This window comes from Schistocerca serialis, chromosome 7 (genome assembly GCF_023864345.2).
Source record: "Schistocerca serialis cubense isolate TAMUIC-IGC-003099 chromosome 7, iqSchSeri2.2, whole genome shotgun sequence".
NCBI lineage: Eukaryota > Metazoa > Arthropoda > Insecta > Orthoptera > Acrididae > Schistocerca > Schistocerca serialis.
Genome location: NC_064644.1, coordinates 517611670 through 518188385, shown reverse-complemented (window position 1 = coordinate 518188385; position 576716 = coordinate 517611670). Strand labels below are relative to the sequence as shown.

The 576716-nt window shown below is 41.2% G+C and overlaps 2 protein-coding genes across 2 annotated transcripts; both read left to right on the top strand.

Moving 5' to 3' along the window:
- The first annotated feature begins 213619 nt into the window (after positions 1-213619).
- Positions 213620-455349, top strand: LOC126412465 (myogenesis-regulating glycosidase-like). The gene is made up of 4 exons (XM_050082077.1): positions 213620-213642; positions 443919-444032; positions 449365-450353; positions 455217-455349. Exons 2-3 carry the CDS (start codon positions 443951-443953, stop codon positions 450279-450281), a joined length of 999 nt encoding a protein of 332 aa, XP_049938034.1. The 5' UTR covers positions 213620-213642; positions 443919-443950; the 3' UTR covers positions 450282-450353; positions 455217-455349.
- Positions 455239-460355, top strand: LOC126412466 (myogenesis-regulating glycosidase-like). Its single transcript, XM_050082078.1, has 3 exons — positions 455239-455642; positions 457990-458146; positions 460023-460355. Exons 1-3 carry the CDS (start codon positions 455367-455369, stop codon positions 460220-460222), a joined length of 633 nt encoding a protein of 210 aa, XP_049938035.1. The 5' UTR covers positions 455239-455366; the 3' UTR covers positions 460223-460355.
- The last annotated feature ends 116361 nt before the right edge of the window (positions 460356-576716 follow it).

Here is a 576716-nt window from a genome sequence, read left to right as displayed (position 1 = left end):
CATACCTGTCTTCAGGCTATTCCGTTCCACAACGGGTATTTGTGTGCATGCTTTAGCACACTGTAATACACTGAACATATTGGCTCCATTCAATGCATAAACGTAATCGTGCAACAATAGCACGGGGTATCTGTTTGATATTGCTCTGGTACTAAGACCTCTGTAGTGGCCATACGGACGTCAAGTACCACATTTCTTTGGAACTAGCTGTACCGGCGAGGACTGGGGACTGTTGGTTCGGCGTATGGCTCCCTTACAGATCATACCCTCAAATTCTGACTTAGCGATCACCAGCCAGTGTGGAGTCAAAGTTCGAGGTCTGCAAGATGTGTGTGTGTGTGGGAAGGGGTGGGGGGAGAGGTGCATGTGCTATCTTCATATAATGATCAGTGTCGTGGATTACCTCCCGAGGCGCGTCAGATCGTTATGTCAGGGCTGTATATCCGCGCATCCAGTCGAAACCCACACGCTGTCAGGTCAGTTGTATTATCTGACAGGCGCATATCTGCTACCGCATCCTGTGATGTGTCAGTCTGTGATGCTATGATTGCTTTTACGGTCGGTCATAAACTACTACTCCTTATCGTGCACAGTAAGTTGTCCGGTACGGTTTCCACGTGCTCCAAGTACTTGAAGGCTTTTCGTCTCCAGTGTCTTCCTGGGTAAGAACCTGTCGGATTCCCTCTTCCTGCGATGCTGACACTCGATGGATCAATTCAGCTATAAGCCGGTCATAGGAATCTGAGATAATTACATCATGTATCTCCGCGGCGTACTGTTGATCTATTTGACCTACCACCGCAAACTTAGTAGCGTCCGCCGAAATTCCGGAACAGAAAAACTTTGCCTCCACCTGTGGAGAGCACAAAGCCCGATAGTACGGGCAGTCGCGATACGGCGAAATTACTTACAGCCTGTGCGTCAGTCGTTTGTCAGTCTCCTTCGTGAGCACTCATTAATTCCGTGATATTAAGCAGGTAATCGCTTCGGGGTCATAATTTTGTTGAAACACGTTTAGTAGGCAATCATTCGATGGTATAACGTGTTTATATCTCAATAAAGCGACAGGAAACTCGTGAAACCTGTTATAAACTTTACAGAATGCGCTCAAAGGGTGACGGCGAAGAAATATAACAGCTTCTGAGGCTGCAACATGCAACGTAACGTTAATCCGCCAGGAACCGTATATTCAAGTTATCCTGTAGTAAATCAAAGAATAAACAAAGCCATAACACATATATAAAACACAGCGGCTCCGCTGTCTGGCACAAAATGTTTGGCACTGGCGCTAGTAAAGCTGTGAGGAGGGGTCGTGAGTCGTGCTTAGGTACCTCTGTTTGTATAGAACTTGCCCGCGAAACGCAAAGATGTCGAGTCCGAATCTCGGTGCGGCACACAGTTTTAATCTGCCAGGAACTTTCATATCAGCGCACACTCCGCTGCAGAGTGAAAATTTCATTCTGGAAACATCCCCCAGGCTGTGGAAAAGCCAGGTCTCCGCAATATCCTTTCTTTCAGCAGTCCTAGTTTTGCAAGTTTCGCAGAAAAGCTTCTGTGAAGTTTAGAAGGTAGGAGACAAGGTACTGGCAGAAGTAAAGCTGTGAGGACGGGTCGTGAGTTGTGCTTGGTTAGCTCCGTTGGTAGAGCACTTGCCCTCGAAAGGCAAGGGTTCCAAGTTCGGGTCTCGGTTTAGCACACAGTTTTAAAGTGCCAGAAAGTTTTAGAAGTTTACATTCTTTACCATTTACAAAGCCCATCAAATAACAATCCGGTTCTGCTTTGGTGCCTACCGTACTCTGACTTGCCGGGAATGTTTCCTGACGGGACTAAACTCCTATTTGTATTTAACGTTTTCTGTTCATTATTTCCTTCACTTAGCTAGTTGTTCCAACACTCGTTTGCCTTATGAACAAAACGCCCACTTCCTTAACAATTTGTTTGACTGCACTGCGTCTTCAAATGCCCCTTCATCCCTCAATGCTAACAATTCCTTTCAGGAGCAAAAAGTCTCATATCAGCGCCTACCCCTGTGGCATTGTCAATCTTCGCCAGATGCGTGACAGTATGCAGTGCTGCAGCCAAATCCTCTGGATTTTCCATTCGAACTCTTCGTGAAAAGTCCGGAGCAATTCCTCGTTAAAACACACCGAGTGATCTGTTCTCTAACTCCCGGAATATGATGCGATCCGCCTACTTCATGTCAGCTCTCATGAGTGCGCATTTGTTTTACGGACTCCGTCTGAAAAAGTCTCTAAAGTCTCATTTGGCCTCTGCGTTAACCCACTCAATTTTTCCCTAAAAAGCGTGGCACTATTTTTCTTATGGCATCTCTGACGCAAACCTTCCATTAACTGCTGAACTGAACTTGACTTGTTCAGGCTATCATGATACATAACGTATGTCTTGGCTTTACCCGTAAGGCGTAAATTGGCGATTTGCCGAGTAATTTCGTGTGACCAATTACACATTCTGGCTGTAGCCATTACATCATTAGTGAATACCGACACGTCCTATGTTGTTTTGCCGGAGAAGGGGGTGTGATGAGGTTAGGTATTGAAGAGTCTCCTGAAAAGTGGGGCATTGCTACAGAGAACACAAATTCACTTGAACCCCGCTGTTAATTTCACGCGACTCGCAAAGTCTGTGCATCGAATTACTGATGGCATAACTTCTGCTGATCATTTCCCTCTAACAATTCTGACGCATCATCCGTGTAAGTGGCTACACTATCACTTGTAGTAAGTGACCTTGTTCCTAGTATATTTGCGCAGTTTACACAGTCTTAAATGTATACCAAAAATATCTGCATCAACATACAACGGACAGGAAAAATGCAACTTCCACTGTACGAAACGAGACTCAGTTACTGCTTTTGGCTGATCATCGTCCAGCAAAACTTAGTACAATCCTGTGCATCACTACCATAATGTCTACGAGTAGAAAAAGTTACCGGTACAAACTTTGTACGTGGCTCACTATGACCCGTTAAATTAAAAAAATAGCACGTCCTACGGGTAACAAATTCATTTCTTTATAATTGCCTCTGAAGTCCGATAAATCAACAGGCTCCGTCGGTTCGACAAAATACACTTTTGACGTAGCACGTCCATCAAGATGCCTAAATTCTGCCATACCACAAAGAAAGAAAAATGGCTTTTTGTTCTCACCGCGTTGCGATTACTGCTGCGAAGTATGAGTGCTGTAGAGGCAGACCCCTATGTCCGAATTCCAAGCGCTGGCGCCGAACACCCCCGATGCCAAATCCCGTGACGGCGTCGGAGTGCATATGTCTGACAGCAGTTCACAGGAAGGCCGAGCGGAGATTCCTCCGCGTGAAGTCAGAGTAGCAGTTGGGGTACCTGTGAAGCGTCTCTGACGCCGGTAAAACATTGTCAAAGTTCAGTTATTTATTGAACACGTTTACAGTCGTCCTATTCCAAACCAGCCTTGTAGCTGATGCCTCTTTTAGTTGCGTGTGGGATTCCCGCTGACGGCTGTCGAGTCATTTCTCGCAGACCTAGGCGTAGCATAGATGAGAGCAAATCGGTCAACTGCACGTTACAACGAGTGATCAAGAAGATTATCATATTGCGACAGAGGGAAACTTCACAGTTCTGTTTACGGAAGTGCAGAGGAAAGAAGAATGCAATCAGGAAGGATTGGATGGTGACAGATGATGTAGATGGACTGGAGACGTGCGAAGCCACAAGTCTAAGGAGAGACAACAAATTTCTCATATCAAGATGTTTAAGTAGTAAAGGGATTTGTAAGAAGACAGTACACAAAGTCTTTCGCCCGCTGGACGCAAGTGTGTATTTGCGAAGGAGAGACAGTCTGATCCACATAATGACGAGCTGTAAGATTGAATTTAGCACCTCCGTGCATGGGATAACTCTAACCGTCCTCCACTTGAGGAGACTGTGCAGGAGATGCCAAACGAAGAACCAGCGGAAAAATAACACACTGGATGAAACTACAAAAAAATGCAAATGGCTCTGAGCACTATGGGACTCAACTGCTGTGGTCATAAGTCCCCTAGAACTTAGAACTACTTAAACCTAATTAACCTAAGGACATGACACACATCCATACCCGAGGCAGGATTCGAATCTGCGACCGTGGCGGTCGTGCGGTTCCAGACTGTAGCGCCTTTAACCGCTCGGCCACTCCGGCCGGCGATGAAACTACACATAATTATTATGAGCATGATGCTCAAATTTTATTGATGATGATGTTTATTAGGCTAGTCGCTAAGTAGCGCTGAACACGATGTTTTGGAGAGCGGGCCTCTAATTTTTGTGATTATGCTGAGTCAGTTGTGAGGTTGCACTGAGCAAGTGGCGATTTTTATTATGAGCCAGTTATAGAGTCTAGGGTATTAGGTAGAGTACTAGTACGATACACAAATTTTTTCGTGAGGCTACATAACTCTTGTGAGAGTAGGATACACTAAGTTTTGTGTATTTTACTTCGCTGCTAACAGGCTGGATGTATTACCTACCGGAGGAAACTCATACCAAAAACTGAGGTCATCAGTCGCCTAGAACTTAGAACTAATTAAACCTAACTAACCTAAGGACATCACACACAACCATGCGCGAGGCAGGACTCGAACCTGCGACCGGAGCGGTCGCTCGGCTCCAGACTGTAGCGCCCAGAACCACACGGCCACTCCGGCCGGAAAAAAAATATTAAAATAAAAAAATTAAACTAACTTACGCTAAGACAAACACACACACCCATACCCGAGGGAGGACTCGAACCTCCAGCGGGAGAGCGGGAGAGGCTGCCCAGTCCGTGACATGGCTCCCCAAACCGCGCTGCCATTCCGCGCGGCTGTTACGAAAGATGATATTCTTATTTACAATTGGAAGAGAGAACTACGGTAATTAAAAAAAAATTAATACATGAACCATTAGAGAGATTAAACTCCACGATATGTAAGTAGTTGTTAGGTCAAAGCAAAGTAAGGAGGTAAGAATGATGCAATATAAAAAAAAAAATCTGTAAGATAAAGGAAGTAGGTTGTGAGATATTTTTACTGTTCAACGTAAACAATATGCGTGGGATGTTGCAGAAAAAATCTGTTGTTCTAAAGTGACAGAGCAGCGGTAAAAGTTAAATGGAATTATAGGAAGAGGAGTAGCACTTTGATAGCAAACAAATATTGAAATTGAGCAATGAAGCGATAGTGAACAAGAAGATCGACAGGTTGGTGCCGGCATTGTGAGTGGAGTAGCCACACCAGATGCACTGGCGCAGTAGGCGGCATCGACCTAGCAAGTAAAAGCGAGGTGTTTGTACCAGCACCACGGGACATATAAACCGTATTACTGTAGTGCAAGAGTGATAAAGCGTATGTAAACTAACACATTAGTCATCTAAACTCGACAAATATAATCAGCACGTCACAGTAATAAGAAATGATACGAGTTTAATGAATGAGGAATCAATATTAAATAAGAGATTTGCGCCAACTTCTTTGTGGCTGCTTTGCATTTAAATAAAGTAAAATGTATCTGTAGGAAAATATATATACTGCGATGTACTTTATTACCTGTTTCCAACGTGTTTCTGTAACACTGTTCAAGATTGAACTAGAGTTGAGAAGAGTCACGAGAATGAGAGACAGCTAGGACGAGGTAATCATTAAGGGGACTGAGGCAGACCAGAGATAGTGACTGCGGACGTAGCTGGAGTGAATTTGGCGTAATGCCAAAGTCACGTGTCGCACAACACTTTTTTTAACTCAAATGACCAAATATGACAGGCCGGGGACAAACATAATGTGAGCACTGTCTACATGGCCACACGACCATTTGTCGGTAGCAGAAAGCCGACTCTGCAGGGAGCCGTCTTGGAATCTTGCCATCGTTATGATACGAGCAGTTATTTAGCAGGTCCCCAACACTGACAACAACCGTGCTAGACCTGTTTAGGCAGATCTGATGTACGGGATGACAACATTTACCTGGGTCCTGCCCGTGTAACTTGATGAACTCATTTTCGCCTGTACCATCCTCTGAGTTACGACAACTGTAATCAACGAACCAAAGCACAATGGAGAAGAGCCCAATTTACACACGGCAAAGGAATACTTGAACTAGGGGTGAACACTATCTTATGTCGAAATAACGCTGTTTCCTAACTGGGAATGGACAACCTGTTGCATCTCACGATCATGCAATAAATAATATTGGAAGTCTTGAGCAAGTGGAAGGACAATATAAACTGCTTACGTTTTCATGAACATTGTGACATCACTGAAGGACTGAACAATCATTAGATAGCATAAACTTGTACATACCTACAACAAGCATGAACAGTAGTGACAAAATAACTCATATGAACCATACTAAAGACAGATAGGTTTCAGCCATAAACAATGTGAATACCTTGCTAAGAGAAGTACACTGACGTGTGACGAAAATAAGTAAGAGAAACTTTGTGCAGAGATGAATTTCCCAAGTTCGTCCGGTAATTACGTGCAATTCTGAATGGCCAGTGAACATTCCCAGTGAAAGTTAAATTCTATACTTAACTTCGTAGCGCACTAGTGGAAACTATCTCACGTACTGAACAGATAAAAAAAAGCTCGAATCTGTGGTAATTTCGTGAGTGAGTTTTTCGTACTGGAACTGACCAGTACATGATAAGATGCGTGTTTTATAATTTTGTTTAACAAGGACTGGTCTGTTGGCCTTAACAGTGAACAGTTTACTGCCAGACCGATTACACCTTAGCAGTAAACAGAGGAGTGAATACTTAATCACTGAATAGCAGTTGTAAAGTTTTTTATTGCTCGCTAACATTATGTAATTTTAAACTCCGTGTGAAGGATGTAAATCTTATTTGGTATTTTGTAATTTATTATTACATAGGTTTTATGTGCCGTCATTTACGTAAATGTTCGAGATTATTGCTACGCTCGATGAAAATGATTTTTGACTATGTGTACGTATATCGATTTATATTACTTGTGCTTTGATATACATGGTGAATTTTTTATCTTGAGGCAACAAAATACCACAAAAAATACCGTCGGATTAGAAAACAGATAATTACGTGTTCAGATTTTTTAAAATGCTATCTGGTGATAACAATGTTGGGCGCCCCTCCTCCACCATAAAATAACATAACTGATGTGCAGAACGGTATTTTCTTTAGAAAAATGTATGGGATTAAAGAAAGGAAAGGAAACCAGACTGTTCGGTAATTGTGAAAAAAGATAATTTCAGATGTGTTCTCTCATCTCTCATCAACATGGTGCTCTTTTGAGGTGTGATTTCTTACCACTCACCAACGGAGTGCTTTTTTGTAAGAACTATTATTACACAATAAGTGCTCAAGTATGCCGCCGCTAGCTTGAACGCATTTATTTTTCCGCGCATGAAATGATTTGACACAACTCAGAAGTGTTCCCGATGTAATCTGCTGATATGCACTGATAATATCGTAAATCGTGTTATCGTGCATTGTTGAAACTTCATTATAAACATCGCTAATGAAGTATCTTTACAAACAAAAGTCCGGTGATCTTGTAGGGCCAGCCGGTGTGGCCGAGCGGTTCTAGGCGCTTCAGTCTGGAACCGCGTGACAGCCACGGTCGCAGGTTCGAATCCTGCCTCATGTGTGATGTCCTTAGGTTATTTAGGTTTAAGTAGTTCTAAGTCTAGGGGACTGATGATCTCAGGTGTTAAGTCCCATAGTGCTCAGAGCCATTTGAACCATTTTGATCTTGCAGGGCTAGGCACTGCCCTACCTCCCGATCAATGCATATACGCGATCTAATACTTTCCATACTACTATGGAATGATGTGCTGGTCACTTTGTTTGTAGCTAGAACAACGGAGAGTGTGTAAGCAGTACTGCACGATCGTCCTCCAAGAATGTTCGATATTTACCACTATTTAAGCATCCATCGATAAAGAATGGAGTAATAAGTTTGTCACCAATTATTCCACACCAAATATTCACGTACGACGACCGCTGATGTTCAACATGGAGTAACTTACGTAAGTTTTCCACATTCCAACAATGTGTGTTGGGTTCGATTAATCATACTAAGGTAAATGAAGGTCAGCACCTCAGAGTACAGTACTCTAGCAAAGAGTTTGCGTCCTTTCTGCGTTTGCTGAAGTGACCAGTGGCAAAACGTTATTCGGTTCTGGAAATCATTCTCATGAAGTTCCCGAAGGAAGGAAATATGAAAAAGATGTTACTGTCAACGTTTCAAAAATGGGCAAACGGTATTCTGACTAAGTTCCGATGCACTACTTAATTGCCGAGTACTAGCTGATATCGCAGTTTCATTATTCTCTCCAGCAACTATTCTTCGACTTTTCCTTTTTCCTGGTTATACAACGTAGAAGTGTGGAATAACTCATCAAAGAGAAGCGCTTGATCGAACTTCGTTCCAAAAACGTTTAGCATAAAGGATTATGGCATTATCCACATTCCTGCCACACTCTCCATAAGTCTAGACCATTTAAATTCTCTCTTCTGTCGCAATACCCTACATTTTACCTAACAACACAGTCATGGTCCAAATGGCTCTGAGCGCTATGGGACTTAACATCTATAGTCATCAGTCCCCTAGAACTTAGAACTACTTAAACCTAAGTAACCTAGGGACATCACACAGATTCACGCCCGAGGCAGGATTCGAACCTGCGACCGTAGCGGTCCCGCGGTTCAAGACTGAAGCCGCTAGAACCGCACGGCCACACCGGCCGGCCAACGCAGTAATGTTATGAATAAAACGCAACTGAGAAATGAGAGACGATGTGCACGCAATGTGATGAAACCAAATCATGAAGGAAGCTTCAAATTAGCCACATGGAGAAAACAGCAAAACGCAGAGTCGTTTGTCACACACCGTCTCTTTTTATGTTGTTGGTTCAACGCTTTTTTATCGAGATAGTGCCGTTTGTAACTCAATGGTGCTACCTGTCGATTACATTGCCACCTATTACGCAACGGCAAAACTGTTAGACACAAAAGCTACGTATTTTTTCCCGCGCAATCCGATTCTACAAAAAAAAAAATGGATGTCCTTGCTTGTGAATTCAAAGTTTCCCGCTCGCTATACATCCGCGGAGTGGGCGCAAGGGATGTCAACACTGGTATCGGCGGAACGCATTTTTAAAAATACTGAACACGTATTTTTCCGTTGTTTAACGTTATACGCAGTTATTCAAATGTTTCGCTGTCTCAAATAAAAGAACTCTGTCTATATTAGTTGTATTTGGGCATGTATCAACATTATCGAAGAGTATGAATGATGGTAGTCAACAGCTTAAAGTGAAGGTGAATGTGACTCAATAACTATTGTTCAGTAGGCAGTGAGCAGTGTCGGCATGTATCCATTTCACTTCCGAGAGACTTCCTTCGCTTGGTTTCGCCTCTGGTGGTTTGGTGTCGCGGCCACCGCACAGTGGCCGGAGGGCCGAATTTTCGAGGCGTGCGAGTCTCGTTTGGACAGCTCTGGGTGAAAATTGGGGTTCTGAGGAAAAGCGGTCGGGACGACGGTTGGTCGACTGCGCGGGAAGCGACCGAAGGCTTTAATCCGCGAGAGGCTGGTGGCTTTTGGGTTTCCATCGAAATGGTGTTGCCGACGCCGCATATTGTGTTGTCATCCGTTGAAACAACCTCTTGGTTTATTTATTTATCTTTCGAGTCCAGGACCTAAAATAATTACAAAAACTAATAAGTATTGTTTCGCATAACAAATTCGCAAAATTAAATATGTACAGTAGTATTTATGACTCAGATCCAATAATATATACAAACAAGCAGCAGATAAACAAGCAGCAAGATGATTATATTTTTTGACGGGCCCAGTATTCGACGGTTAGCAGTTTCGCGGGCTGCAGGAAGACCACAGATAGTGCATGCAGCCGGTGGGTCCCTGCAGACTAGCAGACGTTGTTCGTCCTGTACGTCACCACACTGACAAGTCTCCTCCTCATTACTGAAGCCCCACTCCCTGAGGTTGGCTTTGCGCCTTGACATCACAACTCGCAGTCTGTTCAAAGCCTTCCCGGTAACGTGTGACAGGTGCGAACCTTCGGCTATTTCCTCCTTTACCGTTATGTGATTGTCTTCAGCTAGGGGGTCTCGCCAAAGCTCCTTTCTGTGAGCTTTCTGTAGGAAGCTTCTTGTTGACCTCAGTCTTGGCTATTGAGGGTCATGTCCGAACAAAGGATGTCTACGGTCGATTTCTTGTTTTTTCGTCTCCACTTCTGTTGCAGCTTGCCTTCGAACCTAATGGTAACATGCTGTCAGTTGGCGATTCACTTGCTACCGTTTCCCCTTGCCTGTGATTTCATCGGGATCGACCGTTGGTTGGTCAGTCGGTCGGTCGTCTCAGCTGATGTGTATTAGATATATTTCTTGGGGTTAAGTTATTTAAATATTGGCCAATTTTTTTTAAGAACAGCAGAAAAATTTTTCAGAAGATTCAAGTGGTAAATTATTCTTGTGTTTCATGTGGTTACTGTTTAAGTCGATCTATCACTAATATCAGGTCGTCAGTTTTGCAGGCTGGGCTGCTTAGCCACATTGCACGCTGATCCAGCTCCTGGTTGTCCGACCGGCCTAAAAAAATATTGTTGCGGTGTGCCTCACCAGCCGGCAGACTTAACGACGGGAGAGGAAGCGGACGTGGTTCTGTGTAGAGGCCGGTACTGGCACCTCAGTGAGACCGCCAGATCGTGCCGAGTTGCGGCTGCGGGTCGTCTGACAAGTTCTTATGCTTATTGCGACGCGCTGTCCTGGCGATCTTCTTAATATTCTGTTCCTCGTTAAATTTGCCTTTGCCTGTCTTCCCATCCCGGAATAAAGCCTAAAAATTGCGCAAATAGGATGGTTTCAAGCCTTCAGATAGTTCCTAAACTTCACAAAGTTAAAATCTATCGCAAGTTTAATTCATCACGCACATTTGCATTTATTGCCATTTTACCAAACGCTTAAGCCACTACAGTCCTGCTTGCTGTCACTGTTTTTACATTTATAATAAAATTATAAACATCCGACCAGTTGCAATGGATAAAGAAATTCTTTTTTTATGTTTTAGTAGAATCATCTTTAATTTTAAAATTGAAAAACAGCAAGGAATTGGCCAACAATATTCAAACTGTAAGATGTGCACCTGACACTAGACTGGTTCCTTTGACATCGTCAGTCTTTATACAAATGTCCCTGTCGATGTAACCACAGCCCTTGTAAAAAGGAATCTACTAATACATAGAAAACTAAGTGAAATTCAGATTAGTTTGCTTAAAGTCGTTTTGAAATACAATTACTGCACGTTCAATGGGAAAATGTATATACAACCAGATGGTTTAGCAATGGGTAGTTCCCTCGCTGGTATTTTGGCAGATGTTTTCATCAACGCTCAGGAAATAACGTTCTTCAATTCAAGTTCAGAATTACGCCACAAAATCCGTTATTGTGGACATTATGTTGACGACATTATCATTGCTTTTGACGGTACTGATCATGAGTTAGAGCTTCTCTTCAATACTTCCAATGGTTTACATGAAAAAATTTCCTTCACAAAAGACCTTCAGAATGAAAAAAGTGAACTTAACATTCTTGATTTAACAATTTCTATACAGAATAGTTCCTTCAATTTCAACATTTTCCCTAAGGAAACGTATGCAGATAATGGCATCCCTGCTGTCTCAACTCAGCCAAAAGCTCATAAACTGGCGTTTTTTCATTCTGCCATTCACCGTATGGTAACTACTCCTTTATCACCTGCCGATCATCAAAAAGAACTGAATGTCATCAAAGCGATAGCGGTTAATAATGGGTACAATCAGAATATGATTGATTACATGTTCAGTAAGAAAACTTCCCAAAACGGTTCGACTTTGAGCAACAACCTCCCCACTGATAGCAAAGAAGCTAAACAATTAATTTTTTTCCTTTCTTGGGCAATATATCATATAGGATAAAACGTCTTCTAATGAAAAAATATAACTGTAACGTCTCCTTCTCTACAGATAACAGTTTAAATAGAAATCTTGTAAATTCAGTAGAGATCGCCGGCGATTGGTTTTCCAATTCAGGGGTTTACAAACTAACCTGTAACAACTGCCCTTCATATTACATTGGCCAAACAGGCAGAGCTGTGAAAACAAGATACAAAGAAACCTATTAGGTAAAAAAGGAGCGAATATTCACAATTCTACTTTTGCTGAACACCTCCTGATAGCCAGTCATACGCCAAAACATTTAGAAGACATTGTTATCCTACACAGAAAAGACAAAGGGCGTAGATTAGATCTGTGGGAAGAGTTACAAATTTTCAATCATCTTGAGCTCAAGGACGGTAATATACTGAACGACCAGTTGAACCTTGCTTGTAGACAATTTTTCGAAGGCTGTTTACAATATAACTAACATTAATGCTGGTAACCTTAGTGGTTTATTTCCTCAGGAAGCCGGGTTCCCGGGTTCGATTCCCGGCGGGGTCAGGGATTTTCTCTGCCTCGTGATGGCTGGGTGTTGTGTGCTGTCCTTAGGTTAGTTAGGTTTAAGTAGTTCTAAGTTCTAGGGGACGACCACAGCAGTTGAGTCCCATAGTGCTCAGAGCCATTTGAACCATCCTCAGGAAGCTATGATGCACCTTCAGTGTTTTAAGCTCACTACCCCTTATGTAATGGTGGTTTTGTCACGATGTATGTTTGCTACTACATCGGCCCTTAGGTGATTTTGCTGTGGGCTTCGCTAATGTAGTAATGTAATTTTTTATGTATTGGCTGTATATGCCACTGGCGTAAGTTTCTCGGCGTAAGCGCCACCTGCCTTTTTAGATGTATAACTACATTATTTGTACCTATGCTCCCATACCGTTATAACGGGAGTGTCAATTTCCTTCCCTTTTTATTGTTACTCTACCTAAGGACGTTATTAGTACTGATAATTTACACGTTGCCTTTGTGCGCCAATTGGCACATGTTTCTCGGCACGAGCGCCCCCTGCCCTGTTTTCAGAGCCACTACGCTCGCCGATTACACTCAGTCGGTTGTGAGCTCTGCAAGATCCATGGGCTATTTTATATTAACGTGACAAACCCTAATTCTAGGGCTATATTTTATTTTTGACACATGGATCTATGCCGACAATTGTAAAAACGGCGATGGTACGTTAGTCCTTACGAATGTAAAATTTTAAGTACCAGTCGTCGTTATCATACTTCTGTAATGCAAGAGTTCTCTAATTTGTCTTAAAAAAATTATTCTTGGCTTGTAAGTTTCATACTTTTCTAATGTAAGCTATGATTTTCATTGTCCTTAGGTTACCTTCTGACGAAGACAAATTTATATTTGTCGAAACCTAGGTAAAGAATTTCTTTATCCATTGCAACTGGTCGGCTGTTTATAGTTTTATTACGTGAAACCGTTGGTGTTGTGCAGCTATGATTAAAATATTGTTTTTACATTTGTTGTATTCCGTGGCCTAGTTGTTTCGAAGCGGGGCGGTTTCTCTATTAAATTGTTTTGGAAGAATTGTAAAATATCTTGATCTATTTCTGTTTTTTAAATTTTTAAAGGGAATATTTCTAAGCCTTTTAGGGCTTTCTATTGATCTTGAACTTTTTGCAAGACTTAAAAATAGCTGTCTTTTGAAGTTTGAAAGGATTTTAAAGTCTCTAATATTCTGGGGAAGATTGTTCCAAACTAGAGAGTGGGTATTCCTGCTCTGTTACTCAGATAGTGTAGTAAGGGTTGTAGATGAATGGGAAGGACTGCTATGACAGATTTTGACAATACAGTAAATGTGGGACATGGTAATCGACAGACTTATCGGCAAGCAGCCATGATAATTAATCATGAGCATGAATAATATAATCAAAACAGCACAGATCACAGATGTGTTGCACTCAAGAATCCTCAGCAGTTAAAAAAAATGGTTCAAATGGCTCTGAGCACTATGGGACTTAACATCTATGGTCATCAGTCCCCTAGAACTTAGAACTACTTAAACCTAACTAACCTAAGGACATCACACAACACCCAGTCATCACGAGGCAGAGAAAATCCCTGATCCTGCCGGGAATCGAACCCGGGAACCCGGGCGCGGGAAGCGAGAACGCTACCGCACGACCACGAGCTGCGGACTCCCTCAGCAGTTCCGGTCGACGTGAGTTCTCATATGAAAGTCGTTGGAGAATTAGATCAGCATAGGCAAGGGTGGGATCCGTTCGTTACTCTACGAGTTTCTTTTTAAACTCGAGAGCAAATTCTTTTTTCATAGTTCTGTGCTGAATGAGGTGATGCTGGCTCCTTGTTTAGGATTAAGAAATTCTCTGAACTGAAGAGTAACAAGTCTTTTGTTAACTACTAAGATTGTTTTCGTTTTAGACCGGTTAATTTTCAAAGCTATTTTCTGCACCAAGTCTGACAAACCATTTAAGTGTTTACGTTCTGTATGGCTGTGCAAAGGTTTATTGATGTGAGGCATAGGCCCAACTGACGGGTCGTCAGCAGATAGATGATATCAGCAGTGTGAGACAATAGTCGACATACCATTAATACATACAGCAATGAGAAAAGTAATGGGACTAATACCGATCATTGGGAGACAAGTGATTCTACATTCTTCGGTTGTTATCTCTTTATTCTGATCATTACACACTTCCGGTTGTATGTAAGATATGAGGGGAACCATCGTAGCCGGCCGCTGGTGGCCGAGCGTTTCTGGCGCTACAGTCTGGAACCGCGCGACCGCTACGGTCGCAGGTTCGAATCCTGCCTCGGGCATGGATATGTGTGTTGACGTTAGGTTAGTTAGGTTTAAGTAGTTCTAAGTTCTAGGGGACTTCTGACCACAGCAGTTGAGTCCCATAGTGCTCAGAGCCATTTGAACCATTTTTGAACCATCGTACAGCACTTGAACAGTCTGTTCTATTCACCCAAATTGCTGGCAACAGTCAAGACGCTTGTGATAAACGAACGGGCTACAGGCGGCCGACTCGTGACATTCCATTCCCAGGTCCATGTTAGAGATGAACTTCCGGAATGTTCGGCCCGTTTTTTGAAGAAGTGCCAAAGCGTGTTTCTGACGCGAGGACTCGGTGGGTTATTGAACTGCCTCACGTCGTACATAATGGGAGACGCAATGATTGTTCGATATCTGAAATAGCAGACAGAGCGAAAGTTGGGGCGCCATCTTCCCAAGCGTGAGTTTGCTTGCATTGGTGTGAGCTGCATGTGACGAGAGTGAAAGCGAACATCTTGTTTAAAGTTGCAAAATTCAGAGATTGGCTAGCGAATAAATCAAGTTTTCAGAGGAAAGATGGCAAGGTTTCCTACACATTGTGAGCTCGTCTAACGATCTTGCGCACTGAAGAATAGGCTGCTCCTGGCGCCTTCTCCACATAGATCTCTGAGCAACGTCATTCTTGGTTATACCCTCGTTGTGATCGCTTTTCTGGAGAATCTTCGCGAGAGTTCCGGGGGCACTTCCACTGAGAGACCGTGACTGCTTCTACGACTTCAATTTTGTCCTATGCCACTACTGAGGTTGCAACTTAGCTCCTTGTGCCCCATCATCATTGTAGGTTAGTGCCGTCAGTGTGATTATCCTGTGCAAGCTTCTTCATCTCCCAGTACCTACTGCAACTTACATCCTTCTGAATCTGTTTAGTGTATTCCTCTCTTGGTCTCCCTCTTCGATTTTACCCTCCGCGCTGCCCTCCAATACAAAATTGGCGATCCCTTGATGCCTGAAAATATGTTACTTATGTGATCTACTCATCTAATCTTCAGCATTCTTCGGTAGCACCAGATGTCGAAAGCTTCTATTCTCTTTTTGTCTAAACTATTTGTCGTCCACGTTTCACTTCCATACATGGCTACACTTAATACAAATACATTCAGAAAAGACTACCTGACACTTAAATCTGTACTCGATGTTAACAAATTTCTCTTCTTCAGAAACGCTTTCCTTGCCATTGCCATTATACATTTTATAGCCTCTCTACTTCGACCATCATCAGTTATTTTGCTCCCCAAATAGCAAAACCCATTTACCCCTTTAAGCCTCTCATTTCCTAATCTAATACCCTCAGCAGCACCCGATTTAATTCGACTACATTCCATTATCCTCGTTTTGCTTTTGTTGATGTTCATCTTATATCCTCCTTTCAAGACACTGTCCATTCCGTTCACTGTCCATGTCATCGGCGAACCTCAAAGTTTTAATTTCTTCTCCATGGATTTTAATTCCTACTCCTACTTTTCCTTGCTCAATGTACAGATTGAATAACATCGGGGATAGGCTACAACCCTGTCTCACTCCCTTCCCAACCACTGCTCCCCTTTCATGCCCCTCGACTCTTACAACTGCCATCTGGTTTCTGTACAAATTGTAAATAGCCTTTCGCTCCCTGTATTTTACCCCTGCCACCTTCAGAATTTGAAAGAGAGTACTCCAGTCAACATTGTCAAAAGCTTTCTCTGAGTCTACAAATGCTAAAAACCTAGGTTTGCCTTTCCTTAATCTATTTTCTAAGATAAATCGTAAGGTCAGTATTGCCTCAGATGTTCCAACATTTCTACGGAATCCAAACGATCTTCCTCGAGGTTGGCTTCTACCAGTTTTTCCATTCGTCTGTAAAGAATTCGTGTCAGTATTTTGCAGCAATGGGTTATTAAACTGATAGTTCGGTAATTTTCACATCTGTCAACCCCTGGTTTCTTTGGGATTGGATTTATTATATTCTTCTTGAAGCGTGAGGGTATTTCGCCTGTCTCATACATCTTGCTCACAAGATGGTACAGTTTTGTCAGGGCTGGCTCTCCCAAGGTTATCAGTAGTTCTAATGGAATGTTGTCTAATTCCGGGGCCTTGCTTCGACTTAGGTCATTCAGTGGTCTACCAAACTCTTCGCGCAGTATCATATCTCCCATTTGACCTTCATCTACACCCTCTCCCGTTTCCATAATATTGTCTTCAAGACATCGTCCTTGTATAGACCCTCTATATACTCCTTCCACCTTTCTACTTTTCCTTGTTTGCTGAGAACTGGGTTTCCATCTGAGCTCTTGACATTCATACAAGTGGTTCACTTTTGTCCAAAGGTCTCTTTAATTTTCCTGTAGGCAGTATCTAACTTACCCCTAGTGATATACGCCTCTACATCCTTACATTTGTCCTCTAGCCATCCCTGCTTAGCCATTTTGCACTTCCTGTCGATCTCATTTTTGAGACGTTTGTATTCCTTTTTGCCTGCTTCAGTTACTTCATTTTTGTATTTTCTCCTTTCATCAATTAAATTCAGTATCTCTTCTGTTGCCCAAGGATTTCTAGTAGCCCTTGTCTTTTTACCTACTTGATCCTCTGCTGCCTTCACTATTTCATCCCTCAAAGCTACCCATTCTTCTTCTACTGTATTTCTTTCCGACATTCCTGTCAGTTGTTCCCTGATGCTCTCCCTGAAACTCTGTGCAGCCTCTGTTTCTTTCAGTTTATCCAGGTCCCAACTCCTTAAATTCCCACCTTTCTGCAGTTTCTTCAGCTTTAATCTACAGTTCATAACCAATAGATTGTGGTCAGAGTCCTCATCTGCCCCTGGAAATGTCTTGCAATTTAAAACCTGGTGCTTAAATCTCTGTCTTACCATTACATAATCTATCTGACACCTTCTAGTATCTCCAGGCTTCTTCCATGTATACAACCTTCTTTTATGATTCTTGAACCACGTGTTAGCTATGATTAAGTTATGCTCAGTGTAAAATTCTACCAGGCGGCTTCCTCTTTCATTTCTTACCCCCCCCCCCCCCCCCATCCATATTCACCTACTATGTTTTCTTCTCTCCCTTTTCCTACTACCGAATGCCAGTCACCCATGACTATTAAATATTCGTCCCCCTTCACTACCTGAATAATTTCTTTTATCTCATGATGCATTTCATCAATTTCTTCATCATCTGCAGAGGTAGTTGGCATATAAACTTGTACTACTGTAGTAGGCTTGGGCATCGCATCTATCTTGGCCACAATAATGCGTTCACTATCCTGTTTGTAGTAGCTTACTCGCATTCCAATTTTTTTATTCATTATTAAACCTACTCCTGCATTACCCCTATTTGATTTTGAATTATAACCCTGCATTCACCTGACCAGAAGTCTTGTTCCTCCTGCCACTGAACTTCACTAAATCCCACTACATCTAACTTTAACCTACCCATTTTCCTTTTTTAATTTTCTGACCTACCTGCCCGATTAAGGGATCTGACATTCCATGCTCCTCCTGAGTAGTCCCCGCCAGGAGATCCGACTGGGGGACTGTTTTATCTCCGGAATATTTTACCCAAGAGGACGCTGTCATCATTTAACTATACAGTAAAGCTGCATGCCCTCGGGAAAAATTACGGCTGTAGTTTCCCCTTACTTTCAGCCGTTCGCAGTACCAGCACAGCAAGGCCGTTTTGGTTACCGTTACAAGGCCAGATCAGTCAATCATCCAGGCTGTTGCCACAGCAACTACTGAAAAGGCTGATGCCCCACTTCAGGAACCACATGTTTGTCTCGCCTCTCAACAGGTACCCCTCCGTTGTGGTTGCACCTACGGTACTGCTATCTGTATCGTTGAGGCACGCAAGCCTCTCCACCAACGGCAAGGTCCATGGTTCATGGGGGCGACTTATTGCCTAATGACTTCTGTTTCTCAGCCTCCACGTGGGCCCCAGCTACCTCCCACATCCCCCTCCCCCAACCTACCTTATTGGCAGGAATTTCAAATTTTGGTGTGAATTTCGAATGTTGGTAGGTTTTCATTGTTCCAGGGCTGGGCTGACGTCCCAGACCACCTCTCCCCCCCCCCCCCCCCTACCCACGCCACGTCGGGAAATACATCACAACAGAATTGCATGGTTCACTGTCCATTATTATTATCGAATTCGGAGGAATATTTTGCAGCATAATATTATTATTTTCATTATTATTTTCATAGCCAAAGAATATGTTCTTGAACATCCACTTTTATCGGGAATCTTGTGTTTTCAGACGTACTGCCCTGTTATTATTAATACAGCGCCAACACGAAACACTCGTTCAGAATACATGACGACGATGTCAGAAAATTTCACTTTACAACGAGAGCGAATGAACGTAGATGCCTCTGATGCGCTACACCACGACGTACTGTTTACCCATGGTATGGCAACAGGGGGCGCTTTACCTAGCGAATTGCTGGCGGCGTGGTAGGGAAAGCTGGTTCGCCATTGGCGTTACCTGGGCAACGGCGTCATGTCCCCGCCACAGAGCCGAACGTTAAAAGTCGCAACTAGTTTTAAACGCACTATAGTTGCGAGAGCCCAGAATTATGAAAACTATTTCTTTTCTTGTCGGCCAACCAATTTGAACTCATCAACGTCCAGTTCTTGACAATTACATTAGCTTTTGTTATTTATTTTTTGCGTCCTCATAATATGGTACACGAATCCAAAAACTAAGCACAGATTACTACAATACAAATTATATTGTCTGGCCCCATATTGGGCGCCAGAATGATGCGTTACTATCTGTTATATAGATTTTTAAACTGAAATTTCTGAGATTTGACACAATTGCAATTGGCGCAGGAGTCACCAGAAGATGAATGCGCACGTATTGTTGTCCGCAGTATGTACGACTTCGCACTTCGTTACGACTTCATCGAGGAGCGGGATGTATACGGTATTAAAACCACCATCAAACTCAATTAATCGCTGGAGCATGTGTCCACCTGGTGTAGACTGTACGACAATATCACTGTTAAGAGGGCGAATGACCGAATGATGCATTCTATGGCTTGCAAGAAAAAAAAAAAAAGGAAACCAATATATAAGAACTGACAGGTAAAGGTACCGCAGAGACGTACTGTGTAATACGGAATGAAAAGTAACGAGCGAACACGATGAGTGTTCGGTCATTAACGTCAACTGATAATGTGCCGTCGACACATCTGTCCCAGCCGCGCCTCTTTGAGAACACATGTTATGCATTAAAAAAAAATTGAGAAATAAAGTCTTTTAAATATAATTGAAAGTCAGAACGATGTTCACATTGCACTGTATTAAGAAAACTTACATAAGATTTTCATAGGAATCTTTACAGGAGAGTAGCAGGAGGAGAGCGATATTTTACCAAGATAACACTGAAAGAAGATTGTCGCATGATTATTCGAAACATCAGAAGAAGCAAAATAGCAGACGAACGAAATTGGTTCAACTTTTACATTTATCTTGTAGGCATGAGGTTTTAACGATCGATACAGCAAAATAAGTGAGTAAAATCAGAGTACATGCACAGGTGCATCGTTTACATGGCTATTTTATGAACAATTCGTACGTGCAAATTGCGGTAGGCAAAATGTAGTAGTACGGGCCACACATCCCGAGCTCTCAAGCTTGCTGTCTGTTACCCCCGGCGTGGCATTCAGTCAAAGCCTACGTTTACTGTTGCCACCAAGATCGATAGTAGTCTGCATAGCTCAGCCACAACGGTCCTTCCCAAGATTCACTCCGTAGTTTGGCTGAGATTACAGTAGATGCGACATGACGTGAGCGATGTGATGAGGGAAAGACAAGAGATTTTACAGTGGGTACCAGTTACGCGAGAAATAGCGCCAGTTTAACAGCGGCATAATCTGACTGGCTGCTAACACAGGAACAGTGCACCAATTTTCTTAGATTCGTTTACTAAGATGTAATAAGATATAAATCAGATTGGATTGTCTATCATGCTGAATACACTTTCAGTAGCAAGCTTAATTTACTTATTGCAGATTTCATTTTTGTAACAGTTCCCATTAATATTAGAATAACACTGTTCAGATAAAGCGCTTCGTGCGTCTTCAGTTTCCGCCTAAAATGCGCTTAGGAACGACGCGATTCGGTATGTCTGGTCAGTCCGGAGTGAGGGGCTGAACAGTATGGTACACGTTACCGAAAGCGCAGCTAAGATCTCTGGTGCGCATCTCATAATAGCATTCGAATGTAACGACTCTCCGTGCAAAGCAAAGAAATCAGAGAAGCACTGTATATAATTTTTGTGAACATGTTTTTTACAAGACTTAATGTAGGCTGCTGAAAGTCATCAGAAAGAGAAAACGGAGCATGAGTGGACATTGTTTGAGGAGGGACTGTTTATTGAAGGAAGGAATAGAAGGAATGGTGGAGGGAAAAAGGGGGAGAGGAAAAACAAGATATCAAATGCTGGGCAATATCAAAGAAGGGAAATATTCAGAAATGATCAGACTGGCTATGGACAGAAAAAAGTGGAAGAGGCTTAACCAATGGCAAGACCTGCCGTAAGGTAGAATAGTATACTACTACTAATGTAGGAGGATTGTGATCGTCTCTAACACGAATTGTGAAATGTGTGATTTTGTAATGTAACATATGCAAAACATTTTACTAGCAGTTTACGGCTTAATTTTCTTCGTGTGTCGTAAATAAAAAGAAAAACTATTGACATTCCTTATTTGGAACTAACCATATCATTTAGTAGAATTGAGAGCCTCAGCTACCTCACCGTTTATGTTACAGGCCCATTTCAGGAACAATGAACCACTGATCCGAGTGCTACGATTGCTCTGGGACTGCATCTTTTATAGAAGATATCAAGTTTCTGAAGTGTAACGGATTATCCTGTATCCTACCTTGAAGCGGTAGAACATGACTTGGCTCCGCGGATGTTCTGTATATCCAATAAAAATGAAGACAGTTACCTGTCATTCGTGGCGATCCGGAAGAACCAGTGTGGGAAATGAGTGTGTATTTGGAAACAGACTAATACTCTCACATTCGATATTAAAGTCAGTTGTCATTTTATCCCCTTCCTTCCTTCACACCAATAAAACTATTGCAGGACAGATTACCAAAAAAGAGATGAAGAGGAGAATAGTGGATGGTCAGAAGGACCGAGGCATACGACGGAAACAGGGAGTAATATCAGGAAGTAATGGGTCATATTAAGAGATATTTCGATCTGTTTTAGTAGAATAGTTTCAATTGCGTAGTTTTCTTTTCTTTCAGCATGTGCCTTAAAAACGTAGGAGATTTAGCATAGACAGGAGAGGAGTGAAGCAGATACATAACTAATGTTTTTCTTATTAGACTAGGAATTGTAATAAAAATTCAAGTGTATAGCTGAAATTATGGAAGTTGATGAGAGGTGTGTCCTGAAACTTGGGAACTCTGTGTGATGAAACCTCTTATTAGGGTATATTTCTTATTACCGTTTATAGCCGTTACTGTTATCTTGTACACTTTAGCACTACCGTGAACTTTGGTTTTTATTTTTGTGTATTGCAATCAACGTGAAAATAAGTGTTCTATTTTCAGATTACAGTGTCACCTACGTACGAAAACATCTAAAAGTCATTCTGGAGCCTCAATCACCCCAGGTAGAATTTCAGATAAAATTCATTCTCTATTTAGCTCAGCCGCTTTCAAAACACCTCACTCGCCACACAGTCTCTCTCTCTCTCTCAAGAAACGAACTCACTCTTCCTCTCAACAAAACTAACTCTCTCTCACTCTTTCTCTCTCTCTCAACAAACTCTCTCTCTCTCTCTCTCTCTCTCTCGCTATCTCTTTCTCTCTCAACAAACTCTCTCTCTCTCTCTCTTTCTCTCTGTCGTCCTATACTTCTAACACAGCCGTTGGTACCCAAAAAATAACAGATCACTCATGTGTTCAGGCATGCAAGACGCTCATAATAGCAAAAGCTCCAAAAAAGTTTCAAGCAAAATTGCCGTTTATCATGACGTATAAGGCTTTCATACTGTTCTTCCAATAATAAATATTCCAGCACGTCCTTAATCTTCAAGGTCTTATGACCATAGGTGTTGCAAGGCTTTATTTTCAAATTTTATGTGTTATATAAATTGTTAAAGGTGATCGACCCAGATTTATTATTAATTATAGAAATCTTTCTTTAACTAATGTCTAATTCTAAACGGCATCAGCCCATACTGTTCTCATAAACATAAATGATTTATATCAAGTAAGAGTTATAATTACATGTACCCAGTTTCTGTTAAAATGTATTTGTATACAGCAAATAAAGTATTGAGCCGTTATGAATTATGTGCGGGGACTCACAAGTGATGAGCAATGCACCTATGACAGTCAGTAGAAAGGAGAATCTCGTGGAGATTTCCTGGTATGGTTCAGTGGACTGGTACAGACCTACGCCAGCAGCGATCGGCTCACAGTCTCACTCAAGGGGGTTGGGTCTGCGGTGATCTGAATGGAGCTGGGCTGAGCAGAATCACACCACGTAACTGTAGGCTTGCCACTACAGAAAGCGCTGAAGAACACTTCCCATTGATCACTGTCACCAGCTGCTGTGGACCACAGGGGGCAGCTGCCCAGAAGTCTTACACTTTCCAAGAGTTCAGGCGATGTCTGCGTCACGCCGCTTTTGATGTGAGTAAAGGAACGGGCTACTACTGATAAGTCCTAGCCAAGCGTGTGTCAGCCTACCGTGGGTTCTGACAGCAGACTCCACAGCTCAGCACGACATCCTGGTCAGCGGAAACATACGAGGTGCTATCCAAAGTTTTCGGGATTGTAGCTGCCATCTGTTAAAAACCTTACCTTTGGACTAATGATCACCATCACCCTCGAAGTAGTTCTCATCTGCATGTACACACCGGTCCCAGCACTTCTGCCACTGGTCAAACGTTTTCTGGAAGTCCTGGTCTTTGAGGGTGTTTATCACCACCAACGATGCTTCTTGAATCCTCTCTAGAGTGTCGAACCGACGACCTTTCAACTTGAGTTTCAGTTTTGGGAATAGCGCGAAGTAGCAAGGTGCCAAATCTGGTGAGTACGGTGCGTGGGGTACAACTGCTATGTTTTTTTTTTTTGCCAAAAAGGTCCCGGTGAGCAGGGACGTTTGACAGGGCGCGTTGTCGTGATGCAGCAGCCAGTTCCCTTGACGCCAAAACTCGTACCGTCGTCGCCGCTCGTTTTTATAGAGCCGTCGCAAAACGTCACAGTATCAGGCGGAATTCACTTTTTGGTTGGGTGGGACGAATTCTTTATGAACAATCCCCTTGGTATCAAAGAAAACGATGATCATGCTCTTCACTTTGCTCTTCACCTGTCTCGCTTTTGTGAGTCTTGGAAAGCCTGGGCTCTTCCACTGGAACGTTTGTTGCTTTGTCTCTGAGTCCCCCAAACACTTGTTGAATCATTGCAAGGGTCTCCGTAGCACTTTTCCCGAGATTCGCACAGAATTTGATACAAAGGCGCTGTTCTGTTCGCGGCACCATCATAAAATCGCCACACACCAAACACAGAGTGTTATGGAAATCACTGTGGACACGCAACACGTCCTCCCAGCTGAATACCACTCCGCACACTGACTCATCAAATATGCAGCTCTCACATCCTAGCGGCTCTACTTTCCAGATTGCAGCACCAGTCCCGAAAATTTTGGATTCCACCTCGCATTATCACGAACTGCCACTGTGAGCGAAGGATGATCAACGGTGCAATAGCGTGCCCCAGTTTGATGGACACTCTTTTGCCAACAACAGAGACTACTTTTATATGGCAAGTTTGGTCTGAAACCTTCTTCTTCTGTCTCATTCTACCAGACATAAGATGAACAACTACTGCATGTGAATCAGACACCATTTTATTTCATATTATCGCCTATGTCCAGCTTACTTCACATTACAGCGGCGGCTACCCCCATCGGAGGTTCGGGTCCTCCCTCGGGCATGGGTGTGTGTGGTGTGTGTTGTCCTTAGCATACGTTAGTTTAAGTTAGATTAAGTAGTGCGTAAGCCTAAGGACCGATGACCTCAGCAGTTTGGTCCCGTAGTCCTAACCATGAAAAAAAAAAACATTACAGCGGCCATATTGTCACTATTATCCTGTTTATCTTGAAGTATCTGCTTGTGCCCATTGCCGTGTGCAGTACAGAAGCCTTACTCATCTCTTTACACATAGAGATATTTCTGTCTGATCACTGTTAGTACAGTGACAGCATCTGTGCTCCTTTCTGACTGATGAACAATTATTAGCCTGAACTTTTGTTTCTTGTGCAACGACACCAAAGAAGAGACAAGGATAATTCTAGTCCCCATGAACTGAGCTTCACAATTCCGGTAATAGTGTGAGTGTACCTGTGAACTGTGGAATTCGCTCACACAGAATTTCGAGACACACATTTCTCGTCTGCACAACAAAATGACTGTTAATTGTGGTTGTAACTGATTTCGCTTAGAAGGACATGAGAGACGTTTAACGGAAACGATATTTACTGTAGTTGTGCATCCGGAAAGTGTTCGTCTTTTTCTTAATATTTTTGTCGGGTGTATTTTCTAACAAAAATTTTTGTGTTTGTTGTGTATTATATGAAGTATTTTCACTGGTGTTCAAAACTTGATAATGAAAGTATCTTTCACATGACGTGTCACTGTCAAGTAACATAGCTCGCTGAAACGTGGGCAGCACATAGAAGAACCTGCTAAGCGTAGTACAGAACGTAACTGAAAGAAATATGCAAGGACAAGAACTGAAATGACACTTGTATTCAAAGGTAATAATTACACTGAAGTTACTGCAATTTCTGATGTTGCCCCGGACATTATACAAGGCAGGAAAAGTTTCTCAATACGGTATGTGATCATCACGGAGGGCAGTCCATTCTTTGCAATGTGTTCCCCCCCGGTCACAAGGTTGGTAATGACTTCTTGAGGTAGGGAGTGCGCTTTCTCCGCCCAGCGCGGTTGACGACTGATGCATTGTCATTGGTGGACGTGGACGTGCTGCAGTATATACCCCCACCGCATTCCACATACGTCCTATGGCTCTATGGGATTTCAGTTTGGGGAATGCGCAGACCAGACCATTGGTCACATATCCTCTCGTTGCTAGAGCTCTTCCACCTGTGCAGTACGATAGGGTCGAAAAATTAAGTAAGGGTCAAATGGTAAGGGTCGAATGCACCTCTCTAAAAATGAACTTGGGGAAGAAGTACAGTGTCACAATAACGTTGATCGTTAAGAGTAGCGTGTTCATAGGTTTGGAGGTTAGTACGCCCATGCAACATTATGCCTCCCCACACCATAACACCTTGACGACGAAAACGATGATGTTCGACGATGTCTCTGGGTGCATTACACACCCTTATATGAAGAGAGGTAGGAATGTGAGGGAACACTTGAAAGTATCGATATTTTTCGTTTGTGGTCAGTGCTCTGGGTAGGTGTGAATGCACAATGTCATAGCCAAGTGAATCCGAGCCCGGGTGAATTGTTGGAGCTCTCGTGGTGGGTGCTTCTGTAACCAAGGTAGCCGAAGTGTTTGGGGTTTCAAGAGGCACCAAATGGAAGATTTATACCGAATACAGGGATAGCGGAAAAACGTCATTCACTGAGTCATAACGCAGACGGAAGTGCGTGTTGAGTGATGGTGACAGACGGCCATTGAAAGGGTTTTCACGAAAAATGAGGGGACGAGAGATGCTGAGCTGAATGTCGAACTCCCGAACACTGTCAGCACCAAAACAGCACGACGGGAGCTCCAGAACCGGAAAATTACAGGCGAGTGGGAATTCCAAATCCACTCGTCAGTGTTGGAAACGCCCGTTACAGGCCAACGAACTTCCGAAGCCATAAAACCAGGACTACGAAGTGGATTTATGTGGATGAGTCTTGTTTCACACTTTTTCCTAGCTCTGGCCTAGTTTACGTCCAATGAAACATGGCGGTTGGGCCGGCGATGATTTTTGCAGCCCTATCATGGGATTCCATGGGGCTGTGCAAGGTCACATTACTGCAATGGCATTATGACTGATGACATTTAACCAACAGTACAACGTTTGTTCCTCAGTGGTGGTGCTGTGTCTCTAGAGAACAGGGCCCTCGTTCACACAGCTCGCTTCGTCGAGGACTGGTTTTGTGAGCACGAGGATGACGTGACACATCCCCAGTAACCAGATCTCAATATTATTGATCCTATCCATCATTTTGACTTGCAGCGCCTTGTATTAGCCGTGTTTACAGTTAAAATTGTTGGATGTGAGGTCCGCCAGTTATGCCAAACACCGTTTTTCTCAGTACCCAAACATGTTTCGGCACCACTGTGCCGTCATCAGTGGGTTTTCGATTATATTTATTCTGTAATGTGAACATTTTTGTTAAATGGTTATAAAATTATGTGCATTTTTAGTTCAAAGAACAGATCGTTCCTTTTTGTAAATACCTTTACATTTGGTGTGCATGAATTTTCTGGATCACTTGTGTGTTAATTACTACAGGTAGCTCGTCATCTGCAACCAAACAATGCTGATGAGAAAGATTTTTGCTGGGAGTTAACCTGCCTTCTAAAATGTAATTCAGTTTTTCGCGATGTTTTCACGCCTATATTCGTTTTTACTTACGTTTTCGTGTGGCAAGCACTTCCATTCTCCGCATCATGCTGAGATGTTGTGATGCACACGTAACTGTAACATTCTAGAAGACAGGTTAACTCCCAAGCAGAAAACTTTCTCATCAACATCGTTACCCATAGTAATTAACCGAGCGAGGTGGCGCAGTGGTTAGACACTGGACTCGCATTCGGGAGGACGACGGTTCAATCCCGCGTCCGGCCATCCTGATTTATGTTTTCCGTGATTTTCCTAAATCACTCCAGGCAAATGCCGGGATGGTTCCTCTGAAAGGGCACGGCCGACTTCCTTCCCTAAACCGATGAGACCGATGACCACGCTGTCTGGTCTCCTTCCCCAAACAACCAACCAACCATAGTAATTAACACACAAGTGATCCAGAAAATTCATGCACACTAAATGTAAAGGTATTTACAAAAAGAAACCATCTGTTGTTTGAACTAAAAATGTACATAATTTTATAATCATTTAACAAAAATGTTCACATTGCAGAATAAATAAACCGAAAACACACTGATGATGGCACATTGGTGCCGAAACATGTTTGGGTACTGAGAAAACGGTGTTTTGCCTAACTGGCGGACCTCACATCCAACAATTATTGACCCTATGTGGTACACTTTATTGTGAAGGGTGCGTGATAGCAGTTCCCCTCCATCATCGTTAGCTATGGTTGCCAATAGTTTGCAGGAAGATATCTGTTGAAAATGATACAGGACCTGCATTTGTTCATTCCAAGACGACTGTAAGCTGATTTGAATTCCAACGGTTTTCCCACGCTGTTTTAGGCACGTTAATGTGTAATAGTTTGAGTGTTTCCAAGTTATTGTTCACCCCACTGTATCGCAGATATGTTTGGATTTTTGATGACCAATGAAAAAGATTTACCCTCGATCGTCCTACCTCTCCTCTAACAACGTATGTAGCAGATTTTGTCAGATATTGTCTAAGGTCGTATTTACATTTCGCTAATCATATTTTATTGGCATTATCTTCCTAATAAGCACGTAAGCAAAATTCTGGAAGTACTTTGCATATGTCACTGTAGGTATCAGAAACTGTTTGATGTAGAGCAGCTACTGAAATGCTAAACCACCACTAACGCAAATGTCTGCAGTTGCTAATATTCTGAATGTAAATGCTACCCTTTCTTTAGATTATGTTGGTCGTCGGTAATAAATCTTTTGCTTTTAAATTTACTCCTAAATACCGAACTTTTGAATCGCAAGCTTTAACAATATAGTATTGTATCTCTGGTGCCGATTGTTAGCGCCAAAAAACAATAACGCATCGTTCATAGGCTATGTTTGTCATCTCGTCTTCCGTCCCGTCTAGTGTAAACCCTTGTCTACAGATACAAAAGAACGGGAGTGAACACCGACTATTTGCCTGAGAAAGCGCTTTAGCATGTATTCGCTTTCATTCGATCCGGTGAAAAGGGGGTACAAATCTTAGCTGCGCTGTCCTGCCCTGCCCACCTCTGTCATACGCGCCAAGCAAGGATTAGTTTACTGCTACAGCACTAAAGTATTGTAACAGCTGAACAACAAAACGACAAATGCACTGTATGTGCGATTCGGAAAAACGACCAACAGCAGGCAAACAGCTTAACGTCGAATTGAAATTCGTACAATTTGTAACAACAGCGAATAGTATACCGCATTTATTTATTACAGGAGCTTGAATTCTAAAGAAATAACGCATAAACCTTCGACCGCACGGCACTTTTTCCAAACATATGACATTTTACTAACACAAGGTTCTCGTTTTCTCGGCTTAACAAGAGCGGACAGTTTATCTGTGTCTCCTGTTTCTTCTTTCCTTTTCCACACGTAATGCACCCGACTCAGAATATCCGACGTTATTTCTGCAGTTTGTGGTTTTCGTGCCTATGTTTCTCTCGGCTGCCGCAGACTTCCGATACAAGAAGTCAACCCGTTCTGCCAAAGGAGATGGAGGATCGGACAGAGGCTCAGAGCTTGGAGTGGGAGACTGGCCCAAAAAGGCGAAAGAAGCCACAATGATCAACTGCATGATTACGCGGGACCACTGCATCAAATTCACATAAGTGTATTCACAGGACACGTGGCCTGTAATTGACAAAACATTCCGGATTAGTGCCCCATTCGCATATCCGGGGCACGACTGCCAAAAGCGAGGTGACCAAGGGAACAAGACTGAACTGAAGAACCAACGAAAGGGTAACGTTCTGCGAGTTGGGGTGTGGAATGTCAGAAAATTGAACGTGGTAGGGAAGCTAGAAAATCTGAAAAGGAAAATGCTAAAGCTAAATCTACATATAGTGGGGCTCAGTGAAGTGAAATGGAAAGAACACAAGCGTAACTAGTCTGACGAATATTGGGTAATAATATCAACAGCAGCAGAAGATGGAATAACGGAAGTGGGGTTCGTTATGAATAGGAAGGTGAGGCAGAGAGTTAGGTACTGTGAATAGTGCAGTAATTGGGTTGTTCTTATCAGAATGGGCAACAAACCAACATCAGCAATAATTAAGGTATACACGCAGACGCCCCAAGCAGAAGATAAAGAGATAGAGAAATAACTATATATAAGGATTCTGAAAAGGTAATTATGTACGTAAAGGGAAATGAAAAGCTTATAGTCATGGGAGATAGGAACGGGGTTGTAGGCGAAGTAATAAAAGAGAGAATATGAGCCTTGATAGTAGAAATGAGAGAGAAGATTGACTAATTGAGTTCTACAATAAATTTCTCCTACTAGTACTGAATACTCTGTTCAAGAATCACAAGAGGCGGAGGTATATTTGGAAAAGACCGAGAGTCCATTTAGATTACATCACGGTTAGCCAGAGATACCGAAATCAGGCACTGGATTGAAAGGCATACCCAGGAGCAGATACAGACTCAGATCACAATTTAGTAATGATGAAGAGACTTTGCTTAAAGTCCTCGGTGGCAATAGATACTGCGCTCATTGGCAGTTCAGATGAAGAAGAACATGTCTAAATAGGGCAAACACATAAATTGGAAAGAAATCCGTAGGTACAACGAAGGTAAATGCAAAGAAACTATATGTAGCAGAAGAAATACTTCAGTTGATCGACGAAAGAAGGAAGATGAAAAACCTTCAGGCAAATTCAGGAATACAGAAATATAAGCCACTTAAGAATGACATATATACGCGAAAGTGCAGGGCTGAACGAAAAATGTGAAGAAACTGAAAAAGAAATGAACGTCGAAAAGACTGACTCAGCATATAGAAAACCTTCCGTGAACTTAAAAGTAAGAGTAGTGACATTGAGAAGTGATCGTATGGCATTGTTGACCGGGAGGCCCCATTCGGTGGAGTTCGGCCACCGTATTGCAAGTCCTTTTTAGGTGACGCCACGTCGGTGACTTGCAATTCAATGATAATGAAGGACACACAACACCCAGTCCCCAGCAGGGAAACGAACCCGGGCCTCCTGCGTGGTAGGCGGTAGCGCTACCGCTATGCTACGGAGGCGGACGTGATATTGAGAGAGCATTAGGAATTCCACAAATAGGTGGAAAGTGTACCTTGAAGACATCTACGAGGAGGAAGACTTGACGTAATAAAAGGAAAAAGAGGAGTCGATATAGAAGAAATGGGGATCTAGTACTAGAATAAGAATTTAAAAGGCCATTGGAGAACATAAAATGAAATAATGCAGAAGGAATGGATAACATACCATCTGAATTTCTAAAATCATTGAGGGACGTGGCAACCAAACAACTGTTCACGTTGGTTTGTAGAGTGTCTGAGACGGGCGATATACCATCAAACTTTCGGAAACAACATGAAACAATTCCGAACACAGGAACAGCCGGTAAGTGCGAGAATTATCGCACAATCAGCAACACATTTCATTCATCCACCTTGCTGAAAAGAATAATACACAGAAGAGTGGAAATGAAATTGAAGAACTCTTAGATCAGGATCAGTTTGGCTTTAGGAGAGGTATACGAGTAGGCACCAGAGAGGCAGTTCTCACGTTGCGGTGGATAATGGAAGTAAAATTGAAAAAAAATAAAGATGTGATGTCACCGCCAGATACCACACTTGTTAGGTGGTAGCCTTTAAATCGGCCGCGGTCCGTTAGTATACGTCGGACCCGCGTATCGCCACTATCAGTGATTGCAGACCGAGCGCCGCCACATGGCATGTCTAGTCTAGAGAGACTCCCTAGTGTTGTGGACTGGCAAGACAGCCAATCCACAATGACGGGTAGCCGAAAGGCACGCGTTTAAGCTCACGCAGGATGGTGTGAAGTCTGGAACAGGTCAGGGATATGAGACTAGCAAAAATAGTACGTATCTGTGGAATACTTAACTTTAATCCATAACTGGTGAACATCGGTCTGACGGTACATGCATCACAAGATAAATAGCAAATGATAATGGCGCCTTGCTAGGTCGTAGCAAATGACGTAGCTGAAGGCTATGCTAACTATCGTCTCGGCAAATGAGAGCGTAACTTGTCAGTGAACCATCGCTAGCAAAGTCGACTGTACAACTGGGCGAGTGCTAGGAAGTCTCTCTAGACCTGCCGTGTGGCGGCGCTCGGTCTGCAATCACTGACAGTGGCGACACGCGGGTCCGGCGTATACTAACGGACCGCGGCCGATTTAAAGGCTACCACCTAGCAAGTGTGGTGTCTGGCGGTGACACCACACCTAGCACTCGCCCCAGTTGTACAGCCGACTTTGCTAGCGATGGTTCACTGATTACATACGCTCTCATTTGCAGAGACGACCGTTTAGCATATACTTCAGCTATGTAATTTGCTACGACCTAGCAAAGCGCCATATTCAGTTACTATAATCTGAACAGATAATATTGTGAATCATGTACCGTCAAGAGCGACGTTCATCATAAATTCATTCATCCACCTTGCAGCTAAGAATAATACACAGAAGAGTGGAAATGAAATTGAAGAACTCTTAGATCAGGATCAGTTTGGCTTTAGGAGTGGTATACGAGTAGGCACCAGAGAGGCAGTTCTCACGTTGCGGTGGATAATGGAAGTAAAATTGAAGAAAAATAAAGATGTGGTATCAACTAGCTACGTCCGCTTTCTGAATTCTAATTCCTTGTCATGTTCCAGACTTCACGTCAGTATAGTCCTTCCCTCCTCACGCCAGCCTGCGTGAGCTGAAACGCGTGCATTTCGGCCTCCTCAAGTAATACGGTGTTGGCTCTTCAGCCAACACAACAGAAAACACTTTCAAAGGATATGTGAAACTGGAAAAAGCGTTCGATAGTGTAAAATGGTACAAGACGCTCGAAATTCTGAGGAAAATAGGGGTACGCTACAGGGATATACGGCTGAAATGCAATACGTTCAAGAATCAAAATGGACTAATAAGGCTGGATAACGAAGTGCTCGGATTAAGAAGAGTATGAGACAAGAATATAGCCTTTCGATCCTACAGTCCAATCTATAGATCAAACTAGCAATGACGGAAATAAATGAAAGATTCAAAAATCGGATTAAAAATCACGGTGCAAGAATATCAATAACAAGATTCGCTGATGACATTGCTGTCCTCGGTGAAAGGGAAGAACTTCAGGCTGTGCTGAATCGAGTGAACGGTCTAATGAGTACTGAATGTGGACGGAGAGTAAGTCGAAGAAATATGAAAGAATGAGACGTAACAGAAACGAGAACAGCAACAAACCTAACATCAGTATTTGGGATCACGAAGAGGACGGGATTGAGGAATTCTCCTACCTAGGCAGCAAAATAACCCATGATGGACGGACCAAAGAGAACATGAAAAGCAGACTAGCATTGGCAAAAAAGGGCATTTCTGGTCCAGGGACGCCTACTAGTATCACACATAAGCCTTAATTTGAGGAAGAAATTCCTGAGACTGTACGTTTGGAGCACAGTATTGTAGTAAAACATGGACTGCCGAGTAACCGGAAGAGGACAGAATCGAAGTACACTACTGGCCATTAAAATTGCTACACCAAGAAGAAATACAGATGATAAACGGGTATTCAGTGGACAAATATATTATACTAGAACTGACATGTGATTACATTTTCTCGCAATTTGGGTGCATAGATCCTGAGAAATCAGTACCCAGAACAACCACCTCTGGCCGTAATAACGACCTTGACACGCCTGGGCATTGAGTCAAACAGAGCTTGGATGGTGTGTACAGGTACAGCTGCCCTTGCAGCTTCAACACGATACCACAGTTCATCAAGAGTAGTGACTGGCATATTGTGACGAGCCAGTTGCACGGCGACCATTGACCAGATTTTTTCAGTTGGTGAGAGATCTTGAGAATGTGCTGTCCAGGGCAGCAGTCGAACATTTTCTGTGTCCAGATAGGCCCGTACAGGACCTGCAACATGCGGTCGTGCATTATCCTGCTGAAATGTAGGGTTTCGCAGGGATCGAATGATGGGTAGAGCCACGGGTCGTAACACATCTGAAATGTAACGTCCACTGTTCAAAGTGCCGTCAATGCGAACAAGAGGTGACCGAGACATGTGGCACCCCATATCATCACGCCGGGTGATACGCCAGTATGGGGATGATGAATACACGCTTCCAATTTGCGTTCACCGCGATGTCGCCAAACACGGATGTGACCATCATGATGCTGTAAAGAAAAGCTGGATTCATCCGAGAAAATGTTTTGCCATTCGTGCACCCAGGTTCGTCGTTGAGTACATCATCGCAGGCGCTCCTCTCGGTGATGCAGCGTCAAGGGTAACCGCAGTGATGGTCTCCGAGCTGATAGTCCATGCTGCTGCAAACGTCGTCGAACTGTTCGTGCAGATAGTTGTTGTCTTGCAGACGTCCCCATCTGTTGACTCAGGGATCTAGACGTGGCTGCACGATCCGTTACAGCCATGCGGAAAAGATGCCTTTCATCTAGACAGCTAGTGATACGAGGCCGTTGGGATCCAGCACGGCGTTCCGTATTACTCTCTTGAACACACCAATTCCATTTTCTGCCAACACTCATTGGATCTCGACCAACGCGAGAAGGAATGTCGCGATAGGCTACAATCCGACCTTTATCAAAGTAGGAAATGTGATGGTACGTATTTCTCCTCCTTACACGAGGCATCACAACAACATTTCACGAGGCAACGCCGGTCAAGTACTGTTTGTGTACGAGAAATCGGTTGGAAACTTTCCTCACGTCAGCACGTTGTAGGTGTCGCCACCGGCGCCAACCTTGTGTGAATGCTCTGAAAAGCTAATCATTTGCATATCACAACATCTTCTTCCTGTCGGTTAAATTTCGCGTCTGTAGCACGTCATCTTCGTGGTGTAGCAATTTTGATGGCCAGTAGTGTATTTGAGATGTGGTGTTACGGAAGAATATTGAAAATTAAGTGGACTGATAAGATAATGAATGAGGAGTATTTCTGGAGGATCGTAGAGTAAAAGAATATATCGAAAACCATGAGTGGGAGAAGGGACGGGATGATAGGACATCCGTTAAGACATCAGAGGATAACTTCGATGGTTCTAGAGGGAGCTGTAGAGGGTAAAAACTGTAAAGGAAGACAGAGATTGGAGTATAACCAGCAAATCATTCAGGACGTGGACTGCAAGCCCTACTCTGAGTTGAAGAGGTTGGCACAGGAGAGGAGGTCGCTGCCGGTCCGAGTCAAACCTCATCAAACCAATCAGAAGCAGAAGAATGATGACTCAAAAAAAAGAAAGTTTCTCTACAGAATACGTATCACTTCAGACACGTTCGTCATTCTACTGGCGCGAATACTCGAGCACGGCTGACGGGGCAGTTAAAGTTATTGTCCGATGAGATTTGAAACAGAAACTAAAAGAGTTAAAGATTTAACTTGGTGATTGGAAAAAATAATGAAGCCTTTCACTGGCTTAGCGCACCTCAATACTTCATTCAAGCTCGAATACTGACGAAGTCACTTACGCTGAGGTAGCGCGTCACAGCGTGTGGTGTAGCCAGAGCAGTTGCTTGCGCTCGCTGACCAGTCGCTGTTTTTTAGCGTTAACTTTAAGCGGCGCCTAGGAGGTCAGTTTTTCAGAATCTGTCGTAATATTGACCGTGTGTGGGTTAGGTTGAGAAGCTTCACAGTGATACAGAGCAGATCAAAAACTTTTCAGCAGCTCTACTCGTGAAGTATCGCGCCGCCTGTGAGTAGTATTGACAATGTCCTAATCAGGCGCTCGCGTCTCTGTCTTCTTTGTGTACGCAATTGTGTTCATGTACCAAACAAAATGAGTCGAAACAAGGAGAAACATCATATCACAACTGAATAATTAAGAATGACTTTTTGAGTTGCTGTTCACTAAAGACATACAGCGGCACATTGCAGCTAACAGAGAATATCTTTTACCAAAAATTTATATCATTAAGAACAAGATCCACCAAATTTTGGCGCTCATTATTTCATCCACGTTCTTTTTTTCTCCTCCTTCTTACGAAAAGTACAGCAATTCTCACGGCAGTAGCGTCTTAATCGTCCAAAATTTCGAACCAGACTAAATATTGCACAATATCATTTCATATTATTATTGATCGTTATGGGGAGGATATCATAGACGTTGCCCAATATCGCTGAATAGCTATATTGTCTGCAGCCGATTTGCGATGGACAAAGTATAATATGAGTGTTCTCCCCACACCTCGTGCCTCCACCTAAACTGTGTCCCAGTACTCATTCTGTATAAGTTCTTGTTACAAACCGTGTTGGAAATGTATCTGATTCTCTTACGCTTACAATTCCTGAGGTAAAGTACCGGCTTCCGTTGTATATTTCCGATTGGTGATATGCTTTGGGATCAGAGAATCACTAGATCAATTTAGTTAAAGTACACTCCCTATTACCCCACGCTGCAAATATTTATTAAAGTAGAGAGAAGCTGTAATTGCGCAATCAGGCCGTGGCTCACACAGAAGTAGCACATTTGATCTAAGTTTACTGTTTTCTAAACACCATTTTGGTATTAGTGGTGAACTTTAAATTATTTCTTTGACACATTGACACTGCTGAAGTACCGGGTGATCAAAAATTCAGTATAAATTTGAAAACTTAATAAAGCACGGAATAATTTAGAGAGATAAATATTGACACACATGCTTGGAATGACATGGGGTTTTATTAGAACCTAAATGCAGGATGGCGCTCCACCCCCATATTTCTAGACGCGTGAACGATCTCTTGCTCGCGTCGTTTGGTGATGATCGTGTGCTCAGCCGCCACTTTCGTCATACTTGGCCTCCCAGTTCCCCAGACCTCAGTCCGTGCGGTTATTGGCTTTGTGGTTACCTGAAGTCGCAAGCGTATCGCGATCGACCGACATCTAGGGATGCTGAAAGACAACATCCGACGCCAACGCCTCACCATAACTCCGGACATGCTTTACAGTGCTGTTCACAACATTAATCCTCGACTGCAGCTATTGTTGAGGAATGATGGTGGACATATTGAGCATTTCCTGTAAAGAATGTCATCTTTGCTTTGTCTTACTGTGTTAGGCTAATTGTTGCTATTCTGATCAGATGAATCGCCATCTGTCGGACATTCTTTGAACGTTTGTATTTTTTTGGTTCTAAGAAAACCCCATGTCATTACAAGCATGTGTGTCAATTTGTACCTCTATCTACATTATTCCGTGGTTTATTCAGTTTTCGAATTTATACTGACTTTCTGATCACCCGGTATAATTGTTGCGACCATATACCATACAATAACCTTTGCTGTCATATACTACAAAAATACGGAAATGTGTACCACAATAATTACACCTTAAGGTTTACACGTACCAGAATGGTGGAGTAGAGATGGCACTAACCAACCGTGGAATATGGAGCACAGAATTCTTATTGATCTATTGAGTAGATAACTGCTAGTTCTCTGGGAAATAATTAAGTTTTCAGTGCCACCTATAAAATTTAATTCTTATCGGATAACATTTCTCTACACGGACCAATATATTTATGTAAAAAATGACAGTTTTAGAGTATTGTACACGCTCTTATACTTGCACCTACAGTGTTAAGTTTGATATTAATTCTACTCGCGTTTCTTACAAGAAGTTTACAGTATAATAGAATGTCGTTCCTCCTTGTTGTAATTGATTTCATTTCAAACAAGTCACTGTTGCGTAAAATGTTTGATGACTGAAAAACTGATGATTGCGGCTTATACATAGAGTGGATGAAATGTCTTGCATTTACAGTACTGCCACCGACGAAAACAAAACATGATTGTACAGGCTACTGAAGTTGTTGTTGTGCTCGTCAGTCTGAAAAGTGATTTGACGCAGCCCTCCATGCTGGTTTATCTTCTGCTAGCTTCTTCGCCTCTGTATACTGTGATGTTTTCTTACTTTAAACTACGTACGATGAGAATTTAACATTAATTATTTTCATTGTGTAGGTAAGAACATTATAAGATGAATACTTTGTAGGAGGCCACATAAATGTTTGATTTATTTTAGATGAACGCCAGGCACCCTGCAAGTTTACAATTTCGCTAAATAAAGTCCAGGCCATAATTCACATATCTGCCCCAAATGGTATCGCTGAAAATATCTGACCTCTCGCAAATTTGAAGTAGTGAAATACTCAAACTCAAATAAGGATTTGAAATGATTTCATAGCCTCTGCTATGAATGAAAACTGCAAAATCAGATAATATTTAAATCTGCCGCGTAATGGCGGCCAATTGTTGCCAGTCAGCGATGACGGCTTTTGGGCGTCGTAGCAGCTGAAAAATACTAATTAATCTCTCTTCAAGTGAAACATTAAGACGAAGTGTTTGCATTATCTTGAAATAATAACATGAGCTATTTTTATACATGTATTTTAAGCAATAATTTTCATACACACCTTAACATCGTCTAGAAGAAAAAACAATAATAACATCTGCAAGCGTTAAGCGCTAAACGCAATCCCCATATAACAAAGGAAGCTGAATAAGAACGATTTGTTCTGTCCATCTTATATATAGTTACACAAAGATATAAATATTTTATTTCAATATACTTTTTACTGCGATATTAATTATCAGCGATATGGTCTTTTCTCATTACAGTATTTACGTTACAGTTTTTTGTAAATAATAATTGTATAGTTCTTAATAAATGCCTCTTAAGTCTTATTTGTTTTATTTTATTCACGTTTTTTGTATGCACTGCACACTCACAGTGCGTAAAAATCGCTAAGGGCCACTACAATACCTGTAACAACGTAGATCTGTTTGAACTTGTCTACTGTATTCAAGCCTTGTTCTCCCACTACACTTACCACTCCCCCACACCTCCTCCCATTCCCAAACGGAAAGGCCGTCATCACTCATTTTGCTTCACAAACAGCAAAACTACGTTGTAACTTATTTTTTACCCTACCCTAATCATTCAACATCCCTTAATTTAATTCGGCTCAAATGAATCACCCATGTTTCAAATTTTTTGATGGTCCTCTTATAAACTCTTTTATAGGTGCTACCCTTTCCTTGAAACTGTTTTCCAAAGCTTTTTACCGTCTCTGAGAGAATTATTATGTCATCGATAACCTTCATACTTTCTTTCGTTTTATTTTAACTTTATCGTTCTTTCCTAACTTCTCTTTGATTTCCTTCATTGTCTGCGCTATGCACATCGTGGACAGGGTACTCAACGAAGGAAAAAAATTATCAAACGAGTTCAGAAGTGCCGGTGTTGCAGCGCCGGATGGCGAGGCGACGAAGCTGCCGTTAGTAAGTCGCGGCGTGCGCTGTTTTTACGCAGATAGCGCATTAGCCGGCGACGCACGCACGAACACAACTGAACACGTACCGTTCCCAGCTGCCGAGACTTACACAGTAACGAGCAGCCACTGACACGAGAGCGACATGTCGCAATGCATGGGAAGGGAAGGGACCACCGACTGCGACTCCAGATAGCAGCCCTCACAGCACGAGTTGCAGTTGTTTTGAGCCAGGCGCATACCGAACAGCCACTGCACGCCATATCGGGACGTCTCGCTACGAATTCCTTCATAGCAAGTTGCTCGGTGGAAATGCTTGCCGAGTAATTGGACGTGTGTAGGCTTTTGGTTGACCGACCGAGCAATTCTTTTTGCTGGACGGTTGGCTGGGTATGACCGATAAATTGGTGCCCATGTAGGGCCCTTCATTTGTGCGTCCAGCTCTCATCTCAGTAACATACTATTAAACCGCTTCACGGGTTCGGATAAATCTTTTTCGGCATAAATTCAGAGTTTACAAAAGAAAAATTAGCAAACAACCGTATGTTTTCAGAATTCATTTTATTTAGACGATCACTTTCGGCATCTCATTAATACACTACTGGCCATTAAAATTGCTACACCACGAAGATGACGTGCTACAGACGTGAAATTGAACCGACAGGAAGAAGATGCTGTGATATGCAAATGATTAGCTTTTCAGAGCATTCACACAAGGATGGCGCACGTGGCGACACCTACAACGTGCTGACATGAGGAAAGTTTCCAGCCGTTTTCCCATACACAAACAATAGTTGACCGGCGTTGCGTGATGAAACATTGTTGCGATGCCTCGTGTAAGGAGGAGAAATCCGTACCATCACGTTTCCGACTTTGATAAAGGTCGGATTGCAGCCTATCGCGATTGCGGTTTATCGTATCGCGACGTTGCTGCTCGCGTTGGACGAGATCCTATGACTATTAGCCGAGTATGGAATCGGTGGGTTCAGGAGGGTAATACGGAACGCCGTGCTGGATCCCAACGGCCTCGTATCACTAGCAGTCGAGGTGACAGGCATCTTATCCGCATGGGTGTAACGGATCGTGCAGCCATGTTTCGATCCCTGAGTCAACAGATTGGGACGTTTGCAAGACAGCAACCACGGCTGATGTTACCCTTGACGCTGCATCACAGACGGGAGCGTCTGCGATGGTGTACTCAACGACGAACCTGGGTGCACGAATGGCATATCGTCATTTTTTCGGATGAATCCAGGTTCTGTTTACAACATCATGATGGTCGCATCCGTGCTTGGCGACATCGCGGTGAACGTACATTGGAAGCGTGTATTCGTCTTCGCCATACTGGCGTGTCACCCGGCATAATGGTATGGGGTGCCATTGGTTACACGTGGCACTTTGAACAGTGGACGTTACATTCCAGATGTGTTACGACCCGTGGCTCTACCCTTCATTCGATTCCAGCGAAACCCTACATTTCAGCAGAATAATGCACGACCACATGTTGCAGGTCCTGTACGGTCCTTTCTGGATACAGAAAATGTTCGAGTGCTGCCCTTGCCAACACATTCTTCAGATCTCTCACCAACTGAAAACGTCTGGTCAATGGTGGCCGAGCAACTGGCTCGTCACAATACGCGTCACTACTCTTGATGAACTGTGGTATCGTGTTGAAGCTGCATTGGCAGCTGTACCTGCACACGCCATCCAAGCTCTGTTTGACTCAATGCCCAGGTGTATCAAGGCCGTTATTACGGCCAGACGTGGTTGTTCTAGGTACTGATTTCTCAATATCTATACACCCAAATTGCGTGAAAATGTAATCACATGTCAGTTCTATTTTAATATATTTGTCCAATGAATACCCGTTTATCATCTGCATAATTTCTTGGTGTAGCAATTTTAATGTCCAGTAGTGTACCGTTTCCAGGTCCCCACGCACTTGGTGTATAGACAGTTAGATATATCGATACTTGCATAACTGGAATCATCAATATCTTGATTCCATGAATTCGTTTTTGGAATTCGCGGAATCCAGGTATTGATAGTTCCAGTTATGCAAGTCGCGATGTATCTGACTGTCTATTGTGAAGTGCATAGCGGCCTGGAGATGACAGTAATAAGATGCCGAAATTGGTCGTCTCAATGAAGTACCTTCTTAAAACATACGGCTGTTTGGTGATTCTTGTTTTGCAAATATCTGATCGACCGCTGTCCGTATCACGATGGATCAACAGGGATTAAATTCAGAGTTTTCTGTTGATCGTAATTCCTTCCCGCTACGGCTCTCTCGTCCTCGGATCAGTGTGGAATCCTCGCGTAGCTGCCCTTTCTTCTCCAGTTTCCTATCTACGTGTGGATATCGTGGCACGTGTCCTGCTATCATCCCTGTTCAGTCGTTCCCACTGGAATTGGGCGAATACTAAACAAATTTATTACATAGTTCAAATATGGACACTTCGTGTTTCATTTGTTGCTGACTTTACATTTATATGAAAATTGTAAGCCGGCCGGGGTGGCCGAGCGGTTCTAGGCGCTACAGTCTGGAACAGCGTGACCGCTACGGTCGCAGGTTCGAATCCTGCCTCGGGCATGGATGTGTGTGATGTCCTTAGGTTAGTCAGGTTGAAGTAGTTCTAAGTTCTAGGAGAATGATGACCTCAGATGTTAAGTCCCATAGTGCTCAGAGCCATTTGAAACATTTGAAAATTGTAATAACCGCGCAGCATTCACGTCGTGTAGCGTTATAGTCATGGAAACAGTTAATATTTATTTTGAGTAAGTGTGTTTAAAGGAAATGCATGGAAAGCAAAATTTAAAATTAGCTTTAGGCTTTAGTCGAGCTTTATGTGGGGTTTGCTGTCCCTGTTGTAGCAGATATGGGAGACGAGCTTCTATAAATTTTGTACTCTCGTGACCATAAAAAATCAAAAAAATATAAAGTAACTTAAGCGCGGGAACGGAGTGGGCAGCGTGTTGGACCCCCGCCTTCCCTTCCTCCGTGTCTACGGCCTTACTGCTGGGTTTCACAATTGGTAAGTTCTTTAATATCGACCTTCTTCCATTTTTCAGCGTCTTTTGGTTGGTCTGTTTCTCTATAACTATTTTTCTCCCCAACCAGGGTGTATTGACCGCCAAAGCTCAATTTTTGTATAGGGTTTCCTATATTATTATGATTTTTTTCTGATCTATTTTTCGGCCTATATAGCACCCTAAGCTACTGCCACACATGTTCACTCCGCATCGCACTGTGCAGTTCTCCCAACGGTGAGCTTATTTAATTGTATTCCTCATTTAAAAATTACCTTCATTTAATTCCACATTTTCAAACTTTTAATTTCAGCCCCTATCAGTTCTCTCGTCGTTTTTTATTGTCGGACGTCATGCTGTCTGGGGTTGGTCGACGCCCTCGTTTTGCCGATTTCATTACTAGACAACCGTTCCTTCGATGGACGTCTTATTTTGATTTGAGTGTGAATGTTGGGTAATGCATTTAACCTTGGTGTGAATTTTATATGGCGAGTCCTTTTTGAGCTGCGATATAGACAATATTGCCAATTCTTTTTCCCCATCTTTGTACTACGATTCATGCCCGAGGATACAGCTGTAAGCTGCGAAACCGGTCGTGTAATAAAGAATACTTAACAGCTGCTGTGGTTCATCATTTATCAAGATACATTCCCGCAGCTGTTTCAAAATCCTAATACTTTTTCAGGGCGGGCACAGCATTTGGCGGCCATGTTCGGAGCGGCGCGTTCTACAGAAAAGTTTTCAACGCAAGCTGGTGGCAGCTCTGGATAGAATAAAAAGTATGTTTCTTACCTTACAGATTCACATACATCCGAAAGAACAGTTTGACTAATGATAAAGAATGGACAAATCCGAGTGATCAAAGAGACTAGGATCAGGAAAGCAAGTAGCCTTTAAGCTCTATTTGGTTTCTCCCTCTCCCAGAATTATTAATTCTGCTTTGTTTCTCACCTCCCTACAGCTGTCTCAGTGTGAATAAATATGCTTTCAAGAGTCGTATGATGGAAACATCGATGTAGGATCTCCACGTGTGTCGATAATGGAAGCTTTGACATAAATGATTATGTCTGGGTGAAGATAAGACGATTCTTTCTCTGTTGTCATCAAGCCATCGATGTACTTCATCTGCCTACAATGCTCATCACACTCCATCTCGAAAAATTGCTGTTTAATATTATGTCTAACATTCGCGAATTATGTTACTACTTTACGGTCACTATCTGGTGTTATAGCAACATCTACACGTTTGCAATCAAACACTGTTAACATTTACAAGGTGGTAAACAGCAGAATTCTGAAATTAACTAACTATATGGTCTATTTTTTCTGTTTATGTACACTTGTAAAACCCCTCCAAAGTGTTGGGCTGTTGAGCATAATGTCGTATATCCGTGGACAGACGTTTAAGACCTTACTGCTGTAAGTCTGTTAGTTCAATTGGATGGAGCGCAGTTGTAATAGTTTAAACAGTATATGTGTAGAAAAAAAAAGCATACTTTAACAAATTTTCATATTATGGTACTCGAAGCGAGAACTAGGTGACTACAAAGCTTCGGATTCTTTAATGTACACAAGTATTTCACTTAAGTCAGGTAAAATTACATATGCTGGGGGTTCCAAATCGAATGGCTCGGAGCACTATGGGACTCAACTGCTGACGTCATTAGTCCCCTAGAACTTAGAACTAGTTAAACCTAATTAACCTAAGGACATCACAAACATCCATGCCCGAGGCAGGATTCGAACCTGCGACCGTAGCGGTCTTGCGGTTCCAGACTGCAGCGCCTTTAACCGCACGGCCACTTCGGCCGGCTGGGGGTTCCAAGCTAGGCTCTTTAATCTGCTATGCTTAGGACAATTGGATCTACTTTGGGATCTCACTTAAGTAGGTCTAAATGTAAGAAAATTACACATGCTGTCTGTCGAAACAGGAACCTAAAGACAACAAAGCTTCCGACAATTGGCTGTACTTTCACGAGACACTGGACTGTTAGCGTAGTTGGGTAATGTTGCGATACAATTTACCACTGGACTGTCTCTTGACAGCTCAGCTGTTTATGACCTAGGACAGTTAAAAAAATGGTTCAAATGGCTCTAAGCACTATTGAACTTAACATCTGAGGTGATCAGTCCCCTAGACTTAGAATTACGTAAACCCAACCAACCTAACGACATCTCACACATCCATGCCCAAGGCAGGATTCGAACCTGCGACCGCAGCAGCAGCGCGGTTCCAGACTGAAGCGCCTAGAGCCTCTCGGCCACAGCGGCCGACGACAATTGAAGAAGGCGAAAGTAGTTTAGGGTAATGATGATACTACAATGAATTGTGCTCGACCATACGCATTACTCCCACTTACACTGATCTATCCCGTTCTGGAGTATAGCTGTGCGGTATAGTACCCTTACCAGATAGGAATGGCGGAGGGCATCGAGAACGTTAAAAGTAGGGCAGCTCGTCTTTTTCATAATGAAAACGGTACATGTGGGGGTGCGAAAAGTTCAGTTACATTTACTAATATAAGCAGGTTTCGTGAACTGTACCCAAAACTTGGCCTGTCATAAGCTACTAATTCATCACTGAAGAGAGTAGCCCACTTAAAATTTGGTTTTGTGATATAATTGCTCGTTCCACGATGCCCATCCAAATAGTCGACTATGTGAATATACCTGTGTCTCATCCGTAGTTTTGTTGAGAACTGCATTATACATTAGTTTATAAACTTCTCAAAATCACCTCAGTTCTATGCCCATGATTTCAGCCATATCCGTCCCCAGACTGAGACATTGCTTGAGATTTGAAGAATGAAATAGATATCTCTTTTGACCCAGCAGCAGCATCAACACCTCGGGGAGGGAATAGTTTCTTGGAACTTGGTGCTCTGGATAAAGAGGCACATCGCTGTGCACGTCATACAAGCTACACTGAAGCGCCAAAGCAACTGGTATTGGCATGCATATTTAAATAAAGAGGTATGTAAGCAGGCAGAATACGGCGCTGCAGCTGGCAATAAGACAACAAGTGTCTGGCGCAGGTGTTACACCGGTTACTGCTGCTACACTGGCAGGGTATCAAGATTTAAGTGAGTTCGAACGTAGTGTTGTAGCCATCGCACGAGCGATGGGACGCATCATCTCCGAGATAGTGATGGAAGTGAGGATTTTCCCATACGACCATTTCATGAGCGCACCGTGAATATCAGAAATCCGGTACAACATCAAATCTCCAGCATCTCTGCGGCCGGGAAAAGATCCTGCAAGAACGGGACCAACGACGACGGAAGAGAATCGTTCAACGTGACAGAAGTGCAACCCTTCCGCAAATTGCTGCAGATTTCAATGCTGAGCCATCAAAAACTGTCAGCGACCGAACTATTTAACGAAACATCTTCGATATGGGTTTTCGGAGCGGAGGGCCCATCCGTGTAGCCTAGATGACTGCACAGCACAAAGCTTTACGCCTCGCCTGGGCCTGTCGACACCGACATTGGACTATCGATGACTGGAAACATGCTGCCTAGACAGACGAGTCTCATTTCAAGTTGTATCGAGCGGATGGACCTGTACGGAGACGACCTCATGAATCCATGGACCCTGTGTGTCAGCATGGGGACTGATCAAGCTGGTGGAGGCTCTGTAATAGTGTGGGGCCTTTGCAGTTGGAGTGATGTGGGACCCCTGATACATCTAGATACGATTCTGACACGAGACACGTACGTAAGCATCCTGTCTAATCACCTGCAACCATTCATGTCCACTGCGCATTCTGGCGGATTTAGGCAATTCCAGCAGGACAATGCGACACCTCACACGTCCATAATTGCTAAGAGTGGCTCCAGATACATTCTTCTGAATTTAAACACTTACACTGGCCACCCAACTCCCCGACATGAACATTATTGAGCACATCTGGGATGGCTTGCAACGTGCTGTTGATAAGAGATCTCCACTACCTCGTACTCTTACGGATTTATGGACATCCCTGCAGGATTCACGGTGTCAGTTCCCTCCACCACTACTTCAGACATTAGTAGGGTTCATGCCACGTCGTGTTGCGGCACTTCTGCGAGTTCGCAGGGGCCCTACGCCATATTAGGCAGGTGTACCAGTTTCTTTCTCGGTGCACAATGTAACTTGAATCCGCAGTGTTTTACTGTACATTTCGCACATTCGCAGACTGCTTGCCTCGGGATGCCTATGGGTACATTAGCAAGATCCTTTGCGAAATCCTTGGTCAGAAAACAACTGCACGCCCAAATAGATCTAAAGTTCGAGTCCGACATCTGCCAGCCCACACTAACCCAGGTGAGCTGTAGTAGAATGTGGAACCAGGTTTTGTATTGCTATGCTTACACACCAGAACTGTTCAGGCACACCTGCAAGGAGACGTACATACATCTCCATATACTGTCTTGCACATTCCTCTAAAATATAGTTATTTAACTACCTGCCTACAGACACTGCATACCTATTTTCTGAATTTCATATTTATTTTATTTTATTTACACGTCTAGTTCCGCAAGACCAAATTGAGGAGCAAATCTCCAAGATCATGGTACGTGTCAGTACATGAAATTACAACGTAAAAGTAATAACAGATAAAAATAAAATGTTTATGAACCCAAAAAAGTGGCGGCAGCTGTAGACACTTAGTTGTAGTTACCAGAGCATCCTGTAACTAGGAAAACTGACCTTCCATTGGTATCACCGATGCTTATGCAGTGACCTAACACTGAGTACCGAGCGAGGTGGCGCAGTGGTAAGACACTGGACTCGCATTCGGGAGGACGACGGTTCAATCCCGCGTCCGGCCATCCTGATTTAGGTTTTCCGTGATTTCCCTAAATCGCTCCAGGCAAATGTCGGGATGGTTCCTTTCAAAGGGCACGGCCGACTTCCTTCCCCGTCCTTCCCTAATTCGAATAGACCGATGACCTCGCTGTCTGGTCTCCTTCCCCAACCAACCAACCAACCAACCAACACTGAGTATGACTGAGCAGGAGGCTAGTACTTTATAGCAGACGACCAAGTGATTCTCCCCACCCGTATGGGTGACTAAGAGTGTCCGTGTTTTCCGAGCCTATCAGCGCTCTTGAATGGTCTAATATTTAACTTAAGAGGTTCAGAGAGTTTCTTCATGCAAAGTTTGCATCCTGAAAAGCGATCTGATGACATCCCATATGACGTTACCACATGTAGTCTCATTACAGAAGACCGTAGTGTCCGCTCCATACTTTTGTTAAGTGCTGAACTGAGTGCTCCCAAAGCCGCCTCTCGCCTCTCACACTCCATGAGGTGATATGCTCACTGTCCCGTTGTCCTTTGTCACTCCCGAGTGTTGATGTTGTTTATGCCATAGTTGTGTCGCCAGCGGACATGTTCCATTTAATGCCATCCCAGATGGTTCTAATTATGTTTTATTTCCACACTTAATTGCCATTATGCTGTGCAACAGTATCAACTGCACCACAGACTGTTTCAACTTGCGGCAAAACTGTATAAAGTTCCCTCCCATCCCCCATAGCTGGATCAGTTTGCCCCGAAAAACTGTATCGTCCTGCCCCAAAACTGTAAAATGTGCCCATAACTGTTTCAAATTGCCCTCCATGAATACGTCTGTATCTACATCTTTGATAGCCTCTTTATTGGCCCTAATTTCTCAAATATTCTTGTCGTGATCATTACATGGAATGTAAGTGGGCGGAAGTAATGAGTTATCTGATTCCCCTCAGAAAATTTTCTCACGAAATTTCAATAGTAAACCTCTTCACGATATACAACTCCTGTCTTGTAATATTTGCCAATGAAGTTTGTTGACCATCTCGGTAACATTATCAACAGCTAAACGATCCTTAATGAAACACGCCACTCTTTATTGGATCTTCTCTGTCTCTTCTATCAGTCGTCCCTGATAACGATTCTATACCGATGAACAATACCCATGACTCTTGTCTTATTAGCCACTTCATTAATTGATGAGTTACATATCATTACGATTATTCCCATTAATCTTACTCTAGCCTCTGCTTTTCCTGCTAAGCTTGATACTTTATGGTGGCTACTCTTTTCAGCAGTTTCTAACCAATAGTATAGCTGCACAGTAGTGCCTTTCCATTCCTATGTGTGCACAATGTTTTACATTCTTGGTCAACTACCAGAGCCTGCAGCATTCGTCAAGGTACTAGGTTGCCCCCAAATTGTATCAAATTCCCCCCTAAACTGTATCGAACTGCCCTTAAACTGTTCTATCAACTTTCCTCCTATTCTCTATCAACTTACCATTCTTAACTGTATAAGTTTGCCTAAAACCTAACAAATTTATACCCTAAACTGCAACAAACAGCTCTAAACTTGTAATAAATTGCCCAAAGATCGTAACAGTTTGCCTCAAAACTAGAACGAATCGCACCACAATTTTAACAAATCTCCCCAAGACTGTAACAATTTGCTCAACAGTAATATAACAGATTGCCCTCTGTACAGTAGCATCATTTAAATTTCATTTTCCTAAATATCTTTCCTATTTCTCTGCCTATCATTCAATTTCATCTCACACACTCCTCTAGTTGCTCCCACCCACTGAACTTTGGGCTCAACTTTTTGTACCATGTTCAGATAAACTACAAATAATTGTGCTTAGTCATTAGTAAAACATGGAACACACATATTTATCAGTATCAGTGCAGTTTCACTTTCTGGGAGATAGGTAGGTAGCTAGATAGATAGAAAGACAGACAGATAGATAGATAGAGAGAGAGAGGGAGAGAGAGGAAGAGAGAGAGAGAGATAAAAAGGGAGGGAAAGATAGGAAATTACCTCTCGATATCTCACTTGTCTCATAGGACAAATCCCAGTTGGATCAGCTAAGAGAGAGACAGTGCATGACAGGTAACCGGTCTTATCTTGTGTGAAGCACAAACAGAATGAATATGAATGGCAATGAAAAAATATACATTTTACAAAAAGTTATTATAACATGTATTTTTTATACATCTTTTTTACATACAATGTTTTCCCACTCAGCAATTTTCAATTTCCGAACAATTACACTGGATCACTAAACTGAAATCAAAAAGCATGCATCATAAAGGCAGCGTTCACCTTAAGTTACAATCTACGAGTTGCGTTTTTTAGACATTTAGATTATGAATTACTTTATTTACATTTGCTACAAGTATTTACATTTTTTAGAATAAAGTTAATTATAAAACTTCCTGGCAGATTAAAACTGTGTGCGGGACCGAGACTCGAACTCGGGACCTTTGCCTTTCGCGGGCAAGTGCTCTACCAACTTTTTTTTTTTTTTTAATAATTTTTTTAGTGCTCTACCAACATTTTTTTTTTTTTACAAATTATTAGAATAACATGAAATACAACAAATTAGAACATATCCTGTTTTCCTTTTTTTGTTTTTTTGTTTTTGTTTAAAAATTTGTATTGAACAAACTAAAAGTACATATATATTCACTATGCAAGAGTTCTTCAAGGTACCATTGAAAAATATACAAATGACTGTTAGTTAAACAAAAAAAATATTAAAAAAGAAAAACAGTAAATACAACAAAATATAACATATTCTGTCTACTTCCTTTTTTTTAAAAAAAAACAAATTGTGTTTGTTTTTGGTCGATGCATGAGAACGTGGATAAGGGTGTTGCATCATGTGACAGGTAGACATGGTACACCCCAACTTTGAGGGGGGTCAAGGAAGACGCTGCGGAGATAACCGGCAAAAGTTTGTCGGTATGATGGTTTTCGGGTGAGGGTGCTATGCGCGGTCACAACTTTGTACCAGAAGTCAAGGACTGTATGCGGACCACTCCGAAAGAGATATTCTAAAGCCTGTCCTCGAAACCAGATTAGGGTATGGTGCTTAGCAAGAGGGTAGTGAAATGTCTGGGGCAACAACAGGAAATCCGGGGTTACCGTCGTTGGCGGGGCACGGAGGTAAAAGCCCACGATTCGTTGGATGAGGAGCCATACGTTTTGTTTCAGGGGGCACGTAAGACGGTGCTCGTCGGTGTCTTCGAGCTGACAGTCAGGGCAGAGTGGGGAGGTGGCCAGTCCTATGCGATAAAGTCGACTATTAGTCGGGAATTTTCCATAGACTAAAACATACCAGAGTGCAGACACAGACGACGGTAAAAAGGGTGCATGCACACACCCCCAAACCGTGCGCCAGATAATGTCAGGATGCTGTAGCACCATGGGGTCTCAAGGGTTGGACAGCATAAACAAACGATAATAAACTTTTGTACGGGGAGGACGGGTGACTGGAAGATCGGCCCGAACGTAGCTGAGTTCTATGAAACAATTGGCGACGTAGTACAATAATGGAGAAATAGGTGCCACATTGATCGGTGGATCGAGAGAAGCTGGTCGGAGGATATCTAAGAGACTGCGTGTTAAAGACGGGACCGGCCCCTGCCAGTGCCGCAACAGAGTGTGGACAAAGAGTGCAGAAGAGCGTGCCCGCACGTTGATGAGTCCGAGGCCACCTTTTGCAGGAGGCAGTGTTAGAGTGTTGTAGCGGACTTTGAAAAGTGCCCCTGCTGACACGAAATATCCAAAGGCTGATTGGATGCGGCGGCCAAGGAGTAACGGCATTGGGAGGATCTGGGCGACGTGTACCAGTTTAGGGGCGACATAGATGTTTACATAGGACACACGTTGGAGTTGGTTTAAGTTACGGTGCACTTGACCGCGGACATGGTGCCGAATCGACTGCAAAAGCCGCCGGTAAGCCAGGGCCACTGTGCGGGTTGTGGAGCTCGTAAATTCGATACCCAAGTAACGAAGGGTGGTACTGATTGGGAGTGGAGTCGGCACCATAGCCGGGAGGCCGCGCCCAATGTGCATCATAGTCGATTTACGGACATTAAGAATGCTACCAGAAAGACGTCCATACTGGTGGATCCATTGGATGGCGTCATTGAGTTCCGTGGAGGAGCAGGTGAGAAAGAGGAGATCGTCCGCATAAGCCCTACAGTGAAAGGTGTGGTCACGCAAAGTGAGGCCCTGCAGTCTAGAGGTAAGTCCAGTGATGAGGGGCTCAAGTGCAATGGCATATAGTAAAGTAGACATAGGGCATCCTTGACGCACAGAGCGGCGTATAGGAATCGGTCCTTCAAGCCTCCCATTGACTTGTACCATCGAGACCGCGGGAAGGAGTAACCGGCGAATGGCATCGACAAAAAGCAATGGGAACCCCATACGTGTCGCCACCATGAGGAGGAATGGGTGTCGAACGCGATCAAAGGCACTCGTGAAATCGACGGATACCAGTGCTGCACGAAGGCGACAAACCGACGCCAGTGCAATGAGGTCACGGCATTCTCCTAGGGCTGTTTGTAAGGTGGCCCCACAACCACGTGCAGTCTGCTCAGGTGAAAGGACCGTAGGTAAGACGGTGCGTATGCGCGCTGCTAATAGGCGTGCATAGATTTTATAGTCTGCATTCAGTAGTGTAAGGGGGCGATATGCAGAGACATGAGACCCTCCCTTCGGTTTAGGCACAGGTAGAAGAATGCCAGTGACGAATTCAGGTGGAATTGGGAAGGACGGAGTAAAGAGTTCCTGAATCATTTCCGTCCAGCGAGGAAGCATTAACGTGGTGAACGCCCAGTAAAACTCCACTGGGAGACCATCTGGTCCGGGTGATTTGTTCTTGGCCCCTTTGTTGATCGCATCTACCACCTCTTCTGGGGTGATTGCAGACATCATGGACGTTGACTCCGCTACGGTGAGGGTCCGATCAGGGGAAGGACGGAGATCATCAGTAATGGGCGTCGCCATCGGTTCATCATCATAAAATTGGCGATAATGTTCAGCAAAGGCGGACACGACCGCCGCCTGTGTTGTGTGGTGAACACCATCGGAGGTCGTGATGTTGGGGACGAAAAGCCGACGTCGACGACTATGGTCGGATGCGGCATGGATTGTGGACGGGGTTTCGTCGTGGAGGAGGTCTTGTCGTCGGGAACGCACCACAACACCATGCAGTCGTGCACGTTGAAGAGAGAGGAGACGAGCTTTAGTACGTTGTCGTTCCCTGTGGGTGTCAGGTGATGGAGGGAGCGCATCGAGCTCACGGAGGACGGCGTATTGAAAATTTGTGGTGTCTCGATGCCATGCTGCTGCTTCCTTGCCACATTGTATGAAGGCCTTTCTGATCGCAGGTTTGGCACATTTGAGCCACCAATGGAACGTGGATGTGTACTGCGGAAGGCGTCTTTCGCAAGACGCCCATGTAGTGGCAATACATTGTCGGCAGTGTGGATCATTAAGGAGGGAGGTATTAAGCTTCCAGTAACCTCTGCTGCGCCACACTCACTGAGGTGGCAGAGCCAGGGAGCAAATGACGGCGCAATAGTCCGAAAATGCAAGGGGCCATCGTTCAGCTTGGGCGGCTTCATTGCCGAGGTGAGCAGAGACATAAAACCGGTCCAGTCTGCTCGCAGAATGTGCTGTATAATGGGTAAAACCGGGGGTATTGCCATGAATTTTCTCCCAAACGTCCACTAGATGAAAATCTTCGATTAAGGTGAGCAGCGCCGGGAATGGCGAATAACCAGGTACTTGGTCCTGCGGATGGAGGACACAGTTGAAATCGCCTCCCATGATAAGGCGATCATAGCGTCCAGAAAACAGGGGCGCCACGTCATGTCCGAAGAAAGTGGACCGCTGCCGACGGTTCGTGGAGCCAGACGGAGCGTAGATATTGATGACGCGCGTGTCGAAGATGGTAACAGCCATGCCTCTTCCACAGGGAAGGATTGTCGTGTCCGTGAGTGGGATTCCTTCGCGTATGTAGAAAGCCACTCCACGCCCTGATTGATCACATGTGGACGTGTATGAGTCGTAGCCGTAGACTGGTGGTAGTGTGGCAACGCGTACTTCCTGAAGAAGGGCGACGTCGACGTCAGAGGCCCGAAGCATGTCACATAGGAGTTGCAGCTTGGGTGCAGTGCCGATCATGTTGATGTTCAGTGTGGCAAACCGGTATGTTTGTTTCAGTGGTGGTGGACGTGCATCTACCATCACCAAGGGAAGTAAGAGGAGGGCACCGTCAGGAAGTCCCGTCCCATCAGCTGCAATGCCTCGCTTTTGATGTTAACAGGCAGCCTCGTCCGGCGGAGGTAACTCATCCGGAGGAGGGGGCGTACCTTCCTCAATGTCGTCGGCCCATGCTCCTGTGCCGTGGGTCTGTCCAGTGTCCATGGGAATTGGGTCGTGGTGAGAGAGATCTGGAGTTGTCGGCGGGGAGACAGGCGTCTCAACCGGCGCACCGATCGTTACATTGTGCGTGGCGACCTCCATAGTGGTCCCGTCCTGCGAAACGTCTTGTTCATCGTGAAAGTTGTCCGCCGACCTCTGCGTGGAAATGTCGGCTGCTTGGGTGTCGTCTTCGTCGTCGCGGGTGGCAACGCTCTGAGAGCCCGTGGGTGAACGGCGACGGCGTTTGCGCCTACGTGGCGAGCGTTGTTTGCGCACGTGTTCCTCAGTGTCGGACGACGCCAAGGAGGAGCGTCGACCTGGTTCGAAGGCGTCGGTGGGTACAATGAAATTGTCAAACAGGTGTTGTGAAGATGTACTGGTCTCCTCAGCGTCCGGTGCGGGAGCCTGTTCGGCGGCAAGGTTGTCAGGTGGGACGTCTGTACCGTCCGTTGGTGACTGGGACGGTGGGACGTGCCGATCGGAAGGACCGGGCGACGGACTGGACGAAACTGTAGACGTGGCAAGAGCCGCTGCGTAAGTGACCGGAAGGGCGGTCATCGTGGGTGTGACGGACGCTTCCGACAACGGGAGCTGCGCGACACGTCGTTGAATGCACTCAGACCGTAGGTGACCTTCTTTCCCGCAACCGGAACAGGTCCGAGGTTGGCCGTCGTACATTATAATGGCACGGCAGCCTCCGATACGTAGATAGGAAGGGACGTGTTTCTGCAACTCGATGCGGACCTGTCTAACACCGTTTAAAACTGGATAGGTCTGAAATTGGACCCATCGTTCGGCAACATGTTCCAGAACGTTGCCATAGGGACGGAGCGCCTCGATGACGACGTCTGCAGGTAGTTCGAACGGCAGTTCGAAGATCCTTATCGTCCGTGTGCCGAGACCTGCGTGATCGACGGTAACGGGTCCGACGTTGCCGTCGGAATGACAGAAGCGCAGTCCACGTTTTGCCTCTTGAAGCACCTTGTCGCACGCCGCATCGTTGATCATTTTGACGTAGACGGTACTGCTAACTATGGACAAGTGGATACTAATTAGATCCGTTGGTGGTATTTTAACTTCATCGCGTATAAATCGTTCTACCTCCAGGGCCTTGGGTCGGGCGAAGTCGGAACAAAAGTTGAAACGTAATGTCTTCTTCCGATAGTTGTGCGCCATGGTGGTCTAGAAGGAAAACGGCACTTACAGCGGCCGAAGTAAACACAAACACACCGTGCGCGCCTCGCCCGCAGCGCTCTGGCGCGTGACCGCCTCGCAGCACTGCCGGCGGCAGACTGCCCAGCTGAGCTACCCATGCACGAGTCACGCCCGGTCCTCACAGCTTTACTTCTGCCAGTACCTCGTCTCCTACCTTCCAAACTTAACAGAAGCTCTCCTGCGAACCTAGCAGAACTAGCACTCCCGAAAGAAAGGATATTGCGGAGACTTGGCTTAGCCACAGCCTGGGGGATGTTTCCAGAATGAGATTTTCACTCTGCAGTGTGCGCTGATATGAAACTTCATGGCAGATTAAAACTGTGTGCTGGACCGAGACTCGAACTCAGGACCTTTGCCTTTCGCAGGCAAGTGCTCTACCAACTGAGCTACCCAAGCACAACTCACGCCCCGTCCTTAATTATCATTTTTCATGTGGTAGTGAGCCCAAATTACTTTATTTATCTTACCCAGATGTATATGACGTTTGTCGTCCTGTGCGGATAAATTTAGTTTGTGTTTTTTAATTGCAGAAATGAACTGTTGCTTTGATTGATTTACTGATTGAATTACAAAGAGTACTGCATTTTTTACTTATGAAACCACGACACAGTGCCTATAATCATCTATAGTTAACCTACTACGAAAAGATTATTATCTATCTTTTTCTCTGTGCATTACGCGTTAAGCATCAGTCTCGGGAGCATACATTTTTGCTCGTAGAGCAACAAATTGTGTAACATGATCGCGATTAAATTCGTTTTTCAAAAACCAGACTTCTTTTTGTTCACCTGAGAAATACTATATCTGTTACTTGCTGCGAAGCCTGACATTTTGAATCCTGTGTGAACATCGCTCCTCATATCTCGTAGATATCTGGAGTTTTAATGTGATAGCTTAACCTATCGGTTTCCTTGTAGCTCAGTTTTAGATGTTTTGCCGGAAATTGGTTTAATATGTAGGTGTAGTGAAAGTCGACTAAAAGTGTTTTCAAAATTTTCAAAATGACCAAATGCAATGGGTTTATAGAAGACTGCATTGTCTGCCCAGTCAATGGAGACTAAGTTTTCTGTACAAATAACGCTTCTTTGTAAATTTGGTTTTGCAATTAATGCAGCTGGCCTAAATCCGTCTCCCCAGGATGTTGCTAGTCTTATGCCCTGCATCTTTTGCACAGTTTACATTGTTTCTCCAAACACAGAATTATTCATAGGTCTGAACAAATTCAAAAAATCGTTTCTTTCAGTTATTCGTGTTCGTGCGTTAATTTTAATGTACCTCGCCTAAATGATAAATAATTGTTGAATCTCTTTTTTTGAGAACAAATTTTTATTATAAACACTGTTCCAAATTTCTGTTGTGAATAATATTGTTTTTCTTATCTTATAACATCCAAAATAATTACTTCCTGCATACTGATGGTGGTGGCATTTTGTCTAGACAGAAGAGTAAATCCTATGTGAATCGTGAATACTCTCTACTTCTAAAACGTACCCATGTTAAAGCTGACTGGTATGTTTCGTCCCACAAAAATTTGGGCGCTCTCTGTGGGACATTATTCAAAATTGGACACCAAACGATTCCTTATCGTCCTTTTGTACAAGCCATTGACATCACGATACGAGTATATGATGGAAGAGACATACGTAATGTTTGTCATCATAATCGGTCATGATTTTGCCGTTGGGAACTGTATATCTGCAACAACAATGAGCGATTCCACCTCTAATACCTCTTTGAACAAATTGGAGCCGTTAGGAATTGGTTATAAGCTGCTATTTCGGTTTACTAAGTTTCGGAACAGAATCCCACGCCAAGCCAGGTGAAGTAATGTAATGTACAGGACCCCAATTATATGCCTTAAGGCAAAGCCCGTGAAAGTTTTCGAACTCATTGGCAATTACCAGCAAGTCAATTCCCTAACATATATCTGAATATTCTCTAGATGCTTTACGCTTTAATACATGGCCACACATTGCGACTCTCTGGTAGGCGGCCTGCTTTGTTACGACCATTAATAAACTTTTACACTTTTCGATGTTCAGAACCTGCGCATGCACATTCTTATTTCACATGCAATCCCAGGTTTTCCCACCAAGCACGTTGCGACAGGCGAGTCCTCCTCTTTTTCTTCCTCATTTCCAAGAAACGTGACCTCGATAGCATGAGTACACTCATGTTATCTCAGGGCAGCGAGCAGGAGGTGTGAGTCTGTTTTACATTTTAAGAATAATCACGGCGAACCGGATCAAACCAGTCTGAAGACATTAATATTTATTTGTATTGTAGACAACCACATGAAGTTCTGCACTCACGCATTCGAAGCATTCCAGAGTGCGAATCTCACTCACAGTCCAGATTATAAACCAATAATTCTTTTGACAGGCGAGCGCGAACTAATTGCATTTGGCTCAGATGCGCTTGCGTTCCGTTGGCTGTCGATTTTTAAGGAAATCTCACTTCCCTAGCATGACAGAAAGCTTTCGCCTGCAATCTGTTTACTTCTGCTTTTTTGTTCATGACATGAACTTTATGAGTGATGGAGAAATTGGAAAGTTTCTGATAGAAAATTTCTGGAGCACACAAAAGTTCCAACTGGAGATGTGAGAGACGAGATGCTTTTATCAGGCAGGAATAAGCACAAGTTTTGTATTCCTTTTTATTAAAAACTAACAGCACAGTCATTTTCCTTGAAAGCAGGCAAGCGCGAATACATATCTGTTACGTTGATCAAGAATACATGAAACACTTGACCACCGCTACGTTCATGCTAACTGTAACTAAGCGAGTGATGTATCACTAGAGATTTTCTAATGATAAATGAAAGTGGTCACGGTATCTTCCTCCTGACATGTAACGGATTTTATTAAGTACACCATGTGCCTGATCATATGTATATTTCAGAGCAAATTTTGTTGACACTATCTTCTTAAATTTAATATTTTTGAAATGCTAACTCAGAAAAGAGATATTGTAGCTACTGGAATGACGTAATGAATACGGTTGCTAACAGTTGCAGTGTAAATGCTAGCGTTCTGATTTTAAATTCTAATAAGAAATATCAACGAATACTAGGGGCAAGTAAGTAATGCAACGCATTACTTTTCTCGGCCAGTTTCGGCTGAAACAAATTCAGCATTTGTTGTGAGACATCGTAGAATATTACCGCTTCACCCCTTACAGTTCGATAAGTTCCGATAAGTGGCGGCGCTCTACATAAGCTTCAAAATGGCGTTTGTAAAGGAGGTACGTTCCTAGCGGAGAGCTGCCATTGAGTTTCTTTTGGCGGAAATCCAGAGCCAGATATTCATAGGCGCTTGTAGAATGTCTACGGAGGCCTGGCAGTGACCAAAAGCACGGTGAGTCAGTGAGCGGGCCTTCTATCATCTTCGAGGAAGATCGCACAAACCCGTCCGATCTCCCGCGTGTCCAGCCTGCCAAACACAACTGTGACTCCTGCCTACCGACTTGTGGTACCAGGCGCAGATACAACCTCTCACGGTATGTGGCGTGCGGCCGTTGTATTGAACGGAGATCATATTGAAAAATAGGGTTTTGAAGCCAGAAGAGTAGGGAATGATATGGTGTTTTGGAATCCTGAATAAAATCATCTTGCTTTCAGAAAAAGATCTATATGTACTGTATCTGTTCGTTTGCGCATTTTTGACATGGTTTTCACATTTTTGGAAATACCATTTTTGAATGGGTCCCGGCCCAAAACTAGTCATCGAGTGGCTAAAAACAATTAAATTAGCAACTTTGGACTGGCTTCTTCGATGTACTGATTAACAGACGTTTCTGACCCACAGTTATGCCAGAATGTTAGAAGTTCGTAAAAATTTAAGTGTTGTCATTTTACGTCCTCCTTCAAAGACAGTGCATAAAATAGTTCTTCAGAGTTTTTGTATCGTGGTACTAACTACACAGCGTGACGGTTATTTGCGTCAGAACGATAACAAATCATACATTATCTATTCCTGTACTCTCTTCTGTTACCCCTAGTGCACTCGCTTATACAAACAAATCGTGGCGAATTGTCTGTTCGTTGTACGCACAGTGCGCTCTGTAAGACTGTCGCAGCTGGAGAAGGGGCGGTATTATTCATTACTGAGTATGAGATTCCTAGCATCAATACTGCAGCGACAATGCTGGTTCATCTGAAGGACTGCTAGACGTACTTGCCGTGAAGATTCTTGAGCATCAGTGCTTATGAACTGAACTTTCTAAACAGCAGTGGCCTGTGCATGATATGCACTGAAGAGCCAAAGCAATATCGTGTAGGATCCCCGCGATCACGCAGAAATGCCTCAACATGACGTGGCATAAACTCGACTAATGACTGAAATAGTGCTGGAGGGAACTGATACCATGAATCCTGCAGGGCTATCCACAAATCCGTAAGAGTACGAAAGGCTTGAGATCTCTTCTGAACAGTACGTTGCAAGGCATCCCAGATGTGCTCCATAATGTTCATGTCTGGGGAGTCTGGTGGCCAGCGGAAGTGTTTAAACTCAGAAGAGTGCTCCTGGAGCCACTCTGTAGCCATTATGGATGTGTGGGGTGTCGCATTGTCCTACTGGAATTGCCCAAGTCCGTCGAAATGCACAATGGACATGAATGGATGCAGATAATCAGACAAGATGCTTAAATACGTGTCACCTGTCAGAGTCGTATCTAGATGTATAAGGAGTCCCATATCACTCCAAATGCACACGCCCCACACGATTACAGAGCCTCCACAAGCTTGAACAATCTCCGGCTGACATGCAGGGTCCATGGGCTCATGAGGTAATCTCCATACCCCTACAGGTCCATCCACTCGATACAATTTGAAACAAGACTCGTCCTACTAGGCAACATGTTTCCAGTCATCAGCAGTCCAATGTTGGTGTCGACGGGCCGAGGCGAGGCGTAAAGCTTTGTGTCGCGCAGTCATCAAGGGTACATGAGTGAGCCTTCGGCTCCGAAAGCCCATATTGATGATGATTCATTGAATGGTTCACACGCTGACACTTGTTGATGGCTCACCATTGAAATCCGCAGCAAATTGCGGAAGGGTTGCACTTCTGTCACGTTGAACGATTCTCTTATATCGTCGCTGGTCCGTTTTTGCAGGATCTTTTTCCGGCCGCAAAGATGTTGGAGATTTGATATTTACCGGATTCCTGATATTCTCGAACTCTTTTACATGAAATAACTGCCTACAGGTTCGGGTAATACATTGGTTAATGCTTTAAAATATGCAGATGGATGTACAATTTGTGTCAGTAGTTGATTTACCTATAGTTTCATGCTGACAAGGGTAGAAGCTGTTGGTGTGATGATATATCTGTAAATGAGGTCAATATCTTGTACACTAGGTGGCTGTCATGGTAACCTAACTAGATATTTTAAAGCATTAACCAATGTGTTACCCCAACCCTTAGGCAGTTATTACATGTAACAGATATAATTTAAGACCCCTGGCTTTGTAAAGTGTGCTCTCATATAATCACTTTTTGCATCCTCTCTCTCTCTCTCTCACTTTCATTAACATCTACATGATTACTCTGCAATTCACATTTAAGTGCTTGGCAGAGGGTTCATCGAACCACAATCATACTATCTCTCTACCATTCCACTCCCGAACAGCGCGCGGGAAAACGAACACCTAAACCTTCCTGTTCGAGCTCTGATTTCTCTTATTTTATTTTGATGATAATCCCTACCTATGAAAGTTGGGCTCCACAAAATATTTTCGCATTCGGAAGAGAAAGTTGGTGACTGAAATTTCGTAAATAGATCTCGCCTCGATGAAAAACGTCATTGCTTTAATGACTTCCATCCCAACTCGCGTATCATATCTGCCACAATCTCTCCTCTATTACGTGATAATACAAAACGAGCTGCCCTTTTTTGCACCCTTTCGACGTCCTCCGTCAATCCCACCTGGTAAGGATCCCAAACCGCGCAGCATTATTCTAACAGAGGACGAACTAGTGTAGTGCAAGCTGTCTCTTTAGTGGACTTGTTGCATCTTCTAAGTGTCCTGCCAATGAAACGCAACCTTTGACTCGCCTTCCCCACAATATTATCTATGTGGTCTTTCCAACTGAAATTGTTCGTAATTTTAACACCCAGGTACTTAGTTGAAATGACAGCCTTGAGAATTGTACTATTTATCGAGTAATCGAATTCCAACGGATTTCTTTTGGAACTCATGTGGATCACATCACACTTTTCGTTATTTAGCGTCAACTGCCACCTGCCACACCATACAGCAATCTTTTCTAAATCGCTTTGCAACTGATACTGGTCTTCGGATGACCTTACTAGACGGTAAATTACGGCATCATCTGCGAACAACCTAAGAGAACTGCTCAGATTGTCACCCAGGTCATTTATATAGATCAGGAATAGCAGAGGTCCCAGGACGCTTCCCTGGGGAACACCTGATATCACTTCAGTTTCTCTTCCTTATGAATTCCAACCAAAAATTGTTTTTTGTGTACAATTTTAGCACTGTAGCCAGTATGATTATTGTACTTAAAGTTTGTAACATTTCACCTGATTGTATAAACAAGTATGAAGTTTAAGCAATTTCAACATGTCAAAATCAGATTTATACACCACCTGAAGAATTTATCCCAACGCATGTATTCGACACATCAAAACAAGCACCGCCAAATTCTTTAAAATTTATTCTGTAATGATGTTGTTACGATGTATATTCTTTGTACTTTGTGATAATTTTTCTCTTCTGCTATACGATCCTTGCAAACAATAGTTGTCAGACGCCATATTTGCTCACAGAATATGACAGTAGACATGTAATGTGTTACGACAGTGAAAGGAACCTGTGACCACTGAAGGTACTCTATTTTGCTTAATCTGTGTTTACTGTCAGATGTACGTTTAATTTTTTTGTCAAAGAAACCCAAAACCTGAAATAGTGTTTTCTTTCTTCACTAGACAGTGCCACAAGTTTCTCCAACAAAAAAAAAAAAAATTTCCAGAACACACACACAAATCTCATACTAACAAATGTAAATCGACCTGATGATGGAGGTTTAAACCTTTGAAACGCGTCGTGCAGATAAATAAACAGTAAACTTGTTCTTTCATTTAAAATTTGCTGTCAATTTCTAAGTTTTTCGCCACCTTGAATTTTTATATTTGACACCATCTGCCATCCTGGTTTTGAATTTTCTGCCTACTTTTTCATTTCGCACCATTCTCCACCTTGTATTTTCGAATTTCCCATAACTTCAGCGCCCCGATTTGCAGTTCATTTCTAATTTTTAAATTTCTGAAGTGATCTTCCCTGCTGTACCCTGTAAGACTGTCGAGAAACCTCATTTTTCCAGCGTGGCCCTAGGCGCCGCAATCCAGGTTTCACGTAGATGTAGCATAGTTGGTTCTGCCAAGACGTTGTAAATCTTCTTCCGCATCTTTTTGGTGGCACTTTTTAGTGTGTTTGTAATTGTTCCACATGTTTTAGGAGTTTTTCATCAATTTCATTGTCGGTCGAACTTACGGCACAACAGGTAAAGAGAAGTTGGATTACCTTTTCCAGTATTACATTATTTATTATAAATTCAGATCTTACAGGCGAATTTCTCCAGATGCCATAAACTTTCTTTCTTTACTGGAAATATACATGTCGTATTTAGAATCAACCAAATTCATGTAAAATCCGGCTCCGTGAAAACTATGTTCATTTTCTTAAGCTATTATCGGATCGTCTGTGTATAGCATAGTATTGAAACTTTTTTCTACCTATATTTGTGCTATACGTGACATTTTGTTTCCAAGCTGTTATTAGATCGTCTATGTAGATGTTGACTGAAGTCTGCTGCAGGTCGCATCGTTGTCTAACTCTTGTGTTGCTAACTCTTGAGGCAAGTTACCTCCCGCTTTGATTATAATTTTTGTCTCTTTGTATAGAGCTTTTACAGAGTCAATTAGATACATTTGGAAGCCTATTTCATACTCCGCCACAATACATGTCTATTGGCTTTGTCAAAATATTTTTCACAATTTACAAACGTTACGCGCGTCTCTGAGTTAAATCTCCTTCTCCTGTCAACCAGTCGTTTGTACAAAAATACCAGCAATGCACGCTCGTCATCTTCTAAAACCAATCTCTTCTTCTACTAAAACTGTGTCACAGATATGTCGCAGTCTATTATTTAACATTACGCTATAAATTTTAAAGGCCTTGCTAACTAGGCTAATTCCTCTTTAGTTGTTTGGATCGCTTCTCGTGCCTTTCTGGAATATGGAAAAAATTTTAGCCGCATTCCATTCTTCTGGTACCTTGCCCGCTGTCCACGCTAGTTAATGAGATGTTGCATACGGTCCTTCAGTAGAAGATTTCAGTTTTTATGAAAGGCGGCATGTATTGCGTCTCTCCCTGTTGCTCTTTTGTTCTTAAATTTCTACGTTCCTACATCTAATTCATTTCGATTAAGTCTATGTTTCTGTTGCTTGGATAATTTTCATAGAATTCCTCCGCTGCTGAATCGTCAACCCAGAAAGTTTTGTAAAGCTAATCCAGTCATTAAGACGTCGTTATATTTATTTACACTGTACCTTTCGCGTTTTTTTGTCGTTAATTTGTGCTACTAATTGTCGTCCATGAATGCCATTTTCAATTTCATTTATGAAATGTTCCCATGACTATTGTTGCTTTTTTTCGAGTTATATTTGTAGGTATATTTCTTTTCCTGCCACATATTAGGGAATGTTACTGGGAGCGTGGTTTTAGGTGAACATTATATGCAGCTTTCTCTTTCGCTGCTTGGTCTACTCTTCATTGCGAAGTGTTAACCATTTCTTTCTACCGTATATTGCTTTTTTTTTTCTAAGAACCTCATCACCTGCTTTCAAAACTGCATTTCTAATGGTTTGCTATTCCTTTCCAATCGGATCTCTTGCTCTTACAGTACTCTTGTCTGATAGGGATGTGTAATTTTCCAATTGAACGACGTGTAACTTACATATTTTTACAGGTTTAGGACTACTTTTCTGCTTCTATTTTTTCCATCTCACCCAAATTAGAATTTTAAGGTCTATAGTGATCTGTAGCAAAATCTTGTCCTCTAAAAATATGTGTGCCAATCAGTTGCGGTTTTTCTAGGGTTACCAGATACATAATCACATAATCAATAAGAGATCTACTTGCTCTAATGCTCCATGCACATTTTTATGCCTTTCTTACGAAAGAAGATGTTCATTATCTTCAGAGTTTTAAATGTGGAGAAGTCTGAATTTCTGTACTTTTTGGTGATGTGTGTTTCTCCATATAGTCTCAGTATCCGTTGGACTGGTGTTTTTCCCACTCTAGGATTCACATTAAAATCTGCTCGCGTTTATTATGCTAATCGACGAGTTGCTGCAGTTGTCCACAGGAGATATTCTTTTTTCTTCTCTACGTACTTCGGGAGCATAATCAGCTATCACACACCAATGTTCCCTATCAATCGTAGAACGAACTACCATTCTCTGACGTATAGCCTATTTTATTCCTCCAGCCTATACCCTTGGTACCACTTGAGTTCTTTCTTGTTTCTGTTTCAACACTTATGGTGGCCTCTTCCTTTCAGAGTTCTTGGATGACGTCTGTGTCCTTAAATCCTAGTACACATCTTATGTTCCTTGTTATCATTTGAAGGGTGTCCTTTATTGCATTTCGATGTACTTTTTCCACCATCCTTTTGACGTCTTGACCTGCCCGCTTTTTGATTAATTGATTTGTTAGTAATTTAGGCGTCCCCTGATCGCAATATGAGCGACGCGCGGGGTAAAAGTGCGGACGGAGCTGCCCTCTCAGACTTTCCACTTCAGCTTCCATGCTTGCTAACTAACTTAAGAGCGAGGGCTGCTGCTTCTCCTCATTAAGCCAGGCAGGGCGTGGTCGTATATGCCTGAATGATCGTTGGAGTCTGCACTGTAACTATGGCAACGTGCCCTTACAAAGCACTGTACCATGGTCAAGTGAACCAAGCATTTTTAACGAGAAGTTATATCTCTCCCCTCCCGCCGGAGGTTCGAGTCCTCCCTCGGGCATGGGTGTGTGTGTTGTCCTTAGCTTTAAGTTAGTTTAAGTAGTGTGTAGCTTTAAGTTAGTTTAAGTAGTGTGTAAGTCTAGGGACCGATGACCTGAACAGTTTGGTCCCTTAGGAATTCAACACACATTTTAACATTCTATTATTTCTCTCCGACATCCTTTTGCTGTCGGCCTTGCGACTGTCAGTTGTGTTCAGATAGCCTAATGAGTATGGCGACTGCAATTGGAAAGCAGTAAATACAGGTTCGACTCCCGTTCTACAACAAATTATTAATTGGTACGACATATACATTACGTTACAGGTTCAGAATAATTTAAGCATTTGTCGTGTCACATCACATCATCGCATCGTTATCGATTTCATTCAAATCCATCTCCTCACTTCTCTTGCGTTTATTTAATTCCATTAAAGGGAGCTGCTTCGTCTCTGGGTTATAACTGCAATGTTTTTCCGTTACGCGGAACGAATGAGTTTTACAATAATCTTACACTTCCCCAGTAAAAAATAATCCAATGTGCTGGCCATTTATATAGTTTTCTGAAACTATTTTTATTTTATTTATTTGTTTACTTAGATGTACTTGTCAAGCAGATATGATTTCAGTTTGTGTTTCAGGTTATCTGCACTATTAAATCATCTTCATCACTAAGTGAATGGTCAAAGACTTTACCGTCGAATACCTCTGTCCTTTCTGTACAGCACCAAAGCTAAGTGAAAGATAGTGCGATTTCTTCATCTAGTATAATATTTCTGAATGTTACTGTTGCTTACGATTTCTGATTGATTCACAACAAACATTATAAGAATGGAAATGTATTGTGAAGCTGTGTTTCAGCAGGACTGAGAGTCCAGAAAGCCGAAGGAATATATGGAGACTGTTTCGAAACAGGCGTTATCGTAATCGGAAGCGATTTATTAATGGCCACCACGCCTCTCCTCCACGGATGTGGAAGGTCGTCTTTTTTTATCTGTGACACCTCTTATTTCTCTTAACATATCTTTACATCTTGTAGTACTAATAGAGCAATCCGACTGACGCTGTTCTGCCATATATCAGACGTATATTTGTAAGTCCTTCTGCGTGATGAACATTAGTAATTCTAGGTCTTCGAATCGTCTTATTAGTGTATTTTATACAGCCTTACATCAGCTTTCATCAGCTCTGCGATATATATATCTATGCACACGAAATGAACCTATTTACTTTACTCTTTTAGATCTTCGATAATTTTTCTCAGATATTTTACGTCTTCTTCAAGGCGTCCACGTGCCCCACCTTGTCTGACAAATCTTCTGGAAACTTTATTTGACCTCTCCATTGCTGTTATAAGTCACATACAAAGTCAGCGCTCACACCTGAGGCGTCTGCTCATTGTTTCGCGATTACGTATCTGTTTCCGTTCCTGCTGCATCTTGACCTTTGCTACCGCTCCGTGACTCGCCCAATTTCGTCGTGTCTTGTCGTATTTGCTTTCTTTCCTCTGTCTGTTTATCTACACTTTCTTACGAGCGGTATTCATGTAAAGAGTTAATTATCGCCTGGAAAAAATAAATTAACTTAATTAATTTTTTGTTTGTTTGTTAGTAGGCTTAGATGTCTGCTGTCTCCGCACACGCTGAAATCCTTGCATCACGGTACCGTCGCACACCATCAGAAGAACCAAATCAAAATGGCACAGCACAGCTCCACATTATCAGTGGGCTGCAACATTTTATTATAGCTTGCAGGGGGTTCGCCACCCTGCTGCAGCAAATGTAATCTGGATGTATTGCTCACTTGCTAGATCGACAATTCACAGGCGCTGCCTGAGACATAAAATATCTTTGCTCGTGTTAAAAGAGAGCTGTAATAGAGTCGCAGGTCAGAGCAGTCTCTGCGGCAGTTGCAGTCGCTCGCTGCTACTGAGTAGTTTTATTCTGTCGCTGGTACAGCGCTGTTTATAGTTAGTGGTTGTTAAGGTCACACTGCACTGCAAATTGTAAAATTTTATTATACGGAACTGAATAATAATTGTGGTCAGCCGCAGAGCTAAATGATACCATGGAATGAGATGATGATCAACAAATGAATAATACTTCAGGCTTTTCCGGCGATCTGATGACATCTTGGGTTGTCGGGTGTTCTGCCGGATATCAGCGTCGTACTTGCACGATATTTCGGTCACGTAGCTCGTAACCTTCATCAGGTGCGACCTGAGACTGCTCCTCGAGCTCGAGCTGCGTGGCTTCTTCGCGAAGAAACTTCAGTCTTCGAGTAAAGCGGAGTTCGCAACATATACATGTTTTGCCTCCTATTTATTCTGGCGGTGCGTCTTCTAGAAGTGATTGGCTTCTGGTTGTTTCCACTCTGTCTTCTTCTTCAGTTACAGCCTATGCCGTAAGGAGCTGGGGCCAGCGTGTGTTGGCATTGCGCCGTATCTTCTGCCCCAGAGAGCGTATGTACCGGTTCTCGGATTGCCGCGCCTGTTCGTAGAAGCGGCGGGCAACCATACGGACGTGGTCCTTGACTTTGCGGACCTCAGCGAGGTCGTGCAGTGGTCCAGATGGGAAGTCCCGCGGCAGGTGCAGCGCGAGGCGGAGAGCCCTGTTCTGCAGAGATTGTAGTTTCTTCAGGTGGTCGTCTGCCGCATTCCCCCAGACGACAGCCGCGTAATCGAAGACAGGGCGGATTAGCGCCCTGTACAACGTGACGCCCAGTCGCGGAGGAAGAGTCGACGTCGGGTTGAGCAGGGGGTAGAGCTGGAGAAGTCGACCCCTTGCTTTGTTTACGACGCCCTTCACGTGCGGGCCCCAAGTGAGGCGGCGATCTATGGTGACCCCAAGATACTGCGCTGTCGGTCGCCAGTTGACAGGACTGCCTCAAACGACGAGTGGGGGCAGAGCGGCTGGGATGACACGACGGGTTGCAATGAAAAATTGCGTCTTGGCGCCATTGAACTGCAGTTTCCACTTGACGGCCCAATCGGCTAGGGTGTCGACAGCGTGCTGCAACCTCTGGCGAAGTGTGTCCGCGCGCATACTTCGTGAGTAGAGCGCAGTGTCGTCGGCGTACAGTGCTAGATGCTCACGAGGGACCGTCGGCGTATCAGCCGTGTAGAGCGTGTACAGGATCGGCCCCAAGACCGACCCTTGTGGCACGCCTGCTCTGATGGGACGGACTGTCGACAGGCCAGTTTCTGCACGGACGTGAAAAGTCCGTCCATCGAGGAAGGACCGTAGCAGACGGATGTGGGATCCAGGGACCCCCATTTCGAGAAGTTTGAAGAGCAGCCCATCGTGCCAGACGCTGTCAAAAGCGCGCGAGACATCAAGGAAGACTGCTCCGAAGTATTCGCGCCTCTCCAGGGAATCGAAGGCTTCTTCCACGAGTCGGAGAAGTTGGTGCTCCGTAGAGTGGCCCTTACGGAAGCCGAACTGGGCATCTGGGAGTAGAGCTTCGGCGGTGACGTGTTGCTGTAGCCTCTTCAGGTAGATGCGCTCGAAAACTTTCTAGATCGCAGGCAGCAGACTAATCGGGCGATAGCTCTTCGGCTGCCGGAGATCTCTTCCCATCTTAGGAATAGCCACAATCTCAGCATGCTTCCACTGCAGGGGAAAGTGACCGGTGCGAAAGATCTTGTTGAAGATTGCAGCCAGGTGAGTAGAGGCGTCCTCAGGCAGTTGTTTCAGCATGGCAGTGGAGACGTCGTCAGGGCCTGCAGCTCTCTTTGGATTGAGGGCCTTCAGAGCCAGCGAGACTTCTTCAGGAGTTGTGGCCTCTATGTCATCATCGCCCTCCGTTTCCAGATAGCGAGGGAGCCGGTCAGCGACCATCTCTTCATGTGCTGCGTCCAGTGGATCCTCTACAGGCTTGAAGTTCTCTTCAAAAACATCGGCGAGGGCATCAGCCTTCGCGTTTGGTTCACAGACAGTTCCGGTTGCAGTTCGGAGAGGCGGCATACGCTGCGTTCGCCGTAGGAAGTGTTTCGCGGTCCTCCAGGCAGACCCGTCGTCAAGCTGAAGAGTCGCCACACGGCTGGCCCACTCCCGGTTGCGGTGATTGTCCACAGCCACCGTGATTTCGCGCCGCATACGGTTGAGTTGCCGTTTGGTGGCGGGGTTCCGTGTACGCTGCCATTCGCGGTATACTCTGTTCTTCTCGGCAATTTGTGCAAGGAGATCGGGGGGCAGCTGTCGAGAGTGGTCCTGGCGCTCGCGTCTGGGTGGAGCCGCTTCATTGGCTGCGGCGAGGGCGGCGTCCGTGAAGTGGAGGAGGGAATCTTCAGCTTCCGCGTCGTCGACAGGTGGCATCCCAGCTAGGGACTCGGTCAGGGTGTGGCGAAAGAGATCCCAGTTGACTCCAGAGAGTGACACCCCACGCCTGAGTAACTGCAGTGGGTCGAGGTCGACGTCAAAAACAACTGGCACACGATCAGAGGAGAGAACATTCCGTGTCGAGGCGAGGATGCGGTGCGGAATGCCTTTCACGACCGCGAAGTCGACGATGTCCGGTTGTCCATTAGCGGGGAAGATGGTGGGATCATAGGGACCCACTACCTCGGCGTCACTGCGATCCACGATTCGGAGGACGCGGCGTCCGTCTCTGTTGGTGAGTCGTGAACGCCAAGCGACGTGCTTGGAGTTATAGTCTCCAGCGATGAACAGCTTGCCTCCGATGGAGAGAAGAGATTCTAAGTCCGCATCTAACCATGGATGCGACGGTGGTTTGTAGATGGCAATGAAGGTTATGGCTCCCGCTGACGTGTGCGCGACAACTCCAATCGCCTCCAGAGTCACGAGCGGCGGCAGTTGAATCTGGTGGTGACGGATCCCATTCCGTATGTAGATGGCCATTCCTCCGCCGGCAGTTGGCCTGTCAGCACGGTAACAGGAGTAGTTCGGCGCTTTGACTGCGATGCCTGGTTTAAGGCGGGTTTCGCTGAGCAGACAGATGTCCACGGCTTCATCACGAAGAAATTGACGAAATTCGCCAGCTTGTGTGCGTAGACAGAGGGTGTTCCACGCGACGACCGTGAGTCCTCTAACACTTCCCATGATGAGTAGTGAAGGAGCGTCTGGTGGCTGCCGGAGTGGCAATCTTCTGTGCAGCGGTCAGGTGCTGCGTGAGGACATCAAGCAGTTTTGTTGTGCTTGCCACAAGGGCGGTGAGTTGAGTAATCGGACTGGCGATGTCCGTGGCGGAGGCGGCAGGAGCCGTATCTTCTCTGGCGCCGATGGAAGTGGCCACCTCTTCGCCATTGTATGTGGCTTCTTCTGGGGCGTTGGTTGTGCGACCCCACGTCTTGCGCCGGCCGCCGCGGCGTTGGGGGCGTGCACCAGACGTCACGGGTAGGGCAGCAGAGGAGGGGCCCGATTCCGGGTCCGACGAATTCTGCACAGGTGGAGTGGCGCAGTTTAGTAGTGGATGTCGTGCCCCTGCGTCTTCAAAAACATCGCGGGTGTGGGAGTCTTCATTGCGGCGACGTGCCTGTGGGCCTGCATGGTCGGCGTCATCGCTGTTGGGTCGGCGGGGCGCCAGTCCTCTGGCGACAACCGTGGCGTGGGAGACTGTAGGTTCAGCCTTGGTAGACGTCTTCTGTTTCGCGGCGACTGGCTGGCCTCGCTGACGAGCACTGGCGCGTCTCCAAGCTTCACAGCCGCGGTAGCTGGCAACGTGAGCGCCCCCACAGAGAGCGCACGTTGGCTGCTGCTTCCGAGGGATGGGGCAGTCCTTCGCTGGGTGTGCACCGGCGCACTGCACACATTTTTCAGGCATGGAGCAATGCTGGGCGACATGGTTGATGCCCTGGCACCGGTAGCACTGAACAGGGCCTCTCTTGGCGCGCAAGTCTTCTGTGGTCACCGAGACGTTGGCGAGTCGGGTGAGCTGGTAGAGCTTCCTGTTCTCGATTGTATCGGTTGCGATGACGAGAAACAGGGGCATGTAGTCACGTGATTTGGGCTGCTTCATCTTGACCACAGTTCTGACACTGAAGTCGAGCTCTTCGAGTTCTTCTTGAATGTGATCCGGCTCCATGTTGAAGGGCAGATGCCGGATGACAATCTTCAGGACGCGGTCCGGTGTGGTGGAGTGAGTGAAGAAAGGTATTGCCCTTTCAGACGCCTCCTGCGTCACGCGTCGGTAGTCGTCTGCTGAGCGCAGCGTAATCTTGTACATGTCTCGTCCGGCGACCTTCACATTGTAGACTGCCGTCGTCCAGCTATTGAGAAGCTGTTACAGCTGCTGGAAGGTCCTTTCGTATTTCAGAACGATCGGTGGAAGTGGCGCATCCCTCCTTGGCGCCGTGGAAGGGCGCGGTGGTTCCTCTGGGGCATCCTCAAGGGCAGCAAAAGTGTTGGTAGTGGATGCCGGCTCGTGGGTGGACAGCACCCGTCGTCGCGCTGTATGGCGTCGCTTCGGGCGAGTGAATCCGTCAGCATCGTCAGCAGGCGTTCGTTTCGATCGCTTCTCAGCCGGGGAGCTGCGCCCGCCGGTAGGGGCCGTATCGTCTTCTCTTCTGCTTTTGCCGGATTGCCGACGAGGTGGTGGTACGGCAGACGGCTCGTCTTCTTCCGACTCCGGAAGCGGAACTGTAAGCGCATCCATAGCGATATCCATCATGTCCTCATTCGTTGCGTGGTCCGTCATAAGTGGGGGGCCAGATGGTGCCGCCGACGTAGAAAGCTCCGCCGGACGGCGATCTGCCACACCCTTCGCAGTACGTAGCTCCGTTCGCTTCGACATCTCTCACGCGAATCTGCCTGTGCTTTGAGCCTTCCTGCTCCTCGAGTGGACCTGGTCCAGTATTTATGCCTATGGCCTTCCCCCTCCACCAACGGCTGCAGGCGCTTCCTCTGTGGTCCGCGCCCATTCCCTGCGACCTGCTGGAGCGTTGCTGCTCCGTTTTCCGTCCGCTGCGGTTCTAGGTGTTCCCTCTGCGGTCCGCGCCCACCAAACCCTCTCCTGGGGGTTTCATCTACGGTCTGACACAGCGGGGACTACATGTCCCACCGCCACACCTTCACCTGCCCATGTTAGGCAGAAGTTTTCTGACTGACACATGTAGCACTATCACCGTCAGAGGGTGGTACGGGACTACAAGTCCCACCGCCACACCTCCAAAGTGAATTGCAGTGACGCAGTCACTGCCCTGTGGAAATTTACTGCCTCACCAACACAGTTAGACCGGAATAGACCGGTGATGCTGTATTGTAACATATCACCCCGGACTACAAGTCCATAAAAAAAAAAAAAAAAAAAAAAAAAAAAAAAAAAATCTACGGTCTGGGGTACCAAGCGTTCCCCCTGCGGCCCGCGCCCGCTCACCACGACCTGTTGGAGCGTTGCCGCTCCGTGTTTCGTCCGCTGCGGCTCTGGATGTTCCCTCTGCGGTCCGCGCCCACCAGTCCCACTTCTGGGTGTTCCATCTTCGGTCTTGTGCGCCTGGCAGTCCGTCAGGGGCTCGTTTTCCATCTCCATGTCTCTGGTTCTTCTGTTTGTGTAGTGTTGCAGCTGGCCCCGTTGCTCCTTTAACAATTCCAGAGCCGGATCCCAGGCTTGTTGGATGGACAGAAAACACACTTGATATTGTGTTTACGGAGGATCCTACTGATTCTGGCAGAAATAGAGCCAGCATAGGGAAGATATGCCATCTTCTTTGCTTCATCTTGGTCTTCTCCAAGAACCTGTAGTATAGTGGCTGGTTGGAGTGCCCTCTCAATTTGTCTGTCCGTGTATCCATTCTTGGAGAAAACTGTTTTGAGATGTTCTATCTCTATAGGTAGATTCTCTTGGTCTGACAGGGCCCGTGCTCTGTGGACCAAAGTCTTCAGAACCCCATTCTTCTGTGCAGAGTGGTGACAGCTGCTGGCCTGCAGATATAAATCAGTGTGTGTTGGTTTTCGGTACACACTGTGGCCAATTGATCCATCTTCTTTCCTCTGGACTAGTACATCCAGAAATGGCAGCTGGCCATTCTTCTCCAGTTCCATGGTAAACTCGATATTAGGGTGGCATGAGTTAAGATGTTCAAGAAACTCATTGAGCCTGTCCATCCCATGTGGCCAGATCACGAAGGTGTCATCCACATACCTAAAGAAGCATGTGTGCTTAAATGTGGCTGTCTCCAATGCCCTCTCCTCAAAACTCTCCATAAACATGAAACTTCCTGGCAGATTAAAACTGTATGCCCAACCGAGACTCGAACTCGGAACCTTTGCCTTTCGCGGGCAAGTGCTCTATAATCTGAGCTACCGATGCACGACTCACGCCCAGTACTCACAGCTTTACTTCTGCCAGTACCTCGTCTCCTACCTTCCAAACTTTACAGAAGCTCTTCTGCGAACCTTGCAGAACTAGCACTCCTGAAAGAAAGGATATAGCGGAGACATGGCTTAGCCACAGCTTGGGGGATGTTTCCAGAATGAGATTTTCACTCTGCAGCGGAGTGTGCGCTGATATGAAACTTCCTGGCAGATTAAAACTGTGTGCCCGACCGAGACTCGAACTCGGGACCTTTGCCTTTCGCGGGCAAGTGCTCTATAATCTGGGCTACCGAAGCACGACTCATGCCCGGTACTCACAGCTTTACTTCTGCCAGTATCTCATCTCCTACCTTCCAAACTTTACAGAAGCCCTTCTGCGAACCTTGCGGAACTAGCACTCCTGAAAGAAAGGATGTAGCGGAGACATGGCTTAGCCACAGCCTGAGGGATGTTTCCAGAATGAGATTTTCACTCTGCAGCGGAGTGTGCGCTGATATGAAACTTCCTGGCAGAGTGAAAATCTCATTCTGTTGCAGTGTTGGAGTGTGACCTCACGGACAAGTTGGCCAATAAGACTAGTGCTCTCTTGAAGGAAACAGGGATGCCCCATAAGATCATCAGACAACTACGGGAAAAAGCGCCAGTGCCACCTAGACTGTATGGTCTGCCTAAAATACACGAAGAGGGCGTGCCCCTACGTCCAATTGTCAGTAGTATTGGGGCACCTACGTACACAACATCCAAGTACTTGAAAGGTCTCCTGTCTCCATATGTGGGGAAATGTATTCACCACACCCGCAACTCAGAAGATGTCCTGCAATGGCTCAAGCAACTGCACATCACAGATACGGGCATCATGGTTAGTTTTGATGTGGTATCACTGTTCACCAGGGTCCCACTGAAGGACTCACTAGAACTGACTGCAGAGATATTTGACGGTGCTCTGTTGGACCTGTTCAGTCATACACTGACATCCAGCCACATTTAAACACACATGCTTCTTTAGGTATGTGGATGACACCTTCGTGATCTGGCCACATGGGATGGACAGGCTCAATGAGTTTCTTGATCATCTTAACTCATGCCACCCTAATATCGAGTTCACCATGGAACTGGAGAAGAATGGCCAGCTGCCATTTCTGGAAGTACTAGTCCAGAGGAAAGCAGATGGATCAATTGGCCACAGTGTGTACCGAAAACCAACACACACTGATTTATATCTGCAGGCCAGCAGCTGTCACCACCCTGCACAGAAGAATGGGGTTCTGAAGACTTTGGTCCACAGAGCACGGATCCTGTCAGACCAAGAGAATCTACCTATAGAGATAGAACGTCTCAAAACAGTTTTCTCCAAGAATGGATACACGGACAGACAAATTGAGAGGGCACTCCAACCAGCCACTATACCACAGGTTCCTGAAGAAGACCAAGATGAAGTAAAGAAGGTGGCATATCTGCCCTATGCTGGCTCTATTTCTGCCAGAATCAGTAGGATCCTCCGTAAACACAATATCAAGCGTGTTTTCCGTCCATCCAACAAGATCGGGGGACTGCTGGGGAGTGTCAAAGACGACCTGGGGTTACGAAAGCCAGGGATTTATAATATACCTTGTCAATGTGCCATGTCCTACATTGGCCAGACGACAAGAACTGTGGAGATCAGGTGCAAAGAACATCAGAGGCACACTAGATTAAGACAGGTGACTAAGTCAGCCATTGCTGAACACTGTCTAGAACTAGATCATGCCATGAAGTATGAGGATACCAAGATTCTAGCACAAACACCCAGATTTTGGGACAGTGTTATAAGAGAATCGATAGAAATTAAAATGGCCGACGATCTTATGAACCGTGACACAGGGTACCAGCTAAGCAGAGCCTGGGATTCGGCTCTGGAATTGTTAAAGGAGCAATGGGGCCAGCTGCAACACTACACAAACAGAAGAACCAGAGACATAGAGATGGAAAACAAGCCCCTGACGGACTGCCAGGCGCACAAGACCGAAGATGGAACACCCAGAAGTGGGACTGGTGGGCGCGGACCGCAGAGGGAACATCCAGAGCCACAGCGGACGAAACACGGAGCGGCAACGCTCCAATAGGTCGTGGTGAGCGGGCGCGGACCGCAGGGGGAACGCTTGGTACCCCAGACCGTAGATGAAACCCCCAGGAGCGGGTTTGGTGGGCGCGGACCGCAGAGGGAACACCTAGAACCGCAGCGGACGGAAAACGGAGCAGCAACGCTCCAGCAGGTCGCAGGGAATGGGCGCGGACCACAGAGGAAGCGCCTGCAGCCGTTGGTGGAGGGGGAAGGCCATAGGCATAAATACTGGACCAGGTCCACTCGAGGAGCAGTCTCAGGTCGCACCTGATGAAGGTTACGAGCTACGTGACCGAAATATCGTGCAAGTACGACGCTGATATCCGGCAGAACACCCGACAACCCAAGATGTCAAATGAATAATAGTTAATATCATGAAAAATCAACAGTGTAATTAAGTCAAATATCTATTGTAAGGTAAATTTTATTATTATTTTTTTTGGCATGCGAGTAGTTAAGTTACTTGTTTGAGATGTTAATATGGATTTCTTTCAATCTTGTTTGAGATGTTAATATGAATTTCTTTCAATCTGTTCTTTTGTGATTCGTCAGCACTAGTGGACCCAGATTTGTAATCTATTCAATTTTCCTGTGTAATGGATTGTAGATCTTTATCAATAACGTAAAAAAGTTTCAGAATAAAATTGTTTTTACCAGTCAACTATAAAAGTATAAATTCCTCTTAAGTCATTACCAGTCCCGATCCAAAATCAATAATGAAAATATTCCAGAATTTTCGTCAGATCATAGTCATGTGCTCTTTAGTTACCAAACGACGAGATATGCAGCTTTGTCGCTAAGTAAAGTCAGTTTTTCTAGTAATTCAGATCGCAGACAAATGTTATCCAGTATTAATAGATAGGCCAGCATTGGACTAATCTGCTTCATTTACGAGCAGATATATAGACAGCGTTATCCGGCGACACCATCACGAGATAAGAATTTTTCAGTAATCGGACATATTACGATTGATTTCACAGGGCCATAGCGTAGCGCTGGTTACGTCAAAATTTATCAGTTTTTCATGAGTTAAGATTTATCAGATTTCATACGTCAGAATTTAATTATTAAAATTTAAAATTATAAACAGCCGACCAGTTGCAATGGATAAAGAAACCTTTTCCTAGGTTTCAACAAATTAAAATTTGTCTTCTTCAGAAGGTGGCAATTTTACATTAGTATGGACTGATGTATCTTCGCCGTTTTTACAAATGTCTGCATAGATCCATTTGTCCAAATTAAAATATAGCCCTAAAAATAGGGTTTGTCATGTAAATATAAATTAGTACGTGGATGTTGCAGAGCTCACCCTATTTTTAGGGCTATATTTTAATTTGGACAAATGGATCTATGCAGACATTTGTAAAAACGGCGATGATACATCAGTCCATACTAATGTAAAATTGCCACCTTCTGAAGAAGACAAATTTAAATTTGTTGAAACCTAGGTGAAGATTTCTTTATGCATTGCAACTGGTCGGCTGTTTATAATTTTATTACGTGGAACCGTTGCTGTTGTGCAGCTATGTTTAAAATATTAAAATTTAGTTATTTTTATTTTTATTTTCTGTTCAGGAAGGTTACACATGATTAATTTTTTCTATTTATACGAGAAGGTTACAAACTCTTCTAGTGGCGTCCTACGGTAGTATGGCACGCAGATTTCAATGATTTTAATGTGCACCAAGACTGCAGCACGTCCCTGCAAGTGAACAAAAAATTAATTAAATTAATTTTTTAGACGATAATTTAAAATTTATAGGACTCAAGTATAATGAGTTTCGTGTATTCCTTTTCATTTCCATTGCCTGCTATATGTGTGGCTGTTTCCTGTAACCTATACTGCCTCTGACCTATTATTCTCAACTCATCATAAGTCATCAAGGTTTCTGGACTTTCCGGTAGTTCGCCGCTCCCGTATATTTTTCTGAATCCGATGCAAGTTCCACAGTATATCCGTGATTTCTGTTTTGTCTAAAGCTGATATGGTGAGAACCGGGCTGTGTTTAAAAACAGGTTAATTCTTGCAAAAGAATTGAAGACAGCATCCAGCAACTCATTGTTACTAATCGTAACTAATCAAAATTAATTGCGCCGTTAGCGATATCAAACGGACAGGCCCATCCTCAGACGGTTGTTCACTATTAATAATTACAATTAGAATGTACATGTGAGCTTGGATATTTTTCACTGTGTGCCAAAGTTAATTTTTGTTGTAATGTCCCATAACAAACATAGATATAAGAAACAGGACTGCTTTTTTTGTAATTGAACCTAACAATGATCTACAAATAAGTAAATAACTTTCGAAGATAAGGGCTCAGTTCGCTTCGTGTTACTTACATCCACTATCCTGCATCAGTTTATAACACTGTACATCGCTTTTGAAGCAGCTCAGATTTCGCGGAATACTAACCAAGATTCAACCTTTTATTTAGCTTTTAAATTACTGACAGTGTAGAGCACGACACAGACACCTAAATATTTCAGGCATACTACTGTTTATACTGAAAGATAGTGATCTCCAAAGACCAAGTGCTGCGAAAGTATCTGTGTGTCTGAGAACTTTCAATGTGTACATGCAGTAGTTACACATGTGTATTTCATGATCTGTAGACAAAGGTTACGGGTTTAACTGTCAGTGCAATTTAGCGATCTGTGAAAAATAATTTTACTGTTGAAAGTCTCGTCTCGGTAGAAAACAATGGTGAACGGTGTTCCCACTGGACCCGCACCACAGCTATGCGTCATCGCGCCAGCGACCGTAAACACACATGTGCGAGCGGTCCAGAGGATGACTTGACGCTTATTTAGATAGACATGCGATGTCAGTATAACGCCTGAAGAGCTTTCACATGCCGTCGGCAGCGGAGTGAGAGCGATGGTTCGCGCTGGATTGCGTCCGCTGTCGATGAATTCTGCAAATAGGTCTTCACTCCCATCCGGTCACGTCAACAATGATCCCTAGGTGAACACGTATTTGGAGAGAAATTTCTCAGGTGCCAAGTATGAAGGGCTCCGCCCACTACTGACAGATGGCACCAGGCTGACTGAATGACCTAGACACACTTGGTCCCCCGTTGAGACCCACCCCCAGCGCATGTGCTGCTGCTGTCATGCCTCCGACTTGCACCAGTTGTGCCATGAGGCCCCCACAATACACTCTTTTCAGAGAATTCTGGCACCTTCACCATGTTGCTGCATTTCAAAGAAAGTGAAAGCGGCGCTTCTCAATAGCACGAGGCTTGTCAACACTATGGAATTGGATGAATGGAGCTTGCCTGCTTGTCTGTTTCTGGAAATCTATCAGCAGTAGCTGATGAAGAAGACAATAGTTCTTTGATGGGGATATTTTGGAGAGTCTTCTGTAGTCTCATTTACTGGACTCACTGAGTGTTATGGCACACTGGATGAAAAGCGAACCCCCTCTGATACAGTTAGTGGCAGTTGTCTCCAGCTTGTTGTTGTGGTCTTCAGTCCAGACACTGGTTTGATGCAGCTCTCCATGCTAGTCTATCCTGTGCAAGCCTCTTCATCACCGAATAGCTACTACAACCGACATCTTTCGGAATCTGCTTAGTGTCTCTCTCTATGATTTCTACCCTCCACGCATCCCTCCAGTACTAAATTGGTGCCGGCCGGGTGGCCGAGCGGTTATAGAAGCTAGAGTCTGGAACCGCGCGACCGCTACGGTCGCAGTTTCGAATCCTGCCTCGGGCATGGTTGTGTGTGATGTCTTTAGGTTAGTTCTAGGGGACTGATGCCCTCAGAAGTTAAGTCCCATAGTGCTCAGAGCTATTTGAACCATTTTTGAACTAAATTGTTGATCACTTGATGCATCAGAACGTGTCCTACCAACCGATGCCTTCTTCTAGTCAAATTGTGCCACAAATTCGTCTTCTCCCCAATTCTGATCAGTGCCTCGTCATTACGTGCGTGATCTACGCCAGTCTACATATTATATCCTCTCTCCTTCGTCAGTCATCTGTTATTTTGCTTCCCAAATAGCAAAACTCAGGTACAACTTTAAGTGTCTCATTTCCTAATCTCATTCTCTCAGCATCACCTGATTTAATTCGACTACATTCCAATATTCTCGTTTTGCTCTTGCTGATGTTCATTTTTTACATCCGTGTTTCAAGACACTGTCCATTCCTTTCAGTTGCTCTTCCAGGTACTTTGCTGTCTCTGACAGAATTACAATGTCATCGGCAAACCTCAAAGTATATATTTCTTCTCCGTGGATTTTAATACCTACTCCGAATTTTTCTCTTGTTTCCTTTACCGCTTGCTCAATATACAGATTCAATAACATATACCCTGTCTCACTCCCTTCTCAACCACTGCTTCTCTTTGTGCCCCTCGACTCTCATAACGGCCATCTGGTTTGTGTACAAACTAAAAATAGCCTTTCGCTCCGTGTATTTGAACTCTGCCACCTGCAGAATTTGAAACGAAGTATTCGAGTCAACATTGGGAAAAGCTTTCTCTAGTTCTACAAATGCTAGGAAAGTAGGTTTGACTTTCACTAAACTTACTTCTCAGATAAGCGGTAGGGTCAGTATTTGCTCGCATGTTCCAACTTACGACAGAATCCGAACTGATCTTCTCCGAGTTCAGCTTCTACCAGTTTTTCCATTCGTCTGTAAAGAAATCGTGTTAGTATTTCGTAACTGTGACTTATGAAACTGATAGTTTGGTAATTCTCACGTCTGTCAACACCTGCTTTCTTTGGGATTGGAATTATTTTATTCTTCTTGAAGTCTGAGGGTATTTCGCCTGTTTCATACATATTGCTCAGCAGATGGAAGAGTTTTGTCAGGGCTGGCTCATCCAAGGCTGTCGGTAGTTCTAATGGAACGTTGTCTATTCCTGGGGCCATGTTTCGACTTAAGTCTTTCAGTGCTCTGTGAAATTCTTCACCAAATATCATACCCCCCATTTGATCTTCGTCTATGTCCTCTTCCATTTCCATAATATTGTCCCCAAGTACATCTCCCTTGTATACATCCTCTATATACTCCTTCCACCTTTCTGCTTTCTCTTCTTTGCTTAGGACTGGTTTTCCATCTGAGCTGTGGATATTCATACTGGTGGTGCTCTTTTCTCCAAAGGTCTCTTTAATTTTGCTATAGACAGTACCTGTCTTACCCCTGGTGATATATGCTTCTGCATCCTTACATTTGTCCTCCAGACATCCCTGCTAAGCCGGCTTATACACCTAAAAATACAGTGACAAGAAAAATCACAAGAAGGAGTTGTGGAAGAAAAACGACAGTGGAGGCGTGTTTCTTCATCTGAAAGATGACGTCTATTTAAGTTTCGTGCCAGACGCTTAAGAGTGGCGCTAGTAGCGCCACTAAAAGGATGTAAACTGAGTTTGCTTTAAATACGCGCTACGGTTGTGAGTGTTAGTTACCTTTGAGACCAGATGCGGTGAGTTGATGTTAGTCAAGAATGCCATCGAGTGAGGAGGACACCATTATTATCAGCTCACTGAGTCTGAACATGGTCGTGTAATGGGGCTACCAGGTGCTCGATGTTCCTTTCCCGATATTGGAGAAAGATTGGCAGGAATTTAGCCTTTGTAAATGACTGCTAGCAGCGGTGGTTATTATGTTCTCTTCTCTGGACAGTTTAAGGTTTGTCACAGGAACACCAGAAATGTGAATTCTCCGAGTTTTCTACTTGCAACTGTATTGCCGTTACATTTAACCTAGGACTCATACGATGAACACTCATGATATGAACTGATGATCTTGACTATCAATGGCCGACATGGCCTGGAATGGAGGAGACTGTAGCAAACACAGTTAAGTGTAGGCCAAAACAGACTGTTCCTGATACTGTTACAGTGTGACCATGAACTTATGGACTTTCTCTTGTTTTTCTGGTTATACTGTTGTGATTCAACACAAGGACACTATGTAAGTGGTTGTGCACGAATTTTTGAGTTGTCGACAGGAATCAGTACAATCATTACGGAACAGGAACTATAGAAAATGAGAGGAGTCCGATAATAACTGAACTTCCTTTTTGGAACAGCACCCCTCGGTAGACTGTATGGAGTCATGAGCGCACTTGCACTTCTTGACGCTTTTGCCCATTGCTGAACACCATAGACACTTATCTCCGTGTTCCTTTTGAAGAGGATACAAGGTACAGACAAGTGTTATTCAGAGCATTTAGTTTCTCAGCCAGTTAAAAATTTGAATTCTTGTGGGACCAAGTTCTTTCAATGGAATAGGAAGCATCCATCTTAATATGTTTATATAAATTGCAGAAAACAAAAATTTCGATGGAGAGAAACTGAACCTCGTTATGACAGCTGAACGGTTCCTCCCAAATGTAAGGCCAGCTACGTATCAACTGCGCCTCCTTAGCTTGGTATGTGGGTCACACTCAGAATATAATTGTAACCTGTACTAAAATTCAGTTGACTGTGCTTTGTACTACAGATATCAATCCTATCTCGTATGTGCATCATTTGTTCACCTTAAATAGTGTGCTACAGATCAATGTTTCGTGATGTTCCTGATCTGCGTCAGATTCGTTTCGCCGGCCGGTGTGGCCGAGCGGTTCTAGGCGCTTCAGTCTGGAACCGCGCGACCGCTACGGTCGCAGGTTCGAATCCCGCCTCGGGCATGGATGTGTGTGATGTCCGTAGGTTAGTTAGGTTTAAGTAGTTCTAAATTCTAGGGGACTGATGACCTCAGATGTTAAGTCCCATAGTGCTCAGAGCCATTTGAACCATTCAGATTCGTTTCACGAATAACCCACTCAATTGATGTAGTTGCTCACAAAGTCAGGTGATGACATTAGACAATCGGTTCGTTATGAAACGTACATAGAAAAGCGGCTGCTACATAAGATTCAAGACTGGGAGGTCTTCTAACTGCCCAACTAGGTTCACATTTGAAGGACAGGGCATTTCACATCTTACTAGTTGTACTATATCTTTCTCAGTGGTCCAAAGCTCGAACACATTAGTGAATACGTCTTTGGTATTCCAAAAATCATACGTGTCTCATCCTCATTTATATCGCATTAAAATGGATGCACACAGTGACCCTAGAAATTACATATTATTTTGATTCTCTTAATAATACTGAACGACTAAAAATAGTAAATAAGTTCTGGTATTTAAACAGTAACATAACTGATGATTTCTGAAGTAGAAAGGATTTAAAATATAGAATGGCAATATCAAGAAAGGTCAAACTGAGAAAGGGAAATTTTTTGACGTGGAATATACACTCCTGGAAATTGAAATAAGAACACCGTGAATTCATTGTCCCAGGAAGGGGAAACTTTATTGACACATTCCTGGGGTCAGATACATCACATGATCACACTGACAGAACCACAGGCACATAGACACAGGCAACAGAGCATGCACAATGTCGGCACTAGTACAGTGTATATCCACCTTTCGCAGCAATGCAGGCTGCTATTCTGCCATGGAGACGATCGTAGAGATGCTGGATGTAGTCCTGTGGAACGGCTTGCCATGCCATTTCCACCTGGCGCCTCAGTTGGACCAGCGTTCGTGCTGGACGTGCAGACCGCGTGAGACGACGCTTCACCCAGTCCCAAACATGCTCAATGGGGGACAGATCCGGAGATCTTGCTGTCCAGGGTAGTTGACTTACACCTTCTAGAGCACGTTGGGTGGCACGGGATACATGCGGACGTGCATTGTCCTATTGGAACAGCAAGTTCCTTTGCCGGTCTAGGAATGGTAGAACGATGGGTTCGATGAAGGTTTGGATGTACCGTGCACTATTCAGTGTCCCCTCGACGATCACCAGTGGTGTACGGCCAGTGTAGGAGATCGCTCCCCACACCATGATGCCGGGTGTTGGCCCTGTGTGCCTCGGTCGTATGCAGTCCTGATTGTGGCGCTCACCTCCACGGCGCCAAACACGCATACGACCATCATTGGTGTGCGGAACCGTAGCCCAGCTTCATGGAGACGGTTGCGAATGGTCCTCGCCGATACCCCAGGAGCAACAGTGTCCCTAATTTGCTGGGAAGTGGCGGTGCGGTCCCCTACGGCACTGCGTAGGATCCTACGGTCTTGGCGTGCATCCGTGCGTCGCTGCGGTCCGGTCCCAGGTCGACGGGCACGTGCACCTTCCGCCGACCACTGGCGACAACATCGATGTACTGTGGAGACCTCACGCCCCACGTGTTGAGCAATTCGGCGGTACGTCCACCCGGCCTCCCGCATGCCCACTATACGCCCTCGCTCAAAGTCCGTCAACTGCACATACGGTCCACGTCCACGCTGTCGCGGCATGCTACCAGTGTTAAAGACTGCGATGGAGCTCCGTATGCCACAGCAAACTGGCTGACACTGACGGCGGCGGTGCACAAATGCTGCGCAGCTAGCGCCATTCGACGGCCAACACCGCGGTTCCTGGTGTGTCCGCTGTGCCGTGCGTGTGATCATTGCTTGTACAGCCCTCTCGCAGTGTCCGGAGCAAGTATGGTGGGTCTGACACACCGGTGTCAATGTGTTCTTTTTTCCATTTCCAGGAGTGTATATTTTAATACAAGAAAGTATTTTCTGAGAGTATTTGTACGAAGTGTAGCTTTGTATGGAAGTGAAACAGGGGGAGACAAGAAGACAACTGAAACTTTGAAAAGTTGGCGACGTAGGTTACTGAAGATTTGGTGGTTACATTGGTAACTAATGATGAGGTCCTGAATTGAACCGCTGGAACAATAAATTTGTGGCTCGACTAAAGTGGGAGGGGAGGGTGGTTGACAGGACACTTCTCGAGGGATGAAATCATAGACAGTTTGGTAATGGAGAAAATTGTAGAGAGTAAAAATTATAGTATACTAAAGTTTGCGTACAGTAAGCATGCTCAGAAGGATGTAGGTTGCAGTTGTTATACAGAGATGAAAATACTTACACGGAGTAGGTTATCTAGGGACTCGCGTCAAATCTAGCCAGTCTTCAGGTAGAAACCCACAAACTTAATACATGACAAAGAGAACCGTAGTGACAATTTTTTTCCACCGTCAAATTTGGTAGCTCGGCGGCGTGGCCTCTGGACAAAAGAATATCCTCCATCGTATAATCTGTCGGACACAGTGTGGACAAGAGCACAGGTGCTGTGAGCCACTCCTATCACACAGAGCGCTTTGGTCTTTAATCAGCCTCCATTTTGCCGCAGATTCTTCTCTTCATCCTATTGCGCTCTTTGATGAGTTTAGAGACTTCCAACTTCTGCCGAGACTTCCAGCATATGGTTGGGTTTCTCTATGTGAGATCCAGCTCTAGAAGTTGTGAGTCTAGTTAGAGAAAGATCTAATCAAGGTATTATACGCATGATTTCGTTGGACTGCCCAGAAATCTCTTTCTGACTTCAGTCTTTGTGTGCTGAAGGCAGTACATAATGTTGTATTCATCACATTCCACTTTACAACGTTCCCTATTTACTACACTTCATGGATTATTTTACATGGTATGGTAGGAACTAGGTAATTACCATTGTCAGTTGGTCTCGGCTTGATATTTTCCAGATGAATGCTGAATATAAAGGGCTGGTAACCTTATTCCACGTGTGCACCACATGTCGTAGCTGCAGCTTCTTTTTCATACTGCTTCTGGGAGATACTTTCTAGTTTTCAACCATACAGTCGTATTTACATCTAACCGTACTGTTCAAGATGACTCCATGAAGCAGCGTTCAAGCTCAGAGTCTTTCCGCTTGACTCGCAATTTCCTTTTAGTTACAATTTTGTCAGGTGAATTTCAAGTACTTATTTTCAGTATGGGTGAATTAGGTTTCAGTCCAGTACTCTTACACTGTACAGTGAAATCACCAAGCTCAGTTTCAGAAAGTTCCTCAGTTGTTTCAAAATCTTCGCCTGTGCAGTCAGTACAAAACAGTCTGAAAATATGGTGGGAGGTGTGACTGGCTTATCAGTACATATTTTGAGAAAAGTAGCTGACATACTCTCTTGCGGCAGACCATTCGCCAGCGGCTAGTTATCCGTTGTGAGTTCACAAAAAGGATATTATTCTGACCAAGGAAGCGTATAATATTTGTAAATTTGAAACGCAAGGTTAAGTTGTACAGTCTTTTGGAGCACGTTTTTATACTATAATGTATTCTGCAGGTAACTCTACAAACGCTATTGCCGTTACCAGACGTCTCTCAGAGCAGTCTTCAATGTGCTGGTCCAGACTGGTAATCTGGAACGCGTGGTTTCTGCTCTTCATTACTGAATTCTCTACACAGCAGATTGCTTTTGAGACACAGTGTTATTTTGCTTTACGTGCTCTCTGATTTTTCCACCTTCATTTTGCCACCAGCCTTATGAATCACAATTTTCTCTCCAGCACCAGTTTCAGCGTCTCAGAGTAGCACTTGTACCTAGCGCTCTCTACTATTGTGAAGATAATTTTTCAATATTTCTTGATAAAGAAAAATCTAATATCTTTGCAGATATCGATCTGCCAATCAAAGATAAGTAAGAGCACTGATAGACTCTGAGAGACAGTGATATAATTACGCTCTTAAATTATTGGCTTTTCTAGTGGTATTCTGTTCTGTTCTGTTCGTCATAAAGTATACATGTATATGTGACACCTGGTACTATATTTATGAAAGTTTATTTGAATAATCACCAGTTTAATTCAAAACGAAATCTCCGCGTTTATAATTACTTACGGAAGCCTAATAACACATTGTACAGTACCAATATTGTTATTATGTATACGAGACGGGTATAGATAGCAGCGACGATCTTCGCGATGGAGCAGTACAAAAGTGGAGGTAGGTGAACATGCCCTTTTTCTTCCTTGATGGCTCCCTTTTTAATTTTTTTTTAATTTGGTCATTGGTCATGATACTAATACCTGTAATCTTCATCATTTCTCTTTTTCTAACGAAATCCGATTCCTTTTGTTACAATTTTTACCTGATTCGTATTTTCACCATAACCGTTATTCTTTGGAACCAAGTCTAATAGAATACTTTCGTCTATCTCTCCCGTATATTCGACATATGCGAGTGGCTTTTACAATAATTACAATTTCTTACCATCATTCTCAAATGCAGTAGTTATTAGACAGCCCACGCACTCGCTAATGTATGCGCCTTTTCTCTTTGTTGTAGCCCGTCTGGTGTTAAATATTACTTACATTTTGTTAATAGTCTGTAGCATAGTTTCCACTTGCGTAGACTGCTATTGTCACAACGCTGCTTCACAGTGAGAATTATTATGCTACTTTATAATTAAACCCACTTTCCAAATTACCTCACCGGCTGGCAAAATAAACAGAAGGATTAAAAAAAACAACGGAGAAGGCGAACTACAGTGGCGACCGTGTGCCATGACCATTATTGAGCCAATAACCAGTCACATAATTATGTTTGAGATTTTTAAGTAATTTTCTGTCTTCCATTATTGTATTTACAAATATTGCTATGCCAGCTGCGTACTATACGAGAATACCAATACCATTACTAGCACCACTACCAGTATATGAAGTTGAAAATTATTTACCCTGAACATTTATTGGAAAAATTAAATTTTGGGAAAATTTTAAACCATCATCCAGATAACCAAGCTACACAAAACAACAAAGGTAATAGTGACAGCACTGTTACGCTTTGGTTGGCTTTGGTTGGTTGGTTGGTTGGTTGGTTGGTTTGGGGGAAGAGACCAAACAGCGAGGTCATCGGTCTGGCTTTGGTTGGTCGTAAATGGGATTAGTGTGTCATTTCTGCGATACCCATTACACAGCACGCTTTTTTTCAAAATTTTTCATTTCAATAGTTTTTGTAGATTTTTTTGTAGTATTGCACACAAAGATTTCACAACATGGCGGACGGACTTTAGTCGTTGCGCGCGAGTTGTCAGTCGCTTGTCTTTTGCTCAATCACATACGTATTTTACAGCTGTGATTTTTACAAGCAGCGCGACGTCGTCTGTAGTTTGTTTACGTGTAATGCGGAATTTTTGCAGTTGTGAAATTTGGTCGTACACCATACAACGAATATTTATAGACATGGTGAAGCTTCAGTTCACAAACTAATACTATGGAGGATAAATCCGATGATTGAACAATGCCTCAACCAGTAGTTAACCCCCAAGTAGGGAAAATTCATGACAGTGATACCATGGTCGTAGCAACAAGTGGTACTAAATCACAAGCGGTAGGTGATACTTCACCTATGCTTGAGACTATACCTGATTCGCTATTTGCACCAACACCAGCAGAACTTTAATTTTCTGCAACTATTAAAGACAATGCAAACAGATGTGATTATGCAAATAGGGAATGTTTCAACAAAAAATTGGTAGCTTAAACATTGAAATAAGGAATGTCACATCACAAACGAGCAGTTTGGAAAACAACACATATGCGCAAAAGAGATGTTTAAAAAATAACATGAATACTCAAATGGTGATTATGCAAATAGGGAATGTTTCAACAAAAAATTGGTAGCTTAAACATTGAAATAAGGAATGTCACATCACAAACGAGCAGTTTGGAAAACAACACATATGCGCAAAAGAGATGTTTAAAAAATAACATGAATACTCAAATGAGTAGTTCGAACACACAAATGACCTCTCAAAAAGCAATGTTTCAACGCAGCTAAATAGTCGCACAGACAGTGTAAATTCACGAATAGACAATGTTTCTACACAGATGGTTAAACTAGAAACTGATGTAAAAAGTGTCACAGAGATACAAAATAGTTTTGCAGCACAGATTACAAAACTCAAAACCGAAGTAGCTGATCAATTAATCGAAGTAGTAAGACAAGATCTTGACACTATGAATAAAGAGATTGAAAACATAAAATCTACTGTAAGGAAGGTACATGATCAGATTAGGAAACTCACTAAAGATTTCAGAAACATGTAGTTACAACTGACCACACTTACTACAGACATGTAACAGGCACCTACAGACACAGACGAGATGGAGATGGCGATTTCTTGCAAGAAAAAGATGTACACATAAGCCGGACTTGGGGAATCGAACTGGGAAAAGCCATAAGTGACTCCATCGAACAAGTTTATGCTAAGAAAAACATAATACACTCAAATACAAAATGACATGGAACAAATTCAAAACACATTATCACAGGATTTATCCGGTTGGAAAAATCAGGATCAGGAACATTTTACCAGACAATTTAATACTGTCAAAGAACAGCACCGAGACGTCGAGGAACAGGAAGAGGAATTTGATAACGCACTTCCAGGTACGGAGAACAGCGCGCGAAGCGATTATCCAGCTACCAGTGGTAATGTGTATTCGCCTAGATACGAAGTATATGGCAATCAACGATTACAAAATGCAAAAAGACACCAGCAAGCAGTAGAACCAACTCTGTTGACAGTTTTACTTGAGGAGATCTTAATAAAAAATCGACAATTTCAGTTGTTTATACCTGAACTTTAATCTGTTCACCCTGTCATTTTCATTAAGCCAGCCGGCCAGAGTGGCCGAGCGGTTCTAGGCGCTACAGTCTGGAACCGAGCGACCGCGACGGTCGCATACTCGAATCCTGCCTCGGGCATGGATGTGTGTGATGTCCTTAGGTTAGTTAGGTTTCAGTAGCTCTGAATTCTAGGGGACTGATGACCTTAGAAGTTAAGTTCCATAGTGCTCAGAGTCATTTTGAACCATTAAGCCATTTAGAAATGTTTTCTTAAAGCGTCGTGAGAACAACAGAAGATACAATATGTTACCGGTTATGTACAAGGAGATGGCGCGCTCTGGGAGATGGAAATGGCAGAAACTTGTGATACATTAGAATAGTTAGAATTCACGTTCCTGTCGAACTATTGATCGCGATGCATACAAGAATGTTTAAGAAAATCGGTCTTTAGTCCAGATCAATATAACCCAAAATTGGGTTCATTGATAAAGTATTTCGAGAAGTATCTCAATAAGACAGGTGTTTGCCACGAATCCTATCTCATACTGACGTGTTGCGAATTTTGAAAGCGAAATAACCCTTACACATAAGACAGAAGTTAGATCAGGTACCAGAAAGTAACCTAGAATACTTCTTATATATCCTAGACTCTATAGATCTAATTAACGAAGACGCAAGGCAGAACGGGAATAATCAAAACGGTTATCGGAACGGTGGAGGAAATCAGCTCCCACCGCGGCAGCTGCAGTACAGCGCCGCCGAGAGCGCGGCTGGCTCGCAGCCTTCTTTTGTCGATCCTGCAGCCCAGCAGCAGATGCAGAACCAGAATTTGCGGAACGATTTCATTCCAGCTATAATCAGAATTACAATCAAGGCTTTAAGAGAAAAAAAAGGTGATGGGAACTATACATGGCAACCGGAATATGAGCAGGCAAGAAAATAGAAACCATTGGGGTAACGGGAACAACCAGTTCCAAACTCGGTTTGGCAATACAGTATAGTCCCGCTAATCGGAACTAATTGGGACCGGGCCTTGTTCGGATTATCAATTTATTCGGATTAGCCGGAATTACAGTGACGACTTTCTAGAATGAAGTACACCAAGCAGTTAAGTAGGTACAAATGGGAACAAGTGTGGGAACAATGGCTCACTCTCACTCCCTGTCTTTGTTGTAGTGCTCTGTTGAGACATTTATACTGTCTGAGGCCAGTGCACCATCAGTTGGCTCGCAAAGCGCTTTTTTATGTTAGTTATCGATCGCTGGCACGCGTAACACTTGTATTGTATTCGTTCAGGTGGAGTGGTGTACGTATTTTCGTCATGAGTAAACGGTAACATACAACGTTAACTCTCAAAGAAAAACTGAATACTTTGAAGCGGATAGACAATAGTGAGAATGTGTCTCAAATGGCAACTGAACTGGGTTTGGTAAAGCAACCATTTATGATAGGAAGAAGAACCAAGTGAAGCTTGAACGGTCCTGTGCAACGTCTTCGGGAAGAGCACTAGAAATTCGGCAGACTTTGAAACAGACCCAGTACAATCAAGTGGATGAAGCTCTTTTCTGCAGGAAAGAGAAAGGGGAACTCCTTTGAGTGGAGCACTGGTTCCGGAGAAGGGTTTACCTGAACAAGTTAATGAATTGTGATGAGTCTTTTAGTGCGAGTACGGGTTGGTTGGACAGATTCAAGAAACATCATTGAATCCATCAGCTAACAATTAATGGAGAGAAGCTTTCTTCTGTCCGTGTTGCAGCGAAGGGATACTTGGGTGAGTTTGAAAAAATGATAAGAGAGGGAAAGTATTCTCCCCAAAAAATTTATAACGCTGACAAGACTGGTCTTAGTTTTAGGGCATTGCCAACAAAAAGCCTGGCATCAAAAGCAGAATACCATGCCCCTAGTTTTAAAATGTGCAGAGATCGTGTGGCTTGATTAGCGTGCAGTAACGCTGCTGGTAGCCATAATCCGCCTTTAATACTGATCGGCAAATCCGCTAGGCCCAGAGCTTTTAAAAACTGCAACATGAAGTCCCTGCCCGTATGTTATCGCAACCAGAAAAAAGCATGGATGGATGGTAAGTTGTTCAAAGAATGGTTTCACAGCCAGTTTGTTCCCTCTGCTCGACAGTTTTCTAAGGAGACACATTTGTCTCCCGTGCAATCCTTTTGATTGATAACGTGCCATCTCACCCCAGCACTGAGGAATAATATATTGCAGAAATTGTGGCGAATTTTTTGCCGCCGAATGTTACACCACTTCTACCGCCGATGGACCAGGACGTACTGCAAACATTAAAACTGATTTACAGAAAACAATCTTTAAGAATTCTAATCCAAGATAATAGGGACAGAATAAAAAAGGCCAAAGTGAAGGGTGTTGTTCATTGGGGCGCTGAGGCATGGCAGAATATTTCAGAAAATACTCTGAGAAAATCGTGGAGAACTGTGGACATCTCTTGAATTTCAGGACAACTTAGTTGAAAATGAAGAGGAAAATCTACTACAAATGATACAGACAATCCCTGAATGTGAAGGAGACGTAGACGAGTGGATGGTGGCGGATGGGGTATGTGTGGAGAACCTTACTGACGCTGATTTAGTTGCTGCTGTGACTCTAGACCAGGAAGAAGTGAGCTGCTTTGACGGAAGTGACGATGATCCTGAAAGCGACAAGGAGAACTGGTGCCACACAGTGCCGCAGCAGAAGCCCTTGACCTCGCGCTACGTTATTTGGAGCAAAAGAGCCCACTGCTACACCTGCTGATTTGATGTTTATGAGACGATGACGCAACTAGGCGTCATTTAACTGACTGTCTTCGTTGCGCCCAAAAACAATGACTAAATTTTTCTCATCTAAAAAGTATGGATAACATTTTCGCTGTATTTTAGCAAGTCTGACAGCTTTTCTTTCATTGTTATGCATTGTTTAAACGTAATGCTTTCTTGCCAATTTTTGTGATACGTGTTTACTGTACTGTGTAAATTTAAGTGGTGTGTATGTACAGCAGTTTACAGCACAGTTTTCCATACTTAGCATATACTAAGATGGTATCTGTTCTTTCGGACATGTCCGAAAGAACAGATACCATCTGAATATATATATAGTTTAGGCTCACCGGCCACTTGACCATCTTCTTCTCCTGTGCGAATGCACAAACAGTGCCCGAACTCTTACGGGAATCGGCAACGTGCCGCGAGTAATGATTATAATTGGCGGCGGCACTACGAATGTAGTGCGGGACAATGCGTTGAGAATGTGGGTTTCGCTGGAGGCGTGTCAGAGATAAATCCCTGCAATCGCACTGTCTTCTGTGTCCTCGGTGGCTCGGATGGATAGAGCGTCTGCCATGTAAGCAGGAGATCCCGGGTTCGAGCCAAGGTCGGGGCACACATTTTCATCTGTCCCCGTTGACGTATGTCAACGCCTGTAAGCAGCTGAGGGTGTTCATTTTATTGTAATTCCATACTTAGACTAACATTTTTCATGTTCCGATTAACCGAACGTTCGGATTACCGGGGTTCGGATTAGCGGTACACTGCTGTACTAACGTAATGTATCCTAGGAACGTGCAATGGCAATATCCAACAGCAAGTCAACCTTTCCAGTTCCAGGCACAGAACAATTTTACTCCTGTAAATTCTGTATCAAATAACGACCGTGATGCACAACGCAGGAGTAACGCACCAGCCGTAAATATTATTGAGGGAACAAAAGAGACACAAACCGACAATAACGTAGCGTTAAACTACAGGTGGCCACATTAAACTCTCCAGTGTTGGCCATGGAAAGTCATGGCGGCGATCCATGCCCTCAGGGCAGTAGTTTACAGCGATATCAAGATGGGAACGACATACGTGACGTGTTGCCAGAAGAAGATTCTCCCTGTTTGTACGAGGAAGAGGGTATCGTACAGGCAAGGGTGCAGGCAATGGTAGGAAGAGTTCCTACCAGCATCCTTCTCGCCACTGGCGCGAAAATCAGCGTTATATCGAGAGAATGCTTTAAGGAATTTGACCGTAACAAGTAGTGCTGAACTGCAGAATTCTAGGTGCAATTTGTGACAAGTCGAAGCTTATAATGATACAAACTGGGATTGAAGTGCTGATAGATGACATCATTTTCCAGTCCTTTTTCCTGGTGGCAAAAGGGTTAGCCCAAAGACGTATTTTGATATGGATTTTTGAGAGACTAATGTGCTAATATCGATTTAGAGTCAGGGAAATGTCAACTGTCTATTAATGGGCGATGCTGTGTTATGCAACCGATTAAGGTGAGAGGTAGGAATGGCAAACTTTGTCAGACGATACATATTCAGATAAGAAAAATTAATCAGTTTCATTGCCATAATTCAGCAGGGCAGTGGTGTCAATGTGTCGAATCTGAAGAAATTGAGGGCAAAATTGAGTAATGTACAGAGATATCTTCTCAGCAAACGGAAGAACTCAGAAATGTTTTCTTTAATCGCGCACGTGTATTCGACAAAAGACCTGGTGTTATTAAAACCTATCAACACCGCATGGATGTCCGACTCCACGACACCTTCTGCAACAATAAATACTCTATACCATGGTCCCGACGTGTAGCATCAGCCCAAAAAATAAAACGAATGTTATCCTGGAACATAATAGAAACTTCACTCTCACCGTACTATAGCCTGCCGCTACTCGCAGTGAAGAAAGCTGACAACAATGGGAGGCATGTTCTCGACGCCCGGGAGATTAATAAGATTATTGTTACTGTTATTATCTGGCCAGAAAATCTGGAAGAACAAATCCAATGATTCCATGGCGTTCAGTATTTGTCTGCCGTTGATCTCCGGATGAGGTTTGGTTTGTGGGGCGCGATTGTCAGCGCCCGTACAAATTCCCAACCTTTGCTCAGTCCATACTCACCACTTTCATGAATGATGATGAAATGATGAGGACAACACAAACACCCAACCATCTCGACGCAGGTGAAAATCCCTGATCCAGCCGCGAATCGAACCCGGTTGATCTCCAGAGCTCTCACTGACAAATAGCATTGACTTCTGAGAATAGAAAGTACACAGCTTTTATTTTTGCCAGTAGATCTCACCAGTACTGCGTCGTGCCTTTCGGGTTAATCGTCAGTGCTGGAGTTTTCATAACTGCGCTTGACACGGTTCTAGGCCCCCATCTATTAGACAAGCTCACCGTCTACATTGACGATATTATAATCACCACCGCTACCTCGGAGAAAAATTTAGACCTTCTGGAAAGAATGCTACAAAGATTTTCGGCAGCTGGAGTGACGACCAACCTCAAGAAGCCTATGTTTGTAAGGAAAAACATTAAATTCTTAGCCCGATAATCTCACCTGCGGGAATAAAATCAGACCCTGAAAAGTTGATGGCAAGTAATTCTTCTCGTTCCATGTACGAAACGGCAGCTTAAAGTGTTTATGGGGTTATGTTCTTTCTTTCGTTGTTTTGTCCCTAAGCAACTACTTAACAGTACTGCTTTGTTAGGATCGTTGGAAAGAGACAACCAATGCTAATATGATTTCAATGAAATAAAACACACTCTGATAAATTCTAACATCCTAGGCCTCCCTGATATCAGCCGTGACTTTTGCATCGCCACCGACGCATCATTTTCCGTTTTAGGTGACTGCCTCTTTCAGCTGAACCGATGACATCAAAGTAATCAGTTTTGCCAGCAGGAGACTTTCGAAATGCGAACGAAGTTATTCAATAACAGAATTAGAGGCTGTCTCAATCGTGTGGGCATTTAAAAAATTTCGGTAGGCCTACTATCTGTTTGGAAACATGTAAGAGTATACAGCGATCAATAGGCTTTGAGATTTTTGCTCATTTGTAAATTGGTGCATAATCCCGTAGCGCGATCGACACTGTTTTTGCAATCATATGTTTTCGAAATATACACATCAACGGCAAGGATAACATGACTGCGGATGTTTTATCCAGATTGCCCCAAGGTTTACCCGATTTTGAAGCCCCAAGGTTTAACCGATTTTGAAGAATTAGTTGAACAGGACACCGAATATCAAATCGTGCTTGTAAAGGAGTCTAAAGTATTTTTTGGATATGTGCAATAAATTGGCAAAGTTACAAGAAGAAGATCAGCGATGGAAAAAAGCAAGTTTTCATCCTAAAAATGGCCCACCTACCGCTGCCCGGCAGCATTACCAACTTTACCTTGACGTTTTGTTTTTCAGGGGGAACACTGACAGCGATGTGAGGTGTGGTTGCATCCGTAAGGCACGTATAGAGATTTTAATACAGCACACATATTTCACTTGGGGACATTATGGCGCCCGTTAAGTGTTGTGAGAAACTAAATATGTATTGTTGTTTCCCAAATACGCTTCAACACACTCAGCGGATTCTCAAAACTTGTAATATTTGCCAGAAGGCTATGCCTTCAACCAGAATAGTGAAACGGAATTGAATTCCATCATACCTAAGAACCCCTCCCCCCCCCCCCCCCCAGAGCTGGTCTGTAATGATGCTACTGGACCCCTGCCATCTGCTAGAGTGGGTGATAAATACGTTATTGGTGTATTAGATGTTTTCTCCAAGTATTTGAAACTATATGCAACCAAATCTACCGCAACCAAGGCTATAACTAAACGCAAGTTCAATTATTAATTTACGCCTGTTGGAAAACCTCAAGCCATATGATCCGACAATGCAACAAATTTTACTTGGCCCGCCTGGACACAATTCTTAAGGGAACAGCAGATCCGACAAATTTTAATTTCTAGCCCGCAATCTAATCCCATTAAAGAGTGTTTGGAGAATATAACAGATTCATGAGAACCTATATAGCAAGTAACCAAATAAAGTGGATCGAATAACTAAATGTTTTCGAACAGGTAGTAAACAATTTGCCTATTTATGGCACTACTGTTACACCGTACGATTTAATCCATAACAAAAAGGAGGAAAATGATTATACCTAGGGAACAATTAAGCATAGAGGACAAGGTAAGACAAGCGCCGACTCGGATCAACAACGCCAGACGCAGAAAAAAGCAGCTTGACAGCAAATAACGTAAGATTTCACAATTCATAATAGGAGATAAGATATTGCTTAAGTCCCATGTTAAATCGTCATTGTTGGCTAAAAGACATACGAAGTGGCAAAGTAAGTATGCTGGACAGTACACCATAGTACATATTCCTCATGCTGGATGCTACCTGATTGCGTACCCACACAATGGGAAAATCGAAGAATTGTATGCACATCGAGATCTGAAGGAATTTCACTATGTTTAAGAACCTTTTACATCTAAGTTTATGCACGTGAACACTATTTATACGCTAGGATTATGAAAGAGATATTTTATGGCTAAGGTAATGATGCAAATATTATACAGCATCGTGAACTGTTTACGTAACGCCAATCTTTTTCACATAGGAAGTGTTTGTGGATGCCATACACTATTTATCTGGGACACAATATAAAGAATTGGTGACCAGCATTTGAGCACAATGTGTATGAGCTAGACTTGCAGGAAAGACTTCTTAATGACAGTGGTACTTCTTTAGTTTTAAGTTTGCACGTACAGGCCGACCCAAAAAAAAGCACAGACCTAGTATCGAAGCCAGTTAGTTTGTAAATAATTTTTTTTTTACACGACTTATGTATCAAGTATGTAAGCAAGAGTAATGTACGCATAAGGCAGACTCTGTAAGGCAGGATATTGCATGAGTACATATTGTAGCTTTAAGGACGGTTTTATCGGTGTTACCACTGCACGGAACTGGTAAATATTCTGTTACAAGACAAGTTGCATTAATTATGGTAAGTGTTTTTTTGGTGATCAATAGAATTTTTTTTGTTGAAAAAGAAAGAAGCTTCTAACAACATTTACCCACAGATCTAGCCTTAGTTATATGCATCAAACACACTTACGTTCTTAGAATATGCATGTGTTTTTGTAGCGATACAGATAGTTGCACACGCTTATGGTGATAAACATGCGATACAGGTACCTCCTGAAAACAGCGATTTTATGTAAACAGGACACCGTCGTTTACATACATAATAAATTGCATGTAAGTAGCAAAAGCACATCCTGAGTAAAACACTAGCCATAATCGTTGGAAACACAAGTATTTACAGATGCAGCTCCGAGACATCACCTAACGTCTAAAAACCAGCGAAGCAACTTTTACGTCACTATTATTTAAGGAAAGGTTATAAAATATAGCACGAGCTCTGACAGTGCACGGCATACCATTCAGTTATGGATGTGGATATGAGGGTTTTATGTTCTAAAAGAATACCACATTGGCATGTTGTCAGACAGACGAATATCTTAATTTTTTTGTCTTATGTTTGTTGTGGATTGAAAATATTTTGTGGAAATCTGAGGGGTGACGCAGACCTGAGTGATCACGAAGAGATATACATGTTATAACAGCGAGGAAGGAGACACACTCCAAAAAATAAATTCATTACAAAGACATACACTGAGTAGCATTGAATACTCACCAACCAAGTTTCTTTATTACGATAGTATTTCGTACCACGTGTGAGTGTTTTAGTTCTGTTTCTTTCCTTTGTGTGTATGCAATTTTAGGTGTAGAACTTTGTTTTATATTCAGCTTAATTTATTTACCAATTTTTGTGCTTGTTCCATGCGCGTTTACGTAAGTGAGGGTGACATAGAGGAGAGACACCCCCACAATTACTCTCGGATAGTTGAAAGACATATTTTGTCTCACTTGGAAGCAATTTCTCTACGCACTGATTAGTACAGTCATTTATTTTTTTACTGTTCGAAGTAAAACTGAATCTGTAATATGTTTCTGAATTGATTAGGTGCTGCCGCCCTTGAAAACGTGTTTTCTTATGTTCTGTCAGGAGTAGAATCATACTGCGACAGTGGATTCCTGTAACAGAGGCACGCAATTTTCTAAGGCCGTATTCACATATCAATCTGTGTCACGATTTAATTAAAGCAGTATGTTTCCAGTCTGATTTGTAACAGGAGTTCCATAGAGTAAATTATTTATGTTGGCGTTAAGTACTATTACATTACAAGTGGTATCGTGAGCTATAATTCATCAACGGCTAAGGAACGACGAAATGTAATTAACAGTCACTATGGACTCATTTTGTGACAGTGATTTGTTTTATCTACATGTGAGCTGTTGTGCATGTGAGTGCAGTCTTGTATCCCGAATTTATTCTTACGAATCAGTGAAACTTCATGGATTGAGAAAGCTTGTTACGGTACGGGTCTTTCGGCACCAGGACAGAGTGCCGTAGGCATGCTAAAAATTCAATGTATGGTACTTTCCTTCGGCGCAGTGAAAGTAGGTGGTGCACTGTGGCCACCCTCGACAGCCAAGATGCACGACGAAGTGGAAGTCAGTGTAGTTAACCCGTAAATGCATCGGACACTGCACAAAGCACTTTGCCCACATGCACGATTTACACGCGCGACCCGTCTGCCTCAGCGCGTAATGGCGCGTAGCGTGCGCCCAGGCTTATTGTTGCGTCTGCTTAACCACAACCGACACATTATTGGCGCACCGAATGCTACTAGTGGACGATCTGAATCGCCAGCAAAACATGGCTTCTTGTGGACTCTTACCACAGCAACAAGATGTAAAGAGACAAATGCCATGACCCGTTCAGTAATAGAACACGCCACTGCCGCCCATTATACAAGCTCCGTGAACAAATAAAAAGCTACACCCATGTTCTCTGATCAAAAAACTGAACAGCACCTTGTTTATTTTATGTGTTAGACTAAATATTAATCCTTGTTAATTTTGTTTTGTTACATGCTTACCGTTTGTTCTTGATGAGACACGTAGGAAGCCAATGAAGGGAAATATACTGGGATATATGCGAACAAACCAAAGTAGTGAAAAGGAATACGTGGAAAACACAGCCACTATGACGGAAGAAGGTACTATTAATGACAAGCCTGGTGCCTTCCCAAGTTAAAGAGATAACTTGGAATTCCCAGACCAAAACTAGCGACGTCCTTGAACAATTACATTTTTATTTTACACTGTACACATATGTAACTGTAAAATGTAATGTTGTAAAGTGTAATTTTATGAATGAAAAATTTCTGTAAGAAATGTGTTTCTATATAACCACGAAAAGTGCACGAAAAAATAATGAAAGACTAACATGTAAAAGAGAAAGGAAAGAGAGAGAATGCCATGACCTAATAATATTTCTGTTGTAAGTAGTTTGTAAGGCAAAGTGTTACGATATGAAATGAAATGTACAGATTTCTTTTATATATTCAGACAGAATTATGTAAATAGGATGTATTATTAAGTGCCTGAATTGACAACAGTACTGTACTTTGTGATACATGAAACGGAAAGTGTAAAAGAGACACGCACAGTGTGAAAGCGAAGTGATAGAACTACCTCTTTGGACAAAGTGATTGACCTCATCGCCCGCAAATGAACTAATTTCACGGGCAGTTCCCTCAAGGGAACTACGTGGATATACTTTTTCAATATTTCTTGATATACCAAAATGTAAAATATTTGGGAGATATCGATCGACCAATCAGAGATAATTAAGAGCACTGATAAACTCTGTGAGGCAATGATATAATTATACTCTTCAGTTATTGGATTTGGTAGTAGTATTCTGTTCTGTCCTTGTTCGTCATGAAGTGAAGACGTATATGAGAAACCTGGTACTATATTTATGAAAGTTTATTTGAATTATCACCAGTCTAAATCAAAACGAAATCTCCGCGTTCATCATTATTTATGGAAGCGTAATAACACATTCTCCTGGACCAATACTGTTATTATGTATACGAGATTGATACAAATATTAGTGGCGATCTTATCGACGGGGTAGTACAAAAACTGGGGTATTTGAAGATGCACTTTTCCTCCTTTGTGGCCGCCATTTTCATTTTATTTTAATCTGGTCATTTGCCATTTTACTAATACCTGCAATCTTCATTATTTCTCTTTTCCTAACGAAGTCCGATTCCCTTTTTTATAATTTTTATCTGATTCTTATTTCCACCATAACCGATAATCTTTGTAACCAGGACACAAGGAAAGGTAAATCTAAGAAAATACGTGCGTCTACCTCTCCCACGTATTACTCAAATGTGTGACTTTTACAATAATTGTATTTTCTTACCATCATGCCCAAATGCAGCAGTTATTAGACAGCCCACTCCCTCACGAATGTTCGCGCCTTTTCTCGTTGTTGCAGCCTGTATGGTGTTAAATACTACTCACATATTCTTAATATTCTGTGGCATAGTTTCCACTTGTGTATATTGCTATTGTCGCAAAGCTGCTTCACGGCGAGAATTATTAGGCGACTTTATAATTAAACCCATTTTCCAAATTACTGTACCGGCTGGTGAAATAATCAGAAAGATTAAAAAAAAAACAAGGAAGAAGACCAATTGCACTATTCACCGTACAAATAACAATCCCCGTGTTCCCGTTCCATTCTTCCCTCCTACGGCTGCCGGTAGAAACTTGAAAGTCTCTCCATATCTCAGCACAAGATCTATCCTACAGTTTCTTCTTCTAGTCAGCGTGTTCCGTATAGTCTTTTTCTCACCTATTCCGCAGAGAACCTACTTATTTCATATCTTATCTATCCACATAATTTTCAGCGTCCTGTGACAACAAATCTCAAATGCTACGATATCCTAATTTTTGAGCTTTGATGCGGTGTATGATCCACCTACACAAACCAGTCAGGCCAGAAAGTTTCCAGCCTGCATTAATGAAAAATAGAGAAAAGTAAAGATACTCGTAGTGCTATTAAGGCGTCGGGGGTTTGATATAGTCTTGCCGCACATCAGTACAACGATTTGAAACTGTCAGAAAAGCCCTTCTTTTGGCTGTTGTTCCACTCGCGTATATTTTTCACACATTCTTCGATCTTCCTGTCCGTCTCTGTAACTGAGCGGCCAGCGTGCATACATGCGATGCCGGGTGCCCGGGGTCGATTCCTGGTACTGGCAAGGATTTCTCGTTGGTGGGACAAGAGGCCAACTGAGGTGTTTCTCGACCGATTAGCAATGGTTCCAAGGACAAGAAACTCGATGACGACCGGGATAGCGGTGTGCTGACCACACGCTCCTCTGTACCACATCCCATTACGACACTGGCAGAGGATGACACGGTGGTCTATTGGGCCAGAGCGGAAAAAAAATGGTTCAAATGGCTCTGAGCACTATGGGACTCAACTGCTGAGGTCATTAGTCCGCTAGAACTTAGAACTAGTTAAACCTAACTAACCTAAGGACATCACAAACATCCAAGCCCGAGGCAGGATTCGAACCTGCGACCGTAGAGGTCTTGCGGTTCCAGACTGCAGCGCCTTTAACCGCACGGCCACTTCGGCCGGCTGCCAGAGCGGAAACTTTACTTTTACTTTGATCTTGGCAAACCATCAGGGACTCATTCTGCACTCTGTGACAGGTTCGTAATGATATCATCCACTCTCGTCAATAGTGATGATTTTTCCAGGAAAAAACTGTCCGTATTTTTATATCAATAAAGTTGCGGCAAGCATCCCCGCATCGTTGTATTTTGCTCTTAAGTTAAGGCGTGTGGAACAACCTTTGCACACATTTTTCTCTTCATCTGGAGCAATTCTTGAACACTTGATTCGGAAATGTTCAGTTCGTAGCTCCATTGCGATTTGTGACACAACACTGAAACACTTCTTAAGCTTGCCTGCTCAGAACTGACTGCTCGTATGAAAATTTGTAGTTTACAGTTGTTAGTTCAAGCTGCCAAGGTAGTTACTGACCAGAAGTCGTTTATATGTCAGGAATATAGTCAGATGCGATACTTATAGGACGGGTGACGTTGATTGCTGTTCATCAAATTTGCATTCTAAAATTTTTCTTACCTAGTTAAAACCTATTTTTGGCACCAGTAGACATCTTTTGACGAAGACTGCCTTCTTTGCCTATACTATTCTATGACGTTTCTCCTAGGCAAGCAGAATTTGCTTACGAGGTATCAGAATTCCCTCATTTCGGGTCATAAGGGATTCTAAGCTGTTATGTTGTCGATATTCTTATTTCTGCTCTTAAGTACTTTCGTCTTTATTTGCTGCTCCGTCAAGCTATACACTGTATTCCAGAGGTTATTTTCTCCCTTCAGTACATCCAGTAATTATTCCGCACCTTCACAGACCTTAAAAATTTCATCAGTAAATCTGATTATCGATATCCTTTCGGCGCAAACTTTAATTCCATCCCTGAACCATTTTTTATCGTTTTAATTACTTGTGGATTATAGGTGGAGCGGTAACAGAGAAACGTTGCATCCCTGACTTGGGCCCTGGTACCAAACACATGTTTTAAATGTCTTTCTTCCTCCTCCATTCTTATTGTTCCCTCTTGGTCCATACTGTATACACAAAAGCCGTAGAACACCCCCTAATATCGTTTCCGACCTCCTTTTGCCCAGCATAGTGCAGCTGCTCGACGTGAAATGAACTCAACTATTCGTTGGAAGTCTCCCGTAAAAATATTGAGCCATGCTGTCTCTATAGTCGTCCATAATTGCTAGAATGTTGCCAGTGCACTATTTTGAGCACAGACCACTCTCGGTTGTGTCCCATAAATTTTCTATGGGATTCACGTTGGGCGATCTGGGTCGCCAGATCATTGTCTCGAATTGTCCAGAATGTTCTTCAAACCAGCTGATAACAGCTGTGGCCCGGTGATACGGAGCATTGTCATCCACAAAAGTGGCCGAAAATGGTCTGAAACGGTACAGTTGGACAAGAGAATCCAGCCCATTCCACGTAAACACAGCCCACATCAATACGGAGCCACCACCAGCCTCAATAGTGCCTTACTGAAAACTTACTTCCATAGCTTGGTGCAGTCTGCGCCACACTCGAAGCCTACAATCAGCTCTTATCAACTGAAATAAGTTTTCCAGTCGTCTAGGGTCCAACCGATATGGTCACGAGTCCAGGAGAGACACTGCAGGCCATTTAGGTCTCTTAGCAAAGGCACTCACGTCGGTTGTCTGGTGCCATAGCCTGCCAACAACAAATTTCGCCATACTGACCTAACGGATATGTTCGTCGTATATCCCACATTGATTTCTGCGTTTGTTGCTTGTCTGTTCGGACAGAAAACACTACGCAAATGCTGTTGCTCTCGTCGTTAAGCAAACGCCATCGGCCATTGTGTTGTCCATGGTGAGAGGTAATGCCTGAAATTGTGTTCTTGACACTGTGGTTCTCGGAATATTGAATTCCCTAACGATTTTCGAAATGTAATGTCCCATGCGTCTAGCTCCAACTACCATTTCGTGTTGAACGTCAATTAAGATCCGTCGTCGGATCATTGTCACGTCGGACACCTTTTCACATGAATGACCTGCGTCCAAACGACAGCTCCGCCAATGCACTGCCTTATATACTTTGTGTGCGCGACATTACAGCCATCTGCATATGTGCTTATCAGTATCCCATAATTTTTGTCATCTCAGTGCGTATCTCGTATTTCTTTACAGTGTACGCCAAATTTTTGAGGATTTCAGACATTTTGCACCTCTCTATGTTGTCAAATGCCTCATCTACGTCAGCAAAATCCTGTGCAAATGTCCTGATATTTCCGAAGTCTAGCATCCGTCACGAATTGTGCCGTTGGAACAGCCTCATAGGTGGCTTTTCCTATAACCCATCTTCAATTCCGTTTTTTCTTCCTCTGCGCAGAGTCAGTCTGGAGCCCACCGATATTTCGGAAGTTATTCAGGGATGATTTTTCGTTATTTTGTTATAAGGCAACCGAGGTCCGCAATGAACCATTTCAGAGTAAAAAAAATTCGTTTGACTTCTTAACCTCAGTTGTCTTCTCATCTCTAATGCACTAAAAATACTTGCACAACAGTGGAAATATGGACGGTGTGCGCTGTACATCTTGTTTAGAACAAACGGATTCCAGTCACTCGCGGTACTTGTTGTTCGAAACTGTCTGCATAATAGTATAACGTCGATGGTATGAGCTACGTGTCTTGTTTGGAACTAAAGGTATTCCGTTAACTCCAGGTACTTGTTGTTGAAAATATCTGCATAACAGTGAAAATGTCGACGTTATGTGCTATGCTTCTTGCCTGCAAGCAAACTTATTCCATGCATCTGGATTATTTGCTGCCAAAATTACATGAAAAACAGTGCAAATGTCAACACCATGCGCTGTACATCATGTTTGCTGAAGTAATTATACTGTTCACTCAAGATAATTAGTATGAAAAATATCTGCACCGCAACGGTATGTGCAGTAAATCTTGTTACGAAACAAACTTACTTAATTGACTCCTGATGATTTCCGCGAAAATTTCTACACAACAGTGCAGCTGTCTACATTACACGCCGTACGTCTTGTTGAAACAAATTTGTTCCATTCACTCGCGGTATTTCGTGCTAAGGTATGCAAAACAATGAAAATGTCAACGGTACGCTCTGTGCGTCTTGTTTGGAAACGAAGTTACTCCGCTCACTCGTTGTACGAGGCTAAGCCGTAAAGTAAGTTTGTAAGAATTTTTTGAAGTACAAAAAATGAATGTAGTTTAACAAAATTTACGTGCATTTCATTATAGCTCTTCCATTATTTTTCCACATAATTCAATACATTTCGTCATCCTTGGGACGGGTTTTTTGGTTCCTGTGTCACAGACGTCTCCCGCCGCCTTTTTCAGCGTTCTTCACTTCAATTTTCACCTCGTCGTCGTCGGAAAAGTGTTTTCCACGAAGGTGTTCAAAAATGGCTCTGAGCACTATGGGTCTTAACATCTGTGGTCATCAGTCCCCTAGAACTTAGAACTACTTAAACCTAACTAACCTAAGGACATCACACACATCCATGCCCGAGGCAGGATTGCAACCTGCGACCGTAGCAGTCGCGCGGTTCCGGACTGAGCGCCTAGAAACGCTAGACCACCGCGGCCGGCCACGAAGTTGTTCTTTCAGTTTAGTGAGCAGATGACAGTCGCTAGGTGGAGTTCGGGGCGGTGGAGGGGGTGGCTTAAAACATCCCAACCAAACGAAGTCAACAACTCTTGTGTTGCACGAGCGGTGTGCGGACGCTCATTGTCATGAAGGAGACAGACCGCTGTTAGCATGCCGCGACGTTTGTTTTGTATAACTGCGAAGTTTTTTCACGATCTCATAAGATCTTCCAGCATTTATTATTTCACCCCTTTCCAAAAACTCGACGAGCATAACCCCTTTTCGGTCCCAAAACAGTGCTGCGATGATTTTCCTCGCTGTTCTCTTAGTTTTGAATTTTTTTGCTGAAGTTGAATGAGTATGGTGCCACTGCACTGATTTTCGTCTGTTCTCTGGAGTATGCTGATAAGTGCAAGATTCATCTCCTGTCAATAAAGTGTTGAGAAAAGCCTCGCCTTCAGTCAAAAAATGGTTCAAATGGCTCTGAGCACTGTGGGACTTAACTGCTGAGGTCATCAGTCCCCTAGAACTGAGAACTACTTAAACCTAACTAACCTAAAGACATCACACACACCCATGCCCGAGGCAGGATTCGAACCTGCGACCGTAGCGGTCGCACGGTTCAAGACGCCTTCAGTCTCAACACGGTCAAGAAAATTCGCTAGCGGCACTAACTCTGTCCGTTTTGTATGCTTCGATAAGCATATTGGGCACCAGTCACACACACAACTTGCTATAATACAGTCTATGAGTTACGATTTCACGACCAACGTTCGTGAAATATGTGGACAAACTGCATGCAGATCGTCAGTTGTCGAACGGCGATCACAGGGAAGAAGTTTTTCAATTTCCTGCACCACATCATCAGTCATAACAGACGGCCTTTCGCTTCAATCTTCATCGTGAATTTCCGTCCTTCTAGAATTGAAATTCCATACCCGTTTCGTCACATGTTGCCTTGAAATTAATTCCTCTCCATAAACTGAAACAATTTCGCGATGGATCACAGCGGCGTTCATGCTCTTTAGCATTTACGTAGCGAGTTACAGCGCGCACTTCGCACTTGGCGGGAACCGGAATGAGAACGCTCATTTCTAACAGTCACCACAGCTCTAATAGACGAGTTACTGATTGTTGGGAACGCTCGTTCATTTCGCTGGCTCCCCGCTACGCGCCAGTGTTACTCACTTCCCCGACGGACATGCCTTGCAACCTTAGTTTCCTGATAACCCTCGTAGTCGCTGTCGAAAATATCTGCACAACGATGCAGTTGTCGACGGTACGTGCTATGCGCCCTGTTTGCAAACGAACCTATTCCTTTCGGTCAAGGTACGTGCTGTTGACAGAAGTAGTGCCTTCTTTACTCTTTGCCCTCAAGGCAGCATTCAGTTCTTCTGGGTTCTATATCCGATTTGTTATTCCGGCATTGTTAGTCGTACATTAATGGAGGTACACTAAGTATGGATAGAAGAATGGATTGAAGAATTCATCAATATTCACCTCGTGCACGGTTTGGCTGAATGCAGTGGAAGAGCGGCGCAGTAACAGTATGCTGAATTGCTCCCACAATGACCTCAAACACATCACAGTCTGAGTGTTGCAGCAGTATTCTGTGTTTTTATTACAGATTTCGGTGATTTCGTAGTAGAGGATTTCTCACTGTTATGAAGGAGTTTTCATAGAAACAACGCTAATTTAGAAAGCGACCAGAGAATATGCCGCCGTTATACCAAAATTCTCAGATGTCTCTGAATCCGAAATTTTGTCGGTGGAGTTCGGGTTGAGTCAGTGTATTACCCTGCGGAACAAATTACGCAAATGAGCTGTCAAGCTGATAGCGCGATGTTCCTGACCTTAATGATGCCACTTCCGCGGCAAATGGCGGTGGCCGGGGAAGGGAGTGCTCGGGCAATTTGCTGGCTATCCGGGACGCGCATCTGTTTCTGCGGCGACAGATCCATTAGAATCCGAACCGGACGCTATTTTGCTACGTGACAGCTTTAAATCTGGTGCTGTTACGGCCTTTCGGCTCTTGAGCAGAAGGTCAGAGGGGGTCAAGCTGTCTGTCCGCGATAAGAAGACTGGCAGGCGCTATATTTAAGCGCTGGACGAACGGGTTGTCGGTGGCCGCGCGTCTCGAGCGACAAGTTTGCAGACGATGCTCTCGCCGGGAAAGGTGGCCGCGCTGGCATGGTCCTACCGTATCTGCGTGGAGGCATCAGGTTCCCGAACGGGTTTTTTTTTAGAACGGAGACATATACTGTGAAAAGACGGAGGCCGGAGCCGCCTCATTCCCTCTTTTAGTAAGGAGCGTTCGTCGGTGGCCTCATTATTTTTCTCTTTGCGAGCATCGAACACACGAAAATGTTCCGATCACTCCAGCTAATGAGCAGCGTGATTTCGCCGATAAACATCATTCGCTCTGAGCAGAGAGTGAGGCGCGTTTAGGCTTCGTGAGAAATGTAAACTGTCTCAGACTGGCGCTCGAACTGGAATCCTTGTCGTCTGCCAGCCAGCACCGCTAGTATCTGAACACGGTACATTGTCCAACAAAACCTTTCATCTCGGGTTTAACGAGCTCATCAACCAAAATATATTAACCACCCCTTTAAAAGAGCACACGGGTGCCTGTAGATGCCGTGGAAATTGCACCAGACGGTCATGTGAGCTTCCACCACCGACGGAGGTCACGTCACTGAAGAGCGCCTGTGTGCCCCTGGGTTCTATGGCATCAGCGGGACAAGATGGACGACGTGCAGACGTGACAGAGTGGTAGAAAGACACGGTGTTCGTACGTACCCACACTCACACAATGAACGTATCTTCCTAACTTGTTGCTGTATCAACGCAGACTGTTGAACCTGTCTGCAAGGAATTTTCTAACACGGCACCCACACAACACGGCGTATGAATAGATTTTTTTTCGTCGGTCCTCTGACTGGTTTGATGCGGCCCGCCACGAAATCCACTCCTGCGCCAACCTCTTCATCTCAGAGTAGCACTAGCGCCCTACACCTTCTATTATTTGTTGAAGGTATTCAAATCTCAGTCTTCCCCTATAAATTTTACCCTCTGCAGTTCGCTCTTTTACCGTGTAGGTTATTCCCTGATGCCTTAACGCATGTCCTGTCATCTTGTCCCTTCTACTCATCAGTGTCTTCCATGACTTCCTTTCTTCACGGATTCTGCGGGAAACCTCATTCCCTACCTACCAGTCCATCTCATATTCAGCATTCTTGCTGCAGCATCATATCTCATACATTTCCATTCTCTTCTGCTCTCATATTTCCACCGTCCATAATCCACTACCATACAATGCCATGCCCTAAACGTACGTTCTTCCTAAATTAAGGCCAATGTTAGATTTTTCTTGGCCAGGAATGCCCTCGTTGCCTGTGAAGGTCTACTTTTTCATGTTCTCCTTTGGTTGTCCGCCAAGCGTGATTTTGTTTCCAAGATAGCAGCCTTGCTTAACTTCGTCTGATTCGTGATCCTCAGTTTTGATGTTAAGAGGAAACGGAACGACGAAAATCATAAAATTATCAATTTTTAGGCTTTTTCGTTATAAAATCATTTGGATTTTTCTGAATAAAACGATTCGAAATTCAACATTATAAAAGTAATTCTTTGTTTTTTATCGTTTCAGTTTTGATGTGACCCATAAGTGGCAGCGGCGAATTGGTGTGTCAATTTTGACGGCACCGCTCGCTGTCTTTAGACAAGGATTTTTTCACAGAATCTGGCAGTGTTTTCTTTTTCAAACATTGTGGGCCTTGATCTCTGCAACAATTGAACGGGCATATGCATGGACACAAACGGCATGCAGTATTTGCTGACTTGTGAAATCTTCTCTTTGTTCGTTGTTTACAGGTGCGATTTTGTGTAGTAGAAGAATTCAGTTAGTAACTGGTGTACGTATTTAGTTTATGGATATGAATATGTTCCATTCTAGCGATCGAGTTTATAAGAAAAGCTGCAACGAGTGGAAGAAGAAATCTTTCGTTGTTTCTAAGGGATATGTTGTTCAGTTTGTTTCACAAATCACTCCAAATCTACGTGTGAAATATTTTTCAGCAAGAAACTTGTTGATAGCAAAGAAAAATGAGAATGATCATGTGAATGAAATAATTAACATTCTTCGCTCTCTAATATTTTGAGAAATAATGTATTGTGCCAAGCTAGCAAAGATATATTGAAAATTATTTCACACATTCGTCTGACGCGTAAAATGATACTGAAGTGTGACAAATGTGATGCAGAAGTTTCATTTTCTAATTCTAATAATATTCTTTGTAGTGGTAATAGTGGAAAGAATGTGTATGTCATAAACGTTGGGCTAGTGTATTCCTCGCGTTGCAGTGCTGCAGGAACAATGTTATGTGGAATTATGAACCGGCAAAACGACAAACCAAGCTTGGATTTTATAATAAATTGGTGTGGTCTTCTGCTAAAAATGTTACATAGACAACATTGAAGAATGCAGTTGAGGAAGCTGTGACAGATGCTGGAAATTGTAGAGAATTAACTGTAGCATTTAATGGATCGGTGCAATGGAAATGTCATAAATGAATTATTGACAGCTGGCAGTAGTGATAACTGCAAAATTATTGATGTTGCTATTCTCTCAAGACATTGTCGACATGATGGCAACACAAAGGAAACACATCGTGAAACCTGTGAAGCAAATTTTCATGGCACTAGTGTAGCGATGGGGGTACGGAAAGTGACAAGAATTGTTTCCGTGTAAGAGGAGTGGTATAATGAACAATATACTAACTATGAAGCGGAAGGTGATTAGAAGGGATACAAAACTGCAGAGGAACTCAGAACTTGTGGCAGTGGAGTTTACATTTAAAAACAGGAATGCATAGGACATGTGCAGAAGCGCCTACGGCACGCTTGCACAAACTGAAGCAGACATTAGGATCCTAGAAGCTGGGTGATAGTAAGACCCTTAGAGGGAGAGAGAGGCTGACGGATGACACAGCTGATAGGGTGCACAGGTATTATGATTGCACAATCAGCCAACATACAGGAAGCGTTGAGCATGTGACGAGAGCAGTAGGGATATTATTTTTTCGTACTGTGTCAACAATTGAGCAGTCACGACACTCACTGAGCCTCACAGGTGATGATTCAGTGTGTAAAAACGAATCAGGAAACCAAAATAATCATAAAAACAGTTTGCCAACTCTTGTAATTTATGTAATTAAGCTACTATTCCGCGTTTATCATAGCCAGGTAAACTGCCTGCATAGGTAAACACAAAATACCCATGAAAGTTTAAACCATCTAGTTTGGATTAGAATTTCAAAGAGAATGTTTGTTTTGAGTGTATGATGCAGTGGCACCAAACTGTGGTGGAAACATTATCAAATGGCTCTGAGCACTATGGGACTCAACTGCTGTGGTCATAAGTCCCCTAGAACTTAAAACTACTTAAACCTAACTAACCTAAGGACATCACACACATCCTTGCCCGAGGCAGGATCGAACCTGCGACCGTAGCGGTCGTGCGGTTCCAGACTGTAGCGTCTTTAACCGCTCGGCCACTCCGGCCGGCGGAAACATTATCAATTGTGGTCTCCTGAAATGTTATATGTCCAGTCAAAACAGTCTATCAGTAGTTTGGATTTCACTAGGCATGGTCTGCACCTCAATAGGTATGGGGGGGGGGGGGGGAGGCTGGAAAAGCTTATAGGTGACAGTGTAGTGGGTGGTGGTGGGATCCCTCATGGAAAAATTCCTGTAGTAGTTGGTGTTAGAGTTACACGTTTTTCAGATTGAAGTCAGCTGTAAGGTATACCTGCTTAAAGGAAGTCCCTCTAACTGAGCGATCACCTTCAGTGGACGTCATTTTTCCAAGCAGAGAAGAAATTAGCATATTTCATCAAAATGTAAGAGATATTATAGACAAAGTTAGTGAACTGCTTATAGATGTTGACTCTGAAATTAATGGTATATCGGAGCACCACGTAAATAATTTGACAAATCACAATTATAATGTTATTAGGAAGGCAAATAGTATGTGGTAAGCAAATAGAAAAGCTAATTCACAGGATAACATTAAAACCATATGGTCAGTTGTGAAGGAAGTGTCTGGTTAGTAGCACAAGGTTGACGATTTCATTTCAGTTCGTAGTAAAATTATTCCTGTTACTGATAAATCAGATATATGCACAGTATTTAACAATCGTTTTCCGAGCAGTGCTGGTGAATTCAATAAAAATTTAGTCGCTGCAGGGAATCATATAACTCTCTTGGAAAGTGCCTTTCCAAGATTGATGTCTGAAATACTCCTCTGTGATACCGAGAAGGGGGAGATTGAGTCAATAATTGAATCACTGAGGGGCAAGGAACCTCATAGATATGGTGGAGTACCTAGCAGAATATTAAAGTACTGTGCTGCAAATGTTAGCCCTGTATTTACCCATATTTGTTATTTTTCCTTTAGGAATGGTCAGTTTCCTGAACGATCAAAGTACTCAGTAGTGAAGTTTCTTTATAAAAAGGGAGAAATGGATAAAGTAGACTACTTTAGACCTATTTGTATGCCATAAGTGTTTGCTAAAGTTATTGAAAAGGCTGTGTATGTAAGGATAATTTGTCATTTTACAACGCACAATTTACTATAAAATGTACAGTTTGGCTTTAGAAGCCGTTTAACAACTAAAAACGCTATATTCTCTTTTCTCTATGAGGTAATGGATGGGTTAAACGAATGGTTTCGAACGCTAGGTTATTTTTTGATTTAACTAAAGAGTTTCATTGTGTTGATCACAAAATGTTGCCCCAGAAGTTGGATCATTGCTGAATACAGGGAATAACTCACATTTTATTCACCTATTACTTTAACAAAAGACAGCAAAAGGTCATTATTCACAGTGTTGAGAATGGCTGTGATGTGGGGTCTGAGTGGGGTACAGACAAATGGAGGGAGCTGCAGGGATTAGTATAAGGGCCACTCCTGTTCCTTATTTTACAGATGATATGCCCGTTAGTATTGCGAGTAACCCTAAATTATTTCTGTTTGCTGCTGACACTAGCTTGGTAGTAAAAGATATTGTGTGCAATATTAGCTCCATTTCAAATAGTGCTGTTTATGACATAGGTTCATGGCTTATAGAAAATAAAATAACTCTAAATCATAGTAAGACTTAGTTTTTGCAGTTTCTGACACACAATTCAACAAAACCCGACGTTTTAATTTCACAAATAGGCATATGATTAGTGAAATTGAACAGATCAAATTTCTATGTGTTCAGATAGATAGTAAACTGTCGTGGAAATCCCATGTTCAGAATCTTGTTCAGAGTCTTAATGCAGCTATTTTTATTATTCGAACAGTGTCTGACGTAAGTGTACATTCGACACGAAAAATTGTCTACATTGCTTATTTTCATTTGCTTTATTTATATATATATATATATATATATATATATATATATATATATATATATAATGATGTGAACGAGATAATTAATAATTGACATTCTTCGCTCTGTAATATTTTGAAACATAATGTATTGTGCCAAGCTAGCAAAGAAATATGAGTTGAATTTAAAATTATTTCACACATTGGTCTGACGCATAAAATGATACTGAAGTGTGAAAAATATGATACAGAAGTTTCATTTTCTAATTCTAATAATATTCCATGTAGTGGTAATAGCGTCATTTCTTGTTAACAATATCAGCTTAATTCCGAGAATAAGCAGCTTTCACTCAGTTAATACCCGGCAGAAATCCAACCTGCATTTGAATCGGCCTTTCTTAACTCTTGTGCAGAAAGGTGTGCGGTGTATGGCTGCATCCATTTTCAATAAGCTACCACAAGAATTCAAATATCTTAGCCGTAATCAAGGCGCTTTCAATTCGAAATTGGAGAGTTTCCTCATGGGTCACTTCTGTTCTGTCGAGGAGTTCCGTGAAAAATTAAGCTGATTCTTGTTGTATTGTTGATTGCGTTTACTTATGGCTTGACTATTTTTGGGTTCTTAAACATTTGATTTTGATCTGTAATTGCTTCTACGTTGTTATTTCATGTACTGACAAGTTCCATGACCTTGGAGATTTTCTCCTCAATTTGGTCCTACAGAAATTTACATTTAAATAAAATAAATAAACAATTTTCGCAGTGCCCCTAATGGATGAAGATGTTGTAAGGGTGCGGCAAGAAGGGACTAAAGCTTACAATATCCTGCAAAAGGGAATAAGAGACCTATGAAAATAAGGCTAAGATCAGAAATACAGGAGAATACTGGTGATCCGTCATAAAGGGAAGGAAAGTATTAGAATATTTTAGAAGCCATTTCCAGTAACTTTCAAATTTTCATATTTAAGGAACATTTTCTCGAAAGTTGTTAACATTAGATACAATAAAATTTTTCACACTGTTGTGTGCATTTCGTTCATTGTTGTAACAAAATTTAAAAATATATTTTATACGTAAGTAGTTATAGGAGAAAAGCTGCAAAATTTTTGGAGAAAAAATTGCTGACTTTAAAAGAATTGGTAAACAAAACCCATTAAAATTTCTTAACATAGCGTTATAACTTTGTAGTGAAATGCTAACTGACCCTGTAGTGCTAAATTCAGAGTCATTTGTTCACTGGTTTAAGACAAAAAGTTCATTGAGTTTGCTAGAATTAACATGGAGGAGGGGGATCGTTAATATTTCTTGCATTTTTCTCGCTATTCTCATTTTTACCACATCTCATTACATTTATCTTTTTCCAGTTTACTCTCAATTCGTATCCTGTACCCATTAGGATGTTCATTTTATCCAACACATCCTGTAATTCTCCCTCGCATTCATTGAGGAAATTAATGTCATCAGCAATTGTTCCAATTGACATCCTTTCGGTTGTCTGGGGAAGTGTCTTTGACAAATAATCAAAATCTTCTCGGTTGCTGGTTCGAACCGTGCCACTGCTTACATTGTGAATAAAAATTATCAGCAATAGGGGCTAAGACAGCCATGTCAAAGAGGTTGGAGCAGCGGACAATGGTTCAGGGCACCCTCTTGCCCCTTGTTGTGGGAAACTACCCCTAAAAGGCGGAAGAATCGGCAATGATCACCGGCATGATGATGGAGAAGGCAATGGAAACCACTGTATCAAAGACGCGTAGCTTGAATCCACAAGATATGTGGCCTATAATTGGAAACGGTGTCATGCTGATCTCTCCAGTGGCAAAATATTCCAGATTAACCCCAACTGGATATTCGGGAGGGGGCTGCAAAGAGGGAAGTGACCATGAGATAAGATGTAATAATCAACGATGGTACAACATTCTAGAGTCAGAGCCTGGAATGTCAAAAGTTTGAACGTAGCAGGAAAGCTAAAATATCTGAAAAAGGAAATGCAAAATCGCAATGTAAATGTAACGGGCGTCAGTGAAGTGAAATGAAAAAAAAAAGACAAGGATTTATGTTTAGACGAAGATAGAGTAACATCAGCAGCAGCAGAAAATGATATAACGGAGGTAGCAATCGTTGTGAATGGGAAGGTATGGCAGAGAATGAGCTACTGTGAGCAGTTCAGTGGTACGGTTGTTCTCATCATTCGACAGCTAACCAACGACGAAAAATTTACGTATACGTAACCAAGTCACAAGGGCAGTAGATGAAGTGACAGAGAAATATATTAAGATACTGAACGGGTAATTCAGTATCTAAAGGGTTTTGAAATATCTAATAATGATGAGGGATGGAACGCGATTGTAGAGGAACGGGTTACGGGGAATGGGCACTGGGCAGTAGGAATGAGAGAGGAAAAAGAGGAATTGAGTTTTGCAATAAATTTCAGATGGTAATACCCAATACTGTGTTCAATCACTAGAGAAGTACTTGTAAAAGACCGAGAGACACGGGAAGGATCCACCTGGTTTACGCTCCAGTCAGACAGAGACTGAAATCAGCTATTGGACAGTAATGCGTGTCCAGGCCTTGATACAGGCACAGAATGTAACATAATGATGATGAAAGAGTGGACTGAAGTTTAAGAGAATCGTCCGAAAGTATCAGTGCGGAAGGAAGCTGGATACTGAAATACTGAGCAACCACGAGACGCCTTTGTAGTTTGCCGTGGATATGGAGAGTACGATAAGGAACACCAGGGTAGGCAGTTAAATTGAAGAGGAGTGGACATCTCTAACAAAGGAAATCATAGATGTTGGGCAGAAAAACGTATAAAACGTATATGCAGGAAAAGTAACTACGAAGAAACCTTGGGTAACTGATCAAATGCTTCGATTGAGCGACGAAAGAAAGAATTACAAAAATTTTCAGGGAAAGACAGTACTACAGCAACATAAGTCCTTTAAGAGTGGAATAAGTCAGAAATGCAGGGCATCAAGGCAAAATGGTTGCTGGAAATATGCGAAGAAATCGAAAAAGAGATGGTCGTCGGGAGGACTGACTCACCTTAAAGGAAAATCAAAACAATCTTCCACGAAATTAAAAGCAAGGGTGGTAACATTAAGAGTGCAATGAGAATTCTACTGCTAAACACGGAAGGAAGTACAGACAGATGGTAAATAGGACTGAACGCCTTTACGAGGGAGAGGACTTGCCTGGTGACGTGTTAGGAGAAGAAATTCTAGTCAGTAGGGATGACATAGGGGATCCGGTATTAGAATCAAATTTAAAACACCTCTGGAAGACTTAAAGATAAAAAGGCGGAAGAGGTAAATAAAACTCCACCGGATGTTCTAAAATTATTGGGCGGAGTTGCAATGAAACAACTATTCAAGTTGGTGTGAAGCATCTACGTACCATCTAACTTTCGGAAAAGTCTCATCCACAAAATTCCAAAGATAACAAGTGCAAATAAGTCCAGAAAACTATCGCACAATCAGCTCACGAACTCATCTGTCCAAGCTGCTGACAAGAATAATGTATAGAAGAATGGAAAGAGGATTTAAAAGATGTTAAGTGACGATAAGTTTGGCTTTAGGAAAAGTAAGGCCACCAGACAGGCAGTTCTCACGTTGATGAAGGAAGCACTGTTAAAGAAAAATCGAGACATGCTCATAGCATTCGTCGACTTAGATGAAGCGTTCGACAATGTAAAATGCTGGAAGACGTTCGAAATTCTGAGGAAAATAGGAGTAAGCTATGTGGAAAGGCGGGTAATATACAATGTGTACAAGAACCAACCGGAAGCAATATGATTGGAAGACAAAGAACGAAGTGCTCGAATTAAAGAAAGTTGTAAGACAGGGATGCAGTCTTTCGTCCCTACTGTTCAACCTATAAACCGAAGAAGCAATGACGGAAATAAAAGATAAGCTCTAAAGTGGAATTCAAACTCAACATTCAGTGACTTGTGACCGTAAAAGTGACCAATGAACAGAGGATCGTTGATACATATCACGCCATGTCAGTAGCAGCCAGTTTCAATCGCGACAGGAACTGCTGAAGTCAGTTAATGGAAGTATCTCTCAATCAGGTTCCGAAGGAGCTTAAAAAAAACTGGGCATTAAGTGACTGGTGAAGCGTAGTGAGGTCCGACGAGTAGTGATGTATCTCATTTTATAAATGATACGAAGATCGAGTCCATCGATGGCTCAATGAGTATGGACGATGTCTAGGGTGTTTATAAATTTATTACACAAAAGTAACATTTAACTGTGAAAATGGTAAATAACTTACAGAAATGTTTGATACATCACTGAACGCAGTAATCTTCAAGTTTTATTCCCGCCTAACACTCTTAGTTCCCGACGTTCCCGCTACGTGGTGTGTGCACATATGTTATTCAAACATCATACTGTCATATAACTGTGCAGAGTGTGCACGGTGTTGTGTATGCACATGGTTGTGCTGAATAAATGAGACAATGTCGTAAAGATAGAAAATTTTAATGACTGACGAAAGAAAAGAAGAAAATAGCATAAAGGGAGTCCCACATGGTTCAGTTCTTAGTCCACTGCTATTCCTTGTGGATGTGAATGTCCTTATACTCATAATTCAACAAGCAGAACTTATACTTTTTGCTAGTAGTGTTACAATAAACCCATTACAAAGAAAATAAGCTAATAGCTGAAAACGGAGTCTCCATAAATTTTAAAGAAACATACTACATTCATTTCTGTACAATAATTAGATTCATACCAACAATACAGGAATTCGAGACACTCGAACAATCGTTTCATCCATACTCTGGGAAACTATGATCAGAACTACAGGTGGAATCATAAGTGGCCAAGACACTACTAGCTAGGGCATAACCACCTACGGCAAGCTAACATACACCAACAAGCGGCAAACGTCGTCAAGCCCCTGCATATCAGCAATGTTGACTGGATATACCAGCTACTATTAAAGCCGGCCAACAGGCTACAGCAGGGAAATCGACGAGCACGCCAACTAACGCACAAACAAATCGCCAACATCATCGCTCTACACTGTCCATCAAAAATGGCTGTGAGCACTATGGGACATAACTTCTGAGGTCATCAGTCCCCTAGAACTTAGAACTACTTAAACCTAATTAACCTAAGGACACCCCACACATCCATGCCCGAGGCAGGATTCGAACCTGCGACCGTAGCGGTTGCGCGGTTCCAGACTGTAGCGCCTAGAGCCGCTCGGCCACCCCGGCCGGCACTGTCCATCTGATGACCTGTTAGACACAAAATGATGATGAACCTAACTGTTACAGGTACGCTGACGCTGACTGAGAGATCAACACCGGAACCCAGCGGCAGCCGCCGAGGTACAGCACCGCGAAACGTCAAAGCTATCGACGTGCATGATACCCACTACTAACAAAGCCTACCCTTGCATGACCTGTCGCTGGCAGCAAGACATCCGCTACTGCTCTTACTAGGTTTTCTTCCCTTGGCTCTTGCCTTAGCTCTAATTTTCCCTCTGCCTTTCAAACCACTACCCTTCATACGACTTTCGACCCAGTCTGTCTTCAGATGAGCGCGTATTAATAGTTAACCTTAATCAGACATGCGTATGGACAGGGACTGCGGTTGTTGTGTGCGGATGCGAACCGAGTTGGTGACACTTCGCTCTCAGCTTCAGGCTGTGATGGCTTCGGTTACACAGCTTGAGGCCACAGTGGATGGGCTCCACTGTTGTGGGCCGGCATTGGGGATCTGGCACGGCCTAGTCCTCCGATCGGTCCTCACCGGTGGACATCTCAGTTACTACTCGCACTGATGTTGACCCTCACTTGTGGTCGAGAGGAGATCGCCCCAGGGCCTAGCAGGCGGCGAAAGACTTCGCAGGCGGCCGCACGTAAGGCGCCCCAGTTTGTCTGACAAACGGGTACCAGGAGCTGTCTGTGGCTGACGCTGTCGCTGAGCCAGATGCTGTCGCCTGTCCTGTTTCAGAGGAAACCTCTCAGCCTGCAAGATCCGGACAGTCACAGAGGATGAGATTATTGATAGTTGGGAGCTCCAACATTAGGCGCGTTATGGGGTCCCTGTGGGACATGGCTGCCAAGAAGGGAAAGAAAACCAATGTGCACTCCGTGTGCATACCGGGCGGAGTCAATCCAGATGTGGAACAGGTCCTTCCGGATGCTATGAAGAGCACAGGGTGCCGCCAGCTGCAAGTGGCTGCTCACGTCGGCACCAATGATGTGTGTCACTTTGGCTCAGAAGAGATTCTCTCTGGTTTCGAACGGCAAACAGAAGAGGTAAGGCCTGGCAGTCTTGTTTGCAAGAGGAAAGCAGAGCTGACAGTTTGCAGCATAGTCGACAGGACCAATTGCGGACCTGTGGTACACAGCCGAGTGGAGGGTTTGAATCAGAGGCTCAGACGGTTCTGCGAGCATATAGGCTGCAGATTCCTCGACTTGCGCCAAAGGGTGGTTGGGTTTCGGGTACTGCTGAATAGGTGTTCACTATACGCAGGAGGTGGCTACACGGGTAGCAGGGGCTGTGTGGCGTGGAGGGGGCGGCCTTTTAAGCTAGAGGGTCTCGCGAAATCACAAGAAGAGCTTCAGCCACAAAGTGTGCAGGCCGAACACAGGAAGAACGTAGATACAGGAACCACCGGTATGACAGTTGTAAATAGTCGTAGCTGTGTTGGGAAAGTATCAGAGCTCCAAGCGCTAATAGAAAGTACTGATGCTCAAATCGTTATAGGCAGTGAAAGCCGGCTAAAGCCGGAGTTAAGTTCAGCCGAAATTTTTACAAAGAACCTAATGGTGTTCCGAAAGGTCAGGCTAAACACGATTGGCGGTGGATTGTTGCTGTTAGATGTAGTTTATCTCGTCGCGAAATTGAAGTAGATAGTTCCTGTGAGTTAGTATGGGCAGAGGTCGTTGTTGGCAACCGGAATAAAATAATAATTGGATCCTTTTACGGACCTCCCAATTCAGATGATACAGTTGCTGAAAGGTTCAAAGAAAACTTCAGTTTGATTTCAGACACGCACCCAACTCATACGATAATAGCTGGTGGTGATTTTAATTTACCCTCGATATGTTGGCAAAAATACATATTTAATTTCGGAGGTAGGTATAAAACATGAACCGAATTTGTGCTAAACGCATTTTCTGAAAATTATTTCGAGCAGTTAGTTCAAGAGTCACGCGAATAGCAAACGCTTTTGAAAACACACTTGACCTGTTAGCAACGAATAAACCTGAGTTAACAACGAGCATCGACACGGATACAGGGATTAGTGAACACAGGGTTGTCGTAGCGAGATTGAATATTGTAGCCCCGAAATCCTCCAAAAATAATCGAAAAATATACCTATTCATAAAAGCAGATAAAAGTTCACTTGACGCCTTCCTAAGAGACAATCACCACTCCTTCTACATTAATGAAATAAGTCTAGACCATATGAGGCTTGAATTCAGAGAAGTAGTATGGACAGCAGTTGAGAGATTTATACAAAATAAATTAACAAACACCGCAGCTCATCCTCTTTGGTATACAAAACGGGTCAGACGCAAAATCCCCAAGATTGGCGATCCTTTACAGAAGCTCGAAATTTAGCATGGACTTCAATGCGAGATGCTTATAGCAGTTTCCACCACGAAGCTTTGTCTCGCAACCTGGCAGAAAATCCAAAGAGATTCTGGTCGTATGTGAAGTATGTTAGCGGCAAGAAACAATCAATGCCTTCTCTGCTCGATGGCAATCGACCCTAAATAATGGAAAGTGTGAGGTCATCCACATGAGCACTAAAATGAATCCGTTAAACTTCGATTACACGATAAAACAGCCTAATGTAAAGGCAGTAAATTCAACTAAATACCTAGGAATTACAATTAAGAACAAGTTAAATTCGATGGAACTCATAGAAAATGTTGTGGGGAAGGCTAACCAAAGATTGCGTTTTATTGGCAGGACACTCAGAAAATGTGACAAATCAGTTAAGGAGACTATCTACACTACGCTTGTCCGTCCTCTTTTAGAATCCTGCTGCGCTGTGTGGGATCCTAAACGGACAGGACTGACGGAGTGTTGTGTCTAGGCAAGACAGCCTAGACACAATGCGAGGAAGCCGAAAGGCACGCGTTTAGCAGGCAAGAGATAGGTCTGTAACAGGATACGTAATGAATGATATAAAGAAAAGTACGTAGCTTCTGGAATACTTAACTTTAATCCATCCTTTTGGTACATCTGGAGATGTGGCGATACAAGTGAGACTCTTTAGATACATGCCGTGTTACTAATGGCGCCTTGCTAGGTCGTAGCCATTGACTTAGCTGAAGGCTATTCTAACTATCTGCTCGGCAAAGGAGCGAGGCTTCGTCAGTATAGTCGCTAGCTACGTTGTCCGTACAACTGGGGCGAGTGCTAGTCCGTATCTCTAGACCTGCCTTGTAGTGGCGCTCGGTCTGCGATCCCTGACAGTGGCGACACGCGGGTCCGACATGTACTAATGGACCGCGGCCGATTTAAAGCTACCACCTAGCAAGTGTGGTGTCTGGCGGTGACACCACACGGAGTATATCGACAAAGTTCAGAGAAAGGCAGCACCTTTTGTATTATTACGGAATACGGGAGAGAGTGTCACTGAAAAGATAGAGGATTTGAGCTGGACATCATTAAAAGAAAGGCACTTTTCGCTGCAACGGAATCTTCTCCCGAAATTCCAACCATCAACTTTCTCCTCAGAATGCGAAAATATTTTGTTGACAACGACCTATATAGGAAGAAACGGTCACCACGATAAAATAAGGGAAATCAAAGCTCGTACGGAAAGATATAAGTGTTCGTTCTTTCCCCGCGCTGTACGAGATTGGATTAATAGAGAATTGTGAAGGTGGTTCGATGAAGCCTCTGACAGTCACTTAAATACGATTTGCAGTGTATGCAAGTAGATGTAGATACAGATGTAGAACACCGAAGTACCCACATCCTGCGACACCTCACATTAATGAAAACTAACACTTGTGCAGAGAGGGCAGTAGACCTTTTGAGTTGGCCATCATGCCGGTGTGGGCGTGCAGGGACTCCACCTCTGTGTAAAATTGGTATAGTCAATGAGAAGAAGAAAGCGGATAGGGTAGAATGTTCCCAAATTTTTAGTGTACATATTGGCTCAGAAAGGAGCCGAAATTGCAGCAACAAAAATTTTTGATCATTTGCCCAGTAACTTAAAATGTTTGACAGGTGGCGAAGGATGTTTTATATCATGTTGAAAATCATTTCTCTTGGACAACTCCTTCAACTCCATCGAAGAATTTCTGCTTAAAAACTGATATCCAGTTTAAAGAAATTAATCGTAGTTATATGAGCAGGACATAAATAATTATGTTTCACTTAATGTTTACGTTAATCAAGTATATATACCCTTATAGGGACGTTCCACAACATTTCATTAAAAGAATCGCTCAAATGACCTGTCAATATGTAACTAACTACGTAACTATGGTTCCATTTATGCGAATGTGCTATTAGAGTTAAGAGATAATTTAGGAATAAATATCACAAGCCAGCACCTGAACATGAACTGTTATTAATTGGTACAATCGTTTCACGTAGGACGTCGGGTCGGGGTCTGACAAATTGGAACTGTTGCAAGCCTTAAGAGAAAATGATAAAGAGCTGTCTATTGTGTAGATACGTTTGACGATATAAAGTTCGGATATGCAGTGAACAGAAACCATGTCACATTATCGAACATGTACGCGACTCGCCTAATGTAAATGTTTTTTTGACAGTAACCTGAAACAAGATTTATGGTCCTTTCTTTTATAAACAGTCAATTGCAACTGTAACAGCGTATCATACATAGATATGCTTGAACATTATATAGCGCTTCAATTACAACGGGATACAAACACAGATTATCTTTTCCAGAAAGATGGCAAGTCACCATATTAGTAGTTGAACAGAGCTGATGTTAAGACAAATAATTTATACAAAATAGCGGATGGGTTTTTCCCACCTCCTATGACATCGTACCCCTCTCCACCCCAAGGAAATGGCAGGAAATTTTGGCGGAAAGAGTGGCAATTAGGGTACCTCCACTACCCTAACTCCGCCAAACCTTTCCCTCACTCCTATGACGTCACCAACCCTCCACTCTTCCTAAGATGTAACCTCTGGAAATGGCGGGAAATGGTCGATCTCTGTCCAGCTACCGAAGAGGAAGGGGAAGTTAGTGTACTTGTTTTCGGTGGGAAACGGTAATTATGTGCTGGAGAAAGAGGCAGAGTATTTTGCTTATATGTTTACAGCTAATTTGGGCTATCTTCAGTAGCCTTACTCGGAGATGCATGTTTTCGCCTCGAAGCGCAGGGACCGACTGAGCTAGTTTGTACTGCATCCACCAGAGAGTGCTACTGGTCTCTCCCTTCTGCCACACCCCTCTGCCCACTCCTACGACGTCAGCCACCCCCAACCAATCTCCCATCCCCTGGAAATGGCGGGACAGAGCCATCTCCGCCAAGATGCCAGAGAGAAAAGTTTTGTTGGTGTACTTTATTATTTTTTGTGAGAAACTGAAGTAAAGGTCGCTCCAATTTACACATTTATGTTGTATTGTAAACAACGAGTGCCTAAAATTGCAATACGGCTCAAAATTGACGTGTCACACAATTTGTATTCTCTGTCTGGAAAAAATTCACAATACCACACGAAACTAGTAGCAGATGGTCTCAAAATAAATAGTAGCTCTATTTAGGAATCTCTGTTCACCTACAAGTCGAAATTAATCTCTCTGCTCCATATGTGAATTGGCAGGAAGAAGACTCAGTCTAAAACAATAACTGAAAGAATCCCTTAAAGTGGTATATGCATAGAAGTTACATAGATACGTGAACTGGAGTCATGTTAAAAAAATCGGAGTGCTACTAATAATAACACCCTGTTAAAAGAAGTCACTGCTCAAAGTGTAACACTACTTCATCTACACATTACAGCTGTATGCTGCGGTATATATAAACGACATGAAACAACCTTGTAAACTACAGTGTGCTAGTTCAGAGGAGGTTAAAAACTATTACTACACATAACGTCGCAATCGCGTTTTTGGCACACAGCGTAGCATGCTGCGAGGATCCAGGGTGCCGGGTGGTGATGCAACGTACTAGGATGGTGGTGTGGTTCGACCGGTGCTCTGCCAATGACTGCGAACTGTAGGGGAGCTGCCGCCTACCTGTAATGTTATGTGAGCCTCACTGGCCCTTTTTCATCTTTAACTAATTTGTGCCTGATTTTATTCTGAGAAGCTCAATAATGTGTGTAAATACCGTAAATGTAAATGTCATCCAAAAAGTACTTGAAGCGAAGTGAAGCGCAGCTGGACAGCAAGAAACTCTTTAGGGCGCAATCCACGCAACGATAGTATTAGGGAATCTTTGAGTATGGACTAAAAAAAAGACAATTGATTTTATTAAAAAAAAAGTGTTAATCTGTATCTTGTGGAAAGAGGACGTGTTGCTAGGCCGTCGCTCAGAACGTGTTGTTACGTTTAATGAAAATTGATATTTTAGTGATGAAACCGAGTGAAGTATGTGTAAAAGTTGCCAAACATTTATGTAAACAAATTTTCTGGAAGTGAAGAATAGAAATATCTTGTTTTTGGAAAGGGAGGTGGACTTCATTGTCGTCGCCGTCTACCAATCGACAGAATTGTAAGTGAACAAAGTTCACTAAAATACAGGAAAAGAAATGCATTTTCTATAGTTTTCATTCAATAAGCAACAACCTCTCATAATTTATTAATTACAGTAATTGGATTATGTTCTTGGACAATAGTATGGTGCTGAACTGCACTGACCAATTTTGATGTAGCAGGACGTGTAGTTTGAAAGAAGTTTGTGTGCCAATACTGCCAAGTAACTAACAGAGTCATATTTTAAACCTTAAAGAACAATAAATTCCTCCAAATTGCAATACGTCAACACCTGGTGCAGAAGCTGATCATTCAAGGAGGCAGCAACCAAAATACAGGTACCAGTTACGACTTAAAGTAAAGATCTCAATCAAAAATCAATCTCTCTCTCTCTCTTTCTCTCTCTCTCTCTCTCTCTCTCTCTCTCTCCAAACGCATATATAAATATTGATATTATTAGTAATAAAAGTAATTTTTATATTGGTGCCCGAACAGGGACGCGAAACGAAATTAAAAATATTTCACGCTGTTGTTCGAAACGCTTTTGTAATTATCTTGTATTTGTTAGAGTTGAAATTTTTAAGATCTTAAAAAAATATTTTTCTATTTGGTCGTTGCTAATCGATGTCACTTATTTTCATGTACCACGACAAAATTATGCCGGAAACAATACTGATTTGCTGAACTGGTAAATAAAAAGCGGAACGGCCGTGAAAAGAACATTTGGACTTCGAAAAATTCTTCAGCAGTTGCAGACACGCAACAGTGTGTTCCTTTTTTATTTCCGTTGAGAACTTTCATTAATGCCCTCTCATGTAGCAAGCTTCTGTGTTTTTTCCATCAACCTATCCAAATCCAGTAGAAAGTGCATGGAGGTATTTTGTAGGTAGACATTTAGTAGCATTGTATAATTTCAGGTATTGTTATAGTCAGTATTGGCTTAAAAAAATTAAATTCATTTGTCTGCTTCTGCATATTGCATAAACGACGTTGGCATTCAGTTGTCTCTGATCATTAACATCCATCGTGTCATTTTGTGCGAGCGTAGGCAATTGTTAGGTATACGTCACCATTACGTCAGTGCATCCCAGAAGGCTTAGCAAGCTATTGCGTAACTTTATCGCGCAGGAATTTCATACAACCACGTGCGCGAACCTAACAAACAATGGCAGAGGGCAGACCACATTCCCTTGTAGATGACAGTGAAGAAGTAGTTGACACACAATACCAACTTAGATCGCGAATTCTGCCGACCAACCTGATAGGCCAGATGAAATAAACACCACACACAGTACTGCAGTAAACGTATCGCCCAGCAGCGTAGTTCCTGTAATAGTGTAGTTCAGATAATACAGACATCAACATACAATGATGTTTCAAGTTTAATTGAAGCCTTGTTTGCGCGCCTGGTGACACAAAGGTCACAAGAGGAACAGCAGGAACGAACACAAAGTGAACAGGAAAGTCTTTATTATCCATAGTTTAGATGATAAGTTCGAAGCGCAAACCAAAAGTTTCGACGAAAGACTTGATTCAAAGTTAGATTCTAAAATAGAAGTGCTAACGAAAAGCCTCGATGAAAAGTTAGCAAATCTAGTAACTAAGACTGAACTTGATAGCACTGTAACAGCTACGGCTCTGAGCACTGTGGGACTTAACATCTGAGGTCATCCCCTAGAACTCAGAACTACTTAAACCTAACTAACCTAAGGACATCACACACATCCATGCCCGAGGCAGGATCCGAACCTGCTACCGTATCGGTCGCGCGGTTCCAGACTGAAGCGCCTAGGACCGCTCGGCCACACCGGCCGGCTGTAACAGCTATGAAAGGTGACCTCGAGATTAAAGTAGTTATTACAGTTCAAGGTGCAAAACAAGAGGTAGCCATTGAACTTCATCAGATGTTAGAGACATGGAGTAATAAGAAACAGCAAGAAATTGATGATAGGATTCAGAAAAAGTATGACGAATTTGCAAAGCAGACGGAGGATAACGTAAATCGTTACCAGAAGGACGTATATGAAGTAAAATTAGAACACGAGCTAGTTAACAAACAAGTTTTTCCCTGTAAAGACACTTTACATACAGCGAATAACAAAGTAAAACAGTTGACTGACAAATTCTCTCAGTTGGCTGTGAATGGAGAAAAAAAAGTGGAACAGAAGTTAAAAGACCAAATACAACACTTTAGTGAACAATGTACATACTGGTTAGCGGAGAAAGATAAAATGATCGAAAGCAAAATAATAACAGAGTTACAGGACTCTGTTGAGGATGCCACTGTTAACATATTAGCGGCACCAGGTACCTCTGGAGATACTGTTTTAACAGAATTAGGTGCCATCAGGAAAGTACTTACGACAGACTTGCCTACTTGGAAAGAACAGATTACTCAGAAGATAAAAAGCTTAGAGCAACAATTTCAAAACAAAGACAGAGAAACATGTGACAGCTATCCACATTCTGTGTTTTCACTCAGTGATATAAGTAATGATGGTCCTGAGCAGCAAAACACAAAACATTAAAGCAGAGAATATTCATCACCCAGAACACAACAAATTCCAGTAAATGACTCTAATTCATTAGTGCAGTTAATGAAAGAGGAAAGCCTATTGAAACACAGAAACTTTCAGTTATTTAATCCCGAAAAGAGGAACCTTCACCTGATCTTTTTTCGCCGATCATTTTCCGGAATTTTTCTGCCTAGTTGGTCTGATAGGCAAAAGATACAGTTTGTAATCGGACATATTACAGGAGAATCTGCTATTTGGGGAATCGCAATGGTCGATCGATGTCTTACTTACTGTGATTTTGAACATGCATTTTTAGCCAAGTTTTGGAACGAAGGAGTTCAGAAAAGACAGAGGAAAGAGGTATATCAAGCTGAACCTTTCGATCGAAGAAATGGAGGCTTAAGGAAATATTTCGAAAAGCTGCTCATGAGTTTCACACATTCAGATTTATGTAACAGTTCATCTATGTTTTCTGGATGATCATTTTCTCTTTTCAAAAATTTGTTAAGGTGCCTAGAATCAAGTACAAGTCTAACTCTCCCTCCACGTTTGGAAACCATCACCAAAGGATGCTTATAATGACTGTTACTTCTTTCGATTATACCCCATGCTTCCATTTTTAGTATCTCACTCTCAACTTCTTTTTCTTTTTGCAAAAGGAATACTATAAGGCTTCAGAAGAAAAGGTTCATGATTTTTAAGGTGTAAAGTGCATTGATAATTCCTGACCATTCCAGGTTTTTCATTGAAAACATCTTGAAATTCCCACAATAAATTTTTCAACTATCTCTTTTGCTCACTGTCCAAATTAATTGCTTCTTCTACTTTACTTTTAACTAGGTTTTCATAATTTTGACCAGAAAAATTTAGCTCACGTTTATCATCATAACAGTACAAATTCTCTTCATAGTCTGTGTTTTTCCTGACATCATTGTAACCTTCTCCACAGTGTATAATAAACAGTTGTGTACACACAATAGTATTGCTTTTGGGTTGACACACAATTAACTTCATCTCACTCCATCTAAATGCAGCACTTACCTTTAACGCCCAGCCCATGCCAAACAATATGTTCTCTTCTAACCTTGGAATAACAAGACAACTCTGCTCAAATTTTAGATTTTCTATTTCAAATGATAAAAATACTTGACTTTTGATGACTTTACTGTGTTTGCCTGTAGCTCCTCTTATCTTTACTCCCATCACAGGGGCCTCAACAAAATCAACACTGTCTTTAATTTTATTTCTGAATTTTTCTGAAATGGCTGTAATAGGACTCCCTGTATCAATGAGACATTTACCCTCCCAATTGTTTTCTTTAGCTTTAATGTATGGATACCCTAATTCATATTCTTCGACTTTTTCTTTTAATGGTTCGTATAACAAGTCATTTCCAATTTCTCTAAAATTACCCTCATTATTTTCCTGCTCAGTTTTTAATAGCTTCACACACACATTGACATTTTCCTTTTCATCATCTATGGATACAACAGGTTGAGCACACAACAGATATTCATTACATTTAACAGTTTGCCACCAGTGAGGATATAACCTTCTACATATTTTAGCTAAATAGTTCCACAACTCTTCCCTATCTGTTTTGTAATTGCAACTGTTCCATAATATTTTTAAAAAATGTTCACCTTTTTCTTCAGAACTTGTATGTGGGTTTAAATACTTCATACGATTAGCTGGCACAACATTACAGTCCTCTGCTACATTAGATTGGTTACACTGACTTAACTTTACCTGTTCATCAGATGCATTTTGTTATATCCTAGCCAGTAATGCCACCCGAGCCCGCTGCCAAAAGGTTGGCAGCATCAAAGTCCGGACGCTGTCCGCATAAGCAGCGCCAGCGAGATAGGAAATCGCCGCAAGTCTGCGCGCGCCACCGCTGGCTTCTGGGTTCTTAAGTGCTGGAGTCGCGAGCGCTAGGACAGTTCTGTATTCGCCGCTCAGTTGTATACTCGCCACCGAACTGTGTACTTGCTAATCAGTTGTGTGTTCATCGCAGCAGAGTTGTTGTTTGTCGTCAGCCGACGCTGACCTAGCCGCTCCGACTCGAACTAGACAGATTTCTGTAGACACGGAGTTCACTACTGTGTTTCTGTATCATCGTTAATAAAGATAAGTACCGACTTTTATTTAATCAGAGTGTTTGGGTTTTCATCTTTCTGTTCACTGTTCCAGCGGACCGGTCGGCCCGCTATTAAAAGTGTGGCGGTGACTTCGTAAGCCGTTTCTACAGCGAATTGTTTGTCCCTACGAACGCCGCCACAAAACATTTGTGTCCACTTCCTCGTTACTAACCACACTTACCTCATCATAATGCTCACAATTATCAACTTAATTATCACATAGCTTCACTATTTCACTTGAAATAATCTCGACGAATACCTGATACTCACCACAGCGTTAATCTCACCATTACTTACCTCCGTACAACTCTCAACAGCATCATTAGCTTCCATATTTTCTTCAAAATCTAAACTTTCCTCATCATGCATCCTATCCACAGTCACATTAAGTTCCATCTCTCTCCCTTCACATAACTTTTCATTTTCATTAAATAACTTATTCAAATCAGAGCTGTAACGTTTGGCAGATACTTCAGAATTACATAGATTACCATTCACTACCCAATTATAAAGTTCTGGCACGATTGCAGTATCCTCATCTGGCTTGATCTCAGAAGTAGTTACCTTATTGCTTTCAACATGATTATTTTCTCTTATTGTATCCCAAAATTTCTGATCAGAATTTAAAGTATTAATTTGGTATTGAACACAAGTGTCTGTTATTTGTGGTGTGTATTTGTTTTCTCTTTCACTGGTTTTATTATAATAATATGTTACATTTCTCCTTCTTCCTCTGTCTGTAAATTCCCAGTTGTTATTGTAGGTAGTTTTTTTATTATTATTTATTTTATGGCCTGACTGTAGTCAAAAATACAAAGTTCTAAACAAGTTGTTAGCACAGGGATACAATTCGGTTCGACAATAACTTAATATGATATTTAGGTAATATAATTATAAGAGGCTATTCTTATATGAAAGGTGTTTTGCTCTTCTGTCTGCCCAATATTTCTTCATTCTTGCAGATATTTTCTTTCTTTCTTCATCTGATACAACTCTTCCTGTACTTCTTTTATTGATTTTCATTTGTAGTCTGGTTTGGGGGTCTTGCAGTATTCTGGTTTTCTCTGTCTTGTTTTTTAGGTCATCTACTGTAATTTGAAGTTCTTTTATATCTTCCTTAATTTCTGTGATCCATTTAATGTCGCTCTTGCTATTCCACAAGTTTTGTATTATTTTTTTACTACTTCTGTTTTCTGGAGTTCTCATCAAATGTCCAAAGAATGTGATTCGTTTCTTCCTGATTGTGCTCATGACTGGTTCTATTTTCTTATATACTGTTTCATTTGATGCTATTCTCCAATGTCCATTTATTTTATACTGTTTATTTATACATGTCCTAATTATTCTTCTTTCTATTTTTAGTATTCTGTCAATTTCTGCTGTATTAGTTGTTTTGAAGATAGTTTCAGCTGCATGCGTTATTGCTGGTTGTGTAACTGTTTTATAGTGTTTTAATTTTGCATCTATAGATAGGCTTTTTTTGTTGTATGTAGTTTTGGTAATGTAATATGCATAGTTCAGTTTTTTTATTTGATTTTGCCATGATGGCTTCTCATTTAGATTGTATGTTATTATTTCGCCTAAGTATTTAAGTATATCAACAATTTTGATTTCCTGTTCTTCTATTGTAATTTTGTTTGCAAGTGGTGGATCAGTTAGCATAATCTCCGTTTTTTCAAATGATATTCTAAAGCCTACTTTCTCTGCTATTTCTTGTAGTGATTTCACTTGTTGCCTGGCTTCTTGAACGGTGTTGGCTAGGAGAGCAAGATCATCAGCGAATCCCAAGCAGCTTATGCTAATATCATCTTTTGCACTTCCAATTCTTATCCTCTTTGGATTGTCCTTGTACCATTCTCTCATTATGTATTCCAGTGCTCAGTTGAAAAGTAATGGTGACAGGCAGTCACCTAGTCTTAAGCCTGTTTTTAAGAGCAATGGTTCCGAAATTTCTCCTCTAAACTTCACTTTTGATTTGGTGTTGGTTACAGTGAGTTGTAGTATTTTAATTAGTTTTGGATGGAGTCGTAGATTTCTTAAAATTTTTAATACTGAAGGTCTGTGAAGACAGTCATATGCCTTCTTTAAATCTACAAATGTTATTGCCAGAGGTTTGTTCCGTTTCTTGTAGTACGCCATAATCAGTTTTAAACTAATTATCTGCTCTGCACAGCTTCTCCATGGTCTGAAACCTCCCTGATATTCCCCTAACTCCTGTTCTAATTGCTCCTTGATTCTTTCATATAGGATCTTGGATAGAATTTTATATGTGCAATCTAGGAGAGAGATTCCTCTGTAGTTGTCTGGGTTGCTCATATCTCCCTTTTTGTGTAGTGGGTGGATGATAGCTGTGGTCCAATGTACGGGAAATTGTTCTGTTACCCAAATTTTAGTTAGAGCCATGTGTAAGGAGGTCTTGACTGTGTCACTTGCATATTTCCACATTTCAACAAAAACCTGATCGTCTCCAGATGCCTTATAATTTTTTGTTCTTTAAGAATTTCTTCTACTTCTTGGAAAGTTGGAGGGTCTAGTTTGTTAGGTTTGTTTTTTATTGGGGTATTTATGTTGATTTGTAAGGGTTCGTTGGGTTCCTCGCAATTCATAAGTTTGTTAAATGCTTTTGCCATGATTTCTGCATTTTCCTTGTTACTGTGTGTAATTCTTCCATCTTCATCTATCAGTATTAGTGTAGGGGCCTCATATTGTTGTAGTTGTTTTCCATAGATTTTGTAGTAGTTCCTGGAGTTGGTTTTATGATAATTGCCTTCTATAGACTTTATAATATCTTTATGAAATCTTCTCTTGATTCTTATAATATTTTGAGTGAATTTTTTTATTTGATTTTTAAGGTTGATGGCATTTTCTTCAGTTTTATGTGTTTGAAACATAAACCATGCTTGGTGTCTATCTTCATGGAATTTGTCACATTCTGATGTCAACCATGCATGTTTCCTTTGTGGGTTCAAGGGAGCTAGATTCTCTGCTTCTTCTTTAAGATTAGGCACTAGTTGTTCTAGATCATCTGTTAATTTGATGGTTTGTGTTATTTGTTGGTACTTATTATTTTTAATTAGCTGATGTGGGTCAAACCTCCTTTTTATTTTATTAGTTTTTCCGGTCCTCTTCTTTAATGGTGTGAATTTGATTTTAATTTTAACCATATAATGGTCTGAGCCTGTGTCTACTCCTCTCAGTACTTTAACATTGTGGATCTCCGTATGAAAATTTTTGTCCATACAGACATGGTCTAGCTGCCACTCGCCCTTCCTCCAGTCTGGATGTTTCCATGTTTTAAGTTTACTTGGCTTCCTCTTAAAGTATGTTGATTTAGATATAAGGTTGTGTTCTCTGCAGAGTTCTACAAGTCTTTGACCGTTTTTGTTTGTAAATTTATGTGGACTCCATTTTCAAATTATATCTTTATATTTCCTTTCTTTTCCCAACTGAGCATTGAAATCTCCCAATAAGATTTTTACATTCTTTTTATTTACTCTGTTCACAGTTTGTTCTAGAAGGTCCCAAAATTTTTCTACCTCTTCCTTTGTATTTGTTAGACAAATTTTTCAATTGCTGGGGCATGAGCATTTATTATTGTATAGGTTTTATTCATTGTTTTAAAGCTTAGAGTCGCAATTCTTGGTGATACTGGTTGGAAATCCGTTACTGAATTTATTATTTTTATGTTTACTAAAAACCCTGTTCCAAACTGGGAACATTGTTTCATTGCCCTCGGTCCTGGTTTCCCATTATAAATTCTGTATCCTTGTGATTCGAATGGGTCCTCTGTGGTTTTTCTCATTTCTTGGATCCCTGTTATTAAAATTTTTTGTTTATTTAGTTCATCTGTGAGCTCCTTGAGTTTTCCGGTCTGAAGTAGTGAGTTTATGTTGTGTGTTGCTATATAATTTATTTGTTCATGTTTAATCTTCTTTTTGTGTTTTAGTGTGCATTTGGATGTTTGCAAACGCTTCGATTCGTTGCTGTCTTCTAGTTGACTACCCACCGAATCCAATGTAGCCTTTTCCTGCGTTTTTGAGCAGGACGGTGGAATTTTTTTCCTAAAAGAGCTTTCAATTTTTGACTGCCGAAGGTTGTCAACCTTGGTTGGAGCAAGCTCCGATTTACAACTACGGTTGTTAACCGCAAAGGGTGCGTTTGGTCCGTGAGAGCTATTTTATTTCATTCAAGTCCGCCAGTAAACCGGTGAGGACTTCCCTATCCGCCACCTGGGGCGCGCCACGTAGGAGTATCACCTCTCCTCCTACTATGACAGCATAGTAGGTTCGTGGTATTGTAGGTCGTATTGTGATTAAATTTTCTCGCCCCAAAACTGCGGACCTTCATTGAGGCAGTCCGGAGTTTTCCTACCTGTTTTCTCTGTTGTTTGATCTCCAATTTTGTTCCCCCCTGTTTCTGTCATCCCAACTGCTTCTATTTCCAAAATTTCTGTCCCTGTCTCTGTCATTACCATTAAGATCCCTATTGTATCCCCTGTGTTGTTCATGTCTATTGTCTCTGTATTTTCTCCTCTCTCCATCTATACCTGTTGAAATACCCCCCCCCCCCCCTGTTGGTGTTCACCATTGTTAAAATTTTGCATATTACCTCTTTCTAATGCCCTATCCAATTTATCCACATATTTTAAAAAATTTCCAAAGAATCATCAGGCCCATCAACTAAATCCCATTGCCATTTTTCAGGTATCCATCTTTTCAGCGCATCTATTTGTGTCATTTCATCAAAAGATTTATCTAAATGTATTAATTTTCTCAATTGGTCTTTACAAAATGCTTTCATGGTGCCCACTCTCCCTCTGAAAATAGGTCCATTTAAAAATTCAGATTTAATCCACCCTTCTTCAGATTCTGACCAAAATTTGTTTAAGAAGCTTTTCTCAAAATTTGCAAAGGTTTCCCACAGATCGAAATTTCGGTTAGCCCAGGATAGGGCCTCCCCTTCAAGAAATTTTTTGACAAATTTAATATTTGAATTATCAGACATTCCTGGCACAAAATTGTCCTTGCAATGGTGCAAAAAATCAACTAGATGCAAATTATCACAAGGAAAACTTTTCACTAACAGGTTCGAGCATACTGGACAATGACTGTACAAATTTTTGTTAACAAGATATTCTTCAACTTGATTTATTTTAGTTTTTAATGTGTCTACTTCATAGGTAAGATTTGACTCTAAACTGTCAACCTTTTTCTCAACACTACTGATTGCATTAACATTGTTTGCTTTCAAGTCATCTAATTTTGGATCTAGTGATTCATTTTCATTTTGAAGTTCCTGAATTGCCCTGATTCTGTTACTATTTCAGCAACGAATTCGTTTTCAAAAACAACTAATTTTTTCTCCACTTTGTATACCTTCAATTCTATCACGTTTAAGTTACCTTCCAGTGTATTTTTATACTTGGTTAACTCAGTTTTTATTACATTTCATTGCTTATTCAAATTCTCCCCTAACCTTTCGTCAATTACAGCCCTCATTTCAGATTTTAAATTATATATAGTTTCATGTAACTCAGTTTTCAGCTCTTGTTTTATTTCCGATTTAAATGAAAGAAACTGTTTATTCATATTTTCACTCTGCTTATTCAGGAGTTGCAGTATTAATTGTATTTTATCAAGTTTTTGATCTCCTCCCCCACTTTTCTTCCCTTTCATTAATTTTGTCCATTATTAACTATTAACAAAAAATGAACCAGTAAAAATGACAATACCAAATTACAAAATTCGTTTGAATTTCTACTTAACTTATATCTGAAGTCTTTTCCGTCGGAATCCAGTCGTAGTGTTTATTTTAAATCCTTTGTCGTCCCATTATTTTTTGCGTCCATTTTTCGTCATGTGGTTGTGTCTCCTTAATATTTGATTGTCATGTTTTTATCGATATTTTTCATAACAGATTCACTATGTACTTTTTCTGAAACACAGTTAATCTACAGTTAATTTCTGAATATTTGGTGCTGCCTATCCTGGCAAGAGCACCCACGTTCTAACAACCCTACCTCAACAAAGGTCAAAAATTAATTATGATTGTAGTGTTGCTCACGCTGCTAAATATTGCATTTTCGGGCAACGACAAAGTCATATTATGTGGCAGGTGTCATTAGAGCACAGTTAATAAAGTCATTTCATGAAATAATGGATAAACTGGGCACTCATCTTTTCGTGTTTCCCACGCTGGTCTCGTTGTGAACTCATGGCTCAATCGTCGAAAATCTAGGTAGTGATGATTCCAAGCTCGGATGCAAAAAGGCCTAGGTGTTATTCTGCGACATGCAAAAGTTTTATAGATGTTTTTCGTAAACCATTCTTGAAGATTAAGCTTTAGCAAGTTAGGACAATGATGATGTAAAAAAGTAATCAGCACTCCGAATTTAAGTTACACTTCTTTTTTATTACTGTTGTTCCAACATCACTTCACAATATAAAACATACTTGAAAATATCTTCCTCACTGTTAAAGTTCACATTTCACAAACTGACTACAATTTACGTCTTTTTCAACAATTACGACCAATACTTGAGTGTCTAATAACCACTTACGATCGCTCAAAAATCAGAGTTACAAGTACGACAAAGATCATAGTGACAAAAGAAAGAATACACATAAGAATAATATCATTGCAATGTAAACATATCGATGTATCAAAGTACCTCTACATTAATGAAATCAAATCTGAATGTTGTCACAGATATATGTTAACTATTTTACAGAAACACAGTAGAATATTGTTGCTATCGAGTGGTTGAGGTGAGGTGCCGTAATAGTTACGTAATTCAAGTACCATTACAAGCTGGACCAGAGAACCCACACCATTCCATGTAAACTCTGTCCACACCACTACGAAGCCACCACAAGCTTTCACAGTGCCTTGCTGACATCTCGGGTCCAAGGCTTCGTGGGGTCCGCGCCACACAAGAATCCTGTCATCTGTTCTTGCCAAGTGAAAGACTCACCTTACCGTGTCCCTGTTTCCCAGTCACCTATGGTTCAGCTCATTCGGTCACAAGCCCGGGAGGACGCTGCAGACCATGCCATGCTGTTAGGAAAGGCACTCGCTTTGGTCGACCGCCACCAAAGTCCATTAACGCCAAATTTCACAGCAGTGTCGTAACAGACTCGTTCATCGTACGTCCCAAATTGAATTATGTTGTCACTTCGCACACTGTAGCTTTTCTGTTAGGACTGACCACTATACGCAAACACCGCTGCTTCCACTCGTTAAGTGAAGATCGTGAGCCACTGAATTGTCTTTGGTGAGAGGTAATGCCTGAAATTTGATATTCTCGGCACTCCCTTAATACTGTGGATCTCGGAACATTGAGTTCCCTACTGTAATGACTTCCACAATGCAATGTCCCATGTATCTAGCTGCAACTACCATTCCACGTTCAGAGTCTGTTAATTCCGGTTTAGAGGCTTTAACAACATTGGAAATCTTTTCATATGAATCACGTGAGTACAAATGACAGCTCCCCCAATGCACTGCTCTTTTATACCTCGCCCAAGTCCGTCGAAATGCACAATGTACATGAACGGATGCAGCTGATTAGACAGGACGCTTATGTACGTATCATCTGTCAGAGTCGTATCTAGACGTATCAGGTACCACCCAGTGCACACGCCTCACACCATGACAGAGCCTCCACTAGTTCGAACAGTGCCCTGCCGACATGCAGGGCCCATGGATTCATGAGGTTGCTCCCATTACCCGTACACATCCATCTACTTGATACAATTTGAAACGAGACTCGTCCGACCAGGCAACATGATCCCAGTCACCAACAGTTCGGCCGGCCGTTGTGGCCGAGCGATTCTAGGCGCTTCAGTCCGGAACCGCGCTGCTGCTACGGTCGCAGGTTCGAATCCTGCCTTGCGCATGGCTGTGTGATGTCCTTAAGTTAGTTGGGTTTAAGTAGTTCTATATCTTGGGAACTGAAGACCTCAGCTGTTAAGTTCCATAGTGCTTAGAGCCATTTGAACCATTTGAACCAACAGTTCAATGTCGGTGTTGACGGGCCCAGGCTAGGCGTAAAGCTTTGTTTTTGCAAAAACAGACATGATGTCTTACGGGATAACAGCAAACATTGTAAAGCTTTGTGTTCTGCCAGTCATCAGGGGTAAACGAGTACCTTTGGTGTATCTAAATTTTCCCTGACTGTCATTAATCTGATCGACTGTTAGGGTTAGGGTAAACCACTGATCGACCTCACAGTACTTGCATGACTTGAGTAGCAGTAGTAGAATTAAACTCAGCTACAAAGACAGACTTTTGGACGCTGGAGGTGACACTCCCATTAGGGGCAGCCTTAGAACTTTCCCGGTGCAGCAATCCAGTTCGCGGATTCCTTTGGATTCACCGAAATGGGCCGTGGGCCTGGCAGGGCAGTGGTTTATGGTCCGCCATTATGGCGGCCTGTCTTGTGCCGCTAGCGGCCAAGCAATAGTGTAGGAACGGTGTGGCTGAATGGGATATAACACTTGTTTAGAAACTGGCGGCGTCGAGCGTTCTGGAGCTAGCACAACCGTGTTAATAGCGACTGGACGTGGTGTGGGAGTCTGAGTTGGAAATTGTTTTCACTAGGAAGCTTCCCTCATTTTGTAAAGTGCGCCAGGGGTTTGGCTGCAGGGCCTCCAGACCGATAGATGATGTGGGATCGGAACAGGGAATTAACAGTGGTGTCACGTCTGGTGATGGAGACGACTGTGGTCATATACATGGAAAAATTTGTAGTACCGTCTTACGGGACCAAACTGCTGGGTCATCAGTCCCTAAGCTTACACACTACTTAATCTAACTTAAACTAACTTACCCAAACGACAACACACACACCCATGCACGACGGAGGATTCGCACCTCCGATGGGGGGAGCCACACGAACCGTGACAAGACAAGCAAGACAAGCAGAAATTCGGAATGGGATATAGAAGGCAGACACACAGTGCGACACCAACGCAACAGCCCACGGGAACCACGGGTCGCTTCGCCAATGGCTGGCACGCATTGCGAACTAGAACCTGATCCAGTCATCGCTCTCGTAGGTCAGATTAAGAAGCATATGGATGAATTAGAAACAAAACGAAAAGAGGAGGTAGAAGAATTAGAAAGAAAACGAAAGCAAAAGGCAGAAGAATTAGAAAGGAAACGGAGGAGGCAGAAGAATTTGAAAGAAAACGAAGGTAGGTGGCAGAAGAATGGAACAAAAAAGAAAGCGTGAGTCGATCGCATTAAAGGAGTAGATCAGCTCACGCACGGACGAGTTTGTGGCAAAACTTTCTGATGTACGCAAACTGGAACAGAATCGAAGAAAGACGCCCGCCTTGTCCAAAAGAGACAGCAGGTGCGAAGAAGATTAATCTTGCAGCTGATATCCAGTCAAAACGTCATGGCAAACAAAAGTTCGAAAGTCTTGGCGCAGGTACATAAGGCATTAATCACTAACACGGAGAATATTGCCAAAGTAAACTATCGTCTAGCTCAAGTAGAGGACAAAGACTTCAGGACCTTGCGCGGCAGAACAGTTACGTAGCTGCGAAACCTCAACCGCGCGAGTGATGCCATCGGGTGGTTCACAGAGCAGTGCGACGCACGCCACGTCTTCTGCCGAGTGTTGTGCGCACTCACGCGGTAACTCTCAGTTAACGGGTAGGGATACACCGGACAAGTTGCCGGAGAACTGTGTCAGATCTAACGGCCACGGAGGACACGAGGTGTCCCAGCACCTGGACCAAATCCCCGTGACGGAATCTGACAGATTCTCTAGTATCAGGACTGGATCTACCTTCGACCAGAAGCATTTTCTGTCCGCCATAAACTTTCAGAATTTTGAGGGATCAGCCGCCGAGAAAGTGTGAGATGTCGCGGCAAAGTGCAGCACATTCGAAGAGTTCAAGAAATCATTTCTCGCCACCTATTGCTCACGAGAAATGCAGGATAGATCAAAACAGGGAATTATGATGTGGGCTGAACTCGAATCTTCAGGATACAAAGGCCGGTAAAAATGTTCGAGGCCCTATTAAAGAAGAACCAGTTCTTAGACGCACCCTGCAGCCCGTAGGAAATTATTGGTTTCTGTTTCTCGAAGCTTCCCAAGCAGTACCAACAAGCACTCGTCGGTAGGCGCGGAGACAACACTGAAACTTTCAAATATCTACTGAGCGAACTGGAACGGATATATGAGAGGTAAAATGTAAAGGACAAACGCAGAAACAATGACAGCAACAACCAGCAGCTGCGTAATATCTACTGAGCGAACTGGAATGGATGTATGAGAGGTAAAATGTAAGGGATAAACGCAGAAAGAATGACAGCAACAACCAGCAGCTGCGTAAGAACAAGGATTGGCGCACTGAGCACCACGGTCCACAGTGTCATCACTGCTACAAGGGTGATTTTGGCCTTTGCGTCTTTGTTGGGGGAATCGTTATCTGGCATGTGTGAAACCTGGGCCGGTCTTGTGTCTCTGGTGGTGTTGTGGGGTGCTTACCACTCTTATGAATGCTTATGACAGTGAGTGGAGCACGCACTTGTGGCGTTGCACCTATCTCTTGATCAGCTTAGAGTGCGTATTAGCACTCCCCGTTGCGTTGCACCTATCTTTTGATCAGTTTCGAGTGCGTATGTGTACGCCCTTGAGCATTGCGCCAGTTTTTTGTGGTGTTACTTCGAGCGTGCTTAGCCGCGCCTGAGTTGCGTGTGCTGAATTCGAATTCGTGAAATGCTAAGGAGGCCACCCAGCCAAGCCTCATCGCTTTGCGTTGGGTCATACTTTCGTGTTGTGAGAGATTTGAGTCACCTCGACGTTTAAATACGTGTGTGTGTGCAGCCTCATCGTGGAGAAAAGATAGTGGGGAATAGTGATTTGCAGAACAACCACAACAACAAAACCGAGACACGGGACTGGACTGTGTATTTCGCATGCGTATTAGTTACGTCTCATTGTAGCGGTAAGTCCGTTTTTTTTTGCTTATGTTTCTTGGCTCCTGTTATAGCCGCACACGTCTGGACGTTAGGCAGGCTTTCCTTGTGGAGTTTCAGAGTCTGCTACCAATTTCGCCTTCGAGGGTACAGGAATACCTAATCACAAACACAGAATTCTGGACAATCGGAAAAGAACTGCCGTCAAAACGTCAATATCTCGACGAGACGGCATTTCGCTACTTGGTTGTCGCAGGTCGGGCATGATGGACACATAACTATCGAAAATTCATTTCCCTTCATGCAGGCCTTGCATTGCCGGTGTTCACTGTCCCATTTTTGTGCTGCCCCTATGTTTTATTACTGTGGACCATTGTGCTTGTCTTTATAATGTTCGCAGATCTAAAAATGGTTCAAATGGCTCTGAGCACTATGGTACTTAACATCTGAGGTCATCAGTCCCCTAGAACGTAGAACTATTTAAACCTAACTAATCTGAGGACATCACACACATCCATGCCCGAGGCAGGATTTGAACCTGCGACCGTAGAGGTCGTGCAGTTCCAGACTGAAGCCCGTAGAACCGCTCGGTCACACCGGCCAGCGTTCACAGATCTCCCAGACGCCCCAACCACTTAGTAAGACTACGTTTTTAGACTTACTGTTGCACATTGGGCTTATTCTTTTAGTTTTGCATGCTGAATTTGTTCTCCGTTTGTGTTTACCACTGTGAATGCCTGAATGTTTAGGATAAAGTAGTTGTTGGAGGGAAGTTTTTAAGTACTATTAGAGTCTAAGGCAGGCGAATTTGGATATAAGGTAATTATTAAGGGGTACGTCTGTCTGCTGTTAGAGTAATTTTTTGCAATTTTTCATGTCTATTGGTAGGTGCAACAATTTTTAATTTTTTTAAATCTATATATACAGTAGTAAAACATGAAGAAATATTTTAACCTATTTTGTGTTTTTTGTATAGTCTAGATTATAAATATCTTAGTTTTTAATATGAGACGGAGTCCGACGCACTACTGTAACCGTGTACAAGATTTTGTAAAAGGTGTGGACAGTATACCTGTTGGATTTCGGTGAGGACTGAAGAGGCACTGTTCATGGAGGTACGAGGAGATATGAAGCGGTCCGACTAGAAACCGGTCGCAACGGAAAGAAGCTAAGGCCGCTGAAGAGAAACGGGTGGTGTAACGCGGCAGGCAGCCGGCACGGTGGACAATGCTGCGACAGGCAGGTGACGAGGGCTACCCTGGCAGGAAGAAACGAACAATGGACACGGCGCACCACGCTCGCCTTCGCCGAAAGGTGTCGTGAGAGAAGTGAACTTGGGGGATCCCCGAGCGTGGACCGCTGTCGGCTGGAGCGAACTTTCACTCTCTGTGGAACGAGCCGACGCCAGCCAGTGCTCCGGCCCAACTAGCTGACTGAGCTGCGAAGAGGGGAGCCCGGAGTGCGCCGCTGTCAGCACAGATACCGGTGAACAATGGCCACGGAGAGGGGTCTCCATCAGCCGCGGGACGTCCTGTAGCGCCTCGTACATGCTGCCACACCGTGTGGGCGTGATCCGCGCGGCCGCCCGCAGTCTGTTCCGGCCACCAGCACCTCGCAGCTCTACGAGACGTGTCACGTGGGCCTCCTGGCGGCGCGCCAACCGGAGGGAGACGTCAGATGTAACACGTTGCGACAAACGGACGCTGCCATGTGTGCAGTTGGCCCTCGTGTGGGCGTGGTCTTTGCGACCGCCCACACCCCAGCGGCCAGTGCATCGCCAGGATGTGACATGCGTCTAGAGTCTGGCGTCATGGTCACCAACGCCTACACCCACCAACTCACGCGTGGGCCTGGTCTGTAAGACCACCTGCAACTCTCAGAAAGACTACTGTGCCATCAGCCTGTGTTATGTAGTGTCTCTGTCGACACCTACATTGGATTGTTCGGGCTCAGGAACGCTACCACCCACAACATGAATGTATTTCATTCTTGTTGTGTGCACAGATGTTCAGTGACACTTAGTTTCTTGTCATCATCTATTTCACTGATCAACATTACACACTATAATTGTCTGTTTGCTTCCTTGACATACATTTATATACGTCTCATTTTAGTTTTCGTTAACACCAAACCACAATTGGCCACCGTCGGTCAGTCCCTGCTATAAACAATCCAAGTTTTGTGTTTTCATGTAACGTCACTATCACATTTCATTCTTTTTTTCTGTTGTGTACCCTAGATAATTTATTTTCGTATGTATCCTCACCAGTTTTTTACTTACTGTTAGGCTTGTAATACAGCACATTTTTAGTGTGTAAATTGTGACACACATTTTGCAAATCCAGCTACATATGTGTGTCCATGTATTTATGAAAGATGAATGCAAGCTGCGTAGTAGTCATGTTTCATGAATGAATCAGTGCGAAAGGACGATATGTCACGTCACTATGGCTGTTACACTACTTTGCTCAGGGATACTGAATGTATGTGGTCACTTTCATATAGGGAGGAATATCCTCTGAAAGGATTTCCCCTTTCCTTCTTCTAGTGAATGTGTGTATTTGCGCTGGGCACTGTTAAACTATGCATTGTTAACCAATTAAGTCTGGATGTCTGCCGGACGATGTGGTCCATGGTGCTGACAATGCCAACACCCAGCAGTGCTCAACCTTCTTGCAACTGGAAGAGAGGATGTGTGCGTGCACGTGGGTATCCCTGTGAATGGAAATGTAAATGTCGTGTGACTAGGGCGTCCCGTCGGGTAGGCGAACATGAGCCTCACTTGAGGTATGAGAGTAAAATTGGATGTGAAGTTGGCAATATTCGCTTCCATGATCTCTGCCCTTTCTTATTTCACCACAACTAGTGGTTGTTATGATGTTTTAATTGAGATATTTTACTTGTGTTGCGTCACACTATCCTTGAATTACGTGAGCCACAAAATGATCTACTGTGAGTGGGGGTAATGAAAGATGGTGGTGCCCTCCGGGCAGGCCACTGCCGTGGTAAACAAACGTCAGCCACCTCCCCTTCCATTTTGTTGCCGTCATCATCATATAGTTTCATTCGCCTTTGGTGTATCTAAATTTTCCGTTTGTTATTAATCTGATGGCCTATTAGTGTTACTACTTGTGTGACTTGAGTAACAGTAGTAGAATTAAATTCCGCTTATCTGTCAGATTTTTGGACACTGGAGATAACCATTGCATTAGCGGCAGCTTTACAACTTTTCCAGATCAACAAACCAGTTCGCGGATTCCTTAGGAGTCAACGAAATGGGCCGTGGGCCTGGCAGGGCAGTTGTTTATGGGCCGCCATTCTGCACAAATCAGCAACACAGCAAAATTCACTTCACCATGGAGATAGAAAAGAACGGGATATTGCCTTTTCTCAACGTGGACGTTTACCGTAAGCCCGATGGGGAGCTTTGCCAACACGCACAGGTACCTGCGTGCATCCTCCCATAACCATCCTACGCAAAAGAAATCGGTCCTGCAAACTTTAACTAAGAGGGCCCACAGGATCAGCGATGAACACAGTCTCAAATCTGAACTCCAGAACCTCAGGTCCATTTTCGAAACTAATGGCTACGACATCAAGATGATACATAAAATGATGGCGCCATACATAAAATGATGGTGCCAAAGGAGGACAATAGGATTGGCTCAAATGGCTCTGAGCACTATGCGACTTAACTTCTGAGGTCATCAGTCGCCTAGAACTTAGAACTAATTAAACCTAACTAACCTAAGGACATCACACACATCCATGCCCGAGGCAGGATTCGAACCTACGACCGTAGCGGTCGCTCGGCTCCAGACTGTAGCGCCTAGAACCGCATGGCCACTCCGGCTGGCGAGGACAGTAGGGAAATGCAGAACGAAGCACGGGAACGTCGTCCTGCTACCATATGTACAAGGAGTCACTGAAAAACGTCTGGGCAAAATTCTCCGTCGGACAGTTATTTTTCGTGGCAACAACAAAATAAAAGACGTTCTGGGCTGGACGAAAGATACAATTGACAAGTTTCGTGCCGCTGGAGTCTACGAAATCGGGTGCGACTTTGGACTTGTGTATGTAGGCGAGACTGGGCGTCCAATAAGTACAAGGTTATCTGAACACGAGAAATATATCCGTCTCAAACAACACAACAAATCAGCGCTGGCAGAACACCAGGACGGAGATTGAATTTCGAGAGGCCCGCGTACTGGCGAAACAGCCGTTTAGCTTGAGGAGGAAGATCAGAGAGGCTATAGAGATAGCCAAGTGAGCCGACAACATGGCGAGTACTGACTCCGAGCGTCTTAGCTGCCGACAGGACAGTGCTCTCCAGGCGACAGGCGCGCGGTAGGACACAGCGGCCGAAGGTACACAAAGTGCTGATGCGCCCTAGCCGATACAAGGCAATTAGTAAACAGCGCTACGCTACAGTCGTCACTCAGTTTCCTAATCGCCGATTTCCACCAATGGCAAGCAAGAACGGAAACTCCAATGGAAAACGTCTATTTCCGCCAATGATAAGACTCATTGCAAAGACTAATAGAAGAATACCTAATACCCTTCCTCTTCTCCCTCATATCCAATAACAGCACTCCTCCACGGTATATAAGTAAACTAGCGCCCACTCAGCAGCTAGCAATACACCCCGAGGAAGGCGTCTTGAAATAGTCGCCGAAACGTAGGAATTTTATAGATGACAATGCGGTCACAAACCCACAAGTGTTTTATCGACCAGACCATTAAAACGTGATTTATTAACATGTTTAACCTTTCCTGGTTAATTGCAATACCCTTTTTCTAATATTTAGGAAATAATAGTAGGCTGTGATTTTACTAGTGCACTTTGTCACCCCGTAATGTCCACATACATTACATGCGCACTGTATAGAGTTGTCGATGAATTTTTCTGGAAAGTAGGCACACCAGTTGTGAGAATCAGGTGTTCTCAGGTAAAATAATGTTCAGTCGCACAATTTGTATCGTTTCCCTAGTTCAGAATTGCTGTTGACCATAAGCTGTTGCTTTGCCTTATGCCTCTGTTCATCCTCTTCTTGCAACTGGGACATGCTCCTACACTTCTTTAAGGTGCTAAGATGTAAAAGAGTCACCGTCCATAAGGAGTACTCTGAAATCTGAAGTCTGCTCCATGTATTCCACATACTCAATCCTCGCGGAAGTCTAGATAAGGCGTCCGCCACAATATTCTGTTCACCCCCGACATACAATGATTTCAAAATCAAATTCTTGTAAGAACAGGCACCATCTGGCTAACTGTTGTGTAGTAATTTACATGTTGATACGAACGAAAGAGCTCCATGATTGCAGAATACCTTAGTTGGATTTACCCATTAAAAATACTGAAATAAAATGCTTATTCACGTTCTGTAAGTGTACTACTTGCAAAACTGCTGATCTTTATGTTTCGACGTCCCTGTTCCGTTGTGATTTGAAACAATATTGTCCCCAGCCCTTGTGACAAGGTGTCAGTACTAAGACAGAATTCTTTCGTCATATCTGAGTTTATTAAAGCCTGTTTAATTACCTCAAAATCCTCTTGGCACTTGGGTGTCTATAACCACCTGTGGTTTTTCCTCAATAAATTCGGTAGAGCATCGCTACTTGACATCTGATTGGGCATGAATTTTCGAAAAAATTATACTAACCCTAGAAATGCCTTAAGGTGATTCTACGTCTGTGGTCTAGGAAAATTCTTAGTTGTGTCTAACTTGGGATTATATCTACAACCTGTAGGTGAGACGATGTGGCCTCTAAATTTTCTCTCTTCCTGCGAGAACTCAGGTGTTTCCAAGTTAGCGGTAACTCCATATTCAGCCAAGGTTTCTAAGAATGTTCTAAGTATTTGCACATGAGCTGCCCACGTGGATGTGGCGATAAGAAGATCATCCACATACATGGTGACTTGACTCAAAAGTTCTGGCCCAAGCACTCTGTCTAATGCTGCAATAAATGCCAAATGGCAGAACGGCAGAACTCAAAATTGGTAGCTTCTCCAATTGCACAAGAAGGCATTATAGTGGTGACTTTCAGTGTGGAATAAAATTTGCCATTGCGAGGCCTTGAGGTCAAATACTTAACTCCATGAAATTTTACCAGGGCTCTTCAGCACTGTTGGGCATGGTTCTTACGGCTATGTTGTCCAGGACAAGGCAAACAGTACCGCCAGGTTTGGCTATGGCTAAAACTGGACTGCAATATGGTGACTGCTGTAGTCAATTATATTCCACTTCATTATGTGCTCGATCTCTTTCCTGACAGCCTCCTTTTTCGTCCATAGAATTGTGTATGACGTGCGGCAGGAAGTTTTATGCGAATATACCTTCATTTGATACACACACCCCTTTATTACACATGGTTTTTCTTCAAAAACGTGTAATAATTGTTTCAGTAAGCCAGGTAAACCATGCTTCTGTTCTTGTGTAAGTGTGGTTGACTTCTCAACTTTCTGGTGTACATTGTATTGGTTAGTCACGTGCTCTAAATTCACGCCATTAAATGTTTCGCGTACATATAAAATTTCAGGATATATCAATAGAATATTAACCCTGTTTGTCAAATGACTGTGGACATTAGCATTCGTTTTAAAAAATCAACTGAAACAGGTTTTCAGTCAACATACGAATGGCACTTAGCTTTACCTAGATCAATCCTTACCTGATACTTCCTGGAAAATTCCATGCCTATCAAACAGTTAACTATTAATTTTTCGACTATTAAAAATGTACATGTAAATACGTTTTCGTTTGTGCTAATCGGTAAACAGGTTTGCAGACTCACGACTGTTGAATTACTACAAATTGCTGTTAGAATGTGATAGTTTTGTACTGTTAAATCAGGCAAACTGAGTTTTTTGTGCTGCTCAGCAAACAGGCTTTGCAAAATTAAATTCGTCGCAGCGCCAGAGTCTAGCACAACCTGCACATCTGTGTTGGCAACTTTGGCGTTTATAATAACTTGTACTTCGTCTTCTTATCCTTTAATATTGCTCATGTCTTCAGTTGTATAAGGATTATCCCTCGTGTCATTTACCTGATCATGTCTTACAAAATAGCTATTCAAAAGCCTTATGCCATCGCTTCTGTTCACCTTCTTTCCGTCTTTGGCAGGAGGCTTGGCCCGACCGATCGCTGTTTCCCTGTGGCGGAGGTAGAGGGTGAATCCCACCATCCATCACATGAACTATCTGTATTATGGGTTCAGAATTGTTCCGCGTACAGTCATGTATTTTATCGGGTTCGGCATGACCCTGTTCCAGGTTTCTCTCGCTCCCACAACCAGTTACTATTGTAATCAGTCGGTGGTTGATTGTTACCATTACCAACATTTTTTTTGCTTTGCAGTTCGGACCATACACATTATCTCACCCAAACTGTTGAAAACCGTGATTCCGTTGATTTTACCCCTCCCGTTATGGCCTCTGTTACCGTTTCTTCAGTATTTTTCGAAATTATGGTACTCACTATACTCCTGAGCTGTTATCCATGAATGATACGCTTGTTGCTTGTTATCATGTTGGTTGAAGTAGCTGCCCCACTGTCTATATTATCATTGTTGTTGTGGTTGTTAAAATTTCCATTTGCAGGCGCGCCTGACTGATTACGATTGTCTTAGGGCTGATTTCATATATGGGCTCATTGGAATCGACTATGGATAAAAAGTAATCTAAGTCGTAAGTCAGAACTGTGACGAGTTTCTCATGTATATGTGTAAGTAACCGTCTGTTTAATATTTTCAACACATCAGCATGTGACATAGTCTTATTCCAATATCCTGTTTTGCTTAAATATTTTTCAAAATGTTTCCGCAACCCACCGTGTTTTGCATTGAAAGTTTGCGGGTCAAAAACCTCCATTCGATGTCACTCTTGTATTTCCTGAGACTAAGATGTCTTTAAAAAGGCTTGTTCTAATTTTTCGTTTTTGCGACAATTTTCGGCTTCTTCCGCTGCCCATAAACGGACGTCATGCAGTCTATAACGAATTGGATTTTTAGTTGTTCGGACCAATGTCGAGGCAGTATCTATCTAAATGCTCGCACGAATACCATTGGATGTCTTCTTTTACATTCCTGCAAAAAGATCGGATATTGTCTGTTTTTTAACAAACCTTCATCAATAAAGGCTGACGATATTTCCTGTGCTGTTTTATTTCACTGTGATCTCTTTTACCTCCTCTTTGTTCATGGCATGACAGTCTTCGACAACACTGGCACATAAAATATTGGTTATTGTATATGTATGATAGTGATTGGTTGTAATTAATATTTGCTTATCTGGAACGTGGACGTTTAATTATTTGGTGTCAGACGCTTGACAATGGCTTTTTCGTAAATGCAATGTTATTAGTAGTTGACCGTGAAATAAGACTCAAATAATCGGACTTCGTGTTTAAATCGTTTCCAAAGACTGCTGCGGTAGGTGCGGACTCAAAATCTCAATATTAGAATAATTTGCCAGCCATGTCATTACGTCGTACAGAGGTAAGCCTACGGTTAAATAATCCAACTTACTTTCATAAGTATAGAACCTTTCAGGTTCGAGAGCCTAGTGATATTGCAACTCGCAGCGTTCTTATATAACATCAAATATGGCGGTGTGCCAGTTAATAAAATATACGTGCTTCACGCACCAGTTATTGTACATGACCTACTTCTTCTTAATGAAACATAAGAGTGTCGTAATTGTATTTTGTTTTATCAGCGGCATAGCGCTGCAGTTCTGTGCCATAGGCTTTATTTATTTGTCAGAGATTCATTATTTAATTAAGATTTCCCGTTTCCAAGGAAACTCACGTACGGCATGGAAATGTGCCTTTATATTGCCCCCTGAATTGCGTGGCGAAAGGACACATCTGCAGGCGAACGATTCACCTAAAGGCACAAGAAAATCTAAGTTATCTACAACTATTTCCATTACATACATTATACAGTATATTATATACAAAATTTGAATGAAACGCATGCGCCGTAAAAGTTGGCAAAATACAGTGCGCGCATGTGCAGAAGCGTCTATGTGACTCCGGCACTGCCGTTATATCGTAAATTTAGATCACGCGGCACCGTATTGCCGTTCATACTGTTCGTGTGCGCGCGTGTTTCTTAGTCGTTGCACAAAGAAAATATTCCACCAAGATTACATATGAAGTGTACATTCTATGACAGGTAACTTAATTTTAAAATTACAATATTTGTTATAAAAAAATTCAACTTTAGATTGTTGGATGTTCTTAGTTACATAGTATTGCACTGAAATGCTTCAAAGAAAAATGTGATTTTGTTTCAGGTGCGTTGTTGACCTATACACATCGTGTTGTTATTACAGTTTATATTCATCTGCTGCACAGCAATGTTTCACAGGTTAGTGTCGTCGTGGTAAAGTTTTTTGATCACAGTAACATCGCTGTATAACAACGTAATTGATACATAAGGATGCCCATTTCCTATTTTCATTATAGTCGTTGTGATGCAGTTCGTTGTGACAAAAAGCATTGTTTATTACAGATCGGACGTGACCCGTCGAGTAATTGGTTCATATGCAGTTCGTTTTCAATATTCCGTGGAAGCTTGGTTGCAGAACCTCGGACAGCACATAGCTGGCGTCGAACCTTGGATAATCCAGGTAACTGTGTCCGTCACATTTCGAGAACATTCCATTCCCTGAAGCTCCAACCAAAATTCTTCCACTCGTGTTGTTTTCTGGACAGGCACGTGACATTTAATCCAGTTAACATCTTGAAGGTAGATACTGTAGTAATGTCACTAGACGATGCACCAATTAGGCACTTCACATTTTCAGTTTCTTGTTAAATATAGCTCACCTAAATCTTCGTAGTTACTTATCAAAGAAATTGTTCATCGCGTTTACAAAGGTACGATGCATGATAAATATCATTAACAGTTTCTTTCACATACGTTTCTGCATAGTTGCAGACTTAGTAATGTACATTAATGTCCGTGAACAGTGGTTCACTATGCAATGTTTTTTTTTAAAGTTTTGCACATTTTGGCACTTGTTATCGTTCAAATTTTCACATAGCAACAGTTACATTATACATCTTTTTTTTTTTAATAAGTAATCATACATACACACGTCACATATTTTCTTAGCATAAACATAATACAGCTACACATAAACATGTTACATAGCTATAAATTATTACGTTATGTCACATTTTGATTACATGAACTGCAGATATTTACATTCTCTTTTACGGTTTTACTGGGTTTTTATCGATGTGTTTTGTGATGTCATCTGAAATTAAGGTAGGTTAGACACAACATTCATTACATCAGTAGGCAAGACCAGGCGTTTTCACTACTCAAATATTCAAAATAATAGGAGACGGAAAACTGTTAGATTCCTCATATTTTGTGCGTGTGTGTATAGTGTCTGTGTGGCCTTGGCTACTGGTAGATGCTTTTCTTGCTGAGAGATGTACGTCTAATCTATTTCTCGAAATAAAAGATCACTTCACAGGTGACGTCTGTCGGTTCGTCAGGTGTCATACTAAGTCAGTGGTACCTACAGTCACATGTGTTCGGTGAAAAATTAATATATCATTCACTGCTACGTAGTCATAAATTTTACCTTAATATTCAATCTTCTTGGTAGTGCCGCGGCGTAGAAAGAAAAGTTCTTCTGTCTTCAACTGCGTCACTGGTACAGCTGAAATGAAAATTTCAATACTACTTATTATCTATGTTGTAGCAAATAAGAGTTTTGCGAGTTGCTTAGCAATGTTTTCATGGATATGACTTTGACATTATTTAGCTTGAAATACTCTAAGATCTCGGTGTGCGTATAGTCCAATAATTTTGTTAGTTCTAGGAAGTTGTAACAGATACACACCAGGATGCGGTATGTTAACAATAATATAAGGTCCTTCATATAGCAGACGCCCCTTAGCATTGCGTCGCTTGAGTGCTACAGATTTATGATGAGTACGAAGTAGTACAAGCATTCCTGCCTTGAATTTTTGTTTTCTTTTTATTATGTTTGTGTGATGTTTGTTTCGTATCTGTGCGTGATGTGTCGGTGTAGTCAATACTTCTTTTATTTTCTGTTCAGGTGTGATTTCCTTGTCTGACAACTTAGGTAATGGTTCTATCCATTGATCGTTCTGTTTGCAATTGAACATGATCTCGTTAGGTGTGTAATTTGTATTGTAAATATTTAAGTTATTGTGTACGTCTTCCAAAAGACTTAGGTAGGACACCCAATTAGTATGTTTTGATGCAATATAGGTCCTCATGAATCGGTTTAGTTCTCGGAAAAGTCTCTCAGTCGCGTTACATTGTGGACTAAACCTTGAAATAAATATACTTTTAATGTTATTGTCCTTCAAGAAATTTCTCCATTTGTACCCAGAGTAGTATGCTGCATTATCTGACAGAATTGCTTTAGGTTTTCCCACGTGCTTCAGATAATCACTTGAGAATCGGCGTATTATAGCATTTGCAGTGGCGGATTTTAAAGCATAGAGTTTTACATGTTTAGAAAATATATCGTAAAAAGCTAAGATATATTTGACGCCTCCAGAGCTTGCTGGATGCGATCCACTTATGTCAGTACACTGAATTTCCAGGGGTTTACTCGGTAAAATAGAATGTAAATCTGTTTTTGTGGATAAATTCTGAGGTTTTGATTTTTGACATACGACACATGTTTTCAGTTCCCTGTGAATTTTTCTTCTCATATTGCTAAAATAACAGTTTGTGCTGAGCTTTGCCAAACACTTTTTTGTCCCATAATGACCCCAAACTAAGTGTGTGTGCCAAATCAAATTATGTTCAGACTCTTTGGGAATGCATACATACCAGTCAGTAGGATATGGATGTCGGCGATAAAATAATACATCATTGCGTAACTTGTAATACTTAGTCAAAGAATGATTCAGTGAGGATCAGATTTTTGTAATTTAGTCATGTTTCTGCACATATCAATATAATATTGGTGAAACTGCTTGTCTTGCATTAAGAGAATCCTGTAGTCATATATGTTTTCTAAGTCACTGTTGGTTTCATTCATACCTTGTGGAAGTCTAGTCAAAACGTCGGCAATTATGTTGTCCTTACCTTTTATGTACGTAATTTCAAAACAGTAGTTCTGAAGACTAACTGCCCATCGTGATAGTCTAGGATGTACAAGTTTACAAGTTAACAAAAATCAGCTGTTTGTTATTAGTGATGTATTCCGCTACGGAGTCGCGCACAGTTGTTGGTAAATTTTCAAGTATGCATATATGAAAATGTTTGTCTTTGTTTTCTACCCAATCATGAAATTCTTTATCAATATTTTGAAAATGAGCTGTGGCATCAGATTGTTATCTGTCAGTCAGGTGTTGTTCAACATCGTCAAACTTATTCTGCACCTCAGTAATTCGTTTTTCAAGGTTGTCATGTACTGAAGGATATGTATGAATTAGTTCAGTAAGAGCTTCACACATGACATTAAGGTTTTCTTGCTTGTGTCTGTAAAAGTGCTACGTCATTTGCAGTCTTTTCTCGTATCGTATTAAGCTTGGAAAATTTCGTACTGAGTTCAGTCATCTGTTTGGTCAGTGTGGCGTCTTTAAGTTCCACACGTTTACATAAAGTGTCATTACATGTCTTGATTGCTATGAGATCAGATTTAATTTCGTTATTTTGTGTCTTTAACTATTCATTTTGTGTCTTTATCTGTTCATTTTGTGTCTCTAAAGTCGCCATATTTTCTGCGTTTCGTTTCATTAGCATTTGTAACATGTTGGCAATGTTTACTGTTTGCAAGGTCTCTGCCCCCGCCTAGTCTTTAGACGTGACGTGACGTCATGTCTTAACATGGGCTCTGACTGAGAATTAGAGATTTTTGTGGTTTACGGCCTATTGTCAAAATTTCCGTTAACACTTGCGTCAATATTTGATGAATCGTCACTATCGGTTGCTGTCGTAAAGTCATTTTCTAATATTTGTCTCTCGTCCGAGTCGGATTGCGTCTGAATAGTATGTCTTTGCTGTTCCATCTTTGCGTATTGTTTTCTAGTTATGACTAGAGATGGGCAAACTGAAACACATAACTGTTTCGAAACAAATGAAACAATACAGTGTAATGTTTCGAAACGCTGTTTCGAAACAGTGAAACAGTTTGTGTTTTGTAATAGTACTGGAGGCGGGAACAAACTGCAGAAACAACGGATACGCTATTGGGATTCCCAAATTTCGTTAGTATGGATAATATATACCCGGCCTGCTAATATTCATGCACACATTGCGAAGAATAGGCACATTGACTATAGACTCATGAATAAAGCCACGTAATTCGAAAAAATATCGAAATATAAGAGAAAAAAATTTTTGTCCCTCAAGGTGTTTCAAATCATTACTATAAATCCACCATGCTTCCCAGCCCTTCCCGTTCACCATTACATCATCAATGATCCGTCAATCACATTGCTTGAAAGTACATCCAATTTACGTATATGTCTGAAAACTGCCACTCTACGCCTTTTCTAATTCAAAATGTTGTAGATTTACTTGAATTTTTTAATGTGATTACTGTACATAAACAGAGAAGCATATTTTATAGGAGATGTGTAATTTAACTGAATGTTTTTCACACTTTTATTATTTTGAACGCGAATAGTGTGCTTTATTTTATTGTTTGTTACTGTTTATAAAGCGTATATTACGCCATTTCGGAATAGAGCCGTCAATTAGAAACGAAACTTTATTTTCGGAAATCTTAAGCATCATGCTGTTGTGTGTCAAAAAGATTTCGACACTCTTGAAAGAGTTTGATGAAGTAGTATGTTAAACGTATTTCCGTATCTGTGCCGTGCCCGAATCTCGTCCGAGACAAAGTGAAATGAAGCATCACTTTTCGATACGGTTAGTCCGTCTAAGCACAAGTGGACTGAAACAGCGTTATTTTGAAACAACGATACAGTTTCTGTGGCTGGCTCGAGATCGAATCTGGTCCCGTTATCCGACACAGTGCGGAATGAAACACCACTGTTTCGAAATAGTGAAACATGGCAGTTTCGAAACAGTGAAACAGTTTCACGTATCGATACACTGTATCGAAACATAGAAACAGTGGCCAAGTCTAGTTATGACCATGCCACACGTAAGATATGCTTCAAGAAAATAAAGTTTGGCACTAGTTTTAAAATAAAATGCAGTTGAATATGAATCACTCGTAGCAACAATGGCTGTTTGTTAATTTAAAAATGTAAACTGAATATCGGATTATTCTTAATGGCTGCTGGCCATGTTACAACGTATCGTACAGAAGTCGGCCATATTGTACACTCGTGTATTGGTATTGTTGCAGAAGTTACTGTTTAAGGAAAAGCACTGAGAATGAAATTTATCACTGAAAACTGCTACGCGCGAAAGAAATACTACCGAATCTACTGAAAAGCTAATGCACTGAATTATGCGTCTGGTCTAGCCTGCCAATGCAAATGCTGCATCTTACCTTATTTTGCTGGAAGCTTCGTTGCGTCGTCCCGCAAAATTTTAGAGTTGAAAAATATCTTCAGATTTTTGTTATTTCTCATATACTCAAGTCCAGGTCCAGAAAGTTGATTTTTCACATGAAACAAAGATAACAATGTAACAAATGACAAAATAACAAGTCCGACACGCAGTCGCCAAAATAAAATAAATAAATAAATAAATTAAATAAAGTATTGGTTATTGTGTATGTATGATAGTGATTGGTTGTAATTAATATTTGCTTATCTGGAACGTGAACGTTTCATTATTTGGTATCAGACGCTTGACAATGGCTTTTTCGTAAGTGCAATGTTATTAGTAGTTGGCCGTGAAATAAGACTCAAATAGTCGGACTTCGTATTTAAATCTTTTCCAAAGACTGCTGCGGTAGGTGCGGACTCAAAATCTCAATATTAGAATAATTTGCCAGCCATGTCAATTTGTCGTACAGAGGTGACTTTCTACTAAACATAAAAAAGTTTACAGAGTTAGTTAAATCAGATATATTCGACGAATAAGCCTACAGTTAAATAATCCAACTTACTTTCATAAATATAGAATCTTTACAGGATCGAGTGCCTAGTGATATTGCTACTCGCAGTGTTCTTATATAACATCAAATATGGCGGGTTGCCAGTTAATAAAATATACGTGCTTCCCGCACCAGTTATTGTACATGACCTACTTCTTCTTAATGAAACATAAGAGGGTCGTAACTCATGCACGGCATGCAAATGTGCCTTTATAATGTGTGGGTAACCGTCTGTTTAATATTCTGAACAGATCAGCATGTGACATAATCTTATTCCAATATCCTGTTTTGTTTAAATGTTTTTCAAAATGTTTTCGCAACCTACCGTGTTTTGCATTGAAAGTTTGCGGATCATAAACCTCCATTCGATATCTCTCTTGCATTTCCTGAGACTAAGATGTCTTTAAAAAGGCTTGTTCTAATTCTTCGTTTGTGCGACAATTTTCGGCTTCTTCCGATGCCCATGAACGGACGTCATACATTCTATAAAGAATTGGATTTTTAGTTGTTCGGACCAATGTCGAGTAATGTCTTTCTAAATGCTCGCACGAATATCACTGGGTGTCTTCTTTTACATTCCTGCAAAAAGATCGGATATTGTCTGTTTTTTAACAAACCTTCATCAATAAAGACTGACGATATTCTCTGTGCTGTTTTATTTCGCTGTGATCTCTTTTACCTCCTCTTTTTTCATGGAATGACAGTCTTCGACAACACTGGCACATTCGTGTAATCATTTGCAAATTGTTCTGGTTCGCCTGTATCATACACTGATCGTGGCGAAACCGTGTTCGCATCATTATTGTCTATAGCCGACTGATTCTGGGCGGTAGCTACAAATGGACCATTCGAACTATTCTTTTCGCTTATTAGCGCACAGCGAATGTTATCTGTGGTGTCACCGCCAGACACCACACTTGCTAGGTGGTAGCCTTTAAATCGGGCGCGATCCGGTAGTATACGTCGGACCCGCGTGTCGCCACTGTCAGTGATTGCAGACCGAGCGCCGCCACATGGCAGGTCTAGAGAGACGTCCTAGCACTCGCCCCAGTTGTACAGCCGACTTTGCTAGCGATGGTTCACTGACAAATTACGCTCTCATTTGCCGAGACGATATTTAGCATAGCCATCAGCTACGTCGTTTGCTACGACCTAGCAAGGCGCCATTATCGTTTGCTATTTATCTTGTGATGCATGTACCGTCAGACCGATGTTGACCAATTATGGATTAAAGTTAAGTATTCCCAAAGTCACGTACTATTTTTGCTACTATAAAGACCTTGTCATTTTCCAGACCTCACGCCATCCTGCGTGAGCTTAAACGCGTGCCTTTCGGCTTCCTCTCATAGTGACTTGGCTGTCTTGCCAAGTCACAACATTATCTTCGATCGTTTCCATGTCATTGTCAATTTTAGTAAGCATTTTTTGTTTCGCGCTCACGCAATATTTTCTCTACGGCCTCGACGTTAAGTCCTGTGTTCCTGGATAGACTCTTCCGCGAGCCTGATTCAACTGTTGAATATTCCCGCTTTGGATCTTTCGTTTAATTTCTTTACATCCTTCTTAAGCTTTTGTAGAATGTATGACCCAGTTTTAAAAGACCAACGACTTGCATGAGTTTGCTTACATCCTGTGGCAATTCTCCGAAAGTCGATACAGACTCGGCTACGTTTATTTGTACTGTCGTGACCAATTCGGTCAGATTTTTATGTTCATTTTTCAAGGTTTTTGCGCCTCTACTACCTTTTGTACTTGGTCCGCACCATTTTTCTGTTCCTTTTCAGTGTCTGATAATTTTTAGATTAACCTGGGTATTCATACTAAAAAACTTTGTGTCAAATTCGTTAGTGACCCCTATTAGATCTGTATTTCTATTATAACGCGAAGTTTCAAGATCACCAACTAAAGAATTGTCTTTTTCTTGCACCACGATGACATGACTGGAAAGTTTTTGGTCAAGATTGTTGACTTCTGTTGCAACAGTCTCGATTTTGGGTCCAAGCTATCGATTTTGTTCGCTAATTTCGTATTATCTGATCGTACCCCGCTAATTCCAGTACTTATTTGTGTTATCTGAACATATACCAGCAATTTATGAACATATGTTGGCCATTTCTGTACTCATGCTGGACATTTATCAACGCAATTTTAATACTGCCTGCAGTATTTGGTTACTGCCTATTTCATTCATACCGTTACGATCTGATCTATCGACATTACTCATTCCCGCGAGCTCGCTTCGTTCACTCAAAGTTGAGTCTCGAAACTTTCCATTGTCAGTTCCATTAATTCTTTCTCCATTACTGTCAAAAATTTCATCTTCCAACAGTGAATGAGGACCAGTCTCATCAAGCGTAAGCCACGTATTATCCCCAAAATGCACGTGTGATTCACTACTAATAGTAGAGTTTATTTGAATATTCTTAGTATTTGGCAAATTACCACGTTGTTGCGATTCATTATTGTTATCTCTTAACGGCAAATTTGCTGAAACTTCGACATTTTCATTTTCAATATTATTAATAGTTATTTGTTGCTTGTTTTTGGGTTCCATATTTGACACACACGTATAACATTTGAATATATGAAAAGCGTAAATCTCTTGAAGAGAACTTTTTTTCTATCTTCAGAAATTACTTTCTGTTTGCTACAAGATGTTACGTAAATGTGTTACTACTGCGTAAAAAATACTATTAGAATACGCATTGCAAGGCTGGATTTTGTTGGTTGCTACAAAGGCTGGAATTGCTCTCACATGCATAAAATTCAATAATACTCTTTATCCTACCTTGAACGTTGTCTTATTCACGTTTCCTCGTAATTCAAAGTTTGTAATTTCCAGTATATCTGGATGTTTTAAATGTTTCTTGTTCCCAGTAATTATTTATTGGCTTTTCTTCTTTCTTCCTCATATTCCATAAATATGCGAAAAAAATAAATATTAGTACAACGTGAATCTCCAATAATCGATTCTTATTATTATTGTTAGACACGAAATTTTTGGAGATTGGTCTCACTGGTCAGAGGCCGTTGTAAAATTATGGGAGAAGGATTTGGAAACGATAGGGGAAATATTATTTATAGGGTTAAACGATTTTTAAGATTATTCTGGAATATATTATCGAAAAAAGAGACGTTATGGCTATCCGAACGCTCACCGTAGCTAATGAAGAAAAAATGGAACTATTACATTTCATTATGAATACATACATATAAAAATTAAAAATATTCTTATATCCCTTCTTCAAATGATTTCTTATAGCTCTTCAATGCCGTGGTGACACGCTGGTGTTTCCCTCCATTATTACTGGTGTCCTTCAAGGTCCTCATGATTATCCAGTCATTTATTATGATGTAGTTTCATGGACTAATAAATAAATAACTTTTTAAAACTGTCCTGAATATATTTTCACACACAACTATTACGTAATACATTCACAAGGTTAATAATACTGGGCGTGCGTACATTTTTCCACAAGTCATCATAGGAACCTGGTCTCTTTCAGATCTCAACACAGACAGACAGCTACTAATTAATTAGAGCGTGGTGGATTGCTCATTAATAATCATCTCTGGCCTCGCTATCTTTTTTCGTTGTCACAGATGTTATCGCTCTCTAGTGGCCAGAGAGCGCGTCTTTTAATCCACTTAAAAATTACTGCCAAAGGCATCCCGCTGATTCACAGTGTTCATCATGTTTCTTCCTGCTACAGCTGGGCAGGTGTGAGGTACATTCAACTCGCACATTTTTTTGGTTTCACTACCTTCACTTGTTTCAATTCGGTAGCACAGTTGTCGTATTAAAACATCTTTGGCTGTCCGTTCTGATTTTGAAAGCGCATTTCCTATTCACATTGTCCACTGGTTTGGACAGTATGAGAGGGAACAGCGTGATCCATCTAATTAGCTTGTTCCGTCACATTGTATTGAATGGTATAGATTTTTGAGATATTTTCATCATTTTTTTCCAAATATATGAAGTGTTATAACTCGAGTTAAGAAATGGACTACCTGTTTATTTAATTCATAATTACAGAAATGCACTTGCTTTCCTTAATGTCTCTACGATGTCTTGGGTTAATTAACTTTGAGTCTGTATTAAGAGTTTGTCTGCTAGTAGTGGCAACGCAGATATGTTGTCACTCTGTAGGTTGGTTAGTGCCAACGTCAATTTGGGGTGAAGGCAGCGATGACGCACCTGTTTGTCAGTGGTAGTTCGGGGTTGGTAACAGGTTCCACTCCCCTCCAGGGCGGAAGAGAACGGCCAGAGAGGGCCGCCATGACTGGGTCGCTCTGGGGGTAGCCGTTGAACTGAGCGGACGGAATCGAGGGCGATCTCCGTCTTTGCTGCCAATTTCTTTGTGGGATGAGGCGTAGCCTGTTATATCGACATTAATCCGCTGTTTTTCAGGGTGGAAGTCGTTAGCATGTAGTTACGACTATTCATTCTTTTTTTTATCAATTCTGCTGGTAAAACTTAGAAGAACAGTAGGTCTTTTTTAAATGGCACCCTGCATTTTTTATTCGGTAATCCATTTCCTCTCATAAAGACATATTCAAAAAGTATCACAGAGTACCATTCACTGAAATACAACGTTATTAATTACATAACACAACACTAACTTTGAACCCGAGATCACAAACTCGTCCACTTGCTGGAGCTGTCAGAAAACAAATGAAAACCAAGTAAATACATAACACAACATTGACTTTGACTCTCCTGTACCATTTCCCAGGAGTAGAACATTCAAATTGCTCAAAGTGGTGACCCTGGACACCGATACACTAGTGCACCCGTTCAATGAAAGAATTATTTACTGTTTCCAGTGTTGCCTGATGAACAGAATTACAAGAAAGCACGACACGTTCCTGCATGTCCTCTGGAGTTGTTGGAATATCGCGACTGAGAATGTCTTTAATGCATCCCCAACGAAAAAAGTCCAGAGGATTTAAATCAGGAGACCTAGCAGGCAAAGTAACTGTTCCTGTCCATCTGGTAGGATACCTTCGTTTCAGAACACGACTTACACGCAAGGCATTATGTGCTGGACATCCATCGTGTTGATACCGCATAAGCATTCTGGTTCTTAGCGGCACTTCATCCAGAAGAGGAGGAAGAATTCGTCTGAGGAAGTTGGCATACGCTGTGACGTTTCGACTACCATTGATGAAATAAGCTCAAATAGTTGTAGTACCAAGCATCCCACACCAGATGTTAACCGTCCACTGACGCTGATATTCCACCTGTCTAAACCATTATGGGTTGTTGCTGGACCAATAATGCATGTTCCTTTTATTTACCTGTCCTTTGTTTGAGAAGGAACACTCATTGGTAAATAGAAAATTGGAGAAGAAGTTCGGGTTGGAGAGGATTTGATGCTGTCGCCACTGGCAGATCTGTACACGGTTCTCGCAACCATTCCCACACAATTCTCGATGTAGGTGTACATGGTAGGATGGAACCGGTGACGTGTAAGAATATGATGTATACTGGTTTTTGGAATGGCAATCTCGTGTCCAAGCTGTCGTGTGCTCACATGTGGATTCATAGCAACGGAAGCGAGAACAGTAACTTCAGCAGCTTCGTCTGTGCGAGTGCTACGACGATTGCGTTGTCGTGGGTTGAAACTTCCCGTTTCCTGAAGAGTCACAACAAGACAAGAAAACATTTGTCGGGAAGGTGGGTTCTTGGCAGGATATCGCTCACTGTACAGTTCCGCTGCCTGCGGAGCATTTCGCCTACCTTCAACAACAACAATAAAAGAAACATTATGTCGATGCAGTTTGTAGGAAGGACAGCCTTTACTGTATGCCTACTCTACACAACAGTATTCAAAAGGACTAAACTACTGTACTAAATTACCCGAAGATAAGGAAACAGTACGGCAATGACTGTTCCGCTACCTTACATTTCCCATAGATGTGTAGCAAGCATTTCTATCTTCTCTTCGTTTGTGTACATTTTACTCACACAACTCTTCAACTGACGATGGCTGATGGAATGACGGGCGTGCATTCTACTTATGTTTACATTTGTCCTCTGTCAACGTCAGCACGTGGATGTGTTCCATTACCCCGAATACCTGCACTAACCGCTGGGAGCGTCAACGTCAGTGTTGTGTTATCCAATTAATAACGTTGTGTTTCAGTGAATGGTACACTGTGATACATTTCTGAATATGTCTTTAGGGGAGGAAATGAATTACAAATAAAAAATACAGGGTGCCATTTAAAAAATACATGCCGTTGATCATGTCTTTGAAAAAATAAACCTACAACAAGGGCAATAGTGCTGATTGATGTCGCCCTAACGGATAAAGAACATTTGCTTGAAACATTTTGTAAAATGAATCTGGACAAACAGTTATTTAGGGTAGTCAAGATAAATGGGACACCCTGCAGCTCCACTTTTAGTAGCAGCATTTTGCAATTTTATATATCTTACTGGTTTTCATAAAGTAACATGGGGCCTGAGCCCACCTAGATAGCCGAACACGTGGTCGTAATTGTTGATGAGAAATTTAGATGATGATTCTGTGTGGAACTTGCTAGGATATGGGTGCTTTTTGTGTGAGTTACTTAAGGCTCTAAGCGTGTGATGTGATTTTTATAGCAAATTCATAAATTTTGTGCACGGATCTCTTGACTGATGACTAAACCCCATTTGCAAGCAGCGACCTAGACTATGCTCCACGTTGTAAGTAATTGGTAAATAAGAGGTTGTGCGTGTGATCAACTGTATGGACTGAAAACGATTGAGAACGAACAATGTTGTGAGTACAAAAATTTTGCCGTTGGTGTCGATCACCCACTTGATGTCGAATTGCATCGCCAGTGAGCTACCAGTCCGTTCTTCAAAATAGTTAAGGTGAGGATGCTTGGGTGTGCTGTAAACTGTTAATTTGCGTGTGCCAAATTTTATAGGATGTTTTATTTATAAGACATTTGTTTTTTTGTGTGCTTTGTTTCCCCGTTTTCCGGCCAAGGATCTTTGCTATCATTCTGACTAAGGGAACTCTGCTGATAAGTAATAGAATGACCATTGAGGAACCAAAGCGCAATTCATTAATTCATAAGAAGTCGGTCCAAATAACAAAATGGGTTGCGAATTTCAGTCGCTGTCCAAGCAGACGGACTACATATGCAGCAATGTAGATATCCTCCCCCCCCCCCCCCCCCCCCCCTCCTTTCGCAGTGCACAATATTAAAAACGAACGAGACTAGATTTTTGATGGTACAAGCACCGTCAGTGCGAAAGAGTGTTGAATAGATTTCTGATAATATGGGCACCTTCAGTGCTAAATAAGACAGAATTTGTTCGTCTTTGCTTTGTTAATTGCAAATGGTTCAAATGGCTCTAGGCACTACGGGACATCTGCGGTCATCAGTCCACTAGACTGAGAATTACTTAAACCTAAAGACATCACACACACCCATGCCCGCGGCAGGATTCGAACCAGCGACCGTAGCCAGCAGCGCGGATCCGGACTGAAGCGCCTAGAACCGTTCGGACAGTTAATTCCAATTATGAGATGCTCAACTAGCGAGTAAAAGAGATGATTAAAATATTTGTAAAGTGTCTGGGGAAATAATAAAAAAAATGTTATATGTATTTAATTTCATGGATTCAGTGACTGATCATAACACCCCAAACCTGTGTAGGGAACAATGTTGGTACTAAATTGAAGTCCTGATAACCTGGCGGGAATGAAAATTTACCAGGATAGAGAATATGGATCAAGTCACAGCGTGGAAATTAATTACTTGCCCACTTGGTTGATCCACCCCAACCCCGCATTATCTGTTGTTCAAATGGTTCAAATGGCTCTGAGCACTATGGGACTTAACTTCTGAGGTCACCAGTCCCCTAGAACTTAGAACTACTTAAACCTAACTAACCTAAGGACATCACACAAGTCCATGTCCGAGGCAGGATTCGAATCTACGACCGTAGCGGTCTCGCGGTTCCAGACTGTAGCGCCTAGAACCGCTCGGCCACCCCAGCCGGAAAAAACTTAAAATCTAAGTTATTATTTGCAACACATACAATTTTTTTTTTCTATAACACTGCCTTGGTTAGCTCAGCTCATATACATTCATTAACGGTAAGATTACGTCTGAGCTTCAAATATACCCTAGTAATCATTTTTTAGCCATCTTCTTGATACCAGTAGTGATTGTTCCTGCAAATACCCAACGTATTAAAACTCAGATGGACATATTACTTTCTTCAGCCTGCTGATGATGTCACACATTTTCCTTTGCATTGTAATTTCATTGACGTCATATTTAATAATATCCACCACTGTCACACTAAAATAACAAATTATTATATTATTATATTATTAAATATGACGTCAATGAAATGAGATGTGTAAAAACATGCGTGCTGTATAAAATGTAGACAAATTATTATATTATTAAATATGACGTCAATGAAAATGATTTCAGCATCACATTTCTGCAAGAAATCTTTGATGAACCAAATTACAGGTTAACATAAAATTCAAAGCCTTTTGATAACACGGAACTTTTATGTTGTGACCATAGATATAGTAACATAATTTACGAAAATACCATATGACGGCAATAACCTATAATTCTGTTGCGTCTAAACTCTTTCATACTCAAACAACACTCTACTCTCAAACCTCATATATTCTGTATTTCAGTCATCCCTTCATTCACTATTATTTGAAAGGAACATGACACGAGTTGCAAACAGGACACATCTGACGCAAATCACATATCCTTCGTCATATCTCGATGGTGAAATATATTGAAAGACACTAACGCATTCCTTATCTTATCAGAAGATTCCTTGAATTATTCTGACCATATCCAAGGAACATTTTTCTTCAACAAATTTATTGGTTCCTGATTCCCCAGCAAGTGGTTAGGAACAAATTATCTAAAAAATGACTCAAGCCAAAAAATTCCTTTAATTGTCTTTTTGTGACAGGAGGAGGAAAGTTTTTTATAGGAAATATATTGTCCATATGGCCTAAGAATTCTAGTTCTTCCTTGTAAAACTGGGATTTACTAGTGCCACCTCATTCTTAAAATTTCAAAAATGGTTCAAATGGCTCTGAGCACTATGGGACTCAACTGCTGTGGTCATAAGTCCCCTATAACTTAGAACTACTTAAACCTAACTAACCTAAGGACAGCACACAACACCCAGCCATCACGAGGCAGAGAAAATCCCTGACCCCGCCGGGAATCGAACCCGGGAACCCGGGCGTGGGAAGCGAGAACGCTACCGCACGACCACGAGATGCGGGCAAAATTTCATAACTACTCTTTTCAAAATATGCTCTTCCCACTTAGGCGTGTCTTCTTTTCCCCGAGTCAGCAGTTTGCTGTCTGGTTTGATCCGACCCGACACGAATTCCTCTCCTGTGCTAACCTCTTCATCTCAGAGTAGCACTTTTAACCTACGTCCTCAATTATTTGCTGGATGTATTGCAGTCTGTGTCTTTCTCTGCAGTTTTTGCCCTCTACGGCTCCATCTAGTACCATGGAAGTCATTCCCTGATACCTTAACAGATGTCCTATCATTCTGTCCCTTCTCATTGTCAATGTTTCCCATATACTCCTTTCCTCTCCGATTCTGCGCAGAACCTCCTCATTTCTTACCTTATCGCGGCACATCTCAAATGCTTCGATTCTCTTCTGTTCCGGCTTTCCCACAGTCCCTCTTTCTCTACCATACAGTGCTGTGCTCCAAAAGACGACATGTCCGTCTTGCACTCTTTGTAATCCGAGCATTTCGTTCTTGGTCGCCCACTCCTGTTATTCCCTCTTGGCTCTTGTACATGTTATATATTACCTGTCTTTCCCTATAGCTCCCCCCTATTTTTCTCAGAATTTTGAATATTTTGCACCTCTTTCCATTGTCGTGTGCTTTTTCCAGGCCTTTTTCTTTAGCCATGTTTCCGTTATCAACCGCTACGTCATAACTGCCTCTTTGGTGCGTTTACCTTTCCTAAAGTCGAACCGATCGTCATCTAACACAACCTCAATTTTCTTCTCCGTTCTTCTGTATATTGTTCTTGTAACTAACTTCGATGCATAAGTTGTTGAGCTGATTGTACGATAATTCTCGCACTTCTACACACCAACGTGGATAGTCGTTTTGTTGCAAGTTCCCTCAGTGACTTTAAAAATTCTGATGAAATGTTATCCACCCCTGCCGGCCGAAGTGGCCGTGCGGTTAAAGGCGCTGCAGTCTGAAACCGCAAGACCGCTACGGTCGCAGGTTCGAATCCTGCCTCGGGCATGGATGTTTGTGATGTCCTTAGGTTAGTTAGGTTTAACTAGTTCTAAGTTCTAGGGGACTAATGACCTCAGCAGTTGAGTCCCATAGTGCTCAGAGCCATTTTTTTTATCCACCCCTTTTGACTTATTTGATTTTAAGTCCTCCAAAGCTCTCTTAAATTTTCGTTCTAATACTGGATCCCCGATCTCATCTAAATCTATGCCAGTTTCTTCTTCTATCACATCAGACAAACCTTCTCCCTCATTGAGGCATTCAATGTACTATTAGATAGCTTTAGGACGGGTTCGGACAGACGCTATAATTTTATATTTCGCGCGTCCAGGGCTAAGCGCACGCCACCTCCTGGCTTTGCTATAGTTATCAACGGACTAATATAGGGGGAAAACGAGGCCTCAGTTATGTCCCACCTGAGCATCCTACGTAATTCCCGTTTCACCACTTTCCTTCTGGCCTACGGGATGGCGTAAGTCCTGATTACAGAGTCATGGAGTCAACACTCATGTGATAAACGTATCCTTTTACAGTATCAGGTTTCTTAGCGAAAACTAGTACATACTCTTAAGTCATCAAACTTCCTGGCAGATTAAAACTGTGTGCCGGACCGCAACTCGAACCCGGGACCTTTGCCTTTCGCGGGCAAGTGCTCTAACATCTGAGCTACCCAAGCACGGCTTACGACCCGTCCCCACAAATTCAAATCTGCCAGTACATCTTAAGTCATCAGTTGTTTCAAATGGTTCAAATGGCTCTGAGCATTAATAGTACTTAGCATCTGAGGTCATCAGTCCCCTAGAACTTAGAACTACTTAAACTTAACTAACCTAAGGACATCACACATATCCATAACCGAGGCAGGATTCGAACCGGCGACCGTAGCAGACTGAAGCGCCTAGAACCATTCGGCTACACCGGCAGGCTCAGTTGTTTCTTTTGCTGTTCATTAACGCACACAGACTCCTGAGTCTTGGTATGAGTTTCGTTTGCATCGGGTAGATGGTCATTCACATCGACTGACCCTGGTTCTGCTTTTGTCTTCGCTGGACGGTCCTACCTGTGTAAGGTACTTCCGTTCGGCCTGAACGTTAGTTCTGACGTGTTTATTACAGGACTTGACCCTGTTCTCGGGCCGGTTTTGTTGCACAATGTTGCAGTCTATGTTGTCGATCTGTAAACTGGGAAAATGACTGTCAGCCACCAGCACATTTGCACCGACTAATTTACTTGACAGGCCCTGGTAGAATCTGTCCTGATATTCTTTGGTACGAATCAACTTCAACTTTTCTATTTTCTCATGAATAAGTAAGGTGCTTTCTCCGTATTGGAGTTTCACACACACATTCTTCCGTCTTAGGAAGACCTTCCCCGCAAAGAGAGGTACGGTTAGACACCTGTCCAATAGTTCCATACTCGCTACTCTGAGATTCCCGCAGAAGGTCGGACGCACTTGTGAATCGACACTGAAGAAGGTGGATCCATTGCCCATATAGGCGAATCAGTTATATGTAAGTCCGAAAGAACAGACGCCACGCTTTCATATAATTTTCACATATATTCACCCAGTAATTTTCCTCTAAGTACACGTTTTCCTCTTCGGTGCAATGTGATGGTCCCAATATCGCGTTTTGTTAACGTAGCTTCCTTAGTATGTCGGGAGGTTCCTTGTGTAGGGTGGTACGCCTCGAGACTTCCCGCAGCAGGCAGGCTTGTGCTTGCATATGCGCTTGCTCGAACTGTTCGCAAGTAGAACACTGTTCGTCTGTTGCTGTGCCCACAGTGCAGATTCGCCTTGCATACACGCTGCTGTAAATTGTATCTTTTCAGGATCTGCCCAGGATGTAAGTCAAACACCCCTGTAATATCTTATGAAAACCATGACGAGTGGGAATGTCTTTTCCGGAACATAATTCTGATATTGACGGTGTTTCAGCAGTCCTTCCTCTAACAAGACTGCGGTTAAACTTATTTTGCCGCAACCATGCGTTCCAGTGGGAAATTTCCATAGGGACTGTAAGGTCCAGCAAGTTGCGGTAAATTTGCACATTTTGACTTCTCACACAAATACGGCTTTGGAAACGTTGCCATCCATGGAGAACTTCGTATTAATCAGATTTCACTCTGTACGTCGTCCACCTGTTGCCGTCAGCTAGCAAACACATGTGTTAAAATGTTTTCTATCTGATCGAATTCGTTGCGAGGCGGTGCGCCTGATGTTCCCGGTTCTGACAATACTTCCGCATCGACAGCTTGCACTGCGGCGCGTATTCGCTTTTCTGCTTTGTGAAGAATGTCAGTGTTACGTTCTGCAATCCTCTTTTCAAACACTATACTTAATTTTTAACTTTGAGCAGAGAGGTCGTCCTATATCTTGAGATTTTGCTCAAAGGAGAGAACGTTAAACTGTAGCTTCAAATACGACACACTTGTCTGAACAGTTGTCTGAGTATCAGTCAGACAACTCTTTAACTCGATCAGGAATTCCACATTAAGCCTCCTTGAGACGCGTGATTTCGGTTTTGTTCTGAATGAGATTCGCGTTTAACTGATCGTTCAGATTTTTCATCACAATATCAAACATCTTGCGCATATTTTTGGTAAGTTCTCAAATTTCGCATCTAATTCTGACCTTTGTTCATCAAATTTTTCATCTGTGTTTCTTGGCATATTTTCAGTAATAACAACAGTCAAAGTAGGGGTTAGTCTCTGGTGTAAGTCTTCCCAGTCGGTTGCTCAGTTTGGGCGGTTTCGTGACTCGTTCCCGGTTGCACATCCTCCGACTCAAAAAGATTTATAGCATTTGCTACTCCAGCTTCGAAAACCTCAATTTCTGGATCCGTTAGAGCCATTACTGAGTCGACAACATTACCCATTTCGACATGCGATTCTATTTCTGTTTCGTCACCGGAATCCATTGTAGGAAATTTTACCTTGTTTCGGCATTTCTTTGACTTTAAAGTTGATATTAGAAATGCAAATGAAATTGAAATGCTTAACGACAATGTGCGGATGACTTAATATTACTTGTAACCGTAATAATGTTACGAGGAAAAGACAAGATGGATGCCCGAAGGGCAAAACAAAACATTAGAATGTATAATATGCCATATTGTCGTGGAACAGAGCAAAGGCAGACATGTTTGACAACGTATCACCACAATGAGTATTAACTTAACAATGTAAATTAACACAGTTGCTTGAAAAATGCCGAAACGTGAGACATTAAGCGTAAAGTCGTCAAACATGTAAAGCAGGCAAAGAGCTATAATTTCCCTTGTCTTTAGTACAGATGGGCCAAAGGGGAGGAGCAAGAAATACTGTGTGCTACAATGACCTATCGCTCCCCCTTTCCTGCCCCAAACCTGTCCTCACCATGTCCTTTTCATGTCATTTCCTGTAATAAGTGTAAGACCTCAACGGCAGCGACAGCGGAGAAAGACTCTTTCGGAACGGTGAAGCTGACGGAAGAGTCACGTTTTCTCTTTGGGTACAAAAAGAGTACAAGTAGCGACTGTACTCCAGGGGGGCGGGAGCAGACAGCGTCTGACCCATAGTGAGTGGCTTAATTTAGGCTGCACAACCTACTGCCTATGTGGAAAGTAACGGGGAACTATCACATAACTTTCCAAACCAGTACATGGTATGTTTCTCCATGTGAAAGATTCCGGAATTAAAAACTTCCCCTCATTCGGAGCTCTGGAAAGGGAACACATGAGAGTAGACATATTTGAAAGAAAGAAAGGGACAATGAAGGAAGGAAAGATAAGGATTGGAACATAAAATGTGAGGACACTACTGCAAGCAGGAAAGCAAGAGAATGCAAAACAAGAGATGAAAAAGAACAGACTAGATGCCCTTGGTTTGTGTGAAATTAGATGGGGAGAGAATGGGGAGATCGAAAGTGGAGATTATAAGCTCTTTTACTAAGGGGAAATCAAGAGTGGTGAAAACGGGGTAGGAATATTGATAGAGCTAAAGCTGAAAAATAAGGTAAGGAAGGTACACTACATTGAGGGAAGACTGATGATGATACAACTGAAGGGTAGTTTAAAAGTTTTGGTGTTAATACAGGTACATATGCCAACCAGCCAACATAGAAATTAGGAAGTGGAAGAATATTATGAGAAAATACAAGAACCCATCGAGAAAGAAAATACACACATCAAAATAGTTTTGCATCACCTCGGCTCCGAAAGTTCCAGAACCTGTACAGAAAACTGGAACAAACATCAACATAAACATCATTTCCACCCCTTTTATTGCTCATGGAAACCACACATTGCAGGTTGTACCACCATACAGCGAGACCTCCAGATGTGATGGTCCAGAATGGTGTACAAACCGGAACCTCAAATACCCAGTACCACGTTCTCTTGCATTGGTGCATGCCTGTATTTGTCGTGGCATACTATCCACAAGTTTATCAACGCACTGTTGGTCCAGTTTGTCCCACTCCTCTAAGGCGATACGGCGTAGATCCCTCGGAGTGGTTGGTGGGTCAGGTCGTCCATAAACAGCCCTTCTCAATCTATCTCAGGCACGTTCGATAGTGTTCATGTCTTGCTGGTCACCCTAGTCGATCGATGTCATTATCCCGAAGGAAGTCATTCACAAGATGTGCAACATGTGGGAGCGAATTTTCATCCATGAAGACGAATGTCTGGCCAATATGCTGCCGATGTGGTTGCACTATCTCTCGGCGGATGGCATTCACGTATCGGACAGCCGATACGGCGCCTTCCATAACCACCAGCGGCGTACGTTGGCACCACATAATGCCGCCCCAAAACAGCAGGGAACCTCCATCTTGCTGCACTCGCTGGACAGTGTGTCTAAGCCGTTCAACCTGGTGGGGTTGCCTCCAAACACGTCTCGGACGATTGTCTGGTTGACACTCATCGGTGAAGAGAACGTGACGCCAGTCCTGAGCGGTCCAGTCGGCATGTTGTTGGGCCCATCTGTGCCGCGCTGCATGATGTCGTGGTTGCATAGATGGACCTCGCCATGGACATCTGGAGTGAAGTTGCGCACAGTTTGAGTCGTAACACGACGTCCTGTGGGTGCACGAAAGCATTATTTAACACAGTGGCGTTACTGTCAGGGTTCCTTCGAGCCATAATCCGTAGGTAGCGGTCATCCACTGCAGTAGTTGCCTTTGGGCGGCCTTAGCGAGGCATGTCATCGACAGTGAGAGAGGTGGACGGCTAATTACTTACTGTAAAGAAATTTCACTTGCAGTGGGTAAGATATTATTTGAAAACCATAAAAGGAAACGTTACACATGGATACCAAATTTGAATAGGGAAATATATCAGTTGGACTATATCCTGATACAAAAATGCTTTAGGAACTGTTTGAAGAATGCAAAAAAAAGGAGCGTATATAAATTCAGACCACAACCTAGTAGTGGAAGAAATACAAGTGAATTTGATAAAAGTCTGGAGAGGTAAAAGAAAAGAAAGACTAAATATGGAAATACTCAAAGAGGTAGGAAAGGCATCAGATTTGGAAAACAGATTTATGGAAAAATGGGAAAATGTTAATGACAAATGGCTAAAATGAGGGAATGACTCATGGACTCTGGCAAGGAAGTACTAAGAATTAGAATATCCCAATGTATCAGGGGAGAATGGATAACATAAAACATGTTCAAAAAGAGCGGAGAAAGTGGAAAAATGTAGAATCTGAAGAAGGCAAAAAGAGGTATAGGAAACTGAATATAGAATTAAGAAGAGAAACTGAACAAACCAGGGAAAAGTGGGTGAAACAGAAATGCGACGAAATAGAGAAAATATAGAAAGAGGGAAAGTATGAAATGATGTATGGACTGGCTAGTGAGATAGTTTTGAATGAAAAAAAAAGAGGAATAACATGGAACCAGAAAGAGTGGATGGTACTCCAGCAGAAGAACCACAGGAGGTTTTGAACAGGTGGCAAGAATTTATTGAATGTCTGTGGAAGAGGAATGAAATACAAAGCGAAATTAAGGTCGAAGAGGAGCAATATGTGCCGGAAGATGGAAAGGGATTCACCATCTTGGAAGCAGAAGTGGAAATGGCGCTGAAGGAGATAAAGAATAAGAAGGCATGTTGAATTGATGATTTGGCAGCAGAATTGATCAAGAGCCTGGGAAACAAGGCAAGGATGGAAGCAGTCTACCTCTGTAATGAGATATATGACAAAGGGGAATGGCCTGAGGACTTCCTTGCAACATTTATGATACCAATAGAGAAAATACTAAAAAATGTGAAGAGCATAGGACCTGAAGCGTTGCTGAGAGTGTTGAACATAATGCTATATGGCAAGCTGGATAGAGGGATTGCAGAGGAGCAGTTCGGATTTAGAAGAGGAAAAGAAATAAGAGATGCTATTTGGGCTGTTAAGATCAAAAAATGGTTCAAATTGCTCTGAGCACTATGGGACTTAACATCTGAAGTCATCAGGCCCCTAGAACTTAGAACTACTTAAACCTAACTAACCTAAGGACATCACATACATCCATGCCCCAGGCAGGATTCGAACCTGCGACCGTCGCGGTCGTACGGTTCCAGACTGAAGCGTCTAGAACCGCTCGGTCACTGTGGCTGGCCGCCTGTTAAGATTTATGGAAGAAGGTAGGAAAATCTTTGCTGTTTTTGTAGATATAGAAAAGGCTTTTGACAGAGTTTAGTGGTCATGATGATCGATATTTTGAAGAGGAAAGGAGTAGAGTGGAAAGAGAGACTACTGACACAGAATCTATATTTACACCAGACAGTAAGGATAAGGATGGGAAATGAAATGTAGGAAGGAAACAGCATTGGCCCAGGTGTTAGACAAGGTTGTTACCTTTTCCCACAGTTGTTTAAAGCATACCTTGAAGAGATTATTGTGAAAGGCTCAGTTGGGAAAAGAGGAATATATATTGGTGGAAAGAGAATAAACTGCGAGTGAATCTGGCAGCAGAGACGCAGTACCTGCTACTGCAGGTGGTGTAGTCGGCAAAATCTGATCATCGGCAAGTTCTGCAAGTTGGCGGCATCGGCAGCGCGTTGCGGGCCACGAGCGGCACTTTACTTGCTGTGGTAAATGCGGTACCGGCGGTTGACGGGCGAGGGGCTTCGGCGTGTGCTGTGACATCGTAGATGCGGCGCCTGACTTCGCTATAATTAATGTAAGTTGTACCGACAAAAATTTTAAAGAAGGGAACATTTGTTGTAATTTCAGGACATTTCATCCTCCAGTTATGGAAATTGTGTATTGTGTATTGTGAATTATCGATGAACCAAGATGGATCCTAGTAATGACGATTTGGATGATAAGATACCACTAGATGTTGCTAAAAGTAAGGGCAGTATTAATGAATTAATAAATAATGGCAATAATAGTTGAGTATCACTGATTGAATCTCATAATGCACCAAATAATTCGACGAAACTGGTGAAATGAATGTGGAACAAGGAATGATGATGAAATTAGTATGGGGACTCCCACAGAATGTTGTTTCAGAATGTTGTAATATGAAATGAGACAGCTATCAAAGAATTTCCGTAGGTATTTGAAACCAACCAGTAAACAGACCAATGATGAGTTGAAACAAACTATGGAAGATCTATCTAATAAAATAAATGAACAAACTGATCAGCCGAACAAATTTTGTGATGAATTAAGAAAGGAAATTGTGACTGAAATGTTCGAAATGACCTCTGAATTGATGGAATAGAAAAACGCATTGATGTCTAGGGACTTGGATATAGAAAATAGCGAATTAACTGCTGAATAGGAAACGTTAGCAGAACATGGACGACGAGAATATGACGATGAAATGGAAAAGAGAGAGGTTAATGGTTACAAATTAATGTCAGGTATATGTGCTGTAAATGAAAATATGAGAACAGCCTTATTTAAAGGAAGAATCTTGGTTAAATATGTGCAAAAATGTGTTAAGAATGGTAAATGGAGTAATATTAATGATGAAGTAATAGAGAATGAATTTGACTACCGTACAGAGGAAAACAGGAACGAAATGATGACAAATGCAGGTAGCATGGGTGAGAAATATATAAATAAACGACTTGTCAGAAAGATAATACTGTTTGTGACCCCACAAACCGGAATAATGACTTCTTAATCTTCAGTATGATGTTTAACTTTATTTGGCCGAAGAATGGTCTTCGTGATGTAGTTTGTGATAAGAAAGGGCAAGTAAGAGATTATGATGAAAATTGCTAAATTATTCAGAAACCACAATTTTTTTTTGAAATTTGTGTTATTTGGAAAGAATACACTTACTGGTTTGAGGTGCAAGAACGCTCTTTAAAACGACTATTTCTGATCATGTCAAAGTAACGCGAGAAGCTGTAGATGATAAAATGTATTTCCTTAAATTCTTAGAAGTGTTCCTATTAATTTAGTGTTTATTCTGAGGTTATTGTAATATTTTCCTAATAGGGTGTAGCAATGACCACGGGTGTGTATGTATTACATCGGAGAAGTGTATCTGTAAGTCAGGTGCGGAACAGCAGTTTTTCTTTTTTTTTTTTAAGTCATAGGTTTTCTTCGCTGTTTGAAGCGGCCCGCCACGGATTCCTCTCCTGTGCCGCCAACCTCTTCATCTCAGTACCCTCTACAGCACCCTCTACTACCATGGAAGTTATTCCCTCATCTCTTAGCAGATGTCCCACCATTGTGTCTCTCCTTGGCGTCAGTGTTTTCCATATATTCCTTTCCTCGCCGTTTCTACAGAGAATCTTCCCATTCATTACGTTATCCGTCCACCTAACTTTCAATATTCTTCTCTGGTATCATATCTCAAATGCTTCGATTCTCTTATGTTCTGGGTTTCCCACAGTTCATGCCCAAGGCAGTATTCGAACCTGCGACCGTAGCGGTCGCGCGGTTCCAGACTGTAGCACCTAGAAACGCTCGGCCACCCTGGCCTGCTCCAAATATACGTTGTCAGAAATTACTTCCTCAGATTAAGAGCTACGTTTGATACTGGTAGACTTCTCTTGTCCATGACTGCCCTTCTAGCTAGTGCTAGTCTGCTTTTGATGTCATGCTCACTCCGTCTCATCAGTTAGTTTGCTGATAACTTCGTGATCACCAGTCCCGATGTTAAGCTTCTCGTTATTATTTTGCTATTTCTCAGAACTTTCGTCTTTCTTTGACTTTCTTTGAAGCCATTTTCTGAACTCAAATAGACTGTTTATTCCATGCAGCAGATCCCGTAATTCTTCTTCACTCTCGCTAAGGATACTGTTGTGTAAATAGTTCCGCGTAGTCAGCTCGTACACAAATTTCCCACTAGAGCACGCCCCGCTAAGCACAACAGCGCAGGAGCAGCGCTCGTCTGTCTTCGCACTATGAGATGGCGCTGCCATAGAGACGGACCAAATTCTGCTTCCGCCGATCCGCGTATTAATAGGTAACACAGCCAATGAGATTGCTGCTTACGTAGAACCTTTTCTCCTCACGGATCATACTCGCGCAGTGATACATGAACGCGCGAGGTATTATGACGAGTGTACAGACCTGCGATTAGTCAGTCTGTATTTGTCTGCACCAGTCTGTACCAGTCTGCATTAGTCTGTACCACTCTGCATTAGTCTGTACGAGTTCTACATTTGTCTGTACCAGTCTATAGTGAAGTTCAGTCTGCGCCTAATAAGATTACCATACTCCTGTACATAGCCATGAAGATGAATGTATAGACACTTTTGTCAAGTATCAGAGATACATGTGAGAATAAGATTAACGTGCCAATACCAAAGGAACTTCAGATTGTCAATTGTAAATAGCATCCAGAACCAAGTTAAGTAATTTTTATGCTTGTTATTATTTTAATAAATGTGTTAAAATTAATCAAGTTCTGTTTGAAGTTGGTCACCGTCAATCTGCTACTCTAAGCGTGCAAGTGGCATTTCTATCATCTGACCTAATGGCAGAAGATAAAGACGCCACGATAAGACCACGAGACATATTGCTGACACTCGCCTACTTCGTTAGAGTGACAAGTGAAATAATCTGATGGTGTGTGTACTGAAGGTCTTACAGTACGCACACCACAGATACCAATGTCGTCTTATTGATATTGTATCACCTTGAATTTTAATTGCACTCTTGAACCTCCGTCAATGGTTCTTCGGTGCGTAGATTGAACAGTAGGGGCGATAGACGACATACCTTTCATACACACATTTTAATCCGAGAACATCGTTCTTGGTCTTCCACACTTATTGATAACTCTTGGCTATTGTACATATCGTGTATTACCCGTCTTGACCTACAGCTTCTTCCTACATTTTTCCGAATTTCTAACATCTTGCACCAATTTACACTGTCGAACTTTTTTTTCCAGGTCGATAAATCCTATGAACGTGTCTTGAGTTTTGTTTAGCCTTGATTCCATTATTTGCTGCATCGTCAGAACTGCCTTCTAGTTACTTTCCAACTTTATCTTTCCTAAAGCTGAACTGATCGTCATCTAACATATACTCAATTTTTTCCCATTCTTCTATGTATCATTTTCATCAGTTAACTGGATGCATGAGCTATTAAGCTGATTGTGCGATAATTCTCGCACTTGTGGGTTCATGCAGTCTTCTGAATTGTGTAGATGATGTTTCGGAAAAAATATCTACGTAATTCGGACTATGATAATGGAAGCAAGATTAAAGATCATCAAGCCATGTTCAAGTCATATGTTACATCGCCAGACTCATACATTCTACACATCAAAGTGAATAGTCGCTTTTTTGCCACTTCACTCAATGAGTTTAGAAACTGTGATGGAATGTTAGCTATTCCATCTGTCCTATTAGACCGTAAGTCTTCGACAGCTCTTTTAAACTCTGATTCTAATTCCGGATCCCCTATGTTTTTTATATCGACTCCTGTTTCTTCTTCTATCACATCAGACAAATTATCGCCCCCATAGAGGCCTTCAGTGTACTCTTTCCACCGATCCGCTCTCTCCTCTGCATTTAACAGTGGAATATTACAGCTCTTGGTTTTAATTTCCCGGAAGGTTGTTTTGACTTTTTATTCTGCTGAGTCAGTCCTTCCGTAAATCATTTTTTTTTCGATTTCATCACATCTTTCATGCAGCCATTTCATCTTAGTTTCCATGCGCTTCCTATTTATTTCATTCTTAAGTGACTTGTATTTCTGCATTCCAGAATTTCCCTGCACATTTCCGAATTGTCAGCCCCCGGTAGCTGAATGGTCAGCGCGACGAACTGTCGTATCTACGGGCCCGGGATTGATTACCGGTTGGGTCGGAGATTTTCTATGTTCAGGAACTGGGTGTTGTGTTGTCCTTATCACCATCATCATCTCATCCCCATCGACACGAAAGTCGCCGAAGTGGCATCAGCTCAAAAGACTTGCAGCCGGCTACCGGTCTACCCGACGGGCGGCCCTAGCCACACGGCATTTCCACTTTATTTCCGAATTCTTTCGTTCATCGATTAACTGTATTTCAACAGTTACCGGTGTCTCTTCACAGTTACTTCTTTGTATCTATGTTTTCCTTTCCAACTTTTGTGGTTTGGACTGCTGAGCACAGATTAGCAGTTCTGATGACGTAGCTAATGTGTAGGATGTCGGATTACCAGCCACCAGCTGTTGCGCCATGTTGTCATGAATATTAATGACAGACTGGTTCTAGAAATCGTTTTACTAATTTTGCGCTTGGTGAATTAAAACAAAATTAGTTGGGATCATAATATTTTACCATTCTTATTACGCTTAGCATTTAAACTAACACACTTGCCACATTATCACGCGCTGTTATTGTACAAGCGTTGAAGTTCGCGACCGTCGGAGAAGAAACCAACTGGGCCACGTCTACGAGCCGCAAGGTAAGCAGGTTGGCTACAATTCAGTTACGAGAAGTAGGGTGCGGACGCACTGGGATTTCATACGCAAACCACGCGTAGCATCACTACGCGTCCCGATGTACAAGTCGCGGATTGTATTTCGATTCTTCATTCCCCTGTCTGCTGTGACACTGCTACACTTGACATCGCTGTGCGTGGATGTTTGGCTAAAGCGGCAGACAATATTATGAAGAAGTGCTTTTGTAGCCCTCATGTGATGGTGATGGTGCTACGACAGTAAGTTGCAGTTCATACGTTACACTCACAAGAATATAGACGTATCCATGCTCGTGTTTTGCCCTAGCTCTACAAAGGATTTTTCTCAGATATTTAGTTACTCTTCACAAATGCAGGTAGTTCATTTCCAATAGCAGACATTCATGCATTTGGAATCTACGTTGATAGGCGATCATTACAGAACAGTTATTCCATTACCAGGTGAAACGTGGTAGATACTCCCCAGCTTGGCCGCTAAAGTGGTGTGCTCGTAAGCAGAAATGTAACGAAACCATACCCACAGAATCACTGATTTCTCTCTTTTGCTATCGTCTTCATCTGAGACCAGAGCTTGCACCATACGTTCACAATGTCTGTTGTCTGCATTCCTGTCTCTGTCTGCTTGTACAGTTTTTCACCGTGTACTACCTCGTCTAGTAACATGGAAGTTATTTCCTGGTGTCTTAATACATGCCCTATCATCCTGTCGCTTCTTCGTGACAGTGTTTTCCATATATCCCTTTCCTCGCCGATTCTGCAGAGACCCTCTTCCTTCCTTGTCTTATCAGTCTGCCTAATTTTCAACATTCTTCTGTAATTCCCCGTCCCAAACCCACCGGCTCTCTTCTGCTCAGCTGCTCTGCTCAGCTTTTCCCACAGTGCATGCAGTACCTTACAATGCTGTGCTCCAAACGCACACACTCAGAAATTTCTTCCTCAAATTAAGGCTCACGTTTCACACTAGTAGACTGCTCTCGGGCAGGAATGACCTCTTTGCCTGTGCCAGTCTGCTTTTTATGTCCTCTTTCCTTTGCTCGTCACTGGTTAATTTGTTTCCAATATAGAAAAAATTTTAACTTCGCCTATTTCGTCATCACCAGCGTTGACGTTGAGTTTCTCGCTGTTCTCATATGTACCACTTCTTATTACTTTCGTCTTCCTTCGATTTACTGTCAGTCCTTATTCTGAACACACTGGACTGTTTATTGGATTCAGCACGTGCTGCAATTCTTCTTCACTTGCCCTGAGGATAGCAACGTCATGAGTGAATCTTATCACTGGTTCCTTCACCCTGAATTTTTCACCCCACTCTTCAATTGTTTCTTTATTTTTGTCACTGCTTCTATGATGTGTAAACTGAACCGTAGGGACGGAAGACTACATACTTGTCTTACACCCTTTTTAAACCGAGCACTTCGTTCTTGGTGCTCCCCTCTTATGTTTTCCGCTTTGGATCTTGCACATATTATACATTACCCGTCTTTCCCTACAGATTAACCATATTTTCTCAGAATTTCGAACATCTTGACATTGTCTAACGCTTTTCCAGGTCGACAAATCCAATGAACGTGTGTTGATTTTTCTTTAGTCTTGCTTCAATTTTCAACCGCAATGTTAGAATTGCCTACCTTGTGCGTTTACCTTTCCTAAAGCCAATCTGTGGTCACCTAACACATCCTCTATTTTCTTTTCCATTATTCTGTATACTATTCCTGTCAGCTACTTAGATGCACGACCTGTTAATCTGATTGGGCGATGGTTCTCACACATAATCAACTCTTGCTGTCTTGGGAATTGTGTGGATCGTATTTTTGCGGAAGTCAGATGTTATATCGCTGTTCTCATATATTTCACAAATTAGCGTGCGTAGTCGTTTGGTTCCCACTTTCCCCAATCATATTAAAAATTCGATAGAATCTTATCTACTCTTTCTGCCTTATTTGATCTTAAGTCTTCCACCGTTATTTTACATTCTGACTTTAATACTGGATCTGGTATCTATTCCATATCGACTTAAGTTTCTTCTTATATCGTGTCATCAGACAACACCTCCCTCTCAAAGAAGCCTACAGTGTACTCTTCCCAGCTGCCCACTCTTTCCCCCATGTTTAACAGTGAACTTCCGATTGCACTCTTAATGTTGCCGCTTTTGCTTTTAATTTCACCGAAGGCTCTTTTGACTTTTCTGTATGCTGAGTTGTTCCTTGCAACAATAATTTCTTTTGCGTTTTCTCAACCTTTCTCCTGCAGCCATTTGGCCTTAGCTTCCCTGCACTTCCCATTTATTACATTTCCAAGTGATTTATATTGCTGTATTCCCGTCTTTCCTTGAACATTTTCTGCCTTTTCCTCTCATCGATCAGTTGAATGTTTCAACTGTTTTCCAAGATTTCTTCGAAGTTACCCTTCAAATGCCTTTGTTTTACCGTTCCAAAATTATACTTTCTCTTTTTTAGAGATATCCACTTACCTTCAAGTGAACTACCTACCGTGTTATGCCTTACAGCAGTATCCACATCTTTAGTGAACTTCAAACGTGTGTCATCCCTCCTCCTCAGTACTTAAGTATCCCACTGCCTTCCTCACCGATTATTCTGTGTGATTCTTTAAACTTCGGTCTGCTCTTCATGACTACTAATTTCTGATGTGAACCTATATCTTGTCCTGGATGGGCATTACAGTCTAATATCTGATTTCAGAAACTTTGTCTGACCGTGATGTAATCCAGCTGAAATTTTCTCTTGTTTCTGAGTGTTTTCCACATATACCACCTACTCTTGTAATTTTTTTGTTATTTGTTGGCTTTCGGTTCTTGCCCATGCAGCCATCTCAGTAGCGTGTTTCAGGCGATTTGCGTGTCAAGAATGATGACACAAGTGTAAGGGAAACACAGCACCCAGTCTCCGAACGGAGAAAATATCCGTCCTGGCTGAGAAACGAACCCGATCATCTTCGTTTGGAAATCTGCCGAGGCAGACCTTGTAATCATTGAACAGAATATTCACCTTTACTAGCTGGAAATTATTGCGACTGTGTTGCAGCCGTGCAAAGTTTATACTACCGATCAAACAACTTTTTTGGCATATATCGATGTGTCAGACTGAGACGAGACATTCTCAAGTCCTCAGTGCGCCGTTACTATAACAGATAGCCAAACAAACAATGAATTACAGCCAAAATAGTCATCTATGCAATATATTAAAGAATATCGTTGCACGCTCTTCCCTAAGTTGTCTCCTGTTCACTAAACTCTCCGAATCAGAAAAACTGTCAGTTGTGAAGCATGAAGTTTCTAGCATCTACATGATTAGTCCATTTTACTGTCGGCAATATCGTGGAAAGCCGCAGCGTATTTCTATTTACTTGAGTTTACGTGGTAGCCACCAATTCAACAGCTACATTTTGTTTTTATATCTGCTTATGATACATTTATTACATTTTCCATGTTACAGTCACGTATATACTGTTTCACATACGCAAACATAAATACTTAAAATGAAGTTAAGTATTGAATTCTGACCCTTTTAGGTAGGGTACTATAATATGATTGATCCTTATTTTATTCGTTCTTAAAGTCACAGTAATGGATTTATGTCTTGGGAACCTCAGCTGGTTTAAGCTGCAGCATAATAATTTTGTTCGCAGTGCTCGGAATTTAGTGAATACTAATGTGATTTAGACATGTTCTGAGGCATCAAGGGATCACCAATTTAGTATTGGAGGGCAGCGTGGAGCGTAAAAATCGTAGAGGGAGACCAAGAGAGGAATAGACAAGCAGATTCGAAAGGATGTAGGTTGCAGTAGGTACCGGGAGATGAATCTTGCACAGGATAGAGTAGCATGGAGAGCTGCATCAAACCAGTCTCAGGACTGAAGAGACAACGACAACAACAATGTGATTTAAAACGCCTTTCTCTTTTAATTTTATAGAGTCGGCTTGGGTAACATCCACGTCCTAATCACATTCGTATTATGAAGCTCTGACTCTGTCAAACCACATTTTGCTCTGCAGTTTCGGTTGAATACGGGCTTAGCGTCTTCGTTTGCTTCTTCGACTTACTATCCAATCCTGACCCATTTTTCCCGTGCCGTTTTCTGTATAAAGTCACTACGTGGTAGTCTAAATGCTCGGACATTAACCTGAGTAGTACTTCCTTTAGTTCGAGTCCATTAGAATGATTCTGTCCCATGATCATGACTTAACCCGAGACAGAAAGAAGGTGGAAACGTCATCTGACTTTTTTAAGTCATTGCAGATCTAGATTTCATCTGACAGTGCAGCTATCGTCAGTGGGTCATACGTACTGAAATAGAATGGACACAGTTATGATGACACATATTCCATTTTAACCCAGGCATGTGCAATAATTAGTTAGAATAATGCTTGTACATGCCTGAGTCGACTGGAATATGAGTCGTTATAATTACATTCGGTCTTTATGACTATTTATGAAATGCTGATGATAGCTGCGCTGGCAGTCGATATTTAGAGCTGCAATGGCATACGAAAGTCCGATGTCATTACGACAGATGCTGATCGTCTCTCTGTCCTCGATTTCCTTTAGTGTTTCCCTCGGCTGTTCCGTTTCTAATGACGCTTATGTGCGTCTTGACCGCCATGAAGGTTACGTAAGTGCCAATATTTCTTGCAGTACGGGTGAAATTTCTGTTTAATCAGGGGTGGACGCAATACGGTATGATCATTCTGGTAGAGTATTATTACGGTCTGTGTTAAGATTATGTCGCATCGGACCCGTGAACGGAAAGAGGAGAGTGTCACTAGAACGTCCCCGCCACGCTTCGCTTCGGAGCATCACCGGTGAACGCGAACAGTGACTGAGGAGATAAAGTAGATACACAGTACAGAGTATAGTCGCTGAGACGAGATGTGTAAAGTAACAAGACCGGTTTGCAACCGTAGTTGGCCTTTTATTGACATTCCTCTGTCACGAATCAGTGAAGCGGGCTGAAGGTGGGTGGCTGAACAACAGACCTGCGTCTTTTGGTAGACAGACGGCGAACGGCCCCGCGCTGTGTACTATCAGTGTCACCAGTACAACCGTCCCTGTAAAGTGTAAACATGCTTTCGCGATACGATGACAGCATTATGAATGGTTCAGAACCATTACATTCGACTTAATATTGTGGTTCGCACTAAGAACCATCGGCTTCTCAGCACGTATGCAACCTGTAAAGTTCAAAATGGTTAAAATGGCTTTGAGCCCTATGAGACTTAACTTCTGAGGTCATCAGACCCCTAAAACTTAGAACTACTTAAACCTAACTAACCTAAGGACATCACACACGTCCATGCGCGATTCAGGATTCGAACCTGCGACCGTAGCGGCATACCTGTAAGGGTACAGCACCCTTACATAGCTATACCTTTACATGCTATCGATCATACGATCTATGCAGCGATCATAAACTAAATCACAGACTGATGTGCAGTTAACAACGTGCGAGTGCGTGAGTGGAAGTCGGGTGTGCGTAATGGCACACTGTATTTGATTTCTGTTGAGTGTTTATAAATATTGGTTAGCAAAAGGGTGTTTAATTTATAAAAGCCAGTATTTGAGAAAGGACATGTCATTTAGTAGTTTTCCTTAGATTTCACAACAACAGAAGTGCACGACAGTGAATTCGATGCAAAAGAGCTATTACTGATCCTGCTAAATTAATTAAATTAAACTTCTTCTTCAGCGTATGAGAATAATAATGTTCGGTGCGGGGGGGGGGGGGGGGGGATATTATAAACCCTTTACCTAGCTTCAGAGACAAATTGACCTACCTGTGATTTCATCAGAACCGAAACACCGGGTCTCACTTATCTGGTGTCCTAGCTGTGTCCGTTCATAGAGCAAAAAAATTCGAAAACATCTTCTCATCTGCTGCTTGAAGATGCTACCACGTTAGCGGTCTATCGCTTTTATGAGAATGATGAATGACTTCCCTCTCCAACCCTCATAACGCTTTCCCAAAAACCAACGTATATGGCCGATTTTCGCTCTGTCGAATGATAAAGCAAATACTTCTACCTTCTCCAAGTTACTTTTCTTTCTCTACTCACTACTTCCCTTTTCCCTGATCTTCATCAATTGTATTTTATAATGTTCCACATCCTCTTCTCTTTTCCTTCTTCCACCGCTTCTGTGATGTCCACTGCTGTTAGCGCTCGTACTTTAAATCTACCTGCTTGCAATTTATGTTTATTGCTGTACGTCTCATGGTAGAGTGTAGCTGTGTTTTTCTCTGCAATGTACTGATTTTTAATTGGCCCTGAGCACTATGGGACTTAACACCTGAGGTCGTCAGTCCCCTAGAACTTTTAGAGAAGCTCGAAATCTAGCGCGGGCATCAATGCGAGATGCTTATAACAGTTTCCACAACGAAACTTCATCTCGGAACTTGGTAGATAATCCAAAGAGATTCTGGTCGTATGTGAAGTAAGCTAACGGCAAGAAACTGTCAATGACTTCTCTGCGGATAGCAATGGAAATACTAGCGACGACATTGCAGAGTTACTAATCATAGCCTTTCTAAATTCCTTCACCAAAGAAGACGAAATAAATTTTCCAGAATTCAAATCAAAATCAGCTGCCAACATGAGTAACTTAGAAGTAGATATCCTTGGAGTAGTGAAGCAACTTAAATCAATACAAGCAAGTTTTCTGGTCCAGACTGCAAACCAATTAAGTTCTTTTCAGAGTATGCTGATGCAACAGTGCGAGGTGCCGGGGCTAGCAGTGTATTTAACACTAAATTCTTCTAGAATATTCATATGTAAATGATGCTCTAAGCCCCCCCCCCCCTATTCTAACTCCGACTTTTGCTGTTGCACATGGATTAAGAAGAAACGCGAACTGACTGTAATCGACCCTGCAAGTGGAGTAGAAAAGGGTTTGGCACCTGCAATAATTTAATTTGATAGACATTAATTAAATAAAGGAAAGTTTCAGTAACATAGTGAGAAATGAAAGGGTTCCTCTACCACTTAAGAGAGTGAAAGTTCTGTCCAAAATAACAATTTGATTTATGACTAAACTCAAAATAATAAACAAAACACACGAAACATTCACAATACATCAAATTGCATACTCAGATAAAGGCTGTGAAGGTGAAGTTGTCCATAAACTAGATTGTGACATTTATGAGCAAGTGGTATGTGGAGCCAATTGCTTGCAAATCAGATCTTAAGAGATACACTCACCGAACCCAACTTTAATTGCTGCTATAGTAGTGATAACTCAGACAATGAAATCCAAGACAGAACCACGTACGAAAAGACGGGAACAGGTGCGCTCTGCTGAGCTCTGATTATCACAGTGCAAATTCCCTAATCTGCCGATGTTGCAGACATACGTTACCAAGCTGTCTTCTTAACTGCAAGGAGACGATCTGGCGTACCGGAAGCGTTGGCTGGTTGCGGTTGCTTCGACGTCCGTCATGGTGATGATAATGTCGCGAGTATAGCCCGAAACAAATTATCCTCGTCTGGTTGTTCCAGACTAAAGACTTCCTATCAATACAAATGCGCCTCTGAGGGAGACAAAGAAGGCCCGCCACACAATCACTAACGGTACAGTGATTGATTTTAATGAGCGAAGTCACACAGTAACTCAGTAACTCCGATACAGTCAACTTTAGCCAAAACTCCTCAAGACGGACAATATAGGCCACTTGTACGCAAAACGCGCTATTGCCAACTGTACTCGGAGAGTTACGTTGAAGTTGAAACTTCAGCAACTTCGTCAAACTGTTACAATTAAATAAAAGTGTATTAGACAGCCAACGGAAGGCAGGCTGTCCAGAGCAGCGAGAGCTCAGTCTTGTAACCTACTCCGAAAGGCGAGACCCGACCCTCTGAAGAGCACCCGTACAAGCCGAACCCAGAACATTCCCGCCCCCACGACAGTGGTCGTGGTTAAAAGTTCCAGTCAGCAACTCGAAAACCGGCGGAAAATTCCCCTCCATTGCCGACGCAGTACTATACTTGGCGCCAATTTCTGCGCCGATTTTGCTACATCACGAAGCTATTGCCTGAGCAAGCCAATCACAGTTATGATTTTGCAGAAAACGAGGGAATTAGCCTGCCAAGACTGCCTGGGAACACAAGTCTTTCCCGCGCCTCGCTGGTAGCCCGCCAGAAACGGTTTTCACTAAGTTTCTGTGAAGTAACGGATTCTCTAGCCCAGCCGCTCCTTCTGGCCCCTCTGGGCGTGTCGCCGCCGCTCTTATGACAATGTCGGCGCCTGGAAAGCATCCACTCGACTCCCTCACACCCGTCGGCTTAACCCTTTCAAGCTCAGCCCAATTCGCCTGTCACCGGGCCACCCGGGTAACGAGAGACGCTACATGGGAAGTCCGCGTGTGAAGGAATAGCAACTTTTCATCGCATGCAATTAAAGAGGAAAATAGAATAACTCAGAGTAAGATAGAAATATGAGAGGGGGCTCATCCCACCTCTCAATAGTTCCATATTTAAAATCATATACAACCGCCCGCTCGACAAAAGATACGTACCCAAAGACTGGAAAGTTGCGTAGGTCACACCACTATTCAAGAAAGGTAATAAGGGTAATCCACTAAATTACAGGCCCATATCATTAATGTCGATATGCAGCAGGATTCCGGAACGTATTTTGTGTTCGAACTGTACGAATTACCTCGAAGAAAATTGTCTACTGACACAGCGTCAACTTGGATTTAAAAAACATCGTTTTTGTGAAACACAACTAGCTCTTTACTCGCCTGAAGTGTTGAGTGCAGCCGGCCGAAGTGGCCGTGCGGTTAAAGGCGCTGCAGTCTGGAACCGCAAGACCGCTACGGTCGCAGGTTCGAATCCTGCCTCGGGCATGGATGTTTGTGATGTCCTTAGGTTAGTTAGGTTTAACTAGTTCTAAGTTCTAGGGGACTAATGACCTCAGCAGTTGAGTCCCATAGTGCTCAGAGCCATTTTTTTGTTGAGTGCAACTGACAAGGGATTTCAGATTGATTCCGTATTTCTGGATTTCCGGAGGGCTTTTGACACTGTACCACACAAGCGGCTTGTAGTGAAATTGTGTGCTTATGGAATATCGTCTCAGTTATGTGAGTGGATTCGTGATTTCCTATCAGAGGTCACAGTTCGTAGTGATTGACGGAAAGCCGTCGAGTAAAACATAAGTGATTTCTGGTCTTCCCCAAGGTAGTGTTATAGGCCCTCTGCTGTCACTTGTTGCATAAACGGTTTGGAAGACAATCTAAGTGTCCGTCTAAGGCTGTTTGCAGATAACGTTATTGTGTATCGTCTAGTAAACTCATCATAGGATCAAAACAATTACACAATGATTTAGAAAACATATCTGACTGGTGCAAAAATTGGCAGTTGCCCCTGAATAATGAACAGTCAGCCACATGAGTGCTAAAAGGAAACGCGTTAAACTTCTGTTAGACGATAAGTCAGTCTAATGTAAAGGCAGGAAATTTGACTAAATACCTGAAAATTACAATTACGAACAAATTAAGTTGGAAAGAATAGACAGAAAATGTCGTGGAGAAAGCAACCCAAAGACTGCGTTTTATGGCCAGAGAAGTCAATTTTAGGAAATGTAACAAATCTACTAAAGGGGCTGACGACACAGTCCTCTTTTGGAGTAATGCATCGCTGTCTGGGAGCCTTACCAGATAGGATTAATGGAGTACATCGATAAAGTTCAAAGAAAAGCAGCACGTTTTGTATTATTGCGAAATAGGGGAGAGAGTGCCACGGACGTGATACGGGATTTGAGATGCACACCACTAAAACAGAAGCGTTTTTTTTTCATTTGAGCGTAATGTTGTCACGAAATTCCGATCACCAACTTTTTCCACCGAATGCGAAAATTTTGTTGACAACGACCTACAGAGGTAGAAACGATAACCACAAAAAAAAAAAAAAAATAAATAAATAAAGGAAATCAGAACCTGCACAGAAAAGTATAGGTGTTCGTTTTTCCGCGCGCTGTTCGAGAGTGGAATAATAGAGAAATATTGTGAAGATGGTTCAATAAACGCTCTGCCACCACTTCAGTGTCGTTTGCAGAGTATCCATATAGATGTAGATGAAATTGAAAGGATCCAAAGAAGAGAGAGTAACAGATACGTTCATCAGACTCAGCGATGTTTACCGTTAAGCTTGTCAGACCGTAGAAGAATGTAGATCGTGTAGGTCAGGATACAATCAGCTTGGCAATACCAACTCCACCTAGATTAATAAGGCGTGTGAGCTTTTAATTTTATCTATGTGATGCACAGTCCAAATTTGTGTTAATAACAGATAAGAGGCCCTATAGATACTGTAAGACCAGGTGTAAAGGAAATTATCCGACAAGAATAAAAGCGCAGTGTTTTTCATTTCCTAAGGAAGAACAGTTATTAGAAAAATGAAGGAAGAACAGTTATTAAAATAACGAGAAATGAAATTTTAAGAAGGGAATATTTATCTCCCAGCAAAAAAACAAAGACAAATCATCTAAGTCCCTTTATGGTTAGATTATTGTATGAAGTTAATAACGTGAATCATAATCTTAAATGTACACATAACTTAGCACTTACTGTGTCATTGTTTGTATTTCACTATCGTCATTAATATGTCTTGAGGTACGTAAGGGGAGATTAAAACTGAACACCCAGTGCTGAAGAGGGTGCACTGCCCTAGATAAAATCTATCTAAGGGTTTAATTCCTGAGGGTTCGCAATTTTGACTTTCCGCCGAATATTTCAACACATAGCTGTTGAATTCACGGAAGTTAGAAGGGACTGGACGCCAAATTCTTATTGAGCTATGCATGTAGCACGTGCATGGGAATTTTGCGTACATCGTGTTATTATTTCCATTTGCTTATTCAGCTGTTTACCTATTGTAATATCGAAGCCTGATACGGAAAAAGAGCGTGTCAACATGTGCTTTGGCGTGTTCGACGTAAAGTGTTTAGAGATCTAAGTTTGTTATTGACTTAGAACACTACATGTGTGCAGGTTATTACTATTTACATCGAGCTTCTCATAGAAATTCTACAAGGCGTTTAGTAGGTGCTGGATTAGTGGTACAGCAGACTAAGAGCAAGGTTCTTAAATCTCAGTTGAACGAAAGAGTATAGGTTTTCGTCTTGTAACCAAGTGATTACACAAAGCATTCTCTTTAGGAGTTTTATTATTTGGCTGTTTCAGAACAACAAGCCTGCCTTTCGAGTAATATCTGAGGAAGGATCTTGTAGCATGGCATGAATGGTGGGACGTTAAGATAGCTAATAATTCTGAAATATCTATAAGAAATAGTCTTAGTTTATGACACAATTGACAGATATTGATAAAATAGTGATGTATGTCATTAGAAATATAATATTTAGGCAGAGAAAAGGGTTTCTAGAAGAGCCTATAGGTACAAACTGCTCGTAGGCGGCCAGATTTGTGTGACTACTGTAGTCAGGTGGGCTATGCAGCGCTACGGTCTCCTCAACCGAGGTGGCGTTGATAATACTTACAACACTTTTGGCAGTCAGTGGCCGTGGCACTTAAGGTGATGCGTAGAGAAGTCAACGCCCAACACGTCACAGGTCATAGCGATTTGTGTGGGCACAGGAGCATTCCCACTGCGCGATAGTATCGCCGTAAAAAGGTCGCCTCCATTAATGAGTCACAGTATCCATTCGTAGCCAATAACAGCGTATCGGTAAGTGAGCCCCACATTGGGAGGTTATTCTATCACAATGCACTCAGTTATAATGACTTTTCAGTAAGTTATGTCAAATAGGTTACAGCGCAGTCCACCGTACGGTGCTTGGCAGACGATACCAAGTACCACTACTAGTCATTTCCTTTCCTTTTCCAACAGCAAAGGGAGCGAGGGATAAACGACTGCTATATGCCTCCGTATGAGCCCTAATTCCCGTAATCTTCCTTTTCATATGTAAGATGGTCATGTCATTTTGGTCTTTGTATCTTATCGATGTGCACGTCAGAGAAAGAGCAAATTACATTACTGTTAAACAATCTTTGGTCTTGACGTGGTACAGTTTTTGCCTCTGCGCAATCTGATACATTCTTAGTTGAAGTGTGATAGGTGATGAACATAAATAGTAGTTCTTTGTGGACTTGAGATTGTATCCGTTAAATGAAGAAAGATCGATTCTAAAGGACAGCAAGGGTGAATAAGCTGTGTATTTTAGAAAGAGATGAGAATTTCAATTTTAAATAAGGTTATTATTTTTGAAGACGAGAAGTTTGCGGTAAGATAGCAGCATTGAGCGGCTAGGAATGATTAACATTGCACAATTTTTATACTTGTTCACTTAGGGAAGCATAGCATTGTTCATATGTTATGTGTGATGATCAAGCGAAGTTTTACTCTGCCTTTTTCAATACATATTTCATTCTAAAATCTTTATCTCGGAATATCGTTTCATAGGATTACTTACTCTTCCCACCCCACTGTTTATTATTACGCATTATCACATGCAACAGTTTAGAAGCAGAAATTTGGCTTAGCCGCTGCCTGCTTGCTGTTTGCTGTTGTGCTTTCGAGGAATCTGCAGCAATGTTGTCAAGACACGAGGTAAGTGGAAATATCGATTAGGACCAGATAATTGTTTTACTTCAGTTGCGCATTTAATATAAACTCAGGTCGCATTTTGATTAGTTACAGTTCAGTTCAAATTAGGTTCTATTTGGTCAACGGTAAGCACTTAGTTTTGGCTATATGTAGAATTTTATAGAATGGAAGGTAAATTTGGGGCTAAACTTCAGAGAGAAACAAAAATACTGAGGAGGTTACATATGTCCACATTTCTGCCAGAATAGGTCCTTGGTTCTTTCGGCAATACGTAGTCAGTGTTGGATTTCTCAGAAGAAAAAATACCGCTGCGCTAATTTTACAAATGCTATACTTCTTTTTCGGGTGATGAATTTAAAATTTTGTGTCTAATTTGTGAAATTTTGTGTCGTGTGATGATTATTGATTATTTTATTAAAACCTATCGGCATAATAGCACAGGTTCTGTATGGATTTGGCTCATATTTTAGTATTTGCGTGCACAATAGTAAACATATTTGTTTGTTTGGTCATTGTAGTAATTGTTTTTCCAAGATATAGTGTTTCATCATGTTTGGTGCAACAGAAAACAACATGAAAGTTCGTCGTAGCGTAAGACAACAGTGTATTGTAAAATAACGATTCGGCACTGGATGAGACAAATCGCCTTGAGCAATTTGCAGGCACCAACAGTTTACTTGAGATTGCAGGAAATTGCGCGGATCCACGATTACTAACCGGTTTGTGGAACAATAATTAAACAGAACAAACGATAGGTAATGAACACGCAATTTCTAAAGTTGAGTCGGTCAGCTATATGAGTCGCCATAGTCTATGGAAAACTTACAAGTCACCACAGTTGTGCGGAATTTTGCAAATTGTAACAGACACATTAGAATCAGGTTTTGCTTCAGTAACTTTTGTCCAAACACAACACACAGAACCTGCTGTCAACAGTTATACAGAACCGCTCTGAGCGAATCCGACATATGTTCTAGAACCAATACGTCAGATGCTTGGAGAAACACAAAATGAGAATAGGAAATAACTTAGGAAAAAAATAAAAAATTACCTTCAACCAATCATCAGCAGTTTTGGAACAAGATTCCGTGATCTTGAAACAGACCACGAAAACTTGAAAACAAAGCAGCGTAATGACAGGGACGAATCGTTAGTTAAAATCAACACAGTAGTTCTGAGTGCGATAGTAATACAGATGAAAGAAGAAAACGAACATCTTAACAAAACGGTAAAAGAAATTACCGAGTAAATGGAATCTTCGACACTTGACCGTGTACATTCATGTTCAGAAAACTTTGGTGAGCATACAAATTTATGGCATTTAGGTGACCTTCCACGTGAACAGTGCCACACATCCGGATACTACAGTGAATCGCCAATGTGATGCGATAGATTACAATCTGGTTCGCACAGAAATGGTAACTTCGATTGCAAACGCTTTTGTATTCAAAGTGTTCATGAATTATAGTTACGAAATTCACCCACAAGTTTGGGTTGATCAGTTTCTATATTCTTTACCACCAAATTGGTCACTTAAACACAAATTAGCATTGCCCTGTGGTTTCTTGGAAAGTGAATCTTGGGCAAGACTGCGCTCAATAGTGAGAGATTGCCAAACCGTAAATGATTTCTGTCGAGCAGTTTTGTCAGCCTTTTGGTCGCAGGCCACTCAAAATCGAGTAAAACATAGCGTTGTAATGTTGCAAAGCTTTGAACAGTGACTTCTCGAGCCCAGCAGAATACTTCGAAGACATTGTGCGCAGAAATTAGTACTTATCAAAACCATACAGTACATCAGAGCTAATTTGCATTTGCTTAACAAAGTTACCTACAGATCTGAGACATGTAATTTTGGCCGGCAGATGTAGAGATGATTTACAAACATTTCAAACATTACTCCAGGAATTGGAAATAGACACTGACAACAGTTTAACGAAAAGACGCAATAACAATCACAACAGTAGGTATGGCACGCATGACGCGTTTGCACCTCGTGAAAACAAAAACTTTAGGAGCTTGCATACCGAACATAACTACATAAACAATTCCAGACGGTTAACCGACATTGTCCGTATGATTCACAATTCCCGCAGTTGAATTACGATTATAGTGATACAAGTACTTTCCGTAAATGTTTCTTTAAGTTCTTCCACTGTCATGCGAAGTATGGCGCCAACAAGAGACAAAAGCTAACCGGGATCTTCTATCCACCCTTCCGCAGTGGGGAACATAACCTGCGTACAAAGCCTCTCATTTTCCGAACAGTTATCCTGCCTGCTTTCCCACTCTACCTGCCCATGTTAGGCTACATTTTTCTGCCTGAGTGATGTAGTACTGTCACCATCAGAGGTTGGTGCGGGACCACAAGTCCCACCGCCACACCTGCAAAGTGTATTGCAGTGACGCAGTGTCACTGCCCTGTGGATATATTTACTGCCCCACCAACAGTTAGACCGCTGATGCTGTATTGTAACATATCACCAAAAAAAATCTATGAATATAATAACATCTCAGAAATTACGGTATTGGAATTTGGCGTCATCACAATTAACATGAAAATCATTATAATCACTGACTATTCTATAACTCAGACCCAAACGTTAACAGGCACGATTCAGATAGATCAAATCAGCAAAACATACGACACAACAATTATGCAAATAGCAACCAGAAAAGAAATAAACTGACACATTCAAAATAATCAACATGATAAAGTTACTAGCTTCATTTCTATTCCCTTCATAGGCAAAGCATAAAATGACTCTTAAAGAGGCATGGCTTTAAGATTGCATATTCTACAAATAACAGCCTCAAAAAGAACTTGGTCCACTCGTTAAAGAATACTAATGACAAATTATATCGTTCTGGGATGTACAAAATCACTTGTTGTGATTGACCGAGTTGTTACGTCGGCCAGACAGGGAGAGCCCTCTCAGCTAGATATAAAGAACATATACCCACGAAATTGGTGATGGCATGCGTGGCCCAACTTTTGCCGAGCACCTTGTTCAGTTGGTTCATGCTCCCAATCCACCAAATAACATAGAGCTACTAAAACGCGAGGTTAAAGGCCCTAGGCTTGACATTCTTGAGGAGTTGCAAATCCTTAAACACCTGTTGCCTGATAAAGAAAACCTACTTAATGACCAGCTACAATTGAGAAATAAGAACTTTTCCAAGGTTTTCAACCTTTGCTTCACCGGCCCTGAAGTTACGGCGCCTTTGTAGTCGCTGACGCCTGACTCCACTTCCTTTACTCGAATAGTAATGTATTCAACATTGAGGAATAATTTTGCCTGCACCTCATTCAAGGTTTTTCATCATTTACGATCCATGATACAAACATGGTCAGTAATTACCACACTATCTGTTTATATTTCATTGTTTAGTTCGTGCACCTTTTATCCTTTTGCTTATAATTTCATCAAATTTCCAACGAATACCATCGTGTACTTTACTCCTCACTTCATTGTCATATGTTTCATACTTCTCATAAGTTCATATTATTTAGTTCGAATGCCCTACCTAAACATTTGTCGTCTTTCCCCGACCTAACCGTTTCTCATCTTTGTCCTACCTAATCATTTCATCTCATTTTCATCTTTGTAACCATTTCTTTGCTCTTTCTCACCTTTTTCAGTTTGTTTCCTCCTTACACATCTTTAATGATTTCTTACACATCTTAAATGACTTATGAGAGCTCCCTACAGTACTGTACTTACCATGATTATTATACTAATGGCACTGCATCCCACCAATAAATGACGTAAGTATAAAAGGAAAATACAACCTGTAAATTATTAAGCTAAAGCAGTGTGTGTTACTGTGTGACATCGTTATGTAAATACAATAATACGTTTGCAATGTCATGCATGTTAGTAGAAAAATAGATATAAAAAAATCTTATCCTATGCCGTGGCAAAAGAGTAAAGCTGGAAAGTAAAGCACATCATCAGTAGTACCCCACATACTTCCTGAACTGTCTGTCCATGTCATACATCGCCAGGGATGAATTTCATCTCCATTTTCTAAGAATTAAAAATTTCCCCCAAACCCAGACTGTTATAGGATTGTTTAATACAATGTAAAGCTTATCTGTTAGACAAAGAAAAGGTGGACTGTTCGAGCAACAAATACGCCGGGAGAAACTGAAGAATCACAAATAAAAGGTAGATTAGTAATATACAATTCAGTAGAAGCTAAATTTTGCTGTGCACGCAGCCCTATGCAAACCAGAAAAATCAATACCATTCATCAGAAAATACACACTACCACAAAGACAAATCAGAAAAACTTTAGTGAGGTACCATATTGTAAAAGAGTGTGTCATAGTGCATAGTAGCAGACAACGCGGAGCCACATCTTTGCAAAATATTTTCCTAGCACAGATGGAGACAAATATATACACTTCTCGAATTATTGTAAAGTATAATTGTTATATGTTGTGTTGTTCCGATTAAAAAATGACATATGTTTAGTAAAAGGTTGAATAATATGCATCAGATCATTATGAACTCCACAACAAAGAAATAACTGTGTTGTCTCTAGCCTCGTTACCTCCGCTCACTATTCTCATACAGCTACATCTTTTCGAAAACTAAACTGTTATGCTTATAAACACATAATGCATCCACATGGCATAAGAACTGACTATAACAAGAAGTAGGATCCCTGTGCCCTAACCACTACGCACACACTTGCTCTATCTTCATCCACTTATTTCCACATAAACAATACTTCACTGCTATAATCGTAAATATTGCAGATCAGTAACCATAGCATCATTACCTCACAATAAATCTTGAGAACGTATTGCATGAAAATACCTATAACTCTTCTTTCCAGACAACACAATTACCATCCTAACAGTCGGTATATCTCACAGAAACTGGTAGAAAGTGTTAAATGTCTCTGTCTTGTCATCACTGTGTATAGCCAAAAATATTTCTCTAGTGAACACAACATTGCTGATAACCTGCACAGCCTCTCAGATCTGGTTTAAAAAAAATACTGTCTACGTTCATTTTATTAGAAATTAGTTGTTCCTATTCGGATTCTAGATGAAATTTTGGCGTTCGCAGCAGTTTGAGTAGCTAGCGCGTCGTGGCAGCAAATTGCTCGATTTGTTGCTCGATAAATGAAGTCTGTTGTGTGACTATAGTCGACGGACTCTTGTCAAAAATAACCTGCCGCGCGATGGGAGTCACTATGCCACGCGGTGCAGCAGAAGTGTTGTGCGCTTTAGCGCAAGAAATATTTTAGAAACAGGTGACTTGTATTTCTATTATCTGAGTACCACTCTCATATTTAGGTTTATTCTTCTATGTTTAGTTTGACACGTGAAACATGATTTAGCCTCTTGTTTCTTTCAATTTCCTCAACATTCTTGTGTACATTTCTAGGAATCCTATAAGGTCCCTTGTATATGAGAAAGAATTTTTGACTAAGATGCTTGCTTTTACAAGATAAAGAATGAGGTTTAACTAGAATTTTCTGTCGAACCTGTAGCTTTTTTATGTTTACTCGCCCCTGCTGAGATTTCTTGATGACAAATTGTTCTGCACAGCATGATGCATTCTGAAGGACTGGACTGAGGCCAACGGAGTGCAGTTAAAACAAATATTGTGACGCCGTGAAGTGTGTAAGCAAATATGTGACCGAAATTGTGGATCTTTGTCGGAAATTATTAATGTGACCAACTTCTCCAAGAAAATTACTGACAAAGCGTTTGGACACTATATTGGCAGCAACTTTTCGTAAAGGAGTGAATGAAATGGTTTTGAAGTCAGTTCAACAGCAACAGAAATGTATGAGAATCCATTGAGTGATCTGACGAAAGGTCCTAACGGGTCTACTGCAGCCAACTCCTTTATCTTAGAAGAAATTATAGGAAATAATGTTGCCACAAGTTTCCCAAGTGAAATTCCCTGAATTTTTCCTGTATTCCTGACAAGTTGTAGAATATTTCCTTGACAAATTTTGAGATTTCAAAGGTGAGTAAAGACATGTTGACAAAAATAGGTAGAGACTTCTGTATTTCTAAACGTGTGAGCAAAATTCTTCGGTAATAACATAAAAATCTTTTGTAATGAACTGTATATAGATGGAGAAAACAAGCCAAATCGTATATGTGTTTCATTTTGTAGACTGATGTCATTTTATTTCAATAAACGAAACACATTTGGTGAAAAAATGTGCATTTCCTTGGAATCGCAGGACACATTTCAAATACCTTCACTGATTTCAGAAATAACCTCAGAGGAAAGTACGCCTCTTGAAAGAAGTGTGTAAGGCGGGGAAGAGTAGTGCAAACCAACAATATAGGTGACCATCAATACAATAAAATGTTGGTTGTACTATGTTCGTTATTGTCAGTTGTTACTTATTGTGTTATGTCTGTTATTTAACTGGTATTGTGTGTCCGCCTGCTTAGCTGAGTGATAACGTACTTGCCGACCATGCAGCGGGCCTGGGTTCGTTTCCTGGCTGGTATGGGGTTTTTCACTACGCGTGGACTGTATGATGTGTTGTCATCATTCTATGGCCACCGGCATGCAAGTCGGCCAATGTGGCGTCACCACAACGAAAACTTGCAACTCGGCGGCCGAAATTCCCTGTATGGGGCCTCCCAGCCATCAATGCCACACGGTCATTTCATTCTACAGGTACTGCGTGATTTTTCTTTCAAGAAATTAATAGTATATAGCGTTCAAACTGCCAGTGACTGCCACAGTTTTCTTCTTATCGTTGTCCACACTTCCTTATACATGGACTACTTTCAAAGTGTCAAAATGTACTAGAATAATTAAAATGTCTATAAAATGCTGCACTGTACAATTTACGTGCGGTGAGACAGTGGCAGCTCCTGAAATCTGTCACCCGTGGCCTCTGGCCTGCCGAGGACCACCGCAGTCATGACGAAATTCTGACGCATTACGCCACACCACACACAAACACACCCAACCTGCGAGCAGATCGATGGCAATAAATCCAACGGGCAGGGCCTTAGTGGAAAACGCTGGGCTTTAAATCGGCAGGCCCAGTCCGTTAGAGATACTCACAGTAATGGCCTGCGATTTTGGCCCGTCATGGAAGTCCACTCGTGTGGCTAGCTATTCACGTGTCACAGACACCATGATGATGAAATGAGACAGCGGTGATCAATCTAAGCAACAGACAAACTGCGCGAATACTCTGAGAATCGTAACTAATGACGATAGGTATCAACTCACGGTGAAGATGATCGCTGAGCTGCAGACAGGCATATAGAAAAGACAATCACGCTCTCACAATTAAACTTTCGGCCATAGCCTTTGTCAGAAAACGAGAGCACACACACTTTCACATAATCTCTCAGACACAACTCACTCACACATGACAGTCGTCTGTGGCCACTGTGTGAATAGTCTCTGAGAATCAGATCCAAACAGACCACTCCCTCCCACCTTCCTGGCTCTCGTAGGCATCTGCCAGGCTAGCGGAAAGAAGTGGTGGCAACACTGAATGGAGGCTGTGCTCTATGGTAGGAAGGGGAGGAACAATAAGAATGATGGAGTAGGGAAGCAGTACACGTATTCAGCTGTGCCCATACAGCGACGAAGTATGCCATCTCACTTAACAAACCATCTTATCTACTGAGGCAAAAACGAGATTCTTCCAGTATTTCTTTTTTTTCCCAAATTCCCTGATACGTTTGAAATTCCCTGATATTCCCTGTCTTCTAGTACTTGTGTCAGCCCTGGTAATAGTTGGACTTTCTGATACATCTGGCATTTTGCTGAAACTTTCTGTATTCTTTTCTGCATGTTATTACCGTAACAAGTGATACGAAGTTTATGAAAGCATTTCCTTGGACCAAAGTGACCACAGCTGAGATGATATACCAAGTAAGCTTGTTTACAAAATCATGGGGTATGCACACAACCGAAAGAGAGTAACTGACTGTACATCTTTTGAAAAGAATGTTGTTATGTACCAAATAAAATTGTCTTAATGCAGTATTTGTTTTGTCATACCACTTACTTTTACATCTTTCCAGGGTCGGATCTTTATCCTGTTCCTGCGCTATAACTCGTAAAGAAGAAGAGATAAGGTTGTGAAAGGCTACCTTTCGTATATGCAACAAACTGAAGTTTTCCCCAAATCATTTTCAGAAAAACATTGGAAATTTGTGGTAAGTTCCTATGGGCCCAATCTGCTGAGGTCATCGGTCCGTAGGCTTACATACTAATTAATCTAACTTAAATTAACTGACGCTAAGGACAACACACACACCTATGCCCGAGGGAGGACTCGACCCTCCGACGGGGGAGCCACGCGAACGTTGGCAAGGGGCCGCAGACCGCGCAGCTATCATTTTCAGAAGTGTCCTTGCCAAAACCAATAGGATCATATGATGAAGTATCCGCTACAGCACTCTGAGTACGAAGAATATGAACAAGAGTAAAATTAAACTCTTGCAAATACAAAGTCCACGATTTAGTTTAGACGACATTAAGAGTTGGGTTGCTCGATGATCAGTGTACACCTTAGTATGTTTCCAAAATAAGAAGAACCAAAATTTAGAAAATGCCCATATAATTGCCAATGATTTCAACTAGGTTACAAAATAGTTTCTTTCAGATTTTGACAAGACACGATTGGCAAAGGCTATACTTCTGTGCATAGTTATACCATTCTCTTCAAATTCTTGGAATAAATGGGCGCCGAGCTCAATCTTTGACGAGTCAGTTGATAAGCAAAAGTCTCATTATAAGTCAATATGAGCAAGTATTGGAGCATTAATAAGTGCATCTTTCAAACTCTGAAACTCCAGCTGTGCTTGTTTATCCCAGTGCCATATGGTGTTTTTTTCATCAAGAGAACATAATTTAGGAATTGCAAGAATTTTCATCTTTGAGAAACGGTAATAAAAATTTGCTGAACCGAGGAAACTCCGAACTTGACGTTCTGTGGAAGGAGGGGGAAGGGGGGATTGCATTGCCATAATTGCTTCAATTCTCTAGGTCTGGTTCAGTAACTCCTCATGATAATTTATGACGAAGAAATTTTGCTCTTGTTTTTCCAACTCTAATTTTTCTTAGTTAATAGTGATTCCCGAATCTTCAAAAGTGCGCAATAAGCTTCTCAAAATACGATTATTTTGTGACCAAGACAGGATGATATGTGTCTTTTCAAGTAGATAGGTTTTATAATGTTTAAACCCCGAATAAAGGCAGCCGACGAGATGTTGAGATTAAAAGATTTACGAAACTGGTAGCACGCACCAAAACGTAAGAGAGCAGTATATTTTATACAATCTGTGTGTAACGCTATTTGCAAAAAACGTACGTGGAGGTCTACAGAACACAAAATTTGCACACCATAAGAATATTGCAAGGGTTCTCTTAATGTTTGTGGTCTATCTGTTTCTGTTGAAATAATAATATTTATCTGTCTAGAATCTAATGCTAGTCTAATTGAGCCATCTTTCTGCCTCACAGTATGTAATAGACTGTTAGATGAACAGACTGCGGGTTCTATTATTCCCTGTTCTACAACAGACTGAATTTTTGCGTTTACTTTTTTTCTGTAGCAAGCTGGAATGATGTATGGTTTAACGCAAAACTTACGGTGCTCTTTGACCTGAAACGTATATTGAAAACCCTGAATAATTTCTGGGTGATGTGTAAAAACTCTCTAATGTGTGCGCAGACTGTCAGGAACATCCTTTCTGTCATTTTCTGCCCATTGCTCTAATCTATCCACATTTTTCTGAATGAGACAATGTACATCGATTTCCTGATCCACTTCAACGTAAAAGGTACATGCACAACTTGTTTCGTTGCGAAAGTACTCGGATGGAATTTGCGATGCATTATTTGTCAAAAAACGTAAGCAATTTATTTCTTCTTGTGTCGAGATCCAGTCTTGAAATGTCAGTGCACTTCTATTCCTACTTCGGCCTGACTGAAATTCTTAACAGTTTTATATTTGTTTAGAAAATCTACTCCTAATATTATTTCAGTGGAAAAGATAGGACCAATCAAGAAATTCATCGAAAATTTACAGCCTTGAAACAAAATGTCTAAACAGGTTTTATGCTTCACGTCAACACCTTTTCCAGAAATCGCGCCTCATATTTTAATCTTACCTAAAGGTAATGTCGAACAATCTGTTGTCATACATTTGTGGAATACAGCATCACTGTATACAGAAATAGGGCTACCAGAGTCAAGGACAGCGGAAAGAGTAGTGTTGCCTACCGAAATGTATATTATGGGATGTACCACGGAGTTTTGTTTGTCATCAGTCTCTTCCAGTAAAATATCCCTAATGCCTTCGAAACGCACGAAGTTCAAAGTTTCGGCAACGCCGTGTTTTGTGTGAGCCACAGAATTAAATTACAATGAAATGAATACCACTAGCTGCATACAGGCGTTGATGTAAGTCAACGGTGACAGTTGAAAATGTGTGCCCCAACCGGAACTCGAATCCGGGATCTCCTGCTTACATGGCAGACACTTTGTCCGCCTGAGCCACCGAGGACCCACTTTCCTTACTTATTGTCCCGCACTATATTCATAGTGCCCCTGCCCATTATAATCATTTCTCGCGGATTTTTGCCGATTACCTTAAGAGTTCGGGCACTGTTTGTGCATCCACACGAAAGATGGTCAAATGGCCGGTGAGCCTTAACTATATATATATATATATATTTTAATTATGAATTTGGCCAGCTATGGACCGCATACAACTTAAGACTTATGGTGTTTCTTTTTCTTCCGTTCTTCCCAGTACTTCTTCATTTTCTCGTCAACTGCTCGTCTCTGCTCATCTGTCCACACTCTCTTGGGTCGAGGTTTTGGCGCATCTTCTTCATAGTTTGCGTTTTCTATAAGTAGCCTAAAGTTATTCCTGTCACGTATTATTTCTTCTGTAGCACCTATTTTGTTGGCGTCTTTCTTTACTGCTTCTATCCATCCTACGGTGTTTTTCAGCTTACTAACGTAATTAAAAATTTTCTTTGTAATTCGTGTTTCTTCCATTCTTTTTAAATGTCCATAAAATTTTAGCCGTCTCTTCCTCATTGTATCTGTGATCTTTTCTGTATTTTTGTATAGGTCTTCATTTCTCCTTTTAATCCACCTGTTTTCCTTGTTTTTCTCAGGACCTAGAATTTTTCTTAATATTTTTCTCTCTCTTTTTTCTAGTTCTCTTAATTCGCCTTTCTTATTCAATGTTAGGCACTCTGATCCATATGTTGCTTGTGTCCTAATAACTGAATTATAATGTTTAATCTTTGCTTGTATGGATATTGATTTCTAATTGTAGTAATTTTGTGTTAATTTATATGCAAATTCCAACTTTTTTATTCTTTCTTTATTTGTTGTGTTATCCAGTCCATTGGCTTGGATCCACTCCCCCAGGTATTTGAATCTATCAACTCTTTTAATTTTTCCATACTTTGTTTTCATAAACTTTTCTGTATTATGTTTGTGTTCTATATACTCGGTTTTTTCGTAGGATATTTTTAGCCCAGTCTTTCCAGCAATCTCGTGTAACATATCAAGCATAACTGTTGCGTCTGTTCGGTTTTCAGTTATCAATGCCATATCATCCGCAAAGGCTAAACATTTTACTTCAAATTTGTTCTTTCCTTGGCCCATGCTTATACCCTTTGTGCCTCTGTTTTTTAATGTGTTTTCCCATGTTTTTACTACTTTATCTAAAACCAAGTTAAAGAGAATTGGGGACAGTCCGTCACCTTGTCGAACTCCTGTTTTGATTTTGAATGGTTCAGAAATTTCGCCTTGAAACTTAATTCTTGATGTTGTATCTGTGAGCGTTTGTTCAACAAGTCTTCTGGTGTTTTCATCTATCCCTGATTCATAAAGTATCTGGAATAGTGTTTGTCTGTCAACTGAGTCGTAGGCCTTCTTGAAGTCTACGAAAGTAACTACTGCATTTTTATTTTGTATAGCTCTCATTCTCAAAATTGTTTTTAAATTAAGAATCTGTTCTGCACATGATCTACCTTTTCTAAATTCTGCTTGATAATCTCCTATATTAGGTCCTGCTTGTTCCTCTATTCTATTTAAAAGTGCTTTAGAAAGTATTTTGTATGTCACTGGTAACAAGGATATGCCCCTGTAGTTGTTGGTGTCTGTTTTATCTCCTTTTTTATGGAGAGGGCGGATCAATGCTTGTTTCCAGTCACTGGGTATGATTCCTTTTGTCCAAATGTCTTTAATTACTTTGTGAATTTTCTGACATGCGGATAAGCCCCCTAGTTTCCACATTTCTGCCACTATCCCATATATATATATATATATATATATATATATATATATATATATATATATATATATATGAAGATGGTGTCTGTTCTTTTGGACAGAGGTGGAAGACACGTAAGGTGGTCGTTTTATTTTGATTTTTGAATGCCATCGTTGTGCACGTCAGAGAGAGAACAAATTACATTACTGTTACGCAATCTTTGTTCTTGTCGTGGCACGATTTGTGCGTCGGAGAAGTCGGATACATTCTTAGTTGAAGTGTGGTAGGTGATGGACATATTTAGTAGTCCTTGTGACTATATCGGTCAGACGATGAAAGATTGATTCTAAAGAACAGCAAGGATGAGTAAGCTGTACGTACTAGATAGAGAAGAGAATGTAAATTTTGAATAACGTTATTATTTTTGAGGAGAAGAAGTTTGAGGTAAAACTGCAGCTCTGCGCAGCTGGGAATGATTATTGTTAGCTAGTTAACTTACTCAAAGCTGAGAAAAAGACTATCCCACTTTCCTGAGACATGCGTTAACATATTAACTGATTAAGCTGGTTGGTTTTTATTGAAATTCTCTGTTAACACTGTACCCTTTTTTATCACTGTTCACTTTGTTAAGCATAGTATTGTTCACACGTATGTAATGTGTGAAGATCAAGCGAAATTTTACTCTGTCTTTATCAATACATACTTCGCTCTAAAATCGTTGTCTTGGAATATCATTTCACAGGAATTATTACTGTTCCCACCCCACTGTTTATTATTACGCATTACCACATGCAACAGTTTGGATATGTATTTAGAAATAGAAAGCTAGCTTAGCCGCTTCCAACTCGCTGTTTGCTTTTGTGCTTTCGAGAAATCTGCAACAAAGTTGTCAAGACTCGAGGTAAGCGGAAATCTTGATCAGGGCAAGATAACTGTTTTCCTTCGGTTGCGCATTTAATATAATGACAAGTTGCACTCAGAACAGTTACAGTTCAGATCAAATTAGGTTCTGTTCGGTCGAAGATTAGCACACGAGTTTCAATTGGATAACAGTTTGTGGGGAGGTAGTTTTGGCTATACGAAGGCTTTTATAGAGTGGGAGGTAAAATTTGAGCTAAATTTCGGAGAGAAACAAAAGTAGTGGGGAGATGACACATATCGCTTTTCGACGTTACTGGCAAATATTTAAACGACTTTGCTGTGTCAAGCAGGACACTATTAATGCGGTATCAGAATATTACGGGTTTGTTTTTCCTACTCATCCTCATTAACTTACAATTTTTTACATTTGGAGCTAGCTATCATTCAGCACACTAACTAGAACTTCTGCCTAAGTCATCTTGCATCTTTCTACAGCCACTTTAGCACCTTCCTGTACACCACAACATCAGCAACAACCAACCACAGGTTGCTGTGCACCCTACCTTCCAGATCATTTATGTATTCAGTAAATACACTGAAGCGCCAAAGGAACTGCTATAGGCATGCGGATTCAGAGAAATGAAAACGAGCAGAATACGGCACTGCGGTCGGCAGCAAGTGTTTGGCGCAGTTGTTACATCGGTTACTCTTGCTACAATGGCAGATTGTCAAGATGTAAGCGAGTTTGAACGTGGCGTAATGCTCGCGGCATAAGCAATGGGACACAGCATCTCCAACGTAGCGATGAAATGGGGATTTTCCCGTACGACCATTTCACGAGCGTACCGTGAGTATCAGGAATCTGGTAAAACATCAAATTTCCGAAATTGCTGCGGCCGGAAGAAGATCCTGCAAGAATGGGAGCAATTATGACTGATGAGAACTTAACGTGACATAAGTGCAACTCTTCCGCACATTGTTGCAGATTTCAATGCTGCGCATCAACAAGCATCGCAAAACATTCATCGGTTCTACGCGCTCCAGTTTGGAACCGCGCGACCGCTACGGTCGCAGGTTCGAATCCTGCCTCGGGTATGGATGTGTGTGATGTCCTTAGGTTAGTTAGGTTTCAGTCGTTCTAAGTTCTAGGGGACTGATAACCTCAGAAGTTAGGTCCCATGGTGCTCAGAGCTATTTGAACCCATTTGAACATTCAACGAAACATCATCGATATTGGCTTTCAGAGCCGAAGGCATACTCCTCTACCCTTGATGACTGCCCGACACAAAGCCTTACGCCTCACCTGGGCCCGTCAACACCGAAGTTGGACTGTTGATGACTGGAAACATGTTGCCTGGTCGGACGAGCCTCGTTTCAAATTGTATCGAGCGGATGGACGTTTACTGGTATGGAGAAAAACTCATGAAGCCAAGGACTGTGTATATCAGCAGAGAGGGGACTCTTGAAGCTGGTGGATGCTCTGTAATTGTGAGGGGCGTGTGAAGTTGGAGTGATCGGGACCCCTGATACGTCTAGATACAACTCTGACAGGTGAGACGTACATAAGCATCCTGTGCGATTACCTGCATCCATTCATGTCCATTGTGCATTCCGACAGACTTGGGCAATTCCAGCAGGGCACAGCGACATCCCACACGTCCAGAACTGCTACAGAGTGGCTCCAGAAACACTGTTCTGAATTTAATCACTTCCGCTGGCTACCGCACTCACCAGACGTAAACATTATTGAGCATATCCGGTACGCCTTTGCAGCGTGCTGTAAACACTCTTACGAATTGCACGATTGATGGTGTCAGTTCCCTCCAGCTTTACTTCAGACATTAGTCGAGTGCACGCCACGTCGTGTTGCGACACTTCTGCGCGCTCGCGGGGGCGCTACACGATATTAGGTACGTGTACCAGTTTCTTTGGCTCTTCATTGTAGTAGCAGTCTTATCACACTTCATCAGGGAACCCTGATGTCTCTGATGGTCGTCATCGAGGACAACACACTGGGTTCCGTTACTTAGGACGTCTTTCAGCCACCTACATATCTGAAACGCCTGACTGACATTAAATATTTTCGCAATACTGTAAAACCGGTTGCTGTAAGACCCTGCCGCTATGGAATGGTAAAATATATTGTAACTGGGAAACTACTCGACATGCTCATACCTTCGTTAACAGTCTCCAATTGGGCACCGTGTCAAATTTCTTCCACAGATCTAGAAATACGGAATGTGCCTGTTGCCCTTCATCCATAATTCGCAGTAAACTGATTTGACAAACGTCAAGTGATAGCGATATGCACATATGCAGACGGAGTAATATCGCGTACGCAAGGTGTAAAAGGGCAATGCCTTGGCAGAGCTATCATTTGTACTTAGGTGATTGATGTGAAAAGGTTTCCGACGTGATTATGACCGCACGATAAGAATTAACAGACGTTGAACGCGGCCTGCTAGTTGGAGCTCGACGCATGGGACAATTCCATTTCGGAAATCGTTTGAGAATTCAGTATTCCGAGATCCACAGCGTTATGTGTGTGCCGAGAGTACAAAATCTCAGCAAATACCTCGCAGCATGGGCAACGCAATAGCTGACGGCCTTCATCTAAGGACCGAGAGCGTTTGCGTAGAGTTTTGAATGGTAACAGACACGCAACACTGCCTGAAATAACCACATCAATGTGGGACGAACGACGAAAGTATCCATCAGGACAGTGGAGCGAAATTGGGCCTTAATATGCTGTGACACCAGACGACCGACGCTAATACCCTTCTCAACAGCACGACTTCGTTTGTAGCGCCTCTCCCGGACTGGTGACCATGTCTGTTGACCCTAGACGACTGGACAACTGTCACCTCGTCTGATGAGCCCAGATTTCAGTTGGTAGGAGCTGATGGTGGGATCTGAGTGTGGCAAGGAAGTCACGAAGCCGTGGTGCCAGTTTGTTGAAAAGGTAATGTGCAAGCTGGTGACGGCTCTATAATGGTGTTGGTACATTAATACTATTTTGAGCTGCAGTTTCCTTAACCTTTAATATAAAGGGAGTGGAAGGACTTGACCCATGTAGTGACCATTTCATTTCAGCATATTTATTTGCATCATAGATAAACCATTAAGAGAATTACAATCATAAATCGGATGATAATTTCTTTAAGAAGCGCCATTCAGGCAAACTTCACAAACTGTTTGTTACGTAAAACCACAAACGAATTAATCTCTTTAAAAACATTTAAAAACCCACCACTCAGGCCAATTTTACAAACTGCTTGGTATATGAAACCACAAGCGAATTAATCTCATTGTAAACATTTAAAAAACCGCCACTCGGGCCAAGTAACTGATTTAAAATAAACTTTACATCAAATAACCAGGAAATCAATTATTATTTCCACATAGACTCCCAGCCGAGATATTACCAAGCAACTTTACAAGGTTACAAACAGTTTGATCAGTAATGACCCAGTTATTTCCCCATCAAAACTGACAAACGCCACTAAGGCTGAATTGCAACGCAATTTTAGAAAACGGTTTCAATTAAGACACATCCATCTAGAAATCACTCAAAATTCTTAAGACAAATATCTAAAACATTTAACCCGGGCAACCTTGCAGAGCCGCCGCAAGCTTATACGATAACTGAGGCCCGAGATGTGAGGCCGCGACTTGGCCACGAACGGTGGAGGCGACTGAGTACTTATCTTCGAATTAAGATGTGGACTCCGTTTGTTCTTCCACCCCGTTCAAAACACCGAAATCGGAACCAAACAGCACTCGCGAGCTCAGGCGAAGTCCACCACCCGTACGCCCGCTAGTAATTTACACCACTGGCCACTAAAATTGGTGCACCACGAAGATGACGTGCTACAGACGCGAAATTTAACCGATAGGAAGAAGATGCTGTGATATGCAAATGATTAGCTTTTCAGAGCATTCACACAAGGACGGCGCCGGTGGCGACACCTACAATGTGCTAACATGAGGAAAGTTTCCAACCGATTTCTCATACACAAAAAGCAGTTGACCTTCGTTGCCTGGTGAAACGTTGTTGTGATGCCTCGTGTAAGGAGGAGAAATGCGTACCATCACGTTTTCGACTTTGATAAAGGTCTCATTGTAGTCTATCGCGATTGCGGTTTATCGTATCGCGACATTGCTGCTCGCGTTGGTCGAGTTCCAATGGCTGTTAGCAGAATATGGAATCGGTGGCTTCAGGAGGGTAATACGGAACGCCGTGCTGGATCCCAACGGCCTCGTATCACTAGCAGTCGAGATGACAGGCATCTTATCCGCATGGCTGTAACGGATCGTGCAGCCACGTCTCAATCCCTGAGGCAACAGATGGGGACTTTTGCAAGACAAAAACCATCTACACGAACAGTTCGACGACGTTTGCAGCAGCATGGACTATCAGCTCAGAGACCATGGCTGGCGTTAACCATGACGCTGCATCACAGACAGGAGCGCCTGCGATGGTGTACTCAACGACGAACCTGTGTGCACGAATGGCAAAACATTTTCTCGGATGAATCCAAGTTCTGTTTACAGCATCATGATGGTCGTATCCGTGTTTGGCGATATCGCGGTGAGCGCGCATTGGAAGCGTGTACTCGTCATCGCCATACTGGCGTATCGCCCGGCGTGATGGTATGGGGTGCCATTGGTTACAAGTCTCGGCCACCTCTTGTTCACATTGACGGCACTTTGAACAGTGGACGTTACATTTCAGATGTGTTACGACCCGTGGCTCTACTCTTCATTCGATCCCTGTGAAACCCTACATTTCAGCAGGATAATGCACGACCGCACGTTGAGGTCCTGCACGGGCCTTTCTGTATACAGAAAATGTTCGACTGCTGCCCTGGCCAGCACATTATCCAGATCTCTCACCAACTGAAAACGTCTGGTCAATGGGGGCCGAGCAAGTGGCTCGTCACAATACGCCAGTCACTACTCTTGATGAACTGTGGTACCGTGTTGAAGCTGCATGGGCAGCTGTACCTGTACACGCCATCAAAGCTCTGTTTGACTCAATGCCCAGGCGTATCAAGGCCGTTATTACGGCCAGAGATGGTTGCTCTGGGTACTGATTTCTCAGGATCTATGCACCCAAATTGCTTGAAAATGTAATCAGACGTCAGTTCTAGTATAATATATTTGTCTAATGAATACCCGTTTACCATCTGCATTTCTTCTTGTTGTCGCGATTTTAACGGCCAGTAGTGTATAAGGGGAGGATCCGCACTTGGGTGGCTCACTGCTTCCGATCTCCGACACATAAATCACAAGCTACAGCAGGGAACCGAACAACCCTTCCTTCACCTTAATACCCAAACCTATACAGGAAACTACTTCGGTAAAATTGACAATAATAAAATTTTATTTCATTCCTTTAAGCAGAACCATGTACACGAATGATGCAAACGGAATTGGGTCATTAAAATCCAAGCGTCACATGGAGCACCTTATGTGGGGCTGTAAGGTACCACACGGCAATCTTTAGACACGGATTGTAGATCGTTCGGTAAGGCTGCGCACACGTATCAATGTTTTAGACACTTGCCAGCTGAAGTAAGAACAATACTATTAAGGAGCGGAGCACACACTTAATAAGAGACATGAAATTTCACATCACAGTCCTTGCAACGCTTTGCTGCCTCAAGAGCAATCATCATTATATTTCACTAATCATTGGCAGGACTTGAATTACTTAACTTGACGCCAGCTGCTGGATCGATGTGGCGAAAACACCAGACGTTGCTTAGTCTAATAGTAAAGGCGTGTTCCTTCACAGAAGCGAGCACATGCATAGCTTCACGAGGTTGCCAAGACGCCACAGTGCAGGCCCGCTGTTACTGACCGCAGTACGATCAAGCGCTAACTGCCGCCCGTACCCAGGCATACCGTGCTGGCTGTCGTCTCTCCAACGTCTCGCTAATACGCGCACTTCCGAGTGCCGTGCCCAATGTTGTCGTCCCTTTCCCCTCCGTACTGCCCGCTATGTCCTGAGCCGGCCCAGGCTCCGAAGACAGACGTCTGCCAGAGGGAATCGATAGTGCCTAACCAAAGATAGCCCCGTCACCAATCCCGCCATGGCTCAGGTGTGACTCCTCTGATCCAACTGAACCGATCATTAATGGAAATGGCTAAGTTCGGCTGCTTGGAAACTATTTGCAGGCATTCATGGGCATAACGTTGCCAAACAAGGGTGGAATTTTTACAGATCACAGTGCGCCATGTCACCGGGCCACCATTGTTCACGAATGGTTTGAAGAACATGGTGGGCCATTCGAGCAAATGATTTGGCCTGCCAGATCGCCCGACATGAATGACTTCGAACATTTATGGGACATAACCGGGAGGTCAGTTCGTGTATGAAAACCTGCAATGGCTTTACTTTCGCAGTTATGGACGACTATAGAGGCAGCATGGTTCAGTATGTCTACATGAGACATCCAAAGAGTTGTTGAGCCCATGTCACAACTAGTTGCTGCTCTACGCCGGGCGTAAGGAGGCCAGACCCGATATTAGGATGTATTCAATGACTTTTGTCGCCTCAGTTTATTTGATGTAGAAAAATGGCAAAATTAGTTTAGCACTAGCGGTGCTTTCCACAATCGTGCTGATTCGTAACATAAGCTTGTCATCCTCAAGAAAATTTATTATATTCCAACTGAGAATACATTCAAGGATACTGCAGCAAAATGATGTTAGGTATATTGGTCTGCCTTCTTTTACCATTCTTATACGTAGAAGTCATCTGCGCTATTTTCTAGTCGCTTGAGATATTTTGTTACGGGGGGGGGGGGGGGGTCGAGATTCGCGATAAATGCAAGATAAGGTAGGGACCGATGCCGTAGAGTGCTCTTTGTAAATCGCAATTGAGATTCCATCTAGATCTGCTGACTTATTTCTTTTATTATCTAGCCAAGGATACTTAATGCAATGTTGTCCATAAGGGAGTCTATTCGATGGTTGGATGTTTGTACGATTCTCCTGCGTTAATTATTTCTTGAACGCGGAATTTAAAACTTCTCTGCAGTATATGATTGAAACACTAGGCTGGTGAACGAGTGACTCGATAAAAGCCTATGGCCCACTTAGTGATTTTACACAGAAACAGAGTTTTCGCCGGTTCTCGCCCAGATCTGTTTAAGGTATGACGGTGGTAGTTGTCGTATGCTTCGGACACAGATCTTTTCACAGACGTATGAATCTCAACTAACTGTTGCCTATCGTCATGTTCACGTTCTCCTTTGAACTGAGATTGCAACGGTCTTTGCTTCTTCAGCATTTTCCGAATTTCGTTATTGAATCTTGGTGGGACTTTTGCGCCCTTAATTCACTAAGTAGGTTCATCGTTCTCCAAACCACTATTCACAATCTGACTTTGCTCATAATTCCTCTATGACCATGTTAGTGGAACCAAGTGACGTCAGTTCATTGTCTAAGTGAGATGCTAACAGCTGCTTACCTGCTCTTTAAAGGAGAAAAACTTTTCTAGCCTTCTTAACTGATTTATTAACTTTCGTAATCACAGTTGCATAAGGACAACATGATCACTAGTCATCGTCTCTATTCTGACGCTGTCAATGAGGTGTAGCCTGTTCGTAGCTAGAGGATCTAAGATATTTCCATTGCGTGAGCTAGCTACTCAGGAAAATTTCCAGAAAACGTTTCGAAAGTACTTAGAAGGACTGCCTGTCGGTACCCTCGGCAACTAATCCATAGACTTCCTGGTCTACACCCGGTAGGTTAATGTTGCCTCCAACTAGTACTGAATGACCTGCGTATTTAAGCACTGCTGACCGTAGACGTTCTTTCAGTAACCCTAGAATTATCACAACGGAATCGGGTGGCCGGTGAAAACATTCAGAAGTTAATTTGGTTTCATGCAGACCTGTTATACACGACCAGATAAATTCACTGTCACACGCAGCTTCGACCTCCGTAGCGCATGTGAACACAACGTGTAAAAAAAGCTGATTACGACGTATTTACTATAAAAATACGAAAAACACTTGGTCCGTGTACAGTATTACTGTCTTTACGAGCCGGCCGCGGTGGCCGAGCGGCTCTAGGCGCTTCAGTCTGGAACCGTGCGACCGCTACGGTCGCAGGTTCGAATCCTGCCTCGGGCATGGATGTGTGTGACGTCCTTAGGTTAGTAAGGGTTAAGTAATTCTAAGTTCTAGGGGACTGATGACCTCATAAGTTAAGTCCCACAGTTCACAGAGCCATTTTTTGCTCTTACGAAACCGTCTAAAGTGGAACTAACATGTCCATACAAAGGTGATTTGGTGTTTTCGGATGTTTCAGGTACTGTGTTGCAGGTAATCAAAGGGGCTTATTATGCAATCAGATAAAACGGTGGAGATTTTTTACACCATGTATGAAAAGCGGAAGGGTCTGTTGTGTCTGTACATGTTCGTGCAACCAGTTCTGAAGAGAATTAGACGTGCTTCAGCATGCCCTTTGTTTCGATTGGCCAGCTGTAGTTCTTCGTACTACCAATAAAATATTTACTAATATTTTACCTTGTTCTTGAGCTACGCTTTCTTTTCCTGTGCAAAAATCAACACACATCAAAGTTCGTATTCTCCAGTTGGGAATCTGGGATTTTCTTACAGAGGTCAGAGTAGCAGCCAGTTATACATGAGCAAAGGAAATTATATAGAAAATGCTCAATTGCTGCACAAAATCACCGCATAGTAACAGATGAGTGATCTGTGCATCTTGAAGAAACTTAGTTCTAAAACAGGTTGATAAACGCAACGTTTGTAGCAAGTTTGAAGTATTTGCACGAATACCTACTGCTGAAAAAGTTGTGCCCATAGTAGTTCACGTTAGTCACAGACGATACAATAGCTGTTTTTGGTCCAGTGACACATTTTTGCAGACAAGTAGGTATTCCTGTTAGTTGGAAGAAATCCTCAATTTCGTTGCTCTCAGAAGCGCTTAATTTGTCGAACTAAGGGTTGAAGTGGATACGTGTTACGGGTGAATACATGGTGTTTTCTGTTGGTTTCCTTCCAATCACGTATTGTGGTTTGGTCGACTTTAATGTGTACTTTGTGCAGTCAACATTACTGATGTTATCCATCGAAGAGACAAAATGAATGAAATGGCGTTGCCAACAGACAATTCCCAAATCTTTAGTGAGCGCTTAGTAGATCGTAGCAAAGTAATTACGATCTTTCTCTGCCGAAGCAAGAACGTAACTTAATGTCGCTGAATTACCGTCCCTTCTAAAGTCTATGACTACCATTCTTTGTTTCTACAATTATTCTGTGCTGCTGCTCCTCTTTGTCTCCCAGTGGCAAGTTAACATGGGTGCTATGTCGACGTCAACCGTTCACTAGCCACCTGACGGTGTGTGGTGAAGGGTACTTCTGGTACTACTAAATGTTCCGCTCCCTGTTTCTTTCGCGAGTGGCGCGTGGAAATTATGATTGTCGGTAAACTTTTGTATTACCTCTAACGTATCGAATTTCCTCGTTTTGGTTATGTGAGAAGATGCAATATGCTGCCCAACTATTCCCGGGACGTGTTATGTGGGAAGCACAACGCCTCCAAAGCAGCCGCCGTCTGCAACGGGGCCGTCTCTACAACGCTCTCGCGCAGACTGAACGACTCATTGACGATGTTTCGTTGCGTCATGTCACCATTTAGCTATTCTTCTTTCCAGCAAGGCGTTCTACTGATTTCTCTTCTCCCCGATTCTGTCTACTTACTTCTTCATTTTCTAAGTACGTTTCGAATTCCGACTTCCTTCTTCCAACTTTTGCTGCGATCCATGTTTCATTTCCATACAATTCTGTGTGTCCACGCTACGTTTTCAAGAGAATCTCTCTGAATTCCCTTTCTTTAAGCGGCTACCGCATTTTCCTGCTACACCAATTTGTTTCGTAGGTCTCCTTTGCATCAACCGTCTTGTGATTTCATGATGATGGAATTTTCGTGGTCAGTGAAGTACTACTGTTCATATGTTTTGTGGTAGCCGATCAGGTTGAACACCACTATCAACAGTTTAGTAAGTGTGTGACTGCGACCAGGTGGCAAAAAGGCGTGCTGTGAAACTCTACTAAATTTCATTTATAATTGTTTAATGAGTACGTAGATCTCTCCAGAGAGGAATGGAAGCTGTATTAAGTGCAGCAAGAGGCCTGCAGTCGTATTAGCACGTAAATACACGTAATTTAAGAGTGCCCTTATAATTTTCTACATTCATTTCACAGTAAGTAAATCTCGCGGAAACCAGTTCTATATCTACATCTAAATTTATACTTCGCAAGCCACCCAAGGGTGTGTGGCGGAGGGCACTTTACGTGCCACTGTCACTACCCCCCTTTCCCGTTCCAGTCGCGTATGGTTCGCGGGAAGAACGACTGCCGGAAAGCCTCCGTGCGCGCTCGAATCTCTCTAATTATACATTCGTGATCTCCTCGGGAGGTATAAGTAGGGGGAAGCAATATATTCGATACCTCGTCCAGAAACGCACCCTCTCGAAACCTAGACAGCAAGCTACACCGCGATTCAGAGCGCCTCTCTTGCAGAGTCTGCCACTTGAGTTTGTTAAACATCTCCGTACCGCTATCACGCTTACCAAATAACCCTGTGACGAAACGCGCCGCTCTTCTTTGGATCTTCTCTATCTCCTCCATCAACCCGACCTGGTACGGATCCCACACTGATGAGCAGTACTCAAGTATAGGTCGAACGAGTGTTTTGTAAGCCACCTCCGTTGTTGATGGACTACATTTTCTAAGGATTCTCCCAATGAATCTCAACCTGGTACAAACCTTACCAACAATTAATTTTATATGATCATTCCACTTCAAATCGTTCCGCACGCATACTCCCAGATATTTTACAGAAGTAACTGCTACCAGTGTTTGTTCCGCTATCATATAATCTTACAATAAAGGATCCTTCTTTCTATGTATTCGCAATACATCACATTTGTCTATGTCAAGGGTCAGTTTCCACTCCCTGCACCAAGTGCCTATCCGCTGCAGATCTTCCTGCATTTCGCTGCATACAAACAGCAAGCTTTCGAAGAAGCTAATTATTTTGAATTATCAGTGTACAATCTTCGTATTTAGTAACTACCAGCACGTTCATTTACGCGAGTCTCGCACCAGCGCTGATCCACAGGTCGACCTAAGAGTCGTAAGCTAGCAGGCAGTGTGCCTAGTAGGTGTTCACAGGCAGTTTTACCGAGGATGACGTGTCAGGTAACATGCAGTCAGCGAACGTACACAGCCGAATACCTTATTCTGCGGCCTCAGATTGTCCTCTGGTTTCCAGTACCCGGACATTGTCCGCAGCTCGTGGTCGTGCGGTAGCGTTCTCGCTTCCCGCGCCCGGGTTCCCGGGTTCGATTCCCGGCGGGGTCAGGGATTTTCTCTGCCTCGTGATGACTGGCTGTTGTGTGATGTCCTTAGGTTAGTTAGGTTTAAGTAGTTGTAAGTTCTAGGGGACTGATGATTATAGATGTTAAGTCCCATAGTGCTCAGAGCCATTTGAGTCATTTTACCCGGACATTGCTACATGCCAAACAGGGGCCGCGTTCAGCAGGTGCGGTTCCATTCGCCGGCGGCCTTCACACTGTGTGCCGCGACATACAACATGGAGCAGACGTGAACAAGTACACAGCCCACCAGAGGCCGGCCTCAAATCGCCCCTCCCACTCCCACAGTTCTGCCGCCAACCAATGAAAGCGGTTCTGCGATCGCGGGGGGTCAGGAGGCCGCGATGAGACATCAGACTAGATCCTGCCCACTGCTGCTGCAACGTCTGCCTTATGTAAGTACTTCACGTACATGTGTTTCCTCTAGTTCCTGCCTACTGCTGTTCCAACATCCGTTTCTACCTTATATAAGCTCTGTGCGTAGAGGTGTTTCCGCTCGCAACACCACACAGGAATGGCAATTTACAAGAGGCATCAGAATCCTTAAAGATTGCAGCGTGGCAATTATTCCATAGTTTTCGATGGTGTTATGCGAATGTAATCAACTTTTTGTGAAGTTTGGAAGTTTCCTCGGTTAATCCAGCTAACCATTGTTGTGCCATTCCGTACCATCACTCGAGTAGTTGCGCCATTCAGGTATTAATTAGCCTACTCTGCTAATTAATACACTACTGGCCATTAAAATTGCTACACCAAGAAGAAATGCAGATGATAAACGGGTTGGACGAATATATTGTACTAGAACTGACATGTGATTACATTTTCACGCAATTTCGGTGCATAGATCCTGAGAAATCAGTACCACCTTTGGCTGTAATAACGGCATTGATACGCCTGAGCATTGAGTCAAACAGAGCTTGGATGGCATGTACAAGGCACAGCTGCCCATGCAGCTTCAACACGATACCACAGTTAATCACGAGTAGCGACTGGCGTATCGTGACGAGCCAGTTGTTCGGCCACCATTGACCAGACGTTTTCAATTGGTGAGAGATCTGGAGGATGTGCTCGCCAGGGCAGCAGTTGAACATTTTCTGTATCCAGAAAGGCCCGTTCAAAAATGGTTCAAATGGCTCTGAGCACTATGGGACTTAACATCTTAGGTCATCAGTCCCTTAGAACTTAGAACTACTTAAACCTAACTAACCTAAGGACATCACACACATACATGCCCGAGGCAGGATTCGAACCTGCGACCGTAGGAGTCCCGCGGGGCCCGTTCAGGACCTGCAACACGCGATCGTGCATTATCTTGCTGAAATGTAGGGTTTCGCAGGGATCGAATGAAGTGCAGAGCCACGGATCGTAACACATCTGAAATGTAACGTCCACTGTTCAAAGTGCCGTCAATGCGAACAATAGGTGACCGACTCATGTAACGAATGGCACCCCATACCATCACGCTGGGTGATACGCCAGTATGGCGATGACGAATACACACTTCCAACGTGCGTTCACCGCGATGTTGCCAAACAGGGATGCGTCCATCATGATGCTGTAACGAGAACCTGGATTCATCCGAAAAAATGACGTTTTGCCATTCGTGCACCCAGGTTCGTCGTTGAGTACACCATCGCACGCACTCCTGTCTGTGATGCAGTGTCAAGGGTAACCGCAGCCATGGTCTCCGAGCAGACAGTTCATGCTGCTGCAAACGTCGTCGAACTGTTCCTGCAGATGGTTGTTGTCTTGCAAACGTCCTTATCTGTTGACTCAGCGATCGAGACGTGGCTTCACGATGCGTTACAGCCATGCGGATAAGATGCCTATCATCTCGACTGCTAGTGATACGAGGCCGTTGGGATCCAGCACGGCGTTCCGTATTACCCTCCTGAAGCCACCGATTCCATATTCTGCTAACAGCCATTGGAACTCGACCAACGCGAGCAGCAATGTCGCGATACGATAAACCGCAATCGCGATAGACTACAATGAGACCTTTATCAAAGTCGAAAACGTGATGGTACGCATTTCTCCTCCTTACACGAGGCATCACAACAACGTTTCACCAGGCAACGAAGGTCAACTGCTTTTTGTGTATGAGAAATCGGTTGGAAACTTTCCTCACGTCAGCACGTTGTAAGTGTCGCTACCGGCGCCAACCATGTGTGAATGCTCTGAAAAGCTAATCATTTGCATATCTCAGCATCTTCTTCCTGTCGGATAAATTTTGCGTCTTTAGCACGTCATCTTCGTGGTGTAGCAATTTTAAAGGCCAGTAGTGTAATACTGCCTTTGATTCACAATGTAAGCTTGTAAAGAATACTCCTTGACGTACAAGACACGGTATTATTTCATCTGTGCCATCTTGAGACAGTTTTTGTTGTCATTTTAGGTTTGTGTGCCGTCTAAAGACGATAATTTGTAATTATGAAGAACATTAGAGCTCTTTCTGCTCAAATATAATGAAAGTAGCTTATTACGGTTTAAAATTTGTGTCTGTATTGCCATATTATGTTAACAAGTGATGATGAGATGATTATACCTCACCCGTAGCGAGGTGAAACTCATGCCTTACCTGTAACGAAATGAAACTCAGAGGAAACAACTGGCTACATCCAGCAAAAAGTAAAGGTAATGTAACTCACTGATCCAAGTGAGGATGACAGTATAAGCCCTCGATGCGCTCTGTGGAAGAAAATAAAAAGTGACTGACACAGATAATGGCTTTCATTTACATTTTACCTCACATAGGTGGCATGTGGCAAACGTAACATTGGCATGAAGTGCGTTTCATGCTTAGTTATGTAAAAATGAGCATTATAGTTCAGCCGCACAAACTAATTAGGAGCAGCGCCATCTGCTTTCTGTGAATACCGTATATTTCGGCTGAGAATACGGTAGTAGAAACATAAAAAAAGGCACCGAATATCTGGGTCGTCTCATTCGACAGATATAAATCATAGATTGAAATTTATATAAATTAAAACCATTGTAAAATAAAATAAATCACTTACCAGTGCATTAAAAACACTGCAAAATCCTCGCAATCGTCATCTACGGAAAGCAGCTCACCAAGTACATAACTTCCGTTGTTGCGAAGCTCGTCATATCGGTACTATTTTGTACCTTGTGACTGGATTTTCGTTTCGTGTTCTGTATCACATTTCAAATCGTCCTCGACCATCGATAACAAATGAAATCCCTCAGTTCTTGAAGGATTTGGTAAATGTTTCCACTTTCACTTTTTCCCATGATTTGATCACTAAATGACACAAAACATTGAGGGGTCAACCTGCATAGCTCCACCTGTCTTATATGACTTATTTTTATACAGAGATACGTCGAAAGGCTGTAGTACGGAAGTCAAAGAACCTGGTATGACAGCAGCCATAGTATTGCTAGCGCAATGTGATCTTAGGTACTCGTAGTTGAGTGACTGCGAAACATATCTCACACCAATAAATTTGGTTGATTTCGCAGAGCACCTGGTTGCCTGTGCAACATATTTTCGATCGACACTTTTACACCGTTCTCGTCCATCCTTCCCTTTTCGTGAAAATGACGAAAAATGGCTGGTGGAAATTTTATTTTAGGAATGGCTTTCCGCTTAAAAATGATTATACGTAAAAACATCGTTCCATCTGCAGTGCATCTTAATACTACTGTAAATGTGGTCTTTTCTTGGCTTGTACCTCTGACTTGATCAGTTTTTACGCCTATTGGAGCCACAGTTCTATTGTTTATCATGTCGAAGTTCGTAGGTTTTCATCTGTATTCTGTTCAGGAAACGTTTGCACCAAGCTACTGCTGCTTCAAATTATTTGCCGTGCCCTGGATTGGCTAATACCCACATCAGTGCATAAGCTCTAATTATATTTCCGGTAACAACATAACAATTCCAGCCAGCCAGAGTGGCCGAGCGGTTCTAGGCGCTACAGTCTGGAATCGCGCGACCGCTACGGTCGCAGGTTCGAATCCTGCCTCGGGCATGGATGTGTGTGATGTCCTTAGGTTAGTTAGGTTTAAGTAGTTCCAAGTTCTAGGGGACTGAAGACCTCAGAAGTTAAGTCCCATAGTGCTCAGAGCCATTTGAACCATTTGAACTGTTCGTTAGCTATGGAATTTTCCAGGAAGTATCAGGTAAGAACTGATCGAAGCAAAGCTAAGTGCCATTCGTATTTTGACGGAAAACCTGTTTCAGTTGATTTGTTAAAACGAAGGCTAATGTCCACAGTCATTTGACAAACAGGGTTAATATTCTATTGATATATCCTGAAATTTTATATGTACACAAAACATTTAATGGTGTAAATTTAGAGCAGGTGACTAACCAATACAATGTACACCAAAAAGTCGAGAAGTGAACCACACTTACACAAGAACAGAAGCATGGTTTACCTGGCTTATGGAAACAATTATCACACGTTTTTGAAGAAAACCCAGGTGTAATAAAGGGGTGTGTGTATCAAATGAAGGTATATTCGCATGAAACTTCCTATCGCACGTCATTCACAATTCTATGGACGAAAAAGGAGGCTGTCAGGAAAGAGATCGAGCACATAATGAAGTGGAGTATAATTGACCACCGCAGTCACCATACTGCAGTCCAGTTTTAGCCATAGCCAAACCTGGTGGTACCGTTTGCCTTGTCCTGGACACCATACCCATTAGAACCGCACCCGACAGTGCTGAAGAGCAACTGGTACAATTACATGGAGTTAATAATTTGACCTCTCTTGACCTCAGGACCTCGCAATGGCAAATTTTATTCCACAATGAAAGTCACCACTATAATACCTTCGTGTGTAATGGCAGAAGCTACCAATTTTGAGTTCTGCCATTTGGCATTTATTGCAGCATTAGATAGAGTGCTTCGGCCAGAACTTTTGAGTCAAGTCACTGTGTATGTGGATGATCTTCATATCGCCACATCCACGTGGGCAGCTCATGTGCAAATACTCAGAAAATTCGTTTTTTTGACATAACAATTCAGCCTCTGTTCTTGCACTCGTTCTGCAACGCTATTTTGTAAAACAGGCCAGTAAGCTATTTTACTCCTCATAGAACACTTTTTCATTGCCATTTTAATAGCGTCTTCATTCTTTTGCCAGTCTCTTACCATCTACCAATCCGTCTGTGGCATGAATCAGCAAACCAGTATTTAATAGTACTAGTTGAAAACAGTCTTGGTTGCTGTTTTAGTTTTTGTATTTATTAACTATGCGTTTCACCTTATTCAGGTATCTTCAGGCTGACCTTAATTTGGTATTTAGACAGTGTAGCTAAAGGCCATCGTCGAGTACATCAGGCCAACATCGCCTTCGTTAACCTCAGTAGATACTTTCTAGAAGGACGCGAATGACTCCAAGACCTGCATAACGCGTACACGTTCACAGGCCTGTGAATGCATTATTGCAGTCAAGTAGATACAAAGCCCGCGCCTACCATAATTATACAACTTCAAATGCCAACTAGCTCCGCAGATGACGAAGAGATTGAAGAAATGTATGATGAGATAAAAGAAATTATTCAGATAGTCAAGGGAGATGAAAATTTAATAGTAGTGGGTTACTAGAAATCGATACTAGGAAAAGGAAGAAAAGGAAAAGCAGTAGGTTAATATGGAATGGGGGTAAAGAATCAAAGTGGAAGCTGCCTGGTAGAATTTTGCGCTGAGCATAATTTAAACATAGCTAACACGTGGTTGAAGAATCATGAAATAAGGTTGTATAAGTGGAAGAAGCCTGGAGACAATAGAAGGTTTCAGACAGATTATACAATGTTAAGACAGAGATTTAGAAACCAGATTTAAAATTGTAAGACATTTCCAGGGCAGATGTGGACTATGATCACAATCGATTCGTTATGAAGTGTAGGTTAAAATCGAAGAAACTGCTAAAAAGTTGTAATTTAAGGAGATGGGACCTGAGTAAACTGAAAAAATCAGAGGTTGTATAGAGTTTCAGATAGCACATTAGCGAACAATTGACAAAAACGGGGGAAAGAAATGCAGTAGAAGAAGGATGTGTAGCTATGAGAGATGAAATAGTGAAGGCAGCAGAGGATCAAGTAGGTAAAAAGACAAGGGCTAGCAGAAATCCTTGGGTGACAGAAGAGATATTGAATGTAAGTGATGAAAGAAGAAAATATAAAAATTCCGTAAATGAAGCAGGCAAAAATGAATACAGACGTCTGAAAAATGAGATCGAGAAGAAGTGCAAAATGGCTAAGTAGGGATGACTAGACGACAAATGTAAGAATGTAGCGGCATATATCACTAGGGGTAATATAGATACTGCCTATGGGAAAATGAGAGAGACCTTTGTAGAAAAGAGAACCACTTGTATGAATATCATGAGCTCAGATGGAAAAGCAGATCCAAGCAAAGAAGGAAGGAAGAAAGGTGGAAGGAATATATAGGGTGTCTATACAAGGGAGATGTTTTTGAGGGCAATATTATTGAAACGGAAGGGGACGTAGAGTAAGATGAGATGGAAGATACGATACTGCGTAAAAATATCACAGAGCACTGAAAGACCTGTCGAAACAATTCCCAGGGAGCAGGTAACATTCCAATAGAACTACTGATAGCCTTGGGAGAGCCAACCCTGACAAAACTCTAGCTTCTGGTGAGCAAGATGTATGAGACAGGCGAAATACCCTCAGAGTTAAAGAAGAATAAATAAATTCCAATCCCAAGAAAATCACGTGTTGACAGATCTGAAAATTACCGAACAATCAGTTTAATAAGTCACGGCTGCAAAATACTAACACGAATTCCTTACAGACAAATGGAAAGACTAGTAAAAGTCGACCTTGTGTAAGATCAGTTTGGAGTCCGTAGGAATACTGGACACACGTGACGCAATACTGACCCTACGACTTATCTTAGAAGATAGAGTAAGGAAAGGCAAACCTACGTTTCTAGCATTTGTAGACTTAGAGAAAGTGTTTGACAATGTTGACTGGAACACTCTCTTTCAAATTCTGGAGGTGGCAGGAGTCAAATACAGGGAGTGAAAGGCTATTTACGATTTGAACAGAAATCAGGTTGCAGTTATAAGAGTCGAAGGGCACGAAACAGAAGCAGTGGTTCAAAAGGGAGTGAGACACAGTTTTAGCGTGTCTCCGATGTTATAAAATCTGTGTATTGAGTAAACAAAATTTGGAGTAGGAATTAAAATCCATGGAGCCGAAATAAAAACTTTGAGGTTTGCCGACGACATTGTAATTCTGTCAGAGACAGCAATGGACCTTGGAGCAGTTGAACGGAATGAACAGTGTCTTGAAAGGAGGATGTATGATGACCATCAACAAAAGTAAAACAAGGATCATGGAACGTAGTCAAATTAATTTAAATGATGTTGAGGGAATTATTTTAGGAAATGAGACGCTTAAAGTAGTAGATGAGGTTTGCTATTTGGGGAGAGAGGATATAGAATATAGACTGGCAATGGCAAGGGAAGCGTTCTGAAGATGAGAAATTGGTTGACACAGAGTATAGATTTGAGTGTCAGGATGTCTTTTATGAAAGTACCTGTCTGAAGTGTAGCCATCTATGGAAGTGAAACATGGACGATAGAGAGTTGAGACAAGAAGAAAATAGAAGCTTTCGAAATGTGGTGCTGCAGAAGAATGCTGAAGGTTAGACGGGTAGATCATGTAACTAATGAGGAGGTACTGAAGAGAATTGGGGAGAAGAGGAATTTGTGGCACAACTTGACTAGAAGGGATCCATTGGTATGACACGTTCCGAGGCATCAAGGAATCAACAATTTAGTACTGGAGGGAAGGGTGGAGGGTAAAAATCGTAGAGGAAGACCAAGGCATGAATACATTAAACAGATTAAGAAGGACGTAGGTTGTGGTAGCTAATCGGAGATGAAGAAGGTTGCACAGGGTACAGCAGTATGGAGAGCTGTATCAAACCAGTCTCTGGACTAAAGACTACAACAACAACAAATTCAATTAACAAGAAAATCGAAGACACTGCTAACCAAAAGCAGATTAATACTTCAAAAACTGCTGTCAATGATGAGACTGGAGAAAGCAACAGGAGAGTCCCTGATGCGAGCAATAAGTTAGTCCCAGATGAACAGGCTTAGTCAATGCTAAACGTCCCAATAAATTATGATTTAAATTTGAATATAAATAGTAACCTAGTCACAGATGAACAAATCCAAAACATACCATAAGTGTAAATAGATTCTGTTACGAAACTGTATGTCAGTAATGAGAGTGAAAACCCTGTTGAGTCAGTCTCCAATTCAAACAATGAATTCGATGAAACAGGGTCAGCATTGTTTCGTAGACAAGAGTCACTACAGAATTTTGTAAAAACGAATACTGAGAAGATATTTGAAAATGTAGCTGGTATTCAGCAGGAATTTAGTGACTTTACTGTCGAAAGCACTGATATCTTCGCCGAAAATGTATAAGACATGTTACATCCAAAACTACGATAGCTTATTGCGATAATTAACAATAGAAGATATGCTAGCAATGAAGAACACTGTGTAAAAATTGCTACTTTCCTCAGATATACTACTAAGAGAAAAGTACACACGTAACAATAGGAACATGTTGTTTTTGGAAGCCAGTATTTGAGTGTACGTATGTTACTACGTATGCTTTGTGACTAATAGGAAAGTACACCATATCAAGTATCATAGAAAGAAATCTGGGAATATTTTGAAGGCTTTACGTCAGGTGATATCTTTGCCAAAGAAAGGACCGAAAGTAGTGTTTGGAAGGACATAAGGTGAAAGTCAAAGAATAAAGTAACTAATGTTACACGCACGAAAACGGAAAACATTGTAACGGTTTGCCAGAAAAAGGAGTTGGTGGGGAACAAATGAGATCAAATTTTTCACGTTAAACAAAATAATTATTGTGACTATTATTGATACTAACGAGAACTTACAGCTTCACTATTGTAGACACAATGACGATATTGATAGAGAGATCCTTTGTGGGAGTTCAGTATTTCATAATAACAGACGATTTAATAATGATGTCAAAGAAAATATAGATCATAGGAAAGAGTCAGGAAACGAGAATAGAGAATTATCAATTCAATGTGAGGGTTGAAGTTGGTAGTATTGAAACAGTAGCGACCACTGCGTCAGCTAGCAAGTTAAGTGCTACTGTAAAAATAGGATCGTTGTGCCGGTGTCACCACTGCAGGCAATTGGGGTCGCAGAAACCGGTGTAACAGCAAAATGAATATTAATGAAAATGTGATATAGAACGAAGCAATTCGAATTATTGACATGTTGGTACCAGATAGAGATACCAGTTTTATTGTGTTAAAAGAATTGTTGGTACTGGCGTCGTGAGTTTTTGAGAAGGGTCAGAATGATCGCCAAGGTAATGGTGCGGATAAACAATAAAATCTGCAAATATTTATGTTACTTACGGAGAAGCGATAAAGCGAGCTATGTGGCGATCAGTATGTTTTCAGTATGAGTCCTGTTAACGTAAAATTAAAGCAGGAACGGAAAATAGTAGAACTTCAGTGGATCAAAAACAGTAAACTGTCAAACGAGAGTTAAAGTAAAGGAAATTAATATGATTAACAAATTGGTAAAAGGAAGAGCAAAGAATTTGATTTTGAAGTATCTGAACGTATTTTCAAATACTAAAGATTGGACGAAGAGTGACGGTGAAGGATATAACGTTACCGACGAAATGAAAGTAATATATGAAGCTATAAAAGCTGGGTTATAGAATTTGTTTTCAAGAAAAATGAATTTATTTTTGAAATGCACAAGGTTAAGGAAAGTTGAGAACTTATTCATTATTATGGACAAGGTAAAAAGACTTACAACGAAAATTTTAAACAGTAGTTTTTCATGAGCAGGATACATAAACGATGTCTAGTAGAAGTGGCACAAACTGATTCGAAAGTGGTAAGGGACCATTGCAGTTAAGGTGAAGCCTGCTGGCTCTGACAAACTTGAATACGAGCTACCGCCGAGAACATCCCTTCAGATAACAAATATATGAAACGTACATAGCAGCACAGTAAGAATGAAAGAGTATTAAGAGAAGCAACAGTTGTAAGAAGTCGGCATAACGTGTGTTTAGTCCCAGTTTTGTGCACAGTAAGGAGCTGGAGTTGAAGGCACTCCTCGAGAACCAAGAGTCGGAAGTGTTGTGGTGCCGGCAAGGCATTTAAAGAGCCAGGACGGCTGGGGAAGTATCAACGGGCTTTGAGTGGCGCGGCCAGCAGCTGACGTGGCCGTACGAGAATGAATGAACGCACGAGAAAGACAGGCCGTGGAGCGTACCTCACAGCACGTGACACTGCGGGTCTTACGAGTGTCAGCAGCCGTCTCCGGTGGACAGCGAGTAACTACTACAGACGAGTTTAACAATTCCATACTGGGCGTTTAAACGCATATAAGTTGTCGTTAGCACACGACAAAATTAAGACATTTACTGGGTACCATTTTAGTTAGATATAGATGTCCCGTGGATCGTGCACAGAACCGAGCTCTCGCGAAGTGTGGCGAACAAGCCGACTCGATACCCACGAGAAAGACAGACCACTGCCCGTACGCCAAGACGGTAGGCCTGAAATCGCTCGCTTGCTCAGCTCAGCAGACAAAATGCGTCTCTGAACCTGTTAATCGCAGCTGGGCGTGTACGTACTAACGGGAATTGCATCTTCTACTGGAATTGGCTATTATGAGGTCTTACTGATTAATTTCTTTTAAGATCAATACTCGACATAAATGGTATAACGACTCGTTTATAGTATTTAGTCTCTTCTGGTTAACAGTCCTCATTTCATCCAAGAAGTAGTGCCTCATGCAACTGATAATCATTTTGGCATGATTTTAATTTTATTGTACCCCAGTATAACCATAAGAAATTGTAAGTAGGCCTGTAGACTTCCGATCATTGTAAGACTAATAACAGTAAGACTCCATGAGAGCGAATTCCAGTAGAAGGTGCAATTCTGGTGTGTACGTATACGCCTAGTTACTAGTTAACAGGTGCAGAAACGTAGTTTGTCTGCTGAGCTGAGCAAGCGGTGAGCTCAGGCCTACCTTCGTGACATATCTTTCTCGTAGGCCTCGAGCCAACTAGTGTGACGTCACAAGCTCTTTGCAGGGCCAGTATATCCCACACCACTCAAATCACAAGGCCTTACAACTCTCTGCCAATAAACGAGTGACGTCATCAACTTCAGGTATACAGCCAGTACCACCTACCGCTAGCAGCGCCGACCTAGATGCCTGTGGAAATGCTATGTGGAGCCTTGTAAACAACTGTTTCGGAGCTGTAGTGTTAGTGAGTTGAAAAAAAAAGTTCAGATGTGTGTGAAATCTTATGGGACTTAACTGCTAAGGTCATCAGTCCCTAAGCTTACACACTACGTAACCTATTTATCCTAAGGACAAATACACACACACCCATGCCCGAGGGAGGACTCGAACCTCCGCCGGGACCTAGTGAGATGATTTCCCTTATGAAATCGTTTTGCTCTTCTGCTGTTTGAAGTGTATACTGCCTGTAGCAATTCTGAAGTGATCATCACCATTGTGAATAAGCGTTGTGTTCCTGGTTGTGGCGGTAAGTACGACGAGAAGGAGAAGGTTCACAGTTTTAAGTTTCCAGCAGATGAGAATACGCGAAGGAAATGGTTATCTGCGATCAAAAGAGAGAACTTCGTTCCTAGCAAGCATTCTGTGGTGAGTACCTTCCATGTTAAGACGTACTTACCGACGAGAATATATGACAGTTGAACTTGAGTATCGGTACAAGTTTCAGCGACATGTGTGCAGTACGTCACGAAGGTAGGCCTGAACTCCCTCGCTCGCTCAGCTCAGGAGACAAAATGCGTTTCTAAACTTTTTAACTCGCTCTTCGTAGGTCTGCCATTTGCACTTCTGCGATGACGATATATTGTGGGAAACAAAAGCAGTGGACTGGAAAACTGGGGCTACTTTAACTGCACCACTAAGCAAGCCACAACTCCGACAAAACGCAGTCCCAAGCAGATTTCCTAACTGCCCTTCGTATATTTCGAAAGAGATGCCAAGAAACCAGAGAATCTGCTTCTGAAAGGAGAAAAGGGAAGCTGCGGCACTGAGAGCATCCATAGAGGACAGTATTCAATTTCCAGAAGAATATAATAAGAAGTTCTCCTTCAATTAATTTCAAGAACTGGTAAAGAAGCTTGACTCTGTTATTTGTAGTGAAAAGTGGTCAAAAGCAATGAAAGATTGATATATACTGTTTTTTTATGTAGACACTGAAAGAAAACCACATCATATTGCGAGGTTCCGGGATGGAGAAGAGTTTATACCTGTTTAATTCAGAGGAATTCTGCATGAGAACGGGACATGCGCTCGACCCCCTCCTTATCTACCAGCTAATTAATTATGCGCGCAACGGTAACGGAAGAGATGATGGTGGACCCTGCTAGTTGGTAAAATAGGGAGTGCATACTCAAAATAATTTAATAAAAATCGTAATCTACTCAAAAAAAGAGAACTTTGTCATAATAAACAACAGGAAATGGGATTCTGCCTATATCTACGAAACGATATGTGAATAAAATATTACAGTGAGATTTATTATATATTAGAATATGAATGCATATGTTTGTCGACACACTGTAGGTTAAAGGATAGGCTATACTGAAATATTATGGGAATAAGAGTCGGCTCGAGAACAAGGGGCTTCTACTCTCTGTGATGCAATAGACTGACGATAATGACTGGAGGACCTCATGAATCGAATATTAATATCCCGAATATGTAGCAGTATCATAAGTAGTAGTGAGAGCTCAAATAGTGTCACATGGAGAAACAAGCAAGGTGGACTTGTAGCAAAGCGAGCTCGCGTGCTGCTGCGGGATTCAGTATAAAACTGATAAGGTCCTGCAATGCCGGAGCCGCAAAATACTGTAGCAGTACTGAAATCTGCAGCATGTCGTCGGTAGGTAGCGTCTGATGATGTAAGCGCAGACTTCTGCCGTGCAGAAACTCTGTGTCAGCCCCTGGCCACGACGGCTGTCCGAGAATTCTAACTTCTTTCGAAAACGAGCGACCAAGTTGCAAGACCATCCGACTCCGAGGAAGATGTGATCCTCTGCTATTCAGCTGAGGGCACTGAACTTGCCGTTTGACTGGCTACGAAAACAACCTGCCTACACCACGACCCATCTGGTGGCAGACAGTGGCACTCAGCAGACGACGGTCCACAAGTCCTCAGAACCAAGAGGACAAGGCAGTCAGTCGGTGCCAGGAAACATATAAACTGCGGCGACACTCAGACGTCTCGCAGGCCGTTTTACCCTGCATATATTAGGCGAAACTCGACCAACGTCAGTCGTTCCGCCAGGCGCTTAAGCCTATTGAACGAACCCTTCAGAATTCAGGCAAGAGCAGCCGCCTACCGGAAACGCGGTGTGCCGTGTCCTCCGATGCTCGTCTCGCGCAGGCAACCCAGGGAAGTAGAACAACATGTTTAGGAATCAAGTGAAAAGTATTTTTTGAGCTCTCAGTACAAATAATCTCTTTAGAATAACCTTATGCAGTCTGTTACTATCGTGGAATGACGTAGAACATTAATAGAATTGATGAAAATGAGAGGAGACATGCAAAAGAGGGCATGGAACCTCTCAATATATTGTACATAATTATTAATCAGGATCTCGGTGTAAGCATTTATGTTAAGGGTTGTGAAATCACTTCCAAGAAAGTTCAAAAAACTGTAAGTAATATCCGTGATCTAGACAATATTATAATATTTGTTGAAAGTTTAGTGTGCAAAAAGGAAGAAAAACATCTTCAAGACATCATTTTTGTGTTTTTAGATAACTTAGAATGTGAGAGGGAAACTATACCTGCTGTAGAATTCATAAGAAGCCAGCTTCAGTTAAGCTTTTCGCCTCCTGAGACGTATAGGTTTCCTCCCCATGTTTTAGTATTTGCTTCTTTGTTGTTTTTTATTTCAAGCCATGCTTACAGGTTTATACGGAGAACTGGAAATATTATTCTGCATGATCCTTATACTGTTATAAACATCTGTGCAAATACTAATGTTGATCCTAACAGTCCAAACTTTCTAGTTTACATTAAGAAAAATGTGTCAAACCTGAATCATCATGATTGTTTTGTGACACTCAGATGAAATACACATTAAGCTAGCGATGGACTACAAAGGAGGAAATTTAGTTGGTATGGTACATGATATCACTACTCTTGCAACAACTGCTCATGTGTTTGTGGTGCGAGGTGTAATTTCATCATTTGAAGATGTTATCCACATCTTGCCTGAAAATAAAATGACTGCTGACCAGTTGTTCATTGTAATAAAAGAAGTATTGACTGTGCTAGAAGACTTGGGTTTATAGGCTATTTGTATTTGTTCGGACGATAATTCAATTAATACAAAAGCTGTTGGTAACTGTCAACTAATCATGAAATCTCTGGTGAGTGGCACAAATGCTGGTTTGAGGAAATGGCAAAAAACTTCCAGAAAGCATTCCTTTTTGATATCCTTATTTTTTTATAGCCTAAACAAATGAAGACAGTTAATCTAAAAACATTTTTAGAGTGAAGTTACCGTAAAACATTTAACAACAAAAAAATGGCTCTGAGCACTATGTGACTTAACTTCTGAGGTCATCAGTCGCCTAGAACCTAGAACTAATTAAACCTAACTAACCCAAGGACATCACACACATCCATGCCCGAGGCAGGATTCGAACCTGGGACCGTAGCGGTCGCTCGGTTCCAGACTGTAACGCCTAGAACCGCACGGCCACTCCGGCGGGCATTTAACAACAACAAAAAAATTGTTGATGGAACAAAACAAGAACAAGGCTATGTGTCAACCACTCTAACATAAAAACCGAACTAAGTCTACCATTTATATCTGTAAATAAGGGTGTGTGAAGGATAACAATAATAATTTTACTAGTATAAAAATCTGGAAACCACTGTTTACAGGTTTTTGTAATAACTATATTATTATGAAATGTCAGTTAGGCCTACAGAAGTGCTGTGTTAGGAAAGAATCTAATTAAAGAAGAAAGACAAAATCAAGCATGTTACTGTGTTCTTACAAGTTTTATTTCGAAACAAATGACTTATACAAAGATTAAAAGTTACATTTTGTATTAATTTACCACTATTTTAAACAAAATATTACAATGTTACACTCTATAAAGAGCTGCTGTGTTTATTCAGCCAGATTTTGGTAAAAGAGTTTGTTTGAGGTAATATATCATCTTTTTTTAAGTCCTCCTCCTCCTCAGTTTTCAACCTGATTGTTAGTTCAAGGTGGGGTAGATCTAAGGCTTTTATGGTTTCCATCTTCACACCTTTTTCGAGTACATTCGTTTGCGTCCATGTTTCAACTTTAATGAATGATTTTTTCTTAAACACTTTTCCTGGGTTGGTTTTGGAAACTTTGAGCCATATGGACCTAGAAATTTCTAACTTTTTCGTGATGAGGTGTTCTTTAGCTACTTTGGAGAAGCCATAAAAATCGTCATCGTTCATCATAGTGGTTAGAAAAGGAGTTTTGCTATTGGAATTACACAAAACTCTCACAAGATCCGAAGGAAAATCATATTTTTCTACTCCTTTTCTTTTTGCAGTGATGGGAAAGTCTCAGTAGTAAGTTAAGTATGAGTATCCAGAGACGACATACTTCTGGTGAACTTGGTCAATGAAACCATTACAGCCCATGTATATCCATACTGTTTAGTTTTTATTTCGGCCGCAGCTGATGTCAGACCACACTGGATAATTTTACTTTTAATCTTCCATTAACACACAGGTCGCTATTTAGTTGCCTCCCCTGCCACTCATACCCTCTTGCCAAAGAAACATAAAACATTTATTATTATCTGCCATTTTCAATCCCAAATTGTAGCAAGAAAGCTGACGTAAATAATACATTTGGCAATGTGACACTGTTGACAAAGAGAAAACCTGTTGTAAGTTTATGGATACTGCGCATGTACCACTTGTAGGAGTGGTAGAATATACATTATCACGCTTCATCTCTTCTCTAGCTTCTTCAGCGCGTCTATGATGAAATTCTAGTGAAGTACGATGTACAGCGCTATTGGTTGAGACGTTCAACATTTTACTATTAAGCAGATCACACTTGTTACAGGTATCTTTCCTTGGGCGGTGAAATTTCACTTTGGGAAAGTGTTCTTTCAATACTTTTTTGCAGCACCAATATCTAATGTTTGTGTTTGGATAAAGCGTAACAAAAGCCTCATACATACTGCTGTAATTTAAATCCCTGCTTAAAAATAGAAGTGAGCTTTTAGCAATTGTGTAATGGCTTTCGTCCTTGGGGAAACTTTTGATGTGTTCAACAATGCGTTATACATCAGCACCTGTATATTTCCTTTCCTTGTTTTTACTTCCCCTACGTTCAATGTAGGTAGCATCATCACGATTTTTTTGCTTTTACGAAGATTTCCACTCTTCGCCTGGTAAATTTGCGTATTTCCAGAAAAGTTTTTTTGGCAAACTTGAATATATCTACCTTCGTCATCAGGAACTTTATACAAACACTAGCCTGTCTGCGACTCTCCTCTGGTTCTTCATAAGAACCATGACGCCTTCTTCAAACAATGCATACACTTACGTTTCCCATCAAATAAAAGTTTTGCTTAACATTATCACCAGTTCATAGAACTGACTGAATATGTTTACAGGACGAGATTTTCACTCTGCAGCGGAGTGTGCGCTGATATGAAAGTTCCTGATAGGTTAAAACTGTGTTTTGCTTAACATTATTACCAGTTCATTGAACTGACTGAATATGTTTAGAGAACTAGATTTTCACTCCGCAGCGGAGTGTGCGCTGATATGAAACTTCCTGGTAGATTAAAACTGTGTGCCACACCGAGACTCGAACTCGGGACCTTGGCCTTTCGTGGAGAAATGCTCTGCCATCTGAGCAACCCAAGCACGACTCACGCCCCGTCCTCACAGCTTAATTTGTGTTCGAATGCAATGTCTCTAGATAGACAGCAGCACCGGCATGAAAACTACAACAAGCAAATATGGGAATTATAGGCATTACATAATTTGTGACTGCCACGAATAACCTGTTTGTTTGCTACTCTGCGCATTTAGTAGGTCTACACTAGTCCACGAACCAAGTTAAACATAACGTAACGTGGTCTGTGTAATCTAAACATAGGTTAGCTTAAAACGCCACAGTAAAATCATAATCAAACGAATTTCTTCAAAAAAGCATTAGTCCTAAGTCGTTAAAGTAATCATATACACTTACCTCATCAGGTGGAGGTTGTTTTTGAGGTACAGTAACTTTCTTATTGTTCACATATGGTTTTCCCTTGGCCCTTAGCTTCTTATTTATTGGGAAACACTACCTTCAGCACTTTTCCGACGTTTCCTTGTTTCATCCACCACATAAACCACAACAGTAAACACAACAGACAGGACTAATCACTGCAACTTGAACACAATCGAATCTCAAACTAAAAACAACAGCACAGGCACATAGCCTGGATTTTGTTTCAGAGCAGGTGACACTTAGCTGCATTCTGGTGGCAATGTTTTAAACCACTTCCACACTGATTACTAGATAGCCTGGTTTTTATTGAGGAAGGTTAGGCACATAGCCCATATTTTGACAATAAAACGAATTTTTTTCTTTTTAGCGTTTAGACCAGATTTTACAATTTGTTGACAATTTTGCAAATCCACCACAACTTGGCATTGCTTACTCACTCCCTTCAGATCATTCCAGACCCTTGTTTTATATTGCAGACCCAGTACACATTTACAAAAGCATCACAAATAACTGGGTGAATTTGAAAGATGAAGTTGTACCATTTTGCTTCCCAGCTTTGAAAATACATCTGTGAGAATACAAGCTTCGTTTTCTGCAATTATGTCCATATTTGACATTGAAACGAACAAATTATGAAATTTGGGTATGGTTTAAGTATGAAATGTCTGAGGCCCTCTTCATAAGTAAAACAAAATGTAAAGCTTGTTTGTCAAATTTTCAATGACAACATCAAGTTTAGTCTACTGGAGTTAGGGCCTGCAAATAACATTATAAATTATGAAGGAACTGCTGAATTTATTAAAATAACAAGCATATGGTGAAACATTGTGAATGTTAACTCCCCTATGAAAGGCCTTAGAGTTAGAGAGGAAATGCAAAAGCCTCTAAGAAGCCACAAGATTGATGAGAGGTATAAATTTCTAGAAAATTTTCGGGATTGGCTAGACAACTGGAGCTCCATGAATTTGTCAAGTGGTAAGCTCAGCAAGGAACACACTCTGAACTCCAGCGTACAACATATGCATCATTGAAACTGAGAACGTGTTGTCGGTCAGAACTTAAAATGTCATGTTCTCTGCCTGGGAAATTTCAGACTGATGCCTTGGAGGCCAGATTGAGATTGTATCGACAACTATGTGTATCCAGCACCATGTGTCAAAGAGGCAAATATTTGAGGCAGAGAAAAAGCTCAGATTATCAACTTTGTTAGAGCTTTCTTTACAGGTTGACTCAGCTATGAAAATTGTAATTAGATCACTACAATGCTGTGATCAGTCTTGATGCTGCCTGTGACATCTCAGAATCAGGTATTTTTAAGTTAAGTATCAGTCAGTATGATTGGGAACTTATCGGTCCAGAAGTACCAGTGCTTACATTCATTGCTGGATACTGTTGCTACAGCACAATAAAAAAAGCTAAAGTGTGGCAATTGTGCTCAGTTTTTAACAATAGGCAAGCAGCTGGCATGTGGTTCTGAGCACAAAGTAATTAAAGATCTTTATATGGGTGGCTTGCAATGTCCACAGAGATTGCCATTGCTAATAGTAATATATTCTATTTGATTCATGCGAAAACTATTATCAGATGAACACTGTGATTCCTTTCTCAGGCTTCAAAACCAACAGCAAACAGCACGTAAATTAATTCTTGATTTTGTCATGGCCAGTGATGATTTTGCAGTAGATGTCTGTGACAAACATTCAGCACAAGAAATGTGTAAATCTGTTGTTTGGATTGGTGTTAATATTTTGCTGAATAACTATTGTAAAATGGAAAATGACAAAGTACATAGGTCATTAAACAAAAGGCAACTGGAAACTGTGGTGGAAGGACATATTTTAAACAAAGAAAGTAAAAATACTCGCTTCCCATGCCCGGGTTCCCGGGTTCGATTCCTGGCGGGGTCAGGGATTTTCTCTGCCTCGTGATGACTGGGTGTTGTTTGCTGTCCTTAGGTTAGTTAGGATAAAGTAGTTCTAAGTTCTAGGGGACTGATGACCATAGATGTTAAGTCCCATAGTTCTCAGAGCCATTTGAACCATTTTTGAAAGTAAAAATAAGTGTATATAATTTTCATCAGTAGTTGCCCGTTTTGGTTAACATCATTAAGCAAGTGTTCGGTACTAACTATGGTACATGTAAGCTCTCCCTTTACATACTTATTTCTTCAGCTCTGATGTTCCAAACTTTCATCATTTTCAATAAAGAGACAATATACTTTGTGTCTAGTATGTCACTGTAATGAGTACACTTAGTGTAGTGTAGAATGGTGACCGAGCTGTTAGGTGCCAAGAAGAAGGAAGGAGTGATAAGTGTATCTACCCATAACTGTTTGTCATGTTCCTCCTGTTAGAAATTCTCTTGTGTTTTAAAAATACTGCTGGCACTTGTTATTTCCATATGTGTGACTCATGTCTCTGATGTAAGATATTATCATTGTAGATACTATACAAATGTGAAATACTTAGTATTGGTGCAGGAAGGTGTGAGTGTCCAGTTAGGTGGTAAGAGAAGGAGGAGATACGTGTTGTTAGTCATAATTGCTTTCCTTGTTCCTCCTATCATTTGTAATGTGTCTTGAAAATATTTGGTTTCTGATATCCAACAGGTAATTTAAAAGTTTCCTTATTTGTATTGTTCTTTGAGTGCTGCTTTCCTTAAGCATGAGATGTGTGCAACTGCTGAACTTCTTATCCAATTCCTTTGACTCCTGAGATGGTGTGGTTTCAGATGGTATGCAAATGTCAAATCGTGTGAGTGTGGCATGGTGTGAGTGAGTTTTAGGTGGTATGAGGAATGGCAGATAAGTGCATCTAGTCATGATTGCTTGTCTTGCTCTCCCTATTGTTTTCACTGTGGAATATTTGGTTTCTGATATTCACCTTCGTTTCAAGTTCCATAGATAATTTTGCATGATAAATTATAATGATTTTAAACTCACATTGCAAATTAATTTGTACATGTGGCCACAAGATGAAGATTTTTAAGTGCATTTTACCATGCAAATGTGAAATGAGCTGTTCCACACTTGTGACCTGAGATTTTGTCTGCTTTTCTGTGAAATATTATGGTTGCCTTATGCACCACTTTTCATTTTGATAATTGAACTAGTAAATTCCTGAATTCTTAATGTTTTAATATGTATTTTTTCTTAGTTCTGGTGCCTTTCTTGTGCTGCATTCTGTGTTTTCCGAATATGTTACTCACTGTGTGTGCTCACCCTAATATTTAGATAGATCTTTTTCTACTATTCAGCATACCCTATAAATTTAAAAGTAAAGCTATTTCATGCCCCCAACAATCTGCTTGTAGTTTTCCACTGAAAGTAGCAAACTCTTGTTTCACATACAAGATGCAATAACAGCAAATTTACTGTCTCTAAGATGGCTCTCATTCACGTTGCTTGTTATCTGCACAGCATTCTTTGCAACACTGCCATTTTGTAGAGTTTAGTGAGAAGTATTTGTATGTCTTTGACCATGTGCTATGTTGATCCTGCTTTGAAAGTTAATTGTGGCTGGACAAGGGTATCATGTCTGTATTTCCTTTACATGTCATGAATTTGGATTGCCTTGTTTTTCTTCCTGTATTTGTGTGAAAGTTAGTTTGTGTAGAACTCTGTTAATGAGATGTGATATCCAATTTGAAAACTTAAATCGACTATCTTTCCCATATATCGTGCTGTGCCCATTAACACAATAATTGATAATAACACTGTTAATATTTAAGATGTTTTGTAGAAGAAACTTTCTTATCTAGAAATGCAAATGTGATATAGTTTGAGTAATTATTAACATCTGTCCTTACGTTAACTATTAGGAGGCTGTGACATCAGTCATTATTTCTCTGAAACGAACATAACAAATGAAAACAAGGTTACATTGATGAGGACTGCTACTTTGTAACTCTGTGCATTATTTCCATAAGTGTACTGTAGAATGAATGCTCTCATTGTTACAGTGATGCTGGGCTGTTTCATGCAATTCATAGAAACTTCAGTATGTTTTGGTTGTGCTCATAGAGATCTAGACTGCGCGTCATAGTCACCGGTCGTCGATTGGATGCCTTCCGAACTAGTTTTGTCATTGGACAATGCTCTCATGAAATTGCTAGCTCTGAGTTAATAAGTAAGACATTGTTTGATATGTTATCAGATAACAGAGTTTTCGTAAATAAACACTTCTTAACAGCATTCATGAACATTATTTTAAGTAGTACAGCTTGCAGCATCGTCACTTAGAATTACAGGTTATAGAACTGCACACTCCAGAGAATTCAATGGTGTTGATACTTCTTCTTCGAGGAGCGTGAACTACTAGACCTTTGCGACAAAACAGGCGGTTGGAAAAACTTCGCGACGACTCTCGAAGATAACCCAATTAAGTTTGTCTTTATCTGTGTTAGTCTCGGATGGAAAAGACTGGCCAGTCATACTGTATGCCTCTTCCTAATTAAACTGAGGCACTTCTGGTTGTAAAAAAGGAGGGGGGAGCTAGGATTTTACACCGATACACAGCAAAAAAAATGTTCGGCGACGTCTGTTCTATCGGATCAAATTTCAAAATCTTCTACTCTCTCTGCTTTTTCGTTTCATCGACATGCAGTACTACACTGAAGACAAATACTTGAACGTTACAAATATTTCCTTGTAAAATTTTCTTTCCGCTTTCTTGTATTGACACGCAGTACAACTCGTCAATTTTGCATCATGCTGACAGTGGAAGCAAGTGATCACAGCCTCGTTTTTTGAATAGTGCGGCTGGAGGAGAGGTGTAGGGCTTTCAGCAGACTGGAACCAAAATTGTATTCACAGCGCCTACTACTACTCAGCAAGGAGAATTTGTAGCTCGGCTGCAGCAGGAACTGACTTGGACATGTCTAGGACTGCCGCTTTCCAAATCAAAGCAGCATCCCTTTTTGCCTCGCAGTGCGAGCGCAGAAAGTATTCACGAAATTCAATCTCGGAAAATACCTTTGGGGGGAAACCGCGACTACTTCATGTTAACGCCATTAATTTTAAACAAACGTGAAAGTTTAAAGTTCTACACAAACTCCTATTTGTATCTGGTTGTTATCCGAGAAATGTGTAAGACTTATTTTGATACTGAAATATTTGAATCTCAGTGCAAGGCAACAGAACTACGATAAAATTTAATTCTGAAAAGAAATATATGGACCTCATGTTACACGATGCGAAATCCTGACTAACCGATGCATCAAACAGTTGCTTGAAAATTCACATGACAGTAGTTTACTGATGTCATTTACTGATATTAAGCCTCTGAACTGGTATGATATTATTTTCACAAGTACGCTGCGACAAATACTGTATCTTACAGTGGACATTAATGGATATTAACTTTCATGATGGTCAAATTTATTGAGCTACTTGTGTGCACGGAACGCTGGTCTGCTCTGGAGTCTTTTAACATTAAGAATAATGATGTTACTGTCAAAAAGCAGCCTTAATTTGCCGTTCTCCCGATGTGCAAGGCAGGACAGTAGCTTACCAATTTTCATAAAATGGTTCTTAGTACATAACTCGCAATGTGCAATGCGAGCGTGAAAAAGAATCATGAAAGTAAAAGATGAAAATGAGGAATTGATCTTAATGACTGATAAATGAGCACAAAGACTGCTTCGTTAAGCCATGAGAACAATACACCTTTTCATAAAGTTCTCACACCTAGACAAGTTCCCAAAAATATTTCTTAATATCTCTCCTGTGTACAATTGCCTTTCTTGATACTTGTTTCAATTAGAAGACGGGACCATATATTGCACTATAAAATTTCTACTACAGCCGTCAGGCATACCCAACGTTCTAACAATAAGAAACTAAACAAATATACAAAATCGGATTACCTTAAAAGTTGGTTTTGTCATCTTTCCATTAATATAACCTCAATACATTTTCTCAAAACATATTATTACAAAATCCTTTTTAAATAACACTGTCTACACTACACAGCAGTCCAGCTTCCATCTTTTTCAAACCAACTGCACTGCCTGACTGTCCAACACACACTGCTACTGCTACTATTTTCAAATGAAGTAACGTCTCGGATCAACATTTCTGGGTCTCAAACACAGTCTTAGAAAGCTTATGGTTATATTGATATTACAGAGGTTGAGCATGTTTATGAAATTCCCTTTTAATGCCAGAATTTCTTCAAAATCGTCAGAGCAAATAGGAAAGTGAGAACGAGAAGCGTATGATTGTTACGGCAGAAAAGTTGAAAGAGGTCAGTAATTTGCATATTACGGAAGAAGGAACGTGATGCTGAGTGGACCAAGATTCAAATATCAGCCCAAAGCAGAATATGTAAAATGTATACAATAAATGTATCATTGTGAATATATATATATATACATACATACATACATATATATATATATATATATATATATATATATATATATATATATAAAGTTCAGCTTTCATTTCCTCCATGTACTTTTAATTTTTTTGTCCATTTTTACCATATAGTTCGAAGTTGTCCTGTTACAGTCATAGAGGAGAAGTGAAAACGAAACGAAACTCTGCACTTAAACAACAAAATGTTGCCTGACACCACTTGACAATATTCGTCTAACACTGTACTTCGTAACAGTTTTTCACTGTGTAGCATCTGTGAAACATAAGCAAACCAGTGGCTTTCAGCGACACATAACGATGACTTTCACGCATACAGAGCCAGTAAACCACGAGATTCTGCACTCACAGCTCCATTCCATTATGGGACCTCCACAACAGCAACACACACTTGCAAAGCCAACAAGGAATGACGAACAAAGCTGCACATCAAATACTTGCCCACATCCATCTCGCTCAGGTCCATCACCTTCATGCGAAAACATTCGCTAACCTCATGCTTAAACATTCATAGGATTGTGTGAATGTGTGAAATCAAATTATGTGATGTAGGAATTGTGCAAAAGAAATGTGTGAAAAACTAAATAAGTTAAGCACACCAGACAGCTAATAAACTACAAAATAACAGTCATTGACTATGGACTTAAGTAAAAAATTGACTATCGATAAAAATAAGTCATTAATTCTGAAATGGACAGTATATAAAGAACAAATGTAAGGCATAATAAACGCTAAAACTATATGCCACTTACTTTCAAGTCACAAAAATAAAAGAATAACTATATTTTACTTATTTTCTCCTTATAAAATCAAAGACTAAAATATTATCTTGTTGGATGTTTTCCCTCTTTTTTAACATTTGTACCATTTGTTAGGGTAATATCTCAATACTTATGTATGTATATTTCTTTGTCAAAGTAATTCTTGGAAATAATTCTTATTTGTTGGTGTAACAATGTTGAAATGAGTGTGTAGAAACAAAAACATTTTACTTGTACATGATATTTAGATAATGTGTTAGGAATAGATTTTACTTAATTACTACATTTATAAAAACAATATTTCTAAGAAAATCGATGTGAAAGACTCCTCAATTTCGGTAAAAAACTTCTTAAAAACAGACTTCACAATTAAATAAAGAAAGAAAATAATTAAAAAATAATAATTATAATAGAATAAAAATATCCTTCCCTTTTCAATATAAATATATTTTTGATAATAATGTGAAAGAATATAAAAATATAAATTAGTAATACAAACTAGCATAGAACAGAATAACATGGCTAAACAGTAGGCAACAAACTTTAGACAACGGAATAATTTTTGACTGACTTATACAACGATTCAATCATTGCCTAACTTCAGTGCAAAAATTAAGTTCGAAGGGTGGTGATATGTAAGGTGTCAGGCAAATCCAACACCTTCCATGAAAACCCTGACATAATAAGCAAATCCAGTAGTATGTCACAAAGCTCCGAATAAATCGTGACATTAAATTAACCAAAGTAATACGAGTAACGAGTGAGCAAATGGAATACCACAGACTAACACAAGAATGCCTGAATGCATGTCATACCTTCCCACCGTGAGACAGACACAGTTCCGAGGGGAGAAACGAGAACAGAAGCTGATAGCAGAACTGTGTTAAGCTGGAAGGCCCTACGATAAGGGACGGACACCCACGTCGCCAGCTAACGGCTAGGACCACCCCCCAGCCCATGTTGAAAGCTAGAGCCCTCCAGAAGAACAGTATAGATCTTACGATAACGCTAAAAGGACCACACCAGCTGCAGTTATAGCGTGAGACTTTTTCGCATCTCTGTTACGTTGCAAACTTTAAAATATTGCCCCACCTCGAAAAGTATTACGTTTCTCATTGGACTGACAGAATTTTTGTAGGCGGAGCTTAAGGTTAACATTGAGACCCTGATTGGTCAGATGAAAACACAGCCAGATAGTTTCTTTAAACGAGCTTCGGTAAATTGGAGTAAGGAGGTATTTGGAGAGAGTTGCTTCCGAGACGGCGAGGTGAGCGGAGCTGTGCTGTCTGCCGCCCCCTGACGAACACCATCAAGGTAATGAATGCACGAGATGCCGCATAACAGCGCATAAAGCTTCACTTAGAACTGCAGAAGTCTCATCTGTTACACCTCCTTTTTGCGTAATAACGTCACTTAAAGCTCGTGGTGTTCACATTTGCCACTTGAAGTAAAAATCCGAAACGCGATGATTTTTCTGTTATATAGTTACTGAGAAGCCACATCAGCCACTGTAATTTACGACAAGTTAGATAAGTAATTAAAGATAATTGAGGGTCACTGTAGACCATTTTGATAGTTTTCTCTTTTGTGAAACTTAATTTAAACCTAGATTATAGATGTGATATGGCATAGGTCATCCTTGGATCCATTGTAGAACTTGGAAACCCACTCAGGGAATATTCGTTCACATTTTTGTTGAACGCAATTGGTTTTCACCATCCTGTATTAAAACATTTCCTTTTATCAATAGTGCAATTTATAAAGAATGTTATGTGAGTAGAATAAAATTTCCAATGGTAAACTTAACTGATTTTTCGATGTTATTTTACCAGCTAACAAAATAGGAAAGCCCTGAACCCCTTCCACTAAATTTAGTTAGTATTAAGATTCTTTTACAGGAAAGCAGTGCAGCTGACGCTGAAATCATTAAGTATTTGGTTATATCATCGCTAGTCTCACTGAACTCTTCTGAACTCTACATGTCATGTGTGGTCTGGCGTCTCCTTACCAGCAACAGTTCCCAGGTTCAAACTAATCAATTCCCTAAAAAACACACTCAGAGCGTCGTTCCGCGAAAGTGGTAGGGAGACACGATATAGAACAAACAGAAACCACGCAGAATGTTAGAATTTCACGGCACGTTAATGCTATGCGTAGCTTTTCCCGTGACAGAACTAAAGGTTCAGTTATTAAGGAATAGTGTTGTAGGCTACCCTGTGCGGCCCTTGTTTATGAAACACCGCTGTAGGGCCTAATGGGCAGGATTGTTGCAGCAGTATGATGTGTTCGAGATACAATTGGTTTCTATGAGCGTCGATGTGAGGCGTGTGTCGAGGCATCTAGACGAAACTTCGAGCATTTCTTGTAGTGGGCGTCCGTTAGATGCATGTGACTAAATGACTGGAATGTCATTTATCAGCCCCAAATGGCCTTTGCGACCCTTTATTTCTATGTGATTACTGGTCCTTATTGTAAGGTATGTCAGTAGACCTTTTTTAATCACCCTGTACGTTGTTGTTGTTGTGGTCTTCAGTACTGAGACTGGTTTGATGCAGCTTTCCATGCTACTCTATCCCGTGCAACCCTTGCAAAATGTGTCAAATTTCAAATACCTGGGAAGCCAAATTCGAAGTGACAACAGCCTGACAACGGAAATCGCAGCGCGTATAGCCAGCGCAGCCTCAGCCTTCGGTACGCTTAATGACCGAGTATGGAAATCACATGATCTCAAACTACAAACAAAAATTGCAGTCTACAAAGCAGTAGTATTATCCACCTTACTCTATGCCTCGGAAACCTGGTGCTAATACAAAGCTGACATTAAGAAGCTAGATAAATTTCATCTTCGATGTCTGAGATTAATTCTGCGCATCAAATGGGAAGACCGTGTCCCAAACACGGAGATTTTGCGCCGCGTGAAACTGGCTGGTATTGAAGCTTTAATAATGAAACATCCACTGAGATGGAGTGGTCACATAGTACGCATGGATGACAGTAGGCTACCTAAAGCGGTGTTCTACTCGCAGCTCTCGTGCGGGAAGAGGAGGAAAGGTGGTCAACACCTGCGATATAAAGACATCATTAAACGCCACCTTGCAGCCTGTGGCATTCCAAGCAACCGTTGGGAGGAGCTAGCATTGCGCCGATCGGAGTGGCGATCAACTGTACATAAGAGCATCAAACAATTCGAGCAAAAGCGTCCAATGGACCTGGATGCAAAAAGAGAGCTCCGAAAATCTCAGTTCAAGCCTGTCTGCACGTATACTTACAACTCTGCTGGTCAACTTCACTGTGCTTCATGCAACAGGATATTCAAAGCGAAATCCGGATTCGCGAGCCACATCCGAGCCTACCACAACAAGGACAGACAAGACCGACGGAGTCGCTGTCGCCGGACACGGCGAGGAGGACATCATCCCGTGCAAGCTTCTTCATCTCCCAGTACCTACCACAACCTACATCTTTCTCAATCTGCTTAGTGTATTCATCTCTTGGTCCCCATCTACGATTTTTACCCTCCATGCTGCCCTCCACTACTAAGTTGGTGATCCCTTTATGCCTCAGAACATGTCCTACTAACCGATCCCTTCTTCTAGTCAAGTTGTGCCACAAACTTCTCTTCTCGCCAATCCTATTCAATACTTCCCCATTAGTTATGTGATCTACCCATCTAATCTTCAGCATTCTTCTGTAGCACCACATTTCGAAAGCTTCTATTCTCTTCTTATCCAAACTATTTATCGTCCATGTTTCACTTCCATACATGGCTACACTCCATACAAATACTCTCAAAAATGACTTCCTGACACTTAAATCTATACTCGATGTTAACAAATTTCTCTTCATCAGAAACGCTTTCCTTGCCATTGCCAGTCTACATTTTATATCCTCTCTACTTCGACCATCATCAGTTATTTTGCTCCCCAAATAGCAAAACTCCTTTACTACTTTAAGTGTCTCATTTCCTAATCTAATTCCCTCAGCATCACCCGACTTAATTCGACTACATTCCATTATCCTCGTTTTCCTTTTGTTGATGTTCATCTTATATCCTCGTTTCAAGACACTATCCATTCCGTTGAACTGCTCTTCCAAGTCCTTTGCTGTCTCTGACAGAATTACAATGTCATCGGCGAACCTCAAAGATTTTATTTCTTCTCCATGGATTTTAATACCTACTCCGTATTTTTCTTTTGTTTCCTTCACTGCTTGCTCAATATACAGATTGAATAACATCGGGGAGAGACTACAACCCTGTCTCACTCCCTTCCCAACCACTGCTTCCCTTTCATGTCCCTCGACTCTTATAACTGCCATCTGGTTTCTGTACAACTTGTAAATAGCCTTTCACTCTCTCTATTTTACCTGTGGCACCTTCAGAATTTGAAAGAGAGTATTCCAGTCGACATTGACAACAGCTTTCTCTAAGTCTACAAATGCTAGAAACGTAGGTTTTCCCTTCCTTAATCTAGCTTCTAAGATAAGTCGTAGGGTCAGTATTGCTTCACGTGTTCCAACATTTCTACGGAATCCAAACTGACCTTCCCTGAGGTCGGCTTCTACTAGTTTTTCCATTCGCCTGTAAAGAATTCGCGTTAGTATTTTGCAGCTGTGACTTATTAAACTGATAGTTCGGTAATTTTCACATCTGTCATCACCTGCTTTCTTTTGGATTGGAATTATTATATTCTTCTTGACGTCTGAGAGTATTTCGCCTGTTTCATACATCTTGCTCGCCAGATGGTAGAGTTTTGTCAGGACTGGCTCTCCCAAGGCCGTCAGTAGTTCTAATGGAATGTTGTCTACTCCGGGGCCTTGTTTCGACTCAGGTCTTTCAGTGCTCCGTCAAACTCTTCACGCAGTATTGTATCTCCCATTTCACCTTCATCTACATCCTCTTCCATTTCCATAATATTGTCCTCAGGTACATGGCCCTTGTATAGACCCTCTATATACTCCTTCCACCTTTCTGCTTTCCCTTCTTTGCATGGAATTGGATTTCCATCTGAGCTCTTGATGTTCATGCAAGTGGTTCTCTTGTCTCCAAAGGTCTCTTTGGAACCTGTACGTATAAAAACTAAATGTACGATAGTTTGTCTGCAGGTGCCACTATAACTCTGCAACCTATCCCTACAGCCCAGTGGGCGTTATATGGTATGGTGTGCCTCTGTCCCCCATACATGGACCGTTCGGAACTGCGGGAGTTCGGTTCGAAGACGTGGGTATCAAAAGAGGGCACCACACGAATGAACTTCTTATGGAAAGTCAGAGAAGCAGTTTGAAATCGAGTGCCGAAGTGACCACTGTTGGCCAGAATGTACATTCTAGAACGAGAATTTTGAAGAATATTCTGCAATATTCTAGAATTTTATACAATCTTCCAGAATCTACAAGAAAGTCTTAGAATATTTCAAAATATCCTACAATCTAGAGAACATCCTAGAACGTTATAGAATGTTCCAGGATGGCCGAGAACTATAATGTTTCATTATTATGTTGTCGTGAGCTAAGTTCCAGCTCGGAAGTATCTCGGTGGTTCTCAGAGTGTGCGGCATGGCGCACTGGTGCACCCTAGAACATTTACGGTTGCGCCATGGAATATTTTAGGAAAACATATGGCCAAATGTAAAAGAACATATAGCTACTCAATTTTATCCGTTTCACTACAGGTATAATACGGAACGAGTCCTTAAGTTTTGTCGAATAGTTTAGTTTGGTTAAGGAAATAACGTGACTTATTCTCCTTGTAGTGTCGACAGTATTCGAAACGTTTCATTCCGATTGTCTTCTCTCTCCCATTGCTGCTAATCGTAGCTATCTAACAGTAGCGGCTGTCTGGGAACTGGGCAAAAGACATTTCTAAGTAAGTGTAAGGAATTCTAGGGAAAGCCGGCCGGTGTGGCCGTGCGGTTCTACGCGCTTCAGTCTGGAACCGCGTGACCGCCACGGTCGCAGGTTCGAATCCTGCCTCGGGCATGGATGTGTGTGATGTCCTTAGGTTTAAGTAGTTCTAAGTTCTGGGGGACTGATGACGACAGATGTTAAGTCCCACAGTGCTCAGAGCCATTTGAACCATTTTTGAATTCTAGGGAAAGTGTAATTCGTAGTGGGGTGAGAAAAATAATTATTCGGACGGCAGAATGCTGTGTTGTGGAGGAACAGAATGCTCAGAAATTCGTCAAATTGCTAGAATCGTAACAGTAAGCAGTGGTGGGAATTATTAATTCACTTAATAATGAAAGTAACGGTTTTTACAAATGAAACACTTTATTCATGGTAGAGTTTGGTGTGGCCAACACAGTAAATTAGTTGATATGTTTCAAAAAACTTACAGTACAGTACAACCGTGGACTGCAAGTTTCTTACAATATAGTGCGTCATGGTCATTCAAAATTAATAAATGCTTCGAATGCCATTTTCTTCAACTCCTGGCACTAGAACTGCATTGCTACAGCCTCAACTTAATTTCACAATTTTTGGTAGAAATAATGCGCTTTTAGCGAACGCTTTTTACTTTTGTTTGTACAATATAACTATCTTAGTCGCTGGTCAGTACCAGGCCACAGGCATCCGTAGATGACTAGTCGTGAAATTATCCAAACCATCCCCCCTCTCACCACCCTTCGCCCTGATGGTGCCATGCAAATTATTTTCGCACGCCTCGGCCCGTGCCTTCTTACCGCAACTAAACGGTACGACACTTGCGCCGCTCTTAAAGTTTGTATATAAACACTGAGTTAATCCACAGTGTTTTAAAGCGTTAATGGATGTATGGTCAGATCCAAACGTTCAGAATCAGGAGAAAACGGTTAAAAAATATTTGACGACTGACGGATTTTTCCGACGGAAACTCTTACGGATATTATCTGATCGTGTCGTGCTTTTGTTTCGCAGTTGATTTGCTTATGGACGGTTTTCTTTTGCGATGATAGCCATGCTGAAATTGTGACTTGTGCGCTATGCATGTGTCACACCTTGTCCATAGAATTCGGAAGGTTTCGTGTCGTTCCCAAAGGTTGTGAACCTATTCCATCTCCCTCCAAGTGGCGCTGCAACAGAACGTAGGAAGTGAATTGTATATTATTGTTATTGCCAATTATCACCAATTTAGCTACCGCGACGGTTTATCAAAAAATTGTAAGAAACATCCGCAACCAGCAACTTTTTAATAATATTCTACTGAAAATACTTATCTTCCTGTTGTCAATAAAATATTACTTAATAGAGAAACTGGGAGATGAGATAATCTATGAGAGCTGCTTACTGTTTGACCTCGGAGCTGTCCGTGACTAAAAGAATGTCATTTCACGTTCGTTGCTACAGATGATTAGCACATGTGAACACGACCGTCATTGTTTATGAAGCCTTGTTGTTTAGTGATCCAGCGGACTCATGACAGAAGCTTCCAGCAAAGTTGACGGAACCTGAAAATTGTCGTTGACTGCACTGTTAACCCATGGAGGCACAAGAATCCCGGCCCAGAAGGAAAACACATTTCTTTTGTTGTGCGCTTGACGTTATCGCAGAGATTTCAGGTGATATGTCAGTGAGGTGTTGTTAGTGTACGTGGGGCTCGTGGTTTGTGCACAGAGTACTATTTGCTTTCAAAGCACTAGAAGTGAATCTTAAATGCAAAATACTATAGAATAAAATGGACAGATTTCTGAAAAATAAGAGGATTCTGGAAGTGAACAAACGGCAAGTGCCAGTAAAAAAGCAAAACAGCGGCCTATTCATAAGTACAATGAAAGCTACTTAAGCTGTGTTTTCACGGGGACTGGGAGTGAAGATTCTGCTTTCTCACTATGCCTAGTACGTGGGTATAAAATGGCAAATGAATCACTGCTTCCCAGTAAACTGGGCAGACATTTTAAAACAATGCAATCACATTTGCAAGATAAACCAGTAAGCTATTTCAAGAGATTGTCTGAACAGCAAACAAGGGCAGCAAATCCTTTAAAAATTTCTCTTTCTTATAAAGCTCTGATCGCTTCCAACCAAGTTACTAAACTAATAGCACTCACTATAGGTGAGTCATTTACTTTGCCTGTTCGCAAAAAAATGGTCATGACGATGCTAAGAAGCGAGGCAGCTATGAAAATAAGCAAAATTCCTTTGTCAAATTATACAGTTCACGGGCGTATTATAGAAATGTCTACTGATATTGGGAAAAATGTATGCAATAATAAACTCAAGACGCACGGTTTGAAGCGCCATCTCACGGATTGTGCAGCCCCTTCCATCGGTGGTACGAGTTCTCCCTCAGGCATGGGTGTGTGTGTTGTTCTTAACGTAAGTTAGTTTGGCATGGGTGTGTGTGTGTGTTGTTCTTAACGTAAGTTAGTTTAAGTTAATTTAAATAGAGTATATTTATAGGGATCGATGACCTCAGTAGTTTGGTCTCTTAGGAATTCACACACATTACAGTTTCAAACTCAAGCATAAATCAACGGACATTACCAACCACACACAACTCTTAGCATTTGTCAATTTCATTAATCCATATCAAACAGTAAATCAGTTTCTTTTCTGCTAAGAATTATGTGTGTCTATTAAAGGTGAGGACTTTTCAACATTTTGAATTATTATCTTAATAAGTGTCAGTTAACATGGAAGTATACGCATTTGTGCAGATCGCACCCCGTCAATGTGAGGCTGTGTTTAGGGCCTTATTTCTTTTGTAAAAAAAAAAAAAACAAAAAAACAAAATGAAGATGTTATCGTAATTCACTGCTTTCTTCGTAGGGAGAGGCCTTAATAGCAAAAACCATTTAAAAAAAAATTGAGATAAGTCTTAGAGCAACTTGGTAAATTTTATTAAAACAAGGCCTGTCAAACCCCACTTATTCGAAATACTTTGTATCGATATGCAGTCAGAACAAACACGGTTGCATTGACGCACAGAAGTCAGGTGGTTGTCAAGGGGGATAGTACTTACCTGTCTGCATGAGCTACCACAATAACGTATCGTCTTTTTCGAAAAAATTAAACATTTACACTTTTGCAACCTCATTTGGAGTGAATTTAGGATTGCCATATTGCAGTATTTGGCCGATATGTTTCAGCAATATTTTGAACACTGGCATGCAAGGGAATGAAGAAAATATCGTCACATCCACCGATAAAATTAAATCGTTTCACAGACAATTCAAATATGGAAAAGAAACGTTGTTCAAGCTAACTTGGAAATGTTCTCATTGGTAACCATCATGTGCATAAATGAAATACTTCCAATGGAAGAATATCATTTAAAAAGTTTAGAAGAGAAAGTGAGTTCATATTTTCCATCCCTCAACACTAGACAGTAAGACTGGATTCGAAACCCATTCATGGGAACTTTAGGTGATTTCGGTTTGACGGTAATAGAAGGAGATGAACTGGAGCTGTAACTACTGATCGAGGACTGACGCTAAAGCATAAGGAATTGTCTCTCGGCCTTTTGGGTTTCTATAAAATAAGAATGTGTTTCGATACCTAAAAAGGCTTTGGACATTTTACTTCAATTTTCGAAGTCAAATTTATGTGAATTAGGATTTTCCGCCCTCATCACAATCAAATCTAAAAAGAAAGGAACTCTTCAATGTATTGACGACGAAATGAAAGCTTGTCTTTCAAATATATCTCCAAACATTGAAGAAATCTCGATGACACATCGGGCTCATGTTTCTCATAAACATTAGAAAAAGTAGGCGTAAGGTACGTTTCATTTGTATTACATTATTACTTTTCTCTATAATTTGAATAATCTTTAGTTTTATTCCATTATTTCATTTCAATACGTTTCACTTAATCGTGTCTCTTGCCTTTCGTCTTGACAGGATAGATGGCAATACGGCGCTCGGCCGTCGCATTTGGGTGACAATCATGCTTCGCAAATTTCTGATATTGTTATAGAAAAATTATTTGTTCATATTGTGATAATGTCTGTTTTTTATTAATATAATCTGTATTTTGTTTATTCTGGACGCGAAATTCAAAATAAAATGATTTAATTGTTATTTTATCACAGTATTTATTTTCCGTATTGACTATTGTAAAATATTCCTCAGAAATGTATGTAGTGGTCCCACAATAATTTGTGGCCTTTTAAATTCGGCCGAAGCACAAAATTATGAGAAGCACTATAGGCAATGGTAAGGCCCATCTGTTACTGTACTTCAGGATATAGATGAGAGAGGAATTAAGGATTAGTGTAAGTGATAGGAATAAAATTACGTGAAAATGGATTGTTTAGAGGAGTAAATAATGAATTATGTAGAATTTTAGTGATCTGGTAATATTAACATTTAACAGTATGCCAAAACGTAAAAGAAGGGAAGTTCTTATTGGTGCTGAAATGAAAAGAAAAAAACAGAAAGAACAGAGAAGAAATGAAATAGAAGAGGATCGAGAAGCCCATTTAGCTTCGCAAAGGAAGAAACTGAACAGTTTGTGGGGAAACTTAACAGGTGAACGACATGAAGTTCGAGAGGAGGACCAACTGAAACCCTGAGCAGGGCATACAAAGAGAAACTGTTGAAGAAATAAGATTACGAAAGGAGCTAGTGAGTGAGGTTCACGGAGCGCAACGGTCACAACTGCATGAACACAACATTGTACAAGAACTGCAGTTCAGAAGAAATCGAGATTGCAGGTTGGCAGCTGAAACAGTCGTATGTGGTCCCACTAAACAGTACAACAACACAAACTCCTTGTTATTAGCAAAATGGATGCAGTGTGTCAGTTCTGTGATTCCAAGAAACTATGTAGATAAACACCAGGAATCTGTTGTAAGAGTGGAACAATTCGATTATCACCTCTGGAAGTGCTTCATCCGGATTTTACTTCATTACACGACTGAAGAACTTAAAAGCATTTTCTACAAAACATGAGCGTGTACGATGCCTGCATTAAAATGATTGCTTTTGGTGCTAATTCCGTGACAAGTAAAGAACATCAGTTCAGTCCTTTGGAATCGATTACAGGATATGGCTATCAACGAATAGCATCATTCTTACCATTGCCAAACAAATAATATGAATTTTTGCGACTGTATTTCGCTGGCAACGAACAGACGAAGGCGGTTCAACGATAAGTGGATGAAGACAGGAACTCAAGTACTTTATTTCAGATTAAATTAAGTGAATTTAAGAGTACTTTTTTAAGTACTCCTTTTGAGCATTCGAGAGTATTTTTGAACGTAAAATACTAACTTTTTGGACAGTTGTGAAATTTCTCAGAAAAAATAAAATAACGAAAGGAAGGGAATTGGGTGTTCTGCAGCTGATAAAAGCAAATAGATGACTATTAATTTATAATCACAATATTAAATTTTCATGCTGGAATTAACTCACATAGTGCAATTTGTGAAGTAGTACGAAAACATATACATATCTTTACTAGTTCACGTGTTTTTTCTGTACCAACAACTATGCAGCACTTTTTTAAGCTACGTTATGTGTTTATTATCAATATGATAATTTTTGTGTCGGAAATATCTTAATTTCGTATCAGTCTTCATGATAACTATACTAAACGCAATGCACTTGATGAACTACTATATGAGATGCAGACAGAGAGTGATAAATCAATAGAGATTCGAATGGACTTGTTAAACAGTCCGTGCGAATGTAGAGATGGCAGAGGGTTATGCGTCAAACTGCGTGTTGTCGCATGTGACTAGTCTGCTATAAACTAATGAACTGCATTTTAATACCCGCTGACTAGCGTGGTTCCACAAACTTTAGAAACTATGAACCTGAATCGAAAGAGGAATATCATCGTCGTCAAGTTATACACATGTCAATAGGATCTAACGGTTTTCTCTTAACATTAGCGGATCTGCCACAACAAAATCACTATCATCTAGCTGCTGACGAGACCAGCCGAAATTATTTACCACGAATAGAAAAGAAACATTTTAATTTAGCATCATCATAAATCTGTGTGTCCTAAAGACTCTGAAAACTGTTCAAATAATGTCTAAAGTGATTTTATTATCATTGATTGCATCAAATGCGTGCTTCTTGGTAAATTTCATCCCAATAATAACGAAATTCAAGTAGGTCTATTCATGTTCTCCAGTTCATGTCAGTCTTAATTTGATTTAAAAGCAAAGTGTGTTGAGAGAGGTTTCATTTGGCGACCACCATGATGAGTCGGTTCTACTCAACTTCTGCTTTAAATAGTCTCAACAAATACTACCTGCTTCACGTATTATTAACTGATACGATATCCGACTTTGTTCTTATTTTGGTTTTGTTTGGTGTTATATATGTCTTTTACGGACTGTGCGTCGATGTATGTATGTCCAGAGGTGTTATTATCAAGTTTTTCTTGTTTAGATGAGGCGTTTTGGGAAATCTGCGGGAGCTGTGGCATCCGCCAGTACGGTTCTGTCTCTGGATAGTCGGAAATATCTAGTTTACATCACACAATGGTGCACGAGCTTAATAAAGCGGAGATTTTATATTTCACAACTGTGTGATTTCTGAACTGACATTTAGGTTCAGAAACTCGTCATACCTTACATGTTTATATGACGTATTTTGTGAAATTCACGTGAGCTCTGGCGTCCACCGTTATAATTCTGGCTCCGACAGTCGGAAGAAGGGAGGCTGTATATCACTGGTGTAAGGTCTAAATAAAGCAAAATTTTAAATCTCCCAGCTGTACGATGGCAGGAGCTGAGGTTTAAGTTCTGGGTTCCGTATTATTGCAACTTGAGTGAGATTATTTACCTTGTAATTTATATTATGGAAATGTTACGATTTTGGCTTATTTTATAAAAATCTTAATAGGATTTTCGTAATTTATATCATTGTTGAGTTTTACAGTAACTTTAGTATCGAAATGGGTTATCCAGCTATCAAACAATTAAACGTTACTTCATTACTGTTCTAAGTCAAAAATTTACTCAACATACAGTTTTCTAGTGACAGAATCTAGCTAGAAGTATTGTTTGTCACAGAACCTAAAAATATCCACATTTCGTAATACAAGGCTCTGGTGCTGCGGATTGAAGTTTAATCTCATCGAAACCAGTGTCCTTACAAGTTGCAAGGCACGTCACATTAACAAACAGATGTTCTGCATCACTCTATTCGAGAAGGAACTATTACACGTGTTAGACAAAATTCCAAAGAAATACGTCCTAACAATAAAGCACATAATAGAAAAGCATTATTCCTTGTTCCCTCACCAGAACCTTGTTCCCTTACCAGAACCACCTTTTTCCATTTGCTGCCTCTTAATTCTACGTCAATTGTCTCACATTTTAAATAAGGGTAGACTAAGTTCTGTCTTCAAACTGACTGGCTGCCCTTCAGTTTAAAAAATGTTTCAGCCGGTGAGAATCGGACTAAGGAGTCTTGGTTTACAGAGCACTTGCTGCATGTACTTCCCGTATGACGCAGTTCCATTTAGATTGTATCAGTCTTTAACAAGATTTATTATTTCTTCACACATATACTAACCCCAGAGAATAAGGTGTTAATATCTGAACGAATAGCTAAAGGATCAAATAAGACTCATGTAGAAAGCTAGTACATTGTTCAAAACGAAAAGCAAGCAGAAAATAGAAAACGAATGTTATTGACGAAGTGACCTTCAGTCTCGTTCGGAGCAGTAAGTGGTCCGATGTTGCAAAAGGAAGTGACAACGTGCCCCCCACCCCCCTAGTGTGTCGCGGTAGCTCGCCTTGAGGAGTCCCGCTAATTGATCACCAGTCGGGACACCTGCCTAGGTGAGTGCAAAATAATTTCCTCGTTCGAACCACAAACGAAGTGCTACAATAGTCAGCTTTACGTGATGTGGTGGGGCTGTGAAAGTTTCCATATGCTGTTCACAATATGAAAATTATTTCATTTCTTTATTTCAGCTGACAAGATTACGGTCTTCAGACAGTCTCTAACATTTAACCAGGCATCAATAGTCAGTCAACATTAGAAACTGTATAGTATATGACCAGTACATAATGTTAATTATAAATACAGTAATAATACCAATCCGCCCAGCCGCTCGCATTAACACGACTTGTTTCCAGAACGGGGAGATCCGCGGCCGCGCACCCAACCCGCCTGGAGGGGGTTGGTGCGCAAGCCAGCCTGGATGTGGTTTACGGGCGGTTTCCCGCATCCCAGCAGGTGAATACTGGGCTAGTACCCACGTTCCGCCTCAGATACTTGCTACGCAAACATTTAGAACACTTTCTCACACCAGCATACATAATTTACTCTGTATGCAGACAGATTGGGATTCAACTGTTCTGTCCTCTGAGGGGGGGGGGTTGAATATATGAGACTGAAGAACTTAGCCGTTTGGTCTCGTTAAAGACTTAATCAGTACAGCAGTAATAACAGAATTAGTGGTAAAATAATAATAAAAACAATAATAATTTTCATGAATTATGGCATCCATCATCCTAAATCTGCTGTTGAAAGGCTAACTGTCACACGTGAGAGAAGAATCAGGGAGCTAACAGATACTGAGCACCTGCGTGAAAAGCGACTTAGGAATCAGAACGTACACTACTGCCCATTAAAATTGCTCCACCACGAAGATGACGTGCTACAGGCGCGAAATTTAACCGACAGGAAGAAGATGCTGTGGTATGCAAATGATTGCTTTTCAGAGCATTCACACAAGGTTGGCGTCGGTGGCGACATCTCCAACGTGCTGACATGAGGAAAGTTTCCAACTGATTTCTCATACACAAACAGCAATTGACCGGCGTTACCTGGTGAAACGTTGTTGTGCTGCCTCGTGAAAGAAGGAGAAATACGTACCATCACGTTTCCGACTTTGATAAAGGTCAGATTGTAGCCTATCGCGATTGCGGTTTATCGTATCGCGACATTGCTGCTAGCGTTGGTCGAAATCCAACGACTGTTAGCAGAATATGGAATCGGTGGCTTCAGGAAGGTAATACGGACCGCCGTGCTCGATCCCAACGGCTCGTATCACTAGCAGTCGATATGACAGGCATCTTATCGGCATGGCTATAACGGATCGTGCAGCCACGTCTCGATCGCTGAGTCAACAGATGGGGACTCTTACAAGACAATAACCATCTGCACGAACAGTTCGACGACGTTTGCAGCAGCATGGACTATCAGCTCGGAGACCATGGCTGCGGTTACACTTGACGTTGCATCACAGGCAGGAGCGCCTACGATGGTGTACTCAACGATGAACCTGGGTGCACGAATGGCAAAACGTCATTTTTTCGGATGAATCCAGGTTTTGTTTACAGCATCATGATGGTCGCATCCGTGTTTGGCGACATCGCGGTGAACGCACATTCGACGCGTGTATTCGTTATCGCCATACTGGCGTATCACGTGGCGTGATGGTATGTGGTGGCATTCGTTACACGTCTCGGTCACCTTGAAGGCACCTTGAACTTTGGACGTTACATTTCAGATGTGTTATGACCCTTGGCTCTACCCTTCGTCGATCCCGGCGAACCCTACATTAAGGATAATGCACCCTACATTAAGGATAATGCACGACCTCATGTTGCAGGTCATGTACGGGCCTTTCTGGATATAGAAAATGTTCGACTGCTGCCCTGGCCAGCACATTCTCCACATCTCTTACCAACTGAATCCGTCTGATCAATGGTGGCCGAGCATCTGGCTCGTCACAATACGCCAGTCACTACTCTTGATGAAGTGTGGTATAGTGTTGAAGCTGCATGGGCAGCTGTACCTGTACACGCCACCCAAGCTCTGTTTGACTCAATGCCCAGGCATATCAACGCCGTTATTACGGCAAGAGGTTCTGGGTACTGATTTCTCAGGGTCTATGCACCGAAACTGCGTGAAAACGTAATCACATGTCAGTTATAGTGTAATATATTTGTCCAATGAATACCCGTTTATCATCTGCATTTCTTCTTGGTGTAGCAATTTTAATGGCCAGTAGTGTAGTACTTCCAGAGCACCACATACCAACCCACAAAACAGTAGTAGCCGTAGACATTAATTACACGCAGTTTAATCCGGCATAAACAGCCAGCATATTGCCGAGGACTAAGGCAGAAATAAATGACATTTATATAACAGGACGGCTTAGAAAAGTACGGCTCAGGAAATATGCGAATAATCTCAGTCATGATAACGTTAGTTCGCAAACATTGAATGACAAACTGTTGCATGCAGGGTTGTACGCAGAAAGCGGTACAACATCAAGTCATTGCGAAGAACAAATTCGGGAAGCATATCCTGAAAGATCAGGAATAGATGGAAGCTGAGGGAAGTGCATGAACAAAAAGGAGACTCTAGCACACATTACCTAAGGGTGTAAAACCTTAGAACCCATGGAATATTTGAAATAGTTACAACAGGCCGCCAAAATAACGAACCAAAAGTTGTGAGAGCAGTATAAGTTAATGAAAGACCTTCCGCAATACCAGAGATACGGTTGTCTGACTGTTGCTGAAAATGAAAATTTCAAAATTGACTTAATAGTTATCCATAAAACTGAACAAGCCGCTTTGCTTATAAACATCATTGTACCAGTCATCCATAATAGTAACAAAATAAGAAATATAATAATAATGACGACGAAATAAACAGATTTAATGTTTGGATAAATGGAATTTAAGAAATGTTAGTCCGATTAACATTCACGTTCTTGTCGAACAGGAGAAATGAGAGCTAACAGATACATATTTTTCAGCAGTACAAATGTTGCAAAAGTTGATTGGTCAGACGAATAGCGAGAAATAATAAGTTAAGGTAAGCTGATGACAAGGAAGGAAGATAACGAAAAAAGATAGCGACATCTAAACCGACGAGTCCGTGCTGAAAAGTAGTGGGTCCGAATTATTTTATGAAAACTCTTTGTAATGTTTTTATTTTACTTAAAAAGATTTATCATTCTACATCTTTATTCTTCATGTCTAAATATTTAAAACTCTCTGCCTCTACTGGCTTCCAAGCTGTAGAGTATAACATGGCGCCGTATAAAGTAACTATGTCGGTGCTTGAGAAACGATGTACTGTAATCCGTTTTCGAATTCTAAGAGTTCGTCGACACATGAAGTAACCTCTCTTTCAGCATTACAATGCCAGACCACACATGAAGTCTGCGACATCAACAGAAATCCGACTCCCTGCGTTCAATGTCATCGATCATCCTCCATACATTTCCTACTAGGTCCCATCCGATATTAACCTGTTCCCAAAACTTAAAAGAACACCTTCGAGGAATTCTCTTCGATAGTGGTGAACCGGTGCAACGAACTGCTCTCGTTGAGAGAAATGTATTCGTCGCGAGGGTGACTATATCGAGAAATAAATATGTAGACATGAAGAATAACGATATACACTCCTGGAAATGGAAAAAAGAACACATTGACACCGGTGTGTCAGATCCACCATACTTGCTCCGGACGCTGCGAGATGGCCGTACAAGCAATGATCACACGCACAGTACAGCGGACACACCAGGAACCGCGGTGTTGGCCGTCGAATGGCGCTAGCTGCGCAGCATTTGTGCACCGCCGCCGTCAGTGTCAGCCAGTTTGCCGTGGCATACGGAGCTCCATCGCAGTCTTTAACACTGGTAGCATGCCACGACAGCGTGGACGTGAACCGTATGTGCAGTTGACGGACTTTGAGCGAGGGCGTATTGTGGGCATGCGGCAGGCTGGGTGGACGTACCGCCGAATTGCTCAACACGTGGGGCGTGAGGTCTCCACAGTACATCGATGTTGTCGCCAGTGGTCGGCGGAAGGTGCACGTGCCCGTCGACCTGGGACCGGACCGCAGCGACGCACGGATGCACGCCAAGACCGTAGGATCCTACGCAGTGCCATAGGGGACCGCACCGCCACTTCCCAGCAAATTGGGGACACTGTTGCTCCTGGGGTATCGGCGAGGACCTTTCGCAACCGTCTCCACGAAGCTGGGCTACGGTCCCGCACACCGTTAGGCCGTCTTCCGCTCACGCCCCAACATCGTTCAGCCCGCCTCCAGTGGTGTCGCGACAGGCGTGAATGGAGGGACGAATGGAGACGTGTCGTCTTCAGCGATGAGAGTCGCTTCTGCCTTGGTGCCAATGATGGTCGTATGCGTGATTGGCGCCGTGCAGGTGAGCGCCACAATCAGGACTGCATACGACCGAGGCACACAGGGCCGACACCCTGCATCATGGTGTGGGGAGCGATCTATACTGGCCATACACCACTGGTGATCGTCGAGGGGACACTGAATAGTGCACGGTACATCCAAACCGTCATCGAACCCATCGTTCTACCATTTCTAGACCGGCAAGGGAACTTGCTGTTCCAACAGGACAATGCACGTCCGCATGTATCCCGTGCCACCCAACGTGCTCTAGAAGGTGTAAGTCAACTACCCTGGCCAGCAAGATCTCCGGATCTGTCCCCCATTGAGCATGTTTGGGACTGGATGAAGCGTTGTCTCACGCGGTCTGCACGTCCAGCACGAACGCTGGTCCAACTGAGGCGCCAGGTGGAAATGGCATGGCAAGCCGTTCCACAGGACTACATCCAGCATCTCTACGATCGTCTCCATGGGACAATAGCAGCCTGCATTGCTGCGAAAGGTGGATATACACTGTACTAGTGCCGACATTGTGCATGCTCTGTTGCCTGTGTCTATGTGCCTGTGGTTCTGTCAGTGTGATCATGTGATGTATCTGACCCCAGGAATGTGTCAATAAAGTTTCCCCTTCCTGGGACAATGAATTCACGGTGTTCTTATTTCAATTTCCAGGAGTGTAGAATGTTAATAACATTCGTATTATTTGAAAAGCTTTATGAGTTTTCACATAAAAATTCGGAGGCATTATTTTTCTTACATTTACATCTATACTCCGTAAGTCACATTGCGGTGTGTGGTGGAGGTTACTTTGTGTACCACTGTAACTCTCCCCTTGCTTGTTCCAATCGCGAATAGTTCTCGGGCAGACTGATTCCAGAAAGCATTCGTGTGGACACGAGTCTCTCTGATTTAATCCTAATGGCCTTTCAGCGAGACGTATGTACCAGGGAGAAACATACATTACTGGCCATTAAAATTACTACACCATGAAAATATGCAGATGATAAACGGGTATTCATTGGGCAAATATATTATACTAGAACTGACATGTGATTACATTTTCACCCAATTTGGGTGCATAAATCCTGAGAAATCAGTATGAAGAACAACCACCTCTGGCCTTAATAACGGCCTGGGCATTGAGTCAAACAGAGCTTGTATGGCGTGTACAGGTACAGCTGCCCATGCACCTTCAACACGATGCCACAGTTCATCAAGAGTAGTGATTGACGTATTGTGACGAGCCAGTTGCTGGGCCACCATTGACCAGCCGTTTTCAATTGGTGACATATCTGGAGAATGTGCTGGCCTGGGCAGCAGTCGAACATTTTCGGTATCCAGAAAGGCCCGTACAGGACCTGCAACATGCGGTCGTGGATTATTCTGCTGAAATGTAGGGTTTCGCAGGGATCGAATGAAGGGTAGAGCCACGGGTCGTAACACATCTGAAATGTAACGTCCACTGTTGAAAGTGCCGTCAATGTGAACAAGAGGTGACCGAGACGTGTAACCAATGGCACCCCATACCATCACGCCGGGTGATAAGCCAGTATGGCGATGACGAATACACGCTTCCAATGGGCGTTCATCGCGATGTCGCCAAACATGGATGCGACCATCATGATGCTGTGAACAGAACCTGGATTCATCCGAAAAAATGACGTTTTGCCATTTGCGCACCCAGGTTCGTCGTTGAGTACACCATCGCAGGCGCTCCTGTCTGTGATGCAGCGTCAAGGGTAACCGCAGCCATGGTCTCCGAGCTGATAGTCCATGCTGCTGCAAACGTCGTCGAACTGTTCGTGCAGATGGTTGTTGTCTTGCAAACGTCCCCATCTGTTGACTCAGGGATCGAGACGTGGCTGCACGATCCGTTACAGCCATGCGGATAAGATGCCTGTCATATCGACTGCTAGTGATACGAGGCCGTTGGGATCGAGCACGGCGTTCCGTATTACCCTCCTGAAGCCACCGATTCCATATTCTGCTAACAGTCATTGGATCTCGATCAACGTGAGCAGCAATGTTGCGATACGATAAACCGCAATCGCGATAGGCTACAATCTGACCTTTATCAAAGTCGGAAACGTGATGGTACGCATTTCTCCTCCTTCCACGAGGCATCACAACACCGTTTCACCAGGCAACGCCGGTCAACTGCTGTTTGTGTATGAAAAATCGGTTGGAAACTTTCATCATGTCAGCACGTTGTAGGTGTCGGCACCGGTGCCAACCTTGTGTGAATGCTCTGAAACGCTAATCATTTTCATATCACAGTATCTTCTTCCTGTCGGTTAAATTTCGCGTCTGTAGCACGTCATCTTCGTGGTGTAGCAATTTTAATGGCCAGTAGTGTATTTTGTTGACTGTTCTAGGAAGATACCCCCTCGGAACTTCAACAGTAAACCACAGCGAGAAGTTTGACGCCTCTCGTGCAGCGTCTGCTACTGGAGATGGCTGTTCGTCTCTGTGACGCTTTAGTGTTTACTAAATGAACATGTAACGAAACGAACTGCTCTTCTTTGGATCTTCTCTATTTCCTCTATCAGTCCTATACGGTATGAATTCCAAACTGACGAGCAGTTCTCATGTATTGGTCAAGGAAGTGTTTCTTAAGCTCCTTGCTTTGTTGATGGACTACATCTCATGAGGATTCTCCCAGTGAATCTCAGTCTGGCACCTGCCTTGCCTCACTCACGATTGATTTTACGTGTTGCTAACGTGACAGATCTACTGATTCACTGCTGGACAGAATGAAAACAGGTAGAAACTGACGAGAGGCAAGTTAACTTGAGGATATCAGATAAAGTTTTAATCTCATCTTGAGTGTAGAAAGTAGACTGGTTTCGGGTAAGACGCAGATTAACGTGTAGTTTATAGTCGTGTGGCTAAAATGGAGAAGTAGGTGGAGCGAGATACGGTGTTATGCAGCGGTGTAGTGTAGATGCTGCACGTAACCGATCTCGTATTGCAGTTTTCAGTCGGTAGTAGATAATTAGCTCAAAGTCTCACCAAAGTATAAATGGAAATTGTAAATATTTTTTTTAAATACAATTTTTTGAACTCACATGGCCAAAAACTTTATAGCTTTTCGTCATAAACTCTCCACGCTCACTGTTAATTTGTAGCGCTTGCGAAGTAAATGAAGTCACGTAGAAAAGAATTCTTCTTGGTCTGAGAGAGTCAAGGAACGGAGTATGCGACTAGAGTGTGACATAATAACTTTTTGCTCTTGGGAGCGAAAATACAAATAATCGCAATGACACTGTACCTCACAAGGGGATTGTAAACAAATTGTATGCTTATGGAATAACGTCTTAGTTATGCGACTGGATTCGTGATTTCCTGTCACAGAGATCACAGTTCGTATTAATGGACGGAAAGTCATCGAGGTCGGCCGTAGTGGCCGAGCGGCCCTAGGCGCTACAGTCTGGAACCGCGCGACCGCTACGGTCGCAGGTTCAAATCCTGCTTCGGGCATGGATTTGTGTGACGTTCTTTGGTTAGTTAGGTTTAAGTAGTTCTAAGTTCTAGGGGACTGATGACCTCAGAAGTTAAGTCCCATAGTGCTCAGAGCCATTTGAGCCAAAGTTATCGAGTAAAACCGAAGGAATATCTGGCTCTCTCCAAGATACTGTTATAGGAGTTGTCTTCGTCCTTATTTATATGAACTTTGTAGGACGCGGTCTGAGTAGCCGCATTAGACTGTTTGCAGATGATGCTGTCGTTTATCGTTCAGTAAAGTCAATAGAACATCAAAACAAATTGCAAAATGATTTAGAAAGATGTCTGTATGGTGGGATAAATGGCAGTTAACACTAAACAATGAAAAATGTGAGGTCTACCACATGAGTGCCGAAAGGAATCCGTTAAACTTCGGTTACACGATAAATCAATCAAATTTAAAGTCCATAAATTCAGCTAAATACCTAGGAATTGCAATTACAAACAAATGCAGTGCGGAACACGAACGAAAGACTGCGTACTACTGGCGCAACACTTAGATTTTAGAAGAAGCAACACATCTACTAAAGAGACTGCCTACACTACGCTTGTCCGTCTGCTCTTAAAGGGCTGCTACGCGGTCTGGAATCCTTTCCAGATAGAACTGACGGAGTACATCAACAAAGTTCAAAGAAGGGTAGCACGTTTCGTACTATCGAGAAATAGGGGAGAGACTGTCGTCAATATGATACAGGATTTGGGGTGGACATCATTAAAGCAAAGCGTTTCTCATTGTGGCGGGATCTTCTCACGAAATTTCAATCGCTAACTTTTCCTCCTAATGAGAAAATATTTTATTGACGCCGACCTGTATAGGGAGAAACGAACATCATAATAAAATTAAGGGAATCGTGGCGCTCAAGGAAAGTTATAGGTGTTCGTTTTTTCCGCGCACTCTTCCAATGAATTATTGTGGCGGTGGTTCAAAAATGGTTCAAATGGCTCTGAGCACTATACGACTTAACTTCTGAGGTCATCAGTCGCCTATAACTTAGAACTAATTAAACCTAACTGACATAAGGACGTCACACACATGGCGACAAAACTAACGATTCGTGCCAGGTTTAGCGTTCATTGAAATATCTTCAATGCAGAGTGACAAGAAGGTAAAATGTCCTAGATTTGTTAGAGTTTTCTGTTAGTTTTTATGGCTACTTCGGTACGAGGTGATTCCGAGGCTATCTATCTTTCTATTGAAAGCAAACTAAAACTAGATTTACTAGATATTTTACGTTAGGTCGTCCTCTTCTATCTTGCCCATTAAGTAAATTTTATGTTAATAATGGTTTTAAAGGCACGGCGCGCTGATCAAAGATGACTTAATAAATTGCTATGTGCCAAGTCAGAAGCTACTCAGTTGCTACTACGCTGCGAGGAGGCTCAATAGCTGTTATAAGACTTCGATGGCATCATACGCTTCTCACGTTCAGATTAATTTTTCTGCTCTCCTGTTTTTCGTATTTCTCTCAGGTACCTGCTCGCAATCACCACGTCGTATGGCCACGATGCTGCCTGAAGGTATTATATTCAAAGATCATTGTTCAAAAATAATAGTAGCAGCATCGAACATTCCAAAAGCAAACGTAATAAACCCACTCATCGTGGCAGCACACGTACTTACTAAGGCCAACAGCAGTCGCTGCTCAGTGATGATGTCGTATTGTCGCTGGATCAGTATTGTAAGTAAGCGGACAACAGCATTACCTCCACTTTCTCTGCTAAACGGCAACTTCCTTTAAATGTGGACAAATGAAAGGTAAAGCTTTTAGCCAACAGGAAGAAAAAAAAGCGTGCTGGGCCCATAACCCAGAGGTCCATGGATCGTAACCACGCTCTGCTACCATTAATAAACAGTGATTTATTTTCAAAGAATATTCTTAAGAATTTATTTTTAAAAGTAACAGATTTAAATTATAATCAGAAAGCACCTTCTAAATATCAAGTTACAATTTATTCAGAGGCAGAAAGAATCAAGTTTTGACTGTATAAGCTTTCAGGCAGAGATTCTTACCGCTCCCTTTTGACACTGCCGTAGTTACGACCACTCACAACAGCCTCTGAAAGACCACACTGGTGCAAATCTGCAACACACCAGATTACTTTAAACTAAAAGTTATAACAATTTGCACAAGCACACAAACTATGCATCCCCGTAGGTGGAATGGAAATGGTACAGAACACTAAAAATTAAAATATTAACTTTGCCACCGAAGGTGCCACTTGATTTTAACTTCTAAGAAAAGTCTTACGGTGAAAGGGTGGCAACTTTATGTACTGAAATGATCATTTGAATAAAAACCCATGAAATGCAATCTTATATAAAATTCTACAAGGTTGGCCAAATAAGTTAAGATGCTCTACAATATCCAGATACCGCCTCTCAACTTGATAAGCAAAATCAAAAAATATTTCAGGAATTAGGCCGTTACACTCCAAGCAATAAATTCGTTAACACACCAAATCAGACAAACATGACAGAGGCAGCTACGAACGACTGACAGACACTAACTGTCTAACAAATGCTGACGAGAGACAGACGAGCAAACTGGGGACGAGAGACTGACCAAGATAACAAGTAGAATTTAACAAGAGTAAATCACACAGCATATAACCAATCACTTTTCTAATAAACTGCGATTTCTCGAGAAGGCCTGGCGCAGAACCCCCAAATCGCTCTCCCGAATCGTCCGCTGCCAGCCGCTTCAACGGACGCAGGAAGGCGCGCCGATCTCCCGTCTCACGGCGTCGCAGCTCGCACCAGCCAGATCGATGTCGTGGGTTGACTCCCGTTGCTCTCGTGTCGGCCGCGAAGCCACTACGCCTCGCTATACGGCGCGGCCCACTGGACTCACGTGGCGACCTCTCATGCGCCGACGCTCAAGGCGGACAAGTCATCTTGTGTCTCAGTGCGCGACAGGCCAACCGATCGATCCAACCGCCAATGAGCATTGTCTGAGCAAACTCGAGCAGACCGGCGGCCTAACGCGCACACTCAGATGCAGGAACTAAGCCCCAACCGGGCGACCACTGGCTGAGTTCTCTTACTGGCGGAGTGGAAAGACTCTCATTTTGCCAGCTTCAAGGGTTGATCCGAACGACCGACATACTAGCACTCCGAACGACAGAATGACACTACCCGCCTATCAAATGCGGACGAGAGACAGACTAGCAAGCTGGGGGGACGAAAGACTGACCCAGACTGTGGGCACCTTTTGGAACCCTTCACGTCGTTTTAATATCTACGGACCGGTACAAAATTGAACGAAAAGATGATGCCTATAGTAGATTAGGCGGATAAAGCTTATTTGGATATTTCTGGGAAAATGTTGTGTAACTACTAAGCGAGATATTAACGCGACTTATTCCACAGTACTGCTCCAGTGTTTCAGATCTCATCAAGTAAGTCCGATAGCACACAATGAAAGAGTTTGGAGACGCGGTGGATGGACAATAACATGTCCGTGCGCCTGTGGTTAAATAAACAATGTTCCGCTTTTTTATGCAGTCGTTGAAATGTATAGGAAAACGTCCCTTTGGGTGCCAGAAATTTGATGTTTCTCGTCGACTTGTGCGAAGTTTCGAACTATTCCAACAGATGGCAGAGCAGTAGTGAACAATGAAAATTGCATATACGCAAGATACTCGTTACAAGCAGCGTGCTGTAATTGAATTATTTGTTGCGAAAAAAGGTACCGAGGTGAACATCCAAAAAACTTTGTGTGCAGTGTATGGTAATGATGCAGTTGATGGGAGTACCGTCACGTGAAGCGTTAAGACAACAAAACACCAGGAAATACAGTAACAGAGCTCCATTATCGGCCCCGTCCGCGACGTCGTGTCGCAGCCACAGCTCCCGTGAATCGCGCGGATGCCGTTATCAGTGTAGATCCTTGCATCAGGACTCGACAGTTGAGTGTACAGCTATCTGTAAGTATTTGAGTTGCGTGTGCAATAACCGAGGCTACTGGATATTCAAAGTTATGCTCAAGACGGAATCCGAAAGTGCTCAAAACAGAACACAAGATTCGAAGAAAAGCCATTTCATTTGAATTGTTGGAGCACATTGAGGCCAATAGAGAAGCCTATCTTCCATGCATCGTTCCAGGCGACGAAACCTGAGCGCATCACGTTGAGCCGAAAACGAAAAGTATGTGACTGGAAAGACAGCACCCGCTATCCCAGCAAAACGAGAAATTCAAGGCAGCTGTCAGCAAAGACATGACGAATGTTAGTGTTAAGCGTTGTGGGTTACTGATCTCATAGCATGGAAACATTTTCGCTGTGCAGTCGTTGGGAAGCTGCATAACACTATCAGGTATGTCAGATAGCAAGCGACCGCTCACGTAAGGCGGGAAATCCGGGCACGGTTTCCGGTCCGGCATGAATTTTCAGTGTCTTCATTCCCCTCACACAGCTTGATGGTTGTTCGTATTCGCAACTGCGAGTACATTTCTGCAGTTCTTACTAAAATTTGTTAAAATTAGGCGACTGTAAGAAATTGACGAATAAAGTCTTCAAGAGATGGCAAGATACGAAAGATGGTCGTGTAGGGCAGAAGTTCAGCGCACTATATAATGAATCGAAGTGAAGAATTAGTAAGTAGTGTGCAGCTGATGAGTTTCCTGCTAATTCCAAGCATATTTGTTATTCACCTTTACGTTTTCTAAAAAGTTACTGGGACTTTTTATGAATTTAATACAAGTGAGTTCTGCAATGTTGAAAGGTGGCTACACTGAGCCACAGCGCCAGAGATTGCGCCAAAGAGTATTATTCAGCCGCCTCCACTGGCAGTGCTTGGGGAGAACTCGTAGTAGTCAGTGCTTGGGGAGAACTCGTGGGAGTCAGTGCTTGCTGAGATGTGGTAGTGAAGAGTGCTTGTCGAGAGGTCGTGGTGGAGAGTTCTTGTTGAGATGTGGTAGTAGCAAGTCGGTGTGGAGATATTGTAATGATTAGAGTGCTTTTCATCAATACAAATGAAGGTAAAAAAAAATTTTCTTTTCTCTCTCATTATTTCAGTGTCCTGAATAATGCGTCATTACAGGTTCAGTCAACAAAGCATCTGGCGTGTGTTCTTGTATTAGAGTGTAATTCTGGTTTTCTTGCGCAATTATAGTATTTATAATTTTTTTTATCACGTCAGTATAAATGGTATTTGAAATTTCTTGTCTTATTGAAGAAGAACCGTGCCAGATGTGTACGTTGAGTCATACTTCCACACACAGAACAGTTACACTTGTGTTTTGGTTTCGTAGGTTTTATAGTTGCTGGGGACTTAATTAATTAATTGTGTTAACGAAAATTTTTATTTCATTCTTTGTTGTTGTTCTATGCAGTCAGATTGCGTAATAATACTAGTCAGGGCCAACCGTTTACGAGACACAGCGTAATCGGACATACAGCTAAGAAAAATAAAAAAAATCATTTTCAAATATAATAATTAAGCCCCCATGCACGTGGCGACCGCTGCTTCGGATCGTCCCTTGGAATTCTTCTGATTGTAAAAATAGTAGACCGTAGTATTGTTGTAGTAATTTGTAGTTTAGTAATTGTAGTCTATATTGCATGTGTAGATTTGGTAATTGACATTCTTCTAATGGTATTTTTCAGAATTTAATTTTGTTGTCTTGTACACTCGTTTGACAATTTAGTGCAATTATTTCAATTGTTCGTTAATCGTGTTTGAGGGAAACATTTCGTGTGAATGGTATTGTTGGAGATAAGGAGGCATTGTGTGTAATTTTCGTACAGTGACGAATTTTTTATGTTTTGTAAATGATTACGCGGTCAATGAAACAGGCAAAAATTATGAATAGTCAGAATAACGAAATTGTTGACATGGCGAACTCGCCAACACAGGACAACAGTATGATGAATAATGGTGTTGAAAACAATTTAATAAGCAGGGGAAATAGTCCGGAAACAGTTCAAAATTTTTCTCAATCAGAAAATTCACAGACTACGTGGTTAACGACAGAAGAAATGGAGCAGTTAACGAGTGCAATATTAAATTTGGGATCACAGATGGGGACAATGGAAACACGGTTAGACTCACTACGATCTGAATTAAAAACAGTGGGATCACAAATAGGAACAATTAAAACAGAGATAGGAACAATTAAAACAGAGATGGGAACTTTGGGATCTGAATTAAAAACTGATATGGGAACAATGGAAACACTGTTAAGATCTGAATTAAAAACAGTGGGATCACAAATAGTAACAAGTAAAAACGAGATGGAAACAATGGGAACACAGTTAGGCTCACGAACAGGGACATGTTTCAAAAACATGAAAGATGAATCAAAGAAAGAAATTAGAGAAGAAGTACAGCCGATTTTGAATGCTGACAATAATAGTTTAATTTCAACAGAAATTAGACAAGAGGAACAGGACAGAGAACAGGAAGAAAGAGATCGCGTGATAGTACAAAAATTTTCAGAGTTAAATTTACAACGTGCAAAAGATAAGGAAGAAATATTTGAGAGAATCGAGGAATCCGTACCAAATGACAGATTAAATAACCTAACACAACAGTATGAACAGTTAACTACTAAATGTGTTAATACTGAAACCCGAGTCACGAAACTTACGGAAGACGTAAATAAACAGAAAGAAAAAATAGGTGACTTATCGGAAAGAGTTGAGGAGATTTCAGATAAATTGACAAGTCTTAGTTTAAATGGGGACAGAGATTCAGATCATACAGCTCCATTACCATTTGCAGATACCGAAGAGTACCAGAACATAAATAAGCAAGTTGAAATTCAGGGAAAAATTAATGAACGCGTGAAAAGGGAATTTGAGGCATTAAGAAAGCAAGTCAAACAAATCGAAGGCGAAATTGTAGGAAAAGACAGTAGAAGAAATTTAGAATCACAGATAGCAGAAGGGTTTGAAGAAAATAATTTGTTTCATTTACGTGATGCAACAAGAGAGCGCCAGGCGCGTGAATTTAACAATAATCGACATTGGGACGGGAACAGACGCGGTAGGTCTTTGTCGCCACGAGGCGAAAACTTTGACTATAAACACTTCTTAACTGTTCGGAAATTTAAGATCTTTCGCAATTCTAAGAACGACATACATCCATGTTCATGGTTAGATCAATTTATGTACGCACTTCCGCCAAATTTGCCACTAAGTCACAAACTGGAAATTATGTGCGGCTATTAAAGTCCTCAGGGGATTCACTACTCTAAGTGAATATGTGCCGTAGCGTGCATAGGGCCCTGAGCTGTAGTGGTGCTATTTCCCTTTTAGTTTTCTGCACCGCTGCCTACTCTTTTACTATTCTTTGCATCTGTCAAAACAACTCTTCGACTATCAATCTATCTAGAGAGTAAGTAAACAATAACCGGATATGACTATTTTACCTAAAAGTGATTTCGGAAATTACCGTTTGGACTTACTGTATCTTCAGCAGCATTCATTCGTAGTTTAAACGAAATTTTACCTGTTTATCTTCCTGACAATATTACTTCATATGTTGACGATATTCTTATTGTTAAACGTTCTTCGAGTGAGCACAACAAAATTTTGGATTCATCATTACGTATTTTTGCAAGAGTTAGCATTACAGTGAACTTAGAAAAATCTGAATTTGGTCGTTCTCAGGTGAAATTTCTCGGTCACATTATTTGTACAGAAGGTATTCTTCCTGATCCAGAGAAATTAGACGCTATTCGTAACTATGCTGTTCCTACCACAAAACGTGATGTTTGTAATGTCCTTCGTGTCTGTAATTTTCTTAGACGCTTTGTTAGATTGGACGATTTGGCCACACCTCGTTTCTGGGAACTATCTGGAAAGTTCTTTTTAAACGAAAATCGGTCGACAACTCTGTTTGGTTATTTTGTATTCCTGATGAGTGGGTTAATAAGCTGATTTGGTATACGCATTTCAGTTATGCACACTTTGGTCCCAGAAAATGCTTTCATAAATTACGGGAAAATTGCTACTTCAGTAATATGGGAAAACGTATTCGATCTGTTCTGGCCAAATGCAAATTATGTCAAAAGGCTAAGCCGCTAACAATTTCTCACAGAGCACCGTTGTTTCCCATCATTCCAGCGAAATTAAAGGACATGGCTGCAGTTGATTTGTTCGGTCCAGTGGTTCGATCTACTAATGGTTTTGCGTACATTTTCGTAGCAGTGGAACTGACATCAAAATATGTGTGTTTTACACCGTTACGCAAAGCAACAGCTCGTTCAGTATCCAATGCTTTCATCAAACATTTTCTTAAAGAAGTTGGTCATGTTGATAAGGTTATATCAGATAATGGATCACAGTTGCGTTCTAAAATTTGGCTTCTTACTCTACGGCGTCGTAAAATTAAACCAATTTTCATTTCACTTTTTCACTCTCAATCTAACGCTTCAGAGAGATGGATGAAGGAAATCAATAAATTGTGTCGTCTTTATTGTCATCAGAATCACACAACTTGGGATCAGTATCTTCATATTTTTCAAAACATTCTGAATGAACTTCCTAATGATTCAACTTCTTTACCACTAATACTGATATTAAAAAACAAAGCACCGACAAATCGCATATCTGAAATCGTTCCTTTTCCGCCGTCACGGAAACTGCGGCATTCTGAAGTTGTCAACCTGGCTCTACAAAATATTGCATCTGCGGCTGCTAGAAGAGAGAAATCAGCTAAACATCCTGGTCGTTTAATAATCTTGTCAGTTGGTCAGAAGGTGTTAATTAAGTCTCATCGTTTGTCTCACAAAGGAAAAGGCTTGTGTAGCAAATTCTTTCTGCTTTATAACGGTCCATATAGAGTTCGCAAAATTATTCATGATAACACTGTCGAAGTAGAAACTCTTAAATCACGACGCTCTGAGGGAATACATCATATCTCAAACGTCAAAATTTATGTGGAATGACATACTTTCGAGAAACCAACAGTTTATGTAAACATGCAGAGAATACAAGGATACCGCGCTGTGTTTTGGCGGCGGCATATACTCAAAGCAACAGTTAAGTCTGCGCACCGCACAAGGCAGTCGTTGACCGCAAACACTTACTTCCTACGTCACGCGCCTACAGCTGATCGAGCGCACAGTGCGAATGCACTGACAGCCGTAAACAAATACACAGTCTAATTTCTCCGATTAAATTCAGTATAAAGCTATAGTGACATGATGAATTATGTTATTAACATTCAGTATTTTTCAGGATACGGTTCTATAAAATATTTAAGAACTTCAGGTAAATTCTGTGTGTCTCCGACGTTAAGAGGACTTGCTATCGAGAAAATTTCAGAAAGAATGTAATTTCCAAGAAGAAACTAATAATCTAAAAAGGGTAACTATTAATTGAGTTCATTTTTCAGGTAACATATTTCCACTTAGATACGTACTTTAGAGGTAATTTGCTGCTCGCGATTACGTGATTCATACTTTGTGCTAAATGTCATGTTCTATGAATTTACTTGTGAAGCGACGTGCTTGCGTATATTTGCTGATTTTTGTCAATGTTTTATTACTGAACAGGGTTGTAACTTGTGTATATTATGCATCGCTTGGCTGCACAGCTTTTTCACTGATGTCATATTTTTTTTTTTATTATGTGCCTGCTGTGCTTATTTATTTAAATTATAATTGTCACCTGATTAATTGTGCTGATGTGGTTAGGTATGTAAGTTATACTTTGTGATTTATCTGCTTGCGCCTTCATGTTTACTTATTAAGATTACATATGAACATTTATTTGCTTATGCTGATATGATGCTAATGACCTGTTTATTATGTTAGATAACATATTTGCTGCCTTGCTTATGGATTGCATATTTACACATTTCTGTTTTGTTGTCATAACTACTCGTTAATTTGGTATATAGAAATGCTGATATACTGTGTATGAACATAGAGTTTAGGTCACATTATTGTATTAATTATAGATTGTTCGCTTGGCAGAGCCTCGTTGTAGGAATTGTGCTGCATCCACTTGTTGACATTCTGTTCTCTACTGGTATATTTACTCGCTATTGCTTGTTTTGCTTACGCTCAGTGCCTTATATTTTTAAGGTAAGAAAATGAACTGCTATAATTCGACGAACGACATTAGTACAAGAAACTTCATAGAAGTCACATGAGCTGAGGTTTTATGGAAGCTGTATAAATTTATGCTAATCGGAAGGAAGCTAACGACATGACATACCAAAACTTGGTTTAGACCATTGACAGTTATTACACTGCATTTTTCGTGAGCAATTGAAATAGGAAGTGACACTTGACACATGAAATACTCCACATGTTTGCTTCTGTTTGCCATAATTCTTGAAGTGGTGTACACACTGTGAAATATTATGATCATTCACACTCCGTAATCGTACTTAATTACTGAGAGTTATTCGAACTAAGTCTGTTAGAGGTCATGTATGCATTTCTTTTGTTTATAATTCATAATGAGTAGAAGATTTGGGTCAGATGGATTACATAGAGGTTGTGTGTTGACAGTGTGTCTTCGGATTGTATGGGATGATGAGGTTTGCATTAGGATTTTATCTGTACTTGTTCGAGGAGACTGACTAGAGGAAAGAGTTGTTATGGAAGTGAAATGATATTGGCGATAAGGTTTATATGTGTCGACGTATTGAAGAGATATTATTGAGGTATTGAGATTATATGAAGTTGATGATTATTGGAGTTTTTGTGGACAAGAGGTAAGGTAAATGATACTGATGATAAGGTTTATATGTACCTACGTAAGAGGTATTATTGAAGTATTGAGATTATGTGATGCTGATGATTATTGGAGTTTTGGTGGATAAGAGGTAAAGTAAGTGAGGTGCATTTTTTTTGTTGGTCTATATGGAACAAGGAGGATGAAGATAGCAGAGTAGAACACTAAAGTGGAAGGAAGATTGTCTACACACACTTTGTTAAATCAATAAGCAGTACATACTTTTTTTGAAGACACTGACAGTTGTTCAGCAACAGTACATTTGATTTGCCTTGGCAAACATTGGTCTTGACATGATGACTATGACGTTGACTTAACTATTATTGACTGTTATACATTGCTGCCACTACTACTTGTTACACATGATGAACATCAAATTTTGACAGAATTGCATTTACACAGTTAACACTATTCAATTACACAGTAGTACTTAATGTGGATGAAAGATGAGTGAGTGTGTTTTGTGTGTTTTCCTTTCCTAATCCTACCCACCTATCTCCTAAATATTATTTTATTTGTTTGTAGTGGCTTGCACTGACACCCATAAATATTATAGGTTTACTGATATTTGTGTATTTGTAATAGTTAATATGACAATTATCTGACATCATTTGTGTGTTTGTTATGATTTGTATGTTTAGTGTAAAAGCATTTGTATGTGGATTCAAACTATTGTTCATGCCTGAACTGTCTGATTAGTGATGGTGAATATTATGAACTGTTACCTGCACTTGTTCAACATTGATGTGTGACACTTAGAAATGTTTAATTTCTGCTGATGAACTGTGTGATTAGTGATGGTGAATATTATGGACTGTTACCTGCACTTTTTCAACATAATGGGTGCCACTTAGAAATGATTAATTTCTGCTGATGAACTGTGTGATTAGGATAGTGAATATTATGGACTGTTACTTGTACTTTTTCTACATGATTGGTTCCACTAGGACATGTTTAATTTCTGCTTATAAACTCTGATGAACAGTGTGATCAGTGATAGTGAATATTATGGACTGCTCTCTGCACCTGCTCAACATTGCTGGACCGATGGACTGCCTCTACTGACATAATGTCACTTGTTGGTGTCTGCACCTGTTCAACAATGCTGGATGTCACTAATGGAACCGCTTCTGCTGAGAAATGTGACTTGTTGCTGTCTGCACCTGTTCAACATTGCTGGGTGCAACTGATGGAACTGCTTTTACTGAAATGATGTTACTTCTTGCTGTCTGCACCTACTCAGCATTGCTGGGTGCCACTGATGAACTGCTTCTACTGAAATAATATCACTTGTTGGTGTCTGCACCTGCTCAACATTGCTGGGTTCCACTGATGAACTGCTTCTACTGAAATGATGTCACTTGTTGCTGTGTGCACCTGTTCAACATTGCTGGGTGCCACTGATGGACTGCTTCTACTGAAATGTTGTCACTTCTTGCTGTCTGCACCTGTTCAACATTGCTAGGTGCCACTAATTGACTGATTCTACTGAAATAATGTCACTTGTTGGTGTCTGCACTTGTTCAACACTACTGGGTGCCACTGTTAGAACTGTTTCTACTGAAATGATGTTACTTCTTGCTGTCTGCACCTACTTAACATTGCTGGGTGCCACTGATGGATTGCTTCTACTGAAATAATGTCACTTGTTGGTGTCTGCACCTGTTCAACAATGCTGGGTGCCACTGATTGACTGCTTCTACTGAAATGATGTCACTTGTTGGTGTCTGCACCTGTTCAACATTGCTGGGTACCACTGATGGACTGCTTCTACTGAAAAGATGTCACCTGTTGGTGTCTGTACTTGCTCAACATTGCTGGGTGCCATTAATGGAACTCCTTCCACTGAAATGATGTCACTTGTTGCTGTTTGCACCTGTTGACCATTGCTGGGTGCTACTGCTAGAACTATCAATCACTTTTTTTTTTTAATCATTGAAAGCATTTTATGTGAACATTTGTATAAACTGATTTTTTGTGTATTGTGTAAACTATTATGTAAAGTCACATGTATGAAAGAATTTGTATCGCTTACTGTATTTTATATATTAGGTTATTGAAAGGTCAGTGCAAAGCCAAAATTTTAACTAATTATGTGATATTTAGGTATTAATATTATCTTTTATTTTTGTGGACGAATTTGGTGGTATTTTCACCACCAATCCTGGCAAAAATACCATCAAATTCTGGCCCGTGGAGGAGGGGCATATGAAAGGTGGCTACACTGAGCCACAGCGCCAGAGATTGCGCCAAAGAGTATTATTCAGCCGCCTCCACTGGCAGTGCTTGGGGAGAACTCGTAGTAGTCAGTGCTTGGGGAGAACTCGTAGTAGTCAGTGCTTGTTGAGAACTCGTGGGAGTCAGTGCTTGCTGAGATGTGGTAGTGAAGAGTGCTTGTCGAGAGGTCGTGGTGGAGAGTTCTTGTTGAGATGTGGTAATAGGAAGTCGGTGTGGAGATGTTGTAATGATTAGAGTGCTTTTCATCAATATAAATGAAGGTAAAAAAAATTTTCTTCTCTCTCTCATTATTTCAGTGTCCTAATAATGCGTCATTACAGGTTCAGTCAACAAAGCATCTGGCGTGTGTTCTTGTATTAGAGTGTAATTCTGGTTTTCTTGCGCAATTATAGTATTTCTAATTTTTTTTTATCACGTTAGTATAAATGGTATTTGAAATTTCTTGTCTTATTGAAGAAGAACCGTGCCAGATGTGTACGTTGAGTCATACTTCCACACACAGAACAGTTACACTTGTGTTTTGGTTTCGTAGGTTTTATAGTTGCTGGGGACTTAATTAATTAATTGTGTTAACGAAAATTTTCATTTCATTCTTTGTTATTGTTCTATGCAGTCAGATTGCGTAATAATACTAGTCAGGGCCAACCGTTTACGAGACACAGCGTAATTGGACATACGGTTTAATTAAAATTATTTGCATTTTATTTAATTAAGCCCCCATGCAATGTTCCATGTTACGTAAATATAAGAGGGTTCTCTCTCGGCAGTTAAGTGCTTTATCTACAAGAGAACCTGCACTACTCGCAGTAAGATATTTTGTACTTTCGTATTTCAAGTCTTGTATTTTCTATATTTTAAGGATTCTGCTATTGCAAAGAAACGTGGTCCAGTGGCTAGCGTTGCTGCAGCCTCTGGATCCCGGGATCCCGGGCTTGATTCCCGGCCGGGTTGGGAATTTCTCTTTCTGGGGGCTCGGTGTTTGTGTTGTCCTCCTCATTTCATACTCATCGTCATCATCTGTGAGAGTCACTAGATTTGATTGTAAAAAGAAAATGGACCGTGTAAAAATTGGGACTTTGTACGGGCGCTGATGACCACGCAGATGAGCGCCCCACAAACCAAACATCATCATCATCATCAAACTGAAAAGAAACAGTGATCAATTAAGAATGATTTTCAGGATTTTAGTAAGAACTGAAGCTCACGAAATAACTTTCATCTTTTGCCGAAGGCTGTTCTCAATTTATATCGCATTATTATTTTTTCTTTATTTTTATTTCATACCCCTGCCCAATGTGGGCAGGGGTACTCGGCAGTAGCCAAATTCAACGCTCTTCAGTCAAGAGACTGTATAAAATATCACTGGAGAATGATACATGCATAAAATACGCTGATAAAAGATGAAATTTACACATGAAAGGGGGAAACAATTAGAGTTAAAATATACAAAAAAAGGTTTACATAAGAGCCACACATGACTAAAATGACTCTCGACGAAGAAGTAGTATATAAACATAGGCGGCACGAAGTACAATTAAAAATGGCGTTAGCAGTATGGGACGACGACATTGAACACACAACCTACACATATGTAGCATACATGGCGAGCACCAAAACTCGGCAGAGAGTTACTGGATTATATTTGGAAAGAGCTGTCAAGGAAGGAAAGGTCGCATTATCTGTAATGCAAATTCTGTACGCTAATGTTCTTACTGCCTGGACACGGTACATCTTATTAGCCTTTTAACATAGACGTGGATTTTGAAGCTATTATACCGACATGACTAGCATATGGACAAAGGAGGGCATACACGTTTTAATAGAGCCGTTCAATTTCGTAAACAAGCTGTGCGATTTGCGAGCCAGATACAGCCGTTAAATGGCGGTAAGAACGCTGCAGTTGCTTGCCCATATCGAGAACTCATGTGTACTGCGAATTTCGCAATCATCATCTATAGCGACGAATCGCCGCTAGAGTGCGCTAAACTCGCGTATATCACGTTCAGCTAAACATACCATATACAAAAGACAGAGTTCTACAACAGAGTTCTGCATGTTGAATGCCACGACCTGTGTGGCGACGGCCTTAGGCGACAGAACGTGATCTACATCTACCTGGATACTCTGCATCACATTTAAGTGCCTGGCAGACGGTTCATCGAACCACCTTCACAATTCTCTATTATTCCAATCTCATATAGCGCGCAGAAAGAATGAACACCTATATCTTTCGGTACGAGCTCTGTTTTCCCTTATTTTATTGTGGTGATCGCACCTCCCTAAGTAGGTCGGTGTCAACAAAATATTTTCGCATTCGGAGGAGAAAGTTGGTGATTGGAATTTCGTGGGAAGATTCCGTCGCAACGAAAAACGCCTTTCTTTTAACGATTTTCAGCCCAAATCCTGTATCCTTTCTGTGACACTCTCTCCCTATTTCGCGATAATACAAAACGTGCTGCCTTTCTTTGAACTTTTTCGATATACTGCGTCAGTCCTATCTGGTTAAGATCCCACACCGCACAGCAGTATTCTAAAAGAGGACGGACAAGCATAGTGTAGGTAGTCTCGTTAGTAGGTCTGTTACATTTTCTAAGTGTCCTGCCAATAAACGCAGTCTTTGGTTAGCCTTCCCAAGAACATTTTCTATGTGCTCCTTCCAATTTAAGTTGTTCGTAATTGTAATACCTAGGTATTTAGTTGAATTTACGACTTCTAGATTAGAATGATTTATCGTGTAACCGAAGTTTAACGAGTTCCTTTTAGCACTCATGTGGATGACCTAACACTTTTCGTTATTCAGGGTCAACTGCCACTTTTCGCACTATTCAGATATTTTTTCTAAATCATTTTTCAGTTTGTTTTGTTCTTCTGATGACTTTATTAGTCGATAAACGACAGCATCATCTGCAAACAACAGACTTTTCGTTATTCAGGGTCAACTGCCACTTTTCGCACTATTCAGATATTTTTTCTAAATCATTTTTCAGTTTGTTTTGTTCTTCTGATGACTTTATTAGTCGATAAACGACAGCATCATCTGCAAACAACAGAAGACGGCTGCTCAAATTGTCTCCCAATTCATTTATATAGATAAGGAACAGCAAAGGGACTATAACACTACCTTGGGGAATGCCAGAAATCACTTCTGTTTTACACGATGACCTTCCGTCAGTTATTACGAACTGAGACCTCTCTGACAGGAAATCACAAATCCAGTCACATAACTGACACGATATTCCGTAAGCACGCAATTTCAATACGAGCCGCTTGTGTGGTACAGTGTCAAAAGCCTTCCGGAAATCCTGAAATACAGAATCGATCTGAAATCCCTTGTCAACAGCACTCAACACTTCATGTGTATAAAGAGCTAGTTGTGTTTCAAAGGAACGATGATGGAAACTATGGCAGAAAATCGGTACATGTAAAAGAAATGTTGAATGATATTGTCACTGTTTCTAACGCATAAGAATAAATGTTTGCCGAGAAAAAAATATTGTATCATTACGTATTGAACAGCCCTCGTATTACATAGAACTATACTCGTTGGAAAAAACGATATTATTCTCTGAATTAGAGCTGGATGAATTTAGAAAACTATTTTGCTGTAATACGTGCAGCATTACATCTACATTCATCTGCTATCTCTAGCAGCGATCAAGACAATAAAACAAAAAAGCTTCGGCCTCATACGAGAGTATTTAGTTAGTTACTTTTGTTTCGTTCCATTCCTGCACGGAGCAGAACAAGAGCGGCTAACATTCGTGACAATTACCCTTCGTCAAACAACGAAAAACGGCTTGCGGAGAAAATATTATTCTGTAGGTGAGTGTTTTTGGACTGAGTTAGAAAAGAGCTTGATTACTACTCTAGTCGCTTCATTTTCGGTTATTTTTTGGACACCAGTATTCCATGTCGGCTTTGCAAGCGGTTCTATAGTAAAAAAGTCTTGTAATCTATCATAAAATATTCTTCACATGTCTAGACGGACAGTTAGAGGGAACTAACCGAGAGGAGGATGAGTTACAGAAATTTGTCAGTAGGCCTGTTTCGTCGGAACAATGAAATCGTATTTTTCGGTGCCCAATATTTTTAGAGAAAACAAGGAACGGAAAAAATTCGTCCCATAAACGTATCGTAACAAAAGCGACAACTGTAAGCATTTCTGAGCACGTGTTTCCATAATATAATATTCTTTATACAGATTTCCTTTCTTATGTGAATATAGCGTAGGTGCCGACTATTACAGTTTGCTCAGAATTTTATCTCTGTATGACACGTCTCCGATAGACGACGGCACATAATGTAAATTTTGTGAGCCACACCTACAGAAAGGCATAAAATATTTGAAAGTAAATAAATATTTTTTTCTAAAATATAAGAGGGTTCACCATATACCGTATTCACTGCGGTGCATGTGAATGTATCTTGTCCATTTTCTAAGACATTCCTTTTTTTCTAGTTTAGTAGGCCACAGAGGACTCATTCCACACTGAATCATACTTCCTTTTTGTTATTTTCGACCTTCCCGATATACTTTCATCTTCTCCCCACGTTATCCTTTTCTTATTGCATCCATATTTCTACTTCTGCATAGATATTTTTCTAAATGAAGTATTTCATTGTTAAAAGTTCTTTCCCAGCAGTAATATTAAAAAAATATGACTGATTAATCGAATGGAGTGTGAAAACATTATGTATTTATCTTTTCAGAGGACTTCTTTCTCCATCTTATACTTTCTTTTGTAAATAAAACATATCATCTTTTGTTTTGTGTATTGTGTATATTAGCCCTTCCATAAACAAATGCGTGGTCGATGACTTTCGGTCCTTTGAGTGCCTCAACAAGTAAATAATATTTACAGTTTTGGGGAAGGCAGCAAGGAAGTATTTTGCTATGGTTCTTTGCTATTGGTGCTCTATCCCTCTGTTACTCAGGTTCCCAGTTTGAATATGAACATGCTTGGGTTTCCGCGATATCTGATCAGGATAGCTCTAAAAGAAAAAGTTTAGAATTATTTCGCAGTATTTTTCCTTCGCCGTATACTCTTGAAACTGTAATCTTCCTTGACTGCGTCGAGGCCCCTCAAAATCTTCCGAAAATACTGCGACAAGTCTGAGGTGCACTTGCGACATAATTCTCATGGAGTATTAAAAAGTGGATCTATGTCTGACGGACTACTTCTGACAGACAGCTTATTGTCATCTAAATTATAGAGTGCAGCAATCAGTCTTCCTTTTTTAGATTTTATTAGACAAATCGAGATTTCGGCTAGTAGTTAGCCACTTTCAATGCACTATTTTCTATTCTCAGTGCATGTAAGTCCCTGTTGTTCGGGCGTCAGACACAGTTCTTTGAATAATTCAAAGAACTGTGACTGACGCCCGAACAACAGGGACTTACATGCACTGAGAATAGAAAATAGTGCATTGAGAGTGGCTAACTACTAGCCGAAATCTCGATTTGTGTAGTAGCATCTAAAAAAGGACGACTGGTGGTCTCATTGTCAAGAATACTCGGTATTCAGCGTGTGGCACAATATACTATTTTTGAAGATCTGGTTCTGATGTAACATAACAAACGCTTTCCATTGCATCTTAAAATTGCTTTAAATCTAGTCTTCATTTTCGTACGAATTATTTCACATATATTTATGGAATCCACCGTCATCTTGAGATTCATGTTTTCGCTTTTGGTTTCTTGTTTCGAAACTGTACCTAAAGTTCCTAACATTTACTGGTAGTCACAACCTTGTCTTATTCGCAGTGAGATAATGAATGGATTTTGTGTGGGACACCATCCATCAGCTGATTCCACAAAGGCTATGTTAAGAGAGCACCAGGGAAACTTGGTTTAGATGCATTTTAGAACTAGATTGTTGAAACAAATGAACTATATCAATCGATGTAGAAAGCCAAAGTACCTAGATACTGACATCCATCAACAACAAGTTTTAACTACCGTGATTAACTTAAAGCAATGGCACAAAAGGCACAGATAACTTTCCATACACGTTAGCCTACCAAAATATGATTACTGATTTATTTTGCTTACATCGAACACTATAACAATAATATTCCATTCAGTTTTTATTTTGTTAATATTGTGGTAATTGTTCATGTTTTAGCAATTATTGCCAGTTGCCAGTCTGTCTAATCATTGTCTTAATATACACAATTTGTATAGAAACAGAACTGGTAATTTGTGGTGCTCTCCGGTTTACGTTACAAATTAAATCACACGAGAACTTGGCCTTCGTCATAAATTACTAATATATCAAATAATAATTTTGTTAAGACATGTCATTATGATCTATAATTTGCTTAAGACTCAAACAGTGATGAGCTATTTATTAAAACTACTTCGGCTGAAAAGAAGAATGGGTGTCGAGAAAGACAAGACGAAACACGTTGCGTGCCATATATACTTCACATGACACGGATTTACGTTGGTAAAACTTATGCCACTCATATTTAATTCCTCATTCTATATTATTGCTACGGTTTATTTATGTTCCTTAAGTGAGAAAGTCAACTTTTTCTTTTAGTTTATTAATCGGCAACATGATCAAGAAGCTATTAATTGTTGGAAATAAAAGAATTTGCAGTCGAAAGAAAACGGATACGGCTTGCAGAACTATGCACTGAATAATCTAATTTCAGTGCATAGTTTTACAAACCGTATTCGTTTTATGCGACAGCAAATTCTTTCATTTCCCACCATTAACAGGTTCTTTACCATATTGTCAACTAATAATTCTAATTTCATAGTCGAGGAATTTTATGGAGCTAAATAGGGAGATACTATTTTATCATCACCTTTCCACCCTACTACAGAGCCGATTATTAACAAAATAATTACGCTTTGGAAGAAACTAGAATACAAGTTTATCGTACTGGTTTATCAGATGATGTAAAAGTCTTCAGAGAAAATCCAAAAGTTAATTCACTCGTCGTAACGTTGTACTGTATCTTACTTGTAACAACTTTATAAGCTAATAATGATAAAACGAAATAATTTCTCGTCCTGCGGTAAAATACTACAACACGTATTCGTAAAAATGATAAAGGAAGTGAAAAACTAAATCTGATCACTTTTCTCCTGTTAACAACAACATCAAAGAGGATATAAACAGTAGAATAAAGAAACCAAATAGTCAGACATAATAGAAGCAAACTTATTTCAACGGAAGCGTAAAACTCTTCTCACACTTGTTCTAATTTACAATTAAAATCTTTGAAACGGAAATATTGTGAAATGTATTTGGAGGAACCCAAGAAAAAGCACAGCAGAACGGGGAAAACTGACAAACGCGGAAGTGAATGATTTACACAATGAGACATCGTATTCAAAACTAAAACTAGGTTTGGTTGCACTCTATGGGCTCTTCAGTATCTACGAGCTTTCATAGATTGTAATGTTTGTCAATAATAGTAATAAAATAACAAAGAAGCTACCTCAGAAATGTAAGGGAAGCTGCGCAGTTGACAATTTTAAAGGATACATACATCCACCAATGTTGTGGATTTGTCGATCTCTGTATTTACTGGGTACTCGCAGTATCGGCCAATAAACTCTAGACAAATCACAAAGTACGCGTCATTCGTAAACGGGCAATATACAATATGTACAAGAAGCAAAAGGGAACAGTGAGGATTTACGACCAAGAGAGAAGAGTTCTAATTAAAAATGGCATATGGGAAGGCTGCAGTCTTTCACTTCTAGTGTTGAATCTGCTTGTGGAACAAGCAATAAGGAAAAGAAAAAAATATCGAAAGGGAATTGAAAATCAATGTGAAAGGATGTCGCTAATGACATTGCTATCCAGTGTGAAAGGAGGGAGAAATACAGGTCGTCTTGAATGGGATGATCCGTGTGGAATATGGATTGAGAATAAACCAGAGCATAAAAGATTTAACGATCAGACGCCGATAAAGCTTACATAAAAAATTGGTGACATTGCAATAGATGAAAGAATTCTGCTACCTTTGAAGCAAAATGATGTATGCCGGTCGAAGCAAGGAGAATATAAGTAGCAGGGTAGCTAGACCTAGAGTGCCTCGTTAAAGTAATTCTACCGACGTAAAAAACATTGGCGTTATCTGAGAAAAATATTTCTGAGAATGTACATCTGGAGCGCAGCATTGTGAGGATGTTATTCATAGACTGTGAAAATACATAAAAGCAAAGAATCGAAGCGTTTCAGATCTACAAGGTTGCTGAAAATTAAATGAACTAATTAGATGAGAAATGAGGAGGTTCTCAGCAATATCGACGAGAAAAGCAGTATATGTAAAACTGTAACGAGAAGGAGACGATGACACAACATCAGGGAATAGCTTTCATGGTAACATAGGGAGCCATAAAAGCTGAAGTGTATGGGAAAATATACCTCGAAATAAGATGAAAAGATTAGCATAAGACGACCTACCAATCCCTCGCCCCCTCCCCCTCCTCCGAGTTCCTCCACCTCTCAAAAAAAGTACGTAAGAATATTTTCCGAAGATTTTTATGCAGGAAACAAAGGACAACTTTCAGATTCGGTTTCTGCGTCAGTGCATTTAAACGTCTAGACTACTTGCAGAAATACACAAGCTCTATTTCACATGCACTCCGTCATGGTTTCCCGAATATCTCATCATTATCAGTTTGTGATTCCAGGGAACTTCGCATCAAGCATCATTCGTCTTCATTACGTTTCAAAATGAGTTCTAAAAATTACTTGAATGTTTGCAAGTGTACGTAAGAACTGGTGCTGGATATCATGTAAATGCTTTGGCTTTTTTAGTGACAACTCTGTAAAAGGGTTGATAAAGTCATTTGCTAAGAACTGGATGACACTGCTGTCTAAAAACATGGATATGTTTTCGGAAACGGATGAACTGTCAAGTGTTCAAAACAGCTGTTTGGAGAACAATGTTTCCCATATACTTATCTTCATAACGACTGAAGTGAAAGCCAGGGTGATAGATACACGGACAAAAGTTACAAAATTTGATATTAATGACAATTTGTCGTTTTGTTTCATCTTGAGTGGAACTGACGCTTTGAAATGGCAAGTATTAGTCGATTACGTTCTCAAGGTTTCCCGCTCTTGATTGAAAGACGATGTACTATTGGCAGTTAAGCTGACTGAAGAACCTGATCTTAAGTGTGACATTTCGAAAGCCGACCAAACGAACACCAAGGGACAGAAGCTGAGATTTGACAAAACTACGTCCCCAGAGGTAAGGCGAGGTGTTGCTCATACACGCCATCTGCCGTCCGTTAGTGGAAGCTTAACTTCAGTCAAATGAGTGCCATGCGCTGCCATCTCTCGAGCAGCGCGCGAAGCCTGGAGAGCACGACGGAGAAGTTATCTGTCAGGCAACAAAAGTAACTGGATTTTGTAGTGGATACTGTGGCAATCCATTAAGTACATACGTCGGCATAAGAGACAAACCAATACAAAATCATATGAAAAAGAAATAACTGAGAATCATCTTTAGATGTTATGTCAACGAAACAAAGGTTTACAGAAAAAATCAGATGCATCCCTAAAGTGAGAAATGAAGCATTAACGTTGTTTTTGTGCTTGGGGGGGGGGGGAAGTTGATTTCTGATAATTACTATTGCTATTAATTACATCAAAAGGTAGAACATTTTCGACACTTCTAATTCAAGAAAACTACCAGAATCGATAGTTCTAATGCTATATGTCCTATTCCAACATGTGCATATGTCAATGAAGACAATTATTTGTCATAGAGAAACACTATGAAGATGTTATCTTCAAGTTATTGAAGAACTTGTGTACTGCATGGCTTTAGTGTGAAGGTTGGTAAGATGTATTTTCTGTTTCAGTCACAATAATATGAGAGCTGTTTTATACGTACTAAAATGTGTTAAAGTGAAAATACGAAAAAACGCATACAAAAGGTCTTACTTTATGGGTTGTGGAAGACCTCCCACGTGGAAACACAGATTTCACATATTTGAAAGATTCAAACATTATCCATTCAGACAGTGATGTTTCAGTATGACGTCTTCATTATTATAACACTGATAGTTTTTCAATGATTGTTCTCAAAATACAGCAGACTGAGTAAACTTATAAAAGTATCTGGTATATGCAGGTTGTCCCGTAAGGAATGGTCGGTATTGAGGGTTGCGATGTGAATGATCGAACCAAAGAAGTCTTGTAAACATGAGCGCTAAAGAGCATACCTTAGGTGTTATGCACACCTCTTTGTCTTCGAGACTGTGGAACATATTTTTTTTTACTGCAAGCTATTTGTTTTCCATATTGTGAGAGGTTGTAGTATGGATAAAAACAAGACAAAAAGAATTGAGTAAGCAATGGCTCTAAAGTGCATACTCTTATTCATTTTCTCTTCTGTGGAAAATACCTCTTCTTTTAGGGGAGTTTGAATGGAAGAAATTTTTTTTTCACATTTCCTGATTTTTGTCTCATTATAAAATTTTCTGTTTTCCGAATATATATATCACTTATAAAGCCACATGTGAAGAATTTTTCTATTATTTTAAATATATTCTACACCAGTTGAAAATGTTAAAATTTTTACTTGCAGTACTTCAAGATCTAATAAAATCGGTAATGTTTTATATAGAAGGCTGTGGATTGCTTTTTTATTAAGGTTAAATTATGTGCTTGTATTCATACCACTGACAAAAAGTATCTTATCGTTTCATAGCGTAAACACGAGTCGTATATCGAAGTGCTAACGTTTTTCCAAGGAAAAGTGACGAATACATTGGTAAATCTCTGAAAAAGCAAAATATGACGCCAAAACAAAGCATTTTTATGAAACTTGGGTTTCATGGTAATAGATTTTCGAATAAAGGTAAAGTGTTCAGCATGTGGCATGTGAAGTTACAGACAGTGAATTACAGGCGAACTCCTCAGTATCTAGAGAAACAGCCGTTGGTGCTTCAAAGATTAAAATAAAAAGTTATGATACACAGTTTTCTCAAAACAAAAGTGATTTATATGGTAGGTTAGGTTATATTCTGATAGATTTACACATCCTAACAAGGGTGTTAGGTGAATGTGTGTGTTGTAAAATATGTGGAGGGCCAGTTAGTTTACATGAAGACAGTCAGGTATCAAATGGACTAGCCACGATACTTATCATTAATAGTGCCACTTGCAAATACACTCATTCATTCTGGAATTCTGGTAAGTGGAAAGATAATTATTTTGAATAAATGTTAGGTGGTTTTATGGATTGAGAGCTATTGACGAAGGACACACTGCAGGAGAACCAATGTGTGCTGTAATGAATATGCCATGCCCACCTAGTAAAATCGAGAAGTATGCAGGATTTATTGCAGATGCTGTGGAATCTGTTGCATGCAAGTCAATGAAGTGTGCTGCAAACAAAGCTGTTGAAATAAATGATGGTATGACTCACATACCAGTAGCTTTTGATGGCAATTGGCAGAAGTGAGGCTACAGTTCTAAGATCTCTGTTGCTACAGTGACCAGTGTGAATACTGGAAAAGTAATCGATTTCCAGATTTTAACCAAAGATTGTTACAAGTGTAAATAAGGGGATGAAGGGCATGAAGGGCATATCTATAACAGAAGTTAAAAAGGAACAAGTGGTGGTATGGAGGCCTATGCAGCTATGGAAATCTTTAGTCGATCTGTGAGTGAAAGGGGAGTGTGTTACACTAAGTTCCTAGGTGATGGAGACTCAAAAACATATAACAGTGTAGTAGACGCTCAGCCGTATGGTGAGAAGATTATTAAAAAGCAGGAATGTTTTGGTCATGTCCAGAAGAGGATGGGCACCAGGTTGAGGAAGCTGAAACGATGTTTGATAGACAATAAACTTTCTGACGCTAAAACCATAAGAGGCAGGCTGCCAGACAAAATGCTTGATGAACTACAGCAGTATTATGGGATGGCCGTTAGAAATAATACTGAGGATTTGTTGAAAATAAAGCAGGCAGTGTGGGCTACCTTCTTCCACAGACTGTCAGCTGATGAAAAACCAGTACACAGAAAAGAGACAGCGGAGTGGATATTCGCAGGGTCAGAGGTGGCTTCTTGACATTTACTGTGAGGCCTGTGGTACGACACCTGTACTCTATGGGCAGAGTCAGCGAGAGATCCCGGCAGTGACTTGATGGGATCTCGGGTTTGGTATTGTGGTGGGGCACTGTTGTGTTTTGGGGATTTTCTGCTGCGAGGGCATGTATAGGTTCTTGTTAGTGGCCATTGAAACTGAGATGTGTCTATGGCGTGACGGAGAAAATGTGTAATGGTCGCCACTGTTGCATGTGAAAAAGGTTCATCTGCCTTGTGTCTGTGCAGGAAATTATGTGAAGTAAATAGCTGATACCACGGCGACATCTTGCTCTCACGCGTTGTTGAATATATTTCGGAATTACTGAATGGTGAAGATATCCCACATCTAAAGCAAATGAAGCCATTTGCGCCATACTAAGGTACTGCTTTATTCTGCTTAAATCTGTGTCAGTTATATGTGCATTTATATGCCCTTCTTTAGTTGCAGAAGTTATAGAATTGAGTAAACAGAGAGCTATGTGGAAAGGGATGTAAAGTTGAAACCCTTCCAGTAAGTAAATACACTAGCATTCTGTATTACTAAAGGTGCTTTTCGATACCAGTACCTGCCTTGGGTAATAAATGTTATTCGGAGGTTGTCATGGTATTGTAAGTAGCTATTATACACAAAATTGTTTATTCTGATTATACTAAATTGGAGATGTAAGGTCGGTTGTGTGGCGCTGTAAATTACTATCGTCTCCTCTGTGTGGCAGCCTAGTGGCTTCAATCATTATTCCTGTCATATTTCGAGTTTTGTATTCGTAGGTTTGCTTAAGCTAACATTGTTGAGTTGTAAGACCTATAAAGAGGAAGGGTCGAACTGAATATTCTATGAGCTCAAGACGATATTCTATTATGTGGTACCTTAGTTTGTTATAGGTTAGAAGTATTTTACGTGGTGTTAATATTCAGCTCTTTGCTTTGTCTAAAGAGGAGCTAGTTCTGTGAAGTAGTCGTTTATATTTTATTAATGTGTTATGCGTTGTGTCTTTTCATATTAATTGTTTTTAAGAAGCTACAAATGACTCTGTGTATGTAGCAGGTAGCTGAACTGACGTGTTCACGGAGGTCACGTCCTGACGGGGTTGACAGTGGCCCTTTGTACCACAGCACATCCGGCTATCTTCCTTCAGCACGTTTGTCTCGCTTATATTATTGCTACGTTTGTTGAGTGGAATTGGGGCTTACTGTAATCTCCTTATATGTTGAAGTTAAGTATCTCCCTTGCGAGGGCGCGAACCTTGGTGGATATAATCGTACTCTCATCTCTAAAGATTGATAGTGTTATTCATTTGTTCTCGTCATATGTATGATTATTTATCTTGTTATATTTAATGTCAGTAAAATGTAAGTGTTAGCGAAGTCCGAATTGGGACGTTGTATTCTCCTCTTGTGGAAACAAATTTAAGTGATTTTATTCATTTTTTAAGTAGCCTTTAGATGCATATATTTAGCCTCTATGTTTGGTGTTTTTTTGGCTTCCACATTAATTAAAATTACAATAAAGGCAAGTTTGGCAACGGAGGGTTTCGTATATTTATTAGTTGCTAAGTGAATCATAAGTTAAGTGTAGGAACCCTACCAACCTGAATATTATTTTTCCTTATGGGTTATCATTATAGGTTGTTGAGACCATCAAAGCAACCGAAAGCCAGTCGTTGGTTTTTGTGTATCATGCTACTCTTGATTTGCCCTATGGTGGTTGTGTGGTGGCAGCTATTGTGGTTGTGGAGGCATGAATGGTGGAAGGGATCTACATGACAACATGGTGGTTACCAGGGCATCTTGAAACTGCTCTCGAGGTTTTACAGAGAGTCATACACTCCTGGAAATGGAAAAAAGAACACATTGACACCGGTGTGTCAGACCCACCATACTTGCTCCGGACACTGCGAGAGGGCTGTACAAGCAATGATCACACGCACGGCACAGCGGACCCACCAAGAACCATGGTGTTGGCCGTCGAATGGCGCTAGCTGCGCAGCATTTGTGCACCACCGCCGTCAGTGACAGCCAGTTTGCCGTGGCATACGGAGCTCCATCGCAGTCTTTAACACTGGTAGCATGCCGCGACAGCATGGACGTGAACTGTATGTGCAGTTGACGGACTTTGAGCGAGGGCGTATAGTGGGCATGCGGGAGGCCGGGTGGACGTACCGCAGAATTGCTCAACACGTGGGGCGTGAGGTCTCCACAGTACATCGATGTTGTCGCCAGTGGTCGGCGGAAGGTGCACGTGCCCGTCGACCTGGGACCGGACCGCAGCGACGCACGGATGCACGCCAAGACCGTAGGATCCTACGCAGTGCCGTAGGGGACCGCACCGTCACTTCCCAGAAAATTAGGTACACTGTTGCTCCTGGGGTATCGGCGAGGACCATTCGCAACCGTCTCCATGAAGCTGGGCTACGGTCCCGCACACTGTTAGGCCGTCTTCCGCTCACGCCCCAACATCGTGCAGCCCGCCTCCAGTGGTGTCGCGACAGGCGTGAATGGAGGGACGAATGGAGACGTGTCGTCTTCAGCGATGAGAGTCGCTTCTGCCTTGGTGCCAATGATGGTCGTATGCGTGTTTGGCGCCGTGCAGGTGAGCGCCACAATCAGGACTGCATACGACCAAGGCACACAGGGCCAACACTTGGCATCATGGTGTGGGGAGCGATCTCCTACACTGGCCGTACACCACTGGTGATCGTCGAGGGGACACTGAATAGTGCACAGTACATCCAAACCGTCATCGAACCCATCGTTCTACCATTCCTAGACCGGCAAGGGAACTTGCTGTTCCAACAGGACAATGCACGTCCGCATGTATCCCGTGCCACCCAACGTGCTCTAGAAGGTGTAAGTCAACTACCCTGGCCAGCAAGATCTCCGGATCTGTCCCCCATTGAGCATGTTTGGGACTCGATGAAGCGTCGTCTCACGCGGTCTGCACGTCCAGCACGAACGCTGGTCCAACTGAGGCGCCTGGTGGAAATGGCATGGCAAGCCGTTCCACAGGACTACATCCAGCATCTCTACGATCGTCTCCATGGGAGAATAGCAGCCTGCATTGCTGCGAAAGGTGGATATACACTGTACTAGTGCCGACATTGTGCATGCTCTGTTGCCTGTGTCTATGTGCCTGTGGTTCTGTCAGTGTGATCATGTGATGTATCTGACCCCAGGAATGTGTCAATAAAGTTTCTCGTTCCTGGGACAATGAATTCACGGTGTTCTTATTTCAATTTCCAGGATTGTATTTTCGCATATTCTCAAATGTTTGATTACATTCTCACTTTTTTAATTTTGTAAAATGTTGTCTGTCGACAGTAGCTCAACAGAAATACTTATTGTACATACCCGGCTCCGACAGACTGATTTGTCATCCTTGGAAGTATACAACATTTATGGAAATATAAACCATTGTTATTTACCCATAAATATATTTGAAGTACAAGAAACGTGTTACTAGAAACTTTCTGGATACTGGCCTATATGGATATGCAAACGTTATGGAATATAACTTGCAAACGACATATATCGCATCAATATGCACTTAGGCAAAATCGTCTTAACTGACAAGTTGTGAAAAGTATTAAAGGGAGTGGAACAACTCATGGAAAAAGTGTACTCGCTTGTAGAAAGAAACGACATACTTATACAAATGTATGATAGTGTAAGTGAACAATTTAAACAACAGAAAATGACGCCGTTTAACAAATAGATCAGGTAATTCAGAATACAAGGGAAGAAAAAATATTTACATCCATCAATACAATGATGTACCAATGCCACAGAGTAAATTTTCCTACAGAATATTTAAATTCGCTCAGTGTTCTCGAAATGCCCAAGCAGAAAAGCTTCTAAACAACTTCATAGCAGGAGAAAGAAAATAAAACGTTGTTATTCACACCACTTTTGCAATCATTTCAGCTGACTCATCGTTCAACCTATAAAGCCTCCAATTTCGGTAACGTGGTTGCGTGTTGGACAACCACAAAACGCTTATGTTTGCATCCAAAAGCAAAACACCAAAAGTAATCTATAAGAATTTACTTTGGATAAATTCACGAATAAGGTTGATAAAGTGCACATCACTTCAACTCAGAACACAAATAAAAATAAAGATTAAGTGATATGTGTCTTGTTTATAATTATTCAGCTTCGTAAATCCACGAATGTTATTAAAGCCCAAATGGGGCTCTGTTCATCCAGTTTATTGCGGCCACATTTATTCTAGCAGAAATGAAGATAAAATCAATCAAAGATGTCAGGTAATATATTACAAGTTCCTCAGACAAGTCATTCATAACTTTCAACTTTTGTTTAATTCTTTCTAATTTATTTCTTCGCCTACTATGCAGATGTAACCGAAGGCATCAGAGACACAGTCTAATTTCTGATAATAAGTCTAAGAAAGTATACTAGTAAGACAAATGAAAACAAGATCGATAGAATAAAAGTAAGTAAACTGTCTATATATACCAAAACTGTGGCCATGCCCTCATGTTGTCAAAGTTGTTCTGAGTACACTGCAGAAGTTTTGTTGGGAAGCTCTTACACATTTCCTTACAGTGGCACTCTCTTTCATGCGTCTTTCATATTTTTGAAACCCTGAAGAAAGACATTCATGGATGTCGATTTGCTTCGGACAAAGAGGTGCACTTCAGGATACAATAACATTCCCATAGATAACAGCAAACATCTTACCATGAAGACATTTACCTTTCTGTTTCACAGTAGGATAAATGTATTAACAGCTGTGGCGACCACTTTTGACATAATGAACAGTTTAATTACCTTTTTCTCATGGATGTAGTGTCTCGTGGGGCCAGGGGATATTAGTCGGCCACCGTCCCTCAGGAGCTCAGATCGTCAGCACAACTGACAATAGCGACATGTCTGATCGCCGAAGTACTGTGTCCGTTTTACACTATGAATCAGCGGTACATCTGTGGTCCTACCTATCAATAAATACACTGGAAGAAAGTGAGGAACCACATAATATACCTTTATGGGAGGAGATGTATCGCAGAATGAAGAAATTCGACAATGTGCGCAACCGAAGGTGCCCTTTGCTGAGTGCTTGTGCATTTCTCAAGTGATGTTGTGCATAGTATCTTATCCTGACCACTGGTAAGGTTATGCATCACATTGATTCTGCAGCAGCTGGGAAAATTAAGAAGCAGATGTCAAATATCAAAATTCTCACGTTTCTCTGAGAAACTGCCCCTGGAAGCCCCATGCAAAACAGTCATCAATCTGACTGATATGGAGCTGAATGCAGTTTCAGTTCTGGAGAAAGGATTTAATTTGGTTACCACCTCTTAAGTTCACACCAGTCCCAGACACAGCCAGGACAGCTGAACAAATTGTAGTGCAGTTACTACCTGAAGCCTATGAAGTCGACCATTGCCTGCAAAGTGTGGCACTTTGTCAACTGAGACAGCGCCCTAAGATTGTTGTCCTACCTCCTGACAAAAGCAACACTACTGTAATAGAATATTTATGCCGATTCTAGACCAAAGAGCATATTTATTCAAAACTCTCAGATTTAAAACCAAAATTTTTGTTCTACTGTTACCGCCATTTAAAATTCTATCTAAATCTGCAGATGTAATTTTCGTTAAATTCAAAAATAAAAACTATTACTTTTTTGTAAACAGATTTTATGTTTATATCCATGAACAAAATATTCATTTATTTAAAAAATAAAAATGTAATATTTTTTTATAAATAAGTTCTCCAAGAACATATTTATATACGTCAATGAATCAAAATGTTTGTTTATCTCGAAAATAAAAATCAAACAAATTATTCTCTTTATAAATGAAGTCTATCAGACATTATCTATATTGTTGATAGAAGTTTTAATTAAAAACTCAAAGTACATTTCAATCATTAACATTTTAATTTTAAAAGAAACTAATATTTTCCTAAACAAATGATAACACAAATATGTAATCCAAAGTGGAGCTACTTAAAAACTTAGAAAATTATTGTAAAGAAAATTGCAGAATAAGTTATGCTGATTTTGAAAGTTACTGTAAAGAAATAGGTTTTTAAAATGTAACTAAACAAGTGCTAGGGCAATTTATTGGGTATTGTAGTTTGAAATAAATGGAAAGGAAACAAGTAAGATATAAAAAAAATAAAACTTACAACAATTCATAAATCACGAAAATTTAAAAAAATTTCTAAACTGAACAGAAAAAAATTACTATTCTTATTTTAAATTCTATTGACAATATTAATGATAATGATAACGAATTGAATAAAACTCTCTAAATAACTCTGAAAACTGTAAAAAAAGTTAAAGACGTCTTTAAATGGCCTTTGTAAATTATGTAAAACGAAAAAACAAAAAACTGTTCTATGTGCAGAAAAATTAATCGATTTTATCAACAGATCTGTGGATAATGTTAATAATATCGATATTGAGAATTATTTTCACAAACCTCCAGTGGAAAATATTGACATATTAAAAAAAATAATTATCAGGAAATGTTATGTCATTTCAATTTTGTAGATGATGACGATTTTTTAAATCGTCATCATGGACTGGTAGAAAAGCTTCTGCTTTAAAATGATGAATACTAATTTAAGAATTTAATAATTTTTAATAGTATTGTTAACCCACAAGAATTTCTTTGGAAATTAAAGAAGAAGTAATCATCAACATCAAAAATATTTATTACAAATGAAAGTGATTAAAAAACTTTATTACAATTTTAAAAATAAAGATGAAACACAAGAACTTTAATGTGCAACAAGGAAAGATGTTTTATGCAGAACAAGTAATTTCGAAGATTATCACAAATCAAAAAAAAACTATTAACTGAAGGGGAAGAAATGCAAAGAAAAAATCTGGTTGGTTTTTATTTTATGTAAATAGTTTAGATTTAAATGTCAATGGACAGTATCCAATTTTGGGTTCTTCTTTTATCTATTTTCCAAAAGAAAATAAAGATAAAAACCCGGTAATTAATGTAAAAACCACATCAAAAATGTTTGTCTTGTTCAATAAATAAGTTTTACATCCAGTAGATCATGACAGAGAAAGAGTTAGCAAATATAAGAGGTTGGAAAAAAATTAAATGAAATTTTTGAAAAAGAAAAAATTAATTTTCCTGTTCAATTATCAGATAATCCAAAATTTGAAAAGAAGTAAAATCTCCCAATTAATTAGTTCTAGATCCTCTTTCCTATACAAAAATAAACAAGCACATAATGTTAATCTTTGTATAATTCGAGATTTATATAATTCACAATACTGTTGGTAGAAAAATTAGTTCACACTCAACAACAAATGGACAGCAAATAATCTCTTGTGATAGATTTGAAATTTTTTTAATCTTACCAAATTATACAATCACGAAAACGACTGCAAAGAACATAAAGAAGTAAAATTAGAGATGCCTATACATAAGAAAAACTAAATTTAAAAATTATAATAATTCATTGTGAGTACATTTTCTAGTTTGTGAAGATTTCAAATGTCTTTTAAAAGATGCTAACACTTGTGAACCAATTCCTGAAAAAAACGTGTATTAATAAATATTAAAAACATTTATCATCTTCATTTAGTTATTATGTTATATATTCTAATAATCCTTATAAAAAACCTGTAACATATAATGGTAAAGATGCAGCATAAAACTTGTTTGAAATCCTGAAAAAAGGGTATGTATAGAAATTGTGAAACATATGACTGAAATATTTCAATGATAATGACAAATGAAGATAAAATAAATTTTATAAATTCACAAACTTATTCTATTTGTGAAAATAAATTTACTAAAGGACAAAAAAGTAAGAGATCATCGTCAGTCAAAAGGAAAATATTGAGGAGTGCTCACAATGATTATAATCTTAATTATCAAAATCATAATTGGAAATAAGTTTATATTCTTAATCTAACAAATTACAATGTTCTTTTGTTTATTAAAGAATTAGCAACAGATCGAGAAGATATTAATGCTATTCCAAATAATGAGGGAAAATATATTTCTTTTAGTAAAGAGGTTAAAATTTTCGGATACATTTAAATTATGGCTTCAAGTATTGATAAATTATCTTCAAATCAAACAAAAGAATAATTTACAGGCACAGCAAAATGTTTTAAAGGTGAACAATTAGGTTTAATAATTGAAAGAGGAGATTATCCTTACAAATATATGGATTGTGAATGAAAATTACAAGAAGCAAAAGTACCTACAAAAGGATGGTATTATTTGAGACTGAATAAAGAAAATATTTCCGATGAAGATTATAATCACACAACAGTTTCGGAAAATTCGGCATTAAAAATTTAAACTAGTATGCAATATTATGTAATATATCTTACATTTTAATTTTAGCATATATTTTTGAAATTATTAGAGACACATTTATTAAATCTTAAAAACCTGATCCACCTTAGTATTTTACAGCTCCTGGTCTATTTCTGGATTCTATGATAAAAATAACAAACATTGAGTCAAATATATTGAAAGATTGTAATATTATATATCTTGAAAGGGAATTTCTCAAAGTATTGAAATATATACTAAATGAAATAATGAAAATGTGAAAAATTTTGAATCAGAAAATCAATCCTGTTATACTGGTGCCTCTTCTTTAGTATTCTTCTTGTTTCTTGTTTATCCTGGCTTCTTGAGATCTCTTGTGATGAGTCACAATACAACACTTTCAGTAGTGGCATGGGACAATCAATGAAGTTACACAACAGTTAGTAATTTAACTTCTGAAACCGCCAGTTGATTGGCATTTCTGGAAATAAAATCACTCTCAGATTCTCATGCGATCATTAAATCTTGTGTATCAGATTGTATGTGTAGTGGGATTTATTACATCGCAAATTGTCCTAATGAATCAATTAATGTGCATTACAGTGTTGCTAAGAAACATGATCAGCAAGGTAATATGTGTCTCAATTAAAACAGAACCTCGATGTTTTGAATAAACTTTCGGTTCATTTTTGTCCAAATCAACTCTAGTCTCAAAATTAATTTCAGCTTTGTGCATTAAGTCGAAGAGCGTTTGCAGCTATTGTATGCAATTCACTGGACAGCTCGATTACATACTAGTGTGTAACGTGTTTTAAATCGAGTGCATAAGTTTCAGTTTTCCCTAATGGGCTAAATGACTCTTTTTTAATAATGTGTTGTGTCTAACTGAAACTGGATTTGTCTCCATTTGGGTGAAAATCACAAAAATAAAATTCACCAGGCAGGTCAGCAAGCTGCACATGTGCACTTTTGGCATACCACTACTCGCCTCAGAGTAACAGCTGCACATATTTTCACACTTTTTCATGTACACAAAATTCAAAACACGTTTATATTAAACAGATAAATTATGACCTGCAATTATAATTAACATTTTCCATTCTGTATCAATGTCAAGAACTTACATTGCATAATCAATAAAATTTTATCACCTGAAGGAAGCTATTAGTTTGCTAAAACAGATTCAGACTGCAGTCCACTCGTGTCTAGACGATGACGTCACGAATCAATACTTGCTTGGAGTGAACGTAATGCCTGTAATGAAAAATACTGTCCATTGAGTAACTTACTGACTTATAACAAATTTGGTATCCATAGCATTGCTACAGCATATTTAGATGCAAATAACTTACATGGTGGGTCAATGTCTCAAGATGTGGCATTTAGTGATTTCAGCTGATTAAATCGAAACTCTTTGAATTCTGAAAATATTTTTTAAATAACAGATGAAAATATGTATGCTTATATTTTTGAAGTCGATTTAGAATATCCAAAAAAATTACACAATGATGTGCCATTATCACCAAAAGGAGGAAATAAATAATTAACAACATAAAATAATAAAGAGGAATATGTTTCACATTGTAGAAATTTGAAACAATGTTTAAATCTCAGTTCATAAATAACGAAAAATTCATAGAATTTTCACAGTTGAACAATCACAATGTTTGAAAGGTTCATTTTCTTTATTTATGCCATTTGCAGGAAATTTTCAATATTGGGTTTAAGAAGAAGTGTTGCCATCAATTCCAAAATATGGTGAATACAAAACAAAGTTCAATGCGAAACAAATCCATGAAGGTCAAATAAATCATGTAAAAGGATACTTACATGAAAATTTCAGATGAAATTATCAGAAAGCAATGAACAAATATGTAGTTTATGACCATATGCTATTCCTCAAACACTTGTTGAAAATTTATGACCTAATATCATTATTTTCATATTATGTGATGACAATAATTATAATTATGATCTTTATGTTGTTAGAACACAATTTAAAAATGTTGAAAAAAAAATAAGAAATAGATATCCATACTGTGAAGAATTTCAATACATTAATACATTAATTCCGAAAATTAAAGAAAGGTTGAATATTGTTTGCCATCGAAATTGTTTTGGATAATTATTCACAAGAACATTTCTGTGACGACATAATCAGCAATTTTTCTTACAAAATAAAACTAAATTTCTACTACATTTTTCATGGTTTAATTTTTAATAACATCCTTAATCATATTTATATATGTCTCATAAACAGAATTCATTAAAACATCTTATCCCATTAATTCAAATTTAAAATTTTCCAATAATTCTGACATTGACTCACTTTTGTTAACCTTTATATAAATGTATTATGTATATTCATTAATACAACAATGAGTACAATGAATATTATATTCAATAACAAACATTTTAAATTTTCATTAACTAATTCCATTTATATATACAAGTGTGTACAATTTGCTGTACATCCTTTACTGAAAATTTACTTATTCTTACCTTATCACTAATTTTATATTTAGGATTGGTATATAATTTATATTTATTATTTTCAGCTTCTCCTCATTACAGAGGCTTATCTCCAACATAATAATTTACTTGGAAATTACAATACAAACAATAAACATTCTTAAACTAAATTCTCAAAATATTTCTCCAGGTGTTTTGATCTTGTGTGTCCTCTTCCTCTGCGCCCATTCTCCTCATTGTGTGCTGTACAATTTGGAGCCAGGTGGTCATAGGTCGTCGTCTTCTTCTTCTCCCCTCCGGTTCCCACTCCAGTATCAATTTTGTTTTTCTGGTTTTCTCCATTCGTCGTACATGCCTGTACCACTGTAATTTCTTCCTACCCATTGTGTCATATATTCTTTCTTTTATTTCCATTCTCCTTATTACTTCGGTGTTCCTTATCTTTTCTTTCCTGGAGATTCTTGCCGATCTTCTCCAAAAGTCCATCTCTAGAGCTTGTAATTTTTTAATGTGCTTTATGTTAATTGTCCAGGTCTCCATTCCATATAGAACCACACTCTCTAATATGGATTTGTATATTAATTTTTTAGTTCTGCTCATTACATTCCAGCTCCATAAGACTGAGTTAAGCATCCCAATGACCCTCCGTCCGCTACTAATTCTTTTATTGATTTCTGACTCTGATTTTCCATCGATTTCTAAAATGGATCCCAAATAACAGAAAGTGTTTATCTTTTTGATTTTCTTTCCTTCAATGTATAGCTCATCTGAATCATTAGTCAAGTATTCTGTTTTTTGCTAATTAATCTTCTAACCCCAAGTTTCGTATGCTACTGCTAGTTGATTGCAGATATAGTTAGCATCCTCCCCATCTTGTGCTACGACTACTTGATCATCAGCAAATAATAAATGATGTAGGTAAACTCCATTTCTTATTTCTAATCCCATACTATTACATTTACGAGACCATGTTCTAAGGCTAATATCTATATAGATTTTAAATAATGATGGTGACATAGGACAGCCCTGTAAAAGGCCGTTGCTTGTTCTAAATTTCTGTGAAAGTTTATTACCAACTTTCACTTGGCAAATGTTATCTTTATACATCTGTTGTATTATTTTAATCAAGGAAGGGTTTATGTTTGCCATATGTAAGGCTCTCCAAAGTCATTTTCTTGGAACAGTATCATACGCTTTCTCTAGATCTATGAAAATTAATCCTATATTTTTTGATTTTTCCCTATGTTTCTCCAAAATCTGTCGTAATATGAAAATATGGTCTACACATGATCTCCCAGCCGTGAATCCACGTTGCTCTTATTGGGTTCTAAAATTTTTTCCAGTTTTTTTAATTACTTTCGCAAAAATTCTCATTAATGTGTTTGTAACACCAATTCCTCGATAGTTTGAACAACTTTTGCGATCCCCTTTCTAATTATTGTATTAATGTAACCTAGCTTCATCTCATTGGGTATTGAATCTCCATGTATCATTTTGTTGAAGAGCTGTGTTATCAGTTTCACAATTTTGTCACCACCATATTTCATACACTCCAGATTGATATTGCCTGGTCCTGGTGATTTACCATTCTTTCCTGTTCTCAACGCCTGAAGTACTTAACTTTCTAAAATCTGGATCTCATCATCTTCATGTCCGTTATCTTCCCCTGTTCCTTCTTCTAGATATTCTTCTCTGTCCTCATTTAATAATGTCTGGAAATACTCTTCCCATTCCTTTTGTGTTATCAGTTAGAGATTAGTTTTGCTTTTTGTATCCTGTTGAAGCCCTTTCAATACTGACCATGCTTCTTTTGCTCTCCCAAATCCTAATTTGCTATTCACCTTGGCACATGTTCTTTCCCATGCTTCATTTTTTGTCATCCTTATTTTTTTCACCTCTTCATTCTTCTTTTCCTTGTATATTGATCTTGTTTCTTCTGATTTATCATTCAACCACTGAAGGAACACATTTCGTTTTTCTCTAACGAGAACCTCTAGTTCCTCTGACCACCAATCTGCTTCACGGTTGTGGTTGCTATCTTTTTTATCCAACACCTCTGTTGCTATGATTTTCACATTAGCTTTTATATAGTCATATGTTTATTCTGTACCTACTTCAAATGATTCAACCAGTTTCCTTTCCATCCTGGCCGCAAAGAGTGTTCTGAAATTTATTGAAAACCGTGTATATAACAGTTTAGTATATAACCAATCTGTTATATACACAGTTTTCAATAAATTTTTTTCATTTTCTTTGTTTACATCTTTTGGTTTAATTTTTATTGCTGAATGTTTTGTGTTATTACATTCATTAAGTAATTTAGAACCTTTTTATAATATCCTAGTAAGTCTAATTTTTTCCACATTTTCTACTATAAATGTTCAATTAAACCATTCAGCAACAGATGCTTTTAAATCACTAAACCTTTAGTAATGATTAATATTAAATTTTGTCATTAATTTTTGAAATATAGTACCATTATCTGTTTGTAACCTTTTTGGATTTCTCTTTTATTCAAAAATGTAGTTGAAGGTTTCGACAAAGGTCAAGTGTGTGCAACACCACAGAGGCACCCACTACTGGGAGCCAGCCAGTGGGACCCTTGTGCTCTCTGTTGTATGTGACATTCAACGTCAATCTGCCAACAAATCTTTCTCAAAAATGTTATTGGACAGAACTGTTATTACCGATGTGTCTGAAAGTGAAATACGTTATAGCAGTAGTGCTACCGTTACCCTCAGGACTTTGGCATGCAGACGAAAGGGATCATACAGAGCAGAAGATAATACTTCGAGACCTGCCGCAAACTTCACTGTTGCCAGATTGTGCAGATAACTGCCCTTCAATTATAATATCGTGGCTGTGTTATTCCTCCTATGTCGCAATGTGCGCGAACTCTGTGGCAGCTACCTATGCTTTATGTCAAAGAGTGTAGCTACTTAAGGACACTGAGTAGTTACAATCAATTGACACCTTATTTAACAATGATGGAAGTTACTTTGACTTCTGACACTATGAACGGTGCACTGAGTATTCTTGGTTAGGAAGCTTCGCCCCTCCCCATCCCTATGGGATGATTGTTACTTTATTCGATAAGCATATACCTTTTTTCGAGGAAGACAGTGTGGACCTATCTCGAGGTACTTTCGGAAATCAAGAAATAAAGCACTGGTCTTGGTTCTACAGGGAGCTTATAATTAAACCCTCAAAACGCTGTAGATGATGATGTCAAATTGCAACGGAATATTATCGTAGAAGGGGGAACACGTATGGGAGAAAAAAATAGTGTGAAAATTGATCAGTAGATGGCACTGTATGTGTCAGAACACGTAAATGAAAACATCTGTCTTGTGCACGACTCATTGAAGTTGGTGTAAACACGACGCGTACACGGCTTTTCCTCCTTTCGCTTCTGCGACGTTCGTCATGACTGTCTCATTGCGGGATCGCGCTCTGCTTGTAAAACTGTATTACAAGAACGATGACTGTGCACCCATCGCTCAGGAGAAGGTCCGGGCACAGAAGGGTTTGGAAAAAGGCGTTGGTTCGATTATTGGCGTGGGTCTGGAGAAAATGGTTTGAAAATTCGAAAAGACAGGTTGTTCTGGTGTCCAACCTGGTAGAGGAAGGAAATGAATTGATTAGGCGTCAGTGGAAATAGTGGCCACAGCAATGCAGGAGACGAGTGGTGGTGTGCAAACGTGCAGTGCACGTACAATTGCCCGAACATTGGACATGCCCGTGAGCACGGTGCATAAAATCCTACGAAACAGCCTTCTTTGCATCCGTTCAAAATTACCCATGTGCACGAGTTGCTTCCTGTTGACCTGCCAGCAAGAGAGACCTTTGCTTTAGAATTTCTTGCTCGCGCGGAAGTGGAAAATGATTGGCCATGGAATATTTTGTAGACAGACGAAGCCCACTTCCATGTGACAGGTTATGTCAATACGCGGAACTATCGAACATGGGCAGCGGAAAATCCACACGCAAATCAACCAGTACCGCTTCATCCTGAAGAGGTCGCTGTGTGGTGCGGGTTTATAGCATCTTTTATCATAGGGCCATATTTTTGGGAAGAGACAGGTGCTTCTAGTCCTGTTACCTATACCATCACTGGTAAGCGCTATGAGAGCCTTTTGTGCTGCAAAGTCATTCCAACTCTCCAACAGCGTGGATGTGTGGATCGATCTTTCTTTTGCAAGATGGCGCATCTCCGCAAATTGGAAATCCAGTTAGGCATCTGCTGAAGCGCCATTTTGGAAATGCTAGAATTCTCAGCCGCCATTTCCCTACAGCTTGGCCGTCCCGATCACCTTATCCCTGTGCGACTTCTGGCACTGAGGCTATCTGAAAGACGTGTTCAGTGTTCCGATTGCAAACTTAGCTGCACTGAAGGCCCGCATTGCGCAACACATTCTGTACATGACCCCAGAAACACTTCGATCAGTAAACGGTGGACAGCATATTGAACATGCTTTGTGCGAGTCACAGAGAAATTAATAATCCGATTTGACTTTGATCGATGCTATTTTGGCCTCAGGACAATTAAAAACCGATGTGATTAATGCTTTTTATGCGGTCTTTTGGCCTCAGGACAGTTAAAAACCGACTTTTCCCATCCATTGTGATATGAGCTTGACTTGGTGGATGGGCTTACTAAATGACAGTAACATACCTCTACACCCATACACACTGAGTAGTACGGTTTGTTTAACGTTAAACGTACTCCTTAGGCATTGTAGTATGATTCGTTTGCCGTTTGTAGTCGACCACTATTACGATGCTTACAGGGCCGTCTACTGCTACATTTTGTAACTATTTGTTTTTCATCTGCCATACGTTTTCTCCCTTCTGCGATAATATTCCAATGCAACTTGACGTCTTTCTTGACTAGTGGTGTTATTTCTAGAGCGGTTTGAAAGTTTAACTTTAATTATAATCACCTTGTACTTTCCACAGGTTCTCGACCGTATGTATACTGTGGTGGTTTCTTGGAAGAACTTTCTTTTATCTATTATACTGTTACCACACAAGAGCACAAAATAATTTCAATCACACTGCGACTAAGTCAGTTAGATATCTTCTTAGCCCTCACTGTGTGTTTTACGACCCTTGCAATCATGCAGGTTCAAATGGCTCTGAGCACTATGGGACTTAACATCTGAGGTCATCAGTCTCATAGAACTTAGAAGTACTAAAACCTAACTAACCTAAGGACATCGCACACATCCATGCCCGAGGCAGGATTCGAACCTGCGACCGTAGCAGTCGCGCGGTTCCAAACTGATGCGACTAGAACCGCTGGGCCACACCGGCCGGTTAATCATGCAGTACAGTCCTTCGTTGCTGCGGTCTGCAATACACAGTTACTTGTAGGAGATGGGACATTCCGTCCGCAGCTTTGATGTAAAATCTAAATTGTTATGTAATCAGCGCTATTGGCTTTACCTCAGTCGAGTAGTTTCTTCTACAACTTTAACATTCGTGCAAATATCGAATATGGGAAGGATACTACAATTTTCATTGATGAAGCAATCTCAGAGAGTAAAATTTTGTACTGACATTACTGATCATTTTCTGTTATAATGTCGAACTGATAAACGAGCATATGGTGGAACTTGTTTCTGAATATATTGGGACCTTGTAGCATAGTTACCAATACCAGCATCTTAACTTTTGTTTTGCGGATCTTTGGTAGCCCCTAAGGGGCAGGTGGTCTCGGCACCTAAGGGAAAAGGTTCGGAACAATGGCCTCTTCCATTGGTGACTGATTTAGAAGCTCTTATGTCTTCCTCATCATTCTTGACGTAGGGTGACAAAACGGGTTGTTCTCCTCGCCCTGTTGTGAACAATATTGGGATACCGACTTACGTATTGGCAAAACATCTGACCAGCCTCCTTACGCCGCATGTGGGTGCATCACATCAAGAACACCAACGATTATATCAACCTTATTATACATCTGTGCCTAGGCCAAGGTGTTACAGTGTTCAGTTTTGATGTGGCCTCAATATGTACGCATGTTCCTGTAATTGACTGCATAGACCTCCTCTCCCAGTTGTTTGATAGTATACTGTAATTGTGGCTTTGTTTAAGCACACGTTGACATCGTATTTCCTATACCGCTGCCAGTATTTCGACTAGCTGGTGGGCGTCGCAATGGGCGATTAGCTCCATTCATAGCCAACCTTTTTATGGAGAAATTTGAAGACGTCGCTTGGGACACGGTTCCAGACAAGCCAAGTTGTTTTACCGTAAGTCGACGACAGTTTTATCAACTGGTCCAACGGACGTGAAAAACTTGGAGAATTCTTAGAACAGCTGAATGGCATTCCACGGCCACTTTTGCTTTACGATGGTGCTACAGATAGATGGTACACTGCCCTCCCTTGAAGTTCTCGTTCGCCGGAAATCCTGTGGACACCTCAGCCACAGTGTGTGCAGGAAACCTACACACACGGATCAGTATCTGAAAGCACTTAGCCACCACCACCTGGCACAAAACTTGGCGTTCTGATCACCCTCATCCACCGTGCTAAAGTCATCTTAGACGCTGAAAATCTGTCACAAGAACTAAGCCGCCCTCGAAAAGTCTTCCGAGGAAACGGGTATAGTCACCGACAGGTATCAAATGCTATTTCTGGTGAGGCACGTAAGAGATCCTGGCGCCTAAGGGAGGAGATTCTAGATAGCGACCTCTTCCAGTGGTGACTGCAGGAAAAACACCAGCCAAGAGGAGAAGAAGAAACTTGTGTTTTTACCTTTCTGTGGCACAATGTCTTGAAAGATTAGCTGGCTCCTGAAGAGACACAACAGCTCATCAGTGTTCATGCTCCCAGCAAAAATACGACAGCTGATGAGGCCTGTGAAGGACGATATATGGCACACAACACCTGGAGTATACAAACTACAGTGTCACGGTGGCTGCTACTACGTCGGCCTAACAGTGCGCACTGTGGTGCAACGTCAGACGGAACACGAGTCGTGCTTGCGCCTACGCTATCCTGAAAAATGAGCCGTGGCCCAATACGATTTAGAAAATCACACCGAATTCTGTTCGACGAACGTCTCCCATAATGAGGACGAAGGGATTTTGGGGCAGAGTCATAAAGGAAGCGGTAGGAATAATGCTGTCTAATAACACCGCAAATAAGGATGGCGGTTTGCAACTCAGCACAGCCTGGGACCTGGCCATAACGATGTTGAAGCGGACGCGACGGACGCGGGATGAAAGCATCACCACACTTGGCAAGAAAAAGGCCCCAGCGACATGTCAGTCAGCAGCGCTGGTATATAACGGCTAGGACGTTGGGACATGGCAATTCTTTACCAATAGACTATGGCCTAGGAGTGCTCGGCCAAAATCTCGATCGGATTTTAAACACTTGACACCGCTGAGAGCCCTTGAAGGTTCTGTTACTTCATATTGCCGAGAGACCACGCATTTATACAATCCCTGAACGTTTATTACTCGACTGTAAATAGTATTATTCTTTCACTTGTTAAGAAGACATGTTTTCCAATAATTTTGATCTATCAACTGAATATCGGTAGCCGTTACTGCCAAACAAAAAGTAATGGTCGTATTGCGTTATGGATCACGAAACGCAATCTGGAGTAATTCAACCGTCTACTGCACATCCTTCCACTCATCTTCACCCACTTCCGAGTCGATAATGATGAAATGATAAGGAAAATACGAACACACAGTTCCCGAATTGAGAAAATACCGGAGCCACGCGGCAATCAAACCGGGGATCCAATGGTCCACAGAGAGCAACGTTAACTAACAGACCACGATCGGCAGTGTCCTACTCTTATAACAGCCTTTTGATGATCGAGAGTTAATTTTGTGACGAAATGTTCAAAATAATTTTTGGAGGAGTAATTACCACTTGTGTCCGCACCACATGTTCAAAACGTGTGTCCCCCAGCCGTGTCGCACGTTCAAAATGTGTGTCCCCAAGTCATAGGAAACAGAAAAAAATATGTGATCGATACTTCACACTTGTTCCTGAAGTGTCCACGCGATTGCGTACTTTGATGCAAACATAATCATCGATATGCTAATTTTGGCTGAGCTTCTACGTCTATCTTATCTTACGTCTGAATGGAATTCACGACACAGTCAGACATCTTCATTACAAAGGTGATAATTCAGGTATCAATACTGATAAATAGCTCGATGGCTGATAGCATTTTCCACACATTCTTAAGAGACAGTACACTCAAAAACGAATGAACATGTCTTCAAGAGTGAAGCACTTAGGCAGCAGTTGCTTCGATACAGAAATTCCTCTCTCGGCACAAGACCTATTTTAGCTTGGCATCCCCATTATACAGCATTCTAATATTCTAGATCGGCATCGGTGGCCCAACACAGGAAAAGAAAATGTTTATTCGTAGCTGTAACCTTTCAGTACTATTCAGAAATGGCACTGTTTCCCTTTATAAGAAGAAGTCATGATTCATGTCTTCGCTTGCTGTATTGTATCACTTTCACAACTGAACAATTCCTAATACCTTGGTGGGCATTCTACACCGACTATCAGGCAGTAAAGTATACTTTACAGATAAGTGAAGCGAACACTCGAGGAATTGTCTACCGTTTCAAAAAATAACACTGCTTATATTATATCTTCATGATGTGCTGTCGTTGTAGTCACGTTGAAGTTAAGACTTCGTATTGGATATGTCACCCACATTTCACTCTTAGAGTGGGCTGCCAGCCAGGATATGACACAGACCACTGTAGCCAGCCTCCTCCAGAGATTCACTGCTGTGACTTGATCGTTGTCATGGTCACTGCCCGGCGCCTTCTCTTTAGCGATTTCAACAGTTGTATGACATCTGAAGATGGTTTGGATCGAAACTATTAACCAATAAAGGTTTGTTACCAGTTATTGGTGTTATACAAAAATCTTTACAAACTTTGATTCAAAAAAGTCCTAAAATTCTTAACACAGACATCCTAAACATGCCTAAAGGGAAAATGAGCTGCGCAAATATTATATCGCTGAAACAATGGATTCCAACTTCATCAAACCTACGCTTCTTCTCCAACATAACCCTTCCTCGTTTCTCGAACCTAAACATTCATCGACCCATAACCTCTGAAATTACAGTCATTATAAAACCTACAGCACGTATTTCCACTTTCTCTTGTTGCATATACGCTATGTGACAACATTAATTCCCATACATCTATCCTTCCTATCGGTCTCGGAACACGGGCAACATCCACGTCACTTCAGAAGAGGAGATTCAGTGAGCACGTAGTAGCAATCGTGACCTCCAAACCAAGAACCTATCCGAATTTGGAAAAATAAGGTCTCAGAATCCTCATCTACTGTAAATCAACCCATTACGGCGCCTAATTTACCACCGTAAGTACTAAAAGGGCCCTTCCTGATAGCAAGTCTAGGCGTTCTATTTTCTAGAATACCTTGATTAGAATTATCATTGTACAGATCATGGTAAGGCAAAGTGGAACATCTACTGTGTTCGAACATTATGAATTACCTTCTAGAAAGCGATTTATAGAAAAACAGCCAACTCGGATTCAGAGAATATCGTACCTGTGAACCAAACTAGCACTTGATTCTACTGAAGTAACGGGTGCTATCGGCATAGTATATCAAACTCATTGGATATTTTTAGGTTTCCAGAAGGCTTTTGACACCCTTCGTAACAAGTAACTTGTAACCAAATTGCGTGGCTATAGAGCATCGTCTCAATTGTGCCACTTGATTCGTTATTCTCTTTCAGAAAGGTCACAGTTCGTAGTAATTGACGGAAAATCATTGAGTAAATTAGAAGTAATATCTTTCATTCCCACAGATGTATTATAGGGCCTCTACTGTTCCTGATCTGAATAAACGATTTAGGAGACAATTTTAAGCATCCCTCTCAGATTGTTTCCGGATGATACTATCATTTACAGATATCACAAGTCATCCGATGATAAAAAACAACTGTAAAATGATTTAGACAAGATATCTACATGGTGCAAAACTGGGACTTGACATCAAATAATGAAAGGTATGAAGTCATGTGCCCGAATAGTGACGGACATCCGTTACATTTCGGTTTCAGGATAAATCACACAAACGAAAAATCTGTAAATTCAACTAAATCCTTAGGGATCACAATTACGAATAACTTACATTGAAATTTTGGGAAAGCAAACCGAAGACTGCGATTTAAGGGGCAGAACACTTAGAAAATGCAACAAAACTGCTAAATAAACTTCTTACTTTACGCTTGTCCGCCCTCTTCTAGACCATTGCCAAGCTGTGTGGAATCCGTCTCAGATAGGATTGACACACGACGACGAAAAAATGCCAGGGGTGTGATGGAAGAACTGGTGCAGCAATCATTAAAACAAAGGCGTTTTTCGTTGGGGCAGGATCTCGTCATGACGCGTCAATCACAATCTTTCTCCTCAGAGTGTCGAAATATTTTGTTGGCGCTCATCCCCTGAGGGAGAATTGGTTATCATAACGAAATAAGAGAAATCAGGCCTCGCACGAAAAGATTTAACCGTTCGTTTTTCCCGCACCATGTTCTAGAATGGACGGTAGAGAAATAGCTTCGATGAGCCCTCTGCCAACCACTTAATTATTAACTGCAGAATAATCATGTAGATGCAGATGTAGAACGAGATTTATATTAAGGTATCAGAAAATTCTGGGATTATAGTTAGTAATTTGCTTAAACTCTCTGAGATAATGATAATAAAATTCTTAATTTACGATGGAAAAGTGCAGACAATATAAAGTTCATCTGAAAGGCAAAATTAGATGTAACACAATATGTTAATTATAATATGTGCTACAATAACTAAGTTACAAACGCTGATTTACTTTGAACTATGTGAAACGCCCTGCTAAACTCGCAGGACAGGACGGGTAGTTTAATTGTGGAAAGGGTCGAAAATATGTGTCTGTCAGTTACACTCGATCATACAACTTTATTATTTGATCAAACATTGCAAGAGCCCCCCCCCCCCCCAAAAAAAAAAAAATTAACTCACAGTTTTCATCTTTGAGACTAAATTACCCGCTGAAAGCAACTTTAATTTAAAAGAGCTGAAGGCCAATAACTTAAAACGCAAGCATAATCGGAAATTTAAAAGGCAAGTCTTATCTTACAACAGTTCTTTATTTAGGCTGAAGGCCCAAACAATCTGAGATTTTCAGAGCAAAGAATTTGAACTCAAAATCGGCTGGAAGCCCAACACGTAAGGCTAAACAACAATAAATAATAAAAAAAAACAAAGGCCTTACGTAAAGCAGTTCTTACTTAGGCAAAACTCAACCTAAGCAGAAATTTAAAAGGCAAAGCCTTATCTTAAAACAGTTCCTTAGTTAAGCTGAAGGCCAATAACTTAAAACGCACTTCAAGAGCAAACAAGTTAAATTCAAATCAGCTGAAAGCCTAACACTAAAAATTCAACAACATTAAAACCTTTAAAATGCCAAAGGTCTTACTTGAAACAGTTCTTTAAATTAGGCTGAAGGCCTATAGAATCTTACGCCTTAAGGGCAAAACAACAATATTTTTTTTTAAAAATCGCCTAGAACCCATACAAGTACAAACAACAAGAACAAATAAAAATAAGGCACTACACCCAAGGGCACTCAGATGTTCGAGGGTCGGCCTGCAATTCCAACACTAACGCTTGCTTAGGTGAGACAGGCAGTCGGGCCAACCATTCACGATCCGACGCAAACCCAACCGACCGACAGTCAACGGACCCACAGACAAGATAACTTCCACTTCACCCGACCAGGACACAACAGGGAGTTCAACGGAATAACGTGCAAGATATTGGCCCCCACAACAATTTATCCATGGAACTGTCAAACTACACACCGTGCTGGACAGCAACGACACGATGAGGAAATTACACTGCCTAAAATTTACGTCAACGGCCAGGCAGGTAACCGGAACGTTAACGGCCACAAGGCAGAAGATTCCGCTGGTGCCCTTCAATTCAAGTCACCAAATACAGTGAAACTCTACCGGAGGGTGGCTAGAATCTTCCAACTTGAAAACCCCGTTGTTGCTCGCGGGAATATCCCAACAGCCGTCAACGAACTCCAAACGACACAATGTGAACAATATTGACTTGCTGGTAAAATAAAACAAAACGCAACTTTCGTGTTCAGAGTCGGTGAACCACGGACCTCGTAGCAATGGGAACAGCCCCACACACTCCGACACAGCTTAGAGACCGTCGAATTCCTCGCAGCCGACCGACTGCCGCACACCGCCCAGCCGGAAACTACAAGCACCTGGTCAAAGATAGTCCAAGGTGCGAATATCGATGCACACCGCTGCTGCCACCCGCGGAAGGAGTAGATAGCAGCGTAATCGCGATAACCGCGGGAGACTAAAGACAGAATCGCAACGAAGGTTTAATCCAGCACATAGCATGAGCCAGCCACGGCTCACTATGTATTGGACAATAATTTTTTTTTTTTTTTGAGTCATCAATCTGCTGTTGGGTTTGATGAGACCGCCACGAATTCGGGAGACTAAAGACAGAATCGCAACGAAGGTTTAATCCAGCACATAGCATGAGCCAGCCACGGCTCACTATGTATTGGACAATAATTTTTTTTTTTTGAGTCATCAATCTGCTGTTGGGTTTGATGAGACCGCCACGAATTCATCAACTGGCCCAACCTTTACAGTATCAATTGCAGCTTGCTCCCGTTCTGTCTTTCTCTGCAGTTTTTACATTCTACAGCTCCCCTCTAGTACCACAGCAGTTATTCCCTGATGTCTTAATAGATGACCTATGATCCTGTTCCTTGTTCTTGGCAGTGTTTCCCATCTACTCCTCTCCTTGCCGATTCTTCCGAGAATCTCCCCGTTCTTTACCTTACCTGTGAATCTATTTTTTCAACGTTCTGTAGCATCACGTTTCAAATGCTTCGACTCGCTTATATTCCGGCTTTCCAACAGTCCATGTTTCACTATCATACAATGTTGTGTTCCAAAGATACAACCTTGGAAATTTCTTCCTCGAATTAATGTCTATGTTTGATACTACAAGAATTCCCTTCGCCAGGAATGCCCTCTTTGCAAGTGCTAGTCTGCTTCTTTATGTCTTTCTCTCTCCGTTAATCACGGGCTACTGTGCGGGCTAGGTAACAGAATTACTTAACTTCGTCTGCTTCAAGATCCCAAATTCTCAAATTAGGTTTCTCGCTGTCTCATTTCTGTTACTTTTCATTACTTTCGTCTTCCTTCGCTCTTCTCTCAGTCCATATTCTGTTCTCATTAGACTCTCATTTCTTTCATCTCTGGGTCGACAAATCCTTTGAATGTATCTTGACATTTCATCAGTCTTCGTTCCATTATCAACTGCGACGTCATATCTGAGATTCTCGTGCCTTTAAGTTTCCTAAGACCAAACTGACCATCATCTAACAGATCATCAATTGTTTTATTCTTTTTTCTCTGTATTATTCTTGTCAGCAGCTGGAATGCATGAGCTATTAAGCTTACTTTGCAACAATTCTCACACTTCCCTGTCCTTGCCATTTTGGGAAATGTGGGGGTGGCATTTTTTCCAAAGTTTGATGGTACGCCACTAGACTCATACACACCAACGAGAATAATCGTTTTGCTGGCATTTAGCCCTATGATTTTAGAAATCCGATAGAATCTTATCTACAACTTCGGTCTTATTTGACCTTAATTTGTCCGAATGCCTTTTACATACTTATTCCAATACTGAATCTCCTATCTTTTCCCTGTCGACTCCTGTTTCTTCTTCTATCACGTCATCCGTCAAGTACTCACCCAACATAGAGGCCTTACATGCGCTCTTTCCGCCTGTCCACCTCTCCTCTACTTTTAACAGTGGTACTCCCAATACACTCTTAATATTACTACCCTTGCTTTCAGTTTCACCGAACTTGTATTGACCTTTCTGTATGCTGAGTCATTCTTTCTGATAATTATTTCTTTTCCGATTTCTCCAGATTTTTCGTGCAATTGTTTCGCCTAATCTTTCCTGCACTTCCTGTTATTCAATTCCAAAGCGATTTTTATTTCTGTATTCCTGAATTTCCCCGAACATTCTTGTAGCTCCTTCTTTCGTCGATCTCAAGTACTTCTTCTGTAACGAACGATTTCTTCTCAGCTACCTTCTTTTTACCTATGTTTTTCTTTCCAACACCTGTAACTGCCCTTTCTAGATATTTCCGTTGTTCATTAAATACTCTGCCTACTGAGCTATTAGTTACGGCAGTAGCTATAACCTGAGAGAACTTCAAGCATGTCTCTTCATTTCTTAGTGCTTCTGTATCCCACTTCACTGAGCTCCGATTCATCCTGAATAGTCTCTTAAAACTTCAACCCACTTTTCATAATTTCTAAATTGTTGTCTGATTCTATACCTGCACCTGAGTACCCCTTAAATTCCAAAATCTGATTATGGAATCTCTGCCAGACCATGATGTAGTCTGACTGGAATCTTCCCGTACGTTCTAGCCATTTCCAAATACACCTCTTCCTCTCGTAATTCTTGAGCAGAGTATTCGCTGTAAGTAGATGAAATTTATTGCAGAACTCAATCAGTCTTTCTCCTCTTTCATTCCTACTACGAAGCCCATGTTCTCTCGCAATCCTTTCTTCTCTTCCTTTCCTTATAACCGCATTTCGGTCCCCCATGACTATCGGATTTTCTCTCCATTTGCGTAATCGATTATCTGTTCAGTATCCTCATATGCTTTATTTATCTCTTGACCATTTGCTTACAACGTCGGAATGTATACCTGAACTATTGTTTTCTATGTTGATTTCATGTATAGCACTGAACTGTTCACAATATTTCACTTTCTGCCTTACCTTTTTATTCATAACTAATCCTAATCTGGTTATAACACATTTTGCACTTATTTGTGGGTTTTGTTGAACAGCTGCTAGTATTCTCACCACCTTCTCCTGTAATTGTTTCTCCTCATTTCGTTTTCGGTGTTTAGGCTGGCATCAGATACGAAGGCATTCGAGAGAGAGCATTATCTGAAAAACGCTCAGTATACAAGGCAACCGCATCGTCAACATTTCTCCTACATACAGTATAATTCACAATCATTTCAAGTTTTCTTCTGCGGTTGCAACAGTCATTGTCGATTTGCAATTCTGTTCTAGAAATGAAAGTAGATGGTTCAAAAATGGCTCTGAGCACTATGGGACTTAACTCTGAGGTCAGGAGTCCCCTAGAACTGAAAACTACTTAAACCTAACTAACCTAACGACATCACACGCACCCATACCCGAGGCAGGATTCGAACCTGCAACCGGAGCGGTCACGCGGTTCCAAACTGAACCGCCTAGAACCGCTAGGCCACACCGGCCGGCAAAGTAGATATGCCGGCTATAAAAACTATTCACGTAATGAAATGCTCGCAGATGCTTTCAGTTCTACTTCTGAAAGTAGAGACCTCTTATCGCATTACAGCACCTGTTATGTTTCGTCGTAGTTCGTTACACGGTCACAGTGGTACGTCGAGCAGTACCATATCCGATTTGTCGGAGGAATACAACATTGGGAATGGAGTTTTCCTCCTCTCCTACCCTCGCAGCGTGGAGATGAGTGGGCTTAATTCAAGTGTCCTTGGATAGTATTTTGAAACATTCGATTTTCTGCCCATTTTGATTTCTCCGATTACAGCGCATCTGTCGCGAAACGAAACCAAAAGTTTCAGACAAAACCGATGTGTTTTTGTCCTGCAGTAAAAAATGTGGTTTCCCACCGAAGATTTCATAGTGCCCCCCTCCCCCCCGCCTCCCACACACACACACACACATACACGGATGAGCGCGCACACGCGCTGGGTGTGGTGGGGTTGGGGTTGGAGGATAGAGTTAGGTACATTGTATGTCCCCCTTCGAGACGAACAAATTTTAATTACAAACTGTGTGGATCCGGTGTGTAGTTTTCGTTAAATTTCACTGTCTTCAGATATAATTGTATTTAGTACGTTTACCACACTCCATCCACGTTTAGCGTTTGTAGTTACACTAAATGTATTATTTATAATGCTGTGTAGCGTTGCTCACTTGTTCGATTACGTTAATATTACTGTTTAGTTGAAAATTTCATGTAAGTGTGGCTTGTCCGTGCTCTGTTTAGTGTGTGTAACTCATAACCATGGTACTGTCTTTGTTGGGTGTGATGGTAACTAGTTCGATTTTTCTACCATTTCTGTTCAATTGAATTAGATTCGGTGGGCCGCATTCCGCGTGCAGAGTGCAATGTACACGTGGCGTCATCGGCTGTGTTACGTAATTGACATCGTCGCTTTTTACCATGCCAATGACTCTACCACCTTTCACGTGGCGGAGAGGATCGTTCCACCTATCTATTGTTGTTGCTACGCGCACTGATGTTTACTTTGTCCGCGAAAACCTGAATAGTTTCCTCGAAATACAGGTATTCATCGAGTAATATTGATTGCACAAAAGACACTGAAGTACACCATATATTAAGTACTTTGACGTATTTGATGTGTTTCGTGTGTGAACGTTTCACCGTGTAGGGGAGAATAAAATCTTTGTTTTCTGTAACAGTCACAGAAGGAAGTACATCCGATGCTATCTGTTTCACGTCGGACGGTTCTCGCTGTAACTTACTGATTTGTTTTGTGTTATGTAGTTGCGGTAAAATTTTGCTTAATGTCCTTTCATATGCTTCCACATCAGGTTTAATAATTTTATCCTAAGCGGCATACTGAGTTAAGAACTCAGCAGCTGAAGGCTGCGCTATCTTTGTCGGATCCGAATTTAATTTTTCATTACCAGTAGTTAACGTTTCATGATGTTTAATGGAAATTTCACCATCTACGATAAGAAGAGATGATAGTGTATCTGATACTGTTTGTTCTATGTTGACTTGATCATGTTGCATTTTGCTTACGTGCGGTGTTACGTCGTAATTGTTTTGTGGTTGCAACAACATTTATCCCAGTACATTCTCAGATAGATTTACTTGAGGCTCAATCCTTCTACGAGGCGTCTGTCTTAGATGCTAATTCATAGTTGCTGTTTGCACTAGGTGTGTTGCATCTGAATATACACTTCTGCTACAGATAGTGAATAGTTCATTGAAATGTGTTTTAGATCGCCTACCTGATCACTCACCTAATCAATTGCTTCTTTTATACCAGAGGCCATTCCGTTCTGTTAGATGACATTTCATTACTTACAGTGTTCGTTTTCCTAAGATAGGTAGACATCTGACGAATCGCATTTACATTCTCGTACAGCCGAAAGACATTTGCTTATTGTTAGCAGATATATCCGTACATTTAGGTAAAAATAATTCGTTTGGTGTAGTCGGCGTCTCAGATTACAAATTAGACGATAACAGATTCGACATTTTTAATTCAATGGGTATCACATTTTGTTGTGCGGCAACGTGAGTTACGATGGATGGCATTTCGTTGTATTTGGTTGAAAATACACTATCTACTTTAATTAAAATTTGATCTAGTGTCTTAGATGCAGGATGATCTAAGGTCTTGTTATGTTTACTAGGCTTATGATTTGATCTTCCACTGAAACGAGTTGATATTAGCTTTGACATTTTAGTTTTTACGTCTGACGTTTGATTACCTTTAATGAATATCCCATTACGTATTTCATATGATGTTTCATTTTTATGTCTTAACATGTCACTTTTAGTAACACTTCACTATGTAAAGTGGGCACTTCCGTTTTAGTACGCATTCGTTAGCTAAAGTAGCAAATTAATTTAAAATATCTAGCATCTCTTCCGTCGTCTGTAACATTAGGTACATTGCAGTATTTCTGTCTGTTATTTGTACCATATACCTGGCTAGTAGTCGGACCAGTAATAGTATTTATTATAATCTCAACAGCAGGATTAACTTCTTCACTTTTGGCTTGCGAGTCATGTTCGTGTGATGGACGTTTCGTATTGCCTACACTTGTGTCATCAACAATGTTGCCAGATTTATTTTTATCCCTTAAGAACAAATGTTCAGTTGGGCAAACTACAGGGGTTTAATTTTTTTACCTGGGACAAGTTGAAAACAAAGTTATTTCTTGTGTATTATTGGTCTTTATCGTATTTTAACGAAGACCCGCAAGTTTTAACATACTTTTGTTTGATTTTACATTCTTAAAAAGTTCGGGCAAAGTCGGGGAATGTTTGTTTCGTACATCTGTCCATTTTAACGCCATCAGTGAAAAAATGCTTTCTACGGAGCAGCAGGAACAAGGGATACTACAGATGAAGAATAAAAACTAAAAGCTAAACACCCTAACAGGTCTTGAATGCCTCACGGCACCGACCGGGCGCCTTGTCATTCTCAACCCGCAGGCGTTACTGGGTGCGAATACGAAGGGGCATGTGGTCAGCACAGCCCTCTCCCCGCCGTATGTCAGTTTACGAAACCGGAGCCGCTACTTCTCAATCAAATAGCTCCTCAGTTTGCCTCATAGGAGGTGAGTGCACTCCGCTTGCCAACAGCTAGCCCAGCTCGATAGCTCTTCGGTGAACTGACAGGAACTAGTGTTACCACTGTGGCAAGGCCATTGCTTACAGATAAACAATGAGAAGTGAAAAATGTTGGCGATTTCGTTCTTGGATAACCGTTCCAAGATTTTATTCAGTTTCTCATTATCATCCTTATTTTGTCATCAGAAGACTGTGCCCTGTCCAGACTTCTTTCGATTATTTGACATTCTTCAAATAAGGAGTGCATGTTGAGTTGTTCGATCCTTAAAAGTCCTTAGCTTTTTGAAAATGGTCGTAATTTATTGGTGTTTTTTTGTTTTGTTTAAAAACAGCGTATTGGAAAGGCTGTTGTTTTCTGATCGTATTGTGATTACAAATATCCCACAAAACTGCTGCAGAACTGTAGAAAATCATTCTGAGAAGATACTTTTACGTTAATACTTAATTTACCCATTATTTCTCTCGTCATACATCCCAAAAAGATGTATTTTATTCTTTGCTCAATCTTTTCGCGAATACCGGGTATTTGAGCATGCATCTCAACAACTGATTCAATCTTCTTCATTATTGTTTCTACCGAAAACATTACGTAACGCAGAAACGACAAATACGCCAAAGATTCTTTTCTCGTTTTCTATTAAACGAAGATTTTCATTGCGGAATTCGTAAACATAAAATTTTAGTGCATCTGTATTTTTAATACTCTTTTGACAGTAGGACCAATAGCTAAAAATCTCGTGGTAACATGTTTTATTATTTCTTCCCATTGCATTTCATTGGCTTCAAATTGAAGTTCCAAATTCGCTCCTCATTTTGCAGTTCTACATGAGCGAATACACATTGTCAATATCGACCTTTCTTCATCCACTCCCAGTTTATCAGTACTGTACATTGCAGAAGTCTGAGAACGGAGCAACCAATGGTGACAATTTTATCATTTTCAGCTGTAGAAAGTTTATTAGGGTTTCTGCCGAAGGCTGAGAATGTATTCTACCACTTCTAGACGAATTATCTGTGCCAGTGTCACTTAAATTATTTATTTTGTCTATAGCTTTATAATTCACAAGCGTAGCACCTTCAACACTCAGCAGTTCTGGCAGAACAATGATCGCAGTTTTAAACTAGAATGACAATCAAGAATGGAATCAAAAAATCCTTCCAGTGTTGTTAACACTTTTTGATATGACATTTAAAGAAGTTAGCAATCGAACAAAAACGTTAAACAGAAAATTGTAGAAGGAAAATGTAAAACAGTGGGTGGCAATCGGTGAATATCGGTCCCGCCCGGCGTCAACATAGACTGATAGCCAAGCTAGTCGTACTTCATTGCCGTATGTGCATAGATAATAGGTACTGTACTTGTCAACTGTGGATTCGCAATAATGATCGAACGAAGTTGAAATATGGGACAGAGCCTGTCCCGGCGGAACATTTTAAATTATGCCGGAAATACGGGTGTGTGTGTGTGTTTGAGGTTTACGGGCGCTAAACAGCGTGGTCATCAGCGCCCAGGAAATACGGGACATCCAGGTGCAAAATGGCTCTGAGCACCATGGGACTTAACATCTGAGGTCATCAGTGGACATCCAGGGAAACAAGGGATGTCCGGCAACACAACTCATCACACTCAAACTCGTCAGTAAGTATTTCATTAATATGTTGTTTTGGTGGATCCATGGCGTATAATTTCCCTTTTTTTACATAAAAATGTAATATTATTGAGTCTTACATATTGTTAGTATAAGGCAATTAAGTGAATTTATTCTCTTACTTAATAGTTCCTCTGGCTGTTAATGATCTCGTAATGCAAGAAAGCTAAGTTAATAAGTGAATCATCGCTACAACATTACGCACTCCCACGACAATAATTCCACTATCTTGTACAATGCATTACATAGTATCGTTAACTATTTTAAAGTAAAATTTTCTAGCCTACTGTTATAAGCAAACTATTGAATGAGTATTGAGTGCACTGACATAATTCTATACGTAAGATATTGTGACAGACAGTAATATTCTTACCTGATACGTTACGTTGAGCGCAGTAAGTGACACTTTCTGCTCTTAACTGATTTGTGATTTTTTTCTGGTTCAAATAAATTTTACTGGTTTTATTTTTTCTCTTTTAGTAGGTCATGGCTTCCTTACACATATTTATTCGGTATGGGTTTGTCGTTTGTCCACGAAACGAAGGCAAACGGAATACAACAGTGCAACAGATATTTATTTAGTTAAACCTAACCCAAGTGTGCTAATTTCAACTAGGGGAGAAACACTTTACCAGGCAAAAAGATGCCTAGATTATGAAAATATCTGATTTCTCTCCAAGTATGTACATGGTAGAGATAAGTGTACGATAGTTAGTACTTCAAACGGAAGACAAACTGGATCCGGTAACATTATCAGAACCGCTGATGTCAAAGTTTTGTACATTTTAGGATAAAAGATTAAGAAAGCTTTGAATGAGTACTGTACTTCGATATCTCTTTAACGTACGAGCATAACTCCCACTCAGTTACGAGCATTTGTTTTATTAGGTTTCTGTAACTTTTCGTATTTTGTCCTATGTTGAGGTGACACTCTATACAGAAATTGTGATAGACTATGTTGTCCTGTCCTGAGCACACACAATACTGTTCTGAAGTAGGATTTGATGAGAAGCGCAGGTTCACTTGAGGAACTTGACAAGTGATTGTAAATATAGAAATTCATAGAAAGAAATTATTATTATATGAAAGGATGCACATAATCAACTTGTAAATATGTTGCCGACAGATATCAGAATGAAAAATCTTGGAATCTGAGTGGGAGAATTTACTGAAGCATGAATTATGAGAAGTCTGCTGATAAACCGTCTGATATAAAAGTGCTATTTCAAAGAGTTATTATGATAGCGAATATGAGAGGTGAAGGAATTTGATGATACGGTTGTAATAGTACAGTGTTGGAACATGTCAGTACGATCGAAGAATTGTAGCGCTGTCACCTGCATTGTGCCTACATTGTGCTTACCTGGTACTATGCTCAGCAACTTGCGATTCACTACTGGTGTCGTGTAGAAACGATGTGTGGTAGAGTCCATGACAGTGGAGGCTCATTTTAATCAAGTCACGAACACACAATATAGACTTCTGCACAGTCGCCAAGGATCAGGCAACTGTGTTTCGGTTGCTGGAGTGAGCTAACAGCTCCATTAACTGTAACGTCAGCTCTGATTGTCGGTGCTTTTACTCGACTTACCTATAATTTTGAATCAAACCTTATAAGAAACTGTGGCAAAGGCGCTCAAATTGCGTATGTTAATTTATTAATAAAATTTATATCTAACTTGAATGAGATCCTTCGTAATACATGTGACAATGTAAAACGAAACCTAAAAGACATGCTCTAATCATAGTAAACTTACGCACACTACTGACCATTAAAATTGCTACACCACGAAGATGACGTGCTACAGACGCGAAATTTAGCGGACAGAAAGAAGATGCTGTGATATGCCAATGATTAGCTTTTCAGAGCATTCACACAAGGTTGGCGCCGGTGGTGACACCTACAACGTGCTGACATGAGGAAAGTTTCCAACCGATTTCTCATACACAAACAGCAGTTGACCGGCATAGCCAGGTGAAACTTTGTTGTGATGCCTCGTCTAAGGAGGAGAAATGCGTACCATCACGTTTCCGACTTTGATAAAGGTAGGACTGTAGCCCATCGCGATTGTGGTGTATCGTATCGCCACATTGCTGCTCGCGTTGGTCGAGGTCCAATGACTGGTAGCAGAATATGGAATCGGTGGGTTCAGGAGGGTAATACGGAACGCCGTGCTGGATCCCAACGGCCTCGTATCACTAACAGTCGACATGACAGCCATCTTGTCCGCATGGCTGTAATGGATCGCGCAGCCACGTCTTGATCCCTGAGTCAACAGATGGGGACGTCTGCACGAACAGTTCTACGACGTTTGCAGCAGCATGGACTATCAGCGCGGAAACCATGGCTGCAGTTACCCTTGACACTGCATCACAGACAGGAGCCCATGCTATGGTGTACTCAACGACGAACCTGCGTGCACGAATGGCAAAACGTCATATTTCCGGATGAATCCAGGTTCTGTTTACAGCATCATGATGGTCGCACCCGAGTTTGGCGACATCGCAGTGAACTTACATTGGAAGCGTGTATTCGTCATCGCCATAATGGCGTATCACCCGGCGTGATGGTATGGGGTACCATTGGTTACACATCTTGGTCACCTCTTGTTCGCCTTGACAGCACTTTGAACAATGGACGCTACATTTCAGATGTGTTACGACCCGTGGCTCTACATTTGATCCCTGCGAAACGCTACATTTCAATGCACGACCGCATGTTGCAGGTCCTGTAGGGGCCTTTCTGGATTAAGAAAATGTTCGACTGCTGCCCTGGCCAGCACATTCTCCAGATCTCTCACGAACTGAAAACGTCTGATCAATGGTGGCCGAGCAACTGGCTGGTCACAATAAGCCAGTCACTACTGTTGATGAACTGTGGTATCGTGTTGAAGCTGCATGGGCAGCTGTACCTGTACACTCCATCCAAGCTCTGTTTGACGCATGCCTAGACGTATCACGGCCGTTTTTACGGCCCGAGGTGGTCGTTCTGGGTACTGATTTGTCAGGCCCTATGCACCCAAATTGCGTTAAAATGTAATAAGATGTCAGTTCTAGTGTAATACCTGCATTTCATCTTGGTGTAGCTATTTTAATGACCAGTGGTGTACCTCCCACAATTAAATACGAATTCGTCGTGTAAATAATAATACATCTGTAAATATGTTTCCATTATTGTTTGTGTAAAGTGTTATCTATTCTTTAGTGTAACCTGGTCAGGTAGGACCTTAAGAGTTAGTAACTCTCTGGCACGCTTGTTCCATGCACTTGAAATTTCTGGGCCAGCTGGAGTGAACTAATGGCGTCGAACGGATCAAACTCTTTGGTTACTGTTCACTGTTCCGTTCGATTACTTTTAATCCATAGACTGATTAACGAAATAGATGTAACCATAGCTGAATGACGCCGTCTCTGCCTTTCACTTGGTACCCTCGACTGTGATAATCACTCTCCGCAACAGCTGTTCAATCCTGACATCCTGCATTCCAATACATGGAAAATTAGTAAGAGCACCACAAGCAGTGGGAATCCACTTGTTACCAGCACACCATAACCCCACAAACCAACGGTGAAAATGTGTATTACTAACAAAATATGTGTTGAACATTTTAGATTGCCAAGTGCAAGAGAACCACTGTGATTTAAGGGTCACCGGCTTGGACGAAGCCTCCACGTGCGGTTACGAGTGCGGACCGTCGTTGTCGTGGAACGCTGACGAACTGCTGTCTGAGTACACACCGGCCGCACAGCGCCTCACACACACACACACACACACACACACACACACACAGTAGTCGCGTCGCGTCGCTAACTGCCTACACGGGCAGGACAGTCTCCAATGCTCGTGGTTCCGACGCGATTATTGACAAATCCGTATTTGTTCGTGATATGACGGGTTGGCGTAACGAGTACGTTATTATAAATGTCTTCATGGGAATATAGTGGTGACGGCTATTAACTCAGAGTTCTCTACCTGTTGGACCAAATACCCCCAATAATCGTTAGAAATACCAAGAGACATCCTCAGTCTAGGTTGCAATCCTCATAAACGCCTTGTAGAGATGGTGCCAGTGTGGGGGTCAATTATGGAAATCGTACAGTCCTGAGGAGGTGCAGTGATGTGTGACCTTCCGAGAATTTCCGAGTTCCTGTCATATCTCCATGGCGAATCAACAGCAGCAGCAGCAGCAGCGTGCATGTAATCGACGCTGGAATTCGATTTAGTCTACTCAAATTTGGCTACAATACGAAAGGATGTGATGGACTGAAAAAACTTTTGCTGCAATAGGCTGACATTCCTGGAGTAAATAATTATTATGGCAGAATGTAGCCCCGGTGACACGGTCGATATCCAAACCGTTATAAACCATTTGCTCAAAGGTTAGAAGCAGACAGAAACGATCGCTGCCTCTCACATGACTTGTCAAATGATAGCTCCTTCAGTGCTGGCCCCATAAAGAATTTCTCATTATTGCCATCGGTACCTGTGGTTAGCGGTAAACCCAAGGAAGACGTAAAAGTTTCTTCTGTAAACTCGAAGGAGCTGCTTTCTTGGGTTCGTGGGCTGATTCAGATAAATTAGCAGTTGCTAAATTAAGAATTCAGGGAACCACGCAAGATTTCATCACAAGATTACAATGAATTCAAAGTGGCAGTTGTTCAGACATTCAAACGCAAAAATGCTATCAGATTCTACAGAGATCGACTCCGTAGTCTCCAGACGGGACAAATCTCCTGAGCACTTCGCTGACAGAAGTCAAAACGCCCAGTTTGTGTCGCCTGGCCACCAAGAGCTGTTGCAGGACGATTGATTCACGGATCCAGTTATATGGCTCCTTCCGTGTATAGCGATTTTACGACTATGACGAGTGGGGCCTGAAGATGGCATCAATATAATGCCGGAACTGGTAGCACATAGAAGTTCATAAAATAAAATAAACTTCTACAAATCATACGGCTGTCGGTAAATTATTCCATCAAGAAAGTCATCTACAAGGTGAGTCGCTTGCAGAATTTAAACCACTTCACACACCACTGTGGAGATAACATGTATCTGTCGGAGATAAAACTGTCGACAACGGGAGCAACACTCATAGATAAAGCTTTGTGATCCTAAGAGTGGAACATTATAAGTGCAGGGTCCGCTTCAAGGTTATCAGCCGAAATATCGTCAGAAGAAATACCTGTATGCACACAGCAAGGGTGATGATTTTTTCACTCGACCGGAAAAACTTTAAGACACACAGTTGCTTCTGGTGTGACCCCACCAAATGAGCTAGGAAACGTAATGTGCCGTATCCTGGTTAGCTACACATTCCTACAGAAACAAATACAGGGTGTCTCAAAAGGAAGTTTATAATTGATGTGTCAAAATAAGTATATCGATAAAATCTTCATTTATTATTGAAATTTACAGTTTAGAAATTTACTGCTTAAAAATTAAATGCAATCCAAGACGCCTACCGCACTGATTTAAACGATGAACAAAATTTTGCAATACCGCTCGGCATGTAGATACTGGGGTGACTCCCACTTCGCTGCCAGTACTGTTTTTTTCAGTTGCACCAGAGAAGCCGGGTTATTCGCATACACTTTAGATTTCACATATCTCCACAAGAGAACATTATGGGGCTCAAATCTTGTCTGGCATGAGGCTAATCTATATCGCCCCTCGGAGATCAATTTCCCAGGGAAAATTTCAGGAACTAGCTGTGTGGACGCATTGGATGTGTGTGATGTGGCTCCATCTTGCTGAAAACATGTTCTCTGGTTATAATCAGGAAAGTTTTACAACTCAGGCACCAAAAAATCATTTAACACCGCCTCATAAAGTTCCGAAGTCACTGTAACTGCACGACGGCTTTCATCCTCGAAAAAGTACAGTCCATACAGTAACTTTTGGCGAATGAAAGGATTTTTCATGCTGCTGTTTAGGATTTGTTGCACTCCAGTATCGGCAATTTTGCTTATTGACGTGACGTTCAGGTGAAAGTGAGACTTGTCAGAAAATAAGAAGTTGTTAAATGAAGACCAATCACTTACTTCATTAACAAACTGCAGCATATGAGCGGCATCCTGAGGCTTTAATTGTTGCAGCAATTGGATTTTGAAACGGTACAGTTCAAGTCGTTTCGCAGCATTCGATGCATTGTTTCTCTATGCACATTTAAAGAACTTGCACCCTTACAAGCGGGGAGGTTAGGACCGTCATGAACAGACCCATTTGCACTCTCCATAGATTCCCCCTCTTGATGACCTTGGTCACCAAGACTTAGCTCTGACCACTGTTGAGCCTGTCTCCTCAGACGTTTACATCTATTTCCCGATAAGGGCAGCACAGCCTTATTTACATTATGCAGTATACAATAACTGTAAAATATCCTCCAGGCTACAGCCGCCTAATCACCGTTGCTGCAAAATCCTTGCACACAGAACGCACAGTCCGCTCCAGCAAAGAGCTCCATATCGATCGACTGAACTATTAAAAGTCAAGAAAGCGTTGAACATACCCGTCCCCCGTCCTCTTCATCGATTCGTTGCGCATGCGTAGAGAGCTTTTTAAACATAAACTGTCTTCTAAACTCTCTGTGTTATGTCGCTTAAGTCATACTTAATTCACGAAGTAGGTATGTTCATACAGGAATGATTCAATGGTGCTCCAGGGAAAACTCTAACCAAAGCAGCAATCTTACCATATCTACATATACATCATATTCCGCAAGCCAACCCTGGTGCGTCCGTAAGGTACCCCGCCCACTCGCAAATAGAGAGAGGGAAAATCAACTGACCATACTCCTTCGTACGAGCTCTTGTCGCTCTAACCTTGTGTTTATGGTCCTTAAGCGAACTGTACGCTGGTAGCTGTATAATCTCTCTGCAGCCAGCCTCATGTGCCGGGTCTCTAACTTTTCTCAATAGTGTTCAAAAAGAACGTCGCTTTCGTTCCAGTGATTCCCATTCGTGTTCCCGAGGCATCTCCATACCTGCATACACTGTGAATGTACCTTACACATTTGTTGACATCTTCGGAAATCCCAGTTTCGACTTTGTTATGTTGTTTTGGAAATCGGTTTCGGCCCGAAACTAGTAATAGAACAAAAAATAAAATCCAGAAAATTCAAAAAATAAAATATTTGCAACCTTGATTGGTTTTCCGTTCTGTTGATCTCCGTAACACTTGCGTGTTGTTCGAACCTACCTGTGACAAATCTTGCAGACCACCTCTCAATTGCTTCGATGTCTTCCTTTATTCCGACCTCGTGCGGATGCCAAACACTCGAACTGTTCTGTTACTTCAGAAGTCTTTCAGTAGAATAGTTCTGAAATTTAATTTATATTATGTACAGTGAGATGTTTGACAAATAACTGGCTTCACTAGCACACTTCACCAAGATATCTACCAATCTGTCTCAACAGATGTGCAGTACGAATGAAACAACGAAATTTGCAAAAGAATATCAATTACATGAAGTAATTCGAAATATCAAAGACAGTCCTTTACGTTATCTATTTCCCCCCCTCCCCCCCTCTCTCTCTCTACCTCGGGCACTCTCGGTTAGTCTATTCCGACTCTCCGTGATCCCATGAACTGAAGCACACCCGTTTCTTTTGTCGTACACAAATTTCCACAGACTTTCAACGTAGGAATTCGTTATTTCTGTAATGCAATACCACCCCTTGCCGTTTTCTTCTCGATGTGTCTTCGATGTTATCCAACATTAAGGTGTTTTCCTAAGAATCATGTCTTCTCATCATGTGCCCATTGGAGGTGAGTTTTTGTTTGTGTATTAGACCTTCCAAGGAGCAGTCTGGTTTTATTTGCTGTAGTACCGACTTATTCGATGTGTTTGCATGCCTTGGAAGACAAGGAAGATTCCTTCAGAACCTCAGTTCAGATGAGTTTACTGTTCCTCCTTTCTTTCTTTGGGCCGTACATTAAAACTGTAAGAACCATACACCTTACTATACTGATATTTGTCGTTAAAGTTATGCCTTTACTCCTCTAAACACTATCAGTTCGTATAGTGCGTTGCAGCAACTGTCTCTTAATTTCGTCGTGTCAAATCCGCGTCCGGTCATACAGATTAAGTTTCTCCTCATTTTCCCTACATCGCTCCATGGAAATACCGGGATGGTTGCATTGAATAGCCACATCCGATTTCCTTCCATATACTTGCACATACTCTGCCTTTAATGCCCTTGATGTCGAAGGGACGTTAAACCCTAGTCATTTTCCCTTCTTAATTTCGTGTTTGCAGTCACCATCAGCTGACATCTGCTCGTCCCTGTAGTTTAAAATAAAAGCTAACGCCATTGTTTCTCCCCACACATTTCATGAAGTGATAGGTGCATTTGCCAAAATGTTCGGTTTCCTTACGTTCAAAATTAGTTCAGCCTCTGTACTTTCTTCTTTCACCTTGAATAAGATGATTTCTAACTCCTCTTCAGTTTCAGACATCAAGTTGGAACCATCCACATGTCAATTTTTTTAATGCCAGCCACATTTACCTTCAGTTCCTTTCTCATGTAGCCCCGCATTTCACGTGACGTGTTCTATACACATATGGAGTAAATAAGGAGTTAATATGTAGCCTCTTCTCACTTTTTGAATCTTGACCTATTTAATCGCTCTAGGTAAGATTCTCACCGTGGCTTATTGGTCAGAGAATAAATTCCGCATGAGGTAAATGAGTTGATCTTGCACTCACATGTTTTTGAGTATTTCCCACTGTTGTGATCGCCACGGTCGAAAACTTGAGCGTAATTAATAAATGAGAGATACACATCTTTCTGGAATTCTCTTGCCTTCTCCATCATCGATCGAATTTTGGCACCTTGAATTCTGATCCCTCTCGCTTTACGAAATTCAGTTAGTTCTGCACGTGTGTCTCGGTCTGATGAAGCATGTTTGTTAGATTTTAAGCATGACTTTGCTAAAATGTGAGATAAGTGTGACTGTTCGGTGATTCGCACACTCTTTAGAACTTTAGGTCTTTGGTATCTGGATGAACAATAAACTTTTCCAGTCTTTTGGCCACTGTTTGTTTGTCCACTGAATGCAGCGCTTTCAGCATATTCTCTTCAACGACTCTGAACAATTCCGCTGTAATTCCATAGTTTTGAATAGCCCTGCGTATAGCAATAAGTATTGGGGCTCATTTCACTTCACACCTTTTCCTGCTGCTAAGAACACAATAACTTGGTCATTAGCAATACACAGCTCTCTTTTATATATGTCTCCTAGATATTCTACCCGTCTTTACCTAATGTCCTTTGCTTCTGTTAGTTCTTTACCCTTTTTAACTTTTATCTTTCCAATTTTCACCTGGATTCCTCTTCTGATGACACTAACACTCTCAAGAAAATTCCTTGTAATACTCCTCAGCTTCTTTACACTGTCAATTTACTCGTCAGAATATTTTCCTACACTGTTCATTAACTCGTAAGAATATATTGTAGTTTCTGCTAGTTAATTTGCGAACTCTTCATTTAATTGAAACACTGCTGATCCATCATCACCTTTGAGTTTTCCTTTTCTGCTGACACCTTGACAGCGCAGGGTATTTCTCTCCATAACTGCTTTGCCTTCTAACTGTAATTTGTTAAACCTGTTCCTGGCTTCTTCTGTGTAATCAGGTGGTATGCACTAAAGGTCGTATCTGCAAGAGGAGACAGCTTCAGCTACATTCCTCAGTTTCAGCCGTATCGAGAATTCTAGGTGCACAGGTGTCGTTTGGGTAGCTGGAACAGTGTTGGTAATAACCAATGAATAATCTTCACAGTATTCTGAGGGTCTCTGTCGAGCTTCATTTCTTGTTCCGACAGCAGATTTTCCCGTTACAGAACCTACAATTTGACTCCCCATTTCGGATCTCCTGTCTCCAGTCATGAACACGACGTCTCCGCTTGGTGGCCAGAGAAGTAGTTCTTGACAATCTTCATAGAACTGGTCATCATCGGTGGTTGGTGCGCAAACTTGAATGACAGTTATATTAAGTGGTTGACATTCTAATCTGATAGACATCATTTTGTTGTAGTTCTACTTCATTGCATAATTTTACTTACTTTGTTAAAAGTTATGGTGGCCACTCTGTCACTTATTTTGTCTTATGTCCAAAATACTATACTGTATACTCTTCCAATGCACATGCTCCTATACCAGTCACCCTCATTTCACTTATTCCTTATATGTCAATGACAGCTCTCTCCATTTTTCTTTTGACTGGGTCCAGTTTTCCTTGATACAAGGAGCTCACTTTCCATGTTACTAAACATTACTGCTCTTTGCAGCAGCGTGCTCTTCATGTGACTACCCTTAACATGGTTTCCGTCGAATATCCGAATGGGTAACTTGAAACTAAATATCATTTTCTGTTGAGTAAAGCAATGTTCTTTCTTTCTTTCACTTTTGGAAATTTTCAGTGTTCAGCTTAACAGAAGCATCACGTGTGGGTAGGAAGTTAGAGAATTGAGATGATGGAGAACTCTGTTCCTGAGATCAGGTTATCACATTTCACGTGAGGAGATTTAAGGTTTTGGCAGTGATTGTCAATAGTTATCTCTTGTAAAAACCAAATCTAATCAGAATACATAAATCAGAAGATGTTATCGGTATATTTGAAGTGACATTTTGAGCTTAATTTGATCGTGTATTACAGAAGTGATAGTAAAGAAGACGCAGTCTTGATTAAAGTGGCGTGACTATTGATAATGTGACCCTGAAGAGGTGACGTAGTTCTTAGTTGCGATTGTCACTTTCTAGGAGTGGTTTTTTCCTTCGTCTCGTTATGTCGTTGTCACGTGACTGTACTGTCAGGACAGAGTCGCACGACGAACAGGCCTGCTATTGCTATGCCCGCGAATTCTAGATCAGGTTGAAACGCTGTGCAACATCACACCATCTGTAGAACAAATTACTTTCGTTTATATTATTTTATTGCTCTTGTGCGGCAAGTGTTTCGTTCAGATGAGTCAACTGCATATCGTGCAGATATTTTTTTGTTTCTTTTGGCTGTTCGTCGCTAAGATTAATAAGTCTTGCGAATTTATTGGACTTCCGTAATGAGTTCGCTATACGATCCACTTAAGGAATAGGAAGCTAAGTAAAACGTGATGCTACTTCCCTTAGAGGAGGTCCACATGAAGTCGCTTCCGCCAGCTGCTTTCACAGGTGGAAATATTTAGAAATTGCGCAACATGGTGTTAAACGATCGGTGATTAACAATGAATGAAATACACTGCTGACCTGAAGTTGGGAATACTATCGTTAATACTATACTCTACGATACAGAGAGTCTCATTGACCTAGGTACTTAATGTACACTCCTGGAAATGGAAAAAAGAACACATTGACACCGGTGTGTCAGACCCACCATACTTGCTCCGGACACTGCGAGAGGGCTGTACAAGCAATGATCACACGCACGGCACAGCGGACACACCAGGAACCGCGGTGATGGCCGTAGAATGGCGCTAGCTGCGCAGCATTTGTGCACCGCCGCCGTCAGTGTCAGCCAGTTTGCCGTGGCATACGGAGCACCATCGCACTCTTTAACACTGGTAGCATGCCGCGCCAGCATGGACGTGAACCGTATGTGCAGTTGACGGACTTTGAGCGAGGGCGTATAGTGGGCATGCGGGAGGCCGGGTGGACGTACCGCCGAATTGCTCAACACGTGGGGCGTGAGGTCTCCACAGTACATCGATGTTGTCGCCAGTGGTCGGCGGAAGGTGCACGTGCCCGTCGACCTGGGACCAGACCGCAGCGACGCACGGATGCACGCCAAGACCGTAGGATCCTATGCAGTGCCGTAGGGGACCGCACCGTCACTTCCCAGCAAATTAGGGACACTGTTGCTCCTGGGGTATCGGCGAGGACCATTCGCAACCGTCTCCATGAAGCTGGGCTACGGTCCCACACACCGTTAGGCCGTCTTCCGCTCACGCCCCAACATCGTGCAGCCCGCCTCCAGTGGTGTCGCGACAGGCGTGAATGGAGGGACGAATGGAGACGTGTCGTCTTCAGCGATGAGAGTCGCTTCTGCCTTGGTGCCAATGATGGTCGTATGCGTGTTTGGCGCCGTGCAGGTGAGCGCCACAATCAGGACTGCATACGACCGAGGCACACAGGGCCAACACCCGGCATCATGGGGTGGGGAGCGATCTCCTACACTGGCCGTACACCACTGGTGATCGTCGAGGGGACACTGAATAGTGCACGGTACATCCAAACCGTCATCGAACCCATCGTTCTGTCATTCCTAGACCGGCAAGGGAACTTGCCGTTCCAACAGGACAATGCACGTCCGCATGTATCCCGTGCCACCCAACGTGCTCTAGAAGGTGTAAGTCAACTACCCTGGCCAGCAACATCTCCGGATCTGTCCCCCATTGAGCATGTTTGGGACTGGATGAAGCGTCGTCTCACGCGGTCTGCACGTCCAGCACGAACGCTGGTCCAACTGAGGCGCCAGGTGGAAATGGCATGGCAAGCCGTTCCACAGGACTACATCCAGCATCTCTACGATCGTCTCCATGGGAGAATAGCAGCCTGCATTGCTGCGAAAGGTGGATATACACTGTACTAGTGCCGACATTGTGCATGCTCTGTTGCCTGTGTCTATGTGCCTGTGGTTCTGTCAGTGTGATCATGTGATGTATCTGACCCCAGGAATGTGTCAATAAAGTTTCCCCTTCCTGGGACAATGAATTCACGGTGTTCTTATTTCAATTTCCAGAAGTGTATTAGCCGGCCGCGGTGGTCTAGCGGTTCTCGGTGCTCAGTCTGGAACCGCGCGACTGCTACGATCGCTGGTTCGAATCCTGCCTCGGGCATGGATGTGTGTGATGTCCTTAGGTTAGTTAGGTTTAAGTAGTTCTAAGTTCTAGGGGACTGATGACCACAGATGTTAAGTCCCCTAGTGCTCAGAGCCATTTGAACCATTTGAACTTAATGTATTATCCAGTTGGGGCCCATATGTTGGACGCTGTTAATTACTGGCATGCTTTGGGTCGTTTCGCAGTCACGTAAACATTCCGATGCCGCACTGGTACACCGCGAGCAGTCCATTGTAGTCAGAAACTTCATTCAGTTTGTGCTCAGCACTGCAGTAACATGCCATGTAGAGGCATACAAGACTTTGATAGAGTCAGGATAGTTGCTTTACTTTCAGCATGTAATACACAGCAATATTTGGCCGATCGGTTACATGTCACACAAAGTTGTGTGTCTAAGGTTTGGAGACGGTACAGAAAGATGAGAAATATGGACGGTAAATCTCGTAGTGGCCACTGTCCTATGATAACACCAATGCATGATCGTTTCCTCCAACTGTTGGCTCGCAGGCGCCCAACATCAGCTGCCATAAATGTTGGAAATGACTTCTCCCGGGTAACAGGGATTCGTGTCTCAGAAAAACAGTGCGTAGAAGACTGCATGAGAACGGTCTTTATTTCGGAAGACTATTGGAAGCGACGCGATCCAAGTACCTGAGCTCTAGCACAACGGCACTGAGCCATTGCAAAATTGAGTAATGTAATGTTTGCTGACGAGACCAGGATTGGTTTGCGACCGTATACTAGACTTGTTATGATTTGGAGAGGTGCTAGACGACACCAGGAACGCCGATACGTTCAGGAACCCCAATCGTTTGCAGTTGGAAGTGTAATGTTCTGGGCGTCAATAATGATGGAACGGGGGACACCTCTAATTGCCTTCTATGGAGTTTGTCTGGTCACCAATGCCTCCAAGAGGTCCTACAAACGACAGTAAGATCCTACAGACGTGAAGTTGGTAACACCTTTATTCTAGCCGACGACAATGCAAAACCGCGCCGTAATCTAGCAGTGTCCCAGTATCTTCAAAGTTGTCACATCAACCGAATCCATAGCCCAGCACAGTCCCAGACAAAAATGCAATTGTGCATGCACAGGACCTGTTGAACGTGGCCATTACACAGTGTCCGAATCCACCTGACAGTCTTCAGGACCTCATTGAAGCTGCCACTGAGGAGTGGGACATCATACCCAAAGATAAACTTGATGGTCTCCTCCATAGCATGCTTCAGAGAGTGGAAGAACTCTTCCATCTGCGGGAAAGACAGACTCAATATTAAAGACGCATAATCGACATCATGAGATAAAGATTTTCACGGTTTTTTGTAAAGGTGTACACTTAGGCTGCTTTGTTTTGCAACAAATAGGTCTTGTTTTCAGGAGTAACTACATTTCATATGTTAAATGGTATTGTACAAATCTCAATAGGTGTACTATAAGAAGTCATTCTAGTAAATTCTGTATACCAAATATCTGTTGAGGTCTAAATCTGGTGCCATTGACGTAAGAGAACGAACAGTATGATGATGCACTTGTCATGTATAATCAATTATCAGGAAGTTTAGCATGTACGTAATGAGCACAGCTATGGCGGCGATCCATCGTTCCAGCGATCTTAACTCGAGCGTCTCCTTGGTGGGTGCCGCACTTTGGGGCAGCTGATGGGCAAATACAGCAGTTTTTTTCTGTGGCGGATGGCAGACACGCGGTGTATGGCAGGACTGTCTGTCCGTCCTGTGATCTGGTGTGAGTGAGACCTCCCTGTTCGTCGAGGGAGTAGCGTTAGGCGACTCTAGCGTAGTGTAAGTAGGCTGTTTAGGTTTTTATGTTGGTGACGCCACGTAGCGCTCTGTATGAAAATCACTGTGGCTGGTTAGACTCACTGTTGGAATATTCGCTAGTGTAGTGTTGGGCTGTTGGTTGTGAACAGCGTGTAGAGTTGGGCTTTTGGAGGTGAGCCAACAGCAGTCGTGGATGTGGGGAGAGAGATGGCAGAGTTTTGAGATATTAATATGAGTATACGATTTGGATGTGTGTCCGTCAGAAAAAGGAAATTTGGCAAACTGTATGTCCTGAGTTGATATGTATTATGACTTTTGAACATTACTAAGGTAAATACATTGTTTGTTCTCTATCAATGTCGTTCATTTGCTAACTATATGCGTATCAGTAGTTAGTGTCTTCAGTAGGTAGAATCTTTAATTTAGATGGCAGTATTGGCACTCGCTGTATTGCAGTAGTTCGTGTAACGAAGATGTTTGTGAGGTAAGTGATTCATGAAAGGTATAAGTTATTGTTAGTCAAGGCTATTCTTTTGTAGGGATTATTGAAAGTCAGACAGCATTCCACTAAAATATTGTGTGTCAGTTTTGTGATGCTCAGAGTAAGTTAAGAGAAAACTTTCTGAGTATGTTGAGTTTTGCTCAGCTGTCTGAAAATCAAATAACTTAAGAGTTTTTCCAACACTGTCATTCTTTATATACAAAGGGGAAGTTTCATATGGCGACCTTGCCAGGATTCGAACCTGGAATCCTCTGATTTTTTCTTTTAGTTTCAGTAATTAGTGTAGTTATTGTTTATTGCTAGTGTATAATTGTAGATAGAATTTCCTTTGTCGTAGTTATTCATTGTTGTACAGTAAAACAGTTGTGACCTGCATGTTAATTTGCGCCAAATATTTTCAGTGCCATTTTTATATCTTTTCTTATTTTGTTCTTCAAATTGTGCTTTTCTGTGTTATTGTGTGAAAAATTTGGCAATTATTACGTGTGAAAAACGTAACAATAGGCTGCAAAACAAACTGTGAAATGACAGTGATGATGAGTGTAGCATGTCAGCGCTTTCATGTAATGAATTAACTAATGTTCAGCATAATAATTTGGTAATTGTGCATAGGGAAATGGACCAGGCAGTAAATAATAGTATAGACAGTGAACCAGCTAGTGAACAGGGTAGTACTGTCGATTGACCGGTCAGCAATAGCTCGCCACAGGAATCCGAAATGATAGGACAAAATCTTGCAATTACTGTAGATTCAGGTTTTGCATCATTACCCTTTTCTCAATCAAGTCAAAATACATTTTCTACTTTTCAAAATACGAATGCTGCCACTGCAAATGCACTGCCAAAAAGCACAGAGGAACATGTTGCAGACACTAATACATTGTTATTGCAATTCAAGGCAACGAATGAAATAAAATCAGACACACACGGCAACAGCAAATACATTACAGAATCACGAAGCAGCTGTAAAGAACTGCAAACTGTTGTTCATGAAAATTACGACACCTTGGAGGCTATAATTGACTCAGTCGCATCTACTGATTTGGTTATGCAACTTGCAAAATCTCAGGAAAACTTAAAGGACCAGCAGATACGCTTTAAACACAAATGGACACTTTGAAACTTGGTTCAGAAGAACATACGGAGAAAATCAGTTCATTATTGGAGAAAGTAGCCAAACTTTTCGACTAGTTTACTAACTTTTCTACGAAGGTAGATACGAAGTTAGATGTTGATCTGAATGATACAAGACCGGTAGCCTTTACTGACACAGAATAGTATGAACAAATTAAGAAATTTAAACAAAATCAGAATAAAATCAATACACAGTACAAAAGAGAAATGCAGGAAGTACAAGAGCAGTCGACACATGTAATGCAAGAAATGGAAATGGAAAATTACATATACCAGAGGACACTCACACTCTGACATGGGAAGAGGGATTCAGAAATAAGGAAAAGTCACGAAGTAGCAACACAGGGTATTTTGGAAATTTTGAAAGAAATTGGCAGGGTGCACCGAAATTTGAGATGGAACCACCAACAAAAAGTAACAATGACCGATGAGCGACTCGCTGTCATGGTGACTTTGACTATAAGCTGTTCATTATTACACGTAAATTCAAAACATTTAAGAATTCTGGCAACGACATTCATCCACAAGCATGGCTTGATCAATTCTCTCATTGTTTTCCTCCCAACTGGTCATTAGAGCACACATTAGAATTTATGTGTGGCTACTTAGAGAATGAATTGTCATGGTGAAGGAGAATTTCATCACGCCTTCCTCTCAGCATACTGGTCTCAAGCTACTCAAGATCGAACCATTGTGATACTATGAGAGCTTTGAATGATGTATTTTGTATGGGATCATGATCTTTGAAGTACGTTTGAGATAGATGACACTATTGAAACGAGCAGAGATATTTTTTTAGGTTTTGAAATTATTGAAAGAAGCTGCGACGATTTTGAGATGAGATTGATGTGGTATGATGATATTATTACGAAGACGATGTGTATTATGATACTGAAATAGGTTTATGATCAATAAGATGATGCTATATGAGGAATGTGAATATGTGTTTATATATATATATATATATATGAATAATGAGTAGGGGTTATGGACACTGGTTTGCAAAAAGGATGTTGGAAACCAAGAATCGTACTTTAAGAGTAATGAAATGTGTGTACATGCATGAATGTATCACAATTCCATCGCAAATTTTAGGACACTGTTATACATGAGGTTTAGTTTCTGCACACTTCTAATATAAATTTTCAACGTAATGCAGTGCAGGCGCCCAGCTGAGCGACAGTCGCCTGAAAAAAAAAAACCCTGAGTGTGTGCCTTTCAAAGGCACAGGTGTAGAAAAATGAGGCCATTAACCTCGCTATTGCCATTTCTTTGTAGAAACCATCGCATATATGACACGCTCATACTTGGAAACATATGATTACACTTTGGAGCTCTTAATGTCTGATACTTACTGAAATGCATATGAAAAATTGAAAATTATTTTAGGTCTACACATCTAATTATGACTACTGTTTTTGTAGTTGAGATATTTTTTTACTGCATTATGAAATGCCATATGGCTAGTGATTGAAATCTGTATGCTTTGCCTTGTATATATTTGTTTATTTTGTTTGATATCTAGTTTCTAGCTGCATTGCTGCACTGATTAAGTTGAAATTTAATAGATGTACTAATCTAAATATTTTCTGTCTACAGATCCATTAAATAATAATTGTATGGTCCACTCTCTTAAAGAAAAGAGAGTACTAAAAGACATTTCCACAGATATTGCATACATAATTTTTTCAAAGACTTGGTAACTTGTTTGGTAGAGTAAGTTATTGTGATGCATCACTCTAGTGTTAAGATGTGACATAGGTATTAGACACTTCCTATCTTTACTGTAATATTTTTTCTGCTTGAGCTTTGTCATGTTTAGGTGTAGTTTATTGCTTTTGCTGCTGCTGTTTGTCAGGCACTGTCCTACTGAAATTTATGTTGTATTAAGCCCGTTCTACTACTGATTTATTTTATTGTTACTGCACATTGGCTCATATTAGTTGTAGCGTTACATTTGCCTTGCTAACTTATATTTATTCCTGCTTGTTTTGCCACTTTGAATTTTTTTTTCGTTCTTGTTTGTGTTTGTGTTTGTGCTGTTGCATTGCCTCGTTCTCTAGTATATATATCTGAGCTCAGTAAAGTTAGCTTAAGAGGCAGGATACTATATAAGAAACTAACTATGAAGAATGGGGAAAGAAATGCATTGAGAACCTATAAGAGAAAGTTTTGGCCAAGAAAGTAGTGTACAATGAAGAACAATTATTTTGAAAGAGTATATGAATAAACAAGTAGGGTTTAAGGACAACAGGTTTAGGTGGGATTTTCTCGAGAACAAATAAGGAGGTAATGAGCATAAAAAATACTAAGACAGAGAGCATGCATAGATAGGACTTTTTGGGAATAATGATGAATTAAAGGAGATCCCGAAGAAGTAATGAAAATTTTGTTTGCAAATCAAGTACTATAAATACTGCAATACCAAATGCTATACTGAAAACAAACCTTGTTCTTTCCTTTTGTGTTATTCCGCTATTTGTTTGTGTGTACCCTTCCTGTCTTTATGTGTTTATCTGATAAGAGTTATGTTGAAGAATTTTCTGATACTAAGCTTCATTTAGTATGATGAGGAGTACTGTTAGCCACAAATACTTTGGAAAAATATTTAGATATGATTTATTCTGTTATGTTTTCCTTTAACGATCATATGTAAAATTAATGCTTGAATATTCTCATTTATTTACCTATGTCACAATTCTTATAATATTCATGTATATGCTTGTTTCTATTCTTGTGTAACGCCTGGAATACTACTAATGTTATCATTATGTTTTTAATGTATTTTGTGCCTTTGTAATAGTATTCTCATGTCATAAAATTAGACATAGTTCTTCAAATTAAGTACATAGTAGGGTTCCATTTCGCTGCACACATTCCTGTTGGTCATAGTATATGCACAGTATGTGAGAAGTTACAAAAAAGGGCTTTTAGTGCTTGTATGTGTGTTGATAATTCAGCAAGGGACTGGTTAACAGCATTGCTGGTTCTAAGTACCTTCCAAAAAGTTTGAGAGTCCACAAGTAGTTGTTCATGGACTTGCTATATTATCCGCAAGACTCTTCGATGGAGATTAAGTACCTGCACAGTTGCAACGGATGGCTGCTGGCCACCTGTACAAGCAATACAGTGGATCTTCACTTTTGATGGTCCACTAATAACATTATCTCTACAAGGACAAAGTTGTATCTGCACCTTTGGTGGCCCACCAGTACCATTATCTCTACAAGAAATACTATGGGTCTGCTCTGTGATGACCTACCTATAAATATTCTTCAAAACTTCGACTGACTCTGCTGTGGGTTCGCTCTGTTGTGGCCCATTACCAGTCTGCAAGTCATGAGCTAGCATTGTCTTTCCGTTGGAAGGACAATACTACTTCTTCAGGACTGCATGGAAATCCACTACTTCCATGTGTACTTTCTTTTACTGCTCAGACTTTGAGCATAAAACTCTCATTCTTACAGTGATAAATGATCAGAACTGTCTTTATGGACTGTGATGACAATTTTTGATTTTGACCAACATTGTATCTATAAGTGTGTACATGTGATAGATTTGTTATCGTTAATATAAAAATATTAGCAAATAAGTATTGGCCACTGCCCAAAACAATTTGCCAAATTTTTATGTTGAGCATGAGAGCTATGTAAGTAGGCTGTTTAGGTTTTTATTTTCGTGACGCCATATAGCGCACTGTATGAAAATCCCTGACTGCGCTGTGTGCAGTCTGTGGCTGGTTGGACTCATCGTTGGAATATTCGCTAGTGTAGTATTGCGCTGTTGGATGTGAACAGTGGGTAGCGTTGCTCAGTTGAAGGTGAGCCGCCAGCAGTGGTGGATGTGGGGAGGGAGGTGGCAGAGTTTTGAGATATTAATATGAGTCGATGATATGGACGTGTGTCTGTTAGAAAAAGGAAATTTGGTAAACTGGATGTCATGAATTGATATATATGTATTATGACTTTTGAACATTATTAAGGAAATACATTGTTTGTTCTGTATTACAATATTTCATTTGCTAACTATATGAGTATCAGTAGTTAGTGTCTTCAGTAGTTAGAATCTTTTATTTGGCTGGCAGTATTAGCGCTCGCTGTATTGCAGTAGTTCGAGTAACGAAGATATTTGTGAGTTAAGTGATTTATGAAAGGTATAGGTTATTGTTAGTCAGGGCCATTCTTTTGTAGGGATTGTTGAAAGTTTTTGCACTGTGAATTCCGCATGACTTGTGTGAGTTACCGGCTTGATAGGATGATGTAGAGTGCGGGATCGTCGATATAAAATGCGGATAACCGTTAATTGAACAGATACTGTTTACTGATGCTGAATTAGATTGGCTTGTGTCGTACCTTACATTTGCCATCCAGTGTCTGAGTCAGCTTCGTCACTGCAGTTGCCAGCCGCTATTGTCGGGCAAACTGTGATTGTGAATAACAGTAATAACACTCAACATTCGATTACCGTTCAAATTATCATAAAAATTAAAACAGTTACTAAGTCACCACTGATGAGGTGATTCCAAAAGTGTGAAGGTACTTTAATCGCAACTACCAGTTTCACAGTATAGAGTCATCTTCAGGTTTGTTGTTGTTGTGGTCTTCAATCCAGAGTGTGGTTTGATGCAGCTCTCCATACTACTCTATCCAGTGCAAGCTTCTTCATCTCCCAGTACCTACTACAACCTACATCCTTCTGAATCTGTTTAGTGTATTCATCTCTTGATCTCCCTCTACGATTTACCCTCCACACTGCCCTCCAATACTAAATTGGTGATCCCTTGATGCCTCAGAATATGCCCTACCAACCGATCCCTTCTTCTAGTAAAGTTGTGCCACAAATTTTTCTTCTCTCCAATTCTATTCAATATTCCTCATTAGTTATGTGATCTACCCATCTAATCTTCAGCATTCTTCTGTAGCACCACATTTCCTAAGCTTCTATTCTCTTCATCGTCCACATTTCACTTCCATACATGGTTACACTCCATACAAATACTTCCAGAAACGACTTCCTGACACTTAAATGTATACCCGATGTTAAAAAACTTCTCTTCTTCAGAACCGCTTTCCTAGCCATTGCCAGTCTACGTTTTGTATCCTCTATATTTCGACCATCATCAGTTATTTTGCGCCCCAAATAGCAAAACTCATCTACTACTTTAAGCCTCTCATTTCCTAATCTAATTCCTGTAGCATCACCCGATTTAATTCGACTACATTCCATTATCCTCGTTTTGCTTCTGTTAATGTTCATCTTATATCCTCCTTTCAAGACACTGTCCATTCCGTTCAGCTGCTCTTCCAGGTCCTTTGCTGTCTCTGACAGAATTAAAATGTCATCGGCGAACCTCAAAGTTTTTATTTCTTCTCCATGGATTTTGATGCCTAATCCGAATTTTTCTTTCCTTCACTGCTTGCTCAATATACAGATTGAATAACATCGGGGAGAGACTACAACCCTGTCTCACTTCCTTCCCAACCACTGCTTCCCTTTCATGCCCCTCGACTCTTATAACTGCCATCTGGTTTCTGTTCAAATTGTAAATAGCCTTTCGCTGTCTGTATTTTACCCCTGCCACCTTCAGAATTTGAAAGAGAGTATTCCACTCAACATTGTCAAGCGCTTTCTCTAAGTCTACAAATGCTAGAAACGTAGGTTTGCCTTTCCTTAATCTATTTTCTAAGATAAGTCTTAGGGTCAGTACTGCCTCATGTGTTCCAACATTTCTACGGAATCCAAACTGATCTCCTTGAGGTCTGCTTCTACCAGTTTTTCCATTCGTCTGTAAGGAATTTGTGGTAGTATTTTACAGCCATGGCTTATTAAACTGATAGTTCGGTAATTTTCACATCTGTCAACACCTGCTTTCTTTGGGATTGGGATTATTATATTCTACTTGAAGCCTGAGGGTATTTCGCCTGTCACATACATCTTGCTCACTAGATGGTAGAGTTTTGTGAGGACTAGCTCTCCCAAGGCTGTCAGTAGTTCTAATGGAATGTTGTCTACTCCAGGGGCCTTGCTTCGACTCAGGTCTTTCAGTGCTCTGTCAAACCATGCATATCTCCTATTTCATCTCCATCTACATCCTCTTCCATTTCCATAATATTGTCCTCAAGTACATCGCCCTTGTATAGACCCTCTATGTACTCCTTCCACCTTTCTGCTTTTCCTTCTTTGCTTAGAACTGGGTTTCCATCTGAGCTCTTGATATTCAAGCAAGTGGTTCTCTTTTCTCCAAAGTTCTCTTTAATTTTCCTGGAGGCAGTATCTATCCTACCTCTAGTGATATGCGCCTCTACATCCTTACATTTGACAGTATTGTTTGATAATGGCACCGAAGATACAAGCTTTACTCCCTTTTCGTCTAGCATGCAAGAAACAATATCATTAACACACTGTTTCTTGAGATTTTCTGCAATTGTATGAGCTTTGCCTGTTTTTGCCACTCGATAACTGACCAAGGAAGAAGCTTTTAATGAATTTTCATGAACTGTTTTTGCATTAGTTTTCATGCAATACTGTGAAGCAGCTAGTTCAGGACTCTTTCTTTTGAAAAAAATCCATGTCTTTAGCCTGGAAATCGGCTAAGTATCTTCGAAATGACTGCGCAATTTAACTGGATCCACTGAACTGTTCAGAAAGACTCACATACAAATTACACACTGAGATTTACCGTCCTTTGTCTCCATAAAACCCATTTCTAAATAGCTTTAGTTGTACTTACGCTTCTTGGATATTCCACTTCCACAGATATTGCAACCCATGGACTACTTGCAGCGTTTTCACATAATAAATCCGGCTGTGGAGCTTCTTGTGATTGTTCTTACTTTGGTCGTCCTCCCACCTCATTCATTTCAACTGGAAACTTCCTTTGTTGTGAGGGCGATGGAGAAACTGCACCCTTTTTCAATGATCCTGACTTCAGCCACCGATCCACGTTAGAAGTAATAAACCGGTCAAAAATCGACTTATGATATGAGTAGTGCACTGACAAAGCAAGTTTAACATTTAATAATGACTGGGGCCACATACGTGACAGAGAGCGCTGTGATTGGTCGTCATAGCTCGCTCCGCTTACGCGTAAAAGGTTTCAGCAGATCCAGCGCCGTGAGCCGGCGCACAAACGACTCCCGTATTGTTGCGAAACAGTCGATCAGAGAAGCCGCATTCCCTGGCACTAAACTGTGTAAGCATTCCCACTCAGGAACCGCATAGGCTTCTTGGGAATACGACCCAAAGTAAAAGTACACATGTTTTTCACAAGACAAATATGGTGATGAATTTGATTTTCAGATTTTTATTCAATAATTTTACTTACTATATTACACAATTTGGTGAAAGGTGGCCGCGGGCCCCCTAGAAGGAGCCGGCGGACACCTAAGGGGTTCGCGGATCACACGTTGGGAAGCCCTGATTTATCTGATACCTCCCAGTATCTCCAGGCTTCTTCTATGTATACAACCTTCTTTCATGATTCTTGAACCAAGTGTTAGCTACGATTACGTTATGCTCTGTACAAAATTCTACCATGCGGCTTCCTCTTTCATTCCCTACTCCCATTCCATATTCACCTACTACGTTTCCTTCTCTTCCTTTTCCTACTGTCGAGTTCCAGTAACCCATGACTATTAAATTTTCGTCTCCCTTCACTATCTAAATAATTTCTTTTATCTCATCATACATTTCATCAATCTCTTCGTCATCTGTGGAGCTAGTTGGCATATAAACTTGTACTACGGTGGTAGGCGTGGGCTTCATATCTATCTTGGCCACAATAATGCATTCACTATGCTGTTTGTAGTAGCTTACCTGCATTCCTATGTTTTATTCATTATTAAAGCTGCTCCTACATTACCCCTATTTGAATTTGTATTTACGACGCTGTATTAACCTGACCAGAAGTACTGTTCCTCCTGCCACCGAACTTCAAAAATTCCCACTATATCTAACTTTAACCTTTCCATTTCCCTCTTTAAATTTTCTAACCTACCTGCCCGATTAAGGTATCTGACATTCCACGCTTCGATCCGTAGAACGGGAGTTTTCTTTCTCCTGATAACAACATCCTCCTGAGTAGCCCCGCCCGGAGACCCGAATGGGGGACTATCTTACCTCCGTAATATTTTACCCAAGAGGACGCCATCATCATTTAATCATACAGTAAAGCTGCGTGCCCTCGGGAAAAATTACGGCCGTAGTTTCCCCTTGTTTTCAGCCGTCGCAGTACCAGCACAGCAAGGCCATTTTGGTTAGTGTTACCAGGCCAGTCCATCATCCAGACTGTTGCCCTTGCAACTACTGAAAAGGCTGCTGCCTATCTTCAGGAACCACGCCTTTGTCTGGCCTCTCAACAGATACCCCTCCGTTGTGGTTGCATCCACGGTACGGCTATCTGTGAGGTACGAAATCCTCCCTACCAACGGCACGGTCCATGGTTTATGGGGGGAGGTTTATAATGATTTTATTTCCATAACGTGGATGGACATTTACTTAGTCCCGGGTTTTGGGAACTACATCGATGGGTTGTCATAATAAAATTGAGTACATCGAAAGGATGCTTGTCAGAATGTAAAAAGTATGATGACTGAATGAACCACGCCGAATAACACCCTGTATAATATATTATAAGATCTGGTAGACATCAGGTTTATAGAAACAACGTGACCAAAACTGAAAATCCTGTGTAATGCGCGAACTTCCGCCATATTGCTAACAGGTCGATGCGGTGTAAGCAGCCTGTGGATGCTGACAATACACTACATTGTATATAAGCTGTAATTGTCAGTCTTTTATAGTCAAAAGAAGTGCTACTTTGTGTGTGCTGCGATTAGGACTGGAATTCTGCGAGTGTACATGGACTGCAGATGCTTCAGATTAACAACTGACCTTGTGTGACGGTCATGTGCACCATCTACGTGCGCAGAGCAAGTTCAGTGTTGTTTGAGTGAGATGCAAATGCTAACACGGAGTGCTGCCTACTTTATTTGTTCGAGCGTTGTCGCATGGTAGTGTTGTTATTCTATTTGTTAGGCTGAGTCTCTCTCTCTCTCTCTCTCTCTCTCTCTCTCTCTCTTTCTCTCTCTCTCGTGTTGTGTGATGTCCTTAGGTTAGTTAGGTTTAAGTAGTTCTAAGTTCTATGGGACTGATGACCATAGATGTTAAGTCCCATAGTGCTCAGAGTCATTTGAACTATTTTGAACCTCTCTCTCCGTGATCATTGCTGTAAGTGTCCTACAGCGAAGTTTTACACTATGATGGAGGATTACTAAAGCACAGGGGCAGAGAAGGGAAGAGTGTTGCACCTCGATATGCTTGCTTTTAAGTTATTCAATTCTAGCCAGCTCTGTTACCATATACACTGAAGAACCAAAGAAACTAGGACACCTGCGTAATATCGCGCGGGGCCCCCGGGACCACGCAGAATTGCCACAACACGACGTGGCATGGAATCGACTAATGACTGTAGCAATACTGGAAAGAACTGACACCATGAATTCTGCAGAATATGAGGAGGTGGAGATTTCCTCTGAACAGCACGTTGCAATGCATCCCAGATATGCTCAATACTGTTCACGTCTGGGGAGCCCGGTGAACAGCAGATGTGTTGAAACTCTTGAGAGAGTTCCTGGTGCCACTCTGTAGCAATTCTGGACGTGTGGGGTGTCGCATTGCCCTGCTGGAACTGCTCAAGTCCGTCGGAATATACAATGGACATGAATGGATGGAGGTGATCAGATAGGATGCTTACGTATATGTCACCTGTCAAAGTCGTATCTAGACTTATCAGGGACCCCATATCACTCCAACTGCATGCGCCCCAAACCATTACAAAGCCTCCACCAGCTTGAACAGTCCCCTGCTGACATGCAGGGTCCATGGATTCATGAGGTTGACTCCATACCCGTAGACGTAGATTTACTCGATAAAATTTGAAGCGAGACTCGTCCGACACAGCAAAATGTTTCCAATCATCAACAGTCCAATGCCGGTGTTGACAGGCCCAGGCGAGGCCTAAAGCCTTGTGTCGTGCAGTCAGCAAGGATACATGAGTGGCCTTCGTCGTCGAAAACTCATATCGATGATGTTTCGTTGAGTAGTTCGCATACCGATTCTTGCTGACGGCCTAGGATTGAAATCTGCAGCAATCTGCAGAAGGGTTGCACTTCTGTCACGTTGAACGATTCTCTTCATTCGTTGTTAGTCCCGTTCTTGCAGGACCTCTTTTCGGCCGCAGCGATGTCGGAGCTTTGATGTTTTAGTAGATTCCAGATACAGGAACATCCTCACTTCATCGCTATTTCGGAGATGCTGTGTCCCATCGCTCTTGCGCTGACTATAACACAACGTTCAAACTCACTTAAATCTAGATAACCTGCTACTGTAGCAGCAGTAACCGACCTAACAACTGCACCAGACACTTGTTGTCTAATGTAGGCTTTGCCGACCGCAGCGCCGTATTCTGTCTGTTTACGTATCTCTGTGTTTCAATACGCATGTCTATACCATTTTCTTTAGCTCTTCGTATATTTTCTTATTCTATTTTTCAATGACAGCATTAAGTGTGTATACGCTGCACTATTCTTCTGAAATTACAAAAGTTACTGCGGAAAAATAAGGTATTTCCCAATTTGGAAACATGTTCCTAGATACGTCTTGGATTGTCTTGTACGTAGTGTGATTTTCCTGGCTGTTACCGCCATTATTTTGTTTTGGTAGAGTCTCGCCTTGATGCAGCTTTATACACTTGAAGTAGCATATGATACAAAAGTGGGGTGAAGTACAAGTAATAGATGATACATTATGTATCATTCCCGTGGAAGAGACCGCCAATTGTACTGATCTTGCTTCTGATTGGTCGGCACATACGGGTGCTATGCGTCAAAATGCCTATCTTCTCTTATTCATTATTTATATACTTTTCATTTTATTTATCCCATTTTTCATTATGACAGTCTCTGATGGTTACCGTGCGAGTCTACCGAAAGGGAGGAGGTGCCTCTCTGTACTCATTTTTATGATATTCGTATCTTTTTCAATATTGCTTGGTCTGTGGTGCTCATTTATTAGACGATCCGCAAATGCTGAATCATCTGTACCGTATTTAAATGCTCTGACGTGTACTTTATACCTCGTGTCGAATGTCCTGCAAGTCATTCCAGCCCATATCTCCTCACAAAATCTGCAACTAAACTGATAGATACCAGATTGTTGGTACCTGTCTGGTTCTGATTTCAGTTTTGGGATGTGTTTTTGTATGGAATTTTTTGTTTTGTAAGCAATGTTTATGCCTTGTTTTTGGAATATGTCACCTACTTTATGCTTGAATTTGTTGTGGTTGGCCATTGTGTGCCATTTTTTGTTGTTGTAGTGCAAGTTATACGAGTTGGTGTGGTTTGGTTATTTCTTTTCATTATTTGTCTCTTTATTTTTTCTTTAATTTGTCTACCATTGTTTCTTTGTGTCCATTTGTTAATGTTAATTGTTTTATAATGGCTAAATCTTTCTGGTAATCAGAAGTGTTTAGGGGGATCCTGTTCAGCTTGTTTGACATGCATCTGATTGCTGCCTGTTTCTGGTTCTGTGGGTGGTATGAAGTTGCATTTAAGATAACATCACATTTTGTGGATTTTCTGTATATGTAAAATATGTGTTTATTATTGTATTTTCTTTTTCTTACAACTAGAAAGTTGAGTGAGTTTTCTTGTTCTTCTTCTATGGGGACTTCATGTTTTTGTGTACAGTAATTATGTCTTCGCGTAGTTGCTCTATTCTACACTCCTGGAAATTGAAATAAGAACACCGTGAATTCATTGTCCCAGGAAGGGGAAACTTTATTGACACATTCCTGGGGTTAGATACATCATATGATCACACTGACAGAACCACAGGCACATAGACACAGGCAACAGAGCATGCACAATGTCGGCACTAGTACAGTGTATATCCACATTTCGCAGCAATGCAGGCCGCTATTCTCCCATGGAGACGATCGTAGAGATGCTGGATGTAGTCCTGTGGAACGGCTTGCCATGCCATTTCCACCTGGCGCCTCAGTTGGACCAGCGTTCGTGCTGGACGTGCAGACCGCCTGAGACGACGCTTCATCCAGTCCCAAACATGCTCAATGGGGGACAGATCCGGAGATCTTGCTGGCCAGGATAGTTGACTTACACCTTCTAGAGCACGTTGGGTGGCACGGGATACATGCGGACGTGCATTGTCCTGTTGGAACAGCAAGTTCCCTTGCCGGTCTAGGAATGGTAGAAAGATGGGTTCGATGACGGTTTGGATGTACCGTGCACTATTCAGTGTCCCCTCGAAGATCACCAGTGGTGTACAGCCAGTGTAGGAGATCGCTCCCCACACCATGATGCCTGGTGTTGGCCCTGTGTGCCTCGGTCGTATGCAGTCCTGATTGTGGCGCTCACCTGCACGGCGCCAAACACGCGTACGACCATCATTGGCACCAAGGCAGAAGCGACTCTCATCGCTGAAGACGACACGTCTCCATTCGTCCCTCCATTCACGCCTGTCGCGACACCACTGGAGGCGGGCTGCACGATGTTGGGTCGTGAGCGGAAAACGGCCTAATGGTGTGCGGGACCGTAGCCCAGCTCCATGGAGACGGTTGCGAATGGTCCTCGCCGATACCCCAGGAGCAACAGTGTCCCTAATTTGCTGGGAAGTGGCGGTGCGGTCCCCTACGGCACTGCGTTTGATCCTACGGTCTTGGCGTGCATCCGTGCGTCGCTGTGGTCCGGTCCCAGGTCGACGGGCACGTGCACCTTCCGCCGACCACTGGCGACAACATCGATGTACTGTGGAGACCTCACGCCCCACGTGTTGAGCAATTCGGCGGTACGTCCACCCGGCCTCCCGCATGCCCACTATACGCCCTCGCTCAAAGTCCGTCAACTGCACATACGGTTCACGTCCACGCTGTCGCAGCATGCTACCAGTGTTAAAGACTGCGATGGAGCTCCGTATGCCACGGCAAACTGGCTGACACTGACGGCGGCGGTGCACAAATGCTGCACAGCTAGCGCCATTCGACGGCCAACACCGCGGTTCCTGGTGTGTCCGCTGTGCCGTGCGTGTGGTCATTGCTTGTACAGCCCTCTCGCAGTGTCCGGAGCAAGTATGGTGGGTCTGACACACCGGTGTCAATGTGTTCTTTTTTCCATTTCCAGGAGTGTATTTTTAGGTTCATCTAGCATACATATTATATCATCCATGTACCTGTACTAGTAGATGATGTTGAAACTTATCTTTGTTATTATTTCTTCAAATATTAATTTTTCTATATGATTCATGAAAATTTAGGTTAATGTTCCGGAAATAGGCGAACCTATGGGTAAATCTTCTAATTGTATGTAGTATTCTTGATTTAATTCAATACAATTTTGTATTGTTATTAACAGTTATAATTTTATTGTTTGATATGTGTGTTCATGAGGTAGCTGGTTGTGAGTTTTCAGGTTTTCTTCAATTACTTTTAAAGTTTCATTAACAAGGATGCAACTGTATATTCTTTCTACATCAAAGGAGAGAAATGTTGCTGTGCCAGGGATTTAAGTGTCTATTATATGTTCTACCACATGAGTGGGAAACAATTATATAGATTAGAAATAGGTTTATATTATGTAACTGTGTATCTGCAATTTATGAAGTATTATTCTGTGTTGTTTAAACTCCTTGATCTATGACAAGAAATTTACAGTTTTTTATCTATGTATGGAAAAAAGGAAAATATGTTGAAATTGTAAATTATTATAATAGGCATATGATCAGAAAAAGAAAATATTTGTTAAGGGCTGGTTCATGGATAAGGCTATTGTATTTGTAAGATGTAAAAACTGTAGGGAAGTCCCTCCGCAACGGAAGAAGCATGGCGCGATGTAAAAGGTGGGGTTGATAGTCGAACTGAGCGGCTACTTTGTGTGAATGGCTCGCAGTATGTGGCTAGCCCTAGCACGGTACACTTCAATGGGGCTAAGAGAGGCCATTGGGAGCTGCAATAGAAGGGATTTGCCTCGAGTATGGATCTGGCTATTATTTGGTATTGACAGTATAATGGAATGGCTCTAATATGTTGGAAATCCGATGCCAAGAAGACATTTTATAGAGCATTCGTACATCAAGGTCCATGAGTACAGTTAGCCGCCATGTCGCCTGCCACGAATCTGCGCCATCGCTTCACAAACTTCATACATTCAGTTAAGTAATGCATTTGGTCCTAGACCAGTTAAATTGTGTGTAGTTTCAATAATAAACATATAAAACCTGAATTCATGTCTGGGGTCATATATTCAATCCTGCTCACGATCCTATGCAGGGTCTTCACGTAAGTGCTACTGAAACCGAGTATCCTGTTTCAAATGAACAATTCTTGCATTCATGTGCTTATAAGGTATTTTTTGCCTAAAGTAAAAGGAGTAGTAAAAGTTAAAGCTAAAACCACAAAAGGGAAATTGGATAGGCTTTGGCTGAAGTACCTGTGTCACAGGTGATTAAAAGGCAAATACATACAAATCTTTAATGAAAAGATTTACGATAGTAATGTTAGAAGTGAAGTTATGCTCATTTCCAAAAATAATGTAGTTTTGGTTTCTATCATGAATGCTTCCTTTTTTGAAGTTAATTAAGCCCAGTGTTGTATTTTATTGTCTTGCAAACTAATTTATGTAGTACTCCAAGTAAAGTGAATGATTAACTTTTTCAATTAGTCTTTACTACTGTAAGAATGAAAGAGCGTTGACTAGTGAAACTACACTAGTTTATGGCTTTCCATCATAATCTCCACCTATCAGGGAAAAAATTGAACTATTACTGTTGTTAAGGAAAACTGATATTTGTAGAGGAGCATATACAATGTATTTATGATGTTACTCATCTTTATTTGTGTTTTTCATAGCAGTAAAGATAGAAGCCCCTCGTGTTCAAATTTAGTTCTGCATTTCATGGAGTGACATTACAGTATTTGAATAATGAACGCTCTATAGTGTGGCTGTCATTATTATGAACTTGGCGCAAATCTACTCCCCATAATTTAATGGTGTGTGTGCTGTTGGTAACTGCTGCTGCACGCAGTACACAGTGCCCTGTGTCAGTTTGTATCCTGTTTGCTATTCAAAGGGATATCTCAACAAAAAACTTAAATAACTAATATCCAGTTGTCGCAAACATATATTTTCAAATTAATGATTTTACCACATTCATTAACTCGCAAGGTTAAAGTTCATTTGGTTTTTCTGTTAATTTCACCTAATTTGAAATTGTAGTCCTATACCTTTGCCTGTTAGACACTGGCGCCGTCAAACTTCGAAATCCTCTCAGAGGGTAAAATTAGAGTCCTACACAGCACTTTAGAGTGATATATGTGGGAGAGATATACGTTAGTGTTATAAGTTGTATTTCTGATTGTTTTATCATTTTGTAGTTTATAACATTGGGTAAGCTGTGACTGCATTTGTTTTGCTAGTAGTTATGTAGGAGCTGCTCTGAAATTTACTACTGGACAGACTGGGTAATTTTATTTATGGACCTTTGGTTGACATCTCATGTCGGGGGCTTGAAATTTTTTTTAAATTTTGGTACAAGAGTTTGTCTCTCTCTGTCTGTAAATGCATACTTTGTGTTTTTGAGTGTGTTTTTAACTTGTGTTTGAAATCCGTTAGTTGGGTTTGATTTTAACATTTTTATGTTGTTTTTGTTGATGAATTCTTCTGTTTTTCCTATGTATTACATTGATGTCATGAGGACAGATTTTGTTATAATGGCGTTTTCCTACAGTTTTTTCTTTAGATTTTTAAGCTTTGTTTCATCACAATTATTTTTTAATATATTGTTTTCTTTTTTAATCTGTGTTGCTAAGTTTTTAATTTCTTCTTTTACTAACTCCTTAGTTAGCCCTGCGTTTACACTATTGTTTTAATTTTTTTCCTTTGTATTGAGCATATATTCGGCCACACCAATGAATAGAGCTGTGTGATTAACGTCCACGCCAATGGAGAATTTGAACTGAGTTAATAAGAAAGAGTAGAAATAAGGAGAGTATTAGTCCATTGTCAGATGAGTACGTGTGGGCCCGTGTTATCACACTACTGGGGTCATTTTTTGTTCAATTGTTGTTTGGAAACGTGAAAGGAGTGGATATAATAGGTTTTGTAAGAAAGTTTCTTTTATTATTCGCTTCAGAAAGGACAATTAGGAACTGAAATCAGGCAGCATCCATAACTAGAATCAAGACGATTACCAGTCACTGAATGAATTTTATTAATAATGATGAAACAATGACTCAAGTGGAGGGTCACGTGCTAAAATATGTTTAGTTTTGTTTGATTTGTCTAAATGAATCCAACGGAGTCCAGTAATGCTGGAGAAAGAGTCATGAGTCCACCAAGAACACATTAGCAAAACGAATTGATAATAAAATGGAAGCCTCTGAAAATGAAGATGAAAAATCATTGTTAGCAGACATGATTATGTACAAAGAAACGAATAAAGTAGCTCAGCAAGGATATGAATGGGTAAGATCTTTTTATGAGTTCTTTGCCCCATATGTCTATGCTTAGTGAAAATGTTATGTTGTAACTTTTTGTAAAGCTGTTGTTCACAGATTTGGTGTATGGTACATGTAGTTATCAATTCAGAGTGAGAAGTCAACAGTAATTCTGCCAGCATACGACATTATGGAAGATGTGCGAGCATGAAGAAAGATATAAGAAACGATGTACAAAAGATGAACAGAGTGAAATCTGGGCCAGTAGTTGAGATTGATAATAGATTGAGTGACGATTTCTTTCTCTGCCTTTATACTGTTTGTTTCTATAGGATGTTGTTGCCAATAAGAAGGAGAATATTAATGCACTTAATCGCTCCCACATATAGCTGTCATGGAATGACTCCAGTGTTAGATAGTGTTTAACAAAGGTAACATTTGATTTCTTTACCTATAAAAAAAGTTCCATACAAAGATAATTTATAGTTAAATTACTCCTTTATGATTACTAACAAATTTTACGGACATATAGACATTAAATGAAACATTTATTATCTTCCTTAACTTAAAAATATTTTAATAGGCAATTGTTACGCAGTTATAATATTCACAACACCTCTCCCGATAGCACTCCAAATGAAGCGTAGTAAGTAAATAATCAAAGTTAATTTCATTCCCATTTTATTAACAAGAGTCAGATCCATATTATTGTGAGGTATTTACATGGCAGGTAAGAACACTCGTTACTGTACTTTCTTTATAGTTTGGGCTGGAACAAAGATGGCAGCGATGGATTGTGTACCTATATTTGCTATGAGGATAATTGTTATATTTTTGTTTTTCTCTTGATCCACTTGCATGTTCTGCTGTTGGTAGATTGTGGATATTTACAACCCATTTTACTTTCTCCTTCCAGTGGTGTGATATGCTGCGAATCTACAAACGTCTGACATTATGTACTTTTGCAAGGACCACACCCAGTTCTGTAAGAAATCTCCTCTTTAGCATTAAGTCATTTGTATCCATCGTATGTATTATTTATTTATTTCTCCAATGTTTAGCAAGCTGAAAAACAGGGTAAGAGGTCAGTGGATTGCTTACTCTGAAACGGAATATTCCTATTTCAGATAGTCGACATCTGCAGCTACTTTTATAAGATTGTGGAAAGTAATCACTTCAGAATTAGACGCCTATACTATCGTCGCTGTGCTTGGTTCATGTCATTTGTACATTTTTTTTCTATTTCTTGTTTGGAAAATATGAATAAGGGAGACATTTGATACCCAGTTTTCCTCCAAATGCGAAAATGCTACTGTTTACTAGCCCATCCTTCATTGGCAGTAGTTCTAGTGGAATTTCTCTCTCATTCCTCAGACGAGTACCTACTGGTGTGACTTGATAATTAGCGTACAGTTCGTTAGCGACGTAACATAGCTGACAATGATAACGTTTCTATATGTGTTGTCAGTGCATCGAATTAGTTGTAACACCACATGTTGTGCAATACTGGGTACCTGATACAGACCAGCAGACTGCTTGCCTGTCTCTTTGCCTGCATATACGTTCGTGTTTAATGTGTAGAATTCATAAAATTTCGTACCAGATTTTGCCAGCTTATTTGGAATATACTGCCTGAATTAGCAACGTCCACAGAATGCTTCCAGCACTCCGTCTATTACACAGTAATTCCTCATGCAAATCTTCACAAACTCATCGAATATTTCTCTGATTGGTGCCTGATAATCTGCACCCTCGTAGACTTATCATCAAATTGTACACTTGGGAGAAGAGTACGGGACCTCCCTTTGCTCAATGATGCAATAAAAAGATCCTATGCAGTCCCATCTGTGGCTCATACTTCATCGGTATTGTGATGCCGTGACTTATTAGCTCTGGCAAGGTATAAAACACTAAGACCAGCAGACAATTATTCAAAATGTGACTGAAGCCAGCCTCAGGCACTCCGTTAGTTGCTGCCATACTGTCTCATTCTTGGTTTGTGTATTTTATGATGCAGACGATTAAACTGTCTGGAAAACATAGTTTCCAGCAATCCAGTACCGTTTTCGATATTTTGCTTCATCCTTGACACCTGGTGCTGTGTGAGAGTATTCTAACGAGCCGTTTTTGCAGGATGGACTTCATGCTTCAACCAACAGGTTTATCCAACCTTTCATGGATCCATTCTGAGATTTTCAGACGTTGGGACTACTGTGGGCACAGTTTCAGAGCCACAGCCAGACTGCCCTGTTGCTATGTTGATCTCATCATGCTCAGACATTGTGTCGGTAGCTGAAGACAGACCCTCTGTGTGGACATACCCGTCTAACGCTACCTCTTCCCACGTCAGTAACTGTTCATATGACGTGTCATCATTCCTGTAATATTTCGCGTGTTTTCAAAACATGTGATGCAGCATTTCGTGTAGGCGGTATACGCTGTTGCTTTATTCATTGTATACTACCAAGAAAGAATATTTATTTTGCTTATAAAAGTCTTAATGCAGAATACCTCTAGGAGAAAAAGTTAACACAGTATCACTTCACTAGCACAAAGAAACAGAATAAAATAGGAGTAAAACGAGGTTTCAGGAATACAGAGGGCACTTAAGTAAAAACTCCTGAGTGTGAAAAAACCAACAACGCACACTGCTTCAAACAAAGCGACTAATAGCAGGCTTTACTTCTAATTTGTGCTGAGAAAGATACCTGCATTTCAGGTAGAGATATTGGAGGAAGCATTGCTGGGTCAACACTTCATTATCTTCAGAATATTATGAATATATTATGGTGAAATTAGGAGAACATTTTTGACTTAGTGAAAATGCAAAATAGGAGATGAAATAAGTTGTGATTAACGGAAACATCGTAGATTCAGTCATTTTCAGCTGATAATTTACAGGTCGTATATAAATTGAATGTTGTTGTTGTTGTGGTCTTCAATCCAGAGCGTGGTTTGATGCAGCTCTCCATGCTACTCTATCCAGTGCAAGCTTTTTCATCTCCCAGCACCTACTGCAACCTACATCCTTCTGGATCTGTTTAGTGTATTCATCTCTTGTTCTCCCTCTATTCTTTTTAGCCTCCAAGCTGCCCTCCTGTACTAAATTGGTGATCCCTTGATGCTCAGAATATGTCCTACAAAGCGATCCCGTCTTCTAGTCAATTTGTGCCACAAATTTCTCTTCTCCCCAATTCTATTCAATAGCTCTTCATTAGTTATGTGATCTACCTATCTAATCTTCAGTATTCTTCCGTAGCACCACATCCCGAAATCTTCTATTCTCTTCTTGTCCAAACTATTTATCGTCCATATTTGGCTTCCATACATGGCTACACTCCATACAAATACTTTCAAAAACGACTTCCTGGCACATAAATCTATACTCGATGTTAACAAATTTCTCTTCTTCAGAAACACTTTCCTAGCCATTGCCAGTCTACATTTTATATCCTCTCTACCTAAACCATCATGGGTTACTTTGATGCTCAAATAGCAAAACTCATTTACTACTTCAAGCGCCTCATTTCCTAATCTAATTCCCTCAACATCACCCAACTTAATTCGACTACATTCCACTATCCTTTTGTTGATGTTCGTCTTATATCCTCCTTTCAAGACACTGTCCATTTCATTTAGCTGCTTTTCCAGGTCCTTTGCTGTCTCTGACAGAATTACAATGTCATCGGCGAACCTCAAAGTTTTTATTTCTTCTCCATGGATTTTGATGGCTAATCCGAATTTTTCTTTCCTTTACTGCTTGCTCAATAAACAGACTGAATAGCATTGGGGACAGGCTACAACCCTGTCTCACTCCCTTCCCAATCACTGCTTCCCTTTCATGTCCCTCGACTCTTATAACTGCCATCTGGCTTCTGTATAAATTGTAAATAGCCTTTCGCTCCTTGCATTTTACCCCTACCACCTTTAGAATTTGAAAGAGAGCATTCCAGTCAACATTGTCAAAAGGTTTCTCTAAGTCTACAAATGCTAGAAACGTAGGTTTGCCTTTCCTTAATCTATTTTCTAAGGTAAGTCGTAGGGTCAGTATTGCCTGACGTGTTGCAACATTTCTACGGAATCCAAACTGATCTTCCCCGAGGTCTGCTACTACCAGTTTTTCCATTCGTCTGTAATGAATTCATGTTAGTATTTTGCAGCCGTGGCTTACTAAACTGATAGTTCGGTAATTTTCACATCTGTCAACACCTGCTTTCTTTGGGATTGGACTTATTGTATTATTCTTGAAGTCTACAGGTATTTCGCCTGTCTCACACATCTTGCTCACCAGATCGTAGAGTTTTCTCAGGGCTTGCTCTCTCAAGGCTGTCAGTAGTTCTGATGGAATGTAGTCTACTCTAGGGGCCTTGTATCGACTCAGGTCTTTCAGTGCTCTGTCGAACTCTTCACGGAGTATCATATCTCCCATTTCATCTGCATCTACCTTCTCTTCAATTTCCATAATATCGCCTTTGTATAGACCCTCTATATGCTCCTTCCATCTTTCTGCTTTGCCTTCTTTGCTTCGAACAGGATTTCCATCCGAGCTCTTGATATTCATTCAAGTCGTTCTCTTTTTTCCAAAGGTCTCTTTAATTTTCCTGTAGGCAGTATCTATCTTACCTCTAGTGATGTACGCCCCTATATCCTTACAGTTGTTCTCTAGCCATCCCTGCTTAGCCATTTTGCACTTCCTGTCGATCTCATTTTTGAGACGTTTGTATTCCTTTTTGCCTGATTCATTTACAGAATTTTTGTATTTTCTCCTTTCATAAATTAAACTGATATCTCTTCTATTACCCAAGGATTTCTATTAGCCCTCGTCTTTTTATCTACTTGATCCTCTGCTGCTTTCACTATTTCATTTCTCCAAGCTACTCATTCTTCTACTGTATTTCTTTCCCCCGTTCTTGTCAATCGTCCCCTAATGCTCTCCCTGAATCTCTCTACAACCTCTGGTTCTTTCAATTTGTCCAGGGCCCATCTCCTTAAATTCCAACCTTTTTGCAGTTTCTTCAGTTTTACTCTGCAGTTCATAACCAACAGATTGTGGTCAGAGTCCACATCTGCCACTGGAAATGACTTACAATTTAAAATCTGGTTCCTAAATCTCTGTCTTACCATTATATAATCCATCTGAAACCTTATAGTATCTCCAGGCCTCTTTCGTGTATACAACCTTCTCTCATGAATCTTGAACCAAATGTTTGCTATGATTAAGTTATGCTCTGTGCAAAATTCTACCAGGCAGCTTCCTCTTTCATTCCTTACCCGCATTCCATATTCACCTACTACGTTTCCTTCTCTTACTTTTCCTGCTATCGAATTCCAGTCACCCATGAGCATTAAATTTTCGTCTCCCTTCACTATGTGAATAATTTCCTTTATCTCATCATACACTTCATCAATCTCTTCGTCATCTGCGGAGCTAGTTGGCATATAAAATTGTACTACTGTGGTAGGCATGGGCTTCGCATCTATCTTGGCCACAATAATGCGTTTACTTTGCTGTCTGCAGTTGCTTAGCCGCATCCCTACTTGTTTTAGTCATTGTTAAACCTACTCCTGCATTACCCCAATTTGATTTTGTATTTCTAACCCTGTATTCACCTGACCAGAAGTCTTGTTCCTCCAGCCACTGAACTTCACTAATTCCCACTATATCTAACCTTAACCTATCCATTTCCCTTTTTAAATTTTCTAAGCTACCTGCCCGATTAAGGGATCTGACATTTCATGTTCCGACCCATAGAACGCCTGTCCTGATAACAACCTCCTCCTGAGTAGTCCCCGCCCGGTGATCCGAATAGGGGACTATTTTACCTCCGGAATATTTTACCCAAGAGGACGCCATCATCATTTAACCATACAGTAAAGCTGCATGCCCTCAGGAAAAATTACGTCTGTAGTTTCCCCCTGCTTTCAGCCGTTCGCAGTAACAAGGCCAGATCAGTCAATCATCCAGACTGTTGCCCCTGCAACTAGTGAAGAGGCTGCTGCCCCTCTTCAGGAACTACACGTTTGTCTGGCCTCTCAACAGATACCCCTCCGGTGTGGTTTCACTTACGGTACGGCTATCTCTATCGCTGAGGCACAGAAGCCTCCCCATCAACGGCAAGTCCATGTTTCATGGAGGAGATAGATTGAATATTATAATTAAATGAGTAAATAAGCAATAGGTTACAAAGATATGTTGTGAGAGGCCAATGAAATGAATGAAGGGTTATTAAAATTATCATTTTGTATTAATCATAGCTTAAGATAAGGTTGTAAATTGTGAAATTCGAAACTTGTGCTGGTTGGGACCCACAAGAGGTGCGGATAGGGGTTGGATGGCGACTGGTGTAGGGACACTGCCATATGGCAAAGTGGCCTTCCAGGAAGGTCAGCTGTCAGCAACGTCCGGCCAGAGTAAGAAGAAGTGACATGGAAGAGAAGAGGGAGAAAGATGAAGGCTAGTTGAGTGGCGGCAACTTTCACCGACAATTGGATGGTGACAGAGCTGATTCAGAGCCACGCAGTCTGAAGGGACGACTCTAGAAAGAGGCAACTAGCTCGCCTCACAGCGGGGAGCGACCCACATTCTCAGCCACACTAAGTACATCGAGAAGAATAGCAAGCATCACACCTATGTTGTCTTCACTTGTAAACACATATTCAAAGATACAGTGAGGAATTGACGTTGTTTCAGCATTTTCTCCTCAGTATTGCTTTTACAATTAGTCATTATGACTACCCTCATAGTGTTGTGATTGATGTTGATTGCAAAAATGAACGTGTGCATTAATGTCCCTGTCTGTACTTGATCTGTTAAATAATGTAGCTTCATTGATAGATCTTGTTATGGATTCATTTCCTTGCGTGGAACACAAATCTGCTCGAGATAGATTTAAAGATCTCTCAATGACATGTAGTATGACTTCATTTCCTCGCCAAAAAGCCGAGTAGAAAAATTTAGATGCAGCTCTGAGTTGGGTAGAGCTGCCAATATGAGAGAACCTTCAGCACATGTATCTGGTTACATTTCTGATATCAGGTTACACTTGAACATCATGGAGAGGTGTCATATCACACCAGATGCAAATGGACGAGTTAGTTCAGGCCATGAGCCCCACTGCTCTTGAGCATTTTGTTCTCAGTAACTATAAATCATCGAAGATTTGTGCGCCATAGTACAACGATGAAGTACCAATAGCCGGGACCAGCCAGGGCTGCCCATACATTGTGAAGAAGAACACTGTCACACATGAAAGCAACTAGCTGTACATCCATGATTATTTTTAATATTATGACATTTATTATCCACTGTAAATTCCACAATTTACACTTTGCAAGACTCTGGTATTAAAATTAATGACCTAATTACAATGTAGCCCCATCTACATTATGGCCAAAAGTATCTAAACAAACTGAAATATTTATTACAAATGTACATAATACATTCTCCTTTCCTCTCCTCTCCCCTAATTAGAGCGTAGTTTCGAAATGGAAGTGCTATTCACAATGCAGCCCCACCTGACTGGTCAAAAGCATCTGAAACATTTGTCAAAAAAGAAAAAAAATACGATATAGTATCCGAATTACTTACAGAATTGACAAACTACGTTTGGTGTCGTATAAAATCGATATCATGCCAGGCAGAATGCGTCCTTAGGTTGGCAGTAAGCCACGTGACAGCCTAGCAAAACCGCCAGCTAACTGAAAGCCACACCTCCTGCAGTACGTATGAGCAGTGCCACCGCTGTGATGACTTGAGTAGGATGTAGCTCCGATCTCACGCAGTTTGCTAGTCAAATTAATCGAGTGCCTTATTCGCGCTTTCCCTGTATCACGGTTCTTTACGACGACTAGTCTCTGAATTACGGGTTTCTGCTATAACATTGGGCTTCCTGTAGAAAATGTGAGTAAACACTAGCATCACTAAGGTTAAGTATGCTGGAACTTTCTTCTGACTTCTGAGTACCCGCATGTTTTCCAGAACCCACCTCTGGTAGATCCAAAACTATTTTTCTACTACTGACGGCCAAAGTCATTTATGGACTAGCTAGTCACTCGCATTGGTAAATATCGTTCAAAGCTGTGTATAATTCACTCCGCAATATTGGAATATTCTGTATTATAGGCTATTTTTACTACTGGCTGGATAATGAATTAAAGTTTTTAAATTCAAAATATTTTATCACTTTTAACTGTGAATTCACGAATGGAAGTTGATGAAATGCTTTTCCAGCAAGCTACCAAACAGACGCCATCAAACGAATCTGAAATAAACATTCTAGTAAATTTAATAGTAAGTATTCCTAGTTGTATTTTTTTCTCAGTGAGAAACTTTCCCTCTTCTTTTTGCTGCTATGGCCATCTTCAATACAGCAACCGTAGAAATCACTAGTAGTTCACCATTTCGCCTAATGAAAGAAACTGACCCATTCTATGCACTGAGATGAAATGTTTGTCAGATAAATGGATAGGAACTGTATTTTACTTGCCGTTGCTTGTATTAACCCGAAATAGAATATTACTAAGAAAACTTTTACAAAAGGAGGAGCGATAAAATGTTTGCGTCCTCTTTTCATCGAGTCACACCACAGACTTCTCTCTTTCTGCATACTTAAAAAAGGTGACATTCACATCTCTCTTGTCTAACAGCATCTCTGCTCCAGTGCATCACTTCCTTTTTTATGTTACATGTACCGCTTTGGAAACATCTGGCAAGTTCCATTACACCTGCCTCCCTATTTTGCGCTGTGGATTCATATACATAGTGCAAATTAAAAAAACTCCTTTTCTTACTAATTTATACAAATTTACACATTTTACATTTCTTACACAGAGGGCCCAAGTACAATCTTCTGGTTTCATGGCCGAAAGCTCAGAAATCATTATTTTGGCAGTTCCACTATGGGCATTATAACTCATTAATACACCGGGTGATCAAAAAGTCAGTATAAATTTGAAAACTTAATAAACCACGGAATAATGTAGATACAGAGGTAAAAATTGACACACAGGCTGGGAATGACATGGCGTTTTATTAGAAAAAAAACAAAGTTCGCAAAATGTCCGACAGATGGCGCTGGACAGCCAAACGTCAGTGACTGCCCCTGGCAATCGTGTATAAAAGGAGCTGTAATGAGAGAGAGAATCCCCAGCCAGTTGACGCGCCTTTACCGTTGTGTCCCACCCTCTCTCCATCTCCACACCCTCCATCTCCTTTCCCAACACAACTTCCACCATCTACCTCTCCCGGATGATGAGCTTCGCCCTGACATCTACCCTTCCTAATAACTCTATCTCCATCTTTCTGCCTCCTCCTCAGGGCTCCCTCTCCTCCCCCTCCCTCCTCCTGAGCGACTTCCCCCTCCTACTCCCCCTCCCTCTCTTGTGCCCCCTTTCAGTGTCTCTGCATTTCCTCCTGCCCTGTCTTCTCTCTTCATCTCCCACCCCACGTGTCTCCTGCCTCTTTGTGTACCTGCTGACGCCCCTAGTTTCTTCATCCCGCCACTTCCGCTGCTGCCCCTTGCTCTCCCCTCCTTTCCCATCTTCTCTGACATTTCCCTCGGCAGGTCCCACCTGGCAGTTTTATTCTTCGCCGTGTGTGCTACAGGTGGGTTTTAGGTGTGTTGTTCTGGAGTGTTTTTAATTCTGTGGCCGACTTTTAACCTGTGCATGTCGATTCAGTGTCTTCTCTGTGTTTTAAGAATCGCCAACTGTGTTTTATAACTTTCTGATGACTTTTTTAACTGTGCCTCATGAACATCTCCATGTCAGTCTATTTTTACCTCAATTTTCTCCCTTTATTTTATGTTCCCCTTTTTTATCACCTTATGTATTTAACATTTTACTCTTATTTTAGTTGCCATGTCACTTGGCTGAAGAGCGGTGCATTGTGCCGCTGACAGCCCTCCCCTGCCCATATGGGACAGGGGAATGAAATCACAATAAAGGAAGAAAAAAAGAGAGAGAGAGAGAATCAGATGCGCCAGCAGTTGCAGCATGTTGACGTTACCTGAAAAGGCGCTTTTAGTGAAGCTGGATTATTAGAATGGGGAATGTGCTAGTTCAGCATTACGATCCTATTGCCATGGATTCGAGTGGGTAAAGGTCCGGCAAATGCAGTTGCGGCGAGGATGATTTCGAAGTTCGAAGCCACATGCTGTTTAGACGATAGACCCCGTAGTGGCCGCCCGAGCACAAGGCGTAATGCTGCTGAGACAGTTCAGGAAGAAATGGAGACTGTAGCGGGTTCGCCTATGCATGGGGAAGGCAGCGCTTGTGCAGTCGCACGTTGCACCGGCATTCCATACACTACTGTTTGGTTGGCACTTAGGCGTGCCCGCCGATGCTATCCGTACAAAATCCATCGGCATCATGAACTGTTACCTGGCGATTTAGTGAAGCGGAGGGCATTTGCGGTGTGGGAGTTTCAAAAGATGACGGAAGATGACGATTGGTTTAACGTGTTTTGGACCGACGAAGCTCATTTAACGCTCCGAGGGTCTGTCAACGACCACAATTGCAGAATTTGGGCTACCGAAAATCCTAGAACTGTTGTGGAAACTCCATTGCTCGACGAGAAAGTCACGGTATGGATTGGATTTAGCACATCTACGGTTATCGGGCCTATTTTCTTCGAGGAAATGCGTGATTCTGGTATTGTACCGCAACTGCTACCGTGACGGGTGAGAGGTACGCCGATATGTTACAGAATCGCATCATCCCCAGCCTGGCTGATAAACACCTGCTGGAATGTACAATGTTTATGCAGGATGGCGCTCCACCGCATATTGCTAGATGTGTGAAAGATCTCTTGCGCGCTTCGTTTGGTAATGATCCTGTGCTCAGCCGCCACTTTCGTCATGCTTGGCCTCCCAGGTCCTCAGACCTCAGTCCGTGCGATTATTGGCTTTGGGGTTACCTGAAGTGTATCGTGAACGACCGACAACTCCAGGGATGCTGAAAGACAACATCCGACGCCAATGCCTCACCATAACTCCGGACATGCTTTACATTGCTGTTCACAACATTATTCCTACAGCTATTGTTGAGGAATGATGGTGGACGTATTGAGCATTTTCTGTAAAGTACATAATCTTTGCTTTGTCTTACTTTGTTACGCTAATTATTGCTATTCTGATCAGATGAAGCGCCATCTGTCGGACATTTTTTGAACTTTTGTATTTTTTTGGTTCTAATAAAACCCCATGTCATTCCAAGTATGTGTGTTAATTTGTACCTCTCTATCTACATTATTCCGTGATTTATTCAGTTTTCAAATTTATTATGACTTTTTGCTCACCTGGTACTATAAAACTATTGAGTGTCAGCTATGTGAGAATTTCGTTTTCATCAAATTCTTTATAGGGGGGGGACCAAAAAGAAACCGCAGGCGGAGCTTGCACAGTACGCATTTCTTCCAGTAGGCGTGTACAGCGCAACTCATTATCAGTTCGGAGCCGCCCGTGTTGTGATGTTGTATTGGGTTTCTCTGTTCATCCGCAGTGATTGTTTTTGCTAGCTTTGTTTTGTTCTTCTTTCGTTTCTAATGATGGTAAGTTTAGGTCAACAATATTTAGCTATGAAATTTTGTTTTCTCTTCGATAAAAATGCTGCTTACGACTGTTTCTGTTATATGTAAAAATGATCATGTTCTAAGTTGTATATTGGTTTCGCCAGTATGTGTTTCTTATCCAAAAATTTCGTATTAGCAAGTGTTTACTGAGAATGGAATCACTATTTCCGCTTTTTATTGTGGGCAGTTTAACGTCGTGCTTATGACGATCAGTAAGATGACATACATATCTCTTTAAGTGAACAAAGTCAAATGTTGTAGCAGCGGTATAGTCCATGTGATGCGAGTCACTCTTCAGTGCCGGAACTGCAAGCCGCTGCTGTGCAGTGCGCTCCTAACGCGTATTGTTACGTGTGCCGCGATCTAACTTCAATGAAACGCCGCTTCTTTTCTTTACATCTTTTCCTAACGGGATTAAATATTCATGAAATGCGAGTAATTTTTCATTTAAACGCTTTTTTAACCGTGACAAACTTTGTCCCTGTCACGAAATACGTTTAATGCGTCACGGTAAATGATGACAGCCAAAACAGTTGTTGTTTCAGCCATGTTTAAAATCTTGAAATGCGTTTAATTGAAGTTTTCATTTTCATTAGAATCGGAATGTACTTCGTCGCAAACATAAGACATTCTTAATCACAGCTCACAAGTCGCTTAAATTACTTTCAACATATTAACATTAGTACAGTAGAAGACAATTTGCTGTACTTATCGGCTAAAAAGGATAGGAGAAGACTACTGTACCAAGAAACTGAAACATAATTAACATCCATTTTGGGGAGGCTTCGGTCGCCAGTCGATGTATTCAAAGAATGGATAATGGATCCCTACCTAATTTTACATCGACAAAAATGCGTGGAAATCAAGAAAACGCCGAAACGTAAATAAGATTAAGGAAAAGTATCACATTTGCATTTTCTTTCATTGCGTGTAAGTTATGGTTCCATTATTCTTACATGGTCGTCAGTATGCTGTTTGAAAACTTTATGTTTCTTTGTGTGTGAAGAACAAACTAGTAAACTATTATCTGAGTTTCTGCTTCTGTTACTCGAAATGATAGTGGTTTGTACGTATTCTTCACGGGTTGGGATAGCAAAATGAACTATCTGTTGTCCAGAATGAGCTGTAATGGCATTTGATATTACATTGTTTTCTTTAGATAGTGGTTCTACTTTGTCATTGCGCGGATTTGGTTCACTGTGTAAACTCGTGTCTGCTAATTTTTTGCTAATATTTACTTAGCACTTCTGTTGTCGGTTGATGCGCCTCTAATCATCATTACATTGTTCCGACACATTGCATTCTACTATTTTCGAAAAGTGAACCAGGTTTTCTTTTTGTATTGTTAGACAAATGTGTCGCCTTGGTAGCAAGTTCATCAGTTCTGTTCGGAACCGTACCTATCTGTTCTCTCTGTGACGTAATCATTTCTTCCTGAATCCTCGTATTTTCTACTGTCAGTATTTTCTTTGTGTGTCGTCTCTCTCACTAACCTAATATATTCTTCTTGTGACTTTTTATACTCATCCAGTGACTTGTTTATTTTAGCTTATGTCTCTTGCACTGACCCACTGAATTTATCCAGTCTTCTTTGCCTGTAGCACCAACTTTACAACGACTGCATTCTCAGATTCAACAGAATTGCCGCCAGACGGCAACACCGGTACAGATTGTGCATAAGAAGCCATTGTAAAAAGTTATACAAACCGTGCAAAAATTAACTGTTGTAGAACTCCTATAGCTCAAGACGAAAATTCGTTTCGCTACCAGTCAAAAAAGAATGAGATTGAATGATTCTGTAAATGCAAAAGAAATCAACTAGTAACCTGTATACCAAATCAACTGTAAGCAAAATCTGTACAACAACGCTGTCGTTGCGCACTATAGGCTTTCAAGAGTCCGAAAAATGTCACACGAAAAATCACACGGAAAAATGACAATGCAAGTTACAATAGCTAGATTGGAAAATAAACAAATGTTAGTATACATTAGCGTAGCGCTGATTTTTTCCCTGTACCTTTCATGCACTTCAGTCTACGTAATCACAGAAAAAATCAGAGGACTATCCTTGGCGGAAAAGGGTCCACAGATATAAGCTTTCTACAAAAAAAAAAAAAAGTTTCTGTAGGTGAGATAACTGAACTTCTGATTTCCAGAACTTTCTCCTCATGTAACGTGTATTTTAGATTACGTGTTCAGTTGCTGAGAAAATCTAACTGTTGGTCGGCCCTGTACAGCGCATGTGACGACTGTCATGAAATAAAAACTTTAAACTTCATGAAATTCAGATACTGGAAAAAGAGAAAATGAATCTAATTAACTGCCAAAAGAAACTAATTGTGTGCCTTGTGAAAACTGTTTAACTAAAACTCAGTATCGAAGTACATAAGAAACGTTACATGATGTGTAGTGCAATGTTTAACTAAAAATATCCACTAAAATACACTCCTGGAAATTGAAATAAGAACACCGTGAATTCATTGTCCCAGGAAGGGGAATCTTTATTGACACATTCCTGGGGTCAGATACATCACATGATCACACTGACAGAACCACAGGCACATAGACACAGGCAACAGAGCATGCACAATGTCGGCACTAGTACAGTGTATATCCACCTTTCGCAGCAATGCAGGCTGCTATTCTCCCATGGAGACGATCGTAGAGATGCTGGATGTAGTCCTGTGGAACGGCTTGCCATGCCATTTCCACCTGGCGCCTCAGTTGGACCAGCGTTCGTGCTGGACGTGCAGACCGCCTGAGACGACGCTTCATCCAGTCCCAAACATGCTCAATGGGGGACAGATCCGGAGATGTTGCTGGCCAGGGTAGTTGACTTACACCTTCTAGAGCACGTTGGGTGGCACGGGATACATGCGGACGTGCATTGTCCTGTTGGAACAGCAAGTTCCCTTGCCGGTCTAGGAATGGTAGAACGATGGGTTCGATGACGGTTTGGATGTACCGTGCACTATTCAGTGTCCCCTCGACGATCACCAGTGGTGTACGGCCAGTGTAGGAGATCGCTCCCCACACCATGATGCCGGGTGTTGGCCCTGTGTGCCTCGGTCGTATGCAGTCCTGATTGTGGCGCTCACCTGCACGGCGCCAAACACGCATACGACCATCATTGGCACCAAGGCAGAAGCAACTCTCATCGCTGAAGACGACACGTCTCCATTCGTCCCTCCATTCACGCCTGTCGCGACACCACTGGAGACGGGCTGCACGATGTTGGGGCGTGAGCGGAAGACGGCCTAACGGTGTGCGGGACCGTAGCCCAGCCTCATGGAGACGGTTGCAAATGGTCCTCGCTGATACCCCAGGAGCAACAGTGTCCCTAATTTGCTGGGAAGTGGCGGTGCGGTCCCCTACGGCACTGTGTAGGATCCTACGGTCTTGGCGTGCATCCGTGCGTTGCTGCGGTCCGGTCCCAAGTCGACGGGCACGTGCACCTTCCGCCGACCACTGGCGACAACATCGATGTACTGTGGAGACCTCACGCCCCACGTGTTGAGCAATTCGGCGGTACGTCCACCCGGCCTCCCGCATGCCCACTATACGCCCTCGCTCAAAGTCCGTCAACTGCACATACGGTTCACGTCCACGCTGTCGCGGCATGCTACCAGTGTTAAAGATTGCGATGGAGCTCCGTATGCCACGGCAAACTGGCTGACACTGACGGCGGCGGTGCACAAATGCTGCGCAGCTAGCGCCATTCGACGGCCAACACCGCGGTTCCTGGTGTGTCCGCTGTGCCGTGCGTGTGATCATTGCTTGTACAGCCCTCTCGCAGTGTCCGGAGCAAGTATGGTGGGTCTGACACACCGGTGTCAATGTGTTCTTTTTTCCATTTCCAGGAGTGTAAATCGCTGCTCTAGTCGGAAGAAAACAACTGTCTGAAATTACCAGCACTGTTCACTGGTAATTAATCTGCTTGCACGGACGACGCCTGACAATTCGAACTACTCACTGTTTGCTCAAGGATGCAAGGTGGGATCTGCGCTGAAATAAAAGTGACTTACCTCTTGCTCCACATGTAGTTTTTTGTGTTTGGAGGACACGAATCAGCAGATTGCAGCAACTGAACATAAATAATCTACTCTGAGGTTTTTTTGACACAAGCACTATGTCACTTCGTACGGCGTAAGTTGTCATGCGCAAACAATAAAAATTCAAAACTATGCTATGAATTACTGTGATGAGTTTTAATATAAGGAAGATCGTTTTTGACTAATCGAACATTGATTAGTGAGAGAAAGGCAACATAGCACTCAAACAATTACTAAGTCTCTCACTACAAAAGTTAAAACATAGCTTTAGTATTCCTCCAAAATCCTCCTCATCGATTTAAAAGAAAGTATCATTATCAGTTTTCATCTCCATAATAAAGTATTCTAGATGGCTTTTGCCAGATCGCTGAAAAAAGATCTTACTCCTCGAAAAACTCAAATGAGCGCTGCTATGCCTCAAAGAACAGTGCCGCAGCGCAGCACGAATGACTGACAAGCGATACTAAACATAGAGTCAAGGGTCATGTTCACTACTCATGCAGTGCACTCATTCATCTTTGTCCCAGTGCAATAAAGGTGAATTATTTAGAACACCGGAAAACATATGAGAACCTTGCAACCTGAGTTCAGATGTTCATCCTGTCTTGTTTTCTAATGTACATCAAAACTGTAAAGATCATAGCCATTTCAATACGAATTTTTGTTTGTTAAATTTATGTCCCTACTCTTTTAAACATCGTCATTTCGGACATAGCCTTTGTACCAGGCAACAAGCGTCAGTTAATTTCGTGCGGTTAAATCCACATCCGACCCTCTAGAGCATGTTTTTCTGTGACATCGCTACAAAGCTCCTAACAAAATGCTGGGATGGTTCCTTTGAAAGGCACAGTCAACTTTCTTCTCCATTCTTGTGCATGCTCCGTCAATAATGGCTTCGATGTCGAACCGTAATCTACCTCTCACCTTAATTTCGCAGCTGCAGTCATCATCAGCAGTAATCCGCGAACCGTGGTAGTAGAAAAATAAATAAAATACATTGTTTATATCATCTACATATCAAAGGTTTTTTAAACAAATGAGCTTGTAAGGTTCCGACCATCTTTTAAAATCTCAAACATCTATAATGTGTAAACGCAAACTGAAGCAACGAATGAAAATTTATACCAAACCCGAGATTTGAATCCAGATCTCCTGTTCACCACTACGAAATCCCCTGCACCATGGTTTTGAACAACTGCTCGGAGTACCATAGCACACCTCTCTCCTCATTTCAAATTCCCATTCACGCCTCAGTCCAGTTGGTATTCCCACTTTGCTGTTCTGTTTCAGTTCACAGGGGAACACAGCGAGGCGTGAAATGAAATTTTGACTGAGAAGGTAGGCGTGCTAGGGCGGTCCGAGCAGTTCTACAAAGCCTCTTTCAAGGATGGCACAGTGGTTAGCGCACCTGCCTCGCGATCAGAACAGCTGAGTCCGAATCCCGGCCGTTGTACAAATTTTCATTAGTCGCAGCAGTCTGCATATACAAATCAAAGTTTATTTATATCTATGCCATATGTTTTATTTCCAGTTTCCTCTTTGTCTAACCCGGAATTCCTTATAATGTGCTCTCCGTACAGATGGAGTAAATATGGTGTTAACATATAGCCTGTCTGTACTTTATGAATCTTGACCTACTTAGTCTCTCTGTATTAGGTTCCCACTATGCCCTATTGGTCAGATATAAATTCCCTATGAGGCAATGTGTTGGGGAACTAGAAGCTCCGAAATATTTTGAACTAAGTAGAGCAATGTTGTTTCTTCACACTTTCAGTGGTTGTTTACCTTGGCCTTCTGATGAGCTGCTCGACATAATAGAGGCACAACGTATGTGTAGGAATTTGTACAGTTGACATGTTAGACGGTACCAAAATTCTTTAACTGAGATCTGTCAATGGCACGTTACCCACAGAGTCTTAAATCGTTGGCAGGAATTCTCAGCAGTCATATCTTGTATAAGCCCAACCTAATATGGACATACCAAATTACTTTCCACTAGGACTCTCCGACTGATATAACTTTCAAAGTGATGGAGAACAGCTATCAATAGTCCTATCCTTTCAGGCTTCACTAAAGCAGCAAATCTAGATTTTGGGTAGTAACTATCCGTTATCAATGCTAATAAAATACAAGAAGTACATAGTCAGGTGTTTGTGTAAAAATTACAGCTCATACCATAACCTATATAGCTTCTATATTAGATCCCCTGTTGTTCTGGCTCCCGTCAAGTTTATTGAAGACTACTATATACCGAGGATAGCGCCCACTATACGAAGTACGTAATACGTAACATTCATAGTAAAGCAGTTATGGTCTCTTACAAAACTTAAAATTGCCACAGGAATAACAAAAAATTAGATACAAGTAAGATTACTGAAGTTCATCTACATCTGCTTCTACATGGTCACTCTGTCATTCACACTTCAGTGCCTGACAGATGGTTCATCGAAAATTCGTTGTAATAACACAACTACCGCAAAAACCGACCCCAGAAGATTGTAGAGGGGCAGCAGATACAGCTCTGTCGTCCTCGATGTGCGCTCACGAACTAACCAGCCAGGAAGTTGTCTTAATTCAGCAATGAACCCCTCTATCCTCCCTACATCTGTCTCCTCACCTAACTGTATTCGCAAATCTGGTGTATGGTACTCAAAGTAGTGGCGGCGTGCCTTAACGATGATGGACAAATTGGGAAGCATTCTGCTGTGTCGTTGGCTGGCGTTGAAATTACGGAACAACTACTAAAATCCCTAAACTTTATAGCCCTATCAACTACAGCGTATATAACAGCACAGCCTCCCCTATGAAATGTTCAAATGTGTGTGAAATCTTCTGGGACTTAACCGCTAAGGTCATCAGTCCCTAAGCTTACACACTACTTAACCTAAATTATCCTAAGGACAAACACACACACCCATGACCGAGGGAGGACTCGAACCTCCGCTAGGACCAGCCTCACAGTCCACGACTTCAGCGCCTTAGACCGCTCGGCTAACCCCGCGCGGCCCTCCCTTATCAACAGTGTCTTTCCCACCAAATCCAGCCACTGGTAAGGAGTTGGTTACCGTATAATGGCTGACTGACACCGCTTGGTTGAGAGGGAGGGAACCTTGGCGGATCACTGGATATCTCCTTCTTGTCACTATGGAAAATGGGATTAAATGTAGAGGTCATCACCTTCAGGCAGTTGTTGGGAAGCGTTCCTCAATGCTGCAGATTCGTCCAATTTCCGTATGCCATGGTGCCCTGCACATGTTTTTCTTTTCTTCACCAATGAGATAACAGTACCTCTTTTTATTTCTACTACCTTGCCTGTGTTGTGAACGCACCTCCCAGCGATGTTCAACTACGTAACAGTAATCATATAGATGACTGCAAAATGAGGAAATAATGCTGGCCGAAACAGAACACTGATACATGCGCTACACCATCGCTGTGAAAGATGACATTGAGTGTTTGTACGTCATCACCTTCTGACAGCTTTTGTAAATGCCCTACTGTGCCGCAAACTCTTCCAGTTTCCATATGTAGCGATGTCTGCCACATTTTTGTCAATGAGAAACATCGCCTCTGTGTTTTATTTCTGCCAACATGTATGTTGCGGGATCAGCATAGTTTACACTATGGGATGTAGACCCAAAGGACCGACACTTGGTAGTATAGCTTCAGCACCTGACACAGACCTCGAAGTCATGGTAGCAAAACATAGTGTAAAGCGATTTACAAAACTGTAGGTGTAGCCTGCTTGGACGTGTTACAGCAGAGAAAACAATGTATTAAACTGTTCATAAAGGACGAATGGCGGAACCCTCTCTTTCGAATGACAGTGTACTGAATATGATCTTCCTCCAGTACAGTCGACAAAACTTTACGCAGATCTGTGCAAGCAACTCTGACCACTGGCCACATGATCCAGTGTGGCGATACATGTATATGTAATATGCTCGACGTCAACACTCCGGTGGTATCAGTTTTTTCGATATATCGTAAGAGGGAGACACAGTAAAATCTTATAGCAGGTTCTATTACAAGGAGTGGTATAATTAGTTAAACTGTGGATGCTAATATTTCTCTGAAAACTACACCGATTTTGCTCAAAAAACTAACGAAAATCGCATGTATCAATTCTCGTGGAGGCATGATTCTTTTTATTATTTTCGTTCCGTTTGCGTATTTAATAAATAGATGTTACCGCAAGTCCAATTCTATTTCATATGTTATAATGTCTAATTATAAAGTAGGCACCACTTGAAGTGTAAGCTAGAAATGATACTTTTTTTCCCCGACATGTGAGTAGATTGCATGATATAGTCTGTTATGATCAAATTGCTTGCAAAACTAGAACACAAGAATCTACTATATGATAGAAAGTTTACAGACTTGGAGGTGACGCATGGATCAAAAATCTCATATGTAAGCACGCAGATGGTAATTGTTTTCGTTGTAATGGAAGAAAGAGAGAAACGCGGTAAAATCTCTCACGGTCTGTTTCATAAACACAGTTTTCATATAGTATCGCTTTGGTAACACAGGACTTTCCATAATGTTCCAAAGAGCAATGTCATCTTGAATTAGAACGTGTTGTTGTTGAACTTGATATTATTGTGTTTTTTTCCTTCATGTGAGCTAGTGGCGTGAAAGATTGTATTCTCTGATGCTATTTCACATGCCTCAAATGTGTTCAATACACACGTGCATGATAGTTTCTTTACAGATACTGATTTGAACACGAGAGACGGTCTGAGGTCGTGTAATTTGCCTATCAAGCTGAAAGAAACTGCATAACACAGATGTTTTTTCTTCAAAGTTTAAATTCTCATTTCTTCTTCAATCTGATGACGAAATAACGAAGACATTCCGCAGCGATCTGTAATTTTTGCAGCAAAGTAATGCAAGTTTTTTTCCGAATTTTTCGCAGCATGCAAGTGTATACGGGGTATATCATGAGCTCTGAATGTAATCAGCAGTGGTACACTTCAATGGATATCGCAAAATAATGAGATGCGAACTGTATCCTGAAGTCGAACATAAAAACTATACTGACTTTGCTCATAGACCTAAAAGAAAATGGACTGCGCCTACTTTCGAGGAAAGAGGAGAGTTGCTATTGTCGCGATTGTGTTTTCATTTTTTAATAGGTGATTATAAGAGATGCATTGACGTTAAATAACAGAGTTCTTCACTGCATAACAACAGGCCTGTTGGAGGCTTGGTTATATGCCTAATCTGTGTGTGAGGAAGTCGATGCAGCCAGCTGTGCACTGGCGAAGGGGGCTGGCGCATGGGGTGGGGCGTATCGTTATATTTTAGACGAAGAAGTAGCACATGGGGCGGCCTTCCATTTATATCCTATTCTTTAGTTGGTTATACATGCTTTTGTGTTGGTGAAGGACTGTCGCCTCAAGTGGTCAGTGACTGCGGCGAGCTTGTGCCAAGCGGGAATGGCGGTTGACCACGAAGCAGAGCGTGGAGGCAGCAGCTGGGCGTTTGAAAAAGCGATCTGGGGCGTTCTCTGGAATTTCGTTGTTCTTCCAGAGGGGCCCAGTCCATCCGAGAAATACGTTTTACAGATTGCAAGAAGTGTCCTCTTCTTACCTTTTGTCTCTCTGTGACTGGTTTCTGCAGACTGAAGACAGTATATCAGTGTCACCAGAAGAATCTTTTTGTTGATCACCAATGGCAAGATAGAACAGGCTTCTGTCCGTGACAATGGTGAGGAGAAAGATGGATGGGTGGAAGGGTGAGGGGTGGAAATGTGGGTTAAAACAACCTCGTAGCTCGTTAGTTTGTGAGTGCACATTAAGAAGGACACAGCTGCAACTGCTACCCCAATGCAATTTCTTGGGTCGGTAGTTGTGTTATTACGATGATTGCTCCTCAATCCTCAGTAGACGTGTGACATTTTGACCCACTTATTACATGTGATGGTTTTTTTTCGAGACAATTTCCGTGTGTAATTAGAGCAGCGAAGCTCCTTCTATCAGTTACAGTAGCATGTGTTAACTACGGGTACCTGGGCTGCAAGTAGGTTGTGGAACAGTCTTCTATAGCGAACTCTGATGTCAAACAGCAGTAGATACAGTCCTCAGCCGTTGGTTTGCAGATAATAGGCTTATTAAACTCCTCTGTGTCCAATATGACTATCTCGACAGTTAAATATATTTCTCACAAAACATAGAGACCGTTCCTCCCACTTCAGCCTTCTTTCACGCCAGCTTGTAGATAGAGTTTGAGACGGATGCCATTCATTAGTTTCGAGTCGTTTTGTGAAATCTGTTGCCAGCAGCATAACACCGGTCTATGCTATCGCTGTATTGCGATGTTAGGCGCTTCTTGTGTAGCACTATGCATATAGCTGCGTAATTAGGACTGATCCTTGTGGTTAATTACGTAATTAGGACCAATCTCTACCTCAACTTCCTAACCAAAATAAATAATGTATACTAACCCATCCTACTCCTGCATTTGGACAGTTTCCATGTGTTTCGGAGGTTCACTTGGCGTCTCTATCCAGAAATACCAGGATTCGGGTCCCAGACAGGGGACCGCCATTTTCAACTTTCCGCCAATTCCCAGGTGGAGAGGTGTGGTGAGACGTCAGCACAGGCACTGGGACAAAGCAATTCCCTTCAGTATTCGAAATTGCCGCCAAAATTCGCAATTCCTCACAAAATTCGAAATTCGCGCCAATAGTGTAGGTGGGTGAAGTGGAGGGGGTAGGGTGGGGAGGGGACGAGGGCAAGGATCTACGTGCCGGTTGAAGAAACCACATGATGTTATCCGGAGGGTGGGGGTGGGAGTCATTGGGGGTTATTAATTTGTCAATTTAATTAATTTGAATATCATTTTGATGTCTCACATATACCTTTCCATGCGAGCTTTGATTTCCCTTATTTTATTATGAAGATCGATTCTCTGTAGGCAGGTCGGCGTCGACAAATTATTTTCCCATTCGAGGGAGAAAGTTGGTGACTGAAATGTCGTGAGCAACTAAAATCGCCTTTGTTTTAGTGATGTCCACTCCAAATCCTGTATCATGTCGCGATAGTAGGAGAGACTGGGACTAGTTGTTAGAAATTTTTTTGGAATTTCGTATACCTCGACACAAAACACGTATGTCGATTGAACAGATTCCAAAAGTTAGCCCATTATTTAGTCTTCACAATGAAATTTTTGACATAGATGTAAGCTCAGATTGTTAAGCTCTATATCAAGTTTTTTGCTAACTTGTATTATGTAACAACCTACCCCATTGGGGGGCATCTTGTTACACTATATGGGGTTAGTCGTTACATAATAAATAAAAAAATATATTTTTGGTTCCATAACACGGAGTTATTTAATCATTAGTTTTAATGCAAGAGGTGGTAACAAATCATAAAACTTGAAACACAGTACTAATACTGACATACGGTCATCATTAATCTGATGGAAAAATATCAAGTTCACTATCAGAGCTACAGTTTTTACAAATAAAGAAACTGCCATGCTCGGTACACCTATAATGTGCCCACCTTTTACATTTTGTGCACTGTAGCCATGTGGTTGGTGGTATTGACAGAGAGTATGGTTCCATACTCTCGATACACACGCAGTCGTCTTCCTCATCAGATGATTCTACGATTTCACATTTTCGTTTCCCCGTTTTTGCTTCCTTGTTTTTATTTTTCGGCGCCAACATCAGTCGTCGTCTTGCAGGTTTCTTTTGTCTATTTGCCTCAACTGTCAATGCTGCTTTTACTGGTGAATCAGTCAGGATAGCACTCACTCGTTTATTCTTTCTTACTGTTTTCTTGCGGGCAGGAGCTTTCGGGAAAGGCCTCACTTCTTCAGGTGGCACATGTGTGTGTATGGAGTTTGCAGAACCAACTGTTGAGGTGCAGGGCGTCGGACTTGATTCCACACTTGTTGATGTGCTGGGAACGCCATCCCCTACTGAGTTCGTAAGAGACACAGAAAGCAGAGTTTCATCTTCCCTGTATGGGCGGTCCGTCACGGCAGAGGGCAAAAATTCATCGTCTGTAAAAATGTCTCTGTTAAATGGCCATATTCCTTTCAGTTGAAATCCAGCCTTGATGTTCCTTGGCGTAGCCGCGCTAAGCAAAGATTGTTTAACTATAAATGAAATGTCATATATTGTCATAGTGTTTCCAGCATTGTTTTCCATCCACGCATCTGATGCAGAGTTAATATGTTTTTTAAATGGGCCAAACACAGCTCTGTCTAAAGGTTGCAATTTATGAGACGTATGTGGCGGAAAAGAGAGAAGGACAACCCCGTTTTCTTTGGCTACGTCCAACATTGAAATATCAAGGTGCGGTTGATGGTTGTCCAAAAGAAGGAGAACCGATCACTCTCTTGTAGCCCCGGAATGATGAATGAAATGAAGCATGAAAGAGCGAAAATCTGGCCCTGTCATCCACCCTGACTTGCTTGAAGACCCTGCGCTACCTTCTGGCCCATTTCGAAGGAAATAATCCCTGAAGTTCTTTCTTGGAAACACAAGGAAAGGCGGGATTGAATTTCCAGACGCATTTACTGCCAAGGCAACAGTAACTAGAGTTCCTCTTTCAGCAGACGTTATAGCACCGACTTGTTTAATTCCTTTCCTTGCTACAATTTTGGCTGGCGTTTGTACCGTGGTGACAGCAGTCTCGTCCACATTATACACTTCTTGACATTTAAATTTGTATCGAACATAAACTTCACTTAGATTTGTAAAAAATCTACCTACATTGTGCTTATTGAAACCTGTAGCCCTGCTTAGGCTGGTAGCTTCTGGTGTGCGGATGGAAAGCGTTTTCTTTTGTTTGAGGAATCCTCCAAACCAGTCAGTGGAAGCTAGTTCTACATCGCTCCAACCAATGGGAAACTTGACGTTATTGTTCACGGCATAATGAAATGCTAGACTCCTCATTTCCTTCGCAGAAAGTCGATAGTAGAGCTTAGCAGCTTTCTGAATGTATTCTTCCAGCTCTGCTTCTTCTTTGTCTGAGAAAACCTGCCGAGATCGCTTATAACCAACGTTTGGCACAAGCATCTCTCCCGATTCTGAAAGTAAGCGGACAAGAAAAATGGTAATAGGCTGTTATAGGCTACGTTTTCCTGCACGTATCTGTTATGTCAGAAGAGATTAATTTGCTTAGATATATTGATGTATTTGCACATTGTATAACACCAATAATCTACAACGTCACAGTTGGCGACGATGACAATGAAAAATAAGCTGCCTACCTCCCTTTGTTGATGCCATTCGCTTACAAAACCTCTGCAGCGTCAGAAAATTTATACTGTACTTTTGGGAAGCTTTCTGCAGTGAAGAAGAGCCACTTAGAACTTCATTTGCCGCTTCAGCATATGTTTCCTTGGGAATAACGCCTCTGTCAGTCTTCTTCTTATAATTACGCATTATACCTGTAGACAGACATAAATGCTTACATTAAAGGAAACAAAAACTCTTTGGGGCAAGTTGTTACACCGTAACAAATTGCCCCTGCGCCTCGTAACAACTGACCCCGTGCTACGCCTTTTCCTCTTACTGTCGAAATCAACAATATAAACTTTTTGTTTGTAAGTTTAACGTATACTTCGACGAACCTGAATGTTGGACGCTGATATGTTGCAAAATTTAAAATGAAATCACGACTTTCTGTAAACTGTGAAAAAATTTACACAGAGTAAAAAAATTACTCCAGCACTGGAAAAATATGTTTTCTGACACTAGCGCCTTATTACCAACTGACGGCTGATATAAGTAGGATGGAAGGAGGGGGTCTCTTAGTGCTACCATCTGGCGGAGCAACGGGTAAACTGCTCTAGCTCGGAAATTTTTGTCAAGTAACAACTTGCCCCGTGTCACAACTAGCCCCTGTCTCCCCTTCAGAACGTACTGTTCCTCTTTGAACTTTCTCGATGTGCTCCGTTAAGGGTCCCAGACTGCGCATCAATGCTAGAAAAGAGGACGGATAAAAGTCGGAAGACTGTCTCTTTAGTAGGTGTTGTGCCGGTACGTCACATAAATATTGACATCTTTATCGGTTGTAAACTGTAGTTAACGTATCTTTTGAATATAATTAGCATGAAAGATACAGTTAATGTTCTTGAAACAACTGATGTGCAGCGATAATTTAAGCGTAGCATCTTTATTTAATGTTCTTGAAAATAAAAAAACGATGGAAAGAGATGCGATTGTACGGCCGATGAGGAAGGACGTATTTTATGGTACACATACTATTTTGGTTCGCGATACGGAAGGCAGCCATTGAGCGGCTGCACATATTTTATGTAAGTTATTCGCATTTCTGCTAAAATAAACTTATTATTATTATAACAAAATGAATATCTTTGTAATAGTTGTCACCTGAAATGTTCGCAGTGGCTAATTATTTTTAATAAACATTTTTTCAGTAATTTGCGCTGCAGGGAGCTCATCTTCTTATGCAGCCTCCGGTCGGCCATTACGTGCTTAAGTATTAATTTATTTTTCAGTGTTAACAGTAACTGCAAATGCGAGAGATTTCGTTGTAAGAACCTTTTTAAATTGCAACAGATAACTAATTACGTTAAAGTTCATTTGTTAAATTATACAGATTGCATGAGTTCAGTAAGTTTTATCTTGGCCGCTCCACGGCAACAATCGAAATTCTCTCGAGCCATGCTTTGCAATCAATAAATAGAAATTACCAGAATTACATTCAATTCAGTTAACGGCAACTATATTTAAGTCATGATGTTCAAAATCTAAAGTTGGTACATGAATAACAGCAGCCCTTCAAGAACCTGTTTCATATTTACTTATGCACGTAAGTAAAAGTGATAAGAAAAGACAATATCGCTGAGAGAAAGAATCATGCGCTAACAAAAGAAAAATTCACGCTGATAAATTAAAAATATAATATATATATATATACAGGGCTATTACAAATGATTGAAGCGATTTCATAAATTCACTGTAGCTCCATTCATTGACATATGGTCACGACACACTACAGATACGTAGAAAAACTCATAAAGTTTTGTTCGGCTGAAGCCGCACTGTAGGTTTCTGCCGCCAGAGCGCTCGAGAGCGTAGTGAGATAAAATGGCGACAGGAGCCGAGAAAGCGTATGTCGTGCTTGATATGCACTCACATCAGTCAGTCATAACAGTGCAACGACACTTCAGGACGAAGTTCAACAAAGATCCACCAACTGCTAACTCCATTCGGCGATGGTATCCGCAGTTTAAAGCTTCTGGATGCCTCTTTAAGGGGAAATCAACGGGTCGGCCTGCAGTGAGCGAATAAACGGTTGAACGCGTGCGGGCAAGTTTCACGCGTAGCCCGCGGAAGTCGACGAATAAAGCAAGCAGGGAGCTAAACGTACCACAGCCGACGGTTTGGAAAATCTTACGGAAAAGGCTAAAGCAGAAGCCTTACCGTTTACAATTGCTACAAGCCCTGACACCAGATGATAAAGTCAAACGCTTTGAATTTTCGGCGCGGTTGCAACAGCTCATGGGAGAGGATGCGTTCAGTGCGAAACTTGTTTTCAGTGATGAAGCAACATTTTTTCTTAATGGTGAACAGACACAATGTGCGAATCTGGGCGGTAGAGAATCCTCACGCATTCGTGCAGCAATTTCGCAATTCAGCAAAAGTTAACGTGTTTTGTGCAATCTCACGGTTTAAAGTTTACGGCCCCTTTTTCTTCTGCGAAAAGAACGTTACAGGACACGTGTATCTGGACATGCTGGAAAATTGGCTCATGCCATAACTGGAGACCGACAGCGCTGACTTCATCATTCAACTGGATGGTGCTCCACCGCACTTCCATCATGATGTTCGGCATTTCTTAAACAGGAGATTGGAAAACCGATGGATCGGTCGTGGTGGAGATCATGATCAGCAATTCATGTCATGGCCTTCACGCTCTCCCGACTTAACCCCATGCGATTTCTTTCTGTGGGGTTATGTGAAAGATTCAGTGTTTAAACCTCCTCTACCAAGAAACGTGTTAGAACTGCGAGCTTGCATCAACGATGCTTTCGAACTAATTGATGGGGGACATGCTGCGCCGAGTGTGGGAGGAACTTGATTATCGGATTGATGTCTGCCGAATCACTAAAGGGGCACATATCGAACATTTGTGAATGCCTAAAAAAACTTTTTGAGTTTTTGTATGTGTGTGCAAAGCATTGTGAAAATATCTCAAATAATAAAGTTATTGTAGAACTGTGAAATCGTTTCAATCATTTGTAATAACCCTGTATATATATATATATATATATATATATATATATATATATATATATATATATATATATATATATATATATATATAACTCCGCTGTACCGGTCCCAAGCCCGGGGCCTCATTATGCAACTGATGAGGAAGGAGGAGGGGGAGGAGTAACAACCTCGTTTAAAAAACCAGAGTTCACCTGGCCCGGGTGATAGTACTCTGTCAGGGCCCCTTTGCTAGGGTTACAGCGAAGACCTCAACGGTAGTGAAGGCGGAGAGAACGAATGTCGGTACGGTGGAACTAGTGGAAGAGGCACATAATACAGTAAATCCACCTTGCGTCTGACTTGTAACAAGCGGCACTGTGGTCGGCGTCTGTTCACCAGAGGTGCGGCCGTAATACAAATTCTGGAACTAACCACTCCAGTCTTAACCACTGAGCTTTTCTGAGCTCAACCCTTTGATTCTAAGTACTATTATGGAGCGTTTTAGTAATTACAAAATTACCCCAGGTGGTAACAAATCCTCCGCCATCAGTGGCGCAACTAGTCTATCGGATTCTGGGGAGACTAGGCTGAAACGCTATATCCCAAACCAGAGGAAATCGAAGTCTTTTGACCGACTCATGCCCAAGGTCGAAATATTTTTTGGAACTATCAATATTAACTATCTCTTGACACCAGGAAAACTCTATAAATTAGGAGACACACTAAAAGAACAAAATATCAAAATTTTAGCCCTGCAAGAAACAAGGTTGCCTGATGAGAATACCATGGATTTTGGAAACTACCGATTGTATAAAAGTAAAACAGACAAAAGAATTCTTAAAAACACTCCGCATCTGGGTGTTGCATTCGCAATTTCGCAAGACATTCTTGGCTCCGTAATCGAAGTAAATCCAGTAAACAACAGACTAATGACAATTTCCATGAAATGTGCAAATAAAATGTACTGTTTAATTAACGCACACATGCCTATCAACCAGGAGAATAAAACAAATCCAGAAAAAGTAAATAAGTCATGGGAAGTGTTAGAGAATACAGTCTCCAAAATTCCTCAAAATTATGTAAAGATTTTAATGGGTGATTTTAATGCACAGTTAGGGAAAGAGAGAAAATTTAGAAAAACGGTCGGTGAATTCCCTGCACATAAATGGACCAATCAAAATGGAAAGAGGCTGGTAGAATTTTGCAGAAATTTCAATCTCAAAATTATGTCAAGTCATTTTAAGAAAAAACCTTCAAAACAAAAGACATGGCGATCACCTAACAAGGACATAGGTGAATTCCAAATTGACCATATTGCAATCTCGTATCCATGTCACAAAGAAATTTTAAATGTTCAAGTTCGTAAAGGCGCCATTATTGACTCGGACCATTACTTAACCCATGTGAAACTAAAGCTAAAACCCCAAAATTTCAACAAAAGGACACCATTAATCCCCAAATTTGACACCAGTAAAATCCAACCATCATTATTAGCAGACGAATTTGACAAAACAAGTGCACAAAATTGGGAACAACTCAAACACAAGATTATCAAAACAGCTCAAGATCAAATTCCTTTACGAAAACACAAGAAACATGCTTGGTGGAATGAAAACTGTGATCATGCAATGAAAGCCAGACAAGAGACATTTAAAGCATGGAATAGCAACAAGACAGAAGACACATATGATACATTCCTGACAACTAGAAAAGACACTTCAAAACTAATTAGACAAACAAAAAGACAATATGAGAATAGTCAACTCTTAGAAATTGAAGAAGATTTTCAGAAATACAATACCAGAAATTTTTATAAAACTTTTAAAACCAAAATAAAGGGGTACCAACCCCAGAATCTTTGCTTCAAGAAGGAAAATGGACAGTTGGCTCTTAACAACCAAGAAAATTGCAAAGAACTTTATAAATATTTTAAGAATCTTCTAAATTGCCCCGAGCCCACAGAAAGATTTCCACCAAAAATTCCCCAACAATGCAATCCAGTTTCACTTGCACCAAATGAAGAGGAAATCATTAAAGAAATTCATAGGTTGAAAAACAACAAAGCATCTGGTGAAGATGGAATTGTTGCTGAACTTTTAAAGGCAGCTGGTCCAAAAACCGTTAAAGAAATTACTTCAATCATGCAAAACATTTGGCAAACTGAAAAAATTCCTGATGAATGGAAAACCGCCTTGATTCACCCACTTCATAAGAAGGGAGACAAAACTGATGTTAATAATTACAGAGGAATTTCTCTTCTTCCAGTCACATACAAAATCCTCTCTCAATGTCTTCTGAACCGAGCACAACAACAACTTGAATGGAAAATTGGCGAATATCAAGCAGGTTTCAGGCCAAATAGATCTTGCCCAGAACAGATTTTAGTCCTCAAACTAATTCTCAGACATCAAAAAATTTACAATAAAAAACTAGTTTGTACCTTTGTAGATTTTAGAAAGGCTTATGACTCAGTGGATCGTGAATCTCTTTTCCAAATTGTGAAAGAACAAGGCCTGGATCCTAAAACCACGGCAATTATCAGAGACACGCTAACTGGTACAAAATCAAAAGTAAAATTCAGAGGAGAAATTTCAGAATCCTTTGAAATAAAAACAGGCGTGAGGCAAGGTGATGGACTCTCTCCGTTGCTATTTAGCTGCGTTCTAGAAAAAGTAATACAAGAGTGGCGCGAACGAAAATTGGAGTTCAAAATTGACCAACCAGTGAAATTAGGACGAACAAATATTCGAATAGACTGTTTGGCCTTTGCAGACGACTTGGTTATTCTAACGCAGGACATCCAAATTGCTCAGAAACAAATAGAAATTCTTAAAGAAACAGCAGAAAGAGTAGGTCTCCAAATCTCATTTGAAAAAACACAGTATATGACTAGCAACAAACTGGCACCCAAACTTTTGGAAACTAAGTATGGAAAAATCAAAAGAGTTTCGCAATTCAAATATTTAGGTGAAACAATCTCAGAGACTGGTCTAGAAAAAATTGGAAATGAAATTCGTTGTCAAAAGATGGAGACAGCTTTTAGACTTACAAAAGACATCTACAACAAAAAATGTCTCTCGAGGTACTCTAAATTGAGACATTACAACACGGTCATAAAACCAGAGTGCCTTTATGGGGCTGAAACGCTAATTTTAAACAGAAAAAAGGACATTCAAGAAATCCAAAAAAGAGAAAGAAAAGTAATCAGAAAAATTCTAGGTCCAAAATATACTGAAGAAGGAACATACAGGCTAAGAGCAAATAGTGAAATTCAACAATACACCAGCATATATTCGGATATGAAAAAACGCAGATTAAAATTTTATGGGCATATTAAAAGAATGGATGCTACCAGACTAACTAAACAAGTAGTGGAATTCTACGAAAATCGAAGTAAAGCTAAATTTGAGACAATAAAATGGATTACTGCTATAAAAGAGGACATGAAAGAGGCAGATATAAAACAAGATGAAATTCAAGACAGAAAATTATTTAGGCAAAAAATTCATGACTGGGTAGTTGGTCAAGCTGAAAAACCAAAGAAAACTGGAACCACATGGTCTGATGAAAGGAAAAGAGCTCATTCCGAGAGAATGAAAACAATTTGGGCAGAGAGAAAGTCTAAAAGAAAATAACTGAATGCCCCGTGATTGTACTTCGCGTGGTCCAGTAGGGCCCAAACGTGAATAATAATATATATATATATATATATATATATATATATATATATATATATATAACGTAACAAATGGCATCGACGTAACAATGTGTTACATTTCCTACATGTTCTGTCAATAAAGCGTAGTCTTTGGTTTGCCTTCCCCACAACATTTTCTGTGTTCTTTCTAACTTCGACTATTTAGTCGAATTTGTGGGCTTTATATTCGATTGATTTATTGTGTAACCGACGTTTAATTGATTCCTTTTAGTACTCATGTGGATGACCTCACACGTTTTATTATTTAGAGTCAGTTGTTAGTTTTCGCACCATATCGATATCTTTTCTAAATTGTTTTGCAGTTTCTTTTATTGTTCTGACGACTTTACTACACAATAAACGACAGCATCATCAGCAAACAACCTAAGACGGCTGCCCACATTGTCCCCTAAAGCTTGAGTACATATTTGGAACACGAGAAGGCCTACAGCACTATCTTAGGGAATGCCAGAAATCACTTCTGTTTCACTCAGTAACTACAGTTACTACAAACTGTGACCTCTCTGACAGGAAATAACGAATCCAGTCACCTAACTGAGACGATATTCCATAAGTTCGCAAGTTTACTACAAGCTGCTTGTGCGGTACAGTGCCAAAAGCTTTCTGGAAATTTAGAAATACGTAATGAATTTGAAATCCCTTGTCAATAGCACTCAACACTTTGTGTGTGTAAAGAGCTAGTTGGGTTTCACAGGAACGATGTTTTGTAAATCCTTATTGACTTTGTGTCAATAGGCCGTTCTTTTAGAGGTAAGCATAATGTTCGAACACAATATCTGATCCAAAATCCTGCTGCATAAGTGTGAGAATGGCAGCTTCCTCGACCACCTACAATAGCAAGAGAGCTTTTGCCATCAAAAAACGTTGGCTGCTTGCTAGGAAGCAATGAACGACAGAACCCAGGAGGTACGAAATAGGTCCTGCCTTCCGGCCAAAATGTAGCAACCATTAACGTAACAGTGTACGATGATTATAATATTGAACCAATGGAACTTTTTCCATATTACATTCGTTTAGATGATGTCAATTGTTAATAACATCAATTCAGTAGATTACTATTGTTGTACAGATAGTGAAAAATCTGTTTGAAGTGGCACCGAGATTTGTACTCTCTCCATGTGTTACCTACTGGTAAATCCAACCATCTATCTATCTTGCTGATATTTGGTGCCACCTACAAACTATTCGGTATCTAAGAGGAACCACATACTCGTACCTCGTCGCGAAAATAAAAATTGGCACAAAATGAAAATATTTAAATCAATTCAATTCTAATAGTCGTAGCATACATCATGTGCCTCCTAGTGTTTTGCAAATACGAGAATTTTCTTATCTACGAGTATCTGACGTTACCAATGTGTTTTTAAAGAATAACAAAACAATTGGCTCACAAGCAGTGAATCTGGAACTTTTTACATTTTTTCATCCCAACTGTTAAAAGTGACAGTAATTCTGACTGTAACGTTAATAATTTTACTGGAATTTTATTTTGTGTTATTCCTATGCAAATTTTAAGTTTTATAAGAGACTGTAACTGCTTTACTATGAGTGTTACATATTACGAAGTTCATGTAGAGGGGGCCATACAGTCAGTCGATGCATTCTCCGCTAAGCCTACCTTCCTTATTAAGTAGTCTTAAATAAATTGTGACAGGTCCCCAAACCACAGGTGATTGACATAGTAGGCAATGTATCAAAACTCTGAAATACTGGTATGGTATCTAATACACAAGTATTATAGGTTATGCCCTGAGTTGTAATTTTTTCACTATCACCTGACGACGTACTTCCTGTATTTTTTAGCATTGATAATGGCTAGTTGCTAGCCAAGGTCTAGATTTGCTGTTACCCATCATTTAGAAATATAATCAAGACATAAGCATCAGAAGATATTTCAAGTGGCATTTTGTGCATCGTCTGATCGTGTATTACTGGACTGATAGCAGGCAAGACGCAGTCTTGATTAGCGTGGTGCGACTATTGATAATTTGATCTTGAAGTTGTCAAGTATTTCTTTGTTTCAATTGTCAGTTTGCTTGGAGTGGATGTTCCCACGCTCTCTCTCTCTCTCACACTCTCAACCGCCTGCGTACTTAGGACACAGGGGCACGTGGAAAATAATCTTGTTGCCAAGCCCCTGGGTTGCCTTCTGAAGTGCACAGAATAGGTTTGCCAATAGTTTTTGAATGTTTTTGGTGACCTGTTCGCTACGCAGATTCTTTCCATGTTCCACTATATATCCTGCTTATTGTTTTAACTGTATAGGTGGTTCATCCTTTTATACGTGGTTCATCCTCTGTCAACTGCACCCCCCCCCCCTCCATTTATAATATGAGGTGGAATGAAACTTTAATTTTCGGTTACAGTTTGTCAGTTAACATCTCCTCTCGCACAGTTCGCGTCTATTGCCCTCTGCCACCGTTCTCTTTATTTCCCATCCACGTTGTCCCTTCCTCTTGATGTATTTCTAAAAAAATTCTGCACAAGTTTTGTATTATGGATGAGACTTGGGTACATCACCTCTCCCCGGAAACGAAAGCAGTGTCAAATCAGTGGTGTAGTATTCAGTGGTATCATATCACAAAGGTAAAACATGTCTGATTTGCCAGTATATTGTGACCAATGTTTCATAGTTTTGCCTCCAAAGGCCAAAATAATCATCCATCAGGACAATTAACCTATCCAAAAAGTTTCTTTACTATTGGCAAGAAAATGAGATTTGAAGAACCTTTTGTCGCATCATTAATGTTACGTACCAGATTGGGAAGCATCTTTCATCCCTTCAAATCTGTTTCAAGACATATTAGAGGAGGAATATTCTCGCTGAAATATGGTGGGCAAACAACGTTGTCATTAAATGGACCTACTTCACAGAAATCTCAGTTTCGATCTAAAATTCAGTCGCTTCTGCCACAGCGGCAGTTTTTTCCCTTGCCCTTCTAAAAGGTGTCCTCGAAATAACTGCAATATTTCCACTCATCGCGAAAGTATGCTTGTTCAGATATTCTGAAACAGTGATCCCAGCTCGAATGTGCAACTTGCGTACCACAAACTACGAAACACCTGTAGGTAATATAGCGTCATACGTATGTAAGGGATAAATGGGTGTTCAAACGTATCAAGTGAAATAAAAACACATAGTGACCATGATGAAGTGTCTGCATGTGATGACTGGGCCCAAATTCCGGGTTATTAGCCACAAAATATTGCAGTTGTGGGGGAATTCTGTACCGAAATAATCGAAGGGACAGGCCAAAATATGGGTGCTTAACGCATATTGTTGTTGATATAGTGTGCATCAAATGTGCTAAGATGAAAAGGATGACTTCCATAACTCCAGCGGAAGGTAGCAATTGGCGTTGCGGTGTCATCGATCATAGTTCATGGCAAGATAAAATAATTGCGGTCAGATATTCCTATCAAAATAATAGGATTAAGACGATTATTGTAGACGCAGAGACTTAAGTGTAAACATCTCGCCTATATGCTGTCTTAAATCTTAGTAGCTAGATGAGAGAGAGTGCTGGTGCTTTGTATTATTAGCTGTCACATGTGGAGGTGTGATACGTTGGTGTTCCACGATTTATGCTATTATTGGTGGAATAAACTGATCTGTTGTGTTTATCTTTTGCATTTTAATGCAGAAATTGTCGGAAATGCAATCAACTAAATAATCCAACTTCCGGTTTCTCCTTTATGTGAGATTACATATTACAGACATGGTTGATTCAAAATACTAGTTTCTAATACTTTCCATATAGTAAATTTTCCCATTATGCACTGATTGCGTCAAGGCTCCTTGAAAACTGAAGTCACTTAAAACGAAGGTGTAAATCGGTTGGAACGCTTAGCTCGACTGCTATGTGCTGATGGTCCATCATGGTGCCACAGGCGTAGCCGTATGTCAGGAGAGCATCTTCCAGCAGGCCAGGTAGAGTCTCTTGAAAAAGTGAAAGTAATTTTCCCTGGTAAGTGGAGGAGGTAGTCGGACGGGCCCAGTCAGATGGTCACCCACAGTGCCTATCTAAATGTTGAGCGAAAATCTTTCCTAGTGTCAGTGGACCTACATGACGTGAGGATTTCCCCTTGCCCAGTAATGGATTCTTCGAGTGTTGTAAAGGCTATCCCGATGGAAGGTGCACTCGTCGGTAATGAACACAATGGCAGGGAAGTCGGGATCTCATGCAACACATCAAAGAAACCATTTAATATTTTCAAAAAGATGGGCAATAAGTATACCCCCTTAGTAGTGCAAGAGTTAAAGTCTGATATAATTGGGCCACAGTTCGCCACCTGTCCTGTTTTATCATTCTGCCCAGCCTCCGACGTCCGACATCTGTAATGACAGGTGGCCGCCCAAACCAACGACGTCTGGATGTGGTTTCACCTTGGTTTCGCCTCGAGGTGATGACACTGATCTCAGCACTCCGCGAACAACCGACAAGTAGTACAGCTTCTGAAATGCTCGTGCCGAACCTCCGGGGCATCACAGTCTGTCCTCGGTCAAACTCAGATACATCGCACGCCTTCCCCATAGTACACACGAACAGCACGCTCACTGATACCACATACACCGTGCGTGTGACTGTCAGTCAATAGTCTAAAAAGTTCTTCACCTCGCCAGGTGACGCTTCTATTGTCTGGATGGTTTTATACCGACAGTGGGTCAGCGGTCATAATATTCTGGCTGATTAGAGTATCATGTATATTAAATAAATAGACTGCCTATCCCTGTCTGTGTGTTCATTACAGTACTATGTAAAACTTTGAAGTTTATCACTGAACAACATTTCGAGACTGCATTTATATTTATTTATTATCTGTCTTGAAAAGACATATAACCTATAGCTGTCCGAATGTTCATTAGAGTGCCGTGTAAAAATTTTAAGTAAATGGGTGAAAAGCTATTTGAGATTTTGGGAAACACTCTTCTCAATAATATAACACATATATTACAGGCCTATAGCCTATGTCCGTTTGAATGTTCGTTAGAGTATCCTGTAAAAATTTTAAGTAATTCAGTTGAGAAGCTTTGGAGATATTTTGGTAACTATGATTCCCCCTTATATATTACATTTGTAGTATACTCGTATATATTTGAAAACATACAGCCTAAATAGTCGTTACAGTATCGCGTGAAGATTTGAAGTAAATGCCGGCCGTGGTGGCCGAGCGGTTCTAGGCGCTTCAGTCTGGAACCGCGCGACCGTTACGGTGTGGACAACAACTTGTCTCTATGTAGTAGTATGCATTATCAATTCTACGTTGCCTTCCTTTATAGACGGAACAGTTATTCATCACCATTGGGAGAGGCATTAAAAATTCCACAGTCAAATGGAATAATAATAGTTTAGCTACTGATGAGTGTGATGAGGCACTATCACATTTAAATCCCTAAAAACGGAACTATTAGTTAGGAGGCCCATTTATGGAGGAAATATGAGTATATTAGCTCTGTTGACAACAAATGGACCTCACATCTTTGAGAATGTCCACATTGAAACTGTTATCGGTCAGTGAGAAATAGTTAAAGCAGCAATGAGTATTGAAGCACAAACGTAGGGGAGGGCGTTGCACATTGGTACACTTCTTAGACGTTTACTTGCAGTCAGTCCTATAACAAAAATGTGACATACTTCATTATTCCATTTTAAAGTTATGTCCTTCACTTTCCATGTGCTGATGTGTTTTGATGAAATTAACAAAAATTACTACAATAATTATGCTTTCTCCCAAATATGAAAACATGTTCGAAAATACAATATGGCCTGTACCTAGGAACAAATGTTAGATAAACATTTAAAGCGTTGTAGTCGAGAAAAAATTGTCAGCACTTCATTTAATAGTCTGTCATATTACTGTTCTACTATACACCAATAACCAGTAAGTGAAATGAAGTTAATCAGAAATATGATCAAAAGCTAGTTCAAGCTAAATACATTCTGGAATAGACGCGACTGGAAACTAACACAACTTTCCGTTTTAAAAGCGGGGAAAGTAATTAAAACATTAAAGAAACACATGTCATTTGCAAGTATAACATGTTCCATGATAAGACATTCTTGTATTTCAAGGTATAAGATGATACACGACCCACGTGTTATGACTTCCACATGTTATATAAATGGTTCTAAAAATACACATCACTTTATTCGTCGCAAAATTCTGTACCTGTAGAATTAACAATGTGCTCTAAATAGCTTTAATCTATTGTATACCATTTAAATGTGTAGTATGCGAAATATTACAACACGCTGCATATAGCATAAGTCCTTGTCTGATAACAACAAAAACTGTATAAAATGGAGGAAACTTCTCATAGCGGTCTCTAGTGCTGATTCCTTCACATACATCTAAAATGGATGGACGTGTATGGGTATGGAGACCATCTCTCAGTGTCAGCAAAGGGTGTTCCAGCTGGTGGAGGCTCTGTAATGGTGTGAAGTGTGTGCAATTGGAGTGATATGGGACTCCTGATACGTCTAGATACGACTCTGACAGGTGACACGTACATAAGCAACCTGTCTGATCACCTGCACCCATTCATGTCCATTGTGCATTCTGAAGGACTTCGGCAATTCCAGCAGGACAATGCAGCACCCCACACGTTGCTACAGAGTGGCTCCAGGAGCACTCTTCTGAGTTTGAACACTTCCACTGTGCACCAAACTCCCAAAATATGTACATTATGGACCGTATCTGGGATGCCTCGCAACGGTCTGTTCAGAAGAGATATTCACAACTCGGATTTACGGGCAACCCTGCAGGATTCATGGTGTTAATTCCCACCTGCACTAGTTCAGACGTTAGTCCAGTCCATCCCAGGTAGTGTTGCGTCACATCTGCTTGCTCGCGGGGCCCTTACACGATATTAGACAGGTGTGCCAGTTTCCGTGGCTTTTCAGTTTATTATAGTTAGTAATAATATATACATATATAAGTAAACTTCGGTATTTATTGTTTCCAAAAGACTAGCATTAAATTTAAAGAGCCAATTACAATGTAGCCCTGTCTGGGCTGTGCTGAAACGTATCTGAATGGTATGACATATTTATATATATAAAAAAAGAAAAAATCACACACCTCTCTCTTACCCTGTCCTCCAATCAGAAAGTAGTATAGAAATGAAAATGGCAATTACAGAGTAGCCCCATTCTGGGCTGTTATGGAAAGCATTGAAAATATTTTTTAAAAAATGTCCTTCAGTCCCCCCTTTACATGGAGAGCCTCGGCAGTTCTGTTCATGTGTAAGACGGAATTTCAAGCAGACTGGGGCGGCAGTGAGAATTTGCGTCGAAGAGGGAGGCGCGTGAGGATTATCCGTGCAGTTATGTAAACAGCTGTGCTACGGCGGCTTAGTTGTTAACACATCTGCCTAATAAGCAGGAGATCCATGTTCAGAGCTGGTAGGAGGTACCCATCTCCAAAGACATGTTCTGGAAACTCCCATAAATTACTAAGCTTTTGACAACAAGAGTGGAAATCCTGATTAGTCTCAGCTGTTAATTACGGCACACAAAGTCAAAATTAATCTGTATCTCACCATGCGTGGGAAGAGAGACATTGATTCCTCTGGTATCATATTTATACATAATTAATTAACGCTGAGAAGATGGCATACTCAAGCTACAGTTAAGGTTTTACCTGTTTGTTATGTCAGCTTTTCGCAGAATCCGAAATCAATCTATTCTTTAATAATTACTAACCAAGATGGGACCCACATAAACATTTCCACACAGCTCAAATTAACTGTGCTGCACCAACACTAACAACTCTGGTTGGCGGAAACCTTCAAAATGAAATGATGTATTACACAAATAACGATACTGACTCTCGTATTGTAGAAAATCTCTTCTGTGTTGCACATCCAATTCAGGTGCTCTGCAGAATGGTCTGTTACACAGATAATTAAGTGAATTCAAATTATATTGGGAGTCCCTCTCAAACACATAGTTCTGTTCGTTTTCTAATCATGTTTGATAGTATATTGATTGAGTCCGATTGAAAGAGTGCTGGAAGAACTAAAAACAAACACAGGCAAAAAGCGCTATAAAAACGCTTCAATAAAAAAGAAACAGATTGTTACTGTGCTGTATATCAAACAATTCCGTTTCATGAAACTAATTTTGTGCAGACGAAGTATTTTGGAAAAATTAATATTTATAAATTTATATTTCAATTAATTAATAGTAGTTAAAACATTGGGTTTTACGTTAAACTAGTTGTCAGAATCGAGGAACTATCACCCCTCTTCTCAGACTGAAATACATCAACGGCTTCAAAAACTTTTTCTAAAAGTAGAGTCAAAATTATGATGAACGGTGTTGTGATACCATGCATTATGGGAAAGTTCAGTGTAGCTGTCTGCCCTTAAAACTAATTACACAACTGCGAATAAGTAGCGTTTCTGACTTAACATTTGTTAGGAAAGCTGAGAATAATTTCTGAAACAGGAACCAAATAATATAATTTTAACGACAGGAAGAAGGCTGAGGAAATAAATAACACTAAAAAGAAAGAAACTGAATGGGAAAAATAATTTTGAGCAATTTAATGTAATTGCCGTCTGTTATTATACAAGCTGAACATTTACTATTTCTGTACCTAGTTCACTTTTCAAGACACAGCGCTTCAACACACAGCGTCCATCTCGTTACCCACACGGTGGGAATCACCCACTTGAAATGATCTCCGACTGACCACACTTAGAACTGGCTAAACCGCACCCCTCCCGCATAATGGATGACCTCAGGAAGGCCACCGTAGAGTGGAGAATGGCTGAGCAGCCTGCTAATCCTCGACTGCTTTAAAGGCAGAGCGGAGTTACGACACAGAGCATCGAATATTACCCAGCAGCACAGTTTAGTTTCACAGATGCACAAAGATGTGCACTGGCAAGCAGCCCGCCTTGATTTTGGTCATTGTTTCAATTTGAATTCACAAGACAAACTTTGGTTTTAGTGTTATAAAGCGTACGTTTTCATTCTCTGCTTCTTTTGAATCTGTTCCAAGACACATTTGCAGAAATTACTATAGTGTAAAACTTTCTTTGCGCAGTTTATATCCTACAGTAATCCTTTATCAGTAGCAGCACCATTCCACTGAATTGTTTGGGAAGATTCCTGGAGAAGAGGAACAGAGATCTACGATGCGGAAATTATATAAGCGTCTGTGTTATTAGGAAAACTGTACTGCCTGTTGAGACTCCGAAAGTAACAAACTTCTGTTTACAAGACATAATTTTGAAGCATGGGGCGTTACCTATTGTTGTTGTTGTTGTGGTCTTCAGTCCTGAGACTGGTTTGATGCAGCTCTCCATGCTACTCTATCCTGTGCAAGTCTTTTCATCTCCCAGTACCTATTGCAACCTACATCCTTCTGAATCTGCTTAGTGTATTCATCTCTTGGTCTCCCTCTACGCTTTTTACCCTCCACGCTGCCCTCCAATACTAAATTGGTGATCCCTTGATGCCTCAGAACATGTCCTACCAACCGATCCCTTCTTCTGGTCAAGTTGTGCCACAAACTTCTCTTCTCCCCAATCCTATTCAATACTTCCTCATTAGTTATGTGATCTACCCATCTAATCTTCAGCATTCTTCTGTAGCACCACATTTCGAAAGCTTCTATTCTCTTCTTGTCCAAACTATTTATCGTCCATGTTTCACTTCCATACATGGCTACACTCCATACGAATACTTTCAGAAATGACTTCCTGACACTTAAATCAATACTGGATGTTAACAAATTTCTCTTCTTCAGAAACGCTTTCCTTGCCATTGCCAGCCTACATTTTATATCCTCTCTACTTCGACCATCATCAGTTATTTTGCTCCCCAAATAGCAAAACTCCTTTACCACTTTAAGTGCCTCATTTCCTAATCTAATTCCCTCAGCATCACCCGACTTAATTAGACTACATTCCATTATCCTTGTTTTGCTTTTGTTGATGTTCATCTTATATCCTCCTTTCAAGACACTGTCCATTCCATTCAACTGCTCTTCCAAGTCCTTTGCTGTCTCTGACAGAATTACAATGTCATCGGCGAACCTCAAAGTTTTTATTTCTTCCCCATGAATTTTAATACCTACTCCGAATTTTTCTTTTGTTTCCTTTACTGCTTGCTCAATATACAGATTGAACAACATCGGGGAGAGGCTACAACCCTGTCTTACTCCCTTCCCAACCACTGCTTCCCTCTCGTGTCCCTCGACTCTTATAACTGCCATCTGGTTTCTGTACAAATTGTAAATAGCCTTTCGCTCCCTGTATTTTACCCCTGCCACCTTTAGAATTTGAAAGAGAGTATTCCAGTCAACATTGTCAAAAGCTTTCTCTAAGTCTACAAATGCTAGAAACGTAGGTTTGCCTTTCCTTAATCTTTCTTCTAAGATAAGTCGTAAGGTCAGTATTGCCTCACGTGTTCCAGTGTTTCTACGGAATCCAAACTGATCTTCCCCGAGGTTGGCTTCTACTAGTTTTTCCATTCGTCTGTAAAGAATTCGTGTTAGTATTTTGCAGCTGTGACTTATTAAGCTGATAGTTCGGTAAATTTCACATCTGTCAACACCTGCTTTCTTTGGGATTGGAATTATTATATTCTTCTTGAAGTCTGAGGGTATTTCGCCTGTTTCATACATCTTGCTCACCAGATGGTAGAGTTTTGTCAGGACTGGCTCTCCCACGGCCGTCAGTAGTTCCAATGGAATATTGTCTACTCCGGGGGCCTTGTTTCGACTCAGGTCTTTCAGTGCTCTGTCAAACTCTTCACGCAGTATCATATCTCCCATTTCATCTTCATCTACATCCTCTTCCATTTCCATATTATTGTCCTCAAGTACATTGCCCTTGTATAGACCCTCTATATACTCCTTCCACCTTTCTGCTTTTCCTTCTTTGCTTAGAAGTGGGTTTCCATCTGAGCTCTTGATATTCATACAAGTCGTTCTCTTATCTCCAAAGGTCTCTTTAATTTTCCTGTAGGCAGTATCTATCTTACCCCTAGTGAGATAGGCCTCTACATCCTTACATTTGTCCTCTAGCCATCCCTGCTTAGCCATTTTGCACTTCCTGTTGATCTCATTTTTGAGACGTTTGTATTCCTTTTTGCCTGTTTCACTTACTGCATTTTTATATTTTCTCCTTTCATCAATTAAATTCAATATTTCTTCTGTTACCCAAGGATTTCTACTAGCCCTCGTCTTTTTACCTACTTGATCCTCTGCTGCCTTCACTACTTCATCCCTCAAAGCTACCCATTCTTCTTCTACTGTATTTATTTCCCCCATTCCTGTCAATTGCTCCCTTATAATCTCCCTGAATCTCTGTACAACCTCTGGTTCTTTTAGTTTATCCAGGTCCCATCTCCTTAAATTCCTACCTTTTTGCAGTTTCTTCAGTTTTAATCTACAGGTCATAACCAATAGATTGTGGTCAGAGTCCACATCTGCCCCTGGAAATGTCTTACAATTTAAAACCTGGTTCCTAAATCTCTGTCTTACCATTATATAATCTATCTGATACCTTTTAGTATCTCCAGGGTTCTTCCATGTATACAACCTTCTTTCATGATTCTTAAACCAAGTGTTAGTTATGATTAAGTTGTGCTCTGTGCAAAATTCTACCAGGCGGCTTCCTCTTTCATTTCTGTCCCCCAATCCATATTCACCTACTATGTTTCCTTCTCTCCCTTTTCCTACACTCGAATTCCAGTCACCCATGACTATTAAATTTTCGTCTCCCTTCACAATCTGAATAATTTCTTTTATTTCCTCATACATTTCTTCAATTTCTTCGTCATCTGCAGAGCTAGTTGGCATATAAACTTGTACTACTGTAGTAGGTGTGGGCTTCGTATCTATCTTGGCCACAATAATGCGTTCACTATGCTGTTTGTAGTAGCTTACCCGCATTCCTATTTTCCTATTCATTATTAAACCTACTCCTGCATTACCCCTATTTGATTTTGTGTTTATAACCCTGTAGTCACCTGACCAGAAGTCTTGTTCCTCCTGCCACCGAACTTCACTAATTCCCACTATATCTAACTTCAACCTATCCATTTCCCTTTTTAAATTTTCTAACCTACCTGCCCGATTAAGGGATCTGACATTCCACGCTCCGATCCGTAGAACGCCAGTTTTCTTTCTCCTGATAACGACATCCTCTTGAGTAGTCCCCGCCCGGAGATCCGAATGGGGGACTATTTTACCTCCGGAATATTTTACCCAAGAGGACGCCATCATCATGTAATCATACATTAAAGCTGCATGCCCTCGGGAAAAAGAACGGCTGTAGTTTCCCCTTGCTTTCAGCTGTTCGCAGTACCAGCACAGCAAGGCCGTTTTGGTTATTGTTACAAGGCCAGATCAGTCAATCATCCAGACTGTTGCCCTTGCAACTACTGAAAAGGCTGCTGCCCCTCTTCAGGAACCACACGTTTGTCTGGCCTCTCAACAGATACCCCTCCGTTGTGGTTGCACCTACGGTACGGCTATCTGTATCGCTGAGGCACGCAAGCCTCCCCACCTACGGCAAGGTCCATGGTTCATGGGGGGGGCGTTACCTATATCGGTTTGATATTATGCAGATGCTGCTTGAAAATTAGCCATTGTCGTAGCCGACGAGTAAAATAACATATAAAGAATAACTTCCAGCACTGCTGGGATTTATCTACAACAAAATATGCGTTTCCAACAACGTATAATTACCTTTGATTGAGAAATATTTTTATTGAATATTAGTATCAGAGAATACTTGTAACATTTAATATCTTAGGATTCCTATTCACTACAGATAACACGACAATACATAGCCTGCTTCCATACTCATAACGGCTTGGTCATACTAGGCATGGTTAAGAATTGCTGAAGCCAGACACCAGACCCAGGTACAACTCCTGGGTGCGGAAGTTAACAGCCAACGACAACCCCTTACGTTATTTGATTTTCAAACAGCTGAGCAGAACTGGACGTACTCAAACATTTCTCTCTTTACTTATTCTGATCATCACTAAACTGAGACACAATATTTTTAGCGCAACGCAATCTGATTTTCAACAATCCCTACAAAAGAATGGCCCTGACTAACAATTACCTATACCTTTCATGAATCACTTACCTCACAAAAATCTTCGTTACTCGAACTACTGCAATACAGCTAGCGCCAATACTGCCGGCTAAATAAAGGATTCTAACTACTGAAGGCACTAACTACTGATAGCCATAGTTAGCAAATGAAAGATTTTGATAGAGAACAAACACTGTATTTACCTTAATTGTGTTCAAAAGTCAATATATATCAGTTCATGATATGCAATATTACAAATTTACTCTTTCTGATGGACACACATCCAGATCGTTCGCTTTCAAAATTCTGTCATCTCTCTCCCCATATCCACCACTGCTTGGGGCTCACCTCCAAATGCGCAACGCTACGCGCTGTTCACATCCAACTGCCCAACACTACAATAGCGAATATTCCAACAATGCCAACCAGCCACAGACTGCACACAGCACAGCCAGTGATTTTCATACAGAGCGCTACGTTACGTTACGAACATAAAGTTCTAAAGAACCTACTTTCAATCTACAGTGGAGGTGACATTTCGGTAAAGTCTGCCATCTGCAAATTTTATATATTTTTCTATGATACATAACTTATGTAGGAAATAAATGTTTGGCCTTAAAAGAAACTACAGGTATTTCTTAATATCTTAATGGTATTCTGTTGTCATCACTGCTCTGTATAAAGATGATTCTGAGAAACAGCCAAGGGACTTCTATGGACCTGTGTAGAGCCTCATTAACTTTACTGATTATTCGACTTTGGCTTTGTACTGTCGTTGGCTGTTAACTTCCGCACCCAAGACTCGTAACTGGGCCTGGTGTCAGGCTTCAGCAATTCTTAATCATGCCTTGTATGACCAAGCCGTTATGAGTATGGAAGCAGACTACGTATTGTCGTGTTATCTATGTGTGAAGAGGAATTGTAAGATATTAAATGTTACAAGTATTCTCTGATACTAATATTCAATAAAAATATTTCTCAATCAGAGATAATTATACGTTGTTGGAAACGCATATTTTGTTGTAGATAAATCCCAGCTGTGCTGGAAGTTATTTTTTATATGTTATTTTACTTGTCTGCATAATATCAAACCTATATAAGTAACGCCCCATGCTTCAAAATCATGTCTTGTAAACAGAAGTTTGTTACTTTTGGAGTCTCAACAGGCAGTACAGTTTTCCTAATAACACAGAGGCTTATATAATTTCCGCATCGCTGATCTCTGTTTCTCTTCTCCAGGAATCTTCCCAAACAATTCAGTGGAATGGTTCTGCTAGTGATAAAGGATTACTGTGTGATATAAACTGCGCAAAGAAAGTTTTACACTATAGAAATTTCTGCAAGTGTGTCTTGGAACAGATTCAAAAGAAGCAGAGAATGAAAACGTACGCTAGATAAAACTAAAACCAAAGTTTGTCTTGTGAAATAAAAATTGAAACAATGACCAAAATAAAGGCGGGCTGTACAGTAAAACAGATGTGGCATGTATGTAGATTTCCACAAAGTATTTCGCAGCTCTGCTTCCAGTTAATTAGATATTATTTTCAGTGCTATTTTAATGTATTATCTTATTTTTGCTCTTCAAATTGTGCTTTTCTTGTTATCGTATGAAATACGGGATAATTATGGCGTGTGAAAAACGTAAAACTAGGCTCCAAAGTAAACTGATAAATGATAGTGACGACGAGCGTAGCTTATCAGCACCACCGTATCATGAATTAACAGACATTCAAAGTAGTAATTTGGTAATTGTGCATAGGGAAATGGAGCGGGTGGCAAATAATGTGCAGACAGTGAAACAGTTAGTGAATAGGGAAGCATTATCGATCGATCGGTCGGAAACAGCTGGCATCAGGATTCCGAAATGACAGGACACAATCTTGCAAATATTGTAGATTCAGGGTTTACGTCCTCACCAGTCTCTCAAATAAGTCAAGACACATTTTCTGCTTTCCAAAATGCGAATATTACCGGTTCAAATGCACTGCTGAACAGCACTGAGGAACATGTTCCAGACACCAGTGCATTGTTATTACAATTAATGCAATAAATGGGACAAAAGCTTCAAAAGTTAGACACAATGGAACAAAATCTTCAAAAGTTAGACAAAATGAAACAACACCAGAGACAAACACAGCAACAGCTTCAGAAGTCAGACACCACGCTTGAACGAACACGTGAAGGTTTACCTGCTGAGTTACTTAAAGTCGAAACGAAATGTCAAAAAGTCTGTAATGACGTAAAAGCACAAATTTGTGAGCATTTCCAACCTATTTTTTCGCGTCATGAAAATGCATTACAGAATCACGAAGCAGTCATAAAAGAACTGCAAACTATTGTTCATGGAAATCACGACACCTTGCAATCTAAAATTAACTCAGTTGCATCTACCGATTCGGTTACGCAACTTACAAAAACTCAGGAAAACTTAAAGGACACAGTAGATACGTTTCCAACACAAATGGACACTGTGAAACTTGGTTCAGAAAAAGACACTGAAGAAATCAGTACATTATCGGAGAAAGTAGACGAACTTTAGGATCAGTTCACTAGCTTATCTACAAAGGTAGATGATGATCTGAATGACACATGACCCGTAGCCTTCACTGACACATGAGAGTATGAAGAAATTAAAAAATTTAAACAAAATCAAAACAAATTAATACGCAACACAAAAGAGAAATCCGGGAAGTACAAGATCAGTTGGCACAAGTAATAAAAGAATTACATATTTCAGAGGACACTTGCGCTCCAACACGGGAAGAGGGACATAGAAATATGGAGCAGCCACAAAATAATAACACTGGGCACTTCGGAAATTATGAAAGAAATTGGCAAGGTACACCGAATTTTGAGTGGGAACCGCTGAAACGAAGTAACAATGACCGACATGCGACTCGCCGACAGGATGATTTTGACTATAAGCTGTTTATTACTACACGTAAATTCTAAACATTTAAGAATTCTGGTAACGACATTCATCCACAAGCGTGGCTTCATCAATTCTCTCATTGTTTTCCTCCCAACTGGTCATTAGAGCACAGATTAGAATTTATGTGTGTCTATTTAGAGAATGAACCAGCTGTAAGAATACGATAGGTCATTCACGATTGTCACAGTGAAGCAGTATTTTATCATGCCTTCCTCTCAGCATATTGATCTCAAGCTACACAAGACCAAGTAAAACATAGCACCATAATGATGAAACATTTCGAAGAATCTAAATTTTCCAGTCTTGTGAAAAATTTTGAAGACATGTTGCATAAGAATCAGTATCTGTCAAACCCATACAGCCCCTCAGAACTCGTCCGCATTTGCGTAATCAAACTGCCTGAACATTTACGACATATTATTTTGACAGGACACTGCAAAGACAACATTGAAGCTTTTCAGGTACTGTTACAAGAATTGGAAATTGACAGTGACAATCGCGGGACGCGAGAACAGGAACACAACAATTACAGGTCACATCCGTAACAATTCTGCGATGAAAGGAATAATAACTGGACACCACAAGGCTATTCTTACAACACAAATCGTGACCAAAACAGACACCACCCATATGACAACTGTTGCCAGAGTAGTAATAATTACAGGGAAAGATTACCTCTCTGCGATAATGACTATAAAAGAGACAGTCAGAGAAACAGACAATAAGGGAATCAACATAATTATTATCAAGGGAGACAGAATAACTTCAGACGCAACAGTCTACCATGCGGTTACAACTCATGGGGAAATTGTCCATCATGTGTCCGACAAGAAAAAAAATTACAGAAACTACAGACATGAGGACAGACGACATAACCTTAATAATAGACCAGAATTCAATGAGAACTGGCGGGATTCAAACAGGGCATGGCACTCTCGGCAAGGTGTATTTGTAGAAGTTAGATCTCCAAATCCCAGTAACGACACCTGACAACAAAGGTAAGAGACAATGACTCGCACCGCAGGCGGCCACATGCTCCGGCTGGGGTTGAGGAAAATAACATAAGCAAATGGCTGCTGGCCATCTCTACAAGGACTACAGTGCATCTACACCTTTGATGACCCACCAGTACCATTATTTCTACAAGGTCTGCAGTGGGTCTGCATTTCTGGTGGCCCATCAATACCATAATCTCTACCAGGACTGCAGTGGGTCTGCTCTGTGATGACCTACCTACAAATATTCTTCAAAACTTAGACTGACTCTGCTGTGGGTTTGCTCTGTTGTGGCCCATTAAATGTCTGCATGTCAAGAGTCAGCATTGTCTTTCCGTTGGAAGGACAACACTACTTTTTCAAGACTGCAAGGAAATCCAGTACTTCCATGTGCATTTTCATTTACTGCTCAGACTTTAAGAAAAAAACCTGCAATTACTACTGTGATGAATGATCAGGACTGTCTTTATGGAGTGTGAGGACATCTTTGCTTTTGGCCAACAATGTATCAATAAGTGTGTGCATTTGATATCTTTGTTATTGTAATTATGAAAATTTTTTCATATATGCATTGGCCACTGCCCAAAACAATTTGTAAAATTTTTGTGGGGAGCATGGGGGCTATATAATTTAGCTGTTTAGGTTTTTATGTTGGTAACGTAACGTAGCGCCCTGTATTAAAATCACTGGCTGTGCTGTGTGCAGTCTGCAGCTGGTTGGCATTGTTGGAATATTCGCTATTGTAGTGTTGGGCAGTTGGATGTGAACAGTGTGTAGCAGTGCGCAGTTCGAGGTGAGCCGCCAGCAGTGGTAGATGTGGGGAGAGAGATAGCAGAATTTTGAGAGCGGACGATCTGGACGTGTGCCCATCAGAAAGAGTAAATTTGTAATACTGGATATCATGAACTGATATATATATGATCACTTTTGAACACTATTAAGGTAAATACAGTGTTTCTTCCCTATCAAAATCTTTCATTTGCTAACTATGGCTATCAGTAGTTAGTGCCTTCGGTAGTTAGAATCCTTTCTTTAGCCGGCAGTATTGGCGCTAGCTGTATTGCAGTAGTTCGAGTAATGAAGATATTTGTGAGGTAAGTGATTCATGAAAGGTATAGGTTATTGTTAGTCAGGGCCATTCTTTTGTATGGATTATTGAAAATCAGATTGCATTGCGCTAAAAATATTGTGTCTCAGTTTAGTGATTATCAGAATAAAGAAAGAGAGAAATGTCTGAGTACATCCAGTTTTGCTCAGCTGTTTGAAAATCAAATAACGTAACGGGCTTACCAGCACGGTATAAATTTTTCTATGGGGATGTTTCAAGTTGAGTGACAGCTAAACGAAAGATGTTACATGTAATAATGGTATAAACAGTAGTAAACTAAGAGGGTGTAAATAAATACATTATACTAGATTTCCTGAATGTATACTAGTCTTAGCAAATTCTGAAAAGTCATGGACCATATGTTATAAGTTTCGTATAATTCCTTGGGTAACCATAAACTGGAAACAAATACAAACAAAATTATCTCGGCGTTGGCAGATACTTCTAATAGACGAGTAAGGACAAATCTGATGATTGGAAATCAGATGGTAATTAAAGCTAAAAGTTACTACTACTTCGAACGTAAAATAACATATGGCAACATAAGCAGAATGCATGTTAAAGGAATATTGGCACTGACGGAACAAGCATTCAGGAATAAGAGTAATTTACGAAAAAAGCAACCACTCTAATATAGGAAAACAAATCATCTCATCTAGACATTTTTATTTATGTTCTTGAAATGTGGACTATAGGAAAAGAAGAAAAAATAGGAGGAAGCGAGATGTGGATGGGGAAACAGTAACAAAAAACTTCCTGAAGTGAAAGAAAATTTAATGAACGTGTACCAGAAGCAATTAAAGAGGAAAGGACATTCATTATCAGTACTAGGACAGTACCAGTTATGGACAGGAGGTCAATGATGTCGGCATCACAGTAACGTTATATTACATTTTATAGAACTGTGCAGGTCATCTTTTCTGGCAGCACCATCAGCACTTCCTTATCTCCAATGCCATTCTGGGAAGCATGACATCCTGCCATGTGCCAAAGTCAAGGAGGCGACGAGAAGGCATCCATGGACACCCTTGCACTCTTGCAAATTTTGCTTCAGTCACCTCCACACCACACGCCCATTAACCTCGCCCCTCCATATACGTGACACCATAGTACTAGAACTGATATCTATGGAGGACAGCATTTGTTCGAATTGTTTAAAATACCTGTCCAAGTGTGCAAGTTCTGAACTCCCTATAATTGCCACTACACCGGTCAGTGTGAGAACTCAGGATCTGAGACGTTTACCAGTCACGCCGCCTAAATATCCTAACCATAAGAACATAGACGTGCCCAAGATGATAATAATAATAATAGCAATAATGGTGGCAGAGGCTATGAAAATATATTTTCAATGATAGCTCAATAGTTCATCCTGTTGTGAGAGAAATGTTTTGGTGAAGGGTGTTAAGAGGTATATCTATATTTTCTGCTGTGAGGCAGTGTTAAGTATTAACGCTGAATCTTGTGTGAATTTGTGCAAAATCTTTTGCAAAATATCAATATTTACAGACCAAGTCTTACTAGCTCACCAATGCAGTGAATATCTGATTCAACCAGTTCATCACCAAGTACAGTATCCAGTGCAGTGATAAACATGCCTGAACTGGCGTTCAAGAAGGACACAAAACTGATACGTTCGCCCCCCCCCCTCCCGATTATAAATGCACTGTACTTCCTAGTATCTGGCGTGATTGCGACTTGCCAAAACGAACTGGGCAGATCCATCATAAGAAAATACTTAAAATCTAAAAGTTTCTTTAGTTGCCTATCTAAATTCTTAGAGATTTCTTGCAAACAGGTAAAATAATCTCATCAGTTGCACGAGCATCCAAAACAACTCTGATAGTCCCATTGGTTTTCTTTACAAAAAGTAAAGGGCTGCAGTAAGGTGACGTGGAATGTTCGATTATTTTCCACTCCAACATTGGTTTCAAGCCGTGCCACACAGCATGTCGTTAGGGTAGTAGCACATTATATGTTTTGTGGAAGAAAATCTGGTGAGGCTTAACTTCTGTTTTATACACATATGCGTAAGACGCCCACTATATCCGTTGGGCAGAGCAGGTGATTAGGATTGTGAAAAGGGTCAAATAAGGTTGGAGTCAGTTTCACCTTGAAATTTATTTTAATTTAATTACACATTTATAAAAAAGCAGGCACATAGCCCAACTTCTGCAACTAGGAGTTTCAAACTCCAAATCTTTCACAGCTGAAGGCCTCTAAAGAAGAAATCTTAAAAGGCAACAAGATAAATTTGCAGTTAAAATAGGGACTAAAACAATATATATATATATATATATATATATATATATATATATATATATATATATGTATGTGTGTGTGTGTGTGTGTGTGTGTGTGTGTGTGTGTGTGTGTGTATGTGAAAGCTAGACTGAAAGCCCAAAGGCAAGGGTGGATAGACAAACATAAACAAGATGCAATACAAACAGCTGAAGGCCCACAATAAAATTTTCAATATTTTAAAATAAATTACCATAACCTTTCAAAGGCAGAATGCTGCAATGTTTAAGCTTGAAAGGTAATTTAAGAATAAGGTTCCAAGCCACAATCTTTAAGCTCGAAAGGTAATTTAAGAATAACGACCCCAGCCGCAATTTTTAAGCTTGAAAGATAATCTTAAGAATAATGTTCCAACGCTGAAGGCCCACAATTAATTTTCCAAAATTTTAAAATAAATAAAACCATAAGCCCTAAGTTTTAAATAGCTGAAACTGGACTAAAAGAAAAGACAACACAATGTTAATAACCTTTCAGCAAATATGCACTTGCCAAAATTCAAACTTACTTCCACAAAACACAGTAATATCAAGAATTTTTTATCATTTACTATGATAGATTTTAAAAGACAGTTAAACACTGATGAGGAAGGCAGCGGAGTACGTATATAGATGTAGATAGATGTACACGACCGAACGACGATCCACCAAGACCGTGGCTCGGCTCAAGTGATGTGTGGCGGCAATGGGCGGGCGAGCCATGTCGACGCAGACCTCACTGCTGCTCCAACCCGACTGCACTAGTGCCGCACTGCAACTCCCTGATTGGCACGTCCGGACTGCGCTCCAGACACGTTCCAACTGACTGGCAGCCCGAACTCGCGACACGAACTCCTTACGACAGAGAACGACTGGGAAGTAATAGCAGTCGAGCAAAGATACTACGAGAGGGGATATATCCATAGGCACTGCGAACGCCGCTCGCGGTTGATCACACCAGGTCGTTTGTTAAATGCTTGTATATAGTTGGACAAGACATCATAAAGTTCATTACATTCACCATATGTGACAGCTGTGGTTTCTAATAACTTACTACTAATTAAAGTTTTCAAGTCCTCAAATTATTCATCAGGTGCTTGTGTCTGTGTATCAACATCATTAGTGTCTTGTATTAACTGAATTTTCTAATGGTCGCAGGTTCGAATCCTACCTCGGGCATTGATGTGTGTGATGTCCTTAGGTTGGTTAGGTTTAAGTAGTTATAGGGTACTGATGACCTCAGAAGTTAAGTCCCAAAGCGCACAGAGCCATTTGAACCATTTTTGAATTTTGTACCCTGTCCAATATTTATCGTGCTTCAGAGTCCTGGTATCCAGGCCAATTGGAATTTCACTGTCCTTATCTCTAAGTACACATTTACGTTGAGAGAAGTCAATAGTGATGTCCTTCTCGCACAATGTATCTAAATCTAAGATACAATTAGTGCCCTTATCTCTAACTGTACATTTACGTTGGGAGAAGAATATAGAGCTGCACTTCTCGCACAATGTATCTAAACCTAAGACACAATTAGTGACCAGGTTTTGGACGACGAGGAATGGCCATTGTACGATTCCATTACCTAACTTGACTGTCACAAATACCTGTTTCTTAACCCTAGAAGACTTATTGCCTACGTCAGTTAAAATTTTACAGTTCTGCACAGGATCCTCTGGTATGGGTTCAGACTCACACATTTTCTTGTAAATATCATAGGAAATGACACTAACAGCCTCTTCTCTGTCCAGAATAACAATAGTGGGAATACCACCCACAACACCAGTAGTTGAGGCCAAAATAATTTCGTTAGTCGATGAACGACATTGAGTGTTCTCTTGTAACAACAGTTCATCAGACAAGTTTTCGTCATGATTATACCTTATGGATATTAATGGTCATTGTATACACCTGTCAGGCACGTTATCATCGTGATGTTGCAAAACGGGTGTATCAAATAATAAATTTAAATTGAAGTCGCCCCCCCAATTCTTCCATGGCCACAACCTGAGGCACAGAAGTGACTGTATTTAGTTTGATGTTGTATTACTTGTAGTGGGTGCAGGCACAGACGAAGGTGGAATATCACTAGTTCAAAATGGTTCAAATGGCTCTGAGCACTATGCGACTCAACTGCTGTGGTCATCAGTCCCCTAGAACTAAGAGCTACTTAAACCTAACTAACCTAAGGACATCACACACATCCATGCCCGAGGCACGATTCGAACCTGCAACCGTAGCGGTCACACGGATCCAGACTGTAGCGCCTAGAACCGTACGGCCACTGCGGCCGGCTATCACTAGTTATTTCGGTAATATTTACATTAGGGTATTGTTTATTCCAGTCTCCAGACTGTGGCGGTCGTTGAGTTTGCATGTTTTGACTCACCTGTGGGTTTGTAGATGCATTCCAATTTTGAGTTTGCATTTGTGGTAGCGGCAATTGCCACTGGCCTGTGTTATTGTTTTCCTGCGGTAGTGTAGCAGTGTTTTGATACTGAGCAGATTAGTTGTCGTTACTCCAGGTCCGTTGCTGGTTTGGTGGGGACTGAAAGCTATTTTTGCTTATTTTAAAATTTTCGTTACCATTCTGATAATTATTACTACCGCTGCTGTTGTTGTCGTTGTTGTTGTAGTTGCTGTTGCGCTGTCTCTTATTTGGATTGACGCCAGTAGAATAAGAAGTGTTATAATTGCTGTTTGGGTTTTGTTGAGCATGTTGATTCTGTTGTGTATATACATTTGCCAATTGAAGCGGTTGATTCTGTTGGCTTGCCTCTCCGACAGCAGCCGGCGCGCTGGAATTGGGTTGGCTAGCCTGCGTATTTTGCATGAAACTGGTGTAAACATTGTAGCAATAATGTTTTGCTGTACGGAACGTTGGTCCTCGTAAAGCATATCAACAGAATCGAGCACTGTGAGATAATACTCTGCGTCGTTGTCTGGGGTGTGCATATGTTTTTCTTTGATTTAAACGGCAGTTCTGCCTTCAATGCGCGGAGCAACCGGCTCGCCAAGGAAATGTCTCATATTTAAATATTTCTCAAAGTACCGGCGCAAATTGCCGTGCTTAGGATTGAATGGTTCAGAATATACAATTTGCCTACGAAGTCGTTCCTGTACAGATTGTGACCACATTTTACGTGACGCATCTGTCGGCTTCTTTATACGCCTATACAGCTGCGTCGCCTTGGATATAACCAGCAACATTAGATATCCTCTTACGATCACTCCACGTACGAGGGAATGCATTTCTGAAGGCTTTAAGAAAGATGACAGGAAAGGTATAAATGGCTGAAATTGTCTGTGTTTTATGAGGCTCTTCTCGTCCTTGGCACTATAGTAATGTTTAGTTTCAAAATGATTACTGTAAGGTGAAAGTGGGGAATGGCAAAGAAAATGTTGTTGATTATCATGACTGCAATGCAGTGTGTCATGCCGAGGTGCATACTGTTGTTGTTGTAAGTACGTAGTGCGTGGTGAGCATGCATCTCAAATGTACTTGTATTCATTGCCAAACTGTGTGTTTTGGTTGCTGTTACCGTCACTGCACACTGGATTTACGTAATTGTCAAACTGTTTCGATTGCGCAGCGGCAGATTGTGCTGCTTGAGTGATTACGTGTTTGTCGTTATTTATAATTCCGTGTCAGTGTCGTGGAAAACAGCTGGCAATTTTTCTTGTTAGGGCTCGTCAAAATATTTGCCTTTTTGCTCTATCCAACTCTGAAATTCTCTATTGATGCATGAGAAATGGTTGACAGTCTTACTTTATCAGAAGGCTGTTTGTCAATTGTGTCAATCTTGTTTTCGACATCGGGAATACGTGTTTTTATTTCATCATGCGCTGCCGGATAAGATTTAATGTAACTACAGACTCGCATGTTATAGTGAGATTGTTTACTTGTGCTTGGATATGTCACATCTTTGTTTGCGCTTTCATGTTGGAATGAGATCTCTGAAAATTTCGCGTTGAGGTCGGACACTTGTCCAGTCAGTGTATTATTTATCTCCCAAGCACGGCTACTCAAAGTGACGTTTGACGTTTTAAGTGCAGCTAAATCTGATTTAATTTCATCATGTCGTGTTTTTATCTCGACATGAGCTGTTTTCAAAGTGGCACGTATAGACGTCATCTGTTGGTCGATACGTGTTGCAATCTCTTGTTTATGTTGTGTCATCATGTGTTTTTGTTAGTTCATCTGTTTCATAATAGCATCGAACATACTGGCAATACTAGTGACGTGCAACTGTTCTGCCCCCGCCACGTTGTTAGACATGACGTCAAACACCAAAATGGGTTCGGAACTGGATTTAGGCATATTACTGGTAGACGGTCTATTTTCTAAATTTACATCACCAAAATAGTCAATAATATGTCGCTCGTTAGTAATCGAGTCAACCGTAACGTCACTTTCATTATTTAATGGCATGCCCAAGTGGGATTGCGTCTTTGTTTGCAGTCTCTGGTTCTCCATCTTTGCTAATTGTTTTCTGGTTAACAACATGCCACATGTAATGTAAAAACGCGTATGTGTAATATGTAAAAACTAATTTCGCTGTGCAACAATGTCTGAACAAGAAAATTAATTGTCGAAAGTAATGGTGGAATTATGAATACTAATGGCTGCAAGCCATATTATGTGGCACAGAACTAAAGTCGGCCATATTGTGAAGTGATAAAACTGTATTGTTACACTGTATGAACAATGAAAATGTTGGAAACTGCGATGTAGCTTGAAATCACTGTTACGGAAACGGAAAATTGTGATAGATCTACCAGGCAAGCTACGACAATACAAAGCGTTTGGGTAAGATTGCTGAAGTAAAGATGCGGTGCCTTACCTTATATACGAGACTGCAGCGTAATTTCAGGTGTCGACATACAATCCAGTCTTACTTCAACGTATTCCAGTCTAGTATCCTGTTTGTAGTTTCCAATAAACATGTAACAAAAGGAAGACAATATAGTATATATAGCAATGCGTTCAGACACGAAGTCACCAATTTAACTTTTTTTTTACTCATTCGTAATTGGATAGAGACAATATAATGAACTATAGTAATGAATATCAAAATAATTTATACAAACTCTCGGCGCTTGAGCATGGCATTTTTGTCAAAGGTCCGTTCATGTATTTTTAACCTTGTTTCTTCTTTCTGTGGTAAATCGGACTTCGACGGTGGATCGAGCTGGACGACTGTCTGCTTAGAAGTACGGAACCTTTTGCCATGCCAAGTCAACCAACAATCTTACAATGCCTACAGATACGAAAAAAACATACATAGGTTAATAATAACAGTATATTCTGAAATAAAAACACAATTTTATGTACGACACTTACGTTATACAGTTATGAGTGCCGTTTTGTTGCAACTCTTGAATACCTTAATAAAATAATCTAGTATTAAAGGCGGTGCGCCTAAATACGTCTGATCTGGAAAACACCTAGAAAACAAAAGATGACTCTTAGTCTAATCAGATGACGATCAAAAATTTTCAAATGTTTCCTGCCGATGCATACAATATTTATACACACGTGGACTATATCTATGGCTCAATTTTTTTCGTTATTTTATTCCTTACAATTACCTTTCTTCCTAATGAAAGCTCAGCTGGGAAATGTGTCTTTAAACACTGAACTACGACCTTATGTTTTTTATATATCCAGCTGTATCTAGGAGTTTATGAAACGCCGTACATTCCAATGTAAACAAACAGTTACCACCATTACCGAGTCTATAAAACCACCTCACCACAATGGTCTTGTAGCAAGCCGCTGGTCCAGCACTGATCAAGCTAGGTAACAGAAGAAAAAGATGAGTGTATCTTTACCTCTGGAGATTATGCACGTTTTGGCTATTGGGCACTGTGAAAACTAATCTAGTTTTAGAACTGTTAACACTTCCTGAGGGAGTCCACTTCGAGAATGCATCGTTTTTTCGAAGACTTTGTTTCAGCCAAAACATCAGATACTGCAGCTTGTTTGGTACGGCATTGAATGAATAACAAACCAGACGCTGAGTGAAAGCAGTGATATTCCCTCACCTGAGAAAGTAACGCCAAACCCTGTATTCATATTTTACGACGCCACAGTCGAAAATCAGTATGAAATTCACAGATATTTCTGCTTTCGTTGCCATATGCAAGTCGATATATTTTATTTGAGCTACATATACTCATGGACGCCAAAGTAGTTAGTCCAGGATAATGCGACCTTTATTGTGGCTTTGAAACAGGACAATTAAAATTTCAAGGACATGTAGGAACTGACATATCGTTCATTAAGTTCGTTCCCATATGCAGTAACACACATTATGGTTTCTAGTGATAGATAAAACTAGTAAATTGAGTGAGGGCCAATATAGACGAAATTCTATGTGATTATGCTTAAAAGACAGTGCATTAAAACGTAACTGCGTCACTATACTGTAGTCTAAGGACAAATGTGCAAGTGTGTCTTACACTCATTCAGAGGACACAAAGCACACGCGATTATTGGCAGAAAAATCGAGAGAATCAACGCTAAAGGAATCGAACTGCTAAGTATTATCACGTCTGGGGCTATAAATACGTTGATCGCTAGCACACTATAATGTGAACTGTATGCCAATGAGAAAATTGAAGAAGTCAACACATATATGCAGGGATATACCAAGGCGTCGCAAAGACACGTGACTCCCAACGACACGAGTAGTCTCAAAGTGTATATGAGTCGTAAACTATCTCAAATATGGCTTGGTATACAGCTGGATGTCATCGACAAAGCGTAATATTATAGAGGCATGTAGTAAGTCTATTAAACGGATGTAACGATTATTAATGTTAGGGCGGTGTTATTGAGGTCAGCGTCTCTCAGAAACGTTTAAGCCAGTGTACAACAGCACGAAAGAACTGTCATGTACTATGGAAGGACACCGAAGGAAAGAAGAAAGAGGAGAAGGATGAGGAAGCAAGTGCTATTATTCACTTCATTAATCGTTCCGGTAATGCTACGTTAGACAGAACATATAGGATCAGCTATGTTAGGTAAGCACCCAGTACATTTACGTGTAGTAAGAGTTAGGCATAAGGAATTTGAAAGAGTATCCGGTCCATCAGAGCTACAGTTCTTAAACATGTCGCACATCAAAAAGTATACCCAAAAATATGTGAAAGCATACTGTCAAATAATACAGAACCCCGAAAGGATGAATGAATGACACAAAGCCTGACAAGTATGGGAATATTATTAAACTAGCTGTACGAGTTTCATGTAGTGCGGATAAAGGCGTTGAAGTTCAGCGTAAATGATTGAAAAATCTGTTTGTAGAGTGCATATATACCATGGTGACCCAAATGAAATCACAGATAGCCGGCCGAAGTGGCCGTGCGGTTAAAGGCGCTGCAGTCTGGAACCGCAAGAGCGCTATGTTCGCAGGTTCGAATCCTGCCTCGGGCATGGATGTTTGTGATGTCCTTAGGTTAGCTAGGTGTAACTAGTTCTAAGTTCTAGGTGACTAATGACCTCAGCAGTTGAGTCCCATACTGCTCAGAGCCAGCCAAATCACAGATATTTTGCAACTACGTACAGTATCAGCTGCCACAGGGAATTCTGGTCGTGCAAACAGAATATTCTGAAAATTATCTGAGCTTTGAGAAAGATGCTTCACCGAGTAATTAGGGAGATAACTGTTCACGAGCTTCAGACACACACATGCAGAATAATTTTGCACGAACCTGTGGCTGTACGATGGGATGAGTTATGGCCGGCTGATCTCGTAGATATGTGAGATTTCTCAAGATCGAATAACAAAGTACGTTCTGAAGGTCATTGATAAATAATCCAAATACACTTTGGTCTTATCCATGAAGGTAAAGATAGAAAGGGTAGGAGGCTGCAGAAGTTATAATGGTCATATGAATACTCCAAATACACTTGGGTCCTGTTTGTGAGGATAAAGGGGGGGGGGGGGGCGAGGAGAGGGTAGGAGGTTGCAGAGGTTTTGAACATTTTTTGCAGACTGAAACAAATCAGTGTTCCAATCATGGAAGTGTATTTTACAAATGACATTAGAAAGTGGTGATCTGTGTTTAACGTCCCATCGACAATGATGGCATTAGAGATACAGCTCAAGCACTTATGAGGAAAGGACATAGAAGGAAATTGGCTGTGCCCTTACAAATGAACCACCCCAGCATTTGCCACAACCGATTTGGGTAGCAGTAATGGAATGATACTGGATATATCACCATTCTCACATTTGAAAGCCAGTACGATTGAATGATTAAACGGCATGATTACAAACCAGATGTGGGCATAATTTAATCTTCATGGGACACACAAATGTCTAAACATGCTACCACAAATCATTGACCAGTAAAATCGCACTACTCACCACAGAGTAACGAAGAGACCTATTTGATGTCAGTGTTAATAGACTTCTAAACACTGTTCAGCTATATTAAGATACATACAAACAGAAATTCAATGTAGATTATTTAGTATATAGTTCGAAATACAAAACTGTGTTTGAGAAGTCATATCTACCGAACTAGTCAAGAGAGATATTTACTTTGTCGAAGGTGCAGCACAGAAACCTGAGAACATACGTCTTACAAGATGGTGCTGGTGAAACAATTGCTGTTGGTTTTTACAGAGAGGAATTGCATAAAAGCCCTGAACTGAACATGTTCATGATGTGAGTCATAAGATGTCGAGGGAACATGGCACTGGTAAAATGGCTCGGCTTCTCATCAAAGCACAAAAGTTCGTTAAACACTCGCATCTTGCTAAATAATAGGAGATGTAACCTCAACCCACTCAAAAGCATGACGCAAGCGATGGGAAACGTATCAATAGCAGTGGAGGCGATATTCTCGGTAATCTACCACTCGAACGTCACATCCCTGGATACAATTTCCATGGATCTTTGACGAAACTGAAATAGCGCCTCGCTCGTTATGATAAGGGAATTAATATCCTAGACAGCACGTGCAAAGAGTACGACAATGCTTACGCACGACAATGCTTACGCTTACGCTGCGGATCAAATACTAGCTGAGTGCTGATATAGGACAAGTTATTGCTGAAATCATCTTGATAAGGCAAAGCTCGCTAATTTTAACCTTTAAGCAAATATTGAATGCAGCTGGTAGCACACTAAAGAATAAGAAAAAACTTATGGGACGTTAAAGAAACTGCATCGAATCAGCGGCGACAGCGGCCAAACGAGCGTTGATGCAGAAAGGAGGAAGGGAAATGCATGTCAGTACGTCCAGGACCTTGTCAATACCAAGGACATGTGGCGTAATAGTTTGGTTTCTAATCGTTGCCTTTGTTGGGATATCAGCCATTGGTTGCTTAGCCGATGGAGCCACTGCCCCACCTCAAGCAGTAAAAAATGCATGAAACGCTGAGAATCAATTGCAAGGAGCTAAAAGGTATAATATAGCCATGGAAGCCATCGCAACTGAAAGAAGCCTGTAGTTGAGTCTATACAGGCTTGTACATTAAAAAAAGCCCATAGCAACACTACCGAGTAGACCACTTATAAACATAGATCAGTTAAAGCTCCTCAGAGAACTCAAAAACCTGAGATATCAAGGCCTGTTTGTGCAGGGTACATTTCCTGAGGCTATGTGGGTCTACAAAGAATGCAGGATTATCAGTCTAGATATTGTGCGTGGTACGAAACTCATCGGGTTAGCGTATTTTAGAAAACAGAGTAACGTCTACTACTTTGACTCATTCGGTGATTTAAAGCTGCCTGAAGGACTGTATCATTACTTTATTGTCAGTAAACAGGTGTTGTACAATTTTTGACGCTACCAAGAATTCAGTTCATCCTCTGTGGACATTTCTGCTCAATATTTTTCTGACAATTGCATAAAGGTAAGAACTATACACATCACTGCAACAGTTGAGGACGAGATGCGAGGTCGTTCAGACTAACTGTAAAAGAAAGTTCATCTACATTGCAAGCAGGCTACTTTCCTCCAATGCATGTGAGCAGGGGTCGCTGAATATAACATTATCGGTATGGAAACACATAGCAGTATAGCTAATGTTATTGAGATAAATAATAAAATGTATCTAGGGAGTATGGAAGTTGTGGTAACACCTCATAGCTCCTAGCCATTGACAATTTAAATGCTTATATAATACGATCCATCCCCCATGAACCATGGACCTTGCCGTTGGTGCGAAGGCTTTCGTGCCTCAGCGATTCAGATGGCCGTACCGTAGGTGCAGCCACAACGGAAGGGTATCTGTTGAGGGGCCAGAGAAACGTGTGGTTCCTGAAGAGGGGCAGCAGCCTTTTCAGTAGTTGCAGGGGCCACAGTCTGGATGATAGACTGATCTGGCCTTGTAACATTAACCAAAACGACTTTGCTGTGCTGGTACTGCGAACGGCTGAAAGCAAGGGGAAACTACAGCCGTAATTTTTCCCGAGGACATGCAGCTTTACTGTATGATTAAATGATGATGGCGTCCTCTTGGGTAAAATATTCCGGAGGTAAAATAGTCCCCCATTCGGATCTCCGGGTGGGGACTACTCAAGAGGACGTCGTTATCAGGAGAAAGAAAACTGGGGTTCTACGGATCGGAGCGTGGAATGTCAGATCCCTTAATCAGGCAGCTAGGTTAGAAAATTTAAAAAGGGAAATGGATAGGTTAAAATTAGATATAGTGGGAATTAGTGCAGTTCGGTGGCAGGAGGAACAAGACTTTTGGTCAGGTGATTACAGGGTTATAAATACAAAATCAAATAGGGGTAATGCAGGAGTAGGTTTAGTAATGAATAAAAAAATAGGAGTGTGGGTAAGCTACTACAAACAGCATAGTGAACGCATTATTGTGGCCAAATTAGACACAAAGCCCATGCCTACTACAGTAGTACAAGTTTATATGCCAACTAGCTCTGCAGATGGTGAAGGAACTGATGAAATGTATGACGAGATAAAAGAAATTATTCAGGTAGTGAAGGGAGAAGAAAATGTAATAATCATGGGTGACTGGAATTCGTCAGTAGGAAAAGGGAGAGAAGGAAACATAGTAGGTGAATATGGATTGGGGGAAGAAACGAAAGAGGAAGCCGCCTTGTAAAATTTTGCACAGAGCATAACTTAATCATAGCTAACACTTGGTTCAAGAATCATAAAAGAAGGTTGTATACCTGGAAGAATACTGAAGATACTAAAAGGTATCAGATAGATTATATAATGGTAAGACAGAGATTTAGGAACCAGGTTTTAAATTGTAAGACATTTCCAGGGGCAGATGTGGATTCTGACCACAATCTATTGGTTATGAACTGCAGATTGAAACTGAAGAAACTGCAAAAAGGTGGGAATTTAAGGAGACGGGACCTGGATAAACTGAAAGAACCAGAGGTTGTAGAGAGTTTGAGAGAGAGCATAAGGGAACAACTGACAGGAATGGGGGAAAGAAATACAGTAGAAGAAGAATGGGTAGCTCTGAGGGATGAAGTAGTGAGGGCAGCAGACGATCAAGTGGGTAAAAAGACGAGGGCTAATAGAAATCCTTGGGTAACAGAAGAAATATTGAATTTAATTGATGAAAGGAGAAAATATAAAAATGCAGTAAATGAAGCAGACAAAAAGGAATACAAACGTCTCAAAAATGAGATCGACAGGAAGTGCAAAATGGCTAAGCAGGGATGGCTAGAGGACAAATGTAAGGATGTAGAGGCTTGTCTCACTAGGGATAAGATAGATACTGCCTACAGGAAAATTAAAGAGACCTCTGGAGAGAAGAGAACCACTTGTATGAATATCAAGAGCTCAGATGGCAACCCAGTTCTAAGCAAAGAAGGGAAAGCAGAAAGGTGGAAGGAGTATATAGAGGGTTTATACAAGGGCGATGTACTTGAGGACAATATTATGGAAATGGAAGACGATGTAGATGAAGACGAAGTGGGAGATAAGATATTGCGTGAAGAATTTGACAGAGCACTGAAAAACCTGAGTCGAAACAAGGCCCCGGGAATAGACAACATTCCATTAGAACTACTGATGGCCTTGGGAGAGCCAGTCATGACAAAACTCTACCATCTGGTGAGCAAGATGTATGAGACAGGCGAAATACCCTCAGACTTCAAGAAGAATATAATAATTCCAATCCCAAAGAAAGCAGGTGTTGATATATGTGAAAATTACCGAACTATCAGTTTAATAAGTCACAGCTGCGAAATACCAACGCGAATTCTTTACAGACGAATGGAAAAACTGGTAGAAGCGGACCTTGGGGAAGATCAGTTTGAATTCCGTAGAAATGTTGGAACACGTGAGGCAATACTAACCTTACGACTTATCTTAGAAGAAAGATTAAGAAAAGGCAAACCTACGTTTCTAGCATTTGTAGACTTAGAGAAAGCTGCTGACAATGTTAACTGGAATACTCTCTTTCAAATTCTGAAGGTGGCAGGGGTAAAATGCAGGGAGCGAAAGGCTATTTACAATTTGTACAGAAACCTGATGGCAGTTATAAGAGTCGAGGGGCATGAAAGGGATGCAGTGGTTGGGAAACGAGTGAGACAGGGTTGTAGCCTGTCCCCGATGTTATTCAATCTGTATATTGAGCAAGCAGTAAAGGAAACAAAAGAAAAATTCGGAGTAGGTATTAAAATTCATGGAGAGGAAGTAAAAATTTTGAGGTTCGCTGATGACATTGTAATTCTGTCAGAGACAGCAAAGGACTTGGAAGAACAGTTGAATGGAACGGACAGTGTCTTGAAAGGAGGATATAAGATGAACATCAACAAAAGCAAAACAAGGATAATGGAATGTATTCAAATTAAATCGGGTGATGCTGAGGGAATTAGATTAGGAAATGAGATACTTAAAGTAGTAAAGGAATTTTGCTATTTGGGGAGTAAAATAACTGATGATGGTCGAAGTAGAGAGGATATAAAATGTAGATTAGCAATGGCAAGGAAAGCGTTTCTGAAGAAGAGAAATTTGTTAACATCGAGTATAGATTTAAGTGTGAGGAAGTCGTTTCTGAAAGTATTTGTATGGAGTGTAGCCATGTATGGAAGTGAAACATGGACGATAAATAGTTTGGACAAGAAGAGAATAGAAGCTTTCGAAATGTGGTGCTACAGAAGAATGCTGAAGATTGGGTGGGTAGATCACGTAACTAATGAGGAGGTATTGAATAGGATTGGGGAGAAGAGAAGTTTGTGGCACAACTTGACTAGAAGAAGGCATCGGTTGGTAGGACATGTTTTGAGGCATCAAGGGATCACAAATTTAGCATTGGAGGGCAGCGTGGAGGGTAAAAATCGAAGAGGGAGACCAAGAGGTGAATACACCAAGCAGATTCAGAAGGATGTAGGTTGCAGTAGGTACTGGGAGATGAAGAAGCTTGCGCAGGATAGAGTAGCATGGAGAGCTGCATCGAACCAGTCTCAGGACTGAAGACGACAACAACAACAACAACATATAATACGATTTGTAAAACTATTTGAGCTTAATGCAAATGTGAACATGTTTGAAAGAGAGATAAAACCAACAGAAGAGACAGTGGACTTTAGTCACAAAGGTTCAATAGGATCGCTACCATGTTCCTTGGGGGGAAAAGTGCTGGAGCACAAAACTGAAAAAACTTACAAGTCGAATCAGCTAGTGGACATTCTACCAGTCAATACGATTCATGTTGAGTCTAATATTGTGACGAATTCGTACACTAACGACACAATAGTCCATACAATTACATGTTCTTTCGTACGGTGTGTCTCGATTATAAAATTGCAGCCGTTCCCATAATCTGACGTATCTCCCTCTGACTGTTCAGATATTAGACCATATCACGCAGAATATAATAGATCAGAACGCAAATCCAGTCGATTCTCTTCCAATATTGTTTATAAACACTGCAGCTTCTTTGGTAAGCATATGTCTGAAGATGGCCTTGTAAGCCGAAAACCAGTTAACACAATATAAGTAATACTGTTGAACAAAACCAAACTAGTGCTCTCCAATTATCAAAACAATGGCACTCATTTGCATCGAAACGTTGGTCGCAGTATAAAAATATGCCAACTGAACACTGAAGGGCAGCTCAGTATACACACACTTGATGTAACAGTTCCAGAGTAGTGATTCTTAGTGCTGGAGCTGGTGAACTCCATGACCTACGAGGACGTATCTGCCAAGAATTTTTTTGTCTTTATCTAAGCAGGAGCTTTCAGCAAGTGATGTTTAAAGTGTAACGTTCTGTCAGTAATGACCCCTAGATAACAAGGCCTTCTATTATGTCTAGAGAAATCTCGTTTGGTCATAGAAGTTCCAAGATCTGCAATTATATTATGTGGACAACAGACAGGCTGCTTTAGCGCTATGGAATTTAAAACGTTCTTTAAATGAATCATGTGTAAGTAAGTAATTATGACATATTGAAATAATGAAATAGTTTTCCATGTTTGATTGTGGTGATTATAAAACTAAACAAAACAATCAAACAATTAACATTATTGTAGACCACTGAACTATTGTTTCATGAATACAAACGAGCAAGTCAATCACTGATATTAGTGTGCTCTCAGAGTGAAGTGGCTAAGACAGTTAGGAGGCACTGGGCCCACAATTCGTAGGGTATGAGTGTAGTTCTCAACCAGAAAATTCAGATCTACGTTTCCTATCGTTTGTATACATTAGTCAAAGTGACAGCTTTAGTGGTTTCCTCGAAAATGGAGACTACCGACTTTCTTTCTTGTCCTTCTGTACATCAGCTTAGCAGCCAAAAGAAAGGTCTAATATTCTACAGACGATTTTTTTTGGTCCTGGCCATTTGTCATACAGACTCTCTTTCCTCCATAGATGATTTAATATTCTTATCTGCTGGCCACCTCTTCTCATGAAGCTTTCAGTACACACGTTGAAACCTGTACCATCTATTGATTCTGCTGATCTGACCTACTTATTCGTAGAAAGAAACTTGGCTGCCTTCAACACACAGACAATATGAAATACAAAATACTAGTCTCTTCGAGAGAAGGAGGCATTAACATTGTAGTACTGGGCGGGTAACACACCACAAATTTCATGATACATATCTGAAATTTCTTAGGAATATAAATAGTTAGAGCTCGTGCCTGCTACAAAAATCAGGTAAGGTGAAGATACAATAAACAAATTACATAGATCTGAATGTTAAAGAAATGAAAGCTTAGCAGAAAGGCTACCAAAAATAATTATAATAGTTACATTAGTAAAAGTAACAAAAAAGACGAGTATAGTTATGCCCAATCTTACAGACATTATCTTTCCAAAAGAACATGAGATAAATATACTTCATATTCACAGATAAATATAAGTGTCACACAGTGGATCACGTGATGTACTGAAAAACATGTGCAGTCTCAAGCAATACCATGTGTCATCCATCATCCTTCATAAATGGACAAATATGACAGCACAGCGAATTGCACCCTTGCAGTTATAGCCACTTGCAGGCAATAAATTAGAAGCATTAACCAGTAAGTGTGGAAAACTGAGCCGAGGATTACCTTCTATGGTGTGAACATATATTAATTTTTACTAATTTTATTCTGTATCCCTCAAGTTCGTAGTACACTAAGTGAGGTATCAAACGACAAAGATTCTCAAAGTTCTGGGCTCTCTGCTGTGTACCAAATTTCCTCATTGCTTGAGATCACTATTTCCATTTTTAATTTACAAGTCCAGCATTGTAAATCATGAAAAGGGTAAGATAATAGAATATGTGGTATGACATGTCGATAACACCCCTGTGTGTCGCAAAGTTGGCATCGGAATTGGAAGTTCCGTCAGACGCCGATGGTGGTCGTGCGGGGTCTGACGGACCCAATGACGTGCACCCGCGGAGCCATACGTCCAGCAGCCCCGCACCACGAGCGCCATTTCCCATCGTGACGTAGCACGGCCAGTGGCTGCCAGACACTCTAACTGCACTTGGATTCTCTTAGCTATGGCACCATAGTTCGTGCTTAGTTCGGAGAGATTCTTCCTTGTTGCTATTGTATGAGTTGGACTTCAATCTTCACTCATTATTGGTAATTAGTCTTTCTACACTTGGAGGAATACGTATTACGTAAATCTCCTGTTTGCTGTGTTAACTCGTTCGCTAATGATTTCTGCTCCTGTGCAGCCTTCCTACGACGATAGTTGCCTCATCACTCTAGCATACGAAGCTGCACACAACAGGATTCGTAGAGCATGGATGATGACTTTGACAGTGTTGTAATACTTCGTCCACACCGTTCAGTAAAGCATCTTTGAGCAGCACAGAACTATGGGCAATGCAAAAATATTAAATTAAATTGCTCTCTTTTAAAATGGATTCATATGCCTAGGTAATCGAATAACATTTTGATGCGTATCGAATTAACTCCTCTAAAGGCTGCAGCCTATGATGAAAATATATTTTTCTGTTGAAATTAATTTCTGTCTCCTCCATAAAATTCAATATATTCAAATCCTGATCAATTATTTCTTTACCTTTCATTCTTCAATAATTTTTATTGAATTTGTAAGATTTCCATACTAAAATGAAAAAAAACCTGTTAAATAAATTGGACATATAAAAATTCCAAGAAGAAGAATTTGTTAATGACATTCAAAAATCTCTTGGTAAACACAACTTGTGATCATTGCCCTAAATGACTGCCGCCTTCTGCACGTTACAGGTTGTGCCCAGCTAATGGACATCGCGAACGAGAATTGAGAGGATTTCGACAGGACGATATCGGTATATAGATTAATGTCAGTGGCTGTGTACAGAGGAGAAACGGCTTGTATTTTGACTAACACAAGTGAAGAGGCAGTAAGCCACGGCGGAAGTGTAGACTGTGCAAATGAAGAGTGGCTCTCTTCTCTTTGTTACAGAGGAACAACTGGAAATGATGTAACTATTACCGAGATTGTTTTTTTTGGAGGGCCAAGCACATATTAACCCCCAAATTAAAAAATTCGATAAATCGACGTCCGTTGTTGAAATCAGAAATTTATGAGTTCGAACTCAGAGAACTGCCACATTCATATCTCACCTGAAGTGTTTTCGTTTTGTATCACCAAACTGATTTTGAAGCAGTTACTTTATAGAAACTATTTTTCTCATAATTTCTAATGTCTGAATAGACGATGCATCGACATTTTTGCAGACAGCATGATGGTCAACAGAGCTGGGGACCTGAGATAGCGGAGCAGCGATAGTGCGAGGCATAAAAATTCATTGGCATTCACTGAAACAATCTATCAGCTCATGCTCAATCATAATGCGTCCGGTCTCAGAACACAGCATGTTTTTCTCAATGGAGAGACGTCTACAGACGTTAAAGGCACCTCTGGCGTGCCACAGGGGAGTGCTATGGGACCATTGCTTTTCACAGTATATATAAATGACCTGGTAGATAGTGTCGGAAGTTCCAAGCGGCTTTTCACGGATGGTTATGTAGTATACAGAGAAGTTGCAGCATTAGAAAATTGCAGCGAAATGCAGGAAAAGATGCAGCGGATGGGCACTTGGTGCAGGGAGTGGCAACTGACCCTTAACATAGACAAATGTAATGTATTGCGAATACATAGATAGAAATATTCTTTATTGTATGATTATATGATAGCGGAAAAAACACTGGTAGCTGTTACTTCTGTAAAATATCTGGGAGTATGCGTACGGAACGATTTGAAGTGGAATGATCATATAAAATTAATTGTTGGTAAGGCGGGTGCCAGGTTGAGATTCATTGGGAGATTCCTTAGAAACTGTAGTCCATCAACAAAAGAGGTGGCTTACAAAACACTCCTTCGACCTATACTTGAGTATTGCTCATCAGTGTGGGATCCGTACCAGGTCGGGTTGACGGAAGAGACAGAGAAGTTCCAAAGAAGAGCGGCGCGTTTCGTCACAGGGTTATTTGGTAAGCGTGATAGCGTTACGGAGATGTTTAGCAAACTCAAGTGGCAGACTCTGCAAGAGAGGCGCTCTGCATCGCGGTGTAGCTTGCTGCCCAGGTTTCGAGAGGGTGCGTTTCTGGATGAGGTATTGAATATATTGCTTCCCCCTACTTATACCTCCCGAGGAGATCACGAATGTAAAATGAGAGAGATTCGAGCGCGCACGGAGGCTTTCCGACAGTCGTTATTCCCGCGAACCATACATGACTGGAACAGGAAAGGGAGGTAATGGCAGTGGCACGTAAAGTGCCCTCCACCACACACCGTTGGGTGGCTTGCGGAGTATAAATGTAGATGTAGATGTAGATGTAGATACCTACAAAGTCTAAATTCATCTCACATATTTTGAAACATTTCGAGAAGGGTTGCAATTGTTAACAGTGTAGAATATTTAAGAGCTACAGAAAAAAAACAGACAAGTCTCCTAGTACTCGCAGCTGAATATATTGCACTGTCTAGCCTCTCCCCATTTTTTTTTTGTTTCTCATACGTAAATCCAATAAATAATCAACAAATCATGTTCAAATAGACAGAACCCTTTTCTGATTTAATTCGAGAGTTTACCATGAGAGCAATAGCAATGATTGTAATGCTAGATCACCTTCTTCTTCTCTAGCTAATAATGTAGGCTTACGTGGAAGCTGAATTTTGCTTATGAAACACAGCTTTTGGTGAACGAGCGGAGTAGGGAGCGCGGATTCTGCGATGGATGGTGCCTCGAGTGCGTATGCTGAGGGGCTCACACGCAGTTTTAACACACTGCAGTTAGGCACGGAAAATGCATTTCAGATGTGTCGTCACGGCTTTCGCCAGCTAAGGAACAATGATGGCAGATTCGCCTACCATGGAGTCGACATCGTAAAGAATCTTCCCAACAGAAGAGCAACATACTTTTACCATGCAGGTCTCCTACGAAAACATCCCCAGTTTTTTTTGTTCTATTGCATGTCCAGATGAGTTCGCTGATGACGGGAATGAGGGGGTCTCTTTCCATATATCCAAGTCTCTTCCCCTAGTCTGAAAACAAGTGAAAAATTCCGAAGGACGTCTTCTGAGTCTTTTTACCACCAGGTCCAGAGGGGTGTGCCGTGTGCCGCAGCAGCAAAACGGGAGAAATTCCGTCGCACACCGACAGAAAGAAGTGTCTTCAGAATGCGTCAAAAAAAGAGCACCTTTTCAGTATTTTCCCATCCAAACGAACAATCATTGTCTGACTAATCAACATGTGTTCATGGCAAAGGTCCTAGGCCCAGAAGAGTCTCACTATGGATACCGGACAGGAAGCTATGATTTTTACAATCCGTAGTGGTAATAAAACTATAAATGCTATTAACGGAAGCTAAGAAAAATCTTGTCGCTTGCAGACAAAGATTTTTGGCGGCAAATAATGTCCAGAGCAGTCGTTGGGAACGCAGTGTTGGCTTCAGTTCAGATTTATCTTCACTTCAGATTACACATGATTTGGCTTCACTCTTTAGCAGACGTGTGTGACTTCTAGAGACTGGACTCCACCTTCTAGCCAAACTTCCGCAAACTCCACCTCAGACTTAACGTGCAGAAAGCGCAGGCAGTCATGGTCTTGGAGATGGAAAGAGGTGAAGACTAGATCTACAACTAGAGTGGTAGCAGTCGGAATCCTGGTGCCCTGCACTTACACGTTTCCAGTCGTAATGTCTGCTCACAATTACGGTGAGACTGCACAGTAGCTTCAGCAGATTAAGGAGCAATAAAGTTAGGGCTTTGCTAGACTCAAGTAAATTCAGACAGACTATCTGTAACTAAATTCACAGGCATAGTACACGTGCATTTCTCTTTCTTACTCTCGATCATGCTCTCATTCGGGAGGACGACGGTTCAATCCCGTGTCCGGCCACCCTGATTTAGGTTTTCCGTGATTTCCCTAAGTCGCTCCAGGCAAATGCCGGGGTGGTTCCTTTGAAAGGGCACGGCCGACTTCCTTCCCTGCCCTTCCCCAATCCGATGAGACCGATGACCTCACTGTCTGGTCTCTTCCCCCGAACAACCTAACCTCACCTCTCGATCATGCAATCACTGTATCCACTTCCATTTGAAATCGAATTCACGTATCAGTTGAAGGCTGTTGAAGTGTGTGTAACGAAGTGTCGTAATGGTTTCTATTACTTTGTACACACAAAATAACGTATAATAAAATTTGCCTTTTCCTGTACGCTCCATTTGCTTCCATAATCAGTAAATCTCTTTCATGATATTAATCAGTATAATAAATGAGGAAACGTCTGTACTAGAAATTCAGTGTTAGGGTCATCTTTTCATTCACATTGCATTAAATTTAATTCCGTTGAGTTTCACTAACCTGTTGGATTCCAAGAAGACATCTGGGTCTTATTAGCTGCACTTGACAGAGATAAGGAAGCTAACACATGGTATTTAACTCAATTACGAAAACTTTTCCCTCGAAAGAAAAGTATAAAATCACTCTTTGCTACATTCGATTTCTGTAGTAACGTAACGTTGAACAATAGCTCAGCTGAGATATTGAAATTATACAGTAATCAAAAATTACACTTGTCAAATACGATTCGTGGCCACAGATAATAAATTTGTTTTATCTATTTCACAGAGTGGTTTCAATTCATTCACAATTATCTACAAATATTCTGTTTAACAGATTTCAACAGTTTTACCAACAAGTCAGAAATTTATAACTACACGTAGTAAAATTTGTGTTAATGACATTAATACATAGTAACTTGGTCAAAGCTGAGACTTAATGTGGTGTCCACCTGTATATGTTTACGTGACTGAATGACTGGGAGCTAACTCATGTTTGCTGCCGTAAGTGTAGCTATGAGATATAACTGTGTTTCAGTTCAGTGAAAGCATTTTCTTGTTCTGATTTATTTTAACAAAACAGCATCGAATTAGAAGGCAATATGTCGAGTTCTGTTTAAGAGCAGTTTTAGCAAGGTTTTGACATGATTAACCAGCAGTTAAATAATAGTACCTGTTTTAATACAAACTCGAAATACCAGCATTGAACTTCTCTGTGATGCACGACTCTGTTGCAAATTTAGTCACTGGAAACTGAAGCGCTTCTCTCGTGCTTGCTCAACGATCTCGCGAGGAGGCCCGTCACGCCTCGCTGGATCTACTCTATCGGTTCTACGGATGCAACATCGTAACCGTCGTAGACTGATGACTAACACTCAAGAACCAGTCTTAGAATTGCATTCGAAGCCACTTCTTCCGTATGTGAATTACATTTCCTCAAGCCCCTTCCAATGATTCCCAGACTTGCGTCTCCATTTCCTGCCAATTGTTTTAAATGGTCATTCCACTTTCGGTCGCTCCTGATGGTTACTCTGATGTGCGGTATGGCTGGTTTTGGTTTCCGCTGATTTATCGCCAAATGGGCATTAGTGTAATTTAGCAGTACAGGGCCCTTTCTCCTATTTAGGTGTAGCACTTTACGTTCTGTACATTCAGGCTCAACAGCAGTCCCAGCACCTGTCGACGATCCTCCGAAGGTCTTTCGGCATTCCAGAGGTCTCCTCACAATGCAGACAGCAGCACACTCTACTAATACCATCATGGAGCTGCCAGTATCTTCATCTAGACGATGTAGTTATATATGTGGTACACAGTGACGGCCCTACAACACACCCAAACATGCTTTTACACCTGTCTAACTCAGTTCTACATCTACATCTACAGGGATACTCCAAAATCTGTACTTAAGCGCCTGGCAAAGGGTTCAACGAACCACCTTCACAATAATTCTTTATTCCGATCTCGAAAAGCGTGCGGAAAAAACGAACACCTATGTCTTTCCGCACGAGCTCTGATTTTCCTTATTTTATTATTACGATCGTTTCTCCCTACGTATATCGTTGTCAACAAAATATTTTCGCGTTCGGAGAAGAAATTTGGTGATAGAAATTTTGAGAGAAGATTCCGCCGCAATGAAAAACGCCTTTATTTTAATGTTGTCCACCCCAAATCCTATATCATGTCAGTGACACTGCCTCCCCTAGTTCTCGATAATACAAAACTTGCTGCTCTCCTTTAAAATTTCTCGATGTACTCCGTTACTCCGTTAATCCTATCTGATAAGGATCCCAGCTGCGCTCTAAAATAGAACTGACAAGCATAGTGTAGGCAGTCTCTTTAGTAGGTCTGTTACATTTTCTTAGTGCCCTGGCAATAAGACGCAGTCTTTGGTTTGCCTTTCCTTCAACTTCTTCTATGTGTTCTTTCCAATTGAAGTTGCTTGTAATTGTGATGCCTAGGTATTTGCATGAATTTACGGCCTTTAGATTTGACTGATTTGTCGTGTAACTGAAGTTTAACGGATTCCTATTAGCACTCATGTGGATGACCTCAAACTCTTCGTTCTTTGGGGTCAATTACCAATTTTCGCACCATACAGATATATTTCCTAAATCGTTTTGCAATATTTTTGATCCTATGGCGACTTTAATAGACGATAAACGACAGCATCATCAGCAAAAAACCTAAGACGGCTGCTCAGATTGGCTGCTAAATCATTTATACAGATAAGGAACAGCAGAGAGCGTATAACACTACCTTGGTGAACGCCAGAAATCACTTCTGTTTCTATCCATGACTTAGTTAGTACGCACTGCGACCTCTCTGACAGAAAATCAAGACTCCAGTCACATGACTGAGACGATATTGCATAAGCACGCTATTTCACTACAAGTCCCTTGTGTGGTACAGTGTCAAAAGACTTCTGGGAAACTACAAATCCTGAATCAATTTGAAAGCCCATCTCAATAGCACTGAATTCTTTGTGTATATTGACTGTGTGTCAAAAGACAGTTCTCTTAGAAGTTATTCGTAATTTTCAAACACCTGCTCCAAAATCTTGCTGCACATCGACATTAATGATATGGACCTGCAGATTAGTGTACTACTCCTACTATCTACCTTGAATATTGATGTGATTTGTGAAACTTTCCAGTCTCTCGCGACCGATCTTTCGTCTACCGAGCTGTTGTAGATGATTCTCAGGAGCAAAATGCTGCGTTTCATCTACTAGGAAGTTCGAAAAGCGGCAACAACTGTGGTCTGATACTCGGTAGGCTGGTGCTTTGTTCGTCAACTGACAGTGCAGAACTGCATCGAATGGCTTTTCTGTAAGCCGTCTGACACGGAATCATCTTGGGCTTCCTTGCCTATAGTGTTGTCCTGGATTTCACAGGCAAACAGAGCGAACAGAGCGAACCTTTGTTTGGGGAATCATCATTGATTACCACAGAGGGGAGTTTCATTATCACCTCTCGCCAAGAACGTTACACGTCCTCGATCCATGAGACTTGATACAGGAGTCTGCGACCCAGCGGCTGGGGAATAAACTCACGTCTTGTGATGAAAGAACTTGCCGACACTACGTCTACTTCCTTTACAAGGCAAATATTGCAAACTAAAGTATCGTCAACCCGCAGAATTCCATTTGGGTACCTCTGGTTTGTCCAGGGCGATCGAGGAGGAAAATGTGGCGTGCAGTACCGTTGTTAATTATCCTTTTCTACAGAAGTACATACCGGATCTTTTAACTCGCACTTAATTCACCAAACAAGGACATTTAGGCGAGAATGACATAACGTTGTTCTATGATAACTGCAAGTCAACGCAATTATTTTGCCATTTCAATAGACTGAATCTAAAATTCCGTTTCGGTGTCTTGTAGAGATAAGTACCACATCTCAAGAATATTTCTTCCTATCCAGCATCATGGACGTGCTGCATAAATCAAACACAGCGACATCAGAAGCAAGTAAAGAGACTAGTACAAAGTCATTCGAAATAATGATAAAATTATCGGAAATGAATAAACGTCATCGCTGACCTTACATGTAAATCTAACCTAATCAGGTCCGGGTATCTCATCATATTTATCAGTATATCTAAAGTCTCAGTTTTTCCATGTGGACATCGAGTACTTTGAGAATTAGTGGACAGCCTTGATATCGTAACGTGATTATTGATAGTCTGAGCTTCAAGTGGTGTACTTGTTCTTAGAGGCGGTTTTCATTTTGTTTGGAGTGGTGCTTGACATACGCCCTCTTTGTCCTACTCAAAGACATGAGAGCCTGTTGCCGTGCGCCCGTGGTCTACAAGAAAAACAAACGTTGAACAATAACGTCCGCCAAGAGTTACCTGCATTTGAGAAATAGATCTCTTCATAGTTCCCATACTGTTGTAGTCAATCATGTATTTCCTTCAGATTTGTCTGCTGAAACATCGTAGTGTAATAGTTTTGTTTGTTTTGGGCACGTCATCAGAAATGAAATTTTGAGCGGAATTTTGAAGATTTAGAAGGAATTCGCTACTATGTTTAATTACGGAGTGGGAAGCTAAATAAAACGCGATACTACTTCTCTTAAAGGAGAACCACATCAAGATCGTACCAGAAACTGATACCATAGGTGCAAACACCGAAAGCTGATGCCACTGGAAAATCAGATGAAGCAGGAGAATGATACTTTTTAAAAAGATGGCCGCTGAGTGAGATCGCAGGTATTTTCTTCGTCCACTAGAAGAACTTATTTAAGAGGAAATAGTGTCAAATTCAAATTTTATTTGTTTTGTATACTTGCTGTAGTGTCTGTTCTTGTCACACAAGTGAATATTAGTGTCGCAGCAGGGCTTTTAGTCGAAGAAACTTGTTCTTTAGCTTAAGTCCAGAGAATCGCTGCATAACCCTCAATTTTGTGTGACATAAACACAAAAAATTCTATTCAAGTTTTCTTGATACTGCAAAATTCGCTTAAAAAGACAGCTACTAGTTTCATTAGTGTCTACTGTCGCAATGAAAGTGTAATTAAACGTTTCTAAATCGTATTTAACTAACACTTTTCGTATTGCTTACTAGTTAGATAGATGCGATCTAGGCCTAAATTTTCCGTGTTGCAAACGTTTAAAAACCTAACGTTTGTGTCTTTTTTTTTCTACACATTGCTAATCTATCGTCCATGAAAAATTTAAAACATTCTTTAAACTTAATTATTCTTTCGTAACTGACCAGGAGTGAGAAACGTGGGGCTGTTACAGGGTAGTGAGTACAGGGATTTGTTGCCGATCTTGCAGGATATATTTTCACTGGGGGGGGGGGGGGGATGCAGTGGGGAGATGTTGAGATAACAGAATAGGCTCTCTCCTGGAACTGCAAAGTATGCAGTAGGAACATTTTGATTGGGGAACAGGAAAAGAAAATCTGTGACCTTCAGCCACAGTTGGTGGAAGCAAGGAAGGAACTCATAAGGATCAAGGGAAATAGGGGGGAGAAGGCTGGTTGGGAACTGGAAGCTGGTAGGAGGCTGGGAAGAAAGAGAACGCGATCTGATAATTTTATAATCACACCAAAAACAGATATCTACCACCGCCAGAGTTAAGTGGAGAAGTGCTTCTGGTAGAACGAGGAGCAGGAAATGGGCAACGCACTTTAACTGAGGCCAAGAAGCCTAGAAATGTACGAAGTCTTAGGAAGAAGAAAGTGCTGCAGGTAGGTAGTAGACATGGGCGAGGTGTAGGCCCTCAGTTACAGGAAAGTTTAGGGGCAGCGTACCAAACCACAAGTATCTACAAGCCAAATGCAGGTCTAAGTCATATGTTAGAGGACCTACAGTCTTTATGTAAGGAGTTTACAAAAGAGGGTGGGGCAGGAAACAATGTGGACAGGGATGGGGCATATGACATAGGTGATGACCTGGACAAGATAACTTCCCTGACTCATAGCACCAACGTACCCTTTGTTGAGCGTTCTGGCGTCATGATCTACCATACCTTGATGGAGCTGTGATGTGGATCAATATGAGGTTAGGGATGGCTCTGAGGATAGCCAACTTTGCTCATGTTTCTCTGGTGCCTGTCGGGACTATCAACAGATGGGGTTTCACTAGGCATGGCTTACATCTAAACACGACTGGAAAGGGAAGATTGGTACAGCTGATTCATGAAAGAATCGGGGGTGGATTTCGGGCCACACGTGGTCAAATACCTGTTGTCATAGGTAGGAAAAGTATGACTTTTTTAGGATAAATCCTGACAACAGGTTCCCATGCCTAAAGAGTATCTCCAGCACCTTAAAAAATACTGAAACAATCACTCACAGAACAGATTTTAACACTATAAATATCACATATATCAGATGTCACAAAGAAAAACAAACCATTGGAAAGAGTAACATGGGGCATTTCACAGACTTAATAGTCCTCCATCAAAACATGCAACCAATAAAAAATAAAATACAACTATTATAAGTTGAGCTCCAATCTTTGAACTGCACAGTAGTTTGTATTACTGTGCACTGGTGTAGAGACACCTAAATCCTACATGTAGTATTATCATTGTATGAAACAGCAAACTCTTACTGAAGAACTACTTCAAGGGGTGGAGGATCATCCATTTTTATCAGAAAAGGAACACAGTTCAATCAAGACATGACCTCAATACAGTAAGTAGAGGGAAACACTTTGAAATATCAGCTACTGAATGAACAGGGCTTGATCTCATCAAGAAATTAATCATCCTGTGTATGTATATATCTCCCAGTGGTAGTGTGGACACTTTTTTCAATAAATTAACTGAATTTCTAGATAAAGGTCAACATAATTCTGTGTGGGGAAATTAACACCAACACTAATATCATAAATGAATGCAGTAGCACCTTCATAAAAGTCCTTCTGAGTTCTGGCATGTCCCTATTGGTCAATAGTGCAACATGGGTTACTACAACAACTGCATCAGTAATTGACTATGTGGCCAGAAATATGGACAGGGAAAAATTTGATGTAACTGTAAAAGATCTCGGTGAAGCAGACCATCTTTAACAAATAACAACAGTAAAATCAGGCATCGAATCATTCCCTAAACTACAAGCCTACAAACGACATCTATCAGAAATCATAATAAAAGATTTTTCAAGAGAACTAGAAAAACAAGGCTGGGATGAAGTGTAGAAGGAAACCAATGTGAAGATGAAATTCTCTAAATTCCCCACACTGTTTAAATTGAACTTTGAAAAGGCATTTTCAAAAGAGTGCATATCTGTATCAACATCTCACAAAACAGATGGGTAAGAAAAGGTATTAAAACTTAAACACATCAGTTGCATGAAAAAGATTCACAATAATACAGAATTCTTAAATTCCTATCAGATATGCAAAAAATCTATAGGAAGGTACTGATTGCTGGAAAAAAGTCGTTTAATGACAAAATTATATATAATGCAGTGAATAAAAGCAGAGCAGTCTGGGAAGTTATAATAAAGGAAACAGGGAGAGGCTAACAAATGCAGAATAACATACTGCTAAGGGGGGGAGGGGGTAAGGTAATAAATGATCCACAACACTTAGCAAACAATGTAAATGAGCACTTTTCAAGTATCGCAGAGACGTCAGAGCAAAAATTCCCCAAAACAAATATAACACCTGTAAATAATATTTCACTAAATACAATGCTGATACTTCCAACCACAGAGAATGAAGTTGATAAAACTGTTCAAAACGTAAAAAATAAGAAGTTAGTAGGCTTAGATGGAGTACCAATGTGTATACTGAAACAATGTATAGGAATTATACAAGGCCCCTTAAGAAATGTAATAAATGAATCCTTCACATCAGGGACATTTCCAGAGCAGTTAAAACAGGCAAGCGTTGTACCTTTGCTTAAGAAAGGTAATGCAGAAGACAGAAATTTACCAGCCCATTTCCCTGCTGTCAGCATTCTCAAAAATAATAGAACCACTTATGAAGACAGATTAATGAATTACCTGAATAAATACAATCTTTTAAGCGAATCACAGTTTGGTTTCTGAAGTGGCAAAAGTAAGGAGTCAGCCATAGTAGAATTCACAAACGTTGCACTTGATGATCTTGATGAAGACGAATGTGTCACAGGCATATTTTTGGATCTTTCTAAGGCGGTTGATACAGTCGACCACAAGAATCTATTAAATAAATTAGGAGCATTAGGAATACTGGTTTCGATCTTACCTAACAGATAGGGTATGGAGAGTAGAGATAACATATACTTCAAATAGATCCAAACATTTAGTAAAACACACATCAGAATCAAAATACATTAATTAGGGGTTCCGCAAGGTAGAATATTAGGACCAATACTGTTCCTGATACACATCAATGACTTTCCCAGTAATGTTACTCGTGGTGAAAAAATTCTCTTTGCTGATGACAGCAATATTACAGTCACTGAGAAAACAAGAGAAATCCTTGCCGAGGAAGCAAATGAAACTCACAAGGAAGTTTATGATTGGTCAATAAGCTATAAAGTGACACTGAACATAAAGAAAAACAATCCATGAGTTTTAGTTTGAAGAGGAAAAATGACAGTGTTAAATTAAATGTAGATGGCACCTCTATAGACTGTATAACAAATTAAGAATTTGTAGGAATGAATATTAATTCTCAGTTGAAATGGTGTGACCACACAAAAGTACTTGCAAACAGAACGTCATCAGCATGTTATGCCCTTAGAATCTTATCATCAGTGTGTAAAATGCAGTGTCTTTTAGTTACATATTATTCATATGTACACTCAGTTCTTAGCAATGGCATTCTTTTTTGGGGAACAAATGCACAAAATATGAACACAATTTTCAAACTTCAGAAAACAGCCTTAAGAGTAATAACCAAAGATACTAGTCGAACTCATTGTAAGGATCTGTTCAAAACACTGGGAATTTCAACTGCTCCATGTGAATACATTTTCCAGTCAGTTGTACACATCAAAAATAACATTGGTAATTACTGCACAAACAGCTCTGTCCATAACCATGCAACAAGAGATAGAATCGACTTACATTTACTGAGAAAAAATAAACATAACTCCAAACAGCATTTTCTACCAAGGAATAAAACTGTACAATAAATTACCAAAAGAGATTAAAGAAATTGCAGAAATACACTTATTTAAAAAGGCAGATAAAAGTACCTGTTATGCAATACAAAAAAAATGGCTCTGAGCACTATGGGACTTAACAGCTATAGTCATCAGTCCCCTAGAACTTAGAACTATTTAAACCTAACCAACCTAAGGACATCACACAACACCCAGTCAGCATGAGGCAGAGAAAAACTCTGACCCCGCCGGGAATCGGGAAGCGAGAACGCTACCGCACGACCACGAGCTGCGGACTATGCAATACATTTTATACATTTAAGGGTTATTTAGATAAAACAAAGTAGGGGTTTTGATAAAACAATGTTGTACAAATAAATAATAATAATGATGATTATAATACATCCAACATTCCACATTACACCTTCACTTTATGATTTTTTCCTTCTTTTTTCCTTTCTAGAAATACTTACCTCCCAAGCTACGCATGGCACAATACTGACACCTTTCCCTCTCTCTAAGCTCAACATCTCACTCATTAAGGAGGGATGTTGACTCAGTTATTCAGGATAGCAAATGGGAAGTTGTGGTACAGAAAATGGCCCAGAGATCACCAGGGGAAATAAATTGTTGGAGAGATTTTCGTGAATGATGCTCTTGTATACACAAAAGTCCCAACGCTTGAAAATTGTACCGAAATGCACGAAGACATGCAGTAGTACAACATTTGGTGAGGACATTGGCAGGCTATTCCTCAGTATAAAGAAATGTAACGTACTCTATGTAAATAGGCAGAAAAATCCATTAATGTACGAGTATACAATCGCTGTAAGCTATCAAATCCATAAAATAACTAGCAGTGTGTGTACGTGCAAGGCACTCACGCTCGGGAGGACAACGGTTCAAATGGACGCCCAGCCACTCGGGTTTAGGATTTCCGGGATTTCCCTATATCGCCCCATGCAAATGCCGGGATGGTTCCTTTTAAAGTGCACGGTCAGTTTCCTTCCCGATTCTTGAAACAATCCGAGTTTATCCTCTGTCTTTAATGTCCTCGATGGACGTTGAACACTAATCTTCCTATTTTTTTTTATTTTTTTTTGAAACGACCACATAGAACTAACTAACAAGGCAGATTTCAGCCATACATTCATTTCTACGTCAAGTTAAAACAATCAACATAGAAAACAGCTTATTAAGCACTCTTTCACCCAATACTTGTGGGCCGGCCGGAGTGGCCGTGCGGTTCTAGGCGCTACAGTCCGGAGCCGAGCGACCGCTACGGTCGCTGGTTCGAATCCTGCCTCGGGCATGGATGTGTGTGGTGTCCTTAGGTTAGTTAGGTTTAATTAGTTCTAAGTTCTAGGCGACGACCTCAGAAGTTAAGTCGCATAGTGCTCAGAGCCATTTGAACCATTATTGAACCCAATACTTGAATACTGATCGTCCGTCTAGGGCTTGCATTAGATGGGATTCATAGAGGAAATAGAGGTGATCCAAAATAGCGCAGCGTGTTACAGATTGATTACAAAGCTCGATATCGCCGCGGTGATGCTCAGCCAGCCTCTAGTGGCACACACTTGAAGAGAGACGTTCTGCATCAAGATGTGTTTTCCTGTTAAAATTCAGAAAGCGTGGGTTCCTACAAGAGGTAACCAAAGGTTCGTTTGCCCTCGCGTGTATCTCACTGAAAGACCATGAACGTAAATTGCAGACGTTCTGATTCAAAAGCGGATTTTCCAGAAACCATTCTTGAACTGGAATGGGAAATGGAGACACAAAGTTTCCTCCAACACACACTCTAAGGTGGCTTGTGAAGTATGAAGGTATATGTAGATGTAGCTTTGTACAAGATGAATAATGCGCTTGTGTATACAGATTTTGAGACACGAATTTTTCCTTAATGCTGGGACTGTCCTAAAAATAATTCATTTAATGTTGAGGACCAGTGTTAAATTATGTTTGTAACATGGGCGCACCACCTCTTGCCGGAAAAGGAAAACCAATGGACGTCGTGGTGTAACATTCAGTAACACAAATACAACACAGATTTGATGTACCTAATAGATTACAGCTGCTGCTTCACAAATGCTAAAGGAATATTCCTTATCGATTCGCCACCAATAGCCAAAGCAGTTCTTCATCGGAACAAGAAACCTACATAAGTTCTTTGACAATTGGACAACAGTGGGATTTGAAGCAAGATTTATCCAATTGTCGATCCTGTTTAAAAGATTTAGAACCATCGTACTTTCACCTTCTATCATACCTGTCATGATTTCTGTTGGCGAGAAAAAGTATATACTGCGATGTAGCGGACGATAAATATTTTCTTTAAAGGCGACAAAGTCAAAATAATAACAATTTCCACCTAAAATGCAATCTGTTTCGCATACATACAGTTACTTCCCTAGGCCTCATAAAGGGTCCTCGAAACAACTGCAAGATTTTCACGCGTCGCCGGCCGGTGTGGCCGAGCGGTTCTAGGCGCATCAGTCCGGAACCGCGCAACAGCTACGGTCGCTGGTTCGAATCCTGCCTCGGGCATGGATGTGTGTGATGTCCCTAGGTTAGTTAGGCCTAAGTAGTTCTAAGTTCTAGGGGATTGATGACCTCAGATATTAAGTCCCATAGTGCTCAGAGCCACTTGAACCATTTTTTTTCACGCGTCGCTGAAGGATGTTTTTGCGACGATTATGCCTTCACAAAAGAAGACGAAATAAATATTCCAGAATTCGAATCGAGAACAGCTGCCAACATGAGTAACGTAGACTGAAATATCCTCGGAGTAGTGAAGCAACTCAAATCACTTAATAAAAGCAAGTCTTCTGGTCCTGACTGTATAACAGTTAGGTTCCTTTCGGAGTATGCTGATGCATTAGCTCCATACTTAACAATCATATACAACCTTTCGTTCGACGAAAGATCCGTACCCAATGACTGGAAAGTTGTACAAGTCACACCAATATTCAAGAAAGATAGTAGGAGTAATCCACTAAATTACAGGCCCACATCGCTAACGTCGACATGCAGCAGGATTTAGAAACGTATATTGTGTTCGAACATTATGAATTACCTCGAAGGAAATGGTCTATTTACATACAGCCAACATGGGTTTAGAAAACATCGTTCCTGTGAAACATAACTAGCTCTTTATTCATATGAAGTGCTAAATGCTCTTGACAAGGGATTTCTGATCGATTCCTTATTCCTGGATTTTCGGAGGGCTTTTGACACTGTAACTCACAAGCGGCTCACAGTAAAATTGCGTGCTTATGGAACACCGTGTCAGTTATGTGACTCGAATTGCGATTTACTGTCAGAGAGGTCACAGTTCGTAGTAATGGACGGAAGGTCATCCAGTAAAACAGAAGTGATTTCAGGCGTTCCCCAAGGTTGTGTTATAGGGACTTTGCTGTTCCTTATCCATATAAACGATTTGGGAGACAATCTGAGCAGATGTCTTCAGTTCTTTGCAGATGACACTGTCGTTTATCGACTAATAAAGTCATCAGAAGACGAAAACAGTCTGCAAAACGATTTAGAAAAGATATCTGAATGGTGCGAAAAGTGATGAAAAGTGTGAGGTCATCTGCATGAGTACTAAAGGGAACTCGTTAAACTTCGGTTACACGATAAATCAGTCTGATCCAAAAGCCGTAAATTCAACTAAATACCTAGGTATTAGAATTACGACCAACTTAAGGTGGAAAGAACACATAGAAAATGTTTTGGGGAAGGCTAACCAAAGGCTGCGTTTTATTGGCAGGACACTTAGAAAATATAACAGACCTACGAAGGAGACTGCCTACACTACGCTTGCCCGTCCTATTTTAGAATACTGCTGCGCGGTGTGGGATCCTTACCAGATAGGACTGACGGAGTACACCGAAAAAATTCAAAAAAAGGCAGCTCGTTTTGTATTATCGCGAAATATACGAGAGGGTGTCACAGAAATGATACGGGGTTTGGGCTGGAAATCATTAGAAGAAAGGCGTTTTTCGTTACGACGGAAAGTTCTCACGAAATTACAATCACCAACTTTCTCCTCCGAATGCAAAAATATTTGGTTGACACCGACCTACATAGGGCGGAACGATCACCACGATAAAATTAGGGAAATCAGAGCTCGTACGGAAATGTACAGGTGTTCATTCTTTCCGCTCGCTATACGAAATTGGAATAATAGAGAATTGTGAAGGTGGTTCGATGAACCCTCTGCCAGACACTTAAATGTGATTTGCAGATTATCCATGTAGATGTAGATGTAGATCTAGATGTAGATTATGACGCAGTGATCACAGATCCGATGTGCACCATGTGGGACACAATCTAGGTGAACGCTGCAGGTGGTATAGCTAAACGAGTACGGGTTAAAGACGTCTACAGCATCACAGAAATTAAAAAACCCAATAACGAGCATAATGAACTGAAGGGGCGTGATGCTTGAGCCCATGATACAAACGAAACGCTGTTAAAAACTGTAATTCTAGAGCTTATGTAAGGAAATAATAGTGACAGAACTGAACCGAAGTTTACAAGGCATATTGTTGTTTATGTAGGGAGCATCACTTATTCTGAAATGAATGGATGGCTGGCAGGCGATAGAAACAGAGAACAGTAGGGATCATCATTGAAATATTAAGAACAAGTTGCAAACAAAGCTCAAATTACCTAGACTCACCTGGAGTTAGTGCTTGGCGTCACGGTATCGTCGTCGATAAATCATGGCAACACACTCTAACTGTGACGAGATGTTCATACTAAACGAATGGGCACAAGGTAGTTGCTGCAGACGCTGGGACCTCAGTATTTATATTGGTAACATTCTGAGCGTTATAGGATACCAAGTAAAGACAGCCTTTTTCTCCCTCTGCGTACCTGCCTCTCCCACACCTTCTCTGTCTCTATCTCTCTCTCTCTCTCTCTCTCTCTCTCTCTCTCTCTCGTGCTCCTCCAACCTATACCTTACCTTAAATCTTAATGATTATATGACAGAATGCTGGTGGAAAGCAGCTTGTATTATTGGGTCAGGATCAAGATGAGTGCAGGATATATGCCTAATATATACGCTTAAACATGCACATCCACAACATGCTGGTAAGCATTGACTGGTATACCTCAAAATGTTAGTATTGTTAGCTGTGTCAAGTGGAGACGTGATATGTTGGTTGTCTACAACTTCCGCTATTATGAGTGAGGGAAACGTATGCTACAGTTTGTGGGAAGCTCTCGGGTTAAGTACTGCGGTGTTTCCATGTGTGTCATATTCATAATGTTCTGGCTAAGTGACGAGATATGCGGTTGCTGGGGTATTTACATACGTGGAGTGCATCCCTTCCCCCTCCACACACACGTGGTACTGCAGTGGTAGGTATAGGAGGCGCCCTGTTCGCATCTCTGTGTGGGCATTCCGGCCGCTTCTTGGGACTTGGAAGTCGTAACGCCGCTAACGCCGATTTCCATGCCGCACTTGGTATCCTTCATCTCTGTTGATAAAATTGAACCCGTTTTTCAATGGATTCCTTTATGACGCCGCCCCAATATCCAGTCGCAAAGCAGCTTGGTGATCTAGAAGTCAAAGTTGTGGTCTTCCTTCAGGTTTACCTCTGCTACCCCGAACTTTTGTGTATATATCCCACTCACACATGCCTGATGTGATCCTGCAAGCGTTTGAAAATAAAGCGCCGCGTTTGTCCGATCTACTGTTGGCCACATTCGCAGGCGATGATGTGTACGTTAAATTTTAGTCTTTCGTAGAGCCAATGCACACTCCGTCTCCGGCGGTGGTCGGAAGACGAACTTTATCTTTGGCTTTTCGAGTAGCTTCTCAGTTTTGGATTGGACCTGTCGCAGGTACGAAAGGAAAACGAGTTCATTGTCTTCTTCCTCTTCCCGCTTTCGGGCAGCTTGTCTCTTCTTGAGTGTTGCACTAATTTGGGCTTTGATACGCCCGCTAAACCAGCTGGGCACAATATGAAAAGTAAAATACAATGGCTGAGGACCACAATTAAATTTCAAAATTTCAGAATATATTACGATCGACTTTTAAAGGCGGAATGCCAGAATGTTTAACAACAAGAAATCTTAAAAATCAACAAGATTAAAAGGCAATTAACGAGGCAATCAAATAAAAAAGCCGTATCGCGGCTACGTGGAAAGCCTTAAGGCTACGTGGATAGAACATACATATTCAAGGTGCAATACCAATGGCTGAAGGCCACAATTAAGTTTCAGACTTTTAAAACATATTACCATAATCTCTTAAAGGCAGAAGCCGCAATGTTTAAGCTTGAAAGATAAATTTAAAAATAAATTTTGCAAAAATTTTTAAGAAAATAAAAAACCCTAAGCCTTAAATTTAAAGTAGCTGACAACAGCTACACCGGTAGCACTCAGAAGCCTCCAGGGAGGTCGGTCTGCCCTCGTTCACTTAGGCGAGACAGGTGGTGAACCCGACTATACTTGACCCGTCGGAACCCAAACAGGGGACAGCCACGGACCGACCGACACAACGACTTGCTTTCCGTCAAACAGTACATAAGAACTCAAACCGGATAGGTTACAAACGTGATAATCCACAGTGGAGTATGCATTAGCTGTCAAAATTACACACCATGTGGGACAGCGACAACAGGTGAGGAAAGGACGCCGCCTGAAATTACGTTAGTGGCCAGGGCAGGTAACTGGAACACTAACAGCCACTAGGCAGAAAATTCCGCTGGTGCACTTGAATTTGAAACGCGGTAATAGTTAACTTCTCTCAAAAGGACACTGCCTGAATTTACGTCAGCGCCCAGGGCAGGTAACCAGAACACTGAGGCCACAAGACCGAAAATTCCTCAGGTGCACTCATATCGTAGTCGACCAAAATAGTTAATTGCACTGCACGGCGGCTAAATTTCAGTAGTAGAAACACTCGGTGTTGCTCACAGGAAAACCTCCCCAACAGTAAACCACCGAAACGAACCATCACAACATGAATGGATGTGGCTTGGGTAGTTGAAACCACTACTAAACTTCGATGTCCTGAGTCGGTGAACCACGAAGCTCGTAGCGATCGATCAGCTCCAGACACGCTCCGACACTGCACACGGATTGCCAGCTGCCCCAGCCGACTGCACTACTCGGAGATAACTTCCCTCATCCGCAACAACCGACCGACTGCCTCCAGACTCCCTAGCCGGGAACTATATGCACCAAACCAAAGATGGTACACTGCGCAAATATCGATACACATTGCTGCTGCCACACGTAGAAGGAAGAAGACCCACGATGTAACCGCAACAGGGGCGGGAAACCAAACACAGATAGACAGCGAAGTTCACGAAACGCATAGTTGGGATTGAGCACTGCTCACGCTTCACTGTACCAATTTTTGTGGAACAATTCCTATAGATGTTGTAGTTCATCTGGAAGGCTTTCTTCACCGCAGATGACATGTGCCCTGTGCTCCAGGGTGGATATCACCATCTGCCACTGCACTGGTTGGTGGCCGCTCGTTGCACGCATGTCGTCTTCCTACTCGCATATGATATTACAATGTTCATATTTGGTACAATATTGTAGAAAATGTCATAAATTCAGCTAAGTAAAGATCTGTCAATTTTGCTCGTTTATTTACCTGCAAAGTGATCATATTCCTGGAGATGTTAGATGTCACCTCTCATTTTCATTAATGTAAAGATAACTAAGATTCTTTGTATATAAATGACAACAGCCGGCAGAAAGTGAACGCAGACCCTCCACACCCCATACAGTACCGCGACCAGCAGGGGATGGCACGGCGTTCAGTCGGCACCGATAAACCCGCCAAGGTATGTTCCACATATGTATGTGCAGATTTAAATTTGTGCACCTGATTCATCTGTTTGATTATAAAAGTACTGCAAATAAAAAAAAATTGTACAGAAGAGTATTACTCTGTTTCGTTTATTTGTTGCTGCCAACAAACGTGGTTTCATGTGATTATGGCGGGCAAAAAGTGACATCACCACATTGTGGGTGCAGTGGAAAGGATGAAGGGATCAACTACAGATGATGTGAAAGTGTGCACAAAAACATTTATCAAGTTGCAGTAGTTTACCCAAATGGACATTAGTGCATAGTTCAAGTTTCCGACACTACTCGCCACCACAATCGGAGTTACTGGTGACGGTAGGAAATTCAAAATACGAAGTAGGCAGATGGCGGGAAATTGAAAAATTCAAGTTGCTGATGGTGGGACAGTTAAAAACGTAAGATGACACTGGCAAGATCATATAGTATTTAAAAACACATCATAGCAGAAAAAGTAGTGATGTGATTTGTAATTCCCCTCTCCTCCTACATCTATCATTGGTAGGCACAGTCCAGCGAGAGCTGTGCACCACCTGTCTTAACATATTGGGGATGCTGTCTGTCACCGAAATACAAACTTTACATCTAGGGAAGACTGCTGCTTCCAGTATCATGGGAAGGAAACACAAAAGGGTGTGTGCCTGTTGTCGACATGTACGCAAATACTTGGAAAAATAAGGCGTGGGAAGGAAGTGAGGAAATCCAGACGATTGTTTGAAGGGGGAAGGGGGGAGCTCTACACCAGCGCGTATGGAGTATTTTTAATATTCTGGAAGATGAATGCCATCCTGTAACTACCCATAAGAAAGTCCCAGTACCGACTGCGTTAAAAATCTCTTGAAAGATAAACACCTGACAACACTAAATTATTTCCTTTACGCGCGAGCTACGGGGGGGGGGGGGGGGGGGGAGGAGAGGAGAGTGTTGTGGCCCCTCCGTCTTGCCCCTGGGGATGGGTGTGGGCGTTCTTGGAAGCAATGTCAGTATGTGTGTGTGTTTCTTGGAGTCTGATCCTACGTGAGGAACTGACCATTCTGAAAGCCACTGAGGGAAAAAGTAGCAGTCAATTGCGATACATGATTCACGTTGAAACGTACGATGGGATGATGGGCTCTACGGTTCATCCCACTGAGTAACAGAGAAGACCAAGCTGCTCAAAACGGTTCCACGGGACTCACAATCGGCAGAAGTGTCCCACGAACTGACTATGATTCTCTGACTGTGAACCGAATGGTACACATAAAACTGAGGCCTCGGAGGTTGTGTGAGAAATTAGGCTGCGTATTCCTAGACTCACGTGGTAGATTTAAGAGCTGCTGGATGCTCCTGATTGGGTCAGGGATGTACTAAAGTCAGGTGATGTTTTGAGACGTGGCCGACTGTTTACGGAATACATATGGGGTTCTTTAGCTCAGGCGGCTCTTCATCCTATTCCAGATAATGATACATGCAAGAAACGTTTAGGCGTTAGTGGAATGTTCAAAGAGACGCATCACTCTGTCCCACAAAGGTGAGACGTTTAAAATACTAGTGGTCAACCGGACATATACATACAATGAAGTCCCAGAGTTTGGAACAGTCCTACGAAGAAGTGGTGCTCACCTAGTATTAGATACTGAAAGCTAGCTATAATTCCAATACGACTGCGATGAAATTATTCTGGCTGATATAAATGTTTACTCAATGTATAGGTTAGTACGTACTGGAAGTGACGTGTTTATTGCAGCAGACAGTAAACTCCTGTCCACCAAGGCAGAAATCACAGCAACATGCGAGACTGTGCAAGAACCCCCACCCCCTCCCCTCCACCACTTGTACTAAAGCTCCAGTAATGTCTCAATTTAGCCAGTGAGTCCGTAGAGGATAGTGTAAGAGGCGTACAGTATGAGTGACCGTGCTTTTCCATCAGAGTTTGCGGAGACTGAGACAATCCATGCTTGGAGTATCTTACTAAGTTGTCGTGTAGGATTCTTTCTATTTGTTTTCTCGAAGATTATGATGTTTATGTCGATCGCAGAAGCAGTACCAGCGACGTCGGATTCTCTGTAAAGAGCGATTCTACTTCCTGTGATTCTGAGTGATGATTCGGGAAGCTATTTTATTCGCAATATGTTCAAATGTGATGTCATGATTTATTTATTTACTAACCACCATGAACTGATAATATAAACACCGTTAACAATGATTAACTGAAACTAACTATTTCCTGAGAGCATGGTCTTATGACAAACTAGATCTGAAGGCACCCCATTGGCGACTGGGGACTATGGCGCGCAGCCTGTACCTCGTACTTACACTCGTGTTATTTCGTAGTCGTTTGCACATTTTTTTGGCAGCAGAAATATTATTCATGTTTTTATTAAGGCAGTAGATTTCAGGAATAGTAATATTGTTGTATGAAAGTACTGATGATCTGCAGGCCCCTCATATTATCACTACTGGAAAAAGCTACATTTCTTAGAAAAATGTCTGTTAAACAAGATTACTTGCTTAGCGCCAGAATAAATGTGCTTTCCCTTCGCACTTCACTGCTGACACGTCTAGCAACAGGGCATGGCACCATGGTGCACTGGCAACGCCTTACGCTTCGCCGACTCCTTCAGCAGGCGTGGGAATTGAAATCTAACTCCCTACTCTCAGTGTTCTCCAGTTCCGCTTTGCTCACTGAGTGCCACATCATACCTGCAGATGCGATTCAAAATTGTAAGACTGAAACATAAGAAAATAAAATCTGGCTTGAACAGAAGGGGTACCATACAACTGTTTTCATTAGACTCAACATTAAGGGTGAGCATAAACATAACTGGGAGCTTCTATCGACGAGCACACCCCTATCAGGAAAGAAATGAATGGTACATTAAAAACAATTGACGAGGAAATCTTTTCCTTCTATATTTAATTATCAATCCTCATAATGTCACTCTTTATGGACGAAATAATTATCACTAGTATGTGCTATTATTGAGGGAGACTTTAAACGTACAACGATCAAATAAAGTGATAAGAGCGAAAAATATGGTAATTAGAGTAATGATGGGCATGACTAGCCATTCTGCGATTGCCTTCGCTGAAAACCACTAGGAACTACCACCTAGGAAGGCCATTCTTGGTTGTAAAATATTAGTTCTGATAATTACACACCGATACGGCCCTTTTATGATGGACAGATTGAAAATGATGTCGGTTACCAGGAGCAATGGTAATTAAAGTAAAAATGGTACGAAAACCAACAGAAACATTTGTTTCTTTAGCAAGCTAGATAATGAGAAAGTTGTGTCATTTCGCAAAGAGTAACTTAAAATATTTTCCTGCGGGCAGGAACATGTAGATGACCTTTGATTCAGTTATAAGAGAGCGGATGGCAATGTGCTGGATAGCTACGTAATAAAATAACTCATGATGGGCGGTACCAACCGTGGTACACAGATGCTGTAAGTTCTAAGGAAGCAGATGTAAAACAAAGCATAATACTATTCCTAGTGGGACGCCGAATGAAGCCGATCTGGCGGTCAAAAAGAAAATTTTGAAGCCTTCTGTGAGTACAATAGCAGAGTCTTATGGAAAGATTTCTCACAAACCCCCAAGTATTTTTGGTGTTATATAAATGCCATCGATGGCGCCCAAGTTAGTGTCATAGCAGTCAAGGGAAATCAAATTGAAGTAAACAAAGAAATATCAGTAATGTTGCTTTACAACGTAACATGCAGATGTACTGTCCCAGTTTCATTCTCGAACAGAAAATGTAAAAGCTGTGGACTAGTGACAGTGTTAGTAGTGAAGAAATACACCCAGCTTTCTGATGACTGGACTGTGCCGTGTGTGCGCTCATACCTATTCTCACTGCTCCTCTCTAAGGTCTTGTCGTGCTGGCTGTTCCAGATGGTGATGGGGATCACCTACTTAGGACAGATGTCGAGTCATCGGGTTACACCGTCCATCCACATAAACCTGAACTACTTTAGGGAGTCATAATATCTGGACGTAAAAGGGACATATATGCAGTTTAGGGAAATGATATTTCGCAATTGGAAGATTACGTATAATGTCGTCATAGAAAGCGTTGGAAGTGCCCTCAGCCGGCAACGATGCACAGCTGTAACCGTTTCAACATATTCCGCGATGTTCTGTGAAGTGCATCTTAGCCATTGTTGCTTATTTCGTGTGTAACGTCATCGTCTTCACGTACTGCCGCAATCGTCCGTGGTCTGTAGTGGTACACTCAGCTTTTAAGATACCCCGATAAAGAAAAACCCCCGAGGGTCTAGGTCAAGGGTTTTTTTTTGGGGGGGGGGGGGGATAGAATTTTTTTTCAGGTTATTCAGTCACCAAAGAAACTGATTACATTTTGCATGGAAGCGTTAGACTTATGACACTTCACTCGATCGTGTAGGAAATAACCTGCATGGAAGTTCGGCATAATTGAGCTGCTCCAGAATTGTATAGAAGATGCCCGTATAAACTGTAGTGTCTACCGTCGTATCACAGACAATTTAGAGAACAATCCTGGAAGATGACACCACATACCACACTCAATCTTCTTCATTGTGCCGTGGTGTTTTGTGGATGATATGGGGGCTTACGCCAGCCCAGTATCCGCTTTTTTGTGTGTTGACGTAACCTGACAGATGGAATCATGCCTCATTTGTAAACCAAGTTAAGGAGTAACTGTCTGAACATTGAGTAAGATATCCCTTAAAGTATCGACAGCAATGCGTGATTTTCTTATGATCCGTTTGTTACAGAACTTGCATCTTGTACACTATGTACGGTCGCAATGCAGATTTCTTTGCAGCTCTCTGACATGTGGCATATAAAATGAGTGTCTCCTGGCTCAATCGCACAACGATTTCCTTGGAGACTTGTCGAAGTGTCTTCGTACATTATTAATAACGTCTACACTCGGTGATGGTATACGTTTAGCGCTGTCACTGTTTAGTACACCACTTGTTTCCAGCTTCTTTACAGTCGATAAAACAGTTGCCTTTGTTGGAACATCACGCACACTCAGTTCTCTCCGGTATGCCCGTTACGTCGTAAAAAACAAGTTCTTCTCCCAATACGTTTTCACTACAATATCTCTCATAGACGTCTCATAGACGTCACAAACCGCGACCGAGCGAATATGAGCCTAGGAAGTGTGGCATTGCATAGTACAGAGGACATCATTCGCAGAACTAAAAATCAACGTGCCAAAAACGGGAGGCACTTCTGATTCATCAAGAGTTACTGGTATGGTGAAAACAACTTTCCCGTTTCAGCGACCTTTCGGAGGGAAATTACGACTTTCAACCAGTATAGGTTTATATGGATCACCCTGTCATGGGAGTGGCTACACCATAAGAAGAACGACGGTTTTCCTCTGCCTCCGTGGTTGAGGGTTGGGTCTAGTGAATTGACACAATTTCTATTTCGGGTGTTGTGGATGGTGAATGTTGTCCTGCCAGTATTCCTTGTTTCAAGGAAGTAGACAATTTCTTGCATGTAACTAAGTATTGAATGCCATTCTGAAAAGCCTTCAGTCTTTTACTAAGCCCTTCTCACAGAAATTTATTTTATGGTTTCGTAGCTCTATGGCCGTTATTTTGGCCTCTGTTCTTAATGTAGATCAGGATAATTGGTGATGCGAAAAAGCCCAATTTACTTTCAAGACAGTTGTAAAAAAACGTATATTTTGTCCAGCTCAAGTTCTTTTAATTATTTGTTAAGTGTAAATGTTTGTACTATTAAACTGAATGTGTGTTGCATTCCGAATGCTCATGTTAAAATTTTTATAAGTAATTGTATCTCCCATTGGCTGTTAATTTTAAAGCATTTGTGTGAAAACGGGCGTGTCTAAATTGCTTTCAGTGCGCTGTACCAAGGTCTACGGCTCGTGTGCAATCTGTAGTTTATTTTTGTTTCATGATTTTAATGCATATCTTGTGTATTTTTTACAGTCAGACTTGAATTAGCAACAGTGTGAAGTGTGGGTTGAAGGCAAGTATGTTATCTTGGCTAATGCAACCATTTGAAGCTATATTAATATCAGATAATTACGGCTCTTCGCGTGACTGATTGATATCAGTCAGATAGTTCATGAGTCAAGAGCGTATGTAGTAGATACTGCATTGGTATATATACGCCTGCATCGTATGCAGTTGATCAGTTTGAGGAGAAACTCCAGCCGAATTGTACATTCCACAGACTACTGGAATGGCTAAAGGTGAGCTCCTGTCGCCTGTACTTCTATACATTTCGTCTATCTCTCGTATCTCATTTCGCTACATGCTATCAAGATTTAATGGTCATGAGCCCAAGTGAAAATGAGACGATTCCTAATATTAAAGGTTTGATCCGGTAAAAGGAACGGCTGAAAAAGGTACCCTGCTACCGAATCGTACATCTTATATGTATCAGTCAGAGACTGACTTAGTATTCAACACTAATCACATGCAAAAGGACTAATATTTATATGTACCAGTAGTTTTTCTAAATGTTATATAATTTTCGCTACGTCAAAAGGGGAAATTATCTGAACGTCAATATTTTGGTCGCATATGCCGTCTAAATTCTACACCTAATTCTATAACACTTGATTTATATCAGGGAAAAAAAATTATTGAATGTGAAGTATGCCTTCAGAAAAATGGGTAGACCACAATGGCCCACCTATATTGTCTGTAATTCGTGTTATTCAAAATTGGGAATTGATCGTCAAATAGCAGTGTTATTAATAGATATGGCTAATGGCAAATAGATTCTTTGAAGTACTAATCAGCTCCCTTTTACTATAAAACGCACCAGTAATATTATGTGTTCAGCTGAAAACATATTGTGAACAAGTTTAACTATAACCCATTAGTTTGTGGAGTGATAAACTTACCATCTCTGCATCGGGCCACGATCCTGTTGCCAACGGCTGAGATGATCTTATGTGATCACTGGAAACGTTGGGTACCCTGGGGTTGGGCAAAAGTGACGAAGAAACTTTTTGGCGTTTGTGTAGATTAATCTAGGGAAATAAATGAGACTCTATAGCTGAACAACCATACAGCTATTGTTGTACTCCTCTAGAATATGTGTTGCACTCTTTAACGACGATGTCATTAATTACTACTATTAAAAGAGGCTTTCCAGCTGTCAAGTTTCCACATGCCTTGACACGTGCTTTCCAACATAGGGAAAGGTTACTATTAGGACAGGCCCTTGTTTGAATCAGAGCCTGAGCTATGTACGGTTGGATAGGGACAGGCGGAAGAAATGAACATTCACTCAGGAATACCTACGGAGATAGAGTGAAACAACAGAATCTATCAGTTGGCCGCACCAATGATCTAGCCATTTGGGATACTATCGCTCGGTGCATCAAGACGCGCTTTATGACTACGTAACTTGTCGCAGTCTTATTTCTCTGACTCTCTTTCCTTTTCTTCCCATTTGCAGCCGTGTGGGCGGTGTCCCTGCTGCTGCTGGGCATGTTGGGGGCGTCACAAGCGTCCCGCCTCAGCACCCGCTACGACGAGAACAGCGGAGAGATCCTGATAGTGTCCAACGAAGGTGAGTCTGCGGATACTGTGTGCAGTCACACCTCTGAGCCAACTCACTGCTCACCTTAGCTGCGACACACTGTGAACACTGTGTCCACACACCTATTTCGACACTCTGCTAGTGTCGATATCTATTAATAGATTTCGGAACTAAATTCGGTGTGTAGCTTCTACAGCCCTTACATTACAAATCCTTTTTTTAAATATAATTACTGAAACAATCTGCTAGCGAAAAGCATGTGACTTTTGCTACTCTTTAATCTTCAACCTGCAATTAAAACACAAATCTATGATATAAAATCCTAGAAAAAAGATCAGTCATTACCTAAACCCAGTGACACTTCGCTGTGGCTCAAGCTAATATGAAACCAATGGAAAAGCAAATGAAAAATAGTCTATCGGACATATAACCACCGAGAAAACACGTAATTCTATTCAGTCTCTTGCCTGGAGGTGCTATGGCTATGTGAATTAAAAGGAAAGGATTTAAAATATCGTCATTTGTTACTGTAAAGCTAGAGAACTGATTACACCTTTTCTTTGTCAGCTTTCTGTATAAGCATGAAGATCAGACGTCTCTGTAAATTACAACGTATAACTGCTCTTTGGAGAAGCAATCGTTTTCCGCCCTCAAATGGTGCAAGGGCGAAGATTGTCCTTGCCCTTTATTGATAGTTATAGCGAATACGTATTGAAAATTAAAGTCATTTTAAACGCCATCTCGGTCGCAATGGGTGGTATTCGAGGAAACAGAACGTTTTCACTTTTTTGAGATCCGATCAGAATCGTTGTATCAGTTACATTCTTCACCAATTTTTTAATCGTGTGCCATTTCATAACTTCGGCAGACTGATGTTTCGAAGTAGAAAAATCGTCACATGAAGTTTCAGAATCAGAACATGTGACGGTAATGTAGGAACATCGAGAGATTTCAGAAATTACGTTGGAAAAATCCACTACAGCAGTGAAGTTCGTAAAGGAATCAATGGATGTTTATGTCAGATTCGAATCCGTTTGTAATGATAACGTTCATAGCGTGTACGTTGACAGTTCTACCAGCTGGCCGCTCAGCCATGCATGACATCGATATTTCGTTTCGATGCTTCTAGATTTTCGAAAACAAAATAAAAGAAATAAATTGAATTCAATATAACAATAGGTATCGAATCAACCCACATGTCGTTTTTTCGTAAACATATAATCAAGTCACTTCAAAGATAATGAAATTAGTCCAGCAAACGATTACGCACTCCAATGTAATCAGAAACAACGACTTTTCTCTGCCTATCCAACCCGTGTAACTCGAAATATTGCCCACAGAAACAGGAAACCGATCACTGGAAAGAAACGAAAGAAATAAAATAGGTTTTCGAAAACAGATCATAAAATCACATCCGAAACAAAAGAAATAAATTGAATTGAAAGTAACAATGGGAATAAACGTAATTCACACTTTGATTTTCGAAAACAGTTAATAAGGTCACATTTCAGGTATAAAAACATGTGCGTGTTGGGGTGCAACGTTTTGCCAAAATTTCAGGTCACTCCACGAACTGCTCATCAAATTTTGCAAGCCAGAAACATACATAGAGTGAATTTTGAAACGTAAATATATTTAGTGGAAAACTCCGTAAAAACTACGATTATGTATGAGTATTAAGTAGTCTATGAAAAATCATGTTATGACCCACAACTTAGATCGAAATATACACTCTGGACGACATGGCACTAATTTTTATTACATATTTATATTATTCTGCTGGATGACGGAACCTTAAACAGTTTCCTTCGAGACGATGGAAAGCATTATTTTGCATATATGTGGGAATCACTCCAGCTCCCCTATCACCGTACCATAAAGAAAGGACGGATTTTAAACTCAATGTTCAATGAGTTTCTTATTCGACGGATTTACATCACTGTGTGAGGGAATGCAAAAAATGGGGGACTCATTTCTCAGAGGTGAGACATTATATCTGTGGAACTCTCTGAAGAAGACTATATTGTGGATCGACAGTTTCTGAAACAATTTGAGAGTGGATTCTGTAACAAAAATAGCTATTTTGTGTCCTTCGAATGATATCTGTTCACTACACCAAGGATGTATCTCAGTGTTGTTCACTTCAGTATCTATGGCAAGGAACTCTGATCAACGCCACCAGGCTCTTTTAGTCGTGTATTACAGAGTAAGATTGAATTTCTACCATACGAGGTGCATCCAACTTATAATACCCCTATGAAACTTCCTGGCGGATTAAAACTGTGTGCCCGACCGAGACTCGAACTCGGGACCTTTGCCTTTCGCGGGCAAGTGCTCTACCATCTGAGCTACCGATGCACGACTCACGCCCGGTACTCACAGCTCTACTTCTGCCAGTATCTCGTCTCCTGCCTTCCAAACTTTACAGAAGCCCTCCTGCGAACCTTGCAGAACTAGCACTCCTGAAAGAAAGGATATAGCAGAGACATGGCTTAGCCACAGCCAGGGGGATGTTTCCAGAATGAGATTTTCACTCTGCAGCGGAGTGTGCGCTGATATGAAACTTCCTGGCAGATTAAAACTGTGTGCCTATAATACCCCTAGTTTTTCTACTTGTACACCAGTGACATGAAAACTGTGAAAGTACTGTAACTTGTTGTCGTAATCAAGTGAGTGGATAATAAAGTACTTTTGGCAACGATTTCCTTTAAGGGGACCACACCGTGGTTCAGGTGGAAAATAATCGGTTTTTGGTTTTCATAATATTTCGATAGCTTAATGTTTTATTTAAGTACTCTGAAAACGATTTTTCTGAAAAAAAATTTTTCCAGCATTTAAAGAGCATTTTTCTACCACATGTGTTTATGTGCCACGCCCTCGTTTCTCTCACCCTCTTTTCTGCATATATTTTAGATCTTTATATCCCCCACATTGCACGTTAGGGATTTTGTTTACTCCCGAGTGTATTGGCTATCCTTGTAGTGCAATGGTCGGTATTCTTTTGTTTCTGCTGTTTGTAAGCAATACGCTTTCAAACACGCTGTTAGTTTTGTTCAAGTGTGATTGCGTGTAGTAGTTATACTTACGTTTGCAGTGCTTGTTTACGTGTGTTTTGTTGTGTTTATTGAAGATGACGAAACTTAATGGAATTTTAGAAACGACAATTTAGAGGAAACACGTTTATAAAGCTTTCTGTACAAGATGTTATGTCGCCTGGCAATGATGTGCCTAATTGTAATTCTTCAACAAGTGCATCATCAAAGAAGCTCTCACCATTTCAAGACAGTTGCAATGCATTTACTGTAAGTGACAAGAGGTGCAGTAACATTGTAACAAATTTGAAAATATTATCAGATGTAATTTCTAAGTTTGTACAATGTAGACAGTGCGGTTAGTCACAGAGAGTGAAAATTAGTGTGAGTGCCAGTGGGAGAAAAGGCCTTGCAATTACTTTGGATTTAATTTGCACTAAATGCTCAGCTGTGATTTCATTTATGAGCTCTTCAAAACCAAGTGCAAGTGGCCCTTATGAAATCAATACCAGATTAGTGGATGCCTTACGATCCACTGGCATGGACATGGCTGCTGGGAGAACATTTTGTTCGCTGATGAACTTACATCATCTACTAAATAAGTATGAAAAACTGACTGCAATATTAGAGAAAGTTGTATGTGAGGTCAGTGAGGAAAGCATGAAACTGGCTGCTAGGAAAGCAACGGAAGAAAATGATGGATGTTCGGAAATTGCACTTGCACTTGATGGAAGTTGGCAGAAAAGAGGACATACTTCTCTGAATGGAGTAGTGACTGCCACGAATGTAGACACCAGTAAAGTGGTAGATGTGAAGATAATTTCTAAATATTGCAAATCTTGTGAATTCAATGAACATAGAGAACACAACTGTGTGGCTAACTTTAGAGGAACAAGTGGTGGTATGGAAGTTCATGGAGTACAATAAATATTTCATCGCTCCGCAGAAACAAGCGGGGTACGGTACACAAAATATTTGGGCGATGGTTACAGTAAGTCATACGACATTGTCGTGAACTCTAAGCCATATGGAGATATCATTATTAGCAAAATAGAATGTTTAGGCCATGTTCAAAAACGTTTGGGAACGAGGCTGAGAAAAATAACTGTTGATATAAGAGGAAAAAAATTAGAAGATGGAAAACTGTTGACTAAACATTGTCAGTTAACTAAAACTGAAATAAAAAACTTGCAGGTATACTATGGGCAGGAAATTAGGAGAAATAAAAAAAATCTGGAGGCAATGAAGAGAGATGTGTGGGGCATATTCTTCCATAAGTCCTCTACTCATGATAAGCCATGTCATGGATTGTGTCCATCAGGAGAAAATTCGTGGTGCAAACACAATAGGGCTCAGGCAACTGGAGAATCTTATTCTCACCAGCATTCTCTTCCTGCTGCTATTTTCCGAGACTTGGCTCGTCCTGACCACCTAAGGAAATGTCTGCATGGGCAGACATAGAACCCAAATGAATGTTTCAACAGCATAATTTGGAACCGCCTTCCTAAAACTGTATTTGTAGGCAGGCGTACAATGAAACTAGGAGTTCATTATGCTGTTATTACATTCAATTGCGTTAATACTGGACAGTGTTGGGTACTGAAAAAGCTGGGAATGAATCCTGGTGAAAATATGATCACTGGGCTGCAACACTGCGATGAAATGAGGATAGCCGATGCAGACAGGTGTGCATCTAATATGACCAAGAAAGCAAGACAAACATCCAGGAAGCTGGAAGACCTGCTAGAAGCCAAAGAAGGGCCATTATATGCAGCAGTACACTTTTAATTACTGTAAGTAACTAATTTCAAAAGTTTTTTCTTTAAAGTCAATTTCCAGCAAACTAAAATTTTCAGTACATATGCCACATTATACTAGAAACTATCATAGATAAATGTATGAAATTTTCAGAGACTCTGATAACATACAAGTCCACCTCTGGTACTACATTCATTAATGTTCCCCCATTAGGAAGTTCACAAAAAAATATTTTCTGCAGAAAAAACTTAATATTTATTGTCAATAAATTTAAAAAAGTATTTCTTAACAACTATAAAATGGATAAAGTAGATTTTAGTACAGTTGACTCTATTGGCATCATGTAGCATGCAGTAAAAATATTAAGGTCCTGCATCAAATACTTTTTCTCAGAAATTGGTCAAATACTTGCCTAAATGAACATGGGTTAGATAGGCAGGGTGTGTTCCCCTTAATCAAGGTTTGTTATTTCAGTATTCTACAGACGGCTTTTATTGTATTTGTTTACAGTACCTGCATTATGCACCTCCACTGACGATGTCTATATTGTTCTGTTCATATGTATGTTGCAGATGGTCTTGAAATACAACTGGCGTACATCCCAGTAGACAGCACTAGTCGCTCTTCCACACCACGCCATGTCAGATATTTTAATGGAGAAGTTTTTGACTTTGGTAACAGCAATATCACCATCCAGCGCCAAGACAGAGCTGGCCGTTGCCTCGGTGTCTATCAGTGGGTGAACACACCCAAGACGGTTCTCAAAAGCTGCCAGAACCACCTCACCAGCCACATTTACGGCGGTACCGAGTCTACCAAACAGGTTTTTCTGACTGAGCAGAGAACGTATGACAACTACGCGTTCGTCACCAACCAGACGCACTATGCAGGCATCGCTACACGCTACTGGCTGTTCTCCGATGGAAGATTCGTACGCGTCCATTCCAACGTTCCCCTTTTTATTGACCAAAACACAGATCAGTCACCGGATGCATTATGTTTCACGGCCAAGAACCAGAGTCCCTACCCAGAAGACCGACCAGACAACCTTTTACAGTGGGATATCTGCTCATTCGGAAACGCTAGGGAGGCCCACGAACACGCAGTCCAGAAGTACCTGGGGAAGCCGGCGGGAGTCCCAGACGAGCGCATGGTCACCCACCCGGTCTGGGCCACACTGGCGCGCTACGACATCGGCGTCAACGACTCTTTAGTGAGGGACCTGGCGAACGAGATAATCGCCAATGGATTTAAGAACAGCAACATCGAAATAGACGACATTTGGGAGACCTGCTACGGCAGCCTCACGTTCGACCCAAACCTTTTCCGGGACATACGGGCTCTCACAGATGAATTACACTCTCTGGGCTTCCGCGTGACGCTGTGGGTTCACCCATTTTTGAACCGAGGCTGCGAGCCGTACTATTCGGAAGCCGTGAAGAAAGGCTACCTTGTGTCCAACGTGAACGGCAGCACCATCACGCGCTGATACCATGGAGTCACCGGTGTTGTCGACTTCACCAATCCTGAGGCAGTGACTTGGTGGACCAGTCGACTGTGGGTGAGTACAAACGCAAACTAATGTTAGTCTTACACCAACAGTAACTACCCTAACATTTTGGTGAGTGGAGCTGTGAGCACTAGAAGATGAAGTCTCAAGTGGAAAAAACGGAACATTTACGACATATTCTTCTGTTTGAGTTCGGTTGAGGGGTGACAGCTGCGGAAGCGGGCAGAAAAATTTGCGCTGCGTGTGAGGGTAATACTGTAGGACAGAGCCCGGCAGTAAAATGGTTTACTCGTTGTCAGGAGGATCGCCGCATTCAGAGCGACCTTAGGTGTTTAAACGCACTAATCCACAATTATAAACGTCATTGTACTCGAGAAGTGGTAACTGCTGTCAACTGTAATAATTGCATCATTGTTCTACATTTGCATGCAATGGGTAGGGTTCAAAAATCGGGTGTATGGGTATCCCATGCTCTAAGGCAAAATAACAAAGATCAGAGTGTGGCCATTCGTGCACCTCCGCTTGCTCATCATCGGTTGAATAGTGAACAACACCGACCATTCCTATGCTGTATCGTAACTGGTGTCTTGATGCTAATATAAGAAAAAGAAAAGGAATGGTTGACACAAACAAATCAGCAACTTCCCGTACAAAAGCCTGCGTCCATCCATAAGAAATAGTAACATGCATCTAGTGGGAAAGCGACTGTATGGTGTACTACGAATTGTTTCCCCGAGATGTAACCGTTACTCCGGATATTTATTGTCAACACTGGAGACTGCGTGAAGTGATGCTACTCCAAAATAATTCGTGTCCATGTTGTGCTAGGCTGACAAAAAGCACTATACAGGAGTTGTGTTGGGAAGTCATTCCACACCCATCTTATCTATCTGACCTGGCGCCCTAGCTTTTCACCTTTTCCGCTATTTATCCAACAACTTTCAAGAAATTTCCTTTCCAAACCAAATTGCCCCGCGAACATTGGCAAATTTTTCGCATCAAAACAAAGTTTTTTTCTACAGTCGCGTAATCGAAAAGTTACCCCACCGTTGGCAGACTATTCTAAATACTGAAGGAGAATACATAATTCAGGACTAAAGCCACTCTTATATGTATATGATGAAACTTATGGATGAACGCTACGAATTTTCGCACCATCGCAATATACCGCGTGATCAAAAAGTCAGTATAAATTTGAAAACTTAATAAACCACGGAATAATGTAGATAGAGAGGTAAAAATTGACACACATTCTCGGAATGACATGGGGTTTTATTAGAAGCAAAAAATAAATAAATAAATAAATAAAAATAGTTCACAAAATGTCCGACAGATGCGCGTCGTTTGGTGATGATCGTGTGCTCAGCCGCCACTGTCGTCATGCTTGGCCTCCCAGGTCCCCAGAGCTCAGTCCGTGCGATTATTGGCTTTGGGGTTACCTGAAGTCGCAAGTGTATCGTGATCGACCGACATCTCTAGGGATGCTGAAAGACAACATCCGACGCCAATGCCTCACCGTAACTCCGGACATGCTTTACAGTGCTGTTCACAACATTATTCCTCGACTCGACTACAGCTGGTGTTGAGGAATGATGGTGGACATATTGAGCATTTCCTGTTAAGAACGTCATCCTTGCTTTGTCTTACTTTGTTATGCTAGTTGTTGCTATTCTGATCAGATGAAGCGCCATCTGTCGGACATTTTTTGAACGTTTGTATTTTTTAGTTCTAATAAAACCCCGTGTCATTCCAAGCTTGTGTGTCAATTTGTACCTCTCTATCTACATTATTCCGTGATTTATTCGGTTTTCAAATTTATACTGACTTTTTTATCACCCTGTATTACGTGTCTCATGTGCAATCACAACAATTCTTATTCTCGGGTTGCATGTTTCAGATTTAATTCGCATTATTACTGCTGCTTACGCTGGTTTATGCCGGATTCCCTAGTGTACAGATTTCTACCAGTGGCCCCTTTCACTTATTTTGACTTTTGCTCAGTTCAACGCATTTTTGTGTAATTTTTCTATAGTTACCTCCGAGAAACTGTCATGTTGGAACATTGATAGATACAACCGGACATAAAACAATGGGAAACTGATATGCACATATACAAATGACATCACTATCGCGTAGAAAGGGTATAGAAGGTCGATGCGTTGGCGGAGCTGTCATTTGTACTCAGGCGGCTCATGTTACAAGGTTTCCACCGTGATTATAGCCACACGACGTGGATTAACATGGTAGTCGAAGCCACGTGCATGGGGAATTACCTTAGGAAATTCAACATTCCCAAATGCATAGTGTATACAGTGTGCCGATAGTGCCAAATATCAGGCATTCCTTGTCACCACGGGCAACGCAGTGGCCGGCGACCCTCATTTAGCAACAGAGAGTTGTGGAGTTCGGATAGAGTCGCCGGTGCTAATAGACAAGCAACACTGTCTAAAATATCAGCAGAAAACCAAGCGGCACGTGTTGTTGTTGTTGTTGCGGTCTTCAGTCCGGCGACTGGTTTGATGCAGCTCTCCATGCTACTCTATCCTGTGTAAGCTTCTTCATCTCCCAGTACCTACTGCAGACTCTATCATTCTCAATCTGATTAGTGTGTTCATCTCTTGGGCTCCCTCTACGATTTTTACCCTCCACCCTACCCTCCAGTACTAAATTGGTGATCCCTTGATTCCTCACAACATGTCCTACCAACAGATCCCTTATTCTGGTCAAGTTGTGCCACAAACTTCTCTTCTCCCCAATTCTATTCAATACCTCCTCATTAGTTATGTTATCTACCCATCTAATCTTCAGCATTCTTCTGTAGCACCACATTTCGAAAGCTTCTATTCTCTTCTTGTCCAAACTATCTATCGTCCATGTTTCACTTCCATACACGGCTAACCTCCATACAAATACCTCCAGAAATGACTTCCTGACACTTAAATCAATACTCGATGTTAACAAATTTCTCTTCTTCAGAAACGCTTTCCTTGCCATTGCCAGTCTACATTTTATATCCTCTCTACTTCGACCATGATCAGTTATTTTGCTCCCCAAATAGCAAAACTCCTTTACTACTTTAAGTGTCTCATTTCCTAATCTAATTCCCTGAGCATTACCCGACTTAATTCACTACATTCCATTATCCTCGTTTTGCTTTTGTTGATGTTCATCTTATACCCTCCTTTCAAGACACTGTCCATTCCATTCAACTCGTATTCCAAGTCCTTTGCTGTCTCTAACAGAATTGGAATGTCATCGGCGAACTTCAAAGTATTTATTTCTTCTCCACGGTTTTTAATACCTACTCCGAACTTTTCTTTTGTTTCCTTTACTGCTTGCTCAATATACAGATTGAATAGCATCGGGGAGAGGTTACAACCCTGTCTCACTCCCTTCCCGACCACTGCTTCCCTTTCATGTCCCTCGGCTCTTATAACTGCCATCTGCTCTCCGTACAAATTGTAAATAGCCTTTCGCTCCCCGTATTTTACGCCTGCCACCTTCAGAATGTGAAAGAGAGTATTCCAGTCAACATTGTCAAAAGCTTTTTCTAAGTCTAAGAATGCTAGGAACGTAGGTTTGCCTTTCCTTAATCTTTCTTCTAAGATAAGTCGTAGGGTCAGTATTGCCTCACGTGTTCCAACATTTCTACGGAATCCAAACTGATCTTCCCCGAGGTCGGCTTCTACCAGTTTTTCCATTCGTCTTGCGGCACGTACTACGAAAATATCCATTAGGACAGTGTCGCGAAATTTGGCTTTAATTGATTTTGTCGGCAGACCACAGATGCGAGTGCTTTTGCTAATAGCAACGCATCGTGTGTTGTTTTTCGTGATTGGCTTGAACATTACTTTGGAAAATTCGTGGGAATGATTTGGTCATTCAGTTTGGCCTACATGAATGTCATTGAACATTTATGGGACATAACCAAGATGTCATATCGTGCACAGAATACCGATCTATGATTTACGAAATTGTGGTTGGCTATAGAGGCATGAAGGCTTATTTGTTCTGCAGGGGACATCCAACGATCTATTGAGTCCATGCCACGTACAGTCGCTGCATAGAGTCGCTGCACTACACTGGGCAAAAGGAGGTCAGACTCGATATTAGGAAATATCTCACGCTAGTTGTCAGCCCCAATTCTCGTAGCATCAACTTTGATAGAAACAGCACGTTCTTATCTTGTTCCGTTAACATTCAAACCAGTGTCTTCCATCCAAAATCTGCAACAATTGGTTCTAATAAAAGATACCTTCGGTTACACAGTGGTAACCTGGAGCATCCTAGATTTCTAGTCTCGTGCGGTACTTACGTTTCTATTTCAGAAGACCACGTTATCTGTTTTCCTTCAAACATTAAAATTTCTTGTGCTGTAGGATGAGTCAGACATACGAAGATATGAGAAAGCTAGGAAAAGAGGTATGATAAAATAATCTGAAACTCTCTAATTATGTTCATGTTTCATACTCAGTTTTCGAACGTGTCAATTACATCATAGTTACGACCCTCTTGTCGTAATTAAGGCCTATGTATGTTGTATATTCACATACATATTTACATACACTTACTTGAATGCTTCAGCATGAGTGCAGGAGAAATTTCGAGGGTTGAGTATTTTTAATATGATTTTGAACACTACGAAAGTGTTGTAAGAATATAATGAACCGTATGTGTATTAGTTCGGTATCTTAAGTACAATACTATTAATAATGTAAGTCAAATTAGATTGCTAATGTTGTTGCTACCTCTATATCAAAAGGGTGTAGCGGGCAATGATAATATATGTCGTTAAGGAAAAATTTTTCACTTGTTCTCGATAATTAGTCTCCAGACAATAAAACATAACTTGTTTATATGACCAATGAATCCTCTGTATTACATGAGAGTTATATTTTTCTGTAACGTTTCCAGGCGCTTCGCAACGAGTCAGGGATCGACTCGTTTGATTTTGGCTATGGCGAGGTAAGTTTCTTGCCGACGCCGTCCACCGTAGAGCCCATAGAGCGAAACCCAGTGGCCTTCAGCGACGCGTATGCGAAGGTGATCTCGCAGTTTGGGCCCATGGTGCAGATAGAGACCAGCGTGGACAACCAGCAGCTGCCCAACTACTTTGTGATGGACAAAATGAGGAGCGACTGGACCAACCATCACGGCTTCAAGACGCTGATACCCAAGCTGCTGCAGCTCAACTTGGTCGGCTACCCTTTCGTTATCGGGGAGATGGTGGGCGGCGGCAACAGCAAGACGTGGTCCGAGCTGTATGTGCGCTGGCTTCAGGCCAGTGTCTTCATGCCGGTCGTAAAGTACTCCTTCACACCGTGGGACTTTGACAACGAGGTGCGTACAGTGTGGGATACGGGGTCCATTCATTGAAAGGGGGGCTACTCGGTTTCGTTGTCCAGATAGGAATGATCCCAAACAAGTATATAAATGATTTATTTAGATAAATAAGTGAAATGAAATACCTTTAAAGAGGAACAGTAGGGCACTACAGATTGTGACAATGCTGTGATCGCAACAGACCATTGTGTGGGTTGTAAAATTTCGTAGAAAGCATACTATATTACACACCGTTGTAAAGAAGCAACACGAGTTTCTCAACGTGATCGCACCACATATAATCGAGTGATACAACGATATGTAAAATTTTCATAAATAACTTAGAACTGCAAAATACAGATAAATTCCTGATTACTTATTCTCTCAAACTCTTTTTACGGTTTAGGTACTAGGGAAGGGTTATCCGCAGCCGAATCACGAGAAGCAATGGTATCGCAGGTGCCACTAAGTCAGTAGCCCTCCGTTCCTAACACAATATCACTTTTTTCTGAGAAGCACGCTCTCTCCACAGTTTACTTCAAAACACTTCTTGCATTACTGACGACGTTGTCGTTCGCCTTAAAAGTAGAATCAATAAGTAGAAAGTTTTTCGAAATCAAAGACACGAAGGCCAATAATTGATCGACAGTTTATCCTTACTCAGTCTAATCAGCTTGTTATTTGTACCAGGGAAATTTCATTCCATAACTCAACAGTTATTAAAACTTCCCTTACATAATATGAGTGTCTGCTTATATGCTGTGAACCACGCATTTATATACCTGAACTGGCCAAAAATAATACACTACTGGCCATTAAAATTGCTACACCATGAAGATGACGAGCTATAGTCGCGAAATTTAACCGACAGGACGAAGATGCTGTGACATGAAAATGATTAGCTTTTCAGAGCATTCACACAAGGTTGGCGCCGGTGGCGGCTCCTACAACGTGCTGACATGAGGAAAGTTTACAACGCCAGGAGGGTAATACGGCCTCGTACCACTAGCAGTCGAGATGACAGGCATCTTATCCGCATGGCTGTAACGGATCGTGCAGCCACATCTCGATCCCTGAGTCAACGGATGGGGACGTGTGCAAGATAACAACCATCTGCACGAACAGTTCGACGAAGTTTGCAGCAGCATGGACTATCAGCTCGGAGACTATGGCTGCGGTTACCCTTGACGCTGCATCACAGAGAGGAGCGCCTGCGATGGTGTACTCAACGACGAACCTGGGTGCATGAATGGCAAAATGTCATTTTTTGGATGAATCCAGGTTATGGTTACAGCATCATGATGGTCTCATCCGTGTTTGGCGACATCGTGGTGAACTCACAGTGGAAGCGTGTATTCGTCACCGCCATACTAGCGTATCACCCGGTGTGATGGTATGGGGTGCTATTGGTTACACGTCTCGGTCACCTCTTGTTCGCGTTGACGGCACTTTGAACAGTGGAGTTACATTCAGATGTGTTACGACCCGTGGCTCTACCTTTCATTCGATCCCTGCGAAATCCTACATTTCAGCAGGATAATGCACGACCGCGTGTTGCAGGTCCTGTACGGGCCTTTCTGGATCCAGAAAATGTTCGACTGCTGCCCTGGCCAGCACATTCTCCAGATCTCTCACCAATTGAAAACGTCTGGCCAATGTTGGCCGAGCAACTGGCTCGACACAATACGCCAGTCACTACTCTTGATGAACTGTGGTATCGTGTTGAAGCTGCATGGGCAGCTGTACCTGTACACGCCATCGAAGCTCTGTTTGACGCAATGCCCAGGCGTATCAAAGCAGTTATTACGGCCAGAGGTGGTCTTTCTGGGTGCTGATTTCTCATGATGTATGCACCCAAAATGCATGAAAATGTAATCACATGTCAGTTCTAGTAAAATATATTTGTCCAATTAATATCCGTTTATCATCTGCATATCTTCTTGGTGTAGCAATTTTAATGGCCAGTAGTGCATTTCGTTCACCCAAGTCAGCTGAGTTATTTGAAAAATAACTGACAGTTTATGGTGTAGTTCGCAGAACGTGTTGGAAATCAGATAAAGTGCATTTAATATGGTTCAAGCTGTTTCCAGAGCTAAGAATTGCTTCGCCAGTTTGATTACTCTACTGGAACAGAAGTCCTATATTGAATTCAAAAGAACCTCGTTAGTTAGGAGTATATTATTCACATAATATACACCGTTTATTTCCATTCTTTCCCCCCCCCCCCCCCCCCGCCCCACTACTTCTTCCTATTCATAAAAAAAATCTTTTTAATCGTCACTGCCGTATCCTCAATTTATTGGAACAGTTTCTTTCACCGTAGTTGATCACACTGCAAGACTGTGATTACCTGTCCACTTTTCAGACGCTGGAGATCTGCCGCAGCCTGACCGATCTGCACGCGCAGTACGCGCCACGAATCCTGGAGCTGATGCAGAAGGCGGTGGAGGACGGCACGCCGGTCAACCTGCCCGTCTGGTGGCTCGACCCCACCGACTCCACTGCACAGACCATCGACTCAGGTATGACCTACAGGTTTCCTATAGGACTTCTGCGTGTACCCGAGTTTAGAGAATACTTCCGTATTTCTTTACACACGCTTTCGTTACTCTCGGCGCAATTTTTGGTAACCATAACACACGAAGTATTCTCCACTCAGTGCCAGCGATATACTCAATACACTGTCCTCCTAACACATTCTTTTAGACCCCACTGTGCAGCAGAAGCAGTGTGAAATAAGATGAGAGGCTACAGATTGGGGACACGGATACAGACTGATCAGACACCTCTGGAACTTTATTTGAGTCTTGTTGTTGTTGTTGTAGTCCTGAGACTGGTTTGAGGCAGCTCTCCATGCTACTCTATCCTGTGCAAGCTTCTTCATCTCCCAGTACCTACTGCAACCTACATCCTTCTGAATCTGCTTAATGTATTCACCTCTTGGTCTCCCTCTACGATTTTTACCCTCCACTTTGCCCTCCAATACTAAACCGGCGATCCCTTGATGCCAAAGAACATGTCCTACCAACCGATCCCTTATTCTAGTCAAGTTGTGCCACAAACTTCTCTTCTCCCCAATCCTATTCAATACTTTCTCATTAGTTATGTGATCTACCCATCTAATCTTCAGCATTCTTCTGTAGCACCACATTTCGAAAGCTTCTATTCTCTTCTTGTCCAAACTATTTATCGTCCACGTTTCACTTTCATACATGGCTACACTCCATACAAATACTTTCAGAAACGACTTCCTGACACTTAAATCAATACTTGATGTTAACAAATTTCTCTTCTTCAGAAACGCTTTCCTTGCCATTGCCAGTCTACATTTTATATCTTCTCTACTTCGACCATCATCAGTTATTTTGCTCCCCAAATAGCAAAACTCCTTTACTACTTTAAGTGTCTCATTTCCTAATCTAATTCTCTCAGCATCACCAGATTTAATTCGCCTACATACCATTATCCTCGTTTTGCTTATATTGATGTTCATATTATACGCTCCTTTCAATACACTGTCCATTCCGTTGAACTGGTATTCCAAGTTCTTTGCGTCTCTGACAGAATTAGAATGTCATCGGCGAACTTCAAAGTTTTTATTTCATCTCCATGGATTTTAATACCTACTCCGAATTTTTCTTTCGTTTCCTTCACTGCTTGCTCAATTTAGAGATTGAATAACATTGGGGAGAGGCTACAACCCTGTCTCACTCCCTTCCCAACCACTGCTTGCCTTTGATGTCCCTCGACTCGTATAACTGCCATCTGGTTTCTGTACAGATTGTAAATAGCTTTTCTCTCCCTGTATTTTACCCCTGCCACCTTCAGAATTTGAAAGCGAGTATTCCAGTCAACATTGACAAAAGCTTTCTCTAAGTCTACAAATGCTAGAAACATAGGTTTGCCTCTCCTTAATCTAGCTTCTAAGATAAGTCGTAGGGTCAGTATTGCCTCACATGTTCCGAAATTTCTACGGAATCCAAACTGATCTTCCCCGAGGTCGGGTTCTACTAGTTTTTCCAATCGTCTGTAAATATTTCGCGTTATTTGAGTCTTATGCACACTTTAATTTCCTTTGATTTCAGAGATAATCCACTGTTTTACTTTGGGTTGATACAGTGAGACATCTGTGGAACAAAAGGTCTCTGTGCGAGCCGCTGAGAAAACCATCCATACTAGTCGCATATGTTTAAGTTTGTTTGTAGCTTAAAATTGCGTTAAGGGTTTCATTTAATACCTGAACAAATAACAACTTTTGAAGAATTATGAACTCATAAGCGGCGTTCCTCCTCCTGAGCATTGGACGTTATTGCTGCATTCCTTGCAGATTTATTCCACAACTGAGCATAAGTACCGTTAAAGCACAGCCATGTGACACCTGGTTTCCTTTGTCTGCAGAGTACCTGCTGGGCGAAGATGTCCTGGTGGCGCCGGTGCTGCACCGCAACACGGTGCGCCGTGACATCTACCTGCCGAAGGGCACCTGGAGGGACGAGGCCGACCCAGAGCACCCCACCATACAGGGCCCCACCTGGCTCCGCAAATACCCTGCTCCTCTCAACACTCTGCCCTACTTCACCAGGATCAGCTCCTCATAGGCTTCTCTGGCTGCATGCGAAACGTCGTTCCGTTGTGGTACATTTGTAAATGACTAATAAGTACAAGAGTGTAATACTAAAACACTTCAACTGAGTTTTATTGGCTGCAATTAGATAAACGCATTATGAAAAATTTGTGTTGTCCTCATTTAGATGACCTACTCTCAGATAAAAACAGAATCAGAAATGACACACTTCCAACCTCTCGGTATTCAACATCATCGATATTGCCTGCCATAAGTCCACCATATGGGTATGTTTTCAAGAACACGAAAAGTTAATTTTCTTTCCTGTCCGTCTGTAAGACAAATGACTGCGGACAACATTTTTTTTTTTTTTTTTTTTTTTTTTTTTTTTTTTTTTTAGGAAACTGTTTCAGGTATTCAGTTCTTAACTATACACGTCTGCAGTGCCGTATAACTTTAATATTCCATTCACTTCATTATAATACTGTTCACATAAGCTCAACGAGTCATACTCCTCTCTATACTCCGTACTTCCCTCTCCTTACCTCATATCGACACTGTAGTGTGCGTACTGTACGACCCTCGGTACACACACCATCAGATAATTTGACGTGTCGCTCTAACGAAGTAGGCGAGTGTAAGCAATATGTCTCGTGGTCTTATCATGGCGTGTTTATCTTCTGCCGTTAGTTGAGACGATAGAAATGCCATTTGCACGCTTAGAGTAGCAGATTGACGGTGACCAACTTTAAACAGAACTTGATTAATTTTCACACACATTTATTAAAATAATAAGAATCATAAACCTTACTTATTATGATTATGCATGCTATTTACAATTGACAGCCGAAGTTTCTTTGGTCTTGGTACGTTAATCTTATTCTCACATATCTCAGATATTTGACAAAGTGTCTATACATTTCTCTTCATGGCTATGTACAGGAATATCATAATCTTATTAGGTGCAGACTGAAACTTGAGTGTAGACTGGTACAGAATAATGTAGACTGGTACAGACAGGTGCAGATAAATGCAGACTGATAGAGACTGATTCAGACCGATGCAGACTGACTAATCGGAGGTCTGCACACTCGTTATAATACCTCGCGCGTTCAGGTATCACTGCGCGAATGTGATCCGCGAGGAGAAAAGGTTCTACGTTAGAAGCAATCTCATTGGCTGCGTTACATAATAATACGTGGATCGGCGGAAGCAGAATTTGGTCCATCTCTAAGACAGCGCCATCTCGTAGTGCGGAGATGGACGAGCGCTGCGCCTGCGCTGTTGTGCTTAGCGGGGCGCGCTCAAGTGGGAAAGTTGTGTACGCGCTGAATACGCGGAACTATGTACACAAAAGACACTGTCACTCACAGCAATTTTACATATTATAACTGACAAATAGCAGTGATTTTTGCAAATAGCGGCCGTCCACCGAAAATCTTCATCTCATCACCAGGAGCCAATGAACTAACGATTGTGTATATACCTACTAATTATTGTTTTTTCTCATATACACACATTGTCAGACGTTAGTTGGTAATATTATAAGTATTAAATTATAAAGAATTAAGAATTGTTCTCAGATTTATAATGGGACGCTTGCGGTTTATGTAAACCGCGCTTTGAGAACTCGTCTGCATGTTCGCTAATGAACGACGGCATTTTTTTACATTACTTGATCGTAACTGAATGTTTCGAGACATTTTTGGCAAGTGTTGACACAGGAGCTCACCTGATTTCGTCAGAGCATGAAGAATTTTTATAACTATGTGAATTTGTCATCCTTGATATGTCGCTCTGTCAAATTACAACCTTGGTAGCTCCATGGAGTACAGCCCCGCCTTTTCGGGGTAGTATATTACCAAAGGCTTCGTTCGACCTATACTTGAGTATTGCTCATCAGTGTGGGATCCTTACCAGATCGGTCTGACGGAGGAGATAGAGAAGATCCAAAGAAGAGCCGCGCGTTTGGTCACAGCGTTATTTGGTAACCGTGATAGCGTTACGGAGATGTTTAGTAAACTCAAGTGGCAGACTCTGCAAGAGAGGCGCTCTGCATCGCGGTGTAGCTTGCTCGCCAGGTTTCGAGAGGGTGCGTTTCTGGATGAGGTATCGAATATATTGCTTCCCCCTACTTATACCTCCCGAGGAGATCACGAATGTAAAATTAGAGAGATTAGAGCGCGCACGGAGGCTTTCAGACAGTCCTTCTTCCCGCGAACCATACGCGACTGGAACCGGAAAGGGAGGTAATGACAGTGGCACGTAAAGTGCCCTCCGCCACACACCTTTGGGTGGCTTGCGGAGTATCAATGTAGATGTAGATGTAGATGTAGATGCAGAGCACTTATTTTGCCACGCAGGATTAGCCGAGCGGTCATGTCGCTGCAGTCATGGACTGTGCGGCTGGTCCCGGCGGAGGTTCGAGTCCTCCATCGGGCATGGGTGTGAGTGTTTGTCCTTAGGATGATTTAGGTTAAGTAGTCTGTAAGCTTAGGGACTGATGACCTTAGCAGTTAAGTCCCATAAGATTTCACATACATTTGAAGAATTTTTTTTTTGAAGCACTTATTTTAGACCGACTAAATGTAAAAATTTTCTGTTAGTCCCTTTCCACACATTGTTAACTGCACAGCAGCTCTCGGGCGACACTGCAGCAGTATCACACTTGGTAGAAAGAATCTATACTTAGCCACACTCTCAACAATGTTATTCATTTGGTACAGAACTAGTCTCATCGGACTACATTACTCGCCACATTTCCGTAAACTTTGGAAACAGTGTGTTGGGTGAGTATATGAGTGCAAAGTCCTGATTTTCGCCACCGTACATCATATATCGAAAGGAGACAAACCTGTCATCAAGCTTAAGGTGTGTTTAACCACTATAAGGCATGGTCTTATTTGACCGTAAATGATCCTTGTCTTCTTACAGCCATTTAACTGAGTTGTTCAGCAAGTTTATGGCTCAACGTTGACCGTCTAGCATGGTGCAACACGGCACTTTTCATTCAACAAACACTGACAGAGGTGAGAGATGTGAGAAGTGACAGGCAAGTGTCCTAGTATTCGCTGGGGACAGTATCACACACCCTTGAGTCAATAAACGGGCACCGAGCTACCGAGCAAAAACGTAAAGAAGGTTACTGATTTCGCCAAATGGTTCAAATGGCTCTGTGCACTATGGGACTTTGAAGTTAACTTCTGAGGTCATCAGTCGCCTAGAACTTAGAACTAATGAAACCTAACTAACCTTAAGACATCACACACATCCCTGCCCGAGGCAGGATTCGAACCTGAGACCGCAGCGGTCGCGCGGTTCCAGACTGAAGCGCCTAGAACCGTTCGGCCACACTGGCCGGCCGCTTTCGCCAAAGTAGGGATCATAACCAATTATAACGGAACCATGCCAGGGCCTGCTGTAAGCTACATCGGTCTATAAATGTTGTTGTTGTTTTGGTCTTCCGTCTGAAGATTGCTTTGATGCAGCTCTCCATTCTTTGCAAAGCCCTCTATCCTGTGCAAAGCACTTCATCTCCACACAAACACTGCATTCTACAACCTTATGAATCTGCTTTCTGTATCCATCTCAAGGTCTCTGTAACGTGTCTCTTAAATTATTATGTTTTGCTATTGTTGTTAGAAAAATCTTTATTTAGTCGGTCGCCGAAATTTTGTAACAAAAGTTATTGTGGATGTCCCGTAATAAATATTTCGCGTGAAGCGCTGTTGAGCCACAGGCAAAGATCAACTGTGGAAACTAAGCCACTGAATATTACAAATAATGTTATTAAAGAATACGGCCGACTGCCTACATCAAATAAGAGGGCACGTATATTCGCGAACGAGTGTCCAAAAAAAAAAAAAAAAAAATGTAAGCGTTAATACTGTGTAAGAAATATAGTTACGCTTGTGCACACTCAAATCTATGACAACATACGAACGGGATAGAGGCATGTACATTTTGAGTATATTCAACACCCGTGGCCTGGGAAAAAAATTACAGTTAAATGCATTTATTCATCTTAGAACGTAAGTGCGTGCACTTCGAAATTAAATGAAAAGAAAGACTGCAGGTTCTGAATGTCGTGGCAAATATATTGAAATTGACGGTAGCGGCCACGAAAGGAAAAAGATGAACACATTCGCGTACCTCTATTGTTGAGCAGCGTCGCCGTGAAGATCGTCGCCTCCATCTAAATTCTCTGCATAAAATTAAAATAATAGTAATAATTTTCCAGAATTTCATGATCTGGGACCCATGGTATGACATAAGACGAAATCGTTCTGCTTCAAAATCACTTTCGTTATTTAACCTAATTTTAAGAGTAAGAAATGGCACAACACGTCTTAACACTAGGACGGGATACCAGCGAAAGGTAACTTGTTCTAAAACTAATAAACGAAGAGCGTAAAGCTTCTTTTGTTCACCAAATGCTTTACGCATTAATCTCTGGTAGTTGAACAAGTGTTTATATATTCATAAACAAATTGTATATAATTCCTTTACATCGCCCCCTTCGGCGAACTGTCTGAAGAAATGTCAAAACTCCGGTCAATGAGCCCAACCACTTTACACACTGGTAGTTCTTGACTCCTCTACACACGTACTTAAATGGCATTGTTCATTTATTTAATGGAGTTCTCTTCATCACTTAGTTCAAATTGTTCTGGCGCTGGCACTTGTACTTAGCAAGGACGACAAAACGTACACACTAGGGCACGCAAAATACTTACGTACTAGATACAAAAATTACTACATCGCCCTTAAATTAAATACATGGATATTACGTTACAACGTCTTTTAGTTACAAATATATGAATATTGCATTACATCGTCTTTTAGATCAAATACATTACATTACATCGTCTTTTTGATCAAATACCTAGAAATTACATTATAACGTCTTTTAGATGAAATTTATAGTTCAGTTCTTTACGACGATTCACAGTGTCATTGTTACTACGTACATATTCAATCACACGTTGACAATAACATTACATTTCTCAAGTCTTTTCTATGATGCAGCAGTTACATTTTTGCTGAAAACAAGAAAGTTTTACAAGAACGTCGTATATTTTAGTGTATAGACCAGGCTGTATGGCTGCGAGGGTATTTGGAGAAATTCTTCCTTATAGTTGCTCATGCTCTCCACTTCCTCCCTCTTTTATACCACGATCTATTTCATAATGTCCTTTCTGGGTTTAATAATGTCTCAACACGGGAAGATAAACATGTAATAAAAGATATTCACTTATATTAATACTCATTCTAGCTTAACACTAACAAATACACAAACATGGGTACTGTTCAATGAACATGGGTGTCGTTTTTTATATTTTGTTTTGTAATGTGGGCCGTGAATGATAAGCTGTATGGTAAGACTTTATTTAGTATGTCAGGAAATCGAGTCTCTACGCCTCTTTGTACTATGGTGAGCGTCCATTTGAACGTAGATTTTTGCCTCCTATTCAAATTGCCGTCCAGCTTCACGCTGTCAGTCAGTTGTTGTTGTGGTCTTCAGTCCTGAGACTGGTTTGAAGCAGCTCTCCATGCTACCCTACCCTCTGAAATAAGGTATGTAAACGAAGGACTGATGTGGATAGATTTGACAGTGTCTAGCAAGAAAATTAGGATTGTGTCAGTATATTCGCATTGTGAAAGGACAGCTCAAGATAAAATGGATAGTTTTTATGACGCACTCAGTGATGTAGTTGTTAGAGTAAAGGACAAAAACAGTGTTCTGCTCATGGGTGATTTTAATGCCAGGATTGGAAATCGAACAGAAGAGAATGAAAAGGTTATGGGTAAATTTGGAGAGGATATGGAGGCCAACAGGAACGGGAAACAACTCTTGGATTTCTGTGTCCTTTTTTAAACATAAGAACATTCACCGGCATACCTGGGAAGGCAGGGGAACCAGATCTGTCATTGACTATATAATAACAGATCAGGAATTCAGGAAGGCTGTGAGGGACACACGTGTATCCAGGGGATTCTTTGATGACACTGATCATTATTTAATATGCAGTGAAATTGGGATTGTGAGGCCGAAAGTGCAGCAGGTCAGGTCCATATGTCGGAGGATAAGGGTGGAGAAACTTCAGGATGAGGAAATCAGGCACATGTACATAACATCGATCTCAGATAGGTACCAGTTAGTTGAATGCAGTCAATTACAGTCATTGGAAAAGGAATGGACAAGGTACAGGGACACAGTACTAGAAATGGCTGAAGAATGTCTTGGAACAGTAGTGTGTAAAAGTAGGATGAAGCAAACAGCTTGGTGGAATGACACAGTCAAGGCAGCCTGTAAAAGGAAACAGAAGGCGTGTCAAAAATGGCTACATACTAGAACTCAGGTAGACAGTGAAAGTTATGTTGAAGAAAGAAACAAAACCAAACAGATAATTGCAGCATCCAAGAAGAAATCTTGGGAAGACTTTGGAAACAGGTTGGAGACTATGGGTCAAGCTACTGGAAAACCATTCTGGAGTGTAAATAGCAGTCTTCGAAAGGGAGGTAAGAAGGAAATGACAAGTATTTTGGACAGGTCAGGAAAACTGCTGGTGAATCCTGTTGATGCCTTGGGCAGATGGAGGGAATATATTGAAGAGTTGCTCAATGTAGGTAAAAATACGATCAGTAACGTTTCAGATTTCGAGGTAGAATGGGACAGGAATGATTATGGAAATAGGATCACATTTGAGGAAGTGGAGAAAATGGTCAGTAGATTGCAGTGCAATAAAGCAGCTGGGGTGGATGAAATTAAGTCGGAACTCATCAAATACAGTGGAATGTCAGGTTTTAAATGGCTACACAGGATAACTGAAATGGCCTGGGAGTCGGGACAGGTTCCATCAGACTGGACAAAAGCAGTAATCACACCAATCTTTAAACATGGAAACAGAAAAGATTGTAACAACTACAGAGGTATCTCTGTAATCAGCGTTGTGGGTAAAATCTTCTCAGGTATTGTTGAAAGGAAAGTGCGAGTATTAGTTGAGGACCAATTGGATGAAAATCAGTGTGGGTTTAGGCCTCTTAGAGGTTCTCAGGACCAGATCTTTAGCTTACGGCAAATAATGGAGAAATGTTATGAGTGGAACAGGGAATTGTATCTATGCTTTATAGATCTAGAGAAGGCATATGACTGGGTTCCTAGGAGGAAGTTGTTGTGTGTTCTAGGAGGCAAACTTTTGCAAGCAATTAAAGATCTTTACATGGATCAGAAATGTAAGGACTATGGTATGAAGATTAGCATCCACAAAACGAAAGTAATGTCAATGGGAAAGAAATATAAACGGATTGAGTGCCAAGTAGGAGGAACAAACTTAGAATAGGTGGACGGTTTCAAGTACTTAGGATGCATACAGGATGGCAACATAGTGAAAGAACTGGAAGCGAGGTGTAGCAAAGCTAATGCAGTGAGCGCTCAGCTACGATCTACTCTCTTCTGCAAGAAGGAAGTCAGTACCAAGACTAAGTTATCGGTGCACGGTTCAATCTTTCGACCAACTTTGTTGTATGGGAGCGAAAGCTGGGTGGACTCAGGTTACCTTATCAACAAGGTTGAGGTTACGGATATGAATGTAGCTAGGATGATTGCAGCTACTAGTAGATGGGAACAATGGCAGGAGGGTGTCCACAATGAGGAAATCAAAGAAAAACTGGGAATGAACTCTATAGATGCAGCAGTCAGGGTGAACAGGCTTAGATGGTGGGGTATTGTTACACGCATGGGAGAAGCAAGGTTACCCAAGGGACTCATGGGTTCAGCAGTAGAAGGTAGGAGGAGTCGGGGCAGACCAAGGAGAAGATACCTGGATTCGGTTAAGAATGATTTTGAAGTAATAGGTGTAACATCAGAAGAGGCACCAATGTTAGCACTAAATAGGGGATCTTGGAGGAATTATATAAGGGGTCTATGCTCCAGACTGAACGCTGAAAGGCATAATTAGTCTTAAATGATGATGATGATGACTTATTAACATCTGTCAACACCTGCTTTCTTTGGGATTGGAATTATTATATTCTTCTTGAAGTCTGAGGGTATTTCGCCTGTCTCATACATCATGGTAGAGTTTTGTCAGGACTGGCTCTCCCAAGGCCCATCTCCATAAATTCCCAACTTTTTGCAATTTATTCAGTTTTAATCTACAGTTCATTACCAATAGATTGTGGTCAGAGTCCACATCTAACCCTGGAAATGTCTTACAATTTAAATCCTGGTTCCTAAATCTCTGTCTTACCATTATATAATCTATCTGATACCTTCTAGCATCTCCAGGATTCTTCCATGTATACAACCTTCTTTCATGATTCTTGAACCAAGTGTTAGCTATGATTAAGTTATGCTCTGTGCAAAACTCTACCAGGTGGCTTCCTCTTTCATTTCTTAGCCCCAGTCCATATTCACCTACTATGTTTCCTTCCCACCCTTTTCCTACTCTCGACTTCCAGTCACCCATGACTATTAAATTTTCGTCTCCCTTCACTACCTGAATATTTTATTTTATCTCATCATACATTTCTTCAATTTCTTCATCATCTGCAGAGCTAGTTGGCATATAAACTTGTACTACTGTAGTAGGTGTGGGCTTCGTGTCTATCTTGGCCACAATAATGCGTTTACTATGCTGTTTGTAGTAGCTTACCCGCACTCCAATTTTTTTATTCATTATTAAACCTACTCCTGCATTTCCCCTATTAGAAATTGTGTTTATAACCCTGTATTCACCCGACCAAAAGTCTTGTTCCTCCTGCCACCGAACTTCACTAATTCCCACTATATCTAACTTTAACCTATCCATTTCCCATTTTAAATTTTCTAATCTACCTGCCCGGTTAAGGGATCTGACGTTCCACGCTCCGATCCGTAGAATGCGAGTTTTCTTTTTCCTGATAACGACGTCCTCCTGAGTAGTGTCCGCCCGGAGATCCGAATGGAGGACTATTTTACCTCTGGAATATTTTACCCAAAAGGGCGCCATCATCATTTATCCATACAGTAAAGCTCCATGCCCTCGGGAAAAATTACGGCCGTAGTTTCCCCTTGCTTTCAGCCGTTCGCAGTACCAGCACAGCAAGGCCGTTTTGGTTAATGTTGCAAGGAAAGGTCAGTCAATCATCCAGCCTTGCACCTGCAACTACTGAAAAGGCTGCTGCCCCTCTTCAGGAACCACAAGTTTGTCTGGCCTCTCAACAGATACCCCTTCTTTGTGGTTGCACCTACGGTCCGGCCATCTGTATCGCTGAGGCACGCAAGCCTCCCCACCAACGGCAAGGTCCATGGTTCATGGGGAAGTGTCAGTTAATAATGTGTCAGTTGTAAGCAACCGCACGCGCAACAATGAGTCTGGCGGGACGCTACGCGCCGATTGGAGTCCAGTAGCCGTGCAAACACCGCCAGATAGTGGTGTCGCGCGCGCCGATCAGTACATTCCCGCGAAATGTTTTGTGGAGCGTTCGTAGCGTTTACGTAACTACTGCATCTGCTTCGAATCGACGTACACCTTGGCTGTGAGAAGGGACCACAGTTCACCTCCTACGGGTCACTGCACGAAGGTAAGTACTGCACTTTATTATTTATCTTGCCAACGGCACACTGTTCTGTACTTTGCAAAAACACTCGTGCCGTAACAGGCTTTATCGATTTACCAAGTATTCTTTATTTCGGAGCAGAAACGTGTGGTACAATAGTATTCTCACTGGTTCCTATGTGTATATCTCACATGTCACTGACACTGAGTAACTCACTGTCGTTATCTAACTATACATCGTCCCGTTGATTTTATTTCAGCCCCCCCCTCCCCAATGTGTATATATATACACTCCTGGAAATGGAAAAAAGAACACATTGACACCGGTGTGTCAGACCCACCATACTTGCTCCGGACACTGCGAGAGGGCTGTACAAGCAATGATCACACGCACGGCACAGCGGACACACCAGGAACCGCGGCGTTGGCCGTCGAATGGCGCTAGCTGCGCAGCATTTGTGCACCGCCGCCGTCAGTGTCAGCCAGTTTGCCGTGGCATGCGGAGCTCCATCGCAGTCTTTAACACTGGTAGCGTGCCGCGACAGCGTGGACGTGAACCGTATGTGCAGTTGGCGGACTTTGAGCGAGGGCGTGTAGTGGGCATGCGGGAGGCCGGGTGGACGTACCGCCGAATTGCTCAACACGAGGGGCGTGAGGTCTCCACAGTACATCGATGTTGTCGCCAGTGGTCGGCGGAAGGTGCACGTGCCCGTCGACCTGGGACCGGACCGCAGCGACGCACGGATGCACGCTAAGACCGTAGGATCCTACGCAGTGCCGTAAGGGACCACACCGCCACTTCCCAGCAAATTAGGGACACTGTTGCTCCTGGGGTATCGGCGAGGACCGTTCGCAACCGTCTCCATGAAGCTGGGCTACTGTCCCGCACACCGTTAGGCCGTCTTCCGCTCACGCCCCAACATCGTGCAGCCCGCCTCCAGTGGTGTCGCGACAGGCGTGAATGGAGGGACGAATGGAGACGTGTCGTCTTCAGCGATGAGAGTCGCTTCTACCTTGGTGCCAATGATGGTCGTATGCGTGTTTGGCGCCGTGCAGGTGAGCGCCACAATCAGGACTGCATACAACCGAGGCACACAGGGCCAACACCCGGCATCATGGTGTGGGGAGCGATCTCCTACACTGGCCGTACACCACTGGTGATCGTCGAGGGGACACTGAATAGTGCACGGTACATTCAAACCGTCATCGAACCCATCGTTCTACCATTTCTAGACCGGCAAGGGAACTTGGTGCTCCAACAGGACAATGCACGTCCGCATGTATCCCGTGCCACCCAACGTGCTCTAGGAGGTGTAAGTCAACTACCCTGGCCAGCAAGATCACCGGATCTGTCCCCCATTGAGCATGTTTGGGACTGGATGAAGCGTCGTCTCACGCGGTCTGCACGTCCAGCACGAACGCTGGTCCATCTGAGGCGCCAGGTGGAAATGGCATGGCAAGCCGTTCCACAGGACTACATCCAGCATCTCTACGATCGTCTCCATGGGAGAATAGCAGCCTGCATTGCTGCGAAAGGTGGATATACACTGTACTAGTGCCGACATTGTGCATGCTCTGTTGCCCTGTTGCCTGTGTCTATGTGTCTGTGGTTCTGTCAGTGTGATCATGTGATGTATCTGACCCCAGGAATGTGTCAATAAAGTTTCCCCTTCCTGGGACAATGAATTCACGGTGTTCTTATTTCAATTTCCAGGAGTATATATATATAAAGATAAGATGTTATGTGGACATGTGTCAGGAAACGCTTAATTTCGATGTTAGAGCTCATTTTAGCTTCGTCAGTATGTTCTTCCACCTACGCTCAATGGAGCACGTTATCATGATATAATACGGAATACTCTACCTGTGCTACTAGAACATGTGCCTTTACAAGTACGACACAACATGTGGTTCATGCTCGATGGAGCTTCTGCACATTTCAGTCGAAGTGTTCGTACGCTTCTCAACAACAGATTCGGTGACCGGTGGATTGGTAGAGGCGGACCAATTCCGTGGCCTCCACGCTCTCCTGACCTCAACCTTCTTGACTTTCATTTATGGGGGCACTTGAAAGCTATTGTCTACGCAACACCGGTACTAAATGTAGAGACTCTTTGTGCTCGTATTGTAGACGGCTTTGATACAATACGCCATTCTCCACGGCTGCATCAGCGTATCAGGGATTCCATGCGACGGAGGGTGGATGCATATACCCTGGCTAACGGAGGTCATTTTGAACATTTCCTGTAACTGTTTGAAGTCACGCTGGTACGTTCTGTTGCTGTGTGTTCCCATTCCACGATTAATGTGATTTGAAGAGAAGTAATAAAATGAGCTCTAACATGGAAAGTAAGCGTTTCCGGACACATGTCCACATAACATATTTTCTTTCTTTGTGTGTGAGGAATGTTTCCTGAAAGTTTGGCCGTACGTTTTTGTAACACCCTGTATATATGCAGCTCATGTGACCACTGGCTGGTACTTAGTAGTTTATGCTCACGGTCTTTATTTGCTCCTATATTCTCTTACAAAACTTTATCGGGGTACATATTGCTCAAAATATTTCATTATAGAAGTTGGTAGGTGAATGTGTTCACAGAACATATGTGCCTCTGGTACTACAGTTCGCAATCGCGATTATATCTGACATCTCAAGGCCACAAGAGAACACGTTTTCTTGAACAACATCACTTATTAACTTAGGATCGTGCTATAGATGCACTTACACAGTGAAATGACACTACAAAAAATGAGGGCACAAAAAGTGCTTATAGAAGTTGTCTCCAAATGAGGCAAAATCTGTTCATTTACTACCCGCGAGTTACTGTGGTGGGAAGAATTTCATCTTTACGTCACCCAAGATCGTAACAACGCATGGTACACATAAAACACAAGTAAAAAGAAATAAAAAACACATAAATAAATAAATCACTTTACTAAAATTCATACATAAACAGAAAAATTAAAATGTTAGGCAGTACGAACAACAGATTGATAATGAAGTTTGGTCGCTGTACGCTATACTGCTTTCTGAGTCTGTGTCTGTGTTTGTTCATGTTTACGTGTTTGCAGCATTGTATCACTGGCACGTGTACATTATATATAAGTCCATCCTTACTGTAATTCTTCACAAAACGATTCCTACTCGGATTGGACAAAATATTGTAAACATAAGAGAAAATCAGTGCATACATTGCTCTAAAGTCAGCATAAATTCTTGCTACTCTCATGCCGAAGATAAGGCCTAATATTAAAAATTTCTGGTGTTACTGAGTGTCAAGTAGTGTACTTCTAAGTGATCTTGGTAATATTCTGTAACGTAGATCGCAAGTCGTAAGAGTAATATAGTTGCTTCTCGATGAACGACGCCTCTAAAGAATTAAGGTTGTTTCGGCATTGTTCAATTTCTCTGCCCGTCGGTTTCCTGTAACTTACCTCGTACATATTTCTTTTACTTTATTCTAGAAGAGACGGTATTAAGTATGTCTCATATCATGTTTACAAATCGTACCTCAGCACTCAAACGTGTGTATAAAGTTGAAAAATAATTTTTATTTCAGTAAGATCACACTAGTTTTTTTTATTCCTAAACTCTATCTTTGGATGCACTTTACGTAGATCAGGTTGTCGTGCGTATGGTGTCTAACACGCTAAACTTTCATTAGCAGCCAGAAATCATATCATCGGACCGTAAAAAAATTTAATATCATTTTGCTCGATATATTCATAAATAAAGCCTAGTGGTGTGGACACGACAAAAAAAAAAAAAAAATTCTCTCTGCAACTTGGAATGTACTTACTTGACCGTATACTTATGTACCTTAGAGAGTCCAATATTTTCTGTAACTTACCCTGTGCCTTATAATCTTGAAACACAAGTGACAAAAAAAACCTTACATCTACTTTGTTCCGAGGTCTGTGCTAATTGTTCGCTTCAGAATCCATTGTACATAAACTTAAAACTAAAATACCACTGTGATCAGAAACTATTCAGTCAACCTTCCAAGTAAATCCTATGTTAACATTGCTAGTCATCAATTGACGCGTATGTCCTAGCTTGCTTGTGCATTGAATCCACGATCACTGACAAATGTATACAGAAGTAGTGAAATGCTCTGATTCACGTAGCTGCATAGCAATATATACCTACTTTAACCTAATCGTATTTCTTCTTTTTTACCATAGTTTACTTATTTCACTCGTGTGCGTAAATAGATATAAAGTGTGATACTTAAAAGTGGTGGAATTTTCTGAAGTCTCTGTGTGCATATAGTCCTTTGATTTTACGATTGTGAGGATACGCAAATGAATAACATCCGTCATGCGGAATATGAACAATAATATACGGAAAAGTATATCTTATTTGCGCCGGCTGCGGTGGCCGAGCGGTTCTAGGCGCTTCAGCCTGGAACCGCGCGACTGCTACGGTCGCAGGTTCGAATCCTGCCTCGGGCATGGATGTGTGTAATGTCCTTAGGTTAGTGAGGTTTAAGTAGTTCTAGGGGATTGATGATCTCAGATGTTAAGTCCCATAGTGCTCGGAGCCATTTGAGCCATATCTTATTTGCCACTTTGCGTTTTTCTTGGCTCACAGAGAAGATTTCACATGGGTCATAAGTAATACTTTTTCTCTAACCACAAATCTGGTAACACCATGTAGTTGTTTGTCAAAATGTTTCTTACGGCGTTGAGCTTGTTCTGTAATAGAGATCTGTACCTGTCTTATCATGGATTGCCCCCACGGCTATCCATGGTCAACAATGGGGAGCATAATGAGGCCACGTTTAGTTTAACGTCCAATTATTACTGTTTGTAGGTGTTTCGTTCGTCACATCTATAATATTCACCCCCGACGTGTTATTTACTCCATTGCACATTACGATCATGATTTTGCCCTGAGTTTACAGGCGTAATGTAACTTTGAGCTTGGGACTGATAGCGTTGATTGCTAATCGGTTACTGCCACTGCACATTTCGTGGGTTAGCCGTGTTGTTGCTAAATTGAGGGTGAAGATCACTGTGAGCGTTACCCCACTGATTTCCGTTATCGTTCCTATTCCAGTTTCGCTATCGGTTACCGGAATAACCAGAGTAGTTTCTGCCCCCATTTTTTCTTTTTCTTTTAAATCCTGGAATAAAATTTTGATTATAGTTGTTACTGAAATTGCGTCCTGAATTCGGGCCAGGCATATGCGGTGCTGCGGCGAAAACGACAAAAGCCGGTCGCGACTCAGCCGCGCACGCTGCATTGGTTGACGCCGTACTGCGGCTGGCGCTGCGCAGGCTGGCTGCCACCGCTGCTGCTACGGAAATTATTTTGATTGGTGCGGCTTTGTCTTGAGTCTTCATTAATTAAATGAATAGAGTCCAAGACAGAAAAAACTCTAAATTGTTTTCGGGTACTTGTACTAGCTTTTCCCGAATATTTAGCGGTAGTTTAGCTCTCAGAATGCGTAGGGCGTCCGTGTGTGTCACTGGCTCATCCCAAAATCTTGTTTTATTTAAATATTTCTCAAAGTACTTTTGGAGTGATCCAAATTTTGCATTATATTGTTCAGGGTTGAATAAGGCTTTTCTTAAACTCTCTTGCACGCCATGTGGCCAATACTTTGAAAGAAACGCGTTTTCAAACTGTTCTAATGTCTGACAAGTTTCTGACATTTCCATCGCCCATAACGCTCCATTACCTTGGATATAACCCGTGACATATTGTATCTTTTGCCGTTCCGACCACGTTTTAGGCAATACATTTTTGAATGACTTTTTAAAAATTACCGGATGCTCGGATTTTTTTCCGGGATAAACACTTGGAATTCACGGTGTTTTAGAAGACTCTTTTCTAGCCAAACTGATGACAAAGTGGGTTCAGCTATATGCTGCTTCCTTCTATCGTCTCGGTGTCGTTGGTTACCCTAAACCTCATAGTTTGGTGAATCCACATGTACATTCGGGGTAGGATTTTCACTGACCGATCTATTGCTTTTACATGTGGGTATGATGGCAAGTTCTTCTGCTGCGTGTTGATTTCGTTCTCTCATTGTACCAAGTTTCCTTTCGTTCGACTATTTGATGCTGCCAACATTATAAATTCTGTCTCAAAGTTTTCTGTATCTGGCCTATGTCAGTTTGCAGTGAATATCCTACCCCGAATGTAGATGTGGATTCACCAAACTATATTGTAACATCCACGAGATAAATATTAGCTACAGAGCGACGAGAGGAAGTTATGCCTGTAACAGTTATAAACATTATCTATTCGACATACGAAATAATAGTGAAAACGATGATAAATATTAAATATTTCTATAATATTTTATGATGTAATTGGACATATCGATGTGTATCACACAAAGACAATGATAATTGTAAATTCCTTTTATGATCGGCGTTTGTCTTCCTTTGTTTTTACCTTTTGTTGGTTGGCTTTTGTTGGTTGCGGACTCATATCAAACTGAGGTCTGTTAAGAAATTGTAATTATTTGTTAATTATTACTTGAGAATAGAGTTTATTGTTATTAAAAATATGAGTGAATAATTATTTGTATCTTTAATTCCTCTCTCAGTAAGCATTATCTGTGTTAATTATTTCTTTCCGCTGCAAGGAGCGCAGCCATTGAAGATAGCGATTTGTATCGCGTTTTTGTCTGTTTTCCTTAGAAACAAATCAAATGTCTGCTTGATGAAGTCTAAATAGTGCACAATACGAAAGCATTTCAAATACTTTCTTATTTGGTCTAACGATAGGAAGTCTCTATCAATTGTCTGCCGCCATCTTAACAATTATCTCAGCGGCAAATTCAAATTACGCAACTCTGCAGACATAAATGCCGAACGTAATACATATGTGTAACAATAAATCAGCACCGGTTGTCCCGAACTCATTTTTCGAAAATGATTCCTATCAGATTGGTCCTTTAAAAACAGTGCTCATAGCACGATCCTTATAAGAAACTTTTCTAGCTGATGTATGGAGCCGAAATTAATTATGCACGAGTTGCGAAGATATTGTTTCAGGTAACATACGTCAGTGTTGTGCGCGGCTGATATTCGGTAGTTTTAATGATCATTTTGGTGAAGATAACTATTTCCATCATAATCAATAGTTGTATAGAATCTGTTGTATGAACTGTGATTTAGTGACACTTACACAACTTACAGACAATACTTTAACATGACGTTATCTTGGAGTTCTTTAGCAACTTGACCAAATCTTTAGCCAGGAGAAAAATTATTTAGTAATTATTCAATGTAATAAAATAAGATTATCATTTTCATTTACAAATTAGTTCAATACCAAACCACTGAATAAAACAGCGAACGCCACAACCTCATAGTTTGGTGAATCCACATGTACATTCGGGGTAGGATATTCACTGACCGCTCTATCGCTTTTACATGTGGGTGTGTTGTCAAGTTCTTCTGCTGCGTGTTGATTTCGTTCTTTCATTGTACCAAGTTTCCTGTTGTTCCACTATTTGATTCAGCCAACATTATAAGTCCTGTCTCAAAGTTTTCTGTATCTGGCCTATGTCAGTTTGCAGTTTAACTAGAGATGTTTTTTGTGTGGTGTATACTTGCTCCATTGTGTAACTAATTGCTTTTTGTAGCTCTGTTTCTAGAGTACGGTTTATGTGTGTGTCTTTTTCTTCTAAAAAGTGCGCGAATTGCTGTTTCTGCTGTTTTGTCAAGTCCTCAACTTGATTTCACAGCTTCCTGCATTTATGTATTTAGCTCGGTTTGCTGTACACTCATGGCATTGAAATTTTCAGTTAACTTACTTATCTGATTTGGCACATCCTTAACTGTGGTTTCCAAATTATCAATATCCCGATTCATACAATTTAGACCTTCACGCACCACTTCTATTACCTGGTCCGCTACCTCTCTTTTTATTTGTGTCAGTTGTGTCGTCAGGTTATTGTGCATCTCAGTAAGGGGTTTTACATCACTGCCTAGCTTGTTCATTTGGTCTGTTACATTCCTTATCTGTGCTGTGACATTTTCTGTCTGCGTTGTGACATTTTCGGCCTATGCACTCGTTTGGGCTGTTACATTCCCTACATATGCTATGACATTTTCTATCTGTGTATTCATTTAGACTGTTACGTTCCCTATCTGTGTTGTTATTATTCTTAACATCTGCATAATGCCTGGCTCTGCGGGACCTGGTACATCTGCGGAATCCGGAACAGTTTCTAGAGCTGATATATTTTCATCTGTCTCTTGCGACTGAGTACCACTAGTCGCTGCGACTGCGGTATCTGTATCTTAAATGTGTTCTATCTCTGTATCAGGTATAGGTTGAGCAACTGATTTTTCATCTGACAAATTATCCATCGTTATGGTTTGTGACCTTAATTTCACCATAGCTGTATGTAATCGTAAGCCAGCGTGCAGCCGAACGTTACTACTATTGCGGCTAGTACTGCACGTAAACAAATCACAGATGACGTCGCGCTCTTTTGAGTAATTTAACGTAGTAAAATATGTGTCTAGTAAAGCAGTAGACTGATAAATGACTTTTAGGCGAGCAATCAATGAAAATGATCAGCCATATTGTGACGCATTCACGTATCTTTTACTAACAGCAATCTACAAATCATTTAAAAAAAAAATCAAATTTTGAAAAAAAAAAAGCATGCTACGCTGTGGGTGTCGGTCCCTCATTTACGGTGAGCTAAAAGCGTAGTAGTGCTGTTGCACTTACCTTAGGCCTACGTATTTTCTTTTGCAGGCCGTTTTCTTAGTAGTCAGTTAAAAATTTGATATTCCAGAAGTTCCTCATTTTTTTCAAAATTTTTATTTTATGGGCGTATATGAATTTTATGGGATGATTTCATTAGTAAATTTGGTGATCTTATACACAGTTAGCGTAACATGTGACAGAAACAATTGGTTATAGTTGCAATAATGGATGGGAAAAATTACTTAAATATTTCCACTTAAAATATGTACTAAATTTTTTTAAAAATTGACAAACGTCATGGCACTCGGTCATCATTTGTAACGCGTCCTCCAATATTATTATGTTTTGCTATTGTTGGCCAACCGTGGTGGCCGAGCGGTTCTAGGCGCTACAGTCTGGAACTGCGCGACCGGTATGGCCGCAGGTTCGAGTCCTGGCTCGGGCATGGCTGTGTGTGATGTACTTAGGTTACTTAAGTAGATCTAAGTTTCAGGGGAGTGATGACCTCAGACGTTAAGTCCCATAGTGCTCAGAGCCATTTTTTGCTATTGTAGTTGTTAGAAAATTGTTTATTCAGTCGCTCGTCGAAATTTTGAAATAAAAGTTATTGTGGATGTCGCGTAATAAATATTTCGCGTGAAGCGCTGTTGCGCTACAGGCAAAGATCAATTGTGGAATATTACAAATAATGTTATTAAAGAATACGGCCCACTGCCTAAATCAAATAAGAGGCCACGTACATTCGCGAAAAAAACGTTAATACTCTGTAGGAAATATAGTTACGCTTGTAGACACTCAAATGTATGCGAACATGCGAACGGGATAGATGCACGTACATTTTGAGTGTATTCATCGCCCGTGGCCTGGATAAAAAAAATTACAGTTACATGCAGTTATTCATCTTAGAACGTAAATGCGTGGACTTTGAAATTAAATGAAAAGAAAGACTGCAGGTTCTGAATGTCGCGGCAAATATTTTGAAATTGACGGTTGGGGCCACGAAGGGAAAAAGGATGAACACATTCACGTACCTCTATTGAGCAGTGTCGCCGTGAAAATCGTCGCCTCTATCTAACTTCTCTGTATAAAATTAAAATAATTTTCCAGAATTTCAGGATCTGGGACCCATGGTATCACAAAAGTCGAAATCGCTCTGCTTCAAAAATCACTTTCATTATTTAACCCAATTGTATCAGTAAGAAGTGGCACAACACGTCTTAACACTAGGACAGGATAACAACGAAGGTAACTTATTCTAAAACTAAATAACGAAGAGCGTAAAACATCTTTTGTTCAACAAATGCATTACGCATTAATCTCTGGTAGTTGTCCATATATTCATAACAAAATTTTATATAATTCCCTTACATCTCCCTCCCACACACACACACACACACACACACACACACACACACACACAAACACACACACACACACACACACACACACACACTTCCCTCGAATATTAAACTGGTGATCCCTCTGAACCGATACCTTCTTCTTGTCAGATTGTGCCATAAATTTCTTTTCTCCCAAATTCTAGTCAGTATATCCTCATTACCCGCGTCATCTATCCATCTAATCTTCAACATTCTTTCGTAGCACCACATTTAAAGAGTCTCTATTCTCGTCTTGTCTAAACTGTTTTCATGAGTGTATCACTTCAATATATGGCTACACTCCACAAAAATAATTTCATGTAAGACTTCCTAACATTTATATCTATATCTCAACTTCAGAAACACTTTTCATGGCACAACGAGACTACGTTTCATATCCTCTCTACTTCAGGTGTTATCAGCTATTTTGCAGCCCAGATAGTTAAACTCATCTACTACTTCAAGTATCTCGTTTTCTAATCTAGCTCCATAGCTGCATAGCCTGATTTCATTCGATTTGATTTCTCAGTTTTCATATCCTCTTTTCAAAACGCTGTCCATCCTGTCCAATTGCTGTTACAAGTCTTTTACTGTCACTGACAGAACTACAGTTTCATTGGCAAACCTCGAACGTCTTATTTCTTGTCCCTGGACTTTCATTCCTACTCTAAACCTTTGTTTGGTATTCGTTACTACGTGCTCAGTGTAGAGATAGAATAACATTCGGGATAAGTTACACACCCGTCTCACTTCGTTCTCAACCGGTGCCTCCTTTTCATACCCTTAGACTCGTACAACTGCCGCCTGGTCTCTGTACAAGTTGTAGAAGTCTATTTGTTTGTCTATTATACAGTTACTATCTTAGAATTTCACAGAGAGTATCCCAGTCAACTCTGTCAAATACTCTCTAAATCTGCAAATGCTATAACGGTAGGTTTGTATTTCCTTAAACCAGCTTCTAAGGGAAATAATAGGGTCAGTATTGCTTCGCGTGTTCCTGTATTTCTCTGGAATTCAAAATGATCTTCACCGAGGTCAGCTTCTACCAGTTCTTCCATCATAGTGTGAAGAATTAGCTTTAAAATTTTGCAGCTGTAATTCATTACACTAATACATCTGTAATATTCCCCCTTTACCAACTGGAATTTGAATTGTTATATTCTTCTTGAAGGCTGATAATGTTTCGATTGTCTCATACTTATGGCACACTTGATGGAAGAGATTTGTCATGGCTGGCTCTCCCAAGGCTATCAGCAGCTCTGCTGATGGATGTCGTCTACTCCAGGGGTATTGTTTCGATTTAGGTCTTTCAGTCAAATTCTTCTCGCAGTATCATATCTCCCGTCTCACCTACATCTACGTTCTTTTCCATCTATAAATATTGCTTTCAAATAAATATTCCCTGTATAGACACTCTATAAACTTCTTCCACCTTCCAGCTTTCCCTTCACTGCTTCGGTCTTGTTTCCCAGCTGAGCTTCGGATATTCATACAGTGCCTCTCTTTTCCCCAAAGGGCTTTTTAATTTTCCTGTAGACGATATCTATTTTTCCTCTAGTGAAATATGCTTCTACATCCTTACACCTGTTTTTTCGGCACTCCTGTTTAGCCATTTTGCACTTCCTGTTTATCCTCTGAATTATACATTTGATTGTAGTTTCGTCTGCTTCTTTTACCACATTTTTTTTATTTTCTCCTTTCATGAGTTAAATTCAATTTCTCCTGTGTTACCCAAGGATTTATACTAGGTCTTGACGTTTTACATATGTGGTGCTCTGCTGCATTCACTATTTCATCTCTCAGCGCTACCCATTCGTCTTCAATTGTACTCCTTTGCCCTGATCTTGTTAATTGTTGTCTAATACTCGCTCTGAACCTCTCAACAATCCCTGTCTTCATTAATTTATCAACGTTCCGTCTCCTTAAATTTTTACCTTATTGTATTTTCCTCTGTTTTATTTTACAGTTTGTAACAAATATATTGTGGTTACAGACTCTCGAAATATTTTACTTTTCGAATCTGTTTCTGAAATCCTTGTCTTACCATTGTATAATCAATCGGAAATATTCCAGTGTCTCCAGGCTTCTTCCACCTACACAACCTTCTTTCCTGATTCTTCAACCAACTGTTAGCGATGATTTAACTATGGTCTGTACAAAATTCTACCAGGTGGCACTCTCTTTCTATCTTTTACCAACTCACATTCAACTACCGATTTTCCTTCTCTTCCTATTCCCACTATCGAATTCCAGTTCCCCCATCATTAATTAATTTTTGTCTCCGTTGTTGTTGTGATCTTCAGCCCAGAGACTGGTTTGATGCAGCTCTCCATGCTACTCTATCCTGCTGCAAGCCTCTTCATCCCCGAATAGGTACTGCAATCTACATCCTTCTGAATCTACTTGGTGTATTCATACCTTCGTCTCCCTCTACGATTTTTACCCTCAATGCTTCCCTCCCGTACTAAATTGGTGATACCTTGGTGCCTCAGCACATGTCATACCAACCGATCCCTTCGTTTAATCAAACTGTGCCGCAGATTCGTCTTCTTCCCAATTCTATTGAATACCTCCTCATTAGTTACTCGATCTACCCATCTATCCTTCAGCATTCTTTTGTAGCACAACATTTCGAAAGCTTCTATTCTCATCCTGTGTAATCTAGTTAACGTCCGTGTTTCACTTCATACGTGGCTACACTCCATACAAATACTTTCATAAAAGACTTCCTGACACTTAAATCTATACTCGATGTTAACAAATTTCTCTTCTTATTTCTCTTCTTCAGAAATGCTTTTCTTGCCATTGCCGGTCTACGTTTTATATCCTCCCTACTTCAACCATCATGCGTTATCTTGCTTTCCAAATAGCAAAACTCATTCACTACTGCAAGTGTCTCATTTCGTAATCTAATTGCCTCAGCATCACCTGATTTAGTTTTACTACATTCCATTATCTTCGTTTTGCTTTTTTTGATGTTCGTCTTATATCCTCCTTTCAAGACACTGTCCGTTCCGTTCAACTGTTCTTCAAGGTCGTTTGCTCTGACAGAATTACAAGTCATCAGCAAACCTCAGAGTTTTTATTTATTCTCCATGGAGTTTCATTCAATTCCTACTAATAATTTTCCTTTGGTTTCCTTTACTGCTTGATTAATGTACAGAGTGAATAGCATCAGGGATAGCCTACAACCATTAATCACTCCCTTCTAAACCACTGCTTTCCTTTCGTGCCCCTCGACTCTTATAACTGCCATCTGGTTTCTGTACAAATTGTAAATAGCCTTTCGCTCCCTGTATTTTACCCCTGCCACCTTCATAATTCGAAAGACAGTATTCCAGTCAACACTGTCAAAAGCTTTCCCTAAGTCTATAAATGATAGAAACCTAGGTTTGCTTTTCTTAAGGTGTCTTCTGAGATAAGTGTCATTATTGCCACGAGTGTTCGAACATCTCTACGGAATCCAAATTGATCTTTCCCGAGGTTGGCTTCCACCAGGTTTTCAATTCGTTAGGGAATCAGTGTTAGTATTTTGCAGCTGTGACTTATTAAACTGATAGTCCGGTAATTTTCACACCTGTCAACACCTGCTTTCTTTAAGATTGATATTATTAGATTCTTCTTGAAGTCTGAGGGCACTTCGCGTGCCCCATAGATGTTGGTCACCAGATGAAAGAGTTTGGTCATTGCTGTCTCCCAAGGCCGTCAGTAGTTCTAATGGAATGTTTTCAAATCCCGGTCTTTTGTTTCGACTTAGGTCCTTCAGTGCTTTGTCAAATTCCTCACGCAGTATCATATCTCCCATTTCATCTTCTTCTACGTCCTTTTCCATTTCCATAATATTGTCCTCAAGCATATCGCCCTTTTATAGACCCTTTATGCACTCCTTCCATCTTTCTGCTTTCCCTTCTTTGTTTTTCGATCTGAGCTATTGATATTCACACAGGTGGTTCTCTTTTCTCCAAAGGTCTGTTTAATTTTCCTGAAGGCAGTATCTATCTTACCCCTAGTGATACATGCTTATACATCCTTATATTTGTCTTCCAGCCATCCCTGCTTAGCGATTTTGCACTTCCTGTCGATCTCTTTTTTGAGACGATTGTATTCCTTTTGGCCTGCTTCATTTACTGCATTTTTATAGTTACTCCTTTCATCAATTAAATTCAGTATCTCTTTTGTTAACCATAGATTTCTACTAGCCTCGTCTTTTAACCATCTTGATCCTCTGCTGCCCTCACTTTTTGATCTCTCAAAGACATCCATTCTTCTTCTACTATATCTCTTTCCTCTGTTCTTCTCAATCGTTCACCAACGCACTCTCTACAGCCTCTGGTTCTTTTAGTGTATCCAGGTCTCATCTTAGATTCCTATATTTTTGCAGTTTCTTTGGTTTTAGTCTACAGTTCATGACCAATAAATTGTGGCCAGAGTCCACATCTACCCCTGGAAATATCTTACTATGCAAAAAATGGTTCCTAAATCTCCGCCATACTATTATATAATCTATATGAAACTTTCCAGTGCCTCCAGACCTTTTCCACATATACAACTTTCTGGGTCGGTTGGTGTGGCCGAGCGGTTCTAGGCGCTACAGTCTGGACCGCACGACCGCTACGGTGGCAGGTTCGAATCCTGCCGCGGGCATGTATGTGTGTGATGTCCTTAGGTTAGTTAGGTTCACGTAGTTCTAAGTTCTAGGGGACTGATGACCTCAGAACGCAAGTCCCATAATGCCCAGAGCCATTTGAACAACTTTCTGTCACGATTCTTAAACCAAGTATTAGCTATGATTATATTATTCTCTGTGCAGAGTTCTGCTGGACGGCTTCCTCTTTCATTCCTTACCCCCAGACCATATTCGCCGACCACTTTTTCTTCTCTTCCTTTTCCTACTATCGAATTCCATTCCTGCGTGTTCAGTATTACACTCTCTTGTGATCACGCCACATGGGGTGGGAAGCAAGAGGGTGGAAAAAGCGCAAGTACACTTTGCTCCTTCGTATCATGTTGAAATTAACTTGAACAGTTTTGAACATCCCAGTGGGTCCACCCTAAGTTCGCGCTGCACTCCCATGGGATGCAGTCACACTCATTGGCGTTACAGGCAAACGATGTCTTAAGACAAGGGTGGAAGGCAGTTCGTGAAGAACATAATTCTGTATGTCATCTGTCGTTTTCGACTGCGAAACGTGGCGCCCAACAGCTCAAGAGAAAAGCTTCTTTTATTGATGCCCTTTATGCCACTGGCACAGTCCTTTTCCGATCGATACTGACCGGCGATGTGTCTGTAATGTTCTCCTCGGTCACTAAAAAAAAAATCTCGTGACGTTAATGCTGGGTGTCGCAGCTCTGAGCCATCGAAAGAAGGGCTGGAATCTTGTTCAGAACGTGTGTGAAACGTCCACGGCGATGTTTTGCAGAATTTTGGTTAAATTTTGATACCAAATGGCATCATTAACCTCAGTTGAATTTCAGAGCTGTGCCTTTTTCTGCATGCCACTACACCTCGGTACTTGAATTGTCGTCGAGCCGGGAGGTAACGTAGCATGGCACCAAGCTTTTGCGTCAATACCGAGGATGCCGAATTTCAGATTTGAGTGCCGTAGCGAGACCTCGCGAAAGACTTTCGAAAGAGCGACACTTCACTTTGTGTTGCGCTGTATATCTACAAGATGTTAGGCGTCCAACCTGTCAAATTTAGTGGGTGTTTTGGCATTGCTGAGAGGACGAGTTATAATACGGAGATAGGCTTTTTTCAAGTACCAAAATGTTGCTATATTTTATATTGCACACTTTTATTGCAATATTGTGGCGTCAAACAGGGTTTTTCATGTATAAATCTCCAAAAGCAATGTAAACATCGCCTTTTCGGCACTGCTGTAGTTGTGATTCCTGGAGTAAACTTGGAGATAAGGAAGGGCTGACGCTGATATGAGCAAAACATGATATGGGTAATTGTCTCATCTGTAATATAGCATCAGCGATAAAGAAACACTGATAGATAATGAATCACCATTTTTACCAGAACTGGTACTACCCTACTATTTACTTAATACTGTGTTTTTATTGATCCCAGCTCTCTTGCAGTACGCGTGTATATTTCCGTTCCTCAAATGCATTCGAGACTTTTCCATGTTGCTTGTAAGTAGTATTCGTAGGGCTGTGCTGGCATCTGAAATAGTGTGGACTACCTTTTGGAAATATGTGGCCACTGCGGGTTTATTACTCACAGTCAACCTATTATTCTCAAACAAATATGATGTAGAAATTACTAGCCGTCTGACCTATATAAAATTACTGTCATTTGCGAGAAGTAATTTTGTGTATCCAAGACCCTGACAAGGAGTTTACTTTGTTGTTTGTGTACGACTTGGACCTATCGCACATATGCTGAGTACACAAGCTAATAGTCTATTTTTCTTCCTTTTCTTTTTTACAAAGTGTTCCATTCTGTCTGAGGATTTGCCAGTATACGGTACCGAGCCGTATTCTTTTTCTTCACTGTTTCTTCTTCTCAATCGAGGATAATTTTTGTACCAGTTATCAGTTCCCTTTTTTCTTAACTTCTCTTTGATCATTCTACCCGTAATCAGGTTTATACATTAGCTCAAGAAAACGGAAATACGCCCAGATGCCAAAAGAGGGTGGGCGGTATGTTCAATGAACAGTCAGAATTTCGGAGCAAGTAAGTGAGCAGGCAGTCTGCCACGTGTGTGTTATAATATGACATCCTACAACTCCATCAAGCGTAGGAAAGCCTTAATTTTCAACTATTGTAATTTTTTTAAAGTTTTGAGTTCCTTTTTAAAAACTGGCTTATTTTATGAAAGTATGTAGGTCTGGACGTAATTTGTCTATGTGAGGTAAGTTACGTATGTGACGATAATGTTTGACCTGGTAACAAGGGTACACAGTTGTGAGGCAACATTTATCGACAGGTGCGAGCAATTGACACGAGGTGACTCTTTGTCAGTATATCTTTCAACTAGGAGAATGTTGAATCAACCCACGTAGGGCAACGTTATGCGTGGTATATTGTGAGATTTTATGTTCATTTACAAATGCCACTACGGCAGTATTGTCATTTTAAATATTCGCGTGTATGGAAGGTTTCTGTCGCTAGGATCTGTTATTTCAGCAGTTTCGTATAAAAATGACACAGGTACATTTGTATGGTACTATTAGCAAACGGTGACTGTGCAAAATTACGATGACGGAAGGATCACATTGCTAATATCAGCCGATTTTTTTTACGCGCATTGTTTCGCAGGACCAAACTGAGGAGCAAAAGTCCAAAGTTATGGAAGCTGTCATTACATGAAATTGCAACATAGAAATAACAACCGATAAAATCAAATCTTTATGAACACAAGAAAGACAAGCCGTAAGTTTAAGTAAGCGAAATCAACAATATAACTTAAGAATGAGCTTAATTTTTCAAGGAATGCGTCTACGGAATACAAGAAGTGACCCATAAGGAAACTCTTCAGTTTCGATTTGAAAGCGCGTGGATTACAGCAAAGATTTTAGAATTCTTGTAGAAGCTTGCTGAAAATGGATGCAGTTGTATACTGCACACCTTTCTGCACAAGAGTCAAGGGAGTGCGATCCAAACGCAGATAGGATTCCTCCCTAGTATTAACTGAGTGAAAGATGCTAATTCTTGCGAATAAGCTGTTATCGCTATCAAGAAACGACCGTAAGGAATATATATATATATATATATATATACATATATATATATATATATATATATATATATATATATATATATATATATATTGAGAGACCAAAGTTAAAGTATCCAGCCTAATGACCAGGGGTCGACAAGAGATTCGCGAATTTACACCACTTATTGCCCGCACTGCTCGCTTCGGAGTCAAACATATCCTTTGAGAATGGGAAGCGTTACCCGAAAATATAATACCGTACGATGTAAGGTATTGACAGTTAACGAAGTAGACTAATTTTCGTGTCGAACGATCACTTACTTCAGATGCCGTTCGAACAGTGAAAATGGCAGAAGTACGCCTTTGAACAAAATCCTGAATGTGGGCTTTCCATAACACTTTACTATCTATCTGGACACGAAGAAATTTGAACTGTTCAGTCTCACAAATTATATGCCCATTCTCGAAAATTGAAACACCAGGTTTTGTAGAATTGGGTGTCAGAAACTGTAAAAACTGAGTGTTACTACGATTTTGCGTTAGTTTATTTTCTGCAAACCTTGAACTTATGTCACGAACTGCACTGTTAAGAGAGCCAATGTTGCAAACAATATTCTGTACTACAAAGCTAGTGTCATCAGCAAACAGAGATATCTTAGAATTACCTGCGATACCAGAGGGCGCACCATTTATGTAAATAAGGGACAGCAGTGAACGCAACACTGATACGTGTGGCAGCCCCTTCTCACTGTGCTCCACTCAGACCGTTCTCCACTCACCCCATTCTCAACACAGTTAATTATGACGTTTTACTGTCTGTTGTTAAAGTAACAGGTGAACCAGTTATGAGGTACTCCCTGCATTTCATAATGGTCCAACTTCTGGAGCAATATTTTGTGATCAATACAATCAACCACTTCAATTAAATCAGAAAATATGCCTAACGTTCGAAACTTTTGTTTAATCCATGCAATATCTCGCAGAGAAAAGAGAATATAGCATTTGCAATTGTCAAACTACTTCTACAGCCGAACGGTATATTTGATAGCAAATAATGTGATATAGAATGATCAATTATTATTATATACACAGCCTTTTCAATACGTTTAGCAAACACAGATGGCGTAGGAGTAAGTCTGAAATTGGCTACATTACTCCCTTTTTATAAAGTGGCTCTACTACTATTGAGTACTTTGATCGTTTAGGAAACTACCATTCTTAAAGGAAAAATCACAAGTGAAATAAGTGTCATTGATCGGAGAATAGCCCAAGTGAACGTTTTAATTATCTTTTAATAAATTAGTGACTATGGCAAACGTTATTAAATAACTTATGGACATGACTTAAGCTGTGTATAATACTTAAAATATCAACGGTAGTGATAATAATATTAATAATAGTGGTGTTGATTAATATATGTATTACATCATTTTCACGATCATTCCTACTGTAATGGTTAATTTTCATGTATTATTACTTCCCTACAGTGTAGTGGTATTGAATTACCACAGAAATGTGTGGCAGCATTGCAGACAAAAACTAAATTCTTAGAAAAAGCTTAGTTTACAGCACAATGTGAAATAATGCTTTGCAAATTAACATATTATATAGAAGAAGAAAATCAAAAAATGCAAAATCAGCGGTCAAATATATTGTGAAAAGATATTTCAAGAAGTAAGAAATACAATATATTAGAGAAAAATTTGACATGCCATTGAGAGACGCTCAAAATCATCTACAGCAGCTGATATGCTCATGCATAAATGAAATAAGGAGATTGCTGAGGTAAATTCCACCAGACACTCTAATATTCTGTAAGGTATTAAGAAGCCAAGTTAAAAATTAAACTTTAAAATCTTAGTCGGCACCTCGTTTGTTACATGGGAAGCTGGTGGAAAGTGACCACACTAAGGAGAATTGAATCTTCACTAAAGCCAGGTTGTTAACAGAAGCTTCTAGCTTACACATTTTGAATCTCCATATTATATCACACCAAATATTTTAAAGTTAAACTAAAAAGATATATACTGGACTTACACCTATTGTTCTAAAGGCTTACAAATTGGCCACATTTACCTACCTAAGGCGGCAATTTGGCCATTGCCTAGGTACTTGAGAGCTTAGGTCATTAGTATAAAAATGATGTGTTACGTTGTTCCATTCCGCCAGCTGGAATGATGATCTACGTACGTCATTCACTGTGAATGGATAAAATCGCTTTTCCATTTTAAAAGGTAATGTCACTCTTTATTGAGCACAACTTTTAAGCTTACTGTAGTCTTTTTACTAGCTACTACGTCTCCACTTTTTCCAGAATTCTAATTTCCAGCGTGTCACATAGAAAATTAAGTTGCTCTGCTGCTATAGAGGAAGACATGTTATCAGTCATCTCAGCCACAATCGCATTTTCCATTGTAAGAGGGTCGCATATTTCTTGCTATGATATCTGGACGTATTTTCAAGGTCTCTTGAGCCGATATTATCTGCAGGAATACCAGACGGCTGCAGCAGATCGGTTGCAATCGGGTATTAGTACAACGAAAAATACCTCATGCATGGGTTTAAAATTAATTAGCGAATTCCAAATCATCACGAGAAGGTGGAATAATGGATGGTAGCGTTGTACACGAAAGCAATTTGGAACTTTGTCTGAAGTGTTACGTGTAAGATTTGGAAGTAACTAACTCTCATCGTTATAAACCGCTGAGGTGGCCACATTTACTGACACTACGCCATGTCGGCATTAGTGGTTCACCGATGAATCTAACAAACCCAAAGAAACCGCAAGGTACTTCATACGCAATCCTAAAGATGTTATTGTTCGGAGAGCATGAAATGCAATATATTCAAGTATCGATCGGCATTGTATAGTTATTCAGATCAACAAAAAGTTGGTAAATTTTATTTATGTATTATTTGATAGTTGATACTATTTGATACTCCATATGCTGCGTGTCCAGAATTAATGTTCCAGCCTCATGATGCTGTAGAAAGAGAATCACTGCTGCGAATGAGGCGAAATTTGGCGGCATATTATTAAACATATTATGAAATAGACCAAATTTAACGAAAATATGACCAATATATGGCACTGTAAGCGTTGGAATATGAACAGCAACACTCGTACGACACACTGCTCTTTTTTAGTCTGCATCCGAGACCCAACATGAATGCCTCCATTGAGGATAGTGATTTGCTGTTAGAGCTCTTTTACATGAACGGTGACTCTGCACCAGCAGCCTTGCAGAAGTTCTGAACACTCAAGGGTTTGAATAAAGCCATCGGTTCGATGTCTGCGAAGGGTCTGGAGAAAATTATTCCAAAATTCGAAACGACAGGTTCTGTAGAAGTGCGTTGTGGCAGAGGGAGGAATGCAGTTCATCCGACATGTATCGGAGATATGGTCATAGCATTGCATTAGTGTTAGAACGGTGATGTGCAAAGCTGCACTGCACAGAGAACTGCCCGAACGTTGGGCATGACTGCCAACACTGTGCATAAAATCTTACGAATCGTCCTGCATTGCTATACACAGAAAATCACGCGTGTTCAGGAGCTGCTTCCTGCTGGCCTGCCTGCAAGTCAACAGTTCACTCTGGAATTTCTTATCGCATGGATGTGGACAATGAATGGCCAAAGAACTTTCTGTCGACAGACGAAGCCCATTTCCATTTCCAAATACACGTCACTATGCAGAACTGCGGGATATTGGCAACGGAAAATTGGCGTTCACATCAATCGGTACCACTTTACGCTGCCTAGTTGACTGGTGTAGGTTGACAGAATTGTTACTGTAGGGCAATAGGCGGTGCGTCTTCCAGGTCCTCTTACCTTACCCTCACTGTGAAACGCTATCAAAGTCTTTTGCGAACCAACATAATTCCAACCCCTGAACCGCGTGTGTGTGTGGGTGGGACCAATTACATGCAAGATGGGGCTGCTCCACACATCGCAGAGACTGTTAAGCGGCTGCTGCAGAGGCAGAAAATGCTAGAATTATCAGCGGTCATTTTCCTACCGTCCAAATTACGTGATCCTAATACGTGTCACTTCTGGCCATGGGGTTATGTGAAACATTTGTTCATTGCTCTAATTACGAAAGTAGCTGAATTGAAGGCTCGCATTGCGATATGCTTTCTGAACGTAACACCAGAGACACTTCGATCTGTTGTGGAATATCCTGTTTTCAGCTTATGGCAGAAAACTGTGGACGAAATAACATGTGCAATCATGCGTATTGAACAATACGGATGGTGTAATATGCAACTTAAAACGCAGTCGTCGTATTTCCATTCATCTGTCACTTGTAGTTGGCCCCGTTTATGTTAAGATACTGTATGTTGGTAAAACTTTGGTTCTCTCTCTACTACCTTTTGAAACTGGAACTTTAATTATGAACACACTACACAGCTAGCCGTAGCTGTTCGAGAGGTATTTCATTATTCTCTCAAATAGCTAATTAAGTTTTCCGTAAGCACTGTCAAGGGATTAAACCTTGTTTACTTTGCATAACTAGAGCTCACTCTAGTAAAAGGGATATAATTATTGTTCATTTATCACTCTTTGTTTCGCTATGACAGTTCGGACAAATTTCTAAATACGAGTCTTGTGAGATCCATTGAGTCTTGTTTACGCGTGGTTTAAATATTTGGCGAACAAAACTAGTTAGAGAGCAGAAGAGCTGAAACAGTGTATAATGTAACGAAAACTCTAGTGTGCCGTCGAGTAGTGCGAAGACGACTGGGATGACCCGAGAGACAAGCTACGCAAATGATACCAGACAATGCTGCAGTCTTTTCTTGAGGGTAGCATAGTTTTGGAGCAGTATTCGGCACCTCAGTAGTTTTTACTAGAATCTGAAACTTCTAAATAAATCTTTACTTAAACTAAAATAACTGAGAAGGTGAAACTTCTACGTTTTTACTTAAATTGCTTAATGCAACTGAAACTTATAAAATCACAGATTGAAACAGAACGTACTGTCACTTTGCTTGTCATTATCGTTTCAACATTGACCTACAGAATTTTCCCTGAGAAATACCGCTCAAACTTATTCTATTCATTTATCATACCCACAATATACAAGGATAACGCAATCTGACTATTTATTAACACAAAAGAATTGCCCGGAATTAGAAGAAATCCTAAAAATAGCCCATACATTTCGTAAATCACATACTTCACAGAAAATCTTCATGACGCGATACGGCAAGTATACAGTCAGTTAAATAAAAGGATTCTAACTACTGATAGGCATGTAGTTAGCAAAGGAAAGATTTTGTTGCAGAGCAAACAATGTATTCAGTAGATGGTACCTTAACCATGTGACAACCAGTTCAAAATAATTATATAATCGTCAATAATTCCATTACCCACACCGTAGTAAATACATCCATTTTCATTTTACAATCCATTTCCAACCAATATTAAATCTTCATGACGGACACACGTCCAGACCGTCCGCTCACGCTAATGTTGCTTCTCACCTCCATCACTATTAACTTCTAACTGCGAGTCCGACCAGCCACAGAGTCTCTCACCAAGGACACACAGCGCAGTCAGTGATATTAATGCAGTCCATAGCGCTGCCAACATATAAGCACAAAAACGGGCTACTTACATATCTAATCATTGAATGCCGAATGAGATTGAGTAAATGCATGTATTAAGAAATAAGTGCACCTAAGGTGCTTGACTTGTGGCGGTTGTGCAATGATGATAGTTATTTTACACGTGAGGAGGGGTATTCGCGATACGTGCCGACCAAGTTACATGCGAGCTTGGTACAATGGGAGCAAGAGGCACAAGCGAGATGTGACAACTAAAATTACGTTGTTGGAATCGTCTGAAGTTCTGACTGTTTGTGTGATGGTAAACAGTTCTCAACAGTTCAGGACCGTCACGATTAATGTCTGGACTATTTTAGTTTATTTTGTCAAAACTATACATTTTTAAACGCTTGTGAAATAAAAAAAAGCAAGAAAAGCTTTTCTGCGAGTTTCGAAGGTAAGTTCTTTTCTTTCTAGACGCTAAATCAAGTGCTTACAGATCTTCTACTGTGCTTTGGATATTATGGAATATGCTTTAAATTAACATCGAAGTCTTGAGCGCATTGTCATATTGAATGATATCATTCATACCCTATAATGCAGAGGTGGTATCTTTCAGGCCAGCGCTTGTATAGGCATATGAAATATCATGGGTGTAAGGGGGAAGAGAAAGGGCTCAAGAACTGAAAACTGGAACGTTCATGACACAACGTCTCTCTATGACGACATCGCAAATCCACAGATGACTCGTTCATAAATCTTTTTAAGGTGAATGTTAGAGCGGAGTAGGAGAAATTAACCATTTATATTCATAAGTAATATACCGATATCAAGAGTGTCTACAGCCATAGGAAACTCAATCACTGTTAAAATGGTTGTTCCGCAATTGTCCATAAGTCCTGTTTTCGTCAATAGCGTCGATGGGTACTATCTGTGTTTTATGATGTTCTCGAAAGCCGCTGTTGTTTTTAACTTCGACACTGCACGTATTAACTCAGTCACTAGGCAGTTGGTCAATGATTCGTTCTATTGATTAATTTACTGACAGTAATGAGCTTATCGGTCTGTGAATATACCGATATTAAGAATATGACGTAGTGAACTCAATCGGTGTTAGCATGGTTGCTTCACAACTGTCAATGACTTACCTGTTTCGTCAGTAGCGTCGATAAATACTGTTCCTGTTTTATGTGTTTCCGAAATCCCCTGCGGTTTTTATCTACGCCTTGTAAGTAGGCTGTTTATGTTTTCCTATTGGCAACGTTACGTAGCGCTCAATATGAAAATCACTGGCTGTGCTGTGTGCAGTCTGTCGCTAGTTTGCATTGTTGTCTGCCATTGTAGTGTTGGGCAGCGGCAGCTGGATGTGAACAGCGCGTAGCGTTGCGCAGTTGGAGGTGAGCCGCCAGCAGTGGTGGATGTGGGGAGAGAGATGGCGGAGTTTTGTAATTTTTCATGAACTGATATATTTATATATGATGATATTAAGGTAAATACATTGTTTGTTCTCTATTAATATCTTTCATTTGCTAACTATCCCTATCAGTAGTTAGTGCCTTTAGTAGTTTGAATCTTTTATTTAGCTGGGAGTAGTGGCGCTTGCTGTATTGCAGTAGTGGGAGAAACGAAGATTATTGTGAGGTAAGTGATTTAGTGATTTGTGAAAGGTATAGTTTAATGTTTGTCAGGGCCATTCTTTAGTAGGAAATTTTGAAAGTCAGATTGCGCAAAAACTTTGTGAGTGCACAAGTGGTGGTTTATGGACTTGCTATATTCTCTGCAAGACTCTTTGATGGTGAATGTGCACCTGCACAATCGCAACAGATGGCTGCTGGCCATCTCTACAAGGACTACAGTGGGTCTGCACCTCTGGTGGCCCACCAATACCATTATTTCTACAAGGACTGCAGTGGGTCTGCACCTCTGGTGGCCCACCAATACCGTAATCTCTACCAGGACTACAGTGGGTCTGCTCTGTGATGACCTACCTACCAATATTCATCAAAACTTCGAATGACTCTGCTGTGGGTTTGCTCCATTGTGGCCCATTACCTGTCAGCATGTCGAGAGTCAGCACTGTCTTTCCGTTGGAAGGACAACACTACTTCTTCAAGACTGCATGGAAATCCACTACTTCTGTGTGCAATTTCTTTTGCTAATGAGACTTTGTGAAAAAAAAACCTGTGATTACCGTAATGAACAATGTGGACTGTCTTTATGGATTGTGAGAAATTTTGATCTTTTGACCAACATAATATTAATAAGTGTGTGCATTTTATATCTTTGTTACTGTAATTATGAAAAATTTTTGTCAAATCTGTATTGGCCAGTGCCCAACACCATTTGTAAAAATTTTTGTGGGGAGCATGGGGGCTATGTAAGTAGGCTGTTTATGTTTTCCTATTGGCAACGTTACGTAGCGCTCAATATGAAAATCACTGGCTGTGCTGTGTGCAGTCTGTCGCTAGTTTGCATTGTTGTCTGCCATTGTAGTGTTGGGCAGCGGCAGCTGGATGTGAACAGCGCGTAGCGTTGCGCAGTTGGAGGTGAGCCGCCAGCAGTGGTGGATGTGGGGAGAGAGATGGCGGAGTTTTGTAATTTTTCATGAACTGATATATTTATATATGATGATATTAAGGTAAATACATTGTTTGTTCTCTATTAATATCTTTCATTTGCTAACTATCCCTATCAGTAGTTAGTGCCTTTAGTAGTTTGAATCTTTTATTTAGCTGGGAGTAGTGGCGCTTGCTGTATTGCAGTAGTGGGAGAAACGAAGATTATTGTGAGGTAAGTGATTTAGTGATTTGTGAAAGGTATAGTTTAATGTTTGTCAGGGCCATTCTTTAGTAGGAAATTTTGAAAGTCAGATTGCGTTGCGCTAAAAATATTGTGTGTCAGGTTAAGCACAGTCTTGTATAATTGCTCAAAGGGGACGTTTCAGCCTCTTTGACGTCACGAGTATGAATTTTGTCTGCCAGCAGTTCATGAACAATCTATTCTGTTGCTTTAATTACTGGTAGTAATAAACTTACCGGTCTGTAGTGAGATCAAGGACTGTAATTAACAATGTCGGGCAATAGGCGTTCTGCTATGCCATTGGTTTACGTTGTGACGTCAGCGTGGAAGCAGGCGCTCGCAAGAAAATGACACAGCATGCTCATTTACGTCAAGTTTTTGGCGAAAGACTTTGTTGATACCAGAATCTGGAGTTGCAAACCCCAGTTCTGCTGCTAAAATCTTACAGCTGAAACTAATAAGTTATATCCCAGTGTAGCTAATGCATTAGGCATCGGTAAAATATCATATCACGACCGCACTGCACATCACATGCGAAACTTTGATTCAAATAAATCAGAATCAGTTAATTTAATTGCAGTGAAATATATTTATATAAGACTTCAATTGTTGTAAATTACGCTTATATAAATAAAAAACATGTTTACTTACCAGTTCTCCTCTGCAGTGAGGGTGCCATATAGTGTTGTAAATATGCAGGAACATTCGTAACATCAGTATTGTGACGCCGTGAAAAAACTATATATGCAATGGTTCTGTCTAAAGTGTACAAACGTACTAACACAAAATTTATTTACAGATCGGTTAGACTAAGGACTGACCTCATTATTGTGATCACATATGCAATTTTCTTCCTTCTTTTCGATGAGCTGTAACAGGTATTCTTCCTCTGTCTTTTGATGAAAGCCAGCACAAACCAATAATTTTGCTAGTTCTAGCGTAAATTCTAATTATCTCTTTGTGTATATTTGGGGAGCAGTCACTAAATGTTACTTGCAATTTAGTAATGATGCCCCTTTCTCTAGACAAATTGTCACTTCCTTGAAGCTGAGCAAAAGTCAGCTCCAATTGGGTTACTGCTTCAAGCCATGTTTCTGAAGGCACAAGCAACCTTTCCCTAGAAATCATGCACAAGCAGCTGACAGGTTTTTCTCCTGGAATTGACACCATCTCTTCAGTAGGTGTGGCTGATGTTCTGCCTGCACCGATGAGCTGTATATTCGGCAAGATACAAAATCCGCCCACGCTGCAGTCCGAACCCACGTTTACTGATGAACTCTCTTAATTTTCTGGCGCCACTTGCATCCCCTCAATTTCTCTCTGCTCTCCGACCATTGTCAGTGCTTTGGACACATCGGAAAGAATGCTGCTGAACACTGCTGCAATAACAAATGTTTTTTCTTCATGAGGTTCAAAAAAAGAAGCATTAGATAGAGGAATATGGAAAGCTTTGGCACTCAGCAGTAACAGCTTTATTTCATTTTTTTAATGTTTACTAGAGTTGGATGCATTAGACAGAGGAATATCGAAAGCACTGGCATTTAACAGTAATACCCTTAGTCTATTAATTACATTTACTGGAGCTGAATGTTCATAAAAATGTCCAAGTCCCCTTACAAGAGAAAAGAAGTTTCCCACACAGTACTGATTCATCCTGGAAGTAAGTGTATATTTGACACAGCATTCTCTTAAGTCCTCTTGTATCCTCATAGTTTATTCAGATCTAAAAGTGACCGAATACATTTCATGAATGCTTTCTCGAGAGGTACCAAATGTTGTCATTATCCAAGGCGCTTGCTCTCACAATATTTGTAGAACTTGTGCAGAAATTGATCTCGTGCTTCGAAATGAATTCCGAATCCACAATCCAGAGGTTTCTTACTTTCGAAGGTCTTGATCTGAGGACATCTATAATATCATCGACCAGCTGCACGAAGTCACTAGTGTGTCCTTCTTCTGGTATTAAGTACCGAACGGCAGGAGAAGCTATGCGAGGCACCAATTCCGCTGTTAAACACACTCTCTCTCAGTCTCTGCCATAAACAGTGATGTGTTGCTGAGTTAACTTTGGGCACATTTTCATCTTGCAACTGTCTACAGCCAAAAGTCTCTCGAACACGGATTTCGTCACTGCCTTATTTTCTACAATAGGTCTTCATACAACAAATGAATCGGTACCAGCTTCAGAAAATGTGGGGCATCAGTGAATACGCACACACTCTCTCGTGTGTCGCTAAGATGAAGGAAACGATCATTTATGTGCGTCACGTAAGGTCGTTCCAAACGGAAAATTTTTTTGTTCCCGTACGTGCTAAACAAGCTACAGCCTTATACGAATTACTGGCTAAGGCAACAATAATTTCATTCAAGGGGAGAGCTGTCACGCGAATATCAAAATCAATATAAACAGGTTGTTTCCAACTTGCAAACAGCCCACGCAGAATATAACTTATACATTACTATGGGGTCCTAACACCCTGCCCTCTTGTTGACCACAGCAAAGACTGATGTCAATATCCATTGCGTAAAAAGAGAAAACGCTAACTCGTTCCCTGTAGGTGAATGTTTTAACCTGTGATTCCCTCATAATTAAAACATCTTTCAAAATTCCAGACTGCAAGTAAGAGAGCGGTTTATCGAGGTCCACTACATCGACACTACCGGTAGAGGATACCCGATTTTTTCCCTAGGAAAATTATAGGACTTCCACGACATAGCACGCAGAGTAATCGCTGTACAAACGTCCTCTATACTCCACCGAAATCTTTTTGAGTCATGTAGTAAATTTTTTATTTGATTAGGGGAAAAAAATTTTCCCAGCTCACGAGTAATTTCATTAGGCACAAGAAACCTCCTATTAATTTCTTTCTCACCCCTGTGTCGTGGTGTTTTTGGGCACCTGGCTCCGAAGATCTTTCTCACACGTTCGAAGTTGCACTCACTTGTCTATGAAAGAGGCATTCCTTCTTTCTAACGCCGCTATATCATTCATCAAAGTATCTTTTTCTGTGCCAGAAGAAAGATTGTCACTCGCAACTTTGCCCTTATTAAGATGTTTCTTATTTGGTGACAGCTTTTCCAGACTCTCGAGAAATCTCTTATGTAGTTCTTGTTTCTTATACCGTTTGCTTCTGTCTTCTGTCGCAGGAAACACATTGATAATCGCACTACTGCACGGTAAATTGCACGACGGAGCTGCGTCTCGCTTGGGCACTGTTTCTCGAGACAAATTGAGCAATGCCAATCCCTGATGTATCTGTTGCTGAGGAATGGCGATTACTTCTGCGACGTTTTTAATCATATCTTATGTCTGGAATCCATCATTAATTGCCGCTTAACTAGTGACTCTGTTTCAGGTTCTCCGAGACATTTGTCACCATTGCATGTGTAGAGTGTAGGCGTGAGAATTATGATAGGTAGTAGGTACGATTCAGAACTCACATACTAACATCGTTTGCGTAGACTTGTCGTTTAGAGGGAGCGCCTTCGAGTAGTACAAGAAAGTCTCTCAAGACACAGGTTCGATTCCAGACAGATTTCGAATAAAGATCCTCAGCTTTAGTATCAGAAGCTTTCCGGTATAAGAAATCTCCTTAGTTCTGTTAAAGAATGTGTCAAATGATGGAAGAGGAGCAGATTAAGATTCATTATGAGTAGTAAGTTAGCGAATGGATGATTTCCTGTGAACATTTCATGAAGTTTCTAGTCAGAATCGACAGCGAACCAACGTTATCATCGATAGTTGAGGTATATAAAGGTTACAAGCTGAAGATAGTACGCTCAACAGAGTGTAAGACGGAACGGAACAGATGACTTAATATATAAAGGCGACGAAAATCTAACAAGCGTGGACGGTTTTAAAACTAAAATACGGTAAAGAACAGAAGGCACAGTGATTGGAGAACACAGACTCAGCAACAGGAATGCGAAAGGTGACGTGCTCCATAGTTTTTGCAGTAAATTTCAGCTGATAATGATATATACTCTGATTGAAAATGACAAGGAAAAGGCCAAGAAATGCCAAAGATACACTACTGGCCAATAAAATTGCTATACCACGAAGATGACGTGCTGCAGACGCGAAATTTAACCGACAGGAGGAAGATGCTGTGATATGCAAATGATTAGCTTTTCAGAGAATTCACACAAGGGTGGCGCGGGTGGTGTCCGAAGGAACTTGGCATAGTAATTCGTAATAACACGGGCATTACATTATCGTACACTATTAATTGTTCTAGGTGTCTTAGCCTGCCACTGCGTGCTCAGAACTGAAAAAGCGGCAGGGTGTAATAGACAGGAGAACTGGAGACACAGTCTAACACGTGCTGACATGAAGAAAGTTTCCAACCGATTTCTCATACAAAAACAGCAGCTGACCGACGTTGCCTGATGAAACGTTTTTGTGATGCCTCGTGTAAAAAGGAGAAATACGTACCATCACGTTTCCGACTTTGATGAAGGTCGGATTGTAGCGTATCGCGATTGCGGTTTATCGTATCGCGACATGGCTGCTCGCGTTGGTCGAGATCCAATGACCGTTAGCAGAATTTGGGATCGGTGGGTTCAGGAAGGTAATACGGAACGCCGTGCTGGATCCCTACGGCCTGGTATCACTAGCAGTCGAGATGACAGGCATCTTATCTGCATGGCTGCAACGGATCGTGCAGTCACGTCTCGATCCCTGAGTCAACAGATGACGACGTTTGCAAGACAACAACCATCTTCACGAACAGTTTGACGACGTTTGCAGCAGCATGGACTATCAGCTCGGAGACCATGGCTGCGGTTACCCTTGACGCTGCATCACAGACAGGAGCGCATGCCATGGTGTACTCAACGACGAACCTGGATGCACGAATGGCAAAACGTCATTTTTTCGGATGCATCCAGGTTCTGTTTACAGCATCATGATGGTCGCATCCGTGTTTGGCGACATCGCGGTGAACGCACATTGGAAGCGTGTATTCGTCATCGCTGTACTGGCGTATCACCCGTAGTGAAGGTATGGGCTGCCATTCGTTACACGTCTTACGACCCTTGGCTCTACCCTTCATTCGATCCCTGAGAAACCCTACATTTCAGCAGGATAATGCACGACGGCGTGTTGCAAGCCCTGAACGGGCCTTTTTGGATACTGAAAACGCTCGACTGCTGCCATGGCCAGCACATTCTCCAGATCTCTCACCAACTGAAAACGTCTGGTCAATGGTGGCCGAGCAACTGGCTCGTCACAATACGCCAGTCACTACTCTTGATGAACCGTGGTATCGTGCAGAAGCTGCATGGGCCGTTGTACGTGTACACGCCATCAAAGCTCTGTTTGACGCAATGCCCAGGCGTATCAAGGCCGTTTTTGCGGCCAGAAGTGGTTGTTCTGGGTACTGATTTCTCAGGATCTAAGCACCCAAATGGTGTGAAAATGTAATCACATGCCAGTTCTAGTATAATATATTTGTCCAATGAATACCCGTTTATCATCTGCATTTCTTCTTGGTGTACAATTTTAATGGCCAGTAGTGCAGATGGACGATTGTACTGCGTATAAGTATAAAATATGGGAGTGCACTTGTACTCAGAACACAATTTGGTAATATTGAAGAGTGGACAGCCATTTGAATACTTAGAGATTTATTGTCAACACCCAAGGAATTCGGATACCGAAGTCCTTTAGAACGATGATGTGCGTTCGACTCCCTCAAAGGCTGCATTCAACAGTAAGAAGTCCAGTTGGCCAGAAACGATATTTCTCAAAGATGTAACAGTGGAAGATGGACAGATAAATATTGGTACAAGAATTGAAACTGCGAATAAATTGCGGGGAAGAGGAGAATTATTTCCAATCATCATCTAAAGAAGGAAACGCAAGAAGTCCAGGGAAAAAGAAATGCAGCTAAATACGTCACTTAGATGAGGAAGGCCAACTCTGAATAGCTACTGAATAAATGTGCAGAACTCAAAAAGTAATGACAGTCTAAGCAGGCTGCAAAACGAAAATAACTATCAGGAAATGGAAAGCATGGGTTCTCACATTAACAGTGTGAAAAGAATTGCACTGTCCAATGCACAGGAGAAAGTATACAGGTGGAAACAGTACAATGAAGGACTCTGCTAGGAGAGAAACTGTCTGGTGAGGCGATGGACGACGAATTGAGTGGCACAGGGCATCCACTGCTAAAGTCAGAATCGGACAGAGCTTACAGCCTGATAAGACAGAAGACGGAGACAATATTGCAGTGGAATACCTGACATATTTTGTGAAGTAGTGGCCAAATAAATTGTTTCACTTTAGTGTGTGGACTCTGGCCATAGGCGATCGCACGTTAGGAAGAATACCATTAGCAAAATAATGCACATATTCCAGCGCTCGCAAACAGGTGCGATATTGCCAAGCAGCTTGACAGGTTATGCCGACCTAACTTCGGGTCCTAGATTTTTGCATTCAACTACCCCCAAATAATAATTAATTCGAGCAACTGGTGTTCCATGGCCAATGTTATTTATTTGCAGCCAAATTTCGTGCAGCCGTGTGCGGGTGCAAAAGCAACTGCACCTTCCCCTCTGAGAGAGGCCACTAGCTGCGTTGAATCGGTACACTACACTCAATGTTGATCACCTGGGCCGTAATGCCCAAGTCCCGCAAACACGTATGCGTCAGTAAGGCCTCCAACAATGAGACCCAACGTTCACTACCCTGAGCTTAGTAATGAACAGAACATGTACAACCTCTGGCATCCTCGTTGATGTTATGAACATGAAAATACTGGTTCACTGCTCGTAATTCCTTGACAGACGTTTCTGGACAGCTAATTCATAAACTTTCGACAGATGAAATCTGAGCAGAAACCGTCAGTTTATAACGATCTGCACTACAACAGAATAAAAATTAAGATTAGGAACGAATAATGCAAATTAATTTCGAAGTACCAGTTATCTCATTGCTCCATCAAGATTCTGTGGTGACATCAAAGAGCTCCGTATCACTTAAGTACACTTCTGACATCGCGCCTTATCTGTGATCATCGAACTATAAGCGTGTCCGATAACATACCGCAACATCGGGATTTCAACAAGAAAGTCTATAAGAAAGATGTACTGATAATAAATGAATTATTAAGTTATGTTCTCTAACGACTAGTTAGGTGATAGTACTGCAACAAAGCAAGGGCAGTTACATCGCCTTATTTCACAGACTTAACTTTCGTTAAATGATTACAGTCAATGAGTTGATTTAATACGTTATGAGGAAACCTTTAGAGTCGTTGTGTATTGGTTGTCACAGAAAGTGGCTACTGTACCACTTTACCTACCAAGTGTACTCTGATTTTAAGGGCTAAACTGCGTTATCGGAACACCAGGGTTCGAAAGCTTGTCCTAATAAGCAGTTTTGGATCGCTGTTGCCTGCCTAAATTGCATGACTGATTTCCTTCTCTATTCTTCTCCTAAAACGGACGTAGTGTGAGGTATCTGATGGCCTCATCGTTTACGGTAGTTTACACTAAGTGGGCTATTCGGAAAGTCAATTCTGATGAAATGGGAACCACAGTGAAAATTAAAAATGTTTTATTTGCAACAGTTAGCTAAACGTTGCAGCTACTTCTCTACTTAATAGCTGCTTCGACTTGGACATCTGTCATAGCGTTGTACCAACTTTCCAATACCATTGTCAAAGAAGACAGCCGCCTGTGCTTTCCGCCACTTCTCTACGCTGGCGTGCAGTTCATTGTCTGTGCCAAAGTGCTAGCTTCATAGACAGCAGTTCATGTGAGCAGAGATAAAACTCAGGGGGGAGCCAATTACGGGCTGTATTGTGCTTGATAAACACTCGCCATCGAAAACACTGCAGGGGCTTCCTCATTACCCCTGCAGTGAGGAGCTGAGAACTCTCATGGTGAATGAAATGCATGACACGCACGTTATGTGGCGCTGCACCAAATCAGGCACCCATACTTGGAACGAGAGACTATTGATTGCAATAAATGTATTCGCAATTGCGAATATTGGTAATCATCAGCAGTATGATGGAATGGCGACAAGGAAAATTTATTGCAGCACCGGTACTCGAAGCCGAATATCCCGCACATCGCGAGCGCTCGCCTTACAAATGGGCTATCCGAGCACGACTCACGGCTAGACGCACTTCAATATGTTGTCAACAGTGTGTCTACAACCTACACTCGTAAATCCTTTCTGTATATTCCCGTGTAGGGGAGACATTTTATTTACATCCATGTCCGAAGGAACTTGGCATAGTAATTCGGAATAACACAGGTATTGCATTATCGTACACTATTGATTGTCCTAGGTGTCTTAGCCTGCCCACTGCGTGCTCAGAACTGAAAAAGCGGCAGGGGGGTAATAGACAGGCGAACTAGGGACACTGTCCAACACCTCTGCGCGAAGCTTCATCGGACTTTCACTGTCGGTTCCATTTCGCGACCTGTCGGACCACACTTTGCGAACAGCCCTCGTAATACTGTTTCTTCCACTGCTCCATCTGAATGTGTTTTACAATAAGTAGTCCATGCTGAAATGAAAGAAGAGACACGGTAATTTACTTATTTGTTGAACAGGAGAAATCCTTCTGTTGAAGGACTCCTATAAATAGTGTAACAAATGACTGCAAAGTGTACACAGCCCTGCAAACATGGTTGTTGTCACATCTGAAAATGGAGAGACAACAGACTACTCGTCATGAAGATACAGCAAGAAGTCGCATCACTTGGTCATTGGGAATCCTGAAACAAATTTGCTGGCTCAATTTCTTCCTACGTATTACGAACGTAATTGTACCAGAAGATTCAGAACTGACGATAGAGGCTTCCAGCAAAACGAGAAGATTGACCACCTTTTCAGTTAGATTTAACGTCGTACAGCCATTTGACTTCATATTTTCTACGCTATTTTATGTGTGCACTTTTTGGTCATTCGCCCCATTTTTATGGATGAACAATACTAGTTTGTTACGGCTCCGTAGCCTGCAAAATCATTCTCTGCGTTTCTAATTACTAATATGAATTCGATATTATGATGGCTTGGGCGTAATGTAGTATAGAATTAAACAACTACGTGCCACGAATTTTTCCAAATATAAACGGCCACATTGCGCGCTGTGTAATATTGCTACCCATCATTGGAACTGTAAGTATATACACAGCTGGCCACTGCGATACCCAGCGGCTTACTTTCGGTCACTCACAGTATGTGGGATACTCTGTCTAGCACCATGTAGCATGCCATAGCAATACTTCCAGTCCTACGGCAGTCATGGTGGACAGTCATCCACTTCACAGAAATACATTGTGTGACTACACAATACTGTCGCTGTTTGATCTTGCACCACATCGAATACCTTCACATTTCTAGTTAAAGACACTAGGTCCCCTGTGGCAACTGACGACATGCGCTGTCCAGAGCAGCTAAACACAGACGCACCCTTGAGACCAAAAACGTGCTTTACTCGTCAATAGCCCTATCCCCTTCGTTGTTTGCTTGCAAATTCAAATAAAAATGACGGTATCGGTTTTAACAGTCAGGTTATTGCACGGATATTCCTGTAATTATTGTCATTTGAACAGTCCATTACACAGTCACGTTACACATCTTTTATGCGATAAATCGTGTTTTCGCAATCTCCCATCACAATGTTAAATAAATGCTCACCATAGCACGTATGGAAGCCTGAGAAGTGCGTGGTTTTCTGCAGCTGGGTCTTGGTGAGTACAGACTGCCCCGTTATTCCAGCAACTGTCACGTATGGAGCTTCTGTGATTACATGCATGTTTGTACGTATGGAGGAACCAAATGGAAAATCTAAAGCAGTTAGATAAAGTGTAATGCATGATATGAAGTGTATCAAACACTATTATGGGCTAGGAGAGGGCGAACTTTTGTAGGAACGAATCTCTTAACTTCCTCATCTCTCACTGGTGAGCTAGCAAGTCGCACGGTGGTGTTTGTTTACGCATCGTGCAAGTGTAACTGTTATCATCTCAGGTGACAAACAAAGACATGTTGCAAACCATGGTCTGAAAAAGAATAACTCATGGTTCACAGCTAGTATCCTGACTGCCAATTGTAGTAATATACAGTACACTGACTATTTCACAGGTTGTTCTGTTCACAGTGAGATTTAAATCACTTACGCTAGTGAGACACCAGATATTTGTGACTGCAAACATTTTATGCTCCAACGGGAGGCTCTTATTTACCACATCCATAACGAACTGTACTTCTTCATCTTCACTATTTGGACATAAAATAGAGTCTTCATCACTGACTGAGCCTTGCTTACTTCGTTTACTTTCATTGCATATTGTCACGTGGGACAATATTTTGAAGAAATGCACGTCAAGCTGGATAACATTTGTGCAAATGATCAAGCCATCCGAATAAAACATTTTGTTAAGTTGGGAAACCTGTATACGTTTCTACATAATGGACTAAGAATTGCCCGCAGCTCGTGGTCGTATGGTAGCGTTCTCGCTTCCCACACCCGGGTTCCCGGTTTCGATTCCCGGCGGGGTCGGGGATTTTCTCTGCCTCGTGATGGCTGGCTGTTGTGTGATGTCCTTAGGTTAGTTAGGTTTAAGTAGTTCTAAGTTCTAGGGGACTGATGACCATAGATGTTAAGTCCGATAGTGCTCAGAGCCATTTGAACCATTTTCACTAAGAATTCTTACACATATAATGGCAAACGAGATTTGTTGTTGGCAGTCCAAAATAAATACAGCAAAACCTATTCAGTTAATCTAAGAGAAAGTCATGATCCTTACGCCACAGCACATTCTCCATTCTTATTTCGATAAGCCTCCATTTCAATACAACAAACACTTTTATTTTTCTTGCTAAATACTTCAGAGTTGTTAGGGATATTGCTAAACACAGGAAGACTCCTGGAAAACAACGTTTATTTGCTGCAGTAATACGATTGTTTCCCTTGCATGTGTTACGTAGATTTAATTCGTTGAAATGAATGGACGTACTGTACGTATATAAGTACTGAGGCCACATTGGTCCCTACAAATGCAACGAATCGGCTTATTCCGTGCCGCCACGTGTCAGAATGGGAGAGGGAAATGGTGATGAAGAAGTCAGATTTACGTCAGGGCGTACACTCAAAACAGTGGTAATATTGGCGTGTGCTTAGTCAACCAATCATATACAGTGTCACGCTCAGGCAGTAATTCCGAATACAGATCCTGGATTCTAAGGCGTACCCAGGAACAGATATAGACACACATCATAATTTAGTAGAGCTGAAGGGAACGCTGAAGTTGAAGAGACGAGTCAGGAGGAATCCATGAACAAAGAAGGGGGATACGGAAGTACGGAGGAATGAAGTGACAAACTTGAAGTTCTCCAATACTATATTACTGTGATAAAGAAAAGCTCAGTAGGCATTTGAGTTACAGAGGAATGGATGTGTCTAAAATAGATACGCAAAGACGTTGGAAAGAAAAACACAGGTACAAAGAAGGTAAGTGTGAAGAAACCGTGACTAAGAGAAGAAATATTTCAGTTGATTGATGAAAAAAGGAACTACAAAATGTTTAAGAAATTCAGAGATAAATAGGAAGTGCAGCGACGTTAAGGTGAAATGGTTCCTTAAAAAAGTTGAAAATACCGAAAAACAAATAATTGTTAAAAGGAGTGGCTCAGCATACAGAAACGTCAAAAGAACCTTCCGTGAAATTAAAAGCAATGTGCTAACTTTAAGAGTTCTATGCTAATTTCACTCGTCAATGCGGAGGGGTGAGCGAATAACTGGAAAGTGTACAGTCATGAGCTCTATGTGTGAGAGGAATTGTCTGAAGATGTGGTAGAAGAAGAAACAGGAGTCGATTTAGAAGAAATAGGGATCTAGTATTAGAATCAAAACTTTGAGGACATAAGATCACTTAAGGCAAAAGCAATAGATAACGTTCTATCAGAATTTGCAGGGAGTGGCCACAGAACGGCTACTCAAGTTTGTGTATGGAATATATTACTCCGGCAATATATCATCTGCCTTTCGGAAAAACATCGTCCACAGAATTGAGAAGGTTATGAGAGCAGACAAGTGCCAGAATTATCGCTCAGTCAGCTTGAGAGTCAATTCATCCAAGTTGGTGACAAGAATAGAAAGCTGAGGATGTGTTTGATGACGACCACTTTGTCTTTAGAAAGGTAAAGGTACCAGAGATGGTGTTCTGACGTTGCGGTTTATAATGGAAGCATCACAAAAGATCATGCCACATTCACGGGATTGGTAACCAAGAAAAAGCGTTCGACAGTATCAGATGGAGCAAGCTGTCCCCAATTATGAGCAATATAGGGGTAAGCTATAGGGAAAGATGCGTAATATTCAGTAAGTACAAGAACGAAATTGGAACAATAAGCGTCGCAGACCAGGAGCGAAGTCATCAGATTAAAAATGATGTAAGACAGGGACGTAGCCTTTCACCCCTACCGTTCAGTCTCCACATCGAAGAACCAAAGGTGGAAATGAAAGAAAGGTCCTAGAATGAAACTGAAATTCAAAGTGGAATTACGTAAGTATTAAATTTCGCTGATGACAAAGCTGTCGTCAGTGAAAGTGAAGAAGAATTACAATATCTGCCAAATATAATGAACAGTTTAATGACTACTGATTATGGATCGAGAGTAAATCGAAGACTGACGAAATTAGTGAGAAGTAGCAGAAATGAGAACAGCGAGACACTTCAGTGTATGTATATAAATATATATAATTATAATATAAACACTGAAGAGCCAAAGTAACTGGCACACCTACTTAATATCGTGTAGGCTCCCGCGAGCTTGCAGAAGTGCCGCAACACGACGTGGCGTGGAATTAACTAGTGTCTGAAGTAGTGCAGGAAGGAACTGGCACCATGAACCCTGTAGGACTGTCCATAAATCCGTAAGAGTACGAGGAGCTGGAGATCTCTTCTGAACAGCACGTTGCAAGGCATCCCAGGTATGCTCAATAATTTTCACTCAGGAAGCCACTCTGTACAATTATGGACGTATGGGGCGTTGCGTTTTCCTGTGGAAACGCCCAAGTCCGTCGGAATGCTCAATGGACATGAATGTATTCAGGAGGTAAGACAGGATGCTGCCGTATGTGTCACCTCTCAGAGTCGTATCTAGACGTATCAGAGTAACTGCACACGCTACACACTGTTACAGAGCCTCCACCAGCTTCAACAGTCCCCTACTGACATACAGGGTCCATGGTTTCATAAGGTTGTCTCCAGCTAGTAACAATATACATCCATCCGCTCGATACACTTTCACACGAGACTCGTCCGATCAGACAACATGTTTCCAGTTATCAACAATCCAATGTCAGTGTTGACGGGCCCAGGTGAGGAGTAAAGCATTCATTATGTCATGCAGTCGTCAAGGGTACACGTGTAGTCCTTCGGACCCGAAAGCCAATATCGATCATGTTTCGTTGAATGGTTTGCACGCTGTTGCTGATGGCCCAACATTGAAATCTGCAGCAATTTGGGGAAGGATTGCACTTCTGTCACTTTGAACTATTCAGTCGTTGTTGGCTCCTTCTTGCAGGATCTTTTTTCGGCCTCAGCGATGTCGAAGATTTGATGTTTTACCAGATTCCTGATATTCACGGTACACTCGTGAAATGGTCGTATGGGAAAATCCCCACTACATCGCTACCTCGGTGATGCTTTGTTCCATCGCTCGTGCGCGACTGTAAAACCACGTTCAGACTCACTTAAATCTTGATAACCTGCATTGTAGCAGCAGTAACCGATTTAACAACTGCGCCAGACACTTGTTATCTTATATAGGCGTTGCCGACTGCAGCGCCGTATTACGCCTGTCTTTTGCATATCTCTTTACTTGAATACTCGTGCCTATACGAGTTTCCTTGGCGCTTCATGGTGTTTATAGAGGATTTTATTTGATTTTTCTTGGAGTAGGTAATTTGATTCGATGAAATATGCATAGACCAGCACACCATCACTCTCTTGTTTGAAATGTTGTGGCCTTACTGCATTAGTATTCTGCATTAGTATTCTGTCAGATGCCATCGGCTGTCTGCGGCATTACAAAATATTGATGGAAGGAAAATTACATGTTTATCTTGTGACACAGCTGGTGCGTCAGGTGGTGTACCAGGAAAAGTTCAGGGCGCGAACTTGAATTTTTAAACTTTTATTCGTACCACAGGCAGGCAATAGAGGCCAGCACAGCCATTGTGCTAATCAAGTAAGCTAGTGAACGGTATTGTTAACATTATAACAAAAGGTCTCTGGACAGACAGAAATTTGTGACACTGGTCAATGTTGAAGAAAATGGAACAGTTAACACAGTGTGACCAAGAATGAAGTAATATTTTGTGCTACCAAGAATCCCACACGCTGCAATTCGAACTGGTCTGAGCAGCCCAGGCTCGGGAGATAGTGATGTAGAAAAAGCTGTCTCAACAAGTAAATGGAAGCATACTTACTCGTCCTCCTCTAGCAGGAGTACGTCTGATGCGATATATGAGTGTATAAATAACAGGGCTTAGGGCCTCAAAGCTCTCAGTCATGCCGTCACTCTGTCTTCGTCTTGACCTGGAAGAGTATCGGGCTTCTGAGTTTCAGAAAAATATCGACCTGCCATGGGAAAAAGATGTTCTGGTAAACCTTCCGGGATGTAAGGTCGTGGTCGATGAAACTCTTCAGCTCCTAACGTTCCGTCCAGAGCTTCGCTGGACATCTTCAGAGGGGTGTTTCTCCTCCGGTGAGTCTCACCTCTGAAGATGTCCAGCGCAGCTCTGGACGAAACGTTAGGAGCTGAAGAGTTTCATCGACCACGACCTTACATCCCGGAAGGTTTACCAGGAGATATGTCATCCGGTCGTGAAAGCTTTCATGGGAAAAAGATCGCCTGACAATCTGCCCGCTGATTGACTCATCAAGTTGTGGTGACATGTGCCTACCTGTGACGTAGAGGCCACGTAAAGGGACTTCCGCCGACACACTACAAGCTGTCTACGGTCCAGATGAGGGAGGTCACCCTCAAGGGCACCTATCCATCTAGATGTCGTTCGACATCGTCCCGGGCGATCCCCGAAGGGAGGGGGAGGGGGAGGGAGGCATATCCGGGGCGTTACACCTCGCAATGGAGATCTAGTTTCAGGTACTGCATCCAAGAACGTGATATGGGGACTATGAGTAAGCAAGCGCGTGGGTACGGAGCTGGCATATACTTCACCACTGGCAACAGACACGGCGTCGCCTGCTGATGATCTGCTCGGCATTGTGTTAGCTGCTGTCTGCTACTCAGGGAAATGATTTTCAGTGGCAGATCAGGATGTCGATACATTCAACCATTGGCTGTGTTTGCAAGCACACAGTGAGCCTGTGAGGATAGACAGGGTGCTGTCTAAGGCTGCGTGAATAAACACCTGTCGATGTCACCACTGTTCGTCAGTACACCCTGGCGTAAATCTACCCTCACGTTCACCTCATGTTTCACCCATCCTGACACATAGCAGTCCGGAAGAAGCTGAGTCGTTGCAGCTGCTGTACTGTGTTGGGAAGTTGTTGTCCAACGTCCCACCGCTATGGTTTGGTGGAAGAAGAGACTGTTGGTTAACTCAATACTAGACACCAAAAGGCCGTGGTCTGGTGTCGAACAGTGAGACTGAGTACTTTAGTAAATTACACAAGAGCATTGGTATTTGTGTTATCTCCAGTTCGGCTCAGCACAGTGGGGTGTGGTGAGTTACACCCTGTTTGTGTTTGATTCAGTATATGTCCTCAGATATTAGATCTAGTTTCAGGGGTACTGGTTAGAGTGTGTTCAAGGTTTTTCTTTGCAAAAAGATGAAGAAATCTGTAGACTTCTCATTGTAGAGGGTAGTGATGGACACCATAATCTAGTACGAAGTCAGTTAGCCATCTCGCAGGGCACGAATTTCAGTGCACTAAGGCTGTAGCAGCGACATGTTTTACATTCAGACTTGTTCGTCATCTGGCTCGAGATTCGTCATAGTGCATGTGGGTGACAGTACGCTGCAAAGAGTAATTTTAAGGTCTCTTTGAGAGTATTGGTGGGTTATTTGTAGCAGAGGTATTAATGACACAAGAGGTAAAAGATCCTCTAAGATAATAAGTGCCGGTGTAAACACAGCAAAATTTTCGCCAAAAGCAGGAGTATGAAGACATACTTCGTAGATAAACGGCTTCAGAAGCTGACCAGTTTTAGTCACAGCAGGCTGGAGGAGAAAATATGGTAGAGTTGTGGGTAGCTTCAAATTTGGTTGATCCAGAAGTAGCTGCACTTACCAACCCTTTTTGGGTTAAATAAGGGAAAATGTAAATTACATTGTAGGAAATCCTGCAATTATACACACATTTCTGACTCCAACCAGAATGAATAAAATATGTGGAAGATGTGTCAGTTTCATTAATGATATTACATCTGCTAAACTAGAAATTGGGCAGATGAAGTAACCTTACATATCGCTAGCATGCGTTTAAATGGGGAAGTCGAAACATATGTGGTATACCATGTGACTCTTTGTAAGGCACAGTTGTTTCAGCGTCACCAAAAAAGTAATAGCACAGGGTTATTTTGCGAGAACCCCAGAATTTTGATATTGTCCGTTATCAGTCTGTATCTGGGGAGCAGGAGGAGTCTGGACGCACCTCGACATAACTTAGGTGGGGTTGGCAATAGTAGTGTTGGGCGGTTGGGTACGACAGTACTTGAGTTTACCGTTTGCTAAACGAAATTTACAGAGAGTATGGAGGTTTTTCTAAATGTGGGTGAAGAATAGTCAGTGATTCTTGGGCTAGAGTTTCTCGACAAACACCGTCAGATAAGCTACGAAACGGAATAAAATGCTCGAATGTGACTGAAACGCTCTCATAGGATTTAACAAATAGCACCTTACACAAACATAAACGAAACAAATGCATCTTATAAATATGTATGTGATCTGTATAACTAGAGTATGTGTTCACTAAGTAATACGCAAAAATAAACTTAGTTAACCATGTGGTGTTCCAGGAAGAATGGTCGATATTCAGCGATACGAAAGGAACTATCATACAATGTAATAAAATGTGGTAAATGTGGACCCTAATGTTGACACCTTAAGAGCTATGAGTACTTGTTCCACTTCGATACTGTGAAACATATTTCTGCTGGATATTTTGAAGTATGAAAAAAAAAGAAATAACTGACTAGTCAAGATGGGCTACAAAATGCGTGCCTTAAAAGCACGAGCACCTGTCCATGCGTTTCGAAGTATCACAGATGGAAAAGTGCTCGTGGTATGAATACTGATCATTACTAATGGGACTCTCCGTATATACATTGCAGTATAATTTTTCAGGTCTATTTGGTGATCACTGTTCACTTGATCCAGGAAATTCTCTAGAAACAATGGCAGAAGGTTTCATGAGGATACACATCAAGCTTACATTTATATGCATGAATGAGTTACGTGAAAGCTTATCCCCAAACTCTCATACACAGTATTTCGTAATGTTATATGAACATCCTCATGGTCAATGTTGTCCACTTTTCAGTGCTGCATAATAAGTATTCAGTTCTACCAGTTAGTTCCTAGGTAAGTTATTTCTTTTGAAGAGCTTAATCTAGGTGGCTCGCACAACAGGAGTTTGCATAAAACGAACAGGGAGAACTATAACTTTATTCATAGCTGAAACTGTTCTTGAGGCCAGGCATACAAAACAGAATTTGCTTCACTCCTGCTCCACACTCAGGGAGGCAATAAATCAGTATCGGTCGACATGCCACCAGGACAGCTTTCAGGAAAGATAGAATCAAATCCTGTTGTAATCTTCAGAAAGATAGAGCATGAGATCCACCGTTTTTGTTGGCCACCACTCCATGGGAGAATTTTCACTTATAATACTTCCCTTGGGCTTTCTGACTGGTTCATGACATTTATCTCTGTAGAGTGCTTGCTGTTCCCCTTGTGTGTACGTCTAAGCCCTTTGATTCGTCATATTCAGAATCTTGTCATGGAGTGGGAGATTCTGGTTACCTCCCCACACCTTAGCATCATTGCGCAGCGGCTGTTGGCTGCTGTAGACAATGGTTTGAATAATAATGAAGGGTAATCTGCATAAATGTGACACAATAATTATTGTATGGACGATTTCTCTCTTTCCTTGCAAGTGGTGAGGTTTGTCATTCACCAACCAGTTGACTGTTGTCCCGTTCATTGTTGGCACCGAATTATTTATCTTCTAGCAAGGGCTCAGTATATTATTAATTGACATAATCAGTAAGACAACAGAGAAACTATATTTGATCTGGAAAAATCTACTATATTGCTCCTCCAATAGTACATAAGCCAAGGCTATCTGATAAACAAGTTTGACGCTAAATTTGTCAGACCAGGTCCTACTGACTACAGCTGCAGAACAAGGTTGTAAGATATAAAACTTCAGTTGTATGAAGAACACTGAATTAAAACGGCCCAGCTCTTGAAGTACGAGAGAGTCTGTGGAGAAAAAGATGGATAACGTGGTTCACTAGCAAGAACGGAAAACCAGCCAGTTCACTTAAAACAACTTTTCGCACAACGCAGTAAATAACGCCCCGTCTGTAGCGTACTGGATGATTAGCGGCCTAGCTACGAACGCTACTGAATGTGAAGCAGGGGAGGAATTTAAGTGTCAGCAACCTCGTAAGTGGAACTTAGGTCTCCTGCGCAGCAGTCAATAACCACGTTAGAGGGTTTTGGAATGCTGAAGAGGCGGCATCTTCCTCGAAAACTGTTGTCTCTCTCGTGTTCTTCCGCAGCAAGTTGCCGTGACCTGAATCTGAAACTACAGCTGGGTAGTCTCTGCCAGTATGCATCATCTTGCGATGTCGTAGAATTAATGAAACTAGGAGCCCGAAAACTCGTTCGTCCCCCACAGGCCCTTAGCCAGCTGTTTAAGCAAGTCGGCGGTGACCTCAAATCGCCGATAGGAATTCCTCTAATAGCGAGTAGTTAAATATTAATTATGACGAATTTTGAAACAACAATTTAATCAACTCGAGGTGTATATCAAACCAAATGTAATTTTCTGAATAACAGCAATCTAATGTCAAATGTATTATATTACCTGATGAAATATCTTTATAAAATTTATGAAGCAGATTTATACCAAGTTAGAGCATAATATAATGACTACTTATCGAACACTTCATGTCGAAATTTCATGAAAACCTAATGAAAATGTGGATTAGCCGGGCGGTCTAAGGCGCTGCAGTCATTGACTGTGTGACTGGTCCCGGCGGAAGTTCGAGTCCTGCCTCGGGCATGGGTGTATATGTTTGTTCTTAAGATAATTTAGGTTAAATAGTGTGTAAGCTTAGGGACTGATGACCTTAGTAGTTAATAAGTCCCATAAGATTTCACACACATTTGAACAATGAAAATGTTTTTAAAATCTCCTGCCGCCCACCAGGAAATCTGGTAGTAGGCAGTAGGGACCAGGTGGACTATCACTGATCTGTAGTGGTGAATAAGATGGCAGCCATATGTGTATTAATTCTACTAGAAAATAAGGGGAAACGTCTCAAAATTTGTATGCAATACTCTTCATCCGTTGGAAGAACGCTCTGCTAAGATTTGCGAATCATGTTGTGCATCTATTCATGTAGAAATGTATTAATTAACAGCGCCAGATGGAAATGTGAGTTTTAATTTCTCTATAAATCCACTTTATGCTATGGTAAATGCATAGCCCTCAACACGACCAAGTGAATGACACACCTCTGGCTCAAGGGTCTCGTGGGAACCGATAGGAAAGTGGAAAAAGGAGAATGGGCCATTGCCTCTCCACTGAGTGATGAAAGGTGGTCATTTCAGACAAATTATCCATCAGACAGATGGCGTGTACGATCTGAAGCATCTGAAAGTAAACACACTGCAATTTGTCGGAAGGGTGCAGGTCAGACGAGGGGGACTTTTCTCGGCTCAAGGACATTTGCCAACAGGGCAGTGTAACGTGTCGCATAGTTTGCAATGTACATGCACGGTTTGGTGAGAACCAGGATTAGTTTACCGTACTCCCATTGCCACCAAACACCACAATTTAAACTGAATTGATTATCTGTAGGACCCCCCCCATATTGGCCTGTTCATGCCATGGATGTAACCTAGGACAGCTTCCCACAGCACAGGAGTCAGCATGTCTCCATATCCATGTCGTTACCTTCCACAACCTCACGGACTCTTTCCCTCATCTTTCACAGAGGTCCAGCATGGTTAATCAGGCTCTTGACATTTGGCCACGTTAATGTGACTGGACAGTGCGTATTTATATTGCGCTTGTTCAGCAAAAATACCAGATATTCGAAGAGGAGTCAATGAAATAATCTTCCAGAAGTTCAGCAAAATCAGTGCTATTCCCCCACATGAAAAAGTAAAGCCTACTGGAGAATTCACAGTAACGAGGTTGCAGTGGAAAACCAGGATCAAATATGGAAATATTTTTGATTCGTCTAACATGTGAAGGCTGAAGTGTCTAATTTGAGCGAGACATTTTCAATGAATCTGAACAAATTGGTAAGGGATACTTTGAATCCTGTTATTGCCCTCGATCGGGACAACCTTAATTTAGAAAATATTCTTTTACCAAGCACATGTAGGAACCGACATGACATTCAACATACTTATTGGCATATTCGGGGATTGATGGAATCACATGCAATGCGGCTTTCTGAATATTGATAAAACGAGAAAACTGAATGCCAGGCTATATAGACCAAAGTTCCAGGTAACATGGTCAGTAATTTGCATACTATGGAAAAATTTGCAGATGCACTTACTCTCAGGGGCATAGGGGTAACATAGATCTATACATCGATAGAAAAATTGAAGAAATAAATGGAGGTCATAAAGGTCCTAGTGCAAAATTGAAAAATCAACTACATTCTTCAACTTCATACTATGAAGATGGAGACGTTGTGAGGTGCTATGTGTATGTCCATGAAACTGAAATAACATTAGAATATATAAGAAAAGCTCCTTTAAATATTCTGGGCAGAAAAGCTTGTGACTGAAAGACTTTTAGATATACAAAGGGGAAACCCTGTGTAAGAATATGGAAAATGTGTGCTACGTCGACGTTGGTTTAGCATGCAGCAGCATGTCAACAAAATGTAAAGTCATCTAGGCATAGAGGAGTTTTCGTCAGAAACAACGACTGCTAAAATTAAGACTGTTGGAGAGAGTTCAGTCCCTTTCTGAAATGTTTAAACCACTAACAGACAGTATTAATCAGCCTCCATACATGACAGATGGAGGCAGAAGAAGAAGGAGGACAAACTACTCATACTAGAGATCATAGTAATCATTACGATGTTTGAGAAATAGATACGACTTATTGGACGAGCCAGGATGAACCATATATGCTGAGAAAGCAGCCTATGCATTTAACCAATGGTACAATACAGGCTGGTGATAAGGAAGCTGAGTGAACAGCCGGTTTAATGGCACTAATGTTCTTAAAATCGTGGTCGCGCGGGGTAGCCGTCCGGTCAGGGCGGCTTGCCACGGTTCGTGCGGCTTCCCCCGTCGGAGGTTCGAGTCCTCCCTTGGGTATGGGTGTGTGTGTTGCCGTTAGTGTAAGTTAGTTTAAGCTAGATTAAGTGGTGTGTAAGCTTAGAGACCGATGACCTGAGCAGTTTGGTCCGATAGAACTTACCACAAAATTTCAAATTTCTTAAAAACGTCGGTCCCTGAGTAGCATGTGCCAAAAAAGATACACACTTATGATATGCTTAAATATTACATAATACTAACGCAAGCGAAACAACACTCCAGATGGACGAACACGAATCCTAAACAGAAGCAAATACATGAATATAATTGTAGTTGTGTTATCTGATGTACGTAGTGCAGGAAAAGTCATTGACATTCAGTATTAAAGACTGAGAAATCTACGTATGGAATATATATACAACAGTGACCCCAACGAAATAACAGGATGACTATGACTGCTGACAGCATCTTCTGCCACAGCTCACATGACTGAAATAATATCAGTCATTTCAGGGCTTTGAGAAATATGCGTTATTGAATAATAATTGTGGAAATGATTGTCTGGGAACACCACAAGCCAACATACAAGAGATTCCCACATAGACATATCATAATATGAGGTTTAGATGTTTTATGGCAGGCAAATGTCCTAGATGTGTGACAAATATTCATGGGTGAATAAAGCCTTCTAATATACTTAAATGGTTATAGATATGTGTCCAAATTTGCCTGGGCCTTACCTGTGAAAGCAAAGGCTGTGATGGAAGATCCTCAGGTGAATGAGCGACAGCTGTAATCAGGGATGAATTGTTGTCCTGACAATCTTCGAACTGACCATGGGAGGGGGGAGGGGGCAGAATCTGCAACAGATATTTGAAGATGATAGTGGTGCAATACAGGCTAAACCACTACTCGACATTCTCCCACAGGAAAGCAAGTATTGTGAGTTGTTTGAATACAGTGATAAAAACCGTGCGTAGATAAAACTTAATCTCTGTGGTTTATACAAATGGCTAGAAATGCTCTCACAAATATTTAGGGAGTATAACCGAACTAAACATCATACAATATCAGTACGGCCTACTGATGCTTGTGATATTAAACATCTCACTACAGTATACAGCTGTGTTGAAATGGTGGACCCATACAAGCAGAAATGCAATACAGGTGATTAGGTGTACATTATAAAATACAAAACTGTAATTATATGCTGAAATAGTAAATGGAGACAGTTACAATTTGCAAAGTGAAATGACGAAACCAACAAACTTACATCCTAAAGGACAGTGAGGGTGAATAAATTGATGGTAGATTTTACAGGGTAGAATTACAGAGAACCTATAAACTGGACATGTTTCTCATAGAGCTTGTGACAAGATGGCAAGCTTCATTTACATGATTCAACTTTCCATCACCGCACAATGGTATATAGCACGAGTTCTATATTCTCAGACATTTAGTTGCATAACAAGAGTGCTAGAAACCGCATCAGAGAAGAGCAGTGTTCTCGATAAGCCACCAACTGAACTGCATATTCATGGATATAACTACAAGGGACTTGGAACGAAGCTGAGAAACTGTCTAGCTAATGCAGATAAGTTAATTAATCTACCAGGTAAGGCGTGCAAGCAAAATTATTTATCATTTGTCGGGTGGTACATTGCTGATCGAAATTTAAATGACGAAGCCAAGCACATATATCAAATTAAGGACGTATACACAGTGTAACATATAGCAGAATCTGCAGTTGATAAAGCAATACGCGAAACTTCGGTTGGGTGCTAGGGCTAACTTACGAAACGTTATGATTTTAGCTCATAATAGACTAAAAGATCACAAGAGAAACCTGTAGGATGTTTAAAAAAACTGCAGCCAATCGTTCGTGCCAGCCGCAAAAAGTGCCTTGAAGAAGAATGTTCTAAGAATAAGAAGTAGACCTCTTAAAGCTCCAAGTATTCTGCCAATTCATAACAAGTCACTTCTAATGCCATTACTTGCAGGAATAGCAGCTATTGGGTTCTTAGCATTAAGCAGGCTGCTACAGCATCAACGGTGAAGAATGTACGAAATGCAGAGAAGCAAACTACAGAAAGCAAAGAGGCATAATAGATTGATGGAGGCAGTCAGTATCAAAAAGGTCTATATTTAAAACCATACAAGAACGAACCGGGATTGATTCTAAAATGCAACTTCCCTGGCTAAACTACAAAATGCTGTGAGGAATTTATTGCCAAAGACGAGGTGAAAATCCAAACTGGGGGATTGTAAATTTGTATATTGCAGAAGAACCTGGAACGCACTGGGTCACATATATAAAAAAAGGTGTATGACTTTGGCTGGTAAGAGGATTTATGTCTGCTTGGAAAATTATGCCATGTCTTCCACAAATGTTAACGCTACCAAAACTTCACTCATATCTCTCTGGACACTTCTGCATAATGTTCTTTCTAACGATTGCATAAAGAGAAGCGGAATGCTCATCACTGCGTCAAACTGAGGTTTTGATGTATGATATCATACACTCCAAAAGTTAGATGAATGTTTGTCAGAAATAAGTTCGTATTACCTCGCACCAGCAGATCTAAGCAAGAGGAAAGTGCGTAAGCAATGATAGGCCAGAAAAGTTGAATACGACGACAGTTTGGCTTCTCAAGGAGTATCGTTTCAAAGAACAACGCTGATAAAATTTACAAGTCAGATCAACGAGTGGATAACTAGGAATTAGTGCTGTCTGTGGCGAGTGTAATATCGCAATGAATTTGTATCTCAATGACCGATTACTTCATGCAGTGTACAGGTTATTCCCTGTATTGGAATCAGAATACAAAATCGACTTACCAATCACACCTGGATACCTCCAAGTAACTTTTGAGACAATAGACTAGGATGGGAACATTGATTTTCAAGCAGACGAACTTGTGGTGGGTCTTCAAAACGGTTCAAATGTCTCTGAGCACTATGGGACTTAACTGCTGAGGTCATTAGTCCCCTAGAACATAGAACTACTGGAGCCTAAATAAACTAAGGACATAACACACATCCATGCCCGACGCAGGATTCGAACTGGCGACCGTAGCAGCAACGCGGTTCCAGATTGAAACTTCTAAAACCGCTCGGCCACAGCGACCGAGCCGAGGAAGACTACATCCCTATCTTACACCCTTTTCTATCGGAGCACTTCGTTCTTCGTCTTCCACTCTTATTATTCCCTCTTGGTTCTTGTACATACTTTATATTACCCGTCTCTACCTTTAGCTTACCACTATTTTTCTCAGAATTCCGAACATCTTGCACCATTTCAGATCGTCGAACGCTTTTTCCATGTCGGCAAATCCTACGAATGTGTCTTTATTTTTCTTCAGCCTTGCTTCCATTATCAAACGCATCGTCAGAATTGCTTCTCTGCTGCCTTTACTTTGCTAATGCCAAACTGATCGTCACGTAACACATTCTCAGTTTTCTTTTCCATTCTTATGCACATTATTCTTGTCAATAACTTGAATGGATCAGTTGCAATTTTCTGAATTGTGTGTATGGTATTTTTCCGAAAATCCGATGGTATGTCGACTGACACATATATTCTACACACCAACGTGAATAGTCGGTTGTGTTGCCACTTCCCCCAATGATTTAAGAAATCCTGATGGAATTTTTCTATCCCTTCTGCCGTATTTGCACTTAGGCCCTCCGAAGCTCTTTTAAACTCTGATTCCGATACTCGAGTCCCTATCTCTTCTAAATCGACTCCTGTTTCTTCTTCTATCATATCAGACAAATCTTCCTCTTCATACAGGCCTTCAATCTACTCTTTCCAATTACCCACTCTCTCCTCTGGATTTAAGAGTGGAATTTTCGTAGCACTCTCAATGTTACCACACTTGCTTTTCGTTTCACCAGATGTTGTTTAGACTTTCCTACATGCTGAGTCAGTCCTCTGACAGTCATTTCTTTTTCGATTTCTCCACTATTTCATGCAGCCATTTTGTCTAAGCTTCTCCGCACGTCCTGTCTATTTTATTCCTCAGAGACTACTATTTGGGTATGCCTGAATTTTCCTGAACACTTTTGTACTTTCTTCTTTCGTCGACCAATTGCATTATTTCTTCTGTTAGCCGTGGTTTCTTTACTGTAACATTCTTTGTACCTATTTTTTGTTTACAACTTCTTCGATTGCTCTTTTTAGAGATGCCCGTTGCTCTTCAATTGTACTGCCTACTGGGCTATTCCTTATTGCTGTATCTGTAGCCTTAGAGAACTTCAAGTGTATCTTGTCATTCCGTAGCACTTCTGCATCCAGCTTCCTTGCGTATTAATTATTCCAGAGAAATCTCTTGAATTTCAGCCTACTCTTCATCAATACTACATTGTGATCTAAGTCTGTGTATCTGCTCCTGGGCACGCCTTAGAATCCAGCATCTGATTTCGGAATCTCTGCCTGACCATGATATAATCTAACTGAAAACTTTCCGTATCACCTGGATTTCCACTTATAAATCTTTCTATTGTAATTCTTGAACAGAGTATTCCCTATTACCAGTTGAAATTTACTTCAGAACTCAGATAGTCTTTCTCCTATCTCATTCCTTGCCCAGAGGCACATTTCTTCTACTCCTTCCGCTACAACTGCAATCCAGTCCATGACTGTTACATTTTCATCGCTATTTACGTGTTGTATCACCTGCGGTCAAAGGAGTGAATATATGAACGATGAACATGAAGGGTGTCAAGGGATATCCACCCCGAACATATGCAATGAACAATATCGAACATATAAGATTAGAAAAAGGGGTAACGTCTTTGATTCGTAAATAAAACGATTTTGGTCCCGGGTTCGAATCCCGCCCATGCTTAAATTTGGATTAATAATGATCACTAGCGGCCAAAGACTTCCGGCATAAGAAGACACCACTCGTTTTGCCAACGACCTTGTCAAAGAAGGCGGAGGAGCGGACAGAGGTTCAGGGCACTCTATTGCCCTAGTGGTGGGAAACTGCCCCTAACGGCGGAAGAACCAGCAATGATCAACGGTATGAGGCTGCAGATGGCAATGGAAACCAGTGCATTAAAGACACGTAACGTGTATCTACAGGACATGTGGCCTGTAATTGAAGAAGGATACCGTGTCGGGGCATAGAACGTCAGAAGCTTGAACTTGATATGGAAATTAGAAAATCTGAAAAAAGAAATGTAAAGGCTCAATCTAGATATAATAGGGGTCAGTGAAGTGAAGAACTGAAGTGGAAAGAAGATATCTGGTCAGATGAGTGAAGGGTAATATCAACAGCAGCAGAAAATGGTATAACGGGAGTAGGATTCGTTACGAATAGGAAGGTACGGCAGAGTGCGTGTTACTGTAAACAGTTCAGTAATAGGGTTATTCTTATCAGAATCGACAGCAAAACAACACCGACAACGATAGTTCAGGTATACATGCTGACGCTGCAAGGAGATCAAGAGGTGGAGCATGTGTATGAGGCTACTGAAAGGGTAATACAGCGTGCAAACGGAGATGAAAATCTAATAGTCATGGGGGACTGGAATGCAGTTGTAGGGGAAGGAGTAGAAGAAAAGGTTACAGGAGAATATGGACTTGGGAAAAGGAATGAGAGAGGAGTAGGACTAACTGAGTTCTGTGACAAGTTTCAGCTAGTAATAGCGAATACTCCGTTCCAGAATCATTAGAGGAGGAGGTATACGTGGAAAAGGACAGGTGATACGGGAAGATTTCAGTTAAATTACATCATGGTCAGTCAGAGATTCCCAAATCAGATACTGGATTGTAAGGCGTACCCAGGAACAGATACAGACTCGGATCACAATATAGTAGGGATGAAGAGAAGACTGAAGTTTAATACATTAGTCAGAAAGAATCAATATGCAAAGAAGAGGGATACAGAAGTACTAAGGAAAGATGAGATACGGTTGAAGTTCTCTAAGGCCATAGATACAGCAATAAGGAATAGCTCAGTAGGCAGTGCAGTTGAAGAGGAATGAGCATCTCTAAAAAGGGCCACCACTGAAGTTGGACAACCTGACATTGAAAGCCAGGGTAACAAAATTAAGAGTGCAACGGGAATTCCACTGATAAAAGTAGAGGTGAGAGTGGGTAGGGGGAAAGAGTAGACTGAAGGCCTTTATGGACAGGAGATTTGTCTGATGTGATAGAACAAGAAACACGAGTCGATTTAGAAGTGATACAGTATTAGTATCAGAATTTCAAAGAGCTTTGGAGGACTTAAGATCAAATATGGCAGAAGGGATAGATAACATTCCTTCAGAATTTCTAAAGTCATTGGGGGGAGTGGCAACGAAACGACTATTCACATTGGTGTGTAGAATGTATGTGTCTGGCGACGTACCATCTGACTTTCGGAAAAGCATCAGCCACAGAATTCCGAAGACGGCAAGAGCTGACAAGTGCGACAATTATCGCACAATCAGCTTGACAGCTCATGAATCTAAGTTGCTTACTAGGATAATATACAGAAGAATGGAAAAGAAAATTGAGGATGCGCTAGGTGACGATCAGTTTGGCTTTAGGAAACGTAAAGTCAGGAGAGACGCAATTCTGACGTTGCGATTAATAATGGAAGTAAGACTAAAGAAAAGTCAAGACACGTTCATCGGATTTGTCGACCTGTAAAAAGCATTCGACAATGTAAAAGTGCAAGGTGTTCGAAATTCGGAAAAAAGTTGGGGTAAGCTATAGGAAGAGACGATTCATACACAAATGTATGACAGCCAAGAGGGAATAATAAGAGTGGACGCCCAATAACGAACTGTTCGTATTAGAAAGGGTGTAAGGTAATGATGTAGCATTTCACCCCTACTGTTCAATCTGTACATCGCAGATGCAGTGATGGAAATAAAAGAAATGTTCAGTAGTGGAATTAAAATTTAAGATGAACGGATATCAATTATACGATTCGCTGATGACATTGCTATCCTGAGTGAAAGTGAAGAAGAATTACATGATAATGTTGAACGGAGTGAACAGTCTAATGAGTACAGAATATGGACTGAGAGTAAATCGAAGAGAGACAAAGGTAATGAGAAGTAGTAGACATGAGAACAGCGACATACTTAACATCAGGATTCATCGTGACGAAGTAGATGAAGTTAAGGACTTCTGCTACCTAGGCAGTAAAATAACGAGTGACGGACGGAGCAAGGAGGACAGCAACAAGAGACCAGAAATGGCAGAAAGGGCATTCCTGGCCAAGAGAAGTCTATTTATATCAAATATCGGCCTTAATTTGAGGAAGAAATTTCTGAGAATGTACGTCTGGAGTACAGCATTGTATGGTAGTTGAACTTGGAATGTGGGAAAACTGGGAGAAAAGAGAATCGGATGATTTGAGATGTGGTGCTACAGACGATTGTTTAATATTAGGTGAACTGATAAGGTGAGGAATGAGGAGATTCTACGCAGAAACGGAGAGGAAAGGAATATGTGGTAAACACTGACAAGGAGAACGGACAGGATGATAGGGCATCTGTTCAAACATGAAGGAATGACTTCCATGGTATTACAGGGAGCTGCAGAAGACAAAAACTGTAGACGAAGACAGAGAATGGAATATATTCAGCAAATAACTGAGGACATTGGTTGCAAGTGCTACTCTGAGATGAAGTGGTTAGCACAGGAGAGGAATTCGTGGCGAGCCACATCAAACCAGTCAGAAGGCTGATGACCAAAAAAGCATCACCCATCCTATAGCCTCATATACTTCCTCCATCTCTTCGTCTTCAGCTTGCGTCGTCGGCATTTATACCTGAGTTATCGTTGCCGATCTTGGTTTGTTGTCCATTCTGATGAGAATAGCCCCATCACTGAACTGTTCACAGTAACAAACTTCTGCCCTACCTTCCTATTCATAACAAATCCTACTCCCAGTATACCATTTTCTGCTTCTGTTGATATTACCCTGTACTCATCTGACCAGGAAATCTTCTCTTTTTCCCATTTCACTTCACTGACCCCTACTATATTTTCAGGCTTCCCTACCACGTTAAATCTTCTGACAATCCACGCCTCGACTACTGCAACGTCATCCTTTCATTGGTTGTTTAATCTTTTTCCCATGGTCACCTCCCTCTTGGAGATCCGAGAGCTAGACTATTGCAGAATCTTGACAATGGAGAGGTACTCATGACATTTTTTCAATTACACGCCACATGACCTTTGGATCCACGTTTTATGTCCTTACTGCAGTGGTTTCATAAAGTTAATTATTGCTGATTCTTCCATCCTTAGGAGCGGTTCCCCACCCAGACGACAAGAGAATGCTCTGAGCCTCTGTCGGCTCCTCCGCCCTCTTTGACGAGGCCGTTGGCAGAATGAGGGTGTCTTCTTATTACAGGAGTCTTCGGCCGCAATTGTTAATTATTGATCAAAATTTAAGCGACTGCATGTTTAGAAACCAGGACAGATGACATATTGATTACTAATGAAACATGCTAACCCTATAACACGGGTGCATCAGTATTTATACCTAATATGTTCACCTTTCTGTTTCAAGACATAAGATACGTATTTGATGGTGTCGAGTTTGACCACACAAGAAATGTAGGTACGACAAGGACTCTCAAAATGTATGTTTCCAAGTTAATTTCTGAGTAGAATGATCTACAAACTGCATGATGCTTCATAGACAGATCAATACGTAATCGCTTTTGTGCTTGTTCTTCTTCAAAATGGTTATGACGTTCTTTGTGGGTAATACACACTACTTATGACTGCTAAGCGGGGAGTGAGTTTGTTTGGCAGTGTGACAGATTATAATTCATACATTCAAAAAGAGAGTAAATGCGATGGAGAAACTGGTGCTTCATATTATGTGCAACAGTGTTGGCGTTCTTACGCAAAACAAGAGCCGAAGTAGAATCTTGAAGAGTGTAATGGTGGTGCAGTTTTTTTGTGATGGTTGCTAGTTGACTGCTGTATAGATGAAAATTGTGACATTTGAGGTCAACTGCGTTATATTTCTGGTCACAAGGCTCCGTGTCGCGAAGTGACACGATAAAAGGCTATGCACAAGGACAATGACTCGTTCAGAGAGTGTGCCGTTTCGATTTCTGATTCTAGAACATACAGAGAAATTTCTGTGTTGGACGTTGGAAGCTAGATGGGAAGTTGCTGTATATATTAACTGTATGCCATTTTTACCATAAAAGGAAGTTCGGATAGGATGTTGGAAACCAGATAGTTAGGAGTTGTATGTGTTAATGGTATGCCATTCTTTCCACAAAAGGTAGTATATTCATCTGAAATGGATTGTGGTCCATTATCAGTTACCGAGGCCACTGGGAGCCTTTCTATTGAATGAATTTTTTGTAAAGTCTAGGCCGTTTGACTGGACCAGGTGTTAGACATACGGTAGACATAGGGGAAAGCTGTACCTCCATCAATGGCTATGAACCAGATATGGCCCAAAAACGGTCTGGCGAAAGCAAGGTGTAGTCACGATTATGGTGCGGAAGAGTCTGACAGTGTAAAATTTTTTTTTTTGACCGTATAAAGAATTGACACACTGATAATCGGCACAGAAGTTGGCGTTAGCATTTTGTTTTTTTGGTGGAATGTATTTTTATGCAGACAAAAATAGTGCCCACCATTGTTGGCAGCGAGCTGTCTTGGTGGATATGAATGCAGAAGACTTGAAAAGGTGAAACAACTGATTATGATCAGTCAGCAATCTGAATTTACTACCATATACATAACCATGAAATATTTCGAGGCCGAAGATGATGGCCAGTGCCTACTTCTCACTTTGGTTATAATTTCGTTGAGCAGCAGAGAAGGTCTTGCAAATAAATGCACCAGGTTGTTCCACCCTTTTGATGGGATGGGACTGCTCCCACTCCATAGAAGGAAGCATCCGTTACCAAGATGAGCAGCTGGTACTGATCACAGGCGGTGAGGCATGTGGAGCAGAGGACGGCCAGCTTAAGTTCGCTGAAGGACACGGCACACACTGGCGACCAATGCCACTTTACGTTTTTCTGAATATGTTATGAAAAGATTTGACAATAGCTGCCTGTTCGGTTACAGTTCTATTATCCTAGTACTGACTTGAGTTGGCCAATATCTTTTGGTTTGGGAAATTATTTTACTGTTTCCACATATTGAGGTGTGATATGAATGCCTGAAGCACTGTGGGCATGTCTGAAATATGTACTATAAAGAAGTTGCATTTATCTGCACTGCACTAAATATTTCATCTCTGGAATACTGAAAACAAAGTCCCTAAGTTGTTTCGAGGATATGGTCTAGGTAGCTTGCTGTATGTGGCACTTCAACAATTAGATGTTCTAGGTATCTCTGGAAAATGACTGTGGCACTGGCCACTCTCAGTGTCGTGCGGTTGTACTGGTTTGGCATCCAGAGAAAGCTGAAGGTTCACATCTTTGAGTTCAATTTTAGCAAAAGATCTTCCATCTGCTAAATGGATGAAGGTGTCCTCCACCTCTGAAATTGAGTGACAGACCACCACAGACTGCGAGTTTACTGTGATTGTGTGGATTGCAGTACAAGTTGCAGTTTGTCTCTTCAGGCGAAAGGCACATTTTGTGCTTCGTAGAATGTAGGGGTGGCGGATAAGAGCAGATTAGTATGTGCTTCAAATTCCCTGACGCCTGATCCTGGTAGGGAACACACTGAGTAGAATTTAGCAACGGACATGTCAAGAGATTTAAGAAATCTGTGGTAGTAGACGGGAGGATCAGGAAGCGGGGGTGGGGTGGGGTGGGAAGACATTACTACTTGTTCCGTAGATCAGGGAAATGACATTTCATGACGATGTGGAACGTGTCAGTTTCACATACGGTTTCTTTACACGATATTATAATTTTTTTGTAATTACTAGTTCATACCTAAAAATGCATCTGTTGAGTAGAAAGATTGTCATTTAGGAATTCTTATGATTTGGATCTCCTGTCCCAGTGCATTGAAGAGGTCCGTTCCCAGAAGTTCATTGCTTCCGGAGTGTCCACAATGAGGATGTTAGCGTCGATTGTGTGTGTGCCGTACTGGACATTTGCAGTAATTACCCCAAAAACCCACAATACCATTGCTGTAAGTCCTCATCTGTAAATATATGGATTGGAGGGTTGAGGCATGCACCTGTTGGTAGGACCACCAGTCAGTCAGTGATGGCTGCGGAGGATCTCGTGTCTATTTGCAAACTGAGCGGTATATCATCAGCATGGACTGTCAAATAAATTCTGCTTATTGTGGTTGGGTAAACTGATATGATATATGCTACGTTCGGGGAAGTTTCGTCTCAGGTCTCTGTTCGTCCTTCTAATGGTTCGAACTTGTGTAGTTCACTGAGATTTTGTATGGCGATTGACATACTTCTGTTCGGTGCTACCTAGTAGATTTTGCCCTGGTATAATGAAGCTGACGACGGGGCAGTGATATAAAACACTGGATACATGGCGGCAATTGTTGGAGTTGGCACTTCGGTGCCTGGTCGTTATGTAACTACTTGCAACAGTTTGCGGCAGGTCTTATGGAGCTGCTGTCGAACGCAATAATTGTTCAAAACCTATATTAATGGGCAAACACATTTTTAATTAAGAGTTTTTCAATTTCAACATATCTTTTTGGTGAGCATCATCGAGATATGCTGTAATATTATGGCTTTGACTAAGGAAACTGCATATGACTGTTTGCATTGTGGATATTCATGCAGCAGGTGGAAAAGTGTCGCGAAAATGCCAATCCAACTATAATGGCAGATGCCACAATACTGGCGTTGATCATCACGGTGTGTTTCACAGTTGAAATTTCGGGAGCTGAAGTGCCCAGAAGAGTCAGTTGATATACTGCTTCCTGTTACTAGTATTGCTCGAATAGACCATGAAGGTAAAAAAAAAAATAAAAAAAAAAATTAGAGAATTGAGCTCCCACAGATGTCTTTCAAATAACCGCTCTCGTATTATAGCGCAACTAAGAAGTCTATCGATACATCTGAAAAGCTGATAAACTTCAGCAGGATGTTAAGTTTAACATTGCCTGGGGACCAGAGTCTCTTTATTGAGGACTCACTGGCCCTCTCATCCATCAGAACGAGAACACACCTAGAAATAACGCGTTTCCCTAATTCGTGCTCTGAAAAGCGAAGGCCTTAGGGGGGCCGGGAGTCGAACTCTGTTGCGGTGCTCACATTACTTCGCACTCTGAAAGTAGTCCAGGCATTGACTAGGCATATGAATAGAGCTTGTAGCATCTGACGAAGTATTGGCCTAATACGGACAGCTTCTCTTCCGGAAGACTTCCATTTAGAGTCTGTGAGGTATTGCCTCGAGGTACCATCTAAACTCTCTATGTCTGTACACTCGGACGCTAGTGGAAGTATTGATAAACTGCAAACATTATAGAGCTGCTAAGAACGTGACTCAAGTTAGACGAACCTTCGGTATTGCAGCTTTTGGAAATACCTTATTATGTAGAGTGCCTCCCCTCGTACCGTTATAAGCGAACTGTTAACGTAAAATGACGAAGAGCAGGGTCTGGCACATTTTTGGTATCGATGATGCAACTTATTATTTGTCAAGAACAACATGTTATAGATTTTATATTTTTTGATGTCATTGATTTTATGTCATGTTATAAGCTGTCATAATTATTTTACAATGCCCGATGATGACCTCTCGCCCGGAACTCGTTTTCTATTAACGGAATTTTATCAGCAGTTCTTAAAAGAGAAGCACTCCGCTCTTCCGATAGCAGGCGGACGCATGCTGAGCTGTAATAAACAGAACTTTCCTCGAAATTCACTATATTTTTATTTAGACATGACGAATCCGCATCATCTGACTTCCAACACATTGGTCAGCAACTGCGTTATCTAGACATTGAAACCACCAGCTATTGGAGTATTATCTTAAGTGGACACTGCGTACCGTATTACAAGCGATTTGAGTGCATGCGTCTTCAAGATGAAGGTAATCGTAATGAAAGAAGAGAACTATAGTGTTTTCTTTTGAGGAAAAGATAGATGTGTTTACCTCTTCATCAAGTTCATAGCGGCAATAAAATCTGATAGAATGCTGAAACTTCTGTAATGTTTTCGAGTTTCCTACAACATTTAGTCCTCCGATTCCTAATGATTAATAAGAATGAAAACTACAAAGCAGCCCGCATCTCGTGGTGGTGCGGTAGCGTTCTCGCATCCCACGCCCGGGTTCCCGGGTTCGATTCCCGGCGGAGTCAGGGATTTTCTCTGCCTCGTGATGGCTGGGTGCTGTGTGATGTCCTTTGGTTAGTTCGGTTTAAGTAGTTCTAAGTTCTAGGGGACTGATGACCATAGATGTTAAGTCCCATAGTGCTCAGAGCCATTTGAACTACAAAGCCAATATGAGACTTCCTGGCAGATTAAAGCTGTGTGCCTGACGGAGACTCGAACTCGGGACCTTAGCCTTTCGGGGGCAAGTGCTCTACCATCTGAGCTACCGAAGCACGACTCATGGCCGGTCCTCACAGCTTTACTTCTGCCAGTATCTCGTCTCCTACCTTCCAAACTTTACAGAAGCTCTCCTGCTAACTTTGCAGAACTAGCACTCCTGAAAGAAAGGATACTGCGGAGACATGGCTTAGCCACAGCCTGGGGGATGTTTCCAGAATGAGATTTTCACTCTGCAGCGGAGTGTGCGCTGATATGAAACTTCCTGGCAGATTAAAACTGTATGCCCGACCGAGACTCGAACTCGGGACCTTTGCCTTTCGCGGGCAAGTGCTCTACCATTAGAGCGTATTTCACTGAAAAGGTGAGGGAAAATATGCTAGTTTCACCAGTTTCTCACTACAGCAGGTTCTCATTTAGTGTGTACCAGTAACCATGCGCCGTTGGTGAAACTGTTAAAGGTAATAATTTTGATTTCATCGATACAATGGAAATGACGTTGTTGGAAGCAGGTACGCTCTACCCTCCTGCCTCTTCCTCTGGTATCTACCAGCACGTGCGCAGTTCCAACGCATGACGTCACGACTACTGGCAGTTATGCGACGTTGTAGTACGCATCAACTAGGACGGCATTTCCGCGTATAGAGGCGGAGCGGAAAGGATGTGTGGGAGAGGGAGGTGGAGGGGGAGGGGGAGATGGGAACTGCGCATGCACGGCAGCAGAGAGCGAGCAAACAAACTCCACGTTGCCGGACTGCGTTGTTGTGGACAACTGTCAGGCTCGTTTGCCTACGGTACACTGTATTACATGTTCTAACCTATGACGGGAATAATAACAAATTTCGATCAATCGTCATGAGAGAACTATTAATTCACGTCTTGATGACGTTGCGTCCAGTGCTCCACAGATTAACTCTGCCTGACGTCGGCAGCCGACAACAGCTGACACACAACTGTGAAGACGTTAATTACAATTTTCCTCAAAATGACAACAGTCTAACGACAAGGTCATTGAAAGTGCTTGCAATAATTAGACAACTTATTGCCATCTGAACTGCATTATAAGTAAAAATTTAATACACAGCAAAATTAACTTCAAGCACAGACCGAAATCATTACATTTGCTTGACAATTGCTTCTACTCAACAGAATATTTAAAAACGTGTAAGGTGCGTGTATGTGTGTGTGTGTGTGTGTGTGTGTGTGTGTGTGTGTATGTGTTTGACTATAGTTAAGTATAATCATTGTGTGTAAAAAAGAATTAGTGGAAGAAAAGACTAATGTAAAAGACTATTGTAAAAATGGTCAGTAAGTTGTCATATTTTTCTCTGTTAACGGGCATTATGAGTGTTGTTTATTGCCTCATGTAGAAGCGATTCACTGTTCGATATTGCAGTGAGAGAGTGCATTTATAATCTACTGAACAAGGAAACAATTAACCATCATCTGTGAATAACTTCAGGAAATGCTGACCGATAACACCGAAAGCCACCGACATCTCGACAAGTAACAGTTACCGTCATTTTAGGGCCTTATCCAGTTCGTACCTTGAAAACAACAGAGGTTTACATGTGGAAATGTCGGACATCTGACGAATTTATCCAGCTGCATTCTCGCGTGTTGTAAGAGTATGCAACATGGTGGGGGAAGCTTAACTTCTCCTTGGGCAATATGTTGAACATTATAGCCCGCATATTCAAAAGGATACAAAGTCGTAATCAGAAAGGCTAGGAAGTTCTCGCTATTATGCGTTCAACTGATACGTTGACAAACACATTTTTTAAATCATGAGTCTTTAAAACTAATAAATATTACTAGGTTCTTCCAAAGTCTACATCGTAATATCATCATCACTTCCATTTGAACCTGATTCCGAACAACCTGATTGTAAATTTACGATGACAGATTCAAGGATGATATCCATCACCACGTCCCTGTCAAATTCTTCTTTCTGAAGCTTTTCAGCGTGCCGCGCAGACTGTGCCCACGCTACAGGTTGTTGTTGTTGTTGTAGTCTTCAGTCCTGAGACTGGTTTGATGCAGCTCTCCATGCTACTCTATCCTGTGCAAGCTTCTTCATCTCCCAGTACCTACTGCAATCTACATCCTTCTGAATCTGCTTAGTGTATTCATCTCTTGGTCTCCCTCTACGATTTTTACCCTCCACACTACCCTCCAATGCTAAATTTGTGATCCATTGATGCCTCAGAACATGTCCTACCAACCGATCCCTTCTTCTAGTCAAGTTGTGCCACAAACTTCTCCCCAATCCTATTCAATACCTCCTCATTAGTTACGTGATCTACCCACCTTATCTTCAGGTAGACGTTGTTTATTGGCTCATGTACAAGCGATTCACTGTATGTTATCTTGAATGTTTTTTTCTCTAACATAGCCTTGAAACTATTTGCCAAAATTAATTCCATGGGGCTACACTGACACTGACATGTGGGTAAACGCAAAACTATGTGATCCCATTCACGTGCAAGGAAGTGAACTTTGTACGTTCTGTCGCGTGACTTGTATCAGTTAACCAGCTGCAGGAGATCGTCAGGAGTCTGGTTTATACGGTACTTAATATTTTTATTTTTAAAGGGGGGGGGGCGAATATCCACTTTTCTTGTGTTTGTACTTGGTGTTTTCTCTATAACAGTTGAATGGCAATGACCGACTTCGAAGCAAGGTATAACAAGAATTGTGAATCACGTCACGAAACTGACAGCGTTCATTCCCCAATGGTAATCACTGCTGTTTTTCGTACGCGTAAATACAAGTTTATTCTCAGAAACAAAACCAGAAGAGGAGTCAGTGTGCAGAATAATTATCCGAGAACCTGTTCCAATGAGAACTTTCGAACCGCCGTTATCATCACACATTTTACAGCGGATCTTCTTGGAATGATTCTAATTGACCTATGTTTCATCAGGGATTACACTGTTGCACTACCTCTTTCTCTTTTATCGTGAGTCTTTATATGGATATAGCTCGTGCTGCACCTATGCCACTTCTCTGAACCAGAAACTTCTTAACATTTGTGGAACCAAAGAGTTTTAAGATTCTTTACATTGACTAAGAGCTGTAACATGTTTTTGTGATATTGGACATTCATCATTCACACGGAGCACTTCAAAACATCGTTGTTAAAAACATCCGTTTGTGTGACAGGTTGCTTGCAATTTCAATGCTTTCCAGGCTTCACGAAACGAACTCGCTCTACTGTTCCTACAGCTCTGACACCTTCGTTCACAATTCTCTTGCCGACACCACATGGTTCTGGAACCCGTTCTTATGTCGTCAAATGTCAACAATAGGAGACCTGCTTTCAGATTCACGTTTGAGAAACTTATAAATGTGGTAAATAATCCGCGTCACCTGGTTGTGAACCACTTCACATTTATTGCTATCACCTGACCTTTTTTTAATTCCACTCAAACATTTACAGATACACATTCACAGTTATACTGCGGCAAGAAAGAAAGGGAAACAAAAGGAATGGACAGCTGAATGAAGCAAGGGGTTTGAATGTGGCCCGATAATACTGCATTTCTGGACAAGGGCTCCTGATCAAATCTTTAGCTTCTAATTTCCCTCTACAAGCATTATAAGTGTATAATATGATTTGCGAACCCCGCTTTATCATATGTACAGCATATAAAGCTCATTGAAGTTCTTATATTGAGAACATCGTTCATAGAATGACATTAATAATACACATCTGAGCGACATGCCAAGGTTCACGTCTGGCACGTTATTCACAAGACACGTATCATTTGCCAACCAGAGTTCTTACACTACCTCGGCACTACACTGAACAAGTATTTGAATGTTGTGCATAGGCAATTGAAATTAGTGAAACTAATCTTCTAATTGTTGATGTTTTGCTCAAGTTAGAGGGGCTTCTTCATTCACTTTATAGGAAGTACCAAACATTTGTTATATGTGCTGACTTCAATATTAATTTTGAATATGACTGTGTAAGAAAAAGGATGTTGGAAAATCTCCTAAATTCGTATGATCTGGTGCAGACTGTTTTTTTTTTCAACCTGGGTGCAGGGGAACAGTAGCACAGCCAAAGGCAATATTTTTATTCGTTCTTCGTTAGCAGAAGAGTAAGAGGGTGATTCGCCGTTCAGACCCTGAAGATTTTGTACTCAGACAAAAGTTATATGTAATTTTAACGTAGAAACGCTAATCCAGTGGCAATACAGAGTTCTTTAGGCCTTCTTAAGGAACAAGTGTGACATGATGTTTTAGTACCGATAACATATATGACAAATATAATGCTTTCCATAACACACTTCTCACTCTTCGTGAAAGTTGCTTTGCATTAGAACGTTCAAAACAGAATACTAGCACTAAATGGCAGCCTGTGTGGCTAATTATTGCGATAAGGATAACATGTAGCACAATATGGGAATTATATCAAAATGTTAGAAGTAGCTACAATCGAGCTACAGTAGCCCAAACTGTATTGTAAGGTGCTTAAAAATCTTATCAGGAAGGCAAAGAGCATGTGGTACGCAAAAGAACAGCTAATTCACCAGATAAAATTAAAACCATATAGTCAGTCGTGAAGGAAGTATCTGTTCAGCAGCACAATGTCGACGTTATAAAGTTAGTTCGTAGTCAGAATATTTCTTTTACTGGTAAGTCTAGTATATTTACAGTATTTAACACTCGCTTTCTGAGAATTGCTGGTGAATTAAATAAAAACTTAGTTTCTACTGGGATTCATATAATTCTCTTGCAAAATGCCTTTCTGAGACTGATGTCTGAAATACCCTTCTCTGATACTGACAAGGGTGAGATGGACTCAATAATTAAATTACTGAAGACTAACTGATATGGATATGATGGAGTGCTTAGCAGAATATTAAAGTACTGTGCTGCATGTGTTAGCCCTGTATTTAGCCATACATGTAATTTTTCCATTAGGAATGGTCAGTTTCCTGAACGATTAAAGTACTCAGCAGTAAAGCTGCTTTATAAAAAGGTAGAAAGGAATAGTGTAAACAATTTCAGAACTATTTCTGTGTCATCAGTATTTACTAATGTTATTGAAAAAGCTGTGTATGTAAGGATAATTCATTATTTTATTTCACATAATTTGCTTTCATAGCGCAGTTCGGTTTTAGAAGCGGTTTAACAACTGAAAATGCCATGTTCTCTTTCCTCTGTGAGGTACTGTAGGGATTAAACAAAAAGTTTAGAACAATAGGCATTTTTTTTATTTCACTAAGACATTTGATTGTGCTGATCACAAAATATTGCTCCAGAAGTAGGACCATTGGCTCATCTCGTACTTTAGCAACAGAGAGCAAATGTTATTATCAACAGTGTTGAGAATGGCTGTGATGTGAGGTCTGATTGGGGCACGGTCAAATGGGGGTTGCCCCACCGGTCAGTGTTGGGGCCACTCCTATTCCTTATTGATATAAGGGTACCCGTGGTCTAGGGGTAGCGTATTTGATTCATAATCAAAACGTCTTCGGTCGCGGGTTCGATCCCCGCCACTGCCTAAATTTTGATAAATAATCAGTATTGGCGGCCGAAGACTTCCGGCAAAAGAAGTCAGCCTTATTCTAACATCGGCCTCGTCAAAGAGGGCGGAGGAGCGGATAGAGGTTCAGGGCACTCTCTTGTCCTAGGGGTGGGAAATTGCCCCTAAAGGCGGAAGAATCAGCAATGATCAACGACATGAGGATGCAGAAGGCAATGGAAACCACTGCATTAATGACACGTAACGTGTATCCACAGGACATGTGGCCTGTAATTGAAGAAGTGTCATGATGATCTCTCCATTGCCAAAAGATTCCAGAATAGTCCCCCATTCGGATCTCCGGGAGGGGACTGCCAAGGGGGAGGTTACCATGAGGAAAAGATTGAATAATCAACGAAAGGATAACGTTTTACGAGTCGGCGCGCGGAATGTCAGAACCTTGAACGTGGTAGGGAAACTAGAAAATCTGAAAAGGGAAATAGTAGGGGTCAGTGAAGTGAAGTGGAAGGAAGACTGTCAGATGAGTATCGGGTAATATCAACAGCAGCAGAAAATGGTATAACAGGTGTAGGATTCGTTGTGAATAGGAAGGTCGGGCAGAGGGTGTGTTATTGTGAACAGTTCAGTGACCACGTTGTTCTAATCAGAATCGACAGCAGACCAACACCGACAACGATAGTTCAGGTATACATGCCGACGTCGCAAGCTGAAGATGAACAGATAGAGAAAGTGTATGAGGATATTAAAAGGGTGATGCAGTATGTACAGGGGGAAGAAAATCTAATAGTCATGGGCGACTGGAATGCAGTTGTAGGGGAAGGAGCAGAAGAAAAGGTTACAGGAGAATATGGGCTTGTGACAAGAAATGAAAGAGGAGAAAGACTAATTTTCTGTAACAAGTTTCAGCTAGTAATAGCGAATACCTTTTTGAAGAATCACAAGAGGAGGAGGTATACTTGGAAAAGGCCGGGAGATACGGGAAGATTTCAATTAGATTACATCTTGGTCAGACAGAGATTCCGAAATCAGATACTGGATTGTAAGGCGTACCCAGGAGCAGATATAGACTCAGATCACAATATAGTAGTGATGAAGAGTAGGCTGAAGTTCAAGACATTAGTCAGGAAGAATCAATACGCAAGGAAGTGGGATACGGAAGTACTAAGGAATGACGAGATACGTTTGAAGTTCTCTAACTCTATAGATACAGCAATAAGGAATAGCGCAGTAGGCCGTACAGTTGAAGAGGAATTGACATCTCTAAAAAGGGCCATCACAGAAGTTGGGAAGGAAAACATAGGTACAAAGAAGGTAGCTGCGAAGAAACCATGGGTAACAGAAGAAATACTTCAGTTGATTGATGAAAGGAGGAAGTACAAACATGTTCCGGGAAAATCATGAATACAGAAATACAAGTCGCTGAGGAATTAAATAAATAGGAAGTGCTGGGAAGCTAAGACGAAATGGCTGCAGGAAAAATGTGAAGACATCGAAAAAGATATGATTGTCGGAAGGACAGACTCAGCATACAGGAAAGTCAAAACAACCTTTGGTGACATTAAAAGCAACGGTGGTGACATTAAGAGTGCAACGGGAATTTCACTGCTAAATGCAGAGGAGAGAGCAGATAGGTGGAAAGAATACATTGTAAGCCTCTATGAGGGTGAAGATTTGTCTGCTGTGATAGAAGAAGAAACAGGAGTCGATTTAGAAGAGATAGGGGATCCAGTATTAGAATCGGAATTTAAAAGAGCTTTGGAGGACTTACGGTCAAATAAGGCAGAAAGAATAGATAACATTCCATCAGAATTTGTAAAATCATTGGGGGATGTGGCAACAAAACGACTATTCACGATGGTGGGTAGAATATATGAGTCTGGCGATGTACCATCTGACTTTCGGAAAAGCATCATGCACACAATTCCGAAGACGGCAAGAGCTGACAAGTGCGAGATTTATCGCACAATCAGCCTAACAGCTCATGCATTGAAGCTGCTTACAAGAATAATATACAGAAGAATGGAAAAGAAAATTGAGAATGCGCTAGGTGACGGTGAGTTTGGATTTAGGAAAAGTAAAGGGACGAGAGAGGCAATTCTGACGTTACGGCTAATAATGGAAGCAAGGCTAAAGAAAAATCAAGACACTTTCATAGGATTTGTCGACCTGGAAAAAGCATTCGACAATATAAAATGGTGCAAGCTGTTCGAGATTCTGAAAAAAGTAGGGGTAAGCTACAGGGAGAGACGGGTCATATACAATATGTACAACAACCAAGAGGGAATAATAAGAGTGGACGATCAAGAACGAAGTGCTCGTATTAAGAAGGGTGTAAGACAAGGCTGTAGCCTTTCGCCCCTACTCTTCAATCTGTACATCGCGGAAGCAATGATGGAAATAAAAGGAAGGTTCAGGTGTGGAATAAAAATACAAGGTGAAAGGATATCAATGATACGATTCGCTGATGACATTGCTATCCTGAGTGAAAGTGAAGAAGAATTAAATGATCTGCTGAACGGAATGAACAGTCTAATGAGTACACAGTATGGTTTGAGAGTAAATCGGAGAAAGACGAAGGTAATGAGAAGTAGTAGAAATGAGAACAGCGAGAAACTTAACATCAGGATTGATGGTCACGAAGTCAATGAAGTTACGGAATTCTGCTACCTAGGCAGTAAAATAACCAATGACGGATGGAGCAAGGAGGACATCAAAAGCAGATTCGCTATGGCAAAAAAGGCATTTCTGACCAAGAGAAGTCTACTAATATCAAATACCGGCCTTAATTTGAGGAAGAAATTTCTGAGGATGTACGTCTGGAGTACAGCATTGTATGGTAGTGAAACATGGACTGTGGGAAAACCGGAACAGAAGAGAATCGAAGCATCTGAGATGTGGTGCTATAGACGAATGTTGAAAATTAGGTGGACTGATAAGGTAAGGACTGAGGAAGTTCTACGCAGAATCGGAGAGGAAAGGAATATGTGGAAAACACTGATAAGGAGAAGGGACAGGATGATAGGACATCTGCTAAGACATGAGGGAATGACTTCCATGGTACTAGAGGGAGCTGTAGAGGGCATAAACTGCAGAGGAAGACAGAGATTGGAATATGTCAAGCAAATAATTGAGGACGTAGGTTGCAAGTACTACTCTGAGATGAAGAGGTTAGCACAGGAAAGGAATTCGTGGCGGGCCGCATCAAACCAGTCAGTAGACTGATGAAAAAAAAATCGTAGTAAAGGATGTTGTGTGCAACATTGGCACGGTTTCAAATAACGCAGTTCATGAAATAAGTTCACTGTTGTAGGAAATAAATTATCGCTAATCACAGTACGATTTAATTTTTACATTTTCTAACACACAATTCACGCAAATCCGACGTTTCAGTGTCAAAGAATGGGCATATGATTAGTGAAATTAACCACTTCAAATTTCTTGATGTTCAGATGGATAACAAAGTGTCGTGGATAGCCCACGTTCAGGACCTTGTTCAAAGACTTAATGCTTCCATTTTTGCTATTCGATTGGTATCTGAAGTAAGTGATAGTTCGACACGGAAAGTTATCTACTTTGGTAATTTTCATTCGCTTATGACGTATGGCATATGTTGTCATAACTCTTCCCATTCTAAAAGGATATTTTTGGCTCAGAAACGGGCGGTTTGTGAAATAAGTGGTGTAACTTCCTGAACCCCATGTCAACCGCTGTTCACCAATTAGGGTATTCTGACATGGTCCCCTCAATATATTCTTTCTTTACTGTCGTTTCTTGTTAACAATGTCACATCAGCAGCTTTCACTCATCTAATACTAGGCAGAAATACAATCTGCATTTGAATCGCACTTCCTTGATTCTTGTGGAGAAAGGTGTGCAGTATACTGTTGTATCCATTTTCTTCACAGAAGAGTTTCTGTGAAGTTTGGAAGGTAGAAGACGAGGTACTGGCAGAACTAAAGCTGTGAGGAGGGGTCGTGAGTCATGGCTGGGTAGCTCAGATGGTAGAGCACTTGCCCGCGAAAGGCAAAGGTCCCGAGTTCCAGTCTCAGTCCGGCACAAAGTTTTACTCTGTCAGGAAGTTTCAAGTGACTTATATTTCTGTATACCTGTATTTTCTTCAACATTTTTGTACTTCCTTCTTCCGTCGGCCAGTTGAAGGGTTTCTTCTGTTACGCATGGTTTCTTCTTTGTTAAATACTTTACACCTATCAGTTGATATGTCTGTTCTGGAATTCATCATCGCACTGTCTAATAGCTTCATACATGTTCAAACGTATCTCATGATTCCTCAGTAATTCAGTGTTCTATTTCTATGCCACTGATTAATCCGAACGAGTCTCTTAAGCTTCAGCCTACTCTTCATTATTACGAGTACTAAGTTGTGGCCTGAGCCTGTATCTGCTCATGGCTACACCTTACATTCCACCGTCGGATTTCGGTATATGTGCCTGATCGTGATGTGATCAAGCTGGAATCTCTCATTCTTACCTCCAAGTCCATATTGTCCTGTAACTCTTCCTTTTATTCCTTTCCTTACTTATGTGTTACAAACTCCAAGGGTTATTAACCATCTGCCTTTGGTTAGTTGGCTGGTTTGTAGGGATGAAGGGACCAGCCATCTGCCTTTACGTGCTTGCGAAATGAAGGCAGAGCTCACCGTCTGTAGCATCGTCGACAGAGCCGACTGTGGTCGTTTGCTACGGAGCTGAGTGGAGGATTTGAATCAGATTCTCAGACGGTTCTGCGACCGTGTAGGCTGAAGATTCTTCGACTTGCGCCACAGCGTGGTGACTGTCCGTGTTCCTCTAGTAGTTCAGGAGTGCACTACATGCAGGTAGGGGCTACAAGGTAACGGGGTCAATGTGGATGGGAGTGTGCGACTTTTAGTTTGGTTTCGGGAAAGTGCAGAAAGAGCTACAGTTTTGGAGGGTGCAGGACGATCACAGGAAGATTGTAGACGTAGAAACAATCGATATTGTAGTTGTAAACTGTCATAGGTACGTTGAGAAAGAATGAGAGCTTCTAGCGGTAGTTTAAAGCCACGAATCTCAAATCTTAATAGACACGAAAATAGGTCAGACGAAATTTTTACAAAGGACCTAACCGTGTTCAGAACGAATAGATTAAATAAAGTTGGTGGTGGAGTTAACTATATTATTCTGATTGATACAATATGTGACGTTTACGAAAATGTAGTATTAGCTTTGTTTTCCTTGCCAGTCGGTGGTGTGCATTTTCTCACATTTTCTCGAAGATAGCAGAGGCGTTTTCTTTATGTAAGCATATTTTGGCAAGCAGGCTATGTGATCAAAAGTATCCGGACACTTGGCTCAAAATCACTTACAAGTTCGTAGCGCCCTCCATCGCAAATGCTGGAATTAAGTATGGTATTTGCCCACCTTAGCCTTGATGACAGCTTCCACTCTCGCAGGCATACGTTCAATCAGGTGCTAGAAGGTTGCTTATGGCAGCCCATTCTTCACAGAGTGCTACACTGAGAACAGGTATCGATGTCGGTCGGTGAGGTCAGGACTCTGTACAGGCCAGTCCATTACAGGGATGCATTATTAACAGGTGCTCGATCGTGTTGAAAGACGCAATCGCCATCCTCGAAGTGCTCTTCAGCAGTGAGAAGCAAGAAAGTGCTTAAAACATCAATGTAGGCCTGTGTTTTAATAGTGCCACGCAACAGCAACGGGTGATAGCCCCTTCCATGAAAAACACGACCACACCATAACACTACCGCCTTCGAATTTTACTGTTGGGACTACACACGCTGGCAGATGACGTTACCGGCCATTCGCCATACCCACACCCTGCCATCGGATCGCCACATTGTGTACCGTGATTCGTCACTCCAAACAACATTTTTCCACTGTTCAATCGTCCAGTGTTTATGCTCCTTACACCAAGCGAGGCGTCGTTTGGAATTTACCGGCGAAACATGTGGCTTATGGGCAGCCGCACAACCATGAAATATTTTTCTCACCTTCCGCCTAAGTGTCATACTACTTGCAGTGGATCCTGATGGCGTTTGGAATTCCTGTGTGGAGTTCTGGATAGATGTCTGCCTATTGCACATTACGACCCTCTTCAATTGTCGGCAGACGAGGTCGGCCTGTACGATTTTGTGCTGTACGTGTCCCTTTACGTTTCCACTTCACTATCATATCGGAAACAGCGGACCTAGCGATGTTTAGGAGTGTGGAAATTTCCCGTACAGACATATTTCACAAGTGACGCCCAATCACCTGACTGCGTTCGAAGTCCACGAGTTCTACGGAGTTCTGCGGAGCGCCTCATTATCCTTTCTGACGATGTCTAGTCACTACTGAGGTCGCTGATATGGACTACCTGGCAGTAGGCGGCAGCATAATGCACCTAATACGAGAAACGTATCTTTTTGGAGTCGTCCGTATAATTGTATCATGTAGTGTACATACAACAATGAAACTGGTATACAAAAGCAAATTACATGCTTGGATATGCAAATAATTACCATTTCATCGAAAAAGCACCAAGTACAAGAGCGTAACGTCATCTACATTTCATATGTTGAGGAAGGTTATGCGGCATGTTTCTCAGTCTCTTTTTGCTTGCGTGAAGACGGAGCTATTCCCCCTACAACAGAGAGGAACGTCCAGTATCACCTGTCCGAACGTGACTGCGATAGCATGGTGGCTTGTCGAGACGGAAAGAAATAAAACAAGAAGTATTGCGTAGAAGGAACAGCCCGCACTCGTCAATAAAAAAAGATGTGCGCTAGAACAACCATTAACAGCAAAGGAAAGACTTTAAAATTTCACCAGGAAAGGAGCAAGTAATAAAATAGCAATGGACCATTTTCTGTAGCCGGCCGGAGTGGCCGAGCGGTTAAAGGCGCTACAGTCTGGAACCGCACGACCGCTACGGTCGCAGGTTCGAATCCTGCCTCGGGCATGGATGTGTGTGATGTCCTTAGGTTAGTTAGGTTTAAGTAGTTCTAAGTTCTAGGGGACTTATGACCACAGCAGTTGAGTCCCATATTGCTCAGAGCCATTTGAACCATTTTCTGTCGTGGAACGCAGCTGTTTGGTTAAGCATTGAGTACGAAACAATCATCCAACTTGGGATTCATAAATTTTGAGAAAGTTTCTGACTGAGAGTTAAGAACGTCTCAACCAACTGTAGCAATGCGTCGCATAAACGTGTGTAGTATACCAAGAATTATTTAGGCTACTGTCTGTAGACATCGAGAAAGTTTCCGGATCCTTTAACTAGAAAATCTAACGAGGCATCTGTGTCAAATAACTCATGTGAACCACCACTGTACTCTTGACGACATTGTACAACTTGTCTCTAATGCCGATCGCTGCAGTGTGCTCTGTTGTAGGATGCATTTTCACAACGAAAGTTGTTATGCTTCAGCATACTACAACATTTAACACGAGTGAGTATTATTATATCAGTACGAGTAACAGAAATATCGACTGAGCGTTCAGTGTATTAATTCTCCCTGTTTGTTACGAAATCAATAATACAGAGTACTAACGTAGGGTACATTTTTTTAGAATTGCGTCAACGTCCTAAGCTGGCTGGAAGATATTTCTAAGAAATTTTTCGAAGAAGAATCACGAAGCTGTGGTCAGTTGGAGGAATGGCTGCCGTCGAAGACTAGTTGCCGGCTGCTGCCCGATGGCTCTCGTCCTGACTACAAGGCTGCGCATTCGTTCACGAAGTAGGCCCACCGAACGACTCTGCAGTCAACTCACCTTGTCGGCCTGTGCAGCCCACAGAAATACCCTGGGGTCGGAATGATAGCGAGCAGCGCTGTGATTCCGCCCATTTGACAGACTGATGAATGAAGGTAGGGCGGCATAGGTGTCGCCGTCAGTGGGCCAGGCCGGCACTACGGATTTGGCCGTACGTCGCTCGCCGCTTGACGCCTGCCGACGAGGCAACCCATATGACACCGGTGTACCGCGTGGAAGCACTCTATCCGCTGCACAGACTAATTTTGACAACGACCACAAGACCTTAACAGGCCGTGTGTGGGTTTAGACTCGAAAATAAGTTGCAATAAGACAACAGTAATGTGTAAACAACATATTGGACACAAAGTAACATAATAAGACATGGAATTTTAGAGCCAGGAGGCAGTTTTTTATATATGATAATAGTAATAAACATGAAACTAGTTCTAAAACTGAGATCTGATAGGCGAGCCCTAGAGGGAAAACGTCGCAAATGGCTCTAGGCGATAGAAATAAATGATGCATGTGAGGGAAGAGACGGAAGTGGACCATTTGATAGGACGTTATGTAAAATACAGCGTTTCAGGGCGTTGCTGCAGCGTAAATGGAACCAGCACAACTCTCTTGGGGTATATACGAACCGATATGTAGCTACGTGTCATTCGTATCGTTCTGCCGTGCGTACATTAAATGTAGAAATGAAATCTATGGCGACGTTATTATCAAATGCGTCCAAACACGACCAACGTATTGTTATTGCTTTCTTGGCTGCCGAAGTACAAACACTTGTAAACATCCATCGAAGCATGAAGAAACTGTATGGACAGTGTGGTGTCACCGCCAGACACCACACTTGCTAGGTGGTAGCTTAAATCGGCCGCGGTCCATTTAGTACATGTCGGATCCGCGTGTCGCCACTGTGTGATCGCAGACCGAGCGCCACCACAAGGCAGGTCTCGAGATACGGACTAGCACTCGCCCCAGTTGTACGGACGACATTGCTAGCGACTACACTGACGAAGCCTTTCTCTCATTTGCCGAGAGACAGTTAGAATAGCCTTCAGCTAAGTCCATGGCTACGACCTAGCAAGGCGCCATTAGCCTTACATAGTTTGATAGTTATCGTATGAAATGTCTCATTAAGAACGATGTATACAACAAGGATTAAAAGTTAAGTATTCCAGCAGCTACATACTTTTCTTTATAACATTAATAAGTATCCTGTTTCAGACCTCTATCTAGCCTACTTGAGATTACTTTCGGCTACTTCAGTGTGGCGTAGCTGTCTTGTTACGCCACAAAAGACAGCACATGCTCCGAAAACCATCTTAGTAAAATGGTACGCCAAACGTGATACAGCACGTCGCTATATCGCAAATGCCGTATCGCAGAAGTTAGGCCGACTCAAATAGAAGACACTCGGGCACCTCCTTACAGTCCTGATTAACTCCATGCGATTGTCACGTTTTCCGTCCCTTAAACAAGGCCCTGAAACGTCGAAGATTCTTCTCATACGAGGATCTACTACAGGCAGTTACGGAATTGTTCACGCAGCAGGACACGATATTTGACCAAACGGTTATTTTCAACCTGGTGCGCCAGTGATTTGATCGCCACGATGATCGCGATGATTATACTTGACTGGAATATAGATTCTGAAGTGTATTGGCTTCGAGCAGAAATTTTTTGACGGCCTCTTACACAACCGGCTCTAGTACAGGGTACGTTAGAACTGGATGCCTGGCGATGGGCGCCTCTTACCACCACGCGTCAGCAGTCGGGCTGATATGGGACGCCCCAAAGTAGCTGGTTGTTGTCCCTGTCTGAGTTACAGTAAACTCTACCATAGATACGACTAAAGAAGAAATCTGAAACTCGGAGAAAGCGACACATATTGAAGAGTACTAACCTTTGCATCCGATGACACCAAAATATTCCTTATAAACTAATTAGATTAAAGTCTGCAACGAATACAGTGATGATGTAACCGCTACCGAAATGCCAGTTATCTTACCCAAGGCATCATAACAGCTAATGAAACTAATCGAAGGCGTCAAGGTACATGTAGATTTGTACTGCATAGTGTCACGTTACTGAACCATGACTGACTCAGTACACACAGAGTGTTAAGTACCGTATCTGACAGTTGAGAGAAAACTGTATGTCACCACCTATGACGCTGTGACGCAACAAGGAGATTCGAGAATGAAAAGGTACGAGAACATCCCCTATGCTCGACAACACAGGAAGTATGTTCAGTTTTATCAAGGTGTTAGAGAGAATAACGTACAACTATGCACAACTCATGACGTCATTACTGGTTGTCAGTAGAATAATAATAGTTTCCTGCCGAAAGTACAGGTAAAAAGTATGTTGTGTTGTTGATGTCAAGATTCGTACAGCTTCCAGCAATTATTCATCAGAGTTTGAGATGTAAGGCCAGTACTATCGCCTTCGCGGTGAATTCAAAAGATTAAAATAAATTGGTATAATAATCATCACAGCTTGACATTCTCTGCAGATAGGCGTATACGTACTACCATTTACGCAAGATACAACTACATTGGTCCTAATGAGACGTATCACCGTCTATTAGGAGTCTATTCTGCTATTCTGCACTCGGTCAGAGAACGTAATCCATCCACCTACTATCCATTTTATCCAATCATTTGACTAAATGTGTCGGTCTTCTCTAACAGAGTTAAATCTCGGTTTTTGTGAGGAGATCCAACTATGCCTCCTGTTACAGGGATAGACGTCTACCACCACCTGTCCGAATTCTAATGCGGCACGATCGTGGCCTATCGAGAAGGAAACAAACAAAATAAAAATCAGTCTGTAGACATAACAGCTGACACTCTGCAGTGAAGAAGACGTTTACTAAAAAAATCATCAACAGTGAAGAAAAGACTTTAAATTTTGACCGACAAGGAAGCAAGCGTCTTATACAAGTACAACAGCGAAGTGAGGCAACTGTTAAATACTGAGCATAAAATAACCACCCAGGCTGGGATTCTTAAATTTTGAAAAAGTTTTAGACCCAGAAATATCAACGTCTCTACTGGCAGAAGCAATACGTTACATTAACGTATGATAGTATCCTGAGAATTATTTAGACCATTCCCTGCAGTCCCTAAGAAAGATCCGTGACACTTTTACTGGGCAAACGAACAAGGAATATGTGACAGTTGAACAGATATAAACCAGCACTGTTCTGTTGATGACATCGTATAATTGTCTCTAACGCTAATTACTGTTGTTTACTCCGTTGTAGGGACATATTAGCTACGAAATTTACTATGATTAATTTTACGCACGTGTATGTGATTACATAAGTTATATAGAGATGGCTAAAAATTACACAAATACCGCGTGACTGTTCAGAGTAGCAGTTCACACTGTTCATTGCGAAATAAATTATATTGATTTATGAAGTGTCATTTGGTAGAGACGAACCATCTAGTACAATAATTCACATTTGAAGTCCTAATCTGGTTGGAATACATTTCCAAAAAGTCCTTCGAAGTCTTATCACGAAGCTATGATCAGTTGGACGGGTTGCGGCCGTCGAAGATTGGTTGCCGCCAGTTTTCCGCTGGCACTATTCCTTCATAGAAGGCTGGGCGTTCGTTCAGCAAATAAGTCCTCTCATTGTCGGGCCGTGCAGCCCACAGAAATACCATAGGGTAGCGCTTTAATTCCTACCACGTGAGAGGCGACGCAAAGTAGTTCGGAAAACATGTCGCCCTTAGTAGGCCAGATCGGAATTACGACTTCAGCAGTACGTCGGCCAGCCGCTTAACGCCTGACGAGCAGGCAACTCAAATGACGCTTGCGTACCGCGTGGAGCCTCTCTGAACGCTGCGCCGATAAATTTTGACAATGTACACAAGACATCTTGCAGGTTTAGACACGAAAATAAATTGCAGTAAAACCAAAGTAATTTACGTAGAACATATTGCATACAAAGTGACATAGGTTAACAATGGAATCGTTTGGGTAGTGTGCCGATATTTATATATTGTGAGTAGTCGTGGATGATGACTGTAGTAACAATGAAATCATTCATAAAATTGAGAGTTTCCAAGCGTAAAATAGTGAGCTAAATGTAGCAAGCTAATGAATTAGTTTAGAGAATAGACAGAAATGCATTACTTTATAGGGAGCGATAAAAACCGTACCGTTGCCCGGCGTTGCTGCAGCCTATATGGAACCCAGCGCAATCCGTATGCGGTGCATAAGCACCGATAGACAAAGCGTTCGTGTGGTTTTCGAATGGAAACTTTTTGATCACCCTTACGTTGTAAGCCTAGTGAAAACGAAATACGACGGCGTAATAAAAAGTAATGCCTCTGATGCTTTTATCCTCATTTCCATGTCTGTTGCTGCATATGTCAATGCATATTGGTCGACTTTCTCGTTGCACTCATACCAAGATCCTACCCTTTGCCTATAGAGGGCTTATAACTATACCGTGTAACATGGTGGTGTGCAACGTAACTATGTTGATGTACTGCGAGGTCCTAAGAAAAAATTTAACACAAATTCAGAGAGTTCGCCCCGACATGGAGCAGCTCCCTGTCCTTCAGAACGGCAGTGCCAGATCACATTTTACAGCTGCGACATCAGCAGCTTCATCATCTTTCACACTGTCCCGACTTGGCTCTATGCAATTTCCATGTTTCCAGAACTTAAAGAACAAATTCGACGAATTCACTTCGATATTGGTAAAGCCCCGCAAGCCAAGGTGACATTGCAGCCTGTCAACAAAATCACAAATTCTACAGTGACATTATTAGCAAACAGGTATCTCGTTGGAAGAAACGTACTTCTCACCAGGGTGCCTATGGTGAAAAATAGATACTTACATATGAAGAACAAATATGTAGAATATTAATGAAGTTTCTTGTATATAGAAAACTGTCAGAATTTTCAGACAAACTGGAAGCATTACTTTTCAGCAAGCGCTCCTACATACGTAGAGATGGAGGATAATAGATGGACAAGGGAAGCTATTTACAGGTTTCTAACAGATGAGAAAATACCAATAAGATTGGTAGATGTCGCTTGATACCATACTGGCGCCACATAGGTTGTTGTAGGTCTAGTTGTAAAGCAATGAAATGGGATGTCTTAACCGGCCGCGGACGTCAAACAGCTGCCGGCAAAGTTTACCTCCCTCCCTTTTCTCAATTGTCACTTCAGTAATTAAAATGGTAGTGGACTATCACGTCTTGTACAGTGTCAGTTTCTAAAATGTAGTCAACATGCCGCGTTACACCGGCTCACATGAAGAACGTTAATGTTTACTACCAAACAAAAAAAACTTTGGTAATAGTTAAATAAAATAATTATTTTTATTTATTTGTCCGTCATCACGTTCACTTACATTCATACTTGCCAAAAACAGTTGCTTAAATTCTACATTTTCACAGGTAAACCCTTTCTACTAATGGGCAGTTTTCTGGTGGCTGCTGGAGGGGGTTTATCGCCATGCAGAGAACATTACAATGGCTCTAATGCCAAAAGTGGACTTAGTTTTGGGAAACAATTATTGTGATTATGCATTTTGCCAAAGCCTTTTAGTCCATTTCTCTACTAACAGTTGAGTGTAAATGTTGCGTTTCCTTATGATACGACAGCTGAAGCCTAATCCTATTCTTCGTGATAAATACTGAGCGTAATTAAAGGCAAGATTTGGCATAATTATAACTGCATGGTTTCAATTAGATGGCGAATATTTATCCTGCAATTGAATCATAATTTGTTAATGATAAACTGGAAATTCAACATAACTTCACGCCCATTATCTTAGTACGCCCTTTGCTTCACGTTTTTTCCTTAGAATGTATAACAGCCTCTTTTCAAGTGCTTTCTCGATTTCTCAGCAATCATGATTAACTTTGTCCGGTTTCTGTCTCGATAAAACCAGTGTGTCTTCAGTTTAAAGTATAGTAATTTACTGCTGAATTAAAGGGCGAAACCAGTGAACGAAACATATTCAGTGCGAGTTGTGGCCATCCTGAAAAACTTAATTCCAACACTCGCTGTCTCCCCTGCAGGTAGTGCCTGCTCTCGCTAAGGTTATGTATTTATTGTGTTTAGAAATACGGGAGTATAGAGTATAATGAAGGGAGCTTTAAATCCGATACCATTTTATCGTGAACGGGAGTGCTTACAGGCCCCACGAACTGCGATTTTATACACGAACTGAAACGAATAGCCACTTGTGGGAAATAATTCAGCTATTACCCAAGTGACATTCATGATAGGAAAAAGAAAATTGTGTCTTTATTTACGATAAATGGAGACAAACAAAACTGGGAGTGAGTATTAACTTTCTGCTGCAGGTACAGCTCTCCTAGAAGAGGCTTTATCTCTGGAAATATTAGAGTCTACACAATTCAATAACAATTCGAAATCAGTAGCTTTCATTAGGGAAAAATTATTAAATGCCCCATATCATAATTAAGCTTTAAGGCAAACATTAATTTTTCTCACCACAACCGCACGACCGCTAAGTTCGCAGTTCCGAATCCTGCATCCGGCACGGATGTGTGTAATGTCCTTAGGTTAGTTAGGTGTAAGTAGTTCTAAGTTATAGGGGACTGATGACCTCAGCTGTTAAGTCCCATAGTGCACAGAGCCATTTGAACCATTTTTTTTTTTGTCTCACCACACTGCTCTCCAATTTGTGAAGGAGACGTCGTCTCCTAACGCCACTTTTTCTTCTTCTTTCTAATGATCCGCTTCTTGCAGTGAAATAAATGCTCCACGTACGACGACTGCTAAGTCCTTTTCTTCCCTCATAATACCGGCCAGTAAAATTGCAGTTAATACGGTAACAATAACAAAACTGGAGCAACGTCCGCAAATTATCAAAGCCTACAGCGATTCCACGCGGTCGAATCACTTGGCACAAATACCTTCGTTTGGTGTGGACGAGAAGCCCAACGCCAATGAATTGGAGACCAAAGTTTTGCCGAACCCAATCTCTGTCGTTCGTTGGCCTTCGTTGTGCTAGTCTGTACACCTCTTATGCAGTATTCTAGATTACTGGCACCTAACATTATCTGACGATAAAGGACTCATTCAGGTTTTGCATGGATTATCGTATTAGACAGCTATTACCATCTATTAGTGATCCTTCTGTCTTTCCTAGTATACTTGAATCGAGCAAAGAATGTCCTCGTTCCATCTACTATTCATTTACCAGCTTACTGGCTCCATTCCGCTTGCCTTCGTATCATTCCCATAACCGTCAAATCTTGGTGATACTTTCCACTCGTTTTACCGATAAATTTCTTTAGTTTCCCTACCTCTTCTAAGAGTCCTTTGTTAGAACTGACCTAAAGAAAAGAGTTAGCTTCACATTAGAAGTTCATACCCTAAGTCAAAATTTGGAATACACACTCATTGTATACTTTCAGTTACAGACGCATTAGAAGCTTAACTTTTGAAGTTTTGCCAGCAACCATATGAAGGTGTTAAATCATCGCCCAACAATGATTCTTCCTTAATACTGGCTAAATGTCACAACGTGCTGAAACCGAGGACAATAACAAATATTTCCTGTATATCTTGTCGCCTGAAAATACTTTTAGTTTGAGCAGATATTAGGACAGCTTCCTTCAACAAAGCAGTCATATAATCACCTTCGACTAACGTTCGTACTTCAACACTTACCGAAATTTACGGCGTCCTGCAGCCAAGGATCGTCTGCTGCATTCCTTGACATTCGTTACTACTTGTAATGTGATTGTGCATCAGGACACCAGATAGAGTGCAGTACAACTAAAGACCATTTCACTAGATAGGCATCCTGCACGTACACTGTGTTTTCTGTAATAGAAGATATATAATAATAACGGGGGTCACCTAGCTTGGTTTTCTGAGTGCCCATGTGTAAAACCCAACTTCGATCGGTGAAAGAGATTCACCAGTATTCTCGGAGGAAGTAAGAAATTGCTTCGTTGGAGGATTTGATTGATACCGCCATTGGTGTAAATACGACCTACTTATCACCTACTTATCTGACGGATTCCTCCGGTGTGCCAACTCCTTCGTCTCAGAATAACACTTACACTCTATGTCCTCAATTGGTTGTTGGGTGTATTCCAATATCACGCTCCCTCTGGCTCCATAAGCTATTACCTGAAGTCTGAACAAATGTCACATCATCCTGGCTCTTCTTCATATCAGTAGTTTACATATGTCTCTTCCTTCGCCGATTTTGTGAAGAACTTCCTCATTTCATATCTTACCAGCCCACCTTAATTTGAACATCCTTCTGTAGCGCCACATCTCAAACGTTTAGCTTCTCTTCTTATCCGGTTTTCCCACAGTCCGTGACTCTTTACCATATAATGCTTCCGTTCAAATGTACATTCTCGGAATTGTATGCCACAGATTAAGGCCATTCATTCATACTAGTAGAATTCTCTTGACCAAGTCTTCACTCTATGTCTGCACTTACCTGATGTATATTTTCTCCGTGACTAGTTCGGCTCTTGATAGTTTGATTCCAAGTTGTTACAAATTTTTAACTTCTTCTACTTCGTGCTCACTAATTTTCACGATAAGTTTATCATTAAACTCGTTTCTGATAGTCCTCATTATTTTCGTCTCGTCGTCTTACTCTCAGGCCATAATCTATACTAAGTGGACTATTCTTCTTGTTCAGCATGTATCGGAATCATTCTTCATATTTTCTGAGGACAAGCGTACCATCAGCGAATCTTATCATTGACATACTTTGACCGTGAAATTTTGTGCCATTCTAGAACCTTTCATTTTATTTCCGTCATTGATTTTTTGATGTGTAGGTTGAGCTCCTAGCGGTCGAGGACTATATCCGTGTCTTACACCCTTGTAATCCGAGCGCTTCGTTGTTACTCTCACATTCTTATTGTTCCCTCTTGGTTCTTGAGCATAAATTATCAATAGTACTCTACAAATGACTCATATTTCACTCAGAATTTCGAACATCGTGGAACATTTCACATTGCCGAACTCTTGAGGTCTCTTGCTGCATCTCTATTGTCTTCACAGAGACTAAGGGCCAAGTGATCGTCATATAACAAATCCACAAATTTCTGTACAATTCTTCTGTATACTATTCAATAGAGGAACTTCCACGGGTGAGCTGCTAAGCAAATTATGCGATAGTTCTCGCAATTAGCAGCTCTTGGGGATAATAGTTTGATGGTATGTCTCCTGAAACGTAAGTAGTAAACTTCAATATGAGTAGTCGCTTGTTTGCCACATCCACCAATGATTTCAGAAATTCCGCTGGGGGTCAACTAGCCCTCGTCTGTAACTTTAGCGCAAGTCCTTCATCTTGACTCCCTAAATCATGTCATCAGAGAAGTCCTCCTCCTTATAGAGACTTCCAGTGTACTCTTTCACTTAGCCGTTCTCTTCTCTGTACTTAACATTGTAATTCACCCTGTACCTGCAATTTTGAAGCCACTGCTTTTAATTTCACAGAAGGTTGTTTTGGTTTTCTGTATGCTGTAACCGTTCGTTCGACCACCGCTCCGTTCCTGATTTCTTCTCGTTTATCCTGCAGACATTTTGTCTTCCCTACGGTTCCTGTTTGTTTCAGTGACGTATTAGTTATATTTCAGTACTCTTGAATTTTCGTGAATATTTTTGTACTTTTCTCTTTCGTCTATCAATTGCCGTATTTCTTCAGTTACGCATGGTTTCATCGTTTTTTCCTTCCTTCTACATATATTCGTCTGCCTATTATATGTGAGTTCTGGTAAGATAAAAGTCCTTTCCTCTTCGTACTATTTGTCCCTAATGCACATAGCTGTATTGTGTTTGTGCTTGTGGAGTACGCTTTAGCAACAAAGTCTACTATTCTACAGCGCACTACAACGCGTAACAAACGCGAATGCGATTATATCACTTCTGCCAAGGTTGCTAAGAAGAACACAAACACCGAGGAAATGTTCAGACTAACAGTTCACACTTTTTATTATGGAATCAATTATATAGACTACTAAAGGTCCATTTGGAAGAGTTTCAACGTCAGGTAGAGTATGTCACGACTACATCAAAATGCTAATTTGGTTGGAAGACGTTTCCAAGAGATGCTCCCAAGGCGATTCACGAAGCTATGGTCGGATGAGTGGCAGCCGTCCAAACTGGTTGCCGACTGACATTCATTGGCTCTCGTCCTGACTAGGAGGCTGGGCGCCCCCTTCGGAATTTGACCCGTCCATCGAATTTGCAGTCGATTGTCCTTGTCGGACCGTGCATCAATCAGAAACAGACTGGGGGTGGAATGATAGCGAGCAACGCTCTGATTCGGGACAGGCTATACAAGGTATCGCCGCCTGAGGCCTGTAATGCCGGAGAACCAAATGAGCCTGCTGTACCGCATGGAGCCTCTCTGCCCGATGCATAGATTCTATTTGTCAATGAATAAAAGATCTTACAGGCCGTGTGTGTAGCTTGCAATAGGACAAAAATAATACACAAGCAATGTATGGTAACAAAGCAACATAGAAAAACATTGTAATCGTTGAGCCAGTCGACGGATTCTAAATATTTAGAATGGGTGTGGATGAGTGACTGCAATAAAAAAGAAATCAGTCTTAAAATTGAGCGAGCCATCGAGAAATAAATGTCAAACGTCACTATGAGGAACAGAAACCAATGAAGCCGATTCTGGAACAGACAGGTGGATGATGTTGCAAGGAGGGATTAGTTACCGTTTCAGGGCGTTGCTGCAGCGTGCATGGAATCCAGCATAATTCCGATGCGGGTATATAAGCACCGACATTTATGCAAGAAGTCTGTGTGGCCTTCGAAGGAAAAACTTTTGATAGGCACTTATATTATGAATATAGCGCAAATGAAATGCGAGGGCGTGCTGTAAAGTAGTGCCTCCAATGTTTTTCTCTATTGCCGACGCCAGACCGGATGATGATGATGATGTTTGGTTTGTAGGGCGCTCAACGGCGCGGTTATCAGCTCCCGTACAATTTCCCAACCTTTGCTCAGCCCAATTTCGCCACTTTCCTGCATGATGATGAAATGATGAGGACAACACAAACACCCAGTCATCTCGAGGCAGGTGAAAATTCCTGACCCCGCCGGGAATCGGACCCGGGACCCCGTGCTCGGGAAGCGAGAACGCAACCGCGAGACCACGAGCGGCGGACGAACGCCAGACCGGGTATTACATGCAATGCACGTTACTCGGTAGACTTTCCAGCTTCTCTGACGCAAGTTGCAGCCCTGTGCCGATACAAGGCTACGAATTGTAGACTTAATAAAGTGGTGTGTGAAGTAACTGTACCTATATATTGTGAGACCCTCACGAAACCGAAAGCTCGAATTCTAAGAGTTTGTCCACACATAATGCACCCTTTCTTTCTGTATGACACTACCAGACCTCTCACGAGTGCTGCAACGTCTGTAAAAATCCGACGCCTAGGAACTACTGTCATCGACCATCCTCCACTCAATCCCGACTTGCCCTCATCCGGTTTTCATCTATTTCGAAGACTTAAAGGACACCTTCGATGACTTCACTTAGGTAATCGGGAAACTTTACAACCAAAGGTGAGGTTGTAGCCCGTTAAAAAAATCAAAAATTCTACAGTGACGGTATCAACGAACTGGTCTCTCGTTGGGAGGAAGGTGTTTCACATCAGGGTGTCTGCGTTAAGAAATAAATATGTGTAAATAGTAAATAAATTTGATAAATACAAACAAAGTTTGCTCAATTTAAAAATAGTTAAGAGTTTTCACTTGAAAAATAAGAATCACATTTTTTTAGCACGCTCTCGTAGGTTCGTAGACATGGCGGGTATGGTAGAAGACGCTTGAGAACGTACTGAAGCGACGTACACGTTTTTAGCTCAAGGCTTAACGCACTTAAATGTCGAGACTGGGATTCTAACCAGACATGGACGTGAAACACCTGCTGGCAGCGATAACCCCCTCACTTTTCTCAACTATTACGTAAAATTCTAAAATGGACGGCTATATCTCATAAACCTATCATTTCCTAAAATTCATTTACGTTCATATTCATCAACAATAGTTTCTTAACTTATTTTAACCACTGGATGCACAAATCTTACTCATTTCTCAAACGACACTTGGCATTACTGGTATTCTTTCATGGAGTCAAAAGCTATAATCGGAAATCACGCCTACTTCATCTCGTCGATTCTCACACGCGCATTCTTTGTCTGCTTCTTCTGTCCGCAAGGCAGTTGTTGTTACCTGTGGGATTCTCTGCTTCAATTTGAACATACTCTGACTGAGGGAAAATTGTTTATAGCTTAGTATCACTATCTGCTAGATACCCTAAATTGCCAAATCGAAACTGTGAGATACTTCCTCGTTTTTCTCACAGTCGATGTCTTTGGGTTTTGACTGAAGGCCCGATGGAAGCTAGAAATGCGAAGCCAGCTGCTACTGGCCGTTTTTCGGGTAAATACCTTGTTTGAATGGGCACTCTTCTCGTGGTCGCTGAAGAGGGTTTGAGGCCAAGTAGATTGCATTAAAGTGGCTGAGATGCCAACAGTGGACTTGGTAATGAAAATTTTTACTGTCATTATGCATGTTGCCTAAAGGTCTTCAGTCCATTTCTCGATTAACCGGAGATAGGGCCAATAAATGCTATTCCTGTTCCTTGTAACAATTACCGAGATAAATTAAAATCACTGATTTCCATAATTATAGCTGCATTTTTATAATTAGATGGTGAGCATAGATCCTGTAGTTTAATCACAATTTGTTTAACGACTGACTTGATATTCAACGTGTGTTGATACCCAATGAGCCGTGTTGTTTGTTCATATTAACCTATGTATTGCAATCTGAATTGTGCATAACGTTTTTGCGCACCACAAGGACCGTTTCTCGTTATTTCCATCCTATTGCTTCAATGTTTCAGTTCCGGAATTCTTTAGCGTCTTAAGCAGCCCAATTTGAGAAAGGTGGTGATGAATATACACAGGGTGAGTATAATTAAAGTTAAACTTTCAAAACGCTGTGGAAGTAACACCGCGGTTCGGAATGACATGAAATTGCAACGAAATACACTACTGGCCATTAAAATTGCTACACCAAGAAGAAATGCAGATGATAAACGGATATTCATTGGACAAATATATTATACTTGAACTGACACGTGATTATATTTTCACGCAATTTCGGTGCATAAATCCTGAGAAATCAGTACCCAGAAAAACCACCTCTGGCCGTAATAACTGCCTTGATATGCCTGGGAATTGAGCCAAACAGAGCTTGGATGGCGTGCACAGGTACAGCTGCCTATGCAGCTTCAACACGATACCACAGCTCATCAAGAGTAGTGACTGGCGTATTGTGACGAGCCAGTTGCTCGGCCACCATTGACTAGACGTTTCCAGTTGGTGATAGATTTGGAGAATGTGCTGGCCAGGGCAGCAGTCGAACATTTTCTGTATCCAGAAAGGCCCGTACATCCCCTGCAACACGCGATCGTGCATTATGCTGCTGAAATGTAGGATTTCGCAGGGATCGAATGAAGGGTAGAGCCACAGGCCGTAACACATCTGAAATGTAACGACCACTGTTCAAAGTGCCGTCAATGCGAACAAGAGGTGACCAAGACGTGTAACCAATGGCACCCCATACCATCACGCCGGGTGATACGCCAGTATGGCGATGACGAATACACGCTTCCAATGTGCGTTCACCGTGATGTCACCAAACACGGATGCGACCATCATGATGCTGTAAACAGAACCTGAATTCATACGAAAAAATGACGTTTTGCCATTCGTGCACCCAGGTTCGTCGTTGAGTACACCATGGCAGGCGCTCCTGCCTGTGATGCAGCGTCAAGGGTAACCGCAGCCATGGTCTCCAAGCTGATAGTCCATACTGCTGCAAACGTCGTCGAACTGTTCGTGCAGATGGTTGTTGTCTTGCAAACGTCCCCATCTGTTGACTCATGGATCGAGACGTGGCTGCACGATCCGTTACAGCCGTGCGGATAAGATGCCTGTCATGTCGACTGCTAGTGATACGAGGCCGTTGGGATACAGCACGGCGTTTCGCACTACCCTCCTGAACCCAACAGTTCGATATTCTGCTAACAGTCATTGGATCTCGACCAACGCGAGCAGCAATGTATCGATACGATAAATCACAATCGCGATAGGTTAAAATCCGACCTTTATCAAAGTCGGAAATGTGATGGTACGCATTTCTCCTGCTTACACGAGGCATCACAACAACTTTTCACCAGGCAACGCCGGTCAACTACTGCTTGTACATGAGAAATAGGTTGTAAACTTTCCTCATGTCAGCACGTTGTAGGTGTCGCCACCGGCGCCAACCTTGTGTGAATGCTCTGAAAAGCTAATCATTTGCATATGACAGCATCTGCTTGCTGTCGGTTAAATTTCGCGTGTGTAGCACGTCATCTTCATGGTGTAGCAATTTTAATGGCCAGTAGTGTATTATCGAAGAAGGGGGAAAACGTATCACAGAAGAAGAAATGTGAAAATTGAGGGGGACTAATGACCTCAGCAGTTGAGTCCCATAGCGCTCAGAGCAATTTTGAAAATTGAGCAATAGATGGCGCTATATCATAATATGTAAATGAAAACACCTGCAATGCCCACAAACCATTGAATTTGGTATAAACACTCCGGGTACACAGATTTTCCTCCTTTTGCGTCTGCGGCGTTCGCCATAACTGTCTCAATGCAGGATCGGACTCTACTTGTAAAGCTGTATTACCAGAATTATGACTGTGCACACGTCGCTCTGCAGAAGTTTCGGACACTGAAGGGTTTGAAAACAGGCTTTGGTCCGATGACTGCCGTTGGTCTGGAGAAATGATTCGGAAATTCGAAAAGACGCGTAATTTTGGTGTGCACCTTAATACAGGGAGGAAACGAATTGATTCGACGTCAGTGGAAGCAGTGGCCCTAGCAATGCAGGAGGAGATGAGTGGTTGTGTGCAAACGTGTAGTGCACGGAGAATTACTCGAACATTGGACATACCCGTGAGCACGGTGCGTAAAATCCTACGAAACATCCTTATTTACTATGCATTCATTGCTTCCTGTTCACCCACCAGCAAGAGGGACCTTTGATTTAGAGTTTCTTGGTAGCATGGAAGTGAACAATGATAGACCGTGGAAAATTTTATAGTCAGATAAAGCACACTTCCATCTGACAGGATATATCAATACACATAATTGTCAAATGTGGGCAACAGGAAATCCACACGCAGATCAACCTGTACCACTTCATCCTGAAAAGGTCACTGTGTGGTGCGGGTTTACGGCGTCATTTATCAAAGGGCCATATTTTTTCGAAGAGACAGGTGCTTCCGGTTCTGTTACCTGTACCGACACGGGTAAGTGCTATGGCTGTCTTTGGCTCAACCACGTCATTCCAACTCCCCAGCAGCGTGGATTGTGTGGATAGGATCATTTTGATTCAAGATGGCACACACCAGCTGATTGCAAATCCTGTTAAGCAGTTGCTGAAGCGCCATTTCGGAAATGCTAGAATTATCCGCCGCCATTTCCCTAAAACCTTGCCGCCCAATCACCTGATCTTAATCCGTGTGACTTCTGGCTGTGGAGCTATCTGAAAGATGTGTTCAGTGTTCCGAGTGCAAACTGCAATCTAACGCTGCATCGAACGCACGCATTGCGCAACACATTCTGAACGTGACCCCGGAAACACTTTGATGAGATGTGCAACATAACGTTTCTCAGATTCAACTTGTTGCAGAAAACGGTGGACAGCATATTGAACATGTTTTGCGCCTGTCACGCGGAAATTAATAATCCGTTTTGATTTTGATTGATGCTTTTTATGCTGTTTTTGGCCTCAGGCAATTAAAAACCAATGTAGTTGATGTTCTGATGCCGTTTTTGGCTCAGGACGATTACAAACTGATGTGAGAGATCCTTTTTATACGGATTTCCTGCCTCAGAAAAATCAAAAACCGATTTTTCCCATCCGAGAGACGTGGCCGTTGCGGATGGGCTTACGTAACTAACAGTATCACACCTTTCCACCCATGCACTCTGAGTAGTAGAGTTTGTTTAATGTCAAACACATACCTTAGGCATTGTTGTATGATTCCTTTGTCATTAGTAGGTGACCACTATTAAATTACGATGCTTACAGCCCCATCTATTGGTACATTTTGTAAGTATTTTTCTTCCTCCATAAGTTTTCCCCTTTCGACATTATTCCATAGCAATTTGACGTCATTCTGAGCTGTGGTGTTATATCTACAGCGGTTTGAAAGTTTAACTTTAATTATAATCACCCTGAATGTGTTCAGCGAGTCATGTAAGTTGTTTTTGTACGAAGGTACGAGATGCCGAAAAGATAAACAGAAAGCAGATTCAGAAGGATGTAGGTTGCAGTAGGTACTGGGAGATGAAGAAGCTTGCACAGGATAGACTAGCATGGAGAGCTGCATCAAACCAGTCTCAGGACTGAAGACCACAACAACAACAACAACAACAACAACAGTTCATAACTGTTTTTGATACTGAAATTGCTGTCATATGTATAGAATGCTTTCAAAATTTTATTAAGTTTCATGTTTAGTTTATATGAAGGACTACTTTTGTAGTTGACAATAGGTCGTATAGATTTCTCTTTTTTATGCAGTTTAATCTGTGATCTTAATTTAGGTATTTGGGGATTCATATTTTTCATCATATTCTTTTCTTCAGGGGTCAAGAGATGATTATTTTCATCGACTAATTTCATGATCTATAACTGGAACTTTGGAGTGGGGTCTTTAGTTACCTCAACGATCCCATTTTCATTAAAAATGAGAGTGTTTTAAATATATAATCGTCTTCTTTAATAATAACAAGGGTATTTCCTTTATCGGCCTTTACCACAATTACTTTCTCTGCTAGTAGTTTATTACTGATATTTTTAAGTGTTTTATCTTCAGTTTTTCTATACAGTTTATTTTTCTCTTTTAAAATTAAATCCTTCGTTTTTAGGGCTATCTTACATGCTTCAGGTTTATTATTTTCGATATTTTGCTTGTTGCTATAACATCAGCAATTATGTGTTTAACATTTGTATTATTTAGTGGGGGAGTTAAGTTATATTTTAAGGTCAAGTAGCGACATTTCGGACATTGTGAACTGAATATCGGTAAGATTCATTGTCCTTGGATAAAATTGATGTATATTGTTGACCTTTTCTAAAAGCTTATTTTGTTGTTTAGCTACAAGTAAATCAATTTTTCTCTGATGTCTTTGGGTAATCGCTTTACGTAAAAGGTCTATTTTCTCATCAATGCTGCTTAGTAAAATAGAAAAAATCAAAGGTGAGAGTTCATTACTTAGCAATAAATGCAGACTATACATTTCGACATTTAAAAGATCTTTTATCTTAAAAGCTTCTCTAATTTCAGATTTAATCCATAAAATACTACTCTTTTGTTGTACATATGTTACATTACTAGATTTGGATTGGATATTGATTCTAGCATATTTTGGTATGATATGTTCCATGAGGCAAGTTTTATTAAATTTAATTTTCATACCAAATCATCAATGCTGCTCAATGAACAATTAGATTTTCGCGAAAAATTTTATTACGACCTTTTTGACGAAATTTTATAATAAAAGCATCTACTCTTTTGTCTTTTAAAAATATAAGACTAGTTATACCCATGGCAAAAGCAATGCATGTAAAATATGCTGTACAACATATAAAAAAATAAAATTAAATTGACATTCATAATTATAAAAACTATTAGATCGATGATTTTAAAAAAATTTAATCAGCAGTCTCATCAGTTATTCAGACATACATAATGTGGAACGTACTCTTGGCTGCTACCCTACTGTTAGAAAGAATATGGCTATAAAAACTACAGTTAAAATAAGACGATTCTGCAGCATCCAACAAAGATGCAATTGTGATGTAGGCGACTCGGTATAATCGATATATACCACAACGCCAAGGACTTTCACATCTTTGATGTAACTGGCGCTGTAATAGTATTAAGGTTGCCCATAGAGGGCACAACCACTACACATCGTAGTTCACTGTTTTTATCCAAAATATAAATAAACTGTAGACATACTAACTATCTGTTAATCAGACATTTAAATGAATCAATTTTATGTTATTAGTGTATTTCCTACTTTTATACTTTGACGATGGCGTCATATTATGAACGCTGATTGGCAGTTGTGAAGTAGTGTGACAGGAGGTAGGCGGAGCCTCTGCATATTTAAGCTCGTCTCGTGCTCAGCACTCATAACCATCAGTTGACTACGTAGCAGCCAGGAGAGCTCCGCCTACCATCCTAAGGGAGCCATGGGTATAATTAATTTTATTTCATCTCGTTAAAATTTTGATTTCATTAGACACTTTCATTTTATTTAAAGATTGGTACCTAGTATTTCTTAAAATTTTTCCACCGGTCTGATGATGGTTTTGTAGAAAGAACCGAAACCGGTTACCTATATCATTAAAACATACATGATGTGATCAAGACTGAACTTTAGTCAAAATATAGAATGTAACTGAGAATTACTCCGTACTCTCCTGGTATTCCCTGATACACTGGAAGGATCACGCCACCGTTTCCGAGAACTACTGTCTTGCGCTCGTCCTGGCGAACTTTCTTCCTGTTCCAGGCACTTCCTTTGTAATTTTGTTAATTGTAGTAAGCAAGCTTATTCACTTTGCTTTCAGCAGTCATGCTAGTGCAGCTTATGTGAAGAAGTTGTCACACGTAACTTACCTTCCTCGATTTACGTATGGACCTAGAAGTTCACTAAAAATTTACTAAGATGTTCACTACTACAATGAGTTTCATGTTGAGCAAGGGATGTAAAAACATTTACCATACTTTGACTATTTATCGACCACCATACAGTATTTTTGTCCATAATGGTCAGCCTTTGGGGGTCATGAGTGAACCAACGTCTACTCTCTGACGGGAAAAACTTCTCGTCGGCACGAATATATGGAAAATTCTTCCACAATTTGCTATGATATGCGTCTGACATGAGAGTGAACCTACCATTATTTAGTCAATACGAATCTGTCGACCTAAAACCAAACCTGAGGAACCTTATGGTTTCCCTGAGGCGATCACATAACGTCACAAATCCGTAAAATTCTATTCCTCACTTCTATACGCCGGCCGCGGTGGTCTAGTGGTTATATTCGCGCAGTCCGGAACCGCGGGACTGCTACGGTTGCCGGTTCGAATCCTGCCTCGGGCATGGATGTGTGTGCTGTCCTTAGGTTAGTTAGGTTTAAATAGTAATAAGTTCTAGGGGACTGATGACCACAGAAGTTAAGTCCCATACTGCTCAGAGCCATTTGAACCTCACTTCTATAACGAAAGAAGCTCCATTTTCATTTCTGTGGATTCAGCGGCAGCACTAATTTACGTAGTAGCAAGAAATTCATCAAGTTTTCTATCGGTATTACCAATCTTCACCTCACAACACCCTTTGTATGTCAGCTTCTGTGCATTTGAGAGAGTATTTGAGAAAAACTTTTCTAAGAACAAACGCCAAGCACTGTAGGGAAAATAGCTGAACACACATTAGTTTATCGAGAAGGAGCGCAAACCTTCCAGGAGTCTAATACTAGTAGGAACTATGAGTACGTCCCATCAACAATTCCCTCCTGTGAACAGAGTGTCAAATTCTTGAGAATGTATATTGTACCGGAATTGCGCTGCCTTTTAGCATGTCCGTGGCTGTGAAAGTACGAGCACTGCATTGCAACAGGAGAGACAAGGCTATGAATCATGTGCAGTAACCGTCTCCGCTTAAGCTATTCAATGGGGATAAAACAGCACAGTAACAGTTTAAAGTATTTATTATTATTTCGCGAAAAATAAGCAACTTATAGAATTGACTTTCATTTCAAAATGATGTATACTATGAAATATTAAAATTTGCGACCTCTCATCCATCCACTAAAACAGTTAGAAGAGGGAGAGGAATTTCATTTTTGCCACTGGGAAAAATGTCCATTCGTCGGTAGAAGTGTTCAAGCATGTAAGCGAGAAAAAATTTGGAAATGGTTTGAAATTATGTTTAAAGATTTTTGAAAGTCGTTAAGTGCTATCATAATAAAACACTTGATTTTACCGTGGATAACTTGCACTCTATTTTGAGCAGAAGGTAATTTTTCTGTGAAGCACTGGACGCATATACTAAGGGTAATTTGCGCTCCAAGAGAAAGCTAGTATATCACTGATCTGAATGTTTATGGTGTCATGTCTCATTAATTATGTGTTATAAACAATGAAGCTACCCCTCTTTGTCATAATTTCACCGACCTTGAACCTATTGACTCGACGTCTGCTCATTGACCTAGAACGCATGACGTCACTAGCCACGACGCCCTTATCAATGACGTGATCAGCTTCACGAGAAATATGAGGTTTCCCTCATCTAAGGCGTCATTCACACTCCAAGAAGTCACATATTATTTCTTGGAACGTTGGCGTGCATTGGAACGAAACAGCCATTTGAAATATGACTGCTGATTGATCCATGTTATATATTTATATATATATGAATGAAACACATAAGTTTTTCAGTGTTCTTGTGTGCAGTGAAGTGAATGCGCAATTTGTGAGCACATATTTATTTCATGTATCGACTATCTTCCTTTTCTCCTCATCACCCGTCCCACAGATAGTAGCTGGTTTAATGTCTTTTGGTCTGATATCGACCGGTGTGGCAAGCAAAAGTTTTCTTGAGTAATGTTAAATGAATATAATCATGTTCATAAAGTGGTTCCCTGTGCCCATACCTCAATTAGTTTCCCTCCTCCTTAAAACTGTAGCTTCTTATCAAAAGAGAAATGGAAAGATTGGTATTATGTTCAGATAATCAAAACCACACCAATGTACAATCACGTTCAGGGAAAGAGAGCGTTAGCATGGTGCAGAATTCAAATCATGATTCCTTGCTAATATCAAATCCCGATTGGCCGGCGGTAATACTCACAAAAGTAGCTATCACCATTTATCAATAATAACTAGCAAATTGCACAATCAAAACTTTGTATTTTAATGGCCCATAAAATCCAAAAGGCAACCTCAGTGTAGCATCAGTGCAGCCAACATGGCTCTTTGTTCAAAAATATTTGAAATTAGCGCCATGTTCATAAATACGCTGAACACCCAAAACATTATGGCCATTGCCCATCGCGATGTTGCTTGTCACCTGGTGAAGTTGGGGGCACTTGACAAGTTCATCATACAGTCATACAATATTGAACATGGAGCTCCGCAGCACATCACCCCTGCGTCTTCAAATATTAGCCGGCCGAGGTGGCCGAGTGGTTCTAGGCGTTACAGTTTGGAACCGCGAGACCGCTAAAGTGGCAGGTTCGAATCCTGCATCGGGCATGGATGTTTGTGATGTCCTTAGGTTATTTAGGTTAAAGTAGTTCTAAGTTCTAGGGGACTGATGACCACAGCAGTTAAGTCCCATAGTGCTCAGAGCCATATGAACCATTTGATTTGCTCATATATTGACTCAAAGACATCGTCAATTACGATTGCAGTGAGTATGGGACCATCGGAATTCTACCGTCCATCAGTAGAACCGAGCCTTGTCTTTGAGTGAATCCTTTTCTGCTACACTAGATCGATGGTCGTCTCCGCAAACGCCGTCATCGAGGTGAACGGCGGCTCGACACGTGCAGCGCGCCACGGACGCAGGCTGGTGGGAGCAGTGTTATGTTATGGGGGACCTTCTCCTCCTCTTGTGTGGAACCTCTGGGAGTAATCCACGACACACTGACAGCTGCGAGCCACTTGCATCCCTTCAGGCGTGATGTATTTCCCGACGGCGATGTCATCTTTCAACAGTATAGTTGTCCGTGACTCGGAGCCAGAAAACTACTACAGTGGTTTGAAGAGCGTTATAGTGAACTCACGTTGATGTCTCAGTGGCCAAATTCCCCCGATGGAAATCCTATGGAACCCATCTGGGTCGCTAACGAGCGCTATCACCACGTACGCAAATCAGCGGCCCGTTATTTACACGAATTACTTGAGCTGTCCGTAGACGTCTAATAACACATACCTCCACAAAAATACCAAAAAATTGTCGTATTTCCCATACTCATAACCACTGTACATTTCTTTCTAAAGACAGACAAACGAGCTATTAAACAGGTGGTCATAATGTTTGGCTCATCAGTCTACATGGATATACAGTTAATGTTGCAGTAATTCGCCCTCAAAACTATGCAAGCTTGAGTTTTGCGCGCGTTTTAGACACTGAAATAACCATGTGAGACTTGGCAAACATCATAGGCCTTGCAGAAAAATTCAGGTGTTGAAATAATTTATTTTAGTGTCGATTGTGCCTGTCACAAAGTGGAGACATATAAACTAAATGTTATCTGCAGGCTTAGTGTGGTGTCGTCCAAAGAGTGAGGTCCCAGAATGCAGCCAGTACCACAAGTTAAAGGAAGTCGCCGACAGTCGCAGCCACGAATGAGAGACGTCGACGAAGACACCCCTTCAAGAGGTTTCTTACGCCTCCGCTACTGGATGTAGCTTTGTGTAGAATGCCAGCTTGTGAACCTCGCAAGTAGCTTACCATAGAAGTGTCCAGCCGGCTGCATATCGTGGAAGCCCAACATGATCGGTCAACAGACTGCCGTGCTAACGGCAATGAGACCCCTGTGTACGCATATACTTCAGAGGCCAGCCGCCGGCACCGAAGAAATCATAGCTAACAACACGGCCGCTTTTTGAGAGCAGTGACTAAGCAACAATGTAGGAGAGATGCTGAAAGCGCGTGTTTTGTTGTCGAGTATCCGAAACTGCACGCAATCAACATGATATCTAGTGGCACACTCTACCATCCAAAACATGGTAGCCAAGCTATAAATGTAGGTCCAGAGGTTCTCTAGCAACCGAACACTTAAATATCACTGCTGGAAGGGATTTTATTTTTTCGAAGGTGTGTACTTAAGTTGGCTGAATATGCTCCGCATTTTGAATTTCTATGAGAATAATAAAAACGAGATAACTCGTGGTATAATGTTAAGGTGCCAAGCGTTGTGGACACAACTAAAGATGATTCGGAGGCTCCATTTAATTCTCTTCCTCACACATCACAAGGCACTCACTTAAAGTTAACGCTAAACTGAATGCAGGCAGGGCTCAAATTAAGAGGAAAAGTAAAGTCACATTACACACGAGATGTACTTCATAATACGCTGTGTGGTGTTTTTATTTTTTTAAATATTTATATTTTGAGTAAATTATTGTTCTCTTGTGAAGATTCAGAAATCTGTTTTGAGTTTTGCACCACTTCTTGGTGGGAAGAGCAATGACTTTTCAAAAACTTAATTACTGTATTTGATAGTTTATATGTCACCAGAAATCGTTTGCAGGAGGTGTGGCGTTCTCAAGATTATGAACAGTTCGCATTGACACTTAATTTATTTGTGTCGTGATCATGTTCGATCACGACCGGATATGAGACATAGAAACTACGAACAGAGAAACCTAAGAGACCAAACAGAGCTGGAAATTTTCTATGCTATTCTACACCACACATTAAAAGAAATTGGATTTATATCACAAACAAGGTAAATAGCAGTGCGCCTTCTGCCTTAACTATGACGTTTTCCGACATGCAGTCGGTCCCTGGTAGCTGTATGAAAACTATAAAATCACCGTTATTTCTGTTGCCATTAATAGGAGATGGACAGCATAGAAATACTTAAGTAATGAGCAGGTACTACAGCATTTGAGAGCACAATAACCAATTTAATTACCTTAGTCAGTATTGCTAACAACAGGCTCCGTACATTTCAATTTTATATCTTGCTGGTTGTTTCTTTAAATGAAGTCCTTTAACAATTTCGACATTTCATCTTAGATGCACACATAAATTCTTGCATAGCATTGCACAATAGTAATATTTTATAATAACTAATTAGTGATTGCGGACCAGGCCATATACGCGTCCGCCGTCTTCAAAAAAATATATCAGGACTGTGGTAACAGAAGAGGATTACAATTCTTCAGCTGTCAAAAAATAAGAAACACAAGATATCTCTATCGATACAATTTATGAACCAATCGTATTCTGCGCCGTGGCGCGTAAGATATTCTTTGAAATATCAAGTGGTCGCAGCTCAGCGACGAACGAAGAAATTCATACACAAATTGTATGGCTTTTTATGAGCCTGCATAGTTAGATTATCGAATGTAAGTTTATTTCCCCCCCCCCCCCCCCCATGTACCATGGACCTTGCCGCTGGTGGGGAGGCTTGCGTGCCTCAACAATACAGATAGGCGTACCGTAGGTAAAACCACAACGGAGGGGTATCTGTTGAGAGGCCAGACAAACATGTGGTTCCTGAAGAGGGGCAGCAGCCTTTTCGGCAGTTGCAGAGGCAACAGTCTGGATGATTGACTGACCTGGCCTTGTAACACTCACCAAACTGGCTTTGCTGTTCTGGTACTGCCAACGGCTGAAAGCAAAGGGAAACTACAGCCGTAATTTTTCCCGAGGGCATGCAGCTTTACTGTATGATTAAATGATGATGGCGTCCTCTTGGGTAAAATATTCCGGAGGTAAAGTAGTCCCCCATTCGGATCTCCGGGCGGGGACTAATCAAGGGGACGTCGTTATCAGGAAAAAGAAAACTGGTAATCTACGGATCGGAAGGTGGAATGTCAGATCCCTTAATAGGGCAGGTAGGGTAGAAAATTTAAAAAGGGAAATGTTTAGGTTAAAGTTAAATATAGCGGGAATTAGTGAAGTTCGGTGGCAGGAGTAACAAGACTTTTGGTCAGGTGAATACAGGGCTATAAATATAAAATCAAATAGAGGTAATGCAGGAGTAGGTTTAATAATGAATAAAAAGAAAGGAGTACGGGTAAGCTACTAGAAACAGCATAGTGAACGCATTATTGTGGCCAAGATAGACACGAAGACCAAGTCTACTATAGTAGTACAAGTTTATATGCCAACTATCTCTGCAGATGACGAAGAAACTGATGAAATGTATGAGGATATAAAAGACATTATTCAGGTAGTGAAGGGAGAAGAAAATTTAATAGTCGTGGGTGACTGGAACTGGAGAGTAGGAAAAGGGAGAGAAGGAAACGTAGTAGGTGAATATGGATTGGGGCTAAGAAATGAAAGAGGAAGCACCCTGGTAGAATTTTGCGCAGGGCATAACTTAATCATTGCTAACACTTGGTTCAAGAATCATGGAAGAAGGTTGCATACATGGAAGAACCCTCGAGACACTAAAAGGTATAAGATAGATTATATAATGATAAGACAGAGATTTAGGAACCAGGTTTTAAATTGTAAGACGTTTCCAGGGGCAGATGTGGACTCTGACCACAATGTATTGCTTATGAACTGTAGATTAAAACTGAAGAAACTGCAAAAAGGTGGGAATTTAAGGAGATGGGACCTGGATAAACTGACTAAACCAGAGGTGGTACTGAGTTTCAGGGAGAGCATAAGGGAACAATTGACAGGAATAGGGAAAGAAATACAGTAGATGAAGAATGGGTATCTTTGAGGGATGAAGTAGTGAAGGCAGCGGAGGATCAAGTAGGGAAAAAGACGAGGGCTGGTAGAAATCGTGGCCTAACAGAAGAAATATTGAATTTAATTGATGAAAGGGGAAAATATAAAATTGCAGTAAATGAAGCAGGCAAAAAGGAATACAAACGTCTCAAAAATGATATCGACAGGATGTGCAAAATGGCTAAGCAGGGATGGCTAGAGGACAAATGTAAAGATGTAGAGGCTTATCTCATTAGGGGTAAGATAGATACTGCCTACAGGAAAATTAAAGAGACCTTTGGAGAAAGGAGTACCACTTGCATGAATATCAAGAGCTCAGATTGCAACCCAGTTCTAAGCAAAGAAGGGAAAGCAGAAAGGTGGAAGGAGTATAAAGAGAGTCTATACAAGGGCGATGTACTTGAGGACAATATTATGGAAATGGAAAAGGATGAAGATGAAATGGGAGATACGATACTGCGTGAAGAGTTTGACGGAGCGCTGAAAGACCTGAGTCGAAACAAGGCCCCCGGAGTAGACAACATTCCATTAGAACTACTGACAGCCTTAGGAGAACCAGTCCTGACAAACCTCTACCATTTGGTGACCAAGATGTATGAGACAGGCGAAATACCCTCAGACTTCAAGAAGAATATAAAAATTCCAATCCTAAAGTAAGCAGGTGTTCACAGATGTGAAAATTACCGAACTATCAGTTTAATAAATCACAGCTGCAAAATACTAACGCGAATTCTTTACAGACGAATGGAAAAACTGATAGAAGCCGACCTCGGGGAAGATCAGTTTGGATTCGGTAGAAATGTGGGAACACGTGAGGCAATACTGACCCTACAACTTATCTTAGAAGAAAGATTAAGGAAAGGGAAACCTACGTTTCTAGCATTTGTTGACTTAGAGAAAGCTTTTGACAATGTTGATTGGAATACTCTCTTTCAAATTCTAAAGGTGGCAGGGGTAAAATACAGGGAGCGAAAGGCTATTTACAATTTGTACCGAATGCAAATGGCAGTTATAAGAGTCGAGGGGTATGAAAGGGAAGCAGTGGTTGGGAAGGGAGTGCGACAGGGTTGTAGCCTATCCCCGATGTTATTCAATCTGTATATTGACCAAGCAATAAAGGAAACAAAAGAAATATTCGGAGTAGGTATTAAAATCCATGGAGAAGAAATAAAAATTTTTAGGTTCGCCGATGACACTGTAATTCTGTCAGAGACAGCAAAGGACTTGCAAGAGCAGTTGAATGGAATGGACAGTGCCTTGAAAGGAGGGTATAAGATGAACATCAACAAAAGCAAAACGAGGATAATGGAATGTAGTCGAATTAAGTCGGGTCATGCTGAGGCAATTAGACTAGGAAATGAGACACTTAAAGTAGTAAAGGAGTTTTGCTATTTGGTGAGCAAAATAACTGATGATGGTCGAAGTAGAGAGAATATAAAATGTAGAATGGCAATAGCAAAGAAGGCGTTTCTGAAGAAGAGAAATTTGTTAACATCGTGTATAGATCTAAAATGTCAGGAAGTCGTTTCTGAAAGTATTTGTATGGAGTGTAGCCATGTGTGGAAGTGAAACGTGGACGATAAATTGTTTAGACAAGAAGATAATAGAAGCTTTCGAAATGTGGTGCTACAGAAGAATGCTGAAGATTAGTTGGGTAGATCACATAACTAAGGTCTTTGGTGATATCATACCCTCTTCCCATTTTATCCAACCTTTCCTCTACTGCTGAATTTTCCAGAGCGTTTTCTTGGATTATCTGCTATGGATATTTGAAATTTTTCAACGCACTCAATTTGGGCAACATCTGTTTTCGGGAATTTTGGAGCATTCTTAACGTTCGTTAAAAATTTTGGGTTTTCTGCAGAAATACTAAACAAATTTTATTGGCGATTTCTTCCAGGAGATTTATTTGTGTTATAGCACATGCCGCATTTTCGGAAAGTATGCAAAATCATCTGCAAATGCAAGACAGTTGACTCCAATCTTTTTGCTTCCTATTCCTAACCTTATCGGTGAAATGTTGAGTTAATAAATTTTTCGATCAAAATACTCACTGTTTTCTTTAACAGTACTAATAAAACAATAGCGTGTCTGCCGTCACCTTGTCCAACATTTGTTTTTATTTTGAAAGGCTGTGAAGTTTCTCCCATAAATTTTACTTCACAGACTGTATCCGTAAGTGCTTCACCGATTTTATTTGCCAGATTAGATTTTACGCCAAATTCCCTAATTATTTTATCTATAGTTTTTAAATTCACAAACATAACTACAATATCATTCCAGTTAAGTAATCTGTGGCAGATTATTGACTTGTGAGGAAATATACGTTCTGACCATGACGTTCCCTTTCTAAAACCACCTTCATATTCATGTTGATGACTGGCTAGTGTTGTTCATATTCCGGTTAATAAAGTCTTGCAGAATACTCTATACGCTACTAGCTGTAAAGAGGTTCCTCTGTTGTTATTTACATCCTGTTTATTACCTTGTTTGTGGAGTGGATGTACCAAGGGAACTTTCTATTCCTCTGGAATTTTTTCTGTTTTCCAGATTTCTTCAAAGATCAGATTTAGTTCGTTTACTACATTTAGCAAGGACCACTTCAAAAGTTCAGCTGTAATAGAATCTTCTGTTCTAGCTTTTTTGTTTATGAGCGCTTTAATTACTTTTTCAATTTATTCTATAGCTGGGGTAAATCTTGTCCCAAATTTTCATTATTATCTGAGGATTTCAATTTATGTCTTGATTAGGAGAGGTTAGGAGCTGATTATAACATTCTGCTAATATTTCACAATTTTCAATATTCTGTTTTTTTCATATTTCAAACACACATTAGGAGTTTGTTAGCCTTTGAAATAGTTCTTAAAAGTTTGATAAAAATCGTGAGTATTATTTTTTACAAGATTTCTGTTCATTTACAAAAGATTCTCGTTTTCAAAAGCTCTGATTATCGTGAGTTTCCTTTCTTTCTTGATTAAATTGATTCTACCCTTCACTGTTCTTTGAGCATTTCCATTTTCCCATTTTAGCCCTCTCTGCTATGGCTTCTTTGTATATTCCGTTCCACCATATTTTCCTTTTACTTTTTATTTTCCAAATGTTTTCTGTGCAGCACTATTAATCGCTTTGGATATTTCTTACCAGTTGCCGTTTTTAGTCACTTTAATGTCGTCTTGATAGTTTTTAACTGATTATATTTTATTAACCTTTGTGATTTTCTTTGTTTTTTATTAGCGGAGGTTTTACTTTAATTTTAGAGGGAATAAAATTCACCACTACTTACTACTTCGACATACATTATTTCCAGTGTACTTTTTTGCGTAATATCCACGTGATGTAACTGAAATTCTGCTAACATTGGGTGGAAGGTATCCACGTTTAAATTTTTATTGGTATCTTCCTAAGGAAGGTTGCTAATAAGTTCAGGTGAGAGTTTTGACACAAACTGATTAGCCTCATACTACATGCGTTGGTTCTTCTATGAGCTGGATATTGTCCTGCTACATTCCTTAATTTCGTTTCTCTTCCTATTTGTGCACAGGATGTAAACAACAGCAGAGGAACCTCTTTACGGCTAGTAGCGTATAGAGTAGTCTACAAGACTTTATTAACCGGAATGTGAACAACACTAGGCAGTCATCAAGATGAATATGAACGTGATTTTAGAAAGGGAACGTCATGGTCAGAACGAATATTTTCTCTCAAGTCAATACTTAAATCACAGAATAGTAACATGGTGTTCATCTGTAAAATTTTGGATATTTCACATTCTAAAAGATCACAGATTTTTTTTTTAGTTCTCCTATTTCTTCATTGTCTGATCCACGGCATTTCACAAGTGTATATACTGTACCTTGCTCTTGCACTTAACTGATAGGAAAGATATTGTCATTGCTGAGTAGGATTAAAATTCTGTTACATTTCCTATTATTCTTTTATAAACATAGAAAGGTGTCCCCCATCATGGCACCTGATTGATAATTTTGATTGCTTATTTGCCTCTAAAGATTCTACTATATTTTCATATAGGAACCTTGTTGCTGGAACTGTTAAAATTTGAGTTTTGCATTTCTCTGAAAGTGTTTCTAGAGCTTTTTGTTTACCAGTTTTGAGTAGAGAGTTTACATTTAAAGTGCCTAGAAAAAACTTTTTTTTGAATTTTATTGTAGGAGGATTCCATGGTTTCTCCGATTCAGCTATTGGGCCTCCCCAGAACCGTTTTCTCAATGCACTGCGTGACGCAGTGGTGGATTTCTTTTTCACGTTACCACCTGGGGTGGTGCATTTATTTTGTAAACTTTTCATACCGAAATCGAAATTATTTAACACACAAAGTTAAGAACTAGATTTCAAAATATTTGATTTTTTTTCTCTGTGGTTCTTTCAACTAGGCTCTTCTGTTCTGCCCACCGTTGGGAAGTAAATGAGACTTAACCTTCCGCCTTCGAGACCGTTCGCCAGTTTTACCACGTAGCCCGAGGCAGGGTCTCCACAGGGTACTACTGTGCGTCGCCAGGTGGACCCAGGTTTTTTTAACGAGGTTGTTACTCCTCCGCCTCGTCCTTCCCTGTCGCTTACTAGACGGGGCCCCACTCTTGGGACCGCTAACATTAGAGTTATTGTACTGGGTTGTAAAAAAAATTCTGTTGTACTTTATTGTATTTTTTGTTATAAAAACGGATGGGTGATATTTATATACGGAATTAATTAGGTAATGATGATGTGATGTTACTACAATTAAGAGCAATTTGGCAAGCTTTAGCAATTCTTTTCCTGTATGGGTTGGTAATAGTATGCGAGTATGGACATAGGATCTCTTCGGAGTTTCGTCATTAGAGTTAACAAAGTTAAGGCTTGGGGCTATAGTAATAATTAGCCACTTGCATACATTTCGGATCCGAGTGGACCTTGGAATTAGCGTCCTTCTAAAAAAAAGGAACATAAAATTGAGCGACAATCCCATCTTAGAATGATCAGTCTTGCGTCTATTAGACTTGATCGCTCCAGATAAAAATGGTTCAAATGGCTCTGAGCACTATGGGACTCAACTGCTGTGGTCATAAGTCCCCTAGAACGTAGAACTACTTGAACCTAACTAACCTAAGGACATCACACACATCCATGCCCGAGGCAGGATTCGAACCTGCGACCGTAGCGGTAGTGCGGTTCCAGACTGTAGCGCCTTTAACCGCTCGGCCACTTCGGCCGGCAGCTCCAGATAATTTAGCGACAAAGAAAAAAAAACGTAATAATAGAAGGAATTCGAATTGTGGAACACTAATTAGCAGTGATTTAATGTAAACCTAACGTCACACTCTCACACCTCAGTTCGGAGACGTTATTGTCACAGGCCGTGCATTATGAACAAGTGCTCAAACGTGTTGAAAGTTGTAATCGCCATCCACGAATTGCTCTTCAACAGTGGGAAGCAAGAAGGTGCTTAAAACATCAGTGTGGGCCTGAACTGTGATAGTGCCACGCAAAACAACGAGGGGTGCAAGCCCCCTACATAAAAAATACACGACGACACTATAACACCACCCCCTCCGAATTTTACTGTTGGCTGTACACAGGCTGACAGATGACTTCACCGGGCATTAGCCATACCCACACCCTTCCATCGGATAGCCACATCGTGTACTATGATTCATCACTCCACACAACATATTTCCACTGTTCAATCGTCCAATGTTTACGCTCCTTACATCAAGCGAGGCCTCGTTTGGCATTTACCTGTGTGATGTGTGGATTATGAGCAGCCGCTTGACCGTGAAATCCAAGTTTTATCACCTCCCACCTAACTGTCATAGTACTTGCAGTGGACCCTGATGGAGTTTAGAATTCCTGTGTGATGGCCTGGATAGATGTCTGTCTAATACATATTACGACCCTCTTCAATTGTTGGCGGTTTCTGTCAGTCAACAGACGAGGTCGGCCTGTACGATTTTGTGCTGTACGTGCCCTTTCATGTTTCCACATCACTACCACATCGGAAACAGTGAACCTACGGATGAGTGTGGAAATGTCGCGAACAGACGTACGACACATGTGACAGCCAACCAGCTGACCACGTTCGAAGTCGGTGAGTTTCGCGGACGGCCCCTTTCTACTCTATCAGGATGTCTAATGCCTACTGAGATCGCTGATGTGGAGTACCTGGCGATGGGTGGCAGCACAGTGTACCTAATACGAAAAACGTATGTTTTTGAGATGTCCGGATACTTTTGATTACATAGTGTATGTATTTGCTGCAAATATTTTGTTGATACACAGTTCACATGAAGTCACGAGAATGCCGACGCACGTCATAGCAGTGAGGCAGCCACTGGTTATCGCAGCAATCAGCGATAACACCACGGACCATTCGGAGATCGCTCGGATTTACAGCAGGCAAACACCAACAGCGAAACTATTGTAAAGACTGGAAGTGGCCCTATTTGTTTATTCAAATATATGGTTCCGAATAGCTTTTACGGAAGTGAGGTAAGTAGTCTAGTTTCATCCATTATAGAAGTTAGTTCACCTGGAGAAAACGGGTCAGGGTCAGTACAATCGACGTCTGGTGGGGGCAGACATTTTGCTGACCAGGCTTACTGTTTTGGTTAGTCGAGTTCTAAGAAGTACCTATTGTTAACTGACGTGTTTGCTGGTTGTCCCTCATGACAAATCAATGACCGATTATTTTCATGTAGGTTCACTGGTCACTGGCAGTGAATTACACTGAAGTATTGGTTTTGAGTAGGTAAGTGTGGGAAGTAGAATTCTGTGGGCCCAATAATTATTTGTGGTTGATGTATAATGTTGAAGGAGCAGTAGTAGATCTGTATTATAGTATGTATTAATTGAATTTATCGTATGAGGTTATTATCCGCTTACGTCAGTGATGTACTGCTATTCACGTATAACACTCCCAGTGGTTACGGCACTGTTGCCATTTGTTGCTAGAAGTTAGGTGGTTTTCGTGGTGACTCTTTCGAGATATTGACTCGAGTTTGTAGTGTATAGATTTTAAGCAATAGTGGGTTACGAAACAGTCCATACCAGCAAAACACGTATACTGATTCCTGATACTACCAACAATGAAAGTTTAAAACTGTTCCCGAAATTTTAAAAGTTAATATAAACTCTTCCTCGACTTTTTCTTCTTA

Excerpts from the sequence above, each read along its gene's own strand:
- LOC126412465 (XM_050082077.1), top strand. The coding sequence starts at position 443,951 with ATGTTGGGGGCGTCACAAGCGTCCCGCCTCAGCACCCGCTACGACGAG. Across the intron at positions 444,033-449,364 it reads CCTGATAGTGTCCAACGAAG|ATGGTCTTGAAATACAACTG; the intron begins GTGAGTCTGCGG and ends TGTATGTTGCAG.
- LOC126412466 (XM_050082078.1), top strand. The coding sequence starts at position 455,367 with ATGGTGCAGATAGAGACCAGCGTGGACAACCAGCAGCTGCCCAACTAC. Across the intron at positions 455,643-457,989 it reads CGTGGGACTTTGACAACGAG|ACGCTGGAGATCTGCCGCAG; the intron begins GTGCGTACAGTG and ends TCCACTTTTCAG. Across the intron at positions 458,147-460,022 it reads TGCACAGACCATCGACTCAG|AGTACCTGCTGGGCGAAGAT; the intron begins GTATGACCTACA and ends CTTTGTCTGCAG.